Source organism: Neodiprion lecontei, chromosome 2 (assembly GCF_021901455.1).
Source record: "Neodiprion lecontei isolate iyNeoLeco1 chromosome 2, iyNeoLeco1.1, whole genome shotgun sequence".
NCBI classification, from domain to species: domain Eukaryota; kingdom Metazoa; phylum Arthropoda; class Insecta; order Hymenoptera; family Diprionidae; genus Neodiprion; species Neodiprion lecontei.
This window is the reverse complement of record NC_060261.1, coordinates 39162685-39575068: the sequence shown is the minus strand read 5'-3', so window position 1 is coordinate 39575068 and position 412384 is coordinate 39162685. Positions and strand designations below refer to the sequence as shown.

The 412384-nt window shown below is 41.0% G+C and overlaps 7 protein-coding genes and 2 long non-coding RNA genes across 37 annotated transcripts; 4 read left to right on the top strand and 5 right to left on the bottom strand.

Moving 5' to 3' along the window:
• Nucleotides 1-3677: 3677 nt before the first annotated feature.
• On the top strand, nt 3678-26018 carry LOC107219657. Its single transcript, XM_046731691.1, has 15 exons — nt 3678-3991; nt 6140-6314; nt 6471-6598; nt 6750-6987; nt 7258-7374; nt 9456-9685; nt 9759-9968; nt 11380-11593; nt 13203-13477; nt 13928-14246; nt 14534-15010; nt 16613-16743; nt 20869-21026; nt 24568-24827; nt 24911-26018. The coding sequence occupies exons 2-15, from the start codon at nt 6176-6178 to the stop codon at nt 25411-25413; spliced, it is 3399 nt and encodes a 1132-aa protein (XP_046587647.1). The 5' UTR covers nt 3678-3991; nt 6140-6175; the 3' UTR covers nt 25414-26018.
• Nucleotides 26019-28851: 2833 nt separating this feature from the next.
• LOC107219701 lies at nt 28852-137152 on the top strand. Of its 3 annotated transcripts, none has more exons than XM_046733034.1 (8): nt 28852-29214; nt 53955-55023; nt 65738-65837; nt 67779-67941; nt 128908-129090; nt 131605-131797; nt 131898-132208; nt 132366-137152. In XM_046733034.1, exons 2-8 carry the CDS (start codon nt 54771-54773, stop codon nt 132918-132920), a joined length of 1758 nt encoding a protein of 585 aa, XP_046588990.1. In that variant the 5' UTR covers nt 28852-29214; nt 53955-54770; the 3' UTR covers nt 132921-137152. The 3 variants fall into 3 exon arrangements, with proteins under 3 accessions (XP_046588990.1, XP_046588989.1, XP_015513500.2); XM_046733033.1 differs by having other exon boundaries at nt 132360-137152; XM_015658014.2 differs by lacking the exons at nt 28852-29214; nt 53955-55023 and adding an exon at nt 63700-64204 and having other exon boundaries at nt 132360-137152.
• On the bottom strand, nt 114588-116976 carry LOC124293165. The gene is made up of 4 exons (XR_006903108.1): nt 116895-116976; nt 116077-116182; nt 115715-115913; nt 114588-114826 (listed from the first exon to the last, which is right to left on the bottom strand). It is a non-coding gene; the product is annotated as an uncharacterized LOC124293165 (long non-coding RNA).
• A 1-nt stretch (nt 137153) lies between the features above and the next one.
• On the bottom strand, nt 137154-195659 carry LOC107219654. 3 transcript variants are annotated; one of them, XM_046733035.1, is made up of 7 exons: nt 195532-195659; nt 195030-195390; nt 193957-194169; nt 139554-139652; nt 139001-139250; nt 138678-138794; nt 137154-138468 (listed from the first exon to the last, which is right to left on the bottom strand). In XM_046733035.1, the coding sequence occupies exons 3-7, from the start codon at nt 194004-194006 to the stop codon at nt 137962-137964; spliced, it is 1023 nt and encodes a 340-aa protein (XP_046588991.1). In that variant the 5' UTR covers nt 194007-194169; nt 195030-195390; nt 195532-195659; the 3' UTR covers nt 137154-137961. The 3 variants fall into 3 exon arrangements, with proteins under 3 accessions (XP_046588991.1, XP_046588993.1, XP_046588992.1); XM_046733037.1 differs by lacking the exons at nt 193957-194169; nt 195030-195390; nt 195532-195659 and adding an exon at nt 154738-154841; XM_046733036.1 differs by lacking the exons at nt 193957-194169; nt 195030-195390; nt 195532-195659 and adding an exon at nt 139999-140148.
• Nucleotides 195660-197571: 1912 nt separating this feature from the next.
• Nucleotides 197572-270852, top strand: LOC107219666 (broad-complex core protein isoforms 1/2/3/4/5). Of its 18 annotated transcripts, none has more exons than XM_046733029.1 (8): nt 197572-197748; nt 197944-198000; nt 198298-199442; nt 219731-219932; nt 220052-220243; nt 221617-222214; nt 223341-223388; nt 239603-242340. In XM_046733029.1, the coding sequence occupies exons 4-8, from the start codon at nt 219747-219749 to the stop codon at nt 240289-240291; spliced, it is 1713 nt and encodes a 570-aa protein (XP_046588985.1). In that variant the 5' UTR covers nt 197572-197748; nt 197944-198000; nt 198298-199442; nt 219731-219746; the 3' UTR covers nt 240292-242340. The 18 variants fall into 18 exon arrangements, with proteins under 18 accessions (XP_046588985.1, XP_046588983.1, XP_046588972.1 ...); XM_046733027.1 differs by lacking the exon at nt 239603-242340 and adding an exon at nt 237455-239592; XM_046733032.1 differs by lacking the exon at nt 239603-242340 and adding an exon at nt 243652-244889 and having other exon boundaries at nt 197574-197748.
• A 27209-nt stretch (nt 270853-298061) lies between these two features.
• LOC124293142 lies at nt 298062-367088 on the bottom strand. Of its 2 annotated transcripts, none has more exons than XR_006903072.1 (3): nt 366708-367088; nt 299013-299147; nt 298062-298931 (listed from the first exon to the last, which is right to left on the bottom strand). It is a non-coding gene; the product is annotated as an uncharacterized LOC124293142 (long non-coding RNA). The 2 variants fall into 2 exon arrangements; XR_006903071.1 differs by lacking the exon at nt 366708-367088 and adding an exon at nt 302571-302937.
• Nucleotides 303055-405672, top strand: LOC107219670 (neo-calmodulin). 6 transcript variants are annotated; one of them, XM_046732878.1, is made up of 9 exons: nt 353471-353601; nt 354174-354290; nt 362434-362475; nt 383677-383922; nt 391850-391883; nt 395782-395883; nt 397158-397293; nt 397654-397802; nt 397951-405672. In XM_046732878.1, exons 2-9 carry the CDS (start codon nt 354204-354206, stop codon nt 397980-397982), a joined length of 828 nt encoding a protein of 275 aa, XP_046588834.1. In that variant the 5' UTR covers nt 353471-353601; nt 354174-354203; the 3' UTR covers nt 397983-405672. The 6 variants fall into 6 exon arrangements, with proteins under 6 accessions (XP_015513447.1, XP_015513446.1, XP_046588835.1 ...); XM_015657960.2 differs by having other exon boundaries at nt 353464-354290; XM_015657961.2 differs by lacking the exons at nt 353471-353601; nt 354174-354290; nt 362434-362475 and adding an exon at nt 303055-303212.
• Nucleotides 369360-373803, bottom strand: LOC107219671 (troponin C). Its single transcript, XM_015657965.2, has 5 exons — nt 373392-373803; nt 372393-372411; nt 371929-372072; nt 370561-370809; nt 369360-369559 (listed from the first exon to the last, which is right to left on the bottom strand). Exons 1-5 carry the CDS (start codon nt 373392-373394, stop codon nt 369531-369533), a joined length of 444 nt encoding a protein of 147 aa, XP_015513451.1. The 5' UTR covers nt 373395-373803; the 3' UTR covers nt 369360-369530.
• Nucleotides 403616-409785, bottom strand: LOC107219697 (endoplasmic reticulum resident protein 44). 2 transcript variants are annotated; one of them, XM_046732876.1, is made up of 7 exons: nt 409556-409785; nt 408974-409046; nt 408408-408563; nt 407849-408149; nt 407217-407264; nt 406167-406462; nt 403616-406051 (listed from the first exon to the last, which is right to left on the bottom strand). In XM_046732876.1, exons 1-7 carry the CDS (start codon nt 409610-409612, stop codon nt 405702-405704), a joined length of 1281 nt encoding a protein of 426 aa, XP_046588832.1. In that variant the 5' UTR covers nt 409613-409785; the 3' UTR covers nt 403616-405701. The 2 variants fall into 2 exon arrangements, with proteins under 2 accessions (XP_046588832.1, XP_015513495.2); XM_015658009.2 differs by lacking the exon at nt 407217-407264 and having other exon boundaries at nt 409556-409783.
• Between the last annotated feature and the right edge of the window lie 2599 nt (nt 409786-412384).

The following is a 412384-nucleotide window of genomic DNA, read 5'->3' as shown; positions in this document are numbered from 1 at the left end:
TAAAAAAATTAATCTATGATCATTGCACAAATTCTATCTTTTGACTCAATGAAGATATCATGAAATCGACGCGTAACATTTCATATTACAAGTTCTCGTATGCACGGTATAACTAAATCGGGAGCGCTGCGCAATAATCGTGCAAAATTTCGTTTTTGACGGTGAAAAAATCTTTTTCGTCGTCGCATCGGTTTGTGAACCTTTTTTCATACGCAATTTTGTATAAAAAAAAGTACTCCAGGGATGGAAAAAAATACGCGAAGGCCCGGATCGGCACGGAGTCAGGGTCAATGTCGCGTGGAAGGCAATGATATTTTCTGAGAATATGAGACCTCGCAGGACTCTTCTAAAATACTTATCGCCATATCTTCTGTGAATTAAAAAAAAAATTTTTGTTCCATTCACGAGAAACGCGATAATTTTTGCTGTCCCTTGAACAGTGGTTTTCGATGAAACATATGTATAAAGTAAATGAATTATAAATAATTGACAAAAAATGTCGCATTTTTTTTTTCATTCTTGAAGTACTTTCTTTATGCGAAATTGTGCAGGAAAAAAGATTCACAACTCGGTACGACGACGAAAAAGATTTTTTTACCGTCAAAAACGAAATTTTGCACCGTAAATTCGAAACGCCGTAGCCGGTGATTATTCCTTAGAGCTCCCTTTTTTTTATTCATATGAGAACTTACAATCTAAAAAACGATGCATGAATTTGATGATATGTTCATTGAGTCAAAAGATAGAATTTGTGAAATGGTAATAGGTTTTTTTTTTCGGCCATAGTAGAGGGTCCTTCGCGAATGCAAATCAAGCTGCACAAAAAATCATGAACCCTCTAGGACAGGTATTTCTCATAGCAAGCAATTGTACCGAACCTTCACCTTAAACTTACGATAAAACTATAAAAACGTTCGTTCGGGTATGCAGGACCGAACAATTGTAATGTGAGATTGCTAGGCAGTTTTCAATGCACAGAAGATTAGTGTGCCATGCGCTGTATGTGTAAGAAAAAAAAATAACACATCTATGATAATTGATACGCTGAAACATGTATATTAGATGATTTCAAGGCTCGATCTATTTTGAGAAATTTCGCTCTCTCAATTAAAATTACTTTTCCGATGGTGCCATTTGTCGTACACTGAGAAAAATTTCATTTGCTATATAAACTAGAGAAATTCAGTAAAACAGGTATCGTTAAAAAAAACTGTTTGAATGACGTTGGGATGACGAAAAACGAGGTACGCGTAACCATTTTGCGCTATTGTCGATCCTTTTTTGGTAATTGCAACACAAAATCAATTTGTTAGGCTTACTCTAATTTTTTAGCTAAACAAGGCATTAACAGCAATTTATTGTTGCACAAGCATTAAATTTTCGCAACAGTTGCAAGAAAATATAGCAACGGTGATCGTAATGAGAATGAATAGTAACGAATACTAGACTTTCCGCTAACAGTTGGAAAACTAATTTTCATTTTCTACCTAGAACTATATTTTTCGATTGTGGTAAAAAATGAAAATAGTTAAGGACTGAGCGGTAACCGGAACTAAAAATTTCTCTCAGTGTATTGATGTTAGGAATATCTCTCAGTCGTACTGCTGCCTTATATAATTATCTCGTAATTACATGTACAGGACATTACACACGGCGACAATATATTTTCTTCTCGGAAGAATGATTACGTGCAAGATTTTGAAAAATAGCCGAGTATGAAAATCCGTTATAACGTCTACGGTTATCACCTGGGCATGAATGTAGGTTTCATACCTCAAGTTGCAATTATAAAATGCAGGATCAATTACATTTACCCCGAATTGGAGACTCATCCCTTTGCTCTATGGTTATTAAAATCGTTCGTGTGAATTTCAATTGCTCACGGTCTTGTAATGCTCATTTTTTTTCATTGCGACAGGTTACATTCTATAATGATAGTCAGATACTTAATTGAGAAAAATAATATAGAATTCGTTATAGATTAGAGCTCTCCGGGATGCAGTAATCAACAGAAAACGCGAGCGTGCGTAAGATTTCCTATTTTCATGGGATCAAGATATTCATATATGCGCGAGCAGTACATTAATATTCCATTAATACGGACCAGGTGGATAATTATTTTGCGAAACAGTTCGGTGTATAACTTGTTCAAAAGAAAAGAGTGTATATTTGAAATTGTATACAGACGAAAGAACAAGGATAAGAGACAATTAACCCGCACCGAAAAGAATTTCAATAGGTTGCAATAAACGACGGGTACAGTGACTCACTTTATAGACTGTCTATACAATATTGTGCGACAATACCGTTAAAGCGTGCGGAAATATGCTGGCTGCAATAAACGTTCTGCCCCGTGGTCAGAGTGCGGTATGTAAATCCTCATCCCCAAAGTTCCCGATGAAAAGAAGGCGAAGTGAGTTAAACGAGCCGAACGCCCTTTCGGGCTGGATAATTGGCGTCAAGCAATAAATATGAAGTGCGGATTAGAACGACGCAGGTACAAAGTACAGGCATATAAAAATGACCAATTCTGACTCATAGTGCGTCTCGCCTAAATTTCTCGGCTAATGACGAGCACGCCAACCGCCTACGTGCACGTCGAGGAAGAGGGCATGGCGTTCAACCGGATATCGATAGATCAAAACTTTTGATTTAAGGGATCGGTTGATCCGCTACGGTCTTATAACGCGCGTATCAATGAACGAGATCATTTTCGGAAGGCGCAAATTCCGCAGCAGGATTCTAACGACGCGATGCATCTTTATTAGCCGTTCCAGAGCTGCAGCACGGCGCGAAAGCTCCCTGATTAATTCGCGTCAATCACTCAACGCGGCAATAGCCCTTCGTCGTTTCCACTACCTACCGAGGTAGCTGGATTTAACATCAAATTACAGAACAGTTAGGTAGGTACTCCGCGTGACATAAAGCCGACTCTGCAAAGCTGCCGTGCACGTATATGTATATATAAGCGTAATATACGTCTGGTGCAGAAATGTAAGTAGACACGTCTATATCGCGTCCAATTTACACTACGATTAATCGTTGTTTGCATATCCGAGAGCTCTCGGATTTTACGCAGGATCATTAAAATAGTCTATTTTATATCCGTTTGACGTAGCAGCCGTCGTTAAGCTCTCGTGAGCAGAGGTGCATATAATTGATGCTGGCGAAATTCCGGCTCGTCGGCGCGTATGAAATATATGAGATGAATATGTTTTTTTTTCTTCTTTTTGTTACTCAAATAAATTAGTTCCGTCAACAGCGGAGTTTTTCTGAAATCTATCCGAAGACGATGTTTTCTTCGCGTATACGGAAGAAGTAAAGCATTGGATACGGAACATGGTACTAATTTTTAAGAAAATCGGAGTATATTTACGACCGTAATAACGTGACGTCACGTAGAAGCTGAAATCCAGGTACAACTAACGAAGTGTGAATGTGTGCGTGAGTGTTTACGGCTTATATCTCTCGGTGCGAAGTATGCGGCTGCAGGCGCACCCGTGCAACCGGAAGTAGACGTAGGAACAATCGGAATCGGAAGTGATTCCGGCGCGGTGACCGAGAACCGTGGACGCCGCATTGTCACGGAACCAGTGAACGAAGCTGGGAATATATTGTCCGTTTTTGTGGCAGCATCAGGCCCAATTCCTCGGGGTCAGTAGAACCGCGACGGTGAAGCGATGCCGGCATAGATTCAACCCCCACGTAATACCGTTCCTCCTGTAATAATCCAACTACTGTTTTCCTACGCAACGTCGGCACACGTATCGCGGAATTCGGTGAACAACGAGCCCGCGTCCACGCGTGTTTTCCAAAACTTTAGCAAAGCAAGAGATTCGCGTTTTCGTCTACGTCGCGTCAGCCTCGCGTTTATTTCAATCGTAAAAATGGTCCGACGCGACTGACGTAACGAAGTTTCGTTGTACACACGCACACGAAATGAAAGAGCAACACCGGTAATTCAGTTTTGCGTCGAGAGGTTCGACAGCTGGTGAGTTTTTTTTTTCGCAATATACCCTGAAATTATTCTACGTCAAGGTTTGATTCTAATTTTTAATCCAGCATTCTCGGGACTGAGATTTAACACGTTCGGTACACCCGCGTTGTGACAAAATTTATCTTGCCGAAATAGAAAATTTAACCATTACTTTCTGAAATTCATTCAATTGCGCAGTTAAGTCTGCGTCCTGGCAAAAGCCGGTAACACGTAACTTGTATATTCTGGGATGAAATTGGAGAGATTTATTCCAGCGATCGGCTGAAGCTGTTGACGCGACGGGACGGCTTTCGAATTGATCAACTTTATTGGCTCAGTCACTCGGTTACTTCCGATCAATTAGTCATTTCGAATTTGATAGCTGTAGACGCCGATGGCATACGGCCAACTTCCACTTGCGAGACGTAAATCCGAACGGCGTTTAATTGTAAGTCGAGAATATGTATTTGCCACGGCCGTTTTCGAACACGAGGCTAGAGTCGCGATGCTTGAAAAGAGATGAATTCGGAACAGCTTGTCCTACAAACGTAGGTATTTTTTCAACCTGCATGTGGTGGATTTATAGATTCACAGTTTGCAAGTTTTGCAACATATCATCCTTCTTTGATTCTTCATCGTCTTTCATATCAAAGTATTGCGCGTTGTAGGTGAATGCGTGGAACATTCGTAAAAGTAGCAATAATTTTACGTCGCGAAAATGACTTCGTATCTTTGTACGTGTTTTGATTTACGGGTCAGTGCAGACAAACCGAATGTGGGTAGTGCGGGAAGTTCAATGAAGGTTGTAACTTATATGCGCGAGCGCGGAGACGATAAATCTATTGGTAACGCAATATATGTAACTCGGATTTATTTTTCCACGAATGTCCAACATAGGAAAGAAATAGGTCGAGTAATTTTTCAAGTTGGCACGCCCTGGAAGAATTTGAAAAGTTTTTTCTTCGTCATAAACTAAAATATTACAGCAAGTAGCCGAATGTCGTAATATATGAATTTCGATTTCGATAAATGCAGCTATAATATCGTGACGCGTATATAGGTACGTACAAAAAGTGTCGGGAGGATAAATAATGCAAAAAATACGGCGTACTTCGGCAGCATTTATCACTATTATGAAGTTTATCATAGCAAAATCATCAATAATAATACTTCCGCGAAGAAGTTGAGCAACCGAGCTGCAGAAACCGATCGATAAATCGTACGGCCCGAGGTCTATCTACGCCAAAGTCTAAATCGCGCGGGAGGTGAAAAACGACGCTTGAAAAATATAGCTGACTGTGAAAAACGCTTAGCCAAAATCCCGAATTCCCGCAAGAATTTCACGGCTTCGCCGTTGCGCGGGGTCTTCGGTGTTCGCGGATCGCGGGACATGAAAGCTTCGGTTCTATCCAAGTCGCCTTTCTCCGAGCTTATCGGTTATCAGCGCAGTCTGGGGCCCGAAAAACGCTGCTCGCAATGCACGAGCGATAACGAAGAGAATATCTGGAGTGAGATATTGCCGAAGTGGTGACGTCGAGAATGAAGAGGAGGAGGAGGAGGAGAACCGCGATTTGAGTCGTCGCGTCGGTCTATCTCGGCATCCCCCGAGGAGCATGTCTGAAACGATTTCTTATCTCCTTCTCGGCGTAATATGTCTTAGCCCACTCAGACGTTTCTACCAAATTGACATATTTTCCAACCCCCGAGTTATACATATATACGTGTAATATACGTGTATAAAAAGGCTTAGGACTCGGGCGCAAACGGCTCAACCGGAGGATCACGTACCTCGAATATACAACGCTGAGAGCTTTCAGCCCTGTTTGTCACACGACACCGCCTGACCTTCAAACGGAGGAAAATACAGCTTGCGTCATATTTGCGACATTTTTTTCATCGCATTTTCCGCCGCTTTTTATTCTTCCTTCATGCAGAAGCTCCTCGGTGTACCCGCGTATTATCGCAGCGGAATTAAACTCGCGTCAGTTCTTCAAAATTTTCCCCTTTTTCGTTTCCCTCGCATTTATCTTTTCCGGTAAAAATTTTCTCGCGTTTTACCGCGTGTCGAGAAGCCATCGCATCGAGACCGCCTTTCGACGCGTTTAATGTCAAATCGCACGAGGTCCTTGACCAATTCACTTCCCTCGTTTATATGCTTCGCAGGAGATAAGCAAGTAACTACGGCCGCTGAAGCAGAGGATGGGGTGTGCACCGAGTGGAATTTCCGGCAAAGGCGGCCTTCGACTAATGGCAACGAAAATCACATTTTCCAAGGACGAGTTGGACAATCTCAATGATTACTTCACCAAGTCTGTTGCTGATTCGATGGGGGAAAACGGTGAGCCTTTTCACCTTATAATTGCGTCGCGCTCCGAACCGTATTCCGTTAGCACATTTTTCCCGTCAATTTATAGTCACGAGCAGTTTGTTTTTTAAATGAAGAAAAAAATTGAAAAAAAAAAAACAACAAACAATAATGGTATCGTATCCACAGCTGATACCGCAACGATCGAGGCTACGGTTGAAAGATTGTTGCAGCGTCTGTTAGTCGGGGTTGGAAATATCGACGGTAGATTTTCATCGATGTTTCTTATCTCTCTGAATGATCGCAGCCGGATCAAGGTAATGTGAAACTACCACAGTTATACATCTGGACCACGAGTTGTTTCAATATTTCAGAAGTCTCTTCTCAAAATACTTTTCGTCAAATAATGTTGAACCTTTGTTCTCGATATTGCCTGTTAATTTCTTTGATTTTCACCTCGATTTTCAGCAACTGAAGTTCGAGTACCTCGTCAGACTCGACGCTCTCTCGTCGCCAGGACTCACCTCGGACCAGGAGGCGCCTGTCAGCGTCGAAGAAGATGCGGCCATGCCAGGATTCGCGCGCGTCAGGATCCGGGGAACGGGTGCTGAGTCCTGGGGAGAGTTTCTCGGACCTGGAGGTCGTCTCAGGAGAGACTTAATCAAAGCAAAGCTGGCGAATCTTCTCGCCGCAGCGACGAAGCCGGGTAGGTGAAGTCTTTTTTAACTTATTATCTCGTAAAGGAGCCGGAAGGGTGAGTATCGAATAGTAAATTCCTCATACATAAAATACATTTAAAAAAAAACCTCGTGGTTTACTATTCATTTATTCATTTTCTAACACTTGTTTTGAATTTCTGCGAGAAGAAATACGGACGAGAACGAAATGAGAGAGAATTCCACGCTCTGCGCACCCTCGCGCGAGTAAAGAATACGGTCAAGAAGAAAATTTCTGAGAGAAAAAAATGTTTTTTCAGGATCAACAAACGGTGCTGATGAGAGGCTGTGCTGGACCCCGGGACAAGTGGTCGACGCAGAGGTCCTTGAAAAAATATTAAAGCAGCCGGATCACTGCAGGATATTCTACGGGCCAGGTACGAACACCGCCTCTCAATTTTCATTCCGTATTTCCGTCCACTGATACGATACATAGGCTGTATTTCGGCGAGGAAGATACGATATACGTAAGATTATCGATTCGGCTTCATCGTCCGACCTCAACTTTGTCCACGAGTCCAATAGCGTGATAATAATCTTTAACAAGATGCTATAAATAAGACGTAACGAGTACAAACGCCTACTTTGTATCTCGTTAATGCAACTCCTTATCCTTAACATCGCGTAAATGTCTGCACACGGGGTGGCGCGTTTGTTTCGATCAATTCGTACTTGTGGGTCACATACGAGAGTTAAAAAGTTTTTTTTTTTTTTAATAAAAAAAAGCACAGGCAGCGTTAAAAGCCGTACAAGAGCTGGTGTCAGACTTTGATTGACTTGACGCTAGGAAGGCTCAATAATAATGACAACGTGTTGCACCGGAAAGAGTTATGAACATCGAGTAAGAAAAGTTGTAAACGGAATTTCACTGGTGATTTCGTTCGCTTGAAATTGAACCGTCTTCACTGCTCTCTTGGATTGGTTCCCGATCTCAGCTGATTTTCAACATCTCACCCTGTGCGTATAATCATAAGGCAAGGACGGTAAATGCCTGCATCAATTTTATAAACAGATGGGGTGTATTACATTGCTTGTTATAAGGAAAAGCGAGACAATATCCTGGCTGCCGCGTGCAGACAGTGTCGATTATTTATCCTTTTTTTAATAATTATTTTCTGTTTTCCTTCACCGGTTTGCCCCGACACTGCTCGGCTATGCGTCGTCGAGTTAGCTAACCGGCCCCGGTGAATTTTTCAGATCGTATATTACGTTGAAGAAGGGACAGCCAAGAAGCGAGGAAACGATGAAGAGCTAGTAATTCGATATAGCCAACACCCGTTAGACGCATACGGTAAATCATGCCGACGTTACGGCTACGGAGTTGGTTAATTGTAGCTGACGGAGATTTAGAATTATGATCCTGGCGTAATAATTCGCCTCAACGCTATATACCTAAGAGGGGAAAATTTTTTATAAACCTCCTTTACGAGCTGCGAAAGAATAATCTTCGCCTGTGTTTTTATAAGTAAATTCCACGCTCTCAGAAAAGTTACTCACAGAGTCGGCACGGATGTCTACCTACCTCGGATTTTCATTCTTCTCGTCAATTAACTTAACAATGTGCCTAGATTCGTTCGTTTAAAAGCTCAGAATTGTCCCGCTACGACCGATTGGCGATTAGTCGAAAATTTGTATTAGAGAAATTGTACGATGTACCGATAAAATCAAACTATTTGTTTATTCATTCATCCAGAATAGATTTAGGTATAAAGGGTGGCAGGTTGCACGCAGATGCGGCATCGAAATAGATGTAATTTTACGAATTTCCAAATTCCGCAAATTTCCCACTCTCAAAGTGAAGAATTCCGCGCGATAGAATAGAGAAGAGTGGTTTAAATTCATTTTGTATACAGAGCCTTGTTCCGCGGGGAAACTTTCCTTAATTTATGGTCACCCGACCAGCGCACCCTTTTCCAGTGGCCCTTCTCTCTGGGTTTGCTTCTCTCCTAGGGTGTTACCGCAGAAACAGTCGAGATAAAAGTATTAGACGAGATCGTATATCACCGTTGACCGTAGGAATTGTTATTTATCTACCCACGTGGCAAAGTTATTATGACACTTCGGGTGACGCCGGAGGTAATTGAACGGATCAACGCGCAGACTTGGATCGACTTCGACGAAGACGAAAGAAAAGCTGAACTTTCAATTCTCGAAAAGTTTTACAGGTTTTTTGATAAATTGGGTTTGATTTTCGGTTAATTGTACAACTCAACTCCGACTATATCCTTACTTTTTCATTGAAAAAGCCGGATTGTGAGAAAGAGGAAACGATATTTTTTTTATCGTTACCTGTCTACATATAGTACGAGTTACATGTTTCTTTTGAGAATATATAGGTGATCCTCCGGACGCATATTATACGGTTCGCGGAAAGTTTGCGGAAAAGTTTCCTCGGCACCGAAAATGAAATTCATGAATTTAAAGACCCTCGCAAACCTCGTTTTCCCTCTTCTTTCAGCCCACGAAGAAGCCGTTTTACCGGAGCCGAGGGATCATCGAGTTGCTCTCGTTGAAGACGCGGCGGGAATCCTGCTGAGGATCGGAATCGGCGGTTCGAAAAATCGCGAGGCGGAAGTCCGGCTTTCGATAGGAGTCGGTGTATCCTCGTGGTCTTCTTTGGCCGATTACCCTCGTCGGGTTCCCCTTCATCACTGCGACGCTCTCCTGCATCTGACCGCCGCGCAAACCGTCAGTTACTCAAAAATGACGGAAAAAACGATCCCCCAAACGAGTTTACCAACAGTTTTAACCACTTTTCCAGGGTATGTACGTCGTGGCCGTCGGTCCGTACCCTGGTGCTCGTTGCGAGGATCGGGCGACCCTGTGGAGGGTGCGATTTCCAGGGGCGGAAACGGCAATGAAGCATCACTATCACGAGGACAGCGTTCCGGCCCTTACCGAAACGGTACTTGGCGGTATTCTAGATCAGTTGCGAGGAAGAGGCGAGTTGAATATCCCGATGAAAAACAAGGTCAGTTTATTCGGAAGTGAAAATACAACCGCGGTTCGTGCTAATTAAATCGTGTTTATTTTTTTCCTTCCACTCTCTTCCGCTGTTTTCTTTTTTTTCTCTCCCTTTTCACCCGTTTTCTCTCCACGCCGGAGCCTTTAGAGTGAAAATTTCTCCGCCTTCGCTGGGCAGTTCGAACTTGCAGGCGTGGAGAAATTTTGACGCGAGAAACGCAGGGTCGTTTTGATATCCAGGTGGCCCAGGGTGCTGCCGCTCTGCGCAGTCGCTTTGTTTTCGCGATCTTTTTAATAATTTATCACTCACCCCTGCAGGGCGAGGCTCGAGGGACTGCCGGGGTAAATCTCTGACCCCGGTGCGATGAATCGACGCACTTAATGAGAAAAGTTATATCCACCTGGTGGTTTTAAAACTTGGAATTTTTATGGATCTCGCGATTTTTGCTGCAGCGCGACGTGTAATTGGCGCAGAATTGCTTAATCCAAGTGAACGCGGAACCCTCGTTGATGCGGGAACGAGGTGTTGCCCAATCATTAAACTTGTATCCCAATTGCGGAGTTGAGCTGGACGAGTAGGCTCGCATTTCTCTCGACGAGCACGGACTCGCCGCGTGCATTTTCGCTAAGAATATTAAAGGGCCGGCACGAATGATGGCTTATTCATTTAATCCTTCCACTTATTCATCGCGCGGTGTGTAGCAACCCCCTTCGAACAGTAAACCGGGTCATTTTGCGAGGTTGGTCGAGAAACACCCCCGCAGACAATATGCAAGCACTTTCGTCTCCTCGAAACTTGCATAGTGTTCGGAGTTGCATCGGCGCTGGAGTTCAGAACACAGGGGGAAAAATTGGGTCGATATATTCCGATGATATTACAGGATTAAATTGAATGTCAAAATACTGAAACAGTTATTCTAACTTAGATTTCCATTTCTAACCGTCGAACGACAAGTGTAACCGTGCGATAAATGATGGTGTCGTGTATTTTCAGAACTTTCTGCCGAGTGGCGAAAAGTTTTCAGTACCTACTTGCTGTTTTTTTCATCCCTGTATCAGTAATAGACTCATGAATTTTGTTTGTTCACAAGAGAGATAGAAAGAGAAAGAAACGGCAGTCGTCGAGTTGGATGTCAGCGTGCTGTTGAAAATTTACGAAACTTTTATTCTTTACAAGCTTTCCTTCTTCCTATGTAGGTTAAACATGTTTTGTTATATTTGAAACTGTTTCTCCCTTACGATTATTCGTTCACTCACATTTGTTCTAGCAATGCCTTGGTCTTATAATAGTTAAGATTCTCTCGTCAACCTGCGATTTTTTTAGGTGTAAAATTCATTCGCCAAGTTTGAACGTTGCGATACGAACGATGCAAAGTGAGTAAAATTTTCATATTCAACCGTGTACAAAATCGCTTCAGGACACACTGAGAGTCGTCTCGCGCCACGTTCTGAAAACAATCCATTGGTGGTCTCTGGAACGAGCAGGACCTGATCCTTTGCGAAGCTGGGCCCCTGGAACACTGTCGCGACACGTGTTGACGGCCCTGGACGAGATGGTCACAGCCTTGAAGTGTCAGAGTTTAAGATGCTATTTCTACCCGAGATGCAACGTGATGCTGCAGTGTGCAAAAGGTATGTAATAACTTTCATCTCTCGGGAATGATCTTCGCTGTTATAATTAAACCAGCGCGGTGCGTTGTAGGTATTCCATGGCTGTAGAGGTTGACAGGGTGACCTTGTTAAACGGAAGTGAAATAATTTCGCACGCTTATGTAGGTGAGCACTTCTGTGCAAATGAAATTTCAGGAAATTGTCAGAACGAATCCGAGCTTAAACTGCAAGTTGAATAATTTTTGAGTTGTCTGCAAGGGCTGGTGAATAGTTGAGACGAAGCGTCTATGTATACCTGTAGTTACTGCTAACTTAACTCTAAGCAAGTTTTCCCTCGACGTGATAAGCCTCGAAAACTTTGCCATAGATAAATTTCGTTCTTACGCTTTTCCGTTCAGAAACTGTAACAGTAGATCAATACACACAAAACATGGTTTTTTATTTGTGAAATGCGTAACGCGGAGCAAATTGAGGTTAAAAAAAAAAAATAACGAAATTATATACATCAGAGAATTGTTTTTTCGTCTGCGATGTTCTCGCGATTGTTTAAATCAATTTGCATGACCTAATCACTTTACAACTCTTGAAGAAAGAAGCTTGGAAGATGTTGTACTGAAACCTATTTAATTTTCATGAGATTTCATTGACTAAATCTTGCGGTGGATATTAAATCCAGGATTCGAGTGGGATGAAAACACGTTATCGCGATGCGAGATGTTCCGGGGGTGGAAACGCATCTCGTCGTAGAGCGGAAGACAAATTGACTCCGCCTCTTCCGCGACGCGAGGCTCGTGCACTTCTTAACATACTTTTAATATCATAAATTATAATTGGAGAATTTTCTATTCAATTTCACCGAGGATGAAGTGACGAATCTGTAATACGATTTAACGAGAGTTGATGTTCGAACGAGACGTCGTTATCTGCCTGTTACTTTTGCTCACTCTTCACATTATCCGTATTATTACCGTAAGGATAAATTGTCCTTTAATAAATTGTTCGCGGAGAAACGTGATGGAATAATTCGATCGCCGAAGGTTAGGCAGTGATGTAATATGACATCCTTTGAACAGTATGTAATTGACCGTTTCATTTGCCAACGTTAAATTCCTTTGATCTTTTCAGGTTGAAAGAAGAAAAAAAATAAATGCGAACCAGCACCGCCGCTAGTTTCCGTTCATGTATAACGTACTTGATGCACTGCAAACACCGCAGCAGGGTAAAATAAATTTCGAAATTGTTGACAGCCGCCGGTTTATTCGGTCATTAAACATTTCACTGAAGCGTCATTCGATCAACTTTGCTATTCCATCAAACGTAGTTATAGAAACTCACCGAATTTAGGCGAGTGCTGCTGACGCGATATCAGACATCAAACGTGCGGGTTGTGAGCGTTAATCCGAAACGCAGCTTCGCCGCGGAAACTTAGATTGGTTCGGGGTATCGATCAAACGCGATATATGCCAGAATATGCTCATCGCCACCGTGAACACGCGAAACCGAAGTCACGGACACTTGTTCCTCGTTTAATTCAAGTCTCTCGCGAAATTAGAACAAATGTAGGTATAAGCCATTTTTGTTCATTGTTGATCATTTTCACCGTCGTGATCGGATCGATTACCATTTCCAGGAGGAATTCTTCACCACGAGGACTCGTATCTGTCCGACTCCCGGCTCCTGGAATCATACCTGACGGCCCTGCATCAGCATTCGACGAGCAGTATTCCAGCGGATCTCGAGCCGTCCGACATCCTGGAGAACGAGCTGATAACCCGATGGCGTCGCGTGATCGCTTCGCTTCCTAGAGGAACGATGGGCAGGCACTGTGGGTACAGCGGGAAGCAGCTGGAATACCTGGCTCTGGTGATCAGGGAAGTTCTGAAGGTCAAGAAGGCCGTCCTGCAAGTAAGACTCCCCGCTGTAGAAGCGCGAAATACGATTCTGATCGTAAGCTCGGAGCATTGAATTGCGGCGCTGCGTCCGAGGGACCTGCATCTGTTTCTACAACTGTAAAACTGCAGGGGAAAGCAAGTTTAACTTGTACTAAGAGTTGAGCGGATGCGCATAAATCAGGAGTTTCCAGTTGAAGCGATTCGCTTCTCTGCCTCCGTCCGCAGACATCCACGTTGTTATTGTTCTTCTTCTTCCACCTCTGGTTTCGTTATTGTTGTGTTTGGATTTACCGTTGTCCGTTCCGCGGTCTCGTGTTTCGATGGTCGATTCAAAATCGGACGCACATACCTTACTGAATGTAAATTGATTTCCTTCGTAACATCGGTTATTTCCCGTTACCCTTGCTTTCAGTTCCGTAGAAGAATTTCACTCTTTTTTCTCTTACCCGATATTTTTTTACAGAGCGGAGACAACGTCTCGTTCCTTAATTTTCCCACTCCTGGTCTGCACAGCTCGGAACCAACAGAGAATCTAGTTTACCTCTTGACTTTGGTCCTGAGACAAGCCAGGGATCAAATCTACGCCGTGACAGACCGTCGGAACCGGAAGCAAGCTCGTCGCAAGAGGCTGAGACGCAGAACCAACAACAGCGCCACGGCTTACTTCGAGAGGTCCGTCGACGTCCTCGTCGATATCGTCAGGAGGGATCGAGAGACGGCCTACGTCGACCTTGAGAACAACCTTGTGCTCGCCAAGACTCTGGTCAAGTGGCTGTATTTTGGTGAGAAGCATGATTTTACCCGATACGTTTAAAGGACGATATCTGCTCACGGGGGATTTCGCGTCGAGTTTTCTGAGGTTAATTTAGCTGGCGTTCAGTTAATTTCAATGTGGCAAAGAAGAAGGAGAGAAAGTGGGGGGTAATTAAAGTTGGCTGAATAACTTTTGATGTCAGAAAAAAAAAAGAAAAAACATACAGAAACACGCCCAAAGAGTTAATAGCACGGTTACGTACCACTGGGTAAAGTTTCAATGTCGAGTTAGAACTGAGCGAACGTTTACCTGCAGGCATGGAACACGACAGGAAAACCCTCGGGCCAATCCTGCACCCCTACCTCGGGAATCTGTTCAACTCATCCCACGAGAATGCCTGGCACGTAGAGTCGTGGAGGAAACGGGAGGAGATATTTAATACGGAGATGCGTTCGTTGTCCCTCTTTTGCAAGTTGGTTACGACCCAGGAAGTGTCGCCGGCTAACGGGGTGGTCGATTCACTCTCGAAGGGTTGGACCTGGGCTGAGAATGTAACCAAAATGATCGAGCGATCGGAGAACGGTTTGAAACTTGTTTTCCTCGCTGACAAAGTCGCCAGGTATAATCTCACTTTTGCCAACAACAAGGGCCTCAACATGTACTCGACGTGGAGCAAGGCCAGGAATGTCAGCAACGCGGTCAAGCGCACCACCATCGCCAGGACCAACATGATTACCATCTCAAATCTCTTGCCTGGCACGAATACCGCAGACAGTTACGGTACGAGCAAAGGTCAGTACCAATTTGGGAGTCAGATTAGCTCAGGACGAAATTTGACCCCCTCGCTTTGATAGAATAGCAAGAAATTTAATCATTCCGCGGCGGACGGGGAGGGAGCTTTCGTTCTGCCTTAAAGGTCTGCTCAGATCTTTTTTGTTTCCTTATTCTTTAACATTAGCTTCTGGCAAGATGTTGGTATGTGGAAAAATAGTATTTTATCTGATTTTTTTTCTAACCCTGTAAATACAGGATGAAAAAAGAAAATCAGCTGTCGGAAGAAAACAGTAATTTACACCTTTTCACGAGCGAGTCTTCCGACCCCATCACACGCTCCTATGCCCGCTAATTACCCGCTATTCAGCTATACGTCGAATATAATATTGATAGTAAAAAAGAAATAAGACTTCAGAAATTTCGCAGGCATCTGAGGTTTAATAATTTGTTAGGGCGTTACGGGATGAATCAGCGACGTATTGCATAATTTTCGAGAAAATACTGGAAAGACTTTGCACATGCTGCTACTCGTTAACTGGTTTAACGTAAAATCGAGGTCCCTGAAACGTTGAATTTTATGATTACATGAACAGAATCAAATCGATAAATATCTAAACTTGTGCTACGCGTAAAGTTTAATTGAAATTCGAAAATACCGGGCTGACTGTTCTTTCTGTTGTGAAATACTCGGGAGATAAGCACGTCGAATTTGAAGTGGGAAATTTCGAGGCTACGAGGATGTCGTGTGATACCTGAGCCTCAATCGCGACGTAATACCCCCACGTACGTCGGTGGTAATAAAATGACCCTTGACCATTATCCTTGGTGCGCTGACTCGTTATTCGCTTCGTGCCTCTCTCTCTCTCTCTCTATCTCTCTCTCTCTCTCTCTCTCTTTCTCTTCACAGCGTGGGCCACGTATTTCCACCCTCTATCAACCTCCTCCTTTTTGGCCATCGCACGCTGTTTTCCCTCGCTAAGGTCTCCAATCCATGCGATGAAGATTTATGTTCCACTATTACGGTACGGTCGTAGCAGCCATTCGAACTGAATTCAATTCAGTAACGAACGTGACGTGTTTCGGACGAAAGATTTATAATGAAATTAACGAGAGGTTGACGCGTATTTTTCCCCTCCTTCTCGTTTGAAACAAATTATCACTCACCCGCTAAAATTCTTACACACGAATAAACAAACAACGGAGATACCTTCTTGGATATCTTACTGCCGATCTCAAACATCCTTCTTTGCGCGAATCTTTACGGTAAAAATATGAAGCACCTGATTGGCACTGAAAATACGGTATAACAATTAGTGAGTCACACGACGAAGAGCATTTTGAAGGATCATTCCGTGAACATTGTAGGAGAGTTCAAGGAGATTGATGCCACTTTACTCCAACGAGAGTAAAAGCATCTTGAACGACGAAAGAATCCATACCTTGACCGCATTATTCTGTTCGATCGAACGCGAATCCGCGCACGCGAAGCTAAATTGCAGCAGCAGCAGCCCCATTCTTCCGTGTCGATTAACAATAACCGACTCCCGAAGTAACAGGAGAAATTCCCTGGCTCGTTTCGCCGCCTCCTCTAATCCAGTTATGTCATTTATTGGATGGTAGAATCGGCGAGGCACGTCGTTCTGCGGGAGGCAAGTCCTTTGACGAGTGTGGTATCCATGGGGCGAAGACGCGGTCGTCAGAGGGGCCCGGGGGGCCTGGTTCCCGCGCTGGTGGCGCTCAACAAGTTCAGGGTAAGTCCTCTCGAACAGTTATTGGATATTCGATCGATGCGCGCCACTCACGTCCCTCTGTTCTCGACCTCCCTGATATCTGCCTTCTATTTCCTTCGACAACATATTACGGTGCGCCTCGAACTGCTTCGTACACTTCAGGGTCTGGAATTATAAACACTTGTATCCGTGGTCTCGATTTCGACTTATTGTTTTATCGCTTAACGTCTCTCACAACGGCATATGTTCTTCTTATTTTTCACAGTATTGATGGCAATTTACTTTCTAACTCAAAGCTGACGTGAAAATGGGAGTATATACCTCTGGCTTTCAATTATCGGAGTGGAGTCGCGTTCTTGAGACACTCGAAAAATGCTCCGCGGCTTCTCGGTCCCCGCGTATATACGGATAATTGGATACTCGTGAGCCAGATTTTGTTAGAAACACAAATCCGTGTCAGCAGTTAGGTGACAGTAATTTGCGGCCGGGTGTAATCGCGCAATCTCCGAGCTTCGCTAACCATCGCATCGCGGTTTTGAACAGCAAACAACGCAGGGAACAACAGCTGGTCGCAACTGTTGCGGTAAAACTCGCGTTATCAATCCTTTTCCGAGGACAGCGATGGCTGACTGATGCGAGGAGTTCGTTCGTCACTCCGCCAAACACTGAAATTAATCAAAGAACCTCGATTTAGGTCAAATCGAAAAGCCTCTCAAGAGTGCTCGACAAATGTTTTTCGAACTTGTATCATCTACAGCGACGTTTGGTCGCGTAGCTGGACGGGTTTTCATTGCCTGCTCGGGTAATTAATTGTCGTTATAGCGTTGGGACGCGGTCAGATATCAAGGATCATCAAGCCCAGAAGTTCAAGGCTTAGCCAAACCGTGGTGGTTAATTGCTACAAACTATCAAACTACCTCGAGAGCCTCAGCGGTTAGGTACGCTGACCCAAATACTGTCGGATGTTGATTCCCGCACAGAGCAGTATTATCGTCGCATCTTATTGTCCCTCATGGTAGCTACGTGTACCTGTGTTTATTCGTCATCGCGTTGTAGCCGTAACTGCAGAATGAAATCATTATACTCCTCCGAATCAATACTTGGTCGACGAAACCAAATTTGTATAATTAATTGAGGAGTTGTAACTGTTTGCTCGGATGGTACGCGCGTTTTCGGAGAATATAGAAAGCTTCAGAGAACGGAAATGAAATAATAGTATCAATCTTTGATCTTCACTTCGTCACTTGAAGATTCCTCGAAAGCTCGTCGAGTTTCAAATTTGCCAGCTAAACACTTTACGACTGTCTATAAATAAAAGTGCACTCGAAATTCCAGCATTTTCATTAACAACAATGCCAATTTGTATCGTTTCACAATTAACTCCGTGCGGGGGCAACGCCTCAAGGCCGTAGCTAACGAGGGTTTAGTAAAAGCCACTGACGATGTGGCACCTAGCAATGGTGTTGAGCTCAGGGTAAAAAGAGACGTGTAACGTACGTAGTCCGCGTTTCCTTGCTTCCTTTTACAGCCCTCGTTAAAAGTCGCTTCACGGTAAGTGGCGGGTAATTGTTCCCAGAGAAATCGAGAAATGTAACTCGGCGCTTATTCATGACTGTTGCAACAAAGTGCTGAGCACTCAGAGAATCGCACCGTTAAACACCGACTGGACAATCGGTGTCCTTTGTGCCGATACGCTTTGAGGAAGAATTTTAATACGGGCTTGCCGCAGGCCAGCAGCCGACTTCCAGAGTTGTTGAACTTTCGTAATCCAACATTAAGGGCTGAGTCCTGTACGATAGTTCACAGAGACTCCGGAGAGATCGAAGTTGTTCTTTCGGGTTAACCGGCATTCGGGATACGGAACCAAAGTCGCGTTGTCTTCGATTCGACAAGTCTGCGAATTCAGCTCCGGGCTGAATAATCCGCCACGAAGACGAGGCACGAGAAGCTGCCGAAGGGCATGGCGAGGTGGTAACAACCCTAAGTTTGGGCTTCGGTCCCGCGTGGAGCGTGACAAAGGAACCTGAACATCTCCGGGGATTAGCGGGTTTCGCGGGTGTCTTTCTTATCTCTAACACCGTTCCATCAGTTCCGTAAAAGTAAACAAGACGCCATTAGCGCCTCGACGATTTTCGCCTGTTCGTCCGTCTCCCAGGGGCTGCCGGCTCCGCTATAATTAAGGTAGATACCGATATCCGTATTCGCCGAGAAGATTATTTGCATCCCTCCATGTTAACCGCACTCAGAAATATCGCCCGTCTCTTCGGCTCTCTCGTTTTGTTTGGCCTCAAATTTGATTAGTAAACTAACTGCTCGACTTGTTTGGTTAAGTCCTCAAGAAGCTTCTCTTAATTAAGAATTTGTCGATAATTGTTCCATTTTCAGAGTGACACGCGATCCGAGTAGTCTCAGCTAGAAACAGCAGTTAAAATTACCTTCTTATTTTGCAAAATTGTTTCACTCTGTTTCCTAATAAAATATCTTACCGGTCGTAACTCGCGGTCGCTTTCCGGACAGCAGATTTTATTCTGCTGGGAGCCGGTCAAATAATGGCGTAAATTTAGCAGCTAGCACCGTCTCGAAGGTATAATCAAGTCTGATTTTCTAGACAAATCCAGCGTGCTCCACCTTATTTAGCTCAAGCCTCGAAATCGCGCTCCCAAGCGGCTTCACCACTTCTATTTGCTCAATTTCCGGCTTTGCCATTCTCCTGGCGAGAAGAGAGTCGGAGCCCTCGGAGAGACGCCCGGGTCTCTGTGGGACCTGGCCTCAATTATTCGTCCTACGAGTCGGGGAAACCACAGAGGTTTAAATTGTCCGAAGACGATGACATGACGCGGGTGTAAGAGATTCGATGAATTCTGCCTTGTCGGGAAACCCTGTTCGATGTTAAGTCGGCCGGTATCTTGCATTATTCAATATTGCCTCGCCAAATACTCCCGGGAAATTGATGTTAGGCAAAAAAATATTTTCACATACTTTCAGCCTGATATATATCATTCGAAAACTTTTGGTAACAATAACTTAGCTGCCGGTTGAATTTCCTCGCGTCACTTCTTTTCAATCTTGTATAAAGTTACCGCTGAAAACCCCGAATGGACGTTATTAACAATTTATCTGTAGGGCATAATTCCGCCAACCCGAATGGCCGTTTGCATTTTTCGCACTTCCAGCGAATGCGAAATTTTTTGTACTTTTTACAGACTTGTTTTATTGGTCGTTTTATCAGTTTCAATCGTTTTCTGATTGAAAGCTTAAAGTTTAATATTGTGTTTATAGTTGAACGCTTTACCGCACGGTTTAATAATCGGAGAATATTTTCCTGGGACAATTCAATATCTAAGGTTAATATGTACGCAAATTTTACCACCGACACATTCTTTTTCAAGGTATGGGTATGATCCATCATAAATACAGCGGTTGTTTGCTGGATCAGGAAAAAACTTGGAACCATCTCGTCTCGAGGAATCAAATACCAATATTTTCAATTTCAGACTCTGCTTTCATATTATACCGTTCGTATTTATTTGTGCACGAATCCATAATGAAAAATATGCCCGATAATTCTGGTTGCAATGCGATGTTTCTATCACGGTATCACGTTCAATTATTGTTTATTCTGAACTGGTTTCAACCAGACGAGACACGGACGTTTGCAAAAATGTCCGCTGCTGTATATAAATATAAAAATAAAGCTTCGGGAGTTAATTGCCTTAGGGGGTTGAAACCTGGCTGACAAAAATTCTTCTCTGGGAAACCTCGAAATTAAGCATTTCCGGCTAAAATTCTTTGATTGACTATAAAAATTACGCTGACTGAAGAAAAAAAAAATAAAATAGAGCAAAATCAAAAAAATTTGACAGATTTTCAGAGAAATGATCAGTTCTTCTGCAGCTTCCGATCTACTTTATTATCTGTACCTACTTGTTTTAAAATATCTGCAAAGTTATGTGGAATGAGACAGAGTTTTGGCGAAACTTGAATTTCTCTGAATAACTAAGAAACGCCCAAATTCTCGCAATTCTCCGTATATCCACTTCAATCCATTCATCGTAATCCTGGTAACTCAGGGATGGGTGAAACAAAAAATCCAGTACCGAGGCGAACGCGAAAAAACTTTCAATGACCCCGGTTTAAAATTTTCAGATACTCCAAGAGGTGGCAGCAGTTTTGCCCCACGAAGAACGAATAGCGATGCTGGACGCGGTTCAACGGGTCGCCCGGGAGGCGTCCCGACGTTCGCGTCGTTCGAGTTGCCCGGACCCAAGAACCTCTGGGTCTCCCCGCCAAACTTATACCCCCAGGTGAATAAGCGTGGTAGATTTCCCGTAGAGTTACAGCATCGGCATCCTGAGAGAGTGAAAAGAGAGAGAGAGAGAGAGAGAGAGAGAAGGAGAGAATTTTCTTTGTTTAGAATAGATAGTTATTTATTATCTATGCCATGGCCTAGAAATAGGCTAAAGGACAAACTAGCGGTATTACAATCGCAGATATGTAAAAACTAACAAAAAGAACGAGCATTAAAATAGTCGAATACAATAAATAAGTTATAATGAGTTTTACAAAAAAATACTTAATAGAGAGATAGACAGATAGATAGATAGATACATAGATAAACGTTTATTACATGTCCATAGGGATATTGGTCAAGTACATAATTCACATAATGACAGAAAGTTAATACAAGATATAGCAAAAATACAAACAGGAAAAGCAACTAAGCAGAGAGAGAGAGAGAGAGAGAGAGAGCAAACGATCATCCCTCGCGGTAAAAACCCTCAACTTGGGTGTAAATTCGTACCCTCAACTTTTTTCTTATGGGAATTTAGCATTATCTATGAGTTGGGGAGTAAGAATTTACATCCAAGCTGGGAGTTTTTTTCCATGAGGAAATTGGGACCGGGAAGGCGGGTGCATTCGGGGGTTTAAAACTCGGAGGATATATTCCGCGGTTCGAGCATTCGCCTAACGGTTCGCCGAGCGTCGGAACGGCGACAAAATAATTAATCGACTACTTCAACGGGGGGGTGGAAAATTGAAATCGGGTAAAATTCTGGCGCAGCAATTAAAACGGTGGCAGCCAGCGATGCTGCCGCGCGAATCTGACTCCTCGCAGCTCTAATAGTGCGACCTGGCCGCTACTGCTGCACTCGACGTGTCTAGTTTGACTAGGAATCGGCCCTGGGTGCAGGGTACTCAACGTGATTGCGTCGCGTCGCGTCGCTTCGTGTGTGCAGTCGAGTGAAGCCCATCAATACTCGGTCCTCGAAACTTTTCCCCTTTTGTTAACGTTGGATTATCAAAGTTACGATGCGGAGCTGCTCTACTCCGGTTTTGATTTTCACTAATTTTTCACTCCGAGCTCGCAGAATCGATCGCCTCGAACTCACGAGGATCCAACTCTTCGTTCAGATCCGATCGATTCTCTCCAGGCTATCGATTCTTCACCCTTTCTTTGACATCCGTTCCACTGCAGCTCGAATGGAGTGGATTCGTACTGTATCGGGGATTACAGGCTAACCAAAAACACGTCGAAACAAGGAGCGGAAATGTGACAAAGGTCAACAAAGTTTCAAGAGCTTTTTTCGCGACGTTGATTAACGGTAGCTTATTAATTGTAGCAAAGTTTAGCTCGGTTGACTTCTATTATCACTCGATGAAACCTTGATCATGTTTATTTTTCTCCGTTTTGTCAAAGCTTTTACGCCGACTGTAAGCAGCTGATACATCCTTAATTCGTTTTCATCGCCGATTCTTGACCGTGAAAATGAAACCGGATCAACAATATGATCACAGTGGTTAATTTCCCGATAGGCTTTGGGCTTGTTTCGGATAAAAGGGTCGGAGGGCGATCGAGTTGGTAAAGGGAGGACCTGGACTCTTGTCACATGTGTTATCGGGAGAGAAGTATCCGGTATTTTCGCGGTTTCGTGAGTGGTCCGAGGATTATTCGGGCTTGGGGATTCCGGCTGGATGGTACGGCTCTTCATCCATCACCTTTAACCTCGCCGCGCAACGAGTCTTCAAATTTCACGTTCTACCAGCCACCGGCATTCCCATGATTCAACTTCCAGCTTCCAGCTTCCGCTTTTCGCCCTTCTCTACACCTCGCTCTTCGACACCTTGCCTAACAGATGAAGGGGGCCTGAATTACTGGCCATTTGTAAAGTTCTCGGGAAAGCTCCGAGGAACTTTAACGGCTTCTAACAAACGCACGAGCTGGTTCACTTCTTGCGCTGCGTAACAATGCTCGGCGAATATTTCACGGACGAGATCTGGGCCGCCTCGAGTACAGTTCCTCGATTCCTAATTTCGCGAGGCACGTAATCCCCTTTCGAACTGTTCGGCTACGTCCCATCGAGCATCGCGAGCATCAATTCTGTGAAAAACGGAACCCCAAAAGTCCGGACTTCCGTATGTTTCGTCGACAATTTTTGTAACCGGAATAATGAAGCCAGTTTGCAAAAAGTACGTCTGTACTTTTAGCTTATGAAATCAAGCACTTTGCACCTTTGCTTTTTCGATTGTAAAAAAAGGTTTAAATTACGCAAGTTACGGTATGTATGATGGGGAAAATGTGAACAATGGAAGTGTGGGATTCAACACGGAAGGTTCGTGCACGAATTCATGCGATACAAAAGGATAATGGAATGGCTCGAGAGAAAAAGTGTAAGGAAACATTATGCGTTGGTTTAATTTATGTGGCGTCTCAAATTGCGTAGCTTTTTTTGGGTAAATGTCAAGATTCAAGAATGAGTTAGAAATTGTTTGATGAAAATTCTCCCTTCATATTGTTTTTTTTTTTTATGCATTAATTGTTTATTCCGGAAAACACTAGTTGGAACGAAAGAGTTTTCTCATTCTCTGCACGAAAAAGAAACTGATTTTCAAACAAAATTTGTATTCAGTCAAAACAAAAGTCTCTTTAAATATATTTGAAGAAAATATCCAAGCAAGCGTGAGAATGGAAGCGCCATTGACTTTTGGGGGCTTAATTCACCCTCTCGAGTCGAGACGATCTATCACTTGATGGTATAAATCCCAATCCAATCAAGCCAGTCCTGAAAAGATAGCTCAACTTGTCAAATTATATAGCATCAACGTGCCGCAACGTTGCTCGGCATAATTAAGTATAAATTTCCAGTAAAAAACAGGAATAAAACAAACGAAAAAGAAAAAAAAATCAGCAGGCCTCGGTAATCACGGCGTAAGGAGTGAAAAATCGATGGACGCTTCCGGCACGGGAAAGTGATAATTATTCTACTTCGGTAAAATCATCCCCCCCTATTCATTACGGCACACTCTATCGCTCCGTATTACCGTGAAATAACCCAGAGAATGGTAACCCATATGTCTTTGTCCGCGAGGCCATACATTGGGAGAGGTTAATCCAAAACTGTATCGAAGCAGCGTAGCACGGGGTTGGAAGCCAAATTGGTTTGTCTAGATCCAATTACAACGGTTCGATAGTTTCGCGGAGAATTCTGCAGTCAGATTTGTTGGACAGAGTTGTCCTTGTTACCGGTCAACTTCAACCGTGACAGCCGATCCCCCCTTTACGTCCTGTCAAGTTCCTGAAAAAATACCAGAATATATCCAAGCTCATTTGCCCGTCTGGCAAGGACAGCTGAAGGCGAACAAGAACGCCTGCAGGGAAGTAGACAGAGTTCATTTGAATTAGCGTCATAGTCAGGACTTGGGGCTATAGTTTATCCTCGGAAACATACCGCTGCAGGAACCCCGTGACCTAGTCTGCTAATCGATAGCAGAAATTCTATCTAATCGTTTCAAATCCGCCCCACGGAGAGGCGAAACAATTATTTCAATCCATCTACGTTCCCACAGATCAGAGTCCAACCTGGAGCTTCCGCCCAGTCCACCTTTGTCTCCGACAACGCGGCAGCACTGCATCATCGCCGAACATCAGAGGCAGCTGCATCGCGAAATGATCGAGATGCACGACACCATGACCCGCGGTCTTCGACCCAGAGGTCACCTGCCTGCCTGGGACTCGGCGTCCCTCGCATCCTGGACATCTTCCGTTGGATCCTTGGGAAGAACCAGGCTGAGAAAGCACCGAGAGTCCACGTGGGATGGTGTCAGAGGTGGGAGTGTCATCGGATCCGCGTCCGAACTTGATCATTTTAAAAATGACTCGCGGATAATGGTCGGGATTGTGTTGTTGCAGGACCATCGCCGATGTGGGACAGCGTGAGCACCGACGGTGGCATGGGAAAATCCCGATCGGAGGAGATGATAAGTAGAGAAGATTCGCCGAAATGGAACACCTTGGAGCGTCGGCATCGCGGTAGCGACGTTGCAGATTTCGGTGAACTTGGCGGTCGCTTGCCGAGTTGGGATTGCTTGGAGGCGACCCTTGATCAAAAGTTGTCAAAGTTCGACGTCCCGACGGAGCCTGACTCTCTGGAGGTGAACAGAGACGTTGGCATAGATTATCTTCTCGCTGCTAATGCGAGCAGAGAATATACCAGGAAGGATGACGATGCCAACAAATGCCGGAAGGCTGGAACGCAGTGGAAAGCTCCCCTCCTGAGACAGACCGACGATATGGGACCGAAGCTCACTTTGCCCAGGGACAATTCCCTGCCGCCGGCGAGGAACAGGGGGGAGAAAACGGGCGGCAAAAAACAAATCCAGGAAAAAATAAAGCGGATGAATTCGGGACGGTAGCGGAGTGGTCGAAGTCAACATTTGCAGGTTTATAAAGTTTGAGGGACACATGTGTTTCGGAACGAGCGTCGAGTGCACGATGTAATAAACGTGGGAAAAAATTGTTGAAACACAAGCGAAGCGTCTCCAGCTATCGATGTCAGGCACTTAAGAGAACTCGAGGGTTTTCAATTCCAGGGATTACTTCTCTCCGCCTTTCTATATCCCGGAAGCGAAGGAGCTTGAACGAATTACCGATAACCTGGTCTCGGAGACAGCAAAACTCGTCGGGCGTAGAAACGCTTCGACGTTTTGTAAACGACGTTCGAACGAGCTTGACGTAACGTCTACTTAGACGAATATCGTTTTCAGGAAGGAATGCAGCCATCGAAACTTGAGGAATCGATGCGCCAAGCCGCGTCAGCCTCTGGAGAACCACTCGAATAATAATTAGACACCAATCCGGCCGATCCCGATTACCAATGCTAATCCTTCACAGCTCAAGTTCCTCTCATTCCTGTTTTACGCTTCATATCAGAATTTCCACTGCTCTCAACGATGCGATACTCTGCACATAAAAAGTGGAAGTATCGCGGGAATTTCATTCACCGGAAATAGACGATATAAATAGCTCAGATGTATCGAGGATCGAAAGAACTACCCCCTGATGCGGAGTGAAGTTTCATTTCAGATGTCGTCGGTCCGCCTGTGCGCGACGTCGGATTGACTCAGCAATCGTTAACGACGCGAATGTCAAGCTGATCAAAGTCGGGCAGGTAATCTTCATGCGTGATTACCGCAAGCCTCGTCAGTTCTCGACACCCGATCTTGAGCAACTACCGTAATATTCTACAGCTCAGGTACAGTAGTTATACATACCTGGTAAACATAGGTACGACCATATACAAAGCCGGAGTCGCGCGTGTAACGTACAATACGAACAAACATAAACACAGCTCGTGTGTGCGTTGTTCCTTGCCTGTACGACACTGTAATCTCCAAGTTCCGACAGCAACCAAAACCCGAATTAGGCAACTCGACTCTGTCTTCTTGATGGGGCGGCGTTATCGACGAGTGAAACGCAGTCTCGGATACATGTGAGGTACGTGACAATATATAATTATTAATTAGAAGCCTATAATCAATTAACTCAGTTTTCGGGTATCAGTATATGTATATCTATTCGAGACAGCGAAAATATTCCTATATAATGAATCGATAGCTCAATTTTATGCTGATTCATGTACGATCAAGCGTAAAATTTTTTGTTAAAATCCAAACAGAACGGAGTCTCATTCAGCACCAAAAGTAGTCAACCGCTTGTTTTTCGTCAACCCTTTCAAGGAAAGCTCTTCTCTCTATTCAGCGATGCCACGATTCGAAACGAAGCGTGATTTTAAACTCAGCTGTACCGTAAACGGCATGACGATTACGGTGAAAGTTTTTATACCGAGTAACCACTAATGAATACTAACAATTTTCCAAACGATCCGGTCTTTTCTCGGAATAGATTGTTAATCACCCCAACAGTCGTTGCACCGTTTCGTGAACCGATGCATTAAAAAAAAAAAAAAGAAAAATTCGGAAAAAGGTAAAATAAAATTTGAAGAGCCATCGACTACACAGTTTTCCAAAAACCACCACCGAGTATCCAGCGCTGGGTACCTAAAGTCCTCTTTTCACGCATGCTTCGTATCCGTGCGTTATCTCTAACCGAGATCCGAGTTTTGGTCCAGAGGACGAGTCTGAGCGCTCGATGACAGCGGTCTGATCCGGGGTGAAATGAACTGTTTCAAGGTGTCGGGGAATTAAGGCAAATGAGCCGAAAGCAGTGGCTGAGCTAACCGGCGGGTATGAAAGAGGAAGCGTCGCCGCGTCTCCTCTCGGCGAGATTAAAGTTGTTCCGCCTTTTCAAAGCTCTCTCGTTACTTCGCGCGCAACTGCTGATATTACCACCACTAGCGGTTCTTCTTTCGAATATACTCGTAACCTCTGCGGTTATTACGTCCTCGGTTATATCAGAAATATAATACTACGGTAATCGGGGGTCGGGGGTGCGCCACGTGCCCCTGTGTAAGGGCGGGATTAAGAAGGGCGGACAGAGCCGGCGAACTGCCCTCGGTAACTGTAATGAAAGACATTTGTTAGAACCTGGTAAAACGCGCTGCACAAATCCTGCAAGATTGCGAGCTAAGATAGTCCGGCTTCCAGTCGCGGTACAGCTTTACTGCATCACCGGAGCTTTAACGGCCATACGTGTTCTTTTTTCCTTTTAATCAACGCGCATTTACGAGGCCTGAATATTTTTCGTCGCTGGAACTGTGCGCCGGGTTTAAAGTTACGTGGTCTGCAGAATTATTCCGTGTAGGTTGGATACCAGACGCGAAACAAGCCTGTATACGTGTCCCAATTCCGCTCCGCCGATTTCAAATCGTCCCGAGTCGTGACCGCAGCTTTGTTTTTTCAACACAGTATGAATTTACGGAATTTGGAGTATAAAATTTTGTACAGAATTCGGCGAACAATCGCTATAGGCATTAAAATTATGCGGTTCAATTCCTAAATTGAGCAATTTATATTCCTTCCGGTTCATAAGCGCGCTTCTCGGGGTTGCAAGCTGCTGTATGCAGCATTCGACGATCGGTGCAAAATTTACAAAGGCTCCCTACTCGTTGCGATATCAAATTTTCTTTATTCACCCAAAATTTCCTGTTACCTCTTTCGCTGTTTTTTTGTTGTTGTTCTTTTTTTTTCTGTTCGATTCACACGTTTTCACGGTACAGTTTCACGAACGCTTTTCTGTAACATTCGTTTTACATTTCGAGATTGAATTTACAGCGCATAAACGAAAAACAGAAGTTGAATTCAAATCACGAGAGACTCACAAATAATCAGTGAGTAGATATACTCTGGGTGTCCGGCTTCTGATATTTTCAAATTGAAATTCACAACCCACGTCAGTGATAATGGGATGAATTAGTCAGCAGGACCGGAAGTCGGCAAAAAAAGCAGCCTCCGCTCCTCTCGACACCTGAACGCCACGGTAACCCGGGTACAAGAATTCAAATTCGAACGCGCTTTGTTCAAAAGACACATCGAGTCGGATTAAACGAACAGCAAGCGGTTAAAAATCGGTTGAAAATTAGATGCGCGGCGATGGGGGGTGAAATGCAAGCGAGGGTTTACGATCGTCGAGGGCGCGAGTTGCACCGCAGGAAATAAATGCAGACGCGTCTATAAAGCCGGAGGAAAATAGTGAAAACAAAAGGAGCGTGGTGGTTTGGCGGATTGGGGAGGGGGGTGGAAGAGGAGGGGTATAAAGGATCGGAAACGTAAAAAATACAACGGTTTTTCGTTTTTCCCGGAGCGCCGTTGCCTAGCACCGAGGGAAAACTGCGCGCGCAGTGGCGCCGACGTCGAGACTCAGTCGCTCAGCCTCCCTTTCGTGGACCATATCCTCGCCTCGCGAGAGAGGCGTGTCATCCGGGTTTTCCTACGCTGCGTTACACATTTAACCCTGCCGTTCGGTTGCGGTGCGTTTTTGTGCGGGCTGTCGGGCGATAAGGGTGCGTTCTCGTTCAAAAGCCACCCCCGGTCGCGCGGAACTCGGAACTCGGTATTACGACTTCCGGTCACTCGGCCGTCTCCTCGCGTCGCATCCTCGTCCCTTATTCACTCACCGGCAGACGATCATGCGGAGAACAATTTGGTGGTCCAAATTTCATCCGGACCCACTGCAGGCCGCCGGAGAATTCCTGCGCTAAAGATGGATAATTAATCGTTTCTTCTTGTAAACTTGTCACTGAGATCACGTCCGCTTTGGTAAGATCATTTTTGGCATTGTACTAGAGCAAGATCGCTTTTCATGCGAGCAATAGCAGGCGCACTTTCGGCTTTGTTGTGACTTTTTAGAAGTAAACATTTGAATTTAACATATCAACAGGGACACGGTGATTCCGGAACAACTATTGCTTTCGTACCAGAAAATTTTTACCATGGAAATTTGATTGGGTTGAAAGTAAAACAGTCGATGTTACAACAGTCTGAACATTTCTGCCCGATGCGATATTTTGCACAGTTTCTCAACTAATCGCCACAAGCAGGTGGTCTGCGGTGGAGGAAATTGCAAGAAATTTAAACGTAACACCCTCAAAGAGCGTGTCGATATGAATGCTAATTGGCCAAGCTTGTGGCGTGAAATTAAACTCCGAGTGTTTCAGCCCCCCGATGGTGTATTACAACTTTTTCAAAGTTTGACAGTTTGTTTTTTTTTTTTTTATTTTCGCCACCCGGTACTTTCCCTATCAGTCAGTACATGCTCGACGAGCAATTAAATTAAGAATCTTTTCGATAATTGACGTAACTTATTAACGAGGCTTTGGCCCTTTGACGAAAAATTCCAAAGCGTTTCATGAGGCTGGAAATTCGATCGTACAAATTCGTCACTTTCAGCTTAGTTTCGAGGAAAAGCAGGTGAGCATATTAGGATAGAAAAAAGAAAAAAAAAAAATAAAATAAAATAAGCCCGAAGCGGAAAAGGGAGCGTTATATTTTTCGTGAAATTCACTTGTCAGTATGGAATTGGAAAGCGCTACTCGGAGACAGAGAAAATTATGCCGGGGTGTCGGATCGTCGACTTGTCCCCGATACGAGCAAAGTATCCCAGCAGATGTACGTGTATGTACACACGCTTTTGTGTTCTCGGTCCATTGTTGGGTTTGTTAAACGCCCAAATGTCACGGCATTAATTATTCATTCAGGAATGCGGACACTAATTGTAAGGTCGACGGAATTTTTCGACCTTTCCGACTCAACCGGCGGCGACCGCTTGCTGTGCGACAAACTGACTCAGGCTAAAAGCATTGATTTTCTCTGATATTAAACCGTCGCCCGATGACACGGATCTCTTTCTCTTTCTCTCCGTGAAAAAACATCCGGCGCTAAGAAGTCCCGGATCCTTCTACAAACCGGGTAAGCCGTTGTAATCTAATCGTTTTCTTACGGAAGCTCGGCCTAACTTGACTCGCTCCCTTCGCGTTTACCCTCAGCTCGCAGGTCTCTGGGAAATTGGAAATTTTCATTCCGAGTACAAGATTCCTGCCTCCCGGCGTCACGGATGCTGTTTTTCCGCTGTCTCCAATTTCTGTTTTCCTGCCTGTATTTTCACGTTTTTTTTTCTTTCTCTTCGCAACTTCTCTCCATTACCACCTATAGGGAACATTTTCAACCGGTGTTTTCAGTTGCACGACTCGAGCCAACTCTAGCCATTTAATCAACCTGGCAATCAGTCAAGCGAAACCAAAGTTTCAGTCTCACAGCTGCATGCAGACAAACCGGCGCGAGGTGGTTACTGTTAACGGAATAGTCAAACGGCGTAGAGTTGGATAATTATCTTGGATTTCGAGAATTGCCACGACTTTGCTCGTTCGCTTGTTAGAGGACGACGGATAGCCAACTTTTGCTTTTTACTGTGTAAAATTACATAATTATGCATAAATATACTTCCTCAGTTAGTTTCTACCATCAGTGTATGATACTTTTACTTTCACATATTTTTCCCAATTCCATCGAGCAATATACCGCCGCTAAGATCACCCAGGCGGTTGTAATAGATCCGAAGAAAACAATGTGAGATAGTTCGGGATTAATTGAATCGAGAATTAAATGGGTGGAATCGACCGGAAAATCGATGGGGCCTGAAACCCGTCTTGTGGAATAGGATTGTCAGGTCTGAGAGACTAACTTTGTTTCCGAAGCCCAGATTACGTTACGGAATTAAAGCAATTCGTCCACACCTGCTGCAAGCTGTGTAGACCAAAAAAAACTCTCGATTTGCTCGAAATTTCAGCATTCATTTTTACTGTCGGATGTGCTAGTATCTTTTCTACTGATCGGTAAATCGCAATTCGTTAACGCGAAGAACAATTGCAACTCTTCAATCGACTGTGTATGTAAACGTTTTTTGAAGCTGAAAGAAAACTTGTCGTTCAATTTCAGAATCTCCGGACAACGACTCTGTTATTATTATTAACTTCCGTTTGGTCCATCGAGTAACGAGAGTTATGATACAGAGAGAATATTTTTGCTCCATTTTCCGCTACAGTCTCGTCGGTAATGTCGCCCTTAATACCGAGTATTATCGCCTTGCCGGTGTTTTAAGGATCTTGTGGTATTGCGTTTACTTCCACAGCCATTTGTCGTGGCTTTGTAAAATTATCACCCCGAGCGAAACCGATAAATAAAACTGCAATTGCAAAGCCGCGCTGACAGGGGCGGGTATTACATGTTCGTCGAGATGAATAATAGTCGTTTTGGTTCGGGAGAAAAAGTTCGTAACGCGCCGTCACACTGTCAAGCAATATTCATAAAAATCCGTGGGATCCGCGATGCCTGTGCGAGTTATATTGTCTTTGTTAGCCTATACTCTTGAAAAAATAAAAATAAAATTTCTCTCGATACAGTAATTACGAATTAGAGAGATACATCCGGCATTTATTGACAAGCTGAAAGTTTTTATGCAACTTGACGTACGATTCTTATCGACGTGCTTCGATAGCTCGCCAACGGCTTGACGACGAGTGGAAACAGCCTCCGACCTGAAAAGCTGAAGACAAGTCGAATTGGCCAAGTTCTCTCAACGCCTGTCTCGAATTGTTTGCAGCTTTTTGTTCGGCAGCTTTACCACCGTTCGTGCTTATAGACCTGTTCCGTCGCCTTTATGAAGTCTCTCTTCATCAACGCGATGGGATAGACAGAAAGAGACTGGATATTTTTCTTTCCACCCAATTCTGCATCACAGAGAATAAAGCGTTTCTTTGTTGCGACACAGTTTCGGTACGTTCTGAGAGCTTTTTGTTTGCCGGAAAAAACAAGAGCCGACATTTTGTGCTTGCGAGAAAAAAACTTTTTTCCCCCGATAACCACGTTCTTCGTTATTTTTTTTTTTCAAATCCCGTATGAAATTTTCCGACAAAGAAGAAAACTATAGCTCCTGATTGAGGCTGCGGGATTATATATATTAGATTGGCGGTGGAAATGAGTCGATCGGCTTAAATTTTATAACGCTTCTTTTTTATCGTCGTGTGAGCTTAACAGAAACTTCCGTGTCGACTATTTTCTAAGGCGATAATTCGCGCGCTGTTCTACCACGAGGGGATATTTATTGCTTCCGAAGTATTTGAAAAGTGTTTGAAATTCCGGGTGGGTATAAATGCTTCGCGGACCGTGAAATCCGCGAATTTGAGAGTGTGAAAATTCTCGGTTACTGAGAATCCGCTCGTTCCGAGTCACGCCGAAACGTGGCAGAAATTATCTGTATTATTTGAACCCCCTTCGGGTTTCATCGTACAAATTGAAGCAGTCGATTCCCGTATTTATATCCCTTAGAAGCGAGTTTCAATCCGTAGCTTTCGCGCTGCACTAATTCACAATAATATTTCCGCCTAATTGGATAATCCGAGGTAACAAGCGTCTCAACTAGCGGAGCTTTCATCCTCAGCTATGCTTTTATGCGACTCTACACCGGGAGAATAATTGCATTACGTAAAAGCACTTTGGGCGGCAACAGCCTGCGACAATCGTCGACAATTGTCACACACCCGCTTTGGGTAGACGGCGACAGTGTGGCGGAAATTCACTCGTTAACAGCCTCTTAAATTTCCAAACTGTTCGGAATTTCGTTCCCCGTTTTGTCACGCTAATCCGAGCCGCGGAGCTTTCGTCCTTGTCGCCAAATTTACCACATCAATGATTCAAAACGCGGACCGCAGATCCGCGTGTCCATCGTTCGAGGGCGTTGGCGTAACCATTCTCTTTCGCTTCTGGTAAAATCGTTCGTTAACTCCGGCATTGGGCCTTTTACATCGAGTTAATTTTGTCTACCGAAGCCGCACCCTCCAATCGCAACCCCGTTTCACCCCCTAAAGTAGTTCTAATTGAAAGCCAACCACTGCGAGCTTAAATTCGAGCTTCGAGTCTAGTCCAGAGTCTCTATTAAATTCTCTATTACAACGGTTACTAGGGTGCGGATACAGGCAGAGTCTCAGTTTGATCCCTGCTCCAGAACACCGGCCGATATTTCACCGTATTACCACGCACGCCTGTAGATGCATTCCTCGTACCCACACATCTGGCCCAGCTGGCTGAGTTACGGCCAATTTATCGCACACGAGTTACAAGTCCGTCATTTTTCCTTTTTCTCAAATTCTATAGATCGATTTTTTTATTCGCGTTATTTAAACCAGTCGTGTTTCCAAGATATTCGTTACGAATTCTCGATATCGTCGACCGCGGGTTGTCTCATCGATTGCGATTCGAAATCGCGTCGCTACTTGCACGGCTGCAGTCTCGTCTTTGATACATTCTTCGGATGCAAGTTCACGTTCATCGCTTTGCGTCGAAGCGACTTCACAGCGCGATGCGAGATGGATATCATCGCGTCGCATTGTCGCTCCCGAGGTGTCTGTAACGTATTCAGATTTTAAAACGAGTCAGTAACCACTCGTTCGCTATTCACGAGTCTCAACCTCGAGAGTCTCGATCCTCCGAGAAATAGAAGCTTCTCCCGCTATGCAGTTACGAGCTGTGCTCTGTAAGGTCGACGCAGCGTTTCGATTCCCTCGGGTTTTCACGTCCCGTTATACCCGCGTTATAGGTATGTTACACAGGTACTTCCCATCCTTCGCCGACAGCTTCGCACCATTTTTGCTTCAGGGATTTAGCGAGTCGAATACTCTCGGGCACGAAGCATGTACACCAAAGATTCCCGTGTTTCCTTTCAGCGATACACGCACCTTTGGACCTTTTTCCTTACTCGTATCCCGATCCCACCGACCCTCGAGCCAATCCGCTCATGGACTTCTCTCAGGGTTGCAAAGTCACGGATTGTTTCTCGCGAAACGACCGGATAAGAATCTACGGAATCCTCGAATTCGTTTGTCTCGAGACTGGAGAAAAAAATCTCGTTTCGTTTATGACTTTTTCAATTCGGCCGGAGAATTCGGTTGATTTGTTGCGCTATATTCGGCGGCATATCTCCGCTGAAAAGATTTTCCTTCGAATCACTTCTCGAAATGTAAAACATTTCACTATTTCAATAGAAAAGCGTGTTACGCCAGCGTTAGTCATCCGCGGGAATGTTCGCGGCTCGAAAGTGAAGGACATAAAGTACAGAAATCAGAAACGGCGTCGAAACGCATCGGTATGGGTGTCGAATTCGCCTGCATTATAAATGCTTCAGCCTCGCAGCGCTCTACCCGAGGGAATCCGCGGCTTGTCGCAGGTTTCAGGTATAGCCAGCCATCACTACTCCCGCGGAATTACCCAGAGGCTACGTTAGAATAGATCAGTACGGTATAATTTACCGGCTCCGTGTACGCGAAGACCAAACAAATTGGCCCGCTTTACTCTACGGAAGCGTTGAAAATCGAAAAAGCGTTTTTTTTCCCCATCAAATAACATACCGCGTGAGCAGCGCAGTTTCGAAGATTCTCCGACACTCCATACGCTGAAAACGTTACGTTATCTTTTTTTCTTCTTATTCCAGCTTCGGAACAGTCCGGGGTCGCAGGTATCGCGGAATAGGGTGAAATTCTATCCATGGGTTGAACCCGCGTCCGCGTCCGTGTTGTGGATTACAATAAAATTTGATATATTGCGACACTTACCGACCATCCTCCTAGGGCAAGGTTTACAAGGTTTGACTTTAAAGGCCTTATATGAGAGAAATAAATTGGAAAAGTTTGTTTCCAGCAAAGAAAAAAAAAAAAAGATATGAAAAAAAAGGAAAGAAAAAAACAACTACGCGTATATAAAGCAGAGTCTAGTGGCTGCCTTGGCGCAAGGCGGCGGGGTCACGTAACTTTAGGTACCTAAGTACTTGTGCAGGATACACAGAGCGTGCAAGATATTATATACCTGTCTACAATGTACGTATATGTGAGGTGTGGGTCGTACACCGTGATATCCTGTATCGCGCCACGCCAGAACGCCCTGGAGGGAAACGTTTACTTGCGCTTGAGTGAAAAAGTTGACTAAGTAGGTATACGTGAATTCACAATGTTTTTTACACCCCTGGCTTTGAACGAACAGTTTCAACGTTCTTACCCGACGAGCGTACGAAAACAAGTGATATTCAGTTCTGCTCGAAGGTTTCTTAGCAGGAAATAATCGGGTAGAAGAAAAAAAATTCATTTCCGTTTTTGTAGCATTTGTATCTCGAGAAATAGTTTAAAGGTATTATTATTTATTAATTTAATAGTTTAAATCGACCCTCGCATTTTCGTTACAAAATTTGTAAACGCATGTACCTGAAAATAGCATTACTACTGCTACTTGCAATACCATCGGTTAAATTATGGTCATTGTAATATTTAGATTGAAAATCTCGGAATTTGATAGAGCGAACTGAAAGTTGAGTAGTCGAGACACTACCTCGTTCTTTACATTGAATCTCACAGAAAATTGAATTAGGTTTTTTTCATAGCTTCGCCGAGTGAGCAATCACGCTGGGAGATTGCGATGTTGTGCAAAATACTAGACGCCTATCTTCAATAAAGCTTATTATACATTATAAAGTATAAAGAAGCGGCTTGGTAAATTTCCGAGTAGATGCTTATCAAGCTAGCCATCAACTCTTTTATTTTTCAAATCCCTCCAGCCGGGCTGTATAAATCTTTCCCTAATTATCTCGCCGAGTTAATTAACGTCCTTTGCCCGAGGCAGCCGGGTGTCGTCTGAAAGCTCCGCTACGTCTCTAGACCAAAGCCTTTGCATGCTGTTTTTTGCTCACCTATTATGCGTCGCGGTACCGTTTCTGTGACACAAAGCAGGTTGCGTCTTTTGGGGGGGCCGAAACCTTTGCCTTATGGACTTGAACCCACGCGGAAGATCCGTGAAAGCTCCATACCTTGAAATTGGTCCGCTATTACCAATCCAGCCTGGTAAACCGACTGCAGTTTTTTCTCTACCTTTCTCTTTTGTATTTATCCTTTTTACCGATCTCCTTTCCGAATTAGCGCTGCAGAAAATTTTTCAGGCAGTTCTAGGCGCGAGTAAAAGAACAGAATTCTTTGCTATCCGGGGCGTTAACAAAGAAAGCTCGTATCGCCGGGGCGTTGAACGAACGAACGAGCGAGTCTATCGTATGAATTCAAATCAGATGTGGACAATGGAAATCGGGCAGACGGGATGTTGAACGATCGGGCCGCCGCATTTGCGAGGGTTCCTTTTACCGGGGACATAATTGAAATGGAACGGGAGCGATTGCATTTTTATCGCAATATCATAGACAGCGCGCGAAGACAGTGGAATTCGAGACATTCCATCGATCAGCCGTCAGACGGTGAGCAAGAATTTAAGCGTCGTGGCCAAGGGTCGAAAATAATTAGCGCAACGACCGGCCGATATCGAAGATCAATTCGCAGCTCGGTCAGCACGCCGTTCCCGTGTTGCTGACACATTTCCATAATTCACTGGCCCTCCGAACGGCCCGGGCAGTGTTCGGGAATCCACTATGGAAGAGGGATCGGAGTCACGGTCGTTGGAGAGAGACGGAGTATCGCTCACCCCCGAGGGAAGCTTTCCGAACGTAGTCCGGGGTCAAACAACAATGCAAGATAGGGTGAGCGGTGTAATCCCGACATTGTCCATCCCGGTATTGTGCCTACGTTCAAGTTGTAACCACTAGAACCAACCACTCCGAACCCTTCAGCCTCTCCAGCGTCTCGAACATGTTCAACGTTTCGTACCTTTGACTCGAATTGCGGGTTCTCATCTTCGCGCCGCGTTCTTGGTCCTGCCAACCCAAATATCAGCTTCAATTTCTTTCAGGGTTATCGCATACAGGCGAAGAAGTGTCGGATTATCGGTTGCACAGTCTCTCGAAGATTCGTAACAAAAGAGTGTCGGATTACGAACGAGAAGTAACGATTCGTAAGCTGCTGGGACTAAAGGGAACCGAACGAAATTTCATTGAAACAATATCTCTTTAAGATGCGAGGAATAATTTTGTAATCCGTGAAAAAAATTTCACCGTTATCAGCAATATTCGAGCAATGACATTTTTCCGTTGTTTTCATCAGCGCCAAATACGTAACTTTGTTAATCGATTCTCTAAAAATCGCGTAGTTGTAGGTATGCAAAATTATGGTTACGTCCAAATTATTGAAATCGTGCTTCACCGGAAAACGTAAATTAACGTTGTTGAAATGTTAATAAACGCAACAATCGAACGCACCAGTATCCAAAGTTGACACGATAGCCGAACCGTCTTCAATGAAATTGTGAATATTTTATTTTTGGGCTCTATGCGAGGAAAAGGTTCCTTGAACGTAATTACAAAAAGCACGCGAGTTTCGTTCGGTTGGCGGTTTTACCTGTCGAGCATTTTCACCTACTTTACGTGGAAATCAGGGCTGAAATCCGACGCGGGATATTCAACTGGGCCCACCCTGCAGGGTTGAGTGTCGTTTCAAGTCGGTACCTCGAGCCTATGGCGTAGCGGATGTCGAGTATGTCTCGGTACACGCATACCTTCACATCCAGTGGATCCAGGGGAACCCCCTAAGTGTCCTAATTTAAAGCAAAGTACACCGTATTCCTTTATGAAGGCACTTCGTCTTTGCTTCTCTCGCACGGAAGCCGCCCTTTCAGCAAGATGACGCTGTAAAACGTTCCATACCGATGTAATTAAGCGAGGGCTCACAAGTTTGTCAAGTTTAACGCGTTTCTCCAACCTCTCCGGATGTCATCTTCAAAGGCTTTCCTTCCTTCCCGCCTATACCTTTTATATCTTCCGATATCTCCGATCGTTTCTTTCCCCCCGGCGGCACGCGAACTTCAACCAAGTATTTCGTTCTTCTGCCGATTGTTCTTTGAACTCGGTTTCTCTGTTATTTCGTCGTAAATAATGGTATGAAAAACGGAGGTTCGGCGAATTCGCTAAGTTTCTTAGTTGCCAAACTATTCTTCCGTAGATTTTTCGGTAATTCGAGATGCCGAAGACATATTTGCGCACAGATAAAAAATTAAAAATCTAAAGCACGAAGTATCATGAAATTATTCAGAATTGGCATATCTGTATTGAATTCGTAAATTCGAATCGACGGATATCATTCCACTCTCACAACCGTGCAACGTGCGGGCAATCGACGTGTGTAATCAACGTTGCAAAATAATAACTCGCGTTCGACTCGGATAAAACCTCTGGCGAACACCCAACACAGGGTGGAAATTCAACGAGTCGGTGTTCGAGTCCGAGGCACGTTATCCTGCCGAATTACGAGCTCCCGGGTTTTCCGCTATAAAATGGGGATGGGATATTGAAGGGGTTTCAACGGCGTGGATGCCGCGATGGGATCGAAAGAAAGATCCTATTTGGGGAATATTATACGAGAAATCAGGAGCCCTCATCTCCGCCTCCGCGCCTCGCCAGCGAGTCCTTGGAGGAGCTTAGCGGGAGCAAAGGAAGGATCCTCCGCGTAGTGATTCAGGGGCGGTTTCCCCCGGATTCGTAACCCCTGCCTGATCGCCTCTCATCCCTTGATCGCCGTTTGCCTACCCGGGAATTCGCCAGCAGGGAAATTCCCGGCGCACGTTTTAATCTATGTGCAAAAAGTTTACGTACGCCAGGGCTCGATGCGTACGAAAATTATTAAATTTCCCTACTTTCTCGTCTGTTCACGTGCCGGAAGCGGCGTTGAATTTAAGCAGGCTCTACTTTTTCCGCTCGCGTTTCAGCCGTTACATTGAATTACAAGCAAAATATCGCGAACCTTCGCTGCGAACGCGAGATTGACTATTAAAAATTTTTCGATATCCCGCGAGTCGCGAAAAACCTGGAAAATTTTGATTTTATCGGTTACGTAATGTTTTTTACTCGTGAAAATAGAAACGAGCTCTCAACCCCGTGACGGCCGAAACGCTACCGCACTGTTTTTCGCATCCGGATAAGACCGGCGCGAGGGGGAAAAAACGCATTTTTCCCGACTAAAAATGCCATCAGCGAGTATCATTTTCCCCGGTTTGCCCTTTTACCCTTTTAACCTTTTTCACGAATCGTTACTCACCCGTGTTTCACGTGTATCGACATCCGCAGCTGGGTAAGAGGGATTTTGTACCGGTACCTGTGGGATTTGAACTACCGTTTCAACCGCGCAATGAGGAATACCGAAGGGCCGTTACAGATATATTGTCGTTGATCAGGCATCGTTAGCCGTCGATTTGTGTTTGCGGAAGCGACGAGCTGTGACACGAATCATCGTGTCGCGAATCCAAATCCCGCGATGGCGCTTCAAGCGAAAATACACGCGAGGATTGACGAATCGCGCGACGAGTTTGGGTAATTTAATTCTGGAAAACAACGCGACAAGGCAGCATTTTGATATATATTACTCTTTTTCCGTGGATTAAGGGATTACGTCCTCAGCACCGCGCAGAGACAGACAAACGGCTTGATGCAATTCTGCAACAGTAATTCGGGCCAAAGCTTCGTGCGATTTTGCTGGCGGGCTGAATTGCTCAAGTGCAGTGAGAACGGGGTTGGTTATAATTTAAACTCCGTTAAATCCGTTCACTTTTATTTTCAATTTTTGTCTCGTTTCCGTTCGTAACGCGGGGCTAAGTCTCGTATTATTCCAAGTTTTATCCGACGGTGATTTAAGTCGATATTCGTTAAACTCTGCAGGGATTTTAATACACCCACGAACGGTCGAATTAAGGGATGAAAGAGAAAAACGCCGTTATGTACGTAGGCACGTAAAATCGTACGAATCACGAGCTTTCGTTACAAATGATAATTTTGCTTAATTATATTACTTCCTTTGTTCCACGAACCCTCGGATATCATTAGCCTTTACACCGGGCATTTAATCATTCCTCGATTCACGGTCTCGACTAATTTCATTTCGAGCTTACACTTCGCTCCGCCATTGCGATAAAAGCTTAAACACATTTATACCGGATTACGAGTTCCGATATCAAACAAACGTCATATTTGGCGTGAAATTATTGCCGGAAAAGGGAAGATGAGATTCAACGGTGAAAACGAAATACATTTTGCGATCCTATCTTCTCATTTATACCAACGGAATATTCGTGGGCTTCGCATGAATCCGTAATATAATAATTATGCATATTACAATCCTCTTTGCGTTGTGGCACAGAAACTGCAGGTGCGTAACATCTCTGACGTCAAGTCAAGTGCGGCAAGATAGATGGCAAAGTGAACGCGGAATGGTGGTGGCCGTTGTAGCCAACATTAGCCGAGAGCGTAGCAGTCCGACATATTGCTCAGCGAAACGTAGTTAATTATGACAAACAGAAACCGCCGAAGGGATTCGGGAGGCGTTTGGTACGGTGCACAGGAGCCGTAGATGCACAGACGACTGGTTCCAATTATACTTGCACTTCGTACGAAATTCGTCTGTGCTTCGGTGCTCCGCTGTTGCTGTAAAAGGAATAAAAAAAAAAAAAAGAAAAATATTCGTTGGCGGATGGCGTGAAAAAAGTTTTTTAAAAATTTACTCACGGCGATGAAATGTATGCATTGTTTTTCCGCCGCCCATCAAAGTGATACATCCGTTTGGCTGAACGAATGTACAATTATTTGTCGGTGAGTCGTGCGTACCGCCTAAACCGGAAGCCGTAATGTTGTAATAATATGTTGGAAAGTTATGGAATCGTTTTAAACTTTAAAGTTACTGCAATACATTAAAACGTGACTTGCTGCCTGTTTCGTATTAAAACTTTCATAAGCTGTTGCAGTCTCGCCCCCTTTTGTGTACCCTAAATAAAAGGTGAAATAAAACAGGTTGAGGGGTGGGGAAAAAAAAACTTGTCACCGTCTTTGCAAATAATATCTACCAATCGCGTTTCACCCTGTAACTCTCCGTGGAAATGCGAGGGGTTTAATCAAACCATATTTTTATCTCCTTTCACTTTCACTTTCATTTTGTCTTACTCTTCTTTTCTTTCTACGTACATAAATCCTTTTTCTCCAGCTGACAATAAAGGGTCACAAAAATAACTTCTCTATTCTATGTTAGTCTAATCTTTAACCCATAAAAAAGATCCTATTATCACATACGTCTTTCGGCAATAGGGTTTGCGAATTTACGTGATATGCGAAATTATTTTCAGGCCCTGCAGCGTCGGATTCTCAAAGGAAACGTCGATTTTGTTCTTTTTTTTTTTGTATTCTAGAATTTAATTAACGTTTCACTTTCTAGGCGCTTCCTAACAGTCGCTAGATAAAACGCGGGAGCAAAAAATAGCACGAGTGCTGAGGGGGTGATAAAATACAGCTCTGGCCTTCAGTAGGCAGAGTTTTTAATATCGTATCACTGGGCTACTGTTGACTTTTAGCCTGCCGAAAATTTTTAATTCACTCGTTCTTTGAAGTAGGATTTTTAATTTCAGGTAACAGTTGTTACCCGGTAGAACAAAAAAAGCAGTCGGTATTATATTTTCGTGGGTGATAAAAAAACATCTGATCCCGAATGAATTTTGATGCAGAATTTTTTAATTTCACCTCAGAATGTCCTCAGACAATATTGGGCCACCCGTCTCTGCGACTTCATTATACGTACCTACCTACCTACCTACGGCTGAAATAAAAGCTCTTCGCGTTGAAAGCCCGCAGGATCTCGAGGAGCCTCAGTTACGCACTGTTCTGAAAAATTTTCATACCATTTGGCCCGTTAAACGCTTCCTTCGATTTCAAACGTTCTGCATGGGAATGCTTGATGGTCAGATTGACTTTTCAATCGCATTTATTGTCTCATTGATTCGTCATTCCCTTTCATTTCGGCAATGTGTTTTCAAATAAAACATTAACCCCTGTCAAGCTGCTGGTTAATAAGCTAGCAGAATCGCTTGAACGTACAGATTCCGTGGTTCGGAGAATTGGAACGGTCAGTCTGCGTCGTATTTACGGACCAATTACGGCTGTACGCGAGGAGGAAATTAATTAACTACACGTATTAATGGAAATTAGGTCCTCGTTTGCAAGCCGCGATCCCAAACACTTGGAGCAAACGTCATTCGTGCGTATCGAAATCACACGAATACCGCGTTAAGGATACGGCTAAAACGCGTCTATTTTTCGTTTTCTTATTTTTTTACTCCTCCAAGCGCATAGACGCCGGATCTTCCAGCAACGTCTTCTTCGCTCCCGTCTCTGATCCCGGCCCCTCGTCATTCCGGAGTGGAATTAATATCTCAAGGGTGCAGCGTACGCGGAAGCGCCCCTCAGGGGACGTGATTAAAACTTAACCCCAGCACCGAGGCCGGATGTCTTTTGGCTGGTGCCTCGGCCGTTACATTAGGGGGCGTATTTTCCGCATTGAACTAACTCGAGGATCATAATTAAGCACGTTTTAAAATATGCATTCGGTAGCCGCGATTCGGCAGAATTCGTAGTCCAGAAATCTCTATCGTTTTACCCGTACATTATTAAGTTATGTTTGTATAAACGAGTATAATCATTCGTGGCCTGAATTTTCATGCGTTGGCTAAAATTAACAGCTGTCTGATTGATGTACGCTGGAAAGCGGTAATTAACACTGAATTATAATAAGCGTGAAACATCGGGGAGAGCGATATTTCGTACACGGTATGTGTAAGTGTAAATTTAGATACGTAATAACTAAAACAGGACGATTTGATATTCAGGTTGACTAGAGCTGGAAAATTTAGCTGCGGAGTAAAATTATCGTTTAACCTAAAAATATCGCCGTATATATCCAGATTATATCTCAACCCTTTCTATAATCGAGTAAAAATTTTCTCTATCTCACCCTTCGTTAATCCGCCGCTCGACGTTGTCAATTAGAAAACAAATTGCGACGATAAAGAAAACATTTCAATAAAATTTTAATATACTTATTCTTCGTTATTGGAAGCTCGATAATTTTCTTCCTCGAAGCGGAATTAAAATGATTAAATTGTGTAATTCAACGTCCGTGCTATTCAACAGCCTCGGGATAAAATTCTCTCATGGATATTTGTAGGATTCTATTTCTGTCTCCAGTAACGTTTTTTGCACATTTTAATGGGATGCTGGGTAATAAAGAACTCGTGAATCCGGTGATCGAAACGGCAGTCGCGAATCGTATCGATTTTATGCATTATCCTGCAATCTTTGGCCTCAACGGAACGAAATACGCTCTTGTTCGCGATGGTATCTCGGCCGTTTTATAAGCTCGTGCCTCGCTTTCGAATAGAATCTAAACTAAAGCGAAACTCTTTGATCTCGCGGGTGGGAGAGAAGTTGCTACTGCCTTTTTTTTCCCCTTGGAATACATAATATACTTGGAAGACATACAAGGAGTGGTAGGACGTTGAAGAGAAATACGCGAAAATGAGACGAGGCAAAATTCCTCGCGCATTAACAGCCTGCGAGAATCCTGCGAAATAAGAAGGACGAATATCGGCGGAAGCCGCACGGCAACGCTCGATGAAAATTATTCCTGCGAAATAATAGTGAAAATTTCATTGCAAGCTCACGTTTTCCGCCGGTTCGCTCCGGGCGAAGAAGCTCTACAATTAGTGCCCGCTCTATTCAGAAACTGTTACTCTTCCGGCATTATTTTATCCAATGGATATCGCTTATGGCCGATCAATGCGCCCGGGCAGGCGGTTTTACTACTTGCCCAGGACTACTTCCGCTCGATCGTGATGCAATTAGGCGTGACCTGGAATACCTACCAGCTCCTCTCGCGAACCTCAATATCCGGCTTATCGACGCCACGCGACCCCACCGGCTATGAGAACTTGTTTTTCCAGACTTATTGCAAACATTTTCACCGGATATTGTTCATCCGACGTCGGCTGGTACCCGGTGTCTCTCCGTATTTGTCGAAAACTAGCTAAACTGCCCGAAGACCTCCGCCGGAAGCGTCCGTCGATTATTTTGCCCCGCCTTTCTGATGTTCGTGCGTCAAGGTGAGGTTAGGAAGCGCTCGAGACTGAAACATCTTCGCTAGTGAATTTGTTTGAACCAGCTTCGATGCGCGTACTTCTCACGTCAAAATCAACCTCCTGTCCAAATTTCGAGCGATTCGAAGCATTGCCCGCAGAGATACAGCCCGGAATGTCTCTAAATATGGAATAATGATAACAATTCAACATCGACGATCGAATTACAGAAACACTTTCTTGATATGCAATCGGCTGCGAAGAACACATTCAGTCTTTAAAATCACCTTCCACACTTTTTCCAATTTCTTAGACTAATATTTTGCTACCCCTTGCCTTTCCCTGAGTCATACCGGCGTCCGCTGCTCCTTTTCATTTTCATTCGTACATACGCGGTTCGTAAAATGAATTTTATTCGAGGCTATTGGTGAAGGTGGATATACGTCCGAAGCGTAGGTGGGTCTAGAGCGAAACGATCATATGGTTGAATTGAAAGTAAACGATATACCGCTGCCCGTAATCGACCCACGTTCCGTACACACACTTATTGTTATATCTCGTTCTCCTTCTTGCCTAGTGATACGCAGCAGCTTCGGTGTACGAAACCTTTTTACGTCTCGTCGCACGGGACTTTTTTCGCAATAACTTCAACGGACATTCGGAAAAATAGGAGAGTTTGAAACGGAAGTGAATAGAATGTGGTTATAGCCTTCGTATATCGATGCGAAGTACCGCAGTTTAACTTGATGGACAAGTTTTCTGTCTAAGGTATTTTTCAGCTCGTTGAAACGTTTGTTTTTCTCTTTGAAAATTTAGAATTTCTAGTCATCGAGTGCGTGACTCCACTTTTAACGTTCGTTTTTAGGAAATGTCCGTTCATTCGGTATTTATAGTGAATGTTAAATTCGTCGTCGTTCGTAATTTCAATCTCGAATTTCAGCAACTTGTTTGGTCAAGTTTAAAAGTCTGATCAAGAATCAGTGAATTAACTTGTTCGAACCATTCCACGCAGAATGAATCTTCAATATTTCTGTTTATAAACTGCACGAGCACGTCGACATTAATCAACTGGAAAGCGATTACAGATGATTGATCAAATTTGATACGATATAAAATTCAGTAAAGCGTATCTAATCAAAAGCTGAAAAGTAATAATATGGTTTCAATAAATTCGTGGAAGATTCTTTCATCCGTTACAACTCAATTTCAGCCTATACACCCAATTCCTAAATTTTTTCTCGGTAAGTTTTCAAGCCTTAAACAAGGAGACACGATAAAACTCGAAGCACTCATTTCGCCCCACGGCTTCAAGTTATTGGAGTGTTAAAAAATCACTTTGCAATTGTCGTTGACACCGAGTATGGCGGCCGTTTGAACCGCGCCGTTTAAAACCGATTTCACAGATAAGAGGCCATTCGCAGGTCGCAAGACGCGTCATTTCCCTGCTCGATAATCGACAGCCGTAGAAATGAACGGTTAAAACAGTCATCTTTCCAGGATAAGTACGAGGCACGTTTGTAACCGTCCGTTCTGCTGCGGGTTCTTCACCGATATCCTTAACTCTCGAAGAATATGTGGCGTTGAAATATATTACTAACGCATCATATCGAGCACCGGTGTCACCCTTCGGCTCGTCTTACGGCGAGCCGCATAAAGTACGCCTCTTCGCGCAAATACATTCTCACATTACGCTTTTCGCACGTGTCACATTCCTAACCGCGGTTGACGCGCGGAAAGAACTTGCAGATGCCGAAGATTCTTCTCAGCTTCGCTGTCACAGCTCTTCCCTTTCCTTCTTCTCTATATCTTCCTCCGTCAGGATATTACATACTGTTACGCCAACGAGTAAGGGTCCGTGCCATGGCGCACCTTGAGGAGATAATCTGACTTGGACGACCTCTTCCTCTTCGGGAAATTGGGATGGACCAAAGTGGACCTGAGGTCCTGCACTAAGCTCGATCCGGTGAAACGAGCCCGTCGATGGTAAAAACGCGCTTTGGGATTCAGCTGAATATCGTCCCTCCCTATAATTAGGAAAGCCCCGAGGCGCCAGGATCGCGTTTTTCGAGAAGCACGGCCGCGCGGTCTTTTTTTCATTTTGTTTACCAGTTTTTGAGGGTAAAATCCGGCGGAACAACTTCGGGATTTTAGTGTGCTAATTTTCGGTTAAAAATACATGCAATGGATTTTCACGAAAGTAGACACGGGCGGATGAAAACCGCTTGAAAATTGAAGTCAGGAAAAATTTATCACACAGCCGAGGCGGTAGGTGGGAAATGATCGTTATTCGGTTGAAACGATTCCTGTTATATCCTCGTGAGTTTACGGGGTGAATTAACCCCAAGTAAATTTCAAAGTTCAATATGAGCCGAAACTCAAACTAACAAGTTGAACGAGCTACTTGGCTTTCAACGGGGAACTGTAACTGGATTACAGATATCGTGAGATACACTCACGATTCTTCCTTGCGAAAAGCTTCAAAGGCTCAGTGAGTCTGAGGAAAAAATCGCCGGCTAAAAACAACAGATGAACGAGTAATTCTTTCGCGAATATTTCCTCCACGTGCGGATTGTACTTCACTCGAAAACGTTTTCTGCGAGCGTGAGAAATCGGTCATAAAGTTCTTCCGTGAGAGGAGTTTTGCTATTTGATTATTGCACAGGTGCAGGAGGTACAGGTGTAGGTATGGGTGTAAACAGAGGGAGCTTGCTCGAGGGCTGAAACTGAAATAGATATTGGCACAGAGGGCTTGGATATATATGGATGAGCTTTATATAGCTGTTCGACCAAATCAGAGCTTATCGCAGAACGATTGTCGCGAAAATATTGATCCTTGTCTCGGCCCGGTGGCTCTTGCGGTAACAGGGACTCATAGAGCCGAGAAGTCGCGGCTCTTTTTCACCTTCACAGACATACATTCACATTCTCCGACGAATCCTTGTGTAGTCTCACGCGCGTATCCAGCAGCCTGCCCGGAAAATTACTTCGGACAAAAATACGTTCGGTGAATAGTTTTTCCCTAACTTCGACTTTCTTTATTTTCAATTTATAAAATATACTTGAAACGAGGGCTTCGCAATTCGATTTTCAGTTGCGCACCGAGCTGCGTTCGCAGACTTGGGACGGGTGAATTACACGTGGTTTGGTAGACGAGCACGGAGGGTGTCAAAATCATAGTCCAAATAATTGACGGGTATAATATGTATACTCGGCAGGAACGGTGCCCGATAATAATGCCGGGAATGAAGGAAGACAGGAGCGAGCAGAATTGGCATAATTAGTAATTAGTTCCCTCGCACGTTCGACGGGATTAATTTGATAAATTAGCCGCATTGTCAGACGCTTTCTTCGTCTTAACGCTGTTTATCGTTAGTCCGCGCTGAAGTGGCTCATCAATTGAATGGCTGCTCCCATGGGCTCGAAAATTATATCCCTTTTGACAAAGGAGAATTAAGCGCGTACTCCGGAAATTATTCGTTCAAGAAGAAATTTCAATTCTAGTTTCATTTTTCACTTTACACTAAATCCGATCAGACGTCGCAGTTTTCCGCGTTTTCCGAACACTGCTACAAAAGACAAAAAAAAAAAAAACAAAAAAACAATTCAAGATCACTGTAGGTAAAAAATTCAGCTCAATTCCTCGATTCAACGTTAAACACCAGAGCGCGTCGCGTTGTTCCTATTAACTCTGCCTGATGTATAATTCACGGATAGGCTGTGTCACCGTCAAGGTACGTGAGTGACGTAACATAAAGGCCCGTCAGGTACCGAAAGGAATGGCGGAAGAAAAGGCGAGAAAAAACGAGCGGAGAGGTTTTTGCCCAGTGAGCAAGAAGCAAAAAGAAAAAAGAAAGCAATCACATGGGAAGAAGTAAAGAAAAAAGAAAATGCTGTATGATAATCCCACGGCACGTTTTATCACGCGGCAGCGCGAATGAATTTCTGTGTCGCACGTGTCAGTTCACCTTCTGAAATTTCAACGACTATCATACATGTGTACGTATGTCAGCATGTACCGGTATGAGGCAATGCAGGAGGAACGACGATTGCCTGTACATGATGCATTCTGCAGACTGCAGATGAATGTACGAAATGCAAACGAAATGCTCGGGGCCTTATCGCTACTCGACGCGGGTTAAGCCCTGCCGGGATAAAATTGGGCGTGCACCCCGAAACTCCCGATTTGCATAATCTAGGCTTTTAATTATTCCCCAAAATCCGGAGGTAAGCACGTACCTACGCAAAAAGCATTCGGCCGGGTCGCACCTGCTGCATTAATCAAGAGGTTTTTACAGTCATTGGAGGAATTAACGAATCCAGCCCTTAATGAAACTGAGATGTCATCTTCACGGAGCTTCTGCAGGCCGACGCTTTGTCGGTTGTTCAAAGTTTTGCGCGAAGGTTGAGGAGCAAAGAAGAGGAGAAATAATACGTTCAACCTTCTTGTGTAAGGTTATAAAAATAACCCTGTCATATTTTTTCATTTGCAACTGCGAACGCTGAGCTCTATCATCGTTTCGTTTGAATTTTTCTACTCATTTCTTTCTCTTCTTTCACAACTTACTTTTCCGTTCCTCTCGTCAATTTGGTCCCACACCCAAATTAAGTCGGTCGAAAATGAGGCCTCATTTTTCGGATACAATATTGAGCTTTTCCACTGCCTTTTTCTCTACGAGCCTTTTTCGCCTCGCTTCCCCCTCTTCCCGGTCCTACAAAAAAACAGAAAAGAAAAGAAACTAAAACCTCAGCCTTAACCTCCGACGTAATTTATCTCAAGACCCGAGTCGACCAACCGAAAGGTAGTTATTCACCATCCATATTCCGCCTCCGCATTCTCAAGCTTTTACTCATTCCTGCTCCTCTGATACACCTACTGCATATTTCACCAACTCCCTGTACTTTGACAAGAAGATTATTTTCTCCCGATAGCTGTTGTACGCACCGTGTGTTTCAGACATGTGGCATTAGGAAAAAAATCAGTCATCAAACTCGAAAAGTGACGAACTCTACGCAGTAATCAGACCCGATTATTGTACACGGGGCGAAATTTTTCGGCGTGAATAAATCAGGAATTGAAAAAAGAAGCTCTCCATTTTCTAAGAGTCACTGCACCTCGCTCGATTCTTGAGAAATGAACTAAAACGGAAAAATAAAATATCACGTGAAAAGTGGGGGGGGGGGGGATGAAAAATTGCTAAAGACAAAAAGCCCCGTATATGGATAGATCTGGGAAGTTACCTTGGGCGAAGGAGAGTAGAAGGAAGGTAGCTACAGGATGTCGAATGGAGTGATCGATAGCTCTAGAGTCTTGAGGAGCAAACCTCGAGTTTACCGAGTTGAAAAGTTACCCCGATGGCGGCAGGGGTTCAAAGGGGGAGAAAACAATGCTCTTCCACGGTCTGAAAGGCAAGCTTGCGGATACAAGAGGGTACGGACGTAGGGCCGGCCGTAAAGCGACATCTTTTGTTCCGACTTCCCGCGACGTTTTGGTTGTGGTCACAGACGGCTAGTTGAGAATAACAATAAGCCGCCTAGTTTCTTCCACGCTTACTTCCGACGAGATCTCGGTATTCCTGTGCCTAATTTCCAGCCACGCTGGGCCGACATGAATAAAAGCTTTTGCAAATGCCGGCAATTCTCAGTCGAGCTCTTCACCGCGCCGGAGAGAGGATATTTTTCGCGAATCGTTGAGGCAACGTCCTTGGACCTGTTTCCAGGGTGATTATATGCTGAAAATTCGACTTAGTCCAACAGAGACACCTGAAATTCCACTCGCCGATAAGATCTCGTTCATTGGAATCTGCGTATCTGTATCGGGGTAACGACTTGTCAAGGGGTGAAAGGTCGACGCGCCCTGCATGACGATACGAGGTAAGAGTGGACTGGTACTTACGCAATGCCTGTCTAATTCCAGAAAATTAGGGACAGTTCCAACAGCTCGCGTGTATGTTGCGCTGTGGAGAGAATTAGGGTTTGGGTGAATTAACCTCGCTCCCCCAGCTGTTGACTAATTTTCGCAATCTCTGCTTGTGGCATGTGACTCTAATGGAAGGTGAGAAATAATTATTCTAATTGCAAAACGACTCGTCAAAGAGGAATCTCAGGAAAACGGAGGTGCCACTTCTCTGGAAATGACACATTCTGCAATCTGAATAATAATATGGTCGCTTGAAACGAGACGGGAAAACCATTCAGCTCTAGAGGGTGGAATATTTCTAGGTTTTCACGGAGGAATTCGGTGGGTCTACAGCGAATGTGCGATTTTCAAATAATCGGAAACGAGCGAAAATGATTTCTTACGTGGTAAAGAAATATCTATGCAATTCTATCAGAGCCACGAAAAAAAAAAACACTCAACACATGAACGAGCTTGGGGTATTTTTTAATATAATAAATTCTTCAAAGGATAGCACAGCCGCTCTTTTTTAATCTCACAAACGTTTGTTCTTACAAAAAAGTTTATAACGCAGTAAACAATGACTCGAAAAATGCAACTTATACGGACAACAGTTTAATTAAAATAAACAGCGTATTTAGGTGGCCGCATTATTCAAAATCCAGTAATGATCAGCCCAACCAAGTCGATATTGAAAAATATATAAACAAATGCCGTCTGGCTGCTACAATATCGCCGTGAGTTTTTCTTCTCAATTTCACAGAGCTGGCCGAGTGGCTTTGACGATACCGCGATAATCAATTCGATTATATTCAACGCTCTCCGAACCGGAAGCGAAATCTAATTTCCCTGAATCCCTCCCTCCCCTCATATTGCTCCCCTTAAATAATCGTCGAGATTTTACTACACACTCCTGAGAAACGGGTACCTATTACCTAGCCAACTTCCCGCAACAATTCCGTTGCGTATAATTCGGTGTGACAGGTGCGCGGGACGCGTGGAACGTTTATACGATTGTTTATTCGACTGAGTAACGTGAACGCCAGAGACAATAAGTCGAGTTACCGACGGCAGATTTTTCTCCACGTTATCGGGACAAACGCGCACTTGCAGGAAAGAGGGGACGCCATGGATACAACAGAGATAATTACACTAGCGCTATAACGGATGTGTTTTTTACACAGCGATCATGCGTCCCCGGAGTTGCCGGCCGGAGGGTCGATGATCAATCAAAAGTTTAAGGCGGGAAGAAGGTAAATTTTACACGGGGTTAAATTGAAAATAAAAAATTCCAACAGGACGCGCTTGCAGGAGACGCGTTGAGGGATGGTGCAGGCATCTCGGCGATAAGATGCACCGTAAGTCGTTAAAGTAAAATTGCTTCACGCTCAAGCGCTCTTCACCACTTACCCTCTCTCTCACTCTCTCACTCTGTCTGTCCTAAGAGTTGAATAGATAAGTTCTTTTAGAAGGAGATGCAAACGCTAGCGATACAGGCTTGTCTGCTCGCGAATCTCGGGACTCGTCGCAATCGTTTTCTCTCGTAATATTATACGCGCCGGTACCTGCAGCGTGTGAAATAATTAAGTATGGCATTTTTCAAAATCGATGGAAAAATTTTTCCAAAATCAAAGAGGTCATTCAAAAAACTTTTTTTTAACAAATCGGTTTGTGTAATAATCAAGGCGCTGCCGACTGATCGACACTGTCGAAGGAACTGAAAATATACGATCACAGCACTTGTTGTATGAAACAATAATTTTCTCATCGACCTCGAGAATGATTGGACATTTTTCGAAGGGTATGCTCGACAGTTTCTGGAGATTTTATAATTTTCAACGAACGTCAATTCCACTCCCATCCACAAAACTTTCAGTAGCATCGCATTATTCACGTACTCATTGTCGGATATTACGACTAAGAATCACCTTCAAGCCCTCCTGACCGAACACTTACCGAATCCTGGTAATTTCCCTTCCATGAAAAGTCTATTAGATTTCACCGTCGTACTTGTATTCCGCTACATGAATAAACCAATCCAGGAGCTAACCCGGGACACTTACAAGTATATACTCCGACGTAGCGGAGGTATTCATTTAGCTTGTAATGGAAATGCGTGGGGCTTTTTGCGGATGCCGAATCCACGGATTCTGCCGAAATTGCGGCTGCCGAGAGACAGTGACGAATCACGTCTCACGAGTGACACGTGCAGCCTGGAAAAGCCGCGTAGTTTATACGCATTTGTTTGGCAAATATATGTCCGGAGAAGCTCTCAGGTCCGTTCTGCGCCACGGCGAAAGATCGTAGCTCGACATTTTTTCCGCTTCTATGGAGAAGCCCCATCCATGTAAATATGATATTGTAAAGATGAAAATTGGCCATTTTGACAAATTCGCACAGCTGGAGGATTATCGCTGTAGCACTGATCGATGCAGCCGACGATATAACAGCGATTGACGTAAGTTTTCGTCGTATCAGAAAATTTTCTAACCACACATTTACGAATGCACGGTATCAATGAATATCGCAGTCTCGTTTCGTTGGCACAACTGTTTCGATGAATTTTGCTGGCGCAGAATTCTAAGGCTACAGCATTATTATACACGCCGGGGGATTTCACTCGGAATTACAACCGCTAACTACAGTGGCAAAGTTTAATTATCGAATATGTCCTATCTGATGGTTTCGGGGACAGTTAAACTCAGTCCATTAGCGGGAGCGCAGTGACAGATATTGTCGAGATTTGGTAGAGTGGATTATATCAGTAATCAACCTGCAGAACTACCTACCGACAAGTTTCCGCTTTTAGCAGTTGCGAATTCTTGTTTTTTTAGTTTCTTTCTTCCGTTCTGGTAATTGAATTCGTTATGGATTTTGGCATTATTCGAACATTCCTTTTTTATTTGCCTGTTTTTTATTTTCTGTTTTTTTTTTCCTTCTCATTTTGTATTCTAATGAGGGGTGAAAAGAATTAAAAAATCTGCAATCAATGTTTGCTGATGTATCTGATTACTTCATATTACAGCTTCCGTTTGATTTTTCGCAGCATCAATTACCAACGTGTATTTCGATATGATTGCAACGTTTATTCTCAAATCCGGAGCTGAGGTTTTTTTTTTTACCTAGACTGTAATACGGCGAAGTGTTTCCTCTGGAACTGAAAATTTTCTTCCGTTCATACAGTAACTACGATCGTTTTTCTCCATTTCATTGACCGGGCTTTCTGAAAACGAGCTGGAGCGAAATACATATAACCAGCTAGGCATATTAGACATATTATCTGCGAACTTCAAGAAAGCACGCACCGACCGTTAATGCAACATAAATAAAATCACCAGGCCATATATTAGCGGAAAGCGTAAGCGAATAACGAGACAAACGAAAAATAAACACTCGCGTAAAGAGAGTGCGAAAACTTACGAGACCTGCTCTTGCACCGAATCTCGCAAGTGAATGGGTGGTTAGATTACACACACACACACACCTAGTCGGTGCGAAATGATTAACCGGATTTTGCACGTAACTGATTTAAATCAAAACTCCATTTACCGCCGCCTTATCACACAACCGAGATCGGAGCGTTTCCCTTACGGGAAAATTTTACCCCATTGCATTCGAGATACTACGAGCCTGATTTTCAAACTCTTGTTACAAGTTTCGATGGGATCTACGCTTGAATATATATTTATTAATCAAGATAATCTCTCATTTACGTTATATCTAAATATCTTTTTCTTTTTCTCTGTTTCAGAACAACGGCAGTTGATCAAGAGGAAGAGACACAGAGTAGTGAAAATACGAAACTTTATTATCATTAGATAAACGATCATTCGCTGTTAGCGTTGATTCGCTGTGATCAAATTATTCTACTGTTTAAGAATAGTGATTGGTTGGCTGTGTTTTCGCGTAGCCAAAGTTACGTGTATATGAGACAGGCAGTCGTGTAGCGATCGTATTTATTTACCGTAGGCGTCCTTCAATCGGGTGAAGTAAACACTGGTATCGATTACTCAAAATTTGGGATTCGAAGGTCACGTGACATGAGCGAATTATTGTTGACGATTCCCGAGCTCGAGCCGATCGTCAGTTCGACGCGTCGCGTCGCGATCGACGGACCGGATCGTTGCTGATAAGCATAAATCGGCGTTTATTCTTCAAATAAATAATGACTGGTGTGAATTGATCAACCGATCTCCGACGGAAAGAATAAAAATAGGCACGGCATGATCGGTCCGCGCTCATTTCACCTCGGAAGTTTTGTGCAAAGTGTTAAACAAATCAGTGAACGTGCGTTATGAAAGCGTGATGTGAAAGTGGATAGTCGTGACTTGGAACAAAATCGAGGATACGAAAAGCATCGGATTTTTGTGAATATGTGATTAAAGTAAAAAAAAGAAGAATAAAAACAAAATTTACCGCGGTAGTTCGCGAGAGGAGAAACTGCGTAATTTGATGCTCATGTCTCTCACCCGAGCTTCTGTTCGACGCTAACTGACTAACTACAACCACCAACAACACCAGCAACAACAACAACAAGAACCACAAGCTGATATCCGTCCTCTGAAACATGATGCTGCGACATCTTCTGAGCAATCTAACGTCGACGGAGGTCGTCATGCCGACGGAAAGCATGGTCTTTTCGTCCTCGGTGTCCCCCTTGTCCTCCTCCCTCTCGCCACCGGCCAGTGACTCGAGTATGACCGGGGACCTGGAAACAGTGTCGAGCACGACGCCGGCTTCACCGACTACCAGACCCGACTTACACGTCGACAATGCAACTGGGTACGGATACGTTGCTGAACACGATGAGCTCGACTACAGTAAGTGAGACAAGCGCAATATAAGATAAGAAATAGTAAGTTGAACGAAAGCGAATTTGATGAAAACAGTGGTTCGTTTTTCGTTTCTGTCTGTTGTACAAAAATCATTTTTAATGAAACGTTTTGCGTCGCGTAAATCGAGTCTCTGGATCAAGTGGAGACGATTCGAAGACTGATTCTATGTTCGGAAAAGCTTAATCATCGTGCTTAGTCAAGACGAAATCCGATAAATAATTTTAATTGGAACTGCCTAATTTTGCGTAAATTGTGTCGATAAATTAAGTTGAAATAGTCTTAGGACTCAAAAACTATCCAGAATAGCGTAGTCGATCGTTCTTGGGTCGAAAAAAATTTCGTTGAATTGCCATTGAAATTTTGTGAACTTCTCTGATTGTCGTATTCTCGAAAAGTTTAGTAACCTTGAGAAGGGAAAGTACCTATATATTTTATTTAAGTAGAAAGATTGGAGACGTTGCTTTTTCAGCAAAATCGCACAAAAGCAGCCTGAACATCGTCGATGATTGAATAGAGGTAAAAAAAAAGTTTATACCTCATGGTTATTAGCCACTTTTCTGTCGGTAGGTATACGTAAGATAGAAAACCCGTTAAAGCTAATAGAAGAGCAATGTCGGTTGGGTACATAAAGAGCTCGTAGCTAATACGGGAACCGGTGAACAGAAAGTGCCGACTGGGTTTATTTTTCTATAATATTCCCTGTAGAGATCAATTTTCTCACAGAGCTCGTATAATCGGCCGAAGAGAATAAAGAACCTCGCTGCAAAGCTGCAGTCGTCTCGATTCAACTCGCAACGAGTTGCACGTACGATGTGACTGATTAAAAAATCGGCCCGTATCGATCTTGGTTCGACTTGTTTTTCTCTCTCTCTCTCCTCGTCAGACGAGAGAGAAAAAAAAATATCCCACACACACGCCTGTAATTTCTTTTCCAGCCAGCAATTTGGGAGAAAAGAGAAAAGCAAACAATTTGACTGTATTGTTGCCGAGGCGGGTTCGTACTTTCAATCAGCCACTCATTGCCTTCGTTAGTCGATATTTGCGACGAGCTTTATAAAAGGCAGACTCAGACTCGACCGGCGCCTACGAAATGTCTGAAGCTTTCGAACCACTCTCTTTCTCTCTCCCGAGTGAATCCTGCGAATATCATGATTAAATCTTAGCCGTCGATCCCTCCCGAATTCGGTTTTATTTTTGACTCTAGCAATTCGAAAGCTCTGGATCGATGTCAGCTAAAAACGAAAACAAAATCAAAAGTCAAACCGTGCCTACGTTGCTCGGATAAATTGAAGCGTATTCCTTCTCTTTCGAACCTAAAGCACACCGCTTCGTATCGACGCGTGACGCACCGCGAAGCGTTTGATGTGAAATTTTCAGAGTGGACTAAAATGCGATTGGCGGCGGAACGCCAAATTCTATATACCTGCGGTTTGATTCATAACGCAGGGGTATATTTTCAGAGCTCAAGTTCCCAATTTGAGCCTGCGTGAAACGCTAACACGCTATTAGTCCCGCGTCTCCGATTCAAACCCCCGAAACCAACAAGGGGAGTCTTTTAACATCTCTCCCTCCCGGATTTTCGCTCGACCAATCTTTGCCCGCGCGTTCTATTCTGCACGTTTGTCCATCGCTATCTCTCATTTTCTACTCCTCGATCACGGCCAGAGAACTTCAAAGAGAAAAGCTTAACCGATTTATCCACGCGCAGCCAGTGACCGAAACTTCCACTTGTGTCCCCGGTTGATCTGAAAGCAAACAGCTTGCTCTCTCTCTTCAAATTCTATTTATAGCTATTCGTTTATTTTTATCTTCCTTCGAGACTGGGACGCGATACAAGGGTCACGTTTTACGCTACTCAAAAGTTATCCTCCGAACATATAAAGCTACATTCGTTCCAATCGAAGAAATCAAGAATAAATCAACGATTCAAAAAGTAATCAGATTTCCTTACCTGCAACATTCCTATTCCGTTTGATATTCCAAAGTCAACTGTCAAAATAGAAAGAAAGTGCCACATTTTACGGCGCGGAAATAACAAAGATCTAGAAGAAAGTATACATCTAACGGTTCGTACATTTTTTTTTCACACGTGATTGCCAGTGCGGGTCTTTTTTCCTCGAAGCTCGATCTTTCTTCTTTTTTTTTGTCGTAAGCGTTGAAAAAAACTCGCGCGACATAGTATTTCACGTACCTAAATACGAAGTAAAGGAAAGAAAATCTCCTCGCTGATATCGGTGTAGGTACACGTTACGTATCTCTGGGGGAGGAATTAAGTGGTCCCTCCTGGGCGCGTTTCTTTCTCTTTTCCTCTTCTTACATTCCGTCCGGCTTTATCGGCCTCTGAATATATAACGGATTTCTTTGTTTCCGATGGGATTCATTGCTCCTCGAGACCATTGACCGTGTCAAATTTATGCCGTTTTTACTCCCTCGCACTCTCGCGTCGGCCTAACTCTTCTCCAGACCGTCCTTGTCTGACCACTCGCAGTCCTACTCCACTGGCATACTAACGCCGCCGGTCCCCCAGGCCGGTCGATAGCACTGGCTCTACTACTGCGGCCAGGGTCGAGTCGAATGTCTCTCGCTGCTAGACCCGGTCGGCCGAAACTCTGGCTCTACGAAGTTATTGACGGCTGAAAAAGGACTGATCGTAGATTTTTGGGACAAATTTTCGCATCAAAGCTCAAAGCAATCTTCAGAACAGTCAGTCACCCGTCTCTACTCTTCGGTCGCCGTGATAATTTTCACGTCAATATCGTTAAAAGAGTTGAACTTGTTTTAAAATCACTTCCGAATTCATACTTTACTGGCGCGGTTAAGCGGAATTATCAGAAATAAATTCTGGAGAATGTTTCTGAATTGGGGCTTGATTTCATTGAGTAACCTAGTTTGTTAGAGATGAAGAAGAACAGGAAGCAACAAAAAGCTCTCCGAAAGGTTTTTTACGTGCGTATTGAGATGTTCGTGGCCATATTCTTTTTCTTTATCTCTTATTAATTCTTGCGGACGAAAAAAATGAAAGTAACCCTGTAATTGGAGAAATGTTATTCAATGGTAATTCCGATACTTTGACAGAGCTGAATTTCGCAGAAAAATTGAATATTAATTTTGGTAAGGTCGGTTTACAACCCTCTCGAATATTCGCATCTAGGCCGCAGTCGGGAATATTGTCCGACAGTATCTTATACGACGTCCGTTGAACGTAGATCGGGACGCAGGTTCTGCGTGTCTTCTGCGATTGTATTTCTAAGGGCGAGAGAATATAACAGTAAAGAAAGAGAGAGAGAGAGAGAGAGAGAGAGAGAGAGAGAGAGAGAGCGCCATGCCTAGGGAAGATCCTGCGGACTGAAATAAAAGGAGGATTGAACGTTATCCAATATTTATGACCGCGAACCTGAATAGACAGCGCGCAGAACGACGTTGCGATAAAGATTGTTCCGAGAGAGTCGCGGATCCATACCTATGTATGTTGAACTTTCTTTCTTCTTTTTTTTCTATCCAACACGAATAGGAAGCGAGTATCTATGCATGCGGTATTTGCTCCACCTGAACTCCGGACTGACCGTGCTAAGGATTCTGAAATCTCCCCATAACCATGGAAAAATCCAACCTTTTATTTCGGTCAGCCTCTGCGATCCTCGGTGGTCGACGTGGTTACGCGCATGAATATATCAGTAATATTTGTACCGCAGTCGAAAAAGAGAGAGAAAAAAAAATACCGCGAGGATTTTCCCCTGACAAATAACTTCTCTTTACCCCACATAGCCGAGGACTTTGACTCTAATGAAGAGCTCTCTATATCCATAAAGCGAACTCCATTATTATCTTTTATATGATATTTACAATCAGATCGATTCGTGTTTGATCATGCACTCAACTAGCGAGTTTCGAACTATAAAACATGGTTAGGAATTTTAAAAACTGGTCGCAATTCGTCCCGAATTTTTCAAGTTTTTGGCCGCTTCGTGCGACGAATGAGCAAATTCTATCGATATATCAGACCTCGCGAGTAATTTGTCGCAGATACGCCTGAAACTACTCGAGCGTCGGATATATCGGGTGACAATTAACGGGGTACTTACTTTTGCGAGTTGTGCAAATTTGCCGAGTGTTGTGAATTCGCGTAGAGTTACACCGGCACTTGTACATCGGTAGATCGTTTGTACAGCAATCTAACGCATTCTCGAAATAGCAGCTGGGAGGGCGCGCTAGGCAACAGTGGATATATTGCTGTGCTTTGTCGCTTCACTCTAAATTCCGCAACAATCCCTTTAGCAAGGGCAGCAGCGGTTCGACCCCTCAGAGCTAAAGGCTGACTTGAGAGTCCTCAGAATCTCAGGAACGGGCTTTACTAATATTCCCTCCACGAAGTTTGAGGCTGTGTTGTTCAAGCTCTCGTTGTAATAATAGTCAGGGATACAGAGGCGAGCTTTCGCTTAAGGGACGAGCAAATTCCTTCGGGTCCATGACCAATCTTTAACATCCCGACGATTAAACCTTCACGGATTAAGCGATTTGTAGATTGGTTGATCGTTATCAATTATTTCTCCGACCACACTTGGCTTTCACAATATAGTATATACGTAGATCCTCAGGTATGAATTCCCGTCGAACCGTACCGAATAAGGATCATTCTTATATTTACACGAATCTGTTCCGTTTGTCGGGTTCAAATGTATACTCGTATTTTAGAAACAATTTATTTACCATGAGATCAATCGTCTTCTTCTTTCTATACATCTCAAGATAAAAGTGGAGTGGCTGTTTTTATTCGAATTCGTGACGAAGCTGTGAAGACAGTCTGAAAGGTATTTTTTCTTCAAAAAAAATTGGCGTATATAATTGGATTCGGAAAATGTTAATGTAAAAATGTAATTCCTCGTTGAACTGCAGTATGCTCTGTTTCAATTCCTTTGATAAATTACCTGACAAATTCACAGCGTCAATTCGGAAGAGCAACAAAGCAATTGTAGAGTGAAACTCAACAAACTCCCCAGGATGACGATGCTTATTTCAAATGTTGTCGTAATTTTTGTCGCAGTTACTTGTCAACTGGAAGAAAATGGTGTTACTTGAAGAGGAAAGTTACTGTAGCGGACTCAGTTAACTCTTTAGAAATATGTCCAGAGTTCAGACTTTGAAGTTTGTTTCATCTTCTCACTCAGAGATATTTCTGTTGTAACAAGAGAAACGAAAGGAATAATACTGACTGGCATTTATCGGAAGTATCAGCGAGATCGGTGTTAGGCATTTTTATTTATTGCGAATTGTTCATACGGCGATACAAATGTTTGAGAAAATTTTTCAACTTTTATCGCGCAAGACTACAGATTGAATTATACATTTTTTGTTTTACGCTGCAACGCAGAATTTGGCAGAAGCGCTTGTTTCCCGATTATGCTTGACCCCCGCATCCGTGGTTTTCCGATGATGAGGATTTCGGTTTTCCGGACATTCTAAACACGTGGAAGATCACCGTTTGGAATACATTGATTCTCCGTAAGATGTTTCCGTTTTTAACCATTAGAATTCACTTAAGGATCAGTCGTTATTAAATCGCCCAAGGTTTTTTTTTTTATTATTTAACTTACTGGTTTCGACGAGCCCAGACGGCGTTTGGACGACAATCCTGCCGGTCTGAATAACTTAGATTTCACTGGAGTAACAGATTGCTGGAATGTGGATAATTTTTTGTTTGACGTAAGATCCTTCATTTCCGATTCGTCCGGTTTGATGGATTGCTGTTGAATGACAAAAAATTCGGAGTATTCCGTGTGTCAGTAAGCGCTCTTGATTATTCAATTCTGAGATAAGATGTCGCAAAAAACAGAAGAAAAAAGAAAACTTAAAAGAAAAAAAAGAAGCCAAAGATAGTTTTCGCACTCTGTCATCCTTTATCGTTACGCGAGATCGAGGGAAAAAAATTGCGTGCTGAAGTAAAGGGCGATGGCGTGAAAAGATCCCCTTCGAGAAAACTTGAGATAAATGCATTGTATGTAAAAGAAATTTTACGAATGAATAACGAACGAAATTGACTGCCTATAACGTACAGCTCTGTGAAGCCGCTGGTCAGTGAGAACGTTTTGAATTTGATTTTGGGCGATAACCGCCGACTCTATGTCCATTTTTCTCAGCTGACAGGCAACGCTCTTCGCAAACACGTCAAATTCATCCTGCGTCTTGTCCATCCACGCGTTTAACGATACGCTGCTTTCGATTCCGTTAACGATTTTGGGATCTGATTTTACACTTGGTTCCTTAAAAAAAAAAAATACCAAAGCTGGAACTACGTTTTTCCGAGATTATTTTCGTTCGGTTACAAGAAATAAAAAAAAAACCTTATCGACGGACGGAGATCGCTTGCATCGTTCGTCGAGGTCCGTTTCAGCCCTTGATTGTTGACGATCGGCGTTTTTGTTGCAAATAACTGTTATCGATGGTGATTTTCTGGACTTCTGCGCCTTTTGCTGACAAGTATTACAGCCGGAATTGGGAACAGCCGGTTCTTGGTGATTCTGACAGTGGGCAGATCTGTCTAAACAATACCTTGACTTCGGTTTGCACGAGTTTAAATTCGACGATCGAAAATGCTTCGGACTCGAGTGCGGGTGCCGGTGATTTGTCATCGATGAACCGGCCTGCGATGACAAATCGCTGGGAATAATTTGACCTCTTCCTCCGCAGCCCTCGTACCGCGAAGATTCACGACTCGAGTCGGCGGTGTAATCACTTTGCGGTGGCGTATCGGAGTCCGCGTAATCCGAATCGTCGTCTTCGTCGTCTTCGCGATAGCAGGAATCATCCGACTCCTCGGGACCCTGGAAATGAAATGAATGCCGATATGAAATTTTTAGGAAGAACGAATGTACCGTGTATAATACACTTACAGCGATCGTCTTCAACTCGGCAGTTTCGTCAAAGTCCAGATGCTCGTAGAGAAATTTGTGCATGGTGAGAAACCACTTTTGGGGAGGTTCGTATTTTCGGCCCAATTTGTGCGCCTTCAGAATATTGACAAGCTCGTTCACGTAGAGACGTCTGATTTCCCGTATCTTTATCATAACCTCCGTAAAGGTCACATGGGCCGTATCCATACCTTGATGAATGCTGCTGTATGCCGAGTGACGCATGGAATTATCCATGTACGACGGATTGTCCTTTTTCCAAAGACAGGGAAATCTTTTGTACAGGCAAACTAGCCGGCAGATTTTACTCTCCGACCATTCATCTCTCTCGCAGACATGCACCGGCTGGTTCAACAATTTTCTACCATTACACCAGCTCATCTCATCCTACGATAAGGAGATTTTAAACGTCCCGAGCAACCGCCTATCGGTAAACTTGTTCATCGTTCGAAATTTACATTTTAGCCTTTTCATTTGTAACCTATAACCAAGCCAGTATTGAATACGATATTTCTGTCTAACTACTGTCGGAACTCGGCGCTCTTCGTTCACCTCGGAATCGCGATCATCGACTTGCGACAAGTTCAGACAGTACGTATGAATATCTCGTTACCCGAACAGGCTATACATCAGAAAAAGTTTCCTCGCTTTTCATCCATGCGCATCGTCTCGGCGATGGCTTGTTTCAACTTCAACGCCCGATGTTTTCCCATGTTCTTAAGCGAGGATGCAACTTCCGCCCCAAACTTGTCGAACTCCGCAGACTCTTCGTCCTTCGAATCACTGTCGATAATTCCACGCGTTACGAACTTTCCACTGTTGTACAGTTTCTCAGCTTCCCACAGCTCCTTCTTGGCCTCGTGGATGAACGACTCTCGGCCGGACGAGGACCTGCCGTTAGCTGGTCAAAAGAGACACCGACGAAGATGAAAATCATCCAAATGCACATTTACACTCAACCAACCCGACTTGCCTAGCTCCACCTTGAGGTTGTAGTTCATCACTAAATTTTTCGGAACAGGATTCATCTCCTCTTCCACGTTTTCCTCAAGAGCAGATTCCGATTTACCAAAACTTTCTTGTTCATCGTCGCCGTTCTCTTTCTCTCTTGCAGGTTTTTCTTTCTTCGACGGTGCCTCTGCGTCGTCAGGATCATACTTTTTTATCGGCCTGGTGATCGTCGAGCAGGTGCCGCAGGGTGCCGAGTCTTGAGAATGGTCATCGTGCTTCGGTGCCGTCGAACAGGTTCCACCGCGACAGCCGACGTCGATGGGACAGATCTTGACGGACAAGTCCTCGAGGAGTTCGAGCACATTCTCGTCGAAGACTGTTCCGTCCCCGAGGCAGACGACCTTGGGGGTTTTTCGACAGGGTGTCGAAAGGTCTTCGTCATTTCTCTCTCGCAGGTCTTTGCCGGCGTCCAAGTCTTTGCAGCAATGTGAACGCCCTGATTTCAGTGACTCGGAACTGTTGCTGCCGGTGGTGGTGCTGCTGCTGCTTTTCGGAGATGAGCTGGTCAGCAACTTGACCGATGGGCCTGGCAGCTCCAAATCGAGCATCGACATCATGTCCCAGAGCTCCGTATCCTCGTCTTTGATGTCGCAGCAACCGCTCGTTGACCCTACCCCGGAGTATCCAGACCGCGATATTACCATTTTGATGTTTTTAAAGCACGGTGATTTTCCGCTCGACCTCCTCGGTCCCTTGAATTTTTTTTTGTACGATTTCTCGTCCCCGTTCACGTTCTGTGAGCACGATATTAATTCGTCAATCATTCCGTCATCTAGAATAATCCGTTTGAGAATATCGTCGCCACTGTTTTTTTTCTTATACTCACCTCTGTTCTTCGGTATTTTATCAACACGTCCGATGACGTCATGTTGACGTCCAGCTCGGTGCACTGCTGCGTGTCTTCGGCATTGTCGCGGCAGCTCATGCCTTTGCTGATCGAGGAAGAATTCTTCGCCGACGAGGAAGAAGCGCCGCCAGTTTTTCTCGGAATTTCATACTTCGTGTTCATCCTTGTCGATCTGAGCATCGTCGGCGAACGGAGAAAGTACGCCTTGCTTTTTCTGCCCGGTTTAACAGAGGAGCTACTTTTTCTCTTTCCACCCGACTTGTGCTTCCCCGGGCAAATCGAACCGTCCGAATTCGACTCCGTGACGGAATCCGATTTCTCGCAGCAGTCTCGCTTCTCGCAAACATTCAGCGTTTCTTCCGAAGACGTCGCGTCATCTTCCGATGACTGATCAACGAAAAAGGTTTTTATTGTTTATGGTTTGTTTCCTTCTTTTAATATCCGTTCCCAGATCGAAGGGGAAAATAAAACCGAGTCACAAATACTCACCGAAAATTCAGCGAGCTTTTCATCGGCGTCCAAGTGGCAGTAAAGAAATTCGTTCATGGGTTCAAACCACGTATACCTCGGTCTGTAGATGGATCCGGCTTTGGAGGCGGCCTCAATTTTATGAAGTTCACATACGTAGACGGCGCGAAGATCTTTGAGCTTGCAGAGAACATCGCTGACGGATACGTGAGCAGGCATGGAGAGGGACTGTGGGGAGAGAACGAGGGAAGGAAAATATACATATTTTCCGCAGGATTTGCATAATGAATTCATAGCGTGAAAATGTAAAGGTGTGTGGTGAGAAAGTTGTTGTTATTATTATTATTATTATTGTTGTTGTTGTTTTTCTTTCTCTGCTGGTCTGTATCTTTTTTTTTCATTTCCTTCTTACCGCGAGAATTTTTTTGTAAGAATTATATCTGCCTCGCAGATTGTCGTGGCACGGATGGCTCCTGTCCCATAGGTTACTGTACTTCGAATAGAGCTGAACGAGCTTGCACAATTTTTCGTCTGTCCAACAGCAGCTCATCTTTTATAAACCTGCCGCAGACACTCGTCCTTCGGTATTTGTAATTTGGTAACATTTTCAGTGCCAATTAATTTCTCCTCTGTCTCTCTCCACATCGGCAATTTTGATAATAACAAGTTGGTTCGACATGACGTTTCTTTCACCTTTGCGTCAAACCATCTTCGGTCAAATCATCGGACAGTTGACGAACGGTATTCCTTCCATCGATCGGTATCGCGGAACAGAGCGACGAAACTGTTCCTATTCGCCTACTTTTTTTTTCCACCCCATTTCTTGCCCCGTTACGGGACCGCGTTTCCGGTCTCCAAAAAATTCAGCAATACTCGACTCACGTAAAGGCCTCAGTATTTTTCTTTCGACTAGCGACGATTTCTCCCTCGAATGCCGAATCACACGCCTCGCTCATTTCTCGAGATATTCACCACTCGACGACGCCATCGGCTAAGCACGCAAAATCTTTCGCTTGCCTTCGAGGTTCACGAGCCTTCTCTGGGGATTTGCTTCGTATCTACAGTGGCTGACTTTGCAACGTAGGTCAACTCCTTTGGGGACGTTTGACCGTAGGGTCGGTCGTAAAGTGCGTCGCTGTGACCGCCCCTTAGAGACACTTATTCTCTGCCTTAGAGCCACCCTCGCACACACTGCAGGGAATTAATTGAGGAAAAAACCGAAGAGTTTCCGTCTCAAAATGTCGAATGGCAATGTTTTTTTCTTTTTTTTTTTTATCCTTGCATACGTATTTTTTTACATGACTTAACTGCAGGACTCTTACAGAGATTTGAAAATTGGTTGGATTTCCAGACGCACGACGTCATATGTTCCTGTGAATTGTTTCTAACAAATTTCAAAATTAAATTCTACCCCCTCGACCTGCGCTGGGAACAATCTTACGTAACTTTTCTTCACTTCTTGTTACAGGTATATTAGCAGCCTTCTCCGACATGCAGACGGTGTTTCTAGCCTGCATATGCACGTTACTCCCGCTGATAGTGGCACTAGGAATTGCATTTGGAGTCAGGTAAGATCTTACAAGACTTTGCACTTTAATATGAAATCTTAAACACTGTACCAACGGTTCGGCACGCACCTCGTGTTAAATTTTCACCTTTCGGTAACAGGGTAGAAGGCAGAATTTTCTGTTATAACCATCAGACGCCAAGATTCTGCCCACGAAAAATTCATCACGCTTTAAAGTCGCTTAGAAATTACCATTATAGGAAAAATCTTTTCATCGTGTCCACCGCGTTCGTAATCATGAATTTCGTATCTGTTCCATTGCTTGAAATGATCCTTTGTGATTCTTTAATTCAAAACTACGCACTCAGGGTTCAATCGGCAAAAATTCAGGTTTTAATAGATACCGATAAAAAAGCGGGTATTTACTTCGGGAAAGAAATAAAGGAGATAAACTTTGATGGATGCTCGTTACGCTTTTGTCATAAAGATTTTAGAGAGGTGTAAAACTAGTGTGAAGAATGCTGGGGAGATAGGTTGAATATCCAGCTGACCGCGGTTTCGCGGAAGCGTGATATTTCCTCATCTCTGGTTCATCGATTTTTATTCCGAGCCTCGCAACTGGGGGTGTAATTAATTCATCATCCTGTACATTCTACGATATATTTTCGTTATAACGCGCGAAATCGCCCAAGGGAAAAAAGGCGGGAGTGAAAATGGAAAGATGTATGGAGTATTGTCAGCTGCTGACTTATCCCTCGCCTTTCTTCTCAGCCGTATATTACGTAATACGTATAAGCTGCAGGTACCGAAATCGAAATATTAATGCCACTCGAAGATGGAGACGGAGCGATACCCGCCGGCTACGATTGACATTGATAAATGTTGCAATTCAATGGGCAAAGCGCTCTCGAGGCTCGTCGCGAGTTCGTCCACAGCAGCCTTTAGTCTTCGGCTTCTCGAGTTTCTCGAGATACCGGAAACTCCTTCATCTTGAAGCACCTACTTCTCTCCTCCTCGGTAACACCTCGATCGCTCATCCAAAGATACCCCCCGTGATCGATTACATTCCTCCCCTTACCGCCTATCGTGTCATTCTATATCCATACACGTTTAATAGTTTCGACGATAGCGAAACGCGTCAGGAAATGAAGGATCATTTGATCCTGCAGTTAGCGAAAACAGTTAGGTGGAAATTTTCGTGATGTTAACGATTTGAAGGAAAATTCAAGTCAATTTATACGAGACGTGGTTTTTGGGTTTAATCTTAAGACAAATTATTAATAAAACATTGCGATTACAAAACGCGAAGAAATTCGAATTAGAACTTGACGTATAATCCATGTAACTGAACCACACTTTCAACCCTCTTTTTACTCCCCGTTTTCTGTGTTGTGTAATACAAGCGTTGAGAAAGTTTTCCCGGTTGTTCAAACGCTAATCGCAGTTATATTCAGGGTAGCTTTTTTCCCTCCAACCCTATCCTTGGGTGTGACAAAACAAGAGTATACTCGCGGTTATCTTAGAGAATGAATTTGCGTTGCGCGAGCTGTACGAAGACTCCTCCGTGAGCTTTTCCCACTCTGAATTTTACATGATTTTCACGGTAATTAAAGCAGCCTTGTTGCCGTTAAGTAACTGCTCCGGCGCTCCGGCACTTTGTTATCGTTAGCCAACCCCAAAACCTGGTTAACTTTTATACGAATTAACTACTTTCCCTACTTGCTCGGGCGCAACGTCATTAACGGCATTAAAAGAGCCAGCGGCAATATAGCCGAGCTACTTTATTCCCGTTGATGGCCAAATATTCTACCAGTCAGAAAAACGAGCACAACGGCGGCAACAACAACAACGACAACAACGGCGACGCAAACCTCTAATTCTGCAAATTTTCTTCAATCAGCTGATTAACCCTGCGTCTCTCTTTCTCTCTCTCCCTCTCTCTCTCTCTCAGCATGCAAGTCCCCTTCAACGATTATCCTCCACGTGTTTCAAATACTTTCAGGCACGTTTGGAGGAAGTATCGCAACAGACGCCACTGTGCAGGCGGCCTACCCTGGTATAGCGGAGTTTGCTCGAGGGAAGACACCGTCGAGTCCTTGCATCACCGACCCCACTCAGGAAGCACCATTATCCAGCCTGCCACCAGAGTTCTGTCGGCCCAAGACGTGAGTTTCTGCCCAACTACGTTGTTATTAATTATAAGGAAACTGAGGTGCGACGTCGTAGATTCACCTCGAAACCGGAGTCGAGCATCTGGATCTCTCATATTGGAACGTCGGTCCAGCGTTCTTTCGAGTAAGCTCTGCTGTGATAAGGAAAGCTCGAAGTCATCCGATCATATCAGACAATTTCGAAGCTCCGCAGATTCTCGAACTCTTCGAAATTCCACAGGCAACATCCCGCGTTTCTGTATTCTGGTCAGATAAGGCTGAATAAATCGATGCAAACGAGTGTTGAATATGATTCCGGAGTTTGAAAATCCCGTTGACGGTGGTCGAAGTTACAGATAAAGTAGGTGCAAAAGTTGCAGGACGCCTCGCCCTGGCGAACGGGGGGGGGGGGTATATAAAGGAGTCTTGAAAATCCGTGGAATATTTTACTACGGCGAAATACACAGCGCGGTAGGGGGTAAAGTGGCAAGTTCGTTGGGTAGTTTTATAAATCCGTTGCAGGTAGTTTGACGCCCACGATAAAAGTTACCATTTCGATCGATTTCTACTTTTACTCCCCCGATATCCGAGTTCCGATAACCAGCGGAGCTTCTCCCAATCCTCGCGTCGCCTGCCAGGCGCTACATCGTTTCTCCATTACGACGGTGCTCGGGACTTGAGGCTGCTCTGCTTAATCCGATGAAAAACAATGGCAAAAAGAAGGACAACGGTGGTGGGGAATGAAGAAAATAAAAAGAAACGCGAACGAGAATAAAATACAAAAGGTTGCGAGCGAATCGGAACGAGGATTAAAACCGTGAGGTGAAAAAGCGAGACAGGGAGCAAAAAAAAAGATTGGAATAATGAAAATAAATAAAGGAAAATAAACATTAAAAAATTGGGGGAAACCTGTCCAACGTGAAACTCTGGCGCGCGATAAACGCCGATGTTGTACATTTAGGTGTAGGGTATTACGCTTTACGTTTTTACCCCGAGGCAAGGTCGTGCTATAACCGAATTCGCCCCGAACTCGTCCAGGAACAACCTTCAACGTAGAGGGGAAAGGAAAACGAAACAGCTAACGAAGCAGACTTAATTTTCTTTCCAATTCCACGAATCTCGCAAGTCAACTTAATCTACGTACCTTGACCTGCTTTTAAGAAAACTGCTTGACTACGTCCTGCTCTTGGAGTCGTATAAGTAATCGTTAATTAAACATGTACCTACATTTGCGGTTTAATATAAACTAATACCTCGACATTTGGATGGGGTCGCTTCAGCACCTTGCGGTGTTCGTGGTGAGTTCAATATAGCCTGATCTTACCTTGTGGAAAGCTCTTGATTTGCGGAAGCGCTGTTAAGCTCGGAAATCCGCTTTCGGTACGTAACTCTCGATGGAAATTCAAATGAGCGCCATTTGCTTCCGGATCTCTGCAAGTCCGGTGCCGTACGCTAGGCATTTATTCTTGCATTGGTGGATTAACGGTTGCCGACGCACAGGCGGGAGTTGAAATATTTTTGCTTTAGGAGGGAATGAAATCCTGGATAAAGAGCTAATTTGAAAAAAAAAAAAAAAAAATAACGGTATTAATTGAAATTATCTCTTTTTTTCTTTGTGGATAATAATTGTTGTTTCGTTATTACGTATTTTTTTATCATACCATCGACGGTTAAAATTTGGCGGTAATTCTCGTGTAACTATAATAGAATTTGCGCACGCTTGAATCAGAATTAAAAATCCCCGTTAATAACCCAACTAAACTAAATTGATGGGTCCTTTTGCTCCTTGGTTGATGGAACTACAGTAGAATCAACCTCCGGTGCAACCAACATACCTGTACTTACGAGTAAACAAAAAGTGGAAAATGTTGTCGCAGGGTGGAGGAGAGTAATTAGAAGCAAACTACGTACACGCGGGTAATTAGAAGTTAAAGCTGTTCAGTGGGGGGGAATAGAATTGAAATAGCGTAGAAGGGAATAGTAGTAAAAAGAGTGTAAAAAATGAACGCTTAAACGTAATTCAATGTTGCATTACGAGGAAAATCTGCTAATTAATATTTGGTTAAAGCGGCTGAATTCGCCGTAATTTTTCGTTACGTCAAGAACTTCCTCCGATCGGATACGGATCTATATTTTACAACTAGACGCGTATCTTTTTCGATAAAGAGAATCCAAATTCAAAAGCTGCAGATCGTTACCCGCATAAACGTCTGTCCGTAATCAATCACCCCGATCGGTTATACGAAGCGGGAAGTTTTTTAAAGAGAGACGATCCTCTCCACCGTATACCACAAGTACATATTCTCGTGGGTTTTACTGCTTTTGCGAGGCTTCGGTCGAGCGAATCATGTCGATTTCACAGCAGACAGCCACCCGTCTTTGGCGGTAAAAAATGACGAATAGGTATCGGCGTGACGGAAAATAGTAGGTATCGGTTCATATTTTCCTCTCGATCAATTTTCGAAGTATAAAATTATCTTCGGCTGTGATCCTTTATAGGTATAAAGTAAGGCGAGAGGTTCGTTTCAACATGCAGAATTCCAGGGTAGTAATAAATGTGACATAAGCTTAAAGGTATGGCGGAGGACTCAGCAGGGAATTTTACGCCTCTCTGGATATCGATGCGACTCATTTTTTTTTCCCGCCCTATCTGCGTCTTTCCATTTTTCGCGACGGAGCTTACAAACGAATATGTACGATGTACACTTTACCCCATTTTCTTTCCCCTTCTTCCACACCGACCTTTTCGAATTCACTCGCTCCTCTATGTCATCCGGTAAATTCCAGTGTAGTAGGCGGACGGACTGCTTCTCGGGAAGCGAAGAAATTTTATTTCGCTTTTGAGTATAGACTCCTATATTCCGCCTACCAATACGCTGTGCGATTGGCTTTTCAAATAGTAATATCAACCTTCGGTGTATAAAATATATATTCCGCCAGGCGAACCTTTATGCTCTCCTCTAAAACCTTTCACCCTGGCCGATATAACGCCACTCGGCTCAAAAGAGACGCTCACTGAAACTCGCAGCAGCGTTCCAGGCTGCAGACTTTGATCATCGAGGGAAAAATGTAAAAATAATTACCAAACACACATCTCGTTCAATTTTTGTAATAACCGAAAAATCTGTAAGAATGAAAGTAAAATAGTATCTCGGCGAACGAATCGATCTCGACAACCGTTCTGTTTCCAAAAATTCTAACAACCTAATGGAGCAAAGTGCATCTGCGTGCGTGCCATGCGTGCGTGCGTGCGTGCCACGATAGCATCGGACTGCAACTCATTACTTTTGGCCACACGCTACACTGCACAACGTAAACTGCAGTACCGCGGTGAAAGACAATAGCATCGTTTCCCTTCGTTCGCGGTGGCAGAAAACCACGTGTCCGCGAAACGAGCATGCCAAATATGTTTTTGGCTCATGTGCGGGTACTGCTGTTGTCTCTACTGATTAAGTAATTACTCCTCGCACACAGGCATGCTCGAATATCCGCACAGCGGTGTGTTAACGTTCTAAAATCATGTTACTTTTGCTGTTTTTTCTTCAACTGTAGACGTATTTTAATTTTATCTTACTGAATTTAAAAATTATCCTTCGCAGACGCCGAAATTCATTTATCGTTATTTTCATTCGGAACGTCGAACTTCGCTGCTGCAGAAAAATAATTTGCATTCGACGTAAATGGATGGCGAACGCAAGGCTCCATATATTTTAAATAATTCTCAACTTTCGCTACTATTTATGTACCTCGCAATGGTTATACTTTCTTCATCGTTTGCGTTTCCTTCATAATTATATGCGCCATATGTCGATACTACGTATGATTGCTTCGGGCGTCGAATTTAAGGTTTCCTACAGCTGGATAATCGAGATCTTGCCTCGACTTCCTCCCTTGTTTTATTTCGTCACACAAATTGGATACTTGAGGACAATATTCAACGATAAACGACATCGTGTAACTTCTTCAGATCAAGGAAGTTGTCAGTAACGGGTTAAAGATAATTATAAGAATATACGTATAAAGTGTCCTAAAACTGGATGTATCGAATTAGAATAACGTAGAAATTATTTTTTTATGTGAGCCCGAATCATGAGTAAGATTTGAACTCTGCGATAAAAAAATAGTTACATACGTTTGGTAATTCCTGGAAATCGAATCGTCGAACCTGAGCCTTATAATTATATTTGCACGTGACATTAACAATAACAGCGGACTAGATCTGAGAAATATTTTGCAATTTGAAATCTAAAATTTCCTACCGTTTCAGATTTTGACTAACGTGTTCGTTTTAGGCGAGCTTTCTTACAGTTACAATCTTGCTATAAAACAAAAATTGCTGGTACTTGTTCATTTCTGAAGTTTAATCAATCATTACCAAAACTTAGTGTCTCTAGGACAGTTTAAAAATTGGCCTATTCATTTGATTTCTGTGTTCAGATGTTAATATAGAAATAAAAATGCATGACGTTAGAAGAATAAATGCTGCTTAATTCAAGCGGCAACTGCCACGAATTTGCCCACATGTCACCGCGTACCAGAGGAAGTCAGTAACCGAGCGTGAAAATACCATACGGTTGTTTTGTCGTCGGTAGCTGCCTAATTTTAATTTAACGTATATCTTAATAGCCGTTGGTTAGTTCACGTGCGTAGTTTGTGTCATGTCTATAATATTTACAACGGACTTAAAATTTCCAAGAAAACACTTTTACGGCCGGTTACTTTTTTATTATTAGAATACCGAAGTGACGAGTGCAATGCGACGCACGATGCAAGTTTCGCGGTTTTGCATATCGCAACCTCCGTCACTCGACCGCGCCAGCGATTATTCAAAATATCAATTCATTACTTATTCGCACTGCACGCTCGAATTACACGTTCCTGCTTTTTTCTTGTGGATAAATTTCAATAAATTGGTCAATTTTGCACGGCCAGATTTATTCTTGAAATGAAAATTCCAGCAAGATTTTGCAAATTTAAACCTTGGCGCAGTTCACGTATAAGTATAGTTTGTAAATACACCAAGTAGATATATTTTGACATTGGCAAGGAGTCTGCAAATTTAATATCAACCATTGATCACTTTTCCCGACTTGTACACTCGCCGGCACTTGATTGGCCCATTGCTTCCGAGCGATGCGTTTTGTTTGCTTTGGTTTTCTCGTCTTTTTTTTTCACGGGATCAATTCTCTACAAGCTGCTAATTTGAGGTCACGCGCTGGCTTATCGTAGGTAATCGGGTCAGGCTGCCGGGTTCTAAGGACAGGATTAACTGTATAAACCTGCCGGTTTCGATCTTGTCTCCCGTGCTTTGAGGGTGCTATTTAATGTCGAAGAAGGAAAAATCGCGAAAAAGAATCAGTGCTGCTGACGCAAAATGAAGTTCGAGATTTGCTCCTTGATCGCCGTTCAAATGAAAAAAGAAACAGCTTAATATTCGATTGATGGGAACAGAAAAAGTAAATTGAGCTGATTCAATCAACAAGAAATGATGAAGACACATTTTTTACTTTTTTCCTCACGGTAAGCTTTCGCCCACTATTGATTTCATTTCGTACGTACCAAAGTCTTCGAAGAAAAGAAGTCGCGGGGTCTCAAAATACGAGCAGCCTGAAAATGGTTGACAGCTTTTATATATTTCAGAATTTTAATGCAGCTGAGTACGCGAGGCTAAGAGAGTAAAAAATGAGACCTCTGGATAAATTTTTAAAGTACATTTCTAGGTGTGAATTTTTTGAAGTATTATATGTCTCTGAAGCATAAGAGTGACAAAGAATCCGTATACGTCAATCTAATTTCTAGAAATTATACAAACAGCATACTTGGAGGCAGTTTGATGGAAAATATAATCTTGAATGGTATGTAATGAGGTCTCATTCAACGGTTACAATTAGCCCATCGCTATAAAATCGGCGAGTTTAATACCAAGGGTAATTGGTAATTAAAACGCGTCGAGTAATCCCGCCGGAATATATCCGCGATCCTCGATATCCGCGTACGAGACTCACGTTCAGCGTGTGCGGATCCCCCGGGAATATACGCCGGTACAAATCTAATTTCATGGAAATTCCACCCTTGGAGTGGTACAAAGAGCGTGTTTATCGATCTTCGGAATCGAAACCCCGTCCCGGCAGTCGTATCTCTTTCTCTTGGAATTCAGTGGCAATCTTATCCGAATCATGAAGCGAAACCCCCCCCCTTCAACCCGTCCCACGCCGTTCTGCTCATCTCCGTTACCCGTGACGGAGGGCCTGCGGGATGTATGATGTACGTTTGCAGGTGGATTCGCGAGTGCGTGAGGAGGGACTCTTTCGCATGGAGGAAAGTACCTGACCCTTACCGAGGCGAGGCGAAGAGCGGAAAAAACAACCCGGGGAAAACCGTCAAAGAGATAAATTACTATCTGAGACCTAGATGCGGCGTCCTCTCCTTCCCCCATCCCTTGTTTGATCACATACTGAATTTGTTGCAAGGGCACGATAACCAAGATCCGAGAAATGGCTTCGCTTTTGTTATTGTTTGTTCGCTGCTGGTGGGTTGTGGTTTTTTTTAACCCCGACAGCTGTTTGATACCGACTACGAGAGATCGTTCTCACCCCTCGCTTTCACATCCTGACACACTCACGCGAAGGAATAATTGGTCATCTTGTTTTTTCGATTTGAAATTGCTCTTTTCTGAACCTGGGTCGCGGTTGTTTTTAATCAATAACTGATCTCAGTCCCAAAATTTGCGCAACGCTTTTTTTTTTCCCGACATCGATTAGTATTTTTTCGGAGCTGGAAGAATAAACGCGGATTGGGAGTATTTAGCGCGAATTGCGATGCAACAACCGCAACCGCACACTGCTCGTGAAAGGAGGAAATTCGTCAAAGTCGGCTGATTTCTGTCCTCTCCAGACTAACCGACGATAAACATTCCGCAAGCCATGTTGTTGCGACAAACTTTTCAATCGATAATATAATATGGTGAAAAATTTACTGTGTATAATATAATGCCATTTGGCAGTGACGTAAGCCTGTCGCAGACATTTTCTTCCGGTAACTTTCACCCCCCCACCCCCCGTGTTATATAATAAGCCGATGAAAAATTACCCTTCAAGTTGTACTTTTTTCTTTCGAATGATTCGAGTTTTCACCACCGGGATTAGGCGCAAAATTACTTTGGACTTCGATGCAGGGCTTCGATAGCGGAGAGACCTCTTTGTTACATTCTGAGGAAAGTTCGCTATCCTAGCTAGACGGGATTAAGGTCAGGCATATAGTGGAAAACCCGGGATTATCAAAGCGGAATATATATTATATTATATTATATACCATATACGTATATAAATGTTGCGCACGTAGAATCGTTATATCTATTCTCAGCTGATTACGACAATTGGATGTAACAATGTGAGTAACACGTATTATTATTATTATTATTATTGTTGTTGTTGTTGTTGTTGTTATTATTATAAACTCTATCAGTTCTGTACAGTCACTTCGGGTTTTCCGCGGTTTAACAATCCGAGAGAATAATTTTATTCACATCCTAATTGAAGAGCGGAAAATAAATTGTTCACAGTTCTGTTTATCCTTATTTCTTGCACGCAGGAAACTGCGGGTTGCCGTCAGAGACCATTGGTTATTTTAAACATCTGTTTGCTATGTATACTCTTCTAGCGTGAACTTTATCCTATTCCGTATATAACTGTCTCGGTCGGCGGTGAAAAGTCCATGCGATAAGAAAATAATAGAAGCTGAATATAATGGTTATAAAATATCTGTTGAATTATGTGAAGAGGGAAACAAGAAGATAGGATATTGCATGTATAATTCTGAGGACCGAGTACTTTCGTTACTAGTGTTTTAGTTTCTCCGTAAGGTCACCGGGAATTCGAAAATGTGATATTACTTTTCTGAGAATTTGAAAATGTATTCGTTGAGTGATTTATAACCGCCAAAAAATATGGAAGTAATAACGGACGAATGTCGTTGTCTTCTTCTTCGAATTCTTTCTTAAGCTCGTCCGTACCAAGATGTATAACGACAAATTTGTTTGCAAAACAATCGTAGCTACGTAATCGCAATCGAAAGTCCGCAACAAAGTTTCGGTGAGATTATTGCTCGGTTTATGAAACTTTGAACGGGGATTGTACAAGAGCTTTTCCATAATCTTGCAGGTACCTTTTTAACATCACGGTTCACGTCAGTGAATCCCGAAAACTACACGAAAGAAGAGTCAAATATATAAAGATGATTTCCCAAAATAGTGGAAATTTCTTCTTGCCGACTTAATGTCGGCGATTTTTCACTTTCGCAGATCAATTCTTTATAAACCATCCACGAAGCGGAGCAGGGTGTATTTAAAGTTAACGGCGAAATATTTAAAAATGGTAAACCTTATCGGATCGTTTAATGTTTCCGTCCTTGAAGAACATCCTCGATAACTGACGGCATATGCGTGCAGTGAACTGATATTACGTGGAAACCCTAAACACATTTTGGTACAACGTTCATAAACGACTAATGGAGAACATGAACTTCGCGAGTAATCATTAGCACAACCCTCTTGGGGGTGCTGATCAACAACTAATGGCAGTCGTCGAAATTTAGGAGAGCCGTAACGGCGACCTTCGGAATCCTTACAGAGCTTGTAGTCGATGATGAACGATAATCACCGATAACCAAGCGCAGCTATACGTATACAAGTAATCGCGTCGGTGGTCGGCAGGCCGCGTTACAGCTTCGAAAAACTTTTATTCTATTTTCGGGAGTTCATCCGAACTTCTAGATAAGGCTATTCTGCGATCGGTGAGAAACGACCTTCTCAAAGCTGGTGTACCGATAGTCGAGGACGATTGTTTTACCACGATTCGGTGAAAGAAATCGTCGCACTTACTCGATGTGACAAGAGTCCGGAAAGGGAAAAAGGAAAGAAAGAAAGAAAGAAAGGAAAGAAAGGGCGATGCCTGGCTGAGTTGGCTCGTTTGTGGCGAAACGGCCGACGGACATCCGGCTGAGTTGGCGAATTCGTTAGCAGGCGAGGAGCTGCTTTAGACTCATCATCGGTGACTTAACTACCCGGGGATTACGTGCCTTCGAGCTTTCGAACCTTGAGGCTGAGACCCGCCACCTTCAGCCTAATCGTAAGCCGCGATTCTACCACCTGACACTTAGTTCCCAACGGGACTTAACCCTCCATGGAACCCCTTTCTTTTACTGCTTTTGCGAAACCCCTGGGTGCTTTATGTCCTGTTTTTCTTCATGTCGTAGGTGTTTTAAAAAGCTGAAAAAATTCATGGGTACTCCCCAGGGTCTCTACCGCATGCTCCGATCGTTTTCAGAATGAAATGTATCAAGACTTTTCCAATAGTAATCGGAATTCACAGAACAATTTGAAAAATAACTGAAATTTGTTAAAAAAATTTATATCCGAAGTAAATAAATATCGAGAAGTAATACTGTAGGGTTTTAAAGTTCCTTTCAAAAAAAATATAGTTTCTTTAACCACGGCTTGAAAAAATATATTTATTTAAACATTTTCCATCTTTTAACAGTGTCAAAAATTTTCTTATATTTTGTAAGATCTTCAAGAATTCTTTCATATTTCACAAAATTGGTTTTTTTGTTTTTCCAGTTTTTGAATTACAGTGTTCAGATACGCTTGTTCAAAAAATTCTGAAAAAAATGCGATTGCGTTTTTCGTCCTGCACTTTCATGCAAAAACTTATAAAGCCAATCTGGGACATCGGCATATAAAAATTTATATAAGTAACCCAATGAGCCTTTATATTATCGATAAAGTAAATAAAATTTACCTACTGTTGCAAAACACTAACGCCGTCGAACTTCTGGGTCTTTCAGGCCACACAATCAATTTGCAAATTTGTTTTAGCGTGTGGAGTCAGCTCCAGTCCTTATTGCATTTCGGAGATATTTAAGGATAAAATTCTGGCTTTTGCCTCAAATGATCCCGGAGGTACCGTGAACGGTTAATCACGTAACTTATTGTTGCTTAAGCATCGCCTTCGCGTAGACCGCAGCTGGTTCGGCGGTGTTTATCATCCCTCGCCTACGCATCTTACCCACGTCCATCGCTGTATGTGTATTAATTGATCTCGAGGGATAATTTTGGAATTACATTAGAGTTGGAGCGACAGGTTTGTTCCCAGGCAGCGGTTCTAACCTCCCGTCATATCGTACACGAGACGAATCTCGAGTGGTTTCCATTGCATGTTTCGTGAGCCTTCCTTCCCGCGTCAATGTCACCTCAATTATTCAGGATAGTTACAACGTTCGAAATTTAGATTTGACCGAGTGGTCGAAACTCGGAACAGTAGAGGAATCAATGAATCGCGAAAAGAAGCCATACGTCGCTAGGAAGAAACCTCTTCCAACATTACAATCATTGCGAAATTTGACATTCATTCTTTTTTCACCGTTAGCAATTTTTCTCACTTTTAGAATCGAATCATTCGAGGCCTCGACTACTGTTCCATCGTTTCGACCCTCACCCTGCAAGGGCAGAAACTTGGTGGGACTCGTTTCACTTCCCGTGTCAGAAAGCGGTGTGTAACGTTTGCGAGGGAGGGTTCGATTGAGATGATTGGAATTTTTCACAGACCATTGCCTGCAGGGTTATGGGAAAAACGTCTCGATACACATCGCGGCAGTCGGTGCTTTACCAAAGTCAAACCACACCTACAACACGTTCGGTTATGAACCCTTGTAGGCTGGACCACCACCCTTTATCGCCGTGCTCTTTGTCCACAAGCCACCCTGAGCCGTTAGGTGGACAATACCAGGCAAGGACAATATTTCCTACATGCAGTGGAGCTTTTAGACTTTCAATTTTTCACTTTTTTTCTTCCGTCTCTCTCTTTGGCTCTTTTTCCTTCCTTTTCAAACTCGACCTTTTTATCCTCTCTTCTTCTCTTTATCGTCCGTGTGATTGATATGCTCGATGTACCGATCGCTTTCCCAGTAGGTTTTTCGGTGCTGATATTATGTACCTGACACGCTTACTATATCATCGAGATCCTTACTTTGGATAGCTGGGAAAAATCCTATAATCCCATTGTCACGTAACGTTGCTTTAGAATCGATTGAGATGGCTTTATAAGCCTCGGAAAATAATTGGGGTACCTAACCGATCTGTGATGTAATTTTTCCTGGCAAATTTAACGGACGATATACAGTCACGTTGAAATTAGTTTCTTCAGATTGATCTCCAACAACATTGGAAGACAATTCGTTCGTCACCACTGGAAATAAAAAACAAATGTCAATTCAAACATTCATCGTAAATGAATGAACGAGTGTATACGATTCAATCGAATGATTTGCCATGTAATTATTACAGATTTAATCTAAAGTTTTATTCCCCTTTGAAATGATAATTTCCGAAGATTTTTAAGGACGCGCAGCAACGAATTAAACGAATGAAAATTGCAACCGATGCGAGATATCTTCTCCCCTTTGTAAATTGTTAGGAAAGTAGAAGGGTTGCAGCAGTGGTTTATTCAGGATCGTGCGGTTGGCTCGTAGATAACGACCGAGTGTTTTTTGATGCGTGTTAAAGCACAGGTGCGTAAAATGGCGGGAGTGTTGGAGCGTGGGATGTATCACTCTTTGTTCCGTTGGCCCCATCGTAGCTTCCGCGGATCATGCGGCTATTTGTACGGCTCAACGACCCTTATTACTGCAGGCCATACACACCCCCGGGGCTCTATCCCCGTCATACAGAGAAAGCCGGAAGTGGGGCGGTTAGCGAAAAAGTTTGGCTGTTAAAGATGAGTGCCGACATGGCCGATGTGCAGCTCCCTCTCCGCCACTCGAGGCTAACCGGCAATTTTCTAAAATTTATAGTTCACTTGCCGCTCTTGCAACCTCCTGCATTCACCTCTCGATTCAGGTCGAGGGCGGAACTTCACCACTGGCTCATTTTTATGCATTTTTATCCGCGTCATTTTTTAAGTGAAAAAAATGTATGGAAACGAAGCCTCGTCGTAACACCACCCGTGACTAAACTGGAGCAGCTTCGCCGTTAAAAATATGTGCAAATCTCCTTCGGGGATTTTAAAAGATATCAGATTTTTGGCCAGTCAGATTCAAACTTTTTTGTTATAATTTCTGATCATTTTTAATTATTTCCAACCGTTCGTGTTTTCTTTCGCAATGAGGCTGGATGGGCAATCGTTGTAGAAAACTTCAGGAGATTCTTGTTTTCGACAAACTATACAGAGAGACTTGCTTTGATCGCAATTTCAACGAACGATTATAATCGTGCGAATTTCTTCGAGAAGAATCATGTCTAAAATTTCTGATGCAAATATTGGTCGGTAAAAATTTACTGAAAAAAAAAAACAGTAAATCACGTGACCAGGAAATTTATAAAAGTAGTATATAATGGTCATAAAACACCTGATTCACTATTCCCTCTTAAAGTCTTGTACAGATGGAAGATCAGTGACGAAGAAGCGTGAGAAGTAATTTGACGCTGAATAAAGACGGATGAAAAAAACTTGAAAACAAAAACCTATTCATCCAACGAAATGAGCAAATCTCTGAGTATATAATCCAATAGTAATTACACCGAGATGAGATAGCGATTATTAAAATTGAAACCGTTGCGTTGTAGCGGTAAATCTTTACGATTTAAACGGGCATTAAAATGTGATATACAAGCTTATCTGAACTCTGGAATTTGTCAAGTTAATCGGGATCGGTTCGCGATGGGTGAAAATTTCGTTTTAATATCTTTTTTCTCCCTGACAAATTCGGTTTCTCCATGCACACACGGACGTCGCCGCACGTTGTTGTTTCGTAAGCGTATGTAGATTCGTCGGGAACTCATTAGCCTACTTGAAACGGTGAACATTACTCGGTGAACCGTGCTGCAAGCACGTTCGCGAATCGGGCGCAACGAGGATTCGAAATTTGAGCGGCCTGCGTGCAGCCTCGCTGCCTTGTGTCGTCTAACCTTGCGGACCTCGGACGTTAATACTTACCCCGTATGCATTATCATACTTGTTTGGACGACGCTATTGTTGCACTTCTGCATGGCGCTGCTTTCGGTAGTCGAACAGGGTCGACGCCCTCAGCTGCCGTTCGGTATCCCGTATCTGCACCGACTCGGTGTTAATTACTGCTGCAACGAAGCGGTGCGTTGGAAAAATCCCGAAACAACGGTGGAAATACATACCTATATTCCTATATACATATTACAGGTATATAATACGTGATGTCGTACGGAGGAAATTAACCCGCGTGACGTTCATTTATTTATGCAATCATTCATCGTTACTCGCGTTTATTGTAATCGTATTCACGAGCGCCGCGGCGCCGGTCAAATTTTGTGATATTTTACCGTATATTTATCCGGTATTGACAATTGCTTTGACGCATCAATTAGGACTGTGCGGAATAATGGATTATACACACTTGGCTTAATTTACTTTCGAACAATATTTAGCAGTCCAATTTCAAATCGTTTATCCACGTATCGTTTGATGTTTAGTACGAGTTTCGGACGTTGCAGTCTCGGAATTGTAGTAATTTCGTTTCATTGCGGAGAAATAATTGCTGTTTGTAACTCTTGTTATATCATTAAAACGTTTCATCAAAGTTTTATCTTTCCGACCAAGTTTGGTGAGTAATTATTTTGTCATAATTCTGTCGTTAAACCTTCGTGACGTTTCGTCGATTGGACGTTTCATCGAATCTTACGTTCAACTGGTTGATAATTAATCGTGAATACGCGCGTCGATTGCAAAGTTGTTGCTACAGTTATCTAACACATGTGGTACGAAAATTGAAGAATTGATGAGGTACAATAATCACGTCGCTATTGCAAATACTTGTAATATAAAGAAAAATGAGATGGAGATAAAAAAAAATACAAATTTCAATTCATAGATACAGTTTAACACGAAAATGACGCGTCGTTGTTATGCGCTTTCGGCGAGTGAATTAATTTCTTTTCTCTGTTTGCCAAACGGGAATTATAAATGACGGCGGAGTCATGCCCTCAAATGCAAGATGCAAATTGAGGCTGCCGCGTCCTTCAGATATCCGCCAAGAACTCGGCGACGTGTTTAACTTTCTCTAAGCAGATGAATATACTAAAACGAGTTGGCGAATACTGCATACATGAACGAACGGGGACAAAGACGCATTAGGATTTCTGCGCATAACCTCACCCTCTCTCAACAGATGTGCACACATGTACGTACGTGTGTACATACATGTATATAAGTATATTATAATTTTCGTGCATCGTTGAACTGCCGCCGGTGCAACGGAGGAGAATGAAAATGTATGACACGCGAAATGTCAACAGAGTCAATGACGAGTCGTATGGATATAAGATGTACCCAAGTGTTAAGTGGCTGCGTCAACTGCAAGAATGACGAACAACATCTACAGGGAACTCCAGAAATGCTGGGCAAACACAAAAAACGCTTATAAACTTCACCGGACTAAATACAACCTGTCCTCCATCCGCTCTCTGGCAGGGCAGCCTATGTGTAGATTATACACAATGTCTTCCATTGTCGGGTCGACATCTCTGCAACCCACGCCTTTCCCACCGTCTCGCTACTCATCGCTTCTCCGTCTGTAACGTCGGCCTGACGTCGTTTGAAAGACGATTTTTTTCTTCCACCATTATTTAACCGAACAAGGCTTATTCATTTGTTGACGCATGCCGAGAGTTGTTGTTTGCTGTTTCATACTTACAATTAGATTTGAAATATCCACGGAATAGGGACGGAACAAGAAGCAGCTTCGTGCGAATGAAAGTTTTTGTGTTAATTGCGGGAAACAATTTATTAAACATTTTATTTAAGTTAACAGCACCGCAGCGTATTGTTAACCGTCAAAAATTAGGGACGTGTAACGTAGAATTTCACATCAAAATGAGTTGTGTTTGATTTTTTTTTTTACGAATATGAACAGGGGTTAAAAAATTACGGTCGTTTGTTTTTTATTTCAAGAACAATTCGAGGATACCTGTAATAATTATATCGAGATCAACTTCTCGACTTGAAACGTTGCGGAAATTTCGTAATTTTCCTGAAAAATTATATAATTTTCTTAAGGGACCAGAATCTCGGGGTTTCTAGTCGTAACAAATAAAAACTGCGAGAAAAACGTGTAATGATCCAATCAATTTCGTTCAACTTCAAAGACGTTGACTTGTTTGGATAAATTTGGTACACCCGGTGCGTAAGGTTGTTCTATCGTACTTTTTTATCTGATTCGATTCAAGAACGTAACTCGACGTCGATCTCGGTCGTAATTTCTAGCGGTAATGGCCGTTGTCGCGTCGCGAAAGAGAGATTCGAATTCGAAACTGGCGATGTCGCAGCAGTTTTATAGTTATACGCATATTATTGAAAACAAAAAATAACAAATTCCACTATTTCTCGAGAATGATACCATTCGATGCGAAGGTCGAGTTTGACATTGAAAGTCCGATGTTGTTGCCCCGTCCAAATTCCTAGGATCTTACGAATTCGTTACAAACTGAAAAATAAGAGAAAAATGATTCTCCCTCCTTAGCTTCTTCTCTTTCTTATCGAAGCGTTGTATTTTTCTGTCATTGACGTCGCGGAGCTCGTTCAACTTAATACTTATTTTCGAGATCGCCGCTAGGTATTCCGTTTAGCGAAGCTTGTTATCCTGAAAAATGTGCGAAGAATAAGGTTTCTTCAACTTTGGTTGCGGGGTCAGGGTCAATGCAGGCGCATTATAGGATACAAACAGAACCGCGAAGATAATGGCAAACTCGATGCATGCTAATTTCATGCCGATAGGTGCAGCGCGTGCATACTGAAGCAGTAAACTGCAGCAGCAACGGTTAATGAACCAGCGAAAATTTTACTACAATTGAGCTATTTGCAAGCGTTGTAATCCGGGCCGAACAACAACGCTGCGTCAAATTCCTTTGCCGCGTTCGCTTTTGACGAGGTTCGATGCTTCGGCAAAATTACCTACACAGCAGCCCATGGATTGGTATTTTGTCATTTTGTTTTTTTTTTTTTTCTTTCATTTTCGTGTTTTTCATTTGTATTTCTTTTTCTTTCAGTTCACTCCGATTGAATTGCAAAAAACTTGCCACTCGCGCCTAGCTGCAGAGTAATGCGCAATCGGCTCGTTTTATGTACCTTCTGAGTTCAGAGGAATGTAAGCCGGGTTCGTTGCAATTGTAATTTAACGTTCGTCCCCTGTTATTCAATCCCAAACTGTAACACAACGCGCTCGTTCATCTGGCATAGAATTTCAATTTTAACATTTCACGCTTGACGTTCTACTCCTGGCTGAAAACGCGTTTCAGCATCAACCGAAACGAATTATACGTGGAACCCTGCACGGAATAAACTAACCTCTTGCCACCGTTCAATTATTCTGTTATTTAACCAACAAACGTGTCCAAATATCTTATTTACGTCCAGGCTTATAGTGCCGCTTCCGTTTCAACTTTATATAATGCAACAGTCGATAACCTCACTCGTATCCTGGAATGATTTTGGGCCCAATTAATTGTCGAACCACGAAAGCATTCGGATTTGTACACTTCGTTACCCGTAAAAATGTTCACGTTTCTACCCATGGAATAAATTAATAACAGTGCAACGGGTAGCCGTAACAGTTCGTAACGAGGTAATATGCAGGCCACTTAACTTTAAAGCTACGACCCTTCGGAAGCTCCGAAGTCTAATTAAACGATGTCTGCTCTAGCTATTTAACCGCAGTGTGAAAATTTCATTGCATACAATTTATATGCGGCTTACATCAACACGGGAACGCACTTATTTTTCCACGTTTTTCGTTTTTACGTTGGACAAAATTAACGTAGACTACTCACCGTTTATCCTTGGCTTTACCATCAATCCTGCATCGACTCCTCAAACATTTTTCAGTGGTTCCAGAGTTTGTCTTTAGAATTCCCCACCTTGGCCGTAAGCGTAATTGGTGTGAAATTATTCACATGGTATTATTCGACGCATTCTGGTATTCAGGCAATTGACATTTATGCGAGAATCTATCGCCGCGTCGCCGCGGTTTGATTAATTGGTGCCGATATTGTGCTGGATAAAACGGAAATGACAGACCGATAAAAAAAAAAAAGGAAAAAATCACGAACCAATCCGTGCCGCGGAATAAAAACCCGTATACGTACCCTTTTGTTCGGAGTACGTGAAGTACCTGCTTGTTGCCGACCTAAATAATTTCACCGATTTTAAGCGAAAAATGAAACGCGACCAGATTTGTAAGCGGAAATTGATCACCCTGAAGGTATCGGAAATCGAAAAATTTTTCACAAATTTCGATCGCCTTGCGCATTGCAGTTGTGCGAGTCAAAGTGAAAGTTATAAATTATTTGCCCAAAAGCTTTGTGTCAATATTTATCCAAAAACGTATAAAATTCGTCCGCCCGCGCCTGCAGGATAAAAAATAGTCTGTTTTGCTTTGGTTGTATAGAAAAAAGCTCGGGCGAGTTTATTTTTACGCTCACGTGAACCTCGTTTTACGATTCTCGTGAAAGTCCATTCCTGCAAGATTTCTCCGTACGAATACTAACGAGGTGTGTGATGCAGGCGCCGATTTTATGCCATCCAATTTTCGCACGCGCGTATATTATACATACGGCGTTACGTTTACACACAGCATACAGTCTTACATACCTGTTATACATGCGCACACTGCAGTCATTGATGAATCACTTTTCAAAAATAATTATTCTCATCTCGGTTAATTTCGCGTGAGACGCTCCGAATTCTCGCATAGAAGGTGCGTTAACAATTCTCATCAAACTCTCGTGCAACTTTCACCATCAAAAAACTCACCCCGATCCAATTTCGACACCTATTGTGCAGTTCGTTTCAAAATAGCCAAGTGCATCATAATATAATTTTCACCCCGCGCGGCAATGTGAAATTGAATATTTTACGATATGATCACTCCGATCTTTCTCTTTATCTCTCTCTCTCTCTCTCTCTCTCTCTCTTGACGTTGGGGAGGCGGGTAAATTTGGTTTGTGTATAATATTAGACGCAGATTCCGGAGATGAGAAGCTAGCTTGCGATATTCTTCATCCCCGCAGGCAGATCCGTCAGACGCAGCCACCGAACCCCTCAAAAATCGGTTGGGATTTAATTTTCTCCAGGCGGACGGTGCGAGATTATGCCTCGCACCTTTTTTCGGGGGCGGATATCGCGCCTCTTTTTGTCGGTTTAATCAGCGTCGAATCGAGGAGGAAGTGCCGGCACGCGTGTAAGGCAGTCACTTAAATTGCATTGCTCTTGAGATCAGAAAGGCACGGCCAGGTATTCGCCGGCACAAAAAGGGAGATAGTTTTCACGACTCGACCGACTCCAGATTACACGGTTATCTAATTCGCATCGCTATCGCTACAGGGGCTGCCTCCCTTTTCACTCCCGTCTCTCTCCAGGGGATCACAGGCGGGATCGGCTGGGGATGAAAATGTGGAAGGATTGAAAAACGGAAGGGTAGCAGAGTAGAATTTTCATAAGACAGAGCTAAAATCTATTCTTTAAAATTACTGAACGTAGAAAGTCCGAGGATAGAAAGCTGGAGTATGTAATAAAAAACGTCAGAATTCTGACCATTCTATGTTTTTGCTTTCTAAATACTTTCACATTTCTACGTTACAATTTATTTTGTATTTTGACTTTCTACGTTTTGAAATACTGCAATGAAATTGATTTTAACTTGAGTGAAAATTTTACACGTTTCGTTAATCTTGTTTCTTCTCATCTTCCTACATTTTTATTCTCACTGAAAAAAAAAAAAAAAAACACTTTTCGCGCCTGTCACTCGTCGCATTGTTCTCACCATTTTCTCATCTTCTTTCCTTGACAATACTCAGCGTAAACGACAAGGAATTGCATTGTTTGACGATAAACACTTGCAACGGCACCTCGCACTCACTCTCTTCGTTTTACAATATACGTATTTTCCAACTTCACAAAAAAACAAAAAATACAATTTTACTTCCCTTGAATTTTAGTAAGTTTGTATAATTAACTAACTTCGCCATTGCTCACAGATTTCGTTGACTAACTCATGCACTGATTAAGCGTAGGTTATTCACCCACCCTGGGATAGCGGATTTTGATTTTCTGCAGTCGGAAAAGTTTTTCTTAGTCTTCTTCCTCTTCTTTCTTCATACTTTCCCGTTTCGTCGGTTTCGGTTTACAAAAATTCATCCACCCTTAGCGTTTTTTAACTATAGCTATCAATTCAATCGCGCTCCGTTTTTACGGCAATTACGAGTCAGCCTTTTGATTTTCGATATTATCGCTACTCTGATTGCATCTGAAACACTCTTTTTGAACTACCGACATTTTTCTGACAATACAGTTAGGCTAATGTTCTCGACAAAATTTATAAGCTGACTGAAACGGTTTCATCTTTCAGAATTTTCAAGATCCTGATCGGAAATACGATTAACACCTTTAAATATAACAATTATACATCGACGGATCGACGATAGAATCGTTCTTCAGGATAATTGCGAAATATTTTGGGAAAAGAAATCTCTGACATTGACAATAATTTATGCAACAATCGCCATGCGATTGAAATAAGAATTTAAATCCTGCTCGGTGAATCATTGTCAAAGATGCATTTGAGTAGCCTGCAGGCTGCACGAAGCGAGGTATCCGCGTATATAATCCTGCTCCGCGCTCTCTCTCTCTCCCTCTCTATCTCTCTCGATCTTCGTTTCGCCTCCTCATTTCTTTTCCACGGTATAAAATAAGTCTTCGGCAATTCGGCCGCGTGTGCAGGAGGCTACCCGTCATGCCCACGGGTCCAGGGTATATGTATAGATTTCGTAAGTAGGACAGATACGTCGCGACGACGACGTCCGCCCGGCCTTCTATTCGCCGTTCGCCGAGCCCGAACCGCCGACGAATCGAGCTTGCGAATTTCGCGATCTTTAAGGGCTCCCTCGACTTCAGCAAGGACCTGCGGTCGGGACGTTAAGTCGCGCGGCGAAAGCCCCGAAATATGCGAATCCGGGTCCGACACTCGCCCCCCACGTTCGCCGAAAGCAGGGGTTGAAAATTTGCGAGTACAAGAATAGACAAAGAGCATAGTAGACAAACTCGCACTTCTCTATGCAGTTCACAGTGGCGGCGGAAGGGGCTCGCAGCCTCGTCTTATAGCTGCGCGGTTTTTTTCAAAACCAGCACGTGGCCCCCACTCTGGATACTCGGCGCGCGTCGCTCCTTCTCGCACAGTGCAATCTGCACTCGACCCTCCCTCTCTCCTCCCACCCCCTCCCCATCCCCCTCTCTCTCTCTCTCTCGATGCAGTTCGCCTCTCCGCATACGCTCACCGATGCAGAATTGCACGCTATTCGCCTCCTCGTCCGACTCGTTCGCAAACAGCGCTCCCGGTCTAGCTCTCCGACACCACCACGACCACCACCACCACCATCATCGCCGCCGTCACCATCGTCGCCGAGTTCTCTTCTCTACCACCGGGCAAAGCTGCAGCTAACCTGACTTTCGCATTGCTAGACTCGATCCATGCCAAGGCTGACCGGGTGCGTTGCCCTCGACGTCCCGAGAACGGCCCCGCTGCAATTGCTGCCTTAGACCATAGCCATAGCCTCTCTGTGTGTTCTCAATTCTCGATTCTCTCAATTCGCTGCATCGCCAGGCCAGGCTTTCTCGTCGTTGCATTTTACGCTGCCTTTACGCCTTCGCCGACTATACCGCGATATCAAAATATTCGTCAATGCGAAACGAAGTTTTTGGTTTTTTTTTTTTTTACTTTTTATTTCTACGATATTTCCGAACGAAAAGCTTCGAATAGCTACGAGAAAAATACGTCGTTCGCTTTTTGCAACGTAGATCTTTTGGACCATTTCGTATAGTTTTTTTTCTACCCCTGTATCTTACCGTCGATAGAAAATAAAACTATATGTTTATATGTCGTGATCAGAGAAAAGTTTGCAAACAAATTTAATCGGCGATTGGATCTTTGCGTGTACGAGAAGATGAAAAATTCAATTTATATGTGCACCAAGGAGACAAGCATAAAATAATTAGGTCATATTTATTGTTTTAGTGAAAAAAGATGTTACAAACTGTTGAGTTTTATCGATTTTGTAATGTTATGTAGACGTAAAATATATTTCCGACTCGATATGTTTGCTCCAATTTTTGTCCAACTGAAAAACGAAAATAACACGACTTCATCGTTTCGGATTTTTCTGTTTTATGCGCTATCTCGTTTCCAAATAACAGTACGCAACGATATTGAAATATTTGTATCTTTTGACCATGCATAATTGATGCATGATCCTTGAAAAAAACTGGTTTTGTCGAAGCTTTCTGTGATCGTATAAAGATAGAAACTTCTTCATCCCAAGATTCGAATATATTTCTGTACTGCGTATATATATACAGAGTGAGTCACTTGACGTGTCGAGAATGGGAGGAGCTTATCGCTAGTCGACGCGAAGACGCACGAACAATTCATAGAGCCGTATACGTATCGACGGTAAAGGTAATCGTGTCAGGGCGGCATCGATTTGGAGAGATCCCGCAGCTTTTCGGACTGACCGAAGAGGCGAACTTTGCGTTAACCAAGCTCCTCCCCTTCTCGACACATCAACCGAATCACCCTGTATAGAAAAAGAAGCTTGCAGCCGCGGAGTTTCGATTTATGCGTATCTTGCCTCATATTATTACTGTTGATTTTATTTTCTTCTCATTTTATCATGCATTTTTCATATTCCACTTCGGTCTTTTTCGTGTATTAAATATTCGAATCGTCGTAGGTAGGTATAGGTATTTTTTTACGACAAATATTTCCAAATATAAGACGACGTTGTGCTGCCTGTAAATCGTATTTTTTTAAATACCGATCTCATAAGTCATAACTGTAACTATAACCGTTAGTTAGCCCCGGCATTTAGACACTTTTTATGCACTCAATTAATCCAACATCTGCATCTTTCAGTCGGACGAGAAATGTTATTTTTTTTTATTTTAGAAACGCTCATTAATTAGGTTACAAGAATTGTGTGCAGTAAAATCTAGAGTGCGAAGTGTGATACGAATGAATACTTATGAGTTTGAAATTTCTGTTGAATATTTATCAAACACGGTATTTTGGCGCTGCGATTGTTATCTTCCTCAACATCTCAAAGATAGTAAATTGACGAGAGTGGGCAAACTTTTCAGTTAAATTCTACACCGTGTGTCTACTCGCAAGTTACGAGCATATCGGCAAGTGACAAGAAAATTGTACCCGCGTTAAAAAACTTACTGATTAAATACTTACGTGTACGCGACTTTCTTGTAATCAGTCTTGTTAATGGGTCCGTGAAGTTGAGGTGAAACGTGCCGTCAAATTTTTTCGATTAATCGCGCCTGCGGCACGAGGACATTAAACAAGCATATACGTATTGCGACGGTTCAAAGTCGATAATTCTCGTAGGAATTCTCGGTACATCAATCCCGAGACTTTCAATTTTTAAAGCAAACTACGAGCGAGCGCCTTGAGCTCGTTTGATGAAAATTTCATCTTGCTAATTGAAGTCTTTGATCAAGGTGCCAGGCGGTTTTTAATATTACAAAATTTAAAAGGAAACGGCTGGCTCTTCTGCGCTTGCATGAATGAAATCTACGGTCCACATCTTAGCCGCTTCGCTTCGGGTGATGGTAATACCAAGTTTAATATAAGCTTGTTTGACGATTTTATGAAATTTATATTTCACTATGTACCCGCTAGTTTAGCGCAAATAAAATCAACGAATTTCGTGGGGTTTGTTTTTTATTTTTTTGTTTTTTTTTTTTGCATTTCCGCCTGCACGCGTCCTCTGAAACTGCAGCGATCGAACTTCCCGCATATCGATCTTGAAGTTTTTCAGAAAGTTATTCGTACAGTCTAGCTCAATGTCCGAAACGAGCTTCGAGACTGTGTGGCTAGACGAAAAAGGAGGAAAAATTTTTCTGGCAACTAACAACGAATATAATTCTCATCTATGTGCAACGGAGTTGCGATAAATATCGAAAGGATTTCGGAAACTAGGCAGTTGAGCGAATCGAGACGGACAAAATGGTGCCCTGGATAAAAGTCATTGCGGGAATAAAATTCAACTTACCGACTGATTTTTACCGGGGAATTTGCATTTTGTCAGCGTACACAATTCGCGGTTACATGATTTAACGTTTCGATTCGTGAAAAAATGACTGAACAAGTGTTCGACCACTCGATTGCCGGTTTATTTGAGGTGAGTTAGATAAGCGTTTTGCGTGTGTACCTTAATTGTATTTGGTAGTTCTGTAAAATGAATATTTAAGTAATAGCGTTACGGATATATTCTGTTTATCGTTTAATTGTGACTGCTGTAGTCGGTTGTTCACACGCAGTGATAAAACTGTTATTTTGCATGCGTGTAGCGTGGCGCTAAGGCGAGAATCGTTGCGTAGCAAGGCATGCGCCATTTTTATTAATAACTTTTATTTGATCCTGTTCTATCTACACCGAACCACCCACGCGGCCCATATATTGGCATATCGCCATGCCTGCGAAATTCCGTCCGCCTTGTTTTACGTTACTTTAAATAGTTAGACTCTCGCTGTGAACCGGAACGGTAGAAAAGGAATGAAAGAGAGCTGCGGGAGAAAGAGGGAAAAAGCGTTTCGCACAAAGCGACTCATTGATCTTAACAATATTTTAAAATACCACACTGCAACGAGGGAGCAAATAACCGACTGCAGTTATACGTATAATGCTATTCCGCAGAGGTAAAATAAGAATGTTAGACGAAAATTGGCAAAGTTCCTCCGGCGTCTTATTTATACTACCAATAACAATTGTGTGTAGTCCATACTGCAAGAGGAAATTCCGAATCTCCGACAAGTACGCAGCTGCAGCCTAATGTCATAAATTTTGTAAACTCGTTAACGTTGTTGTTGGTTTCTTTTTTATCACACACTCTCGGTAGAAAATAATTGTCATTACGGGACCCTTGCATAAATTTCTGTAGAATATATACAGATTTTTCTTCTTCTTACCAACCGCCGTCGCCGTCAAAAGTATTTCATTCGTTTCTTGTCCGCAGTTGAAAAAGCAACGCCGTGTTTTATTCCATTGTCAATTTATTCACGGAGAGAGTTATGCTATTTTTAGTAATAATGTCGCGTATACTGATATAATGTTGAAAACCAGTGACCTCAATCAGAGGCGGAAAAGTGATTACATTAGCTGCAGCTGGGACTGTTGAACTTCCGTTCGCGGTTGCAGTTTGTAACGCTATCCGACGAAATTGAATACCATTTCCCTGTTTCCATCGCGTGGATGTCTATGTGCTCGAAGTAAACGTCATCCTCGGCGAAAGATATCAATTACAAAGATAGTCGGCTGGCCAATAAATGAATAAATATTCTTTTCCTGGAGTTTGTTTTCCTAAAAGGACAACTTTTTTTCTACTCCCAAGCTATCAAAACTCTGTAACGATTGCTTAATAGCACGTAATAGCATTAATTCTCCTTTATCAGAAGTTGGAGATTTTCTTTGGGTCAATTTTTTTTTCTCACCTAACGATAAGAAACTTATTACTGAACATCCCGATATATAGATAATACGAAACGTTTCAGAGTTCCAGTGATGAATTATTGCACGAACATGTATATAATAATAGGTCTGCAGCGATATAGCGATGAATAAACGGTTCAGCAAATGCAAACGCGGTTTGGCGATAATGTACGTGTGTGTATGCATATAGATATACATGCATCTGCGCGGGTTTTTTTTTTTTTGTTTTTTTTCTTTTCTTGCACTTTGATCAGCCTACATGCGTGTCTGGGCAAACGTGTCGACGTTGGAGAAATATTTCACCCACATAAAATAACAAGTTTTAAAAACAGCTGCGTGAAAGAATTCTATTTTTTTAATTCATTTATTTTATTTTTTTTATTTTTTTTTTATTTTTTTTTTATTTTTTTTTTTTTATTATTTTATGAAAATTTAACCTTACTTTTTAGGGTCCATCATCGTTATTTTTCCTCACTGTCAGCACAAATCCATCGCTGTTTCCAGTGGCAAAACTCTCTGTCAATGTACAACACGGCGCTTGTAACAATTCGCATGCAACGAGGCGTGCGAGTATAATTATTACAACTCGAACATTAATGTTACCGTGCAGGTAAGGCGTACCGCTCTGAATATCGAATGCCGGTTAAACGGCCGCTCCAGGCATACACTCCGAGCTGTAATTCCAATGCAACTTTGCCACCTATCGAGTGTAACGCGACTGGCTAAATTGAATATTTCGCAGTTACCTATCTCGATCCCTTGAGAAACGAAAAAAGGAGAAGAAAAAAGAAAAAACAAAAAAAAAAGAAAAAAGAAAAAACGTAGAGAAGAATAAATTTTTCATTCCGATACATATTTTCTTTCGTTGAATCTTATTTTCGCAGAAACTGCCGGTAGGCTTGAAAAATTATGTGCAAATCTTTTGACCGAACTGTACCTACCCAGAGGTGGCAATGATGCAAGGCAGATGATGCTGCCAGCTGTCCAGCTCCTCGGTAGCAGTGGTTCTCAATTGTGCAAAATTCGGGTTTGAAATTGGCGTTATTCAAACATAGAATTTAATTTTCGTCAGGGGAACGAATTGTTCGTACATCGTGCTTGCGTTGCACGTATCATACGTATTTTACGTATCATACGTATTACACACGATATAATTGCAATACGTTTACGTTTTCTCTATGTTACATATTTGCGCTCAGGGTTGTCTAGACCGCGACATCGCCAGCTGGAAACATCTGTGTCTATAAGATTGCAAAGCGAGCAAAGACTGTCTATACATATACATATGACATACCGTGGCACGTTGCAAATCCGTCCAGCGAACAAACCGTTCGTGCCTCGCACTTGTGACTTTACTCGTCCTCGACGAACGGCGTTTAAACCAGTTAGAATAATACAACCAAGTATATTTGATCAGCTAAGAATTTATAAAGTTAGCAAATTCGTGAACGCCTTTGTCTGGTTTTCTGTTTTCTTATTATTTCTCTTTTACCCGTTTTTACACATATATACGTACGTTTAATTTCACACTTTGCTGCAGTTTGCGAATCAGCAAAATTCACTGGGAGGATAAATGATAAATGAAAATTTTTTTTTTCAAATTTATAATAATAAAATGTCACACCAGATGTTAGAATAGAATGAAATGAGTTTTTATTCATGTTTTTTCAATGGCCTTCTCGTGTTTTCATTCAAATATTGGCAATATCTTCTACGATATTTAGTTCTGTCATCCTGACGTATATATATGTAGATAATAACGTTTCACATCGACCATAGAATATGTTGAACCTGTCAATATTTAGCCGTACCTCGTGTCTTCGTATATGTTTATTTCCAGGTTTCATCGCCATTTTATTATTTTTATTTATATTTCTTAGCCCCGCCGGATCGCCAGCAGTTGTATCATGTTGATATTTCACGTCATCGTGATGCGATCTTCGGGTTATATCACGTTCTTATTCATGTACTGCACGCGTTCCTTTCCGTTGCATCACAGCGACATTGACTCAGTTGCAACTCCAGGCTAAGTGTCGACTGTTATATTTTCGAATCCGTACATTACGCATGCCGATACCTTACAAAGATAGAAATTTCGCAATGAAAGTGTGTAGAATTTTTCGGCATTACAAACTTTGACCAATGTTGAGCAAATTTCATAAATTCCCTAGTTAAATATTGCATCGAAATCGGACTCGCTTTTGACTAGCATAGACGACTTTTCAGTCTCCGAATACATACAACGACTACCGAGAGAGAGAGAAAGAGTGGCATTAAACATTATAGCAGTATACTACGTTCGGATTTAGCTCGGAGGTATTTCCATTATATCTGTACACCTACACGATGCGTAATAACGAATGGTAGTGTGTAACAACAGATTTTGCTCGCAGTCCTAACGACGCGAAGTGCGTGCAAAATTGAAGCAAAAATTTTCGTCGCATAACGACGAACGGCTCTCTCTTGCCGCAGAGTATATTCGGTACTGCTGCTGCAAGGTTTCGGTAGACATGCGATATTAGAAAGTCAACCGTGCCGCTGCAGCTCTGCTCGTTTAAGCTACGCATACCTGCGCATTACAAGCCGCATACCTCGAAGCCGCCGTGCAGGCGTGTATTTACTAAATGTAAATATACTCGACGAGCGTGTACTTTTGGTAGGTGTGCATATACAACATATATTTGGAATGACTGACTGACTGACTGAGAGAGAGAGAGAGAGATCGTGTGTTTTATGCCCTAGAGCGCTTTGGAGTGAAATAGATACATAGCGGAGAGAGATGTGCTCGTTGCCACGACGACGGATATTATAGTAGCAGCATTCGCCGATATGCAAGTGGACCACGTGACAGGCGTAAAACATTTTTCGCCTTTCATGTCATGCAATTCTCACGGAGATTTCAGCTCGTCGATTTCCGGTTAAAAGATGAAGAAAAAAAAAATAAAAACTAAACGAAAATGGGAGTTTTTTTTTCTTGTAGATGAAAATGAAGTTTTCTAGAATTATGTATCGAAACGTGTACAAGAATCTTTATTAGAATTTGGTTACGTGATAAGATGATTCTTTTACAAACCTTTCCCGCGATTATAAAACTTTATACTTCGTACATGTAATGCAAACGAGTTTGTACTCGGAAAACGTACCTACTTCGGGTTTTCAGCTGCTTTTGTATTTTAATTTTATTAACAAACGACGAAAGTCAACATTATGGTTCAGTCGATGAAATTTCTAGGAAATGTTTCGTTATCAAAAATTTCCATCGTATCACCACCATCACTTTTCAATTATGATTGGTTTTTTCTGTATTCAGTTGGATTTTCCACCATTCAACGTTCTTTGGGTTATTGTCATCTTGATTTTCTTCGTTTATCTCGTTCATTTCGTTCATCTCGTTCCGCCCGAACTCCTCGGCTTCTGTCTCTTCGCATTTCCGTTCCTCTCAGTTTGTGTCCCCTAAAATCGTACTTGCCAAATCTAAAATCTCGGCGCCCCAAGAGCCTGACAGCTGAACTGTCGAATTCCATTGGAGTGATCCTGGTCCTGATCCTCGTTCATATTCTCATTCCCGCATCCTGTACTCTACCGTTTCTTCCGGCTCTTGTGCTCCCGTCTTCTTTCTCGTCTTGGTCCGATCCTCGGCATTGTCCTCCAGAAGGAGTTGTCAAGTACGACAAGACGAGTTCCTTCCACTCTTCGGAGAAAATAAATGACTATCGGTATTGAAAAAACGAGATGCAAAAACAATGCAGAAATGCAACTGCAGCGGTCTCGTCGTTTCGGGTTAGGTTGCTGTGTATTCGCGTGTTGCATAAATGTATTCACGCATTTGTTATGCAGAAATTTTTATCTCTCGCACCAACGCTGACTCAACATTTTCGTGGTTCGGTTGACTCACCGTATTTGACCTTTTCAAAAAATATTTCTAATCTCACACAGTTCCAACATTTACAAATCGATAATAAATTTGGGGATCGCGATTCGCAGGCGAAGAAATTCCTTCTCGATGCGAGAAATATCGTCGAAGATAATTCTCTCGCGATAAAGGTGAAACAATTTCAGCCGGATTTTTCGCAGAGGCGAAACGTATCCCAGTTACAAACTACCCTATTTTATACGAGAGACGAAAATGTGTTGAAATAAATAAAACGACGAACGTGCGCGGGTTTAGTCGCTATGTTAAGGCATTATTCCAGATCCCCGAAATACGAGTAGTACAGCCATAGTAGAGCTACGCGGGCGAAAATTCCTGACGCTTTATTCAATTTGACAGAAAAATATATATTATCAGAGATATTTCCTCGTGAGTGATCGCTCGGATTTCACAGATTTCCTCTGCTCGGCTGCAGCGGAGAATGAGATATGGCATCATCTGTCCTTCAAAAAGATTTTGCAAAAGAAAAAATGAAAGAGAAAAAAATAAACGGATCGCGTAACGTTCCCGATGCTGGACACTGAAGCTAGACGAAGTGCATTCTTTACTAGCATTGGGTGCAATTTCGAAAAAAAGGGCTTAATCTATTTCAATTTGAGAAGGTTAAAGAGAAAATCATGTTCTATCGTGCAAGGACGATAAGAGACTCGAATTTCTGAATCACTTTTCTCACGGTTCATTGCTGATTCGATTTGGCGAAAAGAGAAATAAAGAAAAACTTTTCTTGTACAGTCGATTGAACCGCTATCGATGATAAAATTCATATGGAATATGATTTAATTTTTTTTTTTTTTTGTTATTGCGTTAATATATTTTCACAGCACGAGGCGTGCAGCTTTCGGAATGTAACGATAAATTCTTGATCTTGGTTTACGGGACGTACGCGTACATATACGTGTGTGCACGGTTATCAGAACGTGCCCCTCTGAAACCGTGGCGGTATATCCCACGCAGACTGCAATTCGGATAAGCCAACGATAAGCTAACCCTTGGATTCCCGAGAGATTTTCATCGGTACTCTCTTCTAAACGGGGTCATCCGAGATGCTCCGGAACGTTTACTCCTCTTTTAACGCCGCCGAAGGTATCGAACGTTTCGTTCATACGGGATTTGCATTGACTTTGCCGAGGCGTAAGAGACGCATTCAAATGTATAGTCGCGTAGTTTCACGGGTTTGAAACAATCTGTTAAAGCAAGAGAAAGAAGAACGTTGGTAAACTGCTGAAATATATAGAGAACGTAAAACGTAAAAAATCCCAAGTTTTATCAAATCGAACATGTTTCAACATTTCATTTTCTTGATCAATTCAGTAAAAAATTTGATACACGTCTGTAGTCGTTTTTCATGCAAAGAAGCCGCAATTTATATTCGCACAGCTCATGTAGCGACTGAAAATTAGCGAGCAAGAGAAGAAGCGGTAAAATTCCGACTATACATGCCGTTTACCGAAGAGAAGACGTTATCAGTACAAATCCTGTATTCATTCGAAGATCGATCAGATCAAACGAGGCGTAGTTATACGTATACATAATACATATATTGCATTTACGCGCGATAGAAACGTGATATGATTTCGTCAGGATTTCAGCACCTTGGCAACAGTGACGTGCGAAGAAAGATTCCTCTCGAAAAAAAGCTCTATACTATTTCTATACGCAGAGAGTCGAAGCGATACGAGAGACGAAACAAAGTGGTCCACTTATCTCTCGGCGAATTCCACGATAGTCGAGGAATCGGGCAGAGGAGAGGAGAGAGAGAGAGAGAGGAGAGAGGAGCGGGGAGGAGAGGAGAGGCAACGTCTCTGATCGCGCATTCCCGATCCTCACTCGTATACGACGTCATTATCGTCATCTTGGTATCGCGCACCTACATCGTATCGATACCGCAAACTCACGTCAGTCCCTCATTTTCTCTCAATTTCTTCTCCCTCCCCGCACTTCTTTCCTTCTCTCTCTCTCTCTCTCTTTCTCTCTCTCTCTCTCTCCGCGGCTCTCATGCGTGCCCTGAATTCGAGCCGGACTCCCTCAGGCCTCGGGCCTTGGTCCAGACACAAATACCACTCCCTGACAACGCTACACTCTGGCCACTATACGAGTCCTTCTAGTACCTACGTTACTTTTCTGCCGGGTAAAACCCACGCTGGCAACGTTATCGTTATGAGTTGAACCGAACCGAGGTGAGGTGAGCTTCTGAGAATTATTCGAAACTGCAAACGCAAAAGTGTAAGACTGAGTAGGAAAATCCTGAATTACTAATTCTCTTGACGCAACTATTATTACCGATATTTTGTTAAAGTTGTTTGTACATAATTCGGACAGATGGTTGAGAATCAACGCGTTTTTAATTTGATTTGATTAACGCATCGAGTAAATAAGTGACTATTCGAAGAATTTGGATAGTTTTACCAATGTCATAAATACTAAATTGTCAATTGTGTGAAATAGATATTGAATCGAACTGCACAACCAGAAAAATGCATATTCTCAGTCGGAATTGTCACGTTTCTTTACTTTTATCTTGTACTATATATTCTTATTCATTATCTGACAGTTCTATATTTTGGCTTTCTATACTCTGACCCTTCCATAATATTTTGGCTATCTTATACTTCGCCTTTCGGCATTTTGAAATACCGTGAAAGAAGATTCGTCACGTACACTTAAAAAATCTGACATTACGTCCATTCCATTTTATTGTCATTCCTCACTTTAACCCCCGTCTAACTTTTCGAAAACCATAACGTAGACTTCGAACATCGTGCGCATTGCTACATATACGTTGTACAGATACGGGAGTCCAGCCTTCCGTGATCAGCCAACGTATACGTGCACGCGAGTACGATGCGGAGTAGAGGTAACAGCCTCTTGGCCAATTCCCCTTTCCTCCCCTTCCCATTCTTTCCCTCGTCCACCGATAGGTATAAGATACCCTGATGTACAACAACCACAAGACGAGAAGTACAGGCCGTAGTAACGAGGCTCACGTTGATAGGCAGTCACGGCTTCGTCGTCGTGAGCTTCCTCAGCCTCTTCCTCTTCTTCTTCTTCGTCTTCTTCTTCTTCTTCTTCTTCTTCCTCTTCTTCTTCTTCCTCGGGCTGCTGTAGCTCAACGAGCGATTGGCGGGGTGGTTGACCTGTTCGGGGGTCGTTGCACCCGGGGTCCTCTTTCATCCCCCCTCCCCCCACCCGTGCACGAAACACCAAACTTTACGCCACTCTCAGGCGCGCACGGTACGTGCAGCCGTCCGGATCCTGGCATAGTGGAGTGCAGCAGGTACGGATGGCACAGCACCCACATTACCTGCCTGAACGTGACCGCAAGGTGCCCTGCACCCAGGATCTCGTCGAACCTCCGACGTGAAGTCCCTCGGCCCGCTATAAGGCCCGATGAAAATTGCGGAAGAAATTATAGACATTTTTAGAGAAGAGACGGGACTCCGACTTCGCGGTAGGTCGGATTGTTCTCGGTCATCCAGCTTCCTTCCACCTTCGGGATGATGACTTGCGGTAAGGTGTAAGAGCTCTGATATCCATCGACGTGCGGACACCGCGATGCCACAGCTGATCACTCGGGGTAGCGACTGGGGGGCGGTGGAGGGGGAGGAGTCCTGATATCTTCCCGCCTCGGGGACTCTCCGCGGTTCGAAGGGAGTATCGTTGCAACCGCATTCCAAACCATCCAACTAATTTCGTATGGTAATTCTCTATCTCTCTCTGTCTCTCTCTTGTCGCAATTACGTAGGTACGGAGTGATTTATACGAGGGAATCCAACCAGCACGTGCTCGACAACGTGCGCCTGGCGAAGGAACAATTTTTTGTTGTATTTATTTTTTCGAAAATCAACGGAGTGGTAGATTTTTTTTTGGGAGGAAATTGTTTTCACAGTAATCTTTTGCAAGGCTGGAATCAAGAGAATTGATTGGCTTTTATGAAACGAAGGCGAACTAAAACCGACTCGCCAAAGATTATTTTGAAAAATTGTTGCCCAATTTTCGCCATGTTTTTTTTTTTTAGTTCTTATCGTTGTGTTACATTTTTCGAATGATCTAAGTCAATTAGACATAGTTTACGGTCAATAAAAATTTTGCTCCAGATCAAAGGATCGGTAACACTTACATTTGTGGAACAGTTCCGTTTTTTGTGAGAAAAACTTTTACATTCATCGAAGAATTATACGTTTCACATCGAATCTTCGATGGATAACATTTACTTACAAACGCAGCGTCGAATTCTCTGGTTTGTCGAAAATTTCGGAAAATACGATATAGATTCACTTGGTATCAGAAACGATACGTAGTTCGTAATCTCGAAGGAAATCCTGCAGTTTGACTGTGCAGTCTGCATGGAAGCGATAAATCATGTGAGACTATCATAGCTCGGGAATTTTTATAAGTAGATTTGAAGCTGCTGTAAAAGCGGATGGAGAAACTCTCACGCTCCTTTTTAACGGCACTGAAAATTTAGCGCTTGCGTAGGTATAATTTCTTTATTTCTTAATTTTCTCTGTGGGCGATACAATGTTTTAGGATATCGAATTTCGCACCGACCGCGTCCTCTGAAACGTCGATCAACGACTCTGCGGATTGAAAAGAGTACGGTGAGCTGCTTATGTTCCCGGGAATAATTGCAGCGATAACGTTATCATAGGAAGTCTGGTGAAGTTTGGCGCGCAAATAAACCTAACGGACGACGGTTTATCGCAACTCCCAGTACCGTATTTTGCACGCACGCGATAGTAACTTCTGCACCACGCCACCAGCTCTCGTATCTCATCGCGTCGTTTCTCCTATTATAATTCTCCATCCAGAATCAGAAGCCTGCGGGGCGCGGCGGTTAGTTTACGTTTTTAGAATTCGGCTTCATCCCCGATCTCTTGGCTAGAAAATTAAGGTAATTAAGTAAAGGCGAGGTTGAAGTTCCGAATTTGAAAAGTTCCCCATTGAGTAGGGTGTATCACCGTGATTCTGGCGCGGAAACGAGAAAAATTTACGCGTCGAATCCTGCATTATATACATTATGCAAACACACATTTTCATTCATACTTCCTTTTCCAATATTATCCGATCTCACTGCGCGTTACAAGATAAGGTTTGACGGGGTTTTTTTGCCTTATGCCACGACTAGCTGCCAAAGCTGCAGAAGGCGGAAATATTTGTCTCCTCGAGTCCCTCTTCACACGGTATTCGTATCAACGAGTACATTTCCGCGGTTACGTTTTACTTACGATAATTGTATTTCCACTCCCCTGCCGATCCTCTGTCTATTGGGTTTAAATCAAGTATATGTATAAACTTCGTTACCTTCTCTTTCCTTTTATTATTGTTATCATTATTTTCTCTTCGCTACTTGTTACGTACCATCGCGGACAAGATTGAACGGAGAAATCGTTACTGGTTTGGAAAGTTTGCCGTTGATTCCGCGGTAATTATTTTCAATCACACAAAATGCGATACAATCTTGCCGTCCGTCCAATTGCAACGTAGTGCAATCCTCCTGATCGAAGACTGCACAGGGTATAAATCCACCACAGTTTGGGCACGAGTACCTACCTATCCACCGGAACAATAAAACTGGATGCATGCGACATCCGCGCTGCAACGAATGGGATCGAATTATACCGCCGAAACGTTGCTCAGCGTATAATGCACCGTGGTGTTGTAATTACGATCTTGAAAGTAGATAGGCGATCCCGAAATTAATCGCTGCCGGTATTGCAAGCTTGTATAATATCTAATGTACAAGGTTATACTTGATATTCAAAGACCGGGGAGAGATTGCAAGGATTTTTGCTGACGCATCCTCGGCCGATACTTCAGACCTTGAGTTCTCCAACTTGTTCAATATCGAAGAGTCGATATACGCGAATTCCAAGGCCTTTATATTACGATTTTTATTTCATTATTTTTGTTTCCTTCTTTCAAACTTTTTGAATAGTGCAATTCTGTTCGGTGGAACGAAACTCCACGCCCTTGTTTCGCCTGTATTCAATGCTTTTACGGTTTGAAGTTCAGTTTCTTTTTACTTGTTCCGCGTTCAATATCACTTTTGAAATCTTTATCGCATCGTTGAATAATATTACTTGGAATCATCAGCTTGGCGGTAAACCTTATTTTTTTTATTTTTTGTTTGTAAAAAAATAAAGCAAATAATAATAACTACATTATTCAGTCGTAAATTTTTAAATACCACGAGTTTCGCATCATCTATGTCTAACATTTCCGATTCAAGCTAGTATTTTTGTTCGTTGAAAGGTGTGTGTCTCGTTTGATCGCGATCGTGATCCTCTCGTCTTTCTTGCCTTATTGGGTGAAATGACGTTTCGACATCTAGACGTTCGTCTAAAGGACGTGCATAAATGGAGGATGAAACGATGAATTTATGGGGTTAAATCGGGAACGAAGTGGGAAAACCTCAGGACTCAACACGTACGTTTGGTTCTGTTTCCTCAGCTCGCACCTTCTCGCGGTGCACAAAAGTTCCGCCGTTGCACCTGTGTGCGTATTATTAACACGAGTGCACGCGGCTACCTACCTGTTGGTGAACGCGTCGTTTGAAGGGAGGGTAGAGAACTGGTATATCAAGCCTGGACTGCAAAAAGGTGGTAAAAAGGTGAGCAAAAAGTGAAGGGAAACGGTAAACGTTACGTACTACGAGCTTGTGTATTATATATATACATACCTGCCCGCCTACCTTTTGTGCACCTTCCTACCTTCCTACCTTCCTACAGCTGCATAACGAACTCGCGGAAATGTACGCGTGTGTGTGTATATTATATATGCATATGCATATATCCGTGTATAATTCGTGTGTGCAGTAGCGTATTATATGCATGTGTGGGTCGAAATATATCATCTGTAATTTTCGTAATAGGGGCGCCCATCGCTCTCTTCTTCCTAATTTGCTTTCCTCTGCATGTACAACGTACGCATGCATATGGTTACGTACGTGCGAGGTAATGTTTAGCGAATATTTTGTTTAATCCTTCTTCAATTCATTTATTTTTCCACCGTTGTTTTTTTCTCTATCTCGCTTTCGAGAAGCCTCTCTGCCGCACGAGGTTCCGGCCGTTGAAAAGGGACGTGAATTTTTTCATTCCGGCAGAAGTTGTAAAATTTTTTTCACTTCATACAAATGTTCATATTTTGCGGGAGGCTGAAATTCCTAAAGAACGGCAATTTCCTACGGTGCTGCCTTACTTACTGTCTGCTCGTTCTGCCGCGGCGGGCTCTCTTGCTGCTTGGATATTATACGCCAGTTCCTTTGAAGTATAGCTGCAAGTATATGGTATTCGGTAGATAGGTGTACATTTGGAGGCGCCTACTCGAGCCGCTCTCTCCTTCTTGTCGTCTTCCGGCTTCTTTATCTCTTTCCTTCTCCTCCTCCTCCTCCTCCTCCTCCTCTTCTTCTTCTTCTTCTTCTTCTACATGCCAATTACTATACTTATTGTGTGTGAGAGGTTACGTACTCCCAGAACCTTTTACCTCCCCCCTCATCCTCCTTCACTCTCTTGAGGAGCTGCCAAGGGCTACAAGGTACCGACAATCAAGGGAAACGTTCGTTTTAACGGGACTCGCGTCGAGTTACTTGATCTCACGTTTGGAGCAAAAGGTCAACAACAAATTCTGACATGATGATTCTTCAGTACACGAAACTAGAGACGAATTATTTTACTGTTTTAAATTATTAGCCGAAGAATAACACCTAGTCGAAATCACGTTACAGTCTTATCGAGGACTAATTTAACGAAGGAAAAATCGTCAAGTTTCCTCTGAGTATCAATAAATTGAATGTAGGATTAAAATTGGTCAGAGTTCGTAGGCTTTGTTAAAAATTTGTTAGGAATAATTCAGCAAAATTCGCTAAACTCTGATTCTCGGTAAAGGTAGAATAAATATAGGATACATGATACGTGTAGCTGTTGGTTGTTTGTAAGTCATAGGCTGGAGAGCGATAAATATTAAAGACTCTGCTGTGGCAGGCATGATTTGCCCTCGTCGACTATTTTTAGATAAATAATGTCTTGTTCTGCAGAGGAGGGATGCACGCATTCGTAATACACATCGACTTCCGTCAACCGTCCAATATTTATCGCCGCAAGTTTATCCTCGACGTTTTGCGGCTGTAATACGACGGTGAATAAAACTGTGTCTATGTACGAAGGTGTGTGCGACTGCGGAAGACGCGTATATTCGAGGCGGAGAATACGTTTGACCTCATATCTCGCGGAGAAATAAATCTATCCTGAAAATTCAGACTTGTCTAACCGAGCCGCGAATTCGGGCGAGAACCAGAAGCAGGCTGCCCCAACCTAACCCAACCTAATCTGCGGTGACCGAACGCCGGCTAGTCTCAATTTTGTAACGGAACTTTGCTAAGAAAATATACACACGCACGTATCTTGTGCCTACGACGTCATACGCCGAAGACCAAAAACGATCCTTCTACCAGCCTCTTTGTACGTATGCATACATACCTATGCATATTTTAGAAAGGTTAAAGCGTCTTTGAAGCTTCACTTTGGAGCCAAACGTTAACTGAATTTCAATGCAGGACACGCACAATCATCGGTCAAATATTTCTCGTTATAATTATCGACGCATTTTGCCGCTTGCGGTGTTTTCATTCGGACAATATTATTTGTACGGACGAAGGAATTTGTTTGCTAAAGGATGAAATAAACAGACGAATAAAATCTCCTTCAGAATTCAATTTAGATCGAGCAATCGCGATTCGGATTGTCCAATTGTTCGGTATCTTAATCAGCGACACGAGCGATAATGTATGTAACATCAATCTGTGAGCGTGCTAAAGTGACGAATGTAAATTACATCAACTGTTCAAATTGGTTTCATTTCACTCCGCGATGTCTTTAACAACTTGCTATCAGCCGCACGAGCTACCGACCGCGAGAATATAATCCATCACGAATTAAGACCGAGAGAAGTGACAAGCGGCAACAGTCAAGATTGGAAATGCTTGGTACTGTTTCGATGACTGTCGCGAATTTCATCCGAGACCTCTGAATTAAATTCAACGACCTTGTAATAATTCTACGCATCGAATTCTCGCAGGAATATCGATGAAATCGCGGGATGTTTGATAGATCGGAGCGCAGCTTGACTGACGATTCACGCAGCAATTCCTTCCTTCTCTGGTATTCTCCGGGATAGAAGGTTCGGTGCTGAAATCTTGAGCCTGTTTACCGACGATGATCGATCGAATCGGAATTATCTTACGACTATGCCAAAGCCGCGTGTAATCACACCGCATCTCACGCAACTCGGGCTGCGTAAGGAGGGGAAAAAAGAAGAGAGAAATTCCTGCGTTAATGAACGTTAGCAGAGGAGCCGGTGTCGAGTGCAAGAAGAAACAACATCGGACGAGTCCCGAGAGATGGTTGGAACGGTAATTTGAGTATGTCGTACATGCATGCACGGCGTGCAGTTAGGTACAAATGTGCGAACGGCGATTGTACCGTTGGCGAGAAAACTCGATGATAGGCAATGGTCATGCAGGGTATGTATGTACATCGTGCACAGCTATACGCTGAGAAACATTTCATTTGTTGCGGTAACTAGAAATATTCAATAAAACGTTACATCGTTGAAAATACTGTTTTAATATTCTTGGAATTACGAAAAACGAGGTACGCCTAACCATTTTGCGCTGTTATCGATCCTTTTTAGGTAATTGCAACGCAAAATCAGCTTGTGAGGTTTACTCTACTTTTTTAGTTAAATAAGGCTTTAACGTCAATTTATTGTTCGGCAAGCATTAAATTTTCGCAACAGTTACAAGAAAATATAGCAACAGTGGTCTTAATGAGAAAGAATAGTAACGGATACTAGACTTTCCGGTAACAGCTAGAAAACTAATTTTCATCTTCTACCTAGAACTGTACTTTTCGATCGTGGTAAAAAATTAAAATAGTTGAGGACTGAGCGGTAACCGGAACTAAAAATTTCTCTCAGTGTACATCTCGCCCAAGTCGCGTCTCCGTCTCATCGATAAGATAAAACCCTGTCTCTGATTCCCTGTCGATTGTCCATCGTGTTTTATCCGCGAGAATCGAGGACCGAAGAAACCGGCCAAACGGCCAAGAGCTCACCTTCCATTTGTCCTAGCATCGAGCCAGCTCACACAGAGAGCTCTTAATCAATCGCGCACAGTAGGTAGATATTATGGTAATTGGAATCAAGGATCGATCGTCTCGTTCCCGTTTCCCATTTCGCGTTTTACTCTCGTTTCCATCGGGCGTTTTATCCGCGGCTCTCGGCGAAGCCGCCGACGTGAACCGAGCTTGTCGTTTCAAGCGATAACTAATCTGACCTGAAAATTATCCAACGGAGATCGCGGCGTGTCTATTTCTCTGATCTTGACGCGGAATGCCGGACGTCTGCTTAGTTAGTCGCGCGGGAGAAAGTTGAGACGGATGTGATTCGCGGCCTTAATCTCTGCTAGTGACTACGATAATCCGGAATAATTGAAGGGTGACACGTACGGGCAACATGCATACTTCGTCGTTCCGTTTCGGGACGATTTTCACAATCCTTTTTTAACGTCAGTGTGTGACAAAGTGGCGCTGAGCCAGATGGCGGTTGAATTAACGGGGATGCATCACGGTAATTAATGAAAGCGAAACGCGCAATGAACGCGTCACCGGCATAGCTGCTAATCAAGTCAAGGGAAGTCAGAGAGCTCTTCGTCCCAGCCTGAACGAGCGCACTCTGTAAATTGAATCGAAAAACCTGCTCCGGGGAACTGCATCCGGGAGCTTGTAAAAGCCAACTGCAAGCTCTGCGCCGACTGCGGGATACCGAGTGATTAGTTGAACGCTAGTGTTTTCCTTTATTTTTATCACCGACTCCTGCGCATATTATTCTCGTTCATTAGCACTCGTATTGTCAGCTAATTTTCATGACAATTTCCCCTTACGCTGATCGAGACGTTACGCATCGTCTCTTCACCTTTGTGTCCCTCGATTTCATTCGGTTCCTTTTTTCTTTTTTTTTTTTATCCTCTTACAATTGGTTCAGAATTTATATCAATCGTTTATTCACTCACTTCGATAATCATGGGAACGATACGTATCAAAGGATAGAACATTGTATATATATATATACATATACCGAGAAAAGAGAAGGAAGAGAAAGAAATTCAAAAAGTAAAAATGTGAAGCAGCGTGAAAAGGAATGAGAAATAAATTGCGCAATCATCTGTATAATAAAAATAGGGTATCGGAAATATGAAATTGACTTCAGATTCCTGTGTAGGTGGGTTTATTAAATTTACATTTGACTTCTGGAACGCGACGATCGGGTAAAAAAGCATCGTATGCATTAATTAATGCCCGAACATACGAAGATGATTTGCTAACAATAAGTGCAAACTGGCGACCGCGTATCCTGAGACTTGCTCACCTCCGACAAGTCTTATAATCTTTTTTCGTTGTTTCTGTTTTTTTTTTTCTTCTCTTCGTCGTCCCGGTAACCTTTAACACCAATCTATCCCGCAGACGCGCCGCTCGTCCGCAGTCTACTCGCCAGAATCGGCCATCATACACCCATCAAGACGCCTTTTTGCGCGTTTGAAGCTCGGCCATACTTGCGAAGTGGACGGAAAAAAAAAAAAAAGAAATAGTTGGCTGTAACGAGAATTCGCAATATTTCACCGTCGCACGATAGATTGCACGGACGCAGGTACAATGTGTTGTAACGTGGGTGTCTGTCTATCCGTTTCTCCGCCGTCTGCATAAGTCACGGTCTGACTGGCAGGAGGCAGCGCTAATTAATTACAACCACGGTGAATGATATATTCGCAGGAAATTATTACCGCACATTATTTTGCCTGTTATTCGCTTCTCGCGCACGTATTTATGCATGATCGAAAATACACAGACGTTGTTTGTGCGTGGATACCGTTAAATCGGGAGAAAGGGGGAGAGTTTCTTTGTCCGTCATGTTACGCGGTATTAAAATCTGCACTTTGAAGATGGTAATTTTTTTAAAAATTTTCTTACTCATTCCGTCGTGTACAGTGTCGCCCGAAGAATATCTTTCATCCGGTTTGCTTTGAGCGTTAAATTTCCCGCCTCTACCAGCCTTGATTCGTTTGTTTAAAAAAAAAGTCATCCCTGTTGAATCGTGGCGGGATCGCTATTCTCTTTCTTCCGCGATCGTTTACCGAGTCGTGAATTATCTTTATTTAAATAATCGCGGTGCCGGACCTTTTTTCCCCCGGGAGTAGAATCGATGAAAGTTTATAACGCAGGTTCTCGGGTAAGAGACGAGGGGAGAAAAACGTGATATTTACCGAGACACTCATTGCTGTCCGCGTTCCTCTCCTTGTAGTTAATGGAAAAGTAATCTGGGTGTCATGTCTAACTATTTCCTTGTATGTTCAGCTAAAATGTTCGGTCAAAACTTAAAAAAAAAAAATACCTATTCGAATAATTTTGCATTCAGGATCTTAGCATTTAGTCGTAAAAGGACCTGGATCAACAATATTTCTTTTAAATACCTTTGCAGTGTTCGTCGATCAAGTCTTTCTTCGAGAAAATGCGCGAAGTAGTACGTGATTTGAAATTCCTCGTTAAATTCTCGACGGTTCCTTCCGAACAAGTTTGTGGATTGCAGTCGATTTAGATGGAACGGCGTCTCGACGTGCAGAGAAAGGACTGCAGGAATTCTCCGGTGTATTGTAAAGACGTTAATTAATTAGATTCCTAACATTCCAGCGACAAGAGACGTTCATTTTCCTCTTCAGATATAATTGAGCTTCTGGTTTCATCGTCAGCTGAGAAGAAGAATTCTGTCTTCTTGGCAATGTTAAAACGAGAACAATTTTCATCGTTGTTGAAAAAAAAAAAAGAAAAAAAGAAAAAATAACTCCGATATCGAGCGTAACTTATTTATAAGGGAATAATTAACAATTTTGTTAATCAGGAAATAATCTCGCGTATATGACAAAGGTTCGCATCCCCTCCCCCCCCCCCCCCATGAAATCAAATTACGCCAGTTTCATCCGTCGTTCTGTACCCGTTACTGTAAAGGTTGGTCAATTTTGTAAATTAAATCGCGTTCCCCCTTATCTCGTGATATAATTAATCCGAACGCGATACAATTTCGCGTATTTCATCACGATGAAGAACCCTTTGACGCCCGGTGCGAGGTATCGACACCCCCTGCAAGAAATGTAATTACAGTCTTGTTAAACACGTAACGGCGCGGGTGTTGAGCCGAGGAACAAGCTACGTCTGATTTTCTGACAAATGACGATGATTAAGGTCTTTGAAAATTGCCAGCAACACCTGATAGACTTGTGGAATTTTTAATAATTTTTTTCTCCCATACGTCGAAACAAGCAAAAACGGAACTGAGAAATAACCTGCAATCATACGCCTGTCGAAAACTAACATCATAAATCTTGGATATCGCAATTCCGAGCCCTCGAACCTCTCGTTATTCAAACTAATCGATTCAGCGTGTGAATTTCATTCTTTTCTTGCATCGTCACGTTGTTGTACGTCCGTAGGTACTTATTACGCAATGTTCGGTACACCGAGAGGAAGCTTCGTACGCGTGGAACAAGTGCGGCCGACATACCGGAGGCCCAGAAACTCGGTCAAGTTCGAGATGAATCGTTAGAACCTCGTTCCGAGCTCACCGCTCCCCGTCTAGCCGCCTAGGTTAATGTCATTGAAAGCGAGCGTTAGAAATCCTTCACGGTTCACCGACCTCTGGACATACGTAACATTACTCGCCACAGTCGGCGCGTTTGAGATTTCTTTCTTTCTTTTTTGTTTCTCCGACTCGTTTGTCGTAGGTCCGGGTCGAAAGTCAGCGGTTTTTCATTGCTGATCCTTTCTCTGGGGACGTTTTTTTTTTTATTTTATTTTTTTATTTTCTTTACTCACCTCTCTATCACAGCTGTAACGAGTAGGTATATTTGCCACGGGTTAACCACCGTTCGCAACGAAAGAAATTTGTGAATAAGTAGAATAAAACGACCGCTGTATATGTAGCCTAAAATTTATTTCGGCGTATAAAATTGACAACTGTTCACGAAAACCTGAAGTTCGATTTGCCGGATTCAACGTCGCGACGGTCCGAATGCGGCCAGGAAATTAGCATATTTATGCTCTAAGCTCCGGCCGTGGGAGTTTAGACCTCTGAACGCAACGCTTTGGTGTATAACGTTGAACACTAGTTTGGAACACATCGGATCGCAAATACCGTGTAAGTCGGTAAATTTATGCTAATTTAGAAGACGGCTTTATGCGCCGCGGAAATATTCCGTTCGATATCCAATCAAGTTTGGCCGGGCAGCCGGCAAACGTCGAACCTCACCTTTTCCCTCGAAAAGTGGGCCGATTTCACGGTGTGAGTGTAGACGGTGTGTGCTAATTGAAATTTGGCACGTATACGACCGAATAGACTTCGCACCTAAGACGCATTTTGCCACATCGAAGCTCAGCGCGCGGACAAATCGAAACTGGTCGATTCGGCGCGAGTAATTACCCGCGCGCAAAATTGCACAAATCATATTTTATCGTAAAGAAAGATCGTATCGAGATTTTCTAAATCTCTTAGCAAGAACTCGTTTCGCCAACTTGTGTAATTAATGGTGCGAGGCTAATTCGAATATTCATGAACAACCGCTGAGATCAAACCAAACCTCGAATTGAAGCTGAAGTAAGAAAAGAAAGGAAAAGAAAAAAAACAGAAAAATAGTTGCTTGGCACGTGAATTAAGTACCTACTGGAGATATGTATTTTAATTGACGGATAATGCGAAGGATTGGAGGACAGCGATGATCGCTTTGAAAATAAATCATTGCACGATCGATCTGCGGAGAACTTGTTTATTTTATACATCTCTGCACGGTGGTTATAAGTGTATAATAAGCATAAGCTGCAGCTCGCCGATCAAACCGTCAATGAAGTGAATAGGTCATGGTTGGAATATTTGATATACCGGTGTACTTGTAGCTGCTGTTAAATAGCATCTCTACCGTTATTTCGAATGTTCGCGGATCTAGTCACGCAACTTCCAACACTCGCCTTAGTGTAAACTTTCTACACGCTGCTTAGCCGCAAGGTTACAATGATACGTACATTAATTTCCGACCTACGCCAACTTGTTTATCGTTAGACCGTATACGCGACGCAAACCACGCGTTCGCCGCGGCCGCGACCGTAATTCGGGTCACTCTCGATTCTAACGTTCTAACCGAAGACACGTAACGCTCACATCTTTTTTTCCTCCCAATTCTTTTTCACTCCTTTTTCTCTCTCTCTCTCTCTCTCGCTCGGCTCTGTAAAACCGGAACGACGCAGAGAAATCGTTTCGGCGTAGATAGCTAAAGAGTTTTTACACACGCGTCGTTACTAGAAACATATTATACGGCGAACTGGCACGACGCTGGATCATTAGTCATTTGGTTTTGGTTTGAGAAATGGCGCTGTGGGTTCCTCGTCAAAGGCGCACGGGATCTTTTGGACTATTCTTGTAGTATCTATCGCTATCCACGCTGTGAACGTATGTTTAAACGATTTGAAATCTTGTCGAGGATTCGATTATCAAAATCCTGCCTATCGGTTAACGGTCAGTCTCAAACAGCGATCGTGAAACATGAAATGCTAAAAATTCAAAGCATTCGCTGAATTTGAAAAAATGTAATTCGCCATACGTACGATAGGACATGGATGAAAACATAGGTACTGGTCTCTGCACGGCCGCCGAGAGGCGATCTCGCTTAGCTTTTTCATCACGTTCAAAGCGACGTTAAATACCCGGCACGTATAGGTATACCGGTTTCTTTTTTTTTTTTTTCTTTGCAGGGTGCACAGAAGTCGAAAACTGGGTACATTATAATCTTTGAAAGAGTATTTCTCGTCCAAGAAGAATTTCCGTCACGCCGTCGCGTACGTGACGTGGTTCGAGGACGACGTTTCGATCCCGGGACTCGCCGTTCGGATGCCCGTGTTTCGTACCCCGATCCAGCCTCCGATCCCTTCGGGTCTGGTAATTCCCCTAATCAGTAAGGTGTTTCGGTTCCTCTTCCGCCCCGCAAGCTCGATGCCGAAAACGAGGCGGTGCAATTTTCTGTAAGAAACTCGATCGGCGACCTTTTCTTCCGCGTCTTCTACTCCTCACGAAGAAAAGATCGTTCCTCGGGGGTCAACGACCTCGGACACGGTTTGGTTATACCGCAATTATTTACTGTCTTTGAGAATTGCGGCTTTCGCGCTTCCCACGTATTCCTCGTCTTGCTCGTCTTACTCGATGCGCCGTCGTCGCTCGATGTCGCCGAGAACGAGGGGTCATTAAGGCTCCTTCGCCCGATTCTTCCGCCTCTCTTCCACCCCCCCTCCATTTCTATCGCTAATCTATTTCGCCGCACACCCGCGGAATACTCGACGACGCCTATGACTCGTCGCGGCGATGCGTAATGTCGTTGTTGCGTCATTCCACCGCGTTCACCTTGTCTAGCTTGACCTTGGCCGTTTCTCCTCCGCCGGCCTTAGGCAACATCTAGCATTCTCTAACGCGGCGCGTCTTGTCCGTGGCTCGGACCTTGGTTTTTAGTGGCTAACTGTACCCACCTGTCCAGTTCTCGCCTACCTCACCGATCTTCGCCGTGAGTTACGTAAGGCCCGTGATTTAACGACGGAAAAATTTGCCGTATCTATCGATCGACGCCGCTTCGTCCTCCGGATGTAATCGCGCGTTTTAAGGTATACGCTATTCTACTTTGCGGGGGGGGGGGGGGGGGGGGAAGGGGGAGAAAGGACCGGATTGAGAATCGTACGGATGGATCGTGGCTCGTTACCACGGGCGCACAATAATTCATTAAAAATTACGTTCTCGTATTTTTGGACACGGACACGCGCGCGCTCGTTGAATCCTTCTGATGCCCACCTGCCATATGTATTCTTCTCGTCGTCCGCTTGTTGAAAGTATAAACGTAAATACGATAATGCCCGTGTACGTACCGCGGAGCTTGTATGCAGAGCTAGACGTGTCCAGCTTGTAGTACCGGGGAATAATAAATCTTTTCAGAAATTTTCAACGGGTCCGGGCGCATCGGTTTTTGACGACAAAAAATCAACGGATGTAATAGGTAAATGAATAAATGAACCTAAGGGGTGGGGGGGGGGGGGAGTGAATGAAGAAATAGAAGAAAAAAAAAAATTAAAGAAGAAAGAAAAAAGAGGACAAGCATTGTTATTATACCTCCTGCGATCGGCTGTTAGATCAGCACCGAAAGGAGAAATAGAGACTTGTTATACCTGTTGTCAAGGTTAAGTATTACGCAACTACCGGCTTGCTGCGAAGAACGACGATCCTTAGATATTAGAAGGCGAGAATCGTATGACCGTCTGCGAACTCTGCGTTAGGAGCTGAACGCGTCAAGGATAATCAACACTTTATTCTCATGCAACACTCATCCGGCTCTCTGAAACCACTGTCTTTAATGGATATTGCGCGGTGTATTATATACAGCGAATAAATCTGAGCAAATTTGCCAATTTAGTAGAAATCGTTTCGGCCGGACACGACCGTCTTGAGAATTTTGTTTGAGGAGTCAATTTTTAAAGGGACATAAAAGGAGGTTAGCAAAAATCGTTGACAGTGAGAATTATCTGTTCTTGATAATCGATCTTCAAGATTGTCATGTCATTATTTTTTAGACAAAATTCCGTACGCGTCTTTGACAATTTTTAGACCACATCCTTGTCGAATGTTCAATTCTATATTTCAATTTTTGTTTTTCGAAACAGGGATTCATTTTCTGTACGGAGTTGATGTTACGAAATTTCAAAACATCTGTAAGGCAACGAACTTGCTAAATTGAAGAAGCGAACGATCTTTGCACTTTGCGATACACAAAAACTGGAAATAACGGGATGGAATTTGAGAAAAAAATTTCAAGCCATAGGTCTCGTATCTTGAAGAGATGTAAGAACACAGAAATAGATAAAGTTTGAGCAGATACTACTTGCACAAGGTATAAATTTCGATAAATTTGTAGAACAGGTATCTAGACAATCAATTTTTTCGCTATCTGCCGTTTCCTCGTGACGACGAAGTGCCGCGTGGGGAAATAAAAACAAAGCAAAAATGAATGAATGAAAAAAAAATCTCCATTCTTTCAAAGTCATCTTACGACGGTGAAGTGCAAGATATCGCACCACATTTATTTTCCAAGTATACACAATAAAGTTACGCATGACGTACGTATTTCGTAGCAGTAGTATACATATATACATATATATATATATATATATATATATATGGAGCAACTGGTTCTTCATCCGCGGGCTGCAATCCGTGTCTATTTCTCATATTCCAGAAACTGGCGACGCTCAATCCCCGTCTGGGCAATTCTTCTTCGTTCTGCAACATATTTTTGTGTGTGTGTGTGTGTGTAGAATACAAGAGTGGCAGCATCATCAGAGTTTTACGTGCTTCTTACAAAAGATGCAGTGCGGTATAGGTATAGACGAAGCTCGAGCTTTCAGCAATAGTACGCAGTAAGGTGTTTTAAATAAAAATAATTTACCACTTCCCGCGGTTGCATCCCCTAAAATGTTCGTTTGGGTTGAAACAAAGATTTTGTCAAAAGATGAGTGTTCTACGTTACGTAGAAGATCGCGCTCATTCAATTTTTCGAATTTACGAAGAAACACGTTGTAGCACATCAATTATTATACATTTCCTGACATTTGTATTCAACCCATAGATCACGATCCATAATACAAGAATATATCAACCGAAAATTTTATTCTCCTAAATTAAAGTCCATATTAAATTGTAACTATTTCATGAGATTGAATTGATAATGAAAAATTCGTTAGATACACTTCTCAAACATCAACCGGAGACTTGTCATTACAAGTCTGGATCTTCTTTGTAACGTAAATTGATGTTACGATTGACGTAAGTAGTAGAAAGACAATTTCATTCGGGATGCTTTATAAATTTTAAAAAAAATGTACAAAAGTGAAAAATCAACCGACCGCGATCCTCCGGATAACGTATAACGCTCGTCATTTGACAGAATCTTTCTTTCAACCGTAAACAAAATTTTTATGAAGTGCCCTGGTGTAAAATGACGAATTATTCTTTTCCGAAACACCCTAGGATATGCAGATTGGTAGACACACAGTGTTTTGCGATTACAGTGTCGCAAAGCTAGCCAGTCACCGTTTCTCGGTAGCACGAGAGTAGATAACAATGTAGACATGTGTATTCAAGGCGAGAGTCGCGTGTGTGGATACATACCGCGGTGTTTGCGGTTCCGTATCTCTACGTGCGAAACGCGCAGAGGTCAGTTGCGAAATCCGGGAAGATGGTGCAGTCATCGTCATTAGATTCTAGCTAGCATTTAAATCCGCGGGCCTCGGTCGTTCTTGGTAGGCACGGTTATGGCTGCGGACTGGTCGTATGTGCTCTTGTGGTATCGTTATTTCCCCACCAGTTTCTCCATAAAATACATGTAACATGTAAGGAAATAACGAACGTGCGCCAAATACAAATCCGAATGTCGCATTCGAGCGGTGTTCGTCGATGTGATTTTATTTCTAGGAGAATGAGCGATCATTATCGGGAGTTAAAACCCGACTAATGTACATACTACACCTTACCTTCGGTTTGCAATCCGGCGACCGATCTCGACGCCTCTTTTCCCCCCGTCGTAACGCCGCAGCAGCCGTGAAACGCGGACCGCTTTTTCTTCCCACCTGCTATGACCTAGAATACAAAAAGGAAAAGAGAGGAATATAATGAAGATAAAAAAAATTTAAAGAAAAAAAAAAAAAAGAAAAAAGTAAAAGGGGGAACCGACCGTCTCAGCGTCGCTCGGTAAATTCTAATAAAGCGTCCGCGGATTTGACTGGCACGAAGCAACGTTACTAACCTACGATTACGTGATCGTCACGTGAAACCAAATTTAGACACCGCTCTGTCGAGATACGTCTCTCCTCTCTCTCTCTCTCTCTCTCTCTCTCTCCCTCTTTTTGTCTCTTCTGACTCGCGGTATAAATGTAAATGTTGTAATTTCATGCGGAAATCACTTCCAGGGAGACTGTGTGTCCGTGTGCGTGTGTGGTTGTATAGAAAAATTGATATCTCCCTGGAGGCGAGGCGGCCGGATTCGTCCCGATATCTCCTACTCGGAATTTCAAATGTCGTTGCGCGTCGCGTTAGTTGAGTGATTTCTTTTTTCCTTCTTTCAGCATAAATATACACATACATACATGCATGGACGTATACCCGCCTACTTCTCTGCAGTTAATATTCGAAATTCTAGCGTATTCGAATTGAGATGAGAAACGAATTATCGCGTCAATTACAGGAAGGACCATTCGCAATTACGTGCTCTTAAACCTCTCGCCCTCCATTTCTAATCACCCAACAATAATTATATTTCTGCACACGCATCGACCTTACAAGCGTTGTTTACCCAGGCTGCTATGCAGCTAAGTATAGTTGAACACGGGGTCTAACAGCCGGTCAAATCTAACCAAACCACTTCCTCCTTACTGTGTGAAACACGCCTGCGGAACCGCGGACTCTAATATCTCTATATACGCTGCGCAAGTGCGCGAAACGAGGAATTTAATTGCCTGCCTCGGCCAGCTCAGCGCGTGAAAAATACGCCCTCGACGAGAACAGCGAGCGTGACGCGGTCGAGCGATGAAAATTTGCAAAAAAATTGGCGGTACTTTTTTGTTTCGCAAAATATCTATCTGTGCGGAGTTGTTTTTTTTTTTTTTTATTTTTTTTATTTGTACGTTTTTTCGCCGCCGTAGCAATGATTAATGAAAAGACGCCGCTGTGCCGTCGATCGGCACTGCTGTACCTCTGGCGAATTACCAATCCTATCCTATTGCCTCTAGTTCGGTGGCCTTCGGTGTGTCACTGACCTATGTTACTGTGCAGACGAGTCTATCAGCAGCCGGTCAAATCTAACCAAACCTCTTTCTCCTCCGCTTCTCTCCCTCCACCCCGTTTGCGGCTCGCCTCCGGCGATGTTATTCTAAACACACCGAGCCAGACTTCCGTTTCGGATAACCTTGAACTAACACGGCATAGACACGCTCATGTACGCGCTATTCACGGTCGTGTCTTGGGCTAGTTCAACTCTCCTGACTACGTATAAATTTGCACGTACATCCATTCGCCTCGTCGTCACCTGGTCCTTTTTACACTTCACCCGTACAACCTTGGCCTATCCCATTAGTACCTCGGTTCTTAACCAGTTTAACGTTCGCGTAGAAATTTAGTGGGGAAGGCCTGGTCTTAGGACGGAAATCCGTTCTCGTTCCGTTTCACGATTTTGGCCAACGAATGATTTCAATTTCCATTTTAATTACCTAACATACACAGACATTTGAGTTGAACCAGAATTCCTCAAGGTATCGATTCGCATTCGCGAGTGAACTGCCCTGAATTTTTCACATTGCGAAAACGTACCGTTCGTTTTATTATAAACCGTTCAACTCATCGAGCTTTTAATTTCAGGCAAAAAGTCAACGTGGCTTTGTCCTCGTGACCGATTCCTCTGTTTGTCAGATTCGATGCCGTTCGTAATAATTGTCAGCCGCTGAAAAACGATGCCAAGGTTGAATTGAAAAAATGATTTTAACTCACGCTTGCGACGTCGGACGAACAATCTGTACCACGCATCTTGAGTCGAAAACTTGCAATCTGATTTCGCAGAAAGCACACCTGTATACTTGCATGTTGTGGCTGATTGATAAAGTGGCGAACGGTTGGTATCCGTACTGCCAACAAAATGGTTCCTTACATTGTATACGCGAATCTTTAAATTCACGGTGTGAAATTTCAATCATCCCGTCCGAGAAATAAATTTAAAAAAATTGTCACTAAAAGTAATTTCGCGCAAAAGATTTGAATCTACTTCGATTTCTGCCTAGGTTTTGGCGTCTCGGGAGTTTCTCGAGACAAGGTTGATCCTTTTTTTTTTTTTTTTGTTTCCTTGTTCTCATTTTATTTCTATTCCTTTATTTTCATCGAACAAAGTCAAGTAGCTTTCGCAAAGATCGTATAGTCCTTGAAGAGGAAATTACGACAAATCGTTCGACGAAGCGTGCGCTGTCGTTGTAAACGGAAAGGAAAAATCTCATCACGATCAAGACGGTCTTCAATGATCTTTGGCACTCTGATCAATTCGACACCTGGTATAAAGACTGAGAGCGATAGACAGTTTCGTTGCAATTTTATCCTTGAATATTTTACTTGGAATAATATGATACGCATTTTTACTTTTCACATTCACAGTCATTGCGTCGAGTGCGTTACTTCTTTTTTCCATTTCGCAAACCTCGTCGGAGTACGTCATAATGTAGGCACATAAACGAGCGATGAAGTAAATATTATACATATATTGGGAAAAACTATTTCGGCATTGAAAACAATTTTTTTTTCAACACGGTTCTCTATTTCACTCTAAGATGACCATGAATCGATGTACATACCGCGAACGAATAATAAACAAACGACGATTATTGATGAAAAATATTTAAGGCTCCCAATTTATTCGTATTTTTTTTTTTTTTTTTTGTGCATTTAAAACACAGCCAAGTCAAATTTTTACTAACAGTATAGTACGTTAACTGCTTCCAAAAATTTACATACGTGTTGTTTTTTTATAGCTACGTTATTTACATATACGAAAATCTTCACGCTATTTTACGCCTGCAGAAATTTCGTAGAAACGAAAAAAAAAAAAAAGATAAAAAAAAATCGAACTTTCGCCAAAGATTCGTAGCCCGAAATACGTGCGGAAATTTGGAGGCAAGCCCGATGCACTCGTGACAGATAAATAAGGCAATTCTGAGCAGTGAGTCGTTGCATTTCGCATTTCGCTGCGTTATCGGGTGTGTCTGACGCGCAAGTACCAACCACGGCGTTTAACGTGGCGGGAGAAGATAAGACTCGGTTGCAGGCTGCGTCTAGTCGTGGCAGGAAGTATTGCAGACGTGTTTAGATTACCCTCGATAGTTTTATTCTGATACGACGAGTGTTTGCCGCCCGGCCTGCATACCTATGTGTAACAAAGTGCGGCAAATATTATTATCGATGTACCGCGAGGCGAGGCTTTTGCTAAGATACTTCTCATATTCTCCACCGATCGCTCAGCTTATTTGAAAGTGCGTGAAGCACGCTTCGGCCAGTCGGCAATTATTCCAGCAATAAGTTCCATGGTCGTTAATGCCGTGCTGCAGAAACGCAAATCTTCTAAGGCGTGTCAGCGAACCGGTTTCACTGGTTCGGCTCGTTATTTTACCGCGCTACCGAACTTTAAAGCTCCCTGATTCATCGCGATACTTTTGCCTAGGATCGCCTCGCCGAGCTTTGGCGTAGGTTTTGGAATACCTACGACTAGTTGGAGTTTTTTTTTTTTTCTCTCGATATTTCTACCGCCGATCGCAATACCTTTTTCCATCACTTCCGCCTTCTCCTCTTTTCCCAACGATGCAGCAATCACTCGTACTTCTACTCCACTTATTGTTAGAGATTATACGGACCCGTGGGAATCTGCATTGAGATTCCGGTCACATTCCTTCGAACAATGCTAATCCGGTACGTTGGACGAAACGCTAATATCGTAGGCTCAAATTTGACTTGAATAATGATCAGCGTAAACTCGTAAACTTATTCCGCAACCGCAACCACGCGGACGGATGAACCAGTCTTTGGGATGTCTCTCGATTTCTCCGCTTCCATAACCGATCCTTTTTGTTTTGAAATTTTTTTATTATTTTTTTTTTTTTATTTCGGTTCTTCTTTTAATTATCTCGCGGTGATTCGATACCGGGCCTCGAGCTTTCCTCTTTCTCGCTTCGTCATCCCTGAGGAGAAGCTTTCGAAAAATCTCAACCGTTTGAGGGGCCTTGTGTTTACGTCCAGCTCGTACCTTCATACAGGTTCTCCTAGTCAGGCACGCTCATTGTGGACATTGTTGGCTGAAAAGGGTCTCCTCGTTTAGAGAGTTCGCAAAAGACACGTGTTTGCTCTAAGCTGCGGACGCGGTTTGACCGTCTGGAACCTTTGAATGGAAATTTCTAAGTAAATAATACCCACCCGCCTGTATGTGACCGAAAACCGGCCGTAAATAAACCCTCAGATTCGCGCGTCAGCCACTCGTGAACGTTATTGTAGAAACGCATGACGGTATTCCGTCCGCAGATTTGTAAACGACGCAGCGATTTCGACGCTCCGTTACAAAATTTTTAAAAACCAGCTGTACGACTTGAGCGAAAAATCTTGCGCCCAAAGAAGAAGGAAATATAATTATAAACATTTAAATAATATTAAAGAGATATACTTGGATCACGGAGGAGAATCCTGTCAGGGAGGAAAGCGCATCGTATGAAAATATTTCTTATCGTAAGACAGAGAGATTTTGTGGATAATCGAGAAATGGGTTGTGTGAAATAAAAAAACGGAAATTCGAGAATTGTTTAGGCGTTGAAAATATGTTACTACTCTTTTTCTACCTATGCGTTTCGAAAGTCGATTCAACTCCTGTAATATTCGTAGTATAATTTTTTAGCGCTCGGATATGTCGTCGATTTCCGTGCAAGTAACTAATATTTAAAGGCGGTGTTGAATTTCTATCCAAGAATTGAATCGGTGAGTTTCGTACTCGTCAATTGTGGAACTGTTCGAGAACATTCGTAACGCAGGGATAGACGCGTTAAATTATTTATTTTTACTAAGCGTATTAATTAGTTTTTTTAATTACCGTTACACAACGTTAATGCAAAAAGGTCGCAGCTGCAGGTATAATATAATTAACCTAATCGAAATTCTCGCTTATAATCTTATCGAGCCTCGCCTTACAGCGAAGCTGGGTATATCCGGCCCTCCATCTTTGCCGACTTTAGTTAAGGTGAAAGGCCTGCTGAATATAGGACACTCGCGAGCAATTCTTGTTGCGAGATTTCTTTGTGCAGGGCAGCGTTAAGGACCGAATCGTGGCTCCAGCCCACAGCCACTATCGCCTTTTGCGCGCTTCTTCCATTCCAACGAGTTTCCAATGACCGATATACCCCTTCGCATGTGCAGCTGTAACACGTCGGCAATCACGTGGAGCTCAGACTCTCGGCGCTAGCGAAAACCGGATGAACATCGAGAACTTCAATTCTCACAAGTAACATGTACTCAAAAAGTCGCAAATTTCTTAGCTTAGACCTTAAATCTATCGTGATTAACGTTGCTTCCGTAGAGATGAAAAAATTCCTATCTTTACGCAAAGGAGAAAGTTTTTTTTCACAATGTTAAGCCAATCGTTGTTCTTCCCCGTCGTACTCGACTGACTCGCTTCTCCTCCATTTCGACAAAAAATTTTATTCATAAAGAAAAAAAATCCTTTCTTTTCGATCATTTTACTATTTGTTGGACTCATGTTCATTTAATTCAATTAAGAATGAGATATTCTTTAGAATTTTTTGTCTCGTCAGCTGAATGACCTCTAATATGCTTTAATTTCGACTGGTAATTATGGGATTTGTTTCTCTCGGTAGGTTATACGACCGTCTGGTACAAAAAGCAGCGTTAAATTATTTCTGCCCGGGGATAAATAAGTACGGATAAATTCCGAATAGCAAAGCCGTCTCGCTTGTGAGAGAGCGTTTGCAGTGCCGATAGCCTGCGGCGTCTAGCGGTGCATTCGTTGTACTACATTGGACACCGATACTGTCTGCATGGATAGTATATTTTTTAACGAAGAAGAAAAAAATTTTTAAAAAAATATGTGAATTTTTTCCCTCTATTTCTGCCGCGTAAACTTGGCGAATCTAGAAATGAGACGAGTAGAATTCAAGGATCACTTTATACGTGATCCTCCGAGCATATTTATATCTGTTTGGAATCGATCTTTGAGATCTCCGTTTTGAATTGAGGCTAATTCCGAGTGCCGATGAAGTGTAACGGTGTTAAAAATCAATTCGTGACGAGGGGGGCATATTTCGGTTAAACGGCAAACAGAGTCAAGGATATAAATCATTATCTCGGGATAAATCTTGCCGTGCAGGTTTTCGGGCGAGTTTATAATGCCCTCGCGATATAACGATCGAATGATCTCTCGGAGATTCGAAACGGGGACAATAAACCGGAAGATCAATAATCCGTGCCTTTCTTGCACTTCTATCGCCTTCTCAGATTCGGGGATGCGTGTCCGGCTGATCAAAGGTGGTCAGATAATCGATTCTCTGCGGTTGAAGAAAATGAAGTAGGAAACGTGGTATAATAATATGGCATTAGCAGAGGCAGGCCGAGCGGTTCATGCCCGATCTCTTCAGATCGCATGTTTATATCCGAAAATAGATAGAAACACAGTAGGTAGAGAAATAGTCAAAACTGTACGAAATTCTCGCAGCCCAAATTTAAAACCCAATTGCACGAATTTGTCAAATTTATCTCTCTCTCGTCACCTCGATCATTAATTTTCTTTTAATCGAAGAACTTTTGTTTTTTCTTCTCCCACAATCTTCGACTCTGCACGTATCAACGGATTTCGTCGAATGAAATAAACCGTTTTATAAACTCTAGCATTTGGTTTCGCACGGATTATCCACACAAAGTCCTTGTATCATCGATGAAGAACATCATGTTATCTTGAGTGATTTCATCCTTAATATTGGTTTCTCTCTCTCTCTCTCTCTCTCTCTCTCTCTCTCTCTCTCTCTCTCTCTCTCTCTCTCTCTCTCTCTCTCTCTCTCTCTGTCTCTCTCTCTGAACTTCTCTCCTGCGTACATCGTCGAACACACGGCTCTTTTCGGCCGAGGATCTAACAGCTATGGAAGTCGAGGAGCAACGTCCCTCGAACGGTCAGGGTCATCAGCCTCTGGCGCAAAGTTTCGTAGCCGCGTAGCCGTGTGTGTAGTGTGCAGGTCAAAAAAAGATATTCCGGTTGCGTGTCATACAGGTAAAAGGATGTGGCGGTGTTGCGGACCGTCGCGTTGAGCGTAGGTTATACAGGTAGAGGTGTAGGTAGGTGGGTATATTACATTTTCGCGAACGGTGTGTAAGTATAATACGAGCGCACATTTAACGCGCCAAAGAGTTCTTTGGCTTTCTTTAGCTATTGTATAAGCACTGCCGCACAAAGGACCCGGAGGAGCCGAAAAAAAAGAAGAGGCGAAACGAATCGTGACGAAATGAAAAAAACCTTACGCTGCATCTCGGCAATGACCGTATTGCCTTTTCAGTTGCGATCGCTCAATGATTCGCGACTCTCTGATGCAGGATCAAATTTATCGGTGGCAAAACGACGATGGGAATAGGCAAAAAACTAATTGCCCCTCACCGCAAGCCGTCGACTATTTTCAACGGATACTCTGTCAGTCGTATTTACACACGTTGATAATAAATGTGAGTAGTAAAGTAAAGAGAGGGAACCACGTAGCGTCGAATCGCACCTGTAATACCTACGTGTTTCTCGATATCGCTACCAACTTGGTTGCGTGCTTTACGTTATGGTAGGCAATAAAATTTGAGTTAACATAATTGACACCTTCATTACAACGCCAATAAACCTGTTGTTCGCTTAATATCACTCTGCATAACACTAGTTCGTCGCACTTGCTTGATAATTGAGTCAGGAGAAGAATTGAAAATTCAGCGAATATCATCGGCACCGTTTCACGAGGGCTCGTAACGGCGTGATAAGTTATTTATTAATCAATTAGCCCGTCGCCTTTCTCGTGGGTGGGGAAAAATAAGTCATCCTTAATCAAACGAGGCTGGGGTGATTCATGATTCGATTGTCAGCTGGTACCATTATACATAAATATATACCTATGTTTAATGAGGACAAGAAAGGCGTATCTCTAGCATTTATCTAAACCTGTTTCAACAAAAAACCATCAAAATAAAAACCTTTAATACGGTATGAATTTTTTACCCTGAATCATTACACAGCTGATCGAATCCGCGGAGCGTATTGATGAAATATTAATAAGCGGGATAAGTTTTTGCAATTCCTCTTCACTTTTGGTTTTTTTTTTTTTTTTCTTCCCTCACTCATCGTGACGCGTAAGTACCCACCAAATAAAATTGACATCGAGAGCGGTGTGAAACACTTTCGTTACGAAGAGGAGTTTCTGATTCGAGAGGCTGATGCAGAATCGCCGTTTACGCGAGGCCTGTAAATTCCGCAACTCGGAATAAACTCCGTTCTACGTCTCGTATTGAATGAGGTAATATATCGGCGTAACGCAAACGGTCGGCCGACTTTTCTACATCCGTCTCTCTCTTTCTCTCTCCCTCTCTCGTTCATCGGACCTTGTCTGCACGCTAACCTTGGCCGTCTAGCAGGCATCTATAGCGCCTAGCGTATCTATCCGTACCGTCTAACGAGTGTCTAGCTTATGTCTGGCGCTAGTCTTCCGTAGAGAATGTATATACCGGTTTTCCTCTGACCGGTGAAAGGAACGCGCAAACGTTATTCAAACAGGCTTCAAACCGGTCAAGGTCTCGCAAAGTAGAATATCACGGCTTCCCTCCGTTGTCTATAAACGCGTATGAAATTTGCACTGAGTTCTTTTTTCGCGAATTGCGAGTAAGAATGACGAATAAAAATTAGTACATTTCGTCAAAGTTGGAAACATTTCTTATCCAGTAAGTTATCGGCAGATTCAACAAAGTTGTATGGACGATTTAAAAAAAAATCACTCATGCGAAAATATAATAACTCTGAAAGAAAAAAAATTGTACGACGAAATGAGAAAATTAAAAGTGAGGTAGGTACTGTTTTTGTTCTACGATTCAGTCGGCACTATTTGATATTCATTCCGGTGCTCTGTGCCAAACGCGAATGTGTAACGTCCATATCAAGTGGGCTTGTATAAGTTTTTTTTTTTTTTTTTTTTATTATTATTCTAAATTTTTTACCATCCACTCTTTTGTTATTTTTTCACCTCTTTGTTTTTTTAATACTAAGAAGATTGTTTCTTGCCGGCAAAGAAAGGCGTTCGGCTCGTTGATATTCAAGCGTCCAGACAACTCTCGGCTAGATGAATTAGTCAGCCTAAATTAACGTTGAATAATATTTATATACTTCGCATGCATATCTGTACGTAATGCAAATATGAAGAAATACTTAAGGTTACGGGTACGTGTGCGAGATTAATGTGAAATTCATAAATGACAAAAGTTGATAGCCGTAACTATTAACTCGTTAGCAGTTAATGATACCTATGCTGAATTACCCTCCGTAATGTGCTGACTGTATTTAACGCCAGATATATAATATAACGTGCGAAACAAATTGAACGGTGTACGAAGCGTTTTGTGTGCAGCCGCTAATCGTTATGTTATATTAAACTTTCGCGAAATTTATCACACGACCTTCTCTCAAGATGAAAAGAAAATATTCATAACAATATTCCTCCATCAACGACCACGGTATTTACGGAAAGAAAAAAATATGAAAAAAAATTGCAAATTTCGCAAAGAGTTCGTTATATGTCCTACAAGAAAGAATCACCTTTACGCTGGGATTCTGATTTAAAGTTTAAACTCTGTTTTGTTGAAACGACAGGGACTGCGGGTTTGAGGATGCGGCGGAGGCAAAGTCTGCCTCAAGTGAAGAAATTTATTCAAAGTTCACAGCTGCTTTTTACGCAAAGAAATATCGCCGTTACGGCGATTCTCATTATGCCGTATACCGGATTCCCTTGACGACGGTTTCCTCGGTCATAACTGCGGGGTACCTACTTTAGCCTGTTTCCGGGGGCGGGAGGGAGGAGGAATGCTTCTCGCGAATAGAACAGCTCGCGCGTTACGGAGGAAAATGTATAAGGTGTAATATAAGATTGTCGGCGAAGCGAGTGCCGAAACAATCCGACGTGTAGATATCGGTGTTTGCCAACAACAATTTCACTTCCCCCGGCGGATCCGCAAGACGTAATTTGGGGGATAGAACCGCCCTCTGAATCTCCGTAAACCATCCGGAATAGGTCCGCAGGTATAGATAGATTCGATTGCGCCGTGTTATATACCGGCGACAGGAAAGAAAATGGAAACCTGCAACGAAGTATCGAGAACTAGTCTACGACGACATTAGCCGCACCCCCCGCAGACATTTCCAAGTATCGAGTAAACTTTTTCTCGAATTGCCAATTCCCTATTTCGCTATCAATCCCGATCGGTCGTATCAAGATCAAACTTTGAATGTGGGAAGTCGACTAACCCGAGCTTTTCGTATTTACTTTTTTTCATTTTTATTTTTATTTTTTATTTCATACTTACCCATTTTATTCCACTCGGCACTGCTAACGGAATGAAAAATTGCTTCATTTATACTACGAATCGTGCGTTTGACACGCGTAATGCGAGTAACGAGGGGCGTGCAATTTTCTAACACGTTGTTTCGTTGAACCGCGTTTGTTCGATTCGAAAAGATTTGTCTTTTTTTCTGCTCGTGCGAATCTTCGTATAAATTTTTACGGTGACGGTAGAAACTGAATATCGTGCCGATGAAAATAATCAGTGAATATATTTCATCTCTGAAAAGAAAAAATCGGTTCCATCAACCAGCTGAAATACATTTTTCGCAACTTGTCAACGCTTCGGAGTTTTCCCTGTCCCTCTATATTATGTACATACACCTTTCCGGGGATAGGAAAAATTCGAGATATTTTATACCCGCTGATAAATTACTAAATTCGTCCCTAACAATGTATTGTTGAAAACTCGCAGCCTGATGGGCATGCGGTTTCGAGTCGACGAAATAAGTGCGCTTCGCAAGTAGATAAAGTTTTTAATGAAGTTTCACTCGGAGTCCGGGCAGTTTGCTGATTTTATGTACCGCGCGGCTAACAATATTCATACCCCACGCTATGAAAGTCGTTGAAGTTTATATTTGCAAATTGTTATCACAACGATGATCGAATTTAGGTTTAATATACGCGATTGACGAAATAGGGAATAAATTATAATATTTTCGGTGTAGAAGTTAGGCTACATCATAATCTGCATTAAATAATTAAGGTAAAAAAAAAAAAAAAAACAAAAACATTAACGTACCGCGAACATCTCAAGTAAAATTCAAATTTCTTACGCGAGCTTTTTATTGTGTCTTTCAAACTCCGTGAGGACAAAAACGAGGAAGCTGCTTTTGTTCTTGAGATCTTCCAGCTGTGCACCCCAGCGGTGTCGTCTTTGGTGGAATAGCACGCAGTTCCGCTAGACTGCATTTTGCCACCGACTGAAAATATGTCCGTACACAGCTGCACCATACAAGAGAACCGAGATTGGAAAACACGGAAGTAACACTTGGCAGGAAAAAAAAAACTTTAAACTTGGTTCTTACGTATTTCCAGGCATTTTCGATGTTTCCCCGTTTTCGTAGCACGTCGCACATTCTTACTAGAGACAAGAGGGAAGAAGTAGCACTTTTTTTGTAATAACATAAAATCTCTTCTAGATCCTCACCATATTTTGACGCGATGTGTTTTCGTTAGGGAACTACTGGAAAAAAAAAATAATGAGTTGGAAGGAAAAGAAAATGAAAAAATGCGGCAGCCGGTCTCATGGCCATCAAAATAGGGTGTAAAATTTAATTTAGTTGGGTCATTAAGGGAGCGGAGAACTTTTAGCTGTCCCTCACCGGCAGATTTTTTCTTACACTTAACTCTCCCTCGAACACTCGAGCAAGTCTACCGTGATGAAAACTTTGTTCTTTTATCTCAGAAACTTCGTGTTTCTTCGATAAATCACATAATGGACACGGGACTCGCATACGTCGCTGTATATCTATATACGTATGTATGCGTATTTACTTATTTCTGCAAATATATACGACGCATTATTCTCTCCCCGAGGCGAGTGACTGTATCTCGACGTGCCTTTTACACCCTCTTCTCGACTAACCCCTGGACTCGAGCTTCTCGGCTGCAGGTCTCGAGTCTTGCCAGAAACCGGCTACGGTAAAGAAGCCAATAATTTTCTGAACAAATAGCCAAGTTTGTTAACTTAGGCTGTGTGTGTAGAGGCGGGTATTTCGGCAAGATGCCACCAGCTCCCCTGGCTGTGGAGCCTTGTTTTTTTTTTTTTTTTTTTATTTTTTCTTCATCCTTTTATAACTTCAGTTCCATTCTGCAGCGATGTTCGGAGATCGATGAAGATCCGCTCTTGGATTCGAAGTGTTTACTCGCTGTTTGACCCGCTGTATATCGTACGAAGGAAAAGCGCCGAATCTTTTTACCTTTTTACGAAGGAAAAACGGTGAGAGAAAAAGAAATACGCACCTCTCCGTTTTCTCTTTTCTTGTTCAACGAGCCGTGCTTGTGCGAAAATCTTTCAAATTCAATAATCCTGGAACGATATTATCCCTGCAGTGGGCCTGCTCTGATTGTACAGTATATAATGCAGTCCGTAACGATTTTTCACCGAATTTATCCGACTCTCGCTAATCTTTTCTCTTTTTTCACTTTTTGCAGCTGGTCAACGGGATTGACGGAAATAGATACATCTGCGAGACGGAAGTGATGGAAGAAGTCGCGCTGACCGGAAGCACGGAATATACGTCACCAGGGAATCACACGAGCAAAAACGCTAACGGAAACATCATTACCCTGACTCTGAAGAACAACCATTTGATCGTCGAAACGGAGGAAAGAGGGGTAAGAAATCATTTGGGAGACGGGAGAAGGCGAATGCTTTTTGCCTCGAACGCCGCAAGCGTCTCTCGATAGTCCTGAATTGCATTTTCTTCCGGGTGTAGCGTACTGGTTTCAAAAACGAAGGCTAGGCCTTCGGTGTAAAACGGCACGTAGCTGCTCGACCGGGCGCTGCCTAAGCTGACCTAATCCAATATCACACGTGTCAATTCACCTTTGACACCGGTCGGACAAGCTCACACTTATTGGACTCCATTCAGGCGAGAAAAAGCAATGGGCAACCAGCAACCAATTTCCCGAGGCAACGTTCGATGCGTTAGAGAACTACACCGGCCCCCGGGGTTGTCTGTATCAAACCTTGGAGGAAAATCATTCGTTCCCTGGTAGAAAACGTCGGGACCATCAAACGTCGGAACGGTTTAGTCGAAAATAGAGGCACTCGCGCAGTGAAGGTTTCTCATTTGCCCGCAACCGCTTCTCTGATCAGGTATTCACGGCGAAAAGTCAAGTCTCCAGAGACAAACGTACGTGTGTTTGCTCAATTTTCTACTCTCGCCGGCTTCCGCTGCATCGGATGACTGGGGAAATTTCACCTTTTTCATTCTTCAATCTTGAACCCCTCTTCGGATAAATGTAGAGACGTCGTTCCTCGTCTCAAATGCCTTTCGAACCACGTAAAAATCGTTGAAAACACCGAAGAAGAGCGTTCGAGCACTGCACGAAATTATCTCTCTCAATGTACTTCCGACCCGGATTGTCGAAAGCTGTCACCATTCCCAGGGATTACATGGGGCTTGTCACCGCTTGTCAAGAATCATTAACCCCATCGTAACCCCAAATTTCTTACCCTAATCTCATTCCCCCGTTACCGCCAACGGGGCCGGATCCTCGGGACAAAACTGTGGCGAGGCTGATAGCCCAATGTTGCGTGGGATGTTGCACTAATGAAACTCCTTATAGAGCCTAATGGGAAGTAGGCACCGCTAAGCGAGTATTTTCCTCGAATTTCCGACGAGTTTTCTTCACTTTCAGGCCGTTCAGCTCAGAGATTTACATAATAATATACTGGCCTGCGTATACCTAGTAATAAGGCAATGCTTCCTGAGGAACAGGGTGCTCGGAACGAGGGTGGATCAAGTCCCATCAGGTATTTATTTCTCCGTAATAAACCGCCACGGATTTCCGGGTTCCTTGGACGGTGCCAGCGAACCCAGTTCATCGCTGAATCCACCGTCCCCATCAAGATGTTTTCACGGAGAGGCCGGTAACGCGGTTAACCGTCGCAAGCTAATTAGCTGGCGATTATCTGGCCGGCTGACGAGGCGCAGCGCCTGCAGGCCACTAGAGTGAAGAGACCGAATCGATCAGCGACCAGGCATTGTCAGCGGGGTACAAAGCTCAGAGGTATCTTTCGACGTCCACTTGACGGGACTACGTAACGACACTCTACGATATGTCTGGTGGTGCCTCTTACCTCGGTTCGAGTTACATACCTACCGCTGTCACGACGCTATGCACGGCGAAGATGCAGGATCTATACGACACTTGACGCTCCGACCAACTCATCATGCCCGGCACCTTTCCATTCCGTGCACACACTCCTTGACGGGATTTCACTATACTTTGAACTCCATCATTCACTGCTGTTTTCAAAATGCTCGTCTGTCACGAAATCGAAGGATTGTTGAAGAGATGTTGTATTCCCAGTTGTCAATTTTTACCCATGTTGAAGTCGTTGACGGTCAATCGCACATTTGATGCATTTTCGCTTAAGTCACAATTTGGCCTTTCGTCGTCGCCCGTTTGAAACAATGGAACAGTTTAATTAGGTTTCACAGGGTTCATCTTTTGTGCAAACCTGATTAATCATTAAAATCTGTTCAAACTTTCGTAGTTACATGTGCCTACACACACCGTCCCTGGAGCCACACCTGCACAAATATACAGGCGCCCGAGTTTACAGTTCGTAATTGCGCTAACTGAATGACACTCGGCTGTGAGTTCAAAGGAAACTCAATTAGCTCGACGGATCTTGGAAGAAATTGCTTCCACTCCCCGAGAAAACGGCTTTAGCTATGTTCCGCACCCTATTCCACGAGGATAATCACGTAAGACGCATTGTCACCGCGCGAATCGTTTGACTTTTGAGTATGGACGAGCACTGGTAACTTTCATACAGCTGTCAACTCTCGGCTGAAATTCCTACAGCAACCGTAGTGCAAAATCTTATGCGACGTTCGTACTGAGCACGAATATCTCCAACGCAACGATGTCCTCCCGAAGATACGTTATGCTGTCTTCCTGTGACGAGGTGAACTTTTATTTGCTCGACTCCGGGCGATAAGCGTGACGTCATTACCGCTTACGGCCTTCTAACGACTTCGAGATACCCTACATTTGGCTCCAAGGCTCGAAGATGCGCGCTAGGACACGTGGAAAAATGACACAGCCGACGAGTAGTTTTCCCATTTATGCGCATCTCTCCATCTCTAGTATTTGACTCCAACGCATTTTCAGCTCACGATGGAGGACACGAACAATCACAAGTACAACGACGGTGGATGCTCGTTTATCGTCGAGGTCCAACCCGAATACCAGAGTGACGAAGCCGACGCGAACAAGGGATCGGCGGACGACGTCAGACCCACCGTCACCGATCAGCAGGCTCTTGTCCACCGCGAAGAAGCCGCCGACGATCGTCATAATGCTGGTAAGTTAATAAAAATCGACGCGACTCCCGTAGTTTGCAGTCCCTTAATCGGGAACGACGACTCTTGCGACGTTCGCGAAATGCATTCGGTGATTTTCAGAATTGGAGAACACGAAGATCTTCGGGAGCACGAACACCGGCCTATCCCAATCCGACTTGTCGGTATCGAGTCCCGGATCAGCGAACCCGAGCTACTGTTACGGGAACCAGCTGGAGTACCAATCGGGTCACTTTGGGTACCCGGTCTACGCGGGTTACGAGACTGACGATCCGGCAAACAGGCATGCCGGGGAATTGGAGGGCGGCTCGAAGTGGGTGGAGTTCGAGAAATCCCCGGACGTGGACCAGACTTTGGTAGACGAACCGAAGTCAATGAGCTTCGAAAAGAACGGGGAGTTTGAGGAGCACAGCGTGAGTGCACTGGTCGGATTAATTTGAATGAAATATTCAGAAGCTCCTGACCCCGTTTAACACGGATCGGCTACCGCGGCTACCGCGGTGGTAAACTGGCGAAACGATCAATACCCGGGGCAGTTCCCTAAATTTACACCTCTCCTTTCAGGTACAGATGACACTCGAGAAACAGAGCCACGTCGAGTACTCGACGGACTCGACGAGCTCGTCGATGGAGCACCAGGACTCGACGGATGCGAGCAATTCTACGGACACGGTCAAGTCGAACCCGAATTTGCAGGTTAACGGCTCGACTCCGAACAAGCTCGAGTTAATGGAGCAGAAGGCGTTGTCGATAGAGTTTTGCAGACCAGAAACAACGAAGCCGATTATAACCGGGGCTCTCCTTAAGGAGGATACCCAGGAGGACACCTTCCAAGAGCAGCAGCGGAAGCTGGGAAACGGCACCCTGACACCCGACCACAAGAAGGAGGAATCACCGAGAGAACAGAGGGCCGAAAGCGCCGCGACCTTCGTCCCGTCCCACAGACGATCGGGGAGCATACCGCCCCGACTGATCGAGGAGAACCTGGAGCTGGAGAGGAAGAAGTCCCTCGACATATACAGCCAGATAAAAACTACGACGAAGAACATGCTGCCCGGTCTCAGTCCGAAGTTCGAAATATTGAAGAACGAGGTAAGTCCGATAGAGGAGAAAAGGGAGAGTTAATATCAAGATGAGGGTCGGTAAGGGCTGACCGTCCCTGGTGGCGGTGATACGCGTAGTTCGTAAGGGAGGCGTTTTAGAGGTGTAGGTAAATAGAATAGCGGGTACGCGGTGAAACGCTCCGTCGCTCGGACAGACTAGATGATCAAGGGCGGGGAGCGGAGTAACCCAAAAGGGAGCAATAAAGGGAATTCGGGACGAGTGGACCAGGTGAAACGGGAGCTTTTCGAAAGGCCGCAGGTACCTCGCGTCTAGGGATTAACGACGCCGGGCGTTAACTCTGCGGTTCATAATTCTCCGGCGATCACGCGAAACGTCGCGGTGCCCGTGCGCGGGGCTAGATTAGTCAAATCTTGCGAAAATGCATTCAGCGACTAGCGGCGAAAGCACGGAGCTTTAACCCGGCCTCGACAATGCAGCCTAATGACCGCCCTCTACCTCCCTCCCTCCCTCCCTTCCGCCCTTCATTTCTCCCTCTCTCATTCTCTCATTCACTCGTCGAGGCACCTACCCAGCCTTTTGCGGCATATAAGCCTTGGGAGTCGGAAGACTCCGTGGACAACGGCGAGAACAATTGGCTGCTAACGAACGCGCCGCGCTCCGACGACACCCAGGCTCTGTCCGTGTCGTCGTCTCGTGCTTGCGGCGCGTTCTATTACGCTGCGTAATTGTGTGCGCATAAGTGAGGAGCTTTGCTCTTTTGCCAGTACCTGCGGTTTCGTTTTGATTCTTTTTTTTTTTATGTTCTATTTTTTATTTTTTATTTTCTACCTTCTACTTAATTTTTCAACGCCTAAATTCCTGCGGGAGAACAATCGGTCGGGACATAATGGATGGGGGACAATTGAAGCGTGCAGGTCTATGACCAATATTACGACTGACTAATTTATTTGAAAGGTTGTACGGTACCTACTGGGATCCGACATATAATTCCAACGTCGATAACCAATATGGCGCTGATAACTATGATCAGCTAATCGTTGTAGAGGAACGTAATTACACGAAAAAGCTCGCGCAGGATCCTCGGCTTTTATCTTATCGTGTTGAATTATTGGTGTCGATTAGGAAAACCCTGAAGACTTACCCGGATGATTGAATTATACGACTCTTATTAGCAATCGTAGAATCGTATTCTTTGATACCGGTTGGCGACTTACGATGTATCGGATCCCGCGTCGGCATTCTCGCGAATGAAGATCAAAAATACATTTTCATTGTCTCTTATTTTTTGTTTTTGAGTATACAATTGGCAAGGGAAAAAAAAAATGTCACTTTTTCACGAAACGGAAGAACAAGCTCCGTGAATGAAAAGTAGAACAAAGAACGATATTGATATATGGAACAAAAAATAATAAGAATAATAATAATAATAATAATAATAAGAGGGAAGTGAAGGAAAGATGTGAATTAATATTAACAAAAACTTTTAATACACACAATATATAAGAATAGTTTTTTGCTTTTCCTTCGAGCAATTTTAAATACCTATAATAATTATAGGAATGTTGCACCAATGTTAGAAGAGAATTTTATAGCACGATCAAAACCGGCGGATAGTATGTAACAGAAGCGTCTGTATAATAGCAGGTTATACGACGGAATATTTATATTGCTATGTGTAAACCAGTGACTTTAGATTACAGTATCTAACAATAATAGGTATACATGTTATATCTGTAGCGAGTAAGAATTATGACTAAAAATATAACCAATCAGTATTAATTAAAGTCGGTATTATACTCTTAACTGCTAAGATCGATATTATACTAAAATTCTTAAGCAGGCTTAAGGTCACACGACGTGGATTCTAGTGCCAAAATAGTTCCTTAAGATTTTTAAACATAAAACAGTACACGTAATATACATCTATTATTATTATTATTATTATTATTATTATATGTATAGTATTATTGTTATTATTATTATTGCTGTTTTTACCTATGATTACAACATTAAATAGCGACATGATTATATAATAATCTACATCGTATAACCGCATAAGTTGCCGGCTGACTACATATGTTATGGAAGTTTCAGATTTTATACACTTGCGTTGAAAGATTAGTAACGATATTATCGCTGTTATTCGTGTATAATTATTATTGTTGTGAAATATTGTCATAAGTGCGTCTATACGTATATTATAGTCGAGGGGCTCGGTGACGACGATTACAACCGAAAAATTATAAACAAGAGCTGCTCGCAGTATTGAATCTTCATTTCCTTGGGATCGACCATAAATCTTGAATATAGTAATTTACTTTTGCTCATCGCACAATGGAAGATTGCTCAGCATTGCAAGAATCGCTCAAAATGTATCCAAGACTCCTACGGGTATTGTGATATCCTTGATTCACAATCAGAGATGGATAAATTTCACTATTCGAAGGTTAGAGTAGAGTTTGCTTTTCACTTTGTTCACATTGCACATACCGTTGGCAGAATTCGTTTATAAAGTACATATACAAATATATCTCTGTTTATACGCATAATATTCATATACACTATAATTATTATCTCGTAGTACGTAAAGCTAAGAGATATGTCTACTGTGTGTTTAAATGTAAACTGTAAAATACAATTTTAGGTGTAGAACTGAGTGTAGATGTTGCTGCATCCGCGAAGGCATTTGGGTTATACCGACGTTAGATAGTGAGATACGAGTATGACGGGCGGCTGTAGATTTTATATCGCATAGCTTGTCCTAAACGAGTGATAATTATTATTTCTTCGAATCGCGCAAAATTCTCAGTCACTTCCGCATGTCGTTAATTTCATTAAAACAACTTCAAGTTCGATCTCTCCAACTCACAGCATCATAAGCCACGTGATTGAAATAAAAATGTTACACCTTCTATCGTCTATACGTATTCCCGCCTACGAATATATCCGCGAACGTTCCGTTTAACAATAAAAGTGTATTTATTTCCAGCCGGCAATATCTAGCTCGCGAAGCTTTAACTAATTAGTACGATATTGAATTTTTCAGAATTTCTTTTCTTGCTAGTATTTTTTCGGAAGTGAAAGAGATTTTGCACGGAAATATCCATAATTTTTCATTCCCATAGCTATGGTTAATTTTCATTCCGTTTTCTGTCAATTTTCATTATCGACTAAGGGCATCGTCGAAAAGTCGAAAATAAAATTGTGTCAGCTATGATCGTAGTCCGTGTAGTTAGACGTAAATTGCACCAGCGGAAGGGCGACTCGAAGGCGCGTATTTGAGAATGAGGCATCGCAATAATCGCGATCTAATTTTAACACCGTGATATTCTGGGTACGCCGAGCTGCGAATACATCGTGAAAAAACGCCGGCTCGCGGTATATCTGTAATGGGAGTGTTGTAATATTTCAAAAGTGAAGTACAGACGAAGAAAGGAAGGAAAATACGAACAAAAATTCACTTGTACAACCCTAGCGTGGAAAATATCCACACACACAGGTATACTGTATACTGTATGCATTAATATACAGGCATAGACGTAGGGTAATGATAAAGTTCATCATTTAACCGGGTAAACTTAGTATGTAAACTAAATCTTACGAAACGGAGTCCAACCGCTCCATCACTCAGCCGTTCCATATGATCAATTAATTATAATCTTATCGTTAGTGGGTAATATTAGGGAAGTTTACCGCCCTTCGTACCCCGCAAGGGTTGAGCCGTTATGAAGCTTTTGAGGGGGTATCAGGGCGGCAAGACGCTCGAGTATCGACGGATCGTTACTCGGAAAGTCTACGTCGAAGGAGGATCCAATTTTCGATCATTCGTCATTCGTCGTTGTACGATCGGTTTCTTTGAATATCGATCGATTTAACGAATGACGGTTTTGGAAATTGTGGTTCGCGAACGTTTCATTGGTGTAATATGCAACCGTGAAAAGAAGCGAAGCTATTAAGCTCCGGTAATCTTACTATTAGCTAGTAAGCGCAATCGAGTTTCCGATATTTTTGGGATTGTTATACGCTTTGCCAATCAATTTTACGCGCGTGTGCGCGACGGTGGAAAACGCTCTCAAAAATATCGCTAACGTTTACATTATAACGTATATATTTATAAATTCTGAAGCTTGAATAGCTATATATAATTCGTTTCAATTTTTTAAAACATTTGTGCAATATCCGAGTTATTGCTGTTTTTTTCTTTTTTTCTTCGCTTTTCGGGGTTACCTAAGTTTATCTTTGTTTTGGGTTGCTTTTTCTCTTCTTCGTTTTTTAAAAAACGTGACAAGGTATGGATCGAAACTCGAAAGTAACATTGTTGTCGTGCTATTACCATAAATATAAATATAGGGGGAAATAAAAAGTAAACATTCATTTCTGCTGTTTCCAAAAGTATACCATATTATACATGTCAGTTTATTTTGCAAAATAAATGACTAAATATCAGTATAACGTTAACCACCCTCCATCTTCGTACTTGATCGTCATTCATCCAACACGACAAGGTAAGTAAACGCATGTACTCTTTCCTTACTTATCAAGAAAGCATGGTACATTATGGGACAGGAGTATAAAACTCTCCTTAATTTTCTAAAAAAAAAAAAAGAGACTGACGGGTTTTTTTACTTGAATTGCTTCAGCTTACTTGGATGATCCAAAAACCCTTGGATATCTGACCTCATTTTATGGTATTCCTGAAAGTTCATCATTTGCATGTGTAGCTGACCGAAATTTTTTTACCAAAGAGCATTTGCGAGGTGATAAGTATTGTATTATAGTTAAATGTAAGCTTATTACGTCCCATTTAATTTATCGCTCGAAACATTTCATTGTCCGTCATACTTCGATTAAAGCATAACTTTCTCAGTCTCCCCAAAAGTTCTGTACACTTATAATTTATAATTGATATTATTTTATTATTTTCTCCCGACTTCCCTTATAGACAAACATTTCACTCCGGTTGATTCATTCTCGGAGTATTTTATGAAGTTTTGTAAACAAAAACACGTGGAAGGAAAAAGTGAAAATAAAGGTTCATAGGCCGCCTTATGACTACTCGGGAATTAAATACATAAAATAGTTACTTAAAAAAAATTTTTATTCACGTATCGAGCTCGTCGATGAAAGCCGAGTGTAAAATGCTAAATATTTTTAGCTCAGCATCGGCGCGTTTTCTCGGGTTGGTTATCTTCTTTAATTTTTTCGCAACAATTTGCCCGAATAGATCCTCCTCGGAAGTTCGACCCGAACTTTCCTTGGCGACTTCGTTCGAGCTCTCGGCCTTCCGGGGATTTTCGCCTTCCTCGCCAGTTTTTCCGCTTCTCTTTTGGTGCAAGGTCGACGTCGCCGAGCTGATAACCGGCAGACTAGATCCGTCGTCCTCGTCCTCCTTGTCGTCGAGAAAATCGGACGTCATCTCGCTTTCCGTGTCCAGAAACACCATTTCCGTTTTCACATCCGACGGTGTTGGCCGTTTTTTTAACGTGGACAACGGATCCTCCGCGTTGCTGGCCTCCTTGTCCTCAAACTCATCGTACTTCTCGTCATTTTCCACGAAGCAATCTTCGGACAGACTGGCCTGATCCTCGTAATTGACCTGAGGCAGTTGCTAAGACGCAAACGGTATCAGGATCCGTAATATTTCGGAATTAACTACTATCTTAATTAAATGGTCCTACGAGAAAAAACTCCCGTTAAAAAATCGCACAAGGTCAGTAAGTCGTCTGTGCGTATCGTGTGTGAGTTTAGGTGGATTAACACAGCTGGGCAAACATTTTTTTTCATGGTAATATTACACATCTAGGTGTATGTGCATACCTCAAAACTTTTGTTGTCCGACGACGATTCGTTTTCACGCCTGCCGTATATTTCACGACGGTTATGACCTCTCACAAATTTTATGTGATCCATGAACCAAAGGGTTGACAAGTGGAACTGTTGAAAATATATTATACACACGTATGCATAAAAATCAGCCGCAGTGTTGGATACACGATTCTACGATCTCGCAATGGCATATCCATGAAATCCCGAAATCGATCATGGTACGTTAAAAAATTGTTGCTCCTTCTTACATGGGAAAGAACAAGAAGAAAGAATCAAAATTGTTGGGTAAAATGTTACAGAAAGCGTTTTCATACCTTTCCACTTTCGGCGCATTTTTTCTCTTTCGACAACTCGGCGTGATACTGAGTTCTCAAAATATTGAATTTCAGTTTGACGTCCATCGCGGTTGTTTGAGGCCTTACTTTGCACAAAATATCCGCAATTTCCTTGAGCGCCTGTTCACGCGCGAACTTATTGCGATAGTTCACGTTCTTCATGTCGTATAGAAATTCCCGTTTCTTGTACTCGTGCAACAGTATCGTCAGTTCCGGTTGGGTCCAGATTCTGAGGTGAAAAAATTCTTTTTATGGGGTTGAAATCTACCTCCGTGCAGCCCTTCTCTCCGAGATATTTATTTCTTTTTTTTAGCCGGTGGGGGACTGAAACTAACCGTTACGACTCAATTGTCTATGGTTTGAGGTGTTTTGAAAAAACTACCCTAATTACTAGGCTGCCATCCCTTACGTCTATCGGGTAATTCAGATTTTAAAATATCCGCTGGAAATTTGTAGATTCGGTAAACATTCCTTTACCCCTAAACGTCAAGGTAGATTTTGGAGCTACAAGGGTGAAGACCAAGAACCCTACCTGCTGCCGATAAGTCCGACTTCTTCCGCCTGCTTAAATGACTGCGGACCTCTTTTCTGGTGTTTTACGCTCGTGTTAGCGTTGTTCTCCATCGTTTGTCTGTAAAAAATTAAAAACAGAATTAAGAAAATTAACGAGCGTTCACGAGGAGAGAAAATTCTTCTTTTGATTCCAAGAATTTGGCTGCTTGATTATTTCTGTCGTATTGCACGCAGTCGACAGTATCAGACAAGGCTGGCTGGTCTAACGGTATCGATAAGCAAATTTGGAATATTATCAAGAAGAACAATTTGTTAATTTTTAACTGGATTTCAATTTCGTTTTTGCCTTTTTTCTATTTCATCACTCCACTTGTATTCATCAGCAAGTAAAGAGCGTGGAATACGATTCCACCGTTGAGCGCGAGACCATCTGGGTGAATTTCCGCAAGTTGTGAGATACTCACGATTTCTGTTCCAAGTTAACCTCTTCGTTGGCAAAAAATTCAGTGACGGGAAATATTTGATATACAATATGGTGATCAAATTTGACTAAAAATTATTAATCTTTGTAGACAAAAAATGATATCGATAACTTCCCAAGTCCGTAAAATCAGTCGAGCACACAACTGTTATACAGAATGAACAAGTTGTGCGATATTCTTGGAAATTATTGGGCGAATATTGCGCCATCGACGGAACATTGTGGAACAATATTTCCCTCGAGGAATACGAGTAGACAACCTGAACAGCTTGCAGGGCTGACATCTGTTGACCAAAAGTCGAAACACCCCGGAACCGTTCTCTCCCTATAAATTTTTCCACTTTGGTAACTCACCCTCGAATGGCTAAGCTTCCTCGAATAATTTCGAGGGTCGTGCCACCCTTACTGTCTGCTGATAAACGCACCGGATAAGAGAAAAGCTCACCTACCATCGAGGCGCTTTACAAAAATGAAAAGAGAAAAAAAGAAGGAAATGCAGTGAATTTAAAAGGGGTGATTTGATTCGAACGTGATTCGACAGGGAAGTAAAAAATCTTAACTTCAATTTTGGCGGGAAGGCAGCTTTTTGCTAACTTTCCTTAGATCCGGTGAGCTTGTAACGTAAAGTTTAGCACTTTTTGTCCCTTGCGATATTACAATACTGCAGTGAAGTTATCGACGATAGAAAAGGCGGGAATATTTCAAAGACACGTCGCGGATTTTTCCGTGCGTGACATCTGACGGTTTGTTTTTTCACCAAATGTGCAGGGGTGGAAATATATTTCCCGCGGCTACCGACCCCTGGTGCGGAACAGCTCGGTCAGGAAGTATCACTGAATTATGCATGCGCGTTTTTAATTCGGTAATCAATAGTAAAAACCCACCCCCTCCCTCTTTCCCTCTCTCTCTCTCTCTCTTTCACCCTCCCTTCCCCGGATCCTGTCGCCCAGTTTTACGTACACGGATATACAAAAGGGAGGGGCTCGAAGGCTCTTCCGGAAACCAGCCCCTGCCATCCTACCCTAGCCAGGTGTATAAATACATCTCGAGTTTTTTCCACGTTCCGGGAATCTCGCGTACTCTATCTCTCATCTCATTTCTGCGAATCGTGAAAAATTTGATTTTCTTTTTACTTTGCCGCAGGAAATTTTTCGAATTTCACCGCGCGCTTATTTAAAATGCACCCACACATTTTGCAGTGTTATATTTATGGCGAAAATCTTTGTATATTCGGTTATAATCGGCATGGGGATGATTATAGGATTCTCTCTCCTTCTTTCTCTCTCTCTGCAGAGCGTGTCATGTTGTATTAGATTACGTTTCAAACTTCGTACGCGCGATTCAATTCTCGCAAATATTTTTCCCCGTTCCGAACGTTCGCGTATTCGCCGACAGCAGTAGTCGATAATTGGCATTCGTCGCACTGCAGCGGATCATTCGTTGTGGTAATAATAATAACAAGGAACTTGAAACTCTCTACGAGCATAGAAATACACACGATCGCATTACTATGCAGCAATTAGCATCGCTGCCTCGACTTGTATAATACGTATCATTTATTTCTTAGTATATCGGGTAAAATCGTAACCGGAGATGAATGAGTCGAGGCTAACGTCCCGTACCTCGTGCTTTGTTTCGTACCATCGTTCGTATTTTCACTTTTCAGGCACACCTACGCTTTCGCGTTAACACCCGCAATTAAATACACGGCAGGTACGAGCAACTGTAATCAAGGGCTAATTGATAGATTATGTTTATTCCATAGTCCGTAATATGTTGCCATTCGCACGCAAGAGAATCGCGAATGCTAGCTTGCGATTTCTTTGTCAGATAACGGGGAATTTTCTAAAAAGAAATTGATGCCCTTTTCGTGGTGGTTTGTTATTATTTTAACAGAAATTTATAATCGTTGATTTAAAGTTGATCAGCTTCCTTGAATTCATACCTCTTGACTCTTATGATAATTATCACGCGATTTAATCATTAGTTTTTCCTTTACAGTAATGTGATTAAAAAAAAAAATTATCGATTAGGTGGACAATATTTTTTAAAAATTAAAAATGGCGAGTCGAATTCTCGAAACGACTAGATGACTCGGTATTTTTAGGAACGCAGTTCAAACAGAACCAGGTTTCACCTACGGTTCAAGTACTAAATGCATGCGTACGAAAGAGAATAAATCGTTGTTAAATCTACTCAAGAAACAAAAGCACCCCGAAGGTAACCTGATATCTTTTATCTCACAGTATCACAATTTCTCCTGAGAAATCTCTGAAAACCCATCTCGAAATATTGATAGAAACCGAATTCCAAGTAGAGGCATTGAGTTCCACAGAATAGAGTAGCAATAAGTATTTTTCATACCGCAAAACGCAAAACGGTATTTATGATATAAAAAACAAAAAAAAAAAATAAAACGCGAAAATCGAAAAGAAAAAATTGACGAATTGATACGAGAAAAATCACTATTTTCCGTATACACGGTGCCATCTTCATCCGCGAGTAAGGATCATGGCGTGCGGGGGGTGATAACGGGGTTCGCGGGTCGCGGGGGGTGGCGATTGGCGAACAAGGGAGGAAGCGACGGAGCCGGCGAGGCGGGGGAGGCAAAGGTACAGATACAACATTATGAAAACACGAATGTACTTTTAAATCAATACCTTTCCCATCGCATTGTGGATACTGGTGGGGAGGCGACCCCGGAATGGCATAACTCGCGGAGCCAGCTGGAGCGTTGGCGTTGGATGAGGCGGAGGAGGAGGAGGAAGAGGAAGAGGAAGAGGAAGAGGAAGAGGAAGAGGAAGTGCGGCGGGCGAGGGGCGAAGGGGCGGAAGGGGGAATAGACAGGAGGGGGTGGTTACATTTCATAACATTAACGAATGCCGAAAGTTCGCGCAGGCTTTTATTGTCGACGCCATTTTTCATTATGAAATATTAAAGCGGTATATCGACATTTTAACGTGTCATTTTACGACGCGATATGCAACGCCCTGTATAGGTCTGTACAATGTGTATAACCAGACCCGTTAAATCCTGAGGGCGTAAGTCCGTTTACGATCGGAAAAAGATAACGTCGTTATCGGTGGAGCCTCGTTGCTTTTGCCGCTGATGCTGATGCAGTCACAACGCTGTGGCTTGTACCGATGGTGATGGATGTGTGTATTATTATACGAGCGAGAAAAATCGGCATCTCTTGAAACTCTCTTGTTCCAAATACCTACGCGCGAGGTATCGAGAAGGATGATATTGGGTAAAGATATACCGCGTCAAGTTCAATTCGTGTACCGAAACATAGGTTCATACATTCGTCACTCCGTATCGAGGCAGCATGACTAAATCTCGAGATCCATTATCAACGAGAAAGAGAAAATTACGCAGCGAGCAGCTGGATGCGTTCTGTATTCTTCTACGTGTTGTGCGCCTAAAGACAATAATGCACCTTGAAAATATACGCGTTTCAATTCTCCTTCGAAGGCGTCTCTCTCTTTTTCCGCATAATTCATTACACGATCTTTCCGGTCTATAAACCGTTCAAGGCATAATCTTCGCTCGAAATTTCCCTTGCGAACGTTAAAACGAATGAATAAAATTTCCCGGAATTTTATTGCGAAACAGTTAAACCGGTCCCTCATTATACCGTAACGATCGAGTTTGGGCGTAATTATTACATAAAATCGTCTAAATTTCTTTCGATATGTATGGGGGAAACGTGCCAGGTATAAAAGTATAACGATCGCAAAGAGGAGTCGGGTTAAACGTCGCGGGAAGAATTGTCATGGTCAGAAAGTCGGGTGAATTGATACTTTGTACAAATAAGAGAAAAGCTGCGAAAGGCGTGGAGATAATGAAACCGAAGCAAAGAAACGAATACGAATTCTGACTACTTCGGGACAATGTAAAATTCAAATCGTAGTTTATAAATGTAGCGAAGATTTTGCTTTTTGAATTTCACCGCTTAGCTGATTTGCGGTTCAAATTCTCGTCTTCTCGTTATTTCACTTTATTCTGTAAAGCTGTTTTTCTCTCTACTTTTCATGACTCGAATATTTTGCATTTTCGCGTTCACTGCTCAACTTTGGAAGCATAACGTGTGTTTATTGAAACGACGGTTGTTATGCGCGAAGGGTGCAATTAGGAGAAAGCTAAGTGGCACAAAAGCGTACGAATACAACGGTACGCGTGCTTCGTTAGCTTGTCATAACAACGAAATCGGAGACGTTGTATAATTTCCAAAGGATTTATTATACGAATTTTACAAGGTACAGGTGTACAGGAATTCGATCTAACACGTCGAGGTGTCAGAGTTGCGTGGCTAACGGCTCCTCGTTCGACGTACTCCAACTATCGCTCCAGATACACGCAAATATATACAAAGAGCGCGTTTTACACGAAGATAACATCATCTGATCTTCCTCGCGACGAGGTAAAAGATGTACACAATAATGAGGAGGTAACAATTTCGTTTGGCCCAAGTTCCGCGGGCATAACAGGCTCGTTTACATCCCCTAAACAGAGACATTCATCCCGCAGTTGTTCACACACGCGGAATATCCGCGATACGCTTTCGCGGGAGGAGGAGCAGAAATCCTTGAGGCTTCTCTGATGTATTATCTTCCCTTTTTTACAGCCCTTTCTCATCCCTCTCCTCTCTAATTTCGTACTTCAGCCTTCCTCATCCTGCTCCTCCGATTCCGTCAACCCCCTCGGCCACTACAATTCAGCGGCTCTGCACCAGCCCTCGGATGACGCGTAGAGTAGCTTCTTCCTTCTCTCTTCCATCGTCTTCGAGGTTACATTCGCTTAAGTGGATATCAAAGGCATCCTCTTGCCACGGAGCTTTGCCCCCAGCGACTTATTCCTGAGATCTCGGAGCACATGTATCGCCGTCCCGATTTATTCCGCAACTGCGCGTGGCGTTAACGACGTGCATTGTCGAGTTTCGCGATTCCTCACTTTGGCCCAATTTTCCACAACTCAATACCGTCAGATATCTATCATACGAACGGCGCTTGTTTTTCAAACCTCTTACAAGCTTCTTGATCTCTGTTATTCCAATTTGTATGATTATATTTTTGCTACTCGGAAGGAGCGCGGCACAATTTTCTTAACAATTTGAAGCAGAGCTTGCACAAGGCACAAGACTTTCGGACGAGACAAGCTTTTGCAAATTTGATTTTCCAAAACGTCGAGTCACGTCTTTAACGAACGATTCAGCAATAATTGTTACTTTCGCATAAATTATGCTCGTAAGATCTATTTCTAGATTGCAAATATGTTAAGCAAGAAAAATTTATCTCGATCACCATTTAACGAAAATAGGTGCCGACAACTTTCCAAAATTGTAGCCACCCTAATTTTTCAATTCACCATCAAACGTGGCATTAAAATTCATAATAAGACTATGCGAAGATAACAAAACTTTTAGTCCAAGATTGTTCGCATTTTTCAATTAACAATTTGAGTTTCAGACTCGGTAAAATTAATTCAAACATAAAAGTTTTCTTTTCACTTGAGGATCAATCAATTCCAAGCTTAGCGATGCACATTATTTTTAAAAAATTTTCAACAAGTTCGAGGTGTCGTTCCGACCAAAACATCTCCAAGCCAAAATCAAGAACCACCCTAATATTCGTATATTCCTTGACTTACAGTTACCTACACAGGAGTTGAAGGATCGTGAATTGCGTTAAATTACTCGTGCCATCCGTATATTATATACCAGGAAGTAAATTTACACGAACGTTGTGAGAGTCCGAAAAATAAGACGCAAACGAGAAATCAGACGGAAGCGAATAGAAAAAAGCGGGGGTGGATTTATTCCTGTAAAAGCTTGACCTCGATTCGGCCACCAATCCGGGGTAGGTAAATTTCTTGTATGAGCGTCCGAACGTTGGGGCTAGGCGAAGAGGGTGCGGGGTGGGTTGACTAGCTAAATTGGGGCAATCAAAAAAATTGGCGGTAAAATTATCGTCGAAGGTATCCCGCCGAGCCACCATCCGGCAACAACAAGCTTGTTTACGTCGGCCGAATACCCGATCCGTCGGACTCGGTTCGAGGGGATGGCGCGATTCGAGGCGCGAGACGCGAGTCGGACGAGGACGGGACCACTTCCGATTCCTGCCGTCTTCTCCGTCCGCCCCCGCATTCCACCCCCCCCCCCGGCGGAGTCGCCTTTGGCACGCTTCGGCCTCACCTCACCCCCCTCCCTCCCTCCCTCCCTCTCTCATTCTCTCTCTCTCTGTCTCTCTCTCGCTCTCCTCGCGCCCGACGGGTTTTCCGATACGTGCTCCGCGAGGCGACGGCACGCTTTCGCCGGGTGTCTCCCTCTCGCTCGCCATCTTACCCGATAATGCCCTCGCAGCGCAGCCCCTCGCCTCCCCCTCCGTGTTTGTAAACATATGCCCGCAACCCGCGCCCGACAGACCCGACCGACCCCAGACTCCCACACCCGCCCGTCTCGCCGCGACGACGCTGCCGGGGGTGGAGGTGGAGGTGGAGGCGGTCGACGACGGCCACCTGTATGCTTCGCCGGCCGACCGTGCCTTACCTGTTACGCCAGCCTTCCCTACACCCGGAGGCAAAGGAGGATGAATGGAAGGGGCGGGAAGATTGACGGAGAACTTCCGATTCCGGTTAACGAGCCGGGTCATCTAATTAGTCGGCGGCAGAGCTGCCGAGGAGTCCGAGGCCGGGATCCCTTGCCCAGACCATTTTCCTCCGGGGTTCGACTCTCTGACGCGTTACGCATGACGTGTGTGTACGTAAATATATATATATATATATATATATATATGTATAATTTGTGTACTTGCGTACCGACGTCTAACCCCCGATGACAAATCCGGCAACGATCCTTTATTATACGTATATTGCCAAATCGACGGTAAATCGTACACCGGGAAAAAGGACGGCGCTATTTTTGACGCCTAGAAAATTAAATTAGAATGCTGATAAGTTATTTGATTCAAACCGATCGTCGGTTATTATTAGAACGCAGCAATCAAATTAGGATGAAGCGTTCGACTTTCAAGACTAACAATTATGGAACGAGGTACCCTGTATACGTATGAAGTATTGAATATTAGTTTTAGTTGCGTTTGAAAATTAAACAAAATTTTTTGGCCCTGTTACTCTAGCAGTACCGAGGTAAGTGTACCAGTTATTGGCCCTCTCCCAATTGTCGACCTTTTTTTGGTTGTATCTGTTTGATCCTTGGTTTTAAAATTACAAAAAAATAAATAAATTACTAGCGTCCCTTTAGCAATTGATGTTAGTCAATATATAATTTTGGAAAATAAAAGGGTCAATAATTGCTGCACTTACCTTATTACTGATTGCAATGACACGTTTTCAAGTTTCGGAAACTTTTATCGCAATGACTCGAGTCCGTCCTACAACGCACGTCGTAGACGGTAAGCGTTGATTTTTTTCTTTCACTTACTACTGCAACTGATCAATGCGAGCGACAAAAACACGTGACCTACATATCTTGTAAATTATACGTACGCCAGCATGAACCACGTGTCTTTGCATGTGCGTAGAATCTGCTTATAATACGGCAATATCCGCGTGTCCTCGTAGAGGAACATCGATCCAACTTCCCTTTCTATTCGTGCAAAAGCTTTTCGCAATTTCCTGTCTAATTAACTCAAATCCACCCCTTCCTTATACCGCGTAGCTTTACAACCTTTCGTCAAACGTGTTATCACGAGCATCGCGAGTCAAAGAATATTGAAATTGAATAAGGGTCCTTCACCTCTCGATCTATCTAGGCTTCAACTCCCGACGTTTTAAGCTCGTTCGCTCAATTCCGTGAATTCACTGGCTCGTGAACTTATAATTAGAAAAAAACTAGCCACACATGACTTGGGCAGTACGCAGACTGAATTGTTGCAAAGAATTTGTACTCACATTACTGTCGTACGTTGTTTTTTGTTCTCCCGTTTAAGAGGAAGTTAATAATATCCGATGTCAAGTTTTTGCAGTTATTAATATTTGATTCGTGAATCGTGTATACGTAGATATTATTCGAACAAAAATTATGATGCGTCACGGAAATACAGTTGTAACTACGAAAGTGAACGAAAGCCAAGCGAAATGTCGAAATTCTCCATACTCTGCAAGCCTCGCGTGTTTGCATTTTCAATGATATAAAATTTCAGGGGATGTGAGCTTGCGACCAACCCAAGGGGTGCAACGATCACGGGGATCAAGGCTTGGAAAAATAATGGCGAGTCTACCCGGTCAATTCTCGGGTTACGAAAACGGCGTAAGAAGGAACCTGCGCCCTCTCTCCGACCCTGCAATTACACGGCAAGCCCTTTGCGATCCGATCGGCGTGATGCCGGAAACAGCCTAACGCCTAGCCGCGACGCTACGCCCGAGCTTAAGACTCCCGGTTCGGTTCTGCAGCAGTTACTATGGCAACAGGTGACGGACTAGCCGCGTGTAAAATCTGGCACGAAAAGGAGAGAGAGAGAGAGAGAGAGAAAAAAAAATATAGGCGCGAGAGAGAGTTCTTTCCGTTCGCGGATCAAAAGTTGTACCTAGAGACGCACACTTGCGGCAAGGCGTGACATGATGCCGCGAAAAGTTACGGCCCTCGATAAAAAAAACCGCGCCGTTTCGGCGGCACCTGTGGCCAGAACCTGATTGTAAAAGTTGGCGAATAAAATCAGCCACGCGGATTCACAACTCCGAGGGAGGCAAATCGCGTGTTTGAGTCGAATGGATCGCGGTCAGGCTGAATTTGGTTTTGTAGATTTGTTTTGAAAATTGTCTTACTTTTTTTTTATCGCGTCTGCACTTTACGCTCTGCGCACACATTTTTAGGGGGGATTATTTTTTCCTACAGGGCGGGTTTACGCACTCGAAATAATGCCGAGAGGTCCGGAGGAATCCTAGTGGATGAAGGAACGTCGAGAGAATCGGAAAGGGAGAGAGAGAGAAAGAGAGAGAGAGAGAGACGCGTCTACTTTCGTAAATTAGCAGGATATTTCCACAGTGGTGGAGGATAATACAGCGCAATAAGGATATACCTACCTGGGTCCCGAATGGACCCGAATATAAAGCTTAAAAACTTCCGGGTCGTGCTTTGTGCCGCGGTTTCTCTCCCCCTCTGGTTACGGCAGGGAGGAGTGGGAAAGAGGGGAAAAAAGCTCCATCTTTTTTCACGGATCAAAAGGTCTCGAGTACGCCTCAGGCGATCGGTGTAAAACTGTTTATATTTCATTTTCTTTATACATTACATATTACGCTACGCGTGCATCTATATATTATATTTAAATATACTTTTGATCAAATATTTTTTCCCTCCGCTTCATCATTTTCCGGCATAAAGGCTGAACCAACACCGAACAATATTCGAAATTCATTTGTATGCATCGTCATTTTAATTCAAAAAACAATTATGCGAATCGGAAAGACCAACGACAATGAGTAGAAATATTATTCATTTATAATTTTGGTCTTTGAAACGGAGTCAGTTAATAAGCGTATGGAAAGACAAAAATGAATTTTACAGTTCGTTCTTTCGCAACACCTTGACCTCTCGGTATTACAACACGATTCGGTCACAGCTTGATTTCTTTAATATCTCAGGTATTATAAGATTGAAAAAAGAAATCAGTAACATTTTTTCCATCAAGTAAAGCTGACATTACCTTGTGGTCCGGATTTGAAAACCTGGCAAATCCGCGCCAACGTAAATCGATAAAGCGTAATCGATTTTATTGAAGAAATTCGAGCGAACGGAAGGAACGAATCGAGTTCTGCTCGCTGACATAATATCGATACTCGGTACTCACTCGTTTCTACTTTCTAATTGCAAAATGATCATTGAACGCGACTGAACTAATTTCTCCTTCCTAAGAAGCTCATCGCCAAACAGCAAGAATTCTGCTCCGAATACGAATTCTGGAAATGAATTTTCTACGAAACTCGTCAATTTCCACCCTGCATCGTCGAGCGTGTCGATCATTACATCAAATTTCTTCCACGCGCTGTGTTTCCGCCGTGTTACGACACGCACACAGTTGTACATACATACGCGTGTACGCATCGTACGTACACAGACACACATGTGGCGGATGATGCGATGGAATACGCAACTCGTGTAATCTCTATATACATTATACCCTGTGTTTCATCCGTACAGGCAACACCCAGAGGTATGTGTTCCGCACGTATAACGACGCGGATGTCAGCCAATACTATTCAAAAAACAGTTCCGTTCCGCGCGCTGCTGCAGGAGGCGAAGAAGGGTGACAGGACTGGAGGACGGGGGTGGTTCGGCTGATGAGGGTGGTGTTCCTGGTGGGGTCGACGAGGCACGTGGTGCTACTATTGATTTTAATTTTAGTGAAAGGGTGGAAAAATTAGAAGGGCGACGCGAGGGGTTGGTCGACTGCGTGGGTGGGGGCGGGAGTTCTGCTGAACAGTTTCGCTTTCATTTCCCTCTTTGCTCGAAGGTCTGCGCGGCTTGACGAGGCGCGGGGGCCGAGGGGCGGCGAGGGGCGGCAGGGGGATTGTGAAAAAGAGGGGAACAAACCCTCGACTATGTAAAACACAGAGCTCGCGGTGCGCGGAGTTCGCATTAAAAACCGGGCCTTGCCGCCGCCTCCTCCACCTCTTTCATCCTTCGCCTTTCCACCCCCTCGTTTCGCCCTTTCACTCGTTTCCCCGCCGCCCCTGCTCTACCCTCCCGTTCTCTCTCTATCTATCCGTCTATCCGTCTCTATCTATCTATCTCTCTCTCTCCCTCTCTCTGTCTCCTACTCCCTCGCACGAGGTCCTTTTTCCCACTTTTTTCTCTTCTCGTTTTTCTCTCTTTCGCCCTTTTCTGTGTCCCGCGATAATTCGCATTGTCGCGAGTCCCGGCCGTTCTTTCGGATATTATATGTACACGCATGCGTCTATAGGTGTGCGTGTATCCGTTCATCTATGCATGTACTCAACACCTTGACAACCATTGCCTGTAACGCACGCAAGAGCGTACAAGGTACATTTTACATCCGCATAAATTGTACAGGGTGTTGCGCGTCGAGGTGTGCGTTACACCCGTACGTATTATGTACGTGATAGAGATTTGTACAACGAATTCGTCGACGCCGTTCAATGTATTGCTTCGAAGGGATTTTCACGTTTCGTGAGCACGATTTTATAAACTCGGCGACGAAAAAAGATATTTTTTATAAATAAATCTGGTGGAAAAATGTGTACAATGTAAAGAAAGTTTTGTTTGATTTCGTAAAAAGCAAGAAAAGAAAAGAAGAAAAAAAATAGAGAAAAGCACTTTTCGTTCAAGGGAGTGCCCTAGTCGATTTCGACGTCCACGTTCTCGAACGAAAAAAAGGGCTCAACAGCCCCATTCTACACGTAATTCTGAACAAGAACACCCCGATAGATTTTCGTTGGACGAAAAAATAAAGAAATGGCACGAATTCTACGAATTTACCGTTGCATTTCGTAAAATTCTTGCCGTTTCTCTGCCTCGAATGAAAATAAAGTTGGAGTGTTTTTGTTCAAAATTGTGTACAGAATAGGTCTGTTAAGCCCTTTTTGGCGGTTGAGATACGCGGACTTCGATATTTGGAGATGTAATATATACGTGGAGGTGGAAATCGACCAGGGCACCCCATTCAAAAAAATTTTCCATCAAGGAACTCGTTTGTTTTAAGAAAACAAATTTCAGATACAACGAAACAGATTGTTCTCCGAAACAAAAATACTTTGTTTGATGCGTGTAGTTAACAAGGGGTCTGACTGAAACCAAAAACCGATTTATTTCTGCTAAATGAAGAAGGAGAAACTAGACGTCGTCGTTAAAACTAAATAGAAATATGTTCGACTGTATAAGAATGCAACGATCAGTTTAAATGAAACAAATTTTGTTTGCATTGACTGAATTTTTCTCCGATTGTGCGTATCAACGTGTATGATATACCTAAGATGCACCTGATCCCTAGATCTGTTTAGTCGCGTATTATAACGCCGAATTTAAAGGTGAAAAGTTGAAATTGTTTCTCACCGCGATTACGTGCAAAATGGGTAAAAAGTAATACTCTCTGAAATTGCGGAGAGAATTCCTAAGAGATCGGTAAAAAATTCTGAATCCGATGAAACGCAACGGCGAGATTACCGCTCAATTCTCACCCACGCACAGCGCGTGTCTGGATGAAAATCAACAGGCTTCTTGAAGAAAAGCAAAACCCGCGTAACGCGCGCATCTCCGTGCGAAATATCCAAGTCCGTTCGATGCCTCGATTTTCGATTCACCCTCCAACCGGAAGGGTTGCCGCTCCCCGAATTCCTTCCCGTCAAGAACCCCGCGAACGGGTTATCGTCTCAATTAGAATCGTTGGACGGACGTGGCGTCAAGCTTCAGGTATATTCGGAGACTGTACCGTCGACGAAAGGACGAAAGGACTCGATACCGCCCTCGCAGGAGAGCAGGAGGGTGACGTCGGTTATTTTTCCCCATTTCTTCAACGTCCGTCACCTCCTTCTTTGTTTTTTCTTTGTTTTTTTTCTTCCATTTTTATTTTTATTTTTTAATTACGCATTGAAACATTGTTCCGCTAATTCACCGTCGTTATAATTACTGTTTTCCAAGTTATCAATCCTTCTTCCCTTTGCCTCGCGATCCACGCGCTATAAATGTATACCGTATACCCACGCATACGTATAACAGGATGAGGAACGTGATATTTTGTACAAATTGATGAATAACCCCGTTGAAGCGGCAGCTGCAGAAGCGCGGATATGATTCGACACGTACGTCAGAATTTCCACTCACTCTGCCCACTCGTGAACTTCGGGGATGGGGATGGGGTAGGGGGTCAGGTTAGGCACATACGCGGAGGATGTCTCCGGCCCCGGATTTTCGTTGGCCGGGGGCTGTCGGCCTTTGGTGTAAAAACAAAAAAAAAAAAAAAAATAAAAAAAAAAAAATAAAACGAAAGATGAGAGAGAGAGAAGAAAGAAAAAAAAAACAAATACAAAAATGATGTAAAAAAACGAAAGCGTGAAGGGACGAAAAAAAAAGGAAACAGGAAAAGTCGTTGAAAAATTTATGCAGCCGAAAACTCATTCGGTCCTCGTCATTACTCTCATTGGCCAGCACAGAAAAAATCCCATCGAATCAGCTGCGAGATGAGAGCTAGCAATTAAAACCCGGAATGGCCGAAGGGGAGTAATAAAACGTATATACGCATTGCGCAGAATTAGTTGATTAAAATATAAAAGAAGAAGGCTAGAATGGTGGGGATGGATGGATAGACGAGCGGGGTTCGGGACGCCGGGCTAGAAGGTAGAAGCACCGCGTTCAACCCCCGCTCTCTCCGCTCTCTTCCTCGCTCTCCCAGCAGCCGCCCCCGTCGCTGGTCCTCAACCCCCAGGGCCCCGCGCACCTCCGACGGAGAAACCGAGGACGAGAGAGAGAGAGAGAGAGAGAGAGAGTGGTAGGAGGTAAAAGGGGGGGAGGGGGAGGAGAGAGAAAAGCAGCCCGGGAAAAGAAATAATCTGCGAGCTGTATTGACGTTTCTAGTCTAACTCTGATTGAATTATGCATGAGCACACCACTGTTGCTGAAGTTGTGTAGCTGCTGCTGCTGCTGCTGCTGCTGCTACTGATGCTACTGATGCTAGCCCGATGCTACACTCGATACCATCGTAGCCTCTCACTCCTCACCCCTATATTTTTCATCGCCTCTCTCTCTCTCTCTCTGTCTCTTTCTCTCTCTCTTTCCATCTTCTCGATTATTACGCGGCATCGGTCAATCGGGCAAAATCGCCTTCGATCACTCCGCTGCAGCTTACTTATCACGTTGATCAGAAAATTTCATCGCAAGACAATCAGAACCCTGGGCTCAATCACGGTTTCGATATTCTTCTGACCCACATTCTTCAAACTTCTTGCCTGTATATTTCCATCGGTATACCTTGTGATGAGAGTAACAGGATTTTAGGGATGGTTCGGGAACGACTGTGTGAAAATGCTTTCAAAACGGGAACCGTCGTTTTACTACCCATTCTTCAAATTTTATCAACAATTGTAACTCGTGCTTTGCGAATCGTTGAAGAAAGGAGAAAAAGTGCTTGAGAACTGAAAAAGCATCTGACTGTCCTTCATTCTCGAACAATTTTGATTTCCGGATTCAACCTTCCGTCAGTGAGAGTTAAGATTGCACGATAAGCCTTGCAGTTTATCAGATTTTTATGTATTCACCGTATTTCATTGCCTGTGATCTATAACAGCGAGAAAAGTCCGAAAAACGAAATAAGAAAAAGACAAAAACTCGACGAAGAAAATTGACTCGTAACGCACAGAGGTCATGATTTTTGTGATGCGAAACAGGAAATAACCTCCCCCTCCCCAAGAGGGAAATACATGCGCGTCCGAGGAAAGTACCAGAAATCCTTTAATTACTGACCGGCAAGAGGAGCGGATCCGTGAGGCTCTTGAGATCAATAACGGCGGTCGACAGTTTTTAGAATGGTAAGGACAGCACTCAACTTCCTTTTGACCTTTGACCGCAAGATCAAAAGTATCACTCGGAAATGATTAATATACACATTTCCCTTTCATCATACATTACAAAGAATATATATCAATATCCCTTTACTCTTTATTCTTTTCTTGTTTGTTGTTGTTCCTCATCCGCGTATCGTAACTCTCATTGAATATCAGCCACAATCGTATAATAACGTAATCCAATACCTACCTATTTCGCTTTTCATCGACTCCGATGAGCAGTCCCTTTCCCTCTACACACGTAACAACGACGGGTGTATTATTGTGAAATTGATTTCACCCTGCAGCCGAATAGCACCGCGTAACACTCTCCTCGCCCGTGTAAAAGTGGACCCGGAAGAAAGACACCCTGCAAAAATCATAGGCAGAAAAGAAACGTTGCACCAGACGCGGGTCGGACAAGATGTTGTCAGGTGGGGTAAACGGGCTGCGGGGGTGCGGGCTCGACGACCAGAGGGTTGATAGCTGCCGGTGCTGCCTTCGGCACGTATAAACAAGGCGGGCAGAGGGCGGAGGGGTGGTGGGGGGAAGGGGGTGAGAAGGAGCCGGGGGACGGGTGTAGACCACCGACGGGGAAACAGACCAACAACGTCTTTATGCGCGCGATAATGATTCACTTGTTTGCTCGATGAAGCCATTTTTTTTTCCTCTGATTTCTTTTTTCCCCGCTCCGTCTCGTTTTCTATCCTTTTCTTACTCCCTCTGTGCTTCTCACTCTTCCGAGGAAAAACGGGAAATCATGCTAAGAGGGTGAAATTTTCTTCTCTCTTTGCCTGGAACGATAGAGTGAGAATAAGGGTAGGAAATAATGACGCGTGAGGGGATCCAGAGAGCGTGTTACTTGATTGAATATTTACAATTTGCTACCACCGCTTCTTCACTTTTTTTTTTTTCTCACTTTTATCACGGATGTCTGGGTTTTACATGCTCGCGATGTATCGATGTGTGAAACGCCGAATTCTAGTGTCGGTGCTGAGATTTTTTCACCCTGCAAATCGGCCGCTGCAGCTTCTTCCGATGCGCGCCAAGGTGTACGAGTGGAAAAACAGTATATGGGTTTTGTTTATCTTATAGTTGTCCAATTTGTCGCGTTACTTGTTTGCACGACGTTTGTTATTCGTCGAGGTAAGCGCGGCATGGTACTTAATGCGAGAGAAAACAGCTTCCGTTACGCGAACCGGGAATAAACTTCCGGCTTGTACCAAGACAACGATCGTTACGAATATCTGTCTTACTTGTGCTCGTCATAATTTTGACTCGTTTCACCGGCTAATTGAAACCGTCTCAAACCTTGCGGAATATGTATTCATTGACACAGGGATATGGCAAATAATTATGAATTTTGAATAATCTCAGTGTGCTCCGTAATAAGCCCTTGCTCTTCACCGCGGGGTGTATCAAATTAGGTTTGCTTTTTTTCTTTCTTCCTTCCTTTGTTTTTTTTTTTTTTTTTTAGTGGGTTTATTAATTATTAAATTCGTTTTCTTTAGCCGGTATTATTTGTTCAAAGTATTTTAGCCTGATAAATTTTTGCGTAATGTTAGTGAAATTGCATGTTTACAAACTGCTCCTCAAATTATTCCGATGTGACAAAAAAAGGGGTTGTGCAGTTACAGAGCAAAGTAAAAAAGTTTTAACATTTTTACTCGCATTCTTTTTCAGAAAAATTGAATTTTCACACGCCACTCTTAGTTCTCTGCATTGGTGAAATTGTCAATTGCTTAAAAAACTCGAATCGCAAAACCGTAAAGTTGTAGGAAACCTGAAATTTTCCAGTCTTGTCCCAAGTTTTTGCGGACAGGATAATTTTTGTTCAATCACCTCGAATCTCGTGAATAAATTAGATTTAAAAACGTAGGAAAAATGTAATTATTCGATCCGAATGTAAACAGCAGGTTTGATTCCACTCGAATTTTCGTACAACTTTATTTACTTATTTATTTATTTATTTTGACCGTGCATATGGGGGAAAATCCCATATGAAATCGGAACCGATTGTGAGATTTAAATTTTTGAAATTTTTACAATTTTTAATTGTTCAAACGAACAATAAAAAGCGATAACAACTACACGTATACATGTACGTGTAGGCGAGTAGAATATACATATTTCGGCATTAGTAGTCAGAGAGCGGGAGAGAGCGGGAAGCGAGTGACGGCAGCTTCGGAGGGGAAATATCCTGGGAAAGGGGAACCCCGACGGCCCTTAGCCCTCTCGACCACCCTAATCCACCCTTCTCCACCCCACCTCCTCCCACCCTCTCCCCATCCCGTGACCTATCCCTACCCCCGGGCTCTTTTATATTTTCATAACTAATCTGCGCGGTGCGTACTATTACGCACTCTGCACATTTTATAACTGTATGGATTTTTCTATGGTCCTTATCCCCGCCCGCGAGCCCTTGCCAAGGTACAGGTACCTGCGTTGGGCCCGGATATTACGGCGTAGCGTTTGCAAAATGCGGTGATACGAGACTCGTAATACAGCCGAATGTGTTCTTTTTTTTTCTTTTTTTTTTTTTTTTTCGTTTGCAGGCGCGCAGGCGTGCAACCTTATTTTTCGTTTTATGTTATTTTAAAAAATTTTCGATTCTTCTATTTCGTTGTTCATCTGAATTACCGTATTCCCTCCCAATTCTGAATTAATCACGATTTCCGCGAAGGTTACCTTCGTTATATTCTTCCTGGATTTATTTCTATTTCCGGAATCTTACCTTCTTTTTACGAATTCGTATTCTTACCCCCCTCTATAGCCTCCTATCCTTCATTCTTCGCTGCCTCTCTGAAGTATATTTTTATTGCGAATGTATTTTTTAGCCAGAATCAGAGCTCGGTGAACGTAGTTAGTTTTCAACCGTTATGCGCTTCTTGGATATAGCGTCCAAATAATAACAATAACAAAATCGCACGTCCGGAATAATTCAGTTCTCGCGTATATCCACATCGGAGTTGAAGAATTGAAAAATTAATTCGCGTCGACACAACGTATAACTTGAAAATCGTTGTACGAAAGCGGAAAGAAGATCTATCGTACAAAAATCGATTCGTTGCACGAACTTGTTACTCACGGTTCGTTGAGTCGAATGTTTTTTTAATTTTGTTTTTTTTTTCTTTCGCCAAAAAAAAAAAAAAAAAAAAACAAAAAATAGGAAAAAACACAACACGCATAAAAAGAAAACAGCGTAAAAATTCGTCGAGTTTCTTTCCCCAACGAACGGTGGTCCTCCTTTTCTCCCAGCGAGTTTTTATTTCCAGCTCACCCCTGCGGAGGTACATAATCTGCATGCGAATGAGGATAGGTGGAATTACTTTTTGCTATTAATAGAAAGAGGTACACGAGGGATCTACCGTGCGACAGTCAACAGTGCGTACGAGGGTGGCGAAGCTGCGGAAGGGTGGTAGCGCCGTGGCGTGCCCGCGTATATCTCCATGCGTAAACACCCACGCGTGCAGCGAACACACGCAGAAAAAGGCCCGAGGCGACGGGAAACGAGAGACCGAGCGAGCGGAGCGAAGGGAAAAGCAGGACGAGGAGGCGCCTTGCGAGGAACGGTCGGGGAAAAATATTCGCCGCTAATTACCTGCTGATTTTTACTGCAATTATAACCTGACAAAAACAGCTTCGACTCGTTTTTTTTCAACGGCTTCCGGGTTCATCGGGGTCCGAATTTTGAACGCGTGCGGAAGCGATTTCCAACGTGAATCTCGATCGCGTGTCAAATACGCAGAGTATAATTTATTTTCCAACGACGCGATTCTCTCTCTCTCTCTACCTACTTATCGCGTTATACCGTACCTACCAAAATTGGATTTATCCCAGAGTCTAAGGTTCTAAGAGTAATGCAGAAATGTTTAATTGAAATACGGTACGTCCTTTGAGGCGTCTATTTTTTCGCTTTCTTTGTTTCTTTTCCTTCTACTTTTAACTTAGCGGTATAATTGAACTGAAATTCAGTGAAATTTCGGGTTCAGAGAGGCGGAAGAAGGAGACGAGGAAGAAGAAAGGGTGGGGAGGAGGGCGAAAGCTCGGAGAATGAAATAAGCGGCGGTAACGTGAAACGTTGAGGAGGGTTGGGGGAGGGGTACGAAGGGAGGCTCGTTTCTAGAATAGGTACCTAATTACATCCCCATCCCCCCCCCCCCCTTCCCGAAGTTTCCTAGCACACGGTAAGATTCAAGGGTCGCTCTTTTCTTCGTCGCGAAGAGCGAGGGATCGGGATGTGAGGGTATACAAGCGGAAACGAGAGAGAAAAGAAGAATAAGAAGAAAAAGAAGCTTATTTAACGAGGCTGCGGAGAGGTGGCAGATTTTCGGAAAAGAAACGAGGAAACGACATCGACTCGTACTCGCGTGGGTCGACGCTGCGGATCCGAAGGCGACGCGACGAAAATTGGGGAGGGGGAGGAAAAAGTCGAAGTTCGCGAGCGTCGTTCGAAAGCCCGCGGTACATGTTCGGGACTTAATTATGCATCTACGCAGTTTTGTTCGGCGAGGCACGCAGGCACGGGCATAACCCCGTCCATAACTATGCGTATGGCCAGGCCGAGGTGTCGTGTCGGAGGGGTGGTTGGGTGGGATTGCATCCCCACCGCCGAGTTCCGCCAGCCTCGCCCCGCCGCGAGGCACGCATCTAGTGCTAAAAACCGGGATCGATACCAAAATGCTTTAAAATCGTGGATTTTATATCTAACGGGGGCTGCCTGCCTAGCTGGCACTCCGCCGGGGGTGAAAAGGGCCGTCGGAGCGAGGGATGGAACCCTCGCGATATGCCTAGAATTTTCACCCTCCGTATGCTCGGAGCGCAGAGCTCAGGTTCCTCGGTGTTACGACGGGTGTTGCTGCTCTGCGTCGTTGTTTTATTTCGCCGCTAAATACCGCCGCGCAGAGCCCGACTTCGACCTGCAACTTGGTTTTTGGTTTTCATTTTTTACTTATTTCTCTCTTTTTTTTTTCCTTATTCTTCTCCCAATTTTCTCACTCTCTTCGCTCCGGCATTCCAGGAATAAAAGAAAATAGGACACAACCTTCGCCGAGTTTCTCTCAAGGATTTAATGAGCTCACTTCCGGTACCGTGATGGAATTCTGCGAAACGATCGGAACGATAGAAACATCGCGTAACGAAGTTAGCGAAACACGCTGGCCAATTTGGCCGTGATTTTTTTATACTCTTTACACGCGAGAGTTAACTTGCGGACCTGGAAAGAGAAGAAGATGAAGACGAAGAATGAGCGAAGGTAGGAAAAGAAGGAAGGCCTGATCGGTACACTTACTACCCTCTCGTTCCACGTGGTTGAGATACATTTCCGGCAACACGCGGTGAATACTGAAATACCGAACGCAAAAGCTTGGATGATTAAGATTTTCAAACTGAGATTCGCCCTGTGTAGACTTTGAAAATGCTTTGAGAAACGGAGGAAAGATACAAACGGGTAAAAGGTGTAGAAGATACTGTTTTCAGTGACAATGATATTTCAATTCTAGCAAACCGGTTTAAATTTTGCTGGTTAGTTTGAATCTATAATATTTTCCTTAGACTACAATGCTTCTGCAATATATTAACGTCTTATAAGTCCATATTTCGCATATTTGATTGAATGCATAAAATAAAGGTCAGGTTACAAAATTTCACGTTGATCTTGATCTTGAATTGAATTCGATCAATCGTAAGAAATTCGTTTTGACAACGCGATGTCAAAAGTTGTTTAAAATTATTCTTTTGGATTCTTTGTCGATCTCACTTTCAATCAAGATACAGGATGAAATCTGCTATATTTAGACACCGTGATTCTTGGTTTGCTATTCCTAACGATGACCGAACTTCGGAGCGTTAGAAAAATTCCATCGCACGAAATATCCAAGGATTCCGCTTCGAGACTAAACGAGAAAGAGAAGACAAAATTAAGAACGAAATAAAATTCCGGAAACCAGTAAAACAGGTATACATCGTAAGCTGTTCGATGTAAAAGATACTTCGTTTCAAACCGATTTTACGACACACGTAAGGTATAAGAAAGATTTACATACAGATCCGCACATACACCTGCGTATGAGAAGAAAGAAACAAGTGGCGTCAAAAAAAGATTCACCAGCGTTAAAAGAATTTTTCAACTTGTCAGCAGAAATGCAAAATCGGTTACTCGCTCGTCTCGCTGTGTTTCAATAAAATCTGTTCAAAAAATAAGAAGGCAAAAGAGTTGAAGGTGCGGCGCAGTTATTTCGAAGCGCCGTCGACTAATCGAGACAAAAGACGGAAGTGACATCGAGGAGGTGGTGCAAGACTACCCCAGGAAGCTTGCAAGCTTCCGGCCCTACTCGACTCGCGCTTCTGGCTCCAGGACGCAACTTGCGATCCCGATCCCGATCCCGATCCTGATCCTGATCTCGATCGTAATCCTAATTCTTCCGACCCTGATCTTCGAACCATCGTCGCGACGGCCCTGACTGACGGGAGGAGGACCACTCGAGTGAGAGAGAGAGAGAGAGTGAGAGAGAGAGAGATGGCAAGGAAGGGCGGAAGGGGGAACGGGGGTAGGTACACAACATCTCCCTCACTCGCAAGGCTGCCACCACCCCCCTTGCCGCGCAGCCTTCGCCCGGCTTCATTCCGCTTTTTAATAAGGGCCTCGTTTCGTACTCTAGGCTTTAAATAGATCAATACCTACGCACTTCATCCCTGGCAACCACTCACCCCGTCTCTTTTTACCCCGCGGTATTCCCCCTGCACCCCCCCCCCCCCCCCCCCCCCTCCACCCCCCCGACGTCCCCGCTCTCACCTTCCGCCTTCCGCCACCGCCCACGCCCCCCGTATATTTCCCGTCTCTCTCTTTCTCTACTTTTCTCTTTCTCCCTTTTCCTCCCGCCGGTGCTGCCGCAGCGTACCACCACCACCACCACCATCACCACCACTAACAGCAGCAGAGCGCGTAGTAGCGCGTTTGGTTTATTTTCACTTTTATTTTTTCATATCTCGTATTTCTTTCTTTTTTACTTTTTGCTCTATTTTATTTCGTTGGATTTTTCTTTTTTCGCGGTGTGTTTTTCCTCTCTCTCTCTCCCTCTCTCTCTTTCTCACTTTCTCTCAGTCGTGCTCGGTGCCGTTTTCCCTTTTCATTTATTTTCTTTTTTTCATTTTCCCCTGTTTTTTTCAACCACGCTCAGCCTCGTGTGAATGGACGGGGAATGTAGGTAGAGAGAGATTTCGCTTTCTATACAACCCGGAAAAAGCGAGAGTCACGTTTTGCAGCGGAACGCCGCACACGCCACTGACTCCCATCCCCGTCCCCGTCACCATCCCCCCCGCGATCCTCGTTCATACCCACCTAAAGCAGCGCTACGGCGGATACGGAACGAGCGATACGACGGTCGCCTGGACACAAACAAGACGGTCCCGGTGGTCATGGTGAATTTTAAAACTGGGGGGTAAAAAATTCCGGGGGGTGTTGCGGAGTCATCTTTTTTCTTACCCTAATTACATATTATCGTTGTTAATTCTTTTTTCTCAAACAACCGTGGCTTCGCGTCATCGCCACCCAAGTGTATTCGATATTTTACTTTTCATAGGTACGTATAATGTGACACTCATATTTCTACGACAAGATAAGCTTGAACGGAAAGCGAGAATAATACGCGGGTATAAATCAAGGGTCGATCGGGGTATGACGAGTTTGATGAAAGGGTACAGAGGAATACCTGAAATTAAAAAGAAACGGACGCGCGAACATCGTACGAAAGTTCAAAAATTGTGAAAACGATAACGCCGTGCAAACACCTTATCAATTACCAGAATCGCGATAGATTTTGTCGTCAAACAAACACGGAGTTTCTGTACAGGGAGTCGGTTAGCCGGCAATTAGAGCTAATTTTAATCGTAACGGAAGTGGCTAATCGATTCGCTGGGTGGGGTGGAAGCGGTGGAGAAGCGGGGGAGGGGGAGACTCACCGGTGAATAGAAACACAACTTATACGCTGCACAAATATCTTATACGTTGCTCGGTAATTACTCAATAAAGATGCGATAAAATACGAATAGAGGGTATTTGTCAAGGCGTAACTACCTGTATGTATTTCCTTTTCATTTTTATTTTATTTTTTTTTCCGATTTTTTTCTTTTTACCGTTATTCTACATTTTACCTGATTTTTTGTTGTAAACATTATCAACAAAGATGAGAATAAAATTATTACAGGGTATATAAATTCTTCGGTCAAGTCACGGACGTGAGAACTCGCTGCTGTGCTTGCGTTAAACAAGGTCGACAAGAGAGAGGTAAATGGCGGAAGGGGGTGGGAGGGGAGGGGGAATGTACACGAAGCGAGCCGAATTTCACCCCGGCGATTTGTATAAATTTCCGTAACCTACACTGCACGTGAATTTAGGCGCCCCGCGTTACAAACGATAAGAACATAGTCGGGAAGTCTTTTTTCCTTTCTTTATTATTCCCCGTTTTTCTACAGGTCGTGCGTTCGATCCCGAAAGGGTGATTTGTCAACTCGCGTTCTCCCTGGCCGCCCCCCGAGAATCGTCGGGACGCCCTTGACCTATTGACGCCGGGACTCGACGCCGAACGACGCCGGAAGTGTTATATATACCTTAACATGTTTCAACAGCGCGTCGGGCTTAGAGCAGCCACCCAACTCGGTTTCCATCTGGTGTAACTCGCCTCCTTATCACCCTCCTCCAGAAACTATACGCGAACACGTTTTCGCGTCGAAATTTACACCCTTGGAAAAGCAGACGGGTCCCGTGAATCGGTTCGGGGACATGCGTAAGAAGTATACGCGATACCCGGGAGACAGCGGAACGTCCGTTTTTTATTTTTTTTTTATTTATTTATTTATTTTTTTTATTTATACTTTTTCAACAACCCCCCCCGCAGTTAGAAAAATAAACGTTCACTGCAGGATGCGTAAATTCCATCAGTTGGGGAAATTTTTTTGGGTGGAGATAAAAAAAATAAAATGATCAAAAAACTATAAGGACCACGAGATGAAATTTTTGAAGGAGTGAAAATTTAATTTATAGTATTTATTAAGCATGTAGCAAATCGAAGTATGGAGAAGTAAAGAATTATAAAGTCAGAATATCGAATGCCAAAATGCAGAATATTTAGAACTCGTCTCGACGATGTAGAATCGTATACAGATTCCAGATTTTACCGTTTCATGTTTTTGCAGCTTTGTATGTTTCGCCTTTTTGCATTTTCAATTTTCTCCAGTCAGACTTTCTGCATTTTGATTATTCTACGAATCAGACGTCCACGTTTTTGAAAATTCTTTGGTCTTTCTATCAATCGATCATTCTAGTTTCTTAGCCCCACCAAATGTTTTTTCCTCAGGAGGTATGAAGCGAAGGTATTCTTTTGTTGATTGAAAATTTAATTTCATCTCAAACCTCACCATTTAACCCTTGAATCGTTATCCTCCCTCCTTGATACTCGTACAAGCGACAGATAGCTCGAGGATACTTTTCTCCAGCACCCTGCGGTAAGCTCTGAAAATTTGATCAGATTGAATCCCGGGTGATCGAAATACCGGTAAGACAGAGCGATCCTCGGCCGGATTCTAGGCGCGTGCATATTTGAGGCCTGGGGTAATTTCCGCGAGGTGGGCCACCTCCCACGCAAAATCAATAAAAGAAACATTACATCGGCGGAGGGCAGCGTATACGAAGGTCTGCCCTAACGTAGGTGCGTCTAGTGGCGGGTGGAGGAGACATGAAATATTGGAACGAGATGGCAAGAAGCGGGCTCGGAGCGAAAGAGCGCAAGCGTTGCACGGCTAGACTCGGAGAGGAGCGAAACAAGCCGCCGGAATATGGCGAACAACGCGAGCCGCCACAGTCTTATGAAATATGGCCTCCTTATAGGAAGGAGACGGATTCTCAGGCGCCGAGGGGGTGGAAAAGTCCGGAGAGTTCCGCGTCGAGAGAAAGAGACGAGGAGGGGGGTGGAACTGAGGAGGATCTATACCTTCTTCGTATATCTCCGAAGCCTCTTGTAACTTACCGAAAGCAGCTGCAGGGAAATCGTACCGAGGAAACGAGGATGGGTTCCGGATTTCTACGCATCGCGCAATTAGGGGATTCGCGTCCCAACTTTGGCGAATTTATTTCACGTTGCACACACATCGGTATACGCTTCGCGCGCGCATGCGTGAACAATAACGGGAAATTGTTCGAGAGGAGATTCGCGTTTCTTTTTCTCAAGGCTTTGTTGGTCATTTTTTTCCGGTCGAAATACGGGGAAAATGACAGACGTAACATCCCTGAGATTAGATAAACCGAGTAAAGTGAAGTTTCGCTACTTTGCGTCGCGTGACTTTATGTGAGAGAAGGATGGTTGACTACCGGGCAGAGAATAAAAATGTAACTATGTGTTTATGACATTTCTATCTTGTCGGACGAATGTTTTCACGGAACCGCGTGAACGAGTTTCAGATATTCGTGCACCCATCTTTGACATCGGGAAGTCCTTCTGCTCAGGGACCTTATCCTTCGCTGAAACGAAGCCTACGCTTCGGACGTCGAGGACCTTTCATACTTTCGCACAACGAGACTCGAGGTTGTCGCTATGGAAAAAGTATATTTCTGATACGGACTGTCCGTTTAGAAATCATCAGTTTCTTATCAGCAATAATTCTGAGAATTGGGAATGTTTTCGATTTACGGAAAAGTTAAGAACAGCATGTCGAGTGGTCTGTAAGATGTGAGGAGGATTAAAAAATGGTCACAGCTGAACAGAACCCCGCTTGAAATATAAAGAAAGGACAAGGAAAGACACTTTCTGTGACACAAGGCACTTGCCAAAAAACGTGCTGACAAATTCGAGTGACTGCATTTCGAAAACGAAAGAAACCGAGCGAACACCCGTCACCGAAGAAATTAGTCAAAAACCCCGTCGTCATGCGGTGGTCGAAACTATGCAGGTTAGCTGCGGACCGATTCGAGGATCAAGGAAATCGAGGAAGCGGGTTGACAGATATCGATCGGTCCTCTTGGCTAAACGCAATTTCGTCTCGACGATAGGCCCTGTTTACGTAACAATTTATTCCACGTTATATACCGCGCGGCACGAGCTTCCAAACTCGTGATCAACAAGTGCGAGACCTAAACTTCCTTGGAGGTGGGAAAAATTTTCGGGGTATCGAAACGGGGGAGCCAATCGCCTTGATTAATGGCCAGAAGCGTAATTTCGCGTTGACGGCATTCCGACAATCGTCCGGCGCAGCGTGATCCGATGCTTTGTGAATCGGCAATTTTTTAACAATATCTTCTTCCGCTTGTAGAGGAGGCGGTATTAGCGCGTCCCACTTCGATTAGTTCCTCGAAGCCAGTCGTGGGTCAGGAAACGTGACTGCACTACCCTGTCGGTCCTCGGAGTCACGCATCGGTGAGCAACAACAATTGCAAGCTGTGCTTATGACTTTGGGAAGGACTTCAGCCAGGCGCGGCTGTGACGCAGGTAGTTTAATTATAAAATTCCAAGAGTATGACCGACTTCTTGTTAAGCCACGTGTCGACCGACCTCCTTAATTCACACCTGACAGATTCAGAGCTTACGTGACCGTCTGGCAAAGCTCTCGCGAAGCGAACGGAACGTTTCACGCTCCGATAATCCGTTCTGGGATCATCGGCTCTCCGCATATCCGTCATTCACTCTACCCATTTTACAATTATCTTACTATTAGCGACTAAGGGAAGCGCACGGGTGGCGTTACCGAAAAAATAGAAGCTCGAAGATAACCGCTTACGTCCGTACTAAATATAATCGAACAATTCAGGAACGAAAACTGGAAACCGTGACTGGCGGTAGAGTGTCCGAACGATTATGCTCCTCGGCTTTCAACCAGAATACGCCGGAATGTAGAAGGAACAATCGTCAAGGGTAATTGTGCTTCGACGTAAGCGTCTGGGGCAGCACCCAACGCCTTTAACGATAAGAATGAAACGCTCCCAAAACGTTGTTACGACATTCTTCACGGGCATCTGATTCTCACGTGTCTTTTGCAAACACAAGGGATGAAAACGGGGGAGGGGGGCGTGAATACCTCGTATATTTGGCAATCACGTGGCTGCGGATAATCCGCCAAACATTTACATAAGTTCCTATATTGTTAGACGTTCGATCGCATCCATTGAGCGTTCCAAATCGAGGCTTGTTAAACGCGCTGCAAAGCTAAATAATGCAAGGAAATTTTCCAAAGAATTTTTGACGCTTGTGTCGAGCTTTTATCGCGATAACGCCTCGATCAAACTCCTCTCCTGCTGAAAGAAGGTAACGACGAGGAATTATTTGCCTCCTCCAACGGAGTACAATCCAAGCCCAAATCCTCAATTCCGGAAGCTTCGTCGCAGGTTTTTAAAAATCAGAAGCTTCCGTTACTTCGATTCGGACAATGTACTCGCTCCGAGGCTATCTTTTCCCTACTTCTTCACCTCCGTTAAACGGTCTTTGACTTTACATATGACATGAACTTTCCAAGGATAAGTTTCAGAAATAACCCTTCGTCTTATTCGCTAAACTGACAGGGCTTTTTTGTGTTTTGTCCGTTTTTCTCTTTTCCTTCGTTTTTATTTTTTTTTTATTTTTATATTTTTTCTTTACATTCGTCGGTCGCAAAGCTTACCCGGGACATGGACATCGATACCCGGAGTTTTGCAGGACTCGAGGAGAGGAGGAGGGGTGGAGACAAGACCCTCGATAAAAATCCGCGCCCCTTATTGCGCACCCCTCGCGCACTCGTTCGCGCGTAAACACAGTGACAAGTGCCACTTGATGATAATCTGACACGGGTGCCTCGCACGCATGTCCAAAGTAGCGATGTATAGCCGCTGACGCGATACGCTCATTGTCCCTTCTGTGTGGATACGGTTGCTCAACAAATCACCGCCTTCCGAACATTGCGGTGACAGGCGTAGTGCTAGCGATGCCCGCTAACAGTAAGCTAAAAATAATCGATGCGTCGATTAGACGAGTTCGAAAAAAATAAACCATGACTCGATCGAATCGGTTAAACTTAATCGATTAATCGATCGTTTCGTATTTTTTTTTAAAACGGTGCATTTGAGACCAAAAGTTTTTTGACAGTTTAGTTTCATTTGAAACATTTTTCAACTTCAGGCGAAAATACTAATTTATCTTCAACCGATTACGTCAAATAGCAAGTAAGATAAAATCACAAAAATTGACATTGCAGCGCGTCGTTCACGGGAGTAAAAAATAAAAACCTATTGTGCGGAAGAATGATCGATTATACTCGATCAATCGGGCAAAGATGATCGATTTAATTGAAAATCTATTATTTTTGTTAATTCTCAAGGCATATCTATAGGTCGATGGTCCCTGTTTCTCGATTAACTTGGCGAACGATGAATGGACCGAGAAAAGCTGCCGGTGCCGGGTTCGGTTTACGGAGGGCGTAAAATAGGTAGACCGTCATTTTCAAGGTGGGAAAGTGGTTACGCTGACAGTGGTAGCTGGCACTGCACGTGAGTTTAAACAGTCTTCGCGCTCATCCACATGTTTGATCATTGTCTGTCAGGGGCGTCACGTAGAGGTGAGGAGCTCCTTCGCGTGCTGGGGAAAATTTTCATTGTCTTCCATTATCGAAGAATCTTAGTATTTCGATATGGATTTTGTGAATGGGTGCTCGTGATTATTCAACCGCCGAGTAGGTATACCGTAGGTACGATTATTATAACTCTGCAGCGGCAGCCCCGTTCACAATAATGACAATAACTTGTTTTTATCTTCAGCTGTCGATCTCAACCGCGGCAAGCGGACGATGACTACGAGCGTTGCTGAACGGGAAAATTTAACGATAGCGAAATGAATCTTCGAGCTATGAATACCGCAACAACGTCATTATCGTAGATGAAACTTTTTTCATAATCCGAGTAGCCTTCAAAGTTCATTAATTCCTAAATAGTCCGAACATTCGTAATGTATGAAAAAGAAAATGCTCTTTATTGAAATAATCACGCGTTTCCAAGGTATACTTTTCGCAAATTTTTACAAGAAATTCCCTAATAGAAATAACAAGAAATAAAAGATAGAAAAAAAAAATAGTAATTTCAGATCCAAATCACGTCTCGAATCCCGCACTGCAGTTAAAAATTTCGACGTATTCATTCGCGACAGTTATCGCACGGCTGAAAATGTACCACCGCAACGATAACGATCAAAGTACAGAAACAATCAAGGGAAGAAACGAAGCATGTATAATATCATACTTACAGAGATGATAATTGTAATTGCGAGACCGAGACGCGACGATGTTTTGTCTACGGTTGAACGACGGTAATATTATTGCCAGCTATTTGTAAATTTTTTTATTTTCTCGTCCCGGAGCCGCGCTTATCGCGGAATAATTCTTATCCTCGCCTGAATCACAGATAAGACGGTCGGTGCCAGTGTGCGGTTCGGTTCAGCGCTGCCCGTTGGGAACAATGCACTTTTTTTTATCAGGTTACGCTCTCGACGTAGCGAACAACGCTGCAAAACGGCGGACGCGGTGCGGCGCAGTTCTAGCGGCAAGCAACGACCGCACACACATGCACGCGTGCTCGACCTAGACGTGTCCTTCCGGTCGCCGCTGCACCAACACCGTGCCTACGCGGCACACGCGCGCGGATCGTTGCTCCGATTGCGGACTCTTTTCCGGCGCACTTCCCCCGTAACCGATATATTACGGTTGCCCTTCATTCTTTTACGTCCCAATCCTCATCGTCGGAGCTCCGAGTCTCCGTATAACGGACCCGAAGAAGCCTGTCCGAGCATGGCGGTGCAAATTCAGAGGGCTTCCGCCGTATCGTTAAAATTTCATTAAAATAGGATCCTGGGAACGGGGCGAACTTGTCACGTTACACCTTGCAACACTTTCACCCATGGCAAGATGTTACGGCTAGCCAGCCCTCGAGGCATTCCGGACGCGGTGAGGAAGTTTTTTTTTTTTTCTTTTTTTTTTTTCTTCGAGCGAAAACGTTACTTTACCCTCTTTTATAATCCTTCGACGGCTATCTCTTACCGGAACTAAATTAACGCCACGGGTAAAAGCTTGCTGAAAAAAAGAAAATTTATCCTAAATCGGACAGTTGCAAAATAGGAGTTTGAAAAAGCTTGCTTGTTACGAAAAGTGTCCGACTGTCGAAGATGCGGTTGAAACGAGGTACGGTCAGTTTTCTATATTGCATAATTTTTACGGCGAAGAGCAACGGCTTGGACAACTTTCCCAACGTGCTTAATTCGTGGCAAGAATTTGCGACCCGAACTGCAACGGCCGAGAACGGAGGCTGAGGATCGGTAAAGAGAAAATAACGTAGGTAGGTATACTTCGATAGCGCTGGCGTAACATCGTCTCCAACAGCATCACTCAACCATCTCCGCGCAGCGTTTCGAAGTGGCGCGAAGTGCATAAAAAGGTGCGTAAGCGCGACGCGTTATTCTTACCTCCGACGGCGGAACCGTTACAAGCGATTCAAAAACGCGTCAAGGGTACACGTAGATCCGGTGAATGAAATTGAATTGAATCCCTTGCCGTGGGAACGCGGAAATTCGGAATTTCCGATCAGCTAAGCTTCGGGCCCCTTAGTCGGCGGGTCCGAATTTGCGAACCACTGAAACTAGTCGCGGCCCGGGCCCTCGCCCTCGCTGGACGACGGAGTCGAAAACCTCCCGTGAACCCTACTTGCCCCCCACCCGCTCGCCGCTTTCGTACGGGGCCCACTCCGCAACCTGTATGCACCTAAATGCATGCTAGGTCCCTCCCTCACCCCCTGACGATTCGGCCGCGTTGCTAGGCGTCTTCGCCTCGTTGCTAGGGCCCCCTTTGCTGCCCCGTCGCTCTACCGGGCTACGGCCCCACCACCGTCAGACTAGTCCCAAAATTCGTCCTACCCCCACTACCGCCCCTCGAGCCAATCCGGCAAAACGTGGACGGCTCTTCCTTCACTCTTTTTCTCTACCGCTGACTGCACAGCGCGTACTCATTGCCAGCGACGTAACTTCTGGGCGACCGAAAATACCTTAAGGGCTCCGAGCTCGCCTCTTCGTTGCGCGGTTAACTTCACTGGGTAAAATATTATTTATTCGCTAAGGTTGTCTCAGGGTTTTATTAAAATTGGTGTGGTTATGACGACTGTTTGAATACTTTTGGAATCACTAGAAAATAAGGTACTAGCTACTATTTTGTGCGATTACAATCGTCGACCCTGAATTATCTGGTGACGGTAACGGAAAATCATTTTCTTGAGTTTGATAAATTTTTTCAGTCGAGTAAGTCCGTGACATCAATTTATTGTTGCATCAACATCGCATTATTGCAACAGTTGGAAGAAGATATAGTACCAGTGACTATATCGAGAAGAATCGTAGCAGGTACTAGATTTACGGTTACAGCTATAAAACTCATTTTCATTTCGTAACCGTAACTAAGATTTTCGGTTGTGGTCGAAAATTGAAATACGTAAGGAATGGATTGTAACGGCAACCAAAAATTCTCTCGATGTTCACAAATACAACGCATCGTTTTAGCGCTTATCGCATGTTTTCAACACTAAATAAATTTGTTCAATTATCGTACTATTTACGAAAATATATCCGACAGATGATAATATATAATACTTAATTGATCGAACATCAAATTTCACAACAGTCAATGCTGACGAAATAATTTTCTGCCGTTTGTGGCTACGCCCTTATTTTTATACGTTTAACAGGTGTGGCCACAAATCGATTGATCAATGGCCAAAGACGACGCGTCCGATCCCATGACAATTAAACTTCTTTCATTTTCATTTTTACTGAAAACGTTGTAAGCTCCAAAGAATTTCAGCACTCAGCGGTTATCCGTTGCTTTTTGAAAAACGAAAATGGCTGGAAAAGAAGCAGAGAAAAAATCAGGGGCCCTTCGAAAGTGACGTACGTTCTTGGTAGCAAGTTCGGCTCTCACTTGCCCCCCTCCCCCTTCCCCACGCCGGTTCGGGCGCGCCCTCTAGTTGCCAAGTGCACTTGCCCCCTTTTTCTCGAATAGGCATATACAGACATTGGGCCTTACGCGCGGGCCCCCCACCCTCGGTGCAACGGCCCAAATGCAATTTATTCCCCCTTCAGCTGCACGCAGGCTCGCATCTCCCGTTTCTTTTTTTCTAGCTGCGCATCAGCTCGCTGCACGTCTGACTGCAGCATCGAAATTCCCCGATCGCGCAAGAAGATTCAAAGAGTGAGTTGAGCGAATGATTTTTGTCAAAGTTTTCCTTGGTGAGAGAAAATGGTAATTCTGCAACTTTGCACTTCTCAACTCTCTCGAATAATTTCTTCGCAACATGCACCTGAAAATAAATCCAGGCTAATATTACCGAACGTATGGATTTTCGTTGGAGAAAAATTCGCAGTAATTTTTTTTTTGCCGTCATTTCGCGAGCAGACGTTTGCAACAAGATGCGTGCAACGCTTTTCCAAGCGCAATAAAGTCAGACGCGAATATGGTTCCCCAGATTCCTGTGATTAGATAAGGGCCGACCAGCCGCATCTACCTACACCAGTACGATGCACGTCCACGTACTGCACAAGTGACGACGAACGCATAGTAACTTTAGCGTCAAATTCGTTGCACCGTGCACCGAGTCCGTGTGCAACGGCGAATTTACGATACCTCATCAGGTTCTACTGATAATTTCACCACGCTTCCACCCGCAATTGCTCGATTTTATTCAACCGCTGCTCAGCCGCTTTTGCATGCGCAGCTTACACATGCACGACTTGTGCGTACGGGCGAAACTCGATATAGTGTACCGAGCAAAGTCTATCCGTGGTGCCTGTGTGCGTGCGTGTCACACGTCCGACTCGACGCAAGCCAGACATCGAGCGCAATCTTTTTGTGCAACTACTATATACACATACACGTGTATTGCAACGCTCTTCAAATCGATCTAATTGTAAATTGCGTCGCATCGTGCGAGTGATGACTGATAGGAAATTTGTATTGTTATTTTTTATCGTACTTGGCCAGTCATTTCATTCACGCGTAAAAAATTTGTTGCGTCTAGCTCGATTCCGGTGTGGAGAGAGCGAGTGCTTTTTTCATCGAATTACAACCGCGACAGAACGAAAAGCTTGAGATTTCCGGTCTAATTTTACACGCTTGGAAATGAAAATATTTTTTCAATATTTGCATGATGATTTTACGTCCAACATTTCTTCGACAAATTTCTGGGAAACAAATAAACGGAAAAACATTAGTTATTTTGTGACGTAAATACGTAGTCTTCTACAGTGTTTCGTTCTATTCTCACTACATTACTTTTCTTTCTTCTCTCTGGTTCATCTTTTAATTTAACTTCTCCACCCCCCTCCCCCAAATTAGGAATTTTTGCTATTTCGTGAAACTCCGAACAGAAACAAGATTTACGTGCGACGGTGGAAGAATGAGGAGTTGAAGAAAATTGGGAAAAGAATTTTCCTAAAATTCCGTAACACGCGGTCTCAGCCTGCACGAACGACTGCAACCTGGGGGGTGGGAGGTAAGTGCAACGGATGAGTAAGAAAAAGTGGTAAAAGCGGTAAAAGATAAATAAATACATATCTGCGAAGTAAAAATTATACGGGGCTGGAAGGGCGAAGCGGAGAGTAAAATTGGCGTTATAAAACAGGATCGAAACTGCATTATACGCGGAGAGAGGATAGGCGTAAGGTATAATACGTGTCGTTTGATGCCGGCCCTGCACCTCATTGCTAGAACCCCTTCCCTCACGACGAAACTCCGTCCGTGGCCCTCCCGCGAAACTGCACCTAAATGCGCTCTCTCCTCTCCTCTCCTCTCCTCTCCTCTCCTCTCCTCTCCTCTCCTCTCCTCTCCTCTCCTACTACTACTCCTATACATGCCCTCCGCCTCGCCTCTCTCCCCGGCAAGCTTGCCGCCCCGCTCGCCGCCCCCTCTGGCTATTCCTCCTATTTGGGCCCCCCTCCAGGCCGACCGGAAAGTGCAACGGCCTAAATTCACGGAGGAGAAGTTGCAGGGGCCTTGAACGACGCCCCCACCCGGGGACCGGTGCAACAACCTAATTTCTAGGCCCCCGTCTCCCGTCTCCGTGCCCCGAAAGCCCTCCCGGGACTCCGTGGCCGCAACCATCATGGTAGACTTCTACTTAATGCAATCGCTAGGCGGTTTTCGCCGCTGCCATGCAGCCCGAGCTCGCCTTCCTCGTCCTCCTCTTCGCTGCGCTCCCGGCGCCTGTCTTTGTCCATTTTGTTCGGGGATTTTACCTGATTTTCTTTTTACCTTCGTTTCTTTCTTCACTATTTAGCTCCCATTGTTTTTATCGTACCTACATACCCGGGTGTTTCGTTTGAATTTGTTTTCCTCGCGGGAATCGTGCACTTTTTTTATTCGTTTCTCTCACCCTCTTCGCCCCTCTCGCTATTATTATTCTTCTTCTTCCTCACGGTCGTCGTCCTCTTCTTCTTATTGTTGTTCTTTTGACTCACTTTTCTGCAATCGTCTCCGCTTACTAGGCGCGACGATGGATGCAACTTGAGCCGTTCTCGGCAGTGCGAAGCCCTGCGTGCAGCTCGGTCCTCCCGATTGGTGACCGAAGGCATCAAGGCCCCGGATATTTGAGACATGGCACACGGCGATCGAGCGCATGCGTCACGGCGATGCACCGATGCCTAGGAAAACTCTAACCGTCTGCTCGTGCGTCTGCCGAACGCGTAAAATCGACGACCCTCCGTTTGAAAAAATATCCAACAACAACCACTGACGATGAGAGAACGAATGTTGCAAGAAGGTCGAACTAAGATTTCAACTCGTCGGTTGGTTGAAATTGTACCGTAAATGACGAGTTGAAAAATAATCGAAGAAGATGAGGAAAAATGTGAAACACGATTGAAATCCGTCGAGGAAAAACTGCGGGGGAAAAATAATCACCCCAAATCAATCTTTTGCCGGATAAATTGCGGCCAATTATAGAACAAGTTCTGCACAAATCAAACCGTATTTTGTCAGTGCGGCTCGCGTGCGTCACTTCGATGACTTTGAAACTGCGGAGAAAAAAGTCATACAGCAGTTTGATAAATTGGGGAAATACCCAAAGCGCGTCATCCATCGGTGCTATGCAGGCGTAAATGCAGCGGTAGGATTCAAGGTCGAACTAATTCTGCTATTAGCCTGCGCAGCGACAGGATATTTGCACAAACGTTTTTTCCTTCCTTTTGCCAAGCGCAAACATTTTGCTCGATTCTTATCCGATTTTCCTACCGCGGATGACTCTTCGGGGAAAAACTCTGGCCTCCTTCTATTCCCTTTAAATCCTTCGAAACGTTTCAAGAATTCTTGGTCCGAACCGCTTTTGCGTAATCGTTTGAAATTTTTTCCTCGTTGGCAAGATCAGTCCTCCGTGTTTGAATCGAGGATATTTTCTGTCTATGATTCCTAGTACCGAAACGGCAGTAAATTTCCAAGATTTTTTCAATCACCGTGTTTCTAGCGTACACGGAGAGGATAAAAGATAAGATTTTGCTAAAAACTGCGGAAGAAGAGGGAAGCATCACGTTTTCTCGGTAAAATATACTTCGTAAAACCTGTCAAATTTTGTAGTAAAAAATATAGCCGACGCGGGTATTTTTTGAGCAACAACCTCGACGCGTTCATCGTTTCCTGCAGTTTTGAGCAAACTCTGCTCATTTCCTTCTCTCCGCGTGCCTATGAACAGAAAATAGCCCTTCGCCTCGCCCGGAGAAAAGGTGAAGCCGAGGTGCAGGATACGAACGAAGGTGCGTACCTATAGGTCGCCGAATCTGAACGGCGCAAAGATCAACGCCCTGCAAAAGTTCTTTGAGCCGTCGAGGCCCACCTGCCGACGAGTCCCTTCTCCATTCGGGGCCCTCCGCAGCAGCAGCAGCAGCAGCAGCGTTGGAGCACATTGCCCCTCCGATTGCGAGCTTAGGATGCACTCGGTGCTGCCGGGTGAATCGCGAGGACTGCAAGATAGCTGGAGAAATTAGGTGACGCGAATAAACGACACGTGTCGCGGCTTCGAGACAAATTGCGCGGCATCGGAGAATCCGACAAGTGCGCGAAACCTAAATATTATAATCGAAACGGGACGTCGACACCCCGGGTACCGGATTCGTTATAATTCTTCCGAGAATATCTGACGGACGATTTGCGAACGTTTTGCACGCACGCTTCGATGCGAGATCGATGCATAATGCGGCGAAAAAATTTTGCGTCTACTCGCCGAGCTTGCGACCGCAGGTTCGCGGTAAGGAGACAATAAAACGCGTCTTGAATGAGAAGGTTCTTATTTTACTCATTTTACCCTCTTTTAACCCCGATGCATTCGGTAATAACGTAAACTCGCGATTATAAAGACGGAAAAACGATGCCGAGTTACAACGTTGTTATTACTGTACGTATAAGTTTTGTGAGATAAATGCTGCGGTCACGTGTTTCCTTGTACCGCGTTATTATTATTATTATACTTTGCTTGGAAAATTATTGCATGCACGACCATCAGGCGTGTACGTATATTCGCAATCGTTTGTAATTACACCGCATTATGCTCCCGCTGGAGAATGGAAAAGTTTTTACGGAATTTCAGGATCCATTCCAATTTCCAAATTTCTCTTAATTATTCACGCGTCGAATCAATTCCGCGTCGTCGACTCCACGACAAGACAAAATTACAAAGAGATGAGGCGAAAAGAAAATCTTGATAAGATGAGGGAGGGAGGGAGGGATTCTTTGAGGGAGAGTTTTGCACAGCCTCGGCGAACGATGTTAATCGGCGGCTCCTCGAGAGGTGCATCAGCGATGCTCGGACGGTTTCTTTCCCTCTTTCCCCACCCGAAGCTAGCCGCGATTCGGAGAGGTTGGAAGAGAGCGCATCCTGCCGAATTTCGTTGGGAGTAGTAGACGCGGCAATGAGGCGGGGACCGTCAGGCAAGAAGACCGGAGGGCCCGGTGCAACGGCCTTAATTTTACGGAGGGCCGTGTCTCCTCGTGCTTCTAGCGACACGCGTGTAGGCGCAGAGGGGCGATTTGCGCGTGTGCGAAATGGCGAAATAATTCTACGAGGCGTGGGAGGAGGAGGAGGAGAAGCCGAGCGTGCAACGGCGGGACGGCGAAACTTTATTTCTAGATCGTAATATACACACGCGGGGCTTTGATTTGCGGGAAAGAAATAGCCGTGACTTGTTTGCGCGGTAAAAAAGGCTCTGTATGCGTGGATACGTAGGACCGTTTTCGGGCCGCACGTATGCATGCAGCGTGTACAGCGTAAAATCTGGGCGCGTTTTGCGTTATACCCACGCCGTAAAAGTTCGCGGGGAAAATTTAGGAGGTCCTTGACTGCGGGTTCGCGGGGTCTTTGAATCGATGGTTTTGATACGGATCGGGTCTCTACCCCCGTCGCGTTCCGGGTTCTTTTCTTCCTCTTTTCGTCTCTTTCTTTTTTCCGAACCTTTTATTTCATCCTCTCCTTCCATTTCGGCGGGCAGGCGCCTCCTCCCGACTCCGTAACAATTACGCTTATGAGGTATAGTGCGAAACATAGCGAGGCTTCGTAAAAGAGATTCGAATCGCGGTACCCCGCGGTAATTAGCCACCGCGATACCTTCGTGCACTCGCGGCGGAGTGCTTTTTCGATCGGCGCCTCGTGTAACACGCGTGCATTTCGTAACATCCTTCGGACGTTTTCCGATAGCCCGAATCCTTGCGGTTACGTCGGAAAACGTTCCCACCTTATTGATTCTTTAACTACGCATCGCGCATCGGACTAGAGAGCAAAGCACTCGCAAAATTTCAAATTCGTTGCCAAATTCGGAACGACGCGATTAGCGAGTGGTTGCTTCGGTTTGAAACAACGGGCTTGGATGCTTGAATGTCCGACTTAAACCGTAAGAATTACGGAATCAGATACCGATTACCTTGTAGTCACTTTTTGTTGACATTTCTTTGCTGTTTTGGTTGAGATTTCGACAGGATAATCGTCAGGCTCGATTTATCAGTCTCGGAGCAACCACCGAACGGTTCGGTCGACGAAAATAAGGGCGAAAGTTAAGCGGTGAGTCGCGTAGGAGGCACGTAATTCGTGACTCGATCACCGTTATATTCGGTCCGATAGAAACGCGTTCTTTGATCGAATTTGCGAGTGGTTCTCACGTCAGCTTTGAAGTTTAGGATCAATTAACAATGTTGCTTTGTTTTTCTGTTTCTCAAACCGAATATCCAATCCTCGCGGTAATTTTCGACTCTAGAGTTGTTGAATTTTTGACGGTCTATCGAAACGTGGGATAATAATTTTGTTCGTAAAAAAAAAATCAGGCTATATTTGGTTCTTCCATCAAAACTCACCTCGAACCTGATATTACTTCCCTTCGAAGAGTAAGAATAAAACGAGAAACAAGAAAAGACGTAAAGAATTTGGTAAAAGGATGTTGAATCCGTGCACAAACAGCGGTCGAAGTATTCAGAGAGGATTTCTTGCCCCTTGTGATTCTTCTTTTCTTTATTTCCTGCAAAATGAAATAAAGGAAAAAACTCAGCCGGTAAATGGCAAGAGAGAGCAAACACCTGCTCGCACGGTGTCTAACCGTTTTCGCTGTGAACCCCGCTGCATAAAGGGCTAATATTAATAATTTTCGGTCAACCGAGAGACGCGAAATTGTACTCGGCGTGCAAACGAAGAGGCGTGAAATCGTGGAGTAAGAGAGAGAGAGAGAGAGAGAGAGAGAGAGTGAGAGACGAGACGAATAAAGAAGAAGCAACTCTCTCTCTAGCCAATGTGCCTTTCATTCCCTCCCGATGCATCGCTGATTGTGAGACCGTCCGCAGCGCAGATAGCAATCTCCGAAACCTCGAGTACATGGAGGAGGTATTGGTGCAACGTATAATGCATGTGGATGGAGGCGTATAACAAACCCGGTGCATCTACACCCCGAGCGAGTCTCGACTTATAAAGGACCGGGTAAAGTGCTCGTGGGAGAGAGAGAGAGAGAGAGAGAGAGTGAGAGAGAGTTCGCAGGTATGCATACACGGAGGTATGGTACCTGTATTTTTGCGGGCCTTTGCCGTCTTCGACAGGATGTCATACTGCCGGACAATCACTTCTGCCCGTTATAATTATGCGGTTGGGGGGGAATTATGCTTTGGTAAAAAAAAAAAACTTACAGACCAATTATATAACGCGGTAATCGAGATAAAATTAATTTTTTACACAGTCCTGTTACCCGAATTTATCGTTAACAATATATATTTTTCCTTACCGGGTAAATTGGGTTGATAGCACTGGTCAACGGTGGTTTTTTTGCCCTTCACATTTGACTGGTCATGGTAAGATTTGATGTAAAAGTTCCTAGGAGTAAGCTCGTTTTTTAAAATTGGCTCCAGTTATTTATTTTATCGACAATTTCATGTATGACTCAGAAAAGCAATGTTTAGATTAAAAAATCGATTATATTTAATATCTTACGTTTGGTAAAAAAAATTACTACACAGCTTAGCAAAAAAATAGTTTTTTTTTTTTTTGGTGTCAACATATCGGGGAAACAAAAAAGAAAATTCTTATTTTTGTTGAGCTGCGTAATTAATACTTTAAATGTGGCCCCGTGTGGAAATTGGAATCTATTATACATGTACCTAGACTCAATGATTGTACATAGATTTTTAGATTTCACCATTTTACGCAGACTCCGTGATAAATATTTAACTTTATTGGTTGTTTGTTCAATTTTTGTTTTCGCACCGTGACGTTATGGGAATGCAGACATCTGATTAGCGGGTAATGAGTTTCTTCTAACAAGTCGTAAAAGTTTCAACCTTGAACATTATTTCTCATGAATAACTGTTACGGAGAAAACAACTGGCTATTTGTGCACGGATACGAGCATGTAACACTTCATCGTCGGAACAGCGGCAGAGACGAAACGCTTTGTTTCTTTGTGCCGGCCAGGACAAGAGACGTGCTTACGCTTCGTCCGCGATGAGTCGGTCACTTATAATTACCTATCGGAGCGACAAAGTATACCGTAAAATCGTTCATCGTATTCAAAATTCTCGAAATTCAAACTTCGCTCAAATGTTGGAATTTGCATATTTGCAGGCTTTAGGAATTTTATTTATTGTTAGAGTCTCTAGCTTGGATTTGTGCACTTTAGAAATCGTTCGCATGAAACTCAAGTTACCAAAGTCCCAGATATTCTGCAATCAGGCTCAAAAGGAAAACGGCGATCGAAAATCGCGTCGGAACGTTTTTCGCAAATTTCTCAAATCCTAATCCCAGAATTGCATGCCTGCAGAAATATGTAATTAAAGGCAGATTGTTCGTCGTGCTAGCGGGTGTCTCTCGCTTTTGTCACATGCTTTCCAGACTGTCTGACAACGAATCGAGCTGCCGGGTGTTTGACGGAAGAGCTTTCGAGCCGTTTCACGGTCGACGTGGAGGAAAAAGGCGAACTAACACCGTAGACTCGAGTCTGCGGGTCGATTCAAAAGCCCGTCGAACGACGGCGTTCGAGACTGTGAAACGAGGATTGCGATGTCACCGGAATGTCAACGAGATGATCCTGAGAGAACACGCGGCCCGTCAATTCGAGACGCGGTGCACTCGCCTTTTCTCGCAAAAAAATAATTTGCGATTTCTCACCGTGGCATCCTCTGAAAAATTTGTTTGACAGTTAAAAGAAAGGGTCAGGAAAAAGATGAGCGTTCTACGTTGTGTGGAAAATCGCGCTCGGTTGTTTTTTCACTTTTATACATTTTCTTTTAATTTATGAAGAATGTTAATGCTTATTTCAATCGTAATATCAATTTTCGTCGCTAAAAATACCCAGACTTGTAACATCAAGTCTCCAGTTGACGTTTGGCAATTGTATCTGACGAATTTTTCATTGATAATTTAATCTCATAAAATAGTTATAATTTAATATGAACTTTTAACTTAGGAGAATAAGATTCCCGGTTGAAGTATCGTTGCGTTATGGATCGTGATCTTTGGGTATGATATAAATGTCAGGAAAGAAATAATAATTGAAACTCTACAACGTGTTTCTTCACGAATTAAAAAATATGTGATAAAACATCTTTTGACACAATCTTTCTTTTGATCCAAACAAACTTTTTGGGGGGTGCCACGGTGGAAAATCGCGAATAATTTTTTTCTGAAACAACCTAACCAACATACGACCGCAGCCTTGCACATTCGTCGCTTTGCAGCTGTTGTCTCCCGATTATTGGTAGCTCGTCTCGCAATCAGCGGCAACTCGCGGATTCCGCGTGCAGGTGGGTGCAGATTGCAGGTATTTTATTTTGGAACTGAAGATTTCTCTCAGTGTACATATTTTTATTGCGATTTGTTGACCATAGTTAATATCGGTCACGCGCTGTTATGATAATAAATATTCAACAATGTCAAGATGACAAAAAACGTGTTTCGGTAAGCTTGTGTAAATTTTAGACATAGTTTTCTGAATAAAGTCAGCCGTCGTATGGAATCAAATCGAACGAATCTACCGTACATACCGTATATTTTCCAGGCAATCTTCGAGTGATTTGCGTACATCGGCCTAGGATTGTAATATTTTTACAAATACTCAGCGCACGATTATCGCAATTAACAGGCAATAGAATTAGCGAAAAGTATAAATATTTTGCCGACCACGAGGCTGCACGGTGTTTGTTCTCCTGCACGAGGCGCGATAATCGGATGATAATAATCGATTGCGAAACTGCACGATCAGCCGCAGGAGCACAGCAAATACGGAACGCCGTATGAATGGGAACGTTAAACAATAAATAATTATTATTTTCGTTTGCAGCCATTTTCACTTCGAATGACTACAACACTTCGCCCATCGTCGCTGGCTTGCAAAAGGCGTTTCGCAACTCTGCACAACAGTTTCTGCGGTTGCAATTTATAATAAAATTTCGAAAACAACAAACCTAGCAAAACACACAAGCTGCCGAAACAAGGTTGGGTACGTTCGTCGTACACGGACGTTTAAATATCCGGCACTGCATCGCGTAATCGAATCGCTCCGTGCCGTTTGATTTCCCTCAATGCAGAGCGAAAATCGCGTCGCGTAAGCTGCATAAGTCCGCTGTTTGCCTTAGTTATAAACCGTTAATGAAATTAATCGTGTCACTCGCAACAGCCACGCTGCTATTGGCTCGTGTTCACTGACCCAATTAAATTCGGGTGGGAGGGTCAAAACTTGGGAAGGGTCAATAACTCGAATGGCCGATATATCGAAATTTCAAACATGCGAAAATAAAATGACGAAGGACGAATCGTTCGAATTCTTAATTTTCGAGAGTGTCACCGATCGGAATTACATTTAATCGCGAATTGTTTTCGAATCGTTATCGGCATAAAAAAATTATGGACAAATCGGTGTCTTGTGTGAAAAATTCTCACTCCTCCGAACACGTCATTCATTTCCGTACAACTTCTTTGTTTTAGCAAAAAACCGCTTTTTCCATTAACCACCAAAATTCATCTTACTTTTGAATTTTCCATGTGAAAACTGAGATTTTTTTCGGTAAAAAGCTCAAATTTTCAGATCGTGCTACGTTCAACTGACATAGGTATGTTAACAATGCTCTATTTTTGGAATTCAACGGTATACTTTTATTTCTTAGAATTATGCACTGTCAGAGTGAGACTTGAAAAGCAGGAATAAAAATATTCCGTTTAATTCCAAAAACAGAGTAGGTACACATTACGGACAGACCTCTACGAATGAAAGGTAGCTCACGTGAGATCACGGCCCCGTTCTCTTCTAGGATCTCGTTAATTTTTTGACAATCGGTGAACCGTCCCATACGTATCCTGAAATTTAGTTAACGCGATCGCGTTGCGCGAACCTCTTCATCGAAGTACGATCCAAAAGTTGTCCGGTCCCAAACGCGCCTTAATTCAGGGTTGAGCCGAAAGTGGAAAGGATGTTCACATGGGTGGGTAGCTTGCTTATTGCTAGACTGAATGCTGCGGCTCTAATTATAACTATCTTCAATCTACAAACCCGTATTATTAAGCCAAAATGTATCCGCCAGTCAATCTGCACTTTGCCTATAGGTACCAGGAACACGTACGTATGTGCCGCAGAAATACACACACCAAACACGGTTGCACCCTTTCGGGCCATTAGGAGAGCACGCACTCTCTTTCTCTCTCTCACGCGCTCTTCCGCCCTCGGCTCTATTCGTTCCGCTGCGTTTCGCCCTGCACGCTATTTCTCTTTACATACACGTGCGGTTTTAAACAGTTTATTTCGTGCCTTTTCTCGCATCTACGTGGATGCATTATACTTCTCCCGCAGAAATTCACTGGCTGTAGTTTTGCGGAATAGCTGCACGAGAAAATACCTTGCTTATTTTTTACTCTTACACATACCTGTATAAATGTAATATGTATTGTTTCTTTAAAATATGAAAAGAAGCTGCAGTATTCTCTTTCTCTCTCTCTCCCTACGCTTTCGTCACTCACAGAAACGAAGCGATATTAAACTGTTAAAATATTACCGCCGGTTGCATAAAAGGCGATAATATTTCAACGGTATGATTATTAGGTCGATCCGAAAAGTGCGGGGGTGGATGACGAGCGGAGGAATAATCTTTCGGAGCATGTTACCAGAGATGATATTGTGCAGGGCATAACGTCCCACATTGCACCGCGTGGCGAAAAGCTCGTGGGACACAATCAGCGTCGTATTCAAATCGACGAAAACGAATCAACTCCCGAACGTAGATGCGACGCATCGCGTCCTGACGCAACATCGTATGTAATACACACTTATGTACATAACACGGAGTTATGAAACCGCGTTATGTACGTGTGTGTATATAAATAACGTTACACGTGTGTACGTGAATGATAAATGAGTCCATAGAGGCGCTGGTTTTTAGTCCACTTTGCAAATTCCCCGCGCGCTTGATTTACCTTTGCATTATAAATATAATTGCCTTGGCTATACATCGTGTGTACAGCTATACATGTTGCATACCTCTATACTTGTTTTCAATACCAATGTTTATCCGACGAAAAACATTTTTAACTAACGTCGATTCTACGGGTCGAAGTTACAGCGATAAAATGAATCGTCTTCACCTCACTACGAATCGGTTATATAGTTTAAACCGCGTGCAGGTTCTTCTCGGAAAAATTAAATCTTTGATAATGAGAACTCTCTCTCTCTCTCTCTCTCTCTACGTATATACACCTACGTATAGGTACAATTTTATATGCGCGGGATGAGAATTTGCAGCGATATTTTTAAACTACGACTATATTTGCAATTTATAAGCTCATTGCGTAGAAATCGGGCAAAGAGAATGTTTTACGGTCATGACGTTATAATTACTCCTGGGAAATAACCGCAAAATTCCGTATTGATTCCATAAAAAAAAAAAAATAGACCGACACGATGATAATGTTATCGTTCGAGCGTAGTGTGTTCCCTGCATGAGCGAGTAATTATATAAAATTTTTCGAGCCTTTACAAACACCAGAGTACAATGTACAGGTAAAAAATGATTCTGAATAAGCTTCAAGTGACCGGAAAAACCAGAGAAGCTCTGCTTCCGGCGTCGAGTACCGTATAAATTGACTTTTAACTCTAACGGGATTTGCGATAAATGTTTGACAGGGTTCGTCCGTATAAGTTTTTGTCATTCAAAATTTTTCTCCAATCCATCCGGTGCACCGGATACTCGATTAAAAATCTATCGAACCGAGTTTCGAGTGCCTGAAAAGGCCGCGCGAGGTCCGGAGAAACGAGCGACGTTCCACCTGTTCCGAAAGTTGATCTTGACGCCTGTCGTGCTGCACAAAGAGGCTCGATATCGGGTTTTGCAAATGCATCGACCACATATATACCCCTGTTGTTAGTTGTTGTAACGTTGCGTGGATAGGAATTACAACATATCCGCGTTGCAATTCCGAGGATACATTTTACTGGGGTGGGAAAAAACGAAAAGGCCTAATGCACGCACCGTGTGGATAACGTCGGTGATGGTGGTCGGTAAAAAAGCGCATTGAATGCGGAGTAGGTACCGTAATCCGGCAGTACGATATAGCAATTACGATTGCAATTGCAGCCTCGCAGAGCTGACTGGTAATAATTACATTGGCGAATGCATGTATGTCTACAGGTATGGACGAGAAGGCGAAACATCAGCCTTGCGACTTGTTGCCGGTGGTAAAAAGAACGGAGCTTTTCACTCGCAAGCTGCTGCAAGTTCAAGGCTTGATAAGCTCCTGTAACGTTCTGCCATCGTTGTATTTGAGTAATCGTTTAATGTTTCGATGGTTCGGACGCACGTCGTGTGTACGCGTGGGTTGTAGGTTTCATTTGCATTTTCATTTGACGTAGAAATAAAAAAATTTTACATCTTTCTGCTGATTTACTATTGCGATTTCGTAGAAAGCATGTCGCTTCTTTACTTCTGCGTCGAATGAAAATTTATCCCAGTGTTTTTTGTCAGAATTGCACACAGAATCGATCCGTTGAGCGTTTTTTCAGATGTCTGGAGACATTGTATACGTCAACGTTGAAATCGACCAGAGCACCCCGTCAAACGCAGCTTACGTTTCCTTTTTTTTTACTCACGAGAAGAGAAGTGATGAAAATCGACGAAAGAGAACTTGACCAGCGTCGCTTTGTTTTTTTTTTTTGTTTTTTTCATGCTTATGCGACTAAATGTCAGCTGTCGAGAAAGCTGGAACTTTGATAAAACCAAGACACAATGCGACGAGTGGAAAGTAGAAAGATTTTGAATTGTATGAAAATTCGATAGTGATTGAAGATAAAAACTCCGCGTATCGAGTTAGCCGATTTAGCTATACGATTTAAAGAAAAAATTTTCATTATGGAGATTTCCTGGATATTGATCAACGTAAATGCTGAAAGAATTTTCATCCTTCATAACAATCGCTAGAGACCCTGATATTGTAATTACTGAAAATTGGACTTTCGCCCGGAAGTATACAGATACATTCGTTTAATGACAATATCAATAAACTTTCGATATCGTTTACATCGTGGATTGTTTAAAAAGTTCACGAGGCCGAGCGTAATTTATGACGCGTGCGATTAACGCGGAAGTGGGACGTGATTCGCGTGAAACGGAATTAGTTGGCAAATTTGTAAACCGTAATTCCCTGCGTCTCGGTAGAACTTGTTGCAAACACGTTGCAGCGACTGACTTCCGCGCCTTTACAATCGGTGGTGCGATACACGTGAATAATAACCGATTCTGGTGCAGCGGCGATGAAACCGGAAACGTCTCACTGTCGCTTTACGGCGGCGACCCCTTTCTCCGATACCCCCTCAAAGACGGAAACAGAATTTGCAAATCCCGTTTGGCAGACGGATGTGCCGGAGGGGAATTTCACTCGCGGCGAGAATTCGGTTCGATTCGTTCCGACGGACGATTCGGCATCAAAATCGCAAAATTGGACTATTTTGTTTAGTTCCGAAGGGTTGTGTGTCGCCGTGATTGCATCGTGCGCTTTTATTCTATTCGGCGCGCGTTTCTTCGCCCTTCGTTCCTCCTTAAGGTCATGCGGTACTCCCACCCTTACCGACCGAGGAAACTCACCCTTTTTTTCCTGTATTAAATAAACAAGCGAACGGAATGGGTTCGATTTTCAACGGTGCGTCGCTCTTTTGTAGCGGAATTCGGGAAAGTTACTCGTATCCCGAGAATTGTTGAAACAATGTGTGGTTTTTTGACACGTGTCCACACCTTTTTTTTACAATTTTCAGGATATGAGTAGCTTTCCTGAATTCCACAAACAAGAATAAATAAATAAGGAAAATGGTCGCATGAGCAGTCACTTATCTTGCTTTACGTCTTGGTCGTCGCTCATAGTTTTGCGGTATCGTACTTATCGAGCACCGCCATGCGCCACTCTACCACCACCACTGCAATTATGCGGTACGACAGACACGTGGATATAGCTTACAATTAGCATATACGTGTGCGTATATCGCATTGACACGTGCCGACTAAAATCTACAGGCGATTTCGTCTCACGACGGCGAAAATTATAGCTAAGTGTTTAATCCAGATGTTGGCCCAGAACTTCCTTCCGAACTATATACAATAGATCGTTGTATTATATTGTTGAAAATGTCTGGATGTTATTAGTTATACGCGTATATCTAATCGGGTTCGAATAATTGTCAACTATTTTTATTATTTGCCGACAAATTGTAACTTTACAGTGAATGAATGGATCGATATTTACTTAGCCAAGACACAGAGGTTCAATTTTGCCAAGCAAAATATTGTTGTCGTGATAAATTTTACTTGCGGGACGAAAACGTTTCACAGTCCATGCCAATGGAGAATAAACTATTAACAAGCTTTGTATCAACGATGCCAGCATTTATAATGAAATCGATAAAAAATTGACCGTCTTAACACAAATCCATTGAATCGCTTTGAACACCGCGTTGGGTATTATTAAACACGAAGAAAACACACTGGAATCGTACGGATTGATTAATGATTTCTAGAAGGTGTTTTTTTCCACTACACGTGTAACAAGAGTGGTCGACGAATTCTGAGAATATTACACATATATACAAGACTTTCAACCGATATGGAAAACTGGAAATGCACGTTTACGAACATTTGCCAAACAAAAGTCTGACGCGCATATTTTCTACGCTGTATCTATCTATAGATAGACATGCATATTACCTTCATGTTTTTCCTCTCGAATATTCGATTATTTTTATCGCACGAAAAGACGTCGATGGATAATTTTAACCGCCAGGATCCTAAATTGTACAAGCATCGTGGGAATGAATAACTGCAAATAACCGCCGTTCCGTATATAGACCGTATGTATTATACGTATAATTATAACTGCGAAATAGTGCGACGATGATCATAATTCGCGCATAACTTGTACACGTAAGTACGTGCGCGAAATTGCTGACGGTATGCGAAGTGTTCAAACGCGCGTTCTATCAACGCTTAGAAAGCAAACCTAGACAAATATTTTTCCACCCGCTTGGCACCGATATTTTTATATACTTCATTCGGCGAGTATATACGTATAATATATAAACGGGGAAAGGGAAAGAGGAAAGATATATTCTGCAAAGCGATGCGCTTTGAGGTGTTATACGGCCTGACTGTAATGTATGGATATGATTTCACGGGTGTCGTCATCGCGCATATTATTGCACATTGTACAAGGGTTAGGAACTCGAAGAAAAGCTCGTGCGGTTGACCCAACCGGCCGACGATACTTGTGCAAGGAAATTTGCTCGCCAACTTGCGCGAAATTCGGTCCTCAATTTTAAAGTAATAATCTTAAACCTGCGGCAAATGGCGTTGGAGAAATTGAGAGAAATTTTGTTTGGTGGAATTATTGGAAAATTTTAGTAAAACGGATGATTTGGTTAAAATAACGGTTTGAATGTTGTTAAAATTACATGTAAATTAGGTGCAAGTACCTAACTGCTTATCATGCAGATCGAAGTTGTCGATACTATATTCTTTCGTTACTGCGACATTAGATCCGTTTGTCCAGTTTGTTACATTTTTTTATTTTAGTAATGCTTCGAAATGAACTTACCGCCGCGCCAACATCAAACTATCGCAATGGTTACAAGAAAAGATTACACCTAGTACGAGTGACCGTGATTAAAAAGAACAGGAACACCCACCAACTAGATTTTATGATTACAAAGCTAATTTGCATGCTGTATCCAAAAATATATGTATTTTTTTTTTTTTTTATTATGGTAAAAATACAAATATTCAAGGACTGTACACTGACAAAGAATAGTAATTTCACTCGGTGGATTAAAAAAAATGTCGTTACATTGCTTAGATGTGTCGTAGAGTTGCAGAAAATGACGATATGACGATAAATTTTTATTCAATATCATTTGCAACCGAGTCTTTACGTGCTCGTGATAATTACAGAATTAAAGAATGCTGGAAATTCGAGAAAACATCTAAGATGCTTCTGATCAGATTTGATTCTACAATTCCGTTGCGTACAATTTTGTAAAAATTATTCATTTGGAGATGCTCGCGTATATTCTATAATTACGTAGAAATAATTGCGATAAGAATATTTAATCATATCGGCGCGATGAAACGTCTTTCGTTAAACTTTTTCGTCGGCTCAAAAATATACCACAACCTTCAGCAAAATTACGAAAATTTCGTTAGATCGGAACTCACCCGACAAGATTATTTCATGCCACCGCAGTCGACGTACATATTACAATATTACATGATTACACGTGTACATTTTTAGCTGGACTGTAGAAATGAAATTTCAAACCGCCTGAACTTCGTGAAAACAAAAAAAAAAAAACAGTACAAAAATAATATGTGCGCAATGAAATTGACAGATCGAAAATTCAGCGAATTCGTCCGGGAGTCAATTTTCATAAAGATTCTGCGGGGTCCTTTGAATAATTGTGTATTGTTTTCAAAAATAAAAAACGACACAGCGTCATACGAAAGTTGCCTGTGGCTGCAAGGAGGAGCAAAAAAAAAAATTTTCAAAAATTTCTAAAACCTCCCTCCCCCGCAACTTTTGCCAAATTAACCTGCAGCATGAAAGAGCCGAGGAACCAGTTAACAATATCGAAGGAATTCGCGGCTCGCCCGAGGCGTTCGGATTTTTAACGCGAGAGATTATCTAATACCCCTTTTCTCGGGGTGTCGGGTGCATCGGGTCGGCTCTATACAACACCATCTCTCCCCGTGTTGCGTCGTGTGTGAACTCGCGCTCTCGCGTGTCGGATCGCGAGGATCCCGAGCTTTCGAGGGGCGGCGCGGCGGGGGTGGGGGTGAGGGGTGAGGGGCGAGGGGGGAAGGGGTAAGGGGGAAGGCCCTCCAGGGCCGCGAGGAGAGCGGGGGGCAAAGGACAGGAGGGAGCAGTTGGCTTGCCCACGTGGAGGTGAACGTCCAAGGGGGCAACCTGTTTCGGGGTTCATGGCCCTCCGACGGCTAGTCCTGCACGGATCTGGGATCCTGGATCCTCCGATCCGCTAGTCGAGAGTCCAAGAGCCTCGGATCCTCCAGGGCCGTATCGTACCCGGAATTGAAACGAAAGGAATGGAATAGAATAGAATAGAACAGAATAGGATTAATTTGATGGATAACATGCGGATGAGCAGGGATAAGGTGGATGAAAAATGAACGTGTCGGAGAGGGTGGGATAGGTGATATTTTTCGCTAGACAAATTCTACTCTTAAAATCAAAACCAACATTGCATGGTAGAATTGTGTGTATATCGCTGATTTAACTCTATTTGTCGATGATCCGTTTCTGCTGTTTCGTCGTGCACGGTGTTTTGTACGAAGGAAAGTTCAGGTGAACTGCAAATTGGTGAAACGGAAAAATGTTGCTAATCACAATTACGGGTGCAAAACTGGTTGCTGGGTCAATAATTTGTAGATAACGAAACTGTTGGCGTCGATCGAAAAATTCGTAATATTCAACAGGGGATTATTATAGCTTTCAGGTTATTATGTAAATGGAATATTGAACGTTTTGGGTTCAACAAAAAAATTGTACGACAGTTTCGAGTAGGTACAGATGGAATCGAGACCGAGCGCGTTCGTAAGCGGATGTTATTAGCGTCTCTGGGGAATATCAGGAATATATCTCTGAAGTGTAAACAAACTAGACCAGATACACGTATGTTACTGGTAGAACTCTGCGTATAAGGGTTTGTTAAGTGGTTGATCGATTTATTTGGGAAGGCTCGAAAATTCTAACAAGTTCGTTTTTAAATGCAGCGTGGTTTTATTGCCCGTGCGAAACTTTGGAAAAGTTTACTTTGACCCAAAGAATGAGTCAGAGGATTTTCTTCCCTCTCTTCAGGGGGGAAATGGGTTTAAGACTACGGTATTTTAGTGATTTTCATGAATTGTTTGTAACTTTGAGAACATTTTATACATAGATTCAAATGGATATTGTAATTTTTTTTAATAGTACTTCCTCGGCAAATATTGACGATCTTCGTTTGAAATCAATAGGGTTTCAAATTTACCTCAACGATATATCCTTTTTTTCTATGCGAACCAAACTTCCCCTAAAAAGAATTGAAAGTTGTATTTTTTAAAGGTGTTTCAACAAAAGAGCATAATTTCTTGAAATTTTTTTTAAAACTTTTTCTTGCAATAAAAAAATACTTCAAACAATGATATTACTCCAAATTAAGGTTCGCACAAAAGTTCAAATTTGAAACCCTATTGAGTTCGAATGAAAACTTTCTCCCAAATCATTCATCGCTCATTCTCAAAATCATATTCCACCGATTTATCATCGTCAAATTCCCAGGTAATTCAAACTTTTCTCCGTATTTACAATCCCGCAACTAAATCCCACCGGAAGTTTATCCTCGTACATAAACTCGATAAGAAAAACGTGCCGCGGGCATCGGCAAGTGTCGCACTGTATCAAACACATGCAGCATACCTAATAGTAATCCGTGCTACTAATTTATCCCCGGTGATCTCACCGCGAAATGTTCATACGATGCCTGAGCGTGAAACGAAAGATTCGGACGCTCGGATTTCACTCTCAGTATTACATATTTCCTGACCCAAGCGGCTCGTTCCTAGATTTTCGCCCGTACAAACTCACAGCTGACATTCTTACGCTGCACTTTGCGTGAAAATGAAACTTCGTTCTCGACAATAATTTCTACACTTTATTGTACGAATGGTGATAATAATTTTTCGCCGTTTTCTTTTTCATTATTATAGAAAAAGAATTATTAGATTAAATTCGGACAATTCTCGTCTTTTTTGCTTTACTATTTCGAAAAAAGAAAAATCCATCAAACTCAAGATGTGATAAAGATCAGGCTGCGCGTTATTTTCACTCCAAGACGAAGATGAGTTAAAATCTAAAGATGAAGAAACGACGGGAAGAAAGTAGAAGAGAAAAAAACCGTGCATACGTGGATGATCGTTGTATATTCGCGGTGGTAAAATCTTCGAATGAAAAAGGTATGTTGTACTCGTACATAGGTACGTCTAACCGACAGGAACCAGTTTCGACGTCGCAACGTCAGCTCCTCTCAGGTCTCGGCAGGACACTATTCTATTATCCCGTTGTCCTTAGAATTTATTTTTAGAGAATCAGAATAGCTGCTCCTTTGCCCTCGGCCGGATGGGAGGATAACTCGGCGAGAGAGAGAGAGAGAGAAAAAGAGAAGAAGATGGATAGTGCACCGAGTTGTTGCAGAGGCGGTCATTTGCTCGCTGCTTTAGACCGTTGCGGTTCAAAAAGCGTTTCGGCACTCGTGGACAAGTTTCAACGTGACGTGGCCATCCTCCTCCTCCTCCTCCTCCATTCCTTACCTCTCTCTCTGAGCGGTATATTTGTGCATTCTTTCGACAAGTTATTTCAATACCGTCAACAACACGCGTATAACGCCAAAAATTAACGCGCACACCGCCCCCCTCACCTCACCGCAATCCCACAACCAATCGTTTATTTCCACGATGACCATGTTATTTGCACATTTGCACGGTACACGTATACGAGTACGTTCTGAATTCTTTGATCCAGCTTTTTATACTTTATTTCTGGCCTTAATTTTCACTTTTTTTGTTCCACGGTAAAGGATTTGTAATAATGATCCGATCAAACTGTCTTTGGGTGACTTTAAGCAACGGCAAAAAAATTTTCTACCCAGTCGTTGATTTTTTTTTAATTCACTTCCTTTCATCACTATCGTTATTAATATTAATCGAACCTTTATCTTGAAGCCCCTCCGCCACGCGAAACTACGTTTTTTAATCGGGTATGGATTTCTCTTATTTATTCATCTATTTTACTCGTTTTTTTACCGCATCTGTATCCTTAAACTAGATACAACTGAGGCATGTATCTCAAATTTATTAAATATACAAATAGTCCTGGTATAGGAACAAAAATATCATTTGCCGCAATTTCTTTTCCTTTTTCTACTACTCGTTGGTTATTATTACTATTATTATTATTGTTATTATTTGACTGAAATTGAAAGGAATAAAAAAAGAAATTCATATTTGACATTCAATGAATTACGGCACATGTTCCTGATCTATATAACATAATATAACGACGTGTTTGTACAGATGGATGATTTACCTTATCCTCCTAAATTAGCAAATGTCACGTCTTATTTTCGTTTTCTTTACCATTTTTTTTTTTCCTCCTCTTTCTTTTTCTTCTCCGCGAATATAACTATCTGACGATCAAAAGTGCGAATATATTACACGGATATTTTGTGGCTGGATAAGTCATTAATAAGTTACGATAATTTTCTAATTAAGAAAATGTCTATCTCTTGATCGAATTTCCGTGTTTAAATATTAAGCTTTTATCTATGGACTATCCGTGATATTTTGTATAAATCGCGAGTCGTTTTTCTGTACAAGAGAAATATATGGAGGAAATTAATCTATGTATGTGTATAATTATCGCATACGTGTAGATGTGTATAATATTTATTCGCATATTAATTTGTAGTTCTTTCCACTCGTCGATTATGTGCCGCGTGACTGACTGACCCAAATATATTCACATATTTATGTACCTATGAAACGTATGTACGTACATACGTCGGTATATGTTATATGCAGATACATATGTAGCCTATATCCCCGGCAGCTGCACCGTCGCATTCTTTGACTAACATTAAATGAAACGCTGCGCAACACCTACACGTCGCAAGTAGGCATACGTGTCATGTGCATTGAAACGTTAGTTGAAAATTTGACGCAGCCGTCAATTTGTCAATTTTTTGCGCGCTTGCCAACATCAATTATATTATAATATAGATATATTATCTACGATATGTTTGGTGCAAATGGAGCAATAACCGTATGGGAATCGAGAGTGATCGAGGTCTGTGATCAAACAACAACGAAACAACAATTCGGTAATGGTTTTGATTGTTTGAAGCTATAATCATAAATTATTCGATATTCTAACGCAACAAAAAAAACCAAAAAAAAATAGATACTTAAAAATCTATGCCTGCCGACTTTGCGATATCTTGTAAGGAGGAAATCGAATCGGAATCAGTAACCGGTATATCGGTAGTCTTTGGGTGACTGTAACGAGTTCCAACGATGATAACTACGCTGTATTACAGAGATTTGGAGAGCTTGGGGAATCAGCTTGAAGCATCCATGCGTATTAATTAAAAAGATATTCAATAAATTGCGAGTATTTTAAGTTTCAACGAAAAGAGAAATTTTTCCATGTCAAATGAACGGGAAATACGGATTTAAAGAGCGACCTGCTGTACTTGAACTAGTGAATTGATCTTTCGCTAGGGTAGTTTTTCTATGAAACACAAACATGTCACGGGGTAAGAGTGAAAAAAACAACTTTATTTTTCGCACCACCCTTATTACACATACGTACGTTAATACCTGGTGGGTCGGATACAAGTGTATCGGGTGTTTAAGGTACATCTGGCATCAGCAGCTGCAGCGTATATGCAGCGAGCGATACATCAGCGGGGGTGTGAAGGCAACAGGTACTCGAACTTCACCTTGATCTCGGCCCGCCGCGTTTCACGTATACCGGGAAACTGTCGTTTCAGGTCTGAGAAAGGGGTTGCAGACTGCAGCCGACCTGCAACGGCGAAATTTATTACAAGGGTGGCGGAAAGCACCCGAAATGCTCCGCTAATTGCCTGTAACATATTAATTTCTTCATCACGCCTACGTTGAGCCTGGCTAAACCGCTAAGAAAACTCCCAATTATTATAACGTGTCCGTTCTGAAATTTTCGCAAATTTTCCCAACCTAAAATGAATTTTTATTTTTTAAATTTGACGTACGTTGAAAAATTTCGGTGAGCTTGACGGGTTTTACCAGTTTGTTATCTGACGAAATTTCGTGTTTACAAACAATGTCGAATGACAAGCTTTCAATTCACGTTGATATCTACACTCGAAAACTACTTGCACTATGTCGCTGAGAAAATTGGCCACGATTTTGCGCTCGTTGCAAAATAATACTAAAACATTTTTGTCGCATCGTCCCACTGATTGTGAGATTCATCTCGATCGTATTCAAGGTCCAAAATAGCGAAAGAATGACGAACTGCAGTTTCTCGTCTTGATTCTGTGGAAAACAATTTTTTTTCCCGGTTAGTTCGAGAGTCGAATATTTACTCGATAAGTCTGAAATTTACAACGGAGAATTAGGAACTTTCTAATTTTCTGGGAAACGTATTTTTGCTATTATGCACAATGCACCGTGGATAATGTATAATAAACGATCTGCGCATCGTGCGTTGAAAACACGTAATTTTCTTCTTGTTCATACATATCACCCACGTACTCGTGCACACATTTAAACAAAGTGCATAAACAAGTTACGTATGTGTAGGAGGAAAAGATTTTGGTATATTTTGATGTTTTTTATCTTTCCTTTTCTCTTCGTAGGTAATATGTTTTCGTTTTTTCTTCGGTCCATCCTTTTGTTTACCTTTTTCTTTATTTTTTTTCTTGTTTTTCCGCAACTTGTCGGGGGCCTTGAAATCTATTTGCGCTTGTCCGTTCCTCCCGGGCCTGGAACTACGTTAGGATGTTGACGAGGCGCTTAGGGATCCAGCTGGTGAGTCAGTTGGAACGCCCACGTCACCCAACCTAAACTCGCATCAGCTACGCGCGATTCCTTGCAACAGCAGCAGCAGCAGCAGCAGCGGCAGAGGTGAAGGCCGTGTCTGTCTGTTTCAGAAATCGGTGGAAATCTCGTATCGTTCAGGCATTTTCGTTGTAAGTTTTCAGTCCTTTTTTTTTTTTTTTTTTTTTAAATTTTGAATTTTCGTTTGAAAATTCTCACCGCTCTGAGAAAAAGCAAAAAACAAAACGGGAATTAATTCGAACGTTTTCGAATATCGTAACGCGATAGCTCGTCCCACAGGTTATTCGCCGTAAGCTTCACCCGAGACAAATCGACCCCGGGTATAATATACAGTACGACGTACATGCGGGTATACCTGCAGTATTTTCAGGCACGCGTGTGCATCCGCGTGTGCTACAGGATAATGCGGATACGTGTGGATGTGAACCGGGAAAGGGTTAATTCCACCTACGTCAAGCACCGTTAACGGAAACGGTCGCCGCCGCGATCCAGCAGCTCGTCTTCCTGCATCCAAGGACGCTGCATATAATGCCCATTTTCTGCATTCCGCCTCGAATAAATCACGTACATCGTACGTATACGTACATGTATCATATTTTACACGTCGCATAGATTATCCTTGTTATCCTTGTCTTACCCATTTTCATCTCTCTCTCTCTGTGCGAATGATCCAGATACACGATTGCTTCGACGTGCACGTAATTCGAAGATCCGTATACGAAATGTGAAGAAGAAAATAAATAAAATACCGTGGATGGAGTGCACAGCGCACCGTGTGACTTCGGTAATTCCGAATACCGCCCAAGAACCGTCCTACGCAAGTTCAAAGATTTTAAGCCTCCGTTTAGGTACGTACATGCGTAACAGCGTCGGGTTAAGCTGTAATTCAAGGAACGAAGCAAAACGAGAGGAGATTGAAAAGCAGGAAAACAAAAGGAGAAAGATACGTCGAAAGATACAATACTCACTCACCGATACTCGCATATTATATTTATTAATCTCGATGCAAGCGCGAGCGCACACCTACGTATGTACGTAATAAATACGTATCGGGGTGCCATTCGTACGATACGACAGCGTTCCACCGCATCGTCGCCACGCAGGCACGTACATACGCGTATACCTTACACGTACGCACACACCAACGTGGTACACACGCGTTTCGAACGTTCAAGGAATTCAAACACGGTGTCTAAAACGCTCGTTATTACGTACATGTATACGTAGGTATGAAATAGAATGTAAAACTAGCGTGATATTACAGTATGCAAGCTGCGTATACAATGTGAAATAACGCTGTCGTACGTACAGTCGCTGGCAACGCGTGTACGCGTATGCGTGTATGTATCGCACGGCTATGATACGGAGAAAAAAAGAAAAATAAAAAAGAGAAAAAAAAAAAAAGAAAACAGTCGCAGATCTTAGAAGTGGGATCTGGTGTGAGTGCATTCGTCCGTCGCGCACACATAAGACTGTAATCGCGCGTCCAGCGCCTAGCTCGTAAAGTTCGTGCGTCGGTCAGTCGAAGCCCCGCCAAAAGCCCAGGCGATGGTGAAAAATCAGCGTTACCTCTGCCTCTGCCTACTGTTTGACGCGCAGCTAACTGTACGTAAGTTTGGCTATGCACAGGCTAAATGCCGTCCGGGGCAACGACGGCGGGGTCCCGCGGTGATGTCGGGGTTTTCGTCGAAGGAAGGGGGGTGGGGGGGGGGAGGTTGGCGGAAAGAGCGAGCCGGGTGGCTGCCGTTGCAGGGATGGTGGGACGCGCGAAAAAGGACGGAGGGAGGTGGGTGGGTGAGGGCGAGGGAAGGAGGGAGGAAAAAAGAGGTTCCGCCGCGGCGCTGAGATGAGACGCGGGAGGAGGGGCGGCGGCGAGGAGGGATGGGGGGGGGGGGGGAGGGAAGGAAAGAATTGGCGAGGACCCGCAACGAGGGGCGAGGTGGCGCGAGAAGGGCGAAGATGTCGGGGGTGGGAGAGGGAGGGGAAGGAGGAACACCGTCGAGCCCTCGATGCCGAGGTGAAGAGGAGGAAGAGAGAATATCCCGCGAGTGAGTTACACTCCCCTGAATCCCCTCCACTCCGGCTCGGTTCCGCCGCCCCTCCTTGCCCCGTTTCGCCGTCAAGTCGACCTCCTCCTCCCCTCCCCTCCGCCACCCCCCACCCTGCCCCGCCGTTCCTCTCGCTCCCTCTCTCTCTCTCTCTCTCTCTTCGGAGGTTCCTATGAATTTTGCGACACTCAATAAAAAGTGGTTCCACAGGGTTACCCATTTCGGTAACTATACACTTTGCCTCCTCGGCGGCTCTCCTCACCAACACAGAAACACGCCCGAAAAACTGCATGGGAGAGGCGCTTGGCCGGCCAACCCGCGCGCGGACGCAGCGATTTGCCCAGTTGCGTTCCCAATCATTCTACGACTAGGTAGTCCCGTGTCCAAGCTGTGCCACAAGGTTGGCGGCTGGTGTCATCGGCGAATAACGATCACCGCTTCTTAATTCCAAGTTTATACTTTACTTATCGTTTCTCCGTGCGGCCTGCCTGTATATACATATACATATATATGTACGTACATACATACATATACATATATATATATATATATATATATATATATATATATATATATATATAAATATATATACATATACATATATGCCTAGATAGGCGGATACATATGTGTGTAAATACATATATATATATATATATGTATATATATGTACATATATATCTAAGTATGTACGTACCTTGCGTACCTAGATACACGCGTATACGTATATGCTGCAATTCGGATATTATACGTCTTCCTTCGCAAACGTGAGATTTCTGTCAATATATATTATACATGTGCCTACATCTGCGTCTTGCATTCCCTTTTATACATGTATAAATGTGTGTGTATATATATATATATATATACATATATATATATCTATATATATATATACGTACGTATTAGTATAGTATAAACGTGTGTAAATACCGGTAGATGCGTGTAGAAAAGTGGTAGAAATAACGTATCGCGAGTACGTAATTTAAAATTACGGAAATTGCGCGCGAGGAATTTGTTATAATTGTATATACGTAACACGCGGGAATTCGATCGTTATTCAGAAAAGTTAAAAGTCAAAAGAAGGAAGGAGAGTAGTAGAGAATTGTAAAAGAAAGAAGAGAGGAAGAAAACCGAGGGAGAAACAACGTAAACAGATCACAATAATACAACAAGAACAACAAGACTGCAACAGTTTAAACATAATCTCATTGTTCGTCGGACTGTTTGTTTCGTTTTGTTTTTTTATTGTTACAAACATCGTTGGTGAAAAACGTTCAATCGTTCGTCAAAGACGTGCTCCGCAGTTTCAATCGCCGCACAAGTTTCGAACCAAACCGTTGAACTTTGACGCAAGACCAGCTGTTGTTATCAACGTTCGCTGCACATATACCGGTTCGTTCGTTCGGTTTTTCGGTGGTTTTGTTCTACCTTTAGTCGCTTGTTCGTCCGGATTACCCCGGAAACACTGCTCACGAAGGAGAAGAGAAGGAGAAGAAAACAACGAGGAGAAAAAGCAGGAGGGAAGTACTTGTAGAATTCGTTCGGAGTGCGATTCGAACTAGTTGTGAAAGACTCGGAAGAAGGAACGGTTCGAACTGCAACGGCGAGGGGTGTCCCGGGAGTTTTGAACGGAAGTTGAAAAAGAGTGGTGACATGCGCGTGTATGAGTGAAGCGTCGGCGGCAATCGAGTAAACGAAAACAGTTGACAAACTAACCTAATCTAACCTAACCTAACTTAACGCAACGCAACGCAACGTAATGTAACCTGCCGACGAGATAAAAGAGAAAAAAAAAGTTGAAAAAAGTTGAAGAGGAAAGAATAAAGAGAAACGAAAACAAAAAATAAAAAAAACGAAGCAAAAAGGAAGGAGAGGCAAAAAGAACCGCCAACTAAATTCGGCGATGGGCGGACGACTGCGGGAATTCCGAGTGCTCGTTAGACGGCCGCAGACGCTGCACAGCGACGCCTAGAGACTAGAGATAGAAAACAAGGAGAAGAAGAGAATTTGTCGTATCGCTTTTCGTTATTGGAGACGAGAGCGAGAGGAGAGACAGACGGCAAAATACCGAGAGGCGAAGAGCGGGAGACTTAAACGACTCAATAGCTGCACGGGAGCGCGCCTGGCACCGAGGCGCAAGGACGCGGCAACGCCAGCAGGAGCGGAGAGCACATTGCTTCTTTTCCATCTACGAGCATCGCGCAAGGTAGGCCTACGCACGTATGCACGTATGCACGCACCTACACACACGCCGTGACGTCACGCGGCGGGCGCCCGTGGCCTTCGCGGCTCTCGAGTAGCAGAGAGTGTCAGCACCGAGAGACGCGAGACTCACGCGTGCATTCACGCGCCGCGCGCTCCTTCGCGTGACATTCGGTGGCAAAACGCGTCGTCTATGCGGGCGCCGCGTGCACGTGCGTTAGTCGGAGCGCGTTGGAAAACGCAGCGCGGGCCGGCTCGAATCGAGAGTGGGGCACTGGTACCGCTTCGGCTAGACGATCGCTAGACGAGGTGAATGTCGGCGCTCGCCTTTTGTCGCGCTCGGTTCTATACCCACCGGACCTCGGTGCTTCCTATGCCGGCCAGACGTCCCGCAGACTGTTACGCCACCCGGCCCGCAACCGACGCTATTTATCTAGCCTGGCTAACCTAGGCGACCCTCGAATTCTCCGAGGCTTCTCTGTAGTAATTGACGACGGTGAGCGTAATTTTCGACATTGCGCGCAGATCGGAGTTCGCGAATCGTTGCGCAACTGTAAACACTCGTTTCGTTTTCGTAGCTGTCGCTGCGGCTGTTTCCCGATCTTCGATACGCGCTTTGTAGCGTAAACCTTTCCAACGTCGGTATGTACCCGCAGGTATGCTCGTATTTCCTCACCTGCAACAGTCGTCCCAAAGAATTTCAGATCCGTCACGTGGTTTCGGTTCAACGTTTGTTTCTTATTTTTATACACTCCTCGCGGTGAACGTCCGACAATGACCGATGCTAATTAACTATTTTCGGCAAACCCGTATATCTTACGAATTATTTTCTATTCGCTAAGTCAACGTTCCACCTACTCGTATGCGGACACGTATCGCGAGTGTAATAATTTTAATAAACAAACGCAGCGCGTAGAGATACACGGACGAGCGCGCAAGCGCGAATGCAACGATGGAAATACGCGGCCAACAGAACGTATGAAACGTACACGTTTGTAGAGCGAAAAAGGAAATAAAAAAAAAAAAAAGAAAAAGAAAACCCCTTCCGCGAGTCTTATAAATAAATGTTTACATTATATGCCTGCGTGGACATCTGCTGTCGCGATGTGTGCATTCGTGGTCAGATACATATAGTTTTCTATATATATACATATATGTATATATATATCTTACGTACATACTTACCTATACGACCAATCTTCTGCACGCATAATGACAGCATATACGTATATATATATATAGGCATGATTCGGACGTAAGCGTCTTACCTAATGGTTCTGCACACGCAAAAGCACGTCTGGATAATCGTCCGATAAACAAGATTTTATGCACAAGGTATATAATTATTATACGTAAATTTCGAGCAGCCAATCATTGTTTGCAATTTCTCGAGTCCTCCTCTTCTCTTGAATTATTTATTCGACCAATTGCTTCTCGCGGCTGCAACGAAACGTCGTCGTCGCGTAAGTTACTCGACAATTCTATCGGGCTTTGATAGTAGGATATATATGTTATACGTATAACGCAGGCTGCTCGCATCGTTGAAACTCGACTGTCGAAACGATTCGCAGAGTGCAAAAAAATAAAAATTTTTTTTTTAAAATCCTTCCGTGATGTTTATAATGTAACACCAATTATTACCATATACTCGACTATGTAGATACAACGATATCGTATGAACGTAACAAGTCCAACCGACTCTCAAGAAATTACGTATCGCTAATCGAAACCGGAGTACGATCCGAATTTTAGATACTAGTTTACCCTGGAGTTTACCTACGTTCCGCAGACTAGGGCTGCGTAATGATATCGCACTCTCCCAAAAATATCATTCAAATTACTCGAGATTAGATTAGACGCATAGTAACTAGATTACCTACTCCGTTATCGGTAAAAAAATTCACACGCTACGTGTCCGGATCGTGTGCATTGTACATACCTACAATGTCGCCGCAAATCACTATCGTTATAGATTAACTTTCTAGCCAGCTGTGTCATACTCGTGACAAGTGCACCGTACACGATATACACACAAATACTTACACGCGTACGTACATTCGGGCACACATGCCTCCGCACGTACAGTGCATAGGTATAACCTGTGGTGTGTGTAGGTTATATTATTTTATACGTAGAGAGATACAGCCGCAGATCGAACGATTATCACGCTCGGATCTAAGCTCGTCTAATAAATCACCAATTTTTTTTTTTTTTTTTTTTCTTTTCTTCACCGAACTATCGCAGCGTTCAATTTCAAACGCTTGTACAAAATGCTGTTGAACATATTGTGTACATACATAAAATTACAGTACAGTTTACAATTATTACATGTACATGTATTTGTTTTTTCACCACGCCGCGAACAATAATACACGCGGTGTAATGTAATCGTAATTATGTATTCGCAACGATCGTTACCTTGTTTTTAGAAATAATTTTGAGAAAGGATTTCTAAAAAAAACGTAAATGAATACCGTGGCGGATGTGCGTTTCCCCTGATGATTGAAAAAAAAAATAAAAAAAAAAAAAAAAAAATGCAAATAAAAATAACACTTCCAAACCGCGATACCTATTATCTATCTCGGCCTAGTTGTTGCGAGGCTCGTGTTTTATACACGTGCGGAGGAGGCCCACTTGGTACGAACGAATCTTTTCGCTCGCAAAACTTTTCTCCGAATGAGCAAAAATCTCGTGATACATATCTTTGAAATAACTATGTCTGTACGTGTGATACATTCCACGGCCGACGTTATACTTGGCGTACAAATTTCTGCTGCAGAGAAAAATAAAGTCGTACAGGTACGATGATAATTAATACGGTAAAGAAGACGAAGAGAAGAATACGAAAAAAAAAGACCTAGACGAAAAAATAAACACCTCAAGACTGTCACCCTTGACCCGATTTCATACTCTCATCTGGTGAAAAAACATGCACCTGATTCAATGTCGGCAAATCGTTTAACGCGAATGTCAACGCTTGTTATAATAAAACCTGGATCGTGAATCACCTGATTCGTGCAGTAAAAATTAACGGCCACAAATTAATGTGCGGACACGTTATATTATGCATTCTGCAGAAATAGGTAGAAGAGATAAATATGTAAAATATGACGAAACTGTTAACGTTGAGTGGAAAAAATCTGCATCGAATTTGGCTCGCAGCGATGCGTTTTTTAAAATTTACTTGTTTGCTTAAAGACTCTTGTAGCTTTTCTTTCGAATTCGAGATTAAGTCAGACGGAGAACAGTGAAACGCTTGGCTTTTCCTCTCTCCTCCTCTTTCCACGCGCATCGCCAATAGATCCAATCTACCTGATGCACGATTCACGAATCTCGCAATTGCAGCCGCGTGCAAACGGCGCAACGAACGATGTCAGCTGTTACAGCTTCTGTACGTTTCGTTGACTTCTGGCTTATCCCTTTTTACCATTGAATCATCTTCCACGGTAAGCACAAATTTCAACAAACATCGATCCATTTTATTCAATGCCGCGATTCGCGATGCGCTTTTATGCAGTGGTGCACACACGCGTGTGCGAAAGACTCTGTGCAGATGCGCGGCTCTTGAAATTATTCAATCTCAGAACCTGACTCGGTTCGTCAGCGAATGATTGCGTGGGTGCGTTATTTTTCTCTCCGATTTCTTATTTCGATGCGGTGCTAAACGCATTGCTGCACGGGAAAAAAATAACTTGGATTCCGGTAGCTGCGGGAAGTGGTTAAAAATTTTTCTTTAACGAAGCGATAAATAGGCGTTCGTTACATTACGACAAACCGCAAGGTTGCAAATATCGAATTCGCAAATGGGGGCTACATTGGGAGAATCAGCTGCGCAGAGTGAGGGAAATTATTTACTCACACGTTACAAGTACACGGTATTATACGTATTACGTCTCAATTCACACCGCGGCATGCACAAGGTGTTGCAAATATTTTACACATATATCGCCTGGGGCAAGAGTTGTAACACATAAATTTATTTACAAATTAACGCCTACGTTGAGTTTGTTATACTTGAACAAATTGTACACTCGCCGATGTGCAATTCGATCGACTTATTGTTAAATACGTAAACGTATATAGTAGCTATCGCTAATTCAGCGTATCGTTTATGTACTTGTGTGTTATAATATATATGTTAAATGTAGGTGATCGTTGCGAAATTGAGTGCGGAAAAGAGAAATAAAAAATTCCATGCTGGCGAAATGGAAGTAAATATATCGTATTCGCATGATAATAATAATACGATTTATCGTAAGCTAGCTTTTATATTTTATACACATGTGTGTTGTATCGTCAAATCGATACATACTCGCATAGATGTTGGTACACGTATCACTACACACACACACACATATATATATATATATACACACACACACACACATAGGTATTATATTTATACCGTGGGTATGTTTATGCATGGAGGCATGAGCGTTTTGGCTGGGTCCTTTGTCGACCGTTTCGTTTCCTACGGGCGTTTGCGCGCATACGAAGCGGCATGCGGCAGAGTTCCGACGTGTGTGGAACGTACGGATACAAAGCCGTGAACAAGTGTCCGAAGTGGCGTGTACGCGTGACCCTCGTCGCTTATTCCTGAACTTTCGCGACTCGCGAATACGGTGTCCGTATATCGAGGTACGCGTGCAGCGAGTCGGATAGGACGCGGCCTCGGTGACGCAATTTGCCGCGAATCGGCGCCGCCTGCAGCACCGAGTGCAACCGTCTATTCATCGTCTGCCGCCGCTGCGGCGTAATTATAAAATTATATGCCAATGACCTATTTCCACCGAGCAAGTTAACCGGGTGCTCCGCATCCGCGCGTTACGTTCCTTATCCGCTGTGCCGCCTGCCGCATCGCGTTGTATCCGCGTCTCTTACGCAGCGGCGAAATCTCATCACGCGCTGAATTCCGCGCCACGCGGACCACGCGATCCTTTAAAGTTCTACGGGGTCTCCTTGATATCGAAGGCCGTATCTGGAACGCGAGAAATGGCGATTCTCAACGAAAACACTGCGGTGATGCGTTCTCGTTTGACACGGAAATATAGAAATGGCACGCATTCGGACAATTTACTATTGCCGTTTCTTTATTTATCCGACAAATGAACATTTGTTGGGGTGTTTTTGGTTAGAATTTAATACGGAATCGCGATTAATTTTAAGCCCTTTTTCACGTTTGCGATAGGTGGACTTGTTGTTAGATGTTTGGAGAAGATACGTATACCCTTAATGGCCTGTCGAATCTTGGTCAAGCACTGCGAGATGGGACGGAATTCCCGTTGTAAATAATTCAAATTTTACAATTGAATATTTAAGTTGTATAACAGAAATTCTTTGACTAACGTTTGAACGATTGAATTTAACACCTTTTTCGCTTATTTTACACGAGACAATTTTTACAAATTTCAAAACTTGGACACGTCGAATGTAGAGGAAAAAGATTCTGCAAACGTCTAGAACGGCGAGTCTGTGTGCAAAAATTCTTACAAGCGTAAAATACAACCGGGAGACGCGTCTCGTGTTTTGCTCCCAGGTTTTTTTTGCACCCAAGTATAATACACCCGGTTTTGCGAATGGCGGTATGACGTGTGTTATACCTACGCAGATGCGTACATTTTACATTATACATATATCGGTGTACTTGCAGCGAGCCGTTATACGTCTTCTTTGCTTATGTAGCAAAGCCGAGCTGAGCAGCAAAGCGGCAAAGCAGCAGCAGGAACGCGGTAACAGTCGTAAAGCCGAAAACCGGCTCAACCCTTTGAGTCACACGTTATTGCGTCGAGTCAACTTTTATCACAAGATAGTATTCCATGGTTTTTGGTATCGTAGATTAAAAATCTGAAAGCAAATTTCAAAAATTTAACACGGCGGAGTCAATACGGCGGACGGAAATTTCAAATTTGATCAAATCCGGTCAAAAAACTCTATGCGAGAGTTTTCGGGGTCGCTGATTGGATTCGCCATACTGAATTTTCAAAGTCTGATTCAAGATTCGTAATCGGCGATCCCAATAACTTGTAACTTATGTAAAACATGTATATGCGTAGAGGGGTAACTTTGTTGTTCGTGAATTATTCCTTCAATTCTCACGATTTTTTTCAATCAATTTCTTTACAGCAATAATAATTTACATTATATCGCAATAATTACTATCGAGTATTGAAATCCTATCAGTATACTATCCGAAATAGTAAAAAAACCGCAGAGAAATATGTTTAAAAGTTCTCCAAATATACAAAAAATGGATATAAAATAGGCAGTAAGAATACTTGTCACTACGACTAAAGGGCTTATTAGATAGAGAATCGCTAACAAACCGAGATGTTAAATATTTCTGAATATACACGTTTACTAAACGATGAGAAAATTGACTACGGGCGGTATAAGTTTTGGATTCACTTTCATCAGACTTGAATTACCCCAACTTTCAATTTCATTCACGTGTCCCTTTGTTATTATGCCCGATAGGCTTATATTACATTTGTTTTACAATTGAATATTTCTTTGACTCAATCACTTTGCGAAATCGTCAGCACATACCTCAAAATCAACCTCATTCGTGTATCAGGTTTCCGGCAGGTGTACGAATATCTACAATCTGCGTACCTGCATTTGGCAAACAAAATTTTTTCACCAATTCGATTTCGGACTACTTCAATCTTACCTTAACTTGCTTGAAATATCTCAAATCTCGCAGTTCGACGAATTTCCAACCGCATCAGTTTCCTACGTTCAACTAATTCAACGTCAGTTCCACAGAATCTTCGCGAGCCGCTCGTCGAATAACGCGGCGTTTCTTTCGCGTCGCCTTCTTACCGCTGCATCTGTTGCACGATGATCCTGAGTGCGAGCTAAAAACCGAAAGAAATATATTTCAGGCTCACCCGTTGCTCATGCGTACATCCATACAAACGCGCACACATATACGTACATACATATTTCTGGATCCGGGCTAGCGTTACATTTCGCGAGCTATCCGCGAAGTTGCCTAAATAAGAGCCAAACTGTAAAGGTATTCGATCCCTCCCGAGCCAGCTTCTCATAATCAAACGACGATTATACGTTAGTAACATCAATTGTCATTTTACGCATTACGGAACAGGAAAAAAAAAAAAAAAAAAGTTGCAAAAATTGAACAGCGTTTGAAATCAGCGATACGACGTTTTCTACGATCCAATGACCCTGCGGCGTTATAACCAACCAACCACCAAGTGCACCAGGAGTAGAGAAAGAAGGATAGAGTGTTGTTTGGCAGTTGGCGGTTTGGCCCGGCAGAAGAGGTCAACGGCCACCGAATGTTTGCGAATGCAGGCGACGCGGGGCGACGCGATGCAGTCGGTAGCTAACTCACCGAGTTATAGCCGCGAGGCCCCTTCACCCCCCCCCCCCCCCCCCCCTCAATTCCCGTGCACCGTGAACAGGCTTTTTTGCGTGTGTGTCGGCGAGTAGATTTGGCATTACGCACACGGAGAGGCGGAAAGAAGCACCCGCGACTTTCGTACAAGGTGGGCAGCGAAAAAAGTGTACGCGGAGTCCTCATCCTTCGTCTCTTTACCGTACCTGCGGTGGGATTTGTTGTTGTTGTTGTTGTTTTTATTTTTTTTTGTTTTTCGTAAAAAATTCTCTCTCGACGTGTCGTGCCAATTTTCTACCGACGCTCACGCGACGAGGACGATGACTTTTCTCGTTCTATTGCGTTGCAACAACGACGACGAACAATTTATTATACACGAACGAAACGTTAATCCCGATATTAATTATTTATCGCGTAGCCAGCTATGCGCGCCGAATTGATGGAGATATTCGCGTTAACCTCGCGAAGGAAAATCACAGCAAATCGTGTCACGTGGCCAATAATGGGACTGGCCTTCGCTTTCAGGCGCTGGATAACAACAACAAATTTATAACAGATGTATCGCGAGTCAAATCTCGCCGAGATTCTGCAGCACGCGTAGCCGTGTTTAATTTGTCACCCTGCATCTGGCTTGCGGATTTTTCACATTTCGTTGTTGTTCCTTTTTTTTTTTTCTAGTTTTTTATTTATTTATCTGTTTGTTTTTTTTTTTTTTTATCAAATTCATAATTTACTTCTTCTCTCCTTCTCCCGCCCTGCTTCAATTTTATATCTTACATTCTTTCCTTATGCGAAGTATCAAATCGACAGAATCGTTGTTTTCGTTTTTTCGATTCAACCGAACTTCAAATAAATTTGCATTCTACGTGCATTCGTATACGTGTTGCTTTCGTAAACGGATTTCCATATCTCGCTAGCTGCAGGCTGTCCAATGCAATTCGCCGAGGAAAGGGAAGGTCAAAGGGCCTTGAAACGCGGATTCGAATGTTTTCCTGTTAGAGGCAGATCGTGCGTGTACACGTGCGTTTGTATTACATACATCCGCGCAGCTTAAATACCTTTTATATGCGCAAATTGTTTTTTTACCCAAAGGAGAGGGGGACGGAGAATGACGAGAATATAATAATTATAATGGTAAAGCATACTTGCACCTCGACGAAATACCGAAAGTGGACAAACGCTTTGCACACACATATATGTATGTACATACGTATATATGTATATATGTATATATTTTATATATATCTGCAGCACGCGTGTCGCACACGTGTCGCAACGTATATCGGTTATATTGTAATCCTCGAGTGCATAAGGAAAAGTATGACGGTACCTGCACAATTTGTTTTTATTAATTACCGGGCTATTATTGCAATATACCGCACGATCAGTGTCAGTATGCATATGCGTATGTCACGCATTGCATATACCTACCGTCTACGTTGGGATTTTAAAATAAAACACGGTATACAAACGGAATTGCAAGAAAGCGTCAACATCGAAAACGGTGCGATGATAACAATTTCGTAAAACCAGAATTGCAACATTTACGTTTATAAATAAATGTCCGTATAAGTATGCGGAGAGGTAAACGGCCATGCAGAAATTTCCTGCAGCATACGTGTAATTGAAACATATTTTCGATCAAATTTCCACCGTGTATTACGACGATACACCGATGTACGTTACACGCGCATTAAAACCTTCGCGTGGTGAACAATATGCGAACCGGTATGCAAATCCGCGAATCGACGATCTTAACGGCATACCGTGTATAATTAATTGTATGCCGTCCGTCGTCGCTCTGACGCGGCAATGAAACGTACAGGCACACGTACGAGCACGTAACGTATGTATGTGTAACACCGGCGAAAGCTTAGAGATTTTTCCACTGTTTTGCATCGCTTCGTATAATTCGTTGAGATTTTTTCGGTACTGCGTAGTACTTGCACACTGCGGTGCAACAGCGGACGAGGAAGGACGCCGCTTGTCGGTGTAATAACCGCGTAAACGGTTTTAGAAGGTTTCCGCACACTCGCTTACGCATACGTGTATTGTACGTACGTGTGTTGCGTTTGCGAATTCGCCAAGGCGTCTCGGCTAGCTACGGTCACCGAGTTAAATATAATCGATGCATCGATCAATCGAGTCCCAGAAAAATAATCGAACGCGACTCGATCGAAGCGGTAAAAATTTATCGACTGAACGATTGTTTCGTATTTATTTTTCAAACGGTGCGCGTGAAAAGAAAATTTCGTAAATTTCAGAACGTTGTCTTAACGGCTGATTTGTAGTTTCATTCAAAATATTTTTCAATCTCAGGTGAAAATATTCATTCCTCTTTCGCTAATCACCTCGAATGAGTACTCGGTAGGTAAGACAATGATTATAATTGATACTTAAATCGCATAGATCGGTATTTTGTTGCATCGTTCGCGGGAGTAAAAAACAATAATCGATGGCGAGGAGGAACAATCGATTGTACTCGATTAATCGGGAAATAAATTATCCATTTTTTCGTCATTATTAGTCTCGGCTTTAACGCAAACATTTACATGTCGATGTAATATCGCATCTGCAAACTGCAAACCGACCACAATCTGCGTACCCAAAATAATAGTGCGTATCGAAGGCGAGCCAAGATTGCGCGGTGAGAAAATCTCAAATTTCCGCGCAGCCGCGCTTCTATTATTCGCCTCACATCCCGCGATTCGCATCTCGCCTCGTATCATTGTCGCAAACATTTCCACCGCTATACCGCGTACGATTATTCGCATGCATATTTGTGACTCCCCTTCCATTATTTCCTTCTATTATTATATTCACACTTTGCGTATACCGTAGCGATATATATTTTTACGCGTTCAACACACACCGTTACCTGTTTTTCTCATTTTCTGACCTGACGGTGAAAAAGAAGTTTCACGTTTCGTGTTTTTATGCTCGTTACGCACTTTTCGCCTAATTAGACGGTTTTGTAATGAATTTTATATGCTTGTTTCTTAGATTTATTCCTTTTTTTTTCCATATCAGCGATAAAATATTTCTCACTCGTTATGAACGTTTTATCGATTACAAATTATTATCGCGACAGACACTCGCATATATGTATAATAATATCATTCGTATTGGAAAAATTTACATAAGACGGGAAAAAAATAAAGAAAAAATTAAACGAAGAGATTTCTAATCAGATTTCTTATCTGTTTCATAATACTTTCCGATTTCTAACGAGCTTGTCGCAATCGTTACGAAAGAATGAACATTACCTTACCATATAAGCGTGTTTAGCACTAATTTTCACAATATCGTATATTGTTTTGCAAAAAGGTATAAGCAACGAATGAGCAAAAAATGAAACAAGTAGACCAGTTTGAAATTTGTCTCGTAACGAAATATTTCTTATTTCCTCGATGATTCTGTTTGTCGAATAACCAAGAGTTATTATTTTTACATTACTATATATTTCACGTACAAATATTATACCGGACTTTCTCGTCTTTCGTACGGAAATACTTATGTCGTGTAATATATATATACGTATACATACACACGATGATTTTTGATAAAATTATTTTCTATCGTCAAGCTTATTTCGTCGTTTCTTTATCGCGAGTTGGATACATATATGCACGTGTAAAGCGTATCTATAGATAACATTTCGCGAAATAGTAAAAAGGCATAAAACAAAAAGTGTCGTTTCGCGTTAGACGCACGTGTCGCCGGAGTTATAGTTCGATCTGATTGCGAGAGAGAAACGATACCTACGTTCTTACGTATGACTCGTTCGATCGGACTCTCCTTTCGCAAGAATAAAAAAAAAAGAAAAAAAAAAAAAAAACCAATAGAAAAAACCAGCAATAGGATAAAAATTTTCATTCGTCAATCCCCGCGCGGTTAACGACAAGTTATACCCTGTAAATGATGATTTTTACACATCGGTTCGATCATCGTGCGCCGCGCGTAACGTATCACGTTATAAGCAGAGGAGAGAAAAGAGTTTACCAACTAAAACAAGAAAAATGTCGTAAAATATTTTTCCCCAACACCTCGAGTCGGCGGGTCGAATACCACTATCTATCCTGTTTTCGGCTGTCCCCGTATAATGTAATACCAGTAGCGCATCCGGTGTCTCGAGTTCGAGTCACGCGATGCTTGTGTACGAGGTACATAAGTTATGTACACCATGCTATGTATACCGCGTGCGCCTCTACTCGGATTGTCTTGTTCTGATCATCCAATTAACGCGGAGTTTTTCACATCAGAGGTGATAAGAGGTGCCACTGATTTTTCATTATTCGACAAGATTAACCGAGATTTCCACTTTTCATTTTTTTTTTTTTTTTTTTTTTTTTTTTTCGGGCGGATAAATTTTACGTCTGCTCAAAAGTTTGATCGATCGTTGTGCAAGTTGTACACGTGCGTGTATTTGTGGGAAAGTTTCGCTGGATACATTTTCACTCCAAAAAATTTTGATGAATCACGCGCGTACGGTATACGGAAGTAAATAAAAAAATCTCACTAATAAATTACAATTTTTCGCGTTCATAAAAATTCGCCATTTTTTTTCCACGAGTAAAACGTCAACCCCTGATTATCCCCGAAGCTTTTTCCCCACCTTATAGAATAACCGATTAATAGGACCCGGATTAACAGCAACAAATACATATTTTATATTCAATTCATTGTCATTCCTCAATTGGTTATCCGCATGAAAAGTAGGAGTTTGCAGCCAGAATATGCAGTTTATATTCTCCATGTGTTAGTTTTTCAAGTCTATATCATACGTGCATGCATACTTTGTAATTATTAATACATATTCATCCGAGCCCTCCTGATTAAAAATCATGACCACAAGGTGCAATTAGCGCGTCGGTTGATCTTGATCCGTGAGAGAAAGCATAGCAAAAAGTTAAAAAAAAAGAATAAAAATAAATAAAACTCCCCATCGATCGAGGAGCGACATGGCTACGGGGTACATGTACGTTAGGCGTGCACAACGCCGCGTTCCCATCGTGTGTGTTTTTCCTTTTTAATGCAAACGCGAATATGATAAACACGTGCGGGGGTCGCTGGTTGGCGTGCTGCAGAATCGGAGGGGCGGGGGTGCTTTTGCGGTCCCGCCGCAGATGGAGGGGTGGGATAAGCCGGAGGGGTGAAACGGAGACGCGGAGCTTTTTCGCGCGGCGAAGTGGGGGGCGGAAAGAAGGAGGGGGAAGTTCGTAGAGGGTAGCCTCGAACCCTTCCCCGCGCATTGCCCGCGAAACCGCGAGGTTACAGGTACCTTCCGTATTTCCTCAGCTCCCTTTTCCTTGTTGTTGTTTTTATTTATTATCCTCTATCCCTTCTTCCTCTCCTTTCTTACTTCTCCCCCATCGCGTTCCTGATTCTCCGTGCATCTTTGACTCGTGAATTTTTGACAGTTTTTCATCCTCACTTTTCGCTCACCGCGCTTTTGCGCGTGGCGTGCAGCTCGTGACTTCCTCTACTTGTTCTTGTTGTTCTTTTCTGGTTTTTCTTTTTCTTTTACTTTTGCTTTTTACACCCAGCCCTTGCCTTGTCATCGATTTACCGGTTCGACGCGTCCCGTATAAAACACGAACGTGTAAGTACGTAGAATACAGCGTGGAATCCCATGCATGGGATGTCGAGCCGATGCAGGGACTCTATGCAGTTACATGCACCGAGTATATTTCGCCCGAGAAGCCATTATATTATCCTCTTTTATTTCCATCCAAGGACGTTTGACTCATCGGTCGAGTGACCGAACGCTATTCTGCAGCCGCATGCGTTAAACGCGGGGTTCGAGTGTACGCGCGTTTCTCCTCGTCGCAAAACTAAACTATAGATAAGAAAAAAAGAAAAAGACGCAAACAACACACTAATTGCATCGAAGGCGAAGATTGTTTTGTTGAAAAGAAATGCGTCTAAATTCAGCCACTGGCTTCGCCTACGTGTGTTATAAAAATATGCAGCGCGCATTTTTTTCCTCCGTTTTCTTTTGCGCTACTCCTCGTTTGCATAACCCCAACTGCGTTCTATGCAATTATTTGACGCGCAAAAAAATATTCCGTCAGGGACAATTATTTGGCCAACGTTGTCCGCGGACGCAAACTTGCAGCTTCGTTTTTTGCGTATGTATAAACCGAGGCGATTTCCATCCCGCGTTATTCTCCTTCGTCTTCTTCTCCTTATTCTTATCGTGCAATCGCGTCAAAACTTGAAACGAATTTATTTACGCATTTCGCAGTTCCCGTTATATCCGTATAATTATACACATCGTATATGTAGGTACGGCGCGTATACTGGCTGCATTCATCCTCATACCTTACACAATATCCGCAACATTTCCGCCTCCCTAAAGTGTCTTCGTATATATAGTGTATACATATACGTAACACACGCGCTTACTTCGCAGACGTTGTTCAAAATTCTAATCCAAATTATGACGACTTTGTACGCGCAGTTTCAATCGTACGTAAGTACTTTTACACACAATCGCGTCTCCCGCCGCCGTCGTTCTCTTCCCCTCTTCGCCTCTCCCACCACGGCCGCCGTTGCCCGTTGAAAAAATTGCACGCCAAATTCCGTCCGTATACGGTAGAGCGTTGTTCTATTTCTTTTTTTCTTAATTCGCGTTCGTTAATCCGCAGCTTATTATATGTAACGGACTTCAAGGCCTTACGCGTACATTGTGTACGATCTACGGACACAAACGTATTCAATTGCAAGTACGCCGAGATCAAGGCGAGCACAAGCTTAATGTGTGATACTCTCTCATGCACCATGCCGGCTCGATTCGTTATTGAATGCACAAGTATAAATTATACATATTACATACATATATATTTATATACATATATATATATATATATTTTGGGTCGAAGCGAAGTATATCGTATGCATACATTTCCTGCCGGTATTCGTACGACGCGAAGACGTTTCCTGTTGATTCGTCCACGATACGAATACGAAAATTAGACGGGTTGATCCGATTATAGTGCACAAGAAAGTCGACAAGTCTAATATCGCGGCGCGTGTGTGAAAATTATACCTAATCACCCACACGTACGTGCAATACGGTGTGCAATGTGTATACCTGGCCGCGACACATGTGATTTCGCTCATCTTGTTATGTATTTATGTAGGTATTATATAGATGTATAGACGTATAAAATATACATATATATATATTATGTGCATACACACAACGCGTGGTACATTATAACCACAGCTGTGTATCTGTCGTTGGTGCATGATCGGACGATGATAAATAAATAGATATATTAGCGTATATACATTAGAGATACGTCTGTAGAAGGTGTAGTTGGTTCCTTACGAAAGAGGAGCCGGTATCATTCCGAGCTGGGAATCCAATCAATAAATATTACAAAGGAACCCCTAGGAGTGGGTGATGGGTGGAGAGAAAAAGGGGTGGTGGAGGTGGAGTGCAGCGGGGCGAGGAGGAGGTTAAGGAACACGGGGCTCGACGAGACGCGGATTCGAGGAATGGTCCTGCGTCTCGCGGCCCTCTCTCTCTCTGCCGATGTCTGTGCGCTATTTATATATTGCTTTTCTAGTAGCGAATTAAAATCCCGTTCATGCGCAGCCCGCAGAAGGGCGTAATGATTTTTTGAGGGGCGAATCGAGTGGAAAGATAGAGAGAGAGAGAGAGCGAGAGCGAGAGTGAGTCGGTGGTGGCGGCGGCGGCGGCGGCGGTGGCGGTGGTAGTGGTGGTGGTGGTGGTGGTGGTGGGAGAGGCGAGTGGGCCTCGCAGCGAGGGGCTGGAGGGGGGAGGGGCGGGCGGAGGGGGGCCAGATCGCTCTCATTAGCCTACGGGATATGCTATTTCCTATCGCGCAGCCTGGAGAAAGAAGAAAAGAGAGGGCGAGGGAACAGGAGGAGGAGAAAAAAAAATGGAAGAGGGAAATACGGGGGGAGAGGTCGCAGGAGAAGGAGGAAGAGGAGGAGGAGGAGAGACGAACAGAAAGAGAGAGAGAGAGTAGGAAGAAAAAACAGGAACAGTGAAAAGTGGCGAAAATATAACGTGAAAATGTACGCGAGGCGGCATAAGCGAATTGAGGAGGAAGCGAAAGTCCGACGGAGTAGGAGAGAGGGAGAAAGAGAAGAGTACGCGGGGATCGATCGTTTTTTTTTTTTTATACTTCTCTCTCCCTCTTTTCATTATTTCTTATTCGCCAGAGCCGAGCGGCGAGGGGAGGGGAAGGGATGAAGGAGCGCGGTAGGCAGGGAGGTAGGTAGGTAGGTAGGTAGGGAGGGAGGGAGGGAGGGAGGGAGGGAGGGAGGGAGGGTTTAAATCCAACTCTATTTTTAATTGGAACTCGTTAGCTTTGCGCATTTTCATCTCTCGATGGGGGCCGAGGAAGCACCCGGCATCGTCCGCAAGCACCGCCCCCACCACCGCCGCACGCTGCTCCTCTGCGTACGCACTATTTTTTAGTCCGCACTTATTACGACAGATGTCTCATGTGCCGATAAAGAATAACCGTGTAGCCGTAGTCCTAACTCGCGGTGTGCTCAGTCAGTGCTGTTATACATTTTTTCGCGAGTCAAACGAGTCCGGTTTTGCTTTCGCGTCGGTGATATTACGTCGGATTTTCGACTGTTGTTGTTTTTGTTGCTGTTGTTGTTGTTCTACTTCTTGTTGTTGTTCTTGGTTGGTGGTTTTCTTTTCTTTTTTTTTTTTTGTCACTCTTTCTTCCAACAACCGCACCACCTACCACCACCTACCTCCTTCCTGCTGCCTCTAACTCTACCGCGTGCGAAGAATGACGTAAGGAAGAGAGAGAGAGAGAGAGAGAGAGAGAGAGAGAGAGAGAGAGAGAGAGAGAGACAGAGGTAAACGACACCCGATTTCTCGCACCTGACCTACGGTCTTCGCTCGGTTTATTCACCTCGTCGTTTTATCGCGCGATTCGCCCTCTCGAAGCCCTCCCCCCCCCTCCCTTCCCGCCCAACCGGAAGATATCTCGAGAGAACCCTCGTGCCGAATTTCGTATTTCGCGGCGCGTCGATCCGCCGCTTTCCGAGCAGTTCCTCCTGCTGCTGCCACCGCCGCCGCCGCTGCTGCTTGCGGATTCACGAGAACGTTTTTCGGCAACTCTGCTGCTGCCGCCGCGGCTGGCTGCAATGTACGCGCTCGCTGTTCACCGGACGAAGTGCAGCGTTAATGTTATTCAATAATAATAATAATATGGTGTATTAACAACAATCTGCGCACATGAGCGAGTTCGGCAGGTGTAATAAGGTAAATTTTTATTCACCTTTTACACGCAATGTTGAAAGAAGAGAAAGTGAGAGAGAGAGAGAGAGAGAGAGAGAGAAAGAAAGAAAGAGAGAGAGAGATAAAAAAAACACGAGGTCATTGTCGTCGTTTGTTTACAACAACTTGCGTTGTTCGAATTTCAATTTCACAGTTTCTCTTTTGTTCTCTGGTTCGTTAGTTTCATTCGCGATTTTATTTAGTTTTCCTTATTTCTTTCCCTCCTGTCAGTTCCACGCGTCTCGACACTTGTCGTCCAGTCAACTTGTCAAATTCACCCATCAAGCACCGTACCGCGTATCTCTGTATTCCTTTTCCACCCTAACGGACACTCGCTTGAATCACGCAGGAAATGACAACCCGTATTTTGGGGGTTAGTTCGCGAAGGCATGGCCCGAGTGACAGGCGTACGTACGCCGCGCGAGCGAGACGGAGAGACGTAAAGGCGTGTGCGGTGCATCGTGCAATAAGTATATACCTATAGATGTTTAAACTACGAGTCCTGGCGAGACGCAAAGGGACCCTCACCCCTGCCTAACCGTTTCGTGTAACGATGTTGCTGAATTTTTACAACGACGTCGCCATTTTAGGCTCATCGTCTCGCCCTAGAAAAGTATGTACGTACGCGTAGTTGCGCTTTTGTTTTTTCTCTTCTTTTTCTCGCGAGCCGGTAAAACGCTAGAGGAGAGTGCGAGTGAGTGTGTAAGTGAGTGAGTGAGTGAGTGAGTGAGTGAGAGAGCGACGGAAAGAGGGAGGGAGGGAGAAAGATAGGCTAACTGCGGGGATTTATTTCGGTGCATCACGCCAGCGCGCCGGCCTAACTGACTGCTGCCGACTGACTGACGTTTCTTCGTTTTCGTATTTCTTTTTTTACTTTCTTTTTTTTTTATTCCCCACCGCCGTCTATGTTTTCTTTCTTCACTCTCGTGCGCTATTTTTTATTTTTTTTATTTTATTCCTATACCGATGCCATCCTTTATTCCCTTGCTTCCCGTCCCTCCTCCTGCACCTCTCCCTCTCCCCGCCACACCGGTCGCTTTATATTTTTTTCGCGATAGCCTCGCCGCCGGCGTATTTATTTGCGAATGTGTGCGTGCGTGCGCGCCAACTTGGCATCGTCATCAAACTGTCATTTCGTTATCCTATTTGAAAATCACTCACAGTTCCTACGACGCACGTCGTTCTCTTTTGAAATTCTTTCTCTCCCCTAAGTCTTCGCGAAATTCACAACGCGCATAGTCGTGTCCCGCTTGATCCGGATATTTGGAGGTTACTTTTATATTTCCCCTGGAACTGTCAAAATACACGACGGCCAAATAATACGATTATCGCACGGTTCTTCGACTACTATACGCTGTCACTTTCTTCTGGACTGTCAATGTAACGACGAACGCTTCGCGCGTTTTACATTCTTGCGACTTTCATCTCGATTTTTCGTTGGTTTGAAAATTTCCGCTTTATTTCATTCGAATTATATTCTTATTTATTTATTTTTTTTTTCATATTTATGCAAAATTCACTATTTATTCATCAATAGCCGAGTATAGCAGGTGTTTTATAGCAGGTGATACTTGTTGGTGATTCGTGCAATTAATTGTAAAACGGTAAAACGACGTTAAAGTGTTCAAAATATATGTCCCCCTCCCCCTTCAGTAACAGCTCCAAGTATTCACAGTTTGCAAACACCCGGGTTTCAATTTCGCAATTACATTTATTCGCAACAATAATGACAAAACGATTTAGTTTCTCAATAGGTACATACATACTAGGCGTTGGAGAGATTAGAATAACTATATAGTTATAAAATAAAAGGCTTGCGAATTAATTCTAAGAATTCTTTTTATCGTTGCTTTGAGATAGCACTATCAGTATTTTTAATGCTTGCACTTTTACATTATACACGTATGTATGCATACACACACAATTGTAGAGGAGTATTGTATGGATGTACGCGCACACATAAGTAATGGAGAATTATTTAATCGTATGCTACTGAGTCTGGCTTGGCTCCAACGCGACGACCTAATTTTCTTTCGCATAGAATAAGAAATGAAACGAAATGAAGTAAAAAGTTGGAAGGAAAGTAAGAGAGAAAAAAATAAACATGCAAAGATGCTGCTATGCAGGCGCAGTTTTTAGCACAGCTCTGCCGTTCGTTCCTACTGATGCAATCGAGGAATATTCTGACATAATCAATGCACTGCGAATATAAGAGTAGTTTTCCTATGATCGCATAATCTATCGCCAAAACGGAAATCGAATCGCGACACTTGCTATCGCAGCAGACTCTATTCGACAATAAATAAGTAAAATGTCCAAGAGAAAAAATACTCAAAATATAAAGGTATAGCCCTGCGTTATATTTATTATTTTTGATCATTTTTGCAGATAGTTTGGCTATTACTCTTAGAAAAATATTCATCAGACTATTCTGACACGTTGGATGAAGCAAAGCCCGTGTTTGTCGCTAACAATTGCACAGTTTTGAGCTTGTATTTTTAGATCAGGCAATAATCTGAATTTTCACAGTTGTTTTCCTCTTTTGCAGAGCTGCCAAAAACTTATATGGCTATTCAAGTCCTGTTCGTAATGTTCGTGTGGCAATGGATGATTATTTATGCAGGCGACGTTCTGTCGAATATAGTTTTACTCTTTAACGAATTGCTATTGCGATATATATTCAGCACTTTATTCGAAATATATGTTATCTTTATTTATCAGCACCTTTACCGGCTTATCAGGATTTGTCGGACAAGGCTTAGAGAAATTGAGTCGCCATGTCATATTAGTGCTTTCATTGTGTATGTATCCAGTTTTAAAGAAAGAAATCTCACCTTGGTAGAATTTATCGCTAATCAGAAATAAAAAAAATAGCAACACTTAGTAAGATTATACTTGGCTCTGGTATGAAAATATTGATCGAGCGTTGACAAAGTTATCCAAAAGTTTTATACCGTTCCTTTCTTTCTTTGAAAACATGCAGCAAGGTTCAATGTTCCAAAAATGAAAAACACTTATAAACCGAACAAATATATGACGAGTTGATTCAACGATCATAATTAAATGTTCAGTCTCTCTTTGGTCTGCTTTTTATGATGACGTTATCTTGAATAAGCCAGGGAAATGAAAGGCCTTAATGCTGGGTTATTTAAATTTAATACATATTTCTGCCAAGTGTCAGAACTTTTCTTACTTCTTGTGCAAATTTCTGTGAAATAATTGATCCGTCGTTTCACGATAATACGAATGTTCGCATCTTGTATCGTCCTCCAGATTCGTCCCCTTGACAGAAAGCCTGAATGATTTGTTTTTTTTTCTTGACCATTTGCTCGCGGAGGGGATACCAGCATCTAAAGTTCAGAAACCACCAATCTATAATAACTACCGTCGTTCACAGACCCGTTCAAAGGTCACATCGCTTAATACTGCCCACAATTCAAAATATCAGACGTAGTATCGGAGAATGCAGCCTCTTACCAATCGCGGAGTGACGTAAAATTGATGTAGGCCATCGTGCCCTGATAGAGGGGATGTTAGCAAGAAATTATTCAAATATCATGTCGTATCGATAGAGACGAGCGATGAGTGAAGGATAGAAATTTTAATTTTATTCGTGCGATAATACAAGTAATCAACGACAATTTCCTTGCAGGTGAACAGTCAGAACGATGGTAGATACGCAACACTTTTGCCTGCGATGGAACAACTACCAGAGCAGCATAACGTCAGCATTTGAAAATCTGCGAGACGATGAAGACTTCGTCGACGTCACATTGGCCTGCGACGGCAAGAGTCTCAAGGCGCATCGCGTCGTACTCTCAGCCTGTAGCCCGTACTTCAGAGAGTTGCTCAAGGTGGGTGATGAAAAAATTCTTCATTTCTTTCGAGCCGAGTAACAGATAAAATTAAAGTGCTTCGAACAATCATTGAAACTTTTCAGTTCTTGATATTCTTTCTCAATCTCTCGTTACAGAGTACGCCGTGCAAGCACCCGGTGATAGTGCTTCAGGATGTCGCTTTTAGCGACCTGCACGCCCTCGTCGAGTTCATTTACCACGGCGAAGTTAACGTCCATCAACGATCGCTGAGCAGCTTTCTCAAGACTGCCGAGGTCCTCAGGGTATCTGGTCTAACGCAGCAAGCCGATCAGACCGATAGGGATGAGGTGAGTTTTGCCAAAGACTCTGATTGTTTGATAAAATAGTCGAAGTAAACCAGCTAGAAAACGATCATCGATCGAATCTCTCCGAGTGACATGAATTTTTTTCCTTTGTCCATCGAATACTTAGCAACGATTTAAATGAAAAAAGACGGAACTTTGATACGAGGTTGATGATTCTTGTTTGCATAACTATTAGCGTGTTATGCAACAGCCAGTTTATATGCGCCTATTTCAGCTAGCCATCGAACGTTTAGATTATTTAGCGAGCATATTTGCGTACGGAACGTTTGGCCAGGTGAATAGTTTTATCTTGTGGGCGTTGCCCAGAATGTCAGGTGATCGCTACAGCAAATTGAAGGCAGCAAAAACATCAACAGCAACAGCAGCAGCAGTGGCTGTCTCTCGCTTTCCTAGCAAAGTTAGCCTCTATAATTTAGGCTATCAAAATATTATCTTGACATAGCTTAACTAAATTGGTTTCATCTTATCTTGATACAGTGCACCTTTGCCTATCTCGATTTTGCCTCGCGATTGTCATAGGTCAAGCAAGCAATGATAATTAGTGCAACGCCGCTAATCTTTGTTCAAGCAAAAACTGATGTAGAATTATTCATGCGGATGAAAATAAAATTGACCTCTTCACACTAGTCACATTTTATGTGAGTCGGGAAATGATTCACGACTATGAATTATACCGCTTATAAAGTTATTGTCATTGCTAATACTTGGAAGTATTTTTTTCCCCCTTGTTTCGTTCACTGTTCCGCATTAGATTTGTACAATTGGTTTTTCAGTATGAAAATAGATTAATGATACCGACACGTTTCACATGCTTATGTAAAATACGAAATGTAGATGTAGAAATTTTTATGTATAATCAGCTGATTAAATGCAAATTATAATGTTCTATGCTAATAAAATTGAGGCTACTTACACGTGGGCTTTTCATAACTACTTATTAGGATTCGACCCGCTCTACCTAGTTTTACATTTCAATGTTTCAAGGTTTTGTTGATCTACCGAGAGCTGTTTGGGTATTTTCGCGAGTTCCTAGCTGTCCTAAAATCTTGCGTCAGGGTAGCCAAGAAGATGAAAATAATTTTTAATAATTCTCTGGCTTCAACGTTCCCCTTGTATTTGACACAAGTCCATGAGAATAGTACAGAAATTCATTAATTACAATGATAAAAGTGCTAGAAACATAACTTGCAAAGCGATAATCATTGGAATCTTTTTTTACGTTGTCAGAAAAATTGAGAATTTGCCTTTCCACTATCCCGTCGCCACTTTACGTCCGGTCTTGAATACTTGTTTTCTTATTTCTGCAACCCTTGGATCTCAAAAAATACTTTTTTTTTTACTTTTTGAACGTATAGCTGTCACACGTCAGAGCGCTCGCAGCTGGTAACCATCTTCCCACGCATGAAAAATTACCAGAAGAGAATTTTTTACGTGGAAATTCTTCCCCGCCATCAGCAGCAACGATGCCGGTACCAACAAGTCTGCACCAACAAATATTTCATAAATCGCAGATCCGCAAGAATGAAATTCATCCCTACAACACGCACAATGATAAAATTAAAAGGGCCAGATTGCCGTCGCCTCCTTTGAACAATAATGATGCGATACCGACAGACTTTTCTATGATAAAAAGCAACCACTTATCGAGTAAAATTGAGGGTAACGGATTAAACGAAGACAGCAGTCATGTAGAGGAGAATATCAAGTGCGAACCCCTTGAATTGACGGGGGGCAACGGAGGTGGGAACGGTGGCAATCACGACGACTCCTCGAATTCTGAGGCTGCGGCGTCTGATCGACCGCCAGCGTCAGCGAGCAGCAACGAACACGACCCTGAACCCGAACATCCACCGCCGAGCTTCCTTCCATCGGAGAGTAAACTTTTCACCACAACGCCTGGTACCTACAATTTCACCATGTCTGCGCTAACCACAGATCATTCGCCCTTATCAGGTGAGTAACGATATTCATTCTCCTGTGTCGGCCTGTACGCACAGACCAATTTTTATTGTTAGAATTCTTGGAAATTTCACACACTTTGCGATCGTCTTATAGAAATTTCTTTATTTTTGCTTTTCCTCTTTGTCTTAGAAGATGTAGGAAGACAAAATATGTATCGACACCGTACTTTTGGAGCAGAAGTAAATTTTCCTTCTCCTCTTTTCCTCGATATTCAAAGCAACGCAATGAGACGAAAATCAATGAAATCGAAATTTTGTTCTGCATTTAATTTTTTCCCCCTTCAAAGTCATTCAGATTTCGCTATAACATTTTCTTCTTATAGTCCATCGCGCACTGGATAATTATTAGAGAATTAGTGAAATTTAAAAAGGCAGTAAAACAGAAAAAGAAAAAGACACCTCCGTTTGGAAACATTTGGTTTATTTCTTCGGTCGAAATTTAAACATTTAATTGACATTTATACACAGTTTTTTTGTTACTCGGGTAATCGAAGGCATAAAATCATTAACTCTCATTACTGCAGTATGTACTGATATTGTTATCGCCAAGATTATTTTGGAGCTAGCTATGATACGCAAGCACTAAAAATTGTTACCAGCTAAAAGCTAGGAGCAGCTGCGAAGGCCACGTCAAAAGTTATCTCACATGCGAGGAAAGGCTGGCTGGCTGGCTAGCCCGATAGCAAATTGAAAAAAAAGAAACCAACAAAATAACAGTTGTAATTAAAGTAAAGGATATTTTTTTTGCAATTTGTCCGATGCATAATTTTATCAAATTCCAATAGTTCACGTTCTTTCTCAACGCGTACACGGGAAGATATTTGAAGGAAAATGAATATAAGATTATAATCATTATGCGTAAACGTTGTTGAGCCATTGAATTTCGCTGTTTTCAGACGGGTCGTAGACTTTTTTCTTGTTACTTGTTATCTTTTTCATTGTCAAATGATATTCTTACCGATGAGGGAAAAAATCAAAACGACGCTTTCAACATTCACGATTATTAGCTTAGTACAAAAATTAACAATACATGATTGCGAAATTGCTTACAGGCCATTTTTTTGTGAATTAGTTGTAGAACACTGTTTGCTACGCGTAACGTTCAGTAAAATTTCCAGGCCTCGGACACGGGCTTCAAACAACGGACCTGGCTGGAACTTCACAAGGTAAGAAAAAGTCCTTATTACAAATATCAGGCTGACGATGAAAAGTCAAAAGAATGATTGATGATGATTATGTGTGTTTTTTTTTTGTTTTCTTTTCTTTTTCTATCCGTCACGTTGTTGTTTTTCTTTTCTTTTTTTTTTTTTTTCTACACGTATTGTTTTTTTCCATATTGGTGAAATTTGTCGCGGTATATCGTTCGTTCGTTCTTTTGATTTTATTAAAAAAAAATTTTTTTTCTATTTTGTATAACTCCCCAAGCGTAGGCACTTCTTTGCTGTATATTTTTTTTTTATTACATATTGTAATTTTCCAGTTAACAGCTGATACATTAATAATGTCCGGTGAATTTTTAATGTGGAAGCTATACGTCTAATGATTGATTACAGAAAAGAAAGAAAATAAAAATGCAATATATATATATATACATGTATATATGTGTGTGTGTATATACATACACGTGTTTTACGGAACAATGTGTTTGTGTATATGCATATACATATGTGTACAGTTTTGTGCAGTTATATCAAACTAACCAACCACAAATAAGAATTTACTGGTTGCGGTGAAAGAGCACTACTATATATTCTGCTTGAAAAATGTAACTTCTTCTAATTGGCATGTGTTTCCAAATCATTGAAATCATCATTTGTATACTTATACTTTTTCACTCGTATTTTTTTTTTTTTTATTTTTTTTTTCGTAGTTTTTTTTTTTTCTCAACCTTTCAAAATCACGTTTCAAATCGCATACACGCATTATATCATGAATTCATATTATAAAATGATTTATATTATCATACACACTCTATGAAAAGTAAAAAAAAAAAACATATACCGCGTTTTAACGAATTAATAATAGGAAATTAAACTTTTTACAAATTTTTAATTGAAAAAACAACAGAAACAAATAAAAAAAAAAAAAAACAAAGGGTGACCAATGTCGTCATCGATAATTATTAATAATTAGCGCTGCGAATTTCATAAAAGTTTGGCATTGCTGTACAACAATATTATATAATATTATAATCAAATTCAGGACGTTCAAGCTAACCTTTCTTTCACCCTTCTTTATTAAGTAATTTCCATCATCTCAATACATACGTGAACCGGAATTGAATCAGAATTTTACGACTGTAGATCCTAACAACCGTTTTCATGATGTATAGCGTCTCCTTAATTATTACATTGATTTTGCTCAGTGATATTATTATTTCATACATATACATGTATGTTATACATGAAAATCATTCTATTATTGTTGGTATCTTCCCTGTTTTTTTTTTTTTTTTTTTTTTTTTTTTTATCATGCCGTGCTCGTACCGTCCAATTTGTCAGTTTTGTATATGAGTGTTGTTGTCGTCGTCCTGTTAATTTAAAAAAAAAAATTTTTTTCTCATTTATTTCCATTTTTTTTTGTCTTTTACCCCTTCAGTCACACACGTGATATATATGATATATATATATAATATATATTTTAATACAAATATTGTTTGTATAAATGTTATTACTTGCGTTACGTACATAACATTTTTTTTTTTTCCTCATTTCGTCTCTGTATATCGTAATGATATATTACATTACGTAGATATTTATCCATACAATGCGGTCGTCCGTTATTATATATCTATATACTCGTATATACCCAATACATCCGTCTATATATGTCGTCGAATATCTACGTTGGGAATTTATGGCTATATAGTTACACGTATATTACTGCATATTACTTTTCGTATATGGTTTATTTGTGTCCTTAAAAAACGTACACCTTTTTTTTTTTTTTTTTTTTTTTTTTTATTCTCCTTTATACACATATATGTATATGCATACATATTACGCGATATACGCGAAAATTTTTCGGGTATACGCACGCGGTTATAAGATGGTATAAAACTGTTAATATACAGCGATAATAATCGGCCCTGATACGCGGGGATATTATACTATACGTACATATTTATATATTATATACATAGTGATTGTTCGGAGTGTTGTATACGTATATACCGGGTGATCCCGAGTACATAGAAGAGGATGTGATAGGGTACATAATATTGTCACACGTTGTACAGTTATCGCACCTTATTCCCTGTTTTACTTTCATTTGACCCATATATTGCAATAACGTAATATTATCCACTATTATTCGTAAAAATATAGGTATATAATTATATATATATATACATATATTTATTTACGTATAATAGTTATAATAACAACAACAACAACAGTAATGTTTCACGGTTATACGATGCGTATTTATTTATTTAATTAATTATTTTTTCGTTCACGCGCGAGTGATTTTCTACCGTATCTAAACAACAACAACGTGTAACCGACGCTAAGGAACTGAAAAATCTTGTTTCTCCGAAACAAATCGTCATTGTAGTAATTTCATTGTATCCCCCCCCCCCCTTATATTTTTCTTTGTCGATTCCGCGACTTATTTAAATACAGATGACGACAAATATCATATAGGTATATCTATTTTTTTTTCTACGTTCGGTCAATGGCTAGGTAGATAATATCGTTAACAGCACATTGACGATCTATAAACAAAATAGTCGACAAATATCGCCGAGACACCGAAGCAGCGAAAAACCAGAGATTTCGAGCGATAAAATAATCTGTGATGAAATGATAACGCTCTCCGACTGGTGTCATCATCGTACGCATGATCTGTGGGGGGGGGGGGGGGGCTTGTGTTGTACCTAACTAATGAAAATAATGATCCTTTGTGATATTTTCAACGACAAAGAGCATGTACATGCAGACGCCGCCTATGCATACGTATCATATATTGTGTAGCGATGTATCGGTATCTGGGAGATATGGGAGGGTATAACTATTGATATTGAAGTATGCCGTACCGTTTTTTATTTTCATTATATATATATATATATTTTTTTTTTTCATCTCTTGGGTCGATAAATTAATCAAATCTTCAATGCTGTTTGATAATTTATTCCGGAGATTTAAATACGGATTTGTATAATTATATACGTGTATATATGCGTGATATATACTGCAAGAAATGAGTTTAAAAAAGAGACGATTGTGTATGTATATATTATGTGTATATACACTTCGTTGGGAATGAGATAAAATAGCGAAATTTAACGAATAAGTGTAAAAACGGTAAAATTCAACAACCGAAAATGCGATTAAAAGTTAAAACTATGCAACGAATGTTGGTTTTTTTTTCTCTTCTTTTTTTTAGCTTCTGACCTTTGGTCAATGTCAGGCGAGTGAGTGCAGCTGCGTTTTAATTAGTGTTGTGAAATGTCGGTTGCGATTTACGAATATCTGGTACGGGCGATTAGAAGAGTATAGTTTTTTGTTTTTTACTTTATTTTCGTTTTGTCATTCTTTCTCTCTTCCAGGAGGCGGGCGGGATGATTTTTAATCCATTTGCTATTATAATTTAGCCTAAAACCAGCTGCAGTCTGTTTGACGGAGATTGAACTTTGAAATAAGACGCTGAAAATTTTTCTAATCTCACGATTAATTACCACGGCACGATTAAAAAGTAGGAGTAAAAAATTTAAGAGCAAGAATATCGGGCAATATTGCCAAATCGTCGATTCGCCGATTATCTTTCGCACGTTTGTCCCCGCTTTTAAATTCGTGTGTGCATTTCTGCATATATTCCTACACCGTAGAGGCAGGTACGACACTGCGTGGGTGGTACGTAACAACGCAAGTCTACAAGGTAATTAGCGAATAAATTTAACGATCAATTAACTAGTCGACATTACATGTTACAACACATGTGCGTACGTATCGGTTATGCGTTAACGCCCGACGATCGGTGCTAAGAATGCGGCATCGTTAATTTATAATAACCGCCTTATGCTAGGTTAGTACGGTGTGGAAGAAAATAAAGAAAAAAAAAGAAACAAAAACGTTTTTATCAGGAGCCCGCCCGACGATAAGCTCGCAGATTTTATCCTCTGAAATTCAAGGTCCCCCTATCTCTCTGTGCAGGCGGGGGTTTGAATGTCGTCGACCAAACATTGGCCCAACTAAAAATACGGTGACCTTGTCGCGACACTCAACATTCCTCCAACTGCACTGTGAATTATTAGATATTTCATTATTTGCTATGTCAATCTTGTCGCCGCGCTCGCTCAGCCGTTCGTTCTCTCTCTCTCTCTCTCTCTCTCTCTTTCTACATGCATATATATTTATACATACACGTTTATGTATACCTTTATATATAGGTATGTTTATAGTGTGCATACAAATATATGTACACGTATTACATACAGTACGGATCGCTTCTGTGCCGCCCCCCTGTCTAAAATAAATAAAAAGTAAAAAAAAAAAAAGAAAACGACACGGAGAGAGAAAAGTTATATTATAAAAGGAGGAAAAAAAATAAATAATAAGTATAAAAATGGAAAGAACCGACGACTCCGCGCGCCACTTGTCTCACGAAATTATTTGCACACTCTTGCAAGTTATACATGTATTACATACAATACATGTATATATGCATATATATATAACCTTTTATATTTCTCGTACTATATGTAATAAAGTTTTTAGTATATAGCGATTCGGAAAAATTTCATACATAATAATTACTTCGGTATTCTTCCTTGCGTAATAATGTAGATGCGTCATTTATATGTTATCTTGAAATTTTACTCTCCATTGTATTAATTTAATTTATAGAATTGTATTTATATCATGATTAGTCGAACATGAGAATAGAAAGAGGCTGTAGGTGCGATTTTTTTTTTTTTTTTTTTTTCACCACAGACGAATTCAAGCGCATAAATAACTATTCAGCGAAGAAAAAACAGGTTTTCTATATTTTAATTTTTTTTTTCTGCTGCAAGCACTTACAACTGTTTTTAACTTTACTTTACAATTTCCCTGTTGGTCAAATATCGAAATTTACAATACTGTTTTTATTTTATCGTTTCACCGGTTACTCTTCGCGTATGTACGGTATTTTTAAAAAATTTTATTCTTCAAGCTGCACAGTTTGTGATATTTTTATTAAATACCTAGCCCAAAAACGCGAGATATTTTTATTCAAATTCGTCGCATGATTTTTGCATCGAAATAAACTCCTTGTGATATTATAAACGCGCATACGTAATTAAATTCGGCGGGAGTAATACACGCATACACGATATACCTATACAGTGTAGATATTCACGCACACGAGTTACCGAGTCGCGTGCGTGTGTAATATGCATTTATTACACATTGAGGAAATAATCGACACGATACGTATATGGAAGTGTTGGACTTTGTCGCGGTTCCGTTTAGACGAGAGAAAATAATATAAGTGTGAGAAAGACCGAGAAGAAGGCAAACGGAGGTAAAAAATAAAATTAAATTAATTAAATCGTACGAGAATAATTGTTTAATTGTAAGGAATAATTAATCTCGCGCATAGCATAATTGTAATACCGAGAGGTTGAAACGATTTTAGCTTTCGTATTGCGATTATTCCACGGTGTAAAAAATTCAATGCAATTTCTTCTTCGTTCCAACTATGCGATACAGTTTGTCGCTTTTTTATCGGACTCGAGCTGGATCTTTTATTTTTACATCTAGACTTGCTCATTATCATTATCTGCGATATTTCTTTTCTTTTTTTTTCCTCTTTCTATAAATGACGTATAAAATATGCTGCCTTTAGTTTTCTTCATATCCAACTAAACACGCGGATATCACGCAGTAGCCTATTACATTATTATATTAAAACCAAGCGTCGTTTGCGTACAATAATGATTATTTTCTCAACACAGCTTATTCTTTTATTTGGCAAATTTTTTCCTCCATCTTTGTTTATTCTAGTTTATTTCTCCTCTCTCACGTATATAATTATCTTCTTAGCTGCAGCGTAACTCACGCGCGGTGTTATGCAAAAACGAAGAAAAAGAAAAGCGAAGTAAAGTAAAATAAAGAAAAGATGTATATAATAATAGAATATAATGTACATTTGTTATGCAGCTGTCTACACTATACGTTCACTCTCCCGCCTCTTTGTTTCTCCTTCGCGTATATCCTGCAATATCTGCGCACAGTCTCGTATGGATCCTACAGATCCGTCTAGTTAGTTTATACGCTATGAATAAAATCAATTTTTATCGCTAACAATTCGGTATACCTTTTTCATATCTACATTATTACGCAATATATTCGGGCTTGAATAGACCTCCGCCAAGTGCATTTTTATCCAATTACGTATCTTACGCACACACATATGCAAATCACCGAATAAAATCCTATTACAAGATTCGTTCGCTAACGATTCTTCGATCGGACGAGATCTCGTTGATGAAAAGGACTCGCGACGTGATTCAAAACGAATAAAAACGAAGCAGCAAAAAAAAAAAAGATAAAAAATAACAACAACAACAATCATAATAATGTAAAAACAGGCTAGAAGTGTAGAAAAACAAAAACTGACATTATTATTATAGATGAGAACGCGAAACGCGAGAATGCAAGGTATACCTATACCATACGCATATGTTTTCATATGTATATTTTTTACATATCTTTCTCTCTCTCTCTCTCTCTCTCTCTTTCTCTCTCGCTTTTTATATTCTTAGCTTGTTTTCGTTTCGCGAACGACGAAATTTGTTTTTGAAGGCCGAAACGGCCTACCGATACCGCGATAAAGTCGGAGCCATGCTTCTGCGAAATTCTTTTCTGTTTTCCTTTCTCTTTCACTCGGATGAGGTGCGTTTTTTTTACATTGTTTTTCTACCCCCCACTCGTACCCTTGTTCGCAGATTTTTCTCTCTTTATTCGCCAATTCTCATATGCCTGCATACCTATCGCTGCGCTACCGTTGCATCGGATGCACATGAGCAACAGGAAGAGATCCCGTCGTTGTTACATGCTGTAAACGAAATATGTATGTTTTACTCGTGTATTATACATATAATAACACAAGCGGTGTAAAAATAACTGCGCAAAAAACGGGCACTATGATATTTTTTTTATTTTTTCATATCCTCACCTCGTCATTCGTTTAACGCGTATATAAATATATATATATATAATAATAATAATACAATATCTGCCGTGCACAGCAGGTCTCAGAGATGCAACGGCCTTAAATAAATATTTACCCTGCACCTCGATTCCGCAATACGTACGTACACCCGATATAACGCGTTATTCTGTCGTTCACTCTTACGCTCGTTATTATTAATTTTATTCTTAGTACGTGTTGTTACGAGAATGTTAGGAAAGAAAGGGAATATACCATAAAGCATGATCAGTGAATTCAGATTTCTTGTCAAAGAAAAACATGCTCCATTTTTCTTGATCAACGGACAATTGTACGATTATCGGGATAAAAACTTGCGGGCAATTCTTTCCTTATATCTTTATTTTTATAAACATTGAATTACTTTTTCCCGTTCGTATATCGTTTGGTATACATCCGGGTGCGTCCAAAAGAATTTTCTTCGATGACTCAGTCAACTTTGTAACGCGGGATATATAATATGCATGCAAAGCCGATTGCAATAGTTTAGCGTTACGTAACAATGTCACCCCTCCGAGGTATTATCAATCGGTTCTTGAAGTCTCTGCGAGCTCGTTATCTCGTTATAGTTATATTATATGTGTATTGTGTATGTTATTACACGCACACACACACGCACACACTTGCGCGCACCTTAAAGTATTTACACTGTCAAAGTAAACGGCAAACGATTGTTTCAATAATGTACGTATGTGATACTTATATGTACCTAATTGTAAGTGCAGCTGACCGCAATATGTACGTCACACATCTATGCACCCACACTTATCTTTGAATATCTTCCATTTTTTTGCAACCGACCCGTCTATTAGTGCTTGACAAAATGATACAATTTCGTGAGACAACGCGCGACGATTGAAAATGAAGAAAAAAAAAATGGGAAAAATTTTCGTGCTTTTCTTTCCGACAGGTAAACCTGATTCTATATATTTGTAAAAATCAAATCGAACGTACACTTCGATTTTAATTTGGCTGTCAAACATAATCAAGATCTTTTCAATTCTGTTATAATAACTGTACGTTTCGCAAAAGACGAAAAGACGAGATACTTTTAACTAGAATCTGAAAACCTGTACAATCTGAAATTTCGGCAAATTTCCATCTTTTGTAGCATCGAGATATCGAGGGAGGAAAAATCTCAGATTCGCTGTGAGATTTCAACCTTACCGACAGAGTTGACATTGTTGGGTTCAGGGTGGCGGCAGGGGTTGAGGGGGTTGAACGCCCATCAAAACTGTACGAATCACGTACATTACACGTTATTCTCGTGTACCGAGGAAGTTGAGACGTAAATTATTATGTATTCGCTCAGGTTGGATCGAATCCTGTGAATTCTTGTCATCTTTGATATTACGAATGTATGAAATGTAACATAAATATTATATTAGGTATCCATGTGTGGAGAGGCGCATGTATGTTGAAACGCGTTTATACCTACTCATTTATCGTGGCTGTATTTCTCTCTCTCTCTCTCTCTCTCTCTATCTATATCCATCTATCTCTATCTCTATCTACCTTCCTCTCTTTCTCTTTCTCTCTGTGGTTTCTAGTTTGCCTTGTTTTTTTTCTTCCCGCCTTATGGTTGCCCGACCGACCGACTGACTCCGCTATTATCGATGATGAACTTGGAGCGACCTCGAAAAAACTGCGCACAACAGTCGAACCGTCGTTGAAATTATAAATTCTATGCTTAGTTGTGCAAGTGCCGATTAAACTGCACCGAGCGAACACTTTTACCGGCTTTCCCGACCTCCCTTCTCTTCTCTCACTTTAATCGTTCAATGATACACTGCGATTGTTCAAAGGTACGTGGTACTCTAAACTCGGTTAAAAAAGTCCCGATTGATTCGACGATCGAACGGTCGCGTTACCGACTCGATAAACTCCGATCGAAATTGGCCAGAACTTGGGACGCCATTAAACTTTTCTCCGCCAACTGTATTGCAATTTGATCGTCTTGTTTGGCTCGTTGGTTTTTCTTCGGTTGGCAAGTCGTCGGTAATTCCGACACGTATGTTTTATACGTTCCTCCACCAGCCGGCAGCACTATCCACGTGCCAAATATCACCTTTACATTTTACTATTCACGCAATTTTTTTCCGCGGATTATGGATTTAGCCGGCAGACGTATTTTTTTTTTATTTTTTTAAATTTTTCGCACGTGGAAAATTTCGAAATTCTTCTCACTTTTCTTTTTTTTTTTCTTTCTTTATACAGAGAATAACAGCCTTGGTTATTTTTCCTTTTGTTGAAACGAACGAATGGATTTATTCATTTTTCTTTACAATTAATTTTGAAATCTGTAAAAATTGTATGTTACGACTGTTTGAAAAAAAAAAAACAAAATGTTCCATCTTGTAATTGTAATCCGAAATATTATCGGACGCCAAAAACTGTTCGATATTAGCGAGTTTCTTTCCGAATCAAAGGAATTCTCGTTTACGCGTTGAAAGTTTGCGTTTCAGGGGTTGAATTATTCGCGTTATCAGCGCGTTTAAATGCGCGCAGGTGATTCCGCCCTTGCTTGCAATAAGGAAGAACCTTCGGTTGTATTTAATTTCGGTTATAGGGCGGGCGTATGTGGTATATATGCATTATACATATGTATACGTATATGTATACAGCACTCGGGTGTAATATAAAATGTGAAAGTAGTTATGCGCTTTTACGCGCCGTTAATCGGATCTCACGCGCGGCTATATTGTTGAAGCCTTATAACCCATGGAGCCTTATACCAGTTATAGCCTATCAAACGTTCGCCTCCGAAGCCACGATATGAAAGCGATCCCTTCGAATCCAGCGTAAAATGGAAACAGTTGCAAAGTAATTGCCTCGTTTTAGTGGGAATATCAAAACTTGCTCTCGCCGCCGAAGAGAGGAAAAGAAAAAGAGAAAACGACAAATAAAAATTAAATCCTTAATGTCTATGTAATACATAGATAATATATATATATATATACATATATACATGCACACCTGTATACATATTTCTATTTTATGAAGAAATTTTACGCGCGTTTTCCACCCTCGAGCGAATTTATATATCCCATGTATTATATCGTCGTAGACGCATAGCGATGTACGTATATAGATATACTGCATGTCGCATGGTCAAATTAACGAAAATATTCGTTCATATGAATATTATAATTCCGTTGACTTTTTTTCTTTCTTGCTTGTATTGTTATTTCGAAAGAATTTTGCATAAAAACAACTATTTCTCTTAGCGTTATACCTATAACAAGGCGATAAAGTGGAACAGACAAATAAGAATTATAAGTATATGTATATATGGTGCGTTGCGCATACTTTCACATCTGTTCGATAATCAAGGGGACAGACACTTTTAGGTTTGATCATTTTCGATTCTCTCTTTCCGAGCAACGCGTACAAAGCAACCGTAACGACGGATATTGATATCACCGAACAATCGTTGCTTTGTTCAGTTACGTAACGAAGCGATTATTACACTTCGACATTTTTATAAAATTTCATTAAAACGCTGAATAACGTTAACTGAGAGGGGGAGAAAATAGACGAAAGAAGAAATAGACCGAAAAGTTGACGATCATGAGAATCGAATCGTGTCCACAGTACGAGATACGTTGAAACATTGATCTCTTTTTTCGGAAGATTTCTTTGCGCGCGATTTGGCGTTCGAAATTTTGAAAAAAAATTTCACCCACGACCACGTGACATCGTCGCCCTCGCACACCTGTCGGACCTCCCTTCCCTTCCCTTCCCTCTCGCTCCTCCTCGCCCTCCTCGCAGATCGCCGCCTTCGGCTACGTCAGAAGGGTGAAAACGCGTGGCTAATCCGTGAGGCGGGTGTCGGAACGAGGTCAGACGTGTCAGACGTGTCAGACGTGTTCCGCACTCCGTGCCTTACGCTGTACACCCATTCTCAAGGGTACGGGTCTGTATACCTATATACGTATGCCCTGTCCGTACAGGACCTTCCCCACTGTGACCGGGAGTGACCCTCTTCCTTCCAGAAAAGGAAGGGTTAACCCTCAAGCTTCTCGTTATCTCGCGATAAACTCGACTCGCTTACACGGTTCGACGCGTCACACGATACGGAAATCAGAAATCTCGTATCAAAGTTCGATCGTGTATCGTACGTGTTGCACACGTGTATTGGATATGTAAAAGAATCAATCGATCGGGCTCGAAACGCGGATACGGAAATTGAATCCGAACTCGGATTCACGGCACAGAGTGAAAATAAGATAAATTTATTTTATTGTTATAATAGAAGAGGACAGACGATTTGCTCGACGATTCTTGCCAGTTGAAAAACTGCTGATTGATTGATTTTATTATTCACGACCTATACCTCTCTGTAGGGTCGCTCTTTGCACGTATGTAATTATTTTTATTTAAGTATTTTGTATTGGAAATGAAAACAATAATACTCTTTACGAACTGTAAACTATATTGTTTCATAAAAAATTTGAATACATCCAATTTAACTTTTATTCGTTCGTGTAGAAATAATTGATTCTTTGTATAGCTTTTCGCCTTACGGCCAACTTTTCCGGAATCCATCTAGGCCGCAAAGCGAGGTATGATTGTGATACAAGAAAAAAAAAAATTAAATAAATAAATAAATGAATAAAGAAAAGTAAAACAGTTTGAAAATATGAAAAATTAACGAAATCAAATTTGAAAGTATCATTAATGTAAATGTAAAACACGGTGATTCAGTGATTCACCGCGTTTTTTCTAACCGATTCGGTAATTTTCACGCGACGAGGATATAAAATGCGCGAACTTTACGTGCACCTTCGCATATATATACCTTAGTAGGTTATATACGTATACATATGTACTATATAGCCGTATAACGAGCTCGAATCCGGCGACAGTTGGAGGAAGATTTTCGCGGGTGCAGGATACTTACCCTATACATATGTACATGTACTACGTATATGGTATATATATGTACATGCACACCCACGGCTATATTCCTACGCGTGTACCGGCGCCTATCTAATCTCGAACATAAAATAGGGAAGTTTATTAAGATCTCCAGTAAAACATGTAACTATCCTATCAAAGAGGGGGGCCTGGCGCGTAGCTTCGGGAGGATAAGGATGCGGAGGGATTGGGGGATGGAGGGGGGGGGGGGGGGGGATTTTAAGACTGGCGTAACCAATCCGGCAGCAACTCGTATTTTTTTCCCTTCGCCGTCCCCCGTTCTATCCATTCTCCCCATTCTCGCAGCTATGTAGGTAGTATCGATCTGCACCGCGAACTCAGCCGCGCTTAGAGAGTCGACATCAGTCATAACAGGGTTGCCTCTCTCTCCTCTCTCGCCTCTCTCGCCTCTCTCGCCTCGCCTCTCCCATCGTGCAGGGGTTATTAAGAATAATACGCATCTAGACTAGGCGACCCGGGACCCCCTTTCATCCCCGGCAAACCTTCTTCCCGCATCTTTCCTCCTTTTCCTCTCCCTCTCTCTTCTCTATTCCTGCATGGCAGGGGCAAGGGCGGGGAGCTTATCACGCAGGCGTTGCCTAGGTAACCCGCCGGGTAAAACCCGCAAAGAACGGAGCCTCGCGCATAACGCGCGTTTACCCGGCTGCTTTTCTCCTCTCCTCTCCTCTCCTCTCCTCTCCTCTCCACCCCTCCCCCTCTCATCTACTCTCATCTACTCTACTCTACTCTCTGTATTGACATCCCATCTGCCGACGTTATACAACTTTTTATGAGTGTAGTAGACGCCTTTCTCCTCTTCCTTCCACTACTCCTCGAACTTCTACTCCTCCCTTTTTCGCTCCTCCTGTAATACTTGGGCCAACTGTCTCTCTCTCTCTCTCCCTCCTTCGCCGTTTCTCTGTTCTCCTGCCTTTTGGCCACGCTCAAACTTGCGTCACGGCTCTCTTTTGGGTTTCCCCTGATTCCGTACATCTTTGAGCCTGAGCGCCTTTGCCCTCCCTCCCTCCCTCCCTCCCTCCTCCGCCTCTTCTCGACTACACCCGGAAAATATCAAAGTTGAAAGTAACTCCGGTGATGCGCGAAGGGTATAAGGTATAAACCGGGATGTCTGTATAGTAGAAACTAAGTTTCTCTCAGGCTTCGGAATTACATATATGTACCTATACCTATATATATATATATATATATGTATATGTATTAGGTGTATGTGCAGGTCTATATTCCCTGTGCCGCGAATATACGAAGTCGCGACATACGCCGTTTTATTATACGCCTGTACCACGTATACACTTTTATCCGTAAACTCAACCAACCCTGCTGTTTTATTTAACCGTACAAAACGTCGGAGATTCGACGAAGAGTTGATACGGGGCGCGAGGAACGAAACACAACCCCCTTTTCCCACCCCATATCACATTTTTACCAACTCATTCGAATCATCGTAAATCGGCAGCAATGCGTTCCTCTGTGTATAAGTTTTGAAAAAATGACAGTCAAGATCTAAGAAGACGCGGGGAGAAGAATCGCGCTTGTCAAACTGCACGTTGCGTCGTTTCGCTATAAAGTTCGTGAAAAGAAATTTCTTCAAACTTTTCTTGTGCGTTATACGTACATCGGTCTTGAATGAAGGAGAATTTAAAAATGCGTAGGCTGATTTTTCATCGTACAAGCAATTACACTGGGACTCTGTGTCATTATTACTTGTACAAAAATTGCAAAGTAACCGGAACGTAACGTTGTTTATTATATGTAATATAAATTCACGCTATTTCCTATTACGCATGTACAGTTTACAAAACGTGGCTCCAGAAGGGCGAAAATTATGACGTTTACGATGAAAAGATTAACTATGTACCGCGGTACGAATTCCGCGTCATTCGTCACGACGGTTTTTAAAGTGAAAACAAAAAAAAAAAAAATACAGGAATACGGAGGCGAGGAATTACGCGTATCAAAAAGCCGAGGAAGTGGGACTTGGTCGTCAATAATTACGCGTTGACTCGGTTGTACATGTAGGTCTCGTTTTGTGTTGTATGTCGTTTTTTTTTTTACTTTTTCGCGGATCAGTAGGACTCAGCCCCCTCCTCTTTGGTTGCAGACCGGGAGGTCGCTGAGGAGGACGGGGGTTGGCAGTCCGCCGGGGGTGGAACGATCGGAACCGGCTGCAAGAACGATGCTCAGCAGCAGCGGCAGCAGCAGCAGCAACAGCAGCAGCAACAGCAGAAGACGGTCGACGGGGCGACGACCGAAGTTTCCGATCCGCGTAGCCCCGTGCGAACGGAAAATAATTGTCGACATCTCGAAAATCGCGGGGGGCCGTCGACGCCCGATCAATTTCCGATGATCGATCTGCTCGACGCGGATATCGACGATCCGATGCAAATCGTATTTAAGACCGAACCGATGTCGCCGAAAATCGAGACCGTCGCGGACCTCGAGTCCTGTCTCCTGCTGCGGCAGGACGATCGGGCCTGCGAATCCGGAAATTTTGGAAATCCCGGAAATCCGGGATCGAAAGGGGACGGAAACGACGCGGCGATAACGAGCTTCGCTCACAATCGGAACGATCTGCAGGCCGCCGTTCAGGTGCTTCCCAGTCTTCACGAGATCAGACGCAGGCCTCTGACGATCGAGCCCGAGGTTATTTCGAACGGTCGATCGGCCGGCGCTGCTACTTACTGCACGTTTTGTCAAAAAACATTTTCCCGCGCTTGGTCTCTCCAGCGACATCTCGCCGATACCCACTTTTACGTGCCTCAGTCTTTGGCCTGCGATCAGTGCGGCAGGAGTTACAAATCGAGGAACAGTCTTGTCAGTCACAAGTCGCAGTATCACGCGAAACGCGAACGGAAGGATATTCAGGATTCTTTACACTGCGAAATGTCCTACTGACGATCCTTATTCCCAAAACAATCTCACAGAGATTATATATTGCTACAATCTTTTCTCGAGACCGAGGATAATCATTACCTTGCTACTTATTTATCGCTAACCGATGTCCCACCGTTCTCGTTCTTACTCCAATATTACCTTGTTTCATATCTTCGTCGTCGTACGATTCATCTCAAGGATAACAACAAATATCTCGTCAATATCGATCGAACTAGCATTTATCCTATCAAACCACCTTCCCTCTCGCATCGTTTATATCTCGAGGCAATTATCAAGAATGACTATCGAGCCGGCAGCTGTTATCGGGCAAACTTTTACCTCGTTCTCTACCGTTGTACAAGGACGTCCGTTGACCCCCCCTCCCCCTTCCTCCTCCCGTCATCCACCCTCGCCCCTCCTCCTGGGACTTCCCATTGATAAATCTCCGGAGTGTATTTTCCGCTCACCAGACCCCCCGATCATGTGTTTCAATGCTGTTCACACACGAGCACAACTTTTCAATGAAAAGTGGGAGGGCGCTTTATGTACAGTATATATACGTATATATATCTGTAAAACACTTTATACGCCGAATTTGTTTTTTCCTCATTCCGATTTAAGGATTATGCAATTGATCGTTCGTCCGGTTGTACAGGTATTTATTGGAAAGGTGTTAATTTACTGAATTCTATTTTCCATTGTACAGAAGATTCGTTTCCATCGATGTATTTTTTTTTTTTCTCCGCAAAGTCGAAAGCAGTCCGAGTTATCGTAAGACAATGATCATGCGTATAACGCGTACTTGTATAAGTGTAAGTTTATTGAAAATCAGTGACGAGATGAGAGGAGAATATACCGCAGATCTTATATCCGTACCATACAGAAATTGAGAAAATAAATGTTGAACAATGTTTTTACACAAAATTCATACTCAAATATATATTATGTATACACATATCACCATTATGCGTATATAAAATAACGATACATTTCTACGACGAAAATAATTTTCCGTCCGTTGTGTTTCTTTTTTATTACTTTTTTTTCATTTTTTGTCTTTCATTCGCTTATCGTATTGTTTTGTATTATTTTTGTTTTCGATTGTTGGAATTATATTTCCATTTGAAATTCGATAAGTCACCGATACACGGAGCCATGGACTAACGAAGGCATTTATTTTCTCTGTTCTGGGTGGTGGTGGTGATGATGATGATGATGATGATGATGATGATGATGATGATGATGATGATGATGATGATGATGATGATGATGATGATGATGATGATGATGATGATGATGATGATTATTGTATTGATGATGATGACGGGGATGACGATCGCGCCGGTTACGTCATTCTTGCCGTTGGCGATTGTAGAAGCAGGGTTGGCGATGACTTCTTCTCAGAATCAGCTCGATATTCATCAGTCTATATTCGGCGATTCCTCGACTGATCATCTCGGAAGAGTATCGCAGGTGAAACCAAAGTTGGAAATATTCCCGGTGATAAATCGGCGGAGAATCGATCCCGATTCGGCCAACTGCTGCGGAGCCGTTTTCGGGGCTTCCGGTGGTTCCGGTTCCGGTTCCGGTTCCGCGGGCTACGCCGGCGCTTCTTCATCGCGTTCCGGCCCCGCGAACGACTCCGAGGGGTTCCCAGACACCGCGAGTCTCGGCTTTCCTCCGCCCCCGGCGCCCTCCTTCGACGCTTTGATACCCTTCGACGTGAACCTACTGCCGGAATCCGCCCCCTCCGATTGGTTCGCCAACATACCGCCGGAGTTCAGGAACGCGAACACCGAATCCATGCAGGGCCTGCCCTGCACCCACTGCGGCAAGTGGCTGCGGAATAAAATAACCCTGAAAAGACACATTCAGGACCTGCACTGCGCGCAGAGCGAGGAATTCAGGTGCACCATATGCAACAAGGTTTATCGAACCAAGAACAGCCTCGTTGTTCACACCTGTAATTATCACGGTGGGAAAAGACTAGCCGCTGCTTCTTTTAATTCTACGTCGGTGAGGCAGCTGCAACAGGCGCAGATCGCGGGGCTTGATTTCTTGTAGACGATGTCCGAATCTCGTTTCATTTTACATCCCCTCTTACTTTTTATCTCTCCCTATTTTAACGAATTTATTTATTTACGAGAAAAGTATTACGGAATTCTCAACATTCAATTGCACTCTCAATTTGAGTAGAACGATGGTTTATTGCTGCTATACCTTGTACAATGTACAACTGGAAAGAATACGTTGCGTTAATCTTGTATATTAATATATATGTAATATATATATACACACACACACCTAATGTATAGTCGAATACTTTGATATTGTCTCGTACCATTGTAAGAGGCATGTACAGTTGTAATATGTAGTTGTAGAAGACGATTTTACGCACGCTTTAACTCAACTCAATGATACGTAACATATGGGTATTATATCGGGTTTTCTATCGATTGTTGTAGAACAACGTGTAATTCGGGAACGAAGTTTGATGAAATTGAAAATATTTCGTTTAAACTGCAGTTCTCTTTTCGCGAGATAAATTATGCGCGGTATGGGTAAATTGAAGAAAAAAGAAACCAGTTACGGGGAAACGAAAAAACTATCATCTCGTTTCACAAATTTTATGCAAATCACGAAATTCTAAGATTCTGCAACGGAAAACATGTCTCAGCACTGTGACGTTGGTTTGCGAAAAGTTTAATTAGATAGCTCGATTTTCGTATTGCGCGAGAGGAGGCAAAGATGTAAAGATATTGCTAATTTTAAAAAAGAGAATATAGAAAGAAAAAAAACGCGCCCGAGATCGATTTGTAAACTAAGAACGTATCGAATCGTACGACGATTAATTATCGATGGAATGCTGCTACCGATGCTCCTGTATACTGTATAAAAAGATCTACTTTTAAATAATAATTGTTTCTTCTCGTGTATGATCTCTGTAAAATATTCCAATAATCTCGCGAATGGACGTTACATTCATTCGCTAATAGATATAAATGCCGAAGGCTGCTTAGGGAATGTGAAAAATCAAATGACAACTTGGGAAACTATAAAAGTAACGTGTATTACGATAAGTTGTATACATACGTACGTAAATACTATGCCTGCGTGAAAAATGCTTGTAACCAAATTACGATACTTGCATAATAAATATAATATATATATATATTATATACGCAATTAATTTAAACGACGGAGGAAAAGAGAAATATAATAAAGAAAGAATGCAATAAAAATAGTTACGATAAATTTACATTGTGGTTTTAATAATGGAAACTTTTCACCTCGGCAAAGCAATTCACGCACCCTAATTTGCGTTTTATGATTAGGATACTTTAATTCGCCCGCGGTTTTTTTTTTTTTTTATATATCTTTTTTCATCTTTGAGACGAATCCTGCACATATGGCGTGACGTGCGTGACTTAGATATAATACGTCTGTTGGGACGGGAGGGAATGTAATTGTGTGTAATTATTTATCCGCAGCGTTGTTCTTTCAACGTTTTATATCGTGATGACATAATTCTGTGTGTACATCCGTATGAATAAATAGAATCTCAACAAATCCAATTTCATCGCATCAAAATCATTGATCTATCTATCTCATCTGTAAATATACACATCCACATACATAAATGCGTACATTTATCTATCCATATACATACATATATATGTATATATATATATATATATACATACCCTGTATATAATATTATATATTACGATGTATGACACTACACTATATCACGTATCATGTGTCGTAATATATAGTATCTACTTCTACGCACTACTTAATTAGTATTATATCGTTATACCTTGCTGTAAATACTCATATTATACATCTCTACTATACGCACATATATATGTTATATATATATATATACATGTATATATATATATATATATATATATACACACACACACACATATATATTTATGTATAATTGGACCCATCTGGTGAACTGAACAAACCACTAACATCATCGCTCAGAATCAATCGCTGTGGACTCTTGGATCGCTTGCACTCTACTATATCTACATCCGCTAAATATAAATATATATATAAAATAAAGAAAAAAGAAGAAAAAAAAAAAAAAAACCAGCAAACCAATTGTATTAAGTCTGTATCATTTGAAAGTTGTACTTGCGGCGAAGAGAACGCTTTTCAAGTCTCACCGAAACATTTGGAAAAAAATTTCCAACAACGTTTTCCGTATTTCCCCTTTTTTTGTAAGTTGTAACTTTTACTATAATCAATTTCCGTCGAAATATGTCAGAGCTTTGTTTTTACTCGTTGGACTAGAATTTTTGCTGGATGATTGTTATTACTGTGATTATTATTATTATTATTATTATTGTTATTATTATTATTACCGTTGATCCAATCGTTTACCGGGCAATATTCACGGCTTGATGTCGACTCAGAAAACGATAGTCTTTCTCTTTGTTTCTATTGAATTTTTTCATTCCACTTGTAACAGACATCGCGTCAGAGCGAAGGAACAGTATCGAAACGTTAGCAAATCGCTGTTGTGCGTAAGGAAAAGCTTCACTTCGTCCCGCAGTATTCTTATTATACATGCACAAACGTGTATATCCTGCATCGTGCACTGCAAGCACATCTAATATAATCTGCCATAAGCGTGCTGGTCGAAACCGTAAAGCGGGTCTTACGACTACGCTATATACATATATATTTATTTACAAATCTGCATATATCTATTATACGATAATGATAATTCATAATAATAATAACAACAATCACAACAACAACAACAACAAAGTTGGTCGTGGGGACGGCTTGTTTGTCATAGGTGATGGTGGCAAAAGAGGAAATAAAAAACGGAATGGCTTACGATATAACTGTACACGTAAAACGAAGAGGCACAGTATAACGGTTTGCAAGATTAAAAAGAAAAAAAAAAACAAAACAACCGAACGAAAATTGCTTCAAGGCGAAATATTGAGCCGAAAAAAAAAAAAAAAAACAAAATCGAAAACTAATAATAATTTACATGCACAAAGCACGGAGGTGGTAGAAAGTGGTGTGTGTTGTATAATGATAATAATAACAACAATAATGATAAAAATAATAATAATAGCCTGAACGCGCGGTCAAGAAACAATCGGGGTTATTGCTATTTACCGTGTGCTGCGTGTAGATGCGATAATCGGATAGAGAAAAGAAAGAAAGAAAGAAAAAAAAGAGAGAAAGAATGCAAAAAAAAAAAAATGTATGTAAAATTAAATGCAATTCTAGACGTAAAAACAAAAAAGAAAAGGAAAAGGAAAAAAAAGCAAAAAAAAAAAACAGAAATGTAAAGTAAACGCAAAAATCAAACGATCGAACGAACCGAAATTAACGAATTAATTAAAAAAAAAAAAAAAAAAGTAACCATGTGTCTGGTTCTGCCGCCAGGTCTGTTGGCCGGCAGCAGCGTGACCGATGAATTTCGATGCGAGCCATGCAACAAAAACCTGACCTCGCTAACACGGTTGAAGCGGCACATACAGAACGTTCACACGAGACCGAGCAAGGAGCCGATATGCAACATCTGCAAGAGAGTCTACTCGAGCCTGAACAGCCTTAGGAACCACAAGAGCATCTATCATCGACAGCACAGCAAGAACGAGCAGCAACGCAAGGAGGAGGAACTTCAGCGGGCTGCCGCCGAGAGGGAAAGGGAAAGGGAAAGGGAACGGGATAACGATCAGCACAGGGGAATTTACGAGCGTTCATTTTCGAGGCAATAACAGATTTTTTTTTTTATACCTACGATGCTACAGGGGAGCGGGGATTGTCGAGACTTGCTTGCCGAGTGTCGTCGTCGCGTTCCTCAAATTCCCTCTCTCCCCCCCCTCCACCCTTCGTCGCGAAAAAATACAAATTTAACAAAACGATGTAAAAGAAAGAGAAAAAATGAACCAATCCATAACGAAAGAACGCCGCGGATCTTGCGATATAATCGTTTTTCCGTCATCGAACACTTATGGTAACAATTATGCTTAGATATACGTGTGACGGCGCGACGGTGGATTTTGAAAAATGAACATAAAAAACTGAAAAAATAAATAAATAATACAACAACAAACGAGTGATTGTAATGTATATATAGTATAATGAATAAGGATAGAAAAGGAAGGAGCGTGTGTAAATTGTAGAGAATACGAGAAGAGGACGCACGCTGTGCTACAGTGAGTTGAACGATGTTTAAGGTGACCGTTTTTTTTCCGTGCCTATTTGTTTTTTTTTTCGTTTTTTTTTTGTTTTTTTTTTTGTCTCACCACTACAGTCTCTCAATCGTTTTGTCCGGATTTTACCAGAGTTTCCTGATTGCTTGATAGTTCAATGATTTACTTGATAAGGACTGTTATTCTACCACGCGTGTAAATAGTAACTATTATGCATACTAATTGACGTATTTAAAATTTTTTTTTTTCAAACTAACGTCCCTTAATTATGCAGCGCGTAATTATACCTTTAACAACAGTGATTAAATTATATTTACGGATATTTAAGGTGCATCGGTGTGCCATTTTTTTTTTTTGGTTTTTTTTTAATTTCCAGACTATGGTTCAGTCGGAAAGGAAAAGTTTTTGCTATAAAATATCAATTTTCTCATCTGTTCGATTCAGAGAGAATTTGTTTTTTTTTTCTCTTGTTTCAAATCCTTTTTCTTCATATTATTATTATTATTTCTATTATTATTTATTTTTTTGTCGGGACGTTTGCACTTGAGTGATGAGAAAAGAATTTGGATCGAAAGGCACTTGATCTGCAAGCGCATGTAATATATATCAATATATATATATATATATATTTTCACATACATGATATTCTAACTATAGTTGTGATGTGATAGATCGAGGACGTCGATCAAGCGCAGCGATGCTATATAAAACGAAGAAAAAACTAGTACAAACGACTGAAATGAATACAAATGATGATGTTTAGTGTATAATTAACGTATAACGATTTTATATGTACCGGTATAGGTATGCGTTATACGAATATATAGATTTCGGTAGATTAAAATTGAACTCTACGCGTTTATTATATTATTCTTAACAATTATATTTATATTATAATTATAGAAGCTTGGGCTTGGTAATGTTTCTGAAAATAATTTTACCACGTAATTTCGTTCGTAATATTTATGTACGAATATTATATACATTATACATAAAGCGGAAGTTGCAGTTCGTACTGCAAACCGTGACGAAAAAGAAAATCAAGACACAAATTTGAATTTCGATGACGAAGACTTGGGTATGCAGATATGTCGTTAGACATACGTAAAACTGGATATATTCATGTTTTAATTATTTTTCTTCGATACCATAATCTTGCAATACATGTTTTATTCTATTCCATTTCTCTTGAATTTCAATCCTTCCAATTAGTGACACTTTGATACCCAGTCGTGAGGTTATTTTCATTATTACGGAGTGCGCGATGATTTTTGTTTTTCCCATCTTAAAATTAATCATCGATTCCTCTGTTCAATTGATTCGACGATTCGCGTATCTCGACTACGTGTTATATATTTTCTTTTTCGTTTTATGTACAATGTATAATGTACTGCAAACAAACACAATCTTTCATCACCGATTAATCAATTATCGCTGTATGTTTATAAATCCGAACTTGTAATCTTATTGTATTTTTAATTGCTTGTGAGCTATTTTTGTACACTTTACAGTTGGCAACAAAGGTGATATTGCGGAATTAGTACGTGCCAAGATTTTATAAACAAGCGAACATTGCATATTGATGATCGAATATAAAAGTGATTTTCCTCTCGCATCACGTATTATTTAAACTTACGTCTAATATGGTTGTATGATTTTGTTATCATTTTATATTATTTGAAATTAGTTTCAACAGTGTTAATTTAAGCGCGGGCAACGCGATAAAACTATTAAAAATATGCTCATTAATTTACACATTATGGGTAAATTAAATTCTTGTGAACAAAGGTCCAGTTTATGTATTTTCGGCGTTTTACGTTTGGAATTATCTGTGATGAAGTTGAGAAAAAAGGAAGAAAGAAAGTGAATTAATTATATGCATTGTGATATTTTGGATATTGTTTTATTTTCTCAAATTTTTCGATAGTTGTTTAAATTTTTTTTTTTCATTTTCATCATTATTTTTATGATTATTATTATCATTTGTTATACGATCGAATCGATAGTCGTAGATTGTTGACATGATGTGTATATTACGCGCGAAACATCGAATTCTAATTATTTCTACCAAGCGAATGGCTTTTCTTCCGAAGGAGAAACTAAAAATGAAACCTTCATTGTTTAAAATCTTTTATTATCAATTATTTTCCAACGTCCTCTTATTTTCACGACCACCGAAATATCTCTATCCGAAAGTGAAAATCCTGCGTAACTTTGATGCGAGAACTTCGGTAAATAATTATCTTACATTAGTGATATTTTTTAATCTCGAATAGAAACGAAGCTTATACGACAAGTATGAAAAATACCGATTTGCGACCGATGCGACCAATTTTCGCAAATAAGTATCAACCGCACCACGTGCGTATAAAATTATTAATTGGCAATTGACTTTGTCGGGGAATTTTTTTCTTTTCTGCGGGGAATTAAACGAATGCCCATTCTGAATTAAGGCTTGCGTTAAATTCTCATGTAAATGCCTTTCGTATGCATTTAACGTATGCATTTTTTACCGGTAAAACATACTTCTGTAACTGTAAATAAATTTCCCGTACATGCGTACAATATCGTATGACCTATGATATCTCGTATATAGATAAGCTCTAGCATATCATGTAGAATAGTATACCATACGATAAATGTAAATAGAATTTTTTTTTATACCTGAGTTTGTAACACGTAATATATTTTTATTCTTAATATTTTTAAATTTTATTGAAAATAAAAAAAAAAAAATAAAAAGATAAATAATTAAACTGAATTCAAAAAAAATACAACATATATATAACGTGTTTATTTTTCTTTAAATTCAATTTAATGTTCTTCATTTTTGTTTCTTAAATATACTTTTTGAGGGCTCAGGGTAACACATTTCCATTGTACTCACTTCGCATTGTTTTCATTATTTATATGAATAAACACTTTTTATATCGATTATTCGAAACTCTTATTAATTTATTAATTCACGTATCTTTATGTACGTCGTGTAAATAGTACGAATAATAGTACGATAATCTTAATATAATATATCGCTATGTTCGGATGGTTGTAGACGTATAAGAATATATTATTTGTAAGTCTAATTATTGTGGAAGAATCTTGCAAGAGTCCCTCCGGAATGAAACAAAGTTTATAAAAATTACCGCGTCCTTCGTGGTTTCCTGCGAATTCGTCGGATGCGAGAATGCATCGCTAATCGAAGAATCGCAATTATTGTTAGTTCATATTTCAGGATACCCGTTGAAAAATATCTGCGCAATCGCAAACTATTAATTGTTCTTAATTCCGATTTCAATTCTCATTCCTTTTTACGATCAGTTGTCGCGCTGTATCGTTATTCAATTCATCTCAAAATATTCAAGATGTTTCAGGGGATTTACTCGTCGTTGTTTGTCTTATTTATCATTTTTCCGAAAGAAGGCATGACAATTAACGGAGGATTGTAGAATTATCAGCTATAACGCAAATATTATCATTTCATTTCACGATTCCGCTGCAGCTGTGGATAAATTCGCCGGACATCGTTGAATTCGATGCGAGCGTTGATCGACAGACGTTTGAAAATTGTTGTACGGTTCAATCTTCCGTTGCGAACGGAAGATTCGAAAGTAGGCATAACAGAGCGCCGAAACTCCGAACGGATTAAAGTAACGATCCCGACGATATCCAGAATCTTAGTGATCTCCGGAATCAAACCACAGTTCATTACCGGCTCTCGGCAGCGAACGTCGCTCTCGATTCGTTGTATGTGAAAGTGCTTCTGAATCGCGGAAACGTCGTTGCAGTTCGTTAATAAAGTTATCATCGCGTCTCTCAACAATACAATAAAAAACGAAAGAGCGTAACAGTGAACGGTTGAAAGTTCCTTAATTATCTGAGCTCGAAGCTCCAATTTACGGTACATGCTGCGTGTAACTTGAACATGACACACGTGATTCTTTAAATCCCTGCAGGGTGTTGACGCATTGCATTATGCGAAAAAAAAAAGAAATAAATAAACAAAGAAACGAAACCTGCGACCTTGTGACGTTAAGCGTAATATTTTCCCCATTAGGCTCGTCCGCACGCCCGGGGAAGCATTGAGAATGGTATGTTGGAAACAATTTATAACGTAAAGTTTTTACTCCTCTTGTTCCTTATATAGGTATTTTATACGTTTGTTGTCTTGCAACCGATACGTGCGTACGTATGTTATAAATATAAACATCTGCATATTTTATTTACGTAATAAAGCTGCGTGATCTTTGAATACGTCGTCTGCTGTTCTGTACTCTGAACTTTTTCCAAATTTATACAATTCAATAATGTCTCGGTGTGTAAAATGAAATCAGATGTTCTGTACAAATTGCGATAAATACTCGTATCCCAAACATCGTATCGAAAAATCGATCAGGACTGCTGCCGAGAAAAATAAAAAAAAAAAAAAAACCATCAGCCGATCGACAGAAGTCAATTTTCACAGCCCGTTGAAAAGAAGATCAAGAAATTTGTAAAATTTGTATAGTTGTTTAAAAACGCACGGAACACAGTTCAGAATACTTTGACAGAGATGATCGTATCGATTTGTTAAAAACGAATGACAACGAAGAAAAGAAAAAAAAAAAAAAAAATTAATGAAATTTAAAAAATTACGTTTCAATGTAGGTTAACGATAATCATAACGAGCTTGCGATTGGTTATCGCTCAAATAAATAAATCAAATTACCGTAATCAATGACAAACCAGAGCCCCGAGCCTTTTTTCTCTTATTATACGTTAGATTTTGGAATTTTTGCGGTAAGGTGTCGCCGTCAGTCGATCAGGGCAAATGTAACATAAATCGAAACCTCCCCGTATAGAATTACTAGTATCGTACTAATGTGTCCACAATACAATATTAATGGCAGCCGTATCTCTGTTCTTCTTTGTTCCCGGTCCCGCTCGGCTATGTGCTCTGGTTCGTCATTGTTCTCTGTGTGTACCCAACTTCACTCACGGACTTGCTGGGGATCCGTCCGTACGTGGGTCTGTCTGCACTTCCATTGGTTCGTAACGGATGATTTTATGGTTTTTTTTCACTTTTTTTACATCATTTTATTATTCTTTTCTTTCTCTCTTTCTATCTCATTATGCTCTCATTCTCTTTGTACTATCTTCTCATCAACGATCCTCGCTATGAACGGGACTTGATTAATTATCGTATTCAATTCGCTATTCTTGGATCATTCTTGTGTAATCGGTATTCCGACGTTCTGTGTCTGATTCGAACTACGATCAACGAAACGTCGTTGATTTGGTCAATTTTATCGACTTTCTGACAAATAAACTAACCTTCACCCGAAACGAACTGAATATAAAAACAAACGAATCAACCAATCACGCGTATTCTGAATATATTCTTCTGAAAAACTTCCGCGCATTTTACTAAACCTAAAGGCTCGCCATCAGCCATTTTAGCGATGAGGTTGTCCAGTCCGTTACACGGCAGCCTTTTACGACCCGGTGTATGCTACACTTGTGACGTTTGCGGTAAAACATTGTCGACGAAGTTGACCCTAAAAAGGCACAAGGAACAGCAACACTTTCAACCGTTGAACAGCGCCGTATGCCTTCTATGTCGCAAAGTGTTCAGAACTCTAAATAGTCTCAACAATCATAAAAGCATTTATCATCGCGGAAAGAAATAATCGGTCTTTTTATCCGTGAATTTTTTTTTTTTTTTTTTTTTTTTTTCCTCTCCCCCGCCCCCCAACATAAGTAATCATTATCGTTTTTAGTCCGTCAATGTTTTTTCTCCTCTCTTTCTTCTTTGCCAATACAATTTGCTTTTTAAATCGGATGCTTCGTGAAAAGTAATTCTATAATGTACGCTGATTAAACTTTAGAGGGCGGATAAATCGGAAAACTTCATCGGACGTGTTGACTATTTATATTCGTAAATCATTGCTCTAAGAAATATTGAATTTCAAGGCAAAAATGCCGCCCCTCTAAAGGTTGAATTATTCGGAGTTGAAATATACCGGCGTATGTGCATTGGCAATTTTTGTCAAATTTATGATTCTTAGTTTCGTACGCAGCGCCGTTCGACAATTTTAGAGTTGTCGCGCGCAAATCGTTTCGATGATTTATAATTGATGAAAATTTTGAAAGCTTGTCAACTTTTGAAAAGGTGGTATTGGTTGACCGAGGTAGCTCCATTTTTTACCTAATTAATTATCGGAAAGAGAGGAAAAATACGACTAGAAACATGCCGTTCAAATATAATATAATCAAAATTTTGCATGGGTTCGATGAAAAAAAAAAAAAAAAAAAAAAAAAAAAAAAATTGTAGAATGACAGTTTCGAAGGGATGGTAATTATGAAACGTTATATCGGTTGTTGTGTAAATTCGAAAATTTCTAAATCTAAGAGTGAAAGATAAAAACGAAGAAGAAAATTTAAGGGAATTAAGAAGGAAGATAAAAGGAACATACAAAAATACAAAATAAAAACAAATAAATATATTATAAATGTATAAATGGATGCGGGACATTGTTTATATGTATGCGATGTATAGTAAACGATAAATTTCTCCGAAAAAAAAAAACAAAAAAAAAACGGGGATTGCAAAAACTATGGCAATACATATGTGCATGTTACGAGTTAGGTACATCGAGTCAGTCGCTTGATCTATAGTTATATGACAATTTTCCACTCGCTTCTTTTCCCCGATCGTCCAAATATTTGGTATAAAACAAAAAAACATTCAATTTGAAATCCGAAGGTTTTACAGAAAAACGCAATAACGTTGTAGAAGAAAAATTATATGCGTATAATCATAAAGTACAATGAAACATGGTGTATAACTATTGAGATACAGGGGATCGGACTCGTGTCTAGACGAACCGTTATACATATATTAAGTAATTAGTAACGGGCTGATATAGAACACTTCCAGGCGTCAGACGCCATCGTCCAACTAATTTTAGGTCGAACACGAAGAAGGTGGAAAACATACAAAAAAAAAAAAATAAATAAACAAAAAAAAAAACAAAAAAACAATAACAATAACAAAGACTAAAAAAAAAAAAGAAATTAAAGAAAAATAACAAACCAAACAAACAAATACGAAACATTTAATGTTACAAGACTGTACGAACATGATATATATTATATATATTATACATATTATATATATTATATATAATATTAAACTACAAGACTCATTATGCAAATTATATTATTTCGCATTCAAACTTGTATAATGTACATTACACATAGGTATATACGATTAACGAATAACTATATATATATATACATACGTATGAATATGTATGGTAGATACACACGCGGATGTATACATGTACATGTATATGATAAAACCCGATAGCTTACCGGGTAACAAACGGGAGAGAAAAGATGAAGAAAATACAAAAGAACAAATTCACCCTACCCACCCAAATAGGCGTCATACAATGCATACGCATCTCGTAAAAATTGTACCGTCATTAGTTACGGTTAGGTGGATATATATACTCATACAGGTACACGAATCATAGAACGAAACAGACGCAAAGTCGCGACCGTGAAAATATCACAAACCCGGTTAATCGTTGCTTTTTAATTCTATTTTATTTATTTTTTCTTAGCTAGTGATCATTTCTTTTCTTCTCTTTTCTTTTTTTTTTTTTTTCTCTTTTATTCATTATTTTTATCGTTTCTGGTTGTTGTTGTATAATATTGTTACCTTGCGAGATCTTGCGGCGAAGATGCAATGATGATACGATACAATAATATAATATAATATAATATAATATAGTATAATATATATATATATATATACACATACATATATATTATGTATATCTTATCTTAATATATTCATTCCATTTATTATACTTATACGTTACATATATAGTTATACGTATTTCAAATGCTTTACGGGGTACCTAATTGCATATACATACATACACACACATGCATACATACACTGCATGTATGTTTATATACCGGGCTTTACGCGTAAAGTACCTTATTATTATACTTACATTACTTGTATCAAATCTACTACATACAAACATACGTACATACTTACTTATCGCCCACTCTTACTTTTGCTATACAAATACTACACACTGATACGTATATATATATACGCAATACATATACATAGATATAACCGCTGACATTGCTATATTATGTACATTGCGAGTCACATGATTTTTTCTGTTTTCCTCCGCTTTACTTTATAATATTACGTCAAGTCTGATTTACAATACTCAAACATCGCGACTGTGTCATACACGCACACGCACACGCACACACACACACACACACACACTGGTGATATCATATACCACCAACGGTTACGTCCAGTTGCACCCGATTCGAACGCAAGTGTTTCCTGACCCCCGATCATTTTATTTTTCACTGAGGTAAAATGAACGAGAGAATAATGATATTAACGGAAAACGAAGAAAAACGTTTAGGGAATAAATTTATATTTTTGCATTTACACCGCGCTTGATTTTGCATACTCTTGACTGATTCGCCAATTCTCGCGGTAAAGCGGGAAAAATTGTTAGTGTTTACCTATATACCAGTGTATAGGTTTATATCCGATGTACTACAAACTAGGTTGAATACAATTCGACACAACTGATCTGATCGTGCTGCGGATAAAGTGATATTAAATATTAAAAAAATGAGGTTGGGGGTTAAAAAAATATAATAAATAAATGAATACATGAGAGAAAAATCTATAATTCATACCCGGTTGAACAATAGTGCAAAGTTGATCGAACAACAAAAGTAAAGATAATTTTCTATTATAGCTGAATGAGGAAATAGAAATTGGTAGCCAGAAATGGGGTGCGTCAGAAAACCCGGAAACTAAACGAAACACTCTGTGTAAACCGAATGTTGAAATATCCGACTACAATGCACACACATATATATATATATATATATATATGTAGACATGTTACATGTGCTTGTATATGCATATGCATATACATATATAAATATATTTTACTAGTAGAACTTTGATATAAGGAATAAATAAAATAAGTTGCGAAAATATTCTAGAATCTTGGTTGCGCATTGAAATGTAAACGGTTATACGTATAATACGATAAAAACTAGGCAGACCACAATAATTTCATATTTCACTTTTCGTTTTGTATAATAATATATGTAATACCAATTTTACGGTGATAGTGTCGCACGGGTTTCGGGCAAAATTATTAGGCGGTATGCTAGGTAATATACGTAGGTGTATGTTAAGCTTGTCATGAAAATAGTATCACGCAACAAATTTTAGTTTCTTTTTTTACAAATATACGCACACATTGATAATTATAGATATTGTTTTATTTTATTTTATTTCATTTTATTCTATTATTGTTTTATTTTTTTTTCCTCATCGTGAAATATATCGAAGTATACATATAAAATACATACATAAATAAATCTAAATACACTAGCAAGTGTTCAAGAAACGGGATGGCGGTTTTTAAAAATTTTTTTAAACTAATCTTTTTTATTCTGCCGCCTTGCTACCGCATTACACGTAGAAAAAGAAAATTACCACTCGTGACGGAAACGAGCTTTAACTTTTGTAAAGCACGAAATTTTGATTGAAAAAAGGAAATCGTAAACGCGGTGTTTCTTTATTTTCAAAATTATTTTCATGCCCTTTCTTTTTCTGCGTGCGGCGTACGATATACACATCCTATGGTACTCATACAGACATGACGAATACAATATATTATAACTAATTTACGATTTATTTAATATCGGGAAATACAAATAACTAGCACTGCTTTATAACAATCTTACAATTTTTTATCTCTTATCTTATCGATACACTCACGCGTCATATTTTTCAATGTTTTTTTTTTGGTCTTGCCAACGAAAGCTTATAGGTAGCTAGAACCCACAGAACCCATCATGCTATATACATACATACACTCTCTCGTAATATATATAAATATATTATAATATAAACATTAAACATATGAAATAACTTAGTCGCTGAAATAACAGCTCAAAAATTCAAAACGTACACCGATATATACATGTATATTATATTTTATAGTAAAATACGCGCCGACACATCCAACACACGGTAATTATAGGCAAACAAATATATATATATATATACATACATACATACTAGGTTGGTTCTTATACGGGGTCAAAAAAAAAAAAAAAAAAATCGTGACGCAGACTTTGAAATCGGTTACAAGTGGTGAAAAAAAAATTCCTTAATTTTTTCAGACTTATTTTATTTCCCTAGTCTTTCTGTTTAAATGAGAAGTTGCAAATTATTCCAAAATATGCTCATTCGCTATATTTTTTACTGAATTTTATTTCAAGGTTATTCTTAGGCAAAAAATCACAAATGAGGTATTCCATGAGGAACGTATGATTCAGTGATTCATTTTTTTTTTTCTAACATGAAAAATGGTCAGATTAAGTATAAAAATAACCTCGATGTTTGCATGTCGTCGACTGTGATATTACGTAGCGTTGACATGTGTGTTACTCCATTACAGTGCTGACTAAATGAATGCTACTGTTTTGTTTCAAACGTCACTCAATGTTCGAGAATATGGATTTTTTGTCTGCGACCAATTTTGAAATAAAATTCAGTACAAAGTATAGCGAATGAGCATAATTTTGAATAATTCGAAACTTTTCGGTCAAGCAGGGAGATTAGGGGAATGAAATAAAAATCTGAGAAAATTAAGAAATTTTTTTTTACCATTTGGAATCGATTCGACAGGATCCATCGTGAATAATTTTTTTGGCCCCATATCAGAACCACCCTAATTCATACACACACTGATAGCTAGGCTATGATAGATTATTATTACGTAGGGGGTATTTAATTGATTTCTCCGAGGGACTCACATTTTTCAGGATCACTTTTTCATTCTTTACGATAATATTCTCTTGTAATACGAATTCTTGTCTCGTTCAATTAAAGTTTTCGTTGCCAACTTGTAAAAGCTGCATAAGAAATATATTGATATGTATCTGGCCTATTTATAGGGGGTGATCCTTAAAAATATGCTGGTCGACTCGAAGTAAAGTTTAATATAAATTAGATAAGAAAACGGGAGAAAAAAAGGTGATGAAAAAAAAAAAAAAATGCGCACGAGAAGAAAGATGGAAAGGGAATGAAGGGAAATGCTGTGAAAAGTATAAGAAATAAGAATAAAATGGAAAAATTTATTGATTATAAGGACGTTTTTGAGGGTAGACAAAGAAGAAGGAGAAGTAAAAGAAAGATAGAAAGAAAGAGAGAAAATTGAATTAAAATAAAGAACGAAGCTTTAAATTTATGAAAATAAATGATATACAATTTTATGGTAGTCTCATACGAAAGAACTGATATTGATAATATTTAAATATGTAGACTACTGAAGAAATTGATTTATATGACTACTGTAAAAATTGCCAAATACCCAAACGGTGCCCAGTGCTCTGCATTTCACGATATTGCAGAGGAGAGGAGAGGAGGAGGATGAGGTGGATGAGGTGGATGAGGTGGGGATCGGGCGGTACATTATGGAGATAATAAATTATTGATAAAATTAATATAAATTGATGAATATTTAATTACAAATGATATAGTAGTAGATTTTATTTGATTCTTATTATTCTATTCTATCTTATCATATATCCGTATGATATTTTTTGGGATTAACAATATCAAAGATCCACATTTCATAGTTATCACTGTGCATTTTTATATATTTTTTATTACACGTCACAGTAAGCGCTTTGTCGTTTTAATATATTACATATCCGTTTTAGTTTTATTGTTTTAAAATTCGTCATATTCGTCGGTATATGCGAGGTTCGAAAAGAGGAAAACTGTCGATTAATTGGCCTGTGATAATATATTAACCGACACAATTGTCGCAAAATTTTTGATTTATTCATTAATTTTCTTTTTATTTTTTTTTATTTTTTTTTTTTTTCATCTTTCTTATTTGAGAAGACTGAAATGGGAATCGCATCAGTTGCGGTCGAAATGAATATATATATACATATATGTACACTATATATACGACTCGACGGTCGTCATTTGACGTGATTCGACGGAATCCTAAGATAGAAAGTTATATATTGATATTTAAAGTCCGCCGTCGGTACTTGAAGACTGGGAAAAATCTGCCTTATTGGTGCATATTACAAATTCGTGTAATAATAATGATAATTATGTAATTGATTATTTCTCGCGCTGATATATATATATATCTAAATATATATGGAACAAGCAAAGAAGGAAAGAAAAAAAAAAAGCCACCGAAAACAAAAAGAAAAGGCGAGTAGATTATGTAATATGACGATTCGCGAAGTTAGAGAATATTCGTGGTTTAATTGATGTACCTTTATTATCGAGAGAAAGGAAAGAGGAATAGAGAGAAATTTGATAATATCGACTATTCTGATAGTAACACTAATGATAATAATAGTAATATTACTATTTTCTGTAAATTTTTAAGAAGAATTTTTAAAATGATTTATTATTCGACCGCAACCAATGTATATATATATATATATATCAGACTGAATTTGACTGAATTTGTCTCATTACTTAATTAGTCGATTTATTGGACTGATTTTTTTACTATTTGACTGATGTTACCAAACTGTTAATTAAAGGTACCTAATGGATAAGTTAAAAAGTTGCTAAAAAAAAAAAAAAAACAGAATAAAACGAAAAAGAAAAAGAACAAACAAATCCGCATTGAAGAGCGAAAACAAGATTAAAATTATATAGAACAGACAATCGAGCATTGTAACTCTGAGTTGGGAACTCGGTGAAATTTTGATAATTGATAATCTCAGGTGTTATCGAAATTTTACCGGAGTCCCCTCTTAATGTGGCTACGAATATAAAACTTCGTATATCACCGTACCTTAGAAATAATTAAATATCATGCTTCAACTTAACAATTATTACTATTACTTTAGTTTTCTTATTAAATATTATGAAACACGAAACGAAGACGGAAAAAACAAATCCTTCCTCTCTCACTTCTTGATATCCGTGCGATATTTAAGCACGCAAACAAATGGTCGAGGGTTCCACGCACACACGTGCAGAGGAAAAACACACACACGCACACACACACACACGCACGCACACACGCGCATAGCTTTCGCATCTAACGAATATACGGTAGGATATTTATTAGGAAACCAATATACATACATATATTTACATACAGAAAATGATTCGTTGTCGGAAAAATAGCTAGAAAAAAAAGGTTGGGTTTAAAGGGACCCTTAAGTGAAATTCTAGCCCTACGACAGATATATGCTAAAAAGCCGCGGATTTTTTTTTTTTTTTATACTGTACATAGTTTCGGTAAAAAAATTATGGCCCATGTCGAAGAATAATCCTGGTAAAATTTTCCCCTATTTTCGATATTCATATTTTCGAACGAAGAAAAATGTTGCAAAATCCATGCGTGAAGTTGTTCGAAATAGTAAATAGAACATGTGGAAAAATCGGCGAATCTAGGAGAAGATACATTTTTGCAACATTCTTCTTTGTTCAAAAATATGAATATCGAAATAAGCGAAGATTTTTCCGGGATTATTCTTTGACATGGGACATCATTTTTAACCAAAACTGTGTACAAAAAAAAAAATAAAAAAAAAAAATCAGCACCTTTGTAGCATATACATATGTATCGCAGGGCGAGAATTTCACTTGCTGATCCCCTTAAATATAAATGCTCAGCTTGATCACCTGAAAGAACGACATCTGCGCGATTCGTTGAAGTTGTCGAAAAAGGAAATAAATAGTGAAAGAAATTAAGAAAGAAGACAAAATCATGCAGTAGAATTATACGTTCGAAAGGAGAAAAAATTAAAAAAAAAAAAAAAATAAATAAATAACAAAAAAATAATAATACATAGTTCTATCGGCGTGAATGTGCAACTATGTGAAGTAAAATCAAATCTACGTTTAAACTGACTGACATTATATACAAATGCATATATGTTATAGTTAGGGATTATTATATTAACACGAAAGTTCAAAAATAACACACAATAAGAGACGAAAAAGAAAAGTTTCTCAACTTCTGAAATTTCTCGCGCATAAATGTTTTTTTACGTAAAAACATGCACGATAGCAAAAAAAAAAAAGAAAAATAAAAACAATAAATGAACGAAGCGCTAAAAACCGAACAAAAAGGAGAATAAAAAAAAGTTACGTTATCTTGCTTACTTATTATTTGTTATCTGCCAAGGTGTTCTGGTAATAGTATATATTTATTGATTATTATATTATTATCCTTATTTAAGGCTATATCAAATGCATTTTAATATATTTTCATTTTTTATATTATATAACAAAATGTACTATTTGGTTCAATAATTCAGTTGTGTTTCATTCGTTTTTCTAGATACCCATATATCACATCCTCGTTGATTCTATATGATATCGTGAACGAAAGAAAAAAAAAAAAAAGAGACAATATCGTTGTATCATTTGGCATTGTTACAACAATTGCGTACAATATTGTAATAGTCGGTGTACTCTGTTACAATAACGTATATACGTATGTGCAACCACTCATAATTTTTATACACACATCCATACATATGTATGGATATTATTTAAATCAGCTTATATTTCAGCTCGAAGGTAAGTTGTGCTAATTGTGTAATGACTTAATTGTTAATGCGTTGTTTCTTTGTGACGTCAGCCATAAAATCCTAACAGTTATGTCCGCGGCCTAGTTTGGGCATTTCAATTCCCGTGTATGTATAATATTGCAAGGAACGTGTATAATATAATAACGAGTCGCGCGGTGTCTGCGATATATATATATATATATATATATAATATATATATAAATACATGTATGATATACATGTACTTATTTATTTATTCATTTATTTATTGCCCATTATTATGTTCACATATAACGTAATTGCGAGTAATGTCGCATGAATCATAGAAATTAATGCACACTTGAAAAAGATCTTCATAGATTTCAATTACGTAATATTCAGCGAAATGCAGCATTCGAAATGCATTCCTTGTCGCAAGGCTTATACTGAATATATGTGTATAGTCTTAGAACGGCTTTAATTGATTGGAAAAAAGAAATAAAGAAATAAATGTTTTTTAAACAAGAAGACAAATCGCACCACAAACGCCGTATTATAAACAGACGTCGTCGAAGATGTCTACGAAGTAACGTATCTACGTAAAGTTCTGAATATTCGCCCCTCGAGTTTTATTTTTTTTTTCTGTTTTTTTCCTTTATCGTTTCTTCTCGCGTCCATACGTTAACAGTTACAGGCTCAGACTTTGTGTGACAGCAATATTACAGGTAAAGTTCCGTAAATTTTTTCGGTATTTTTCTATCGTTTCAGAGGTATTGTGATGTTTTAAATATGTGATATTGTGTGTTGCGTTGCCTTGCGAATACATCGGATACGGCGACCCACGTTTTCTCTATGAAATTTTCTTTACAATACACAGTGACGAATGACGAGGCAAAAAAAAAATAAAATAAATGAAAACAACAAAAAATGAAATACAAGAGAAAAGCAAAGTGGTCTCAATTGATAAAGGGCTGAAACATAGTGCCGATATATCGTTTCTGTAACAAAATGGACGAGTGTCCGGTATATGCCATACATAATACATAATACGATATTTCAAATGCTGCGCCACAATTGCCGAAACATTATTAAGAATTGCATGCTTTAAGTGTCTCCCAGAATGCTGAGTGTTATTTCCTTCATCGTCTTCCGTTGGATCTCATATTATACTATATTATTGGAATTTCTATTATCGTATATACAAATATACGTATATGATGTACATGTGCATATATTCTTGCCGATTTCACCAAGAATATATGTCTCTATGTCTTGTCTATATATGTATATATTTATATAGGCGCAACGCAAAGTATATATATATATCTTATGTCCCTCAGTTTTTGTTTTTCAATATTTAATTTAATCGTATTATTTTGTTAAACCCAACACCCCCTCTGTATAATTATATAATATAATATACTGCAACAGTTTCTTTTGCCTGAAGTTTAATGAGACACGACTCGAGAAATTGGATAAAGAGCAATTTTCAAAGGAAATGAATTATAGCTCCGTCTGCAGACTTGCAGGCTTGCTTGCCAGTCGGCGAGATTAAAAAAAAAAAAAAAAAAGAAAAACATAAAGAAAAGCAAAAGAAGCAATGATATAAATGAAAAGAGATGGAAAAAAATGAATGAAAAAATTAAATGTCAAGCAAAGTGTTGAGAAAAAAAAGTGAAGGGAAGAAAGAAAGATAATTGTTTTAGCTCTGTACGGTATTCAATGTTTCACACGCATATATATATGTATATATACATATACATATGTATATATATATTATATACGGAAATCGAAATGCCTTTTTCTCTTCTTTTAATTAACGAGAAGCGTGCGGATAAATAGACCCGCATCCCACTTCTTATTATACACGTGACGTTTCATTCGTTTCTATACAAGGTAGCCTCAATCCTGACGTCATCATTAAAATACAAAAGAACATTTTACATCGTGTATAATATATAAATACTAAGATACGATTCAAAGATCAAATCCCCCGCACTCCAGGATGAGGTGTTTTTGTCGTACGAGAATTTTTTCTTTCGTCTTTTTTTTTTTTTTTTTTTTTGTCCTTACTACGCATTTACAAAACGGTAGAATAATATTAACGAGGTCGACGAACGCTGTGCACGATCGTTTCGTAATTTTCTCTCGTCAAAATTAGTCGTCGATAAGTCGAGATACGGACATCTGCATTTAGGTGCTCGATTAACTCCTTACTCTTTTATTTTCTTTTAATTTTCATCTTATACCCGCCGCCCCTATCTCTCAGATGTTATTCGCATATTGAGCATAAATAAAGTTTAACATACCGCAATCATCGTTTATACTGTCATCAATTTTTATTAATTATTCCGCGTAAATCGTCGGATGATGAAAGAACCGATAGCGATAATTAATCGATACAACCATGCATCGTATGAATAAGCACGGGTTTTACATATAAATTGTCATATTATACGTTGAGGCTGTTGATACAGAGCCGTGTTTACGTAATTGCTGACTAGATTCTTAACCCACTGTTCAGAAGTTATTAACGCTCATTAATTTCTTTATAATTGCAACGATAGTAACCGAAGTATATTGTTTACTCCATATATACGCGTCACATGCAGACACATACTTTTTTTACTTGTATTTTTATTTATTTTTTTTATTGCTTCGTGTTGATCAATGATATTTTTTGTTTTCCAAATTGGCTTTTAATTGCTTTAATTATATATGTTGTTAAATTGTCAGGTGGTGGTATAATTTTGTATCTTAGAAGAGAAAGAGAGGAAATACGTACGCGCGACAAATAAATATACGCAGTGTGAAACATAGTAGGCAAATGTGATTAATTGGCAACCCTTAGTTTCACCCTTTCGATAATCTTAAAAACGTCTCGGAAAATACCTCATCCTGTAATATTGCAATATTGACACTTGTGCAGGGCATTCGAGGGATCGGGAAAAATAAAAACCGTGCTGGGCAGTATACGAATAATAATTATTATTATTCCTTGCACAATATATATATATATATTATATATATATAATTCGCAAAACTAATTTTCACAGCGTATAATACTTTATGACATGCAGCCGAGGCATGCTATACATGAATAACGCGAACATAAAATTGTGTTACAAGTACCGCTGTTTCAGTTGCGTAATAAATTTTAAATAAGCGTTATTGTTTAATGTTAATTTTTTTCTTATTTATTTTTCTTCATTTTTTTTTCTCTTCCGTTTCACCTTTTGTTTCGTCGACCCAGTGTCAATTGCAATTGTCAGGCAACTTGCGCTTTCTTAGTTTTGGCAGCTATAATTTTTACCTGACGACGAAAATTGCAAAAATAAAACAAAAACGTTGAACAAACGTACAAGTAACAACGATATATTCATTGACAGTATGGTTTGTACAGCGTTTGCAACACCGTCAAGAATGACAATATTTCGTTTATCGGTCAGAACACGACGAAAAGTCAAATGTATACCGCGCTCCGCGTAGGTATAACGATGTCGAAATTATCGCGAAACATCTCGATGTAGAAAAAAAAAAAAAACGTACGTACATACATGTGTATAAAAATATGTATCTCGAGTTAAATATCAACGTTAAAGGTCGTATCGCGGCTGCTACGAATGTGTGGTAAATTTTAAAAAACAAAAAAAAAAAAAAAAGACGATCCCGCAACTGACAATCGTGACAATTTTCAGCGATCTCGAAATCGTCGGTAATTACCACAAAGCAATCGAGCCATACTGTCGACGAATCGAAGATAAGCCTTTGGCGAGCGGACGGCGCGACGAAATTGTTTAAAAAAAAAAAAAGAAAAAAAGAAAAAGTGCAATGACATTAATTACGTAGGGTTGAAACAAAGACGACGCGAGTGAGAGACGATGATGTTGGTGTAGGGGTGGTAAGTGTGGGGAGCTGCATGAGGTGCGTTGTTGTGTTTCAGTTCTCGGCTCGATACCTGGACTGACGTTGGTTAACTCGCTGAGTGCACCGTCCAATAAGAAGCTGTTCACCTGCCAGCTGTGTAATAAGGTGCTGTGCAGCAAAGCCTCGTTGAAACGTCACGTCGCTGACAAGCACGCCGAGCGCCAAGAGGAGTACCGATGTATCATCTGCGAGCGGGTCTACTGCTCGCGAAACTCACTGATGACCCATATCTATACCTATCATAAGAGCAGACCCGGCGACATTGACATTAAGTTCTATTGAAGGTTTAGCTAAGGTAGGGCCATACTAACAATAAAAGAAAATTAACAACGTTTCGATGATTATACCTACCATTGTTGATTTTTCTTACTTTTTTTTTTTTTTTCAACTTTTCACATTTCTACTCAACCTTATTTTTATCTTTGTTGTATTATTTTTTATTTTCTTTACAATATTACGAAAAATTACTCATTCATCATTTACACTATCAATATTCGGGCCCTACAGACAGACGCGTGTGTTTGTCGTTTATACATGCCAAAGAGAAAGCCACTTGACCTTAAATCATATATATTATAATACGTATTACCCCAAGATAGGTATGCAGCTTTTACTTTGTCTTCATTTACATATTTTGTTTCCCTTCGCGTTGATTTAAAAACAAAACAGAAAAAAAAAAGAAAAAATCAAAAATTCTTTTCTTCACAACTTTGCCATTCCGTGATTCCTCTGTTCTTCATTACAAAATTTCATGAAATACAAGCAACAGGTCATGTAGCAACCACTGTGAAACTGGTGAAAAACTGAAACTTGCAAATTTTCAAACTTCATTTCGCACTTCGACAAGACTGACTCATATATATACATATATAAATATATAGAGAGAGAAATCTACAATTTACGGTTACAAATCGATTGAGACTTGTTAGTGTTATTATTTTTTATTCCTAAGAAATGAATTGTAATAGTAAATATACATGTAATATAAATGCGTGATTCTTTTGGCACAAAGCTGACGAGAATAATTAATATAACGGTGAATCGTTGCTACATGATCTGTCAATGAATTGTCTGTTATAAATCTAAGATATTAGAACCGGTCTTACCATAAGTTCGATAAATGTTGCAATGAAATTATATATACGATGTGGAAGACAGAAAAAAAAAAACATCCCACGAGAGAAAACTAAAAATGATTAGATAATAATCATGATTTTGGTATAGTGAATGATATTGAAAAACGAGAGGAAGAATACTAAAGAAAGAAAGAAGGAGAGAGCGAGAGAGGGACTTTCTTTTGGTGAAAAAACAAAAGGGCAAACAACATGTCTGTTATCGAAAAAAACAACAAACAGTAAACAAAAGTACAAAATTTTGTTCACTCCAAAGCACATGATAAGATAGTAGGAAACTTTATAGGGTTCTTTACCAGTCACATGTTTATTACGCTTCAGGTCCCCACTAACCCTACCCTAAAACCCAGCCTAAGTTTATGCGTTCTCCTGTAATTTTTGTCTCTTTGTTGTTTCTGTTTGTTTTCCGTTATCTTTTGTTGGCTTTCAATGTTCGATGTTGTGTGCATGCTCGATGTTGCTTATATTCAATATATTCGTTTCAGCTGTGGGAAAAACAATTTTTCTTTCTATCACAATTGCATTAAAAAAAAACAAAAAAAAAAAACAAACGAAAAAACAATATATCAAAATAAAAAGCGAAAAAACGAAAGTTCATCTACAGCACGCGTATAATGGAAAACGTCTCGAATTGCATTGACTTCCATATATATATATATACACGTTTGATCAAGTTACAAGTAGCACACACTAATTGATTTATCGAATAATCCGGTTTTCTTCCCATTTCCGAATACCAATTAGCATCGTATGTATACAGTCATACCTGTATTACACATACATCGAGCGCATGATGATATATCATCTCTAATTTTTCATCGATGTTCCCTTTACTTTCTATTTCAGTTCACCAATTGTTCACATTATGCGCTTACCTATTATTATTATTATTATTATTATTATTTATAATTTACTTAGCTCAATTTATGTACTACGTACATGCATGCATGCGAATAACATTATATATTACATCCATGTATAATTTGCTTTTATATATTCGAAACCGATTTTATTATGCATCTTTTTATGATTTCGAACATTTTGATTCAACTTTTATTTTTTTAATTTTTTTTTTTTTTTCTTTCCAACTCTTGTCGCATTTGTCATTCTTTCTTTGTTCTTAATTTTATTATTCTCCTTGTGTACAGTAAAAAAAAAAAAAAAAAAAAGAAAAAAAATTAAAAAATATCTGAATCGCACAGACTCGAGATAATTGTCCCATTCGGTAAAATCTAAAAATTTATCAAAAATACGACAATCCATTTCTCGTTGCTTGATTTTGATATTCCGGCATTATTATTTTCTTATTATAAGGTACTTGACTCTATAACAAGCATGAGATTCAAGCTATCAATAAAATGAATAATTCGTACTTGATCCTCATGAACGTTGAATTATTTCGGCGCGAGGTGAATGTACGGTTAGATTCATCTTCCAGTTTTTCAGGTGCATGAATACAAACTAATACATAAATTTATTTATCAACGGAAAAGGACGTATAGTTTTCCTGTTGCATATGATAAATCGCGGATGTTAATAAGTACAGTGACTAACATATTGGGATTTGATTTATACATGACTGTAAATTTCAAATAACACTTGTAAATTGGACACAAACCTACCATATGATCGGGTGTTACGCTTGAAGCATGCGACCGATTGATTAATTCTTGAATTGAACACAAAATCTCACACACGATGTTTGGACACCGATTGAAAAACAGTCAATTCTGGTTACCCGAGTAATATTTACTATTCCAAATTTTTGCAATCAAAAATCACCCATTTGTTTTTTTATTTTTTTTTTCTGCTACATCGAGTCAATCCAATGTCTATTATTATGTTTGAATTTACACACACACATACACACACACACACACACACACACACACACACATTTACTCAGTGATTAACCTCTGGAATTCGAAGCAGCATGTTGCAATAAAATTATATTCCACAATAATCGTGGTTACAGGAGTATTTCGGTTTGAAGGCATCGGAAAAAGCAAAAGCCTTGCTTAGTTTTCGATTTGAAAAAATAAAGTCCATTTCACTCGTCGAGGTTCAGGACGGTTAAATGAATCTAGAATATTCCTCTTTTCCGTTGCAATAGTAGCGGTTTGATATTTCTACGTGGAAAACTCGTGTCAACTTTTTGCTTTTTCCATGCGTTCCGTCCACTTACAGAAGTCGATGAGTATTGAAAAATAACTGCTAACCTTGGAAACCTGATTAAAACGCATGTTCGATATTAAAAAAAGAAGTAAAAAACAAGGTTTTCACAAACTTGAATATGTCAGGGCTTAATAACAGCTCAATCGAAAAAATTTTATTCTTCCAAAATTTCTCTACACGTTACAGATTCTTGCTGGTATAACGATTTTTAAATTATATTTCATTCCAATGTCGATGCTGTGAAGTGAAATTTCCTAAACCAACATCAGAACATCTTCGAAAAGATAGTCAAGCAATAACATCCGCAGTACAATTCAAGTTTCTGACAACCCTGAGGAATGAGAAAATAAAATAAAATAATAAAAATGCGACTGTATAGAACAAAAAATGTCGACGATGCGTATATACAACATGCAAACGATACATCTCACTTGGAGATATAAGAAATTCTGGCTGTAAAAAGATATTAGCAAAAGCCAATGTATCGATTTGTAATCTTTAAAATATCGCACCAAGGCGAGGCGAGGAGGTATCGCGATCACGTCGCAAAATTATTGTCAATTGGCTAACGAGTCGACGAATCGAATTTCAGGTACCGGCAACGGGATGCAGACACCAACAACGCTTCCCTCTGCCGTGTACCGGATGCCACCGCCGACCGCGGGTGGCATAAACGAGCCTCAGGAGTGTCCCTATTGCCGGCGCACATTCTCCTGCTACTACTCTCTGAAACGCCACTTCCAGGACAAGCACGAACAGTCGGACACCCTCTACGTATGCGAATTCTGCAATCGGCGTTACAGGACGAAGAACTCATTGACGACCCACAAAAGCCTCCAGCATCGGGGCTCAAGCGGCATGCTCAAGAGGCTCCTCAAGACGTCGGCGATAAAAAATGTCCTCGCCCAACATCCGCAGATACCCCAACAGCCCCAATGAAAATTGTGGTACCATCATAATTTCCCCACCTTCGACCAATTGACTGGGAATTATGAACGTGCCGCTGGCGACAAGTCGCCGAGCTTAACTGCATATCAAAAGTAGCTTCTTTCTCTTCTTGTTGATTTTTTTTTTTTTTGTTTTCTTCATTGTAACATTTCTTTTCTCTTTTCGCGGTCACTCGTCGTTTCGATATACATAAGTATATTTTTATTCAGATTACGTATGATGTACGTATTATTATTATTATTATTATTATTATTGTTGTTATTTGTATTAATATCATTATTGTCATTATTATTCTTATTATTATTAATAAGTGTACACCTATCCTGTATCAGATTGTACATCTCGTTGGCAGGGGATCTCAAACGAAGTTGCGTTTGTCGACAAACTACAATATCGCGTATGCCGAGTGATCCAGAGCTTATATATGTATATAACATACATGCACAACCGCGCAAACATAGACACATCTCGTTATTAGAGTAACTGTATTATTATATCGCGACAGCGAATATCGCGAAGTGAGAATGCCTAAAAACATGAAAAAAGAAACTTACAAAAGAACAATATCGATACACAGGTAATTGTTGCTACATATCAAGGAGAAGAATTGAGAAGAAAAACAAATTATTGTATTTTATGATGTACGTTTACGACCGATCAATTGTCGAAACATTCTTTCGACGATCGAGACGGTCTTTCAGTTTTTGTTGTAAATTTTTAGACGAAATTTCAAGTCACACGACGATTACTATACACATGTGCATACGTAATATATACGTAAATATACATAGATTGTATTCTGGATATGTTGGGGTACAAATTTTTGGTATAAGGTTATCATACCTGTTGCATTCTACATACGTTGAGAGCCCGCTTCCCGAGATTGGATAGGTGTATCCTCTTGTTTTCTTTATTTTTTTTTTTTTTTTTTATCTCTCCTTTATTTTATTGAATTTTTTTTCTCACCTTTTCTCTTTTTATTTTATTTTGAATTCTTTTCGTCAAGACTGCGTATAATCCAAAGAAGAGGGAAATATCGACTGAGACATTATATCAAATTTATTTTTTAAGTTTAAAAGGGGAAAAAACAAACAACCTGAAAAGCCAACTAATTGGAAACATTCCATATGTTATACCTATACTGTAACGAATTATTATCAACAGTGATAAGGCGTGATTCGACGAGATTTCGAAAATTATATTTAGTCGGAGAAAAAGAAACAAAACAAAAAAAAAAAAAACGCAAAAGAAATCTAACGAGATGTATTGTATACGGTAGGGTCAAATTAGTACGATATACATGCATACTAAAGAAGAGAAAAATTAATGACTGACAGATGTATAAAAGTAGAAAAAACAAAACAAAAAACACTCGCACACACCGATATTATATGGATGTACAGCAGATCGTAAGGGTGAATATACGCCGGATGATTATTATTATTGTACCATTGAAACTTCATTCTTTTTGAATTCAAGAACTTGGAACGGATAATTGTGGAATCAGGAATTGACTTAGAAGTCAATTTTTTTTTTTTTTTTTCATTAATAAGATTGTAGACAATTCGCTGATCACGTCGTACAAAGTTATCAAAAAATGTTTTGAATCTTGAAACAATTTTCCGACTTCGTCAATGTATTTGGCGGGGGACGAAAACGAACATCGAAACCTAAAGTTTATTCTTGTCGTTAACTTTGATCCGACATGAAATTTCAAATCTCGATTATGAAATGTAAAACTTTCCACGTCTTTGAATTTAAAAAATTTGAAGCTGCATATAGCCATCGTAATAATGTCGATCAGGCAAGAACAATGTCTGTCAAAACACAGTTACGTATATCGAAGATAAAGACATGTCTGAGACGGACAAAAGCAAGTTCAGAAAAAAATCCGATACCCTGAAATTGTTCCGGCGATTGGCTTGGCATTAATTTTATATATGAAGAGGATATCATAATCACATCGATACCTATAATCACGTAGTAACAAAAATTAGCTGAAAAGACCATATATACATATGTAACGAATACGTATCTACTAACGAAAGAATCCACAAAGACAAAACAAAAGTATATATAACTATATATATATATATATATGACATGCGCAAAGTTCGTCAAATCAAAGTGCATTTAATACACATTAATGTGAAACATGGTACAGAAATGAAAAAAAAAGAAAAAAAAAACGAAAAGAAGCATAAATATCCATAGCTTTTTATATTTAACGATAAGTTGAGTATTTGTTGAAAATGCTCTCCAATGATTGATATCGGCTACTCATAAAAGTGAGAGTTCGTTGAGAAAAAGAAATGATCATTGGGAATAATATATTATGGTATGTGAGTTGAAATGAACAAAAGGAGAAGGGGAACGGAGGATAGTTGAGAACGAAGTGAAAAAATGAATAATTAAAGAAACAAACAAATGAAAAAAGGTTATACGAATTGGCTGGTAAATAATTAATTGAATAATTAAACCAGCAAACGCAGGTATTATGATATACAATATGTGTAAACAAGAAATAAATCTATATATATATATATATCTCTCTATAAATATATATACATATTTATAGTTAAGTAAAGTGAATTAGGGATACAGTTATTTTGTCTTAGGCCTAAATAAAAATTCAATTACAAAAAAAAAAAAGAAGAAAAGAAGAGAAAAAAATGAAGAAAATAAAATAACTTAATATGCTCAAATTCAACAAAGTCTCACAAATCGAATACAAGATGAATAAAGTTAAAACGAGAAGAGAGAAAAAAAAAAAGAAAAAAAAATACATAATAAAGTTAAACGTTATTAAATTACGGGCTTAAGGTCTCTAAGTCCATAATCACGCGCGCAAATTAACAGACTATATTTTTAACTCTTTAAATAGTAATATTTTCAACTGTACATATTCATACAATATTATATAATTAACGACTCTTCTCTTATTCAGGTTTTTATAAGTAGTACACTATACTTCGACGTAGATAGGCGAACCGTATAGGCTGGACAATGGATTTTTGTTCGTGTGCAAACCTTGGCAAAGTGCAATATTACGTGTTTAAGTAATGAGATATCAAAAATGAAACGGTAACGGGAGAAAACGAATTTATCCGAGAAGAATATTTACTTTCTAAACATAAAATTGACGAACATGTTATACCTTCTCTCGACATAATAAAGTGTGTGGATATTCAATTGAATTCGAGAAACAGCGGGTTTCAACGGTTTTACGAATTTTTTCGCGTTTTTTAATTCATTCGAGTGCATTGATTTTTCGTTGAATTGTCTATTTTAAACTTGTTATTCAAGATTTATATGAACCGCGAACAATTCCATTGACCGGCGTTGTATAAAATAACGGATATATATAAATATATATTATATATATATATATCTAACAAAAGGTACAATTTAAAAGAATTAAAATATACAAGTTGTTCATCGCAACATATTCAGGTCTGAAACTCAGTGTAAAAAATACTTGGAAGAAAAACGAAAACGAAAAAAAAAAAAAAAAAAAACTCACAGCAACAGAAGAAAAATTGATGTTTTATTATGATATAAGCGTAAAAGAAATGCCATTATAAACTAACACGCAAGTACAAATTATTGAAAAATAACGTTTACGTCTATCTTAGATTGCGTAGTAAAACAAGTGAAAAAGAAAACAAATGAGAAGAAAATGGAAAAAAAAGAAATTGAATAATTACAATGTCTTCAAATTTAGCAACAATTGAGAATAAAAGATCAAGAGAGAGAAAGTATGTGTGTGAGAAAGAGAGAGAGAGAGAGAGAGAGAGAGAGAAAAAGAGCGCGCGAAAAAAGATTTTAAACATATCTTCTAAACAATGTATACAGTTAAATTATACGATTTTAGGGTTAGATATAATATGTTTCTTATTGAAGCTGCTCTCGGCTACCGTATGAAATTCAATGTCGAATGAATTTTTAAATGTCGTGTTGAAAAAAAAAACAAAAGAAAAAAAAATTGAGTGTGAAACCAAATCTTTTAGTGGCCATGGTTCGAGCATAATGTGGACAACGATTATTATTAATATTATTATTATTCTTATATGTAAACGATCAAAACGTCAAATTCGTCTCTCGTTAAAATTATTTATTTTCGGACTAATCTTATGATATTAGTGATCGGTATCATACGTGAGATCTATAGGAGGAAAAAAAAAGAATAATTCTTTGTTTTTGAATGGTTTATTTATTATAATTAGTGAAATTAATGGATTAAAAAAAAAAAGGAAGCTAGTCATTTTTAAATCTTTTCGATACATAGTTCTATGATTCTGTGATAAAGGAGGCGAAAGAAAGGTAAAGAAAACGAACGAGAAAAAGGAGAAGATTAAGTAAATTAATATTGAATGAAATTAACTCGCGTTAACTCCACATTATGACATAACCGTGCACACACCTCAATATCGATGAGAATTATAATTAATTATATTATTAATTGATATGAATATTGGAAAATTCTGTGATGTTTTTCAGTTGGTATACTAGAGAGGATTAAAGAAAAATGAAACAAAAGAAAAAAAAAAAAAACATTTAAAAAGTACACTTAGAATTACGGAAACGTATACGGAATTACGTCAATGTTTAGTGTTGTAAAATTTGTAAAAATCTTTCCATAAGATTAAACTTCTACGTATTATTATTTTATTTTTATTTTTTTATCATTTTTTCCAAAACACTTTTGTTTTATACAATTTTTGCGAAATTATCTTTAAAATTTTTTACTCTTCTAATTCGTATGATAACTACTTGGACTGAAACTGTTATTCTTGATTACAACTTTTCACCATATTTACTGCGAGCAAAAATCAGTATTCAATTCTAAAGAATCTTTGAGCCTCATCAATTCAATTTCCCAAAATCGATTTTGAAAGTAAAAACATGGGAAACGAAGTTTAGCGCAGTTCAGACTTTGCTCAAGTTTCGATTAGCAAGTTTTCATTCGTCAACATCCGAACAATACGCAACCTGGATTAATACTATTTGAAAGATGGAGGACCTTTTTGCGAATTGATTTTTGCCCCTGCGAAATGGATATGTGCTCGATAAGAACATTTCAGTATATTTAGCAATCAAAGTAGCATAAAATTATACATAGTTTTTAAAGTTGCACGGGATTTCATCACATAGCTTTCCAGGGTATATAGACGAAAATGATATACCCATACCGTTATATCCGTTATATAATAACGTTATTCTTTTTATAAGTGATCCGTTTGGAAAAGTAAATTACTTACGAATATAATCTATTCTATTGTGCCAACACTTGAAATAACAATGAATAATTAGGTCTTTTACTATTTACACGGGAACGTAGCTAGAAATTCGTCATGTATTCTCTATCGATATATCATTTCAATGATGATGATAATGATGATCATAATCATAATTGATGCATTGTTGTTGGTCTTTTTCTTCTTCTTCTTCTTCTTATTATTATTATTATTATTATTATTATTATCATTTCTATGTTTATTATAAATTGTCATTGTATCGACTAAACCCTATTGTTTTACGAACATTATCAAGACCTTTGGAATCCTTGTTATAGGGATATAATTTTTTGTCTGTATCGTACTATGCCTATAAATAATCGAAGTACTAAAATGAAAAAACAATTAATCTAAACGATCTATTTTTATTTGCACTCTTTATGATATACTTGTATATACGTACATATATATAAATATGTATATACATGGATGAATATGTTTATCATTATAATTACTATTATTGAAAAATTATTATTACTATCATTACTACTATTATAAAACTCATTATTACTATTCTTCGGAACCGATCAAAACACCTGCCATGGTCAAAGGAACGCGATTGTGTCACGATGAATGGTTAATGGTTGGTAATTTGGGATGGTTGACGGTGCGTATAAAATGTGCTATTGCAATAGAGAAAGAGATTGCACAATTTTACCGGACAGAGTAAGCGTCAGTATTCTTTTTATAGATGCGTGGTAAGGGTTGACTGTAAAGAATGCATGCAATTAAACGCACACATGTATAGTAAAGCAGTGCATACGAGGTTATTATTAAAAATTTATACGTTCCTCAATGCACATTATCCCATGCACTGTATTTGCATGAAGGAAAATCGTAAAATCTTACAGGAACATGTACGCGGTTATTTGTTATTATCTTAATGCGTCTTTTACGAAACTTTATTATTATTATTATTATTATTATTATTATTATTACTATTATTATTATTTGACGTTGATTTTGTAGGTTCGAAAGGGCGAGAAAAAAAGTCACCTGGAGCAGTAGAGTCGTAACACAGTACGACACTCGGTATTTTTTTTTTTCAAATAATATTTGATCCCTTATGTGAAAATCAAATTTCAACATGATCATTCAAACTTACGCACAATCTCAGTCTGCAGATAATATGCATGTGTGACAAAGATTGCAGAACAGTGAGAAATTCAGCTCCAGTGATTTTATTTTCTTTCTTGTTTATTTTTATTCCTTTTTTTCTTTCTCTTCTTTCCGTAATCGAGCATTGTGTTTCCAATTTATGGAGGTTGAATTTTTTATTAGGCTTTGTCTTTTTTGTATATTTACTGGCTGATCCAGAATTTATTGATAATATTTGTTAATTATGGCTGATGACTTTTCCGTTATTTTATAATTAAGTTTAAATATACATAGATATATGGATATATTATATGTATGCACGTATTTATACGTATATACGTATAAATATATACACCTAACTAGACAAGAGTAATATTTAATATAACCTAATTTTTATTTTATTCCTTGGGTCGATTATTATTGACTGTGTTAGTTTTGAGCGAATCATAGTAGCGATGCTCACAACACATTTTCCGGGCGCTGTGACAAAATATCATTTGATATGTACGAGAATTTATTATAGAAAAGAAATTTTCGTTCTTCCTTTTTCTTTGATTGTTTGTTGAGAAAGGCTGATTTTTGTAATTTTAGACGTCAGTTTTTAAGTGAATTCAAATTTATATTATGTACATTGTTTTTGTGTCTAATTTTCTTCTTCTAGAGTTTTCTTTTTTCTTTTCCGTAATTTTGGTGGAATTTGACTGATTAGATTGTTGGATTGGTAAATAGAAGAAGAAATTGAAAAAAAAACAAAAATTTATTTCATGTGATATTGATTTACCAAAGATCGGAAACCTGTTATAAATGAGAAAGAAAACAAAAATCTGAAGAAAATTGCTTTTCGAAAACTAATATGATACGGCGTACGCGTACTTCAGTCGATACGAAATTACATTCTTATGATTATCATTATTATTGTTGTTATCATTATCATTACTACTACTTACTATTATGTCTGAAAGGAACGGATAATAAAAAAAAAAAAAAAAAATGTAATAAAATAAGGTAAAATACAGTAAATAAAGGGAGAAGAATTGTGTGAACCGAAAAGTAAAAGAATCAAGTAAAACGTTCTTCATCGTGAAATCGAAAAGCGTGTAGGCGAGGGTTGTAGTTAAGAAAAGAAAAAGTGGTAAAACATTAGAACGATATGTTGACAAAATTGACGAACATATAGGAGAAAGACTACCTAGATTTATTTTTTATTATGTCTTCAAAAAGACTTTAAATATAATATTTATATTGTGCCATAATTAATATTAACGAAACCTTAAGTATAAATTAACTGTTATGGACAATTTTTAAATTTATTGAAAGAAAGAAAGAATGGAAATTTAAACAAAATCGAAAAAATATGCATAAAAAAAAAAAGGAAAGAAACACAAACACTTATACAGAAATAATTTGGGAAACAACTTTTTTCAAATCGTACATCAGCGTGTTATATCTATATTATTAATTAGTTACACCGGTAAATAAAAAGTTTGTCGTTCTATTCTAAGTTGAATATCAATTTTACCTGTAAAATTGAAACAAGAAAAGTTAGATTTAATCGTAATAATTTATCACTTGACACATCATCCTCATCATCGTCATCATCATCAGCATCATCATCATCATCATCATCATTATTATTATTATTATTATTATGGATATAATTATTATCATAATTATTATTATAATTATTGTTGTTATTATTATCATAATCATCATTATTATTGTTATTATTAGCATCGCATTATCATCATACAAATATTATTCTAACGACTTTCACGTCATATCATATTTTTATTATTACATCATATCCTCAAGTGTAAAGAAAAACGGAAGAGTAAAAAATAGCTGCACAAAGACCGTTAATTCTTACGTACCCTACAATATTACATGTATACTGCGACAACACCACATGAAACACACTCCAAGTTTCAATTTTTTAGAAATAAAAATGTAGGAAACAAGTTTTTGTTTTCTTTCAATAAATTACAATACAGTTGAAGATTATTAATAATAACAACTCGTTTGGCGTTTTTTTATTTCTTTGCTCCAAAAATCAGTTTTGCTAGTACCGTAACACGTTATACTTTCTGGAGGATGGACCAACGTTAGCTGTGGAACGACGATAACTTGTAGTTTACACGTTGTTTCGTCTATTTTCATTGGTCGGTATAATTCGCACTATTGCAGAGACGGTAAACCGAATTTTTTGTTGCATAATTGTATTTCTTGTTTCTTCTCTTGTATGCTATTTTTTCTGCCTAGCGCAAAAAGATTAGCGGAAGTGTGTTTCGACTCTAGGTCTTGGTCTAGTTCGAAATCATGTAGATTTTCAAATGATTTGAACGCAACGAAGGCCCGGCGTCGCCCACAATACGAAGAAATGTGTTTGAAAATTAAAATTGTGACAAGAAGAAGAAAAAAAAAAAAAAGACACTCAGAGTTAAAAGAAATAATACTAATAATAACAATAACGGTAACAATAACATTAATAATAGGAACACGAATAAATATTCACGAAATTAAATATCCAAGTGTAAACTGTCTGCTGCGCGAAGACTTGTACGATAACAGATATCATTGTAATGGTATATATATCTCGTAGGTACGTCGGTGCGCGAGAGCTATGATAAATAATAGCGAATAGCATGAGAACAAGAGTGGAGAAGAGAATGAAACCTAGTTAATGGATAGAATACAACCAAGTATACTGTACAATATGTATACGTATGCCCAGCTAAGGATCGTTGAGTACCTTTCGATAATTTTTATTTTGTCGGTTTTCCTTTTTCGTCTCTGTTCAAAATAGAAAGATATTAACGATCCCGCATATCGCTGCGCACATAAAACAAGTGTATCACGAAAGGTATATATATATTATATATTATGTATAAAATAGAGTTCTGCGGTAGAGAATAACCGTAAGTTTTTATTATTAAAGGGGGTAGAAAGTTAAACCGAGAGTGAAAAAAAGTAAATCATACCGCGTATAGATACAATAGCGAAGAAATGAATGAAAATGTTATGCGAACGGAAACAGGAAAATTAAATCACGATACGGATATAAAGGGGGAGGATTATGTAATATACAATAGATATAAATCGGAAGAAAGTGTTGTACCATATATGTGATGTATGTGATTTTCAAATTGAAATTATGAAAACGGAGAGGACACTGGACTTTGCAATATTTGTAAAATACCTTGTAATTTTGTTCTATATTTGACAAGTATTATTTTTTTAACTTGATTGCTTACTTCCGCGACTCTCATTAATTCAATAATTTTCTACTCTCCACTTTTACGGTGAATTGTACGATACATATTATACCGTCTAAACGTAAGTTTTATAAATATACATACATACGTACATATATTATGTATATGAAATACGCAACGACGTATACGTATTTTCGAGTATCCGCTCCCGAGGACGTATCTTATCTCACCTGTTCGCGGGATTACGAATTGTACACATGGGCGAGGTATGTTTTTAGAGAGCACTGTCTTATTTTTCACTACCGTCTTCGTATTGATTGTGACCTTTATTTCATTCTCATACGTACGAGTAGTTGATTAATTCTTCGCATTAATATTGTAATATTGCTTCCATACATTCTATATATACGATGATGTATATTCCATACAAATATACACACACACACACACATCTATATATATATATATATATATATTCAAGTATAAAAAGGCATGTAAAAGAATGCGCGGGCTTTTTAACGACTATTTCCGTAACGTACAAAGCTCGGACAATCTTTTTTTATTTTTGCTTTTTTATACAAAATTTGGGTCTGCGCCAGAATTAAGTATATTTACATGAATATATGTACACATGCTGATGTTAAATACGGAAACGTATGCATAAGTACATAATTTTAGGCAACGTGAAAAATGTCGGTGACATGTAAGTATATGGTTGAGCACATGTTTGCGGTACGTTTGTGGCTTTGAAAACTTCATACCTTTGCTGTTTTAATTAATTTACTTATCTGTTCGACCTAGATTAAAAATTCGTATGACGATATTTGATAAACTTGAATGTAAAATCATTATTTTTTTTTCCATTCAATTTGGAATATACTACTTCGAAGACAATTCAGACTCGCGTTACAAATTCATTTTCATAAGTTTGTAAACAATCACTTGTTACACAGCTGTGAATTTTTCGAAATTCTCAATTGTCTGCAAATTATGCGCATTTTTCGTTGAGAATTCTTAGCTACGGAACAATTGATAAAATTGAAAGTTTAGTTCGTCAATATGCTAATGTAAAACTACTTGCTTACAGTTTTTGGGGTTACATAAAAGTTGCGAATCATTCGTCGTTTTCAGTAAAACTGTCACTCCATTTGCCTGCTTTATAATTTTGTATTCGAATCAGTCGGTGTAACAAATGCGAAAATAATTGCAAGTGCTTAGAAATATTTCGGGGCAAATAAAGTTGCGAACGTACCGCAGCAATTCAGTTTCACCCGTGTAACAAACTTTTGTACAATATACCTCAGCTGAAGATAGACACCACCGTAAACTATCGTTCATTTATTTTAATATATTAATAAAAATTGGAACGATCCCATAAATTAGTGTAATTCGAAGGACGTCTGTATGTAACATCTAGAGTATCTGCTTGTCAATCTTATTATCGTATATTAAGGGATGGTCCAATTTTAGTTAGTTGACATACGTTATATTATACATAGATACATATTATATTATTCACAATATTCATATTATACTATATTACGACAGATATGAAATCAATCACACGTTACGTTTGTTTTTATGTACATACAACTATGTATAAATATAAATACACACAACCCGCAGACAAACGCGTACGCATTAACATAGATACAAATATATAGGCCTAATTTTTAAGGTAAATACTCTCATTGATTTTCGAACTATTGCCTCAATTTTTTGAAACGTCAATTAGACTGTCGTTGAAGCGTTTAGTTGTGTACGGAAAAATCAAATTATTATCAACTATATGCTATATGCTATATTTTCGATCCTTCAAAATATTTTAACATTTTCATTACACACGCACACACGTACGTAAATAATTATGTATACATGAAATGTATTATAGGAGAGATATGCAGGTACATCGGAATTTATGAAGGCAATACGACTCGCGCAGTTGATTAACGTATGTGAAATAATATAACAATTGTTTCGTCTTGAAAATTTTGAAGAAAATTAATTTTGAAACTTCTCTAGGCAATATTTCACGTTGCTAAAAGATTCGTTCAATCAATCAGCTCCGTCATAATTTATAATTTTAACTGCAGAATTCCGTGAATATTTGATTGTTTTTTTTTCATCGTCATTGATACTAACAATAAAAATAATATAAATAATAATAATAATAGTAATAGTTGTAACAATAATAATAGAAATAGTAGTAATAATATCAACAGTAATAATAATAATAGTAATAATAATAACAATAATAATAGTAATAATAATTGTTAAACAGTTCGTCGTGTAACACATTATACAGAAAATACAAACCTTGTAAGAAATACAAAAATGGACCGCTCTAGCGCTAAACATCTCCAAGCGTCAGGCTGCAAAATTACGAATCTTGTCACCGATGTTTACACGGTACAAGTTATTTCTGAAATTTAGAGCATGGGACATTGCGCAGCTCTATGTTTACAATTGACGCTTGGATGTTTTAGGCGTGATTATATAATCCAGAAAATAAAAATATAAAGTAACAAAGTGCAACTCGCTGCCTTGCTGAACAGTACAAGTACAAAACTAATACAAATACATAAAACATATGTCTTCGATTTTTGAAATTCCGGTAGATAAGGTACGAAAAGAAAAACGAGAATAAAGTAAAAATAAAGTAAATTGCTAATCGTAAGAAAACAATCTCTGGTATATAGTAGAGCCGTCACTAATTTCGGCAAAAATTCAAATACCTCATGTGCCGATGCTTCAGTGAGCCGTGTTTTTATTTTTTCTCTTTTTGTTCTTTATTTTTTCTTCCAACAACTAAATAAGTATATATATATATATATATATCTGTATCTGTATCTATATCTAGTACTCGAATCTCAATATTAAAAAAAGGAAAAAAATTTCTTTCCTTCCATTTTCGAACAAATCTGTATCACGCATAAGTATGTGTAGTTTAATTTTTAAGTTCGTTAAACTGTCATATCGTATACGCACCACTAATTGCTGGCCTTTGCTCGCTCTTCCGACCTTCATGCTACCAGTAATGAAAGTTGGCGTCGAAAGTGACGTGGGTTGTTTCGAATTGCCGATTATACTGGTGCTCTGGACATTTTCGCAATAAATTAAACACTGCCAAACGCATTTAGTCCACGAAGGTAGCGCGAGAGTGAGTAAGGGGCGCCAACGAAATGTATTTAATGTTTTTCTTTAACCAACCACGTATGTCCGCAACTTATGTACTTCCATGGTACCTATTAAAAAAGTCTGAAGCTCGGCAACAACAAATTCTCAGCTAACAATAAGCTACAATAGTTGTTGTACTTACGTATTGTATTTTATCAATAGTGTCCGGACATTGTCTGCGGTGAATCGTTGACAATGAATTTCGTTCAAACAATTGCAGGTTGATTATCACTATAACAGTCGCCATATTATTGTATTTTACAGAATATACATATATATATATATTGTTCCGTTATCGCAGTTATATCTCCTTTTCTTGACACATTGTAATTCTTACGGATGAATTTGCAATTTATTTAACCTTCGAGCTTTGTAAACAGCTTTGCAGAATATGTTTTAATCGTTACTTTATTCGTTGATTATTATCAGTTTGTAGCTATCAGTCGATGATAGAATTCAACGTTTTTTCAATTCATCACCTTCTATGTATCAACAATAATCGAATCGTTCTAGAAGTGTGGAAGTTTTTGCTAGAGAGAAATGAAAATGGATGCACGGGATACGGCAACATCAGTGATCCAGTGAATCACTGTTTCTTATGGAAAACGACAGCGTTTGAATGCGGTTTTTAACTTTGTGCGAATGAATCATTCAATTCGATCATTCATGAAAATTCTCCAATATGTATTGAGTCGGCAGATAAGTTCTTTCGGTTTTCGCTGTATAGCAGACCAAAGTAAAACCTGATAGGATTCATTTGCCGACCCAATACGATTATTTGTCGAACTTATGTACCGCAATTGAGCATTCCAAATTATGATGAACAATAATGAAATTACTGAACACAAAAGTCGTGCATATACGTATATTATGATGAAATATGTTGTAACGAAGAAAATTAGGTATAAATATGGCGATTCAAAAGTTGGCATATTTTATAATGTGCATTGCATCTTTAGACTATTAAGGTATTGATTTACAATATTATGATTAATTAATATATAATTATATATTATTATTAAATAAGTGTTTATTCGCATTTTTATTATGATAAGAAATTATTATTATGAAAATTCAATAATAGTTGTTGGTGTAATATTATAAAATAAATCTTTACGATAGTGCATTTGACCAAGTATATTTGCGTTACCTTAGAATGAAAATTAAAATATAAGTGGAGATTCACACATGCATGAGAAGTCAAGCATGCGAAAGTATTGGAGTATGCTGTAAATGATCGTTCCTACTTTACATTCCAAATTGAGTTTTGATTCATAAACTATATGTGTCGTCATGTTGGAGTAACAACAATAAAAGGTACAATGATTAGGGCCCTCCGAGTTACATGTGAATTGTCTGGATAACAACAACAACAGGGTTAGAGTGAAGTGAAACATCACGACGAATAACAAACTACACGACATTCGCAGCTGGAATGTGCAGTGAACTTCATCTCCTTTCTTGGCAGGGAGTCGTAATCATTTTATAATGTTATTTCTGAGCTCACTGACTCCCAATTCATCAAAATAAGGATTCAATGATCGAATTTAATACGTACATTGTGTGGTCAGGACGAAAGCCGACGCTGATGAGTACTCGTTTTTTAAATACGTGATTTTCGAAACTTTTCAAGACGCTGTAGAGTCAATTCATTGATGTATTATTCCGAAACATACAGTAGCGCTCAAAAATATTTTGACGACATGAAATAAGTTATTATTTTGATCTATGATTCTTCTTGTTTTACTTTATTTTAACATTATTTTTTGACTTACAGCTTACAAAAGCATAACGTCTTTTGGTCATATCTCTACTGCTGGTTTTTCCTCCGTAATTTCTCTGCTGTTGGTCCGACGATCGTTTTGGTGAGTTTTCCGCGTTTCTGTGGGTCCAATTAGACGGAAATGGGAGACACATGGATTCTGAGACAAAAGATTTTTCGCTCGGAGAAAAAGTAAGGCCAGTAAACCCTCTGCATTTTTAGCGAACATTTTTGCGATTTTTACCGGGTTCTCTTCCTCCTGGATTCTACGCTCCGGGTCCGCTACGCGGTGAAACTCGACTTCCAGGACAAGCGCTCCGTCATTTCTGCGCTCTAGATCCGCTACCTGGTGAAACTCGACTTCCGGGACAAGCGCTCCGTAGTTCTGGCTGTCCAGGTCCTTGACCTGGTGACTTTTGACCTTCAGGACTGATTTTTCGTAGTCCTGGCTGCCCAGACCCTCCTCCTGCTGGATTTTGACACCCAGGAGAAGCGCTCCATAGTTCTAGCTGTCCAGGTTCTTGACCTGGTGACTTTTGACCACGCGCTCCGTAGTTTCTGCACTCAAGGCTCACTACCTGGTGAAACTCGACTTCCAGGACAAGCACTCCGTGGTTCCTGCGCTCCAGACACGCTACCCAAATTCACTAGCTATCAATGCGCTAATAGAATTTTTATAATTTTTTATAATTTTCTCATGATCTTCTTGGTCAAATCTGTCGATAAGCAATTTATATTACTCCTTACACGATATTCTTGATGTGTTCTGATACTTAGAATATTTATGAGTATTCGATGCATAACCCGAGGTTCGCGGTGGTTAGCAGTGGTCGTTGGAGGTGATTGAGGTGGACCACAAGTAAGGAGGAGTACAAGTAAGAGGAGGACGAGGAAGACGAGAAGAACTAGGTGGACAAGGAGGACGAGGATTTGTGCACGGTGAGTTTAACATTTTTATAATGTACAATGGCAATTGTTATTATATTTTATCTTTAATTTTTCAAACCTGTCATGTTTCCAATAAATTATTTCAATTCATTTTTCCCGCGAACCAAAATTCAATGGCTATCAATGGGCTGATAAAATTTCTATAATTTTTTATAATTTTCTCATAATATTTTTGGTAAAATGTGTCAATCAAAATTCATATTAGTAATAACACAATATTTTTACTGTGTTCTAATTTTTACTGTGTTCTAATTTTTACTGTAAATATTTATCAGGATTCGGATTGTAACTCGAGTCGGTTAGCGGTCGTCATTGGAGGTGATCGGAGGTGGTAAGGGGTAGCGGACCTGGGCGCGGACACTACAGAGCGTTTTTCCTGGAAGTTGAGTTTCACTACGTGGTGAACCTGGAGTGCAGAAACTACGCAGCGCTTGGTTAAAAGTCACCAGGTCAAGAACCTGGACAGCCAGAACCACGGACCGTTTGTCCTGAAAGACGAGTTGCACCAGGAAGCCGACCCAGAGCGCTGGATCCAGGAGGAAGAGAACCTGGTACTCGAAATCTGCGGAGCGCGATTCTCATCCGTCCGCTCAACTGCGCCGTTGTTTCCAGACTGAGAAATTCGGCTAGCTGATTTTTGTCTAAATAGATCGATAACGTCGAAAGAAAAAAAATTTTGGGTGATGTCACTTTCTAACCATCCGAACTTTGATTTCGTACTTTAATACTACGTATCATGTATGATGATGTATGATGTATAATGTATGATGTATGATCTATGATGTATGATATGATGTATAATGACTTAGTTTTTACATTTCGGCCAAGGAATACGCACTTTATCTTTCCTGCCGATTCCAGAACCAAGCGGCTACGCCGTTCTATGGTCAGCCGTTGACTAAAGATATACTATTCTTCAGTCAACGGGTCAGCTAATAACGCTGCCGTTCTGGGACAGTTGAAAGATAAAAAGGTTTGCTCGTACCTTTCAAATGTGCATTAAAATAAACTCAAAGTTTTGAGAAGCTTCGTTCTATCTCTCCCTATCGAAAAAAAAGTCCAGACAATCACCTTTTCAGGTCTTTAAATCAGGACACTGCGTTGAATACTGTCTCATACACGGAGCAAAATATTTTGTCTCGGGTTCGATTTGTATGACCCTTTTCTGACCAATTGGACCCCCAGGAACTCAGAAAACGCAGCGAAAACAGCGTGGGATCAACAGGATAGAAATCACGAAGGAAAAAGCACCTGCTGCAAAATGTCGGAATCTCAGGTTTTCGTTTTTTAGCTGTAACTTTTGATGCGTTGATCGCAGCGTATTGGGACTGCGCCCAATCGATTTCTCTCGCAAAATTACGTCGGAATAGTGCTTTAAAGAATTGATCTCAGCACTTTTCAAAATCGCGAAAATTTTCGCCAAAAATACAAAGGGGTAAGCCTTGCTGTTTTTTTGGGCGAAAAACTTTTGGTCTCCGATTCGATTTGTATGACCCTTTTCTGACCAATTGGACCCCCAGGAACTCAGAAAACGCAGCGAAAACAGCGTGGGATCAACAGGATAGAAATCACGAAGGAAAAAGCACCTGCTGCAAAATGTCGGAATCTCAGGTTTTCGTTTTTTAGCTGTAACTTTTGATGCGTTGATCGCAGCGTATTGGGACTGCGCCCAATCGATTTCTCTCGCAAAATTACGTCGGAATAGTGCTTTGAAGAATTGATCTCAGCACTTTTCAAAATCGCGAAAATTTTCGCCAAAAATACAAAGGGGTAAGCCTTGCTGTTTTTTTGGGCGAAAAACTTTTGGTCTCCGATTCGATTTGTATGACCCTTTTCTGACCAATTGGACCCCCAGGAACTCAGAAAACGCAGCGAAAACAGCGTGGGATCAACAGGATAGAAATCACGAAGGAAAAAGCACCTGCTGCAAAATGTCGAAATCTCAGGTTTTCGTTTTTTAGCTGTAACTTTTGATGCGTTGATCGCAGCGTATTGGGACTGCGCCCAATCGATTTCTCTCGCAAAATTACGTCGGAATAGTGCTTTAAAGAATTGATCTCAGCACTTTTCAAAATCGCGAAAATTTTCGCCAAAAATACAAAGGGGTAAGCCTTGCTGTTTTTTTGGGCGAAAAACTTTTGGTCTCCGATTCGATTTGTATGACCCTTTTCTGACCAATTGGACCCCCAGGAACTCAGAAAACGCAGCGAAAACAGCGTGGGATCAACAGGATAGAAATCACGAAGGAAAAAGCACCTGCTGCAAAATGTCGGAATCTCAGGTTTTCGTTTTTTAGCTGTAACTTTTGATGCGTTGATCGCAGCGTATTGGGACTGCGCCCAATCGATTTCTCTCGCAAAATTACGTCGGAATAGTGCTTTAAAGAATTGATCTCAGCACTTTTCAAAATCGCGAAAATTTTCGCCAAAAATACAAAGGGGTAAGCCTTGCTGTTTTTTTGGGCGAAAAACTTTTGGTCTCCGATTCGATTTGTATGACCCTTTTCTGACCAATTGGACCCCCAGGAACTCAGAAAACGCAGCGAAAACAGCGTGGGATCAACAGGATAGAAATCACGAAGGAAAAAGCACCTGCTGCAAAATGTCGGAATCTCAGGTTTTCGTTTTTTAGCTGTAACTTTTGATGCGTTGATCGCAGCGTATTGGGACTGCGCCCAATCGATTTCTCTCGCAAAATTACGTCGGAATAGTGCTTTGAAGAATTGATCTCAGCACTTTTCAAAATCGCGAAAATTTTCGCCAAAAATACAAAGGGGTAAGCCTTGCTGTTTTTTTGGGCGAAAAACTTTTGGTCTCCGATTCGATTTGTATGACCCTTTTCTGACCAATTGGACCCCCAGGAACTCAGAAAACGCAGCGAAAACAGCGTGGGATCAACAGGATAGAAATCACGAAGGAAAAAGCACCTGCTGCAAAATGTCGGAATCTCAGGTTTTCGTTTTTTAGCTGTAACTTTTGATGCGTTGATCGCAGCGTATTGGGACTGCGCCCAATCGATTTCTCTCGCAAAATTACGTCGGAATAGTGCTTTAAAGAATTGATCTCAGCACTTTTCAAAATCGCGAAAATTTTCGCCAAAAATACAAAGGGGTAAGCCTTGCTGTTTTTTTGGGCGAAAAACTTTTGGTCTCCGATTCGATTTGTATGACCCTTTTCTGACCAATTGGACCCCCAGGAACTCAGAAAACGCAGCGAAAACAGCGTGGGATCAACAGGATAGAAATCACGAAGGAAAAAGCACCTGCTGCAAAATGTCGAAATCTCAGGTTTTCGTTTTTTAGCTGTAACTTTTGATGCGTTGATCGCAGCGTATTGGGACTGCGCCCAATCGATTTCTCTCGCAAAATTACGTCGGAATAGTGCTTTAAAGAATTGATCTCAGCACTTTTCAAAATCGCGAAAATTTTCGCCAAAAATACAAAGGGGTGAGCCTTGCTGTTTTTTTGGGCGAAAAACTTTTGGTCTCCGATTCGATTTGTATGACCCTTTTCTGACCAATTGGACCCCCAGGAACTCAGAAAACGCAGCGAAAACAGCGTGGGATCAACAGGATAGAAATCACGAAGGAAAAAGCACCTGCTGCAAAATGTCGGAATCTCAGGTTTTCGTTTTTTAGCTGTAACTTTTGATGCGTTGATCGCAGCGTATTGGGACTGCGCCCAATCGATTTCTCTCGCAAAATTACGTCGGAATAGTGCTTTAAAGAATTGATCTCAGCACTTTTCAAAATCGCGAAAATTTTCGCCAAAAATACAAAGGGGTAAGCCTTGCTGTTTTTTTGGGCGAAAAACTTTTGGTCTCCGATTCGATTTGTATGACCCTTTTCTGACCAATTGGACCCCCAGGAATTCAGAAAACGCAGCGAAAACAGCGTGGGATCAACAGGATAGAAATCACGAAGGAAAAAGCACCTGCTGCAAAATGTCGAAATCTCAGGTTTTCGTTTTTTAGCTGTAACTTTTGATGCGTTGATCGCAGCGTATTGGGACTGCGCCCAATCGATTTCTCTCGCAAAATTACGTCGGAATAGTGCTTTAAAGAATTGATTTCAGCACTTTTCAAAATCGCGAAAATTTTCGCCAAAAATACAAAGGGGTAAGCCTTGCTGTTTTTTTGGGCGAAAAACTTTTGGTCTCCGATTCGATTTGTATGACCCTTTTCTGACCAATTGGACCCCCAGGAACTCAGAAAACGCAGCGAAAACAGCGTGGGATCAACAGGATAGAAATCACGAAGGAAAAAGCACCTGCTGCAAAATGTCGGAATCTCAGGTTTTCGTTTTTTAGCTGTAACTTTTGATGCGTTGATCGCAGCGTATTGGGACTGCGCCCAATCGATTTCTCTCGCAAAATTACGTCGGAATAGTGCTTTAAAGAATTGATCTCAGCACTTTTCAAAATCGCGAAAATTTTCGCCAAAAATACAAAGGGGTAAGCCTTGCTGTTTTTTTGGGCGAAAAACTTTTGGTCTCCGATTCGATTTGTATGACCCTTTTCTGACCAATTGGACCCCCAGGAACTCAGAAAACGCAGCGAAAACAGCGTGGGATCAACAGGATAGAAATCACGAAGGAAAAAGCACCTGCTGCAAAATGTCGAAATCTTAGGTTTTCGTTTTTTAGCTGTAACTTTTGATGCGTTGATCGCAGCGTATTGGGACTGCGCCCAATCGATTTCTCTCGCAAAATTACGTCGGAATAGTGCTTTAAAGAATTGATCTCAGCACTTTTCAAAATCGCGAAAATTTTCGCCAAAAATACAAAGGGGTGAGCCTTGCTGTTTTTTTGGGCGAAAAACTTTTGGTCTCCGATTCGATTTGTATGACCCTTTTCTGACCAATTGGACCCCCAGGAACTCAGAAAACGCAGCGAAAACAGCGTGGGATCAACAGGATAGAAATCACGAAGGAAAAAGCACCTGCTGCAAAATGTCGAAATCTCAGGTTTTCGTTTTTTAGCTGTAACTTTTGATGCGTTGATCGCAGCGTATTGGGACTGCGCCCAATCGATTTCTCTCGCAAAATTACGTCGGAATAGTGCTTTAAAGAATTGATCTCAGCACTTTTCAAAATCGCGAAAATTTTCGCCAAAAATACAAAGGGGTGAGCCTTGCTGTTTTTTTGGGCGAAAAACTTTTGGTCTCCGATTCGATTTGTATGACCCTTTTCTGACCAATTGGACCCCCAGGAACTCAGAAAACGCAGCGAAAACAGCGTGGGATCAACAGGATAGAAATCACGAAGGAAAAAGCACCTGCTGCAAAATGTCGGAATCTCAGGTTTTCGTTTTTTAGCTGTAACTTTTGATGCGTTGATCGCAGCGTATTGGGACTGCGCCCAATCGATTTCTCTCGCAAAATTACGTCGGAATAGTGCTTTAAAGAATTGATCTCAGCACTTTTCAAAATCGCGAAAATTTTCGCCAAAAATACAAAGGGGTAAGCCTTGCTGTTTTTTTGGGCGAAAAACTTTTGGTCTCCGATTCGATTTGTATGACCCTTTTCTGACCAATTGGACCCCCAGGAACTCAGAAAACGCAGCGAAAACAGCGTGGGATCAACAGGATAGAAATCACGAAGGAAAAAGCACCTGCTGCAAAATGTCGGAATCTCAGGTTTTCGTTTTTTAGCTGTAACTTTTGATGCGTTGATCGCAGCGTATTGGGACTGCGCCCAATCGATTTCTCTCGCAAAATTACGTCGGAATAGTGCTTTGAAGAATTGATCTCAGCACTTTTCAAAATCGCGAAAATTTTCGCCAAAAATACAAAGGGGTAAGCCTTGCTGTTTTTTTGGGCGAAAAACTTTTGGTCTCCGATTCGATTTGTATGACCCTTTTCTGACCAATTGGACCCCCAGGAACTCAGAAAACGCAGCGAAAACAGCGTGGGATCAACAGGATAGAAATCACGAAGGAAAAAGCACCTGCTGCAAAATGTCGGAATCTCAGGTTTTCGTTTTTTAGCTGTAACTTTTGATGCGTTGATCGCAGCGTATTGGGACTGCGCCCAATCGATTTCTCTCGCAAAATTACGTCGGAATAGTGCTTTAAAGAATTGATCTCAGCACTTTTCAAAATCGCGAAAATTTTCGCCAAAAATACAAAGGGGTAAGCCTTGCTGTTTTTTTGGGCGAAAAACTTTTGGTCTCCGATTCGATTTGTATGACCCTTTTCTGACCAATTGGACCCCCAGGAACTCAGAAAACGCAGCGAAAACAGCGTGGGATCAACAGGATAGAAATCACGAAGGAAAAAGCACCTGCTGCAAAATGTCGAAATCTCAGGTTTTCGTTTTTTAGCTGTAACTTTTGATGCGTTGATCGCAGCGTATTGGGACTGCGCCCAATCGATTTCTCTCGCAAAATTACGTCGGAATAGTGCTTTAAAGAATTGATCTCAGCACTTTTCAAAATCGCGAAAATTTTCGCCAAAAATACAAAGGGGTGAGCCTTGCTGTTTTTTTGGGCGAAAAACTTTTGGTCTCCGATTCGATTTGTATGACCCTTTTCTGACCAATTGGACCCCCAGGAACTCAGAAAACGCAGCGAAAACAGCGTGGGATCAACAGGATAGAAATCACGAAGGAAAAAGCACCTGCTGCAAAATGTCGGAATCTCAGGTTTTCGTTTTTTAGCTGTAACTTTTGATGCGTTGATCGCAGCGTATTGGGACTGCGCCCAATCGATTTCTCTCGCAAAATTACGTCGGAATAGTGCTTTAAAGAATTGATCTCAGCACTTTTCAAAATCGCGAAAATTTTCGCCAAAAATACAAAGGGGTAAGCCTTGCTGTTTTTTTGGGCGAAAAACTTTTGGTCTCCGATTCGATTTGTATGACCCTTTTCTGACCAATTGGACCCCCAGGAATTCAGAAAACGCAGCGAAAACAGCGTGGGATCAACAGGATAGAAATCACGAAGGAAAAAGCACCTGCTGCAAAATGTCGAAATCTCAGGTTTTCGTTTTTTAGCTGTAACTTTTGATGCGTTGATCGCAGCGTATTGGGACTGCGCCCAATCGATTTCTCTCGCAAAATTACGTCGGAATAGTGCTTTAAAGAATTGATTTCAGCACTTTTCAAAATCGCGAAAATTTTCGCCAAAAATACAAAGGGGTAAGCCTTGCTGTTTTTTTGGGCGAAAAACTTTTGGTCTCCGATTCGATTTGTATGACCCTTTTCTGACCAATTGGACCCCCAGGAACTCAGAAAACGCAGCGAAAACAGCGTGGGATCAACAGGATAGAAATCACGAAGGAAAAAGCACCTGCTGCAAAATGTCGGAATCTCAGGTTTTCGTTTTTTAGCTGTAACTTTTGATGCGTTGATCGCAGCGTATTGGGACTGCGCCCAATCGATTTCTCTCGCAAAATTACGTCGGAATAGTGCTTTAAAGAATTGATCTCAGCACTTTTCAAAATCGCGAAAATTTTCGCCAAAAATACAAAGGGGTAAGCCTTGCTGTTTTTTTGGGCGAAAAACTTTTGGTCTCCGATTCGATTTGTATGACCCTTTTCTGACCAATTGGACCCCCAGGAACTCAGAAAACGCAGCGAAAACAGCGTGGGATCAACAGGATAGAAATCACGAAGGAAAAAGCACCTGCTGCAAAATGTCGAAATCTTAGGTTTTCGTTTTTTAGCTGTAACTTTTGATGCGTTGATCGCAGCGTATTGGGACTGCGCCCAATCGATTTCTCTCGCAAAATTACGTCGGAATAGTGCTTTAAAGAATTGATCTCAGCACTTTTCAAAATCGCGAAAATTTTCGCCAAAAATACAAAGGGGTGAGCCTTGCTGTTTTTTTGGGCGAAAAACTTTTGGTCTCCGATTCGATTTGTATGACCCTTTTCTGACCAATTGGACCCCCAGGAACTCAGAAAACGCAGCGAAAACAGCGTGGGATCAACAGGATAGAAATCACGAAGGAAAAAGCACCTGCTGCAAAATGTCGGAATCTCAGGTTTTCGTTTTTTAGCTGTAACTTTTGATGCGTTGATCGCAGCGTATTGGGACTGCGCCCAATCGATTTCTCTCGCAAAATTACGTCGGAATAGTGCTTTAAAGAATTGATTTCAGCACTTTTCAAAATCGCGAAAATTTTCGCCAAAAATACAAAGGGGTAAGCCTTGCTGTTTTTTTGGGCGAAAAACTTTTGGTCTCCGATTCGATTTGTATGACCCTTTTCTGACCAATTGGACCCCCAGGAACTCAGAAAACGCAGCGAAAACAGCGTGGGATCAACAGGATAGAAATCACGAAGGAAAAAGCACCTGCTGCAAAATGTCGGAATCTCAGGTTTTCGTTTTTTAGCTGTAACTTTTGATGCGTTGATCGCAGCGTATTGGGACTGCGCCCAATCGATTTCTCTCGCAAAATTACGTCGGAATAGTGCTTTGAAGAATTGATCTCAGCACTTTTCAAAATCGCGAAAATTTTCGCCAAAAATACAAAGGGGTAAGCCTTGCTGTTTTTTTGGGCGAAAAACTTTTGGTCTCCGATTCGATTTGTATGACCCTTTTCTGACCAATTGGACCCCCAGGAACTCAGAAAACGCAGCGAAAACAGCGTGGGATCAACAGGATAGAAATCACGAAGGAAAAAGCACCTGCTGCAAAATGTCGGAATCTCAGGTTTTCGTTTTTTAGCTGTAACTTTTGATGCGTTGATCGCAGCGTATTGGGACTGCGCCCAATCGATTTCTCTCGCAAAATTACGTCGGAATAGTGCTTTAAAGAATTGATCTCAGCACTTTTCAAAATCGCGAAAATTTTCGCCAAAAATACAAAGGGGTAAGCCTTGCTGTTTTTTTGGGCGAAAAACTTTTGGTCTCCGATTCGATTTGTATGACCCTTTTCTGACCAATTGGACCCCCAGGAACTCAGAAAACGCAGCGAAAACAGCGTGGGATCAACAGGATAGAAATCACGAAGGAAAAAGCACCTGCTGCAAAATGTCGAAATCTCAGGTTTTCGTTTTTTAGCTGTAACTTTTGATGCGTTGATCGCAGCGTATTGGGACTGCGCCCAATCGATTTCTCTCGCAAAATTACGTCGGAATAGTGCTTTAAAGAATTGATCTCAGCACTTTTCAAAATCGCGAAAATTTTCGCCAAAAATACAAAGGGGTGAGCCTTGCTGTTTTTTTGGGCGAAAAACTTTTGGTCTCCGATTCGATTTGTATGACCCTTTTCTGACCAATTGGACCCCCAGGAACTCAGAAAACGCAGCGAAAACAGCGTGGGATCAACAGGATAGAAATCACGAAGGAAAAAGCACCTGCTGCAAAATGTCGGAATCTCAGGTTTTCGTTTTTTAGCTGTAACTTTTGATGCGTTGATCGCAGCGTATTGGGACTGCGCCCAATCGATTTCTCTCGCAAAATTACGTCGGAATAGTGCTTTAAAGAATTGATCTCAGCACTTTTCAAAATCGCGAAAATTTTCGCCAAAAATACAAAGGGGTAAGCCTTGCTGTTTTTTTGGGCGAAAAACTTTTGGTCTCCGATTCGATTTGTATGACCCTTTTCTGACCAATTGGACCCCCAGGAATTCAGAAAACGCAGCGAAAACAGCGTGGGATCAACAGGATAGAAATCACGAAGGAAAAAGCACCTGCTGCAAAATGTCGAAATCTCAGGTTTTCGTTTTTTAGCTGTAACTTTTGATGCGTTGATCGCAGCGTATTGGGACTGCGCCCAATCGATTTCTCTCGCAAAATTACGTCGGAATAGTGCTTTAAAGAATTGATTTCAGCACTTTTCAAAATCGCGAAAATTTTCGCCAAAAATACAAAGGGGTAAGCCTTGCTGTTTTTTTGGGCGAAAAACTTTTGGTCTCCGATTCGATTTGTATGACCCTTTTCTGACCAATTGGACCCCCAGGAACTCAGAAAACGCAGCGAAAACAGCGTGGGATCAACAGGATAGAAATCACGAAGGAAAAAGCACCTGCTGCAAAATGTCGGAATCTCAGGTTTTCGTTTTTTAGCTGTAACTTTTGATGCGTTGATCGCAGCGTATTGGGACTGCGCCCAATCGATTTCTCTCGCAAAATTACGTCGGAATAGTGCTTTAAAGAATTGATCTCAGCACTTTTCAAAATCGCGAAAATTTTCGCCAAAAATACAAAGGGGTAAGCCTTGCTGTTTTTTTGGGCGAAAAACTTTTGGTCTCCGATTCGATTTGTATGACCCTTTTCTGACCAATTGGACCCCCAGGAACTCAGAAAACGCAGCGAAAACAGCGTGGGATCAACAGGATAGAAATCACGAAGGAAAAAGCACCTGCTGCAAAATGTCGAAATCTTAGGTTTTCGTTTTTTAGCTGTAACTTTTGATGCGTTGATCGCAGCGTATTGGGACTGCGCCCAATCGATTTCTCTCGCAAAATTACGACGGAATAGTGCTTTGAAGAATTGATCTCAGCACTTTTCAAAATCGCGAAAATTTTCGCCAAAAATACAAAGGGGTAAGCCTTGCTGTTTTTTTGGGCGAAAAACTTTTGGTCTCCGATTCGATTTGTATGACCCTTTTCTGACCAATTGGACCCCCAGGAACTCAGAAAACGCAGCGAAAACAGCGTGGGATCAACAGGATAGAAATCACGAAGGAAAAAGCACCTGCTGCAAAATGTCGGAATCTCAGGTTTTTGTTTTTTAGCTGTAACTTTTGATGCGTTGATCGCAGCGTATTGGGACTGCGCCCAATCGATTTCTCTCGCAAAATTACGTCGGAATAGTGCTTTAAAGAATTGATCTCAGCACTTTTCAAAATCGCGAAAATTTTCGCCAAAAATACAAAGGGGTAAGCCTTGCTGTTTTTTTGGGCGAAAAACTTTTGGTCTCCGATTCGATTTGTATGACCCTTTTCTGACCAATTGGACCCCCAGGAACTCAGAAAACGCAGCGAAAACAGCGTGGGATCAACAGGATAGAAATCACGAAGGAAAAAGCACCTGCTGCAAAATGTCGAAATCTCAGGTTTTCGTTTTTTAGCTGTAACTTTTGATGCGTTGATCGCAGCGTATTGGGACTGCGCCCAATCGATTTCTCTCGCAAAATTACGTCGGAATAGTGCTTTAAAGAATTGATCTCAGCACTTTTCAAAATCGCGAAAATTTTCGCCAAAAATACAAAGGGGTAAGCCTTGCTGTTTTTTTGGGCGAAAAACTTTTGGTCTCCGATTCGATTTGTATGACCCTTTTCTGACCAATTGGACCCCCAGGAACTCAGAAAACGCAGCGAAAACAGCGTGGGATCAACAGGATAGAAATCACGAAGGAAAAAGCACCTGCTGCAAAATGTCGAAATCTCAGGTTTTCGTTTTTTAGCTGTAACTTTTGATGCGTTGATCGCAGCGTATTGGGACTGCGCCCAATCGATTTCTCTCGCAAAATTACGTCGGAATAGTGCTTTAAAGAATTGATCTCAGCACTTTTCAAAATCGCGAAAATTTTCGCCAAAAATACAAAGGGGTGAGCCTTGCTGTTTTTTTGGGCGAAAAACTTTTGGTCTCCGATTCGATTTGTATGACCCTTTTCTGACCAATTGGACCCCCAGGAACTCAGAAAACGCAGCGAAAACAGCGTGGGATCAACAGGATAGAAATCACGAAGGAAAAAGCACCTGCTGCAAAATGTCGAAATCTCAGGTTTTCGTTTTTTAGCTGTAACTTTTGATGCGTTGATCGCAGCGTATTGGGACTGCGCCCAATCGATTTCTCTCGCAAAATTACGACGGAATAGTGCTTTGAAGAATTGATCTCAGCACTTTTCAAAATCGCGAAAATTTTCGCCAAAAATACAAAGGGGTAAGCCTTGCTGTTTTTTTGGGCGAAAAACTTTTGGTCTCCGATTCGATTTGTATGACCCTTTTCTGACCAATTGGACCCCCAGGAACTCAGAAAACGCAGCGAAAACAGCGTGGGATCAACAGGATAGAAATCACGAAGGAAAAAGCACCTGCTGCAAAATGTCGGAATCTCAGGTTTTCGTTTTTTAGCTGTAACTTTTGATGCGTTGATCGCAGCGTATTGGGACTGCGCCCAATCGATTTCTCTCGCAAAATTACGTCGGAATAGTGCTTTAAAGAATTGATTTCAGCACTTTTCAAAATCGCGAAAATTTTCGCCAAAAATACAAAGGGGTAAGCCTTGCTGTTTTTTTGGGCGAAAAACTTTTGGTCTCCGATTCGATTTGTATGACCCTTTTCTGACCAATTGGACCCCCAGGAACTCAGAAAACGCAGCGAAAACAGCGTGGGATCAACAGGATAGAAATCACGAAGGAAAAAGCACCTGCTGCAAAATGTCGGAATCTCAGGTTTTCGTTTTTTAGCTGTAACTTTTGATGCGTTGATCGCAGCGTATTGGGACTGCGCCCAATCGATTTCTCTCGCAAAATTACGTCGGAATAGTGCTTTAAAGAATTGATCTCAGCACTTTTCAAAATCGCGAAAATTTCCGCCAAAAATACAAAGGGGTAAGCCTTGCTGTTTTTTTGGGCGAAAAACTTTTGGTCTCCGATTCGATTTGTATGACCCTTTTCTGACCAATTGGACCCCCAGGAACTCAGAAAACGCAGCGAAAACAGCGTGGGATCAACAGGATAGAAATCACGAAGGAAAAAGCACCTGCTGCAAAATGTCGGAATCTCAGGTTTTCGTTTTCTAGCTGTAACTTTTGATGCGTTGATCGCAGCGTATTGGGACTGCGCCCAATCGATTTCTCTCGCAAAATTACGTCGGAATAGTGCTTTGAAGAATTGATCTCAGCACTTTTCAAAATCGCGAAAATTTTCGCCAAAAATACAAAGGGGTAAGCCTTGCTGTTTTTTTTGGGCGAAAAACTTTTGGTCTCCGATTCGATTTGTATGACCCTTTTCTGACCAATTGGACCCCCAGGAACTCAGAAAACGCAGCGAAAACAGCGTGGGATCAACAGGATAGAAATCACGAAGGAAAAAGCACCTGCTGCAAAATGTCGAAATCTCAGGTTTTCGTTTTTTAGCTGTAACTTTTGATGCGTTGATCGCAGCGTATTGGGACTGCGCCCAATCGATTTCTCTCGCAAAATTACGTCGGAATAGTGCTTTAGAGAATTGATCTCAGCACTTTTCAAAATCGCGAAAATTTTCGCCAAAAATACAAAGGGGTAAGCCTTGCTGTTTTTTTTGGGCGAAAAACTTTTGGTCTCCGATTCGATTTGTATGACCCTTTTCTGACCAATTGGACCCCCAGGAACTCAGAAAACGCAGCGAAAACAGCGTGGGATCAACAGGATAGAAATCACGAAGGAAAAAGCACCTGCTGCAAAATGTCGAAATCTCAGGTTTTCGTTTTTTAGCTGTTACTTTTGATGCGTTGATCGCAGCGTATTGGGACTGCGCCCAATCGATTTTTCTCGCAAAATTACGTCGGAATAGTGCTTTAAAGAATTGATTTCAGCACTTTTCAAAATCGCGAAAATTTTCGCCAAAAATACAAAGGGGTAAGCCTTGCTGTTTTTTTGGGCGAAAAACTTTTGGTCTCCGATTCGATTTGTATGACCCTTTTCTGACCAATTGGACCCCCAGGAACTCAGAAAACGCAGCGAAAACAGCGTGGGATCAACAGGATAGAAATCACGAAGGAAAAAGCACCTGCTGCAAAATGTCGAAAACACAGGTTCTGGATTTTTGGCTGTAACTTTTGATTCGCTGCTTGCAGCGTATCGGGACTGCTCTTAATCGTTTTGTCTTGCCAAGTTACGTCGGAATAGCGCCAAAAAGAATTCATTCCAGTACTTTTCAAAATCATCAAAATTTTCGCCAACAATGCTTGCACTAAAAATCCTTTTTGTCCACCTCGTCCCCTTTGTTTTCCACGTCTTCTTCCTCGTGCTCCTTGTCCCGTCTTTGAAGTCGAGTCTCGCCGGGTAACGGACCTGGAGCGCAGGAATTATGGAGCGCTTTTTCTGGAAGTCGCGTTTTATCAGGTAGCGGACCTGGAGCGCAGAAACTACGCAGCGCTTGGTCAAAAGTCAGCAGGTCAAGAACTTGGACAGCCAGAACTACGGAAAATTAGTTCTGAAGGTCAAAAGTCACAAGGTCAAGGACCCGGACAGCCAGAACTACGGAGCGCTCGGCCTGAAAGTCAAGTTTCACCAGGTAGCGGACCTGAACCGCAGTATCCAGGAGGAAGAGAACCCGGTACTCGAAATCTGCGGAACGCGATTTTCATTCTTTCGCTCAACTGCGCGGTTGTTTTCAGGCTGAGGAATTCGGCTTGCTGATTCTAGATCGATGACGTCAAGAGAAAAAAAATTTTAGGTGACTTCACTTTTTGAACATCCGAACCTTGGTTTCGAACTTCAATACTTTGTATGATGTATGATGCATAATGTATGATGATATGATATGATGTATAATGATTTAGTTCTCACATTTCAGACAAGAAATACGCACTTCATCTTTCCTAACGATTCCAGATCCAAGCGGCTAGGCACTTCGATGGTCAGTCGTTGACTAAAGATATGTTTTTTAGAAAATATGTAAATTTGAACAACTGGTGAATTTGAAAAATTAACGACGGAGCCAGGAATCGATCCTGGTATCTAGCGATGCTTTACCGGAGACTTACTCCACTAGACCACTGATATGTTTTTCAGTTAACGGGTCAGCTAACAACTCTGCCGTTCTGCGAAAGTTGGATCATTAAAATTTTGCACGTACTTTTCAACTGTGTGTTAATATACACTCGAAGTTTGAAGAAGCTTCGTTTTGTTTCTTCCTATAAGAAAAAAAAACAAAAATCACCGACCATCACCTGTTTGGGTTTTTAAATCAGGCGACGTTACTCCGACGTATTTTTCCGAGAGGAATCGTTCAAGCCCAGTCCCAATACGATGCGAGCAACGGTTTATGACTTACAGCTGAAAACGACAGAATTTTTGCGATTATTCATATCCACTTGTGTTTACTTCGTAGTTCCTCAACTTCTTCTGATGCGCTTTCCAAGTTTTTGGGGGTCGAATTAATCAACCCGATTCCCGATCTGAGCAACTGATCAGTAGTTACAACTTTAAAACGATCATTCATTTTTCTACTGTATGGCTAATGATCCAACGTTGTTCAAGGTGTCTTCTTTGCATGCCTTAAGGTCTCATCAGTCCACGAATTGTCGGAAATATTCCAGGTTCTAAAAAGTGCATGGTTAACCTCATCCAACATTGGGTCAAAAATCGTCGCAAAAACACATCAAATTTGCACATGATTTTCAAAAAGGTGAAACAGAAAAATCACGACTTCATAGCCTTTAAGTTCTAGCTGTTTATTCAATATTACTTCTTCGAATACAAGTGTTTGTGTCAGTGTGTAGTAATTCAACTAGTTACCAAACGGTATAATATTGAAAGATAAACGGGAATGCAAAAGTATGATTTAACATTACCCAATTATTCTAATTATCGTAACAGGACACAGGAGTGCATTATACCTAATTTTAAGTAGAAGATGAAAAATATTATATCAGATAGTCAAGGTCTTACTTAGTAAGTATAGTTCGAGTTCTGGTTTGCGTCTAAGCGCAGCGCACCTTTGCATTGTACGATGTATACCGTATGTTATTGTGTTGTTAGTGTTTAATTTAACCTGCATCAAAATTAATGAATAACTTAATTTCCCAATATTTCATTAGTATTTTATCAGCCTTGATTCCAAAATGATTTGAACGCTGTTTTTGGAATACTTGAAGTCGAGTTAGTCTAAGAATACTGGTATGAATAGATACAGGGATGAAAATTTTTTGTAACAAAAATCGCGAAGAAAGTCAGGCCAACTTCTCTGAATTTTAGAACAAAATTTCGACGAATATGAATAATGCTGCAATTTATTCTTTGACGCGCTACATAGATGTAATTTTGTGAGAGGAATCGATTGCGCGCAATCTGAATCCGCATACGCTGCGAGCAATGCATCAAGAGTTAGATCCGAACAATGAAAGTTTTCTCAGTATTTCTCTTGATTTAAATTACATGACGTATTAGGTGAAACGGACCAGGCAGAGTTTTTCCAGGATACGTAAGAGTATTCGAAAGTTGAAAGGTAATTATTGTTCAAATTTATTCTTCAACTCAATTGGTCTTGGAGATGAGAAAATTGGTAGCTGATCTTCACTTAATCGCCATGCACAACGCCATTTTTGGTTTGACTGTAGTCATTATGTGATGAAACTTCTCTGCAACAAAAATTTCGTTACACATGTATTTACATATTTAATGTCTTTGATGACTTGGAACAACATTGCGCTTCCACTTACCTGTGATTCACAAAGCAGTTTTCTATTCCTAATGATCCCACAAAAATGTTTGATTACAGATGATCCAGTCTTGAGCAGCTGTGAACACCGTAAACCGTCATTCTTTCGACATCTCGGAGACCGCTTACAACCCCGCTGCAAATCAATATTTTGTCTTGAAAAAATTATTGTAACTTTTTGAAACATGTATTATAGACTGGGCCAAAAAAATTGATATAATTTCTCGATTAATTCTCGAATAATTATATCAATTTATTAAGCTTAACTACTCGGAAACGGCTTGTCTGACAGAAATCTATAATCAGACCTTTTTTGTAGGGAATTTAATTTTATAAAGGGATAAGTGAACATAAATTTTTTCACTTTAATATTTCGACAGTTCTGACGTAAAACATCAAATTATTACTAAAAATCAAAAAATAGCGATGATAGACCTCTTAAAGTTAATATTAAGGGCTTAAAATATCATGAAATTTTTTTTTTGCCATACTGAATGATATTCTCAATATATTTTTCAAAAAAAAAAAATAGTCAATTTTTTTGGCCCAGTCTAATGTATTATTTCATTGAAAAAATCCTGTTGTGGGAATAAATAAGCCAGCCGCCATAAGAAAAACAGCAATAAGGCGATTTTTTTGTCCTTCCAACTGACCCTAGCCCCTTAAACATGTTCAGGCTCTGAGAACGAGCATGTAAAGATCTAAAATTTTGTGAGTAAATGCAGAACCGTGAAGAAATGAGACAATTATAATTTAAACGTGGATACGGGTTAACGAAATGAAATTTTTAACACACAATCTTATTATTTGCATCGGACTAATGAGTCTCATAGATTTATTCAAAGAAAGCCTTGTCGGAAAGACTAGTTATTTCAGGATGAACAAAGAAAAAGAGGACGGAAACAACACGTGCATTCACACACCGTTCATACACAGAAAATACGCCTATCGACCTGCAAGTTGAGAAAGAAAATGATTGAAGTGACTCGAAACAATAATGAAATCTTACATGAGCGATTCTAAATTATTTAAAAAAAAGTGCGAAATGAACCGTGCTACACTTCTTACAAATTCAGTTGCTCTGCAGGTTTCTTGTAACGATTCGAATTAGTTAATCACTCACTATGGATAAGATACAATTTTGGTTGCTGTTAAGGCTTTGGAGAAAATCACATATCCCAAGTCAGTGAACAATTTTGATTGTCTCCGTTTTTCAAAAGACAAATCGGCTAGAGCACCGATGTGAAGGAATCCCTTCTTTCCATGCGTATGTCCGAACTTACTCCGTAAATTTGAAACCCGACTGACCGGGCGATGCATGAAAGTGAAAGTTAGAATAACAGCATCCCAAAAAGAATACGGTGAACTAAGACGATGCCTATAGAAGCGATTGGGTGGCGTCGCGATGCCGCCGAAGCATCTTTCGATTTCGCCTTTCTTTTTTCGCTATCTGATGAAGTTTACTCCAAAGGATCAAAGTATACATGATTATGTATATTATTTTCTTGGTTTTTTGCTACCACGGTCAAGCTCAAGAGAAGAGTATTCGCCAAGGATCCACGGCTTTATCTCATCCGATAAGGGAAGCTTGTATTGGTTTCATCAATCATCCCGTACTCTTGCCATTTGCGCAATCATATTTCTGAAATCTAATTATTCGTATCAGTACAGCAAGCTTGACGATCAACGATAGTTTTTATTTCCAGAAAAACTAAAGTGCCAAATGATTCGTCTCTTGTGGCTACGTAAAAATATTCAACGCTAATCGAACGAGAATACGAATAATCGCTTATGCTAAATTATAAAAAATGTTTAACACCACGTGAATAAATTCGAACTACCGCTGATGTCAGGGTAGAATTGTTACAGGAAAACAAAGCCATAAAGCTTGAAAGCTGGCGCAGACGTGACGACGGCAACCGGAGCTCTATACCGTAATTTGTTGATAACACGACTCCCGGGGAGGTAATTTAAATCGACGGGGAAGAAAATTGCAGGCACTTACCGAGGGACGCAGCGCAGGGTCTGCGAGATCGTAAACTTTTCTGGAAGCTCTTCTTTCGCAAAACTTTGCCGCAGATATTATACGCATGAAGCAATTATCGCGGTACTGCAAGCAGCTGATCGTATTTTCCTATATCTAAAGCACCATAAAGCAGAAATTTCACAACATGATTTATTCGATCAGCAAGAGTACGCCAACTAATTTACAGGTTTTATTTTTTCTCGAATACCGACTTTCACACATCTCAACCTTTCCGCGTTATTCCGATGAAGTTTAAATTAGCAAGTAATAGCCAACTAGTTTCATCTCTACGTTATTCAGATTAGAATGTTTCGTTTGGAGGTCCCCGATTTGCTCGCTGTGCGGAATAGGTACGAGTGCCTTGGACTTGGTCAGACAACTGCAATTTACGATGTAATGAAATCTAATTGCTACAGTTTCGGAATGTCTCGTCTAGGGAACAAACTGGATAAATTACTAGAAATTTGTTGACCGAACTGCTAGATTAACAGCATCAGTCTGCTCGGTATGAAACTTGGCAATTGTAGAAATTTCGCTGCACTTGTCTAGTCACAGTAATGTGGGAAAAGTTCGGAGAATTTGAAAGCACGTACAAGAAAAAATTGCACAAAAAAAAAAAAAAACGAAAGCATTCTCGTGCTATTTCAAGCATGGCCGTTTACTAAGGAATTATAATCCTGTAACTTAATAGAGAATATGCGACTTCACGAGTGACTTCAGGCGAATCGGATTTCTTGACATTTCGAAAGTATTTTAAACACGGTGTTTTGCAATATTAATATTCAAACGAATCAAGTATCCGCGCGTTCGTAACCTCGATTTTGAACGGCGCTTGCTTTGCACAAATAGTAAACACTTTAAATTCAGTCCTCTATTGGGTTCAAAGGGTTAAAACGGTAAGAGACCAAGAAGTTAAAACTTCGCGGGGTCAAATAGAGCCCCGAGACTTTTCACCGTCGTCGACGGGGCGAATTCATGGTAGAAATATAGCTACCGCCAACTAACTTTAACCATTATTTAAATATCAAGTTGAGAGAGCAGCTCACCGCGGCATGAATTACTTGAGTACGAACCCTTGGTACACGGTGGCTAATCTTCCTACATTTGGAGCGATCTTGTTGGAGTTGAGTCTAAAAAAAAAATTGACTGGATTGCAGAATGGATTCGCCGAAATAATGTATATAGTGTACCTATTTGAAACTCAACAGTCAACGACTGGATATTTTCTAAACCAAGGACTTCAATGGTCTGTAACTAAGGGCCTCTTGATTGCGCAAAATTAATATCTCACCGTGAGTCTATACCTCGATGCGTTGTACAAGTTCCAATAAATTGTTCGAGTATCGAGTCTAATTGAGAATACGAATCCTCGAACATGACGCATCAGAGGCGGGACGGTATCTGTGCGGTGCGATCTTGAAAAGTACTTCGCATAGTAAATTCCGAAATGGTAGACACCGATGCAACATCGATTTCTGTCAAGTGTTTATAGGAGATTTCATCGGCAAAAAGTGGATGATAATTATATCTCACCTCGGAGTAATTATGGGTGATTAATAGTGGCCCTTCTGTCCGTAAGCTCGGCCCTGACAACGGTCCTTGAGCTGGTGAGCGTGCGCGAAAGCTCGACGACGACGGGAGGTCCGCTCCCAAGGAGTGGAAGCCGCCGGTTGTGGAGCATCAGACGCCTGGTAGTCGCGTCTAGATCCGTGCATCCCGATTTTCCTCTTCTTCATTTCGTCTTTGGTTGGTGAATAACGTCGCGAACTGGTGAGCCGAGCTTTTCTTCCAGCGATCAACGTGGCAGCGAGGTGCTCGGTGATCAGGGGGCATTAAAAGGGCAGCCAAAACCGCGCCGCAAGAAGCCGTTCGACCGCCTGTAGTGAGGGCGAATAAGGATTCCGGAAATTAGTCTGAAGGCTCGATTACTCCGAGTCGACAGGATTCTTTTTCATTCTACGAATTCTCCGTTGGTTATTAGTTCCAAATTATATAGAACGTATTACCATACTGTACAGCGCGGGAGATTTTTCACGGGGATAATATCGGTCTCAGAACCAGCCGTTTCTTTGGTACTAGATAAGCAACAGGCACCGTGTTTATAAAGTATTCCAGTTTGCCAGGATTACGACCAAAATGAAGACATCTTCGTTTTCGCTTCGCGTTATGCGTCGGGTAAGTTTGAAATAAAATGTTATCGATGTTTCAAGCTTCTTCCTTACAGCCAAAGACGCTCCCACATGCAATCATGCAAGCGCGCACCGCAATTATTTCGCTTCGAAATTAGTGCAGATAGTATTTTACTGCCGCTCTGCTTGTCCTTAAAAAACGTCTTTTCATCTCATTTCGTTGTCAGGTACTCGAGAAACGTTTCAAGCCGGTTGAATTCCGCGCCCGTTCGAATTTAAATGCATGTAGAAGCTTTCATTAGGCTGGCTAGGATGATGGATCAACGACTATTTGAAAAACAATGAAAAAATATTAAAACTCGTGATCGTCTAAAATTGCATCTCAATTACCGACAAATTTTCATCCGTCGCTAAATTACACTGCTTCGTTGATCAATCAATTTTTCCAATAACGATCACGAGGTTGAGTTGACATGTTTCTTCACGCGTTCATTTACGATCTGAGAGATTGAATAAGCAACTGTACTTACTTCTCATATAAGTAGGGATTAGAACTCCACCCTAACTTGGGTAATAATTAAGAATTTCCCAATCGCGGTATGCATTAATTACTCTAACCAGGCGAATAGGGTAAGATAAGGGAGTTTTTCTATTTTGCGATTGTCAATTTTGCCATTCTGTACAAATCCGCTTGATACTGACTCGTGAAGATTGGACCTTTGCCTTGTATTTCCCCAGCTTTAATCCAGAGCGTCATTTCTACCCGCCTGCAAAGTGTATACTTTACTCAGATTTGCATCCTATGTATATAGATGTACGCCCTTGATTATTTATCTATGTAAAGATAGGCAAAATCATACATGCGTATACATGCAGGAGCGTCGTGCAGATGTCTACAAGTTGGGTGCCTCGGCAATTTGAAATTTGCATAACATAATTCAAAAATCACCGAGACTGGCGGGCTCGGTATATTCATAAAGCTAGGGAAAACCCGGGTCAGCAAGCTGATGGGAACCTTTTGTGTTAGCCAACCGAAAACTTCTCGCGAAAATATATTGGAAGCTGTGGTACCGCCCAGTCTGATGCGAACAATTTTTTCTCTTGCACGCGCACGAGGATCGAGGATGTGACCTTGGAGAGAATTGATACTTTACAAGGGCTTCGCGACAAGAGCGTCAGACTTGCCAAAAAGGCGCAATTAATAAACTTTTCACTACTTTCCATCACTTTCCACTGACTATTTTTTTGCGAGTGAAACAGTGCGGAACTTGTCATAAATAATCCACCTCTCTTTACGTCTGATTGCGATCCGATTATTCTACATGTAAACTAAGGAGTCCGGAAAGTTTAACTTTTCGGTATTAATTAAAACAAGTGAAACCCAACCGGAAATTTGTTTGGCAATCTGAGGGGATCGTATTTACGGTTCAACTTTTCAGGCAAATTGTTTAATTGAATTGAGTGGGTTGTCATTAACCACCCCTCCGATGATGAGCTGCCTATAAAGAATGGTGTGAAATTGTAGGTTTACCCTTTGAAAACTATTTTATACATTACGGTTCTCTGCGTGCAACGGAATTTCGCTACCGTATGCGTGATTTGAAGTTGAGACTAATGACAAGCAAGTGTTGACATGGTTGACGCCTTGCGTTAATTAGCAGTCTTCGGCTGATATGATTGATCGTTTGGGTAGCGTTTGTTGCCCTCCGGCGTGTCCAGACCGTTGAAAATATTTGTATACATCTCGTTAACTTCTTCAGTATCAAATGTAACACTGTTCTGTTATAATTTGTTATGAACAAGGAACAAGTCTGCCAATCTATACTGACAAATGAAGAAAAAAAAAAAAAAAACAATAGACAGGGAAGATTTTGAAGGTGCTTTTCGGTAGTTGAAACTACATGAAAAGTCCATGGCGTGCAATTTGGATTCGGTAACAAGAGTTGGTTCCTATAGACGGAGCGCTGACGTAGCAGCGTTTGCGTTGTGTTGCAACAGTCGGGTACAATTCCAAGTAACAATTATTAGGGGGTACACGTCACACCCTCAAAGACGTATGTGCGGAGGGCAGGTGAAGCCATTAACCTGTCAACACGCGTTGCAAGCTCGTGCGATTAAGCCGACGGCGAAAGCAAGCATTTAAGTGGCTGAGAAAATACGTAACCGCGTTTCATTGTGTTTCGGAAATTAGTTTGGTTTTTTCCGTCACTGTACAATTCATGCAAAGTGTTAGCGAGGTGTGAATAGCGCGTTTCTAAGGTGTTTCAGCATTTCGCGCGATGTAGCCACTCTTGAATTTTAGCGCACATGTATGCACGCGGAATTGAACGCGACGAATTTGTGAATTGAGTTGAAATGGCACATGTTCGTATAACGGTTTGGTAAATAAATTATTGGGGTGGCGTCGGTGTGGTTTTTTCCTTTACCTTACTTCTCCGAAACGTACATCGTATCGGCAGACGACAAATGCTTGCCTGGAAACGCGATCGTCGAAGCCTCTCTCAAATTTATAAGCCTGACATCGAACTCCGCGCTACTGCCTATTGCGAGAGTGAATCTCTTGCGTTATATTTCTCCGTTACTCTCGCCTCAGTTTATTTTCTGTATCAAATATTGCCGGACTCTTACTCACCGATCGTCGGATTCCGACTCAATTCCACTACACGGTATCGAGTTTTTCTCTAGAAGCACGTAACAAGCGCATCGATTTTTTCTTCGAACAATACCAATCAACTGTATTACGCTTTTTCCCTTCCGTTCCGAATCGGCACGCGGAAAATGCGAACGTAGAAAACTTAATTTGAATTCCAAATTATACATTTGGTTTCTGCATGGATTACACGTAGCTGTGTTCGTAGTATAAAGAATGGGCTTTCCCGTTTTTGTATTCGCCCTTGTTCTTTGTTTCCTTCTCGGGTATCCCAAATCCAGAATGTGTACTGCGGTTATCAGCTGTGCCTGAAATATACGTATGGGTATCACGACTTGTTTGCTCGGTGTTTTTTTCACCGCTCGCATATCGAATATTATCGACCATGTTTGCTATCGTGTTTATACCGGGTAAACACCGAAGATGTAGATGTACTTACGTTTTTTTTTGTCCCGGGTATAGAGCGAAAACACGTTTCGTCGCCCGATCATTCAGCTCGACGATCGTTTTCCCGCGATTCCACCGCCTAAATAAAATTTAATTTTCGTCAAGCTTTTCCCGAGCTCAAGCTTTCACATTCCAAACCGCAATAAAACCCTCGAAATTCCAGGCCAACGCGTAGGTACATAACATTATAGTATATAACGTGCACTCTATTGTACCCTCTACTTTTTCTCACTCCTCCGCTTTTTATATCCCATTTTCACTCTGTCCTCCAGCGCTCGTATTTTACAACGTAGAATTTCTGGAGGAGCTGTATTTATTTTCTTCACAATTGACATACCTACAGAAATTTTACACCGTAATGCCCAATTTCTGTCTCTCGGGACAGTGATTGAAAATTACAGATGATCTGAGTCGCATACTGGACATGTCAGCGAAAATTGATTGATTACGATTCGTTGAATTTCACCCTTCCAATGAAATTTCCAATTATATAACTTAGTATCATGCTCTGATAGATGAAGAACAAGTAGAATACATGAGTGCAATATATTTACGAATTCTGCATTGAATCTGTAGGTTATAAGTTCTTTGCCTTTCCAATTCACGAAAAAATCGTCGTTTTGGAAGAATTTCAAGCTCTTGCTGGGCAGGGTGAAAAAACAATCCTATATCCATCTATCTTTCACTCTCTCCCGACCCTTTTTTTCGATGTCTGGAGTTGCGGATAAAAAACGTCGACAACATATACGTCTTGGGATGTGAAAAGTAAGAAGAATTCTTACTGTGGACTATGGAATTAAGTATATAACCGTATTGAAAAGAGTTCCGTTTGCTGTAGCAACTAGAAAATTTGAGTAAAATAGGTAACGTTACAACAACTGTTTGGACAGTGTTGAAATTCCTAAGAACCAAGGTGCAAGTACTTATTTCCTGCGATTACAGTTACAAAGAAATATAGTAACAGTAACGACAATCAAAAAGAACGATTACAAGACTAATTGTCATTTAGTATCCAGCGTTATATTTTTCGGCAGTGGTGATAAATCAAATCAGTCAAGGACTGTGTGGCGATCGCAACTAAACATTTCTCTCGGTGACGGATCGCGGATTCTCTGTATCGCAAACTAGATTCCAGACTCCTTAAATTTTCAATAAAAAATTACTCCAGGTATCTCTGACGCCCTCGTTCAGGGTTGGATATCCGTCACTGATGCGCCGTCGCAAATGGGAGGTAATTTTTCACCAAATGAAAAGCATAGCGGCGTGAAACCATGCGACCGAGTAAAGAAAAATGTAACATGAGCCGAAGAGGTAATCTCTCTACCGTGGCGAAGAAATGAAAGGCTTGATAGTCATTCGCGTTCTTGTGTGTCCCTGATCTTACCGAACGTGTGTACTTTACCGTAGCGAGAAGTTGGCGAAAGTAGAAAAACTCGAAACCCGGGCTAGACTTGGTGTGGAACTTTTCTCATTCTTGCAGGACGTGGAGTAACCAAAAACTCCGTATCGTGAAGTCTCGTCTTCCCGTCCATTACTTTCCTTATATTCTTCTCCCGACTTTGATACAATATCCTTTCAGAGCTGTCCCGAATTATCCCGCGATGACGAATGAGTAAGCCAGCTTTTCCAAAACCACGTTCTGCTACAGGAGTAAACGACGAGGCTCTTTATCGCGACATCTTTCCAGCACCTTTGTGATTTCGCTTCGCACAATCTTTCACGAAATACGGGAGATTGTTTAATCCCTGGTTCTTCCTGAAATGGCCTCGATTAATTCTACTGTGAGTTGTCGCTAATTCGGAGTGAAATCCCGTACCCACGCCCATTCTTCCTCGTTGTTTTCAACATCGTTTAATGCCCGATGATTTCGGCGATTCAGAGATTACGCGGGAGAGCGGGAGGCTTGAATCGTGTGGATTGGATTGCATGATCGATTCGAGCGGTAATCGATGCTGTTAAACTGTGCAGACTCAGCGATCCACGTCACTTGACAACGATCGAGGATGGGACTCTGCACCTGGTTCATTGATTTGTTAAAACCAGGACTCTCTCTCTCCTGCAGCCCTGTTTCGAGGCTTGATCATATTCGGGTTTAAGCCTCTTGTCCGAGAATTAAAACCATTTCCACGAGTCGTTAAACGGGCTGGGTGACATCTCGAAACTGAGATAACGGCTGAATCGAGCCTGATGAAAGACGACCAAGTCACGGGTTGTTCATTTCATGAATGGGAATTGATTTGGAAGGGTGGGAAAGATCTCATCGCGTTATCAACGCAGATGATAAAATTCACGGGTGGATTAATAGTGGGTCGAGTTGTGAAATCGGTGATACCAAGCGACCGTGATGGATCAAATAAGTGTTCTGTACATTCCGTCCAATAAACAGAAGGTAATTGAAAATTCTTCTATTCGTTTTCACGTCCGTATCGATCGAGTCCGAGTGAAGCTCTGGTCGCCTTCTTTAGTTCCCCTTTCATGTTTCCTTTATTCACTTTTCATAATGCAATAAACGGAACAAGTGTTTCAGAAATATCGTGACCGGGTAGTAATTTTCAGAATTCTCATTTGAATAAATCTGGGCTACAAGAGTGCAGCTATTATTTTTATTGATGCAGCTCTGTACAGCTGCCGAACAGTCAGGAATCTTATAGGTGAATTATGGGTATTCGTTTCTCGTGTGAGAAACGGTTGTTGTAACTTTGCGACTCAACGAGTTTCTGTAATCTGAGAGCTGCGCCAGAGTTTCGTTCGTAGTCGGTTAACACGTTCAGCGAATATCAAGTCACGTTTATCCAATATACGTAACTCAGATCCATGTGCTATGCGGACCTGCGTCGATTGGAAAAATTGCTGCAAAGTTCGCTTTGGCATTCTCGGTTTGCCGTGAAAGTCACGATTCGCATCAGGTGAAAATTGAGCTGACTCTGTTTGAAAGCTCCGTTGTAAAGAAGACGCTCGTCAAAAGCTTTGCGGATTCAAGCTCACAAAAAGAAAAGGCGTTGAAGCTGCTGTAAGAGAAACAAGATGTCACACAGTGCAATTTTCATCCATATATTCATGAATTCCGGATAAAAGGCGCTCTGCGTTAGTTCAAAGCATTCCAAATTACGTTCAGATATCCCGAGTATTTTTTTTTCTTTCACCGGGCGTACATTAGCTCGAGAAAAATGGAAAGAATTAGCTTGCAAATCGTACCTTGCGTTCTATCTTCTGTCCTCCGTTTGCACAGGAATAATTTCTTACGCGAATGTAACGCGCTAGTATTGACTTTCATGCAAGTACACCGAGTCTACGCGATCTTTCTACTTACACATGCATAGCTTCTATCGCATAAATTGCGTTACGCCGTTTCTGCAGCAGCCCAGCACCGCCCACGAGGTGAACTTCATTAATTCACCCGGCGAGGAAATTTCCACTCGGCATTCCTTGATAGAAAGAATTTCACATACAATCCGATATGAGGTCTCGACTCCCGTGGGATCGAAGAATGGGAAACGGAGCGAGAACACCACGGGGAAATATTTGATCGCAATCCATCAGGAATGTCAAAAATGCAGATCATTTTCAATTTCCCCTTCTTCATATATGTCCGTGTGATATTTTCAGTCTGCTCGCGAATGAAAAAAGGGAAAACCAAAACGAACAACGCGTTGTTATTTTCTGCACATGTTATTTGCAATTGATTCTTACGCGAGTGGGCGAGCTACGAGGAAATCGAGAAGGCTACAGCGTATTCCGAAAGGTCTTCGCGACCTCTAACAAGGGTCGGAAACCTTCCTCCTAAATGTTCCCTTAGTCCGAGGATCAGTTTAGAGATAAGGGATTCGGGATTCGGCGGCAGATGCGCGTGATGTTCCGAACCCAAACGTAAGCTCGGGGATCGAGGACGCGATGTACTCATCCGGCACTTTTCCACTGTCCTAAAGTAACAGTCAGATTTAGCAACCCCAAAGTTTTCACGAACAATCATGTATATAATACACAAGCGATGCTCGAGAGTTTTCGGTGGCTGAATTATTAGGCAGCGAATCGTGAAAATTCCTCCTCGCGCCAAAGAGAAATTGGAATCTGGTTGAAACTCGGGATTTCAAGTTGACAGGATACGGTTATAAATGAAAATAATGACAAATGGTACGGTGAATGCGGAAAATCTCTCTCGTGAATTTTTAAAGCGAACGAAACGTGCGGTGGTTGCGATTATGATAGGTATCTGATTTTACAGGCCGTAAATATCGCGTTGATCTGAAAATTTTAATTAAAAACTTTGACAAAATTTAAGTCTCATGTGGAAGGATCAAAGTTAAGGTGGGATGCAGTTGTGAATATTTACTCCGCTTTCCGAATTTGCGAAGGCCAATCTTTTCACCGTTGGAGCAGCTTGGAGAGCAGAATGGCGAAAGAATAAGAATTGATACATGCTAATTAGAAGAATTTTTCTGCTTTCGATACCGTATCGTAGGAATTAATTACTCGAGGTCAATTTCGCATTTTCATTCTTCCAAGGTCAATGTATCAAAATACGACAATTGATGACGAATTTAAAACCAGTTTGAAAGCTATCAACCGTTGTCCACAGTACAATCACACATGGCTGTGTATTGCGGCAGGTTTCGTCTCCGTTATCGTTTCTCCATACTTCCCGGGAAATTGACAGGAAATTGCTTCCTCAATGATTCTGCCTAACCTTTCACAGTCTGAAGTATCTGTTACCGCGCTGCGTTCGAAAATCCGTACGAGGTACGAGAAGAAAGCGGGATCAAATTTTTCCCAAGATTGACCATACACGTGAAGTAGCAAAGAAATATGCTCCGGGCATCGCAAGTTTCCCAAAAACCCTGAAATCGCGATAAATGAAATAAATTTTTTTTCATACAGAAACCGAGAAGAAAGTTGTGCCGATATTGAAAACGTCCTTCAATCAGGCCTGATTAAAATAAAAAAATCACCATTCAAGCAGACCATTTAATAGGGGGTTAAACTCCAAGTGAGGACTATCGTTGGTTGTTCTTCAAACCGAAGGATAAAGCGGGGAGCAACAAGTAAGACCGAAGCTTTTTCCACCCACGCCACGGAGTAAAAACCGCACGTCGATATCGACGGCTTTGCTTCGATTCCGCACATCCTCGATCCCGCCTTCACACGGGGAAAATATCGCGGGTGTAAAATTACTCGTCAATTGAACCTCGTCGACTCTGACATGCCGAATACGATTCTCTTGGCATTGTAATTGAGTTTCCGTGGGCAAATCGAGTGTGCGTACGCTCGTTGGGACAACTGGGCGCGAAGTTAATTAACAGTTCACTTTCTGAGACTTGAAACCGTCGGGTGTAAAATAAAATTCTCCTTGAGCCCTCCTTTAATTGAGGGTGGCAGAAGAGATCAGTCTTGTTCTTAGGTATTCGCACATTTACGCGTTCCTGCAGTTTTCATTGCAGGTAAATTGGGAGAGGCGTCTCAAGTATCCGCGCTAATTGATCATCATTTTTAGCTCCTATTATACCGTGAGACGCGTCGATTCGCGCTTCACCCATAAAATTGCCGGTGTTAAGATCAGCTCGCTTCTATTAAATAAAATCAATTAACCATGACCAGTTTTCATCAGCTTTATTGCAAGGATTTCACCTAAACTTCGCGTGCATCGTTGAAACATGCGACGTAACTACCCGTGAGTCCATCACTGAATATACATATCCGACTACACTGAATCACCTAACCAATTGCTCGCCTTTTAGCACAGAAGTGGCGCAAAAAAACACCTGAAATAACAACACAGAAGTACCATTGCAGTCATAGCTTCAGGTGTAGAGTGCCAATTACTCTCTAGCTGCTTTAACTCGCATCGTTCACGTGACGAGAGCAACTTCCACCGGGAGCTTTAAAGCGGACGATTTACAACAATGGCTGGACGTTTGCGTCCCAATTTCTAATGTGTTAAAATTTCTAATGAAATAACGCCACTGTGAGAATTTTGAAATTGTATAAGCATTCAGAACTCTGGCTAGCAAATCTGTATCTTCATTTTTCCATTTCTAGTAGCGTTTTTCGATTACGAAATCACACTTGCTTACAAAAAATTGGTTCAAGCAATTCTTTTTTTAGTTCGAATGTTTCAAGCTACGTATACAAGGGAAAAAGAATCGCTTATTGTATATCTTCAGGGTGAAAATTGAGGCGGCGAAATTCTGCGACATTCATACGAGCATTACGCTGATTATTTACATAAACTGAGGCATGGGAAAAATCTTCAAGATATTTTACCTCGTAGTGCGTGAGTTTAGGGACGAAGAATCTTCACGGACATTAATTGGAGTCACTCGCAGTGGCATTAGACATACATAGAACCCGCGTATACCCAACCATTACGGTTCAAAAGTTTCCGTTTTAACGGGGCATATTGTGAGCCTGAATGCAACCCACCTGTTGCTAAGCCTATACACCTCACGATATTGAACCTAGAAATTTACCCAACTGTTGCACAAAAACTACGATCCAGAGAACCGCTGCATCGTAGCGTGACAAATACCTTAAACTGCGGTCCACTAAATATTTTTTCATTTACACGCCAAGACAATGCGTAATATGGCGTCTGGAATGCGAGGTGATTCGATTATTCGATAAACATGAATAATTGCGCTGAGAGAAGAAGATTACCTTCTAATTTACGGGATGATCCTAATCTCCGTGCGCGTAAATTTGAAGGTAGTTTTGTGGAGTAGAAGACAGATTAATATGAGTATGATAATTTCCGTTATTGTATCTCAAGAGTTTCGTCAACTGTAATGAGATAATGATAATAAAACTCAAAAACCATGACAGAATTCTGAAGATGCTACCATGTAACTGCGTGTAATATTTTACTAACCTGTACTTCAGTCGTGACTTGCAAAATTTTCGCAAAAGTATTTTCGTCAACCATAATCAGCCGAACTTTTGTATTTGAACCGCATACTCTCTTTCATCCTTTCATTTTGTAATAAAAAAATCTGGTATGGTTTTCAGGGCGAAAGGTGAAAGGTTGAATCTATTCACGCGTGTTGTATGTTTCTCAGAATGAACGTGATCCTGCCTCGTATCAAAGAGATGGCGGCACAGAGGTTTATTCAGCCTTGTTTTTTTTTTTTTTATGTATAAAACGTGAGAGAATATTCAACTCTGGACGATTGAAGACTCGGCAAAACGTTCGTTGAAAAGCCTCAGCTCCAGCCGCGCTCGCTATTAAACTTTTTTTCTCTTTCTTCTCTCCTTTTTCCTCCCCCCAATATCTTTCCGCGAGCTCCAATTTGCGCAAAGCCTAACGAAAAAAAAAAAAAGAAAAGACAAGAAAACACGCTGAGACTCCAATCTTATTGCGTATCATCCGTTCTGCTCTGCGTTCTCAGAGGCAAGGGACCCGGATTGCTCGTCCCCCGTTACACGTATATCACATTCTTACGTAACGAACCGAGAGTCTGATCAGCGAATCTCGGATTACTCACCAAATTTATTGTATTGACTGCGTGTGATCTGATTGGGTTGATACCAGTCCAGCTGGAAAATTGCCAATTTACTCCGGTGAGCATACATTTGGGATAGAAATGAGGAATTGTACGACTGCGCGAAAGCCTTCGAATAAACAAAAATATTATTAAATCACGCACGTCATGCTTTGTGCTGATTGTGTAGTTGGAAAACTTTTCATTTCACGGTATCAATGGAGTATCATAAATCAAATTGACACCTTATGCCACGCCAGGTTAAACCAGGCTGATATAAGTCGGCTTTGGGAATAAAATGAGACTCTTTTTTTGATCATGGCGAGACGCCGTCTACCCTTTGATTTATATGGCCGTCGAAACTTAAGTCCATAATCGAACCTGCAAAATCGATGATGAAGGGTCCAGCGCTGGCTCACCTCGATCTTCCACCACCTATTTTCCCGGTTTTCACCCCTCAAGCCTTAAGACTAACAAAGCTGGGCACGCACGTGATTAATATCGCATCGATTAACTTCTTCACGAGCCTCATCTGTGCAAATACAACCGAGCGATACTTATTCTGGATAAAGTTGAAATACGTGGCGAACGTGCAAGTCCTGCAAAATATCCATGGATCTTTGTCCAAATAGCGATTAATCTTGCGGAATGACGTGACGCATATTTTTTTTTTTTTATAAATTAAGATTCGCACCGAAAAAGTGAAGCAGGAAATTGTATGAAAATTGAAAGTAATACACTGACGTTGATTCGGACTAATTTTAATGAAAAATTCCAGCGATTAATATAGCCAGGGGAAAATGCCGCCGAAATTTAAGCAAGTATTTCTTCACGAGGAGTTCCTCCGATTGCTCGCCAGCTTCAATTTCGCAGCTTTGGCCAACGGGTGTACGTATATATAAATGTATATGTATATCCGGGTCCTCCGAGAGTATAATTACCCAGATGTAATTAACGGTCAACGGGATAAGGTTCAGCCCTTATCGTTGGTGCGGATCGAGCAAGCTTAACCTTGGATAACAGTTCGTGCAAACTCGAAACTGGGGCGTTGCCGAGAAGGAAATGATTTTATAAACCTCTACACCAGGAGCCACGTCGTAACCACAGCAACAGTATCATGGCAACGCGGATTTCCACCCGAGACGTGATCCTTTTCACATACATATATGTATATATCGATGTAGGTATAGAGAAGATCTCGATATATACCAAGTCCACAGAGGATTCGCTCAGGTGCGAAAACACGCCAAGAATCGTACAACTTTTCGCAAAGAAAATAAATTGTAGGAAACGATGAAGCGTGAATTGAACCACGAACGCCTTTCGATTCGCTGGGGAATTATTAACGGTTTGTTCGGGATTCCGAATAACTGGTGAGACGAAAATTAATAACGTCTGACAATCACGGCCACGCGTGCATTCGTGAACAAAAATTAGTCCGTAACGCGATAAATCGTAGGTATGCCACGTAATTAGTGGAGGGAAATTTGATACCCTGTGGGAGTGATGAATGTCTTAGATGGTCTCGTTAGCCTGCCTAAACATCTCTTGCGCTATTACGTTATAGAGAACGTGTGACGGGGATTCAAACCTCAAGGATGTGACCGAAATTGAACCCGGAAAATACGGGCGTGCGTTTAAACCAATATAATAACGACTGTAATTAACGAAATTTAGCGAAGAAACACTCAATTGATGATAAAAATTGAAATTATAGTTATTTTCAATACTAGTACAAAAATAAAACCTCACGGACTTTATAAACGTCCTGGATATATATCTCGAGGATAAAGAATTCACGAGACTAGAAAACACAGAAGGCTGAAATATTCGACTTCGGTAAATGTCTGTACGTTTACTGAAGCGTTGAGCTCGACTTTGATTAGTTCGAACTTTGATCGGTTGCTTCTTCATCACGAAACATTGGAGGGACTTTCCTTTGACGTCGATTACCTTCCGCTCGTGTTTGCAATTCGTGAGAGTAATCAAATGTTCACATATTTGACTGCAGCTGGCTGAACGTAGAGAGAACATTTATTTGAGTCTAAAATTCGAACCACCTGCTTTTAAGTCTTTTGAGCTTGAGATCTTACGTATAAAATAATGTGGAAATTTCTCGAAAGGTAGGAAAAATTCGGGATTTTAATACATCAGCTATAAGTGTCACGACCGAGTCCCGAATCTGAGGTGATTTTAATATAAACAATTTTTATTGGACATTTAAGTGTCTTCGAAGAGTTTGGAGAACAATGAGAGGAAAAGTCGCGAGATGAAGACAACGTAAGAAAAGCGATCTATTGTCGTCCTTTTTTTGTTCTCTTTCTTATTACCGACAGAATGAACAAAGGGAATGTAAATTGAAAACGTCGAAAGCCGTACCGAAAAGAGAAGAATAACGAACATTTTCTTTTTGTTTTATTATTCCGAGATGTATTATACGCCACGCATACTGGGAGAAATAATTCATTGTCGTTTGCAGATACACTTACTCCGCGATTACTCATTTATTATAAATATTGTGGTAATGTCGCTCACGGAATCTTTTCTTCACATAACGTGACGGAATCCGACGAAGGAAACGTATTCATATATATACGTGTACACACATACATATCCATATACACCGGACGAGGTGAAATTTCGGGCTGAAGTAACGCACATAAATTCAAATCAGTAGCTGACACGGACTTTGAGGGAAATCTTATCATGGATATTACCGAGAAATTTTAATGAATTTCAACGATTTTATTAATACAAACTACCAGGTTCCAATATTGTGAGCGAAATGATCATTGCGAGTAAAACCATACCGACAATAAATTCTCATCAAATTTGATTTTTGTGTTACGGTAATAATGTAACACAGTCAAGAATTTTTTACATCCGTTGCTTGTCATAGTTCACTTCGTATTTGTACTCGAGTGAGCGCGATCTGATTTTTTTATACAAAAATCATTTCGTTTACTTTTATTCTACACTTTAGTTTGAACTCGACGCAAGCTATTATAATTTGCGTCAAAGGCGGAACTTGAGAAGAAATTCGACGGCCCTCGCATTTTTCAAATTTAAGAATGAGCTTCTATCGAGTTTCCTGGAGAGGTTCAACGTCTTAGAATCGAATATAAAAAATTAATTGGTAAATTGGTTCTTCATACACATAAATAACAACATGATCAGCGGATCATTGAGTATCATTAGCCCGTAATTAAAATGTCAAACAAGAATCGTGGTGGATTCACCGCATAATTAGACAAAAGTGCTCCGAGTATTCAGATAACAGACTTTACTCCGAATCCATCCTAACGGCCGAAATTAGTGACCGGAAAAATATCCTTTCGAGCCGAGCTATTAAACCCCTTTCACCTTACGAAAAGGGACTAAAAAGCTCTTCAACAGGTATTCAAGCAATAATCGAAGCGAGCAATTCCGAGTGTCCATTATTCTTCTGCGTTTTTGGAGAGTTGAAAAATGAGCTTTCCCGCGGAAAGAGCACTCGGCGTGATTGAAAGTTCGTTAGTAAATGGAAGGATGCGAGGAAGGGCGCCGTTGACTTACCCCAGTTGAACAGTGATCGAGGAAAGCCTGCGTGGAAGAGGCATCGGGAGCTTGTAAATTGGTGAGCACCGCTCTTCTCCCGACCCACGTTTGTCGTCAAGAGCGGCCGCTTACCTTGAGCGCTCATATACTTGGGAGGTTTGTTGGTCCGTTGCGGAGTCGAGGACCGTTCGCAGGTTCTCGGCAAAACGAACTCGAGCCTCTTAACTTGATTAGTAGCAGTGAAGGGTCTCGTGGAGCGCGTTAACGGCGATAGGAAATTGGCCGTTAAGTTGAAACACCGGATAGAACAGGATGGCGGAACGTCTGGTGGCGCTTTGAGGAGCTTTCCGATTGCCGCACGTTCGGCGTAAGTCGCTTTACCGAAGCTTAACCGAGTTTGCTCTCTGACAAGCTGACTGTTCCCGGAAAATTCTTGAGACGAGATACATCGCGAACTTTCTTCAACGAATTCCACTAGTCGCTACGTGATGACGAGCGTTGCATTCGGCGCGAAGCCGGCGCCCCTTGGGAGAATCTCTCAATTTGCAGAGTCTATAGTCGGCGGGATGACGAGGGTTTTTCTCTTCCGTTCGTAGGGAGAAGTGGGCACCGTTTTGGCTTCGTCGTGCCGAAGAATAATTCCGAAGCACCGCAGCGGAGCGGAGATAAGACTCGACAGTCGTTCTGATAATTATACATAGTTTTTACCCGGGATGATTATAATTTTAACGACTTAACCAGCACGAGATTCTCGTTATTTCGACTCTGTCACCCTCCTTTCAGTCTTCGAGGAGCGACGGATCACTTCGAGGGGAAAGTTCTTTTGACGGAAAAAACTGGATTCGCGAAACGGCTCACTGTCCATTAATTTTTTTCCCCACCAAACCGAGCGTCCTCGCAGAGACGAAGAGTTTTCCAAAAGTTTGCTTTGCGAGTCGCAGTCTCTGTCCCAGTATATATAGGCATGTACCTACCCGAGTTGAGAACTTACTTCCACCTCTCGTTTTCAAGGGCGTGCTCGAAATACTGATCGGACTGTCTACGTGCTACGAAAAAGGGGTACGACATTTTTCCCCCAAAAATGATTTCACCTTTTCCAGAAGGAAAAAAAAATTCAATTATTATTCGAGACACGAACCACACACTCTCTCACTCTCTCTCTTTCTCCCTCTCTGTCTTTCGGTCCTTAACTTTTTTCACGAATAGCGGTGACTAACAATAAGAATAACGTACTACATTTGTGTTGCTTCCAACTACCAGCAATAAGCACCGTGGAAATTCGCTGTCGTGAGACTAATGTTCGTGCCATTTATTTTCATCAAACCCGACGGTTCGTTGAACGGTGGAAAAAAATAGACGTATCGCGGGGATCTTTCTTCATTATACATCGAGCAGCGGAGAAATCGTTTAAACGTATTATTTGACCTCGCTGATACATACAGGTATTGTACGTTTCATCTATCCATCTATAAAGGTATTGATCGAATATCAAGGCATTAAATACTGCGTATTCAAAATAGATGATTAATGAATTTCGATACCTGCCCAGAGTTAGGCGTTCCATATTTTGACGAATATTCGAAACGATGAATATGGAAAATCACGCCTGTATTATACCGTCAGACCATAACGCGTTGAGGCTCACAGGACGGGATGCAAAGACTGGATATTTTCCCATGGAAAGACGTCGCGTTCCGGGAGAAAACTCGTCGGAAAAGACGACAACGTGGGGCGGAAAATCTCGCGGTATTGCATTGAGCGGTATTGATATTGATTTCTCTTTTGTCATCGTCTATTATTTCAGCCATTTCTAAATTCGATTTTCCGACGATAGCGCAGCGAGCAAACGTATCCGTGGTAAATTCAACCATACTTATTGGATTCCCCAAGGAATGACAAACACGATTTTCTCGACATGAGACAACCCGGATAAAAGTTTTGCCTGATGTTTTAGACCTGAACCTACACGTCGTCTGCAGTTTCGTCGTAAAGCACAGAATTTAATCTTCTACGGAATATAAGATGCGATTTTAGAAGGAGTATTCTGCTCGCGACGTGCTCTCGATTTGTATAGGTACGTATAGCTGCGCCGTTTACACGCTCGGAAATTCCGTGTGTTTTCTACGAGGAATGGAAACGTCGGGAAAATGTAGGACATGAAACGCAACGACGTCCGCGTCGTTGGGAAAATTAGTGAGCCGTTAGTCGTTTTACGATCAAGTCGAGACGTGCCGGCAATTTCGAATAATTGTAAATCAATCGCGACGTCGTCGAGTTGTGATTTCAGTCGAACGATACAGGAGCGGATTTTCTTCTTCCTTTACTCCGTATTTGATATACGATCTCAGAAGTCAGCGCTTATTTTCATAAGCATGATATTTCTCGCTCGTCATAATTTTCACATCGTCATGTCTCAGTTGATTTTTGTTTTTTTTTTTTTTTTGCATACTAGAATTGATAGCGTAAATTAATTGCAGCATTGGACGTCGGTGGTTATTCGCTGAACAAGCGCGACAGCTTTCGGAAAATGCAGTAAGGAATTTCGGGGCGAAAATTAGGTAAATTGGAAAGCTGCTCAAGCGTGTAAGAAGAGGAGGAGAAAAGCTGGCATAAAATCGGTGAAGTGTGTTCACGACGATGTATCGAAGTGTATTGAAATACGTAGCCGAAGACCTCTCTCGACCTCCTCCATTTCAGGATGATGGAGCGTCTCGTTTTCGGTCCGCTAACTTCCCCATCTTCGATGCCTGCAGGACGTGGAATATATGGGAAAAATGTGCCTCGTTCATAATTCGTGAATGTAGTCCGTGGATAGGTAAAAGCCTCGATAAGTACTCGAAATTTTGAGAAAATTAGACTGCCAAGTAACAAGCAGTAAAACAATTTATTTGTGTGGATGTTGTGAACCGTTTCCGAGCGGAAAATGTGACCGAAAATGGGAGTGATGCCAGAATTGGTATGTTTTCCTGGGCGCCAGTTAGCTTCCTTTCCTTTATACACGCTTTTTACACAAATGACAACGCTGGTTACTTTTCCAGTCTCGCTAATACCCGAGTTTCGATCCGCGCTGCTCCAATCTTGTCGCATGCATCCAGGAAAGTTCCCTAGCCAATATATTCCAAGCTTGTTTTGCACTGGTTATCGTTAAGAAGAAGAACCATTTTAGGATAGGAAAGGTCGCAAACGCAGATCCCCGTTTTATGACTACTGAATTATTCAGAGACAGCGAGATGTAGCACGTCACTTCAAACCCTCTACTAGACGGCTGTCGTACACGTGTATAATAAACATATTCACCTATACATATAACGTACGGAACGTAAAATTTCTGGATGATACGAAAATAATACAGCTGTATAGGAGGTAAATAAAAACTTGCATAAAACTTTGCCCCTGGTCATGATCCACGGAGTGAAGCATATAAATCATGTCGTGGTTTGTATCGTGAGTTAACAAACGTCTTTTATCTCTTGAGTATCTTTGAAAATTTTACAACATTCTAATCATTGATATTCGACGCCAGATATAGAATTGAAAAAATTGTTGCGATTTTTGAACATTTCAAACAAAACAGGTAGTGTTATTATTTCAGACTTCAATATTCCGAATTCGCACGATCATAAATTTTCTGATCAGTTACTGTAAGTTAATGATAATTGACTAACCTTCAGAATTTGTCATTTGATGATCAGAGTCTTACCAAGAAGAATTCAATATTAGTGATTTGTAGAAAGGAATTTAAATAATTTTCATCCGAATATTAATGCTTGAACAATATTACAATAAATCCAGTGAAATAAACCATTTTTATTTATTCTCTTGTGGATGCATTGAAGAGATTCTCTGGTTTGTATGTAGCATCTTCGTCTTGCGGTGGATCTGGAGATAAAATATTTTTCACTCCAAGTTCGCAAAAAATGCCGTAGATAGGGTCTAGTACGATTTATCGCCTGCAGGTGTGAACGAATTTAAAATGACGCGATTCGAAAAATGTACAAGTGAAAAAAATATATACAAGCATATATTTTATACTGTATATTTACCGTATCAGTACAGTGAAAACCGATAACACACGAGAGAATGCAAATGCCGTTTGAAGTTTGTTTATAAAATTATATGTATAGATAGATAACTAGATAGAATTGAATAAATCAGGAAAGATTTTGCATATTCTCGTGCATTCGGATATGTAAGTTAAACCTGAATTTCTTATGAGTAAAAAATAGAAAATTTAGTAACACCGCATCAGTGAAATGCGGCGAGTTGTTTGCCGACCTAAGAAAATTTCCAAGACTCGACATCTCATTCCGAAAAATACAAGACTTGTCAGCAGGAATTATAACCGTTGCACGAGGAATCGTCGTGGTAGAGAAAAACTTGCTGATAGAAGTAAGTTCGGTAAATTTATGGCTTTCATCCACTTACGCCTGAAAGTGAGTGTTTTACCGAAGGCACTCGCGGATCGGCTAAAGTAGGTATACACAGACGAGTCTTTTCCCTCTCTTTCATCCCGGGTAATACGGCCTCCGTACATTTTTCCCGATATATGTTATTGCAGGTTTCGAGAAGTTATTTCTCCTCACCTCCTACATTTTCCGTATTCTGCCGTAAAATATTTCCCGAACCCGGCCCGTCGCTTCGCTCCAAATTCACTGATCAAAATTCCCTAATGTCTGAGATGCAATTATAATAAAGCGTTGACTACTGAGACTGATCGCGTTAATTTCGCACAAGTTTAAACGCCGGTTTTCATCAATTTTCACGCGCGAATACCATCGGCATAAAGAAGCAGGACACGAAAATCCCGACGGCATTCGGAAAGCGCTTAATCCGTTCGACTAGCTCGCCGTAACGTCGCCGAGTAATTAAACGATAAATAAGCTTCTTGGTCTCTGACACGGATATCGTGAAATATATAAGGCGTTGGCTGGATCTAGGATAGATTTATGTTGCGGAGAACAAGGGCAAAGGGCGGGAGGAAGCGATGGGTCGAAATACCGGAGAACAACTTGCGTAAATTACAAGTATACCTCGCCACGCTGAAACACCTTATGCCGCACCTTTTCCCACTCATTACTCTACTTGATTATTATATTACTGCCGCGCTAAAGCGCACTCAGCGTGATCGAATTGATGAGAAATAATCAGCCACTCAATTAAGCATTTTTACAGACAAAAAGTATTCCTCAGTTGAAAAGTAATTCAAGACTGTATCGGAAATTCTCATCGATAAATTACATTAATCATTCCGTTCTAAAAGATGAAAAGAGTCCTGCAGGAAAGAAGATAGACGCACAAATAAAAAGCTCGAAAACTTTGATTAATTTTTATCGTACATCAAAGCGAAATGACAAACAATGGGAAGATATTCAAGTAGATCTTATTTCCATGGAAATATCATGAAGGCGAGTAGCCGGTTATGATATTTCCCCATTTCCAATATCGTCCCACGTGTAACGTGCATGTACCTACATCCAAAAATCGAGATTTTCTGTTAATATCGAGTGGCACCATCTGCGCCACAGGACCTTCGGGATAATATCCCTTTGGCTCGCGGCGAGGCCGTCCTTGTCTGCAGGAATAATTTACACGCCCACGTTCCGGTGTGTGCACGTACTTTGACATTATCTCGTGTCTATGGAGCAACTTGATGCAGACGGGGTAGTCAGCGATGCCACTCACGTGCTCCGTAGCTAGTTTTACCCTCGTACCGAGGCCAAGGTCGTTAGTAATTGAACGGATGAAACAGGAGTACCACATTACTCTAAGACCGTGGTAAAGTTTTTCGGTTTTGTACCAGCGTTTCAACGCTTCGATTTCAAGTCGAAATACATTGTCGGTAAAAGGACGAGGTCGGAATTTAATCAACGCGGAATTTGGTTCCGACCCGATCGAATATTTGGGCAGCTACGCCGCTGATCAATTCCGTAGAATAATCTGTCGAATAAATACATTCATAACGAGATTTCATCGTGCGCGGTAATGTTCATCAACGCCTTTCCCTTCCGGCTATTTTATTTTCGGTCCGAAACAAAATGCGAACTTTATTATGCGATAATGATTAGCAATGCAGCTGACGTGAGAGATTCGGAGTCATTGTCACATAATTCGTATAGAATTGAAGTCGCATTTTCATTCGGACGGAAAGCAAGGTAGCCGGAAGAGGAAGGCATTAACGAACATTACTGTACATTGATTTTTTTTTCTTATTCATTTATTCTGAAATGCCTGTGACAGAATCAATGGTTGCTCGAGGTGCCCGATTTCTTTTGACGCTTATACAACAGGAAGTTTTGTTTTGCTCAATAATTAAATCCCGAATTGTTACGGAATTGAAAAAAAGCTGTGTGTTTTTTCTTTCGCAGGTAAGTGAGCCTCGCCTGCTAAGAATATGTCCAATACTTCACTCAATCGGTAAGTTTCACCCAACTCAAGCGTCGGTTATCGCAAGCTCTGGAAGCTCTGAGCGTTGTCAGCAATGCAGAGAATAAATTCCGCGAGCTCCCGTTACCGACGATCCCGGCAAAGCTCGAGGACCGTTGATAAGGCGTTTCGTACCATCGTGAAAAGCGTGAAACGCGCGATTCGTACGCCAAGTTTTTCTCCTTCTTTTCCCGCTGAAGTTCGTTATACCATTAAAGGGTACAATCTCGACCCTTGGTCCTGAACTGTGAAAGCTCTCGCTCTGTAACATCGATTTTCGAAAGCTCACTCAAGCTGAGCGTAAATGATCACCTTGCAGCACTTGGCGGAGTCCGATACTCGCGAATGAAATTTCATGGCTACAAATTGATGAAATCACGACCTGTTTGCCAGACTCCTTAACCCCAGACCAAAGTTTTTGCATACGTATTCAAGCAGTCGAGGCGTCGACGAGGATCAAGCGGGGCTTTACGTTTTTTCGACCCTCCTGCAATCGCGGGAGCTTTTTTTATCCCGACAAATTCAACTCTGAAGGGATCACGGCTTTGTAACCTGATCCCGGCTACACAGATATCATTCCGAATATCGGCTCTCTCTTAGGCTGCAAGTGCCAGAAGATCGAATTTTTACTAAGTGAAAAATTTACCGAGACAAAAAATTGAATGACTGTAATAAAAGGGTACGAGTGAGATAAGGAATACTAACGGGGATAAGAATTATCTTTCAATCGGAAGATACCTGAATCATGGAAAGAGCGGGGAGTGAATGCCGCGACCGATTGGACATTTCTTACATTCTTTTCCTAGTCTATAATGGGCTTTCAGATACCCACGGACGTGAAACGAAATGATTCTGGCCAATTTCACGCTAAGTAGACGTGAACTTCCAACAGGTCTCATGATCAGTCAGTCAGTCACCCTTTACCTATAACTGATTGCAATGTATATTTGACGTGATTTAAAAATGTACGTAATTTTGTATGCAGAATACATTCAGAATATTTGAAAGAAATATTCTTATATATAATATACATCAGAAATAACGAATACACAAATTTTTGTAACCTGAAGTAGAAAGCGCGTCCTTCGCCTGCAGCCGAATGAACCGTGTAAAATTGTTAAAAGATGAGTGACTCACGACGTCAGCCGAGGAAAGCAAGGAAAGCTTCCGTGTAGGGCTTTTCCACGAGCTTGATCGTCGGGCGGTTGAACCAAACTTCGTGTTCTTTTGTGCCTCACCCACAGTGTAGAAGATTAGCAGCGCTCCTTTAGGCACGGGCAAAAAAAAAAAGAAGAAAAGAAAAAGAAAAAACGACCCGGCTGACCGTTCACCAAGCAAGGCGATACTCAATCACCGGAGTGATCGCCTCCGTCTAGTGTAAGGAACTCCCCTGGCCCTCTTCTTCGCGTCACCCTTATCCCTTGCTTTTTCAATTTCGTCGGCTGCGTACATGGAGCACAATCGTTTTTCCTATGCAAACACGCGAGCACGTTGAATGGGATCTTTGAACTGTCACAAGATTGCGAACGGATTTCGGTTTCGTGGATAGCTAATCTCGTTTGGCTGTTCAGCTTTTTGTCGTTCAGGATATTTATTTTCTTTGTTGGTTTTTCAGTAACTTACAAGTCATCGTTATTTTTCGCACTCTAAACTTGAACTTGGCTATTAATTATTAAGACGAGCTCGTTAACAATCCTCAGACAGACGGAATAACATCATTTTGTACCTAGCTAGGTTTTAGATGAAAAAGAAAAAGAAGACAATTCCATTCGTCTCAAGGATGGCAAACTGCTGACATTGCAAAATCGTTGGCGAGTGCGATGAAAAATATTGAAAATAACGTATTCCCGACTTTGCCAAGAGATAAATAAGGTGCAGCGGGGGTTGAATTAAAACTGAATAATGCCATTCGCCCGGCATAATGCTCCTGGTGAAATTTAGTCCTAATAATGTTTAAATTTCGCGTGGTCATGCCTCGGCATATGACGCATTTGCATAATATAATAAACGACGGCTGGTTGTATCAAGTGGTTATAAAAATTCTGCGAGGATCGTCTTCAGGGGGCCAAATTACTTGGGAGAAAAGAGGGATACAAATTTATTTCACAGTGCTACCGGATTCCGCGAGATCATCTTCACGGCACCTCGGTATCATATTTCATCGACGAGTACTTGGTAACCGTCCTCAGGTACACACTTTTGCAAGTTGGCTTTCTACGCCGACCCGACGAGAAGAGACGCTCGTATCGCGTGTGAGCAAGATTGATGCCGGAGACACGCGTTCCGAGGAAATAGAACTACCGTAGTAACCCTTCTCAAGACGCGAAGTGACTGCCCTACGAAAAGGGTGATCGAAATCCGTACAAACATCTCACGCGTCACGCGAAACGATTTTGCAAGTGTTGCAAATTATCGTCGTTCGCCCGAAATACAAGAGAGAACAAAATTAGTCTTACATATTGACAATTTTAATGGCGATGGAAATTCCTCAAGAAAAACACGCACGCTGGAGTCGATCGATGCACGATTCCACAAAAATTTCAAACGAATTGAACTCGTCGAAGCGGAAAACGAGACGCGCTTTTGTCGGGCGAGTCCTAATTATTACTATTATTATAATTATTATTATTATTTTGCGAAAACGTAGTAAACCAAACAGATAGTTCCAGTGTTTCAACAACCACAGGATGTAATGTCGACAATTGTAATCACGCTAAATAGTTACTAGTTGCACGGTATTTTCGTGTACCTAATTTAGAAAATATTCAAACCGTAATTATATCGTAAAGTAATATATCCATTTTTCTATGAGTTTCTAGTAATTAGGAAAAATGTGATTCTTCTCAGTGACGAAATCAATCGATTTTCGGGGGGTAAAAATCGGAGTGGTAACAACCGTGCACATCGGACAGGGGCGCGTTAGCCGGCAAGTCTCGTAGTTGTAAAGTGGTGTTTCTCACGAGATGAAAAATAGCAGCTCAGTCGGTGCGACTCAAGTCGTCACATTTCTTGGTCGGGGTGGAAGCCGACCTCTCAATCACGCGACGTCAACCCTTGGCGTGGCTTTCTATCCGACGCGGGGCGAGCCGTGGGCTCATTGTCAATTTGAATACTTCTGAAAGGAGACGAAGCAGCTTTGGTACCGTGGCAAAACGGGTAACCGACGTGACTCATTGTTCGCCCGTTGATTCTCGACTCGTGCTTTCCCCATTTTCACCCCTTGATTACCGGATTCAGGCGAGAATACTCGTGGCGTGCGATTGAAAATGAAGACGCGTCTCGGAATATATATCTCGCCGATATTCTGACCCGCTGCGAAATTCCGGAAACGCGGCATCGAGCATATCATAGAAAAGATTTCGGGGTTGAAATTGGTGCGGGGCGACGGAAAGAAGCGTTCTATACCCGAGCCAAGATGTGACTAGCATGCGATACCCAGTATTTTCTTTGGACATGGTCACCGAGCCTCTTTTCCCGAGGAATATCGCTGAAGCCCGGACAACATTCTGCCGAAAGCCAAGATTTTATTGTCCTTCGCCCTCCGCCCACCCACGCCTCTTAAAGGCACCTCGATATCCGCACGAGCATTCACCGAATCTATACTTTAAACTCTTCTCCTCCCTCTTTATCGCCAAGATAAGGATTAGAAATCTGTATTCGCGCCTGTTCCTCCTCATCGCTTATATTTCCAAAGCAGATCCCTGCGACGAGTTCTTTCTTTCATTCTTCCCAGAACATGCAATTGCCAGACAACGAATAGCACTTTTCTATATCGTCGATATCGGGTATTGATAATTATGGGATATTGAGGAGGTGCAGGAGTTTTGTCCATGCGGATATGGGCTGAACCAATTAGGAATATATTAATTAATACGAGGCACGAGCTCCGCCTAGCCTCTTTTAAGCCGCTTATAAATTTCAGCGTTGTTTGCCTTGCCTAATGCATATTTATGTCGTCCCTCAAAGCACGAGGGGGTGGCTGTGCCTATATGCCACGAACGACAGACAACAACGCTAGTGACGATAATGGTTTGAGCCCATTATATGTATACGGTTTACCGTGGCGCTAGTCAAGGCGACAATTAGGACCTCGTATACAATACCTGCCTAGGGTGGGAAACGGAGATACTTGAATGCGAGGCACGGTTTTTCCGGAAAGAGGTGGAAAAGACGTCGGTGCAATTGTTTCGATAGAAGAATGTGTCGCGCTTCTTCCATTTTTTAAGTACCCGAGCAAAAATCGTGACTACTTAAAGATGAGAGAAGAGAAAAAAACACCTGCGAGGTTATGAATATTCACGCGGTAGTTAGGATAACGAGAAAATAGAGGACGCGGAGGGGGTGAAGAAATCGGAAGTTATACCGCGCTCCAAAATGGGCAATGGAGCTCGTGAGACTGCCTCGGATAAATGATCGCTTCTCGAAATTGCGCTCTCGCCGGTATCCGACCCTTCGCGTCAATCAACCGACGGTATTTCCATTAAACGGTTATATACATTACAGGCTGGACCACGGTATTTTTAATGGTTAAAATAACTCTCAGCGTTCCGGCGAAGTGCACGCGTTGATAAGAAATACAATTGCCGTTTATTTGGTTTGACAACCTCTCCCTCCCTAAAGAGATTCCTAAAAGTTTTACAACATACGTTGCTTTCAAAATGAGAGTACCTAATGTTTTTCTTTCGATACGTTGGACGTTCACGCTGCATTCAAATTTTTGTAACACCTGTGTGAATAACATCTCATGAAACAATGGAAACCGCACAGGCAGAAATAATTGTGTACGAAGTAAACTATGGAGGTAACTCTATAAACCCCGTAGAGTTCTGTTGAGAACCAGTTGCAAATAGGATGTTGCTTCCAGTTTTCAGTCGCATAGCTGCCGAGCAGACGAGTGCTTGAAGTTGCACGTACCAGGTCGGTTCCATAATATTGGCCATTTGCAAAGTTACACAGGATTTCGCTGAGCGAGAAAATCCACTCGCCCACCTGCCGGGAACGAATTTTCTTCACTTCCACGCCTTTTTCAGTCTTCGTTCTTTCGGTTAAACACTCGGAATGAATTCAAGCGAAGTTAAAAGACCGATTTTGAACCCTCGTATTACAGTAAGACAGTGACGTCAATATCCCTGATTCAAGAATCGTTTCAGTAAATCCTTGCGCCGAAAACGAGATAGCTTTTGCGCAGATTCGGAGTGAAAATTCGAGCTTCGTGTACTTCCCCGCGAAGGAGACGGTGGGTATTAAAAAAGGATCGAACGCCTCCCGGGATGTGAGAAAGATTCATCAAAGGAAATCGTATATCTATTTGCCAAACATCAACAAGAGTTTTCTGATAAATCCATGCAATTATTTTCCCGCGTTTGCCGATGGATCAAAAACAAATATAGACATTTGGATTGGGCGAAACTCTACGATTCATGAGCTATCGTTCATCATGCTTTTCCTCGACGAGCTTCCCGCAATGCGATTACGTTTTTGCAACTAGTATAATCTACTTTCGATCGGTAGCAAGAACGGTTTACTTCAGGAGATTATAATCGCGGTATAAACTGACGAAGGTCGGAAGCGAGAGCTCGCAGATTTTGAGTCAATTTTTTATGACCGAGATCATAACGTCAGCACAACTTGACCCACGTGTATGTACACACGCGGTTTACGCAAGCAGCCTCGAGCACTTTTTGTCAGTCTGCAAGCCGACCGTATGGCAAAAAGGCGCCTTGCTGGCCAGCCCGGATTCATTGAAGCCAGGGGCTCATTCATGCACAGCTTCGTCGAGCAAAGAACGTCGCACCTATACGTGTAATAACCACCGTAGGACACGCTAGAGTTGCCTGATATAATCCACCCGCGATTTGCCAAGGCCTGTTTAAACGGCAATAACGCGAACCGACTTCATTGCGCACCGTTTCGAAGCGCACTTTCTTCTTTCTCTCGTTACACAGGATTTTTACAACGTTACAAGGTGACTCCGGACAATGTTGCAATAACCGGTCAAAGAAGGTTACATCTTTTGCGGCCTCGCAGCGTATTATAATAGTCATTTTAATTGGTTCGGTCTTTAAAACTCAGAAATTGGTTCTTACCTTCGAGATAAGAATCTTGTTGTCGGATTTGCACATACCAAGGTTAAAATTAAGGTAAAAAGGGATCCGATGATATTCTTACCAGACAGTTCAACCAGATTGAATAGTGCTTATGATACAATTAACTTTTGCAAATCATATCATTTTCTCGCGATACGTTTGTTAGAGATCGTAGTGACTTGGATTCAATGAATGGTACCGACAATATTTGACAGAAATTCTGTGCTTTCACATGAAAAACCTGTTACAGAAAGATAAGAATGAAACTTTTTGGATAAACGAAAAAAAGAAATTGCGAGTGCGCAGAATGCTGCTATGAAATATGATTTCTAAAAATCGATAAGATTAAGAAATAGGATCGTGATCGGATCGTTCTGGGTCAAGTAAAGAATTATTATTCTTGTCATATTTTTTACATCGCTCTTTCATTTCGCATCTCCCAGAATGACGAATCTCTCGAATTGTGATCTCGACGGGTCAAAACGGAGATGAAGGAAGGAGAGTCCAAAATAATTCCATCTACTCGGAGCCTGGGTTTGGTGCGGTTGAATCGAGGCAAGAAAGGCAAAGAAAGATAGAAAAAAGGGATCGAAAGCAAAAACTTGTTGAAAAAAATTCGAATATTTCCCTTGTAGGAATTCGCGCGTCTGATATCTCACCGGGTGTATTTCAGTCCGTGGCATAAGTATCTACTAATCATTTGTCCGAGTCTTACCCTGTGACCCGAAACTGTTACTGACTGTAGTGGCGGTATACTCGGAGCTTTCACGAGCTTGCGCAGTGGCGTATAAATTGAGGGCGCTGTTGAGAGGGGCGCGTGGTTGTCGAAGGGGTGTCAGTCGCGGCCCATCTGCCCTCTGCCAGACACGTAAGTCAGTCACAATATCATACATAGCCATTACCGATGCCCTGACAAACGTATGAAAAATAAACAAACGAGGGAATGGACAAGGCCAGGTTTTCAAGGTTTAAAAAGCGTCGGCACTCGGCTGGTAAATCAGAAGGTTGTTCCGCACACCGAACCCGCCATAAAATGCAGGATTCGATCGCGGATCGGGGTGATTACAATTACCGGTTCTTCATTCCATGTTTTCAACAACATTCGATCTTTCCAATCACGTCATACTTTTTGTGTCGCTTCACCGCGCTCTTCTCAGGGAACGTATTGTAACTAAGCTCATCCGGTGTGTCAACGATCGAGTCGGAGTTTACGCATGTACATTTTTTACACGCCTTGTGCCGCGCTATTTAATCGACTGCCACAACGCCGCGTTTGATAGTTTGTGTCTCGACTCTGTGCCACCGCATTCCGAACGTCCGTAGGTGTGGAAATTCCGCTGAAGGATTTTACCGCGATTGATCTTAAAGCATGTATTAAATTTATTGGCGTTTTCAACGCCCGTGAAGCTTTGAAAACAACAAGATATCACGCGTGAACACGTGAAAAAAGTTTTAAGAATATCTGTAAATGCGAAACGGTTTAATTTGTTTTTTTTTTTTTTTTAACAGAAGAAATTCAAGGGGAGGAAAAGTGAAGAAAAACACGGTGTGAAATTTAACGCAAATCGAATTTTATGGAAATTTACCCCTCTTGATGCCAACGGATAGCGAATAATGGCAGAAAAGCATTTCCTACGCCAAGTAGTGTTATCCTCTGTCAACTTTTTTTGAATCAAATTGCGTTAAGCACGTTAAGTCGATCACTACAGAATTCAAGCAGTTTTCGAATGTACATCGAGATTTATTTTTCGATTATCGATTTTTTTCTCTCGCAGAGTGGTTACAATTTGTTTGAAGTGTAATTTAATTCTCGGATGTAAAGGAAGAGAAAATATTCGAGAACGTTTATTCAGGGCTAATAATTCCACGGGTAGATAAACCCTGAACTTATAATTCATATATTTATATCCCACAAGAAATTGCATGACAGTTTATGGCTTGTAATTACAGTAAGTTTCCCGGTCAAGTTTCGCAGAGTAAACGCCGCGGCAATAAGCAATTACTGCAAATGGGGATTATTAATATCGCCGTATACGTGTTAAATTATAGAGATTAACAAACTTTGGACACATCGGACAAAAGAACGAATAATTCGGTGTATTTTTTAATTGTTTAAATAAATTTTTTTTTCTTTTATTAGTAATCCGTGTTCAACAACTCGGCGCCCCGAGGCAACGATCCACATTGTTTTGCGACTGAAAGTTGATATCTTGTACCTACCCACCCGCTGCTTGAATAATTAATCGATTGTTATCTCGGAATGTCGTGGCACATGCGAATCGTAATACCGCGGACTCTAGGCTTCCACGCTACGCGCGATCGTCACGAGATGCGTAAAGTTCGTGCATACATCTGTAATTCGGTCAGTTCGTAAAGACGCACGGGTCACGATTCAACAGCGTCACATTACAAAACTTCGTGTGACTTGTTCGCGTAATTTAGGTAGAACAAAAAAATAAATAAAAAATTTACAATAGACAGTTTCATGTGAAAACGAACATTTTTTTTTTCAGCGACGATGCAATAGTGTTTCCATCACAAGTTTACAGGCGACTAAATATGCGAATCACTGAAGTTTCACGGAGAAGTTACATTGATAAATCTGCGTTAGACGTTATTTTTCTCAGAGATCGAGATTTCTTTTGTTCGTCGTTCCGTAAAAATTAGTGAAAATCACAGAACGTATGACGATACAATTATTTGACTGATTTTTTTATTTTCTTTTTTTTTTCGGTGGAAGATAATATCGTTGAAATGGTTTCATACTCGTGTATAGCAACGATTACAAGTATTATATGTATTTACCGCATGTATATTTCTCCGAGTCTATAATGTATACGAGATATTCACCGGCAAGGTTTCCTAATCCTTGAAACGTGTGACGTCCATTATCTCAGAGATATTCAAGGGGGGGATTAGCAGGGGATACGTTCTGTACGAATAACATGTAGGTATGCGCAATATACCCTGTTATCTGATCGAAAGTAGCGTACGTTATGGCCGAGGGGTGCACAGGGCAGACCTTATAGGGTGGATAATCGGGGTTGAAGGAAATTCAAAGTCGCAGAAGCCATTCCGAAATTGGTGAGGGAACCGGAGAGGAACTTGAATAATGAGAAAATCGTTAAACTGGGCAGGACAGATACGCGTGCTCGTTGACAAATAGGAGGATCTACTTTTTCCCCGAGAAGTTTCTTCTGCCCTTCTTTGGGGCGGCAAGAAAAGCCAGAGCCGGCTGTCCGAGAGCGTCGCAATTGTAGGTTGGGGATAAACGCAGTAAAATTAACGAGTTTAACAAGTTGTAAACTCGACTGGAAGGATGTTCAGGATAAACATGTTCGAACATAGATGTAACTATGCGTAAACAGAGGCAAGGGTTCTTATTCCGTGGTCACATGTGTAAACCGACTGCATCGCCATCCGTTATGGAATAGAAGTATACAGGTATACGAAAGAGTTCGCTTAAACTTTTCCGGTATACCGACAAGAGTAAGGAAAAGATTGCGCGTCTTCATCCCGCTTCGCACTCTGATAAATTGAAACAGCTGTCACGATAAGAGCTTTCACGTACGTCAATATTACCTACTTCGATCCATGAATACGGACGGGCGTTTTCTTCGATCCAAGCGTGATTCAACCGGCTACGGCCAATACAAGTTTCGATTGCATTTTCATCCCGATGGGCACACCGTTTGCGACGTTTTGTCGATAACGATCCTCCCGGCTTATCTGCCGACAGAAGAAAAACTGTCAGCAGTCACGATTCTTCCTCTTCGAATCAATCTTCCTGATCATGTGGATACAGGAGGCGAAAATCGACGGTGATCAATATCTGATGACGAGAAATTTTTCCAATATATTCGCTGGTTAAAAGTAGCAATAAACGTGAAAAACGTTTTTGGACGGACTTTAATTGACACGAACGCCGAACGAAGGTGCTCTATTTACTTCGCCGTACAGACGCTGCAGTTTGTAAGAGAGATGAGGTGGAATTAATTGCAGTGTGCCTCGGAGGATACGGGAGGGAGGTTCTAATTTTCCGGTTTCCAACTCTTTCGTCGGTCTGCGCAAAAACGCGCTCGTGTTTCTCCACCAAACTCATACGAGGGAGGTAAAAAAATCCGACCGCAAAATTGCTGCCCGGCTGACGTTTCATTTTTCCAACCACAAAGCTCTTTTACGCGTGCGAAATTTAGCCACCGCAGTACGCGGGTAGAATATCATGAGGTGAAAAAATAATGATAAACACATCGGCTGCGTTTCGCTCTGCAAGCTTGGCGCTGGAAATTAGAGCTCATCAACCGCTGACTGAACAATTTTCAAAAATGCGTATCATCCGGTCGAGAATATTATGCATATTATTCAACGGCGAACGACTTCAGATGAGAAGAATATCCGGGTTGAAACGAAAACGATACATGTGAGAGAAACTAAGCGAGACATATCTGGTCTGCTGTGAAAAGGAAGGGGTAAAGAGATTAGCGATAGCTCTAAAGCTTCCCGAGTATCAATTCTTACCGAATCTGCAAAATGATATCCCGAGTAGTACAAAGATCTTGACAGGTCGACGAGTTTGTACGGACCGTGAAAAGTTTTGTCTACTCACTCATGCATTTGTACATTTATGCCCTTATACACTTATACTTCGTGGTCGGAAGCGAACGAGCAATCAAGAGCATTTTTCTATATATCTATACATCGAGGGAAAATTGCAGTGGCGGATAATGGCTGTGCCGCGCAAATCCGAATAGCACTGAGATTGACTCCACTCCGGAACGTTGACTGCAGCTGCACTGCTGCACCAGGTGCAATTTGTATTGATAAACCGAAGTATACGGCGGAATTCTGTGGCTCCAGGTATCGCGAGCAACGAGGTACTCGCATAATTTCAACCACTGGTTACCGGCTAACAAAATAATACATTACCTCTGCAGAGCCACAATCAGCTGTAATTCAATAACTGTATCGCCGTTCGCCGTTAATTGAATTGACGCGCGAACTCGTGAAAAAGGTACATAATAAATCACCGATTCTTGAAATTCCTTGGAAATGATGTTTTACAGTATCTTATAGCGTTTGGAAATTTTTTAATTCTTGAATCCGACCGCTTTAACCAGTTTTTAGTCACTTTATATTGATTTTCTGGTTTATTTGGGGTGTGCCGGTAACTTTACGAGTGTTTTGTTTCATCAAGCGGAGTGAGGCTATCTTTGGAAGTCAACAAAGTTTTTGAATAATGGAAACACAGAAGGAAAACTTGAGACACAGCCGCCGGGGTCAGTTGAAAGCGAGACGACGTGAATTTCGTTTTTAAATATGAAAAGTTTCTTAGTAGCGAATGCACGACGTGTTTCAAAGCATTGTCATCAAACCGAACTTGTACTCGGGGCGTGAGGAAACAGCGTTTAAAACTCTACAAAGTCATCTCCGTGTCCGAGGAAAGTTGAGGATTTTAATTTGGTTGCCATGCAGAGTTGACGACGGTGTCGGAAGTGGTTTGCAAAGTTCGAACCTGCAGCCTAGTACAAGACGCTCTAATCGAGCAAAGGTTAACCAAGCGAAGCTCTTCTAACGCTGACGTAGAGCTACCTCGTAATTTTCAAGTTTTCTCCGAAGCTGGTTGCAGCTTAAGTTTATAACAACGCGGTTTGCGAACGATTATAAAAAGAGAGATCGATTTGCATTCCAATATTAGCTGTTATGAAAATTCAGCGATGACAATGGCCTGATCTTTCGATACCTGCAACAACCTGCAGAAACCCTGCGACTTTAGAGTGTTTTCGAAATGCGTTTACTTTCGGGCTTACTTCGCGATTAGGGATTTTCATCAAAATTATCGCAGCGATCCACGGGCGCATATTGCACTGCGAAATGTGAGCAAGTCGATCTATCAACACCAGCTGTTGCTGGGAAATCCAAAGATTTCGCAAACTCGCGAGCGAGATCTCGGTTTTCTCGCTCAAGCGATTTATAACTGAAATCAAACGTGACGTATGACTTCTGGCGTAATGGTGAAGGGGAAAAAAAAAGAAGGAAGAAAAATCAAAAACACGGAGGATCAACCGAATCCAGGCGATGCATGCCAGCCAAAGCAGCGGCAGCGTCGTTTCTTTGGGCGCAAGGCACTTTACTTAATTTTCACACAGCGTAAGGTACCGCCTACTATTCAACACCGCGATACTTAATATGCTCCGTTTAATAAACTAGACAGGCTGTGCGTGCCTCGTTCTCGGGATATGCGTGACGCCGGTCTCTCGACCTCGTAGGAAAATCGAGAATTTAAGCAGAAACTGACCTCCGCTTGGACCTCGCTCCAAAAGTCAAGGATACCACTCTGGGCTTTCCATATATATATATATATTTTCTTCTTTTTTTATCTCTTTCTCTCAAAGGCGTAAATTCATTTTGCTAATTGTAGCCGGGTATTAACAGCCTGGCTTACATCGTGAGCGAATTGTACTTCTTATCGCAGTCGTCGGAACTCGTCGTTTTTCACTTGATGAAAAAAGAACAAAAAAGTGAAAAAAAAGGGAAAAGTGGCAGAGAATTTCGCTGCTTCATCTTATCAATGTGGACTGACCACCAAACTGCTATTCATCACGCCTGTAAGCTGCGGCAAGGCGAAAGGTCTTTGTCTAATTATATCAGAATTTCATGAATAGAGGCTAACCGGCGAGTTAACAACGATATTACCGCGGATTCTGTAACTTTAAGCTAGAAATTCAAAGTGGAAATAGTGCCATGGACAAAAATATAATTACTTTGATAACTTTACGTGGGGTACGTAATTTGTTATAAAACTCGTTGCCGTTTGACGGTTTCAATTTTTTCATTTTTATGCCGTTTTGTTTTTCTTTTTCAAACTGTAACGCGTGACGAGTTTCTCCTGCAGTGTAATTAGGGTTTCGTGTTAATTACCGACCCATGAATATACGATACTGAAATTTGTCATGTGGTAAATTTTTTTTTATTAATAATTAAGTGAAAGGTGTATAACCCCCCGGAACACGCTATTTTTGTGTATAATGTTAAGCACGGTACCGAAGTGCAATTCTTCACCACTTTTATCAACTTCAGATGTTACCCCCGAGGGTGAGATTACGCAAGTAGGACATGTAACGCATGGGGGGGTCTACTTCAATAATCCGGGCTATTAACGAAGTTTGTTTGACACGTAAACCAATAACGATGCTTTGAAAGCTTTGCCTGTAAAGTTTCGACGATCAGAGGGCGGTTCGAGTTTCTGTTCAAGTAAAGCATTCCCATAAATTTACGTGCCTACAAAGTCGAATATTCACAAGTATATTAGTAGAATGATCATAATTGATTTAATAAATCTTCGAGCCATGAAAAAAATAACTTTACTTTGAAAATCCTTTTGAACAACTCTAGACGCGTTTTTATCGAATGATCAACGTCCCCGATTCCTTTCGTTTATGTTAAGTTCGTTTATTCTCGCATTTCACGAAGCGAGACCCGGCAATAAAAGTTTTTACTAACCGGTTTTACCTTCACAATTGTTTCAGTTTATTAATTTATTCGCGTGATAACGATCAAGGAAAACGCTTTTTCATTACGAAAATGGCGTCGGCGGGCGCTACGAGATGTTTTAACGAAGGAAGTATAAAAAAGTCGGACACAGAACGTAACTTCATCAGCGTGAAACAAAAAATAATGCGAAATGCAAAGTGGGATGAAAATTGTGTGGAAAACTCGGCTGTCGCGTTAATGATGGAATTTAGAATTCATCCATGGATAAATTTGCGCAAGTTATCGGTGAAAATCGATAGGAGAATCATGTCCTTGCTTTCGTATATCGTCACGTAATCGGGCCAACGAAAATAGTACTCGATTTACGAAGTGTGTGGAAGATATTAACGGGATTGAAGAAACCGTGTACGGAAGCAATATTTCTTGCCCATGGCTTTAAGCTACATAGATTTTCTCTCGCATACAAACCGAACCAGGGCGATGTATGACTCTTGCCAAGTGGCGAAAGGTTCTTTACTGCACGTTCTTTGTAGCTGTTCGTACATGCACAGCGCGTATATTTCAGATGAGTTCTTGCCGCCTGCCTAAGATCAAGCTCAAGTATAAAGTATTTCAACCCGCGTATAATATGAATGGCGAATAAATCATCGGCGGTGATAAAACGCATTCAAACCTTCCAAATATCATGCATCAGCTGTGAGTTATCTCAATCGAAATCGTACGGTAAACTACATATCGCATTATCTTATAACCGGGTGCACTTTTATACACTTTTGTGCCAAATATCGTCTCCTGATTCCGAAACTTCACATTACCGATATTATTCGGCAATACGGATACAAACAGAAGTGCGCAATTTAGATTTTGGTACGTGATGCATCAGCGCATCGTTCCGCGGAAGAGAATTTATTGACTTGGCAGAAATATTTGTCCGAAAGTTCCTCCGTACGCGGCATCAAACCCGAAGAGTGCAAGGAAATGTCATCGGCTTTATTTGACAGACACTGATTTTGTCTGAAATTCAGTTGACTAGTGTAAAAGATGAATGTACCAGAATAGATGTTTTGCCAAATTTTAACCCAACGGGTCGAAAAAATGTGTTTGTCATCTCATTCCTCGAGAGTTAAAAGTCTGTTTTAGGAAATACAAATTAATCCGCGAAGCATTTACACGTCGTGTAAAATAAAGTCTTATAAAAATTGTGAAAAAGATTCGTCAGATATTCCGAAGCAAAATGTACGACCCGGCTAAAATGTATCCACCCGATAATCCAGACGTGGCACAACTGCCGGAGGGTTAAATTTCGATTATCACCAGCCGGTGACCAAATTCTGTATCCCGACATTCCCGACGTCTCGGTGACCCCTGGGACACCCTCGGGACAGAAACTCCGGTGCAGGTCCGCGATCCTCAAACGGTCTGAGTTATTCAGATGCAGATAACCCAGAGGAAACAACATCATTATCCCTGTCGCTGTTCGTCAGCGAGTCTTGAATTCAGCCGAAGACAATATACTAAATAATAGTCGCAATTAAGGCCGAAAGGGCTATTTGAATAGGTAATCAAGGGATTAACCTCCTGCAGGTTTGACAGTAAAAACCAGAAGCTCGTGTGATTTTGGAGGGTCGATTTCACCCCCAAAAGCGAAGTGTGCAGACTTTCGCCCCCGGCTGTGGATTGCGTGTATTGACGGATTTCGGCGCGCTTCGGCCCTTTAAAAAAACAAAAGCAACACGGGCAGGGTATAGATTTGGGTTAGTCAAACAAGATAAAGAATAAATAATCAGCAAAGTTAAGCGGCGATAAGAAGCCTTCGTGTGCCCGTCGTTCCCTCTTGTTTCTCATCCGGGTATCCACCCCACCTGCCGTCGGGAAACTCGTCTACCGAGTGGCGACTGCCAGGGTACAGTTCAATACCGTAACTGGGACGTGAACCCTCGGCACGCCCTGCCGTTTCATTCAGCGCTGCGGAAACGCTTTGATAAACGCACCGCGGCCGCGAGTCCAAGACCGCTGAACGACTCGAAGAGAATTTTCAGCGATAATTTCCAGCCGAATTCTTTCGCAATCGGCGCGAAAAACTCGAGGGACAAAACCAGTGGTGAAAAGTGTGAAGAGGTAGGATGGGGAAAACGGAATATCAAAAAAATGCTGCGAGTTGGCGTGGTTTTTTTTTTTTTTTTTTTTTAATCGTGTACACAGAATTACCGTCAACAGTGCTGAAATGTTTAATGCCCTTCGTTGATTCCGTTGGATCGTTCGTTGCTTTTTCGCGAATCAGTAACTAATTGAGGAATTAACACAATTAAGGCTCCCCAAAGGCGGTGGGATGGAAAATGTGGTATTTAAAGAGGTTCCTTTTTTTTGTATATTCACTTCCATCCCTCTTTTTCTCTGTTTCAATGCACCCCGCCGGTTTTTGGTCTCGCAATTAAGCGTGCGAAAATATATTTGCTATCTGCATAGTTAAATGCGCGTAATTGCAATAAAGGAAATTGATCAACTTCAATTGAAACTGCGTTGTAACAAATAAATACCCTGGCTGTGAAAATGGCTTGATGAAAATTTCGCCGAGAGAATAAATTTCGAGCGAATGAATGGGAATGAATTTGAATGGCGAAGAGGAAACTGTTCCTATGGCCACAGCCCTCACGTCGCGTGGTTGTCGACTGAGGGACCGGATAGGATGTGGAAAAAGGTGCGGATTTTGGGGGCGGATAAGTTCGGGGGTAGATCACGTGATCCCGCAAGCGAACCAATGAGGGTGACAAAAAACGTCCAACAAAATTCTGCGGTGGTTAAAGCAGCGAGAATTATTCGCGAAATCTGCTTACACGCGTCGCGCATGAATATTGTATGTGTGTAAATACGCGTGAACGAGCTTTTGGGGAATTAGATCGATCGATCTTTCGACGTTAGGCCTACCACACGTACCTCGTGATTGCGAAATCTTACAATTAGCTAATCACCTGCAAAATTGGCAAGGATAGATTGAAGACTGACACAGATACAGTCCGACGAGTGCAAAACTTGCACATCTCGGATTAGCGGCATATCTGGCGCCTTTCCAAAACCCCGTTCCCAACATCGCTGTAACATGTACCAACATTTCGTTGCTCATACAAATTAATCCTCATTACTTAATACACGCCGCGATGTGCGACTCGAAGCTGATTCGCGGGCGCTTATTGTCGTGTGATATTATTTTGGCGAATTTTGCAGCGACCGAAAGTCTGCTGGATTCTTCGCTTGTCCCGAAAAGAGCGTTTATTTAAAAACGATCCGCTCCCACGAAGTACCTGCCAATGCTGTAAGTGTATTGGAAATATTGCACCACCAAGGTATCGATCAATCACCATTAAAAGTCGGTCGGCTGTACAGGCGGGGATGAGGGAGGGGAAAATTAGCTATTAAGAAACTTAATTTCCCACCCCCGTAGGCACGCTCGGTCAGGCGTCAAGTGCTATTATTCACCAATTTGTCAAAATACTTGATCCACCTTCCATCCCTCACCGCTGGTCGGTTACATCCAACCCGACAGTTTCAACCGAGCGATGTTTTTCCCCTAGATATTTCCTGAACGCTGATCCCTCCCCCCTCCCCGAGGAAAATGACTCGCAGGACCCGTGATGTCATTTTTTCGGTGAACTCCTCGGTTCCAAGGATTCCAAAAAGCCGAAGCCTCGGATGATATTCCTAACGATAAACGCCCTGATAAACCGCGTACCCTCGATGCTATACTTGAGGTGATGCACGGGTGTAACTTCTCCCGATAAATATCCTGCAGCCATTCCCGAAACTTGTACATATACTATATATATATATTATATATATGTATACGCATAGACGCAAGCTCAACTTTTGCGAAGAGTTTCACGCGCGTCGTTCAAGATACCGCGAGAGTTATCGTGGAGGACTGTACGTATAAGTACCAGCAGAACGGACGCTTGCTTCCTCGAAATATGGCTTTGCGCGGAGCTTTTCGAGCCTGCAATTGTGCTCGCGACGGGACTCGACCCGCACCTTCTAAAACTCAACTGCTAGGAAATAATCTCATTTCCGCAACGTGGGGGACGGACCAAAGAATTCTTGTTACCTCCGTCACCTTGAACGACAGCATAATTGCCACGGTCGTCTACCTACTTCTGCAGTTCGTGAAATTCTCGCCTCGGAAAAAAGCGAAATAAACTACGTATCGCTGCCCTGTGGGTATAATAATATTCTCCAGCACCGAAATCCGGAAAATTTGTTTCGCGACTTTTCCATATTCATATTGAACTCGGGAGTCGTTGAGAAAAATTAATGCGAAGATTAATATTTCGGTCGTATATCAGAATATATGTAGGCATATGTCATTCTTCCCGCGAGTCCGGGTGTCAGTTGAGATACGTGTAAAGGTATTGGCAGCACGGTTCTCAAAGGGTGGAAACGATATGCGGTTGAGGAAAATAACCCAGGGCGATAAAAACGTCGAGAGAATTTTTCACCGCTCTCAACAGTTAGTTTTTCCACATCAAACTCATTCGAAATGGTCGTTCTAAAGCTGACGCCACATTGCATCGTTACATATTGCGAATAATCCTCGGTAAATCCGCCAAGGGGAAAAACGCTCGCAAACGTACGTGACGTGGGAAATTTGCAAATTCGCGTATACGTAACCGAAGGAGGATAAATCGAAGTGACAAAGAAATTTTGAAAATATACGCGAAACTTTTTTTTGCGCCTGGGGATTCGACGAATTTTTACCAACTCCTGCTCGTCCGAAATTATAAATACGATTGCGAAAAATTGGCTCTTCCCAGGACGGGGACCCGCTTCTTGAAACCCGGGGGGAACGCGGGCTGGTCCAGCCGGGAAGAGGGAAGACGGGGGAGGAACGGAGAGTCCCAGGGTGGAGGTTGGGTGGGCGGGTCGGAGCGTGGGTGTGATCAATACTCTCCTATACCACGTCCCGCGGGAGCAACAAAGACGGGGACAGGGACCGCTTGGAAGAAGCAGGATTTTCGAACCGAAGTGGGTGGGTATCTGCATTCGCGAGTTATTTTTTTAATCCGATCCCCCGCCGCTTTGCCATTTTTCCAAGATTTCCATTCGCGTTTTATTAAATTCGGAAAGTGCTCTTGCCGTTTATCTCGAAATAATCATAACCGTGGAGCCCTTGTTTTTTCATCAAATTATTTTCATTACTGCTAAACCGCAATCACAGGAAAATTGCAATTTCAACAATCAATCGCAACGGTGAAGACTAATTGAACGGAATTGATATTAATCCTACGATAAAATAAGCAATAGCAGTATGTATTATTTTTATCATTTTTTCCTGGCTATTCCGGCGCTTGATCCTATTCAAAATTCAATTTCCGATATATCGGGTTACGGATTGTGTTTCGGTAGACGAATTCTTGATCAGCAAATCGACGTGTCATTTACTACCTCACGAAACCGCTGTCCGTAAAATTTGCGGGTGAATTAATGAGGTGCGGAGAAAATAAAACCCATATAATTTTTTTTACGCACTCATGACGAGATGAAAAGAAAACGACGGAGGGTTCAATATTTATCTATGAACGATACTCCAATGATTCTCGGCTTTGCTACGCTTTTTTACTGCAGTAAAAGGCCTCGCGTTGAAGAGCCTCGTCAGTAGTATAAAGTAGCATCGACATCGCGATAATGACATTTCAAAAGAGGGAGAAATGGGAAAAAAATACCGGCGCTTGGAGAGCGAATCGAGAGGGTCGCGTGATTGCAAAGGGTTTTAGGTATGCGCCGTTTTTCGTCGAGATTCAATTCTGTACGAATATTAAATTCATTTTCTTTTTATTTCTCAAGTTTTGTATACAGTAAATGTTGCAGTATTGAAGACTGCAACATATTTCCTCAATCGATTTAAAAAAAAGTAGAAAAAATACAGTTTCCGAATTATTGACCAAGAGAAATATCAGTAAATTATATTCATGAGGTCCAACTTACCGCATTGCATTTTACTTCTGCACCACCTTAAGGTCGTTTCATTCATTTTTCACCGAAATTAAGCGACTTCGGTGGGAACGCCTTGTAGACACGTAAATGCTGTTAACCAGTACCGGAAAACGACCGGCAAAGGTCGTTAGTTTCAAGTGCGCTCACGAGGCCCAGTTTATATTCTCGCTAATTGATTCGCGAAAACGTGAATGACACTTCGGTCGAACAGTATGAAAAATATGCCATGCAAAATGTGCCAATTTTTTATCCCTTGATTATCAAAATTTTCACCTCGTTAAAAATTTCTGAAGAACCGATGAGAAAACCCGTGTGATTAGGTATAGTTTTATCGCTTTTCGAGTTGGATGGGGGAAAAATTCACAGAAGAATAGAACGAACCTTTTCAGGTAGCGAAAAATGAATACGCGTAAATCGTTGCGAAAATGATTGCTGAAATTCGAGCCACGTGGGTAAAGAATTATCCAATTATCGTGTTTAATTATCGGACTTACAGTCGTGTAGAAAATCGATTTTCACACTATGAAGAAATTTCACATCTGATCGCGAAAAGGAGGAGGAGGAGGAAACTGGGCGGTGAAACTTTTCCATCGGTTGATCGAGGAGCAGCAGAAAGGCTGCAGCTCTTCGAGGGGATTAATGATCAACTCGAAAGTCAAGAGTAGTCGGCAAATTTCGTTCTCACGAATGATGGGCGGAGTTTTAAAAGTGCAGAGCGCGTACGGATGTAAAATATTTTACGCCGGGTTATATACCTGTATAATACGTGTGTTATATCCACACTGTAAAAAGCTCGGGGCGGCACTGCGGACTTTGGAAACTTACGCGTTACACGCTTTGAAGTTCGATTGCTTCTTGAAAACTTTAGGTTATAATTTTTTTTTCTTTTTCTTTGCCGCACCTTTTTCGGTCCTTTCTCTTTTCGACATTACTCTGCAGCTGGTATTATTTCACCCGACAGATCTTATATTCGCCCTTGCTGCAGACATAATTCGGGACGAATTTTTCTCCCATTTGAAATATGTACGAAACGTAATTACTGTAATTCATAATAAATTAGCATTACTTTGAATACTTTGGTCCTCACGGAATATTTGAAACTTTCGTAATAATGAAATTTTATAGATCCGACGCAAGCTGTGCATCAATTATTTTCTGCAGAACAGGTTTAATTGGAGAACAAAATTTCCGAGTGATCGTATACCTGTATATAGTACACTCTCTATGCCGAGTTCTGTCCGGGGTTTCGAAAAGTTGTAATTCTGTTAGAAATAGATCTGTAGAATTATTCTAAGTACAACGTCATTCGGAACTTTCAAGACAGCGTGTCTAAAAATAGAGGAATTTTTTATCTTCACAATCAGCACAGTTGCATTGGAAGCCGATAGAAAATTTAACAAAGACGTGATTTCCGTTACTTTAATTTTGGAATATTTTTACTGGATAGTTTATATCGATTAGGAAATACAAAACAAAAATGTTCTCGAATATTTTTAGAAAATCGGGTATTCAGGTTTGAGATTTCTCAACAACTCGAATTTCTATATATTCTTTCTTTTTGGATATAGTATAATTACTCAGAATTGTACTAAAATGGGAAAGAAAAATGTATTGAACCTCAACGCGTCGTCGAGAAATTGCGCGCATTTTCACACCTCGGCAAATTTGTCTCCGTCTCGTTTACACTTAGCTAAATCTGGAAGGTGTCGCCGTCCAACGCGACGATCCTACATAAATGTATAATGGGAAAACTCTCTAGCTGCTACAGAATATACGGGGAGAGAAAGTGTTATCCTCTATTTGCGTGACCCAAAACAGTTAGGCTTGCAATAACATAAAGTTATACTTCTCACTGCTTCAACGCTCTCCTGAAATAGTTGTGCGAAGATACCTGCCTTGGATCAGACAAAGCTGCTGGGCCATAAGGCTTTTCTCGAAACACATCGAATACACCTTGACAACGCATCTTCACGGTTTAAAACCTCGGCTGAAGAACGTCACAAAATTTTTAGAAGATGTGGACACAGTTCCAAGATATTTGACATTGCCTTTTTCGAACTATAAGAATTGTTTTCGTTTTCTTCATTATTTCAATCAGGCGATTACATAGCCATAAAAATCCTCCCTTGGCGATCAAACGATGCACTATAATCTACTATATTAAAAGTCATTTCGTTAATAATCACGCTCAGTTATATGGATCATCGAGATTCCGTCTTTTAAGGGCTCCAACGATACATAGTTTATGTTCCGGTACCTGGACGTAAAAATAAACATGTTTTATCCGTTATTGGCTGTAAAGGTGGATTTCCGAGATCAAGTATCCCACCCAAAACCCATCTAAAGAGAGGACTCGTTGTTTTCAGACTTCTTTTCGGTACGTGAAACAACCCACTTCCTTTGTTTCTGCGATCAGACTTTTGTGAGACAAAACTGTGATTTCACCCTTTCACGTAACAGAGAATTCTCCTGAAATCACCGAGTAGCAATATTACCCACTTACTTGCTCAACTGCTTTTTTTCTTCAACCACAAATCTTTATAGAGTCTAGACAGGCACACCGAACAACGAAATTCAATCGAAATATTATTTCACCACGACTTTCATCGATCGAACAAAACCCGGGGTGAATTTAGTCACTTGAGAATTTATAGCGAAAATAGATCGGCGTAAATTTGGAAAAATTCTCCAACTGCAAAATTTGCAAACACAAATGTTGTTTCGAAAAGATGATTCCAAATGTCTTCGACTAGACTTCTTTATCTAGTTAAATTGGGAAACCAGTTTTTCAGTTACAAAAACAATCGATTCACCCTCATCAAGGTGCAGTTCTTCAGAGTAATTACTATTTTTCGATAAACCCGCGTCGAGTTCTGAACTAACAATAACAGTCCACAGGACTTTGAACGGCTCTTATCTCTTATCGCAGTTATTACATCGACCGGTACTCAAGATTTGGGTTGATGCGTTTCGCACAATAGTCGAGCAACGGGAGGCTTTTATACCGTGTCTTCTTTTTCTGCAAGATACGCAAGTATCTGCTGTATACACCCGAGCACAAAGCGAGCTCGGAATTCCCTTTTTGCGGGATATCGAAGTAGTCGAAGTGGGGATTTGGTCGGCCCGCATAAATAGGCGGGGGAATCAGAGCGAGACTCGAATGCATGTGCGCAAAAACTGGACCACAGACGGGATAAATGGTAACGTTTAATTTGAGATGTTTTCGGGGCGCTTAAAGATGCTTTTGCATTGTAGAAACGATCGATGAAATCGCATGCGGAATTGCGACGCTTAGCGCTGTACGATTATACGGGGAAAAGAGAGAAGGAGGAGAGAGAGAAAGAAGAAAAGAGAAATTCGTGTTACGTTGCCGCATTAAATAGATTATACTCCATGACGTGCGCAGCCCTTGCGCCCTGGGCGAAATAAAGATTAGGATCGGTAATTGCCAAGTATTATTCAGCATGGCTGGTATAACGGTTATACACACTGGACGAAAAAATATTTACACTGTCGTCACGGGCACATCGTCATGCGAACGTTTCATTGATACCTGTAATAAAATTATACAACACGTTTCCCGGTTGGAATACTTTATACCCTCGCTTCGATCGTATTTTATTTTTACGAAACTTCTTTATTTCCCGACCGAGTGAAACATACGCCTTAAAGATATGACGTCGCGTCAAATTTTCAACTCGGTTTCGTTTATACGAGGCAGTGATCGGTATCGGGATGCGGAGGTGAAAAGCCCTGATAAAAGAAAGGTAGAAGTGAAAATTTTTGATCAAAGTTTTATTGCCCGGTGGGGAATAAAAACACGCTCAGGTAATCAGGCGGACATTTGTCTTTGAGAAAAAAGGATTTTCCGACCGCCGTTTCGGCGGATAAGCGGATGGCGATCGCTGGATTAGGACAATCCGAAATTCGGCATAAATACGATCCGATCCGATTTCATTGCGAATCGAGGCCCTCGAATTCCCGGATATCGATCTCGTGTATAAAATTCGACTAACCGTAACCCGGAGAAGAAAAAATACACGTACTTATTAATCGGAGGCGGAATGCCTGTAAAAAATACCTTGTCAAAGCCTCGAATTACTTAAAATATAATTAATTAACATAAATGTTTGACAACTGTGTGTGACTCTACACGACCAATTCTTCTATTTCTTTAATAATGCAAAACGCAATTTATCTGGCCGGACGAAGCGGTTCGTTCAATGCGCCGGTGAAATTAGTTGAATTATAGAAAACGTCATGCGAGTCGACCTATAAAATCGTATTTTAATCTTATTACTCGAGGGGATGTGTTTCACCACCGCACATCCAAGGGTTCGCATTTATTTTTCATCGCGGGTGAACTCTGCCGGCTTCAAGCCTCGGGTGTATCACACCCGCGTATCCTGCACCGTATCGCTTTACTCGAGGATACAAATACGAGTATTAATAAGTGCGTAGGCGAGAGCATATACGCGAAGCTGGGCGTAAGGTTACAGGAACATCGCTTTGCAGGTGAGAGGATAATGCTAGGAGCCGTGTTACAGCGTTTGCGCTCGAGGGATTTCGTCGGGGAGAAATAATCCGAAGGTAAAATCACCCTTCAGCAGTTGCGACCTTTTTGTGTTGCTTAGCCCGAAAATAATTGTACGGAATGTCGGACAAGCCTGCGGACTCTGAAATTTTTACACAAATTTAAAGCGAGAGTGAATATACTGAATAATAAAATCAGTCGGAACGACCGAGAATCGCTGTCTCGTGTGCGGAAAATGAAAAATTTCTACAGCGTATTGAAAATTTAATAATATTGCGTACATCCGCGGCGTGAGAGCGATTGTGAGTAAAAAGAAAATAGAGCGAAATAGGTAGAAAAAGAAACGCGCGATGGGTTCGCGAAATATTCATCAAGTTAGCGGTGACAGCCCCGCCTAACAGGTATTCAAATAGCGCAATATAAATGCTAATCCTAAATATATAAGGAATCGGCAATTTCAACTTTCTGTGAAGTGAAGTTGAACTTTCTCACAGCGACACAAAGAGGCGTATTGTACTTTAGGCTCTGCATGCAAGGGTAGTCGAGCCGATAAATTCATTCTCCTCCTTATCTCACGAATAAAATCGTCAACCGTCTGAACGCTGCGACGTACCTTGATAAAGTAAGAATATGTAACGATAAATCTGGACAATTTCCCCACTAAAGAATCTTCCTTAGAAAGCAAGGCAAGATCTCGCGAAACTTCATCTAATTTTTCTGCTCGACCCTCTACGGCTGTGGTAATTGCGACCAGGAGTTACGGTGAGCTTAAATTAAACGTAGCAGGGGGGATGAGAGGGGTCGACGTAATTACTTTGTAAATTAAATCGTTGTAAGTTACATCGAGAGCTTTGCAAAAGTCGGTGCAGTATAACGTGGCGTCTTACACGTGAAAAAATGGCGAGATAAGTGCTCCAGTCAAAACACGGGTGACACAGACTGCGGAAAAGCTTGCAGCTCAAAGTTGAAAGACTGATCTACGAAATAATTGCTTCGTCGGTTTTATCAGTGAACATCAATGACTGGATGGTTATACTAACAACCGTTACAGAGTACCTTTAGTCGGAATTAGGTATCGCGACACCTTTTCTTTTCCTCCTAGCTCCCGACGTATCGCTTCTTCGCCCTCGAATCAAGTGACGCCATGCTCACGAGAGAATCGAGAGACAGAGATGAAAAACAGTGACAGCGAAAAGGGGAAGAAAAGGGGAAAAGCGGTCGCCGTGCGCGTTGGAATAGCGAGATAAACGGAAGAGACAAGTAGAGGATGAAACGTGAAACGAAAAACGAATGAAAAGTCGCGTTAGTTTCTCTTATCATTTGTTTGGATAAATTTGTAACATGCATGAAATGTATGAAGCCTCATGTCTGCAATATACAGCATCTACAAAGTTATAAAGTGAAACAGCGCGATTCGTGGAAAGAAAAAGAACTACAGAGACACAAATTGATTTGGATGGAAGGAAAATTTTATCATGCTCGGTTTCATTTTTTATAGAACAACCGAGAGATAGATATACATATATATATATATATATATATAGAGAGAGAGAGAGACAGAGAAGAATGGACAAAAAATATCCTGAAATATTGCGCCGGCGGGTCTAGTCTTGGCCTACCACGACCCACATTACGGATCATTTAGAGGAGAATTTTTAGGGAATGCCTTCGGATTATGTCCCTCGCTCCTTTTGGACGGATAAAAATGCCGCAGGAACACCAATTTATTTCCCTTCAAACTTGAATGTAGATCGAACTAAACTAATCCGCACGGCTCAGACCCGACGCGGAATAAACGCTGCGTGATACTGTGTCCGTAACTGTATAAATTGAGGGATGTATCTCGGTATTTTATTCTGTCGAGAGAGATGAAAATTAGAGTATAAGTGCCGGGCGCGATTTGTTCAATTAATTCTGAAGCGAGAAAGCTGCGGTTATTAAACCGGGAAATTTCGCCCATGTGTTTCATCCGTGAAACTGATCGCGAGATTGAAGATGCATGCAGTCGTAAAAACCTGCAGAAATTTGAAGATGCTCGGGTTTTGCGGAATAATTCCGTCTTGTAATTTCCGTCGTATAAATATACATATAATGCTGGTTGCAGGTTCGTTAACTCGGGGAAACTTACTTTATAATTGCACCGCAGAGTAGAGGAACATTATTATATTTATGTACCCACCTCGTATTATGTTATATTTATATGTAGGTATACGGGAATATTTTACCGCCCAACAAAAGAAATATCCTATATTGTCTAACAGTGCAAGTTTGCTACGTCGGATACTGCAGCAAGCGTAACATTAATTACCGTTACACCTCGCGTCTAGCATCGGTTGGGGCAGGGTTGAAGTTCCGAATTTGAAAAGTTCCGAAAGAGCCTAATTCCGAATTATTTGGTGGCGAAACTTGAAGTAAAGAAATCGAACCTTTACGAAACAACAAAGTTTCGAATGGTCGGAAACCCAACGGCTCAAAGTTTCGAAATGCAAGATTCCGAAAATTCAATTTACGATGGAGTAAAATTGCGAAAAATAAAGTTTCGCTAGAGTAAAATTCCGAAAACGAAAATATACTCACGCAGCGTAGCTTACTCAACGAGTGGGTGCAAAAATTCAACAGAACCGAAAATCAGAATAACCAGGATTCCGAAAGTAAAAATATCGAAATTTCAAACAAAGAAAGATCGAAGTGATGAAATTTCACCAAGCCAAATATTCACAGAACTGAAAATCTTTCGATCATTCAGAATTTCGATGTTTCAGATTTTTAAATATTCTCATTTTCGCACTTACTTTGATGTTTCGTCAAAGCTAGATTTATTTACTTCAAGTTTTTCACCACCAAAAAAATTGGAATTTGAACCCTGCCCCCATCGGTTTTTACTCTACGGTATACAAAATTTTCTTCAAGAATAGTAATTGTTTCGGCCGGCTTGATTTATCCGGAGCTTCGGCTTGAAGCTGCGTTTTTCGACTCGTTTCTGCTCTTTCCCCGCAGCAATCAATCCGAAAATTCTTGACGTATTTCCCGTGCTCAACTTGGAATCATTTTTTTTTCTTTCTTCTTCTTGTTCTTCTTCTTCTTTTCGCACCAGGATGTACGCCGCAGACAAACATCCGTGACTGATGACTGACAGTCGTGAGAATGTACTATACGGCCTAGTTTCTCAACGTCAATACGAGGCGTCAGGGTGTGCAGGGTACCTGTGTCTTTTCCGGTGCAGAATTGAATTAGACAAGCTGTTGAAGTCCTCGTTAGTACGGCGAGAAGTGGGTGCGAACTAGTTCTTCTTGTCGTCGTAATAACGCAATCTTCTCGCATATCTATGCAAGCTCTGCATTTACCTGTTTCTACACTGCGCGTCCTTAAATTTTCATTTCTAATTTTCCCCCCAATTTCGCAACCGCATCACCAACGATTGTAATTTCTTTTCAAAAAATAATGCAAGTTAATCATCCGAGAGTCGACGCTGCAGCTGGGAAAAAAGAACAATCAATACATTTTCCAGTTCGCACGATCTTTTCGATGCCGTACCGATTCAAACGATTTTGAATAACATTCAAAAGAATCGAAGAGACGAATTAAAGTAGGCTGTAAGTGCCAAAATTAGAAGAAAAAAAAATAAAACTAAAAATTAGCACTTGCAGCCTTTTCGAATCTCCTCTTCAATTCGACTCTGCCGACCTCCCCTCTCTTGCTCTTACGTACCGCAGCCCCAACGCATCTTCGTAAACTATAATCGAACGAGCAGCCGCGTCTCGCGTTCCGGATCGTCGACGGAGTAGGAAAGTCTAGTTCCCGAGGGTGTCCCAGTTACGTCGGATGTGCTTATCGAAGGCTGAGCAAATGCGACGTGATAAATCCGGACGGTGAGATCGAGGAGTTCCATAGGTGCGGGCGCGTGAAGAAGAAAACTGTGTACCTCAATTGAAACTCCTTTTTATTTCCAAAAATTTCGCTCTTGCCTTATTCTTGCCCCATCCATGGCCCCCCACCGTTTTATTTCTCCCGTTAAAAGGGGGACAAGAGGGATCCACCGGTGATCCCTGGATTCGTCGTCAGAGCGCAATTACGCCCGAGCTCGAGTCGCCCTTCCAAGTTCCATGCGACCCCTGGAGGCCACGACTCGTCGCCGTGAAAGATTTGTGCAGAGTTTATGAATTCGCCAGGAAATGTGACGGGCTTATCAGTACCATAAACAGCTTTAAATCGACGCAATTCATTATAGTGCAATAGTGTAAAGTATAATGTTCGAGGAACGAGGAACGCAGCTTGAGTCTCTCGATTAAGTTAACTGATTTATGACGGCTCTCAGGAATACGAAGCGGATGAAGGAACCGATCTGATTCATGTTCATGGACTTGTTGTTTTCACCCTTCTTGTGATCGAACCGTCTGCAGCAATCGAAGCTCCGAGCGCGTGCAATGAATATATTATTATTATATCCGCGAATCGCGTGCCGCAATCGTTTCCTGTCGTCAAACGTTTCTCTATGGAGATTTATTTAAATACCCGCCCGAGTAACGCTCGAGAGTATCTAATTGAACTTGTAACGTTTACACTGGGCTGAGCACACGTACTGCCAATTGGATAGAAACTAGGCCCGCGATATCTGAGGCGGTTGATAATGTCTCTGTACACCAAGACCCCCGGTGTCTCTCATATTTGCTAATTCCTGCCGTTTCAGAGAGCCGATTGCCCGGTCCGTACAAGGGATTTTTTCGAAGGTTTTGATACCAAGGATGATGAAATTCGAGCCTTGTTTTGAAGCAGAAACTTACGCTGCGCGATTAGCGCACGTGACAAAAGCACAGTTCAGATTTAATAAAAATAAAACAGGTTTATTAAGTAATTCCCTCGAGACGCTCCAGTTCCTCCAGCGATTCACCCTTTTGAGGTGTAAATACCTCGCTGAGTGCATTGAATATTCATGTAACGTCGCAGATCAGGCAAAGTTGGGTGATGAAATTTTTATTTCATTAAAACCGAGCCCCTGGGATTCAATCCTTTCGCGTCCCAGTTTTCGCCGCAATAATCTAATGTAAATCTGGAAAACGAAGATCTTGCCAATAAATGCGAACCAATCGACTGATTGCGATGATCAAATTGCCCCTGAGAAACTCCTAAATTGAACGAACCCGATCCAATTATTATCGCGTCTCTTCTCAGTATCCTTTATTCGCGACACTCTGACTATTAATTGTAATCGTTATACGCACCGACTGAATGGTTCGAAAAAACGAGGCTACGCGCTGGCTAAACAGCGCCTAACGTCGTTTGTAATTTCCGTCGTGCAAGGCTGCAGTATTTTATATAGATCTATCAAAGTCTCGTCGATCGTTTTTAATACAACCTCATTACCCGAGCTGATTCGGCAATCTTGGCACGTTACGATCACGATCCTCTTCATCCTTATCGTATTACTTTCATCTCGCCATATCACGTATGTGATACATAACGGCGGGATTATGGTTTGAGGTACGTGGAAGAAAAGATGGGTAAATTTTTCCCGGTACAGGTAGAACGTGAATTTGAAGAGAGATTTATTCGCCGTTGTCGATGGAAACACTGTTGCAAAACGCATTTTAAAACCGTTGTGTACGATGGTGTTTTTGGTAAACTGTGAGAATGCATTTTTCTTGTAGATCCATGGCCATATATCTCTAGCTGTCAATTACCTCGCAGCCCAGCGAAGATGCAGCCGAGACTCAAATACAGTCAAGTATAACGGTTATGAAGATAACAACAAATTGAAAATAAAATACCGTCAGCTTGTATGTTCACGTTATGGTGTTTGAATGGAGTGAATAAAGGTAAAAAGGGAAATAGAGATATAGAGATAATTTATAATAATACATGTATAGTTATTGTTGAAAAACGTATGTTTTCATTTTTAACCAAGCAATAAGTCAAAGAATAAATCAAAAATCAAATATCAACTAAAGTATATTAACAAAAGTATAAATTAATCCTCACAGTAAAGCCGAAAGATAAATTCAAAGAGTTTCACTTCTGTTCCGAATTTCAAAGCGCGTACGTCAATTCGATAACTCCCCAAGGAAGAAGAAAATAAAAAATTCAACGTGAACCTAGTCAACCCTCCGAGGTCAATATGGCTGTGTTTTCCTAATTATAAATCAAAGTAGTGTTGAGTTCGGTATAAGCTGCACGTCGCAAGGCGCGAGGAGCCGGAATTACATCGCACATAGGAATGTGTGACGTTGAATAATAATAATATCACGCACCGTTTGAGCGATAAAAGTAAAGATAACGATTTACAGTGTAATAAAATCAAGTAAAACACAGCAATACCGGTTCAATAGTAATTCGATAAAACAACACCGATATAACAAAAAACGGAATTTTTAGTGATATATATTGGTAGAACTGACCGGAAGTGAAATAGACGTAAAAGATGGCGTTCGCTGCGGCTCGTATGATCTTGAAGGACAAAAGACGGAAGGCAAGCAAAGAGGACTTCGCTCCGAGGAACAGAAGCAAGGTAAAGATAAGGACGCATCAATCGTCTCTGTCTGGATAAAAACAGACAAGCAAACAAATTCTCAAACAAATTTCCCCACTTAACTGTTCGCTCTTTTCATCGAAACCGACATCGAACCCTCATTCTTCCCTCGATGTAAATTTTGAACAATTTTTACCCATGCAAGAGGAACGAATTTACAGTAGTTATATTAATCGTACATTTTTTTTTCTCTCCTACCAATGATTCAATTTCCGTAACAAGTTTCTATAAAGCTGTGATTAGGGAGCAAAATTGAAAACGTTTGGTGTGAAAACTAACCCAAGGTGAAGCGGCAAAATAGCCCAGCAGAAAAATGTCACTCTGAAGGTGTATTATAAAATAACCAGAAAACAAAGAAGTCGTACAAAAGTTTTAAAATCCCATCTAAGTTTAGAATATTGAGGAAATTTTTACTGTGATATTATTCCTAATTTACTTGCGAACTCGAAGACTGAGAAACGTGAGAAGAGGCGGACAGGTTAAAAGCGATTTACACAGTTCAGTTTACTCTAGACTGCAGCGTGAGATGTTTCGCATAAATTTTCAGCTCGCTTTTAACATATCTGGTAATCAATAACGAATCTTAGGATTTCTATTCCCTTCTTCAATATATTTTTTTTCTGTTTTTCCACCCATCGAGATTTCGCGGAGAATGCATAGTTCTATTCAGGGTTTAAATTTTCCGGGTTCAATCAAAACTGCGAGAACTGCTGATTCGCTTTGGGTGAAATGAAACCGTGCAGAACAATGCTTGTCGGCTGTACCGAAGCTCGAGGTTGTTAGTTATTGCGAAGTTTTAAACCTCGCAAGGTTTGCCCGTAGAGAGATACACGAGGAAAACTACATACTCGATGAAACCCCGAGGCGTCGGGAAAACACGAGCCGCGACGTTTAATTACCGCTAGCTGCCCGGTCGAATGGAATGAAAACCCGACATCGTACCAAATGTTGGAATTTTTAGATTACCAAAAACTCGACCCAAACGAGTCTAAAATTTAAACGTCAATAAATTGTTTGACAATATTTTTTTTTAAAAGAATTTTTCTTAAAACAGTTCTTCCATTATTCAAATCTTGTATGTGACAGAATTTGAGAAGCTGAAATAATTTTACGTAAGATATTGTTAACCTTTTTCTTTCCAGCGAGTAACATTAGAGATTTAACGAAGGATCAATTTTCGGCGAATTATTTTTCCCAGTCAGGTACTCACTGAATTTGGATAGCTTTCCGGTCGGAAAGGCATTATTTATTTATTTATTTATCCTTTTCTCGGGGTCAAGTCGAACGTCTTGTCGATAGTGAATTGAAAAGCGAGTAGTTAGGATCCGCCGTAACCTGAGACTGCATAATTTCCGGTTTTTCGATACAACGGTGTAGGACGTTAAGGAGGAAAGACGATGAGATGTCCTTATCGGTAATATTCTGAAGCGCGCCACCCCCGTCCTGATAAATACGTTCAATTAAACTTTGTAGACAAACTTTAAATAATAATAAGCGCAAGTTTGGTGCACCGAGCTCCCTCTATATATATATTATACATGATACTGGAGAATTTAATTCGTTCACAACTCGAATTTAATCCACTTATTACATACAATTTCCTCATTCCTCTCAAGTATATAATAATATCCAGGAATTTACAATATACTCATTTTAATCTCGCGAAAATCCGCACTTGATTTTTACATATTTAACCTCATCAAAATTCAATTATGACTCCACTCATCGTTCCATCCTATACGTGTATATCGTATACCACTCAATACACGTGATGATCAGAGATGAAAAATTCAATTAATTCATGAGCGATATGATCGATCACGAAGATGAAAAAAAAACTGAATAAAGAAAGAAAAAAAAAAAAAAAATGAAGCAAAGCGAGAAAAGAGCAGAAGAGAATGAAAATCCATTCTATTTCAGCCGAGGAATTAAATTTCATCACGCTGAAGAGCGATATTGAACGTCACGTCAAATCCGTAATCATGTTAACCGTGAAAATTGTTAACTGCACAGTTACTCGACTAGACACGTATACTCAGATCTCTATCATTCTCGCTGTCACACAGATGTCACGATACTACTTTTTCATCATTATTATTGTTATATTATTGTTATATACAGATTGGACAAAATTACGCCTACAACCAATCAGGTTTTTCCATAAATTGATTTTAAAATCCCAAAATAACTTTTTTCTTGGTTGGCAATATTCCATCGGTAGCAAACTTTGCGAATTTATTATTTTCCGAAATTTTAAATTACATATACAAAATAACTTAGATACCAGTGAAATAGGTTAATAGTAATTATTATCTGACTGAGAACAAATCGGATATAATTATTGGTTCATAGACGCTGTAATTTGGATTTACGACGAAGACGAAACGTGTGTTACAATAAAAAAAATACTGCTATTCAATTTCTCGTAAAGGAAGCGTCCGGTGAATTGCCAAGTCCGTTATTTTTCAATAGAGAAATTTTAAAAGTTTTTGCGATACACATTCTTCCAGATTTATAATTAATTGAAATTTGTGTTGCATCGTTTTTCAGGGCTGCCAACTGTCAAGAACACGACAAATCGCTATCGACGTATTCAAACTCAAATATCCAGACAGTTCTTAACTCGACTGTTTATTACGAATATTTAATGACATCGAATAAAAAACAGTCACGTCGAGCCAAACTGTACAAGTACTGGACGCTTCCCAATATTCTAAGAAAAAAAACATTATCACAGCTTATACCGCTATCACCATATGACCGCCTTTTCGCCTTCTGAATTCCAAGACCCGATTGTAATGCATCCCTGATGTCCCCAGTATCAGCAAGGTCGTCGGAAGGATTTATCGTGTGCAGAATCTAGCTGTGTACGTACTAGTGAAAACGGCAGGTACGATAAGACTCGATGCGAGGATTCCCTCAGCGGCGACGTTCTGCACCGTTTCAAACGCTCCGTGTTTATATATATGCAGGTTCGATTCAGTCTTGAATAGATTCCAAAGTAGATCACGTAAATACTGTGGGAATTCTTTCGCCAAACCCCGCGCTCTTTATGTCTATACCGAAGATTTTTATCGCGTGGTCATTATAAAATTTCTTTAATTGACTCGCCGTGCCCTTATTATCAGAGCTTTTAAGGGGCACGTGGACGGTGGTAGAGGAAACAGCTACCTGGCTTCGAAACTCTCGAGGAACATTCCTGATTAGAAAAGTTTTCGAGTCCTTTTATGTATATTAATAAAATTGTTTCTATTTACTTGCGCCACAACCACGTGGTTAAATAGGAATTGAGGCTGTATTAAGATGGAATTCAATCTCAGTGAAATAGACGAGAGCGGTTCTCAATTTTCTTGTTGGCATGTTTTTTTTTTCCTTTTTTGCTTTTTAAATTATTTCATTTATCTTCGTTTTCTTTCTTCATCGGTACGAATGAAATCGCGTTTTAACCTGGGTTTAATTTCTCGTTAAGGGACTTGACGTCACTGCAAGCTGTAGAAGTATAAAATTTATTGGAAAGAGGGTTTAATTATAAACGAGATTGATTCGGTTATGAGAAAATAATATCGCGGTGAAATGAGTAATTTCGCAGTACAAGTGTATCTATATGTTATATTCGTTACAGTTTCACCACGTGAAAAGGTTATTTTCTCTCTTGGCAAAATTTTTCTAATTTTTAAGCCACACCAATCCGGACGTTTTACGGCAAAGCACGTTTCTCCGCTAGAGCTGCACTACAGGCGCATTAGAATGTAAATGAGTTTTCGGGACGTAGTGAAAGGTGGCGTCGAGAGGAGAAAAAAGAAATTAAAAGCGAGATAAAGAAGCCTTTGAAATAGATGATGAAGGACAGAATTCGATATTTGACAAAAACTAATGGAATTGAAACAAAACAAAAAAAAAAAGCGAAAAAATAATACGATAACGAATACTTCTGCTTGTCAATAACATCAACATTTCAATACTACGGCAACTCTTCGAACAATGTAAGAAGTGCAGAATCGAGTCTAGGCTCGTTACGCAAACATTAGAAAACTTGTTGAGAAAAAGGAGGAAAAAATCAAATTCTTGCCCTTCCGCGTTCATGCTGTGACACTTTATTAAAAGAACTCTTTAGCGATCAGTATATTATTAATTAGAGCCCAAAGACACAAGTTGAAAAGTTTTTCTTCAATAATCCTAAATGATGAATACTTTTGAAAGGATGGATGACGTGTAATAGTATATTCGTCGGTGATAATGTAATATTGTAATATGTAATAAAATCGCGAAAAAAGGGCAGATATTTATTTCATCGTAAATCTTTTATCCCTCTAGTTCAAATGATTATATTATATTATATTATAATTAAAACGGATCTTGTTAATGTAAACATTCACGAGTATTATGTTAAAATTGATTTTGATTGAGGGGGCTGCGTAGAGTCTTCTAAGCCAGAGAATTTCACGAAACGAAAAGAACCAAACTTCTTTGTCAACTTTCGTTTAATTACCCAAGTAGGCCAGCATTTTAATTACGACTTCTCATTAATATCACTTCCTCGAAACTTGAGAGAGAGAGAGAGAGAGAGAGAGAGAGAGAGAGAGAGAGAGTCTACGGACTACGGAGTGGCCCATTTATACCGAGGGCAGAACTGCTTCGGGTATCTCGAGTTTATCGCGTGCGATGCAAACTGGGGAGGAAGTTGGGTGGCATTTGTTTGCCCCGGTTACATAAGCTAGACTCCGTCGGAAGCCGGTGACAATGGATAACGAATGAGGATCAGCGAATATCAGGGCTGCATCGGATTTGCGTTACAGTGCAGCAAGTCACGGTATAAACTCAACCGACACGGATGCCGCGTACGCTAGTCAAATCGGCGTAGTTTTTCATTATCTACCGAAAAATCAGACTGAGGAAAAATTTTGAAATTCACGCGTTGTAATTATATAAAAACGAAAAACGAAGAACGGATAACTTCTGATCACAGCTTGTTCTCTAAATGTGAATTTATCTCTGCGACGTGTATAAAGGAATGCGAAAGTCCGAAATCTTTGTGTGAAATTGCAGCGAACTATTACGAATAAGAGAAATTAACCGCTCTCCAGCCAGTTATATTACATCGTTACCACAAACCGTGAAACCGGAGACGCTGCAAAGTCGAATAAGCATTATAGGAAATCGATATCAAATCATCGCGCACTTCTGCAGTACCTTTACCGAGACCTTTACACTACGAAGTATTACGTGTTGGCAACTTTTACGCCTCATAGTTGAGAAACAACCTTTTGTCATTATTTGCGATAGGAAGATGAAGAAATTGCAAAAAAACAAACAAACAAACTTACGAGAACTGGACGAGGCGTGGATCGCGATATTGGCAAAATTCCGGGCCATGATTTTGTCGCAAAGGTCAGAGAAAGAGAAGGGTGAAAAATACTGCGTATGCAATTATCGAGCTTCATATTTACTGCACAAATATCTTTTCATTTTCGGTTGATGTTATACCTAATCATGTTTAGACTTTAAATATGAAGTTGCAGAAATGAAATTTTGTTGGATAAAAACACGGTTCAAAATTCAAGCGGCCTAGTAAAGCAAACCATTTCTTTTTTTCTTTCTGGACGTAACAAAAATCGTTTAATGCTACAATTTCGGATTTTTCCCGAGTGTTAATTTCGCCGCCGAAAAATTTCCTACAATTATATCAATTGATTTCTTGAACTAGTTTCACCCTAGTAACCAGCAAAAGTTAAATCAGTTTATATCAACTACCAAACGATGCAGCTCGGCGCCTGTAGAGTGTATCAAAAGTCCAACGTTTTTTGGCAGTTTCTTAGGCCAAACCAATGATAGAATGAGGAGTGGCGGCCCTTGATGAGGGTTTGACACGGGTTGACGCGCCGGAAACTTCCTCAGCCATCAAGCCTCACCTACGATTGGCGGAGAGAATCTTTCACGCCTTGCACGAAGCTTTGCTCCGGCATAGACATACACAAATTTACTTTTCTGTTGCTAATTCCCCCCGACCTAGATAACGCGTACGATTTCTCACTGCCTGACAAAAAAGAAATCGTCCCTGCGGCAACAAAATAATAATATCTCCGAATTACGAATGTACAATTATATATCATATTGTAGCATTTGTTAACAAGAGACAGAGTAAAAAGAATGAAACAAAATAGGCAAAAAAAAAAAAAGCAAAAATGCAAAACTCATTCGCCAAATGGAATCGGTAATTACATCTGCACTATACGTGTGGGTTGATACGCGGTTATTCAAATTGGGAATGATATACGTATATGCGTAGAAATAAATATCGTGAAGTCAGCGTAGGATTTTTATACGTATATATGTATTTAAAGCTGGCAGAGTTTGCTGGGAGAATAGGGCGTGCAATTTGAGCACAAACAGTCGTTAGCCTGAGACAAGATTTTATAGGTGTGTACCTATCATGCATTCTCGGAGATTTTCTTGGGAATGAAAGTAGAAGAAACACTGAGCAAAGAGAAAATGAAGAACAGAAATCTTGTTTGAGTTTAAAGGAGATCTACGTATCAGCGAAGATCGTAGGAAAATAAACATCTTAAGTAAACTGAACTGAAATCGAGTCTTTTAATTAACTCAAAGAAATTCGATCGTGTAGATTTTGATTCTTGACCTAAAAGCTCCTCCTCTGTCATTTACAGTATTATCACGAAATCTCGCACCCTCGAGTATGAAGAGTGAAATAGTTAATACACCGCAAATAATTTGTCGATCATTCTATCCTAGGCGGTTGATTTTTACAGATTTCTGTATTCGTTTGCGGTAAATATTTTTAACGGTATTTCAGGAATGAAAAATGGGGTTTTGGTTTGTATTTTGAACACTGTACAAGCACAGGTGGCTTGACAAATATCTAAAATAATTTACCCCCTCGGAGGAATTTCGGCGATAAAAATTTCGCGAATTTTTGATAAAAATTGTTTGAGAAAAATGTCCGACAAGGTTTTCGCCGAGAAATAAGGAAAGAAGGAGGATAAATCAATGACGCGGCAAATTACGCAAACCGATAGGCGCTAAGCTCCAACTAAAACGGTATTTGTTCCGGCGTGATTGACGGTGAGGCTTAAATTGGATGAATTTTACCAGCGACGCTTGCTTGGTTGGGGAAAACGCGCAACTCACGCTGATTTTTTTTCCACACTCTACGGCGTAATTTTGTGTGCACGGTACCGCAGGTATGAGAAATTCTGGATCTGGTTAGCTCGATGAGAAAATTTCGAGGCCGCCCGATTGTATAACGTGCGTTAATCTTTTTTCGGCTACTGTAATTGGACTAAATTTCAGGGCCTTGAGTCACGCGTACTGCAGGCGTGGATAATCGGAGCAATTGGATTTTCCTTGTAACGAAAAGTGACGAGTTGCTCTCGGGGCGGCTTTCAAGTAGCGCTTTCTCCTTAAATTTCTGCAGTCACTGACAGTGAGAAAAATGTTAATTACGCAGTCACGGATCGGCGATTCAAATGCCCGCTTCACGTAATCGAATATTTTCTGTGGAGACGACTTCATCCTCCAATTTCCCCCCACCTCTCAATTGTAATTACAGCCGAACGCGATCGATGCGATTTTACTTCTTGCTGGTACAATTGTTAGTCAAATAATAATATTGCAACGACCTTGGAACAATTTATACATGTTAATCATAGTCTATGCAATAATTCTTTATTATCTATGTACCGATTGGTAGTGACTCTAGTGGTTTTTCTTTACATCCAATATGGAACATTCAAATTTAACCAACCTGTAAAGTCATCCTCCGAAACAGACTATAAATTGGACTAACATTTCAATTTACATTTGTTTGAAAACAGACATTCGGCAAATTACGAACAAGGAATTCAGTCAAAGTATGAAATGCAATGGAGTAATAACTGATTAAAAATCAATTTTGCTTATCAAAGTTTACTGGAAACAAAGAAGACAGAGACGATAGCTGACCGAGTTGACAAAGTGAGTGTCCCACACAGTTATACACGAAACTCTGTACCGTACGCCTATGTAGGTACTTTTATAGACGATCTTTCTCGCTATTAAACTGTTATTTAAAATGAATATAAAGTGATCGGTGCTGATTAGTGACCGAATATACTTGTGTTCACAGGCTCGCAGCGCCAGTACAAGTAGCTTTAGAAGCCTGAGTCAGGTACATAAAAATCAAGTTGAAATAATCCAGATATAGCTAGAACTAGACATAGACCTATAGCAACTTAGTCAGATATAGAAATAATGTTATACACATAGTTCGACATATATAGCTAGACCTAGAAATAGAAATTGCATTTCTGCAAATATATTTACAATTTATTACTATTATTGACGTAGCTCACACACTGCAGCAAACATGACACATATATGAAAGATCTGTCGGCGTTGAAACTTTTAAAAATTTGACAAAATCGATTTTTTCTGTAGTTGTATTGTCGTTGAATTTCAACATAATCGTCAAAATTATATCAAATTTATCAATCTTATATATTTATTAATATCGGAAAGAGAGATACAATTTGTTTCACCTGTCGAGGTTTTTACAAGCATTGAAACTAAATTACACGTCGCGAATCATCTTGCGAAATTCGAGAACTCGGAGCGATTCTCAAGTCCACACTTATGCACACGAAACCGTATCTTCGATATATACATACGTAAAAGCCACATGTATTTAATGCACGTATGCATCAGTTTTAAATATTGTCGTCTGGAATATTGTTTCCTTTTACTTCAATTAATTGCTCTATTTCATAATAATCTTTACACGATCGAGTTATTCGTGCATGAGTTAACCTTTCAAATACAAGTTTCCTCGAATAATGCATGCCATAATATGAAAATCTATTTAGATATTGAAGGTGGGTTCTACACCGTTTCGATTTTGATTTTTGTTTTTTTCCTACACTCGTAGATAAATAAAAATTTACTGTAATAATTTGCCATCTTATGTATTTTATTTATTTCCACTTTTGTCACCTTCTTTCGATAAAAAAGAAATTGAGACAATCATATGTAAATATATAATAATTATCTCACTACAGGATTTTAGTGAATATGTAATACCTCGCTCATAAATTTTAACGAAACGACGTGTATTTTATTTGAATAGCGCTGGGAATACGAAATATGGCCACCGAGACTGAATTAAAAACATTGCTGTAGAAAAACGGATGATCGAAACGGTCTAGAATACCCCGTAAGTAATAAAATAGCAACACGAACGACTGACAAACATTTTCTCGCTACTGATTGTGAATACCGATTGTTATGCAATGGCATGATGAATCACCTGTACATGCACACCTAACCTTCTTTTTTATTACCCACACAGTTCGTGGAAATTTCGATGCCCATCACGTAAGTACATCAAACACATAACCGGTCGGAAATTTCAATAAAGATCATGTTCGAGGCACGTTTTGAACTCGTACTATTCTGAAAATTCCAAGACTGAATAAGAGCGGCGGCGGCACAAATTTCCCCGTTCATCCGATCTTTGGCATAAGGCCAGTATAACAAGTTTGAGGAAAAGTAAAAGACAGCGCCAATTAAACCGCCTCTCAAGAGTATATTTTTCTCCATACTTGACTTGCCTCCGTCGAGTCGCGAGTCGTTGCGCGACAGAGTGAATAAAAAAGGTAAAACAAGCAGCGAAGAAAAAACGTAAGAATACGAGAAGAGTAAGGGAAAAAACAATGGACGGAAAAACGAGAAAGAAAAAGCTTTTAGCTCAATTCTTCTCGACCTCACCGGCTCTTTCCCAGCTGACCTAGTTGCTCGAGAAACAATCGGCGGTAGGTACATGCAGTTGTACGTTAAAGGCATCTACCCACTCTTTCGAATAACGTACCTTTTCATTTCGCACAGACGTTGCGTTCACCCCGTTGCATGTATGTCGCGTATGCGCGGTGCATCCCGTGATAATGCGTGGGATTTTGACACCTCAAGCTTTTTCGTTCCTCGCGAAAAGCTCCACTTCGTTGTCCTATTCATTCGTCGCACGTTCATTCTCACGACTTCGAGACTACTTGGACTTCTACCCTCTCATATGCCACTTACAGTCGCGCAACTAAGCTTGTTGGCACATTAATTTCACCAGTCTTGCCATTCTGCTCCGTGTTCGCGACAAACACTCCCTACGGAATTTTCTTCACAGGTATATTAAACCGCCACTCATGCACTCGCGTCGCGAATTGAGGTGGGATCTGGGCTTCATGATCGTTTAAACGTCCCGTAAAACAGTCGAATGGAAAATGACGAACAAGATTGTTTGATATTGACGTGCGTTTGAAATATTGTTGAAGACGGTATTTCATGCTTGTTTCAAACTGTGCGAATACATTAAAAAAATTGCGCTTCTCTTAGGATTGTTCGTGTATGCCTGATTCTGTATTTTTATGCCATAGCGAGTGCAGAGCTCGAGGATCGAAGTAAACGTATTTGAAAAATAAAGGATTTATTCCGAGCTTCAGCGATGAGAGAATAACAGAAAAATTGAAGACCTTGCGGACAGGTGAAATTGAAAATGCTAGACACACCATTTCGCAATCGCAGTAAAACCCGATTTCAGGTAATCCGTGAGATCTGGAAGAGACAAATGTACGACTGAACTGTTGAAACGGGAAAAAATCGCGCGATGATGTTGATGCCTCAGCAGCTACGGCGGCGAGAATCAATCACGTCCGGTAAATCCTGTCGCGTGGGAATCTGCGGTGTTCATCAAACGCGGGGGTGCAATTACTCGGCCGAACCGGGGGGATAATGCGGTGTGAAAGCGGGGGTGAAAAGGTGAAAGCCCGGGGCGCACTCGCCCCGTCAAAGGGAAAGAACCGCCGGAGGAATAGAAAATTGAGGAAACTGAGTGGCTCCTCGATCTTTCGAAGCAGCTCTTTGATTTTTCAAAGTGCAAACAACCTCCGGGTATGAAAGCGACGGGAAGCAAACGCCTCGCGATGCACTCGATCGATGCTCAGAGCAAACTTCACGGAATCCCCCATACATGGCTTGGTCGTATAAGTTTCAATAATGGAATACACAGTAAAAAAACTAACTCGGAAGAAGCTCAATTTCACTCGAAATTGTTAAACAGTAATGTCAGGTTGGATTAGGATAATTTTGTAACCGTTCGTCCCAAGGATATAAGTAAACTAAAAGAAAAAAAAAAATCCATTCAAATGACGGATTAAAATAATTATAGTTAATTAGTTTCGCAGAATCGATGGTTTGTTTAATTTTTTAAAATTCATTCTAGTTCTGAGACACTCTAGTCTCCAGAAAATTCTACGATTCGAGATAAACTTACCACTCTTAGAGATATTTATCCTAAATTCATCTCGGACTACTTTTGCTAATATATGTGCTTATTTTTTTTCAAAATATTTCTGAATTGCCGCGTTGAATTTTTTGTAAAAATCAATAAGGATACTTAAAATTTTGTTACAAATTCGACAGCACCAATTCCCGTAAAATCCTGGTTTTTATCAAAACGGACATTTTTCAAGAATATGGAAAATATTCTTCTAACTTCATACTTCACGTCATATTATATAAGCCGTTGTTATACACGTGTCGAGTACCTAACGCGTTTGCCCGACGTATGCAGCATAGTGTACAATGATATTATAGGTGCATACATACATATACATGAGAGTCACGCACAGACTGAAGGTAACAATTTATTGCAAATTTGCACGACAAGGTATCGCGGCGCTATATTCACATGGGTTATATATATATACCGTGTGTATCAGAACTTTGCTCTCCTGATATCAGTATGCAATTGTTCATAGCTCACATGATCTGCCATGTATGTGTAACAGTTTCAGCCAGACAAACAACTTTTTACAACCTCAGAGGCACACGATCTCCTCAGGAAGAATTTAGGTTGCAAGACTTGTAGACAGTGTGCATTATTTTTTCATAAGATAGCTGACAGTGAGTGGTTGTACGGTATCTTACACGGTTAGTCTTTATGTCTAGCCTCGTTCGCGCCAATTCATTATCGAATGAACAAAAAAGTTTGGAAACGAAAACTACGACAGAAGAAAGGATGAAAAGCTTCGAGCTCTAGTCGGTCGGCAAGTTCATTTTTATTAAAGCACCTACGCATGCTTCCTTACAATTAGCTTAAAGGAAAATGTTCAGCCATCAAATTTCAGATTATCGATAATTTCAGAGCAATTACGTATATTGATTCCTGATTTTCTTAATGCCAAAAACGCATCTCTCGTCCAAATTTCGTGTACTCGAATTCATCCGTTCATCGTCAGTATCAAAGTTGAGTTGAATTCAATTCGATAAGCGGTTAGCAATTTGGTGTAAAAATAATTTAGTGCAGAAATTCATTGAGAGGAATTTCGCATGTAATATAACGGAGTTTACATGTACCTTGAAACGCAGGACGTCTTTCGTTGGCGGGGCAAAGTATTTTTCTCGGCAAGTTAAGCCGTCACCTTCCCGCAAGCTCGTAGAATTAGGCAGACAATATCCTTCCGGATCGTAGCACAAACTCATCGCGTCACGAGTCACAAAGTCTTTTCACCATTCCGCCGGAGAGGGATCAGTTTGTATAAATCAGGGGCAACACGCCTCGCTGCGAAATTACCTCATTCCGGGTAAGAGCCGATCGACAAATTGAGGCCCTGACGATACGAGCGCTCGGCTCTGACTGATAACTTTCAAAACATCACAGCGTCCGAAGATTATTTGGTATACTTACTCGATATAAACACTCGCAAGTCCTAGTACCGAGATTGTTGTCGTTGAAGATCAACCGTATTTAGAGCTGTTAGATACAGCTGGACTAACGAAGCAAATGCCGCCACCCTGATTGAGTCTTCGTTATTATTTTATGGCCGACAAAGTTTGTCGTTATTTTCAATTTTTTATTCTCTTCGACAGGATTTTTTCAACCACCTTCTCACGAATTCTCTTGATGTTCGAATTTCATCTTAGAACAAAGTTCGGATATACAGGCGAGAGATCTAGAAAATCGTGATGTTTAGCGAGGCTTACGGCGATACAAATTGCACCCCACAAAAGTGTGTCTTGAGAGAAGGAGAATCGCCCGCAAGCACGTCACCTAAGTGCCACTTAAAACGGTGATTAGACATCTGACGTTCGCACCGATTAATTTACCACCGAATAAACTTGAGATTGTTATCTCAATTTCTCACGCGGTTCGCTCGTCCGAGGTAAAAGTCTCCGATTCATCGTCTGGCTGCAACCCCTCACACTTTCCACAGTATCTTCCGCTCTATCGACTGTCGTTCAAGGATGAAAAGGTAAAAAGCGGACCGCCCTTTATCGGCGATTTAGCAGGTGATCGGATCGGGTCAACTGCATGTGAAATTGAAAACAGGGAGCATCGAACCTTTCCCATCACTTCTTCGAAAATAAACTGAACTCGGTAGAATTTTCCGAACAATAAACACAGTCGTATGAATTCTCCAAGATTAATAATAATATTTCCGCAGAACCTCCGAATTCCTAACAAAACTCTAACTACGTTAACTCGCCCCTTAGTTATACGTACTTCAGAAGTTTGTCCAAGGGTTTATCTTCACCATGGCCGATTAGAAAAGCGAATAATAAAACGCAGTCAGCACCTGCTTCGATGCGCACATAGTATCTTCATCGTTTATCGATCGTTTACGCGAACCTTATTGTCGGCTGGGCGTCTTCAAGGGTATAATTTCCCAGTTCTATATCAACACACATTGTGATTACCTTAGGCGGTTGATTCATGTGAAACCGAGTGTCGAGGAGATGGGACATTAGCTATCACCCCTTGGGCGAGACGTGCAACGCCCTACACGCTGAACCTTTCACACCCTTCAAGGTCTCGCATCCTGGGCGAAGCCGCAACGTGATATCAGAGTGACGAATATTTAAACGCGATCAATCGGCATGCTGATTTTGCTCTCGCAAATAATTCACGCCACTTATCGTTTTTAGCTAAATTCGTTCGGCGAATTAATTGGAATTATAACGGATTCGGATGAGTTTGAATTCAGGTATCCTGTGAATAATGAAATGTCATTATTTTCGTTACGGTTGATTTTTATTTGGAACAATTTCCCATTTGGTCGTCGATGCGGGTTCCTCGTTGACGGTTGTGAGCTGATTTGTTGTTATCGGGAAATGTATTCGTGCAGGCGTGCATCCACGCATCGCTGAAAGCTCCTCGTGTGTAATCAATTTGACGAACTAAAATTGTCTTTCGTTTAATCACATATATATGTATATACACTTTACCTCTGTGACAATATTTGGGTTTGTATTAATTGGGACCCGCTCATTTGCATCGAAACAGTTAAAACGCAATTAAACAACGCGTGCCGACTGGCTGGTATTGATTGTGAGTTCATTGTAATTGGAACGAACCGATGAGCCAGCTTTCGGGCTCGCATTTCCACATCTCCTTGCAATAAATGATTTCCATTTCGCCTAGTGGCGTTAGCTTCGGATCTGCAATCGTTGCCAATCGAGTGCTCATATGAACAGTGAATTGCTGGTCATATCGTCGATCGGTATGACGTGAAAAACGCTCAATGCGAGTAGCGCGTTGAGTTCAAAGGATCGCTGGGAACACGCGAGGCGATTCAGTGAGCCGGATAAACGCGTGAATGCGGGAGGAAGGGTGTCGGTTAAAAGAGTCGGCGGGCCGATTGGCGAATCGATGAAAGAAAGAAGAAAAAAATGGTGAAAAGAGCATGCCTTATTGGCAGAGACGCGTATGTTTCGATCTAGGCGTATTCGGATCGCTTTATGGCACTCGAGCTTTCATGCGGCCCGTTTCGAGGTGATTGATTGCTGCAAGCCGAAAATTCTAGATGAGGGGAATTTCGTCCCAGGTTTAGCGACGTGGAAAGATTCTCGTGAAAATTGAAACGCTTCTCAAGTGCGGTTCGTTCCTCGATTTTCGATTCGCCTCATTGCACCGTCGGAGCTTTAAGTCTTACAGCTTAGCGGGGAATGAGAAATATTTAAACCGCACAAGCGTGACTTTCGTTATCGTAGAAAATCAATGACACGTAGAACGTTTAAAAAACGATTTATACAATGTAATAATTGAAATTTACACAGTATTTAAAATACGCGAATCGCTGTTCAGGTTCGACGTAGCGTATAGCAGATGATATTGCGGATACTTCGGGAAAACGGTCTTTAGGTAATTCGGTTAATTCTAGATACTCCGAATCAGCGCGATTAATCGCCGGTCATCATCTCCATGAATTCTGTAACAAAAATGAAAGCGACGTATGAAGTAATCGCTAAAAAAAAACCAAGAGATACTTGAGATTACAAAAAATTTCATCGGACGCCGATTGCTTCCGAATTTATCAATGCGAATACAAGTTTTCGGGATTTTCGCAGACGCCAGGTCGAGTGCAGCGGCGATCCTTCCAGCAAATATCACCGACGCGGAGCTCGCTGATTTTTGAAAGAGCCTTTTGAAGTGGGCTCAACAATTCTATGCGCGAAGCCGACGGCTCAGGATGCACATATTGCAGGGATCGCCGGAAGATTACCTCCTCGGGTAAAGGGGGAAGGAGGAAATAGGTCATCCTGTAGCTTTTGAAAGAGCCCCGAGGGTTGATATTAAGATACCCTGCACGCCGGGCTCCGTAATCCACTCCGGCAGAGGCCGCGCGATCATGGAATGATATCCACGACACAAAGCAACCGTAATTAAATCTTTGCGGAATTTCTCCCGCTGCATCGAAGAGACAGGGAAGGCCCGCTAATCCCGTATATGTAATCAAAACATTAATTCGCCGTGCCCAAGCTCTCAGCTTCAGCTCGCCGGTGTAATTAAATTTTCGAGGAAGATATGATTATTCTCGCAGCTTGTGCGGTGCGACTGCAGGAAACTGAGAGATTCGTCCACTGCTCTCGATTGGACGGATGCACCTTCGACTTGTTGACCCGATTTATGGTCCAAGGACTTTCGAGGGAGAGTCCGAGGACTCGATTTGATTTGATTCGATTCGATTTGACGGCGATCGAGATCGCCTGGATCCACTTCGTGACGTCGTTCACTGGAAATACGGAACCACGCGGCCCATTTTCGCAATTAATTGCGATTTCAGAGCCGCTGTGTGTTCTAGCCTTGAAGTGAGACGCAATTGAAAGCAACGTACAGCGTGTGCACAAATGTATTTCTTGCAATAACCTTGCGAATTAAATAATTTTCGGGAATCCAATTAAGTCTTTTCACAACTGATTTTTCACTCACCGTCAAAATCTACGGTTCCCGAGCCGTCGGTGTCGATTTCAGCGATCATGCCGTCCATCTGATCGGGGGTGATTTGGTCATCGAGAGCGGCGAGGATCTCGCGCAGAGAGCTGGTTGGTATGTACCCGTTTCCCTCCTTGTCGTAGAGCCGGAAGGCCTCCTTCAATTCCTTCTGCAGAGCCTCGTCGTCTTCCTCCTGGAAGTGGCTCGCCACGCGGTAAAAGGAGTCGAAGTTGAGGTGTCCGCTACCTGCGGAAAAATCGCGATCCATCAGCCAGGAATCGCTTGATCGCACGGATTTCGCCCATTATCACCGAGTCGCGGTTCGTCGCCGAACGGCCGAATTGAGTGCGCACTGTTTGAGCCCGGATCCATTGACCAAGAGGTGGCCATGCGGTGTTGACAACGATCACAGTACGTGATCTGCATGCCAATGAGAACCAGATACGCCGCCAAATCAAGGGACGGACTTTATTGGTTCCAGGCTATTGTCCCCTCAAGCCTGGGCAAGGCGATTTCCACGCATCCCAAAATCGCGTTACACTCCGCCACTTGACGCTCTCTGTTAATCACGCGAATTTCGGCCAAACGTTGATTCTCCATTTCGGTAATGTTATTTTAGATAAGTCAATTAACCGCCGCTATCACCCCGCAATTTCCTCCGAAACATTCGGTGGATTTCAAAGAAAATTTCACCCTCGTGCTGTGCAGAGAGGCAACATCGCAGAAGTACAATTTGCTCCCCTTTGTCACGGACGTTTTTCCCCTTTTATCCGGCGTTGTTATTTCTTTTCCTCTCTTCTTTCCATACCAGAAACGATCAAAGACTAGATTCCCATAGGTAGCTAAGCCCCGCGTACTCACACCCGTGAAAGTGCCTGTCGGCGATTGTACAAAAGACTCTTACATACTGCGAGCGACTTATGTATTTGCGAATGCACATTTCTATTCACGAACACAATGCATCCGGCCCGGCTTTTCTGCATATTCTTTAACCCGGCTGTAGGGCGCTTTTCTCTGCATAATAGGTGAGATGCATAATTGAGCAATATAACCGTGAAGTACGACTCGAATATTCTCTCTGTATTGCGCGTTTTTATTTTCGATTATTCACGACTCGGCGTAGCGGTTTTTTACAGATCATATTTGCGTTGATTAGAGACTTTTATCTTCGTTCGGATTACGGGTAGATATTACGTATATAATACCTCGTATTTTCCGGCGCCCACGCAACGCGAATGATGAAATTTTCACCGCGGGTTATGCCGGGAATAATTACACCGGAAACGAACCGACGGTAAATTTTTACGCGAGAGCTGATATTTTATCAACGCTATGTGGAATAGCGGAATGAGACTGAGAACGTACCGTCTTCGTCCTCCTGTTCCAATAGAACCTCCAACTCTTGGTCGTCGAAGGTGTGTCCCAGGGTGTTCAGGATCGTCCTGACCTTCTCCTTTTCGATTTTACCCGCCTTGGTCGAATCGAACATGGAGAAAGCTCTCCTGAGCACTGCGAAGATAAAAATAATCCATGCACTTATACAGATCAGGAACGCGACAAGGTAATCGATGGAACTGCGAATGCTGCTGCTATTTCATTCCCTTTCGTTTCGCCACATATGGTTAGTCGATACGTACTCCGCGATGAAAAAACGGGGAATTTATTTTTAAATATGAATCGACCTCACTCCGTGTTTATGCGTTACACATACTCTGAGAGTATAGTGAACAGCCAACCAGGAATGAAATGATATTGCAGTCGGATTTCACGTAGCACTCCGATTTCATCGTTTCATCTTCATTATTTCGGCTAATTTCTAAGGTACTTACTTTGAACTTGTTCCTCATCCTGAAAAAAATGAGAACAGACTAGATTAGTCGGTGAGTAAAATTTTTTTTTTCTGGTCGTCAACATAATTGGCCGCGATTATTCGCACGATTTACTGCAAAGCATATTTCCGCTGGATCAATGTGATTTGCCACATTTAATATGATGAACAATGTAACGAGAAAAGGCGCCTGATACATATTTCAATTCCAAATCTGAATTCCGTTCCCGCTGATCGAGGAAAAAGAAAAAAGAAGAGGGGAAAAAATTGAGATGCACTACGGTGTAACAAATGTCGCACAAAAATAGTTGTTCGAAAATAGGATAAAACGGATCGCACCACTTTACGAGACCGTAAGCGTAAACGAGACGCCGTTCGAACATCAAAGGAAATTGCCACGTGACAATGATATGTGTGCTTAGAAACGGGGACAAGATATTGGCGTTTCTCCTCAATATTCGTAGGTTCAAAATCGAGATGATTTAAATTTTCCCCGAAGCGACGCCTCCACTCTTTTCTGCAAATGTACGAACGAAACGTTTCAACTATTTTCGCTGATTTGGACAAAGTGATCCTGGTAATTATGCCTCGCAACCAAAGAGTTCATCAATTCTCTGATATAACCGATTCCATTTTCTGAAAACTCGAGACAAACATTGGCTTTGATTTACACATAATTTCCACAACGGTATGAAGATCATTGCTCTTAACCCGAGATAATTTTCAAATGGAACGAAAGCTGCGAACGAGTGAGAAATCATTTTCCTTGTCACGCCGATGAACATTAGCCACTTACATCCTAACGATGAAAAACTATTGGCTTATCAAATGCGCTTTGTTGAAACAATGATACGCCCTGGGCACTCCGATTGCATCCCGCGAGGTTGACAGTCCAATTAGGGAGCACAAACAAAAAGGGCACAAATTGTCGGGTAACGCGAGGCTGGGACAACTGACAACCGTTGGGCTAATAAATGGAGTGAAATATATCTAGACAAACCATGATTGGTCCGGCGTGAGTTGGAAGACTTTGCGACGAGATAAAGAGTGGCTTGACACTAGCGTGTGCGCCGGGTGTAGCTCGTACTTTTATAAGATCTCGGAGGCAAAGTGAGGAACGTACCAAAAACGTGCAGCGCGATGCGAATTGAAGCCGCGGACACTCGGCTATAATGCTGCCTCCCGGCGTGAAAATTTCAGCCAATCGTAACGTGTCTCGTGGCTGACGAAGAGGGTGAAAACCGAGAGCCGGGGCGCACCGAAAACGCGTCCGATGCTGTATAATTATAATGCGTCCCGCGGTTTCGGAATATAGCGGTTTTTGAGTGGCGTGGGTGTAACAGTCGAGCCGCAAGCTCGGAGCTTGCGGCCTGTTCGAAAGCACGCCGGATCCAATTCGTTCCCGCTGATGCCGTTGTGTGGATGGTTCTCGGCCGCTTCTAGATCCGAGTTGGCGGCCGCGGGGGTGGGTGAGGGGAGGGGGATGAGGGAGTGGAGCGAGGAGAGGCGTGGAGAGAGAGAGAGAGAGGGAGAGAGATGAGGCTATTTCCAAACATTCCAGACTATGATATTGCTGCTTTCCAAGGGCTCGCTTTGCGCGCCGGATATTTCTGATTCTTTTATCACGGCTTGGGATCCTTTTTTATAGTCTTCGTTTCCATCCCTCGTCTGCATTCTTTTTTCGTACTTACCAGAAATTTAATATCGCTGATTTTGCAAAACTCTCTCTCTTTCTCTTTGTCTTTGTCTCTTTCTCCCTCTCTCACTTTTTCTGGGATATTATAACCACTGCAGAAGTTTACGCTACAGCAGCTGCTCTGCAAATTCTTCTTCCCTGCCGGATAACCGGACCGGCGCACAGAATAATTATCTGGATCATTGATTTTCAGTTTCGGTATCAGAGAAACGTGTAATCAGACACTTTGCTTGTTTTCTCAACATCTCGATCACTCTCTTCGGTGAATAAAAATTCCGTAAGTTGTTTTGTTTTTTCTTCATCGAAGAAACTTTTGCAAATTTAAATTTTGCCCCGAGCTTTCACCTCGTCAGCTTCGGGAATCTTTGCTCGTGCATTATTCAAGAAACACGTACCTAATTCGTAAACGTGTCAACAAATATCGCCTGTATAAAGAAATCCGCAGGACAAATTCTTCGGAACACGGAGTTACGCCGATAAAAAAACTCGGTGTAAATATACTATACGTATACAATACATTTACAAATTTTTTCAATTTCCCGGTAAATTCTAACACGACCTGAGTCGATATATTAGCGATTAGATCTTTTCACCTTTTGGAGGTAATTCGCTTTTAGTATTACGTATAATCAACGTTCCCTAGTGCCAAATGGGGTTCGGAAATGAGATCGTCTCCAGCCCCTTCAGCTTTCTCGTTGAATATGAAACTTTTTTTTACACGTCGTATCGAGTTAACGAGGATCAAACGAATGCGTTCATTGCCTGACGTATAACGACATCGGAGGTTCTGCAGCTGTATTGACGGGAAAATAGAATGAAATAAAACTACCAACATTTAGATAATTCAATGTAAAAGACGTTATCTGTCAACGCTCGAGACGCGAAGAATCTTGACCAATTAATAACAGCTTAGAAAATCTGGCAACAAACGGATTACCCAAACGTCAAAACAAATTGGTTCCCGATGTCAAGCCGGCTTTCGGGCTATCTTTTCGAACGGCGGCTCGAGCTTGCAGAAAACAGTCTGGCGTTATATAGCTTGTACAGACCGACTCACCACTTATACATCCACGTATAATTACTCGCCATTTTTCAACAGATGGCTCGACGTTAAATCAAATAGAAATAGTATTACGTCAGATAATTTGCTTCGTGCGAAAATTAGCAGTGGTGTTATAATTCACGAAGCTTTCGTACGATCGGGTGAGGAAAGTGATGTCATTATAAGAAATCGGTTAGGAAAATTATTGTACACCACGAGTGAGGAACTTAAGTTGGTTATGTAACACGTAATTGTAATATCGGTAAAGAGGAAAAAGTCGTAATCTCGCACCGTGTCGTCATTATTATCATTATTATTTTTATTACCATCACTGCTGGCAAATCTCAGATATTTTTAGGTCACATCACGTCGAAGTTCTCCGGCCGTTACTCGTTAACGTGTAGCATATAAGCCTCCGGCACGATGGAATGCGATGAGTGGAAATCCGACGCCTATCCGGAATGATGCTGCTCGAGTGTTCGAGTGTTTAGGAATTTATGCAGCTCGCGTCAGTTTACACTTACAATATTTTTTTTTTCATTATTATTTTCCTTCATAGTTAAAAATACGTATTCTTCATTAAAAAAAATCAAAAAAACCTACAGCTCTGTAGTTCGTAATACAAAGCAATCCCATCAAATTGCACGTTTTTTTTTTTTGTTAAAATTTTGTTAAACAACAATATAATCAAATAAACACAAAAATTTAAAACGCACTTATAATTTTCCATTTTCATTTTTCATACGCGGTTGAGAAACGACAGAAAAATCAGAAAATCAACCTCTAATATTTTTATGACAGATTAACATTATTATTCGTAGATCTCAATTTTTTTTTATCCCTTATTAACTTGATCTTACGTATATTTGTTGTCTCTAAGAAAGAGAATTTCTAAATTCAGCATGGTGTCTTACCTACACACGTGTATGTACCTACGTATTGTACACGTGGCCAGGAATCCCGGTCGAGAATTGTAGTACGAATGTTCTTTGCAAGCTCTTATTAGGGACACGGAGGCGTGATAAAAGCCTCGCAGTATCTGTCACACGCGAATCAGTGCCGTTCAAATTGGTCATCTATGATTCAAAGATTCCAGCGGGCACGAGCGTCGAGTTGCACTATCTGCTACCTCAATAGGTTATCGAGCGTTTCATCGAATCGATACAGAGCAGCCTAATTCTCATTTATTATATAGGAAAAAGTTAATTGTTCTTATTTTCAGTTAAGGCAGAATTACGAAAGTTTATCGCAGCCTGGATTCGAGTCGAAGGAAGCCACGTTTCCGATTTTTCAATCAAACTGCAATGCTCCGAATAGACGGTTCGTAGCCAGAATAAATATCACGTCGAATGTCAAGGGAAACGTTGCATCGATAGTTCTTGAACCCACGCGAATGCCGTGTATTATAATACCTATATCTAGATATAATACCGGTTCGAGGATATAAACATGAAAATTTCATTGCGCTTCGATACTTTGTAGCGGTTAAATAGCAAGAGAAAATCGATTTCTCGCGTATGAAATAAAGACTTTCCAGTTTCTGTCAACATACTGAATAATTAATCGTATAAATCTGGGTTGGTCAAATTCGTAGCCGCATAGAAGAGAAGAAAGAAAGATCTCAGAAATTACGCATCGTCGTTTTGTCGGCATCGCGTTATCAGCTGTTTTTCACGTATAGTGTAACAATTTCATTCCAGACCCCATCTGTGATCCGAATCAGGCAATTATTCCAACGCTTCGTACGGGCAAGAAAGTTTTCCGCCGACATTTGAGACAAGTTTTTTGTTCGCCCCATCTAAGAGAAAACAAAGTCGTTTCACGGAGTACGGGCTGCCTAGTACCCGCCGAAAGATACGAGGGTAGATCTGAGAACAAAGAACAGACGCGGTTCAGATCAGATCCAGGATATATAAATGCGATCAAGCGATCGAGGAGGATTCTTGGGAATGTAAACCCGCGCCTCACGCAAACGTTGCGGTGCTTTACACAGACCTACACAAGCTGCTTCCGGCTGTTGAAATATCTGCGGAATTCAGGACGGAAACAATCAGCTGATTGAAATACTGCAGCGAGAACCAATCGTCGAGCTTGAGGAGTACCAGCTACGTATACTGCCGCTTGTCTGCTAATCCTGAGCTTTGACGTCGTTACTTAATCATTTCCTCGATCACCGATGCATCGCTTCGTTGAACAGTTAAAACCAAAATGAGCTTCGATCTGACTGATCAATTTTCGAATGCTTATTCCAACAATAAGCTGATCGCATTGGCGTGGTTTAACCAGCATCGAATATCCAGGTTGCTTCGGAATTTGTTAAACCTATCTCAAACTCCAACAGATTAAGCGAATTCTCGTCTGTTCACAAAATCCTGATCAATTGTCTACTGTTAATAAGTCATTACAATCTTTGGAAGAATCATAGGTATTTAAAACGATTTTAGAAATAGTGTTCATAATAAGTAGATATTATCTTTTATGCCAATTGCACAAGAACACCTTCGCATACGGCAGAGACTAATTAGCGACTATAGCATCGCGCGGTCTCTATAACTTGCCAGTCTTGAGCCGAGAGTAATCCAGAATTAAGCATATTATACCCGTATTAACGTTGAATATTCCTCGGAACGTGACACTTTACGGGAAAAATATGTGCCCTACGGCTTATAACTTATACCTACGGGCTTTGGGAATGAATACGTTGCGAATGAATATGCATGTATGCCGCACGTAAAGCCGCTACGTGGAATCCGTCGGATGATGCACCCTGCAGAAGGCTGATACGTAACTTTGGAGCGGATAATCGTTGCAGCTCGTGAGGAACAATGGACCCTGTCAGTGGCTGGGCTGACCGGGACGAGAATCCGCGGCATTGTTCCCCTCGGCGTCATTATCCGACGCACCAGCCTTCGGAGGCCCCGCACAGCTTCCGGTAGGATCACTCCAGGATCCGCGCGGTATTTCGATTACAGAAATGTCGAGCCCGGGTAATCCGGCCACGTAACGTTCTTGCTGCACACATGTGAACATGTCCGCATACCTAGCCCAATGAATTTTCCCTATTTTGGGACCAGGAGCTTTCCTGAGCGCAACGGATTATTCACTCAGAGTGTGCGAAACTCGGTGATGTCGCACTGCGTATTAAAGCTTTCGAAAAAAAGATACCGAGTGTTCAGTTCTGGTGAAAATTTTTCCTCCAAATTTTTGACGTGTATTAAAATGAATTTGAAAAGAAATGCCGTTCAGTTTGCAGACTTGTTTGAAAACGATTTTTCGAATGTTAATTGTTGAAGGTAAAAAGTTTGAATAGAATCTGGGATGTAGAGACAAGAGAAACAAAAAAAAAATTATCGATCATTTTCTTCGAAAGCCCTGTATTCGTTTTTCCAATTTCTTACTAATTTTTTTACTCTTTCTTGATATCGAGCATTTTTCAACACACCACAAGTTCGTCGCATTTTGTAAATTTTCTTCACGATATCTTCGTACACAGGAATTTGAATCAGTAAAATTTCAGCCGTCTATTTATACTTATCAATATAAAGAAAATTCGTTGTTGATTGTAAGCGAACCGCAATCACGTCTAAAAATATCGAATTACAGAATTGAGCGTAAAGCTTTTCATCACAGGCCGGCCAGGTGCGCAGAGAAAGGTAGAGTAATAAATTTAAAGTGGGATTGCGGCCAATTGTTCTGGCTGAGTTTACGTCCGATAAAAGAAGAAACATGAAAATAAAAAATCGAAAGAATCGCAAAAAATAGCGAAGAAATGAAAGAAAAACGAAACATCGAGCCACCAAAAAAAAGAACACTGGGCTTAAGCTCCGCGACTAGATTTATTGGTCAGGTTTCAAGGGAACCGATGAGGCGAGATTGAGTATGACGAAGAACGATAATGTATTTACCTAAATTATCTGAAATCTATGTATACACCTGCCATTTGTCACTGGAAGTCGAGACAGTGCTTTCGGTCTCAACGGCTATTCCTATTACGATTATACAACTCAGCGTAAGATTTGCGAACCTTTTGGAAGCTCCTATTTTTCGCTCATAAGCATTTTCACTGTTCGCTGTCAAATTTGCAATTGTATAGCTAGAATAAGCTCTCGCCAAATCGACAGCGGGATTAGAGCCAATTTCATTAGCATTTTTTTTTACTCATGTTCGAAACTTTATTACATGCTGAATGTATCATAAAAAAAAATTCTTTTTTTTTTTTTCACTCACGTGTGATGATACGAACTACAGACAATTTTAAACTTGGCGAAGAACTTTATTACACTTCTATAGCCGCTGAAAAATTTAGATCCTTATTCACTTTGATCTCGATATGTTCCATAAAATTATAATTAGATGATATTTATTTAAACGTTCACGATGATAGCGCGAAAATAGTAACGAGATGAAAAAAGTGTGAAATTTAAAATAGCGAAAATAAGATTTTCATTCTGTGCCTCCGTTTTTCGAACAATGATTCGTTTCTTCCTACAGATTTATATTCCAGAATTCACGCTACGCAACGTAGCATACTGCAAGACGGTTTCCGATATGCGATAAAAAGCGGTAGAATTTTATGAAATCAGTCGATAGCTTATCCGCTATTGGGAGTTAATGTCATCTGATACCCTGCACCAGAGTTGCTGAAAAAGCTGACCGTTTCATCTACGGCGAAAATCGGTCAAGTATAAATTACTCTTGAGCGTCGTACCGCCATTCGTATTTCGTGCATGTCGTCGGTTAAATAACGACGTCTTTCGCAATAAAATCTTACTTGCGACGATGTCACCTACACGCACGCTGCAATACATGCACAAAGCAATACACAATACATACGTTTACGTTATATTTATACTTCCATAGTTCTCAGGCCGCCGCGCCGCTGTTTAAGCTTTGCGAGATAGAATAAAAATAGTAGGTATACGTTATATCCGTTTATTATACGATAAACGCGGAGTAGAAGTGTGTATAGGTACACGTGAATACGGAATCAATGAATTATTACCTGTCACAGGGTGAATTTGTCAGGGAACTGTGAAGTAATAATTTCATACATTTTATGCGAACGTAACAGGAATTTTATTTCGAGGATACGAGCACTGTGACTTAGCAAAACAAACAAACTGCTTTATAATCCCTTGTGAAAAAATGTCCAAACCCTTCGGTGTGTTTCGATTTGAAAAACTCCTCCAATTCCCGCAATATGAATATTGAGTATGCCTCGCAGAGCAAGCAGGTCACTCGCACTTTCAGGCCACATAACATACGATTCTATAATTACACATTCCCATGTCTATACCCTGCACTACTGCGAAAGATTGTTATCGGTTGAAATATTTATTCGCTGCAAGTATACGGTTGGATCACCGTGCATATATAGGGCAGTCCACGTAAAATCGACCAGGGTTTGAACCTCGACCTCCTGGATTTGGTCCGCGATTTTTTATACCGTTATCCCAGCTATAAAAAGCTATCGGATTTTCTCAAGTCAATTTGTTTTACTTATAATTTTTGAAAAGCAACATGTTTTTGGACATAATTTGAAAATTTGAAAGAACCCTTAAAAATCTTGTAACAGATATAAAGAATTTTAAACCCAGACCCAGAGTAAACCGGCATTCACTTTTACTCTTCTTTCGAGCTTTTAAAAAACAAAAAAAAAAATTCAATTAAATGTTTGCGCAGCAACCGAGCAAAGCCTGGCTATTTTTTGTAGCACCTACATTCGAGCTATATACATCGCGTGAAAGCGAATCAAGCCCGCAACAACGCCTTTTCATCAGGTAGACGGTACTTTCGTTTTAAATTACTCTCGAAGAGGTAAAGCAGGATGAAAAAAAAAAAAAAAATGTAAAACAATGAAATTTTTTTTACAAATTCTCCGCTAAGTGGCAATAACTCATTTCAAACACAGCAATTGTGAGTAATGCTGTGGTGTAAAGCTGCAGCTCGTGCGCGTTGAATTTGTGAGCACAACGCGAAGGCTCGGAAGCACGTGTTTCCCGACACTAGGCGTCGAATTATGTATATACGGAGGGAACGACGCCCACAACTGGACAGGCATGCGACAATATTTACGAGTATGAATATTTATCACGATGTATTTCTAAATTCTAAGCCCGACTTAAAATCGACGAGTCGTTTGTGCGCGAAGAGACACTGGTAAGTCTGAAATTCGTGCGTCCGATCACTCACCGACTTGCTCTACTGCCTGACATCGGAATCACCTTTAATTAACTGCGGATTGTAATTTCCGAAATTATAATTCAATTTATAAGATATTTCCACCGCAATTTCTTTCTTCCACGAAGCTTGTATAAAGTTGGTACGAGAAATCGAAGGAGCTTTTCGAAAACTGTAATTTACAAACGGTGTTGCTCAATTCTGTCTCTTTTGAATTGTTAGGAATTCGGGAGATTTTTCAGCAGTCAAATGTTCATGTACTTGGTACTTTCACCATTGCGTTAACCACCTCGAGGTTTTCAGGTGGAAATATGAAATTCGTTATTTAACGAGAGTATGTGAATACACGTATGATTTTCCCAGCAGCTAGCGCAGCTCAGACGTGAATATCTCAGAAAGTCTACGTAAAAGGGAGCCGGGATATTGGATAAAGTAGAATTGAACGTAAAATTAAGTTGTGAATTAAAACCGGCGAGAAATTCTATGGCCGCATAGGTGAAGACGTGGTATAAGTCGGAGTCGTTGGATGGGTTTGAATAGAAATTTTTAAGTGTGAGAACGAAGACGACGCGACGTGAAGTTAGAGCCGGATCGGAGAATGCAATAGACGACGAGTTACCGCGTGCAGAGCAACTGCCTCTGTGTTCCATAACTTAAGCCGAAATATTCCGGATCGGTGAAACTTTCTTGCTATATAAAGTTTCCAACGCAGATGCCCCAGTTTCGGTTCCGGGAGCTTTCGCGACTCCCCGTAAAGACAGTAAACAACGTTATTTTTAAATTTTGCAATACCGGTACTTCGTCGTTATACGCTCTTGAATCCGCAGCTTCGATCCGCCGACTCCTGACCGAGTTTTCAGATCAGATAAAAAGGTATGGATGCTGCAGAAGGAGCGTTGAAAATAACATAAACATCGAAAAAATCCCATCCGGTAAACTTTTTCCGCCGATCGTTCCCGTCTCGTTCTTCCAGCAGATCATATCCGAGCTTCCGTCGCTTCCTTGCATCGTTGACGCATAATCTGCCGGCTCGGGAAAACGGCATTCCAATAACTAGCTGACACTTTTCGCGAAATGGAATGGTTCGAAATAATCCCCCTCACGTTGACTCCGAGTGCTGGAAGGCTGTTAGAGTTGATTAAATTGCCGGATGAAACTAGACAACAACGAATCTACGTCTGCGGGGTAGATTAGGCCAGTTTTATCCAGGATAAAATACTGCGAGCAGTGCAGAGAAGGTTACTTTGACGTGGTTGAAGGGGCGATGGTCGCACGCAACGTACAGGCGCCTTTTCCATTCCATTCAAATTTTTTCATAAACCAGCCAATGGCCCGCGTACCTCAAGCTACGGATCAGAAGCGTCAAGGAGTTCTTTAGTTTTGAAAATTCCAAATTCTCGTCACGCCAAATCGACATCTGCACTTTTTGTTGGGTGGTTTATCACGCCTCGTACGATTTCGAACCTCTTCAGCCCGACTGCGAGGAGGTAACTTCATGAATTTAGGTAAAGTTGAACCGGGACGTTGATTCCCTGATCCCTGGTCCCGAAGGACGGCGGCGTTATGAAAGACCGCAGGGAATAGAACGCGGCGCGCATTTCTAATTTACAATATCGTACAGCGTTTCAGATTTCTCGAATTCGGCGACACTGCGGACGTTTCATCGACATGCCCTGAATTCAAAAGCACGGCGTATACCTTCGTGCCTATAACCAATGCGGGCTTTCCCCCAAGAGCGTCATTAGTCCTGGTTAGTTTACCACGAAGGCGTACCTAATACCTTCAGGAAGAATTCCGGCCCTCTTCCCACTCCCGTGAACTCCACCCGGGTGCTTGTTTCATGTTTCAATATGTTTCGCCGATGTTCCCTCCAATATTTTGCGTCTCCGTATTAATCTCAATTCTCTAATTAACGATCGTAATTATACCCGTCTTTACGGATCGTCGAACCTCGACTCTGTATTGACCAACGAAATTTTTTCGATATCAATCCACAGAGGGGAAGTAACGAACGGACAAAAAAGTATCGGGGATCAAACGATGGGCTCAAAAAAGCCGTAATTGACTGTCCATCAATCAATCGAACGAGCTAAAGATCAAACGATATTCCGAACAGCGAATTGCAGTTGATTATTATACTCACAAATGGACTTTGATTGTTCATTGACAATCGTGATCTCGATTCCTCGTTAATTATCGCGTTCAACAGTCGTCAACCCCTCGTCCTGGGCTTGTTGAAAATATCAGGCTAACCGAAATTCAAAAATAAAAAAGTCTAATGCACGATCCGAATTGGGGCTACATTTTTTCTCTGTGCTCATTTCTCCTTCCACGGTTTGATATTCACCCTGTTTAATGGATGTGCAGGCTCGCAACAAACCGGCGGACGGAGTTGGACACGTGAACCAGAAAGGAGCGGCTGGACAGAAGGCGCCACTGGCAGGGGGGCAGAAGGTCGCACCCGGGGCAAAAGCTGCCGCGAAACCCGCGCAAAAGCCCACCGCGCAGAAAGGACAAGTCAAGGTTACTCCAAAAGCAGCCTCGGTCAAGACTGGAAAGAACAAGAAGAAAGGCCAACGGCAGCAATACGATCTCATCGTCACGATAAACTTGGTGAGTAATCCTTCCCTCGTATCAATTATACTGATTGTGCAAAAAAATAATCCGCAATACTGTGGAGAAAAGTAACGAGTGTCTCTGGATATTCGGGCATCAATTTTTCAGCTACATCCCTACCAATTGTAGATTATAATTAGAGTATAAGTCGCGTTAATTATCCGCGTGAGGAATCTTATTACACACTTTCTTACGGATCTTGCGTAACAAAAATTTTTGCTGTACCTGTAAGATGTAAGAAAGAGAAGGAGACTTCAGGTTGAATATAGTTGATGTCATTTCATTGACAGTCATTCATGAAATTTTTAACGCTGCTTCTACTGTGATGTTCTATCTTCTTGGAACGAAGCAAAAATTCGTTCCTCTGCTTGTTCCGTCTAAGACAGGTCGAGATATTCGATATTCGATTTTCGACATGCAGAAGAATAGAAGAACACTCGACGAAGCAGTTCGAATAAATGGCCAGAAGAAACGAGCCACGGAGCATAATTCATCAGGTTTTACGGTTATCCGTAAGCAAATCCAACCGTTCCAAGTAAACCTGGCAGAGCTTCGCCTCTCGTTGTCCTTCGCATCGGCGAGAAGTGGCACATTAATCAAAATTTATTTCCCGGCTCGTTTATTCAAGATCGACGTGGGGAATGCCTGTTTCATGTGTGGGAGCGCAAAATTTTACGTTTACTAATAATAGAACAGCTGAGCCGGAACCGAAGACTGGCGACATCTTTGCTCGCGTCTCTGTTACTTCTTGGAAAAGCTTTTCGTTTACTGGCAGTAGATATTATACATCATTCGCCATCTCCGAACGGATCAAGATCGCGTCTATTGGAATATTCAGCGCTACGGATTTTTCTTCTTGGCACAACTCAATTAACCTACGATTCTATCCTCAACTATATACGTATCCCATGATCGGAATTGAACTACTTTGCAGGCATGCAGATGCAGCGCGAAGATAAGAATTGCTACTGCGAAATCTACCAAAATCGGACGATGGGCGTTAATTAACACCGAATTTCAATTTAACTCCGAACCGATTTTCGAGGACCTCGCCGACTGACGTACTTCCAGTTCATTATCAACGTGATATTGAATGGCCAGAGGCCAGAGACTGCCGAATTCCTGGCATTATTCATCCACCCTATTGGATATTCCAGGCATTGCGCGTTGACTCTTTTTTTCATGCACAAAATTTCTCTAAGTTTTCACATACACTCTCTGAAATTTCATGGAATATCTTACGGAATTCAAAAGGTTTCATCAAGTTCCACATACTTTACTAGACGTTTACGGATTCCCCTGTTTATATATATATATATATGTATATATATGTTTACTTTGAAAGGATTTTTCGAGATTTTGGTTTTTATTCAAACTTGGGATTTTGATAAAACTTGCAAAGATCAGTAGTAAAGAGAACAAAACATAATGCAAGACATTTGAGATTCCGCAGGCTGACATGAAATTTATAAAAGCCTCAGCGTTATGCGAAAAATATTTGGACGGACAAAATACCGGATACGGCTTTACCGAATCGTGTGGAAATTTTCTCCGTAGTTCACAAATGCCTCGGCAATAATCAGTCAACAGATTCTCATCACTATAACTCGGCGGGAATTCGAGCAATGCTGACACATGTTATACACTCTCAACCGAGTTCTTTGTGTAAATATGTGTCATAGACAGAAATACACTCGTGATATTTTCCTCGTTTTCGCGAATACAACCGACTCGCAATAATTCCTCGTCATCCGTTGCAGCTGTGAGCTTTTCAATTTATGCGTTGCAATACCGACTATTACGCGACAAAGAGAAAAATTATCCAACGCAATTTCCGTTACGTACAATTTTCTCATCGTCAATGGTCACGAGAAAAAAGGACCTACTCAAAAAAAAGCGAACCTAAGCTCGGTGCCAAATGCCAAGTTCAACCGCTGGTCAAGTTCGTGTCTATAATTGACAGAGATAAAAAAAAAAAAAAAAAAAAAGGGTCTACGACAAAGTTTACCGCAAAACGTATCCGAAATTCGCGTTACACGAGACTGATTTGTCTTGATTGAAATCCTCCGCTGCCTTGAAGAATTTTTTGCAATTTTCTGCAGTCATTGCGAATCGCATCAGAACGAGAATGCCACTTGATCAAAAAAAAAAAAAACGGTGGCATCTGCGGCGATATAACGAAAAAATACCACGTGGGAATATTTAACTTAGCCGCAAAAGCAGCGAGCTGCGGATTGGGTTGCGGATGTGCGACGCGACAATGGCTGAGGTTTTTCGCAAATACTCGTAAATGTTTTGGCATTTGGCAAGGAGAATCGGCCGCGAGCTTCGCCTCAGTTCGGGGATCGAGGACACAAAGGTCTCGGCCTAGTCAGCCAATCCAAGAGCAGCTGACAGTTAAAAACAGCCGGCAGCCTACTTAGTGACGGAGATTTCTATATCGCTCTTAAAGTTTCTTTTAAAATACCACGTTACATTATCCACGGGTGGTCGAGTTTTCAGTTGACGAGAGCGTTAACGTCTCGGGCGCGTTCTAAGACTTCCGGTTGCACTGAATACTGCCGTATTAAAATCCCTCGTGGAAGAAAACATACTGAATAAAAAAGAAAAAAAGAAAAAAAAAAATGTATACATATACATAAAAATAAGAAACTTATGAAAGAGAAAAAAATTTTACACTTGCTTGGATTTCGTTCGGGAGGATTGCAAAAATGATGTGAAATATGTGAAGCTTGGTGCGAGTTACGAGCAAGAGTTCGAAGTTCGCTAATTGGATCCGAAAATACGACAAGTGCGTAAAATTGTCTGATTAAGACAGAGTTGAAGTTTTCTTGTTAAAATTTGTTTTTTGCACCTACGTTATACTTTGAAAGCTTGAAAAAATATTTGATCAGTTGAACTTTATTCTATCTAGACAAAACAACGCTGTACGGTGGCCAAGTTTATTTTATATATATTGTTATTCGCCCGATCCCGGCCGAGGCAAGTTACAACAATAAACGATTGCTAAAATATAACTCTAGAGCGTATGTGACACATGCTACACGATTAGATGATGTTTCATGCAGTAGTTGCGAAACTTTGTGGACCCTTTGCCTGTGAGGTGTATAGACAATTGTACAGATCAAAATAAAATTCACTCTGTGTTTGATCGTTGGCATTAAATCGCGGAAGTTACAGTGAACAACGTACAGAATTATGGCGGAAGCTGCCACCCACTCGGAACGGAAGTACACCCACGAATACGGAAGGCTGAGGCGTTTGACGAGCAAAATTGACGGTCAAATACGACAAATCAGTGTAAGTTTAACGCTGTCGGATAACAGGAGTAGAAATTAAAAGTGACGATTTTGATTTTCTAATTCTTGAGTAATCTAATCATCGACACTCGAAGCCACCGATTTTCAAATCCATTCTCGAATTATTCACAACGACAAGTTGTCCGAGGCTCGAATTCTCCCAGCATCCAATCGATTTACGATTTCAGAGAATAATTAGACCGAAGCTTCGGCACGTCAAGCTCTCCCAGGGTCTGCGCTGACAGATTTCGTCGACGCACGTAACTCCGGCCGTTCATTCATGATGCGTTAAAATGTAGAGGGGAGAGAAAAATAAATGAGTAAAAAAGACTCGGTGAATGAGTAAAATAACTAAGCGAAAATACGAAACTCGAATCGATAAAAGTTGTCCTTGGTTTTTGTTTTCGTTTTTCCGATAGACAAATGTCTCGTGGTTCAATCTCATTCAATGTAATTGGTTGTGCAGTTTGAACTGACAACGTTGCGAATTAAATTTTCACGATTTCTGTACCTGATGTTATTTGGCAAAGTAAATAAAAATGACCGTCAATATTCTGCAATTTCTTGTTGATCAAGTCAACGGAAAATTGTGAGGATGGAACTTTACGAAATCAGAACAGTTCAATTAAAAAAACATTACCGAAAATAAGCAATTGACAGGAAAAATGAAAAGTAGAAAGTTTATGGTGTACGTAATATGGTGTTACAGAGGTGTACGGTTTACTGAATTCTCCAACGCCTTATCCACGTCGATACCTGGTTATGGATAAGCTGTTCCGTTTGCGAGAAAACGGTTTTTTCATTCTTCCTCCACACAGCGTGTACGAGCTTTGTAATCTATACTATCAAGCTTTGAGCAGCTTATTCTTTTCGATACAAAGAACCCGCCGCTGCTTCGTCGTTGAAAGTTTCGTCAAGAAATATCTCTCATCATTTACCGTACAATTTCCTCCTTCGCACGAAACTTCATCCCACCTTCATCTACAGTCGGTACGAAAAAAATAAACGAACTCCGGGAATGTAAAAAAACAACGAAGAAAAAGAGGTGAAAAGAAGGAAAAGAGAAGGAAGGTAAAAAAAATATGAACAACGGAGTGGAAGAGAAAAAATAAAAAGTTTGCGCCAAGTGTTTACAGGTTGTTCACCCAAAGTTTTAATCAAATTCCCTGCAGCTGGTGGTTTGGTTGTTATACATATATGTATTATATACATATAAGTTATAGCTACTAAAGATGTTTTTTCAGGAATCCAGAAAAATTAGTACTGAAAAAGAAGAGGGCAAAGAAAAGAAAAATAATACCGACAGTTCGGTCATTCAATAATTGGAAATAACTTTGAATTCATAATGGGTTTCTTTCAGTTCAATTTCGTTTTTAATCCACCATCTCCCAATAATAATAACAGGATTAAAAAAATTGATTGCTTCCTTTGATACCGCGAGTGAAAAGAATATAGATTGAATTTAGCAAATATGTCTTCGGTCCCGTTACCTACTCTTGAATAAATTTCTACCTTGTACGTAAAATGATTACACAATAATTTGTATGAATAAAAATCCATGAATTTCGAACTGTCGCTGAATTTTGCACGGAAATAATCGATCGCCCGTAGTTAGGAGAACGGCGCCACGGAGGATTAATAAAAATTCAAGAAAAAGCCAACTGGCACCGTCGTTGCGGTCGTGACTTTTTTTGGTATTACGAGCGAGCATGCCAGTGGTGAAAATTGTAAACAAGTGGAGTCTCGTAAAATACGACTTAACCTTACCGGTTAACTTAAACATCCGCACACAGAGACGCGGGATGATCGTGAGATGCAGACGGCGCAGCCTCTCTGACATTTCCTATTTATAGTGATCAGGGCTAAAGCACAGATTGACGGAAGTGGCCGAGACGAGAGACGATTTTTTTTCGATGACCATGGCTCTATATTTATTATCCCCGTCCCCATCGAGCGGATATTCCGTGCAACTACGAACGGCGGAGAATCGTTACTCGTCATTCGCGACGAGTGTCTGTATATGCGATACATTGATACGTGCATACTGGATAACGCTTGTGTATCGAGAAGCACATAGGTTAAATTTTTCTAGCCTCGCGATCAGATACGAACGATCGCATCCCGCGTTCGCCGGCAGCATCCCTCGATCCGCACGGTTCTTTTTTCCGTCAGCTTGATACCAAATTAAAAAACGATCTTCACACTCGTTAACACTTCGTTACCTCGGCTTTAAAACGGGCCTTTTCTTCTCATGTGCCAAAAGTGCTAATTGCCTGCAATCGTTTCGCTTCTGACATTGTCGTTGTATCGTTGGTGCGTGGCTTTGACGTTTATACAATTTATAATCAAGTGCGCGGTGTTTGATATAATATCACGGTTTAATTAAATTTCAAACCTTGTTACATGAAATTGTCAGGAGAATCAAATGCAAACTTTGTAAAAATGATTGTTTTGGAATATTGACCGATGATAAATTATTCTCGAGTCTTGTTGAATAGTTTGTGCACAATTTCAGTACGTCAGAAATTTCAACGTGTATGAGTAGATTTTCGGAAAGGCAGTGCTTCTTTATGTAAATAAAAAGGATAAAATCCAGTTGTACTTTCACTCGTTTTAAGCGTACTTTGACAACTACTCGAACTCTAAAAAATTTAACTACGGATACGTGAGCTTTTCGAAATTAACTCACGGTACTTGTCAATGTTTTCCCTCAGATGCAAAAAATCATACTGCAGCAATGTAAAATGAATTCGAAAAAGTATAACCGGTGTAAACGAGTGTTTCCAAGTTTCTGAAGGCTCTAACCAAATGATCGTCAAAATAACAAAAAAAAAAAAAAATTGCGGCGTGTATAGCGACTGAGTAAAAAACTCCTCACCTTTTTTGGACCTGTGTTACAGAAGTTGGTAAAAGTTGGTCTGTAGTGATTAATTAAGTGAAAGTAAACTCACGGTTCAGCATATTTGCTTTGCAGAAATTTCGCGCTTCAAGACTTGGAATCGCGCTTACAGACTCGAATGACAATCGTCGAGTCCAAATTTAATGCGCAACCGCACTGACAATGAGAATATTGGTTAATCAAGGCGCGATATAATTTGTGGGATATAACAACGAAGGTGACGAAATGAACATGGTCGAATCGCCCGATCACAGTAGACGGTCCGATGGTTATAAGGCCGGAGATAGATACTTGCGGGGGTAAATTCTGGCGGCGACTGATTTCGAGCAATGATTTGAAATGCGAATGTTCACGGCAAGTCAAATATCCGGCGAGATCGCGAAGCCTAGACGTGCAGGCCTCGATCGAGTGCGTATAGCGGGTTATAGTTGGCTTTTCTCCTAGCACACGTTGTTTCGCCGGTGCAGGTGACCCTATTATTTATTAATAATGCGGGAATCCAGCACTTAATCATCCCGCCCAGAGTTCAACCGTAGTTTTGAGCCCGACTAACGAACAGGCAAATGGCCAAGATCCTCCTCGTGGTCTCAGATTGGACAACGTCAGGACGGAGCGCGTCGCCTGCACGATAAAAGAGCGACAAATATTAATACTGCGATCTGGAAACGTGGAACAGCCTTAAAATCCCTCCGACATATTTCGCCTTCCGAGACCCTGCGGAGGGGGGGCGAAACTGTTCTATTGTGCAAAAGCTCCTCGCAGAAGCTTAGATCCGTTCTTCCACATCCTGCAACGCCGAGATGGCTGAACAGAGGAGATACACTAGCCAGTATTGCAAGCTTCGACGACTCGCGAATCAGATCGACTTTCAGATCAGAAACCTTTCCGTGAGTCTACTTCGCAATCTATTACCGACTAGTTTCAATCCTTTTACTCGTCCGGCACCGGATCCGAATCCCTTCGAATATTCCCTACACTTTGGTCGATTTCAAATTTCAAACCGGGGCATGGAGGTAGACATCGTTTTTGAAAGTGTTCCTTAAATTTGAATCGGTTGACAATCGTTGGTGCATGTGATTGATGATATTGACACACTGATTGAAAAGGGAAAGAAATCGTCAGTGCTGAGAAATAATCGATACTCGTAGGGCGGTGGAACATGACGAGAATTCAGAAACTGTTTTTGTAAGAATATATATCACCAATTTTTCAGTTTCAGCGTAATCCTTGCGACTCATTCACATTAAAGTCATTTTTCCCCTAGAATTACCGTTCACCGGTGTTCGGGACATCGGAAATTCATTAAGTAAAATGGAACTCTTTGAAAACAACTATTCTTTTTCACAGAGTTAGCGAGGGTGATTTCGAGCTCTGTCTACTACTTGAAAAAAAATTGGTGAAATTCATTTCAATATTAATTGAAACTTTTTATTATATTTTATAACATTAAGAATTCTAATTAGAGCAATATAAACTTGAAGGCTAAACAAGTTCAAAAACATCATACTAATTATTTGCCTTCATAGTTCCATTCAATTATACAAAATAAAATTGTACAAAAGCTATCTGGCGATGAGATAACCCAGCATCAGAGAATAATTTAAGTTCAGATTCACGTCTATAAAACTTACAACCGGTTTTAAATGACTAATCGGTTGCACACTCAACATTCACGATCATCTGAGCAATTGAATTGATTCCCGTACCGTTATATTTTCTGTTACAGTCAGAATATGGGCTCACCGAGGACCAAGTTGCAGGTGAGCTGTAGTGTTGAATAAACTTTCCATACAATCATTGCAAGAACGTGACGCAGGTTACGTAATGCCGTACGCATTGTTTGGAGTGCATAATAACCAAATCTGTGTGTATTTTTCTATGAAAAATTGAAATTTAAAGCGAACCGCCGAACGCAGAAATCCCAATTCGAGTTTACTTTTCATTTTCATATTTATCCATACCGGATGCATGGCAAACCGTTGAGGAATAGGTTTTTTTGTTTTGCTTTATTCTCTCCCTTATCTCATCCGGCTCAAATCGCCGTGGCACAATAACGCGAAAATAAAATATACAAGAAATATTTCTTTACAAAGAATGAAGCTTCCCGGCCTGATTCGCATCTCGCTGAAAGTGCACTTTTCAAAGCTGCTTACCTGCACTGGCGAGCTTACCAGGTTCCCTTGAATTACTTGAATTAAGCTCGTATTATGTGTACATAGGTATACGAATGAAAGAAGATTTTCGAAATTTACGAGCGAAATATACCGTGACGTGAGATTTTCGAGAGTGAATTAAACCGATGGGTCTCCGCACATCCCGGACTACCCTGATCGACATAGGAATCATCAAACCCGTCGGCATAAACTTCTACGCAGGGATTCGCACTCTCCGGGCTTTGATATTCATACGGTTACGCACCCAAGTAATAATAACACACATCAAACGCGGTTTTGGCAACTCTTCTAGCGAAGCGGGAGATCCACGGTCGAAACTATGCTGGGCTGCAGAAGCCACGCTCGGCTCGATTTCCGAGCGTCTGCAGAAATTTAATTAGAATCAGTTCAACCGGAATTGTCAATCAACATCTGGTCGATTGTTATGCGCGAAATCCCATCGCAAATAATTGCTCCACTTCGCCAACTTCCCTATCCACAGTCGTGTGGGTCCGTACTTGGGACTGTCAACTACTGGCTGTCAACTACAAAAGACGTAGCTTGAAATAAAAAATTGACGATCCTTGTACAAACTATTGGGATGAAAAATTATAACCGGTATAAATTCTTCAGCCCGACAGGTTGTATAGATTCAATTTCTCATGGGTAGTATCAATAGTCTCGACAAGTTTTTCAGGACACGTAGAACTCGTCGATTATTGTTTTCATGCATGACTCATGCATGGCCAGCATTTGCTCTGTGTCTGTACGACAGGTACCATTTACTTCGTCGAAACGTTATTCCTGTCATTGAGCATAACGAGAAAAATTGCGTACACGTATGTGTATACATCCAAAATAGAATTTTCGGTGTTCTGTTCGAAAATTGCATTGCTGATTTGCATGTTCGTGTACAGGCGGTACATGGAAATGCGAAGGATTTATAGGGGCAAAGTTAAACTTGTGTAAAACAGAACGTCGAATGGTATACATATGATATATTTATGTATATGCATGCTGAAAGCGGCATAGATAATATATGTATACGTACGCTACTTTCTGCACAAAGCGCCATCCATGATGCCTGTGTACATAGGCATAATTTTGCATGGTTGATTTTCTGCGCTCCTGTGATTTTCAGAAATTGCATATTTTGTGTAGAATTTTTATCGATCCTTCGTATGAAATGTGCGTGAGAAATATAATAATGATCGAAAATACGAGTACATTTCGAATAGATAGAAATAAAATTAAAATCATGAGCTGAACAAAATATGTGTCATTCATTTTTTACCTGTAATTGGAATAAACGGTTTTCGACGAGTATATCAGAACCGCTGAACCGATAGTTGGAATAAGTCATCAAATTCGTACTGTTTATAGATAAGGCTGATTTTTTCTGATAAACATAGCATATAATAGTCCCTGTATGTACGCGCAAAGTCCATGAAAGTTTCTCGTTAATCGAACGGATATATTACCAAATTTATCGCAGGATATACGGACACACAGTCGTTAAGATTTATTTATGCCTTCCTGTTTCGCTCTATAGATTCGTTATTACTACAGCCTGTTGATAGAAAAGGTGAATATTCATCCATCGACGCGTCTTTCGCCAATTAATTTTGACGTTGCAAAATCTGTCACTTGTTAGAGAGAAGAAACTTTGCGTGAAAAATAGTACACGAGTAGGCTACATGTTCGAATTTCGGTTAACAGGCAAGTAACGAAATATGTCGTAGTAACGTGAAGCGTTTTTAGCGAGGTTGCGTTTTAAACTGACGTTAAATATAACGATAACGACTTTGAACACGTCCTCAACGAGTTTAACGGTTCTTCATTTTTCACGCGAAACTGACAATCTGTGATTATTTTTCGTTCGGCTCTCGGTGCGTAAAGCGTGATTCATCGTGGTTTCGAAACAGTTTCGTTGTGCTTCGTTCTCTGTAGAGGCGACAGAAACTGAACGTGCAATATCGTCAGTTAAGGAACTGAAATCGTGTATCCGGAGTTTGGAAATTCGTGTTTCAAATTTGCGAGGTAAGCAGGACGACTGGTCGGGCGGCGAGTATCGTAGACGACTCCCATCGGCAAATGTGATATCGCGCGTGTACATACAGCTGTGAAAATAAATTTCGACGACACACAAGGCTCGCTGCGTCGAGTGAAAATCAAACACGAAGTTGCGAATTGCGTTTCCGCTTCTTTCGTAAAGTTAGTCAAAAATAGAAATCCCCCTAGTTTTTTAACCTGACTCTCAAAGTCCGACGATTGTTGAACTAACTGTTCTCGAATCCCTGGAATGATGGCAAAGCCTATTATCAACGAGTGATAATTAACAAATAAGCGGAGGATAAATGTATCTCTCTGAATAATATATCAATGATTTGGGTAAAACTCATGATATATAACCGCTGTTGCGACCTCGCAATGTGCGTTGTATCAATTGAAGAGATATTTGGCGGCGCCACGGCTGCGCACGCTGTGAAATATATTATTTATGAGATTTTTTGAGATTCGAATAATACCGCGATTTATCTTGGGGCCTATAGTCGATTCGGCAGAGACGTTGGGCCGAAACGAACGTCAGTGAAAATTGAGAGGCCAGACGGTCAGGGGTTGTAAGTCGTTTTTCTGCAAGTTCTCTCATTTTTTTTTTTTCTTCTTCTATTTTCATATACCTATATATTACAAACCTCGCGAAGCTTTCCTCGGCTTAAAAGTTCGGTGAATATACGTCGCGAATATACATATATACATGCTTGTAACGTAGATTGTTGATCGAGTGAAGTGCGCGACGTGTAAAGTTGTAAATTGACCAACAGAGAGATGTCATTTTTGGCATTCGAACGGTATCGGTATTAAGATTTTACATACGTAGACCGCAAGACACAGCGACAGACATCGTATCTTCGCGACGACAGGAAGACCTGGTGTGTATATACCTTACGGCTGCAGCTGGCCAAGTGCCCGACTTGTACCGCGTGATTAATTGGACAGACTGCAGGCCGCGACGACAATACTTACATGGCCACATCCACCGTCGCCGCTAGCCATATTCCATGTCTCGAGTTTACTAGCTTCGCTGGTTGACAGTAATATTGTTCTATTTCTTTGATTCATGCCCGATCTCGTGTCTATTACTTGCGCCACGATTTGTTGCGATAGTTATTTTTCGCTACTCCGTGTGAATGTGGGCGCGTACCCTTTACATATGTTGTAACAATCGGAATTTGATCCAATTTCGAGTCTCCGGTTACGCGAAACAGTCCCAAAACCTAGAAATTTTCTTTACACCGTTCAAATTTCCCGCGCTGCTCCTGATCGACGCGTCAGTACGGCTCTGACCAATCAGAGACGGTTGCTCAACCGTTTCGTTCAAACTCACTCCCAGTTCGTTGATTTTTTTACTCTAATTTAATTCCCAACCATTCGTTTGTTACTTCTCGAATGAATTTTACCAATGACTATGATTTCAAGGAATCGCCTACCGATTCTGTTTCAGAATTCAAAGAGGCGTTCATGCTTTTCGACAAGGACGAGGATGGCACAATTACAATGGCTGAACTCGGTGTCGTTATGCGTTCTCTTGGACAGAGGCCGACGGGTGAGTCTTTCATCAAAGTTTTCGCTATTGTCTTCGAACACAATGAGCAATTTATTATAGAAACGTATCATTTTTCATCCATGATACAATATCACGACTTTGTTGAATTAACAATTACACGAAGTTTGTGGATTTGAATTCAAGCCTGACTGCTCGTACTCGGTATTTTAACAGAAATATTACGCGTTCCAGAATGCGATGATTTAAAAAATTAACGATTCCCTGCAACAAGGGATAAAATGCACTTTGGCACGATTCACATCTCGGCACTTGTAATCGTATAATACTTCAGAAGCAGAACCTAGTCCGGCATTTCCGCGTAAATAAGGTCTCCTTTCTATATATACCTATATACCTCCTGCAACACAATTCCCGCCGTAAATTTCACCCGCAGGTATCGATCGATTAAGCTCAGGCAACTTATCAGAAGTTGTAGAAGGGAATAAAGACTAGAGGGGGAGGGGGAGGGGGGGAGGGAGATTCCTGCCCGAAGTATTTCCCGATGCAAATTGATAAATGCTTATAAGAAATTTGGAACACATACCCGACTTCCGCAATTCCGCAGTCTCGCAAAACGCGTGTTCGCGGTACCGTGAATATTTTTCTGATACGGTGTACGTCGAAGCGATTTTCCCGATCGTGTTTTTCCCGTTTTCATCTCGCTTCGTTTCACTTTCACCCCCGCCTCGCGGGAAAACAAATATCCCTTATACAGAGCCGTTGTTTAACGGAGAGTGTATGTAATATACATGTACCACGGGTATGGGTATGTACATAATAGTACAGGCTTTAAATTCTGCGCAAGATACGATTTTTCACATTCTCAGACTAAACAGCTCGCGGTATGTATAATCTTGTTACAAACAATGAAGCGAAAGAGCTTTTCGCGTATTTTTAAATGTAAAATACAATACAGATCGTTATTCCGAACTGGAATCCAGGGACGAAGGAGAAACGGAGAAGAGAAAGAAGCTCGAGCGACGGCGAGCTCGTTAAGCTTTGTTTCTTCCTGAAACGTGTACATTTTTTATGTACATACAAACGACGTCTGCCGCGTCATTAACGCATTTTTAAAACGCCGGCAACATAGCCGCGACCTTGTATAATTCGGGATTCAGGATGGTATGCGAAGACGTAAGACAGAGTCACAGGGTAGCGTCAGCCGCTTTTTCACCCCCTTTTTTTTTTATTCTTCAACTCAGCACGATTCGGATCTGAATTATATACGCAAGTTTAAAATATCGCCTGATCTTGTCTGCTTTTTGCTATTACAGAAACGGAACTGCGGGACATGGTGAACGAGGTGGATCAGGACGGCAATGGAACCATCGAATTCAACGAGTTTCTGCAGATGATGTCGAAAAAAATGAAGGGAGCCGACGGCGAGGACGAACTGCGCGAGGCGTTCAGGTATGTACAATGCGACGATTGTAATACGATATCAAAAGCTCCATTTTTATCCGAAGCCTCGAAATTGAACTTTCGGAATTTTAAGAACGAAACGCGCGCTTTATTCCAGGGGTCCAAGTTGTAAATACGACCAGGCCAGCTGGTGCAGCCGAATCATGGTTCGCGATCTTTATATCGCGTATACCTTGTACATCATTTTCGTATTGAAAAAAAAAAAATTAATAAATAAATAAAAAACTGGGGTGAAAAAAATATACGCGTGATTTATTCGACGTCGCATATCAGCTGCTAAACAGCCGCTGGACTATTTATTTGTTAATATGTTTGTGAATTTTTTTGACCTGTTCACCTCTGCTACAGGGTATTCGATAAGAACAACGACGGGCTCATTTCGTCGATGGAATTACGACACGTGATGACGAATCTTGGCGAAAAACTCTCGGAAGAAGAGGTTGACGATATGATCAAGGAAGCTGACCTTGACGGTGACGGAATGGTGAACTACGAAGGTGAATATAGCGAGGGGTGAAAAATGTTGCTTGCAAAATTAATGATACCGTACAATATTTTAAAATGTAAGAAAAATCGATAGACGCGAAAATTTCAAAGGGTTTGTTTCATTAGTTCTGACGATAAAATGGCCTTGTTATTGTTTAGAATTCGTGACAATTCTGACTTCCAAGAATTAGTTTCGGAAAATCGGAAGGAGACCAAAATACGACCGACTAGAAGACTGCGGTGGGGAGAATAAGGATCAGGACAACGGCATTGGAAAGCGGATCACAAAGAAGCTAGGTTACGGGAGTGAATTTGGTTCTGGATACGAAATTGGCGCTTTGAGAATCACATGACACCGGCGAAAATTCGCGTTGGTATATTATAATAAAAAAAGGACTTCAATCTTACGACGAGTTACGTTCCTGTTTACGATACCTAAATTATCAACACGTTCAATTATACCGTATTTATATTATTACCATACGTTACGATATAACGCAGCCAATTTGTTGCGGGCCTAATGTAAGCGTTCGTTCTAAAATCAAATCGAGTTTTACATTAACATTACCGCCACGGTTTGTGTACACAGAGATGAAAGACCCAAATGATCGATAGGGTTGTAATATAGAATCACGCAAGAGGTGGTTGATCATTTTTCCCACGTAAAGTGTTTTCAACAACAACGCGAAGTATACCGTGCATGCTTTAGACTCGAAAAACGAGAGAGCAGAATTATAAGAGAAAAGAATCGCCCCTCAATTGAAGAAACTTGATTTACTGGAAAATTATCCGTTTTTCAAGGTGACTAAGTTGCCTTGAGAAACAGTTCCGAAAGTTCTAAATCGAATATCGGTCATTTCGCATACACGCATATAGCGACAGGCAATTAGGAGCGTCTGTTTCAGCCATAATATATATATATATATATAATATATATATAATATATATGTACAACGGACGTCTGCGATTGAATTCCTGCACGGCAATTATACTGAAGAATTGATCAATTTTATGTTATATTTGTAACACGCTGTATAGTTAACCTAATTTTATGAATATTATACATATAACGAAGTCCGAGGCGCGTATAATAATGCAGGAAAAGTGTTGAAATGATATTAAATTGTATAATTAAGCTTATATTATATACCGTATAATTTTCGATATACTTATCGTAAGATTTTTAAGCTATATAGTTGATATAGTATATATTATATAATATTGAAAACAAGGTTGCTCCTAAAACAATCAACTGAGCTTCGGTTAGCGTATCAAATACCCTATATAATGCTATATCGTTACGTGATTAAAATTTACAATTATTCACACCGCACGTTTAATACCTTGTACGCCTAATTATCATTACTACCACTATAATTATTGACATAAGTACGTTGATTGCAACTGTAGCAATTTTCCAAAAAGGGGAAGAAAAGAAATAGAAAATGAAACGAAACGTTGAAGAGCAGAGCGTTATTTTCAAAATTTTAAACTTCTCGTCCTCGGTTATACAGAGTATCTGTAAATTCAGCTAAAATACACGCGTTTGACGAAATTTATTCAATAATATAGATGGGCACATCAACAATGACATCTCTGACATATTCATTGATCCCAGTTTCATCTCGACTATAATTATTCGAACAAAGAATAACATGCGGAAAGGAAAATTATATGTATAACATGTAATTGAATTAATATACGACAGAAAATGTTGTACGTTCTAAATATGCATAAGCGTTTAAGCGTTGGCCCGAATTTACGATCATATTTCAATTCCTTTCAATTTGTTACTATAGGTACATATATGCCACCATAATTACTACATACATGATACGGATACGATGACAGCATAATTAAAGCTATATAATTTTTAAGGAATTATTGCTTTCTCAAAAAATATAAATGTATGTATTATAATACGGGGATCCATATCGTATATAATACATCCATACAAATATAACATGGTAAAGAATTGCCAGAGCGTATTACATATACATATATAATACAAACACATACCTTCACGTACATATACACATATAATATATTACCTGTAATGTTGATACTGTTCAAATTTTATATAGATATTAGACAATAATGTGTTGATAGATTTATTTCCAAAACATCTGTACGTAGGTATATAAAATATGTATATGTACGGCGTTCAATTTTGCCCGATGATATTAATTGTATACCTACTGCATTATGTATGGAAATATCGCCAAGGCGAGATCCTGTTCGGCTAGTTTTGTTGTAGATGCTATTTTACGTTCGTGCAAAGTGAAGAAAAAGAGATATATATTATACAAACAATATTACGTATATTAAGAAGGCCTGAAGCCTTGCATAATTATTAGGTGTAACTACTACAAAGAGAAAAAATGAAAACTAAAAAAGAAATAAGAAAACAATGAGACGAAAAAAAATGAAAATTCTAAGAAACATAAACGATCATAAATCACTCAAATAGTAATTCATAACGTCCCAAAGACAATACCTTAACGGTTTAACCAATTCTATCCAAAGTTTTCCCTCGGTGATCACGATGTGTGCATTATAATGATGCTAACATCATCATATTATTACATGTACCTATAGTGATGTATGTATATTATAATAACACAAAGAAAGAAATATTTCTTTTTTTTTTTTTTTGCAAATCAAAATTTTTTCTTACTGCAATATTTTCTCCGATTTTCGAATAATGGGATAACCGATAAAACATTGTTCCCGAAAACACAAATCTACCGTTTTCAAATGACTGAACTTCGCTTTCAGTGCTTGCCTTTACGAATTTTTCGCTGAATGCAATTTGTTCAGTTGTAGTCTCAGATAATACGGCGACACAGGACGTATCGACGATTCTTATACCACATAATTTAAAACGCTTCGAACTAAGGTTTTCTTGGCCTAAGCATTACGACTTAGTTATAATATTTCGTAACACTGATAATTCAGAAATGTAAAGCATAATTTCACTGTCGCAATCTGACCGAAAAATGTATTTTTATATAGATTGTTGATTGCGAGCGCACGCCGATATTTAACAAATTTTTAGGCATATTTTATGGAATGTGCGTTCAATTGTTACGCGCAATTTTGTAATATCAAGTTCCCTTTTTATTACTGTTATTGGCTATCCATTCATTGTGAGTTATATCGTTATCACGCAGTTATCATACAAAAAATTAATGACGAGTACAGCGTGTCATACATTGAATTCATATTACTATACGGTTTACGGTGTATTAATTATGTATGATTGAGGTCTTCCGTTTTAAATTATATTTTTTATAAAACAGTTGGGCTCGTGTCTCTCGTTTTAACGCGATTCTCAATTCGCCTTTACTGCCAATCACAGCTTTCGAATGCGACACGGCATTATTATTATTTTAAAAATCTGTGGCTAAGCAATTGCAAGGGTCGCAAAACTACTTGCTGATTGGTACAAGTACCGCGACTTTGAAGTCGTTTTGAGGTGTTTATCACAATCACGGAGATATCACGGTGAAAAAAATCATATACGACAAGGTTACCTGAAATTGAATATACCTCAGTGACAATCGAGGAAAACGACAAGGCAATTATACAAGACGGAAGGATGGAGTCAGAAAAAGTGCGAAACGATCCAAGCTCGTCGCGTCATTACAAATAACGCCGAAATCCTGATCAGAAGTTAAATACTATTTACTCGCGTGATTGACAGAGAAAAAAATAAATAAAACGGAATGCCATTGTTGTAATTAAAATTCCAGGAACTTGCTTGTCTAATATTACGTAATAATGATTCGATTATCACGAAAAACTCCACTTCTACGATCGTCGAAAAATATTGGGTACCGCAAGTGTACAACGTTATTTTATAAAATAAAAACACGCTCAAGGCTTCTAATCTGAAATAATTCCTTAGATGAGATTATGCCAAAGCGATTTGAGATTAAATGAGCGAAATAAATTATTGAAAGGAGAGGAATTGGAAAACCAAAAGGAATTATTTAATCATCAAACAGTCGATGACCGACGTAATTGAAAAAAAAAAACGACAACAACAACAACAAGGTTTTAATACAACATTAATCAAACAGTATAGTACCTCTCTATATATATATTTATATATAACATTATGATGAACCAATGATTTTTATTATTATTGTTATTATTATTATTAGCGAATTGATTAATCGTTATGTACTATACAGATGCATAGAATAATAATATAATACATACCTGGCATGTATACCGTTATTGTTGAATGTGAAATTGTATGCTAAGTACGCGAAGCGGTCGTTTGCAAATAGTTTCTCAATATGGCAATTCAATTGACGAGATCATTTGCATAGGCTGAATGCGTTCATACGTATAGGCTTATCATATTTGCGCATGTTATAGACAATATGCAATTCGCGTATATTTGTAATCGATTAGTAAATAAGAGAACGATCATTCATCATAACTGTTTCCGAAAGGTACACCGAGTTTTAAATAATAAATAAAAATTCAAAGAAATATAAATAAATTATTACTGTATGTTTCTATAAATATGTACACTACACAACATGTATGTATATTATACACACAAGTGATTGCATAGTGTTCGGGTAGCTACATACGTACATTTATATACTTGGATAAGCCATGAATAGTTTTTATCGTCAAGAGTAATCGTTTACCACGACATCGGGAATTCAGTATTTAATTATTTGCGTAAAAATTTTATTTACTAAAAAAATCATACTAAATAAACGATCATCTATAGTGATCGGAACAAGTTGTATCAATAATTACCTGTAACTTTGATTTGTTTTCGAACCAAATATGATATCCAAGCACCCGGCTTTGCTTCGCAAAACCGTGTGAATTCTCTAAAAATACTCAAATTGCAGATAGCACGAAAAAAGAAACAGTGTTGTTATCTGGAAGCGATGATTATATACATGATTTATAATAAGGAAAATTAATCGTTGATTTGATGGGTCATTCCTTCCATTTCGACGATCGCGTAAATACACTAAAATAATGAGTAATAAAATGAAAAAAGAAAAAAAAAAGAAAAAGTAAATAAGATGGAAATTAATAACAATGCTAAATAATGTTACCTATACATAAATATATTGAAACCGGAACATATGGTGAATGTTGATAAATAATAATTATAATAAGGAAATGTCTTTCATTATTCAATTAATCGAGTACAAGTCACGTAGAAGTGGAACTGTGTAGGTAAATATAATACATATAGGTATGTACATGAATTATATACCATGTATGAATCAGCCGAGAAGGCCGACCGCAGGTCTCGTGCTTATGTAAAGGGAGAGACGTAAAAATATCCTAAAAGGTGTAAGCGGAATCAATTTAGCGTTACAAATTCTGAAACTACATAATACCTATATAGTGATAACGGCGCGAAGAAATCGTGCAACGTATATATGAAGTGTATAATTGTTATTCGAAATTGAAACGAAAACGAAATGCATGAGGAAAAAAAAAAAAAAAAAAAAGAAATGAAAAGTAAGCGCAATATTGCCATGCGGGTGGCAATAAAAAAACAAATATATATGTTATATACAAAATGTATGCATAGAAATATTTATTTATATTTTTACTTCTGAAAGGTTGTAATAACGTTTGTAACGTTACATTTTCTAAAGTAAACATTTAAATAATTATTATATGTCAAAACACATATGCATGTAGTAATCTACGACGAAACGTGGTCATAATTGCGCAATACGGGGCAAACAGGGTGTCGTGATTTCGGTAGCGAAGAAATGTCGATCACACCTTTGGAATATCATAAAATAGACATTTTTCGACTCTGCAGTAAACGGGGAATCAGCGAAGCTTTACTTCATCGGAAAATTCGAAATCGCCGCAGAGAAGGCGAGATACAAACTTGCGAAGTGGAAAAACACGGCAGCCATGACACGCATTAAGCAATGTTTATTGTTTAATGTTAACCTAGATTTCGTGAGCATGTACATCGCCGTTATTCAGCTATTTGCATCAATTTTCATCAATTTATTTTCTCAGGATAAAATCGATCTACGATACGGTCTAGAATTTATTTTATCTGTGATATCGAGGTGTGAACGAATATTCATTTATCAAAAGTGAGATTTAGAGAGAGAAAGAAGGGAATAAAAAATCCGATTCAAACCGCGCAATCAAAACATAAGTGTAACAATTTATTACAGTAAAAGAGAATTTTGCCCAATTCGCATCGTGGTGAAAATAAATGACACGTTTCGTTGTGAGAAGGGTGGTTAAAATTTGATGGAAACATTGGAAGTTCAGGCGAGAGTGAAGCCGTATGTGTGGTGTTCCGTGTATGTAAAACATGTTACGTGTTATTCAATAATGTAAGATTATAGCATGGCATATGTAAAAGAAAATAACATTGCGAAAAAAAAAAAAAAAAAAATAACCCGAAAAATAAGGCGAAAAAAGAAAATGGTGAACGTGCAATATTGCATATGTACATGTATAGAATTATCTCTATAAATACAGCCATTTTATAATGGAATCACCCGAACATCGTTTCTCTCTCTCTCTCTCTTTATCTCTGTCTTTAGAACCCCGCACATTTCCTCCGATTGATTTTTCCAAGTTGTTTACCACTCTCGATATATTGTTATCGTGTGAACGAAAATTATACACCAATACTTTGACTTAGAAGAATTATTTATTATTATAATTGTTATCAATATTAATAACATTCAAGTTATTATCATCATCCAGTGACAGATATATTATTGTGTCAGGGTTGAAATAAAAAAAGAAAAATTTAAATCGAACATCGATCTACCTCTCTACCAATGGAATGCTTGCTCAAACATCCCGGGAAGAATGAAACCTCGCGAAGAGAAGAGGGAAATAACAATTTCAAATTAATCACATACTGTGCTTCATCATTTTCCCGTTGTATAGTTTAGAAAGACCTCGGAAGCGTTTCAAGATCACGTATAGTACAAACACTACGAGTAATTGGTATCAAACTATTAATGTGAATTCTTGGATTAAGTGCTCATTTACATTATGTATTGTATGTTCGTAAAAATGTTTGAATCTTTCTATTTTTCGTTAAATTTATTTTGTTAAAATTTTTTTATTCAATTTTCGTTTGCCTCGCTTTGAATTTCTTAATATATTTTACAATTAATTTACATATTATAGGTTTCACAGAGCCTATAATACTGTTTTCTTACATTTTCTACAAGGTGTTTATTCTTCGTTTAACATAGGTTGTAAACAGTATTGTTTCACCACCAAGTTATCATATTTAAATATGAAAAATGATCCAATTTCTTGATTTACTTTCTTCTTCCTTTTCTTCATCATTGTCTTAATTCGCGAATTATTTAAGTAACAATCACAACAAAGCTCATTTTACGTTTTACTATAATCATCAGGCCTAAGAAGCTTACTTTTACAGTGGCAGATAATAATTTCTGTATACATAAACCTATTGTACTATGTATTTGTACAAATTATAGATAATATCTTCAAATGTCGAACCTTTGTGCAAGAATCTGATTAAAACGATTGAAATAAAATAAACTTATCAGGGTAATTGTGTTTTGCGATATGGTGATTTGACAAAATAACGGCTCAGACATAGACGTATTCATCTATCTATTTACATCGCGTGGGTTTAGGGTTCGTAAAAAAAAAAAAAAAAATGGGTGAACTTTGGTGTTATTTTGTTTTCACTTTAGTTGTTTTCCATTTTCATCTTATAAACATTGTAGAGAAACGATAATTACCAACCGTTTTTCCACCTGATATACAAATTACGAAAAATTCCGTGATCCCTACATCGACCAGCAGTAAACCGTACAACCCTTCAAATCTCACTTACAGATTTAAGCTTCTTTTAAATAATGATTGAAAAAAATTCACAGACATACTTATAGTTCATCTCTTAGTAGAGTGTACCTGTTTTTGCTGGGTGCTAGTTTTTTGAAGGTTGATTCTGGGGGTGTAGTTGGTACTTTCACTTGGCCACTTATTTGATTAGTATCCTCCTGTTCGGATTGATCAGGACCATAATGAAACTCGCGATGTAATTTTCCAGAGTACAAGTCCTGCAAGAAACTCTTCAGTTTTCCAGGCTGAAATATGTCCTGGAAATTTGGGAACAAATACATGTGTCTAAAACTGTCTATTGCTATCAGCGGCAGATCTGAGGTACTCTTTCCCAGATGATGAAGAGGGTGCGCAAACTTCAGACCGTCAGCTGTCAAGAAATTGATGCTCTCTGGAAAAGTGAAAAAAAAAAAAAAAAACAAAACAAAAAACAAAACAACAAACATTCAGTATGTAAAACGTAGACCAAATTTCGCGCTAAGAAAATTTACTGCAAATTTAATTACGTTTCTCATCAATCAGCGATCCGGAAATAATGTCTTTATAAGCCTTGACACTCTCCGTGTCGTCGGGTTTGTGGAAAAGTATCAGGAACGGCAGACCCTCCTCTGTTAATTCCTCTGCATTCTCAAATGTGATTTCTCTCACTAGCGGGACACATTTTTCTTGTGCCCAGATGTTCAATTCGTCGAAAGTAGTCATACTGCCTTTGTATGTCTCATCGTCGTCGTTTGACAATGCTTTGTCAGATCGGAACACAATTATGGGTTGACCTGGCGGATGCATTGCTGCACTGGCGCTTCTGAAGATAATGATTAAAGGGTTTGCACTTTTTACAGTGTAAAACATTTTTCAACTAAGAAGATTGAATGCAATATATCCAAATACAGCCTTCTACAGTAACATACTGATGATATACGACTTGATTTAAAATTCATTAAGATATTTGCTAAATGAAATTTACTAGTAACGTTAATGATGTTCATAATTTCCTGTTGGTGTAACACAAGGAAAACATAAGAACATGTAACTTCATAATTGCGAATGTTTATATTTATATTTTATCAGGCTTTTCTTGAAGCTGGGATTGATAGCGATTAGTGTTATCTTGAGTTACAAACTACTGCAAGTAAAAGATTGTGGAAAAACCATATAAAAATTAAGAGATACATCACATGATCAAAACGACAAAAAAAATGCTTTCACAATCGAGAATATCTCCGAACCAGACCAAAATTTACTTTCAAAACCAATCACACGTGATTTCACTGCTCGTTATCAATCAGATTGGGTTTGAAATTTTTCGCATAATTTTTTACAGGGAGTTAGCATAACGAAAGGCAATTCACTCCGCAGGCTAAATGCATGGAACTGTTGAAAAAAATCGTATGTTAATCACAGACTGTATCTTTGAACAAAATTAGCTCATACAGGAAACATATATCATAAAATTGGTGTGATACGAAAACATACACAGAAATATAAAGAGGAAGGAGAAGCAATGAGCAATAGCAAATACATACGTACAAATGGTTATGAAATATTATATTACTTACACCAAATTAAAAAGCTGTCCGAATTCACAGCTTTGATTGTAGCAAGGGCTTGTCAGATCAAACAATAACAGTATTATTAATTGAACATCAAAAACAGCGGCGAGAATAAGGTCTTTAGATGATTGTAATGTTTTTGCTAACGAAAAGCAGCACACATATAGACAGACAAACACATCATATAGAGAGGAAACGATGTTACTTGTTTATACTCTGACACAAACATCTACTGTCTGCATACCTGCTAACAAACCTCTCGTTTCCATGTATCTGTCATTATCTCATACAACGATGGAAGCAACAGTTGGATGTTGTAACAAGTTACGATATGCTGTAATCTACACCGTATACAAAATTGCAATATTCCGTATAAAATAGTGTGACAAACTGCAGAAAACAAATGCATAACTATCATGCTTGCACAAATGTAGGAAAAGCTTCTGCGGCAGAATCAACATCAGTTTGACAAGAAAAAACATATATATATATATACAAGATGGTTGCGTGAGTCAACTTTCATCAACGCATTATTTGGATCAGTATTTTCAACTTTAGAACACATCAAGTTTACTAGCGAATACCCTGTATGCAATCATCTACAAAATAAGTCAAAAACTCGTCAAGCATCGACTTACCCAAAGCCGACGTGGAATTGGCAATCATCCTTCAAGTTGGTTGCAACTCTCCTGAACATCTGGTACTCCGGAACATCCTTTCTGTCAAAGTACCCAATAATCATTCTCTTCTTATCGTCGAGTTCATTCAACTCCTTAAGCTCGAAGAATTCTTTGATAGGATCCTCAAGCTGCTTCCTCACAAATTGTACGAATGCTTCTGTCGAACGCTGACCTCTGTATTCTCGCTTCGTCGGCTGCCCATTTCTTATCACTTTCAATGTTGGATACTTTGTGATGTGAAACCTTGATGCAACGGAGGCTAATGAAAAAATACGGTACATTTTATTTAGAAAAGAATTGAAAATCTATTCATTCAAGTAACGTCTTGAAATACTCATAAAATGAACAATAATAAGATTCATACTGCGACATTCTAATTTATTTGGTATGTTTCATACCAAAACCAAAAGATATGTGAAACTGCAGCCACAGTTTTAATATGACGTTGAAAATTTGTTCAAGGAATGGAATTAGCATGGCTGCATTCCAAATTAATCTTTTGTCTCTCCATACTCACATTCAGAGTCGCAATCCACTTTTCCCATTACAACTCTCCCAGCGTCGGGAAATTCTGCAGCTACTTTGTCAGCTGCTTCATCGAATATCGGAGCCAGCATACTGCTGAACCGGCACCATTCCGCGTAAAAGTTGATAAAGACTAATTCATTGGATGCTGTAATGAATAAATGAGGATGAAGTGGTGTATAATATGCAGTGGAGTCGTAAGATACGAATTAGAATTCTTAGATACTTTCACATTAGAAATTTTCTGGATACTTCAGACCTGAAAAGTTAAACTTTGGAGCTTTCCTTTGTAATTGCTATTGTTAGTTTTACATATATTGATATTTGGGACTGAGCCACAAAGAATCAATAAATACGAATCTTCAGGATTGGTTGTGAAATTTCATTGGGTAAGACTTGGCAAGAATATGTCTAACAAAGAGACATGTAGTAAAGTTTTAACAATCTATAAATCAACATTTGCCTCGCATTACATTGGCGCATAATACAGTATTGCAATCTAGTTGAGCAAGAAGCTGCCGAGATTATCAATGATATGAAAATAAGATAACATCTTACCTAAAGTCATATCAATGTTACCCTGCGTAAGTGGAACCGCACCGCCATCCACAGGTCTGAACAACAGCTGTACCTATAACATTGAAGACGACAAAATCATTACGACTGTTATTGTAACGAGAAGTTTCTCGTTGCTCAAGTTAAACATAAAATAATTAGGACCGCAAACACTGTGTTCATCGATCGACGATGGGAAGCGGTAGGGCCTAAGCAAAAATAGCAAAGACTCGGCATGTCTGCATAAAAATGATATGATAATCAGGTCCAGCCACGTGACCAGCAACCGGTCGAAGCGTAGCTGTATATGCGAAAAGTTTACTGCCGAGCCTGATTTTCAAGGTTAGAATGTGTTTTTAGGTTATGACAGAATGATGACGTTAGACAGTGGAGAAAGACAACCACGACAAAGTAAATAAAGGCATCACTATTGCGACGGGAAATCCGAGATCCTGGAATTGCCAAGAGCTGATCATCGGCCCGGAACCCGGAATTCATGTGACAGCTTCCCATGACTGTTGCATTCCCCGTACCTTTGGCGAGTTAGGGAGAAACCGAGACCCCACATTTTTCATTTTAACTCACCATAAGGCAGGAGAAAAGCGCGAGCGTTGCACTCGTAATATCGCTGAATGCCCACATTATGTTCGCCTAAACTATAACGACATCTAACACCGATTTAACAGACATCGGCGACCGCCAGACACTCGGATGTAAACGTATGTATACCAGCCACCGATGGCGCCGCCTATCGATACTTCGTTCGTTCCGTGTTTAATCAGGTTTCTCTGTTTAATCCACGCTTCGCCGCTTATACCCACGTGCGAGACCTCGAAATGTATCGATCCTGATAGATGGCACGTTGCCGCGCCTGATTCGAGATCCACCGGCCAATCGGAGCCCTGCGATGGCGTCACGTGACCGTGTTCTATTCCGTTTGAAAATCCTCCGTTCCTTTGCCAGTTCGCGAAATGGAAATAACACCGATATTTGGACACGGAATTGAAATTGTGAAAGTTTAATATTTGGACAGGAGGATATTCTTCGGTGTTCAATAAATTTCGGAACATATAATCGACTCAATTTCTAGCCGAAATCAGATATAATTTTAACGCTGGCTGGACGGGCGCAATTAAATCTGTATTATTCTTTATGCATTATATCGAATTACGATTGAGTAAATGTGAAAACAATATGTAAGGAAAATTGATTTTTAAATCAGGATTCCGAGGGTAGCCGTCTAAAGCGGAGTTAGCAAATTTTGTAGTTTGTAATAAAACTCGCGTGCTTGGGACAGATTAATAATCGTGACTCATTAAACTTCCTTCTCGGTTGCGCAACGGTTGGAATTACTGTGGTTTTTATTGATTACATGTACTTGGATCGGTTATCGTACCCAGTAAATTTTTCCACATATTTTTCAATATTCTTACGCGATACTGTACTGTTGAAAATGTTACAGTAAGACAAATAAATTATGTTTAAAATCGTCTAAAGTGCGCAAACAAATCTTTCATTATTTAAGGTACTTCGCAAAATTTCGAATCTCAATATTCGTGGTGGGAGAAGAATTTTTCCCGGTCAAAAGTATGTGATTTATATATGAATCGCGAGCTATAAACAAATGAAACTTCCTTTAACTTAAATTTAAACTTTCCTTTTTGAAATAAATAAATATTCGCAATGATCAAACATTAGCAGCGGTACGCTGGAAATTTTCTGCCATAAGTTCGTTGCGCATATATTTTCATCGCAGGAGTTTGAAATTTATTTTCAGAATACGCACTAACATAATTTAAATTTTGCTGCAAGGAATTTGTGATAACATATTTTTTATTCATTTCAAAAACAAAAATCTCGCTATTATCGAAATTTCATCCGAGTCCCGCCTTAACTCTTACAAACCGACAGGAAATGACGGTTTCAGCGAAAGATTTATTGAAAGTAACCAGGAGAACCCGTTAAAGGGTTAGGTTAAAGGTGCAACAAAAGCGTCATTGCTCCTTAATGTTCGAATAAAGGAGAGCTTATTGGGGAAAGAGTGTAGCGACAAAAGGTCCAACTCACAGTCAGGTGTGCAGCTTCACGTCGCGAGTAGCTGCACATATAATGCAGCATGGAGAGTTCGTTGCTTATAGACAGGTCCGGATTAAGGGTGCACGAAACCTAAGGCTGCTCTACAAAAAAATGCCGAATATCTGTCCTGCAAGATGGTCCGATCGGTTGGAAATTTAAAAAATGCAGAAAGAAAATTAAATCGACTAAGGTTGAGAAAAACGTTTTATTATAATATTTCTCTTACGTAATTAAGTTTTGTATATAATAGTATTGTACATTTTGTATTACCTCATAGTTTTTTTCGCGCCTTAAGGCTGGCAAAATCGTCTTTTGCATTTTCGAAATCTGAATCACGAGCGATTTCACTCTCTATGCTCAACAAATGTGAATCATTTAAATTTTCTTGTCATATTATGGAAAAATGAGCAGTTTACGGTAATTTGTAAATCTATGAACCGTATGTAGGAAATTCTTCCGAATCGGATTGCAGTGAGATATTGATATTCATACGAGCCTTTATTGGTTAAAGATTAGGAGTTGAAATACCCGAGTTTTCGAAAATCCAGGTACAATTTAAAAAAATTTGATGTTGTGAAATGAAGAGCCGAAAATCTCGAAGGCCTAAAGCTATAGCGTTTCTATAAGCCTTACGGTTACTACGAGCCTGCTTATAAACATAGTTCTGCCATACACCATGGCTCGGTTCATGGAGATATTCAGGATACCTACCGTATTGCGCTGCAGTTAATCTCCTTTGAAACGCACTCACTGTAAAGGGTTCAACAATAATTTACGGCTAGAAGAACTGTAAGTATTTCTAAGACGTGAAGAACTGCGCACTCGGTATTTACACTCGTAATCCGTCGATAAGCCGTAATTTACAACAAAATCCAATTTCCCGATGTTTATTTTACGGATTAGAACTTTTCTGCCACCTAGCGTCTCGCAATAAAATGTCCCCGAAAATCTTGCATGGATCTAAACGATAAAATTTCACGGGAAATGTGTTGGTAGCCTAGGTATTCCCCACGAACAAAAAAAAAAAAAAACGGAAAAATAAGAAAACGAAAAGATGAGCTACCATTAAAACCGGAGCAAAAATCGTTCGGCTATACGAGACACATAAAAACAACTTTTATGTATTCTAATTTGTGCCTACACGTGTTTGCCCCGTAAAAAAAATAAAGAAATAAAAATGAAAAACGAGGCTAACGTGTGAGACACGCAGGCAGCGACGCGTATGAATCCTGACCCTGTAAACTTCTGCGAATAGCTTTCTCAGCCGAATCACCGAATGTCAGACGAATCTTTCGTTCGAAGTTAGCACAGCCCGATTATGTTGCTCGATCTACGAGT

Excerpts from the sequence above, each read along its gene's own strand:
- LOC107219657 (XM_046731691.1), top strand. The coding sequence starts at position 6,176 with ATGGGGTGTGCACCGAGTGGAATTTCCGGCAAAGGCGGCCTTCGACTA. Across the intron at positions 6,315-6,470 it reads TGATTCGATGGGGGAAAACG|CTGATACCGCAACGATCGAG; the intron begins GTGAGCCTTTTC and ends TCGTATCCACAG. Across the intron at positions 6,599-6,749 it reads ATGATCGCAGCCGGATCAAG|CAACTGAAGTTCGAGTACCT; the intron begins GTAATGTGAAAC and ends CTCGATTTTCAG.
- LOC107219701 (XM_046733033.1), top strand. The coding sequence starts at position 54,771 with ATGATGCTGCGACATCTTCTGAGCAATCTAACGTCGACGGAGGTCGTC. Across the intron at positions 67,942-128,907 it reads GAGTTCTGTCGGCCCAAGAC|CTGGTCAACGGGATTGACGG; the intron begins GTGAGTTTCTGC and ends CACTTTTTGCAG. Across the intron at positions 132,209-132,359 it reads GGGAGTTTGAGGAGCACAGC|GTACAGATGACACTCGAGAA; the intron begins GTGAGTGCACTG and ends CTCTCCTTTCAG.
- LOC107219654 (XM_046733035.1), bottom strand. The coding sequence starts at position 194,006 with ATGTACCTTAAACACCCGATACACTTGTATCCGACCCACCAGGTATTA. Across the intron at positions 139,653-193,956 it reads CCGACCCACCAGGTATTAAC|ACAAACGATGGAGAACAACG; the intron begins GTACGTATGTGT and ends AATTTTTTACAG. Across the intron at positions 138,795-139,000 it reads AATGCGCCGAAAGTGGAAAG|TTCCACTTGTCAACCCTTTG; the intron begins GTATGAAAACGC and ends TATTTTCAACAG.
- LOC107219666 (XM_046733016.1), top strand. The coding sequence starts at position 219,747 with ATGGTAGATACGCAACACTTTTGCCTGCGATGGAACAACTACCAGAGC. Across the intron at positions 219,933-220,051 it reads ACTTCAGAGAGTTGCTCAAG|AGTACGCCGTGCAAGCACCC; the intron begins GTGGGTGATGAA and ends CTCTCGTTACAG. Across the intron at positions 222,215-223,328 it reads AGATCATTCGCCCTTATCAG|TAAAATTTCCAGGCCTCGGA; the intron begins GTGAGTAACGAT and ends CGTAACGTTCAG.
- LOC107219670 (XM_015657960.2), top strand. The coding sequence starts at position 354,204 with ATGGCGTTCGCTGCGGCTCGTATGATCTTGAAGGACAAAAGACGGAAG. Across the intron at positions 395,884-397,157 it reads TCTTGGACAGAGGCCGACGG|AAACGGAACTGCGGGACATG; the intron begins GTGAGTCTTTCA and ends TTGCTATTACAG. Across the intron at positions 397,294-397,653 it reads GAACTGCGCGAGGCGTTCAG|GGTATTCGATAAGAACAACG; the intron begins GTATGTACAATG and ends CCTCTGCTACAG.
- LOC107219671 (XM_015657965.2), bottom strand. Across the intron at positions 370,810-371,928 it reads GGAACAGGAGGACGAAGACG|GTAGCGGACACCTCAACTTC; the intron begins GTACGTTCTCAG and ends ATTTTTCCGCAG. Across the intron at positions 369,560-370,560 it reads GGGAACCGTAGATTTTGACG|AATTCATGGAGATGATGACC; the intron begins GTGAGTGAAAAA and ends TTTTTGTTACAG.
- LOC107219697 (XM_046732876.1), bottom strand. The coding sequence starts at position 409,612 with ATGTGGGCATTCAGCGATATTACGAGTGCAACGCTCGCGCTTTTCTCC. Across the intron at positions 407,265-407,848 it reads CAATTCCACGTCGGCTTTGG|CCCTTGCTACAATCAAAGCT; the intron begins GTAAGTCGATGC and ends TGATCTGACAAG. Across the intron at positions 406,052-406,166 it reads ATCGCTGATTGATGAGAAAC|AGAGCATCAATTTCTTGACA; the intron begins GTAATTAAATTT and ends TCACTTTTCCAG.